The sequence below is a fragment of the Pan paniscus genome, chromosome 9, assembly GCF_029289425.2.
Source record: "Pan paniscus chromosome 9, NHGRI_mPanPan1-v2.0_pri, whole genome shotgun sequence".
Lineage (NCBI taxonomy): Eukaryota > Metazoa > Chordata > Mammalia > Primates > Hominidae > Pan > Pan paniscus.
The window spans coordinates 48,543,527-49,115,984 of NC_073258.2; the positions used below are offsets into that span (position 1 = coordinate 48,543,527).

Consider the following 572,458-nt stretch of genomic DNA (forward strand, 5'->3'; position numbering starts at 1 on the left):
TGATACCTGTGCTACACTAAGTATGATGTTGGCAAATCACTTAATCTCTCGAAGCCACAGTATCCTTATCTGTTAAATGGTGCTCACCCTCTTAAAGATGCTAGGAGGGGTAAATGAAAGCTTGCACATAAAGCTCTTAGCACACTGGTCAGTTATGCAGTAAATTCTCAAAAGACATTAGCAATTATTTTCTGAGCACAGAGATAATGAATGGGCTGGAGACGGAGATGTTCAGAGGAGCGAGCTGCAGCTGGGAGAGGCTGCAGAAGGTGGTCGGGCTGGTCTGGGGAGGGAGTCTCATTTTCTCCTTCCTCTGTGTGAAAAGCACAGACCACAGCTAAACGATAATGCAGTCAGCAGCTGGTCCTAAGGGGGAGGGGAGCTGTGAGGACAGAGGAAAGAAGCCTCACTTTAAAAAGGATTGAGTGGGGAGAACGCGGCAGGAAAGAGCTCAACAAAAAACCAACCTGGAAACCCAGCAGCTAGGCAGCTGGCGAGGGAGTGTCAAACCCAGCCAGAACTACCATAATTCACAGTGTAGGAGGTTCCCCTGGCCCAGGCCGCTTGGAAATAGGAGCCAAGACTCCTGGAAGAGCAAACCCAAGGGCAGCTGACCCCCTTGTAGGGGGTCGGGGACAAGTGCCCCACCCTACCCACTCCAGCAGCAAGACTTCTTTAGAACTTGGCTCTCGGGAGAAAGCTCCCCTGTGACCAAGAAGTTGAATGCAATTCCACTCATCCGACAGGGAAGTACTAGACAGAGACAGAGATGGGAGGTGGAACTGAAGCAAGCTATTCCCTGCCCTTTGGGAAGCTTCCAGATTAGAGTGAAGAGGGCAAACTGCAGGAGGCTGCTACTCTGTGGCTGGCAGCATGATGAAGTGGAAAAGGGCGTGAGTTCTGAGGCCAGAAGCCCTGAATTTAAATCCTGGCCCCACCACTCACTGCCTGAGCCATCTTGAGCAAATAAATCACTTGAATGGTATCTCCGTGTCCTCCTCCATAAGACGGAGGAAGTGATAATATCTGCCACCCAGGGTTGTGGCGAGGATCAAATGAGATGTTAGTTATTGTTCAAGGGTAAAGGGGAGGCCCAGGAAATCGTTATGGGGCTGAAGGAGGGAGACTGTATCTGTACTGGAGTATTGGGGAGGGGTTCATGGGGGAGGTGGCACTTGACATGGGCCTTGAAGGGCACTTAACACCTCTTCCATAGGCAGGACAGGGAAGGGGACATACTCCAGGCAATGGGAACAGTCTGAGCAAAGGCACAGGGCAGGGCAGCTATGACACAGCTGTCTCCCTTTGTAGCCCATTCTCTACCTCTGTGAGTCTGGTCCCTCCCACCTTCCCACACTCACAGTCACAACTTCAGTGAAAAGAAAGACACAGACTAGATTAGACATCTGAGGCAGAGGGCCATGGGGTCTGGGAGGAAAGAGAGTGTCATTCAGCTGGAGCCATCCAAGGAGACTTCCCGGAAGAGGAGGCTTTTAAGCAAAGCCTCAGAATTTGAAGTACATCAATAGGAGATATCAGATGGAGGGGACAATAGGAGATATCAGATGGAGGGGACTGTACAGTCCTGATGCAAGTTCCCAGAATAAGGAGCATAAATGAGTGGGAGAAAACGGAAGAGCCTGGGCTGCAGGATGGGGGAAGATCAAGGCAGGCCTTGAGTGCAGGCTAAAGTATAGGCATGAGGAAGCTAGGAAATACCACAGGAGAAGAGTAGATGCTATGGCCAGAAAGATGAGTCTGGGGCCGTGAAGAGGAGGTTTTCCATCAGAGAAGTTCACCAGGGCCCCACTGTAATCCAGATGGAGGGTTCACCTGAGGAACACTGCAAGGACAAGAGGAGGTGACCCAAGGAGGAACCATGGGATTTGGAGGGAAAGAAGAAGGGGGAGTCCAAGATGGACCTCAAGGAGAACTCCAGTCTTTCCTTTTGGAGTTGGCTTCTCCCCTATCTCATCAGCCTCTCCTGACCCAGCAGGCCGATTAAATCTAAGAGACCCTGGCCCTGAAGCCTCAGTAATTCAGGTCCTAGGAGGCCTCCCTGCCTTGAGGAGACACCACCCCCATCTGGGGCCCTCTCTAGGCACGATCCAGAAGAGCTCTAGGCCTGAAGGTAGTGTTACCCGCCATCGGGTCCATCCCCAAATTCAAGGTATCCCTGGGTATGTTCCCTCTCCTGTGCCCCTTCCCCAAACCCAGTGGGTCTCTAAATTCCAGCGGCGCCGACGGGGTTAATGTTGGCTCATGTCACCGCCTCTGCACGCCCCCGCTCCAAACCTGCCAGCTGCAGCGGCGAATGCCGAAGCCCGAAAGCGAGGGACCAGGCAGCCGTGGGGGTGGAGGGGACACATCGCAGCAGCTGAGTGACAGGCGGCGGGGTGATGATTGGCAGCTGCCGAGCTGCCTGGACTGGGACCCGGGCGGGGGCGCAGAGGTGGTCGCAGGAGGCGCCCCACACCCCGGGCCTTGCGCCCTGAGCTAGGTTCGTGCCCGTGGTGGGCTGGGCCGGGCTCGCTCCCTTCGTGCCCTGAGCGGGCGGGCTGGGCGGAGCGGCGCCCTCCCCTCCGGACCCCACCGGCTGGCGAGTGTCTCTAAGGTGACACTCGGGTGCGCGGCAGCAGCGGCGGTTGCAGGAGCTCGCTCTCCGCCCGGGCTCCGGCTCCGCTCCAGCCGTCCGGGGGGCGCCGCGGCGCACAGAGCGCAGCACCCCGACTCCAGCCAGGAGCCCCCGCCCCCCCGGAGCGCAGGAGGACCCCGGCCCGCCTCTCCCAGGCGCAGCGCCCAGCATCTCGCTGCTCCTGTCGTCTAAGCGTCGGCGTCGCTAGGGACCTGCGGAACCCGGCGCTCCCCTCCCTCCCCGCCTCGCGTCCCCGGCCCGGGCGGACTGGAGACTCGAACTTGAGCGGGTGCCCGAAAGGCCGCAGGAGCCGCGGGCGGAAGGCGGCCGCACGATGGCCGAGGGGCAGGGCGGCGGAGGGCAGCGCTGGAACTGGGCTGGCGGCGGCCGGGCAGCCGAGGAGGAGGTGGTGCGGCGGCGATGCCGGCGCGGGGAGGAGGCCCAGGTCGCGCAGCCCTGGCCCGAGAGTTCCCGGGGCACGGCCGCTGGGCCCCCGGTGGAGGAGCGTTTCCGCCAGCTGCACCTACGAAAGCAGGTGTCTTACAGGTAAGGAGGACGCGGGCAGAGGGGAGCGCGGCGCTTGGGACCACCCCTCTTGCAGGCGTCATTGCACAAGCGTTTATTGTGCGCCCGCCGCCTGCCTGGCGCTGGGAGTTTAGAGATGACTGCCGAGGGATCTCTGTCTTTTCGTGTACAGCGGGAAGGAGGCAGCTTCTGAGACTCCTTCTCTGCCTGAACCGTGAAAGCCCTATTCATCCAATATATAGTGGCTGAGGGAACAGTGTACCAGGCGCTAAGGAGAGGAAAGAGCCATGACATTGTTCTTACAAACCTCTATCTGCTGGGGAGAGCCAGGAGATGCCCCCTGGCCCTTCTGGGGGAAAGAGGAACCCCCTCTTCATTCAACAGGTCTACCCTGAGCTTTCCCGTGGGCTGAGTCTGTGCTAGGCACAGGCTTGTGGAAATGACTGAGAGGCTCCCTGCCACCACGGTGGAGACCCTGCTGCCCAGAGATGGGGAACAGAATTCCCTCCTGAACCCCCATGCCCCAGCAGGCCCTGGCTGGCAACCTCCAGGGGCAGAGGGAACCTCCCCACCCCCACCCAACATCTTCTTAATTCAACTGTCTTCTGTCAGTGTCAGAGTCTCTTGGCCTGCCACCTCTGCCCAGAGGGTCCTGGAGGAGCCAGCTGGAGTGGGCCCCAGAGGTCATTTTGGTGACCTGGGGTAGGACGTTAATGAGGGAGGACTGCCCCTCAGAACAAGGGTGGGAAAGTTACACAGAGGTTGGAGCTGGGACAGCCCAGTACACACCTTACCTTCCTCTTCCTCTCCCAAACCACAGCCTCAACTTGGACTTGCTGTCCCTCTCAAGCCCTTGGCCCAGAGTGACCTCCCCTGGAGAGTCTAGCAGGGCCACTAGGGCAGCTGTGGTCCTTAGAGCCATCGGCCTGGTTGGAGAGGACAAGTTCCCTGTCCACTTACAACCATGGGGCGTTTGGGATATGTCTGAGGCTGCCCTGGTTCTCCCAGTGGCTTCTGGGAAGACGTTTCATAAAACTCGCCCAGCCCTGGGAGCTTGAAAGGCCTCAGTATTCTTAATGGCTCTGGGGCCATCAGGGCTCCATCACTTGGGGGAGGAAGGGACAGAAGGGGAGGGGATTTTCCAAGAAGCGAGATGCTCAGAGCAAATGGGAAGCAGGCCAGGTTCCCATGGGCCCTACCTCCACCTTCTAGGGTGTACTAGAAATCGTGGGTTTACCAGGCTCCATTACCAAGTTCTTCCAGAACACCACACCCAGGGGAGTGCCTCATCCATCCCATGCCTCTGGCTGTAGGTATGAATGTCCCCCTGGGGCAGGAGGAAGTGCAGAGGGACTCACAGGGGATGCAGCAAAGAATGGAGACTCCTGGGATAAATGTCAGCCTGGGAGTCAGAAGACCTGGTTTCTACTCTCAATTCTGCCAGAGACTTGTGTGTCCTTGAGCTGGACAATATCTCTCCCTGGGCGTCAGTTCTTTACTTTTAACATAAGGGGATGACCCCGAGGTTTGCCTTAGCTGTGGGTCAGAGACAAATCACAAATGGAGGCTGGGCGCGGTGACTCACACCTGTAATTCCAGCACTTTGGGAGGCCGAGGCAGGAGGATCACTTGAGGTCACAAGTTCAAGACCAGCCTGGCCAACATGGTGAAACCCTGTCTCTACTAAATATACAAAAATTAACGAGGCGTGGTGGCAGGCACCTGTAATCCCAGCTACTCGGAAGCCTGAGACAGGAGAATCACTTGAACCTGGGAGGCAGAGGTTGCAGTGAGCAGAGATGGCGCCACTGTACTCTAGCCTGGCGACAGAGGGTGACTCCATCAAAAAAAAAAAAAAAATCACAAATGGAGGCCAGAGTGGAGTGGAGACTTAGAGGGCAGAGAGCAAAGAATAATTGAATAATTAAAGGGCTGAGATAGAAAATGTTGCACACGTGCACGCACACACACACACACACGCACACAGCGGCAAGGGCTGAGATTCTCCTGGGTGGCCCCAGAATGGAGGCCCCTCCACAGCCCAAACAACTTGGGGCCTGTAATCACCAAGGATGCCAGGTAATCCCACTGAGGTCCCCCCAACCCCTGCCTCCAGGTTACCTGTGTGAGGGCGGCAGAAAACAACACCAGGGTGGACTCCGCTGTCACCCTTGGACAGATGAGAAGGATAGGGCATCTCCTCACTCCCTGGGGTTAGTCTAGGAACCCAGTCTCAGTCTCAGAGCCGAACAAGGCATCAAGGCAAGGAGAGCCCCTGGTAGAGGACAGACAGACAAGCCCTGAGAAAGAGCCAGCAGCTCTTCCAGGCCCAGGGGGCCCCAGGGGAACAAACTGCTCTCCAGCTAAGCCCTCTCTTGTGGCTGCTGTCCTGGGTGGCCTGTGGCCTCCTGGCAGGGGGACTGGGGGACCCGGGGCTGGCAGGAGCTCAGGCCCATGGTGGCCCTTTTCACATCCTCCACGTGCCACAGTTCCGTGCAGCTCTGGCTGGCAGCTAAACCTCCTACCCTGCTGTGCGGAGTTGCTAAGAAAAGCAGTTGAAAGCCCTTCCCAGAGCGAAAAGGCTTTTAGACAAAAATGTGGGGGCAAAAAAATCTGAGGGCGAGGAGTGGAAGCGGAAGCGGGCTGAAGGCCTGGCTGCTTCTGACGTAAGTGAGGACGGGGGCTTTGGCAGGACACTAGAAGCTTAGAGGGGTGTGGGGCTTTCTCAGAAATAGGTTTCCTTCGCCTCCCAGTGCCAGCATGGGCTGGAAGCAACCCTGGCAGCTTCTTTAGGTGGATGGAGAGATGGCGGGTGTGTGCCAGCAGAAACTCAGACACCTGGAAAGGCAGGGGAGGGGGGAAGGGCAAGAAGGCAGGAAAGAAGGCAAGGGAAGAACTTCAATGGGGTATGTCCTTGTTTGGTTTAAATGGGTCCTGGTTTCCAATAAGTCATAAAAGGGCAGGGCAGGTCCAGGCATGGTGACTCATGCCTGTAATCCCAGCATTTCTGGAGGCCAAGGCAGGAGGATCACTTGAGCCCAGGGATTTGGGACCAGCCTGAGTGACACAGTGAGACCCTGTCTCTACAGCAAAAAAAAATTTTTGTTTGTTTTTGAGATAGGGTCTCACTGTGTCTGTCACCCAGGCTGGAGTGCACTGTCATGATCATGGCTCACTGCAGCCTTGACTCAGGTGATCCTCCCACCTCAGCCTCCTCAGCACACACTACCATGCCTGGATAATTTTTGGTATTTTTTGTAGGGATGGGGTTTCGCCGTGTTGCCAGGCTGGTCTCAAACTCCTGGGCTCAAGCGATCGCCCATCTTGGCCTCCCAAAGTGCTGGGGTCACAAGCATGACCCACTGCTCCTGGCCTCTACAGATTTTGTTAAAATTAGCTGGGCGTGGTTGCATGCGTCTGTAGTCCCAGCTACTGAGAATTTTGAGGTGGGAGGATTGCTTAAGCACAAGAATTCGAGGCTGCAGTGAGCCACGATTGCGCCACTGCACTCGAGGCTGGGAGATAGAGTGAGATCCTGTCTCTAAAAAGAGTGGGGGGCAAGGCAGTAGTGCCTGAGATCTTGCATCTCCATCTGGGGGAAAGGAAAAGTAACTCTCATCGTAAATGATCAGGGTTGGGCTCAAGAGACCATGGGAGAGCAGGCTCCAGCTAGGTAAAGCCAGAGTGGGGCAAGGGATGCAGGGCTTGGTCTAAAAAGATCAGTTCAAAGATGCAGGATTTGCAATTCCAGAGTTAAACTCAGTGGTTTCCAAACTGGATCACCTGGGGGTCTCTTTTTAAATGGGTTCTTTTTTTTTTTTTTTTTTTTTTTTTTGAGACAGAGTCTCACTCTGTCACCCAGGCTGAAGTGCAATGGCGTGATCTTGGTTCACTGCAACTGCCACCTCCCGGGTTCAAGCAATTCTCCTGCCTCAGCCTGCCAAGTAGCTGGGACTACAGGCGCCCACCACCACGCCGGGCTAATTTTTGTATTTTTAGTAGAGACGGGGTTTCGCCATGTTGGCCAGGCTGTTCTCAAACTCCTGATCTCAGGTGATCCGTCCACCTCGGCCTCCCAAAGTGCTGGAATTACAGGCATAAGCCACCGCGCCCAGCCTTAAAATGGATTCTAAAGCCCTCTCCCTAGAGGTCTTGCTACAGGTGTATAGGGTTGGGCCTGGACGCCTCCACGCTAAAAACCTCTCCCAGGTAATTTTGACAGTGGAGCAGGTTTGGAAACCACTGGTTTTGCCTGTGAAGAAGCCGAAGGAAAAAGAGAAAGGGGCAGGGCAGGAAACAAACAAACAAACAAACAAAAATGGAGGGAGGGGGTGTCCAATGTGAGATGACTCACTGGGATGTGGCTGGCGGAGGGCTTCCCTGTGCTGAGTTCTGTTTTGGCCCCAGAAGGGCCTCTAGGAAGAACCAGTGCCTGTACCTGGTGTCCTGGGTGTGGGCCAAGCGTTACCTGAGATGGAAATATGGGAAACAGTCCCTTCCCTTAACAAAAGTGTGAACCCCATACAGGGTGAGACAGTAAATACTTTGGGCTTTGCAGGGCACTCGACTCTGCCATTGTGGTGCAAAAGCAGTCATAGACGACGTGTAAGTGAAGAAGCGCCAGGGTTCTGCTAAAACTTTATTCATAGACACTGAACTTAACATTTCATAGAATTTCAGCAACGCAATACCATTCTTTTGCTTTTTCCCACTCATTTAAAAACTTAAAAAGTATTCTTGCCGGGCGTGGTGGCTCACGCCTGTAATCTCCGCACTTTGGGAGGCTGAGGCAGGTGGATCCCCTAGCTCAGGAGTTCGAGGCCAGCCTGGCCAACATGGTTAAATCCCACCTCTACTAAAAATACAAAAATTAGCCAGGCGTGATGGTGGGTGCCTGTTACCCAAGATACTCGGGAGGCTGAGGCAGGAGAATCGCTTGAACCCGGTAGGCAGAGGTTGCAGTAAGCCAAGATTGCGCCACTGCACTCCAGCCTGGGCAACAGAGCAAAACTCCATCTCAAAAAAAAAAAAAAAAAAAAAAAAGCACTCTTAGCTCCTGGGCCCTACAAAAACAAGCAGCAGGCTGGATGTGGCCCCGATCCAGTAGATGGGACAGGACAAGCTCATGGGAAACCAGAACTGAGGCATCGGAATGAACCTGAGCATGGCGGCGGGGGGCTCCGTGGCACATGCATCCCACCAAGAGAGGTCATGCAATGCCCGTGCATATAGCCTTCTGGGTCAGAGAGACCTGGGCTCCAATTCCAGCCCTGCCCCTTCCTAGTTGGGTAAGAGGCTTTCACTTCTGACCCTGTTTCCTCACACGGAAAATGCGAGCGATGATACCTTATCAAGAATGTGGCTGGGAAGATTCAAGAAGATGCCAGATGTCAACTTCCTGACTCAGAGCACAGGTAAAACAAGTTAGAGCTTTTGTCCTGTGTAGCTGGACCCTTCCGTGGGTTCCAGAGGCCCTGTAAGGTGTGGAGATGGAGGCTGGCCCCGAGCCACAGATGGTGGTGGGACCCGGGGGTGGTAAAGTTTAACAGAGACTAAAAGCAAGGCTGAGCATGCGCGCATGTCCCAGCCTACGGTCCTCCCCCTTCTCCACCCCCGCAGAGGGGCTGGGGGCAGGGACTGGGCACCAACTGGCAGATGAGGATGCCCCCTGCTGTGGGCACGCTGCTGCGGGTCCACGACTCCTCAAGGGAGGGGCACCTGATCCAACTCTCCCTGCGGCTATTTACCAGAAGCTAAAAATAACCCAAGAGTGACAGGGAGATGGGGCCGATTTGTAATTTAAATAGCAACAGGATAAAGCAAGGAGCTGCCAGAGATCACATTCTGTCCTGAATTAACAATGCAAAACCAGGGGCAGAGAGCTGAGCTGAGCAGGGGGAGGGGACCACGGCCAGAGGAAGCCTGGGGTCCATCAATTTTCTTTCCTTTGAAAAGGGCGGGGCCCAGGCCCAGCCCGGAACTCCTTCCCTCCCCTCAGGGACCTACAGTTCTTGCTGATCAGTGAGTCAAAGGCCAGAGAGGGCAGTGCCACACTGTCCCAGAGGCCAACGTGCAGGGATCGGGATCCCAGGAGAGGGTCTTATCTGACCTCATTTTGGCACAAGGAGCTTGGGACATGCCCCCAGCAGCCCATGTCCCCCAGTGCCCGCACCAAGGGGCACAGCCACTTGGGCATTTTGGAGGGAACCTGGGAAGCCCAGTTTGATCAATGGCATTTGAAGAACTTATTTGGTGGCCCGCTGAGATGGTGGCCTGTGGGCCAAGCATGGGGAAGCCTGGAGTGGAGTCTCATTTTTGCCTCAGTTGGTGCCTTTCAGAGTTTTCAGAAAGGCCCCTCCAAGGTCCAGGGTGCCAGGGACAAGGGTTAGTACCAACTGGAGAAAACCTCTCTTCAATGACATACAAAGAGGGTGGGGAAGGAACTGGGACTGGACTCTAGGCTTCTGCAGGGCTCCAGTGTGACTGACAAGGGCTCTCGGCCTATAGATGCCTGGAAAAGGCTAATCAGAGATTGCAGAGTAGGCAGTGCTTTGGAGGCCACTGGGCCGCAGCTTACAAATGAGGAGCTAAGGTTGGCAGAAGTTAAGCAATGTGTTGAGATCACAGAGCCCGTAACTGGTGGAGCCAGGATCCAGACTGAGATCTGTTTCTCTCCAAAGCCCTTTTTACTCTGTCAGGCTTGCAAAGGCCTAGACTTTCATCCTTAAGGATCTTGCTTTTGGCTCTGTACAAAGTGTACATATCCCTGGATGTGGTAATAGGATAGGTAGTAAGGGGGCTGAAAGGTAGCTATGCAGTCAGGGCTTATGACCCTACAGATGTGAGTGGGAGGCTTAGAAGGCAGGAGACACACTGACCGTGTCGTGGGGGCTTGGTGTAGTCCAGGGTGGGGACAGATGGAAACTTTTGAGCAGATGCAGCTGACCCAGAGTAAGGGGAGAGCTGTGCAGGCTCCTCTCTCACCTCCAATCCAGGAAATTGGGAGGTGACAAAGGACAGCTTTCAAGAGACATGGTGGTTTGAAGGACCACCTTTGGCTGCTGGGCCGCCAGTGCTGTGCCTGCAGCTCTCTTGCCTCAGCAGGAGAGGGTCTCCAGCCCCTCCTCCAGGTTTCCTCCTGCTCATGACTTTCGTGAAGCTACCCAAAAGGAACCTAGTCAAAAGTCCATCTGTCACTAGCCAGCAGCACCTGCAACCCAGCTCAGACACATCTGTCTCCTCTGTGGGGGCAGAGGCCCAGCACTTCAGCAGGGGCCAGTGATCAGCAGGTGATCCCAGGCTCTGGGTTGCTCCCAAAGGCTTCAGCAGGTGCCCAGATCACAGGCATAGCTAATGGGGAGGCATGCACTTAAACTTCAAAATCCTTGTAGGACAGGCATGGTGGCTCATGCCTGTAATCCCAGAATGTTGGAAGGCCAGGGCGGGCCGATCACTTGAGGCCAGGAGTACGAGACCAGCCTGGGCAGCATGGCGAAACCCTGTCTCTACTAAAAATACAAAAATTGCCAGGTGTGGTGGGACATACTTGTAATCTCAGCTACTTAGGAGGCTGAGGCAAGAGAATCACTTGAACCTGAGAGGCGGAGGTTGCAGTGAGCTGAGATCATGCCACTGCACTCCAGCCAGGGCAACAGAGCAAGGCTCTGTCTCCAAACTCTCCATGTCTCACCATGGCCACTTAGGCAAACAAGAAGCCAGTCTCCCTCCCTCCCTCTGCCCAGCCTTCTGAACACCTGTATTCAATCCATGGCAACTTCCATAGGAAGTCACTGAGCACAAACTCATGTACCCAGCACTGAGCTAGGAGCAACATAAGGTTCAAGAATTTTGTAAGGAAGCAAGACTAAGTGCACAAAAAGTCAGATGATACAGGAATATCATTGGGAACAAAAGTGAGCATCATAGGTAAGGGATCAGCAGGTGGGGTGGAATGCCAGTTCAGGAGAAGTGTTTGACACTTGGTAGATATTTATGAAATATTTGTCGTACAAATGAATGAAGGAATGAATGAGCAAAAACTTGGAAATCAGGAAAGAAGATTCAAATGGAACTGTCAGATCTAGAGCAGATCTTAGAAATCATCTGGTCCAACCCAGAGAGGGTAATGACTGGCCCACAGTCACACAGCAAGGGCTGGAGTGTGAACCAATGGACTCCATGTCTGCGGCTCTTTCTACCTTCCCACTTTTGCTGCTTGGGCTGGGTCTGAAGGATGGAGAATGTGATTGGCCAAATACCCAGGGAAGACAAGCTAGGAGTGCAACATAGGCAAAGGGAATGGCAGGGGTTAGGGCCACATGTGAAGGGAATGCGAAAAGGGGGAGGAGGGGAGGTTCATTTAGCACCTACTATGAGGCAGGCACCAGCATGGCATGAGCTGAGAGAAAATCTCTGCAGGGAAAGCCTGGACAAAGAGGCGGAAAAGCAAGAACAGCCAGAGAACGTAAGGAGCCGCGAAGGTCAGGCCAAGGAGGCTAGCTGGGCGGGTTTTGACAGCAGAGGATGTCCAGGTCGTGGGTTGAGTGTTTGGTGCCCTGGTACATTTCTTTTCCCCAGCTCCCACTTGCTCATCCAGGCCACAGAAAGTAGAACACCAACCCCTGGGGCCTCAACAAAGCCCAGAATAATTTTCTTACCCAGATTCTTCTTCCTGTGTGTACCTGGGTGGATTCTGAGGGGTCCCCAGCTTCCCAGGGCTGGCACATGTTGTCCTAGGAACTGCCAAGGGCATCCTCCATAGTCCCGTGCACCTGTCCCTTCCAGCCGTGTCCTCCCCACCCCACCTGGAAAGCAGAGATGACATTGACAGTGCCAAGGAGTGCAAGCTCAAGGTGGCCCTAGTCTCACAGTCAGGACTGCCCTGCTTCTTGAAACCTCCAGCCTGCCTGCTTCCCCTCCAGGAGCCCCATTTCCTGCTCTCTGCAGCTCCAGGGCTGCCAGACGCCTCAGATGGAAAACAAGCCCAGCCCCATTTCCTCTGTTTAACTGCTCGAGCTACTTGCAAAATGCCTGCAAGAGGAAGGCAGGGCCCTGCACAGCCTCCTTCCAGAATAGACCTTGGTCTGGTGGACACAGTCTCCGATGAGGCCACAGCATATAGAACCCATCTTGAGGCATTCAGAGATAATGGGTTGGAGGGGAAACTGTGGAAAAGTGGGGACTGAGCCTTGGGGGCATTACATGGCCATATCCCCTACCTTAGAGCAGCAATAGGATGTTTTATTTAAGAGCACAGATTCTGGGGCTAGATTCTCACTTCTACCACTTACCAGCTGGGTGACCTTAGACAGGTAAGCTTAGCAGCCCTGTGCCTTGATTTCCCCATCTGTAAAAGGAGGAAAATAAGGCCAGGTGCGGTGGCTCATGCCTGTAATCCCAGGACTTTGGGAGGCCAAGGCGGGCAGATCACTTGAGGTCAGGAATTCAAGACCAGCCTGGTCAACATGGTGAAACTCCGTCTCTACTAAAAATACAAAAATTAGCTGGGCATGGTAGCGCACGCCTGTGATCCAAGCTACTCTGGGGGTTGAGGCACAAGAATCGCTTGAACCTGGGAGGCAGAGGATGTAGTAAGCAGAGATCACGCCACTACACTCCAGCCTGGGTGACAGAGTGAGGCTCAGTCTCAAAAAAAAAACAAAAAAAAAGCAAAAAAAAGGAGGAAAATAACAAGATCTACCTCCTAGAGTCATTAAGAGGATTCAAAGAGCTACGTTACATATTCAGTAAGATTTTTGGCACAGAAATGTTCCGGAACTATTAGCCATTGTTTTATGATTACTGAGTATTAATTATTAATTGCATAGCATGCATTTATTAAACAAATATTTACTGAAAAATATTACGTTCCCGTCATGAGGGACACAAAGGTGATTACAGCACCAGATGGAGGTTTTTAAGGGTCGGGATAGCATCTTGAAGGGTTCTGTAGCATAAATGTTTACTGAACTGAACTGATGCTGTTTCTGTCCTCAAGAAATTCACAGTAACAAACACATATACAACTAAAGAACTAGTTATAGAGCAGGGCGATTAAAGAATGCTTGAGGAAGGTACAGTTTCCTTCCTAGAACCAGTCCTAAGAATAAAGAGTGAATATATGCCCTGGTATTTATTTACCAAATCCTCACAATGGCCTTGAACTCCAGCACAGTTTGGCCTCTGGAGATCTTTCCAGCTCCTAACGCATTCCCCCTGGCTCCCTGTTCTCTGGCCATGCTGGCCTTTTTGCAATTCTCCAGACACAAATACATTCCTTGTTCCATGCCTTTGCTCTGACTCTACTTCCACCTAGAATGCTATTCTCCCAGGTAAGTCACATAGCTCACGCTCCCCATTCATTCAGGTCTGCTCTCAAATATCACCTCCCCAGAGAGGCCCTCCCTGATCCCCTCCCCCTGCCTAAGTCACTCTCATCACTCTTCTCCCTTCCTTTGGCTTCATTTTTCTTTATAGCACATCTTTTTTTTTTTTTAGACAGAGTCTCATTCTGTTGCCCAGGCTAGAGTGCAGTGGTGTGATTTCAGCTTACTGCAAACTCCGCCTCCCGAATTCAAACGATTCTCCTGCCTCAGCCTCCAGAGTAGCTGGGATTACGGGTGTCCACCACCACACCCAGCTAGTTTTTGTACTTTTAGTAGACAGGGGGTTTCACCATGTTGGCCAGGCTAGTCTCAAACTCCTGACCTCAAGTAACCCACCAGCCTCAGCCTCCCAATCTTTATGGCACATCTTGTTTGCTGACATTATATTGTACATAGATTGTTTGTTTCCTGAATGTCTTCCCCACTAGAATCTAAGCTCTGTGAGGACAGAACCCTGCTTCCTTGTTTTTAGAGCTATGTTCTCCGATACGGTGCCTGATGCACAGAAGGCATTCAATAAGTATTTATTTGAATTAATTTGTCAACCTTCCTATCTCTTCTTTATTCCTCAGATAACACCATGAGCTCAAATTTTTTTTTTTTTTTTTTTTTTGGAGACAGTGTCTCACTCTTGTCACCCAGACTAGAGTGCAGTGGCGCGAACTCGGCTCATCGCAACCTCCACCTCCCAGGTTCAAGCGATTCTCCTGCCTCAGCCTCCCAAGTAGCTGTGATTACAGGCATCTGCTGCCACCACGCCGGGCTAATTTTTGTATTTTTAGTAGAAATGGGGTTTCACCATGTTGGCCAGACTGGTCTCAAACTCCTGAGCTCAGGTGATCTGCCCACCTCGGCCTCCCAAAGTGTTGGGATTACAGGTGTGAGCCACCATGCCTGGCCTATTACTCCACTTTACAGATGAGAAAACTGAGGCTCAGAAAATCTCCCTGGCACATGTATTCATTAGTTTATTTGTTTATAGGCTACCTTGTCCCAAAAGTTATTTAGAGGACTCCGAGAGGTTTATGACCTGATCCAGGTAAGAGGCAGAACAGGACACATGCTCATGTCTCCAGGCTCCATCCTCATTGCTCATTTATCTACACCACCTTCCTGTATGCCCAGCCCTGTGTAAGATGGTATGCTGCACACAGAAGTGCTAGGAAGAGAGTGCTCTTTGAGGGCTGGGCACACCCAGCCATTGTACCTGGTGGTTGTCATAAAGCGGGAGACCTCAGCAGGACCAAGAGTTGAAAATCAGACAGTTTAAATGGAGAGGAAAACCAGACAGGAGCCCAGGTGCAGATTCCAGCCCAAGCAAGCCCCATGGCTGCCTCCTGGCTGCTGGTCTGGGCTTGTCCCCACCTGCCCCTTGCTTTCTTGTGCAGCTCTTCACGGCAGCTGGCCCCAGCCAGCGGAAGGCGCCTATGAGCCCTGAGCCTGTGGTCCTCAGCTTGGGCGGCCAGCGGCCTCTAGCAGGCCCCCCCCCCCTCGACCCCACCCCCGTCAGGAAGTGCCGAAAGAGGAAGAGAGTCGCCGGGCAGGATGAGCGCACCGGGGGCTGGCCACAGTGCCGGGGGAAGCTGCAATGAGTCCTCAGCTCTGGGCCCAGTGGAGGCGCTGGGGACGGAAGAAGGGGAGCGGCCGGGGTCACTGAGGCAGATGTGGCGCTACCGCTCCTGGGACGTGCCACAGATCCCATCAGAGGCACCCCAGACACAGTAGGTACAAGGGGTGGCCTGGGAGTGGGCATGGGACTTCTGTCCCTCTATGAGCCTTTTATCTGAGATGGGGGTGACAGAAGTAGGGTCACCCATCTGTCATCCAGCACTCTGCAGAGGCACAGAGTAGGGCAAAGGAGTTATTGGCAGGGTGCAGGGAGCTCTGATGTTTGGACTGTGTGGAGGAACTGAGCTCGAGAGAGGCCAGGAGTTGAGCAAGCTAGCAGTGGGGGGATCTGGGAAGAGGAGCCCCCCCAGGAGTGCGGCACTGGATGCTGGAGATTTCTGACCCAGCTGCAAGGCCTTGTGGAGACTCCGTGGGGTCTTCAGTTGCCTCTGATCTCTTCTCTCAGAGCTTGGAGTAAGAGCCATTGGGAAACTTCCCCAAAGGGACCCATGCACCCCAGAGGCCAGTTGTCAGGCATACTTGGGGATTGATCTGCCCTCTTCCTGGCCACCCTGGCACCAGTTGCTGGCTGGAGGGCTGGAGCCCCACCTCCCTGATCAGACCTTCTCCCAACTTGCAGGAAACTGGGAGAGGGTTCTGGGCCTCGGGGTGCTGGTTCTTCCTCAAAATCACAGGCTTGTCCGCAGGTCACAGCCCTAAGCATTGGCTATTTGCGGCTGACTAAGGCTGGAAAACGGGCTGCCAGAACCCAAGAGGGGAGGATGAAAGCGAAGGTGACACAGGATGTGGCTTGGCAGAGACGCGTGCACACAGAAGTAGTGGGCAGCTGGTGTGGGCAGCAGGGTGGTAGGGTTTGGGGAGGTGGAAGACCATGCTTCCCAGCTCCTGGCCTCCCTTCGTCAGCCCTGCAGGGGCCATCAGAAACAGCCCCTGTGTGTGTGATGGCTGTGCCCCTACAGGTGACTGCTTGGGTTCCAATTGCTCTCATTTCTGGAGGGGGACGACCTCGGCTGCATTGTGGGGTGTCTTTGTGTGTGCATGTGAGGTATATTTCTGGATGGGAGTGTGTGCGTATGCACACACATACATATGTGTGAGGGATGTGGCAACCGGTAACCATTGTCCTGGGAGTATTTGTATGTAGGAGAAAGGTGTGTGTTCTGTGTGGGCATGTGTGCTTGTGAATGGGAGTGTGGTACCTGTTGTCCTTCTGTGTATTTGTGAGTGTGTAAGGGCTGTGCAGGTGATTCCCGTAGCATATGAGATCTATAGGTTCTGTTGAATACTATGTCAGGAAAATGCGATGTGTTGGGCATGGGTGAGAAGGTTGGAAACCATTGTGAATAGCTGTGGAAGGATGACTTTGTAGGAGAAACTTGTGAGTTCTTTGTTGGTGTGTGTGCGAGTCATTAAGTGACTTTGGTCACTGAGTGCGAGAGGCTGGGGTGGGAAGTGTTCGTTTAAGTAATGAGTGGGCATAATTGTGTAAGGGATGTGTTTGTTCTGCGTGCATGGGGAGCACTGTGACTTTTGTTCCCCTGGGTGCGATTTGGGGGAGCCGAGGAGGTATGGGTGGAGATTGTGAGTGGCTATGAGTAGGGTGTGCGAGAGCCGAGGGGAGGTGGTGACAGCAGCCCTCGCGAGTGTACACTTGTGAGCGTGCAGTTGTTTGGTAGCGGAGGGATCGGGGGAGGAAAGACTGCGCGTCTGGGTGCGCGCAGTGCGAGTGTGCCAGGCCGGGAGATTCAGACCCATCCAGGCGGGCCGGGCCGGGCTGGGGGCAGGGCTTTCTGCTGCCCCGCCCCTTCGTCGCCCCGCCCCTCGGACCGCCCCAGCGGGCTGCAGCGCAGCGGGCGTCCGGCAGAGGGCGCTGCGGGCCCGGTGCCACCGTGCGGCCGAGGGGGCGTGCTCGGCGGCGGGCAGGCAGCGGCCCGGCCAGCTATGCGGGGTCCTGCGGCCGCGGCTGGCGGCACTTCCTGGAGCGGCGGCGGCAGCGGCTTCCCGGGCACCTGGGCGTGGGGAGCGGGGGCGCGCGGTGCGGGGCGGGCGGAGCGAGCGCGCGCCATGGAGGTGGCGGGCGGCGCGGAGCGGGCGTGCTGAGCCCCGGCCGCCGGCCCGGCATGGGCGTCTCCCGCGGGCCCTCCGCCGGCCGGGGCTAGGGCCGGATGGAGCCGCGGGACGGTAGCCCCGAGGCCCGGAGCAGCGACTCCGAGTCGGCTTCCGCCTCGTCCAGCGGCTCCGAGCGCGACGCCGGTCCCGAGCCGGACAAGGCGCCGCGGCGACTCAACAAGCGGCGCTTCCCGGGGCTGCGGCTCTTCGGGCACAGGTGAGCGGGGCGGCGGCGGGGCAGGCACCGAGGCACCGGCAGGTTACCGCTCCCTCACCGGGGGACATTCCTCGGCCACTGGGGGTCCGGGCCACTTCGGTACTGACACTGAGTCGGGGAGACGCTGGCACCGGCGGCACGAGCCGTCTTGGCGTGGGCACCCACTGGGAGTCATCCCCCAGGGCCGGGACACAGGCGGGATCGGTCGGCTTGGCACTGTCACCGGGTGGGGGTCATTCCCTGGCACCGGCAGTCTAGTGCGCCTCATGTGTAGTACCGTGGGAGGGTCGGCTCCCAACCCTCCAGCAGGAAGATGGAATCACCCCAGCCCCCGGCACAAGCAGGTTGGGCCCCCAGGACTGGTCACCCACGCCTTCTTGGCACTGATAGAACAGGGCCTCTCTGAGCCTCCTGGCACCACTGAGGTGGGGATCACACCGCCCTTTGGACTTTCGTGGGACCAGGTTGCCTACCACCACTGCGTGGCATCTGCAGAACGTAGCCCCGTTGATACCGTCACCACACATGGCTTGTCCCCAAGCTCTGGTCACTGGTTTAATTGTTTAACATGTTAAGCTTCTCCTTGGGGTTGGGGGTGCCTGATCATCTGCCCTACCTTGCTCTTAATTAGCAGAGAGACCCCAGCCCATCCCTCTGCTAGGCAGGCAGCATGTCTCCCTCTACCCTCTTCCAGCCCATGCTGGGAAAGGGATGGAGTGGGCTGGAGTCTGGAATCTCTGCTGGCTGTTCAAGCTTCATCTTGCCCCCTCCCCCAGCGCTCCAAATGTCACCATCTTGTGCCTGTGACAGAGTTTTGACCAGGACTCTAGCGGGGAACCAGGGGGAGAGTGTGGAAAGACTGAGTGCAGGCAGTTCATGGCAAGTGTGCTGCTCTTGGTCGTGAGCCGCTGCCTGCCCTGGTAGCCGTGTTGTAAGGTAAGGGACGTGAGGCCCCAGGAGTACCTGACCTGGCTCCCTGCGCTTCTTCCTGACCGAGCCCTGCCCTTCCCTGGTGGCCAAGGAGCTTGTAGCCAATCAGCCAAGGACCCCAGAGCCACCTCAGACTGAACTCTGACCACTTGGAGTCTGCCCAAGGCCTCCCTCTCACTTTTCTGCAGCTGCCTAAACTTGGTGGCATTCACCCCCACCCTGCCCCTTAGCTTTGCTCTGCCCCTTCCCTGGGTAGACTTTACCCACCAATAACATGGGCGGTTTTCTCCTGTCGTGTGGGCTAGCATACCCGTGATGCTGACTTGTGCCCTCTACCTGTCTCACCCGGGCCAGGGCCCACTCTTTGCACCTGCACTCTGTCTCTGAGCACATGCACAGATCTGGATTCTTACACTGGCAGATGGAGCTCCGTGGGCTCCTGTGTTACCACGCAGGCTTCAATGTCATATAAAACAGGGCAGGGAGTGAAACTTCCAGTAGCTCTGTTTTGTCACCCACAGCCCTGCAAGATGGAGCAGTTTACACCCAGCTCTGCAGGATGTAGCCTCCAGTATTCACAGGCTCCGCAGGGGGAGGGAGGGGTGCCACCAGAGGCTTCCTGTTGCTGCCCACAGGGTATCAAGTGTTGGGTTCTTCTGACCTGTGGCTGTGCCCCTTCTGAAGGGCACAGGTTTGTGGGTATAGGGATGAGCACATTCGGGAGGAAGAACAAGAAACCAGAGAACCAACAGATACCTTTATGTAATTCTCTAAAATAAGCAGGGTAGGTGGTATTCTTCCTTTTGTAAAACAAAAAAAAAAACAATTTTTTGTAGAGATGAGATCTCACACAGCATTGCCCAGCCTGGTCTTGAATTCCTGACCTCAAGCAGTCCTCCCACCTCGGACTCCCAAAGTGCTGGGATTATAGGTGTGAGCCACCACACCTGGCCTGTTTCTCCATTTTTATAGATGAAAGAAACACAGTCAGAGGGGATTTGCTCAGAGTCACATAGCAAGGAAGAGGTAGAGATAGGGTTTGAAGTCAAGTTGGTGTGATTCCAAAATCCACATCCCTTTCTCTATACCAGGATCCCAAACGGAACATCACAATGGCCAAGGGAGCTTTAAGAAATACAGATTCCTAGATCTTACCCTTGGCGTGTCTGACCCATCAGGTCTGGAGGTGGGGCCTGGGCATTGTTTAAAGCTTCCCAGGTGATTCTCATGTCCCATCAAGTTTGAGAAGCACAGTAGTCCGTCACCCTGGGGAGTGTAAGTGCTCTTATAGGATGCCTGATGAGAGGAAAGAAAATTCAGCAGCACCTCTGGAAGCGTGTAAGGAGTGTCCCTTGTTTGGGAGCACTGTGCTGGGGATAGTGGGGCCTTCAGAAATGAATACATTCAGAGAACCCAGTAGTATCAGGCAGAGAGCAGCAAGGGAAAGCACTTTCTTCTGGCAGGCCTGGGAGCTCACTGGGGCTGGCCTCCTTCCCTTTGACTTGATGGGGCCAAGGGGTGGGGGCTGGGGGCAGACATGTGGAAGGGTGGAATAGTACACCTGCTCTGGGTTCTGCCCCCTCCAATGCTGCTTGGCTGGTCCTGCTACCTTTGTTTGTTTGTTGCAGCCTCAAGTAAAAGTCCTTGAAGCCCCAGCTGAAACCAGCCCTTCATCTTATCCCAGCTCCATGCTAGCTCTTAACCTAGCTCTTGCTTCTCCCCAGTCATCCACCCCATGTCCCCCATCCCGCCCCCTCCCCACCCCACCCACATACACACATCCAGCCTTGGGGTTGAGGGGCCCGACGGGAAGATCAAGGGTAACAACTAGGTTGGCAGTGGCTGCTGAAGCCAGGTGGAGAATTCTGCATGCGGACCCTGGCTCATGGGGAGAGTTCCATGAACAATTAGCAGTGTCTGCTGTGGGCTTGGCAGGGGGTCTTGATGGCACATGGGCCACATGTTTGCCATCCTGGCCCCTCTGGGTAGGACAGTCTCTGAATGGCAGCCCCTATGGGGCTGAAAGAGGCTTTTCCTTAAAGTCCATCTCTGCCCCACACAACTGGCGTCATCCTCTCAGAATCGGGGGGGCAGCTTGCCATCTCCCTTTTTTTTTTTTTTTTTTTTTTTTTTTTTTTTTTTTTTAGCTCAGTGAGCCATGATTCTCCCCAGCTTGTGGATTCCTCCCACCCCAACTGCATCCCACCTTACTTCTTGCCGGAACTATCAGTCTCCTCCCTGAGGAGGAGGAGGAGGAGGAGGAGAGGAGGTACAGGCCCCTACTCTGATCCCAGGGTATTTAGTTTTCCTCTACCCTGAGCAGAGGGCAGGCAGGACCTTTCCATTTAAGCTTCTGTTGACCCTAAGGATTGGGCAGCCAGGAGTGGGAGAGAAGTGGACTCTGTCTCCTCCTCCAGGACCCACCGGGAAGGAGGACCCGCTTATCCTCTGGCCTGGTCTCAGCAGCCTGATCCTGGCAGGTCACAGGGCTTGTGGATTAGCTGGTTTTACACCCCAGGGGCATCAGAAATTACCTGGCACCTCACACATGTAGACATAAGGAGCCTTGGCCTCAGAGCCCCTAGGAGCCTGAGCGTCTGTGCCGCCATCCCCTGCCCTTCACGGTGCTCAAAGTCACAAGCTCCCAGAGGGCAGGAGGCACACCTGCAGAACCAGTGTGAGACAATGGGTCCCATTTAGAGGCACTGCCACACGGCCCCAGCGAGCATGGCCCTGAAGTCAGGGCTGCAGAGGGTGCCCAGCGGGTGCCTGAGCAGAAGCAGCCCCTGTTTGAGTTGGTTCTGCAATGAATAGGGAGGGACGTGTTGAGGGACGCCTCTTTTGCAGAGGTGAGAACCCTGTCTATGGCGCCAGGGTGTCTGGGAGCGAAAGGAAACCTCTTTGAGTGGTTTGTCTCACCCGGGCTAATGCTGGGAGCAGCCCAGGTTGCTGTGAGAGGCAGGGACAACCTAGAATCCTTGGGTTCCAGCAAGTTTGGGAAAGAAAAATGGGCCTCAGTGGCCGAGCTGCGTTCATCTCACCATGTTTGCTCCCCACACAAGGTCAAGTGCCAGAGTATACAGCTGGCCCCGGCTGGGAACCCAGTGTAGAATTCTCACAGTCTCCCTCTGTGCCAAACGCTGTCAGGGGAGGGAATGACAATTCTTGTCATTTTGTCTCCATGCCATACTCCAAAAAGGTCAGATCCTGGGATGTGGAGCTGCCCAGGATTCTCGGTTGGCACAGGAGCTCGAGAGTTGGTGTCCCCTCAGGCAAGGACAGAGGAAGGACTAAGTGACCCCTGGTGAGAGAAAGCTGAGGCTCCAGGCAGCTGGGCTGGGGGAGAGTGAGAGAAACGGGCCTGCCCTCCTCGGCTCCCTGGAGGCCTCTCCAGAATTCGCCAGTGGCCCCCCCGGGGCAGAGGTGAAAGTGGAGTCATAGGTTAGCCCTGAGTCTTAGGCCGCGCGGGCCCCTCGGAGAAGCAGGGATCCGGAGCCCTTCCACCCACTTTAAGGCAGGAGAGAATTGGGAGGTGCGGAAGCAGCCCCTGGAGGCTGCCCTGCAGTGCCGCTGGAGCGACACAAGGGGGCGACAGCTGCCGTTGTGGGAGGCCGGTGGGCGAGGAGCTTCTCCTTCCGCCAGTCCACAGGCCCACGGGGACCCACAGGCACTCGCTGGAAGTTACCTGCAGCTCTAGCTGCCGGGCGGAGCCAATCAGTGCGGCCCAGGGCAGGCTGGGTGGCTGCCTCTAGCCTCCTGGCCCCACCCCTCCCGTCCCCTGAGGCCCAGGCCCAGCCAGGTGGCCTTGACTCAGCCAAGGTCTCGCAGCTAGCCGGGGTCATCTGGGACTCCCGCGCTGGGTTCCCAGGGCCATGTTCATTAAGGCCTCATCACAGGACCCAGGACAGGCTGACCACCTCTCCTCCCTGCCCCCTCTGCCTCCTCCTTGAACAGCCCTCTAAGTCAGCTGCGGGGGCAGTGTGTGCAGGAAGCGGGATCTGCCACACCTGCGGCCAGGTTCTTCCGCTCCCCGAGTTCCTGGGCCACCCCTGAGCGGTGCCAGGCACTCATTCCTTGCTCTTCTTGGCTCTCCTCTGTTCCGTGTCGGGGTCAGCCCCACATCCAGCCTGCAGTGTGGGTTTCAGCACAGGACTTGGCTGGCACTTGGGTCACAGGTGTGGAGGGTAGGCCAAAACAGTAACCAAATGCCCTGGAAGAGCTATCATTCTGCCATCTTTCCTCTTCACCCCCTTCCTCGCTGAAACACCAGAGACGTGGTTAGGTCGGGAAAGCAGGTTCGAGTGAGACCAAGGGCTCTGTGGCCGCGGAGGGGAGGGAGAGGCTGAAGAGACAGGAGTGGCGTTCCAGCTCCTCTGTCTTTGGTGATTAACAGCTGCCAGAAGCTTGTAAATTCATCAGTTTCATGTGATCTTCATAACATCTTTGTAGTTGGTTTGATTCCCATTTTGCAGATAAGAAAACCAAGGCTCAGAAAGGTCAGGGGCCTGGCCAGGATCCCCCAGCTCACACTGGAGCCCAGCCCAATGATCTTCTCATGACGTTGGGCCGCTCTACTTAGGAGTACTCTTTTCTTCTATTATTTGCCATCCCTAAACTGGGAAGACCTAAGAAGAGGTTTGAGTGCTCCATGGGGTTTAGTGAAAGATCTTTGCCTCCTGTGCCAACAGTGTGAGACCCATGAGATAATCTGACCTGGACCCCAAGGGAGAATGGCCACCAAGATCCCTCAAGTCAGGGGGAGCAGGCTGGACTGGGAGAGACCCTTGGTAAAGAGACTGGGGCTGTGAGCCCGTCATCATGTGGCGTCCAGGCTGGGTCTGGCGTGGAGGACAAGTCTGATCTTTTTCCTTGCTTTAAGGGCTCAGGGAGTCTAAAGCCCAATGGACATGCTCAGAGGAGCCCCCATACCACCCAGGGGTCGGTGGCTGGCCTGGGGCAGGGAAGATCGCTTCACTCGTACCCAGTGCCTCATGGTGAGAGGTCTGAGAGGAGAGGGAGGGCCCCAGCATCCTCCTCATCTACACTGAGACCTCCTCCCCTTGCTCCTGGCAGAGCACCAGTTCAGAGCTCCCACGTAGAGGCCTCTCCCCTGCCAGGGATGAGCCCATCTCAGCACATGCCAAAATAGCTGTCTGGGAGCCTGGGCCCGCACCGCCCACACCCCAGCATCTCGCGGGTTAACAGCTTGCCTGTCTCTCCGCCCCCTTCCCCAGCTTGCTGACATTTTACAGAGAGAGGCGGGGGCGGTTGTGAAAGGGGGCAAGCTGGTTCTTGCTCCCCAACCCACACGGACACCCCACTGACACAGCCTGCCACCACCCACCCACCTCTGGAAGGCATCCCCTTGGGGGAGACCTTCCTTCCATCCTGAGGGCCCTGAAAGGGTGAGGGACAGGCTGCCAAAACCATCCCTGGTAGACCCAGGGAGCTCTAGGGGGCTGGTCTCCCTCAAGGGGTCTTTTGTAGGACACAGGATCTCCCTCTGTCACCCAGGCTGGAGTGCAGTGGCACAATCATAGCTCACTGTAATTTCAAACCCCTAGGCTCAAGCAATCCTTCCACCTCAGCCTCCCGAGTAGCTAGGACTATAGGTGGGGGCCCCCATACCGGGCTCATTTTTTCTTTCTTTCTTTCTTTTGTAGAGACGAGGTCCTGCTATGTTGCCCAGGTTGGTCTCGAACTCCTGGCCTTAAGTGATCCTCCCACCTTGGCCTCCTGAGTTGCTGAGATTACAGGCCTGAGCCACTGTGCCCAGCCTCTGGAGTCTTTTTAAGAAATGATTTTGAAATCTTTCTAAACACATTAAATATCTTGCCATTAGAAAAGTGTGCAGAATAAGGTGACACCTACTGCCTAGCTTGGTTGGAGCTTAGCATTAGGCCATATTTGCTTTAGATAGAGATGGAGGCCCCTGTGTCGTACTCCCTGGAGGAAACCACAATTCTGATTTTGGTGTGTGTGATGTTCTTGTGCCTGTTTTTAAAATTGTCCTACATAGGTATTCATGCCTAGCAACATACAGTGCTGTTTCGTATGATTTTACTCTGGTTTAAATGGTATACCAGGCATATTCTGCATTTAGGTTTTTCCCTCAATATTGTTTTGGAGATTTAACCATCCTAAACATGAATTCTCACGGATCCATTTTAATCTCCACGTCCGATTCCATTGTGTAACAGCAGCTTATTTGCCCAGGCTCTGTTGACGGACACTTGGGTGGTGTGCAGTTTTTCGCTATTGCAAGCGATCCCTCTGTGTTCTCTCCACCAGTGCTTGCTCACAGGGTCTGTGTATTTTCAGCTTAGACAGATGTTGCCAAATTGTGCTCCGAAGTAGTTGTCCTAATTTTTAGGCCTCTGTGTTTATTTTTTTATTTTATTTTATTTTTTTGAGACAGAGTCTCACTCTCGCCCAGGCTAGAGTGCAGTGGTGCGATCTCGGCTCACTGCCAGCTCTGCCTCCCGGGTTCAGGCCATTCTCCTGCCTCAGCCTCCCAAGTAGCTGGGACTACAGGCGCCCACCACCACGCCCGGCTAATTTTTTGTATTTTTAGTAGAGACGGGGTTTTGCCATGTTAGCCAGGATGGTCTCGATCTCCCGACCTCGTGATCCGCCCGCCTCAGCCTCCCAAAGTGCTGGGATTACAGGCATGAGCCACCGCGCCCGGCTATTTTCTTTCTTAAAACTTTCAGTAAACTGGGGAATTGTTTCCCAGGAACAAACACTTTCTCCTTCAAGCCTGCAACACTCCCTTGAGAGGGTGGGCGTTAGCCCTATTTATCAGATCAGGAAACTGAGGCTGAGGCAGGTTAAAAGGCTTAGCTTGAGGTCATGTAGCTGGTCAGAGGCAGATCCTCTGGGCCTTTGAAGCTAAACCTACTGTGAAGGCCTTTGTCCCCTGTGTGAGTAGTGTGGAAGCCTGGAGAGTGGGGTGGGGCCCTGGGGGCTGATGGGGGAGGGAGCAACATGGTCAGAAAGTTGAGGGGGGAGGTGTTACATTTTTTTTTTTTCTTTTTTTGAGATGGAGTTTTGCTCTTGTTGCCCAGGTTGGAGCGCAATGGCGCGATCTCGGCTCACTGCAACCCCTGCCTCTGAGGTTCAAGCGATTCGCCTGCTTCAGCCTCCCAAGTAGCTGGGATTACAGGCATGCGCCACCACACCCGGCTAATTTTGTATTTTTAGTAGAGATGGAGTTTCTCCGTGTTGGTCAAGCTGGTCTCGAGCTCCTGACCTCAGGTGATCTGCCCGCCTCAGCCTCCCAAAGTGCTGGGATTACAGGCATGAGCCACCCGCCCGGCCGGGGTGTTAATATTGAATGAGGGGTGAGGGGGAAATGCTTCTCCCAGCAGATGGGGAATGGGAGCCCTCTGCAGACACAGGAGAAGACAAGGATGGGACAGTCACCAGAGAAGAGTGGGGGCCCACGAGGGGTTTATAACAAAGGGGCCCCTTTGGGAGGCTAAGGGAGATATATCGGCATTCCCATCAGGGATCGGTTTCAGTGTTGCCTCTGAGACACCAGAGCTCAGCCCAGACCAGACTTGTCCACCCAGTGCAGCAGGAAGTTCTCGGGAGCTGGCCCACTCCTGGGGCTCTGTGCCCACCTGAAGCCTGTGCTGTCAGCGGGATCCATGAGGCTGAGTCCAGACCATGCGCTGTTCCCTCCACTCACTCTTCAAACCACACCCAGCACTTCTACACTCTGGGGATGCCATTAGAAGCAATGTGAGGCCCTGGGGCTCACAGCCTTTCCGGGGATGCAGATTTGCACATTAGTGCTGATTGCCCAGGGTCTGAGAGGAAAACCATGAGGGAGAATTCACTGAGTAGAGAGGGGAGTGGTATTCCAGGTAGGGAGACCACCGGATGCCACGTGGTGCCACCTGGAAAAGGGACCCGCGGTGTTTTGTTTGCCAGAAGCATCCAGGATGGAGCCTGAGGGGTCGAGGGTATGTGCCATGGAACACACTACTGAGTTCAAACCCCAGCACTGCCACATGTTAGCTGGACGACTTCAGGCAAATGACTTAACCGCTTTGTCTCTCAGTTTCTTCATCTGCAATATGAGGATACGGGTCATGGGGATAAGAATACCAACTATTCTTAGGAGGATTCGTAGCTTAATATTTGTAAAAACACTTAGAGTAGTGTCTGGTGGAGTGAGTTATGTAAGTGTTAAATACAGCATTAAAAATATGAAAGAGCAGAGAGGAGGCTGGGAGGCCTGTTGCCTGCCAGCCCCAGGTCTTTGCATTTTGCTCAGCTGACAGTAGAGTCAGTAAAAGGTGATTGGGTGCTTTAGGATGAATTCTGGTGGCAGCGGGAGTCTGGCTTGGAGGGAGGCACTAAAGGAATGGGTTGGTCATTTGTTGCGCAAACATCTCTTTGAGGCCTAGCAGGGGCTGAGTCAGGGACTCGGATGTGAAAGAAGAGACTGGGGGTATTTCACCAAGGAGCTCAGGCCAGCTTAGGATCCCCGCCTAGCCCCCAAGCCTCTGAGACAGCCCCTCCTCCCCTTTCCTTGCCCACCACCCTCCCCTTGTGACTTCATGTCACCAAACCGACAATCTAGTTTTCATGAGAAAGCCATGGAGAACATGGAGCGGGCGATAGCATCCAGCCCAGAAAGGGGCCTCCAGGTGTCACTCTTGGGGTCCTCTAGAGAGGAGAGGAAGGTGGCCACCCAAACCAAGGCTGTTGCCATCCCCTTGTACCCAACAAAGAGAAGTGGCCTGAGCCAGCTGGAGCATGTGGTTACACAAGGTGGAAGAAGCCTTTCTCCTCCCTTAAGGTGCTGGCCCCTCCCCCGTGGAATTCCCTGTTCTTTCCTCCTGCACTGATCAGCAGTAAATGCTGGACTCACTGCCAGGCACCATGCCGGGCGTGCCCAGATGCTCTAGACCTGGCCCTGGCCCCCCAGGAGCTTGCGGTCTGGTGGAGGAGCAGGCATGTGGGCTGAAAGAAGCAGGCCTCCCAGGGCTCTAGTGGCAGGGGAGCCGAATGGGCAGTGCAGAGCTGTGAGTAGGAGGGGTGTTCCGTTGGCTGTGAGCAGGCAGCTGCTTATCAGGTAGAGAGGGAGGCCAGTATTCGGGGCAGAAGGTGTGCCAGGTGCGGCGGCACAGCAGTAAGCCAGGCACAGCCAGATTGGGGCACAGAGAATAGGCTGGCTTGGTTAGAACTAAGGCTTCGTGTCACAGTACAGGAGGCTTAGTGCCACACCGCAGGAGCCACGTCTGCCAGGGTGGAGAAGGCAGATTCACTCTGAATCAGTGGTCTTAAAAAGTATGGTCCTGGGGGTGCCCTGACCCATTTCAGGGATTTGATAAAGTCAAAACTATTTTCAGAGATACCCTGGTTCCTGCCTTTTTTTTGCTGTGCTGATGGCACAAAAGCAGTGGTGGGTAAAACTGCTGGCCCCTCAACGCGAATCTAGGCAGGGGCCCCAACATCAGAGTCCTTACTCCATACATACATTTCTTTAAAAGTAGTGAAGATCATTAATTTTATAAAGTCTAGACCCTTGCGTACCTATATCTTCTGATATTTTACATGAAGGAATATGAAATATATATAAGGCACCTTTGCTGCAAACCAAACTGTGATGAGGAAAAGCTCTTAACTCGGTGCAGTTGTAAGCTGTACTAGATGCTTTTTTTTTTTTTAAGAACACCATTTGTACTTGGACACCTGATAGACAAACTAGTCAGATGTAGGTATTTGGCAGACATTTTCTCAAAAGTGCATGACATGAGCTTGTCATTTCCAAAACAGTGTCATTATTTGTTGCCAGGCACAGGCCACCATGGCTCATATCTGTAATCCTATCACTTTGGGAGGCCAAGGCAGGAGGATCACTTGAGCCCACGGGTTAAAGACCAGCTTGGGCAACACAGTGAGACCTCATCTCTACATATATTTTTTAAAAATAAGTAATAAAATATTTGTTGCCAATGATAAAATTTGAGCTTTTGAGCAAAAATGAGAATTTTGGAAACCTTTTATTCACTTCCTAGAGCCTGACGGCTTCCTCAGGCTTAAAATTTTTCTGATGAGATCAGTAGTGAAGTTAGTGTGATTTTTGGTATTGTATAATAACATGTGGGCCAGGTGTGGAGGCTCACACCTGTAATCCCAGCACTTTGGGAGGCTGAGGCGGGCAGATCACCTGAGGTCAGGAGTTTGAGAGCAGCCTGGTCAACATGGTGAAACCCCATCTCTACTAAAAATACAAAAATTAGCTGGATATGGTGGTGCACACCTGTAATCCCAGCAACTCGGGAGGCTGAGGCAGGAGAATCACTTGAACCTGGGAGGAGGTTGCAGTGAACTGAGATCGCAACACTGCACTCCAGCCTGGGCGACAGAGCAAGACTGTATCTCAAAAAAAAAATAATAAAATAAGGCCAGGTGCTGTGAATCATGCCTGTAATCCCAGCACTTTGGGAGGCCAAGGCGGGCGGATCACGAGGTCAGGAGTTCGAGGTCAGCCTGGCCAACATGGTGAAACCCCGTCTCTACTAAAAATACAAAAAAAAATTAGCTGGGCATGGTGGCCCATGCCTGTAATCCCAGCTACTCAGGAGGCTGAGACAGGAGAGTCACTTGAGCCTGGGAGGCTGGGGTTGCAGTGAGCTGAGATTGCGCCATTGCACTCCAGCCTGGGCGACAAGAGCCAGACTCCATCTCAAAAATAAAATAAAATAAAATGTGTCACCATTTGGAAGATCTGCATAACTCAGTAAACCAGTATTTTCCAATGACTGGTGCTTGATGTTACAAAATTCAAAATGCAAGGTAGTCCAGGGGAAAGTTCATTGACATGGTTTTATATTTATATTTATTTATATTTATTTATTTATTTTGAGATGGAGTCTTGCTCTGTGGCCAAGGCTGGAGTGCAGTGGCGTGATCTCGGCTCACTGCAGCCTCCGCTTCCCAGGTTCAAGCGATTCTCCTGCCTCAGCCTCCCGAGTAGCTGGGATTACAGGCACCTGCCATCATGCCCGGCTAATTTTTTTTTTTTTTTTTTGTATTGTTAGTAGAGATGGGGTTTTGCCATGTTGGCCAGACTGGTCTCAAACTCCTGACCTCAGTTGATCCGCCCGCCTCGGCCTCCCAAAATGCTGGGATTACAGGCGTGAACCACTGTGCCCGGCCTGATATGGTTTTAGATTCCACATTGCAGCTAACCTTTGAGAAACTGTCATTTATCATATTTTGGTGTAGTAGCAAAGAAAATGTATAATTACCTGGAAAGGCTGTTAAAGATATTCCTTCTTTTTGTAACTACATGTCTGTGTGAGGCAGAATTTTCTTCATATACTTCAACCAAAACAACATGTCACAACAGATTGAATGCAGGGATAGACAGGAGAATCCAGCTGCCTTCTATTAGGCCAGATGTTAAAGAGATTTGCAAAAAATGTAAAATGATGCCACTCTTTTTGCTAACTTTTTTTTAGAAAATTATTTATAAAAGTGTTGTTTATATTAACATGTAATGGGCTTATTGTTTTAAGCTAGTAAGTATCTTAAACATTTCTCAGTTTTATCTGATATGATACATATTAATAGCTGTCACCCCCTAAAACAAAACTCTTTTGGGATCTTCACCAATTTTGAGAGTGTAAAGGGGTCTGGGAGCTTTCAAGTTGCTGAACACATGGAGGTTCCTGGAGGATGGTGTGCCCAGGGAGGGCGTGGAAGCTCCTCGCCCCTTTCCTCATCAAAAAAAAAAAAAAAAGGCCGGGTGCGGTGGCTCATGCCTGTAATCCTAGCACTTTGGGAGGCCGAGGTGGGTGGATCACGAGGTCAGGAGTTTGAGACCAGCCTGGCCAACATGGTGAAACCCCGTCTCTACTAAAAATACAAAAATTAGCTGGGCATGGTGGCAGGTGCCTGTAATCCCAGCTACTCGGGAAGCTGGGCCAGGAGAATCATCTGAACCCGGGAGGCGGAGGTTGCAGTGAGCTGAGATCACGCCATTGCACTCCAGCCTGGGTGACAGGGCAAGACTCCATCTCAAAGAAAAAAAAAAAGAGTTTAAAGAGGTCTTGGGATCAGGCAGTTGGACAGCTGCCACTCCAGACCCTAGGGTACCATGTCAGGACTGGGAGTTGGGGGGGTGGCATGCCGGTCAGGATACATATAACACAGACTGGTGTCTTCTGGGCGTTCCTTAGCTTGGCAGAGCCAGAAGACCCAGAAGCTGGAGTCCCAGCTCAACCAAATCGGAGTTGTGGGCAGTCACGGGCTTCCACAAGCCTCGTGTTGCCCCATCTATTCAGTGGGACAGTAGTGCCGTCTGCACAGGGGAAATACCAGCCTCCCGTTTGTAATGCTGGTGAAAAGTACTTTGTAAGTTGTGAAACACTGCACAGATACTTATTTTTGTGGTTGTTTTGTCTGGAGCCGGTGTGATTAGCTTCCCCAGACCTCAGAAAACCTGTCCAGTGGGCGTGAGAAGGCATTAGGTGGCTAAATAGGGGGCATTAGTGGGGGGCCCCCTCCCTAAAAGGGCCTGGCTCCCACTTCTCCCTCCTTAGACCTCGTTCCCAAGCTGAGGCATGGGCTGGGCTGTACTGGGTGCCAGGTGGAAGGGAGGCCACTGGGTTGTCACCCAGCCTGGCTCTGGGAACCTTGGGAAAAGGAGCTGGGAGGCACGCTCGTGCGCTGTGTGCCCGTCCGCCCACCCGTCGCCTGCTGCAGGGCCTGGAGCCGCCGCTGGGAGAGGAAGTGCGTTCAGTTACCAATCGGGTTATTTTCATAACGGCTGTCTCAGGCTGCAGGGAGGAGGGTGACAAGAGGGAGGGGGCAGAGGAGCAGCCACGGCTGCTAGCTCTCCAAACTAGGACTTGCTCAGCAGAGGCCGCCAGCCCGGAGCTGGATCCAGAGCCCGGCCTTGGGGACCCCAGCTCCCACCTGCGCCCTGCCTTCCAGATCAGGTCAAAAGGGGCCCCCAGCCCCTCCTTGCTTTCTGCTTCCTCCCTCTGTATCTGGCTGGGTGGGTGTGGGGAGGGTTGGATCCGGGCGGACCCGGGCCCCACCATCCCTAGGCAAGGGGCCTGCCCTGCCAGGTTCCTGAAGCTGATGGAAAAGAGTCCCCCCGAGCTCCTGCTGAGCCAGGGCAGACCCTGCCGACTAAACACTCACTGGCCTGGTCGCCTTCTTACCATCCAGCCTGGCCCACCTGCTCCCCGAGGTACATTTTGTTTGTTGTTTTTGACAGGATCCCTGTGGTGAGTCTCAGCCTGGGGAAGGGAGGACTCTGCCTCCCCAGCCCCTAGGCTGACTGGGGAGGGACTGGCCTCCCTTCCAGCTTCCCCACCTCCTTCCCTCCAACCCAGGTCTGTGGGAGCAGAGCCGAGGGGGTTCTGGGGAGGCAGCTGCAGGCCCTTGCTCTGGGGCTGCTGGAGGTGGGGTCGCCATGCACCATGCCCAGCCTTCACGGAGCAGAAGGCGGACGAGGCCCTGCCCAGGGTGTGGAGTGGGCGCTCTGGGTCAGTCCCATGGGGTATCCTGTGAGAGCAACTCAGGGGGCCAGGCCTGGTACCGGGTGCAGAGGGCATTCCTCATGGCACGAGCAGATACCCAGGTGACACCTGTGGCCGGCTCTGTTCCTCATGCGGTGGGTGGTGGCCACCCTGGGCACTCCTGCTTCCCTTTCTGGGTTCCCGGCCTCACTGTGGGCAGACAGACCCCAGGAGGTAGCACAATCACATGCTCTGGTGTCTATGGTGGGTGTAGGCCCTGCCAGGCCCTGCTGTCTGCCAGGTATCACCAGGCACTCTCCCTCTGTCATCGCATCCAGACCTCCTTTAGGCCAATCTTCTGAACCAGGTGGTGTGAGCTCCATTTTGCAGATGAGAAAATTGAGGCTCAGAAAGGTTAGTGGATCAATCTGGGGTGGCAGTGGCAGATTCAGGATGCCAACGCCCTTGAAACTAGCACAGGGCGTGAGATGGCCTGGGCTCTGGAGGGTGGGTGTCCTGTCCGCTCCAGCTGTAGCTGATGAAGCTCTCCGGCCTGCCCGCCCCGATAGCAGCCACTGCAGCTCAGTCACCCGCAGCCACAGCCACTGTCCAGCAAGGGTGCACGGCCAGACACCAATGGTCTTGTCTCCTGACTTCCTCTGTCCTTTCCCAGGCCCTGTCCTTGTCAGGCCCCAGAGCCGGCCGAGGGTTGATGGGGTCCCCTGAGTCCTTTCCCATCCTGTCCCCATTGGTGTAACAGGCTCCCCACCCGGAGACCGAGGGACAGCCATTTTGCTGTGGTCTTGGTGTTGAAGCCCTCAGGGTGACCTTTACACGTACTGTGTGGCGAGGTGGAGGTGACCAAGAGCACGAGGTGAGAAGACACTGTCACGCAGAGCTGCGCTATGGGAGAGGCTTAGGCCCAGGGCGGGCTCCAACAAGGCCCAGGAGAAGCCCCAGCAGAGATAGGAAGTGAGGAGTCAGGCTCTTGCTGACCAGGGACAGAGGTTTCTATGGAGACCAGAGGAACAGGAAACTCAGGCCTGCGGGGAGGGGCATGGGAGCACGGAGGCATGGGTGCCCAGCAGGAGAGCCTGTGACAAATTGTCAGCTCAGCCACTCTGACAGCCTCCCCAGACACACAGGGAAACTGAGGCCCGTGAGGGGCCAACTTGCACACAGTCACACAGCACTGCCGGCCTTGCCCACCCCACTCTGCTGGGAGGGGCGGCATCATCGGCCGCTGAGGAGACTCCTGGACAGATGTGGACCTGGGCTGCCTGGCAGTGTGTGGAGCCGGGCACCACAGGAGCACCTGTAAGCCGCCCTTGTCTCTCGAGGGGGTCCTGGCCCCTGTTGTCAGTGCAGGTCTGGGGCCGCAAGCTGGGCTCAGCCCTCACCGCCGCCCACGGGTGCAGCGGCACCTCCCCCCACTGACTGTGGCCTTTTGTTTTCTGGGTGACAGTAGCATCAGGCGGTGTGTCCGGGTGACTAATCTCCTCCAGGCTGGGCAGCTGTCACAGGGCGGCCTGACCAGGCAGGCAGGAAAGCTGACACCCTGGGGAGGGCTGGCAGGCCGGTGCCCTGACGGCAGGGGGCAGTTGGGCCTTCAGGCTCCTCTTCCCCTGACACAAAACAGGCCCCAGGTCGGGAAGACCCGGGTTCAGGTCCCGAATGCCGCTGACTGGCCGTGGGACTGTGGCATGTTATTGGCCCTCTTGAAGCCTCAGTTTCCCCATCTCTAGAATGGAGCTGCAGGTCCTGCCTACCTCACAGGGCTGTGGTGAGGATTACACGAGATGATAAAGTACTTAGCCCAGGGCCTGTCACGTAGCAGGTGTTCGTTATTATTCCCTACCTGGTTCCCTTTCCTACCCCATCCCAGCCTCATGTTCTAGGAGGAAGGACCCTGCAACCCACCCCATTTCTGGGACGCAGGCTTTGCCGTTAGGTAGACTTGGACTCCAGCACTGACTCCACACTGACTTGCCGTGGACTCTAGGCGGTCACCTCTGCGTCAACTTCCTCATCAGGAATGCAGTGTGATGCAGTACCTATTCCTTGGGGTTGCAGTTTATGAAATGATCTAAGTGTTTATCAGGGGCTTAGCACAGTGCCTGACACATAGGGGCTCAGTAAATGTCAGCCGTGACACTGGTGATTTTGGGGGAGACCCAGCGCTCTCCACCCATGCCTGCTGTCCTGCCCCTGCAGCTCCCTCCGGCCCAGGTGGTCTGCTTTGAGTGGGGCACTATTTGGGGTCATAAGAGCACTGCCCTGACCTCCCTGTCATCTGAGGCAGCTGGAAACTCCAATAGGCAGAGACCAAGAGCTGAGCTGTGCAGAACTCTGCTTCCCTAGGCACCTCCACCCTGTCCATCTCTCCCCCAACACCCCTGTACCTGGCCTGAAGCTGCTCAAGACCTGCAGGGCAGTAGCAAATCAGTGCAGTGTATGGAAGGAGAAGGTGCTAGACGTGCGGCCTGGGCCTGACTCCTCCAGCCCTTCATCTTTGCCTTCATCCTTCCTCCTGCCCACCATGCGTCCAGGGCATCACCCACCATGCCTAATTAATGCCAGCCTTCAGGGGACCACAGGGCTTCTTCTGTCAGCCCCAGGCAGCACTGTCCCAGGGCTGTGACCTTGACCTCTGTGGCTGCCAGGGGTTAGGATGCATCCCCCACCAGTCTCTACCCAGGACCAGGGCCCAGGAGATCACCTGCTGTGGGGCACAGGTGGCCTCAGGTACCTGGAGGCATCGCCACCCTGATCCATGCCAGGCAGGCTGCCCTTCCCCCACTGTTAGGAGAGGTAGGGCACAGGAGCTCGATGCTGGCTGTGAAGAAGGGTAGGCAGGGCTGAGGTGAGCTGGCAGAGGGAGCAGAGCATGAGTTCAGGATGGGTCCATGGAGGCCAGGTCCAGGTGGGAGCTAGGATGATGCCCACAGCTCCTGCCTGCCTGCAGGAGGGAACTCTGGGCTGTGCAACGTTTGGAATTGTGAGTATGGGGGCTTCCAGCAGCAGGGCCGCAGAAGAATGTGCAGTCACAGGCTCCATCAGCAGCAGAGTCAGAAGGGTTTCCCGGCATCACCCAGCTTCACCCTGGGGTATCCGTACTTTGTCCCTTCAGAAAGGTGAGACAGAGCAGTCGAGCACCAGAAAGTTCTTACCATCAGCACTTCAGACATACAGGCACGCACACACCCAGAATTCAGAAGGCTTTGCTTTTGGCCCAAGCCTATTGTCACGGCCCCCTGGGTGTGAAGGGAGACTGAGCAGCCTCTCTCCCGGGAGAGCCAGACAGTGACTCTCCAGTTCCCTGAGACCTGGTCTCCCCTGAGCTACACATTAGACCCTCTCCATCTCCAGGAGTCACCTTCAGCCTGACCCCAAGGCTATGGGCTGAGAGACTCTGGGGGTCCTGTCAGGATTAAGTTCCTTTGCAGAGAGTCTCATTTTGTTATAGCTTGGTTTGCTCCATGTCCCATGAGGGGACACCTAACCTGCCCCCACCATGTTGGTGGCAAAACAAAGGCCCAGCAAGTGGGAAGCCCTGCCCTGGGCCCCACCGTCCATCCAGGCAGACAGACTCCCCATTTTCTTTTTGTTTTCTTTTCCATCAGCTTCCGGCAGGGCAGGTGGAGGCCTTTAGGCCCAGAGCTCTGTAGACTCTGGTGCCTGGATGGGGGAAGAAGGGGTAGCCTGAAGCACCCACCTCCCTGGGACTCCAGGGCTCCCTAGGGTGCAATGGGGGAGAGCATCAGTGCCCCAACAGCTGTAAACGTGGGCTCCCCTGAGCACCCCTGGGATCCTCACATGGAGGTCAGAGGCTGCAGTGACCCCTCCCTCCCTCAGGGGTTGCTTCCCTTCTCATGGGGCAGAGGCTGTGAATGGGCTCCCGGACACAGGACAGACCGTGGCCTGATCCAGCTGATGCTCCCGGTCTCTGTGCCCAACAGCCAACCGCCTGCCATGGAGACTTTCTTTAGGAGACATTTCCGGGGGAAGGTGCCAGGCCCTGGAGAGGGGCAGCGGCGGCCCAGCAGCGTGGGGCTGCCCACAGGCAAGGCCCGGCGTCGCTCCCCCGCTGGGCAGGCCTCCTCCTCACTGGCACAGCGGCGCCGCTCCAGCGCCCAGCTCCAGGGCTGCCTCCTGAGTTGCGGGGTGATGGCCCAGGGTTCCAGCCGCCGGCGCTCCAGCACTGTGCCCCCTTCCTGCAACCCCCGCTTCGTCGTGGATAAGGTGCTCACTCCACAGCCTACCACCGTGGGGGCCCAGCTTCTGGGTGCACCCCTGCTGTTGACCGGGCTTGTGGGCATGAATGAGGAGGAGGGTGTCCAGGAGGATGTGGTAGCCGAGGCATCGAGCGCCATCCAGCCAGGCACCAAGACACCAGGGCCACCCCCACCTCGGGGCGCCCAGCCGCTGTTGCCCCTACCCCGCTACCTGCGCCGAGCCTCCTCCCACCTGCTCCCCGCGGATGCTGTATATGACCACGCTCTCTGGGGCCTGCACGGCTACTATCGGCGCCTCAGCCAGCGGCGGCCCTCAGGCCAGCACCCTGGCCCTGGGGGCCGAAGAGCCTCAGGCACCACCGCCGGCACCATGCTGCCCACCCGTGTGCGCCCACTGTCCCGCAGGCGCCAGGTAGCCCTACGGCGCAAGGCGGCCGGACCCCAGGCCTGGAGCGCCCTGCTCGCGTAGGTATAGCTGTGGCCAGCAGGGCGAGTGGTGTGACCTCCTGTGGGTCTGGCCTGGGCATGGGCCTTGAAGCTCTGCCTGGCTGAGGGTTCCCCACTTGGGAACACTCTGGGCAGTATCCTGAAGCCAGCGTACCCCAAAAGGCCATGTCTCCTGCAGGGAGCCTCTTAGTGTCTGGGGCTGCTGGGAGGCTCCTCCGCCCTCCCTGTTGCCGAGGTCATGGAAAGGGCAGAGGCCCCAGGAGGTGGGAGGAAGTAGGGTCAGCAAGTGCTCAGCCCCCTCCTCAGCTGTCTTCTCCTCTCTAGGAAAGCCATCACCAAGTCGGGCCTCCAGCACCTGGCCCCCCCTCCGCCCACCCCTGGGGCCCCGTGCAGCGAGTCAGAGCGGCAGATCCGGAGTACAGTGGACTGGAGCGTGAGTGCCTGAACACCCCTGGGTCCCAGCCCCTCTGGGCTCTTGGCCAAGGCGCAGCTGGCGGGTGGAGGCGCTACAGGCAGCTGGGAGAGCCAAGCCTGGAAGGGTTGGGACAGTGGGGCAGACGGAACAGAGCAGGGTCGATTGGGGCGCTGGAGCGGGTTTGTCTTGGGAGAGGGCGGGTGGGCGGGGGCTGATGGGAGGGAGGGCTGGGCGGCCAGCGTGTGCTGAGCAAGCCCATCCCGTGGCTAGGAGTCAGCGACATATGGGGAGCACATCTGGTTCGAGACCAACGTGTCCGGGGACTTCTGCTACGTTGGGGAGCAGTACTGTGTAGCCAGGATGCTGGTGAGTGCTCATAGGGGCACGCCGCCCCCTGCTGGTGGAGCCAGTAGCCGCAGCCCTTCCAGGAACGTTGGAATCGAGCCCGCTCCCTGGCACCCCTGCTGTGGGCCGCCCCAGGATGGTGAGGGGTGCAGGGGCTTTGTCCGGATGCCAGGACTGCGGCTTCCCAGTGCACACAAAGGGCAGCTGTGCTGGGGCAGGCAGCCTCCGAGATAGACTTACCTGGTGCCTCAGGGGCCCTCTCTTCCTGTCCTGCAGCAGAAGTCAGTGTCTCGAAGAAAGTGCGCAGCCTGCAAGATTGTGGTGCACACGCCCTGCATTGAGCAGCTGGAGAAGGTGGGTGGGTAGCTCAGCTTTGCCCGCCCCTGCCCTTTGGGTGCTGAGGCCCTTTCAGCGCGCACACACACCCACACGTTATACAAACATGGCCTGCCAGGAGTGACCCAGCACTCGGGGGTGAAGAGTCAAGGACCCTGGAGCCAAATGCCTGCGTTCGAATCCTGGCTCCTCACTGATTAGCTGCTGTATCCCCACTGCCTGGAACAAACCTGGCGCCTAGTGGGTTCGTTGAATATCACTCAATGGAATGAATTGACGAATGGTGGCCCTTGTACCATTTCACCATGTCCAAACTAGTGCTTAGAAGAGGCCATTGATTTGCTGAAGCTTCATAACTCAGCTGTGGCTACACCCTGCCTCTGTGGAGACCTTTCCCCAAGGGCCATTGTCCACTGTGCATTTGCAGCTGGGGGCATGTCTGGGCACTGTGCTTCTAGAGGTGGAGGCAGCACTGGGCAGACGGGTCAAGGCCAGGGGCAGAAGGGTTCGCATGGAGGGGCAGCGCTTCCCAGCCTGCAGAAACCCAGGCCATCATACGGGAGAGACTGTAAGACTAGGAGTGGTTCAGGCAGGCTCACACAGGCTACTTTCCCCAGCCTCTGAATTGTAAAGTGAGGCTTCCTTATACCTCTAATAAGGCTGAAGTAGGGACAGTTATGAGAAGGGAAATAGAAATGCAGCCCCACGCACTGTACACTCATCATTTAAGGTGGAAATCGACCTAGGGTTCCACAAATTAGCTAAAGGTCTCCAGGGGCCAGGCAGTGCAAGTCTGCGTGTGAGGACCAGGCTGGCTGCATGTGCCCGGGTCAGGAGTGCCAGAGGGCGAGGAAGAAAGGATGCGGCCGAGTGCAGTGGCTCACGCCTGTAATCCCAGCACTTTGGGAGGCCGAGGTAGGTGGATCACCCTGAGGTCAGGAGTTTGAGACCAGCCTGGCCAACATGGTGAAACCCCATCTCTACTAAAAATCACAAAAATTAGCCAGGCGTGGTGGTGCACACCTGTAATCCCAGCTACTCGGGAGGTGGAGGTTGCAGTGAGCTGAGATCGCACCACTGCACTCCAGCCTGGGCAACGGAGCGAGACTCTGTCTCAAAAAACAAAAACAAAACAAAAAAAAAAACAACGAGCAAACCGTGGTCCCATGTTAGTGGGGGAGACGGACCCAAAGCTCCCAACCTCCCCCTCATCCTGGGTACTGGGTGGAAGAAGGAAAGATCCCTCTGGCTAGTGAGGAGGAGGCAGAGAGGCAGGAGGGCTTCTCACAGGAGGTGTCTCGTGTTTCAAGGACTCTCGTGATGATTTGGGGGTATCCCCACCTTGTGAGGATGACTCTGGGTTGTCCTGGAGGGAGTGACCACATACCTGACCCCGAAGGGAGGTTCTGACATTTTGGTGGTCACTGCCATGTTTCACAGATAAATTTTCGCTGTAAGCCGTCCTTCCGTGAATCAGGCTCCAGGAATGTCCGCGAGGTAAGTGCCCAGGGTGGTCAGGGATGGGGCCACCCTAAGATTCCTGCATGGGCCTCTGCGCAGTGTCTCTGGAGTGCCACCAGGGGGCTCGGCTCCCTCTAGGCTGCTGCTCACTGAGGTCTGTCTGAGGTCTGCCATGCGGAGGCCTAACTAGCGCTGCCTGCGGAGTGGGTGGGACAGCTTGTGCCTCCTGGTGCTTCCCAGCCTTCTCTGTCCCTCTGAGTCTGAGCCTCCCCCAGGCCATGAAGAGTCTTTAGCCCCTCCTCCACTCATGCGCAGGACTGCAGAGCGCTTCCTGCAGCCCCGTGTGTTGAGCCGTGTGGGCAGTCCTCAGGACTGTGCCCCTGCCCACCCCTCACCCAGTGAAATTTTTCCCCTTCTCCCCCAGCCAACCTTTGTACGGCACCACTGGGTACACAGACGACGCCAGGACGGCAAGTGTCGGCACTGTGGGAAGGTGAGAGGCCCTGCCCGAGGACATCGCCACCTGCACCTGCGGGCCTGAGCCCAGGCCGTGTGGCCGGTGTGGCCTGCCGATCACTGACCACACCCTGGTGTGCAGAGTCCGGGGCTGACCCTCAGCCTGGCTGCAGTGCCTTCAGTTCTCAAGCACCCTGGCCTGCTCTTGGTCTCTGGGCTTAGTAGGAGAGCAGGGAGGAAAGTTTTCTTCCCATGTGGCACACCTGGCCTGCTTTGAAGCTGCAAGTGGCCCTTTGGAGAATCTTATAGACTTACTCATTCGGTGACTGCATGGATACTTGTGTGCCGAGCGCCAAGCTGGGCAGCGGTTTCCCACCCTCCTGAGGACAGTGTGGCTAGAAGCCGGGCTTTCCAGGCGACCGCCTAACCCAGTCCACAGTTGTTTGGTTCACTTTCTTGTTTGCTTCTTGCCCGCCTCCCTCAGTAAGTGCAGGCTCTCAAAGACGGAGAGGCTTGCTTCACTGATTCTCAGCGCCTGGCCCACTGCAGGCCTTTCATAACAGCCTGTGTGATGAACAGGGAATGAATGTGATAGGTACTCGGAAGCGGCAGTAAATTTCTTTAACAGCACATGGGGGTCTGGTCAGGCCTCGGGGGTAGGAAGGAGGGAAAATCCGAGTGAGGCAGGAGTTAGCCTGCAGTGTGGCAGAACGGGTATGCATGTGGTGCTGTGCAGGTAACTTCAGGGAGTCAGGGGGCCCGGGCTAAGCCACCCTGCTCTTCAGGCTTATCTTATACATATTTTTTTTTATTTTAAAAAATGTGTTCAGACTGGGTGTGGTGGCTCACGCCTGTAATCCCAGCACTTTGGGAGGCTGAGGTGGGTGGATCACCTGAGGTCAGGAATTCGAGACCAGCCTGGCTAACATGGTGAAACCCTGTCTCTACTGAAAATACAAAAAATTAGCTGGGCGTAGTGGTGGGCGCCTGTAATCCCGGCCACTCAGGAGGCTGAGACAAGAGAATCGCTTGAACCTGGAAGGTGGAGGTTGCAGTGAGCCGAGATCACGCCACTGCACTCCAGCCTGGGCAACAAGAGCGAGACTCCATCTCCAAACAAAAACAAAAAATGTGTTCAAAGCTGGGCATGGTGGCACATGCCTGTTGTTCCCAGTTACTTGGGGGGCTGAGGCAGATTGCTTAAGCCCAGGAGTTTGAGACCAGCCTGGGCAACATAGCAAGGCCCTGTCTCTGGGTGGAGAGAGGCTGGCACCAGGAGAGGGGCTGGGTCTGCTGCTCCAGGCCTGCCCTGGTGCCCATCCATCCTGTCTACCCTCAGGGATTCCAGCAGAAGTTCACCTTCCACAGCAAGGAGATTGTGGCCATCAGCTGCTCGTGGTGCAAGCAGGCAGTGAGTGGTGCCCCCGCCCCCAGGGCCAGGCCCTGCACTGCTGGGTTTGGGTCCCCGAGTCTGAACACGGTCCCGCTGAGCCCGGCCCCTCGCTCTCCTCAGTACCACAGCAAGGTGTCCTGCTTCATGCTGCAGCAGATCGAGGAGCCGTGCTCGCTGGGGGTCCACGCAGCCGTGGTCATCCCGCCCACCTGGATCCTCCGCGCCCGGAGGCCCCAGGTGAGTACTGCCTGCACCCTTGATGCCCCGTATGCACTTGGGGTCTGCCAGCTACCCCAGCCTGCCCACCTCGTCACCAACACCTGCTTCCCTTGCAGAATACTCTGAAAGCAAGCAAGAAGAAGAAGAGGGCATCCTTCAAGAGGAAGTCCAGCAAGAAAGGGCCTGAGGTCAGCCCCAGGCTGGGCAGAGGCTGCAGGGGAGCAGGAGAGAGGGGTCTGTTGCTCAGGGTACAGAACTTCCACCCCCAGCTAATGCTGCCAGCTGGTGGGGGTCTGTGTGGGCTCTGGGGCCTCTGAGGAAGGCAGGATTAGATGCCAGTTTCTGCTCTGTGGCCTGGTAAGATCTGGCCCAGAGATGGTACGTGAGGGTACAAAGGGGGAACAAAGTCACCCAGGGGGCCTGCTAAGGATGATGGTAGGGTGTCGTGGACGGGAAGGAGCTTACAGCCTCTCACCTTGTCTCCCAGGAGGGCCGCTGGAGACCCTTCATCATCAGGCCCACCCCCTCCCCCCTCATGAAGCCCCTGCTGGTGTTTGTGAACCCCAAGAGTGGGGGCAACCAGGTGAACGCGGCCTTGCCTCTCAGCTAAGGGCTCGGGCGGGAGTTGGGGTCCAGCCCGTCTGCCAGCAGCTGTTCCCAGAGCCCGTTTCTGGCTTCTACCCCAATCCCTCTTTCCCAGGGATCCTGAGAAAATCCTGTCCTTTCTCCACCCCTCACCCCTTATTGGCCCTGGTTCCCACAGTCACACCCCTCTCCCTCTGCTGCTCCCACTTCGTCCCACCACTGCCTGACTGTCTCTCGGCTCCCCATCCCATCCAGGGTGCAAAGATCATCCAGTCTTTCCTCTGGTATCTCAATCCCCGACAAGTCTTCGACCTGAGCCAGGGAGGGCCCAAGGAGGCGTAAGTACTTGCCAAGGTTTTGTGGGGGACATGGGGGGGAACTTGCCTCACTCCTGGGGTACAGCACACATCCCCTGACCCCACTGCCATCTTCCCATGAGCCCAGGCTGGAGATGTACCGCAAAGTGCACAACCTGCGGATCCTGGCGTGCGGGGGCGACGGCACGGTGAGCTCCCCGCATGGGCCAGCCAAGCACCAGGGCTGGGCCTGAAGCCGGGGTCCCTGTGGGCCTGACTTGCCTCTGTTCTCCCTCCCCCAGGTGGGCTGGATCCTCTCCACCCTGGACCAGCTACGCCTGAAGCCGCCACCCCCTGTTGCCATCCTGCCCCTGGGTACTGGCAACGACTTGGCCCGAACCCTCAACTGGGGTGGGGTAAGCACCCATAGGAGGGGGGTGCAGCTGGGGCCTCTCCAGCCACAGAGGGCTCAGTCCCTGCCTGCTCCCCCAGGGCTACACAGATGAGCCTGTGTCCAAGATCCTCTCCCACGTGGAGGAGGGGAACGTGGTACAGCTGGACCGCTGGGACCTCCACGCTGAGCCCAACCCCGAGGCAGGGCCTGAGGACCGAGATGAAGGCGCCACCGACCGGGTAAGTTGGCCAGGGTGTGCGGGGGCAGGGCGGGTGACTGGGGACTGGATCCCACTTTTCCACTTGCTGGTTCTGGGACCTTGGGCGTGTCTCTTCATTTCTCCAACTTCCACTTCTTCCTTGTACGATGGGAATAATAGTACTTGCCTCACAAGATGCTGTTTTTTCTGTTTTTGTTTTTTTTTTTGAGACTGAGTCTCGCTCTGTTACCCAGGCTGGAGTGCAGTGGCGCAATCCCAGCTCACTGCAACCTCCGCCTCCCAGGTTCAAGCGATTCTCCTGCCTCAGCCTCCTGAGTAGCTGGGATTATAGGCAGGTGCCACCACACCTGGCTAATTTTTGTTTTTCTGTTTTCTTTTTTTTTTCTTGTTTTTTTTTTTTTTGAGACAGAGTCTCACTGTCACCCAGGCTGGAGTACAGTGGCACAGTCTTGGCTCACTGCAACCTCTGCCTCCCGGGCTCCAGCTATTCTCCTCCGTCAGCCTCCTGAGTAGCTGGGACTACAGGCACCCGCCACCACACCCGGCTAATTTTTGTATTTTTAGTAGAGATGGGGTCTCACCATGTTGGTCAGCCTGGTTTTGAACTCCTGACCTCAGGTGATCCATCTGCCTCGGCCTCCCAAAGCACTGGGATTACAGGCGTGAGCCACCACTCCTGGTCAGAAGATGCTGCTTTATTCCATAGACATGCACTGAGCGCCTGCTACCTGCCAGGCACTTCTCTAAGCAGTGAGCAAAACCAAGCCCCACTGTTGTGCTCCACATGGCATGTCAGGAAGAAGTGTTAGGGGAGCTGACAGGGAAGAGATGCCGCAGGCACGCAGCGAAATCCCCCAGGAGCCACCAGGCAGAGCAGGGCTGTGCCTGACAGCGGGTGAGCTGGGCTGAGCCCTAGCGGACGCTGCTGACCAGGAAAAGCCTGTGAACAGATGGGCTGAGCTGGCTCGGCCACACAAGGCCCCTGGAGCGGGGACATTTGTGAGGCCCAGCCCTCATTTTGGTCCCTTGACCTTTTTCCAGTTGCCCCTGGATGTCTTCAACAACTACTTCAGCCTGGGCTTTGACGCCCACGTCACCCTGGAGTTCCACGAGTCTCGAGGTTGGCAGCCTCCACTGAGGCCAGGGCAGGGTGGGCACAGGAGCGTCCCCGGGAGGGTCAGACCCTGCTCCCGCCAGTGAAGGCATCCATCCCAGCCCTCCCCCAACCCCACCTGGGCAGGCTGGGGTGACTTACTGGCCCCCACTGCTTGTCTCCACCCAGAGGCCAACCCAGAGAAATTCAACAGCCGCTTTCGGAATAAGATGTTCTACGCCGGGGTGAGTGGGGTCTGCACCCCCGCCTGTGCCCACCTCTTCTACCACCCGTGCCCCTGCCCACCTGTGTCCACCAGGCCCCAGGAGCCCTGCCGGGTGCTGGTGAGGAAAGATCTCTGTCAGCAGATGGTGACGCCCTCTGTCTCCCACAGACAGCTTTCTCTGACTTCCTGATGGGCAGCTCCAAGGACCTGGCCAAGCACATCCGAGTGGTGGTGAGCGGGGCCAGGCTGCCGTGGGTGGGCGGGCCGGAAGGGAGGGAGGCGGAGGCCACCTGGCACATGCACCTCAACACCCTCCCCGCCCGCCTCCAGTGTGATGGAATGGACTTGACTCCCAAGATCCAGGACCTGAAACCCCAGTGTGTTGTTTTCCTGAACATCCCCAGGTGAGGAGGGGGCTACCGGAGCTGGGGGGAGCCCTGCTGTCCTTGTCCTGCAGAGACTGTGTTTTGAGGCCCATGTCATCGCCCCCCTTTGCAGGTACTGTGCGGGCACCATGCCCTGGGGCCACCCTGGGGAGCACCACGACTTTGAGCCCCAGCGGCATGACGACGGCTACCTCGAGGTCATTGGCTTCACCATGACGTCGTTGGTGAGTGGGCGCTGGGCCCATGGTGCCTGGGAGCACAGCCCAAAGGTGGAAGGGGTCACCCATACTCACCTTCATGGGCCACGGCGGCCTAGTTCACCCTCACCTCCCTTCTTTGTCTCATTCCTCTGGCTTGAGAGCGGCACCTACCCCCTCTCCTCACTATGCCTCGGGATACCTTCACTCCCCACTCTGACTGGAGAGTCATCCTCATTGCCTCTGTCCCTTCCCTTTCCTACCTGGCATCTCAGCCTCCCCTCTGCCCTCTGGCCAGGGGTCACTCTCACCTTTGTTCTCTGGCTAGAGTTTCTGCTTCGGAAGGAGCAGAGTCTGGGACCCCCCTGCCCCCGGCCCTGGTGCCATCTGACCCAAGCTTCCTGTGCCCACAGGCCGCGCTGCAGGTGGGCGGACACGGCGAGCGGCTGACGCAGTGTCGCGAGGTGGTGCTCACCACATCCAAGGCCATCCCGGTGCAGGTGGATGGTGAGCCCTGCAAGCTTGCAGCCTCACGCATCCGCATCGCCCTGCGCAACCAGGCCACCATGGTGCAGAAGGCCAAGCGGCGGAGCGCCGCCCCCCTGCACAGCGAGTACGTCCCACCCTGCCACGTGCCCTGGGTGCCAAGGCCAGACCCTGCCCTCTCTGGGCCTTGATTTCCCCATCTGTAAAAGGGGCTGACTGTCCCTCTGCCCCAGGGGTGTTGGGAGTGGAGCGGGACCTTCTCTCGGCACGTGGTTTGGTGCCAGGCCGAGGGTGGCACCAAGGCAGGGCCTTTGCTGAGCCCCCGCTTGCCGGCCCTGCCCGACAGCCAGCAGCCGGTGCCAGAGCAGTTGCGCATCCAGGTGAGTCGCGTCAGCATGCACGACTATGAGGCCCTGCACTACGACAAGGAGCAGCTCAAGGAGGCCTGTGAGTGCAGTGGGGCGGCCTGGCAGGGTGGCCAGGAGGGGCTGAAGCAGCCGGGGCCCCCTTGGGCAGGGCTGTGGGGTGCAGCCAGCTGCTGACAGGTGCTCTGTTCTCCAGCCGTGCCGCTGGGCACTGTGGTGGTCCCAGGAGACAGTGACCTAGAGCTCTGCCGTGCCCACATTGAGAGACTCCAGCAGGTAAGGGGTGGGGGCTTCCCCAGGTGCCCACCAAGAGGGTGGCGGGAAGTGAGGCCAGGCCTCTTCCTCCCGCAGCCAGCTTGCCCTGCGGAGCCTCCTCTGTGCTGGTTCCCCCTACTCCAAGTTCCCTTCCCTCCCTGGCCCCCACTCTATCCCAGCCTGGCCTTTGCTTCTCTCAACAGGAGCCCGATGGTGCTGGAGCCAAGTCCCCGACATGCCAGAAACTGTCCCCCAAGTGGTGCTTCCTGGACGGTGAGTCTACTCCCAGGGTGCCAAGCTGTTTCGTGTTCCCTCCCTAGGGGATCCCAGGTAGGGGCAGCAGAGGACCTGGGCCTGGACATGGCACTCCCTGATCCTCAGCTGCCCTCTCTCCCACAGCCACCACTGCCAGCCGCTTCTACAGGATCGACCGAGCCCAGGTGAGCGATTGCAGGCCTGCTCCAGCCACAGCTGCTTCCAGGCCCCAGGGTCGCCTCTCCTGGGACGCCTTCCCTGTTAGCTCCCCCGATGGGCTCACCTCTGTCCTCATGCCTCTGAGGGCTTTTACTATTGCCTGTGTGCATGGACAGCGCGCGGCCCTGCCCTCCACACTGGAGAGTATAGGGCGATGCCAGCCAGAAAGGCAGTGGGGTACCTACCAAAGGCTTGCTGGGTGGGTAGGAGGGCCTGGAAGCCCAGAGCCATCCAGGGAGACACAGAAGCAAAGGCACTCTGGTCAGGCGCCAGCTCACCTGGTAAAGTCTGGGCAGTCGGAGGAGGTGTCAGGAATGGGAAGGAGTGGGAGAGGGACAGGCAGGGCCCCTTGCCTGGCCACCTCCTTTCAGTGTTTGTGCTCATGGCAGAGGCTTCTCCAGGTCTACCAGCCTTGCTGCCCCTCGGCCCCCACCGTCAGGTGCCCTGACCTCCCGCCCTGACCTCCCCCCACAGGAGCACCTCAACTATGTGACTGAGATCGCACAGGATGAGATTTATATCCTGGACCCTGAGCTGCTGGGGGCATCGGCCCGGCCTGACCTCCCAACCCCCACTTCCCCTCTCCCCACCTCACCCTGCTCACCCACGCCCCGGTGAGTCCTGGTGTCCCGTCCCTCCAGCCCCTGGCTTTCAGCCCCACCTGTAAGCCGATGACTTCTGAATCCCTGCTTCCAGCCCCTCCACCAGTTAACTAAATGGTGTCAACCTGAACCTGGCCAAAGCCCACCTGACGGCCTTCAGCCCTGCGGTTCTCTGGGGAAGCGGCCTCACGTCCACCCTGGTTCCCTCCCTGACTTCTCCCTCCTCTGGACCTCATCCTTCAGCCAGTCCTGGCAGCCCCCGGACCCACCACCTGAGCACTCCTCCCCACCCCTACTGCCACCAGCCCTTCCCGGCTGCCACGCCCTGGCCCCCAGCTCTTGTATCCCTGTGGCCATTCGTGCCCTCGAACCCCCATCTCCATACCACGGTCAACTAAAAATGCAGAGCATACCAGGCCACTCCCCAACCTAGAAGCTTCTTTCTCAGCAGCCCTTTGGACGTGGATTCTCCCCAGGCCCCCCGTCATTGCACTGGGCTCCCAGCCCCCTCCCTGAGTTCACCTCCATGGTCCTGCCCCACTCTCTTCTCTTGGTTCTTTGAGGCGTCAGGTGTTTGCCACCACTGGACTTCTGTCATCGCTGCCTCCAACTCTTCCCCCATCTTTCCGGAGCTCCCCCACCCCCATCCCCTTTGAATCTCAGCTTGGCTGTTTCCTCCTTGGAGAGATCACTCCCAGGACCCCCTCTGCAGGGGTGCCACATCACCTGTTCTGAATTCTTCAGAGCACCCCTGCTCTCAGAACTCCTTATTTATTTGACTTGTTTGCATCCCTGAACTAGAATGTAAGCTCCATGAGGGCAAGGCCTTCCTCTGTCTCGTTTCCCTGCTGTATCCCCAGTGCCTGGAATAGTGCTTGGTGTGTAGCAGGCACTCAATAAACTGTGGAAAGGATGAAGATGCCCCCAGTTGGGGTTGGGGAGGGCGACCAGCTGGCCTGTGCCGTAGCCAGTCACAGCACATCATGCTCTGTTGCAGGTCACTGCAAGGGGATGCTGCACCCCCTCAAGGTGAGGCCTCTCCCTCTGGGGCCCCTCCTTTCTGCCTGGTTGGGGGCAGGAGGCTCAGTGGGGTGGGGATAGGGCCCAGACACAGCCTTACACAAACACAGCCTTTGAGCTTCACGCACCAACCGAGCCCTGGGCACACACGCCCGGCCGGCACAGTCCTGTCCACTGAGGCACCAACCCAAGCCCAGGCCTCCGACTGCAGAGTAACAGGCAGGTATTCCGTGCAGGTGAAGAGCTGATTGAGGCTGCCAAGAGGAACGACTTCTGTAAGGTACTAGCTCCAGGCTCCAGTTCCTTCCCCCAGCAGCTCCCTCGGGCCCTGGGGAGCGAGGCCTCTGGGTTGGGCCAAGAGCTGACCTGCTCAGGTGCTGTCATCTGTCATCGTCTGGCCCTCTGTGGGATCTCCAGTGATCGTCCCATTCCACTTCACTGTATCTCTGTCTAGGCCACAATAGATGGCTCCTAGTAGGGGCTTCCTAGCTCAGTCCACTTGTCCCTGGTGCTTAGAAAGGAGCAGGTCAGAGGAAGCACTGCTCCAGGGCTTGGTCACCAATGCTGCCAGAGAGCCCACAGGCTGTGGGGTGAGAGGCCCACAGAGGCAACTCGGGAGTAAGATGTGTGAGCGCACTCGTTTCAGGCCTGTGCTGGTGTACCCGGCTGTGGGCCAGCGTGTGAGCTCGGGGAAGGAGGGGTGGCCCCAGGAGGTCCAGCCCTGCCATGCCTCCTGCCCTCAGCTCCAGGAGCTGCACCGAGCTGGGGGCGACCTTATGCACCGAGACGAGCAGAGTCGCACGCTCCTGCACCACGCAGTCAGCACTGGCAGCAAGGATGTGGTCCGCTACCTGCTGGACCACGGTGAGCCGGGCAGTGGAGCCCAGGGCCTGGGGCCAAGGTGGGAGGAGGAGGGGTTGCCAGGCCTCTCTGACCACCTTCTCCCCTTCTCCAGCCCCCCCAGAGATCCTTGATGCGGTGGAGGAAAAGTAAGTATCTGGGCAGTGCAGAACCGTGGTCACCCCGGAAACCACCCTTTTCCCCACCCCTCCCATTTTGTCAGGTCAGAGCCCATAAACTTCCTGGTCACATCTGTCATCCCCTGGGCCACCCCTATTGCCCCAGAGCCCTGAACTTCCTGCCCTTTCTGATGGCCCTTGGGAGACAGATGGGTGGATCAGGGGACGGGATGGGGTACACAGCCAGCCCCTGCTCCCCCAGCGGGGAGACCTGTTTGCACCAAGCAGCGGCCCTGGGCCAGCGCACCATCTGCCACTACATCGTGGAGGCCGGGGCCTCGCTCATGAAGACAGACCAGCAGGTGAGCAGACGGCAGGCAGGGAGCCCACGAGGGCACCAACCAAACCTTTCCCAAGGTCCTAGGTGGGAGCTGGGGCTGGGGGCTGTCCCTGGGAAGACACAGTCCAGACCCTGGGAAACCTGAGCCAGCAGGGGAGGAGCTGGTGGGCAGAGAGGCCTCCCTCCCTGACCAGGCCACAGGGAGGTAGAGCCCCTGCCTCTCAGCCTGCTAGGGGTTAGGCCTGCCTCTGGCCCCTGCTGATCGCAGCTCCGCCCTCCTCCAGGGCGACACTCCCCGGCAGCGGGCTGAGAAGGCTCAGGACACCGAGCTGGCCGCCTACCTGGAGAACCGGCAGCACTACCAGATGATCCAGCGGGAGGACCAGGAGACGGCTGTGTAGCGGGCCGCCCGCGGGCAGCAGGAGGGACAATGCGGCCAGGGGACGAGCGCCTTCCTTGCCCACCTCACTGCCACATTCCAGTGGGACAGCCACGGGGGGACCTAGGCCCCAGGGAAAGAGCCCCATGCCGCCCCCTAAGGAGCCGCCCAGACCTAGGGCTGGACTCAGGAGCTGGGGGGCCTCACCTGTTCCCCTGAGGACCCCGCCGGACCCGGAGGCTCACAGGGAACAGGACACGGCTGGGTTGGATATGCCTTTGCGGGGGTTCTGGGGCAGGGCGCTCCCTGGCCGCAGCAGATGCCCTCCCAGGAGTGGAGGGGCTGGAGAGAGGGAGGCCTTCGGGAAGAGGCTTCCTGGGCCCCCTGGTCTTCGGCTGGGTCCCCAGCCCCCGATCCTGCCCCACCCCACCTCCCCCGGGCTTCCTCCCGGAAACTCAGCGCCTGCTGCACTTGCCTGCCCTGCCTTGCTTGGCACCCGCTCCGGCGACCCTCCCCGCTCCCCTGTCATTTCTTCGCGGACTGTGCGGCCTGGGGGTGGGGGGCGGGACTCTCACGGTGACATGTTTACAGCTGGGTGTGACTCAGTAAAGTGGATTTTTTTTTCTTTTCTGCTTTTCTTCTTTTGCGGGGGAGGTCTAACAAGCAGCGGGGGCTGCGGGGTTGTCCTCGGGGTGGGGGACTGGACGCTGTCGACAGCACCTTCCTGGGGCCCCGGCTCCCGTTTGGTGGTTGGTCCCAGGGCCTGCCCGGTTCCTGACCTCTGCCCGGCGGCCGCGCTCGTCGGGGCCGGGGGCGGGGCCGATCCCTCCGGCTTCCCGCTTCCCGCGGAGAACAACAATGAAAGTGAAAGAGGGGTGGGGCGGGGGCGAGCCCGGGTTCTGTGGCCCATTTGCCCTGTGGCCTTGAGCAAGCCCCTCCCCCAGGCCTCGGGGGCTCTCCCAGTTTGGGGGAACCGGGCGAGGCAATGCCGCAGGCCCAGGGTTAGAGGGGGTGGGCACTTGCAGCTGCCGATGTGGCTGGATCTGGAACTTCTCAGACGGCTCCTGTCAGCACCAAGTTTCACCAAATCCAGGCCTGCGGGCTCCTCCCCCAGGACCCCCACTCGCAGTCCCTCAAGTCTGTGCTCCCGGAAAGGCACTGGGCGACCGCACCCGTGGCTTTCTCTGGGCGACCGGGTCCCAGACTCCCCCCAGCACAGCGGAGCGCTTCCCTGCCCACCCGCGGAAACCGCCCCAGGTGGGCCGCGCCCCCTCCCCAGCAGCCAGCAGGGCGCCAGGGCTGAGCCGGCCGTGGAGGGGAGCGGGCCCGGCGGGTTATACAGGCGCCGGGGCTCCGCGGCAGGCAAGAGAAGCTGGGGCCTGAGAACGGCCCGGGCCTTGGCGTACGGCAGGGGACGACCTGGGATGGGGGCAGCGGGCGGCGGCGCAGGGAGTGGGCCGGGGGCCGGTGTGCGCGGGCGGGACGGGGCCCGGGGTCGGGAGACCACCACTCGGAAGATGGGGCCGGGAGAGGCCGCCGTCGCAGCGCAGAGGGCACCGGCGGGGAGACGCGAGGGCGCGGGGCCGGGAACACGGACGCCGGAGTAGAAGCGCGGGGGGCGCGGGCTGGAGCGGGGGCGGGGACGCCGGGGTCGGGGGCGGTGCGGGTTTGAGGGGAGGGGGCGGGGCGGGTCCTTCCCTGGGGGGGTGGGGAGAGGGGGCGGGGGCCCATGTGACCGGCTCAGACCGGTTCTGGAGACAAAAGGGGCCGCGGCGGCCGGAGCGGGACGGGCCCGGCGCGGGAGGGAGCGAAGCAGCGCGGGCAGCGAGCGAGTGAGCGCGCGGCGGCCCCTGGTCCGCCCGGCCGCGGCCGATCTAGGGTCTGGGGGCTGGAGGCGGGGGTGGGGGTCTGAGCTGCGTCCTGGGCTCGAGGCGTCCCCCGGGGAGTCGCCTCTTGGCGGTGCGTCCGGGCTAGCGGCGAGGGGCCGCCCCAAGTCTTCCCACCGCCGCCACCTTAGCAGCCCGACTTGGGGCCTGGAAAGTGGAGCACGCGGAGGTGGGAGGGCCCTGCACGCGGCCCCCGGTGGGGAAGGGGACGGGCCAGGGATTCAGACTCTGGCTCTCCCCTCAGGATGCAGCACCGAGGCTTCCTCCTCCTCACCCTCCTCGCCCTGCTGGCGCTCACCTCCGCGGTCGCCAAAAAGAAAGGTGATGGGGGATGATCGAAGGAGGGCTGGGGACGGGCAGGCGAGGCCCCGCCACTTCTGGACTGGGCCGCCTGGGTTCCTAGCCTGGAACCCCAGGAAGGCGGCTCCCGAGGGAGTCTCCCCGTGCCCCAGTCCTGAACTCTGTTCCTCGCGCGTTGTAGATAAGGTGAAGAAGGGCGGCCCGGGGAGCGAGTGCGCTGAGTGGGCCTGGGGGCCCTGCACCCCCAGCAGCAAGGATTGCGGCGTGGGTTTCCGCGAGGGCACCTGCGGGGCCCAGACCCAGCGCATCCGGTGCAGGGTGCCCTGCAACTGGAAGAAGGAGTTTGGAGGTGAGGCGGGGCGCAGTCAGAGGGCAGGAGAGGGGGGCACAGCCTCGCCGAACCCTGGGCGGACCCTTGGCGGAGGGGGGGGCCGCGAGCCGCGGGCCGCGCAGCGCTGACCTGGGCCGCTCTCTCGCCAGCCGACTGCAAGTACAAGTTTGAGAACTGGGGTGCGTGTGATGGGGGCACAAGCACCAAAGTCCGCCAAGGCACCCTGAAGAAGGCGCGCTACAATGCTCAGTGCCAGGAGACCATCCGCGTCACCAAGCCCTGCACCCCCAAGACCAAAGCAAAGGCCAAAGGTCAGCGAAAGGAGAAGGGGGTGGGGCTGTCGCGGGGGGCTGCCCCCCCCCCGCCTGTGAGGGGACAATTCCAAGTTAAACCTTAAGTTTTGAGTCCTGGCCAGTGGCTTCCTGACATCGCCTCACTTGGCTTCCCTGCCTGGAAAAGTCTGAAGATGGGCACTACAAGAGAGGCCGCAGGTGATGCTGGGGACATAAATCCTCCCTGGCCCAAATAGGGACCAGCTCAAACTACTCCATTGGAGCATCTGGCTTAGGACCCAGGGAGAGTGTCCTGGAACGGCTTGCCTTTGTCAGCTCTCCAGCCACGGGCAGCATTTGGTCAGCTCTGCCCTTTCTAGTGTTGGGAGGAGGTCAAGGCCCACCCTGGGCCTCTCAGCTCACTCGTGACTCAGCCCAGCGGGGCCAACAGGGCAGGGGTGAATCTGCCCGCTTCTCAGGTGAGGAGGCTGAGGATGCCCAGGGCTGCTGTGACCAGGACCAGGACTGGAAACTTGAAGGTTTTCTGATCCCAAGTGGAAATAGGAAGCTGGGGATGTCCCATGTCCACATCACAATGGCTGCCCCATCCCCTGCTTCCGAGTCAGCTGATTGGAAACCACTAGGGGGCAGAATCTTCTCCTTCCCTGATGCCCGCGTGTTTGTGGAGCCGGCGGTCTGCAATGGGTCAGCCTAACTGCTGATATGGTATTAATATTTCTTTCTTGTTTTACAGCCAAGAAAGGGAAGGGAAAGGACTAGACGCCAAGCCTGGATGCCAAGGAGCCCCTGGTGTCACATGGGGCCTGGCCCACGCCCTCCCTCTCCCAGGCCCGAGATATGACCCACCAGTGCCTTCTGTCTGTCTGCTCGTTAGCTTTAATCAATCATGCCCTGCCTTGTCCCTCTCACTCCCCAGCCCCACCCCTAAGTGCCCAAAGTGGGGAGGGACAAGGGATTCTGGGAAGCTTGAGCCTCCCGCAAAGCAATGTGAGTCCCAGAGCCCGCTTTTGTTCTTCCCCACAATTCCATTACTAAGAAACACATCAAATAAACTGACTTTTTTTCCCCCCAATAAAAGCTTTTCTTTTTTAATATATAAAAGCCCCTTCCCAAGGAGTTTGCTGTGGAAATGTGTTTGGGAGTGGGAAGGTGGGGAGAAAGACCAGGCTGTAGGGACTGGTGGGTTTCAGGGGGCTTGGGGGCTTGGTGGTGGGTGCTCTCCAGAGCTCATGGAAAAAGCAGAACAATTACAAACATTTCTTCCAGGGCCCCTGAAAGGGTGCTCCCCATCAAGTCGCCTAAGCCTTTCGGCCCTCATCTCCCCCAGGGACCAGGGCTGGGGAAGGGAACCTGGCTGACTCGCTGGAACCACCACACCCATCTCAGCCTCACCCAGTCAAAGGTCTTTTGATACAACCCACAGCCAATCAGGAAGGTTCTACCCATGGGGGAGAGCAGATGCGAGGGCTGCGTGCCTACCTCACTGCCCACCTCCCCCCTTCCCACTGTCATGGAAACCCGAGTGAGCCACCAGGTTGACTCCTTTCCTCTTGCCTGTGTGACCCAGGCCTCCACCCTGCAGAAGCCAGGGGGTGAGAGGTTTGAAGAGGGCAGATGGGAATGCCATCCACCACAGCCTCACCCTGACTCGATGTGTGACCTGGGACAGCCTTCTAAGGCCGGGGCTGCAGGGGGCTGTCTTCTGAATAAGTGGACCACTCACGGCTCAGCCTGGGATCGCAGAAGGCCAGACCTCCGTTCCTGAGACAGAACCCCTGACCTCCCAGCTGCCCCATCTTAATGTGACAAGGGCAGTGCTGCTGGGGCGGGGGGGACCTGGCCTCCATCATACCCACCCAGAACCTGGCTAAGTAGTTGCAGCCAGAGGAGATTTCTGCCCCTGGAGTGGGATTTGGGGAGAGGGGGCTGAGCCTACATGCGGGGTGCAAGGGGGCAGAAAGCACCGATTACAGCAGAATGGGGGACCCCACCCTTCTACTCCCTTCCCAAGCCTCCTTTTCCAAGCACTGGCCCCTTTGTTCTTCCTGAGGGGGCCCTGGGCTTCGGCCCCCATCCAGATGTCCATTCTTCCAGCACTGCTGATGGTTGGTCACAGTGGGGCAGGTGCCCACCCAGGCCAGTGCCCCGCAGCTCGCTGAAGCAGGGCCACAGAGGTGGGCCAGGCAGCCCCAGTTCAGACACTCCCTGGGGTAAGCCTCCTCAGCCTGAGCAGAGATCTGGTCTCTGAATGCAGCCACAGAGCCTCTTCTGAACTTCCTCCTCAGAAAACATGAACACAGAATGGTGCCTGCAACTCTTCCCCACAGCAAGTGAGCCGTGTGGTCCCCCAGCACACGCACGCAACACCAGCACCTCCTAGGGCACTCCTGCCTGCCTACCTGGCAGTGCCGATGTTCCGATACTGGCACAGCAGCAGGTGCCGGAAGGTCTTTTTAAAGGTGGCGTTGCACAGAGCATAGCAGGCAGGGTTGATGGTGCTGTTGACGTAGCAGAGCCAGTAGCCAATGGACCACACTGTGTCAGGGATGCAGCTCTGGCAGAAGGTGTTCACCAGGACCATGACGTTGTAGGGCGTCCAGGTGAGGATGAAGGCTAGCAGAATGGCAAAGATCGTTCGTGTCACTTTGCGCTCCCGGGCCGCCATCTGCCGCTTCTTGCGCACCTGGTTGCGAGCGATGCTGGCGAACTTGCGGGCCACGTTGGCCGCAGGGCGCATGCCAGCCGGCGTGGCAGGCACAATCTCAATGGCTGTCACACACTCATTGCCTGTCTGCTTCGTCACAATCTGGATCTTGGACCATCTGGAGGCTGGGTTGAGGGCCCGCGGCTGCAGGGGAGGGGCGGGCATGGCGGGCGTGGTGGCCTCTGTGGTGGACAGCTCTGTGGCTGGGCGTTCCTTGGTGTTCTGGGTGGCACTGCCTGAGCTGGACTCATTGGAAGTGTCCTTATCAGCCACGGGACGCGGTGGCGGTGGCAGCGCTGGCGGGGGGGCCTCCTCCAGCTTGCCATTGCGCAGCTCCTCCCGGGCGGCCTCCCCGGGCGGGGGCTTCTTGACGCTCTGCTTCATTAGTGGGCTCTTGAGGAAGGCCAGCGTCTTGGCTTTCTTCTCCTTCGGGCCCTCGGGCCGGTGCTTGTGGACTCGGCTGCGACTGGCCAGGGAGATGTGGATGTACAGCACCGTCATGATGACCACAGGCAGGTAGAAGGCAGCAATGGCTGTGCCAAAGGTCACTGCTGGGTTGGACAGGAACTGGATGAAGCACTGGTTGTCGGGCACCGTCCGCTTACCCACCACAAACTGCCAGAACAAGATGGCAGGCGCCCAGAGCACGAAGGACAGTACCCAGGCAGCGGCAATCATGAGGCCTGCCATCTTGGTGGTGCGCCGGGCAGGGTAGGTGAGGGGCTTGGTGACGCAGAAGTAGCGGTCAAAGCTGATGATGAGAAGGTTCATGACGGAGGCGTTGCTCACCACGTAGTCCAGGGCCAGCCACAGGTCGCAGACCACGGCGCCCAGGGGCCAGTAGCCCTTGATGATGTACACGGTGTAGAGGTTCATGGAGAAGGCGCCTATGATGAGATCAGCACACGCCAGGCTGAAGAGGAAGTAGTTGTTGACTGTCTGCAGCTGCCTGTTGACCTTGATGGACAGCATCACCAGGATGTTGCCCACGACAGTCACCAGGCTCAGGGAGCCTGTCACTGTGGCAATGAAGACCATTTCCACCGTCTCATAGCGATTGTGGGATGATGACGTGACCAGGCGCACGGACTGATTGCCCGAGCTGCCATTGACAGGTGTGAAGTTGGCCATGTTGGTTGCCAGGGGTGGGTAGGCCGTGTCTGGGGAGGAAGGGGAGAGAAAAGCATGAACTACAGGAGGGAATGGGGGAGTCATCTGGAGGTACACTGGCTTCAAGGTGACAGAGGGACATTCTCTGGCAGAATGCCTTGAGAGAACTCTGTCCCGCCATCCCGCATTCGCCCATTCATTCAACATTAATTGAGCACCTACTATGTGGCAAGCATTGCTCAGGGTGCTGTGGCTACAGAAGTGAATAAGACACACATGGCCCCCTGCCTCCTGGGGGGAGACATGCAAACACGTGAGCCACAAAAGAAAAAAAAGGCAGGGTGATGAGAGAGTGAGTCAGAAGGCAGGACAGGCATGACTCCTTGCTAGGTGGCCTCACCCACCAGGTCTTCTGGGTGATGAGGAGCCAGCCACAGGAGGAGCTGTGGAGAGTGGCCCTGCCAGGGGCAGTAGCCACAGCAAAGGCCTGGAGGCAGCGCAAGGCCTGGACAGAGGCCGGTGCTGGGGGAGCTCAGGGAAGCAAGAGGAGGAGGAGAGTGGTCCCAGAGGCCCACGAGCATGTGGGCTCTGGAGGGAGGTGTTCTGTTCATCCATTTACCCACTCGGTCATTTCTTAACACCTGCTCTCCAACCCCTGTAGAAGACACTGGGACAAAGGCAATAATAGGGGTATGTATGAGCACCTAACACTGATGGTCTACTAAGTACCAAGCACTTTTGACACTTAAAAAAAGTGTCTATTTATTTATCTATTTATTTGTAGAGACAGGGTCTTGGTATGTTGTCCAGGCTGGTCTAGAACTCTTGAGCTCAAGCCATCCTCTCACCTCCTGAGTAGCTGGGACTCCAGGCGCCATCATGCCTGGCAACACTTTTTGTAGTGTTAACTCATTTCATCCTCATAACAAACCTATGAGGTAGATACCATTTTTTCTCTACTACTTACAGATGGGGAAACTGAGGCACGGAGCTGTTAATAGCCTGACCAAGGTTTCACGGCTTCTTGCACTACGTTGCTGGTGGGAATAAGTGCGGGGTGAGGTGGTGAGAGGAAGGCAGTCCCGTAACTTAAGAGCTCTGGCTGAAAGAGGCCAAAGAGCTCCAGGAGCCAGAAGGCTTTGCAGGAGACCAGAGGCGGTGCATGGAGCTGGGCACCCCAGAGAGGAGGAGAGTCCCTGCAGAAGGGGCTTCAGGAGGTACCTGCAACTGTCACATCCCCTTCAAGGAGTCCTCAGCTCCAGCCACAGGGCATGCAGCTGGGAGGGAGGCAGTGCAGGGGTCACTAGGTTGTCAGAGAACCCTGAGGCCCAACTGGGGACCCATGAGGTGAAAGGATTGTCCCAGAGGGAAGAGAAGGCTGCCAGGGCCGCCTCTCCCCTCCACAGTCCACTCCGCACACCGGGCGGCGCCCTAGCTGGAGTCCCCACCACAGGCCCTTCCCTGAGCCTGCCCTCCCTCCCACCAGGCTCCTCTTAGCTCTCCTCCCCCTCTTCCTCTTCCCTCCATGTGAGGGAGGCCCACGCCAGCTCTGAGTGCCAGGGCAGCCGCTCAGCCCAGCCTCCTTCACACCCGCCAACACACACACCGCTCCACAGACGCACGCGGGCCCATCACAGCCACGCCAGCCCAGCAGGCATGGTCGGATACGCAGTTCTGTGCGTCTGTGTGTGAGAGGAAGAGAGGGCGCGGCAGCCGGCTGTGGAGGAAGGAGCACTAACCCGCAGCCTGGGCTCTGGCTCTGTGGCCTGAGACGATCCACTGCCCCTTCCTGCACCTCTTTCTCATTTGCAGAATAGAGAGGATCCTGTCCTGGGAGATCCTCCCCAGCAGCTATAGGGATTGGCACCTAAATTTGATCTCTATACATAAACACAAAAATGTACTGCAGACTGGGGCCAAGGGCCAGGGTAACCGCCCCAAGTCTGACCCCAGCCCTTCTATTTCACCGTCGCAGATACAGACCCAGCCTCCTAGCCTGATAGTTCAAGTTCTCCTGTTCTAAATCCTTGGTTCGTAGGAGGAGAGGCTGAGAGCAAGTGTTGTCACCCCCAAGGTCACACAACGAGTCAAGGGCAAAGACCACATTACTGCCCTCTCTTGGGGTCCCTGACAACCCCATTTGGCTCTGAGAGCCTCTGAAATAGAAGCTCAGGTGTCACTCTCTGAGCTGTCCCCTCCAGCACCAGGAGGCTGCCCTCCCCCAATCACTCACGTGGAGGAGGGGACAGGGCAGGCAGGAGTAATCAGTCAGCCAGCCCCAAGGAAACTCACTTCAGCCTCCCAAGGCAGGATACAGGGCAGCAGGATGATAACAAACGGGGCTAGAAGTGCAGAATGTGAAAACATAATAGCTCTTGTTTATTGAGTGTTAACTGCGCGTCAGGAACCCCTCTGAGCTTTTAATATAGATTATCTGGTTTAATCCTTACAACAGCCTGAAAAGGCAGGTATTATTAGTGTCCTCATCTTACAGATGTAAATATCGTCTTATAGATGAGGATAATGTTAATCAACTGGCCCAAAGTCACCAGGTTAGGAAGTACGGGTGGGGGCAGGAGAAGAACCCGGGAAGCTCCTTCTTAAAGTCCAAGGTGCTACTGCTCAGAGTTGACCTCCTGCCTCTGCTCCCCTCGACCCGAAAACCACACAACTGAGGGACTGTCCAGGTGAGGCTTGGGTAGGGTCCCCTCACATTCCTGCTGGCTTCTCGACTTAGCTTTCCCAGAAGACAAGCGATGTCTTGTCTTCACCCAGATCCTGGCGGCTGGGCTGAGCCGGGACCACTGGATGGCCGGTGATTAAGTCCTGCTCTTGGCCCGCGTGAGGGAGCTGCCAGGTGCTGACAGGGCGAGGCTCAGGGTCTCCCCGACTCCGCCCCGCCCCAGCTGTCGTCGTTTTGGACACCTCGGGGTCACCCGCAGACATTCCGACCCCCTCTGGCGCCTTTCCCTGGAATCCAGATACGCCTGGCATCTGGGGAGCGAGCTGCCGCCGCCGGGGTTGTGCGCACCGCTAGATGGCAATGTCGGTCCCTGGTGCCCGCTCCGGACCTAGACCGTGAGGCCGCCGTTGGCCACCGCCCCCAACTCCAACGCGACTGCGAACCCAGAGGAGCCCTCAGGCACAGCCTCCCGGGGAAGTGACGCGGGGTCCCCTCGCCAGGCCCCGTCGGACGCCGCCCCAGAGCTGCCCTCGGCTCCGCGCGGGGTTCTCGGGTGGGAAAGTTGAGGGAGCCCGGATTCCACCCGGCACCCTGCGAGGAACGTGTGGGCGGGAGCGCGAGTGCGAGTTCTGTTTGTGTGTGCCTACGGGGGAGCGCGAGTAGACGCTAGTAGCTGTATGCATGTGCGTGTGTGTGCGCACGGCCACGCCTGGATACCAGTCCGCCCGTGAGAGCGCGTGAGCATGCCGCGCCGTGTGGACACGTGCATGTGCATGCGTGTGCGTGCCTAGGGTGCTGTGGCCGGGAGGATGCACACGGTTCGGGTGCCTCTACACCTGTGGACTTGCATGCACAAGCAAATGCAGGGCCGAGAGTGGGTGACCGGTCACATTCCAAACGCCCCTGCCGGAGACTCAGCCAGACCTTAGCTGTCCGCCTGAGCGCGGAGAGGGTCGGGCCAGGAGCCTGCATCGGGATTGCACCTGGCCTGTGGGTGAAGGGTTGTGCGGGCGAGGAGGCCAGACTACTAGGGGCTGCCTGCGACGGGCCACCTAACTTTGGGACGCCGTCTTAGCCCAGTGCCCAGAGGTGTCCAAGTCCTTAAAGATGTGGCAGAGTCCTAGCCTCTGACTGACATCTGTCGAGGGGCCTCTGCGAGAGTCGCCCAACCTGGCCTTGAGGGACACCAGGCACGCTCAGCTCTAATAACTCCCCTAAGAGGCGTTATTGCCAAAAGCCGCCCATTCTCGCGGCGAGAGGGCACCCGCAGTGCACCCACAAGGCGGAGGCCCGGACGGAGCTCGGGTCAGGCGAGTGCAAGACTCTTGTCCTCCTTCTCTCCTCACCCTGCACCCTACCCCAGAGGCACTGTCTAGCCCCTGTGACCAAAGTGGGGACCCAGTTTCTCACGCTAGGGTCGGGCGGGCCTCGAGGGCCGTGTTTTCCTAGGCCATCTGGAGGCTCCTCCATGTCTCCGCCGTGGTCGAAGGAGCCCTGGCTCTCGGGTGCCCCGCCCTCCCTCCAAGCCCCTAGCACGCAGTTCCTGCAGCCTCTGGGCGTGGGCACTGTGTTTCCCGAGTCCTCGACACCCCTCTTCCCCGGGCGAGACCGGAGGGGGTGCTCCGCACGCCCGTGGGGTGGTTTGGGGTGTAGGTCTTCGGTTCTTGGGCATTCACTCCATGGCTCTGGGAAGGCTGTGGCCCCTGGATCTGTCCCTGGGGCGGGAGAGGAGACTCCAGAGTCCAAGGGAGGGAGAGGCGAAGATTTGGCACCGACATTGTGCCCAACACTTCCGTTGCGGGGCCGGAGGAGGGGGCCTGGAGCTGGAGGACCCCGGCTTGGAGGCTGGGCAGCAAAGGGGGGTAGTACCGGAGCGGGGGAGGGGTGTCGGGGAGGGCAGGGGTGTTTTCCGTCGGGGCTCAAGGTCGTAGATGGAGGACTCCAGGGGCCGGAGTGGGCTGGCAGCGCGGGGGCAAAGGGGTGGAGGGAGAGGGAGGGCGGGGAGACGGCGGGAAAAGGGCTCTTTGGGGCTTCAGCGCCCGGCGCCCTGCTGAGCCGCCAGTGGGAGGGCTGGAGTACCGGGTCCCACCCCCGACGGCTGCCCCTGGCTCCGTGGGGTCTGTGGGCGGGCAATCCCCCGCCCCCGACATCCTGGATGCCCACCCCTTCCCACGGGCGCACCCGGGCGCACCTGGAGAAGCCTCCGGGAGCCCCCGGCCTTGCTTCCAGCGGGGTCCCCCAGCCCCGGCCCACTGCCGCTCCCGGCCCGCGCTCGCCCCGGAGGGGGTCTGGCGCCCTGTCCCAGTCGAACCCACCTCTGGGGAGCGTCAGAGCGTCCCGGGGACCTGCTTCCTGCTCTTCCCGGCGAGCCCCCCGCCCCCGCGCCGCCGCGGAGCCACTTACCCGCCGCCTCTGCCCAGCTCCCCTCGCGCCAGACAGACGGCGGGACGGACGCGCGGCCCCGCGGGCCGGCGGGGCGGGCGGCCGGGCCGAGGGCCGGGGGCGGGGACGGGGTGTCGAGGGGCGGCCCCTGCTCCGCCCGCAGCTCCCGGCGCTGTGGCTCCGACTCGCGCTCACGCTCGCACTTTTCCCCGAGCCGCGTGATGTCACGAGGAAGCAGCCAATCGTGGCGGGGCCGCGCCGCCCGCCCCGGGCCGGTCACCCGGCGGCGACGCGCGGGGGTCAACACCCGAGGCGTCGGAGACCCCGGCGGTCCGCGCCCCTCTCGGGGGCTGGCCGGCAGCTCCCCGCTTGGGCACAGAGGGCGCCGCCCACGGCCAGCGACGCAGGGGAGCAGGGGGCGCTGCCCTCCGGGGGGTGGGGGTGTCCGCGTTGTCATGGGGACGCGGCGCCCCCTCGCGGGCTGGGGAAGGAGCTGGCAGCCGGGTCCGGCCGCGCTCCCGCCTCCGCCCTGACCATACTCCCGGGACCCTGAGCTATTTTCGCGCCTCTCCGGGACCTCAGCGCCCTGCGTGGCCCCGCTGGCGGTTTGGCCGCGAGGCGCGGGAGTCTGACCCCAGCGGGAGGCTGCGGGTGGGTGGGGCGGGCTGCGCCGCCAGGGATCCGTCGCGGTCGAGGGCCGGGAGCTCCAGCCGCGCCGCTGCGTGCCGGCCGGGCCGCCCGCGAGGAGGGGCGCCGTCGGGGCCTGGGGAAGCGCAGGAGCGGGTGGACTGGAGAGGTTCGGCCGGGGAGAGAAGAGCCCACCGCGGACCACTCGCCCGCACCCGCTCGGCTCCCTGCTCAGCGTTCCGGGCCGGGGAAGGGGCGCGCCCCTGCTCTCCCAGCCCTGGGATGGGACGCGCCGCCAGTCCAGGCGCAGCCTGGACCGCCAGTTCACCGCCGCCTGTGAGGGACAGTCGGTTGCCCAAGGTCGCCGGGGCCGGAGCCCGGGACAAGATCCCGGAGAGCGGGCAGCCAATCTCAGAGGTCGCTGGGAACCGCACGGGCCGTAGCCTCAGGACTCCGGGCCTCGCCCAGGCTGGGCGGACCTTGGGGCGGCTTCAGCACCTCGGAGAGCTCCCCGCGCCCTGGCCCAGCAGCCTCGCCTGCCTGATACCGCTCCAGCGCTTGTCTCCCTCCGAGAGCGCCCTTCCGGGGAACCGCCGGGGTCGGACGCTCCCCACTGCGCCCAGGACCGAGGCCTGTAACCCCAAATTCTGATCGCAAACATTTGATTAAGCTTAAGACGTCTGATTTCTTCTCTCGGGGAAACAACTCAAGACCCTCCTCCGAGGGCCGGAGGTGGTGAGGGCGATTGCGGGGGCGGCGGTGGAGGAGAGGCAGGAGCCTCTTGGCAGAGAATGGGAGGGAACTCGAGTAGAAGCCAGCGCTGCGGGGCTCTTGGTGTGGGGTTCTCCGCGCGGAACCCGGAAGTGGAGGTCGGGTCCCCAGAGCTCGCGAGCGCGACGGCAGGGGTTGGTCGGAATTGGGAACTTCAGGGCTGGGGTTGGTTGGCTAGAGTAGGAAGCCATCTTCTGTTGTTACATGAATGATCGGGTCTCCCAAGACCTCATAACTGGGGGTGAAAGAAGCACTACTGTTCTTGCCCCACTTCACAAATAAGGAAAGTTGGTTCATAAGACCCTAAGACGGCACTCCTGCACTTCTTCCACTTTGCCATATCCTTCCCAGGGCCCAGAAGAGTGTGATACTCCTAAGAGGAGGTAGGGGTTGTGGAGGAGGAAGGCAGATCCTTAAAACAGTCAGATGAGAAAACAAGCAAGGCCAAGGGCGGGAGGCTGCATACACAAGACACGCCTCCAGCTACTGACCCCAGCTCTTCCAGAAGCTGGCAGGCAAAGTCACTTTAATTTCTCCACAATCCCTGTTATGAAGGGCTTTTGACCTCTCTCAATCTCCCAACCCCAAGAACCCACGGTGGAACCCTGGAGAGCTGAATTGGGAACAAGGGGACTTGGTGGTTTCTCTGCTCTGCTTTTGATGCCACTAGGTCAGCAGACAAGTAACAGAATTTCTCTGAACCTATTTCCTCATCTCCAAAAGGGACTGCCCCTATCTTTGCCCTGGTGACGCCACAACCTTGTGATGTGTAAGGGGCCTGCAAAGGTTTTACTACCAGAGAGGCTCTGTCATTGGGCAAGGGCTTTCTAAGGAAAGGGGCTGGTGTGGGGACAGAGAGGTGTTGACAAGGGCCTCCAATGGGGGGTGGGGAGGTTGGGGAGGGTGGCTGGCACCATCCAGAGACAGCAGAGACAAGGCCTGGCAGGTCCAAATTTGGACCACCTTGGCCGGATGGTGGCTCACGCCCACAATCCCAGCATTTTGGGAGGCCGAGACAGGCAGATCACTTGAGGTCAGGAGTTTGAGACCAGCCTGGTTAACATGGTGACACCCCATCCCTACTAAAAATACAAACAAAATTAGCTGGGTGTGGTGGCACACCCAGTTACTGAGTAACTCCCAGTTACTCAGGAGGCTGAGGCAGGAGAATCGCTTAAACCTGGGAGGTGGAAGTTGCAGTGAGCTGAGATTGTGCCATTGCACTCCAGCCTGGGTGACAGAGACTCCATCTCAAAAACAAAACAAAACAAAACAACAAAAAACAAACAAAAAAACCCAAAAAACAAATTTGGACCACTTCATCCCTAGGGGCCTCCCCATACCCTTTTCCCCAAAGCAACAGAACAAGTCAGGGTTCCATTGTTTCTCCTACACCTTGTCTTCCTTCTGTAGAAATGACTGGCTGAAGTGTGCACTCTGGAATCATACACTACTTGGTTCAAACTCTGGCTCTGCCAGTTAATTGTGTGCTCTGGGGGTAACAGCAGTAATGACCTCAGAGAGTTTTTGTGAGGATTGACAGAACGCACATTGACTCCTGGCCCGTGGTTTACATTAAACAAATTAGCAGGACCCACTATCGGACCAAGGAATTCTTCCTCCAACAGGTGGTGGGGAGAGGATGTGGGGCAGTGGGCTCCCTTCTCCTTCCATCCTTCAATGCTTAGCTCAAATCCACTTTTTTTTTTTTTTTTAAAGAGATAGCATCAGCCGGGCATGGTGGCTCATGCCTGTAATCCCAGCACTTTGGGAGGCCAAGGCAGGCAGATCACCTGAGGTCGGGAGATAGAAACCAGCCTGACCAACATGGAGAAACCCCATCTCTACTAAAAATACAAAATTAGCCAGGCGTGGTGGCTCATGCCTGTAATCCCAGCTACTAGGGAGGCTGAGGCAGGAGAATCGCTTGAACCTGGGAGATGGAGGTTGCGGTGAACCGAGATGGCACCATTGCACTCCAGTCTGGGCAACAAGAGCGAAACTCCGTCTCAAAAAAAAAAAAAAAAAAAAAAAAGAGATACAGTCTCACTTTGTTGCCCAGGCTGGACTTGGACTCCTGGGCTCAAGTGATCCTCCTGCCTCAGCCTCCCAAGTACTTAGGGACTACAGGTGTCTAAATCCCACCTCTGAAAGGAAGCCTGCCCTAGCCACTTGTGTGCTCTCTGGGCTTCAATGATTCCAAAGTACAGAACTAGAAGTAACTTTGAGGTTGTGTAGTACAAGCCCTGCATCCTAACAAGGGAAAGTGAAGCCCAGAAAAGGCAAATGGCTTGCCCAAAGTCACACAGCTAAGTGATGTGTCTTTTAGTCCAGAGTCCACTAATACAGAATTTTCTAGAAAATAAAGAGTCTTCCTAACTCTGGCCATGGTTTTGTATTTCTTGCTTGCCAACTTATCTTTTGGTTTTGTCTCTGTTGGAGCAGAACCTGGAATTCTGAGTGCCCCATGGCATCAGAGACAGATTTGGGCACACACACACACACACACACACACACACACACACACTCTCAAAAGTACGTGCTGCTGGCAAAAAGCCCTGGAATTGCTTGGATTTTCCATTAGAGCTCTTGAAGAGTTGGGGCAAATATCCTTTTCCCACTTGAGACGGAGTCTCACTCTGTTGCCCAGGCTGGAGTGCAGTGGCGTGATCTTGACTCACCGCAACCTCTGCCTCCAGGGTTCAAGCCTCCCCAGTAGCTAGGATTACAGGTGCGAGCCACCACGCCTGGCTAATTTTTTTGTATTTTTAGCAGAGACGGGGTTTCACCATGTTGGCCAGGCTGGTCTCAAACTCCTGACCTCAAGTGATCCGCCTGTCTCGGTCTCCCAAAGTGCTGGGATTACAGGCGTGAGCCACCACGCCTGGCCAGCTGGAAGCTTTCAAGCAGCCAAAGCCCACGAATAAAGCAGGCCTTTCGGCCACTGTAGGGAAGACACAGTCAAGGGAGACCTGAGCAGCTAGCAACTGGCACCTTGCCTGCAGATAGGACCAAGTCCCTCCACCTGCCTAGCAAGCTGGACACCTGCTGTGCGTGCTTTCCCAGGACTGGAGGGGATCCAGGTTTCTGGCCAGTTACATCACTTCAGGCCTGTAGTCCTGGGTGGGAAGCTATTAGGATGAACAGCCTTCTGTCATTCCTTCCTACATACTCACCCCGGCACTGGAAGGTGGCCCCAGTCTGTAGCAGGCCCTGGGGAAGCAGGAAGTGGTGGCGTACAGAGAAGTGGTATGAAGCAGAGGTGGCAGCCCTCACCTGACCAGCTCTGGTGAAGGGGTCAGAGGGGTCCACTGCACCCCACTAGGAGAGCACCAGAAACAGTGCCGGGAGAACCTGGGCCTGGCCCAGTTCAATGCCCCTCACTTCCCAATCCCCACCCCTCCCCCATCCTCCTTGAAAATAAGAGAGAGGAGCCTGGCGAGGGGCATGTCATCATTTTAATGATGTGATCTTTGGTGTTTCCCTCATTAGCTGTAGACTATCCCCTCTCCTCCCACCACAATGTTTCTATGATCAGTTACAAACAGAAAGGAAATCACATTTTCATACTAAAAACAAAATGATCAGAGCCTTGATTTCTCCACTAGAAACTACACGTACAGTTAAGAGTCCACATGCAACACCTTAAATCACAGACTGAGACCTCACATTCTGACCTGGAGTCTCCTCCCCTTCCCCAGCCTTGGGCTAGCTTTGGCCTAGGCTCAGGTAATACTGACACCCACAGGCGCTGCTCTGAGGGCCTTGCGGGGAGGAGACTGGTGGACAAGCCCTGGGGGCTGGCCAGCCTACACCCCCCACTCCTGAGTGAGGACCTGCCCACTGTCCCTTGACCCCATCCTGTATCAGGCAAGCAGGCTGCCCCCTTATCCCACAGTAGTCCCCCATTAGTAAATGCCGAAGTCCCTGTCCTCAAGAATCTGGGAGCCTGGCCCGATCCCTGTTGGTTTCAGTGGGGTAAGACGACGAAGAGAGGCTGAAGCTCTGGAAGGCTCAGAGTTGGAGGTGGTGTCTGGGTTCCTGGTGGCTCTGCCCACCCAACAGGTGGACAGGGCAAAGCTGCCTCGCGGGCCTCTGTCCAGGATGATTGGCCCAGATCCGGAAGACTGTTCACTCTCTGGAGGCTCTCTGTCCAGGGCTGAGTCCCCTGAGCCCATGTTACTAGGAGAAAGTGGGGTGCCTGGCAGAGATACCCACTTGCTCCTCTATTCACATTAAACCCACAGTGTGGCTCTCCCGGGCTCCAGATCCTGGAAGGTTCTAGTTCCCCAAGGCAGGCCTTGCCCATTTGACTGTCTCGTGCCCACTGACTGATCTTCCTCTCCACCCCGACCCTCCTCCTCCTCCTGTTCCCTGATGCAGCCAGCAGCTCTTCCACATGTCCAGTTCCCAGTCAGCTGTGAGGTCCGGTTTCTGCTTGGCGGTTCGAGGGGAGGCACCAGTGCAACGTTTGTCTCTACCTGTTCCGTGGTTCTCCCCTAGGGCCTGCAGCGTCCCCCCTGCTGCTGCCACCATCCAGAAGGTGGTTGTTATTGGTCAAGTCGCAGTGGAGGGTTGGTCCCTCAGCGCTGGGAAGGGAAACAGGAATGGGGACAGGGGAGGAAGAGGGCAGGGTTGGCTGGGTTGGCTCCCGCCCAGGGGTACCAGGCTGGTCCCAGGAAGCTGTCCGGGGGCTTAGGCCTCGCTCTGCCAGTTGCCCGGCCTCTGGGAGCAGTCCCCGAGAGGTGGAGGGCTGGGGTGAGGAGGTGTGGGCAGCACCAGGTTCAGTGCCCGTCTGAGAGCTGCGGTGAATGCGGTGGCTGACGATGATGTTGTTGCCGAAGCCGCCCATGGAGGCCATGGTGGTGCTCTGCTCCCGCTGCACCACGGCTGTCATGCCGCCCTCCGCCATCAGCCTCTGGATCCTGCTGAGCGCATCTTCTCCACTGGCACCATACTCTGAACCCTCACCTGGCAGATACAAAGCAGAAGAGAGAGCGAATTGGCTGCTGGCCTGGGCCTCTGAGGCAGGTGGGCAGCCACCGGTAGCAGCTGGGGGATTCTTGACTAAACGCAGGATAGAGAAAGACTCGCTCCATCACTGTGAAAACCAATCCGAGTCTTGAAAGCTAGACAAAACCCCCAAAATGTTCACAATCCATACTTCTGTTTTACTGGTGGGGAAACTGAGGCCTAGGATGGCCAGTTAAGAGGCAGCACTGGCCCAGAAGGCAGCAGGTTGGCCTCAATGAGTTCTCTCAGCACCAGTGGCAGCTTAGCATGCGAGAAGGCAGGTTCAGACAGCTGCTTTTGTCTGCCTGCTCCCTGTTGTGGAAACTCAGCAGACCTAGGGCTGAGCTGGGGTATGCCACTCTTTCTCTGCAAAGAGAGTAGGTACCCTATGGGTGTGGCCCAAAGGGAAACAGTCTGCTCTGCTTCATTACAATGCTGTCTTCCTTCAGCGTAGTTTTGTGTTACCTCCTCAAAGCCCCTGAGGAAGCTGAGAGTTATTTTTATATTGATTGATTGATTGATGGAGTCTCACTCACCCAGGCTGGAGTGCAGTGGTGCGATCTCGGCTCACTGCAAGCTCTACCTCCTGGGTTCACACCATTCTCCTGCCTCGGCCTCCTGAGTAACTACAGGTGCCCGCCACCACACCCAGCTAATTTTTATATTTTTAGTAGAGACAGGGTTTCACCATGTTAACCAGGATGTTCTTGATCTCCTGATCTCGTGATCTGCCCACCTCAGCCTCCCAAAGTGTTGGGATTACAGGTGTGAGCCACTGCGCCTGACCTATTTTATTTATTTTTGAGACAGAGTCTTGCTCTGTCGCCCAAGCTGGAGTGCAGTGGCGTGATCTTGGCTCACTGCAACCTCCGCCTCCCGGGTTCAAGCAATTATCCTGCCTCAGCCTCTCAAGTAGCTGGGATTACAGGCATGCACCATCATACCTGGCTCATTTTTGTATTTTTAGTAGAGATGGTGTTTCCCCATGTTGGCCAGGCTGGTTTCGAACTCCTGACCTCAGGTGATTCCACCCTCCTCGGCCTCCCAAAGTGCTAGGATTACAGGCGTGAGCCACCACGCCTGGCCATATTTATTTATTTTTTTGAAATGGAGTTTTGTTCTTGTCGCCCAGGCTGGAGTGCAATGATGCGATCTCAGCTCACTGCAACCTCCACTTCCTGGGTTCAAGCCATTCTTCCGCCTCAGCCTCCGAGTAGCTGGGATTACAGGTGCCCGCCACCACACCCAGCTAATTTTTGTATTTTTAGTAGAGACGGGGTTTCGCCATGTTAGCCAGGCCAGTCTCGAACTCCTGACCTCAGGTAATCTGCCTGCCTCAGCCTCCCAAAGGGCTGGGATTATAGGCATGAGCCACCATGCCCAGCCTTTGTTTTTTGAGATGGAGTTTTGCTCTTGTCACTCAGGCTGAAGTGCAGTGGCACAATCTTGGCTCACTGCAACCTCCACCTCCCAGGTTCAAGCGATTCTCCTGCCTCAGCCTCCTGAGTAGCTGGGATTACAGGCTCCCACCACACCTGGCTAATTTTTTGTATTTTTAGTAGAGATGGGGTTCCACCATGTTGGCCAGGCTGCTCTCGACCTCCTGACTTCAGGCGATCCGCCCACCTAGGCCTCCCAAAGTGTTGGGATTACAGGCGTGAGCCACCGTGCCTGGTCAGAAGCTGAGAGTTTTAACTGTTCCTTGGAAGGGCTGTTTCCTTCTCTTCTTTCCCTTTACCCCCCCAGTCTTCACAAGCTATTCCCCAGTTATTGTTCTCCTGGGGCTCAATGCCTGATGCCATATTTCCCGGAAAAGAGTCAACTGACCAGCACAGGACCCAGGTCTAGGGAGGGAGAGAAGGATCTGTCCGCCACTCCCTCTCCAGAAATGCCTGAGCATTCCCTTGTGTGGGAACAGAAAAGACTTCGGCTCAAATCTCAGCTCTGTCACTTGCTTGCTGGGTGACCTTGAAAAAAATCCCTAACATCTACCTTGCACGGTGCTGGAGAGAGAAAAGGAGCTAACGCACAGCCCAGGCACTTGGTCAACAGTGCCTGTTGTGATTAACTTGGGGCCTGCAGCAGTGGAGCTCTATCGCTGTGGGACCTCCCTTCCAGCTTTCTGCTCAGCTCTTGGTAGGGTGAGAACCAGGCCAAGACCATGGGCAACTATGATCAAGGCTCTCAGGCTGCGAGGGATGGCTCCACTGAACTGCTGATTTGTCTCCATCAGCTACTGTTTGGAATTTTGCAGTTTTGGGGGTTTTGATGGTGAGTTTTCTTTCCTTTTGGGGTACTTGCCAGCAGCTATTTTTATGAGACTTTCTTTGCTCCCCTAACCCCATCCATCCCCTTCTCTCTGCCTGCCTCATTAGAGTTGGATTTCCAGGCCAGCCAGTTTCACAGCTTGGTGGCATCTAAGGCCCCAAGAGATCTCTCACCCTTCTTGTTAGTACTTGGCAGCCTCATGCTTCTAGTTCTTTCTACAGGTTTTTTTTTTTTTTTTTTTTTGAGACCAGGTCTCGCTATGTCACCTAAACTGGAGTGCAATGGTACAAACATGGCTCACTGTAGCTTAGCCTCTCGGGTGCAAGTGATCCACCCACCTCAGCCTCCTGAGTAGTAGGGAGTACAGGCAAGCACCACACCTGGCTAATTTTTTGTACTTTTTGCAGAGATGGTTTCGCCATGTTGCCCAGGCTGGTCTTGAACTCCTGGGCTCAAGCAATCCTCCTGCCTTGGCCTCCCAAAATGCTGGGATTACATGGGTGAGTCACTGCGCCCAGCCCCAGTCTTAGACGATCTTCCTCAGCATTATGTCCTCTCTTGCTTTTCTGGACATCCCCTGATAAAGCATTGCCCTCCATCCCTCAAGGTGGCTGCCCTTCCCCACTTCCTCCTGGGACACCCGGCTCCAGCTCCCAGGGCAGAAGGAGAGAAAACCTGAAGGGCTCTCAGAGTACTGGGTCAACCCCATCTTCAGGTTTTAAAGCCTTCTAACAGTGGGGCAGAGGGTAAGAAGAAAAAAGTCAACCTACGGCCTTGGTGCCCACAGAGATTCTACCCTGGGAGCCAAGGGCTGCCTGGGGAGGCCCCCTGGGGCCCTCCCTGTGCTCACTGTAGCCCCAATGCTTTCTAAGAACTCTGTGCACTGAAGCCCTCGCAGCATGGTCTGGGGCGTGCTGTGGCTGGCCTGAGGCCTGCTGGCATTGGAGTGCACTGTGCCAGGCGCTGTGCCTAGTGAACTCTCAGCTCTTTTCTTTTCTTTTTGAGACACAGTCTCGCTCTGTCGCCCAGACTGGAGTGCAGTGACATGATCTCAGCTCACTGCAACCTCCACTTCCCGGGTTCATGCAATTCTCCTGCCTCAGCCTCCCAAGTAGCTGGGACTACAGGCATGTGCCACCATACCCGGCTAATTTTTGTATTTTTAGTAGAGACAGTGTTTCATCATGCTGGCCAGGCTGGTATCAGACTCCTGACCTTGTGATCCACCCACTTGGACCCCCCAAAGTTCTGGGAGGCGTGAGCCACCGCACCCAGCTCAGCTCTTCTCAAGTAGATTACCAGGGGCAGAACAGGCTGCCTTGGGGCCCTATGGGTGCTGCTGCAGCCAAGCCCCCAGAGAGCCCCGGATGGGCTTTCCCAGGCTCTGGGGGAGGCCCTGCTGCTGGCACTCAAGTCTGAGCCCACTGCTTGCTTGCCTATGGCTCCAGGCCTGGCCACCCCTCTCTATGGCTATGACTGTGTCCTAACTGGGCTTCTTGCTTCCAGTCTCCTCCCCTTCCATCTAGTCTCCACACTGTTGCTATTACCATCCTAATTCAGCTCTGCTGACTTGAGCTCTGGTTAAGTCTGCACCCTGTTCAAAACCCAGCAGCTGCAAAAGCCCTCACAGTGGTCAAAACTCCTTAGCTTGACATTTGAGGGCTCTCTGGCCAGACCCTTATCACGCTGCAGACCTTCCTGCCCTGTCCCCCACATTCCTGCAGGTACCCGGCAGCCCTGCTCCCTGCCTGCACAGATGGGCATACACTGTGCACACTGTGCCATGCTCTTGTCCCGTCTCCTCTGCCACCCACTTCTCTCTGGTCCCCCAGCTAGAAGGGGATGCTCCTTCTCTGGGACCTCACAGTGCTTCACACCTCCCCGTAGCTGTGGCATCTCTTTTCTGGCCTATAAGTTCCTGAAGGTCTTGGACTCAGCTGTATTCTCTTTTCAGTCAAGTCTAACACGTGGGTTTACACTGGGCGTGTATTTGTCAAATACATGTATGGATTAATAAAAGGGCTCCCAGGCTCCTCACAGGGGCTCCAGACTTAAGGATGCTTGGAAAACTGGTCTTGTAACTGCCCATTGTGGGAGAAGCATTTATTTTATTTTATTTTTTTGAGACGGAGTCTTGCTCTGTTGCCCAGGCTGGAGTGCGGTGGCGAGATCTCAGCTCACTACAACCTCCGCCTCCCAGGTTCAAGCAATTCTCCTGCCTCAGCCTCCCGAGTAGCTGGGATTACATGTGTGCACCACCACACTTAGCTAATTTTTTTTTGTATTTTTAGTAGAGATGGGGTTTCACCACATTGGCCAGGCTGGTCTCGAACTCCTGACCTTGTGATCTGCCTGCCTCAGCCTCCCAAAGTGCTGGGATTACAGGCGTGAGCCACTGGAGAAGCACTTACATGTCTAGTTCTCTCTGGACTTGCTCTTTGAGGGAAGAGACACAATGGATTCATCTCAATGTAATTCCCTCCACAGTGCCCTTGAATTCACGGTGCCGAACACAATACCAGACACAAAGTAAGTGCTCAAAAAAGAATGAATGGAAGATTTTAAAATGTACAAACAAATGGCTCCCCCAGGGCTGGGTGTGGACAGCTTCAGCCTACAGAACTATGAGCTATGCTTCCCTCCTGGGAACTCTAAGCCAAGGCTAAGAGCAACTGAGGGCAGCTGGCACATTCTTCAAGAGAAAAAATACCAGGGCTAGAGGGAAATGGCAGTTACAGTCAGGGATCCAGGCACAGTGGCAGACAGGGGGTTAATTCTGCAGTCTCCTCCTCTGTAGCAAAAGCATCTGTTTTTGTCTTTGAAAATAGGAAATTGATTTAGAGTTCACATGAGGTCTCTTCCTTGGCAAGTCCTAAGGTACACTCTAGAAGCAGAGGCCAGGGTAGGATCAACAAGTTCCCACCATGCCCTACAACCATATTTAATTCTAGAGGTTTCATTGCCAGAAGAGCCAAAGAGGGAACTGAGGCTCAGAGAGTCACAGGAGGAGCTGCCCTTCCTGACCTCTGGGAGTACTGGTCTTCCAGCCCCTCCCTCTTCACATTGGCTTTTTCCTGGCCCAGGGCCCAGGCTACTGCTGCTGGTCTACCGACCATCTTCACCAGACAAAACAGAGGCTCAGATGACCTTTGCTATGGGTCAGGGGCACAGCCATGGTGCTCTCCAAATAGTGGGGCACAGCCATGCTCAGAGGCAGGGCCTTGCCTCAGCTCAGCTAAACTCATTAATTCCATGCTTGCCCTGAATGCCCACTGCAAGCTAGGGAGGCACTGTCATCAGTGCTGGAAGCCAACGGTGAGCCCAGGAAATGCTTCCCTCCCTTTTTGAGCTATGCTCTTGGCCAGCAGGGTAGGAAAGCTTGCTGTAGAGTCAAATTCTGGGAGAAGTCAAACTCTTGTTAAAGTTGAACATGCAAAAAAGCTGATGCGTGCAAATACCCCTGTGGAGGGCTCCTCCTGGAAGGCCTGGAAAGAGCTGAATGGATTTCAACCACATTTTTATAGAACAAGAAAATGAGAAGTAGCCTAGGAGCCCTTTGGTGCTGACAGAAAAGGGCCAAGGGGAGTGGGGAGGGGCAGGGCACAGAACAGCAATTACCACAAGCAGAGCAGGCTTCCCACATTAATAAATCTGTGTGGCTGCGTGTGGCGGCTCACGCCTATAATCCCAGTACTTTGGGAGGCCAAGGTGGGAGGATCACTGGAGCCCAGGAGTTCGTGACCAGCCTGGGCAACATGGTGAAACCCTGTCTCTACAACAAACAAAATAAACAAAATTAGCCAGGCGTGGTGGCGTGTGCCAGGAGGCTGAGGTGGGAGGATCCCTTGAGCCCAGGAGGTCGAGGCTGCAGTAAGCCGTGTTCGTGTCACTGTACTCCAGCCTGGATGGAAGAGCGAGATCTTGTCTCAAAAAATAAAAACAAAATAAATAAATCTTGGTGCCTGTAGCAGGTGTGAGTACAGGTGGGATCTCCCTTCTAGCCCAGCCCAGAAGAGCTGAACTCCCTGACCAGAGGGTTTCACTATCCATGCTCTTGCAGCTCTGGTTTTGTCAATACAAAACCTGCCAGCTGCCTCTGCATGGGGAAATCTGGGCTCAAAGAGAGCCCTGATCCCTGGGCTCCCCTGAAGAGTCTGACAGCACAATAGTGGTATGAGTGCCTCAGAGCAAGGCTCCTTGCCCTAGGAGGGACAAGGCTGGAGAATGACACCCATCCATCAAGTGCCCATACCCTCTGACCCACACCTCCCCTGCCCTGACTGATTTCTGAAAGGGGTATGGTGTGTGGAACAGCTGTGGGTACAGGGTATACGCAGAGCATGCAGGGATGCAGGCAGGCAGAAGCAGCCAGCTGCCCGGTCTCACTCTGCCTGCTGCTCCCGCTGACCAGAGCCTCAGCTTAGCTGGGGCCATCCTCTACCGCCTGCTCTACTTTACAGGAGGAGGGGATAGTGGGGCGAGGAACCAGGTCCTGCCTCCTAAAACCAGGGAAAAGAGCTCCTTCCCTCTGCCCCACCCTCTGTCCCCATCCCCCCAAAAGAATGAAAGGAACTTATAATTGACTAGAAGCCAGAAATGGGCTGCATGCTAACCAAGAAAACAGCAGAGAATTCTCTGGGAGGTGAAACACCAGCAGACATACTTCTGAAGGTGGCAGCTCCTGCTCCCAGAGCCCCAGCATGTCACCTTCAGGCTGAAGGCCTCACTCCCAGCCCAGTCCCAGTAACTTGCCCTCCCCACTCATCCAGTGTCAGTTCTCCACATGCACCAGACATGCCATGAACACAAATTAGTGGTCCTTTATGCAGTAACATGTCTTTGAACTTGGTGCCATTTCATGTGCTGAGACATGTCTCCAGGAATGCTTCCCCACCACCCTACTTCACCTGACTCCTATTCATCCTTGAAGACTAGGCTCAGGGCCACCTCCTCCAGGAGTCTCCCCTAAGCCCCACAGGCTGGGCACAGCCCCTCCTCCTCTATGCTCCAGAGGTCCTCATCACACTAAAACAATTATCAGTTTAGGTGCCCATCTCCCTCTCTAGACTGCGAGCTCCTCATGGAAGGACAGAGAGGCCTACTTGTCTTCACCACTTTTACCAAGTGGCTGACACATGGTAAAAGCTCAGTGAAATCAAATCAGAAAGGGCTGCCCAGCCGGGTGCAGTGCTTCATGCCTGTAATTCCAGCACTTTGGGAGGCCAAGAAGGGAGGCTTGCTTGAAGCTAGGAGTTCAAGACCAGCCCAGGCAACACGGTGAGACCCTATCTCTAAAAAAAAATAATGATTAAAAAAATAGCCAGGCATGGTGGCGCACACCTGTAGTCCCAGCTAGTCAGTAGGCTGAGGCAGGAAGATCGCTTGAGCCTAGGAGTTCAGGACTGCAGTGAGCCATGATGGTGCCACTGTACTCCAGCCTGAGTGACAGAGTGAGACTCTATCTTTATTTCATTTATTTATTTATATTTGAGACAGGGTCTCACTCTGTCTTCCAGGCTGGAGTGCAGTGGCATATCACAGCTCACTGCAGTCGCCACCTTCCAGGCTCAAGCAATCTTCCTGCCTCCAGCCTCCAGAGTAGCTGGGACTACAGATGCGTGCCACCATGCTCGGCTAATTTTTTGTATATTTAGTAGAGACAAGGTTTTGCTGTGTTGCCCAGGCTGGTCTTGAACTCCAGGACTCAACAGATCCTCCTGCCTTGGCCTCCTAAAGTGCTGGGACTACAGGTGTGAGCTACCATGCCCAGCTGAGATTCTGTCTTTATTTATTTTATTATTATTATTATTTTTGAGACAGAGTCTTGCTTTGTTGCCCAGGCTGGAGTGCAGTGGTGTGATTTTGGCTCATTGCAACCTCTGCCTCCCAGGTTCAAGTGATTCTCCTGCCTCAGCCACCTCAGTAGCTGGGATTACAGGTGCCCACCACCATGCCCGGCTAATTTTTGTATTTTTAGTAGAGACAGCGTTTCACCATGTTGGCCAGCTGGTCTTGAACTCCTGATCTCAAGTGATCTGCCCACCTCGGCCTCCCAAAGTTGCTAGAATTACAGGCGTGAGCCACCACACCCAGCTGAGACTCTTATCTTTAAATTAAAAAAAAAAAAAAAAAAAAAAAAAAAGGGCCGGGTGTGGTGGCTCACACCTGTAACTCCAGCACTTTGGGAGGCCAAGGTGGGAGGATCACTTGATCCCAGGAGTTCAAGGCCAGCAAGGGCAACATAGTGAGACCCCATCTCAAAAACAAAACAAAACAAACAACACTCTCTTCCAGTGACTGCTATTTGCACATACATATATACATACTACAAACACACATAAGGGGCTGGCTAGGTATGGTGGCTCACGCCTGTAATCCCAGCACTTTGGGAGGCTGAGGTGGGCATATCACTTGAGGTCAGGAGTTCAAGACCAGCCTGGCCAACATGGCGAAACCCCATCTCCACTAAAAAATACAAAAATTAGTTGGGAGTGGTGGCAGGAGCCTGTAATCCCAGCTACTCGGGAGGCTGAGGCAGACAGAATCACTTGAACCTGGGAGGCAGAGGTTGCAGTAAGCTGAGATTGCACCACTGCACTCCAGCCTCGGCGACAGAGTGAGACTCCATCTCAAAAAATAAAAAAACAGGCCAGGCACGGTGGCTCACGCCTTTAATCCCAGCACTTTGGGAGTCCGAGGTAGGCGGATCACGAGGTCAGGAGTTCGAGACCAGCCTGGACAACATGGTGAAACCCTGTCTCTACTAAAAATACAGAAATTAGCCGGGAGTGGTGGCACATGCCTGTAATCCCAGCTACTCGGGAGGCTGAGGCAGGAGAATCACTTGAACTCGGGAAGCGGTGGTTGCAGTGAGCTGAGATCGCAGAGGCTGAAGTGAGCCGAGATCACGCCACTGCATTCCAGCTTAGGTGACAGAGTGAGACTCTGTCTCAAAAATAAATAAATAAATAAATAAAAATAAAAAGAAGGGGCTGCCTAAGAGAATGGCCCACTTCTCCAAATCCCTCTCGCTGTCAGGGTTTACTGGGAGCTCTGAGAGGTCTGCCTCCTACTGAGAGGGCTGGCCCGCTGGCTCCATTGAGAAGCCCGTGGTGGTTCCCTTTTGCCTGGCCCTCAGGCTTCCTGGAAAAGGCCTAATGGACTCCAGAGCAGCTCAGAGTCCACAGAAACCTGCAAAAAAGGGCCTGAAGATGGCAGAAGGAGCCTTCCACCACCTCCTCCCAGAGGCTCACAGCGGAGGTTGGCTGCTCCAGCCAGCACCACCTTATGGTCATGGCCCCAGCGAGGGGCTTCCACCAAGCACAAATGCAGGAGGTGGGCTGTGCTACAGACCAAAGAGGGACTTCACTTTGAAAATTCTCAGTTCATGGCATCGCGAGCGACCACGCAATACCCTGTTGGGGACTGCGGTGTAGAAAGCCGTTCCCTGGGGTGATAGGCACGTTTGTTATTCTTTGCCTGACATGCACCATGGCTTTTCCTCCCATGGTCTCTTCTGGGCAAATGGCTCAACACAGACTTAGAAAATGTGTCTGTTTGGAGGCTGCTTTGTTTGGAGCTAGGATCAGCAAGGGGGCTGGAGGCAGGGGGTGAGGATAGCAACTGAGTGAGAACAGCCTGTTTAACACAGCTGCTGACGGACTCCTAAGTGGCTCGAACTCTGCTGCTGGGAAGTGCTAATTGGTTTTTAAAAGTGTGAGGCTGGCACAGAGAGTCAGGGCCGAGTGTGGCAGAGCCACACCTGAAATAGGTGAGAGGAAGGGGCTGATGATATGCCAGGCTGCAGCCAAAATGTCAACGAGCCCCAGGTGTGACAGGAGTGTGAGAGGTCCTCCCATGGGGCAGTCCCAAATCTGCCACACTGGTAGGGGGACGACAAGCTAGGCTGTGGTTTGGCCCAGAAGCTAAGGCCTGGGGTGTACTTCTCTGGAATGGCAGCTTGCAGGAGGGAGTCTCCGTTTAGCCCTTTCAATCCAGGCTTTCTGTGCTCTCTCTTTGGAAAAAGAGACAGGGTCCTCACATTTTAGAGGAGAGGGACATCAGTGTACTTGGTGGGAGTTGAGGCCAGCTGCAAGAGTGACCCAGCTCAGGGAAACCATGTCGCTGCTGAGGAGGCTCTTAATGCCACCAGGTGGGCATCACCCAGACATGGGAGGGGGTATGCATCCTGAGTGGGAAGTGGCACTCACTCGGTCTTAGGGTCCCTCTCCCACCCGCTCCAGCGCCACATGGCTCCTACCTTCACCAGGACCTGAGGCGGCTGTCCCTGGCTCCGGCACCTCCCTCTCAGTCTGTGTTTCGGCATTCTGCAGCTGAAGGGCCAGAGTCTGGGTGCCCTGAGATGTCACTGAGGTGGCAGGGTTCCGGGGCTGAAGCCCAATGGCATTCATCAGCCCCATGTCTCTGTCTGTCCTCCATGTGGCTCTGCTGGTTCTAGGGAGAGAAAGGCAGACTAAAGTCAGATGGGGCTTGGGACAGCGCCCCTCACAGCACTCTGCTGGCTCTGTGCCAATCCTCAGGGCAGTGTGGGCCAGGCCCTGCAGGCTAAGAGAAGCCCTGTGCTCCTGCAACTACATCTTGATGGTGGTTAACTTGTCTGTGTCCATTCTCCCCCAAGGTTAGTCTATACCCTAGAACAATGAAAGGCCACAGAAACATCCAATCTTGCAACCCTGGCTCACTCAGTCATGCCCTTCAACAACAGGCCCCTGTCGGAGAGTGGGGAGGAGCTGTAGAGATGGCTGATCTGAAAAGACTAATGAAATTCAGGAGGCCAGTAGCTGAGATCATGGGATAAAGAGTGAGCACTAGAAGGAGGTCCTTTCTCTCTTTAGCTTTACCTTCCTTCCAACTGTATGCTCATAAGATTCCACTTTGAATTCTTGAATTTGCAAGTGAACTGAGAACTCCACTTTGGAAGGAAAGAACTGGAACTCTTTTTTTTTTTTTTTTGGTGAGACAGTCTCGCCCTGTCACCCAGGCTGTAGTGGCGCAATCTCAGCTCACTGCAACCTCTGCCTCCAGGATTCAAGCGATTCTCCTGCCTCAGCCTCCCGAGTAGCTGGGATTACAGGCATACACCACCATGCTCGGCTAATTTTTGTATTTTTAGTAGAGAGGGGTTTCACCATGTTGGCCAGGATGGTCTCCATCTCCTGACCTCGTGATCCGCCCGCCTCAGCCTCCCAAAGTGCTGGGATTACAGGCGTGAGCCACCGCGCCCATCCAGGACTGGAACTCTTATGAGGCTGTTCTGGGATCCTCTTTCCAGGGCCTTCTGAAAACAGACCCTTGCAGGTAGGGAGCACAGGCTGTCCTACAAGGAAGGTTCTGGCCAATGCTAGCATCCCCCTTCCTTGGGCATCTCCCAGGCACTGCCTTGGAATAGCTGGAGCTGGCAGCAGAGGCAGCCCAGGGCTTTTGAGACTATCACCAGACACTCACATTTCTAGCTGCTTCTGGGACTATTCCTCCAGCTATGCTCAGCAATTCCTAGGGGAAGTAGCAATTGCTTTGGGTTTATCAACAACCCAGCGCTTTGTTCCAGTCTTCATTAGTGAATTAAGTGATGAAAGGATCAGTACCAGATTTCTACTAATGGGTGCCTCAAGAGGATTTGTCCCTGGGCTACAGCCCTGGGCAGCTTGGTCCCTGAGGTCCTGGTCATCTGGAAGAGCCTGGGCCATGGAGCAGACTTCATGGGGCGGCATCCTTCTCCAGGCCCTATCTTCTCTCCTCACCCCAAGTGTGCCCAGGCACCATGGCCAGGATGGGAGAGGGCCAGGGGGTGGTTCTACAGCAAGACTCTGAGAGCAGAGCTTTTGTTCTCTTTCTTAGCCACACAACACTTTTCTCAAATGAAACTGTACACAAAAGATCAAGGAGGTGCTGCTCTGGTTGAGGAGGGACGCAGAGCCCTAGAGGGCGCTGCTTAAGAGCCCATCAAAAGCAGGAGGAAGGGATGGGCCTCCAGCCAGCTGCTCCCTGCCTACTTCCCAAACATACCCAGGCCGCTCGCTGCTCCTGCTGTTGGAATGGACAGTGAAGACCGTCTCGTTCAGCTGGTCCCAGTAGTACTCAACACCAGAGTTTAAGGCCCTAAAAATCAGTTGGGAAGGGTAAAGAAGAAGGTGAAAGGCATTAGAGAGGGAAGGATAAGAGCTCCTGAAACTCCTGGCTTTGTGGACTGTGGCTGCCTATCCTTTCTCTCTCCTGGGGCTGAGCTGAAACCAAGACCAGAGCTGCTGCCTCATCAGGATGCTCAGTGCTGGATCAATTCAGACAAATCTCTAATAGCCTAAATGCCTGGAATGGTGGGTTTAGCTTCTCCCTTCCCCCTGACAAGCCTAACTGGCTCCTCCTCGGAGCTAAGAGACAGCTAAAAAAATAGCAACAACAGATACAGGCAGTGGGTCCTGAGTATTCTTCAGACACAGAGAAAGGAACTAAGATGGCAAATGTGAGGCTGGAGTGAGGCCCACTAGAGAGATACAGAGCCATGGACAGCCCTGCCCAATGGGCATGCCTAGTCTTGAAAAGCAGAGGCCTTGGCCAGGCGCCAGTGGCTCACGCCTGTAATCCCAGCACTTTGGGAGGCCGAGGCGGGCAGATCACGAGGTCACAAGATCAAGACCATCCTGGCCAACATTGTGAAACCCTGTCTCTACTAAAAATACAAAAATTAGCTGGCCGTGGTGGCACATGCCTGTAGTCCCAGCTACTCAGGAGACTGAGGCAGGAGAATCACTTGAACCAGGAGACAGAGGTTGCAGTGAGCTGAGATCGCGCCACTGTACTCCAGCCTGGGTGACAGTGCAAGACTCTGTCTCAAAAAAAAAAAAAGAAAAAAAAAAAAAAAAAAAAAGCAAAGCAGAGGCCTCAGAAAACAAAGACAGTGCAGGCTCTTGCCCCTGGGGCGGCCTGAGCGGAGGAAGACAAACTTCACCAAACGTCAGCTATTTAACCTAGAGGCCTAGGTCACCCTCCTTTAACAACAGAAGTTACCTCCATAAAGAGCAAACATCCCCAAGTGAGTGTATTATAGGATGCTGGGAGGTGCTTCCTTCCTAAACATGGGTGTTGGCTAGGACAGAGACCAGGCAGGGCCTGGATGACGAGGGACTGTGTCCCAGGAGGTCCCAGGAGGCTGTGCTGCCTCAGGTAAAAGGCAACAAAACCAGGAACTGAGCCTCCAAATCTGCCTTTTTTTCTGAGATGGAGTCTCACTCTGATGCCCAGGCTGGAGTGCAGTGGCATGATCTCAGCTCATTGCAACCTCTGCCTCCTGGGTTCAAGCAATTCTCCTGCCTCAGCCTCCTGAGCAGCTGAGACTGCAGATGTGTGCCACCACGCCCGGCTAATTTTTGTATTTTTAGTAGAGATGGGGTTTCACCATGTTGGCCAGGCTGGTCTCGAACTCCTGACCTCAAGTGATCTGCCCACCTTGGCCTCCCAAAGTGCTAGAATTACAGGCATGAACCACTGCGCCCAACCCAAATCTGTCTTTTTAAATTTTTTTTTATTTTTTATTGTTTGAGGTGGGGTCTCACTATGTTGCCCAGACTGGTCTTGAACTCCTGGGCTCAAATGATCTTCCCACCTCAGCCTCCCAAAGTGTTGGGATTACAGGCGTGAGCCACCATGCCCGGCCCAAATCTGTCTTTTAGAGGGTAACTATGATTAGGCTTCACCTGAGGGAATACTACTTGCTTCTTTGAAGGGGAAGAGCCACAGCCAAACAAAAGTGCTCTTCTTTTCACTGCCCTGTAGCAAACCTCTCCCAGCTCCTTTTAAGGGGCCTGTCAGGCTGTGGAGTTGGTGTAATTCCAAAGGCCACCTCTTTAAAAAGCACTACAGTTGTCCCTTGGTATCTTTGGGGAATTGGTTCCAAGACCCCCTGTGGATACCAAAATCTATGGTTGCTCAAGTCCCTAATACACAAACTATCCATATCCTTTTGTATACTTAAAATCATCTCTAGATTACTTGCACTAATACAATGTAAATTATGCAAATAGTTATTATACTGTATTGCATCTCACTCTGTTGCCCAGTCTGAAGTGCAGTGGTGTGATCATGGCTCACTACAGCCCTGACTTCCCTGGGCTCAGGTGATTCTCCTACCTCAGCCTCCTGAGTAGCTGGTACTACAGGCATGCCTCACCACGCCTGGCTAATTTTTTTTGTTTTTTGTTTTGTAGAGACAGGGTTTCACCATGTTGCCTAAGCTGGTCTCAAATTTCTGGGCTAAAAAATCTGCCTACCTCAGCCTCCCAAAGTACTGGGATTATAGGTGTGAACCACCGTTCCCAGACTAATTGTATTGTTAATTTTCACTGGTTTTTTTTCCCCAAAATGTTTTTGATTTATGGTTTGTTGACTCCATGAATGTGGAACCTGCAGATACCAAGGGCCAACTGTTTATCCTTCCTCTTCTAAACAGCCATTTTTGTGGGGTTTGGGGATTGTCTGAGAACCAGATGGGCATTGGAGGGCAAAGATGAGAAAAGGCTACCTTACATTATGCAAGAGGTAAATGGCCAGAAGTAACAGCAGAGGCCTCCAAAAACAAACTCATCTCTGTTTTTGGTGAGCAAATCCTGTCTGTGTTAGATACTATGTGAAGCTGGCTGCCAGGAAGACTGATTTACAAACTTGTCAAGATGTATTGACAGGTTGCAATACCACATGGGTCCCTGCCAAATCCCTCTTCTGGAATTCTTGCTAGCCAGGGCTGGTTAGTGACAACAAACTGTTCACATCAGACCTACAACAAACCATGTACTTCCTGACCCGGAACCTTCCTTCCTACCTCAGAAAAGAGGCCACAAGAAGGCCTTCTGTCTGAGCTGGGACTGTCAGCATAATGCTGGTGGCCAAAAGGTCCCCTCGAATGCTTTCCATCCAGGCAGCAGCACGGAGCATCATCGGCTCAGGGCTGTGACCTTGGCTACTGACTGAAGAGGTCCACTGCCAACAGAACGGGGGCCGTACTTCCTGTCTCAGATGTGTTGCTCCACTATGCCTCCCCATCCCAATCCTTTCTGCTCCCCACAAACAGGTCTAATTCTAAGCCTGGATTTGCTTTACTTTCTGTGGTCAGAGAGCTGGACTACAATGAGCTCATGGATTTGGTTTCAATTCCAGACACTGTACCAAGGAATAGAGTTGAAGACACCCTCTCTGGCTACTGAAACTCTTAGCTTTCTTTCTTTCTTTCTCTATTTTTTTCTGAGATGGAGTTTCATTCTTGTTGCCCAGGCTGGAGTGCAATGGTGTGATCTCGGCTCACTGCAACCTCAGCCTCCCGGATTCGAGTGATTCTCCTGCCTCAGCCTCCCGAGTAGCTGGGATTACAGGTGTGTGCCACCATGCCTGGCTAATTTTTGTATTTTCAGTAGAGACAGTGTTTCGCCATGTTGGCCAGGCTGGTCTCGAACTCCTGACCTCAGGTGATCTGCCTGCCTCAGCCTCCCAAAGTGCTGGGATTACAGGCATGAGCCACCGTGCCCGGCCTGAAACTCTTAGCTTTCAATACCCAGTGTCACTGACTGACTGTGAGCTAAAGAATGATCCCAACATCTCCTGGTGTCTTCTTGGGTCTCAGTGAGGGTGAATGAGTCACTGTTTGCTCTGGGTTCTTCCTGGGAGCTACACAAATACACCAAGGGAGGAGGAAGGCTAGGAGGTCCAATCAGGGCCAGCCTTTTCCAGTGGGCTTCCACCTCACACCTGGCTTCCTCCACAGCATCTGGAAGCTGTGCTTCTGGGCCTGGCTCAACAACTTCCCCATGCTGAGACCTTCCAAGGGCTCCCTGAACAGACCTGAGCTCCCTCAGTGTCACGATGCTCTCTTCACAGAACTTCTGGCTCTGAACTTCCCAACTTCTGGGGACCATTCCCTTGGATAACATTCTTCTTTCATTTATCAGTGACACGACGGGAGAGGATCAGACCAAAGATGCCTGGTGTCTCTGCAGCGCGGGAAAGAGCCAGCACCTGGCTCTTAGAGCCTCGCCTGAAAGATGTGGTTTCCGTGGCAATTTTGGCTCCCTTTTGATTCGGAGGCATGCTTTCCCCTCCCTGGGTGATGATACTTGACTATAATTACCATGATTACAGAAGGGACAGAGCTGGGGCCTTGTCAGGAGCCCCACAGTTGGCCAACGGGCCAGATACCCCATAGTCTCAGCCCACCTCTCTTCTGCCATGAGTCCCCTGATTCTGTCCTTTGAGCTGACTCTGAGAGGCAGTGGGCTTCCCGCCAGCACCTCCCCCTATCACATTTGTAGGGCTGGTTTATGAGGCCGGAAGTAAGCAAGCACCCCCTCATATCAACCCGGCACTTCACACCCCCCATGGTTATCAGTGGGGGTGCTGGCTGGCTGGCAGGCAGCCAGAGGCACAGCAGCAGCTTGGGCAGAGTGCAGGTGGGGGAGCAGAGGAGGAGGGAGCGCCTCAGTGCCAGGAAGGGCGGGATGACTGCGCTATCAGCCCCTGGGATGGCTTTGTAGAGGGGCTGACTGGCCAGTTGTTTGTCTTCTTGCCTGTCCTAAGAATTCCTTCCCCTGGAGAGATGGAGGATTTTTGAAGGCCTTAGTCTACTGCCAAGTGGGTTTTAGTACCACCAAGAGATGCCCAAGGAGCTTGTTCCTCTGTCTTTGTGCTTGGAGAGAGTGCTGAGGCAAAGACAATGGAGGAGAAATCAAGAGCAGTATTGAGAGCACAAAATGGGGTGCAGCTGCCTGTGCCTGGGACAAAGGCAGACAGCCACCTGTTTCGGAGGGAGGGCTGCAATCTTGGCCCAGCTGGCTGGCTGGATCCTGTGCCCTTGGGAATGGGTGTGCCAGGGAGCTGTATCACCCAGGGATAGGCAGCTGCCTATGAGACACACAAGAACCCTGAGCTCCTACTTCCCTATTTGTTCTCCTCATTTGAGACCAGAGACCACTCATCTGTAGACCGCTCAAAAGACATGAATGCGCTCACTGATCCTCTCTCATTTCCGCCTGCATCCATGCCTGACCTGCTGAAATGTCTCAACACGATCTAAAGCTGCATTCTTTACCTGAGGTCTTAAAGAGTTACAAAAGTATGTGTGTGTTATTGTGGCATATTTTTCTGTGGAAGACTGTACATTGCTTTCGTCAGAATTTTAAAGGGGTTTTTGAGTGAAAAGCGTTCTGGATAGTAAAGTGAGGAATTCTAGTTCTGTCATCTGTTAGGAGGCCTCAGAGGAGTCTTAACTTCCTTAGGTGTATATTGCTCACACACAGTCTTCCTTGCCTAAGCTTTGAAGAACTTAAGTCATGTCCATGTCCAATTTATATGGTACCCTTACATTTTGGGCCCTAAGGCTTGAGGCATTTGCCAACCTGACCCAAGAAGTCAGGAGAAACAGCAACCAAAAAAGATGGGCTAAACTAGTTTTCTCTTAGTCCAACACAACTTGGTCTGTGACAGGACACTGTTCAATGTGTCCAGTGCTAATGCCATCTTACTCAGGGAAGAGGCTTGAGCTCCTGGTGGGTAAGAGAGTTCCCCAGGCAGCCCAAGATGGCTTAGGCCAGCTGAGACTCTGGGATGCTGGAGCAACATATGGGGAGAAAAGAGAAAACAGAAGCCAAAGTCAGTTTCATGTTTGGCTGAGGTGACTGTGACTGACACAAAGTAGGCAGGCTGGGGTTTCAGACATAAAAACCTTTATGAGGCCACAACAAACTAGGTGTAGATTATTTTTGCAAGGGAGAGGACTAGAAATTTGGCTGGGACAAAAGTTAGTGGTGGAAGCCATAGACAAAACAACACTGCTGAGGAAAGAGGTCTTGGAGAAACAGGGAAAGAAAGGCCTGTAACTGAAGTGTAAGTAAGAGTAGAATCATAGTCCAGAATTCTGTGCCAGTTTTGGAAAAGATGCTTATTAGATTCCTCTTATGAACTGTTAAGAAAAGAGATAAGACAATCAGCATCATGTGCTTTGGGGAAAAGGAGTACTTCAGGACAGATCCTGGGACTAGGGACAGGCCAGAAGAAGGGCAGAAACTGAGAGACCCAAGGAGATAATGAAAATGCTCTCTGGATGCTCCAAAGATGGTGAAAGATGGTCTCTGGAGCAAGTGGCTTGCAACACAAAACATTCTTGCAGCTCCAAGCACAGCCTGAGCAGGCTAGGCTTAGACAGTAGTCTGTCTTTGGGAGGAGCTCAAAAAATTCAAAATGGAATGCAAGAGCTGCCTTAAGAACCAGGTTTCCTTTCTCCTAGGCCACTGACCTAACTCAGCCGATAAGGACTCAATCAGCACTTCCCTACCAGGCCACATGAGCTGACCCAAATACATCCTTTAGGAGAAACTATCAAGGATCCCATCAAAAGGCAACACGGACACTTCCGATACCCAGAGACCCTGTTGGAACTGTCACACCACACTCTGTGATCTGCAGAACACTCTGGGAAAAGACTCTGCACCAAGTGGAGGTCAACATGAGGACAGCCTAGAGGCAGAAGTGGCATTTAGTCGGCTGGAACCTTGCAGCGTCCCACGCAGCAATCAACCTGATCGGCAGTGAGGCAGAGCTTCACACTCTCCACCTGGCTGAGGCTGGAAACTGATGACAGACCTGGCTGACTCCCAGCGTCTCTAATGAATGGATGCCTGGAGAAACTCTGACCTCCATAAAGCCAGAGGAAGGGGAAGGGGTGTCATCAGGACTTCAGACACAAATCCCCTCCTACTCCCTACTTCAAGACCAGATAATAATTGCTTTGACTGTAAATTGAGCTTTCCTTTTTTTTTTTTTTGAGACAGAGTCTCACTCTGTCTCTAGGTTGGCGTGCAATGGCATGATGTCAGCTCACTGCAACCTCTGCCTCTCAGGTTCAAGTGATTCCCCTGCCTCAGCCTCCTGAGTAGCTGGGACTACAGGCACGTGCCACTATGCCCGGCTAATTTTTTGTATTTTAGTAGAGACGGGGTTTTACCACGTTGACCAGGATGGTCTCAATTTCCTGACCTCGTGATCCGCCTGCCTCAGCTTCTCAAAGTGCTGGGATTACAGGCATGAGCCACTGTGCCCAGCCCCAAATTGAGCTTTTCAATCTGCTTTCACTAGTATAAGCTAGAGCTCCAAGCAGAAAGGAAAACAAGCAAGACAGAATTGTTGTTAGAGATCAGTTAGAGATCGGCTATTAGAGATCAGTGGCTTAACAAATTAGGGTTTCAACAATACCTATTTCCAATTCTTTTTAAGTTAAAGTCTATGGCATTTACTCAAACCCAAGACCACCTGTTGAATTTTTCTAGCAGGGTTTAAAAAAGAATCTTTGATATCTATGCTTTTGACTGCAGGGAAACTTTAGTATCACTAGGAAACCAGAGAACAAGGGAAAACAAAGAAAAAAAAATACTGCCTTTAGATTCAAGAAAACATGATCACTAAATCAGTCTCTGGATGAAATGTGAAATGGGGAGCTAATCCTACCAGCCCCTGTGGGAAGAGGGCCCTTTAAGGAGTGGCGCTGAGAATGAGGCAGGCTCTAGATGGATTGACATTTCCCATCTAAAAGACCCCAGTTGGTGAATACTGATTACCCCAGTCCTCAGCCCCAGTGATCCCTCAACCCCCACACTTTAAGCCACTTACTCTGGTCGGCAGATCACCAGGTCTCCTTTGTTAGTACCATAGGCCAAGCCAAGCCCTGGCTCAGGCAGCCAACGGGCAGAGTTGATACTGACATGTCTCCGCTGGTCAGCAGGCATGGGATAAAGGACGTTGAAAACTCTCTAGGTAGAGGAAAAGAGGGAAAAAAAGAGAATGGGAGGAGAAACAATTTGTTACCAAGAATAACAAAATCCAGGGAGAAACAAATTAGAAGGAGGAAAGGAGGTGGTTAGGCTGGGAACAGGATGACTCTTTTTTTTTCTTTTTTTTCTATATCTATCTATCTATCTATTTTATTATTTATATAAAAATATATATAATATATATTTTATTATTTATATATAAAAATATATATTTTATTATATATTATATATATTTTATTATTATACTTTAAGTTCTAGGGTACATGTGCACAACGTGCATGTTTGTTACATATGTATACATGTGCCATGTTGGTGTGCTGCACCCATTAACTCGTCAGTCACATTAGGTATATCTTCTAATGCTATCCCTCCCTGCTCCCCCTACCCCACAACAGGCCCCGGTGTGTGATGTTCTCCTTCCTGTGTCCAAGTGTTCTCATTGTTCAGTTCCCACCTATGAGTGAGAACATGCGGTGTTTGGTTTTCGAACAGGATGACTCTTAACTCATGCCTGAGAACTTGGGGCAGCAGGAGAGATGGGATTCTCTTAGTTTTGGGGAGAGCTAGGTCTCTTTTAAGAAATACTAGGGGACTCTATGGCTCTAATAATGCGCTCTCCTTAGAGCCTTTTAGCTAACTAACTTCATTGCTTTTAAATTAACTCCCTGGAAAGCCCCATAAAGCCCACCATACCAGGACGGACTGCCCATAACTTTCCTCTGACCAGGCCAACCAGTGAGCATCAGCCTTGGCTGGTAGTCCTGTTACCATGGAAACCACAGTGCTCTCACAGCAATGGGGAATTGGAGGTGATAGGGGGGCGGGAGGGGGTGATAACATCAGAGAACATTCTTAATTCATCTAATTAAAAGCAATGTTAAAACTGCTATTGTTAAGGAAACCTAAAAGGTGCATTAAGATGGAGGGAGCGGAGCAGAGGGGAATCGTGAACATTCAGGCACACAACTTGTTTCTAGCTTACATAAATCACTGTTAAATTGATTGTTTCTCTTTTTCCAAGCTAATATTTTCTGAGCGGTATATTTTCTAAGTATGTAGGGTTTGGGCTGAAGGTAAACTATGGCCTCACAGTCTCTTTGGCCACTCTCTAATATGTTTTAGAAGCAACTTAATCAGAGATAGGGGCAGGTCAGTGGAAGAATAAAAGACATGGGCTTTAGAGTTAATAAGACTTGGGTTCGAGTCCTGATGCCACTACAAAACAATATCTCTAGATCTCAACTTAGAACAAACACATACATTCAAATAATTTGGGAGATTAAAAGAGATGATGTATAAAATGCCTGCCATGGTGCAAGCTCCTAAATAGTAACTGCTATTATTGCAACCAGGAACCTGTATCTGAGTCTCTTCACAAATGATCAGGGCCTATGAAAACGACAGGAAGCTGAAACTCTATAAACTGGCGTTTATTTCCCTTCTTGCTTCCCCAGTTTTTAATCTATCAAATATGAACTTCATTTCATCTGCCTTTACCTGCCCCCAGGGTTGATAGAAGGGGAAAAAAAGAGAAAACAAATGAGCATGTGGTTTAGACAGTAATATTCATAAAATGAACTTAGAGTGGTACAATTATAATTATTTTTCTGACTATCCTGATGAGGGATGAAGGTGGGGAGGGAGGAAGGCAGGGAGGGATGACTGAGTCTGAACTAAGGGTCCACTCCATTTATGCAAACCAAGTGATAAGCAGCCCTGGATCTGAGAACACATGTTCATGTGCCTTGGGTACGTATCTGAAAGGCCTCTGACAGGACAGCCTCCAGAATGGAAAAGACAGCAGCACGTGTCCTCAATACACACACACACACACACACACACACACACACACACACACAGAATCTTGTTATTAGTAATTTTCCAGGTGTTGTGGTGCTGAGAAATGTGCCCAGGTAGCTAAATGGTACTCTTCCAGAATGGCCTAGCTATGGTCCTGAGGTCAAATGGGCCTTTTACAGACATGGAACTGGTTCAGGTTTGAGGCACAGCACTGACTGCCCTGTGGCAGCTGCATTAGGAACCTCCTACACCCTTCCTGTAGGACTCAACTCCAAATGTAAGGAATTCGTTAAGGCTCCTTAAATCTTTGCTCTAACTGAGGAGACTATTAAAAAAGAAACCGATGAAGTTAATGAATTTCTCTCGTAGTTATCTGGAGTGTGGCTGCTTGGCCTTTGGATCATCTCCTCCTGGCTGGCAGGAGTCTCAAACAAATTCATGGCTGCTATTCTCACTCAGCCTCACTGTCTGAACGGGCACAGATATGGTAATACCACTCTTTCTCCTTTGCACCTAATCAATATTTTGCCTTTAAATCAAGCAATGAGGTGTGGCACCTTTATTCTTTCTCATGGAGGTTTTCACCTTCTCAGAAGATAACCAATGGTTTCTGTCCAACCTATAGACTTTATGGTTAAACACAACTTGCCATTTAACTTTTAACACTAAAAGGACAATGTGGGTGTGATTAGACAATTGTGGCTGGGATCACTTAATCTGTTTAGTTTTCCTTCTCCAAAGGTCAGATGGTGTGAGCAGAGCACACCCAGAGTTAAGGAGGGATGAGGGTTAACCTCAATGGGTGCATGAGGGGAGCACCTTGGTTTTGAGCCTGTGGTAGCTCTACATGGGCCTCACAACTGAAACTACAATGATTTATAATTGTAGGGAATGGGGCAAAAGGGCCAGAGAAAGTAGCCTTACGAGGAGAATAATAAGACTTTAGTAATCAGATGCTTAAGTTGCTGTGCTGCGTTTTTTAAATGGGGGTCTGAAACAAAAGAATAAAAGACCTCTTTCCTAGAAATGTTCCAGACCAGAAAGTAACAAAACAAGCCTCTGTCACAAATTTACCTTTTATCATTTGTTGCTGTACAGGGATTAACAGGCAAATATTATCTATTTGCTTTTAGTATAGGAACTTCCTTTGGGGACAAAACCCTCAAGACGCCAATATGATAGATGAACCCAGCTTAGGTGAGACAAGGTCACAGAGGGATTGGAGAGAAGTAATGAAATGTTGAGACCCCCGGGTTGTTGCTAGCCACTTCCCAACTTCTGCAGTGGCAAGAGTCATGGGGGCATCAATCTGTCCTCCAGCTATGGCACTCCCTCATGCTTGAGTCCTTAAATAGTGCCGAAAGGGCAGTTCTCAAGTGTACGTCTCTTCCCATGTTTGGGTATTAGGCTAAATCCTGCTTTGTGGCAGGAAGCCAGAAAATGCCGCACAAAGATCAGCAGCCTCCTGGATCCTGATAAGCACTTGCTTGCTTAGCACACTCTAGTGCGGCGTGGGAAGGAGGGAGATGAGGGCATGGAGGGTGCAGGATGGGAGGTTAATCACTGATCCATAGGCTGAGAGGTCATCTGGTCCAATCATCCTGATTTCACACATGCCTGAAACCAATGGACACTTGAACAATGAGAATCTGGCCCATTTTGAAAAGCACCCAGAGATGTAGTGTCTACCCCTTTCCCTGGCCAAAGCTGAACAGCTCTCAGTCCACCTCACTGAAGGGAAATACCTCTCACAATTAGCCCTACAGATGAGAGACTATCTGGACAAGTTTCTCAGTACTGACAGATGGTTACGTAGCTCTGCTAATCCCAAACCATTTACGGTTTTGGTCATCAGTCTTTCTAACCCAGAGACTGGGTGAGTTGTGAGTCCCCTTTTAGATTTCCACGGGGACTGGCTCTGTAAACCCAAAGGTCATCAGTACTGACAAAGACAGTATAAGAGATGGCTCTGGTCTTCATGTACAGACACCCTAAAAACATCTCAAGTAAAGGTTTCTTTAATACTAGTCATGTGCCCTGAAGCTCCCCATGGGATGTTCAGAACAAAGCTTGGGTGGCCTGCTGAACACCCACCCTGTCCCCCACTCTTCTCTCTGACACAAGAGACATGCCGTGCAGCTACACCACCAAATTCTATTACACTGGACGTATTATCAGGAACAGGGGACCCTCTGTGGGGCTGAATACAAAACCCAGCTGCTGATTCATGATTGACGAGTCCTGGTTTCACCTGTCTCCACTGCAGCTCTTCCCTGGTATATGACGAATGCTGACAGCAACCCCTCTTCCCAAAGTAGATTGTTCTCATTTCTGTCTAACATCTATGAAGGGAAATAGAATCAATATGCTAGAAAGAAGAAATTTCTTAGAGTTAGTGCAGTCTCAGCATGTTAATAGGGAATGAATCTGGTTGCCAAGATCTTTGTGGTTCTAAGAGAGTAGAAGACAATGATTGCTCCACTTCTGGTGTCCAAGACAATCTCTTGTACCGCCTGCCTCTCTACCCCTCAAACTCTAATAGGAAGTGAGAGCAAAAGAAAACAGTTCTCAGATCAAAACTAAAAGTGTCTTGTTTCTTGTTCAAAGATAGACAGGAAAAGAATGAGAGGGAGCCAGGAGGTCAGTGGGAAACCTTCTTCTCCATCCTTTTAAAATGAAGAGGAAAAAGGTATTGCAGCCCTCAACAAGATGGTCGTATTTTTTTTCCCCTACTGCATGCCAATAAAACTCAGACCAGTAGTTCAAGCAGCAAACGGCACTGTTCAGATCAGCCCGATAAGAAGCTAAAAGAAAAACTTTGTGGTTATTTTGTTTACATTTGGGAATCTCATCATCTGTAAAGCTAAAACCTCGCAGTGGTGGCCAGAGGTCAAGTGCAGTTGGCAGATCTTCTTTAACTAAGACAATGGAAGCTGGCTGGAGGAAGCGGACAACTGGAAACTGAGGCTAGAAGAGCTGTGGAAAAAGGTGCAAGGTGCAAAGCAAGGGGGCTTTGAGGAAGAAAGGAACTGTGAGGAGGAAAGATGCCTTCTGGGTAATGATGGGAATTAAGGAAGGCTTAAGGTTTTAGTGAGGGTTACTAGAAGAGAATCAACTGAGGAGAGGGAAAAATCAATAGAAAGCAGATGCTAAGAGACAGCTGACCTTTCCATTGGAAATGGATGGCTACATATCTTGTCACAGGCTGAGAAATGCACATATCCTAGAGTGGCAGTGGGAGAAATACCTTGGCCATCTTTTCTTCTTTTCCAGCTGTTGATCTGCTTAGATCAATGAATTATTGAGTTTCTTCGCCCCTAGGAAAGTCTGATTGCTTTTTAAAAACTTTAATTTCTTTTACTGTCTCCAAACCTTTATATTCTATGTTGGAATTCAGAATTCACAAAATGTTGATGTAATTTTTATAATTTTTATTATTTTATTTTTTTTATTTTTTGACATGGAGTCTCGCTCTGTCACCCAGGCTGGAGTGCAGTGGTGCGATCTTGGCTCACTGCAAGCTCCACCTCCTGGGTTCATGCCATTCTCCTGCCTCAGCCTCCTGAGTAGCTGGGACTACAGGCGCCTGCCACCACGCCCGGCTAATTTTTTGTATTTTTAGTAGAGACGGGGTTTCACCGTATTAGCCAGGATGGTCTTGATCTCCTGACCTTGTGATCTGCCCGCCTCGGCCTCCCAAAGTGCTGGGATTACAGGCGTGAGCCACCGTGCCCGGCCAATTTTTATTATTTTTAAATTTTTACTGTTCTGACAGAGCAGGACTAACTCACAGGCAGTGCACCCATTTTTTTTTTTTTTTTTTTTTTGAGATGGAGTTCCGCTCTTGCTGCCCAGGCTAGAGTGCAGTGGCACGATATCAGCTCACCACAACCTCTGCCTCCTGGGTTCAAGCGATTCTCCTGCCTCAGCCTCCCGAGTAGCTGGGATTACAGGCATGGGCCACCACGCCTGGTTAATTTTGTATTTTTAGTAGAGATGGGGTATCTCCATGTTGGCCAGGCTGGTCTCGAACTCCTAATCTCAGGTGATCCACCCGCCTCAGCCTCCCAAAGTGTTGGGATTACAGGCATGAGCCACCGTGCCCAGCCAGTGCACCCAATTTTTAAAGTGATTATTTAAAAACCCAAATCATAGCTTTGTTTGGAAATTTTTAAAAAATCAAAATACCAAGTCACCTAACTCTCCCCCTTTGAAGCAGGAACAAATCCCTAGATTGCACATATCCAAACCAAAGCTCTCTCCCAGCAGGAAAAAAGGGCTAACAGCAAACAGCCTTTTTTTTTTTTAATTTGTTCAAATTTGTTGCCCTTTGTTACTATTGACAATGTGCTGCCTTCAAGGCATTTCTAGGCAACCTCCTATGATTTGCTGAGTCCTACAAACTTTGTCTTATTCATTTGTTCCTGAAGGAGACCCCAAAGACAGTCAGAGGACAAGCTTTTTATTTTTCAATTGGCCCGCTGCTTTCCAAAGGCCACCCCTGGCCATTAGGATCAAAGCACAGAGATTACTTCAGCTGAGGAATCTACTTCTGTGCTAAAAGAAATACTGAGGCACTCACGGCTTCTGGAATTCCCAGAAATTATACTCGCTGGGCGTGATGGCTCCTGCCTGTAGTCCCAGCACTTTGGGTGGCCGAGATAGGAAGATCACCTGGCACCAGGAGTTCAAGACGAGCCTAGCTGACATAGCAGGATCTGTGTGTCTCCAAATAAACAGCCAGGCATGGTGGCACATACCTCTAATCCTAGCTACTTGGGAGGCTGAGGTGGGAGGATTGCTTGAGCCCAGTTATTAAAATTTACAGTGAGCTATGATAGTGCCACTGCACTCCACCGTGGGTGAGATCCTGTGTCTTAAAAAAAATTTTAAACAAATAGGCCAGGCGTAGTGGCTCATGCCTGTAATCCCAGCACTTTGGGAGGCCGAGGTGGGTGAATCACGAGGTCAGGAGTTCAAGACCAGCCTGACCAAGATGGTGAAACCCCATCTCTACTAAAAATACAAAAATTAGCCAGGCTGGTGGCAGGTGCCTGTAATCCCAGCTACCTGGGAGGCTGAGGCAGGAGAATTGCTTGAACCCGGGCGGCAGAGGTTGCAGTTAGCCGAGATCACGCCACTGCACTCCAGCCTGGGCAACAGAGTGAAACTCTATCTCAAAAAATAAATAAATAGAAAGAAAGCAATTACTCTGGTTTCCACATCTCTGGGCACAGAGCACAACACAAGTTCTTGAACTTCTGTGTCTTTCTACATCTCAAAGGAAATGGTCTAATGAGTTCTAGAGATTCACCTTGGATAAGACAATGCTTCTGTATCTTTTGCTTGATCCATTTGTGTGTGTGTGTGTGTGTGTGTGTGTGTAAGAAGTAGTATTTCTCTGTTCAGGACAGGGATTATATTAAATACTTTCAGTTTTTACAAATATATGAATTGATTTTCCTACCAATTCTTGAAAAAAAGGATGTTTTGCCTTTCACTTTTTAAACTATCTACTGGGAACCTCTCATCATGTCTCAGTGCTGGAACTAGAACCTGGAGAAACTCACTGATATCGGTTAGAACTGTGGAAATGAGGCTGGGCGCGGTAGCTCACGCCTGTAATCCCAGCACTTTGGGAGGCTGAGGCAGGTGGATCACGAGGTCAGGAGTTCGAGACCAGCCTGACCAACATGGTGAATCCCTGTCTCTACTAAAAATACAGAAATTAGCCGGGGTGGTGGCATGCACCTGTAATCCCAGCTACTCGGGAGGCTGAGGCAGGAAAATCACTTGAACCCAGAAGGCAGAGGTTGCAGTGAGCCGAGATCGTGCCACTGCACTCCAGCCTGTGCAACAAGAGCGAAACTCCGTCTCAAAAACAAAAAAAAAGAAAACAGCGGGCTGGGCGTGGTGTCTCACGCCTGTAATCCCAGCACTTTGGGAGGCTGAGGCGGGCAGATCACAAGGCCAGGAGATCAAGACCATTCTGGCTAACACGGTGAAACCCCGTCTCTACTAAAAATACAAAAAAATTAGCCGGGCGTGGTGGCGGGCTCCTGTAGTCCCAGCTACTCGGGAGGCTGAGGCGAGACTCCATCTCAAAATAAAAAAAAAAAAAAAGAAAGAAAACATCGTGGAAATGAGTAAGATGCTCCCTATTTTCAGGATTATCTCATTACTACCTTGATTCAATTAGGGCATACTGAGTAATGGGCTGTTACAGTGATAGTGGTGGTGAGCAGGGTGCACATGCGTGGACATGCAGAGAAACCCAGGGCACATGAGATTTCAAAGTAACACACACTTAGGAAGCAAACGTTGCATGCCTCCCGCAGCTAACCAAGCACAGTGAGTGCTGGGGAGATGGCAGTGAAAAGACCAGAAGAAGCCAGGCATTGCACATGGATGCACTACAGAGGAAGGGACTAGGTCCATTTTGTTCACTGCTGCATTCCTAGACCAATGATAGGGGCTCAATAAAGTTTTTTTGAGTGAAGAGAATAAAATGCAGCATAGACTGCACTCTACTAAGAGGCCACAGAGGAAAGACACTGTCAGAGTTGGTGAATCTGTCGTGGAAAAATTTCCTAAATGAATGGCTCTGACTGCAGTTCTAGTGTTATTTTTAATTTTTATCTTGCCCCCCTCCCTTCTCTGACAAATTGCACCAGAGACACCTCTTACTTCTCCTATACCCCTTCCCCCTTTTCCTACAATGTTCTGAAGAAAAGAACTTTTTGAGGATAGATGCTTTGTGCCACATCTCAGAAGTCAACTTTAAGATAATTGCAGCGGAAGCAGCTTTTAATCAACTGACAGGCAGCTTTAAGAAAATTAATGAGGACAAAATTTTAGGAAGGAGTAAATCATTTCTGACAACAAAGCCATCTGTCTTTTATCCCAATCTCTCCTTGAAGAAATAGTACCCTTCCAGGATACAAAAATAAAATATCATTATTTTTGGTATTTGCCACCCCCAAGTCCAGACAAGATTAAGAAAAGGCTCAGTTTCCTTAGATTTCTAGAGAATACTCTGGATTGAACTAGAATTCTAGGTCACTTTTGGAAATCAAACTTGCAGAATATAGGGAAGCACAGATGATTAGGACTATATTATAAGTTCAATTCAAGGGCAGGGAAGGAGAGAGTCATAATGAAGTTTGTAGATTGAAGAATAAAGCTGGGACAAGTCAAAAGAGCCTATATTTGTGAAGTTATATAAATTCTGGTCAGTGCTGACAGCACTGGGCACTCATCCTGACCCAGGATCTAAGCCACAACTATAGTTACCACTAATTTGAGAAGTCTGGAACCCAAGTTTTTTCTATGGTTCATTTTAATGAACTTGATCAGCAGCAGCAGCAGCAGCAGCAGCCATCATTAGTCTCTGTAAGGATGGATACCCACAACGGTATAAAAGAAAGCAAGCAACCTAATGTTTATTTTCAGAGATAGTAAGAGATAGAGCAAGAACAAAAGCAGAAAGGATCAAGATACATTGACAGGCAAGGTCTAGATGGAATCGCCCTACAGCCCATGGTTCGTTCTTAACTTAGCGCACAGAGTCATCAGGAAGGCTTGTTAAAACACACATGGCTGGGCCTCGCCCCCAGAGTTTCTGACTCAGCAGATCTTAAGTGGGGCTGAGAATCTGCATTTCTAATAAGTTCCCTAGAGATGCTGATGTGGTCCCCTGGGGGCACACATTGAGAACTGCTGTGCAATCAGATTTGGGTGGGATGTAGGTCTATAAAAAATGGTAACAGGCCGGGAGCGGTGGCTCATGCCTGTAATCCCAGCACTTTGGGAGGCAGAGGTGGGCGGATCACCTGAGGTCAGGAGTTCGAGACCAGCCTGGTCAACATAGTGAAACCCTGTCTCTACTAAAAATACAAAAATTAGCTGGGATTGGTGGCGAGTGCCTGTAGACCCAGCTAATCAGGAGGCTGAGGCAGGAGAATCACTTGAACCCAGGTGGCGGAGGTTGCAGTGAGCCAAGGTTGTGCCACTGCACTCCTGCCTGGGCGACAGAGGGAGACTCCATGTCAAAAAAAAAAAAAAAAAAAAAGTAACAAATATGCTTTCCTTCCCTGCTGCCTGGGACCTGTTTAGGGTGAGGGGGAGGCATATTGCTAGCGCTCTAGAGGGAGAAGGGGTATAAAGGGATAGTCCACTACTGACCAGCAAAACTCTTAGGTCAAGAAAGGAAGAAAGAAGAAGGGGAATGGGGAGGGGAAGAAGAGGAGAGGGAGAGAGATGGATACTTTCTTTTCAATGTGTCCTACGAACTATTGATTTGTCTGGGTAACACTCACTCAACTCTTGGCTACGGTTTTACCACATGGCCACAAAGAAAAAGCTTTCAATAAAATTGACCCTTAGGTATTGGAGGCTTTCCCTTAAAGACCACAATACTGTTCCATGGAGAAGGGGGAGCAAAACTGCATTCTATCCCAGAGCTTTCCTCCTCAACCCAAGTCAAATGAAGGTGTCCTTAGTCATCCCTTCTGCCAATAAAATGACCCGAGAGAAAAGCAAACTACGCCCGGTGAGATTCGGGTTCCTAGTGCCTCCAGGATCTGCAGCGATTAGGCAATGAGGATCTTTTCCACTTCTTCTTTTTTTTTTTTTTTTTTTTTAAGGTTTTTTGGCTACAAGTTTATTCAATGCAAAAGAATCCTCTCCAATTTTACTGAGGTGGCTGACCATGTCCACGACCAAATCCGCCTCTAAACTGGAATTCGGTTGCTGACCCAGCCCCAGCCTCGGCTTTCTTGTCGGCACCAGGTGGCACAGCACTCCGTCTGTAGGTATCTCTGTCAGCTTCCCCTCTTGTGAGTCTCGCAGGTCGCTCACCCTCCAGAACTTTAGGCCGAGGCCTGCCAGTCTCTGGACGGCTAGGGCGTAGGATGGCAGGCACAATCTCTGGGGGCAGATGAAGGTAATCATGGAGATACTGGATACCCTCATTGGTAAGGTACCAGTAGAAATGTCTCCAGGCAAACTGTTCCTTCACGTAGCCTCGGGACTTGAGAGACTGCATGGCCTTCATGACATGAAGGTTGGGCACATTCTTGTCTGCCAGCTCCGGGTGCTTAGGCATGTGGACATCCTTCTTGGCCACCATGACTCCCTCCTTAAAAAGGAGTTCATAAATGGCAATCCGGTTCTTCTTAGGCATCAACATCTGGCAGGTCTCCGCCACGCACTGGCTTCATCCTCCCCCTCTCCCTCGGACAATCTTCGCCACCAGCGGCCCCCTACCCCATAAAATAAGCCTCCAGCCCCTATCGCTACTCAGAAATCGGTGTGTGGGGAGTGGGAGAGAGGCCCCCTGCCCGCATCCTGGGGAGGAGCAGCCGCTAAGGCAGCAGGATAGCCCGGATGGGAGCCGATGGAACTTGAACTCCACAGAAAAACCTTTTCCACTTCTTACTAAACCACTTATGTGCCTACAATCCCCACTTATTGGGAGGTGGGGGTGGTCCATGTTAATTCCAGTGTTGAAAGCAATAATCCTTATTCTTGCTTTCTAGCTCAAAATGCCCTAGCTTCGTCCTCATGTCCCTGAACCTCCCTGCCCAGTTGCAGGCTTCTGCCCCTATTCCTAAGTAACACAGCACTTACTGAGATACAAACTAAAGGAAGAATGTGGTATATGACTCTTTCTGGTTTCATTAGTAATTTTGTATTTTTGTTATTATGCTTTCACTTGGTTACAACCAAAGTTATTATACTGTGCAAGTTGCCACTATTTTAGAAAATTAATTGCAGTTCTCTGTTACAATACTGTGCCTGGTTCCAATTAGAAAATGAAAGCCGAGAGGGAACACAGGCAGTTTAGTGTTTTGAGAATTCAGTAAAACTTCAGCTCAGCAGTCTCTAAAAGCTTAACCTAAAAACAAAACAAAAATTAACAAAAAGCCCTCTCTGGCTCAAGTAGAAGGGAATCAGACAGAAAATAAGATTCTGAGTCAGACAGAGTAGCATATCCAGTCTGGAGGAATCGCAAATGGACAGTGGGAAGGGAGAGAGAAAGTATGTGCCCAGTCTTACTTTCCTGACTTACCCATCATTAAAACTGGGAGGACTAACACGATAAACAGAGAAGGGAAAGATCAAAAGGACCCTAGATCCTAGAAATAAGGACAAAAATTAAAATGATTCAACATAAAGAAAAGACTCCAGCACATACAGCTATTCAAGGGAGAAACCTGGAAAGCAGCAACAGCCTAGAAAAGATGGGAGGTGAGGCGCAGACAGCCAAAAAAGCTGAGTTTGGTAGGAAACAGAAGACAAACACCACTGTGCCTGCAACATAATTAGCAAAGAATCAAAGCACCATGCACAAAACCACAATGGCAAGTAGACCTGAGACTGACTCTGCCTTGCTGAGGAGGCTGAGGGCAGACACCTAAAATGAAGAAATCTTGTTTTAAAAATACTAATCCTGGGTCCCTCTGACTCCCATTCTTATTCTAATTTTAGGTCTGAAATGGATCTGTATTTTAATAAGGACCCATGTAGTTCTACTGTAAGTTGTCCAAGAACCACAGTTTGAGAAGCACTGATCCAGAAGTCTGAAGAACTGCTTAGAGTAAGTGCATCAAGGCTAATAGCAATTAGCAATTCATTTTCAGAAGAGTTTTCATATGGGATTGTGTCAGAGATCATCTCTTGGGGAGAGATGTCACTTAGTGCCATCTTAAAATAAATCAATGCTCTGGAGGATGTTCTCCTGGGAATGTCTGTTGGCCCAACACATTTGCCTCTCTGAACATTACCACAGTGAATTCCAAGAGGTAACACCAGACAGAAGGGGAATTCTGGGTAGCAAAGCTCTAGGACAGGCCCATTACCCACTAAAGCATTCCTTTATGGTCGGAGCTTGACATTAGAGATGGAGACACCCACCTATACTTACCTGTGCAAAGAGGGAGACGCTGTACTGTCCCATTAAACCCTTGCTCCCTGTTCTCAGACAAAAATTCACTTCTTGCCTTAAACGGTGATACAGCACAGCTATCCAAAAAAGCTGGTGTCTTCCCTTCCACCAATCACTGAATTCAGGGACATTTGCTGAGTGATCTGGTGGCCTTTGGACGTAAGGGGCAACCAAGACCTGGAAAACCAGAAACCTTTCTGTAGCATGGGGGTTTAAAGTCAGACTGGGTGGACACTTGGTTGACCTAAACCTTGTTGAGATGCCTTGATCCTGTCTCTTGGGTGACAGGAACACTTCCCAAATGGGAACTTTCTAGGTACTTCAGCTCCCTTTCTTAGTGCTTGGTGGCAGATGGTACCTACTGAGAATCAAAAAAGGTTCACCAGGCAGCCTGGCAGTAGTAGTAGCTCCAGTCACCAAGCATGCAGCTGCTGGCTAGCTGCCTTGAGACCCTTGGCAGGACAGCCAGGGGCTGACTGGATTACCACATCTCCTCAGCAGAGAACCACATTCCTTGAGCTGCCAGCCCCATATGTGACAACAGATCCCATCACCTTGGCTTCTGCTTTGTAACTGTTTGTCTTCAGCCAGATGTTTCTGGCTACTATGGAAAAGTGGAACTGTGCTAAGATGGAGAACTGGCAGGCTGTGTGCAGGAGCTGGGCAAGAGCCCTGGCTTATGAAAGAAGCTAGAGAGGTCTGTCAGAGCTACCAACATCAGATTCTGTCTCTTAATGATTTAAACAATTATTCCACAATTAGGCCGGAAGGGTTAGAAGAGCAGCTGTTGGGACTGGGATTCCAGGTGGTGAAAAGCAGAGACCAGGTGCTTTTACCAGCCAAGTCTGCTTAAGAGAAGCAAAAGAAGAATATTTAAATGAAAACTCAACTTCCATCCTCAAATATCTAGATAAGAAAATAGACTTGATGAACATCCCACAATGACATCTCCTATTCACCCAATGTCAAATATTTCCAGCCATATGGAATTCAAGATCAGAACTTTCTTGTCATTGTGATATCAAGAGGAGAGAATGACTTGTTTTCCTTTCAGAAGCTTGGTGGGACATGATGTTATGTTACCCATCATTGGTTCTGCTAGTTACCACCTAGAAATGATAAAGAGGATGCTTTATTTTTATTTATTTTTTTTTTTTGAGATTCTCTTTCATTCATTCATTCACTTTCTACTAAGTGTCAGGTTCCGCATGAAGTTCTTGGACTTCATAAAGATAAAACAGACACAGTCTCTATTCTCAAGGAGCTCACAGCCCAGGAGAAGAAAGTGACATGGAAACAAATAACTGCAGTTTGGTGTGACAAGTACTGACATGAGAATGTGTAAGAGGTACAATGATAGCACAAGGAACGAGTGATCAATTCTATTAAGATGGATGCCACAGAAAGTAAAAAGCTTGCAGGTAGCTGGAGATAGGGGACAGGAGGGCATTCCAAGTAAAGGCACCCTGGCAAGAAGGCACTTTGACAAATTCAAGAAGCTTGAAAAGTGGCTCAGTGTAGTTGGACAGAGGATATCTGTAGGAGACAGGAGGGAGAAGAGGCTGGAGAGGAAAGGACCACACCAGGCCACCCACTTTCTATCACTTTGTATATAATGGGTGCTATCTCTAGTTTTTTTATTTAAAACAAATGCTTCCCATTCCAGATATTCAACAACCATCTACATGCACAGCACTAAATGAGGGACCTGAGGGATATCCCTCTAAGGAGCTTACACTGAACCGAATTGGGTGGATTAAACACATACGCTACACAGCTAAAGAAGACAAAAAATGGACCAACAAGTACATCCAACTATAAATGGTACAGATTGCACAAAGTACTAAGGAAATTCACAGGTTCTTGGCTTCTGACAAAGCTTGAATACTATCTAATTAGAGAACTGTTCAAATGCTTGAATCCCCTTGACAAAACCCTGGCTAAATGAGCACCTATGGGACGTGGGACGTTCACTCAGGCACGTTAGTCTGGCTGAGGCCAAAAGGCCACGAACCACAGGATGCCCAGAAGGCTTTTATGGCAATATAAGAGAGACGTGCCTTAGACAAGACAGGGTCCTAGACAGGACCTTTTCTCCACTGGTGAAATGAATGGGATGATTAAGAATACAGCAACTGCCTAAAGTCTTCATCTTCCATCATAATTATAACCCACAGGAAAAAAACATTTCATGGCATACTATTACTTTTTACAGCTTGTTTCCTCACACACACACACAAAAAGCTTTAAAAATAAGCATTTCATTGGGTCCTTTACGCATCTCCAGATTAAAAGTTTCACGTAGAAGTAAGGAAGTATTCAGTTTATCTGAAGATACTTGCAGGCCTCTGGGGAATGCAGCACATATTCTAGGGTGTGAGGAAAGGCCTTTGATAGTCCAGAGCTTCCACAAATGAAGCCTGCTGGTCATGGATGGGCTTGACTACAGCCCTTCCTTACTCCTTATGACTGTGTGATAGCTCTGGTCCTGGCTGGGAGGTCACACCACTGTCCCCTCATTACCCTTCCAAGCCTAGGGGAGCTGCCATACAGTGAAGGCACAAGCAATGGCACTCACCCTCATGGAGGTCTCTCCACCATGGGCCTGTTGCAGCCTGAAGACCTGGGCCACCATGTGCTCTGTGGAGGGGTGCAGCAGGATCCTTCGTGAGGCCAAGCCCACCATTACATATCTGCCCATTGGGGACAGGCTCACCGAAATGGCATTGGGACCTGAGGGCCAACAAAACAGAGAAATATTTCCTAGGCTTCTGGCCATTCCAAGGAAACAACTTTCACTCTTACTCTTGTCTTTTTCTCTAATCTTCATATTCACTTGCTCATCCTGGTGTTATCTCATAGGACTGTAGTGAGGAGTATGATGAGAAGGCATATACATACTGAGTATAGTGTTTGACATATAGAAAGCACATAATAAGGCTGAACGCGGTGGCTCATGCCTGTAATCCCAGCACTTTGGGAGGCCGAGGTGGGGGGATCACCTGAGGTAGGGAGTTTGAGACCAGCCTGACCAACATGGAGAAACCCCGTCTCTACTAAAAATACAAAGTTAGCCAGGCGTGGTTGCGCATGCCTGTAATCCTAGCTACTCGGGAGGCTGAGGCAGGAGAATCGCTTGAACCCGGGAGGTGGAGTTTGCGGTAAGCTGAGATCACGCCATTACATTCCAGCCTGGCCAACAAGAGCGAAACTCCGTCTCAAAAAAAGAAAGAAAGAAAGAAAGAAAGAAAGTACTTAATAAATGCTAACCGTTGTTATCAACATTTTAAAAAATTGTTAACATCCTGTAATTACTATTTTGAAACCCACCTTTTTCATTTAATACATTATGAACACTGTTCTGTAAGAGCATTTTAAGGGCCAATGGAGCAGTTCTATCACTGCACCATCATTTGTTTAGTCAACTCTTAAAAAAAAAACAAAAAACACTTAAATTCAACTCAAGGTGACACCAACAAAACACCCACCCCACCCTCCCGCAAAACAAACAAACAAACAAAAACAGTCTCAAGGCAACAATTTGACATTTTTCTGTATGGTAACACTGCTGTGAACACCATTGTATGTAAATCTTTGTATAGTTTTCTGATTATTTCCTTAAAAGCTGGATTGCCAAAGAGCTGACACACTTTGGGAGGTTTTAAATACACAATGCCAAACTGTCTTGCAGTGCATGTGTGTGCTACAACCATCTCCTCCCTTATTCCTGACCGTCGTAACAGGGGCATGCGGTAGGACTCTAATGCTGAGATGCTTCTGCAATGTTACTAGCCAGCACTCCTGCAAAGCAATCTTTCTCTGGCCTGTGCCCCAGTGGAGGTAGGGGCAGTATGTGACCATTACTCCCACCCAAGCTGTGCCTCACCTAGCAATGACCATGCCAAGGCACCAGCGTCCCTCTGTCATTAGGTTGGGCTTCCTATCCCTTACCAAATCGCTTGGTGTAGAGCATTTCGCCCAGGTTATGGGGGGCCAGGGAGTACACTGCCAGGATGCCTTCATCGGGAAAGCCCCTCTGGCTGCTGGGGATGAAAGCTGCCAGGAGCTGGCCATCTGCAGAAATGTCACAGCTGGCATCATTGTAGATCTTGCAGTTCTGCACCAGCACATTCACGGAAGCTGCATCAGACAAAGAAAGAAAAGAGGATAAGAAACTTTGGAGTTGATACTGTAAAAATTCTGGGGCCAAGAAACTTTAGGGACTTCCTAAGGGCCTGAACCTTGTCTAGAAATGCTAAAGAATACCTTCTCATTCAAACTAAAATGTCAAATGAACAAAACACAGGAGGCAAGAAAAGTATGTCTCTTCTCCCACCTTAGCAGGAAACTACAGGATAGTCAACACCACCACAACCACCTGCCGAGTCTTAGTTCACATTTAGGAAATACCGCTTGAGAGATTAGATAAGGAAAAAGTTATTAAAAATTATTCCTAGAGAGCCATTTAACAGCTGTTATTGTCCCAGAGATCAAAACCAAGATAAATGAAAATGCAAACCCACTGGTTCCAAGAAAAAGGTGATACAGGTAGAGCTTTCTTGGGGCAGGAATCCTATTCAACACCTGTTATGTGACCTTGGAGAAGAAAGTAATTTCATAAATTTGTATCTTACTTTCTCATTTAAGAGAAAGAGAACTGGAACATCTAGAGACCAGTTTTCTGGAACAGCTCCTTGCTAATACTAATCTTTAACTCTACCAAGAGAGGAAACAGAACAAAGCCCAGCTGCGGCTGGATGGCCAGGGCTCTTTTCATTTCCCACTATGCTCTATGCCAATGTCCATGACAGCCCTAGTCTGCACTTAGCAGCTCCTGAGAACAAACTGCAGGGTCAGGCAGGCAGCAGGCTCAGCCTGGTAAGGTGGCAAGATCTGAGGGTGGAGGAATGTCTGTTGGTGAGGAGCATCCACTCCACACAACAGCACCAATGAGATGTTAACTGGCACTGTGCCTATAGGCCTTGTTTCGGTTTTCATTTGAATCCCTCTGAGTCCCACCGTGTGATTCCCTGCCAGGAAGAAGTGGCTTACCCTTGATGTGAGCATAGAACTAGAGTGCCCACATCATGGGCCCAGGCAGAACAGCACAACACATTCAAACAGACCAAGCTCATCAGGGCTTTGTCTCATGTAGATATACCTCAAGCAAAAAAACTTTTCACTGTTTCTCTTATTTGAAGGAGATGTTCACTGTCAGAGGCATTGTGGTAATTTTTAAAAGCCAAGCTCAGCTGCCCTCGCCAGAGTCCAGGTGATCTACTGCAGTAATCCAAAAAAAGTCAAGGGCAAGTTTCCCTAGGAAATTACCTCAAGGAAAACAAAACAAGGAATTGCTCTTTCAGAGGCCCCCAGGCTTATGCGATCTGATACTTAAGAGTGATTTGTAAAACTCTATTTGTTCTCCTTTCCCTGTGTGTTGCTAATGAGATGACAGTGTATATCAAAAAAGGCATTAGAACACATTGATTAGGCTATTGTGCCAACTCGGGGGCTGACACCTACAGCACCATTACACATAAAACCAAAGAGGGACCACAAGGATGGTTCTGTTTGCTAACTAATAAAATAATGATATCCAAATACTCACTGCTATCACCATTAGGCCTTTCTACTGCTCAACTCCCAACCCACCATCTGGTCTAGCCTGTAAGGCTAGATTTATCTAATTAGCACTGGGACCGTCTGCTACTTACTACTCAGGGTCCCAAGCCCTTTGCCAAAACAAAAACAAAAACAAAAACAAAAAAAAAACATGGCAATATCCCTCTCCTTCTCTGGATCAACACATGAATCCAGCTGGGGATATAGAACCAAAGGAACTGGGAGAAGTTTCAGAAGTGAGACCATCTTGGTTTTCTAACTCTGAGGCTGACAATGCTCAGAAAAATAAAAAGAAACTAACAATTTACACTCTAACCACCAAAAGCAGGGAGAGAAAGAAAATAAAGAAATCATAAATGTTAAGTAGTACATGAACCTAAATAGGAAAGGAGATGAGACTCTATGGGCTTTAAGACAGCTTTGAACAGTTACCATTTTATCTACATTTAATGTCTCAAAAATGTCTGTTGGGTATGTTATTAAAGTAGACTTTCCTATCTTGCTGTTACATAGATCCAGCTCATGTGTGTTAACGTTTATTTTGGTCAAACACCTAGAAGGCTATAGTAACCCTCAAAACTCATCACCAACACACAAAAAAGCATTTAACTGCTTACGGAGACAAGGTGTGCAGAGGAGAGTACAAGTAAGGTTTTCCTTCTTCTGGAAAGCTTGGCTCTAAAACCCCTTAAAAACTGGGCATATGGACAAAAAGCATTTCGTCAGCCTCAAATCCAGGCCACTGTGCTTGCATTTGTATTATATGATGACGATTCCAAGTCAATAGCTATCTCCCAAATTCTGCCCTCTCCCCTGACTCCACCCAACTTCATAACTCTTCCTGGCTACTGCAATGAGCTCACAGAGATATGCAAAGGACAAACGAAAAGAGAATGCTGAAAATTGTAACAGCTTCTCTGGTACCATATTCAGTTTCAGAAATTTTGCAGCTCATGATCTGGGGTTTCACTTCTACCCTAATGGGATGTGGTGGCATAGAGTGATTTGGTAGCTCCATTGCACTGGGTTCTGTTTACAATTTCATTCTCACATTTGCTGTTTGTTGTCTATTAATTTCACATGTGGAAAAGGAAATGTTCAGTTACAATAAGTGTCACTGCTTCCATTCACTTGTGCAGCTTCCTCTCGTAAGGCTGAAATTTTGATGAGTTAATTCATACAGGAAGAGACTTCTTGGATCTCAATTACTTGTTTATTTAGGCCACAAGAAAGTAATGTACTAATGACAAAGAACAACTAACTCATCCTTTTTGGATTCAACAATAATATAAGGTAGAGAGAAAAGGGAGAAGTAAAATATAGCCGAAGACACCGGCTATAGCTTACACACCATTAGAAGTCTTTGTGGTGCTCCACACCTTGTGTGACCCCAGCAGTACACAAACTTTAACACGTATCAAACTCACCAGGAGGGCATATTAAAACACAGAATGCTGGGACGGGGCCTGAGAATTTGCATTTCTAACAAATTCCCAGGTGTCTCTGATGTTGCCGGACTGGGACTACACCTGAGAAATGCGACCTTGTCAAATAATCCTTAGTCTCGGAGATGCATCTCCAGCAACTGGCTTTCACTTAAAGGCAAAAAACATATTGGAAAAAAATGATGGGGTATTTAGCTGGGCAGTGAAGAATGGAAATAAAGATTAGGAAAGAAAGGATTTTCAAATCAAAACTGCTCTAGAACTTCAGGGGGCAGCTCCGGAGGGAGAAAAAACAATGCAGGAGACAGCAGGAAGCCATGTTCCAGACTCTGCAATGTAATCTCCTCCCAATTAGAAATGATTTCCAAGTGAAAATGCCCTAGCAGGGAATGGGAGGGGTTAGAAATACTGATGCCTGGAGGAGCAGATGGCTCTGCCTTCCTATCAGCTCCATAAATTATAAACAAACACCTTGTACAAAGATCGATTTGTAGCCTGTTGCTGGCTGGCCAGATGAGGCCATGGGAGCAATTAGCAGTTGCAGTGCTTTTGCAAATGCATTAGATACCGATTTGGAAAACCCAAGGGGGGTTAAATCAGCAGAAAAATTTCCTCCTGGCTATCTCTGAGCCCCCTGGATTTCAGAATAAGGCCTGTACAGAGCTCCAGATGACCCATAAACACTCCCTGAAGGCACTATATCCCCTGTGGTATCGCCTGCCCCACACCACTCATCCGCCGGGTTTCTTAAGGCCTATTCTGACAGGACAGCCTAGTGACCAATTCCATTCACCCAGTAAGAGTTCACTCTTAAAAATCATAGTGAACCTAATGTGCCACTTTTTTCAGGAAAGCAATTTCAAAATTATTTATGCATGAGGCCTTATTCATAAACTTCTAAACACTAATCTCAAATCTCAAGTGAGAGAAGCAGGTGGCAAGATCTTTAGCCTAACTCCAGGAAAAGGTTAAATGCAATTCACATAAATCAACTTGGTGGTTGCTGAACTCATCAGTAAAACACAGAATCAGGCTGGGCTCACACCTGTAATCCCAGTACTACAGGAGGCCAAGGCAGGATAATCACTTGAGGTCAGGAGCTCGAGACCAGCCTGGGCAACACAGCGAGATCTCATCTCTATAAAAAAAAATTTAAAAATCAGCCAGATATGGTGGCATGTGCCTGTAGGCCGAGTTACTTGGAAGGCTGAGGCAGGAGGATCATTTGAGCTCAGGAGTTTGAGGTTATAGTGAGATATGATCACGCCACTGTACTCCAGCCTGGGCAACAGAGCGAGACCCTGTGTCTAAAAATAATAATAAGTAAAATAAAACATAAAACCTCAAAGATTAAACTCACGTGGAACTTTCAAATGAATAATCAGACAGATCACTAGAACAGAACAGAGAGTCCAGAAATATATCTAAATACAGAAAAGAAATTAATAGTATGATGAAGACGACATCCCAAATAAATGGAGATAAATGGATTATTAATTAGTTGGGACAAGTGAGTAGCCATATGGGGGGGAAATTGGATCATACTTTGATTATTTGGGACTAAATTTCCTAGTGAATCAAAGACTTAACTATTAAAAAACTAAAATATAAAAGTTATAAATGATCTCCCTAATGATGACACAAAACCAAGGAACCATAAAAGGAAAGTTGTATAATTTTGACTCCTTAAAATAAGTTCTATGACAAAAATAACCTTCAGCAAAGTCAAAACTCGAATGACAAGTAGGAAACTCCTATTATAAGTTAATTTTCTGATTTATAAAGAATTCCTGTAAAATTGCTAAGGAAAAGACCAGTAACACAACAGAAAAATTGGTAAAGCACATGGACAGGTCAAGAGAAGGGAGCACAAATGGCTGTGTATATGAAGAGGCATGCAATCTTGTTTGTAACACAAAAAATACAAATTTAAAATGCCCACATACTACTTTTTTTTTTTAACATATCAGATTTGCAAATATCCAAAAATTTGATAGTACATTCTATCAGCAAGAGTTTATGAAATCAGGCACTCTCATGAACTCCAAGTGGAATAATAATTTGGCACAAGCTGTATAGAGTGTGGTATGGCAATAACTACACACTCTTTGCCCCTGCAATTCCATTTCTAGAAATGTATCCTAGAGATATACCTGCATATGTGCAAAATGATAAACTGCAGCACAGTTTGTAGAGTAAAAGATTGAAAATGACCTAAAGGTCCTTTAATAGTGGACTAGTTAGAAAATTATGGTACATTCATACAATGGAATACTAGGCAGTCATAAAAAAGAACAAATAAGCTCTTTATATACTGACATGAAAAGAACACTGAGCTATACTGTAAAGAAAAAGGGCAGAAAGTACAGATGAGTACATACAGCATGCTACCATTTGGGTTAAATAAAAGGCAGAAAAACATAAATTTGCATTTGCTTGTATATACATATAATATTTCTGAAAAGATATATAAGGAACTGCTAACAGTGGTTACATGTGAGGAGGAGTGGTAGGATTGGGGGGCTTCTTACTGTATTAATCTTTTATATTTTTTAAATTTTTGAACAGTAATATCAATTTCAGATGACAATTAAAGAAAGTAAGTGACAAAATAACAAAATAAAATAATTTTAAATAAATTATGGCCAACTTTAAATAAATTATGGAACAGAAAGCTAGAAATGAAGAAGCAAACTTCATTTTCAATAAGGGAAAAGGTGGATTGTGGTTAATTTCCAGCAGAGTTAAAGAATGAATTACTGGACATGTGGCCTATAAGCACTTAGAAATAGATGGTTGCTGCTGAAGTTTCATTGAGACAGGACATGAAAAATTAAACTGATTTTCCTTGTCCAATAAAGATACCAAGACTGGCATCAGGAAATGCCACAGACAGAGAATATCTTAATTATTTTAAGGCAACTGGCAAAGTCTTATAATATCATACAGACAAGATAGAAAAATGTCGTCCTCAGATATGAACAACCAAGCCCAGAGTGGTAATTCATAAACCAAAATCAACACAGAGGAAGTCCACAGTAATGTACTACAAGGCTTGGTGCAATGCCCTGCCTGATTCACTACTTTTTGCTAACAATCTGAAAGAAGACAGAAAAGCATGTTTATTGAATTAGTAGACAATGGAATACTGAGAAAGAAGGACTAAAACAAAGTTCAAATAGATGATGAGAGGCAGGAAAAAGAAACTACAGTTGACAGAAAAAATTGAATAGAAACAAATACAAATCTGTTTTCGTTATTAAAAGATAAACTGGGCCGGGCACGGTGGCTCACGCCTGTAATCCCAGCACTTTGGGAGGCCGAGGTGGATGGATCACCTGAGGTCAGGAGTTCGAGACCAGCCTGGCCAATATGGCGAAACCCCGTCTCTGCTAAAAATACAAAAATTAGCTGGGTGTGGTGGCATGCACCTGTAGTCCCAGCTACTCGGGAGGCTGAGGCGGGAGAATCGCATGAACCTGGGGGCGCGGAGATTGCAGTACGCCGAGATCATGCGACTGCACCCCAGCCTGGTGACAGAGCAAGACTCTGTTTCAGAAAAAAAAAGATCAAGCTGTACAAGTACAGGAAGGTTGAGTCTTGGTTTATTAACAATTATCAAGAAATTTTAAGTGACTAAAAATTCAAGAGTGGCTTCTGAAAAAACTGCTGAAACCATAGGGTAAGCTAATAGTGTCTGAAGCACCACTGTACTATGTATTCGACAGCTCACATCTAGAGTTTTCTATTCTTTTCTGCCCTCCTCCACTGAAAGTTAAAAGGAAAGAGGAGCAGAACTGTCAAGGATTTGGAAATCAGTGAAAGGAATCTAAGGAGGTTTGACCTTTCAACAAAGATTTAATGGAAAATGGCAGCTTAGTTTAAATAGTCAGAGGACTGTCACTTGAAAGAAGCATTACGAGATTTATACTATGGAGGTTCAGAGACAGAACTAGGACCAATGGGAGAAAGTGACAAGGGAAATGGTGGCTCAGTGCAAAAAAAAAAAAACTTTTTTTTTTTTTTTTTTGAGACAGGGTCTTGCTTTGTTGCCAAGGCTGGAGTGCAGTGGTGTGATCTTGGCTCACAGCAGCCTCGACCTCCTGGGCTCAGATGATCCTCCCACCTCAGCCTTCCAAGTAGCTGGGACTACAGATGTACGCCACCATGCTCAATTAATTGTGTGTTTTTGTTTTGTTTTTGTTTTTTTTGGAGATAGGGTGTCACTCTGTCACCCAGACTGGAGTGTAGGGATGTGATCTTGGCTCACTGCAACCTCTGCCACACAGGTTCGAGCAATTCTTGTGCCTCAGCCACCTGAGTAGCTGGGAAAACATGCATGCACCACCACGCTCAGCTAATTTTTGTATTTTTAGTAGAGACAAGGTTTTATCATGTTGGCCAGGCTGGTCTTGAACTCCTGGGATCACGTGATCCTCCCAACTCAGCCTCCTAAAGTGCTGAGATTACAGGTGTGAGCTGCTACACCTGGCCGAAAGAATATTTTAACACAAATCTAGCAGTGATGGTCAGGCCACCTTGTCAGTGTGGTCTATCATCAGAAGCAGTCAAGCAGAGGCTGGACCATCCCTCTCAGAAATGTGCAAGAGAGAGCCCTTCACGAGGTAGAAAGTGAAATGAGAGGTTTAAAATGTTGTGATTCCAATAGAACAACTGGGATGTGGACTGCAGACTTCACTAGAAGCAAGGAAACTGAAACAGTCATGTTTGTAAATCAGATATCAACCATACCATTGAGATGAATAAAGATACGAAAACTGGCATATCAGGAAATGCCACAGACATAGAATATCTTAATTATTTTAAGGCAACTGGCAAAGTCTTATAATATCACACAGACAAGATAGAAAAATGTCAGCTTCAGATATGAACAACTAAGCCCTATGGGATTATAGGTGCATGCCATCATGCCTAGCTAATTTTTGTATTTTTAGTAGAGACAGGGTTTTACCATGTTGGCCAGGCTGGTCTTGAACTCCTGACCTCAAGTGATCCGCCTGCCTTGGCCTCCCAAAGTGCTGGGATTACAGGCGTGAGCCACCGCACCCAGCCTGTAACTCTCAATTAAGCAATTCAGCAAACATGTCTTGCACCCACCCTCAGCAGCAAACAATGTAAGGTACTGAAGTAGACACAAAAACAAAGATTTCTCTGCTCTGAAGAGTTTGTGGACTAGTAGTTCACTGGCCAAAACCTAAAGTTTAGGTGGAACTGAAAAGAAGAGAAAGAGAAGGGAGTGTAGGATCCAAGAGCTAAACCTTGTGACCCTTTTAGGAAAGACTACAGTGATGTTAATTAAACTCGATTAATCCAGATCTTAATAGACTTAAGTGTATGGTATGGTTGATATCTGGTTAATGGACCTGAAAAGAAAGTTACAGAAGAGGTGCAGAAATGGCATGTAGATAACAACTGCTCAATAGGATGACGAAAAATCCAGTGCTCCATGAATTTTTGAGTTCTGGCTCACCAGCAAATATAACCCTTCCACTGATACCCCTATTTGACATTGACTTACCATTACTGATTTCAGGGAGGTCAAACTTAGTGAAGTCCCACCACTGGAGCCGGTAGGTAGTATTGGCAATGTTACTGGCCACAGCAGACTGTCCATCACCGATCACTGCCCCTTATGAGGAAGAAGTCAAAGACAGCACATTATATTATTTATCCACGTTTCCACTGCAAAACATAAAACAATACTGGGATTAGTAGTGGGGAGAGAAGAGGAAAAACTAGACTATGGCTGAAGAAAGCTAATGAGTCCCATCTGGCAAGTCTTTGTCTCAAAGAAAAACCAGGCATGTTTGCCAGGGAACAATTCAATGTGGAAATATAATCCCATCCATCAGTCCTTCCCATTGTTACTTAACATTTACTTAGTGCCAACAACGTGGCAGGTACTGTACATACATGGTCTGGTAGGCTCAACTTCTAAAAGAGACAGGTGAATTTTCACAAAAATGTGAGAAAAGAAAAATGAAAAATGGGAAGACACCATTAACACAGAAAAGCCAGCAGCATTTCAGTCCCTGGACATCCTGATAGTAAGCAGCACTCTTTCAGACAAAGTATCTCCTCCTTTATCACTTTCTTCCTAATAGGACATCTCAAAAACAGGCTTCCTCCAGGGAAGAGGCAGCTACTATACAGCTGATTGGATAGAAACAGACAGTAAAAAACAAATAAGGTAATATTCATTCATCTCTTCTGGACCCCTGGCACGTAACACAATAAAAATTTATGAGCCTCACTTTGTAGCATCAGAATATTTTTATTAAGGCCATCTTTTATAATACCTACCCCCTAAGAACCTCCTTGAATCCACATTTGCTTGTAACATCTCCGGGTTTAACTTTCTCTGAGATATATTCTTCTGTATGACATTTTTTTCCTTGGTAACCAATTAAATAAAAAATTGATTTTTTTAACAGGGTGACACTTTAATTTGCAGTTGTATTTCATTTACATGAACATGTCATTTCCTCCTCCTCTTTCTGAGGTGCATTTCATACACAACCACCCTCCTTCTGATCAGACAGAGTCAAACTCTGTTGGGAGAATAGAACATTCTTGTATGCTAGATAACCTAAATGGTATTCTCAGCTGTAAATCAAAGGCTACTTTGAAAAACTGAACTTGTTAGAGTTTACCAGCCTTGGAAAAATGGACAATTTCATACCCAGATTCTTCAGTATCACCTAGTCTTCCTCCTCTGCACATCACTGCAAAAGCATCTTGTGAACTGTAGTTTTTTTCTTTTAGAGAGCGGCATTTATTGCACTGCTACTCCTGGTGTCCCTTTCTTTCCCCAAATGATCAAGAGATGGTTCAAAGAGAAAACCTTCATAGAAGCCAAGAAATATGAGAAAAGTACTCTCTGCACTCTTCCAGTTGCTGCTGGCCACTGTGTCAGAAGACTGTTTTTCAGCATTAATTTATTGACAGTCTTGTCTTTGTCCCATTTTCAATTTGTAAGGAAAAGTACAAATAACAGTTCATTTCCAAAATGATGATACTTCTAGATCATGCATTCTCAACATGGGAAATATCATCCCCATGGGGGTAAAAATTGGTTCAAAGGGGCAAAAAAAAAAAAAAAAAAAAAACTTAGTGTAATCATTTGTTCCCCTCCAAAGCATCAGAGTATATAAATAGATACACATTGTATCTTAAAATTTCATGGGAGGAGAGACAAGTAGGGAAAAAATGTCTAAAAAGGTTCCTCAGGAAGACAATAATGGAATAAAGACTAAAACAAACCGTTCTAGATAAATGAATACCCCCAAAACAAGACATCCTTTAAAATCTTGCAAATTCAAAGACATAAGCCCAGTCATGCTCTCCCTGAGACCTGAGAATGACAGCATTTGGGGGTGTGCTGTCAGTGAGTCCACTGACCTCAAATCTCTATTTGAGGTCCCTGTGGCGTATCATAAGATGAGGTAAATATATACCCTTGCTTTAACCTTCACAGAAAATTCCCCTTTAATAATTATATCTGACTTTTGCTGAACCTCTGGGTCATGAGGAGGGTAAGATACCTGAAGGACTTTATTAAAAGGAACTTTCTTGATTTTTCTATGCCTCTTTGATAATGAAAATCATTCTTTAGTTACAAGGTCTACCACTTCCCTGGAAGGAATTATTCCATTTCATTCTGATCCAGGCTCAGTTCCACTGAGTTTCCGAATTGTTTCCTGGGCTTGCTTATCAAGATGGTTGACACCCTCCTTTGACCACTAGTCTCTCTCAAATTACTTTAGCTCCTTATCATTTTCTCCAGCTTTTAACAACCCCAAATGATAGAAGGTAAGTTGACTTTCTCAGTACATGATCAACAAAATGCTAGTTGCTAAGAGAGGGTAGAAAATAAATTGAAAAAACAAACTTCATATTTTAAGAGCTTATTCTGGGGGAAGGGATAAGAACTACAAACAGGAAAACAGTTAAGGAATAATACCAGATGCTTTTTGAGTACTGTGGATCTGCAAATGGGAACACAAATGATTAAGACTCCCAAATCCCGGCTCCAGAGGCATCCTGTACTGTCCATGTCTCAAGAAACGTCTTCTGGAGAACAGCTGTGCCATAAAATCAACATGTAGGGTTGCCACTATGTGGAAGAGACTGGGGAGGTGCTCTCTGCCAATGGTGCCAGGGTGCTGAGGAGGAATGAAGCCTGGCACCAAGGAGAGTCATTTTTTTTGTGTCATATAAACACAGATTAGGGAGCTAAAGATGCCAGCAACAGATTAGAGTACTGTTACCAGGTTCTTTTCTTCAAGAACTGTAGGCCAACTGAGCCTGTCTCTTGGAAACAACAGGAGGAAAAAGCCTGATGTTATTAAAACAACCCCAACCATTTAGTAGGCCTCTGGCCACTAAGATGAAGGCAGGAAATGTGCCAGAGGGGGTTAATGGACTGAGCTAGAAAGTATTTACATACGAGGCACTTAGCCTCAGAAACCAAATCCTGAGAGACTGCTAAGGGATTTCTAAGGTTTCAAGGTTCTCCCATGTAGTAATGACAGAATGGAACAAGCTAGACTCAGAGTTTCTCAACCTCTGCACTATTGAAATTTTAGGACAGATAATTATTTGTGTGAAGAGTCTTGTGCATCGCAGAACATTTAGCATCCCTGGCCTCTACCCACTAGATGCCAGTAGCACCCCACTCCACATAGTTGAGACAACCAAAAATGTCTCCAGACATTGCCGAATGTCCCCTGGGGATAAAAATCATTCCTAGTTGAGAAATGCTAAGCTAGATAAACATACCCTACATTTTAACTCCAGGGTAGGTGCTCTTAGCACCACTACTAGAATGTCTGCTGCTAACAAGTGATGCTGTTATAGTCATGGAAAGAAACTAATCCAAGGCACAGCATTACAACTTCAATTTTCCATATCTGCCAATGGGATCTTACAGCTTGTTTTTTGTTTGTTTTGAGAATACAGGTTTCAGAATCAACTGGACCAGATTTTGACACTTCCTGTCATTATCTACTATAGTGTGACTTTGTATAAATTAATCTCTCTGAACCTCAGTTTCCTTATCTGTAGAAAAGGGTATAATAGTACCTACAACTGACAGGATTGTTGGAAGAACTTACTAAGACAATAAATAAAAAGTGGTCGGGTGTGGTGGCTCACGCCCATAATCCCAGCACTTTGGGAGGCCAAGGTGGGCAGATCACTTGAGCCCAGGAATTTGTAACCAGCCTGGACAGAGTGAGACTCTTATCGCAAAAAAAAAAAAGGCCACGCACAGTAGCTCACACCTGTAATCCCAGCACTTTGTGAGGCCGAGGCAGGCGGATCACTTGAGGTCAGGAGTTCGAGACCAGCGTGACCAACATGGTGAAACCCTACCTCTACTAAAAATACAAAAATTAGCCAGGCATAGTGGTGTGTGCCTGTAGTCTCAGTTACTTGGGATGCTGAGGCATGAGAATTGCTTGAACCCAGGAGGAGGAGGTTGCAATGAGATGAGATCGCACCACCACACTGCAGCCTGGGCAACAGAGCAAGATTCTGTCTCAAAAAACCCAAAAACACAAAACACAAAAATTAGCCAGGTGTGGTGGCGTGTACCTGTAGTCCCAGCTACCCAGGAGACTGAGGTGGGATAGCTTGAGTCTGGAAGGTGGAGGTTGCGGTGAGCTGAGATTGCACCACTGCACTACAGCCTGGGTTACAGAGCCAGACCATCTTGCAGATAGATAGATAGATAGATAGATAGATAGATAGATAGATAGATAGTGATGGCAAATACTAAGTGCATAATAAATGGCCTTTAAAATTATGTCTGTCATCTACTCCACTCTCTGTGTGTATTTCATCTACAGTTACAGCCTGGGTGACACAGCCAGACCATCTTGTAAATAAATACATAAATAAATAGTGATGGCAAATACTAAGTGTCTAATAAATGGCCTTTAAAGTTATATCTGTCATCTACTCCAATCTCTGTGTGTATTTCATCTACAGTTACACTACTACTTACATCAGCATCAACAGACAGCTTATAGAGAGATGTCCTTGTGTAAGAGACTGGCCCAAATAGTGTGCCAGGGCCAAGAGAGAGAAGTGTTTAATCTGAAGATTAAAATAAACTGTCTAGGCCCTATACTATTTGGCAACTTTCTCCTTGAAAACAGCCCAGGCCAAGACAGACCACCTTCTGGGCCACAAAACACAATGTTAACAAATACAAAAGAAAAGGAATAATACATATTATGCTTGCAGACTACAAGAGAACTAAACTAGAAATCCGTAATAAAAAGATAACTGGAAAATCCTATAAAACTGACAGATTAAACAATACATTTCTAAACAACACATGGCTCAAAGAATATGTCTCAAGAGAGATTTAAAAATATTTTGGATTAAATGTAAATGAAAATGAAAACATGACTTCTCAAAATTCGTGAAATGTAGTGAAAGCAGTGCTTAGAGGGAAATTTATAGCATTGAATGCATGTATAAGAAAAGACGAAAGATCTAAAATCTGTAATTTAAGCACCTACCATAAGAAAGAAGAAAAAGAGCAAATTAAACCCAAAGTAAGCAGAAGAAAAACATGAGCAGAAACCAATGAAACTGAAAACAGGAAATCACCTATAGAGAAAAATCAATAAAACCAAAAACTTTGAAAGATCAATAAACAATAAACATCTAGGTAGGCCAACTACGAAAAAAGAGAGAAGATACAAATTACTAATACCAGAAAAGAAAGGGGGGCCATCACTACTGATCCCATGGACACCAAAAGGACAATAAGGGAATACTATGAACAACCGTATGCCTACAAATTTGAAAACCTACATGCAATGGACTAACTTTCCTTGAAAGACACAGTATATTACAATTTACACAAGAGACAAATAATCTAAATAGGCCTATATCTATTAAATTGAAGCAATCATTAATAATCTCCTAAAACAGAAAGAACTGGGCCCAGATGGTTTCACTAAATTCTACCAAACATTTAAGGAAGAAATTGTACCAGTTCTCTAACGTCTCTTCCAGAAAATAGAAATATGAAATACCTGCAACTAACATCATACTCAATGGTGAGGAACTAGATACTTTCCCCCTAAGACCAGGAACAAGGCAAGAAGCCCCTTCTTACCAATACTTTTCAACATCATATTGGAAGTCCTAGCTAATGCAATCAGAAACCACCCCCCACCGCAAAACAAAGTGAATAAAAGGTATACAGATTGGAAGAAATCTGTTTGTTGCCAGATGACATCATTGTCTAATCCCAAAGAATCAACAAAAAAACTCCAGTAACTATTAAATAATTATAGCAAGGTTTCAAGATACAAGGTTAACTGCTTTCCTGTATTGCAGCAATGAACAAATGAATGACTGGAACTTGAAATTAAAAATACACCACCACTTACATTAGCATCAAAAAAATAAACTTAGGTATAAATCTAACAAAATATGTACAAGGTCTATGGGAGGAAAGCTACAAAACTGATTAAAGACATCACAAAGGATAAAACTAAATTAGCGAGATATTCCATGTTCATGAATAGGAAGGCTTAGTACTGTTACAATGTCAATTCTTCTCAGCTGGATCTACAGATTCAGCACAATCCCAATCAAAATCCTGAATTATTTTGTGAATATTAACAATCTGATTCTAAAGTTTATATGAAAAGGCAAAAGACCCAGAATAGCCAACACAATATGGAAGGAAAACACAAAATTGGAGGATTGACACAACCCGACTTCAAGACTTAATATAGGCCGGGCGCGGTGGCTCACGCCTGTAATCCCAGCACTTTGGGAGGCCAAGGCAGGTGGATCATGAGGTCAGGAGTTTAAGACCAGCCTGACCAACATAGTGAAATCCCATCTCTACTAAAAATACAAAAATTAGCGGGGCGTGGTGGCGCATATCTGTAATCCCAGCTATTCAGGAGGCTGAAGCAGGAGAATTGCTTGAACACAGTAGGTGGAGCTTGCAGTGAGTCGAGATCATGCCACTGCACTCCAGCCTGGGCAACAGAGCGAGACTCTATCTCAAAAAAAAAAAAAAAAACTAATGTCCACACAAACACCTACACATGGATATTTATAGCAGCTTTATTTATTTATTCATAATTGTCAAAACTTGGAAGCAACCAAGATGTTCTTCATTCAAGAGATGAATGGATAAACTGTGGCACATCCATACAATGGAACATTATTCATGCTAAAAGAAATGAGCTATCAAGCCACAAAAAGACATGGAGGAACCTTAAGTGCATGTTACTAAATGAAAGAAGTCAAAGGCTACATACTATAGGATTCCAACTGTATGAGATTCTGGAAAAGGAAAAGTTATAGAGACAGAAAAATGATGGGTAGTTGGTAGGGGTTGGTTTGCAGGGAGGCAGAGACGTACAGGTGAGCACAAGATTTTTTTTCTTTTCTTTTCTTGAGAGAGGGTCTCACTCCATTGCCCAGGCTGGAGTGCAGTGGTGCAATCACGGCTCACGGAAGCCTCAATTTTCTGGGCTCAGATGATTCTCCCACCTCAGCCTCCCGAGTAGCTGGGGCTATAGGTGTGTGCCACCATGACCAGCTAAATTTTTTTGTATTTTTTGTAGAGATGGGGTTTCACCATGTTGCCCAGGCTTGTCTCCAACTCCTGAACTCAAGAGATCCACCTGCCTTGGCCTCCCAAAGTGTTGGGATTATAGGCATGAGCCACCATGTACAGCCACAAGGAGATTTTTTAAGCAGTAAAGTTATTTTCTATGTTACTACCAATGTTGGATACATGGCACATACATTTGCCAAAACCAGTGAAATTTACAACACCAAGCATGAACCCTAATGTAAACACGTACTTTGAGTGATAATGATGTGTCTACGTTGGTTCATCAGCTGCAGCAAATGTACCACACTGGTGTGGACAGTGGGGAAGCCTGTGGGTGTAAGGGGAGGGAGTATATGGGAACTGTCTGTATTTTCCACTCAACTTTTAATAAACCTAAAAAAGAGGGAGGGGCCACGACTTTCATTCACATTCTAGGAGACAGTGGGAACAGCAGCTGTTCATAAGGACAATACTAGTCATGGTAGTTCATATCTATCATATAACCGCAGAAATTCCTTTCATTGAGGCTTAGAGCAAAAGAAGAAATAAAGATTATTCTGATGACAGACAAAACAAGGAGGAAAAGAAGCTTAAATCCAGTGATCCTGGCTAACTATCAGCCAACAACAATGGCAAAAACTAAGCTGCCAAGTCTCATTCCAGAGTCAGGTCTTCAACTTGTAGGCCAGAGCTCCCACAATGTGTCTAGGGATAAAATCATAATAATCATCACAGTCACAAGATAGGTGAGCTCTGCCAAGCCTAATAGCCTCTGTGCATCTCTCTACCTTTGCTTCTCTCAGAAACTCTTCTCTTCTGTTGCTTGGAAAGAATTAGGAATCTTTTTTCAAAACAGCTTCACAGCTTCTCTCTAAGATTTGTTCTAGGAGAAGGGAAATGAAAAGTATGATTCAACAGTTCAGTGAAGATACTGAACAATGGGAATCATTAGCAAATCTATCAGAAAAGCTAATTCGGGGAAGGTAAAAAAGGGCAAGTTGCAAAGAAGGAAATGATTAAATTACATTTCAGTCCTGAAAAATCTGTTTAACTTGAGACTTTCTAATTCAGAATGGCCATCTCTGACTGTGTTGCTGCTGGGAAGATGAAATAAGAATGGGGTTGGGGATGTTAACACTCATCATCCTGGAGACACAATTACTATCTTTCTGCTTGGCTGTTATATGAACCTGCCCTGGGCTTTCTAGTCTCAGCTCTCCTGACCAGCTGAGCTGGAGGAGAGCTGAGACTAGAAAGCCCAGGGCAGGTCCAACTGAACAACTTATCAACTTTTCAAACAGATTGACAGTTGCTTTGGGCTGGAGGGATGTGAGAGAGGGAAAGGGGAAGTGACTGCTGATGTGTACGGGGTTTTTTAGGAGGTGATAAAGATGATATGAAATATCTAGATAGAGGTGATGACTGCACAACTCTATACACTAAAAGCCATTGAAATGTATACTTTAAATAGGTGGCCTGTATGGTAGGTGAATCATATCTCAATAATGCTATTATTAAGAAAACACTATTCAAATAAATGTCTATCAATTTGTGAAGTGAAAAATGGTAATCCTATTTTTTGGATCCATTTCATTTCCTTAATAATTAAGAGTATTGGTGAACATCTTTTCATTTGTTTACCAGCTCACTGTGTATCTTTTAGATGGTCTACTAGTGTCTTATGTACATTTTAAAAACCTTTGTTATTTTAAGGTTTGTTGTTGTTGTTGTTGTTGTTGTTGTTTGTTTTTTAGATGGGGCCTCACTATGTTGCCCAGCTTGCCTTGAACTCCTGGCCCTTAAGTGATCCTCCTGCCTCAGACTTCCCAGTAACTAGGACAACAGGCACATGCTACCCTACCTAGCTTTGGTTACTTTAACTTTTCTCTTATGGATTATCTGAGCTCTCTGTAAATAAATACACTGGCTTCTGTTTACAAAAAATAATTCTCAGAGCAAGGGAACCATCTTCCCTTTCTGAGTATATCTGCATGGCATCCTAGGAAGAACATTTAATCTTCTTTCCAGAAAGCTTCATTCAAATGCAGTCTTAAAATCTGTCCTAAGAAAGGGGTATAACTAAGTACTCAGTCACACTCACTCTAATCACCATTTAATCTAATCTAAAATCACAGTCAATGTATCCTATAGCCTGGTACCTGGAAAAAGTCCCTGATGACAAATAAGAAGACTTCTTCCATGCTTAGAAGTGTCCCAAGTTTCTCTGAGTTCTCATTTATGATTCTGACATTGAGAAAAATGCCCAAATATATATGTGTGTCTGTCTGTTTAAAATTATAGCTTTACTGAGATATAACTTACAATTCACCTATTTTAAAGTATACAATTCAAGGTTATTAGCATATCCGCACAGTTATGTAACCATCAGCAAATAAATTTTACAACCACCATCATTACTGTCTAATTTCAGGCATTTTCATCTCCCCTAAATACCGTACCCATTAACAGTCACTCCCTTTTACTCTGTCCCACTCCTGCCCTAGCCCTAGGCAATCACTAATTGCTTCTCCTGGACATTTCATGTAATGAAATCATATGGTAGGTGGCCTTCTGTGTCTGGCTTCTTTCACTCAGCATAACATTTTCAAAGTTTATCCACGCTTATTGCATGTTTCAGTACTTCACTTTTTTTTTTTTCTTCCCCAAAGAGACAAGGTCTCATTCTATCACCCAGGCTGGAATGCAGTGGTGCAATCACAGCTCACTGCAGCCTTGAACTCCTGGGCTCAAGCAATCCACCCACCTCAGCATCCCTAGTAGCTGGGATTACAGGCATGAGCCACTCTGCCTGGCTTCATTCCTTTTTATGACTGAATAATATTCTATCGTATGTTTATAACTGAACCATAGGTTCATATGAGAATTAAATAGTAGTTTTTATTTTATAGAAAATATACTGTGTGGAAAACCAGCAATCATAAAAGGACTTAAGATAAATAGAATTATTTCCATTGTAAAGAAAAAGTAGGGCTTCAAAGACTAATTCTGAGTGTATTATCTATAGCTGAAATAGAGTCTTCACTTTTTCCTGAGGCTAAAAGATATGAAGAGTATTAGGGAACATCATTTTCTGCAAACCACAAAAATAAAATCCCAAAAAAGCACCACGTGGCTGTCTATTATTCTGGCATAGGAAATGTTCTGAGTAAGGCACTTGGTCTATCATGTTTAGGCAGTTTAATAACTACTCTACCAGTCATTTAATCTGATGCTGAGATTAATCATTAAACAAGTTCGCAATATATTTAACATGAATTAAAGGGTAAATATTTTGTAAATACAGACTTCAATGGTTACGTGTCTTATTTGTAGGAATTAGGCCCCCAAATAAACATAATTTTATTGTCCAATAAACTCCTAAAGGCTCCAAAGAAGGATAATATTAGTCCACATGCAAATCATGAACTTTAGGGGCAGACCTGAGAAAGACTCTACTGAGGCCAAAGGCACTGGATCAGGCCAATATAGCAATGATAGTCTGAGAGTTCAACAAGAAAAATAGCAAGGCCTGGAATACAGTGTATGAGGAAAGGAAAAGAAATAGCTATGAAATTTTTTTTTAATTTTTAATTTTTAGAGACGGGGTCTTGCTGTGTTGCCCTAGCTGATCTCAAACTCCTGGGCTCAAGTGATCCTCCTACCTTGGCCTCTCAAAGTGCTGAGATTACAGGCGTGAGCCATCATGCCTGGCAAACTGTGAAATATTCCTATGTATCACAGCTTCATAAAAAAATTTTCTCAAAACAACAATTCAAACCAGGATTACATGGCCACAGCACAGTAAGGTTTATAACAGGTCAAAAAAGAAAGAGAAATTGGCCGGGTGCGGCGGCTCACGCCTGTAATCCCAGCACTTTGGGAGGCCAAGGCAGGTGGATCACGAGGTCAGGAGATCGAGACCATCCTGGCTAACACGGTGAAACCCCGTCTCCACTAAAAATACAAAAAAAAAAAAAAAAAATTCTCCGGGCGAGGTGGCGGGCGCCTGCAGTCCCAGCTACTTGGGAGGCTGAGGCAGGAGAATGGTGTGAGCCCGGGAGGCGGAGCTTGCAGCGAGCCGAGATCACGCCACTGCACTCCAGCCTGGGTGACAGAGCGAGACTCCATCTCAAAAAAATAAAAATAAAAAAAGAAAGAGAGAAATTAACCTGATATTCATTAAAGACACAGCAGTAGATAGAGCCTTCTTATCTGGAGTAAGTAGTAAGTGAACAAGGAATCTGGTATTAGCTTTTTTTTTTTTTTTTTTTCAGATGGAGATGGGTTCTTGCTGTGATGCCCAGGTTGGAGTGCAGTGGCATGACCACAGCTTACTGCAGCCTCAACCTTCTGGGCTCAAGTGATTCTCCTAACTGAGCCTCCCAAGTAGCTGGGACCACAGGTGTACGCCACCCCACACCCAGCTAATTAAAAAAAAATTTGTTTTTGTAGATATGGGATCTCAGTATTTACCCAGGCTGGTCTTAAACTTCTGGCCTCAAATGATTCTCCTGCCTTGGCCTCCCAAATTGCTGGGATTATGGGCATAAGCCACTGCACCCAGCATAGGTTTTCTTTTTCTTTTTTTTTAATTGTGCTAAAAAGAATACATCATAAAAGTTTACCATCTTAACCATATTTAAGTGTACAGTTCAGTAGAACTGTATGTATGTAACAAATCTCAAGCTCTACTCATTAAACAATTCCTCTTTCCCTCTCTCCCCAGTCCCTGGTCACCACCATTCTACTTTCTATGAATTTGACTACTTTAGTTAGCCTCATATAAGCAGAATCATATACTACTGGTATCTTTTAACATGCTTTGAAAGAGGAGATGTATAACTAGGTAGCGTGCACACAAAGACATTCACAGACATGGCATAAAATCAGAATAATATTCAACTCTACAGGAAAGTAGTAAGGTCTGATGGGAGAATATAACCTCTTGATCTGTCATGGCCAGAATGAAAATGGAGACTCCCTTAAAAAGCCAGTCAAATAACTCAAACAGAGAATAGGGCTCATGCCATCAGGCCTGGTGAGCCTCAGAAAGCATACAGCTTCCATAAGAATACTTTGCTCCCTAATTCAGTAATAATCCCCAATGATTCAATCACATTGCCTTGAACGCACCAGTGCCATCCAGAGTTCAGCAATGAGTTACCACCCCAAAGAAAGTGAGTAAGTTGCTCTTTACTAGGTCATCCTTCCTTCCTCCCATCACACTGAAACCCAGGATTAATCTGGGCTGTTTACAGGGTGGCTGGTGGCTCCTGGATCCCTGAAGTCAAGCTGAGATGCTCCTGTGTGGGTAGAGAAAGAGGGTGAGGCCTGCTTTTATCACCCTGCTATAGACTTGCCCTCCCTCCTTCAATACATATGTCCTAATGAAGCAATTACCTGCACTTACACTAACGATGTAATTGGGACAAGTAATTATGAAAGCAGAACATCCATTTTCAAAGAAATGAGTATCATTACCTTTATTCCACCCACAAACATTATTTAAGACAAAAACAAATAAGCTCACAAGAACACATGCTACTGAAAGATTACTAGGAACGGTATTCCAAAAAACGTAGTGTTAAGGAAAAATGGGGGAAAAAAAACCCCCAAACACAAACATCTAGCATTCGCTCCCACCAGGCAGGGATTTCCTCAAAGCCTCTACCTCTGACAAAAGACATGCAGGTGGATAAGAGTATTAAGAATTACTCTACCTCCACTAATACATTCCCCACAACCTGACACTGCCAATACTTAATCCCAGCAACAGAGGACACTGGCTTAGGTGGGTCCCTAGGTGAAGCCAGGAAAACTGTCAGCCTCTCATCATTATGCAATGCAGCTGCTTAAGGGGGCGCCTCAGCAGCATAAGAATGGGCAAAGAGAGGGGTGAAGGTAGGGAAAAGGACTGAGGGAGAAAAAGGTGAGAGAGAAAGATAAAGAGAGCGACTGACTCAAACACTAAATGGCTCTCACCAATCACTTGTCTTAAATTGCTGAGACTCCCGCAGCTTTTATTGTTTGGTGGAAGCACAAGCAAGTGGAATTGGACCAGAGGGTCTTTGGCTTGTCAGCAGCAGGAGGGAAACGACCTTTATTGCTGCAAAGAGGATGCAGATTTCAAAAGCCTAAAATCTGCAATGAAGGGAAATGGAAATGTGCTGAACGTGGGTTTGACTGGCAGCTTTCCTCATCTGTCGATCACAGGGTAATAAACACTGGGAGATGGCAGAAATGAAGATAAATGCTTTCAGCAGCACCAGTCCCCACCCTCCCCTCCTCTTCCGCCCCCACTCAGCACATGACAAGAGAGTTAAAGCAAGAAAATAAATCAGCTTCTTAACCAACTCTTTTGTTAAAACTTTCCTTACAGGCCACCTACACGTGAATTATTGCTCTATGAGCCTACATTCACATTAGGGGGCCCAGCTTCTAAAGGGTGAAAAGCTCCTGTCAAATCAGCACCTGTACATTTCAGGGTACAGCATTACAGCTGAGTCAGTTGGGGCCAACATGCAAGAAAGAGGACAGGCCTGCTCCCAGCGAAGAAAGGTGAAGAGCTCCCAAGCCTGTTGAACCCTCTAATTCAAAGCCTGCTTCATTCAGGCTAAGGACAGCATGGTGTCAGTCCACTGCAATCACTGCCACATTACCATTACCCAGCGACAGACAGGCTAAGCTCCAAGGGCTAACAAATCCCACAGAACTTGGTGGTCAAAGGTGAGGTTAGATCGGAAAATGGACTCCTAAATACAACACTCAGTCCAACTTCACATTCACCTTGGAAGGGGGGAAAAATTTAACGGTTGACAATCTTGAGGGTGTTCCACAACTAGGTTCAAGGAAAATGTTAATTTTGAGATTTGTGGCATCAAGATAAAGCATCTGGCTGACTTGGTTACTGTAATGGAACTGAGGCTTTTTTGAGTAAGGTCAAAATATTAGTGATTCTTAATGGATTTGGTGGTGACGGTTGCTTATAAGAAGATGGGCTGGGCCAGGCGCAGTGGCTCACGCCTATAATCCCAGCACTTTGGAAGGCCAAGGCAGGCAGATCACCTGAGGTCAGGAGTTCAAGACCAGCCTAATCAACATAGTAAAACCCCGTCTCTACTAAAAATACAAAAAATGAACCAGGTGTGGTGGCGCATGTCTATAATCCCAGCTACTTAGAAGGCTGAGGCATGAAAATCACTTGAGCCGGGGAGGGAGGTGGAGGTTGCAGTGAGTCGAGATTGCGCCACTGCACTCCAGCCTGCGTGACAGGGCAAGACTCCGTTGCAAAAAAAAAAAAAAAAGACATTCCACCCTACTGGCCCAGCCATGCTGTTTTCCTTTAGATCCTAAAATGGAAAAAAGATTTCAGACCCTTGTTCTGAAGTGCAGGAACCCACTAATGGAAAATCAGGAGCAAAAATAAGTGAGAGAAAGCATGGTGAATGGGTCTGTTTCACAGCATAAACTGCTCTGAAACTTGAGAAGTCCCCAGAACCAGGCATATGCTGTGGAATCTGAGGAGAACAGCACTTGTCATAAAAAGATAGCTAATTTGAAATAGCTTCTAATTAAAATCCAGTGTTCAAACATTAACACCAGGAACACAGTGGAAAAGCAATATTAGCAAGCCATATATTGAGACGCTGCTAAAAGGACGCACCTGGAACACAGCCATCCAGATGAGCCTTTTCAGTCTTGAAGCCTGTTTAAAACCCCACCTCCTCCCAGAAGCTTTCCTGAATTAGAGAGAAATCCCTGCCTACACACTATTAGCTGTTTTTCATAACACAAAACTTTGTCATCTGTTAGGTTACCTGACTACAAGTACATAAAGTTTCCTCCCAATTCAAGTGTTTTTGCCTCTGTGTACACTGAGCCATCGATTTTCCATTGGTACTGTGTGATTTTTCCTTCTTCTTGAGATGGTGAACTCCTTGAGAGAAGGGATCAACTTTTCCTTCATATAATATTTTTTAAGTTTTTAATTTTTTAAGAGACAAGATCTTGCTCTGTCGCCCAGGCTGGAGTGCTGTGGCATGATCATTGCTCACTACAGCCTTGAATTCATGGCCTCAAGTGATCCTCCCACTTCAGCCACCTGAGTAGCTGGGACTAAAAGCTTGAGTCACCATGCCCAGAACCTCACATTTTAGATACTGTCCAGCCATGGGATTAGAATATTCCCATCCATAAACATGAAATACACAAGGAATGTCACCATTGGCCTTAGAAACTGCTCCTTCTGCAAGTGAGATAACAGGTCCTAGATGGCTTTTACTACCTATGCGTATTAGAGGGACTGGCTGAATTATACAGAACCAAATCATAATCTAAAGGAGTTTTTAGTATGGCATATACATCCAGGAACAGGACAAAGCAACTATATTTTGCAAAAAGAGTTTGTCTTTCATTATAAATAAATTTAAACATCCATCGGGAAGAAAATAGGTGACCAAATTATGTCCAACTACACCATGGAACACCACGCAGCCACTACTAAGAATAAAGCAGATCTAGATACACGGACAGACAGAAATCCTGGATATTCTGTACGATTCCATCCCCACTACAAAATAAAATGATGAAAACTATACAGATGTATAAATATACATATGTTTTTTATTACACATAGAAAAAAACTTGGAAAGACATGTTACAAACCAATCAAACTTTGGAGAATGGGGTTGGAAGAGTGGGAAGAGAAATTTGAACATTTTACTTTATATATTTTGGTATTACTTGAATTATTTACAGTGAAACTATATTACTTTATAAATTTTAAAAGGGGGTCAGAGACACTGATACTTATATTTATAACAACTTAATAAAAAATTTATATCCTAGATTGGGAAACCGACGCAAGTGGATCACCTGAGGTCAGGAGTTCGAGACCAGCCTGGCCAACATGGTGAAACCCCGTCTCTACTAAAAATACAAAAAGTAGCCGGGCATGGTGGCAGGTGCCTGTAATCCCAGCTACTTGGGAGGCTGAGGCAGGAGAATTGCTCGGACCTGGGAGGTGGAGGTTGCAATGAGCTGAGATCACACCACTGCACTCCAGCCTAGGCAACAGAGCAAGACTCCATCCCCCTCCCAAAAAGAACACACACACACACACACACACACACACACACACACACACACACACACATCCTAGAATACCACAGAGAAGTAAAAAATATATACATTTTACTATTTAATCTCCATTGTATTTGACATATACATTTACTTATTCCATGAAGCTAAAGAGTTGAAGGACTTCAGAAAAACTCCTTGGTCTTGGATTTACCAATGAAGTTCAGGAGCCTCAGGTTCCCTCTTTTCACTGAGTGCCAGTCAGAATAATACCCTGAGATGCCTTTCACATGTTTAAGAAGTAAGAGTGTTATAGCTTTAGTAGCCAAAAAATCTGTGCTATATAACTGAAGATGAGCCAGAACAATTTCATCTCTGTGTAAACATCTTAGAGAAGACACCACATGTGTACAGAATTTCAAGGCACATTATAAGAGTGAAAAATCTAGAAAGTTAAATGTTCATCAATCGGGAACAGACAACAAGACATACGAATGACTATTAGAATACTATGTAACAACAGAAATAAATCAATCAAACTATATCAACATGGACTTATAATACTGAATTTTAAAAGTTACATGATGATCCATATGCACACGACCCCATTTATATAAACACAACTCTTTTTTTTTTTTTTGAGACGGAGTCTCGCTCTGTTGCCCAGGCTGGAGCACAGTGGCGCAATCTCGGCTCACTGCAAGCTCCGCCTCCCGGGTTCCCACCATTCTCCTGCCTCAGTCTCCCAAGTAGCTGGGACTACAGGTGCCCGCCACCATGCCCGGCTAATTTCTTTTGTATTTTTAGTAGAGACAGGGTTTCACCGTGTCAGCCAAGATGGTCTTGATCTCCTGACCTCGTGATCCGCCCACCTCAGCCTCCCAAAGTGCTGGGATTACAGGCGTGAGCCACCGCGTCCGGCATAAACACAACTCTTAAAATACAAAACAATATTTTACTAATATATTAAGCTATAAAAGATAAAGTACAACCATATAAACCAAAGTCATAAGAGCAGATGCCTGTGAAGTGGTAAAGATAATCAAAGGGGTCAAAGGAACTTCATTTGAAATGTTTCATTTTCAAAAATCTGTTGGGAGGCCAGGCACGGTGGCTCACATCTGTAATCCCAGCACTTTGAGAGGCCGGGGTGGGAAGATCACTGGAGGCCAGGAATGCAAGGCCCGTCTGGGCAACATAGTGAGACCACATCTCAAAAATAAATAAATGAATTAATTAAATAAAAAACAATTAGGGCCAGGAGTGGTGGTGCACACTTATAATCCCAGCACTTCGGGAGGCTGAGGCGGGAGGATCCCTTGAGCTCAGGAGCTCGAGACCAGCCTCAGCAATCTAATGAGACTTTATTGCTACAAAAAATTAAAAAATTAGCCAAGCACGATGGTACACACCTATAGTCCCAGCTATTTAGGAGGCTGAGGTGGAAGGATCTCTTGAACCTGGAAAGTCAAGGCTGCAGTGAGCTGTGATCCTGCTATTGCACTCCAGCCTGGGTGACAGAGGAAGACCCTGACTCGAAAAATAAAATACAATAAACTTGTTGAGACAAATGGGGCAAAACAACTCAATTTGTTGAGGCAAATAGGGCAAAATGTCAATAACTATTAAATTTTGGTTGTGGAAGCACAAATGCATGTCATATATATGCCTGTATAGATACTACTTTAAAATTTCTGGGCATATGTTTGCAAGTATTTTTAAAATTTCTCACAATAGGAAGGAAGGAAGCAAACGAAAGCAAACAACTGGGAATACAAAGGAAAGAACATCTACGTGCTTTCCCACAATCTTAAGCCTTGACCAACATAGTATGGGGGAGGTCATAATTGGCTAAAGTTAAATACTTGGGGATGTGGAGTCTCACTAAATTCCAGAGGCAGGCAGAAAGTCTACATTCTGTTTATTTGGAATTGCTGACATAAAAGATTATGCCCACAGAAACATGTCCTGAGTCTTGATGAATCAAGTTCATACCATGTAAAGCCTGAGCTACTGCACTGGTGAAACCATTCTGCAGGCAGCTATTGAGTGACATATGGTCACATAAACTTTGTACCCCACAAAGGCAGAGACTCTAAAGCCATGGAATTCCTGAGTTCAAACTAGGAACAATCTGTCTGCACAGATGAAACATGCAAACACATGCCCAGGCCCAAGCATTTCTCTTCAATGCCATCTTGATGCCATATAACGTCTTACCCTGAAAAGAAGAAAGACTTAATTTTAAGTCTCATACTGCCCCCCACTATCTAGACTCCTTCCTCCCTGCCCTAGTCAATGTTTACTAAAATCCCCTTCATCCTTCATAATTTTAATGTCAGGTTAGATAAATGTCTGAGAAAGGCCTGTGGCAAATTTCTAGCTTTTACAAGAGATATCTGACAAAGGAGATTAAAATGTATTTTGGTGTTTCCTTTTCTGTCAGAGCTGCATGCACCTCCCAGAAAACCCTGGACCTGCTATCACAAGTTAGGGATGCGCGTAAACAAGTGAGCACGGCGGTGTAAGCACACACCTTTTTAAGACCAACTCCGTTGCTGGTCATCATAAAGAATACACAAAAACCGGCAAGCTTCTCTATATGCCCCTTGGGGTATGGGAAACCAGGAAATAATCTTGCAGTCAACACTAAGCGTCGGGCCCTTGTCCCATACAAAACCATCTATCTTCCTCTTTACTCTCCTCACGTCTGTCTTCAATGCCAGATTGTTTTTAAAAGCAGATTTTTGATTGTCACTTACCTGCTCTAAAGCTTTAGTGGTTCCTCACTGACTACACTGAGGTAGACTCGTTGGTCTTCAAGGCCCTCCTCGATCTGGACCTGTCTGTCATCTACCCCTCTGGGCTTGTCTCCCACTGCTCTCCAGACCCATCACTTTGTACATGTGTTTTAAACACATCCCTACATTTAAACCTTCTGCTCATACTGCCCCCACTATCTAGACTCCCTCCTCCCTGCCCTAGTCAATGTTTACTAAAATCCCCTTCATCCCTCATCTCCCCATTCAAGTACTTTCTCAAATAATTCACCCCCCTCCTTTTTTTTTTGAGACAGGGTATCACTCTGTCACCCAGGCTAAAGTGCAGTGGTGCGATCCCAGCTCACTGCAACCTCCGCCTCCCAGGTTCAAGCGATTCTCCTTGCTTCAAAACTCCCAAGTAGCGGGGATTACAGGCGTGCACCACCATGTCTGGCTAATTTTTGTATTTTTAGTAGAGACGGGGTTTCACCATATTGGCCAGGCTGGTCTCAAACTCCTGGCCTCAAGTGATCCACCTACCTTGGCCTTTCAAAGTGCTGGGATTACAGGCGTGAGCCACCACGTCTGGCCAATAATCCGCTTTTCTAAGAAGTCTTTTCTAATCTCACTAACCTGATTATGATCTCCTCTTCAGAAGCCCCATGGCACTTTGTTTCTCTCTTATTCTGTTACAGTTCTTCTGCTCAATTTCCTGCCCTCTGCAGGATGCTCTACCATTATTCACTCCACTTGAGGATGGGTTTAAAATTCAGCCCACCAGGGGCCAACTCAAAATCTACAAGCCAAGTATACCTGTTCTATTCCCACTCAACACTTTCCCTGAATCTGAATCCCCATAGTACATTATTAGTAGGTGCCTCTGACAGCAAGAACACACACAGTTTCTTCATCTTTATATAAAATATATAGATGCTCTGCTGTAGAAGGTATGCAGTAACTCCATATTAATTAAAGAAACAAAGGGACACTTGAATATATCTGACTTGGACTATTCGACTGTCAGCTCCTTAAGAGTAGGGACTACCTTAAATCCCTCTGAGAGACTTAAGTACCTCTGAATCCTTGCACTTAACTAAAGAGTACCTTGCACAAAAGCACAGAATTACAACTCAATTTGTTAACTAGGACTCAAAGTATCTTTGGCTTTGAGAAGATACCCACTCAATCGTCAGAATGGCACTTCCAAAATTCCTAAAAATCTTTTGTCTGATTTCTGCAACTCCAGGAAAGCACCCAACTTCTGGAAGTCTACATAGCACAGTACTCGGGGCCCTAAGAAATTGATGGTTTCATGCAGGGGAAATATAACTGCAGCCAAAACAAAGCTGGGGTGGGCGGGCTTCCCTCTGCAAGTTGGTAAAACCTAACAAAAAAATTCCTGCTCTGGCCTGTGGAAGATCCAAGTGGGTGCAGGCCTTCTCCTTTGTTAGCCTCTGCAAGGCTCTTGCCTTGGGGCCAACAGGATTAGCACAGCCATTTCATGCTCTGAAAAGTCAGAAAAGGAGAGATAGGGAGCTTTTCACTGTAGGAAATGCCTAGTAGTCAGAGACAGTTTTGTTTCTGTTCAAAAGATAAGTGGGGATGCTGAGGTTAAAAAGCAAAAATTCCAACAATGGTTAATGAAAGGTTTGGAAACAATGTACAGAATTAGGCAATGGGATAAACTCCAAGAAGAGAAGAGCAGGTGCCAGAGAATCAGCACTAGATGTTTTCATGCATTCAAAAATTTCCATGTATTTAAAATGTCATCAGGACGCCCTGTGAGCAGACTTGATGCAGCAATTAGAGAATGCAGGCTTATCCCTCTTGGCACAAAATACCCACAAATAAGCTCCTAGTATAAAAGTCAAAACAAAGTAGAAAGAAAAGCTTTACCAAAAAAGTTGAGCAGTTGCTGCATTTCCCTGGATTTAATAATTAACTATGCACCTTCCTGAGATGGTCTAAACTAAACTCAAATACTGTATTCAAAGGCACAGAGCTCCCAGGACCCAATTTGGGTTTTGTACCTTGGGTCTACAGATAGGCTTCAGGTGGTTCAAGAAACCCCTGAAATAGCAAATAAAATTGTGCATGTGTTCATGAGTGTGTTATTACATTAATATTTTTAATTTTCTATGTTTTATGATGCTTTGACATCTTGGGGGCTTTGCAGATAAGCAACTGTACCTCCCAGGGTTAGTTACTTCCTAGAGATTGCAAACAACTTGCCTTTGATATGCAAACCAACCAATCCAGAGTCCATACCCTAACTACCTCCTTTATTAAACACCGAGACAAGGCCAGGTGCAGTGGCTCACACCTGTAATCCAAGCACTTTGCGAGGCCAAGGCGGGCGGATCACGAGGTCAAGAGTTTGAGACCATCCTGGCCAACAGGGTGAAACCCCGTCTCTACTAAAAATATAAAAATTAGCCAGGCATGGTGGTGGGTGCCTGTAATCCCAGCTACTCAGGAGTCTGAGGCAGGAGAATCACTTGAACCGGGAGGTGGAGGTTGCAGTGAGCTGAGATCGCGCCACCGCACTCCAGCCTGGCGACACAGTGAGATTCCCTCTCAAAAAATAAAAATAAAAAATAAAAAAAATAAACACCAAGACAATATTCCCCAGCCCTAAATCACCCCAGGGCCAAGTATGGACAACTAGTGCCCACACCTACAGCCCAGACCCTGCCAAAATTATTCAAACTGATCCAATCCTAAACTTACTTAGCCTCACCCATCCCTTCCCCTAGAAACCCCAATAAAGGCTCATGCTCCTCCCTGCCCTCCTTCTGCCTCCTGACTCCCTGGTACTTCCCCATGTGGCCTTGTGTTGTGTGGCATGGCACACGCTCATCTCTTGGGAACTGTAAGGAACAAACTATCCTTTCAATGGCAATCATCTCTTCATCTTTTGTCCTTACCATATTGGAATAAAAACAAAATCCTGGGCACACGTTACTACAGTTATGAGTAGGTATTTTTTTCTTAGTGTAGGGTCTAAGTTTTTACCATACTTTCTCAGAGAGTTCACTGTTCTCTAAAGATTAAAAACTAGTGACCTAAATGTTTCAGGTAACTTTGGGGCTCAACAGGCTAAGATATATCACAGAGGAAGCCTCTCTAGGGAACACGCAAAGCCAGGTGGTTATTCTTAGAGAGTGCAAAGAGAAAAAGTGGAGACTGCATAGGGCTTTATTTACTTTTGGTTTTTCCTGGCTCTTTGCAGTGTAAGGGATCATCAGTGTAAGGAGGTAGAAAGGAAAAAGGTTCATCCATCCCCAAAATAGTGATGCTCATGATAAATTAGCACTTCTCATAAGTAACACAGAACTTCTGAAATGTATACATACAATCTTGCTTAAACATTCACAGAAATTGTGCGACTGTCCATGCTATATTCTATAAAAAACAACTAGCATGCTGTGCCAACCAGCGACAGTATCAGCAGCAAACAGATAAAGCCTTGGCCTTCAACCTCACTAAGGCTGACAAAGATACACAGATTTGGGATCTAGACTAAAGTACAGAGTCTTGAGACATGCCTAGAATAAAGAATAGTGATCTCAAAACAGAAAGCTTTTTGATGGCTGAGTGAGAACTGAATATTAAACAGGTATTTATCAAATAGCACTGTGGAAGATGTACATAAAATGGTAGTAAGATGTACTTCTTGCTTGGTTGGAGCCTACAATCCAGTTGGGGAGATAGGACTTCCATCAAAAGCATTATAAATGAGGCCAGGCGTGCTGGCACACGCCTGTAGTCCCAGCTACTTGGGAGGCTAAGGCAGGAGAATCACTTGAACCCAGGAGGCGGAGGTTGCAGTGAGCCGAGATCGTGCCACTGCACTCTAGCCTGGGCAACAGAGCAAGACTCTGTCTAAAAAAAAAAAAAAAAAAAAAAAAAAAGGGCAATGTGAGTATCTAATGAGGAGACCAACCACAGCCACAGCCATTTAGGAAGGGGCCACTGGGCACCAATGGCCACCTGAGAAGGAGCAGGAAATTTACAGAGTACAGAGGAACTAGGGCTTGAAGCATGTGGAAAGGAGAATGGTTCAGGATAGAAAGAGGTTACTGCTCAAAGTGGATTCAGGGGTCAAGAGCTAATACCAGTTCAGTGGGAAGCAAAGGCTTATATAAATAATAATAGAGATCAGGTTGAAAAAAGATAAGGAACTTGTCATCTGTGTGGCAGGAAAGAGAAATCTTTTGACATTTTTGAGTAAGTAAATTACACAGTGGATAGCTTTCAAATTTTTATTTTTATCAAAGTACTACCTACCCATAATTTTTAAAGTTAGAAAGTATTCAAGGCTAATAAAGTTAAATGGCAGCCTCCAGCCCCATGACCCACCCTCCTTGATTTCTGTTCTCCAGAGGCAATCACTTTTCAAACCTTTTTTGTTTTTCTTCTGATAATTAACCATCATATTTCTAAAATTACTAATGTTTCTTTTTTTCTTTTCTTTTTTTTTTTTTTTTTTTTTGAGATGGAGTCTCGCTCTGTTGCCAGGCTGGAGTGCAGTGGCGCGATCTTGGCTCACTGCAACCTTCACCTCCCGGATCCAGGCGATTCTCCTGTCTCAGCCTCCTGAATAGCTGGGACTAAGGCGCACGCCACCATACCTGGCTAATTTTTGTATTTTTAGTAGAGAAGGGGTTTCACCGTGTTGGCAAGGCTGGTCTCAAACTCCTGATCTCAAGGGATCTGCCGCCCACCTCAGCCTCCCAAAGTACTGGGATTACAGGTGTGAGCCACTGCACTAGGCCTATTACTGATTTTTCAATTTCCGCTATTATCTACTGATTTCCTATGATGGGAGATGATTTGTTCCTACCTTCTTTTCTCCCCCATCCTTCCAAAATAGTTACATCCCATGTTTGGGTTAATGTAAATTATTTACAGTATTATAACTATATAAATATTCACAAATACAGGAATAGTATAATAAATTCGTATTTCCTTTCATATATAATTTTGTTTCTTCTAGAAATGTTCTTGTCATCACTTACTAATCATCACTTGCTTTTTCCCATTCTCTTTTTACAATGAATATATACTTTTGTCTAATTCCTTTACTGTTACTCTATGTTACTCTTTTTTGGGATGGAGTCTCACTCTGTTGCCCAGGCCAGAGTGCACTGGCACGATCTCAGCTCACTGCAACCTCTGCTTCCCGGGTTCAAGCGATTCTCCTGCCTCAGCATCCCGAGTAGCACACCACCATACCCGGCTAATTTTTGTAGTTTTAGTAGAGATGGGATTTCACCATGTCAGCTAGGCTGGTCTCAAACTCCTGACCTCACGTGATCCTCCCAAAGTGCTGGGATTATAGGTGTGAGCCACTGCACCTGGCCCTTTTACTGTTAATTTAGAAGAGATCTGGGAGAGAGTGGAGATAAACACACATGTTCATTCTTTCATGTTTACCAGAAGTCTAGGGCCACATACTGGCAAGTATTTCTGGCGTGGGAAGATTATAAGCAGGGAACAACCAGGCAGGAAACTGCTACGAAAGCATAATGGCCTCAATCAGGGCTAGAATAGTGAGAAGAGATCCTGGAATCTTCAGTTTACTTAGGAAAACATGGTTGCTATTCTTCCAGGGCATAGGATGGTGACAGGTATATTGGAAACCCTCACACATTTGTTGAATGAAGAAATGGCCAAACAACAGCTGCCTTCTTTGAGTGGTTCTGTGAATTATAAGAACAATAGATGATAAAGAATATGCAGCAAGCAGTGCGTGGTGGGACCAATCACTAATACAAAAAAAAGTGGGGAGGGGTGGCGGGCAGCATGGTGGCTCACACTGGTAGTCCCAAGCACCTTAGGAGGTGCCAAGGCAGGAGGATGGCTTGAGCCCAGGAGTTTGAGAACAGCCTGGGCAATATAGTGAGACCTCATCTCTTGAAAAAAAAGAAAAAAGAAGAAGAGGAAGGAGGCCCAAGCATTACCCTTGGCTCAAAGTAACTCTGAACTCCTGGGCTTATGGAATCCTCCCACCTCAGCCTCCTAGTAGCACAAGCATCACTCTTAAAGAAAAGGAAGGCCAGGGCCAGGCACAGTGGCTCACGCCTGTAATCCCAGCACTTTGGGAGGCTGAGGTGGGTGCATCACAAGGTCAGGAGATCGAGACCATCCTAGCTAACACCGTGAAACCCCGTCTCTACTAAAAATACAAAAAAATACAAAAAAAAAAAATTAGCCGGGTGTGGTGGCGGGCGCCTGTAGTCCCCGTTACTCAGGAGGCTGAGGCAGGAGAATGGCGTGAACCTGGGAGGTGGAGCTTGCAGTGAGCCGAGATCACACCACTGCACTCCAGCCTGGGCAGCAACAGAGTGAGGCTCCGTCTCAAAAAAAAAAAAAAAAAAGAAAAAGAGAGAAAGAAAAGGAGGAAGGCCAGACACAGTGGCTCAAGCCTGTAATCCCAGCACTTCAGGAGGCCAAGGCAGGTGGATCACCTGAAGTCAGGAATTCGAGACCAGCCTGACCAACATGGCAAAACCACGTCTTTACTAAACATACAAAATTAGCTGGGTGTGGTGGTCTATGCCTGTAATCCCAGCTCCTCAAGAGGCTGAGGCAGGAGAATCACTTGAACCTGGGAGGCGGAGGTTGCAGTGAGCCGAAATCACGCCACTGAACTCCAGCCTGCGTGACAACAGGGAAACTCCACCTCAAAAAAAGAAAAAGAAGATGTAATAAAATATTAGATTTAGTTAGTTTAGGCTTTACAGTTATATCTATATCTAACGTATTTTCACTGAATATGGTAAAGTGTGTTTTATGCTGAACTCTCCAGCTCCTAATCTTCCCTTCCTCCAAAATGAAATCATTGTTTTTATAACAGAATTTTTTATTTCTCTGAATGTTTTAGAAATAGAGTACCTTGGGAATGATAGTAAGGAGTTAAAAAAAAGAAATAGAATCCTTAGATTACACCATAACAGACTGTAAAAGAAACATTGGGGACAGCAACTATGAAAAAAAGGTATGGTTCCTAACTTGAGAGAACTGACAATCTTGAAGGAGACAGAAAATATGTACACCTATTATATGTGTAATATATATGAAAACTGTATGAAAATATGTACATTATATGAAAATATGTACAATGAAAATACTATAAACTAGGCACAATTTAAATATGTTATCTTCAGAGTAAAATGAATCTAAGAATAAGACATAGCAACATATATTTCTTTCTTTTTCTCTTTTTTTAGAGATAGGATCTCACTCTGTTGCCCCAGGGTGGAGTGCAGTGGTACGATCATTGCTCACTGCAGCCTCGAACTCCTGGGCTCAAGCAATCCTCCTGTCTCAACCTTCTGAGTAGCTAGGATTACAGGCCCAAACTACCATGCCCAGCTAACTTAAACTTTTTTTTTTTTTTTGGTAGAGATATGGTCTCACTATGTTGCCCAGACTGGTCTCGAACTCCTGGCCTCGGGCAATCCTCCTGACTTGGCTTCCCCAAGTGCTGGCATTACAGGAATGAGCCACTGTGCCCAGCCTATTTCATCTTAAAAATTTACAATAATCTAATATCCATACTTGCATTCTGATATAACTAAGCATTGTGTAGCAAGATACTTTATACATTAATCAGTTATATAAATAAGACTTGTATTATCTTCCTTAGAGCTAAAGAAAACATGCCAAGTGCCAAAATAAGTGCTCTAAAAGCTTTCATTCAAGACTGGACACCATGGCTCATGCCTATAACCCGAGCACTTTGGAGGCCAAGCTGGGAGGATCACTTGAGCCAGGAGTTCAAGACCAGCCTGAGCAACATAGGGAGACCCCATATCTACAAAAAATTTTTTAAAAAATTAGCCAGGTTGGCCGGGCGCGGTGGCTCACGCCTATAATCCCAGCACTTTGGGAGTCCGAGACGGGCGGATCACGAGGTCAGGAGATCAAGACCAATCCTGGCTAACACGGTGAAACCCTGTCTCTACTAAAAATACAAAAAATTAGCCAGGCGTGGTGGTGGGCGCCTGTAGTCCCAGCTACTGAGGAGGCTGAGGCAGGAGAATGGCGTGAACCCGGGAGGCAGAGCTTGCAGTGAGCAGAGATGGCGCCACTGCACTCCAGCCTGGGCGACAGAGTGAGACTCCGTCTCAAAAAAAAAAAAAAAAAAATTAGCCAGGTGTGGCACCATGGGCCTGCGGTCCTAGCTACTCAGAATGCTAAAGTGAGAGGATTGCTTGAGCCCAGGAGTTGGGTGCTTGCAGTGAGCCATGTCTGCACCACCATACTCCAGCCTGGGTGACAAGGTGAGACTCTGTCTCAAAAAAATAAAATAAAAAGCTCCCATTCTATCTTCACAACCACCCTAAAGGAAGTTTGTTTACTCATCAGACAAATATTTGAGTATCTACTACATGCCAGACAATGAATAAAACAGACAAAAATTCCCACCTTCATGGAAATTACATTCTAGAGGGAGGAGGAGAAAGAACTAATAAGTTCACCATATAGTATGTTAAATTATGGTAAGATCCATGGAGAAATATAAAACAGGGAAGAGGCATGGAAAATGTTGCATGGCGATTTCTGATAGGGTAGTTGCTGAAAGAATTTACTGAATCCCTATCTAATAGATGAGGAGGAAATTGAGGCTCAGATCAAGTTAAACCATTTGCCCATGGTCTCCAGGTTACCAAGAGTTTAGACGAAATTTGAATTCACGCCAGATGCAGTGGCTCATGCCTGTAATCCCAGCACTTTGGGAGGCTCGGGCGGGCGGATCACTTGAAGTCAGGAGTTTAAGACCAGCCTGGCCAACATGGCAAAACCCCACCTCTGCTAAAAAATATAAAAATTCGGCTGGGCACGGTGGCTCATATCTGTAATCCCAGCACTTTGGGAGGCTGAGGCAGGAGGATCACAAGGTCAGGAGATCGAGACCACCCTGGCTAACACGGTGAAACCCCATCTCTACTAAAAATACAAAAAATTAGCTGGGCATGGTGGCGGGCGCCTGCAGTCCCAGCTACTCGAGAGGCTGAAGCAGGAGAATGGGGTAAACCTGGGAGACGGAGGTTGCAGTGAGCCGAGATCGCCCCACTGCACTCCAGCCTGGGCAACAGAGTAATATTCCTTTAAGAGTATTTTGGCATTTCCCCCAAAAGGGTTAAGAAATAACTTTCTGTTTTTTTTGTTTTTTTTGTTTTTTTTGTTTTTTTTAAGATGGAGTCTTGCTCTGTTGCCAGGCTGGAGTGCAGTAGCGTGATCTCGGCACACTGCAACCTCCACCTCCGAGGTTCAAGCAATTCCCCTGCCTCAGCCTCCTGAGTAACTGGGACTACAGGCATGCGTCACCATGCCCAGCTAATTTTTTGTATTTTAGTAGAGATGGGGTTTCATCATGTTGGCCAGGATGGTCTTGATCTCCTGTCCTCATGATCCACCCACCTCGGCCTCCCAAAGTGCCAGGATTACAGGCGTGAGCCACCATGCCTGGCCAGGAATAACTTTCTACTTCAGGATTTGTTGCCTCATTTCACACCCACATTAATTTTTACAAAAGAGTTGTGAATGGCCTAAGATCTTTGGTTGACGTTATATTCTTGGAAAAGCTGAGAAGAGATTAAAATAATAATTAGCCAGAGATAGTCAAAGGACACACTGTGGAGCAACATTCAGCCTATGAAAAGATTCTGTGCAAATCCTGGACAAGTCTTACCTCCTCCTTACTGCTGCTGTGACCGCTTCTATTTAGTTCAACAAGAAGTATTTATTTTATGTCCCAAGGGTGCCTAGCACAACTCAGATGTTCTTTAGCAACTCCTTTTATTAAACTGAGATGGATCCTTTTCAGCCACCTGAGCCTGTCTCTTAGCATTGAGGTGTTCTTGTCACTGGAACATCTAAAGTTGGCAGTCCCAGCTTGTCTCAAGTAGTTCAGCTACCGCAAATAACCTGGGTGCTAGGACATATATTTAATTTTATTCCTTTGGACCACAGATAATATCTTTTTCAAATGAAGTTAGAGCACTTTACCAATTTTTCCTACTTAAATTCTGGAAGGAACATAGCGGTAAGTACCACACCTTCACCTGTCAAGTGGACAGAGGTTAAATGACTCACTCAAATTGTATAGAGAATTACTGAAGGAGTCAGGAGAACAACCTGTCAACTTCTAGTTTATTTTCTAAAACACAAGATCAGTAGTTCTCAATCTTTTTGTGTTCACAACATACATTTGAATACTAGATTTCTTAGCAATTTGAAGGAATCAAAAGACTCAGAGAACAGTAAAGTCAGCAATAATAAAAACACAAATCACTTACAGTAAGACAATGTCTCCTAGTCCTTATCTGGTGGCCTTCGGAACTATGTCACTGAGTCACTGAGCAGAGCTGTTCTCCCTGCCCTGTCACCTGCTCACCAGGCAAACTCCACACATGCTCCAGGAAACACAGGCTTGCTCTTACCAGTCCCTTACCACTTGCTCATACCAACTTATATCCCACCCTAGAACACAGTGTGACTTCCTCAACCTCAAATCAACCTGATATTACAGTAACAGTTTTAGTAAAGGTATATTTTACACACTGATCAAAACTTATTGGCATACAAGAGTGCTAGATCATGTTAGGAAAGTCAGTCTGCCTGCCTTCAGGAAAGCAAAGCCTCCTCAATTAAGAGGTCAACTTGAATTTAGTGGTTAATTAATACTTTAATGCAACGTCACTGGAAAATAAGCAATTGACAAGTAGTGCCAAAGGCACTCATTAAAGACTACATCCTCCTGTATCATGTCAGCATGACAGCCTCTGTGATAGCCAGGAAGAGACAACTGACCTCATCAAAGGAAGCTAAAGCTGGAAAGACACTGCAATACCCCAAAAAAGCTTTCTGAGGAAAAGAAGCCTGTGTACATCTGGTTTGAGTGGCAGGAACTTTAGGTGTGTTTAAGTGACACAGAGAAAAGTAGAGAGGGTGATAACTTGCATTTTTGTAACACATTTCTCTGATAGGATGAGTATTGTATTGACATCTTTGGATAAAGCCCTAACATAAAACAAAGTTAATTCTTCCTGTTACTTGTGGGGGAAACTGTCACAGAGTGATATAATGATCAGTGATAAAGAATCAGAAAAAATCCAGGATTTCTGGAGGTAGAATAGCAATAATAAGTATTGAAAAGGCAGAAAAATAATGGATCCTTTAAGGATTCTTTTTTTGTTTGTTTGTTTTTGAGACGGAGTCTCGCACTGTCGCCCAGGCTGAGTGCAGTGGTGTGATCTCAGCTCACTGCAAGCTCCGCCTCCCGGGTTCACGCCATTCTCCTGCCTCAGCCTCCCAAGTAGCTGGCACTACGGACACCCACCACCACGCCCGGCTAATTTTTTGTATTTTTAGTGGAGACGGTGTTTCACCGTGTTAGCCAGGATGGTCTCGATCTCCTGACCTTGTGATCGGCCCGCCTCAGCTTCCCAAAGTGCTGGGATTACAGGCGTGAGCCACCACGCCCGGACAGGATCCTTTAAGGATTCTTAAAGAAGGTAACTTAATTTTTCCTGTTAAAAATTCCCAACACTTAGTGTAGGACCTACCTAGCACACAGTAGCACTCAAGAAGTATATTCCAATGAATACACACAAACTTGAAAATAGGACTATATTACTCCTTAGAATAGCAATGAGGAGATCCCTGAACTTTTACTGGTTCAGGGTGCTGCCCTGATTTAGGAAGAAGAAAAAAAGAGTAGCAATAAATGTGGTGGTAAAATCAGTCAGTTTGATATTTTTCCTGGTTGATTAATTTCATTATTAAGTTAGTAAATATTAGAACCACTGGAGGAAAATACTTTCAAATGAATAAGGGAATAAATAAATAAATTATTATCAGGTATATGATCAATACGAACAGGTCTATTCATATACTTCTCAACATAAACAGAGGCCCAATTTCTAACCTTGTTCTATTTTTTGAGACAGAGTCTTGCTCTGTCGCCCAGGCTGGAGTGCAGTGGTACGATCTCGGCTCACCGCAACCTCCACCTCCCAGGTTCAAGCGATTCTCCTGCCTCAGCCTCCCGAGTAGCTGGGACTACAGGCACATGACACCACGCCTGGCTGACTTTTCGTATTTTTAGTAGAGTCGGGGTTTCACAATGTTGGCCAAGCTGGTCTTGAACTCCAGACCTCAGGTGATCCACCCACCTCGGCCTCCCAAAGTGCTGGGATTACAAGCGTAAGCCACGGCACCTGGCCTCTACCCTTGTTCTTAAGCATCTATACTATACTGTCTGTTGGACAGAGGGGGAAATCCAGAAAGGATTAGTACTCATTCTGGATTTTCCCTATGGCTAGCAGGTAAAGTTAAGTTCAAGGAAAGAAATACAGTACTGGTTCACTGAGGGCAGCTAACCCATATCAGGGCCAGAACAGTGAAAAAAACCAAAAATCAAGATAGTCGAAAGAGAAAGAACACAGTGTGCGCTTGAGAAATGGACATTTTAAGGCTCAGCCTGACAAAGTCCGCATATATGTATAGCATGAGGAGGATGACATTATGTTCCCATAGGATCAACCTGAGTACTTGGAGAGGAGATGAGAGGAGAAAATGAGTGAGGTGAATTGAATATATCTTAAACTGAAAAACAGTCTTATCAATAGAAAAAAAATTAAAGTATTTTAGGTTCTTCTGCAAAGTAGAATAGCAACCCAACTAACTTCAAACCCTAGTCAGCCTATCTGGCAGGCAGCCTCCAGCGCCCAGTGCTACCTATAACTTGGAATGCAAAGTATTAATTATGAATAAGAGAAGAATTCAAGTCCTTGGTTTCCTTACAAGAAAGTAGTTATGGGTGTGTCTCCATGACATTTGCTAACGTTCAACGTTTAAGAACATCAAAGCCAAAAGGGAAGATAGACAAAATATTCAACAGTTTAATGTCCAGGTTCCGGGTTGGAAAAGGAACAGACAAGCATACATTTCTTTGAGGGGGTAGACTGGACCTTAATTCCACATGTATTAGTTTGCTGTATTCTTTGATTGAGTCTATTTCTCTGTATACAAAAATCCCCTCCCATCACAGACTATCCAATGAAAAATGAAAATGAGAGACAGAGGAATCCTAGGATAATTCAATTTGTCAAATTCAGAAGGCCCAAGGACTCAAAATTCCAACCCTTTCCTTCAGAGACAGAGCCCCTGAGGCCATTCCCAGTTTGATAATTTGTTTCAGTTATGCTCCCCACACAAAAGTTATGAGTCATATAAAACTGTAAAATGTCAAATAGTCAACTTGCAACCATCATCACTTTGCTCTGGATACGAGAATCCCGTAATTTCTTGTCGCATACTTCTTTTTTACTGTAAGGTCTCAGATTCGGAGAAAGGTGGAACAGGAAACTGTGGCATTCACAAGAAAGAAGGCAAAGAAAGCAGGCAGCTTCAAATAAAGGATATCCTAAAATATCAAGACTAAAATGATTTTTTTCAGGAATTCTAAACCCTAACAGCTATTCTCCAGGTGTCGGAAAAGAACACTGTTCCCCTCCATAGCTGCATTAGCCTTTCAGAAAATGGTCACTCTTCCATATAGGGGAGACACTAATATCACAAAGGAAAAGGTGGAGAGCTGCACTCAGTGCCTGAAAACAATGACTGATGAGTCCACACAAACCAAACCTCCAACACACAGTACCCAGAAATAATAACAGAGAAGAGGAAAAAGTATCCATGAAGTTGAGAGGGGAAATCAGCCAGTCAGTGTTTCCTTCAGCACTATTGCCTCCAAATCCCATGGCCAATTTCTCTGTTAGTTCCATCCAGTGGCAGCTCAAGAAATTCTATAAATGAGTCTCAGGGTTGGCAGGTGAACGAGTAGGGTGTGCACAAGTTAGGTGACTTGTCTTGAAGCTGCCGGCAGAGCAAGCACACTGTTTTTCACTTAGATGGTGTATTTTTAGGGGTGGCTTGTGGTTAGATAATAGTGGTGGGGAGATACGTAAAGAGTCCCAAGCCAACCCGTGGTGCTGGTACTGCTTCTATCCCATAGGACCTTCACATTCTTCCCAGGTAAGACATAGATTAGAATAGCCAGAAACTTATTTACAGCATGCGAATAAGCACATTCACAGCATGTGCTCCTAAACTGTCCCTGTGGCCTCTCCACCTAGAACATGGGAGTGAAGAAACTGGGCATTTTAAACAATTTACTCCAGCTTTGCACTGATATTTTCAGTTTTAATTAGTTTGCAAAATAAGCTATACAACATTTTACCACTTTTCCCCAGTTGCTTCACATCAGCAGAATCCAGAAAAATATTTAGACCAAGAAACACTTTGTGGCTTTTATAAGCTCTCAGTTAGCTCCTGTGTTAGCTCTATTAGTTCTGCCTTAAAGAAAATCAAGTTCAAATTCTGCTTAGGGCTGGGTGTGGTGCCTCACGCCTGTAATTCCAGCACTTTGGGAGGCCAAGGTGGGTGGATCAGCCAGGGGTTCGAAACCAGCCTGGTCAAGATGGTAAAACCTTGTCTCTACTAAAAATACAAAAAAAATTAGTTGGGCATGGTGGCGCACGCCTGTAACCCCCCAGCTACTAGGTAGGCTGAGGCATGAGAATCACTTGAACCTGGGAGACAGAGGTTGCAGTGAGCCGAGATTGCACCACCGCACTCCAGCCTGGGCAAGACTGTCTCAAAAAAAAAAAAAAAAAAAACTGCTTAAATACTGAGACCCACAACACATAAAGGGAGAAAGGTGGAAGGGTGGGAGGGGAAAGGGACCCAGGAGTAAAAGTAAAGGCAGAATAGGACACTAGCTCAATCTCATCACCACAACCTCTAACTCTTACCAGACAAAAAAGGATAAGGTCGAGTTTTCATTATGGAGAGTCTTTGTCTCTTTAAAGATACTTCTTCTTCTTTTTTTTTCTTTTTTTGAGACAGGATCTTGCTCTGTCACTCAGACTGGAGTGCAGTGATGTGATCTCTGCTCAATGCAGCCTCTGCCTCCCAGGCTCTAATGATCCTCCCACCTCAGCCTCCTGAGTAGCTGGAACTGTGGAACTACATGCACACGCTACCATGCTCAGCTAATTTCTGGGGAAAAAAAAAAAAAAAAAAACAACTTTTTGTAGAGATGAGCTCTCACTATGTTGCCCAGGCTGGGCTTTCCTGGGTGCAAGCAATCCTCCCACCTTGGCCTACTGTGCTGGGATTACAGGCTTGAGCCACTGTGCCCAGCCTCTTTGAGGACACGTCTTTATTGTACATAGGCTATACCATTTTGAATGCACATGCCTAGGATAATATCCAGGGTTTATCAACAGCAGAGCCCCCAGCCCACCAGCGACTGAGGTGGTTCTAAAAGTACATCAAGGAAGTCCTAAAAGATTGATTGGTGAGGCCGGGCATAGTGGCTCACGCCTGTAATCCCAGCACTTTGGGAGGCAGATCGCTTGAGGTCAGGAGTTCGAGACCAGCCTGGTCAACATGGCGAAACCCCATCTCTACTAAAAATACAAAAATTAGCCAGAGCTAATTTTTCTATTTTAAAAGAACCCTCTACTTTGAAAAGAACCCTGAGACACTATGTGAAGAAGCACAGGTTAGTTTACTGGTGAATGAAAAAAAAAAAAGAATGACTGGTGAATATACTGAATTTGTCTCTATGTGACCTGAGGCCCAATCTATGCAATTCACATTTGGCGCCCATAAAATAGTTTTTAACCAATCTCAATAATGCCAAGTAAAAGCTAAGTCCTATGCTTGAGAATAACTGAATTCTTGCTTCTCCCAACCACTGCTATGAGAAAGCATAATATGCCACAGTAATTGGGCACACAAAAATTCCTTGCCTTAGTTTTTAGGAACTTTTCTTCTGAGTTGCTTCTGTTCAAGGAGCTCTGGATTATAAATGATGCCATGGGTACAGGTTCACTTACAGCAAATTAGTAAGTGCTTGCACAGTTAATTCTGTCAGTCTTACTCCTACACAGAAATACATTTGGCCCCAAGGGGCCCAACCACCCACAGAGCTCTTTTGCACATCTTTTTACCCTCCAGCACAGAAATAGAGGGCTATATCCTAGAAAATACCCAGAGAAAGAGAAAAGGTAGTTTCCCTGATATCCTGTGTCTAGGAAACCAGGGTCCAGCTTTTTATTTGAATGTTGTTCCTAAATTCATTTCTCTGAATAACCCAAATAATTACCTAAGGCAAGATATTTCTTGTTTTTTTCTTTTTTCTCTCTCTTTTTTTTTTTTTTGGAGATGGAGTTTCGCTCTTGTTGCCCAGGCTGGAGTGCAATGGTGCAATCTCGGCTCACTGCAACCTCCGCCTCCCGGGTTCAAGCGATTCTCCTGCCTCAGCCTCCCGAGTAGCTGGGATTACAGGCATGCACCACCATGCCCGAAGATATTTCTTGAAAGTTCTAAATCTATACCTTTATATCCTTTGGTATGCTGAAGCTTTCCTCAGTATATGTAAGGACACTTTTAAAAAAAGCAATTTGTGCTGGACGCAGTGGCTCACGCCAGTAATCCTAACACTTTGGGAGGCCAAGGTGGTAGGATTGCTTGAGCCCAGGAGTTTAAGACCAGTCTGGGCAACACAGTGAAACCCTGTCTCTACAAAAAATACCAAAATTAGCCAGGCATGGTGGCATGTGCAGTAGTCTCGGTTACCTGGGAGGCTGAGGCGGGGGAATCACTTGAGCCCAGGAGGCAGAGGTTGCAGTGAGCTGTAATCAAACCACTGCATTCCAGCCTGGGCAACAGAGTGAGACCCTAACTCAAAAGAAAGAAAAGAAAAAAAAAGCAATGTGTTCAGAGTGTGCTAGCAGGCTACCTCAGATTTCAAAGCCTACTTAGTTGTGGCAGCATGTTACAGTAATGGCCCCAAATGATTTAAGCCCTTCTGTATCCATGGCCTTAGAGAGTCTTCTTCCTGGTTTGGGGCTTACCCAAACAGCTTGCTTTAGCTGATGGAATGGACAAAAGCAAACATGACATAAGGAGAGATTCAAAAAGTGCTTATGCAGTAGGACTTTACCTCTCCTGCTTCTTTTCAGAACCCTGAGGTCAGGAGTTCGAGACCAGCCTGGCCAACATGGTGAAACCCTGTCTCTACTAAAAATACAAAAATTAGCCAGGCGTAGTGGCAGGCGCCTGTAATCCCAGCTACTAGGGAGGCTGAGGCAGGAGAATCACTTGAACCCAGGAGGCGGAGGTTGCAGTGAGCTGAGACTACACCACGGCACTCCAGCCTGGGCGACAGAGCGAGATTCCGTCACACACACACACACACACACACACACACACACACACACACCCCTGAGACACTATGTGAAGAAGCACAGGTTAGTTTACTGGTGAATAGAAAGGAGACAAGTCATCCCAGCTGAAGCCAAATAGCCTGCCAAATGCCAGATACATGTGTGAAACTATCTGTTATCAGTTTTCTATAACTGCCATAACAACAACCAGAAACTTAGTGGCTTAAACAAGACAAATTTATTATCTCTCAGTTCTACAGGCCTGAAGTCAAACAAAGGACTCATTGGGCTAGAAGAAAGGTGTTGGCTAGCCTGTGTTCGGGTCTGTCTCCTTGTCCATTTCGGTTGCTGGCAGAATTCAGTTCCTTGCAGATGCAGAACTGAGGTTCCCACTCGCTGCTGGCTGTTAGCAGAGGCCATTCCCATCTTTGATCATTGCAGCACCTTGACTGACCCTTCTGCCTTCCTCTTCCACTTTTAATAGCTCATGTAATCAGATGAGGCCCACCCAGATAAATCAGGATAATCTTCCCACCTCAAGATCTATAATCTTAATCATAACTGCAAAGTCCTTTCTGCCATGTAAAGTAACATATTCACAGGTTCTGGGGATTAAGATGTGGAAGGACCTCTTAGGCAGATCATTATTTTACCTACTAAACCATCTACTAAGATCATCCACATCCAGCCAAGCTATTAATTGACCACAGAGAAGAGCCAATGATGCAGACCAGGCAAACTGCAATTGGACTCGCAGAATTGTGAGAAACAAGAAATGTCTTATGCCACTAAATTTGGGGGTGGTTTGTTCAGCAGCAAAAGCTAAATGACATAATGGCCAAAGCTATACCACTTCCCAGGGTTGTGCAACCCTCATCCCAATACATGCGTCTTTTCCTTCTTTGCTCTAGATCAACATGTGTGCCTTAAAAGCAACTGGCAGTTTTTTGTTCTCTGACTCATAAAACAAAATAATTCATTTTATTTTTTCTTCTAGTCCAGATCTAGAGATTATTGCTGAAGTTTAACCAAAGTCAGCCTTATTATCTCAAAACAACCAGAGAGAGGCTCTTTGCTCTACAACTTTGGAAGCTACATACATGAAAAAATATATACATGCTGCAAGTCCCAGGGAATGATTTCAAGGAAGGACTATCTTTTGACAGAGCTAAAGCTGCTGATAGAAGAGGAAAATTTCACTGCTATCCAACTATCTCTCCTTTACGTATAGAGACCAATGAGGGGTTTGGGGCACAGCCTCTTAAAGAGGAATCTCTAACCCTTCACTAGCCAAATAAATTTTCTCAACTAGGCTCCCCCTCAAATTTGCTGATACTTAAAGGTCTGGAAAACTTCAGTAGAAGGAAAATGCCAATAGCAAGTTAATGTCCTCTTGGCTCTTTTGGCTGACTTCCCTGTGCCTGGGTCTTGACTATTAATTGAATGCTGTTCAGATTCCATCTCAAAAACAAATGAGGATGGAGACCAGAGGCCTGCCGTCCCCAGACTGATAAGAGCAGCACGGTGCAATTACACCCAAACAGCTTTGTTTTGGAATGTAATCACCGCCCCAGCCTTCTTCCCAAAGGGATGGCAACAGTGTAATTACCACTACACAATTCATTGTTTGGGAATATAATTCTTCTACAGGGCCCTCTTTCTAGGGGAAAGGATCTGCGACAAGGATATAAGAGCATAGTAGCCCCCTCCCCAGTAGCAGTCTTCTGAGCTGAACACACTATTTTTGTTTTTGTTTTTGTGATGGAGTTTTGCTCTTGTTGAGCTCAGCACACTGCAAACTCTGCCTCCCGGGTTCAAGTGATTCTCCTGCCTCAGCCTCCTGAGTAGCTGGGATTACAGGCATGCGTCACCATGCCCGGCTAATTTTATATTTTTAGCAGAGATAGGGTTTCTCCATGTTGGTCAGGCTGGTCTCGAACTCCCGACTTCAGGTGATCCGCCTGCCTCGGCCTCCCAAAGTGCTGGGATTACAGGCATGATCTACTGCGCCCGGCCTATTTTTGTTCTCTGAAGGTAAAGCCTGAGATTAGATTTTAGCCTGTTTTTCTACCAACAAAGAATCAGATCACACCCCATGGTGGTTCTGTTGGAAAAGAGCAGGACTGCCTGAGGTCCAACTCCCACTCTGTCAAGTACTAGCTGTGGTTTTGGGTAAAATACTTCATCTCTTTTAGCCTCAGTTTCCTCATCTGTAAAAATGACAGTGTATCATAGCAATGCTGCTGGTGATTAATATGTGAGAAGTGCTTGGAACAGTACTTGGTATAGAACAAATGTTCTTAGGGGTTTTGTTTACCAAATTTGAAATATCATATTCCAAAGTCCTCACGTTTTGCAAGTTTTGGTTACTACATCCTTGTAGTATAATTCAAAGTCAGGTAATGTGATGTGATGTTTCCAGCTTCGTGTTTTGTTTTGTTGTTGTTGTTTTTGCTTAGGATTGCTTTGGCTATTCGGGCTCTTTTCTGGCTCCCTATGAATTTCAGGATTGTTTTTCTCTATGATACTACTTCATGGCCAAATCTAAGCTTGAGTTACTAAATTCTGTCTTTTCACTACCCCTCTGCCAGTTCAGCATGATGGGCAATGTTTTGGATAATTGTAAATGCTGTTATAGAACTGTCACAATCTCAGAGCTATTTGTCTGGGTGAAACTTCACTCTAATGAGCAGGAGTGACTGCGGATATTTCCATGTCATTCCTTTATGTTACCAGTCCAACGGAAACCATAAAAGACTGTTGTGAACACTTGCTGTTGGGAGTCAGCAAATATTACAAAAAGCAGCCACTGGCACTAACTATATCAATATGGTAGATTCTGGAGACAATTCACCTTTCTAGCCAGCTTCATTTGTGAAAATAAATGTCCCTCACATGTTTACTGTGCACCCCACTTCACAGGAACAAGGAGAAACCCTTGTTCCCAATGGGGACTTCTACCCTTTACCTCCTGTCTAGCTTTCCCTTGTTCCTTTGTACCCTGGACCAGTTAACTTCCCTGCATTAGGAAGGAATCTTTTTGGCTTCTACTTTACCAGCTATGAGCCACAAGAGTAAAAACCAGCCAGGCGTGGTGGCTCACGCCTGTAATCCCAGCACTTTGGGGTGCTGAGGCAGGCAGATCATAAGGTCAGGAGTTTGAAACCAGCCTGGCCAACACAGTGAAACCCCATCTCTACTAAAAATACAAAAATTAGCCAGGCGTGGTGGCATGCGCCTGTAGTTCCAGCTACTCAGGACGCTGAGGCAGGAGAATCATTTGAACCTGGGAGGCAGAGGTTGCAGTGAGCCGAGACCATGCCATTGCACTCCAGCCTGGGTGAAAGAGTGAGACTCTGTCTCAAAAAAAAAAAAAAAGAGTAAAAACCATGAATCTGCTTACCAGGCATCCCTAAAGAATGCAGCCCCACAGCTCAAGACAGTAGAAGTGATGCTGGGCCCCTTCTTCATGGCACAAAGCTGCAGTGAACTGGGCCTATGATAAACCCAGGGACTCCCCTCAATAGCCCTATAACATGAGAGACTATCTTCACAGGGTGAGTATGTGGTTACAAGATGACTCTCTGGCTCTGGGGTGACACTCAACAGCTACCCAAAAGAAATACCCAAGGGAGTCTTAACACTCCCAAAGGGCCCCAGTCACCTATTTGCAGGAGTTTCTTTCCCCATCATGGCTCATACAAAGATATCCATGCTTGCTCTTCAACCTGAGTGGCATGAGGACCCAGGGGAAGAGCTGGCCTTTGTTGATCAGCAAGTTTTAAAGAAAGGAAATTAACAACCACAGGTTGGCTCCACTTTGGTAGAAAAGGTAAGAGGTGATGTCTGCCAGCTCCCATGGCATTTCCAGCCAGGTTGGAATAAACGAGGCTGCTTGGAGATATGAAAAGGAAACGAGAAAGAAAAGCTGATGTGAGCCCAGGGTTTTAAAAAGAAGGAGGCTGGCAGGCATGGTGGCTCATGCCTGTAATCGCAGCACTTTGGGAGACCAAGGTGGGTGGATCACCTGAAGTCAGGAGTTGAAGACCAGCCTGACCAATACGGTGAAACCCCATCTCTAATAAAAATACAAAAATTAGCTGGGCGTGGTGGTGTACACCTATAGTCCCAGCTTCGGGAGGCTGAGACAGGAGAATTGCTTGAATCTGGGAGGTGGAGGTTCCAGGAGTGTGCCACTGCACTCCAGCCTGGGCAACAAAGTGAGACTCTGTCTCGAAAAGAAAAAAAAAGGTAAAAAGAAGGAGGTAGGGGGTTAGTTAGCACGGGTTATTAACTTCCAGCATTCATACTGCTCACTTTGGTAAAAACTACTGAAGTAGATGGGACAGTAAAGAGGATTGTTCCAAGTCTCTTTACTCACCCTGTAAAGACAGTCTCTCATGTTATAGGGCTACTGAGGTGAGTCCCTGGGTTTATCATAGGCCCAGCTCACTGCAGCTTTGTGCCATGCACAAGGGGCCCAAGGTAGGGGATATCTAATCCTAAAGAAAGTTTGAAATGTAAAGAAATATAACAAAGAAAGCTGCTGCTTCCACTGGAAAATATGGGCTTTGACCTCACATTTGGCCTTCTCTTTCCTCACATGTCCTCTGCAGATTTCTAGATCATTGCATTTGTTCTGAGGGGTTGCAAAACATGTCAAAGCACATACTAATCATAACCTAAGAAGAGAGAAGTAAAAGAATTCTGGCATTATACTGAGTCATTATAGATTAGAGAGAATCTTCAGCTGGCACCTTCAAAATGAGCAGTAATTCCAAGGAGCACACAACCATGGGATTTAATAAGCTTTGAGATCATTTTAGGTCTAGGGAAGCCCCAGAGTACAGAGAACTTAAAGTACAAATAAATAGTGGTGCCTCAATCCAGACATATGGACATTAAGATTTCTACTTTGTACTAATTTACATTCCCACTGACAGTGTATACGCATTCCCTTTCCACTGCATCCCTGCCACCACCTATACTTCTTTGGCTTTTTTTTTTTCTGAGATGGAGTCTCACTCTGTCGCCCAGGCTGGAGTGCAGTGGTGCGATCTCTGGCTCACTGCAAGCTCCGCCTCCCGGATTCACATCATTCTCCCTCAGCCTCCCGAGTAGCTGGGACTACAGGCACCTGCCACCACACCAGGCTAATTTTTTGCATTTTTAGTAGAGATGGGGTTTCACCGTGTTAGCCAGGATGATCTCGATCTCCTGACCTCATGATCCACCCGCCTCGGCCTCTGAAAGTGCTGGGATTACGGGTGTGAGCCACTGTGCCCAGGCTTTTTTTTTTTAAGACAAAATCTCACTCTTGTCCCCCAGGCTGGAGTGCAATAGCGCGATCTCAGCTCACTGCAACCTTTGCCTCCCGGGTTCAAGCGATTCTCCTGCCTTGGCCTCCCGAATAGCTGGGATTACAGGCACCTGCCACCACGCCCGGCTAATTTTTATATTTTTAGTAGAGACAGGGTTTCACCATGTTGGCCAGGCTGGTCTCGAACTCCTGACCTCAGGTGATCCGCCTGCCTTGGCCTCCCAACATGCTGGCATTACAGGCGTGAGCCCCCATGCCCGGCCTCAAGAAGCCCAAACTCTTAAACATTTCACTATACTGTCTCTCAGACAGAGTATACCATATAAATGACAGCTGTCCTTCCAGTGCCCCACTTACTCATGCTTATAGTCCCACTCAAAAGATGAACGGGGACACATTTGCAGAGCTTCTTCAAACTGTACGAAAGACAAACTGGACTGAAAGTCCTTGATCCAAGCCCAGGCTTACATCCCACCTCCCTTAGCTAATCTATCAAGACTGGTAGTTAAAGTCTCAGGGGAATTAGTAAATTTTTAGTGGCAGGGCCAAAACAAAACATAGATATTGGGCTACTCCCTGGCTAGACAGTAAACTCCCTGAGGGCAGAATCATTTAATTATTTTGTAATACCCAAAGTGTTCTGGAAAATACTAAGCATTTAGAAAGTGCTGTGTACATTTTAAGGTGACAATACAGAAAGGGCACACGGGTAAAGCATAAGTGGGGAAAGATCAAGAGGAAATTTTCTGGGGAAAACAGAGACAAAAGCACAGAAAAACTTACACATATAAAAGGAACAGAAAAGTTCATTGACAAGGCCCAGTATTTTTCCCTAGAAAAGCCTGAAGAAGCACAGGCAATTCAGCTTAGAAACTGGGCCCCATGTTCTCAATAAGCACACTTCTCACTAGAGGTATAAGATAAGGTAAAGGGCTGGGGTAGAAAGGACTCGAATGCTCCAGTGACTGGTGGACACCAAATAGGTAAAAGGCCCCGGGTGCTATAAGGCAACTGGGAAGGCTGAGTTCTCTGGGAGGAGTACTGCATTTACTTCTCTGTTTCCCAGGCAACAAAGCCAGCCTCTTATTCCCTTCACTTTCATCACCGGAGCAGAATGAAATGTAATTGGGTTAATTATTAAAGCAGCACTAGCCAGTACCACCACCACTAATTGTCCATTTATCTGGGGTTTATAAACAGCCATCTTAATTGATGTTGAGTTGGAATGTGCCACTCATGTTATCTGCCTGGCTACTGAGTACCAGATGGGTACACGGCAGAAAGATAAAGGGAGATCAAAGAGATAAAGGACCCAACACCAGAAATATTATTCATTTCTGTTCACTTTCATCTAAGTAATATCACGATGGCCCTTAACTGCAGTCTCTATTATTAATCTATACCAGATTTGCCAGTTCAAGTGAAGATCTGCTATATAGTGATTAAGCAATTTGTTGTATTAGACAGCTATGCTATCAGATGGTGAAATAAGGCTAATTCCTAAAAGTTAGCAAGCCTGAGGCTCTAGATGCCCACCCCAGTTGACTAAGTGAGACTAAAAAGTCCTCCTGAAAGTAATTCCCTAAGGAACCAGGGAAGTGGGGAACATCTAAGACCAGAGTACTGGTGTTTTTAAAAGAGACAAGAGGAGGCTAGGTGCGGTGGCTCACACCTGTAATCCTAGCACTTTGGGAGGCCAAGGTGGGCGGATGACCTGAGGTCAGGAGTTCGAGATCAGCCTGGCCAACATAGTGAAACACCGTCTCTACTAAAAATATAAAAATTAGCTGGGCATGGTCGTGGGCACCTATAATCCCAGCCACTTGGGAGGCTGAGGCAGGAGAATGGCTTGAACCGAGGAGATGGAGGTTGCAGTGAGCCAAGATCGTGCCACTGCACTCCAGCCTGGGTGACAGAACAAGACTCCATCTCAACATAAATAAATAAATAAATAAATACATACATACAAATAAAAGAGATGAGAGGGGCCAGGCACCATGGCTAACACCTGTAATCCCAGCACTTTGTGGGGCTGAGTGGGGCAGATCACTTGAGCCTAGGAGTTAGAGACTAGCCTGGGCAACATGGCAAAACCCCATCTCTACGAAAAGTACAAAAATTAGATGGACATGGTGTTCTGTGCCTACAGTTCCAGCTACTCAGGAGGCTGAGGTAGGAGAATAGCTTGAGACCAGCAGGTTGAGGGTGCAGTGAGTCGTGACTGGGTCACTGCACTCCAGCCTGGGCAACAGAGCGAGACCCCATCTCTAAAAATAAAATAAAAATAAAAGAGATGAGAGGAGCAGAGGACAACCAAAAATAAAGTTAACAATAATAACAAGTAAATTGTTATTAACCAAAAATAAAGTTAATAACAATTTTATTAACAAGTTAATAAAATTAGATGAAAATAAAAGTAAATTTTATGAAAAGTATAGCTCTGTCTTTCCCACACCAGGCAACAAACAGAAGGATGCCTGAGAAAAGATTGTATTAATCAATAAGTTAACACCACATTGTTGGGTTTGTAATACATATAGATGTAATATTAATGTATATATAACAGCACAAAAGAGGTAGAAGGGAATGGAGCCACAGGGGAACAACAGATAGTGAAAAATGTTTCTATATCTTACCAGAATTAAGTCTGAATAAATTGGAAACTGATCCTGATAAAATACATTCAAAAATCAAAAAAGGAATTTAAAAGACACATTAGATGATACCCATTTAATACAAATGAAGTCAGTAAAGAAGGAACAGAGGAATAAAAACATCAGAAATACAAAAAACAAACAGTAAAACGGCAGACAAAAACCCAACTATATCAATGATAATATTAAATGTGAATGGACTAAACAATCAAAAAGCAGAGACTGTCAGACTAGATAAAAAACAAGCTCCAATCATATGCTTTCTACCAGATACACATTTCAGATTCAAAGAGCTAAACAGGCTGAAAGTAAAAGGATGGAAAATGATATGTCATGTAATCAACAACCATAAAAGAACTGCAGTAGCTATATTAATATAAGAAAAAATTGACTTTAAGACAAAAATATTACTAGAGAGAGAGGGACAATGGTAAAATAGTTAATTCATCAGGAACACATATCAGTCGTAGACATATGTGCACCTAATGACAAAGTCACAAAATACATTAATCCAAAATTGACAAAATTGGGCCAGATGCAGTGGCTCACGCCTGTAATTCCAGCACTTTGGGAAGCTGGGGCAGGTAGATCCCTTGACGTCAGGAGCTTAAGATCAGCCTGGCCAATATGGTGAAACCCCATCTCTACTACAAATACAAAAATTAGCCAGGCCTGGGGGCACACGCCTGTAATCTCAGCTACTCAGGAGGCTGAGGCAGGAGAATCGCTTGAACCCAAGAGGCGGAAGTTGCAGTGAGCTGAGATTGCATCACTGGGCAACAGAGCGAGGCTCTGTCTCAAAAAAACAAAACAAAACAAAAAAAACTGACAAAATTGAAGGGAAAAATACACAATTCAATAATAATAGAGATTTCAATACCCACTCTCAATAACTGACAAACTAGATAGAAAATCAGCAAGGATATACAAAGCTGGAACAATAATATTGACCAAGTAGATTTAACTGACATCTACAGGACACTCCACTAAATAACTGCAGAATACACATTGTTCTCAAGCACATGGGTAACACTCTCTAGAAGAGCCTATATACTAAGCCATAAAACAAGTTCCAATAAAATTAAAATGAATAAAATCACACAAAGTATGTTCTCAGACCATGATTAAATTAAATAAGAGAACAACAGAAGGAAATTTGGGAAATTCAAAATATGGGAAAATTCAACAACACACTCCCAAAAAAGTAATAGGTCAAAGAAGTCGTACTGAGAAGTGACACTGTTCAGTAAAAAGGTTTTTTTGTTTTTTTGTGTTTTTTGAGATGGAGTCTTGCTCTGTCGCCCAAGTGCGGGGGCGAGATCTTGGCTCACTGCAAGCTCCGCCTCCCAGGTTAACGCCATTCTCCTGCCTCAGCCTCCAGAGTAGCTGGGACTACAGGCGCCCGCAACCTGCCCGGTTAATTTTTTTTTTTTATTACACTTTAAGTTTTAGGGTACATGTGCACAACGTGCAGGTTTGTTACATATGTATACATGTGCCATGCTGGTGTGCTGCACCCATTAACTCATCATTTAACATTAGGTATACCTCCTAATGCTATCCCTCCCCCGCTCTCCCCACCCCACAACAGGCCCCGGTGTGTGATGTTCCCCTTCCTGTGTCCACGTGTTCTCATTGTTCAATTCTCACCTACATGCCTGGCTAATTTTTTGTATTTTTAGTAGAGATGAGGTTTCACCACGTTAGCCAGGATGGTCTCAATCTCCTGACCTCATGATCCACCTGCCTCGGCCTCCCAAAGTGCTGGGATTACAGGCGTGAGCCACCGTGCCTGGCCAGTTTTTCTTTTTTATATTTAAAAAGAAGAAGAAGGAGTCATAAGAGAAATTAGGATAACTGGGCACAAAGCCATCTCTTGCTCAAGACACTGGACCAGGCCGTAATGACCTGTGGCTAGGAGCAAGAAAACCCTGACACTTCCCATTGATTTTAATCAAAACAGTAAATTAAGTATATCAGGTCCACATCTGCTAGGAGCAGATGCTCATTAGGATGAAAGTCAAAAAGATTATGCAGGACAGACAGCTAATACCCTACATTACCCAGGCCCCTATTCCTCAGAAGTTTTTTGTTCTTCCAGTAATTACCAGGAAGCTGTCAAATGCCAAGCTTCTTATTTCACTTTTATGAGGCCTCAAACATGCAGAAAAATATTATAAGCTTAAGAACCTTTTGGCAGATATTCCCTACTTGAACTCAAACAAAACATGGCACAGACGACAGAACAGAACTCTTCTAAGAGTCAGGAAGACCCGGTTTAAAATTCCAGGTCAGCCTCTCACAGTGATATTGGGCAAGTGACATAACTTTCTGAGCCTCAGTTTTCTTCCCTACAGAATGGAAATGCTACCACCTACCTCACAGGGTTGTTGCAAAGACGAAAAGAGATAACGTGGGAAAGACAGTACCTGGTCCACGGTAGGCACTCATTAGCTTCATTTCCATCATTTCAGTTGCTGTGACTACACAGAGCTAGTGGTCTGCTACAATGTCAGCAGGGGGAGCTCCTCAGACTTTTGTATGTTCTCCCACAATTTTACCTGGTAGAGCTGCAATAGCTTTAAATGTACTTACAGCTCTTTAAGTACGGGTCTAGAATTTGTGTTGCTGATGATGATGGGGAAAGGCCTGGGTTGATGACCAATTGGAGGCTACCAGAAACCTACAGAATTGCAGGTGAAGGCACCAAGATAAGGGAGAAGAGATGAATAATAGACTATCAAAACACTTTTCTCTTTATTTTTTAATATTTTAAAAATTCTTTTTGCAATAACTTACTCTTCACCTTATAACACTTTTCTATAGTAGCTTCTGTTTTCTATTATTGCTTTCAGTCTCTTGTGGGAGGAAGTAGAACGGATCTTGATTTTCCGCAAACCCATTTTTGTTGATGATTCTGAATGGCTTTGCTTAGGGTCCACTGAAGACTCATTTGGCACTACAGTACTGGTCACACCCCCTAAAACTGCAGGTGTGTGTCTGCTTTGTCCCTCCAGGTCTGCCAAATTTCCAAGCTTCATCCCTGCAAAAAGCCATTCACCATGCAAAAGTTCCACTTATGTCTGGAGTAAGACTGAGTCATGGCTAACCACCTAGACTTGGAGCTACAGGAAGGCAGGGATCATAGTCTGTCTTATTCACTCTGGTAACCTAGAACACTGCCTGGCATATGACAGCTGTAGAACAAATGTCTGCTAAATGTAATTGTTCTGGGACCATTACAATCTCATTCCAATCATACAAGACAAAGTGCCTTTCCAGGAAAATTGGGAGTGCTTACTGCTAAAAGGTCAATTGCTCTCTCACTCTGAAAGCTATTATTATAGCAGCTCAATTACATGATCACAAGTAAGTTTAATAAAAAGCAAAACATCTGTATCCAGGAGGGCAAGAAGGCTCAGGAAAAGGGCGGTTACATAATAAGATTTTCCTCAGCAACACCACTGGATCATAAAAACCTATGTCTAGGAACCATTTAAATAGAATAATTAAAACAAACAAGAAAAACACTGAAGTTCCCTGGGAGCTCTCTCCCTCTTATAAAGTCCTAAGAAAAAGAATGACATTTTAATGTTTTGTCCTTTAAAACAACTACAAGGAAGCGGATCGGGAAGGTGGTTTAGAGACTACTGGCTCCATTCTTCTACTTCTTAGCTGCATTACTCTGGGCAAGTTAGCCCTCTGGGATTCAGTTTCCTCCACTGTTAATTAGGTAATCGCACCTATCTCATGATTACTGCAAGACAGAAACGAAATATGTGTAAAGCACGTAAAACACTCCCTAGTATATAGCAAGTGCTCAATAAATGTTAGGCTTTTGTTGCTATATTATTATTATTGGAATTTTCTCAAGAGAAGAAAACAAATGATACAACTGCCAATAGAATCTGGAGGGACATCAAAATATCAACGAATGATAAATAAACACTCTGTAATACGTATTTTGAAAAATTGGTAGAAACTAGTTTAATGGTGAATGGAAACCATCTGCTAATCTAACTCAAGAGTGAGGTTCTAGGGAGTCTAGAGTTCCTTCTCCTAATGGCATTCTGCATCCTTTGATAGATTTTCTCAGATTTCACATCTGTAAACAGCTGCCCACTGCAACACAGCCCCTATATTCAAAGGCATCCATAAGTGTAATTAGGCCATTTGGGGTCAGACCACAAGGCATAAAGTAGGAAACAGGAAATTGAAGTAAGGAGGTCTTGGAGGCAAGGCAGAAAAAAACAACATACAGCTGTTCCCCCAAAGCTAAATGCCAAGGAAACAGAGATCTGCCGGCAGTAGAGAAGCAGGAGGTGCTGTATGGGGCGGTGGAGGCAGATGTCTGGAACAAAGAAGGGTGGAGAAGAGCTCTAGAGTATTGTCTGGCTGCAAGTTATTATCTGCCAGTGAAAAAAGCTTTAACGTGCCTTCGGTTAAGCCACACAGAAGTGCCAGGCAAGGAGAGGCACGGACCACAGCATGTGTTTTACAACTAGGGCCAGAGCCTCCTCAGATGAGGCTGTCAGGAGATTGTGGTGTAGTCTGCTCTCCTGCCAGGCCAGAGCCTATGAAGTCCTGGTGTCTGGCAGAGAAACCACTGAGGTTTCTGGAATTTCTAAGCATTGATGTTGGATCAAACATACTATTTAGGAAAGGCCAGATCCCATGGCCTTGATGCTGTCACAGCAGCTTGGTTAGAAATCATAAGATAAAGCTTGTAACATTCTCACAGTCAGACAGTGCCACTGCCTCAGTAGATCCCTCCCCACCTTTAACCATCACATGGCCCAGATTCTCCAAAACAGAATGTCATTTTAAAACTTTTAATAAAGATGCTTATTAAAGATACCTTTAAATGTGGCTTGATTTTTATACCTTTTATGCATTTGCATTCATAAATTTATAAGTCGGCAGTGGAGGTGGGAGGGAGGTAGGGAAAGACTGTGACGGGGAAACAACCTTTGCCACATATAAAAATGGAATTCTGCTTTATTTCCTTCTCTAGAGACTGACCAGAAGCAATAGCACACACAACGTCTCAGAACACAGTCACGTCATGCCTCACAGCCGAAAAACATCTGTCACTAAGCTATTCAACCATCATAAAACTGCTGGCCAGGCACAGTGGCTCACGCCTGTAATCCCGGCACTTCGGGAGGCTGAGGCAGGCAGATCACGAAGTCAGGAGATTGAGATCATCCTGGCTAACACGTTGAAACCCCCTCTCTACTAAAAATACAAAAAATTAGCCGGGCGTGGTGGCGGGCACCTGTAGTCCTAGCTACTCGGGAGGCTGAGGCAGGAGAATTGCTTGAACCCGGGAGGTGGAGATTGCAGTGAGCCAAGATCGTGCCACTGCACTCCAGCCTGGGTGACAGGGCGAGACTCTGTCTCAAAAATAAATAAGTAAATAAACAATAAAACTGCTTCAGTGGGGCTTGCCTAGCCCATTTTCTGTTCTGTGGAGATTTCTGAGCCAGCTCCAAGGGCGTCTCCCTCTTTTCCTTCCTCAGAAGATTCCACACTGCCTGGAAATTCCACATGCTGGCAGTACCAAAGGAGTGGAGAGGTGTGCACTAAGCTCCTAATTAAATCACAGGATCTGGCTCATGAGTATCTCACTAACCAAAACATAAACACGGCACCTTTATCATTCAATTAAAAGCATAGCTAGAATTTAATTGCTGGATTAAGAAACAAATGGTTTAAACAAATAATTTAAAAGAAAAAAAAGGTCTAGGGAAAGTGGGAATAGGGTAAGAGAAACATTTTTCTTCAACCCTGCCATTTCCTGCCTTGAAGTAAGGAACTGAATATGAAACCAGGACCCCAAAATAGAATTTTCAGACAGATGCCAAGACACCATCACATCAACATAGGTAAAGGAGGGAGAAGCTTTATCTGGCTCCTTGGCCCTTCACATTTTCAAAAGCCAAAGAAACATTTCCTTACCTGCCAGGACCCTGTTAACAGAAGAGTGAGTAGCCAAGCCAGGCTGTCCACGTTCATGAAAAATCCCAGCATAAGGCAAGTACTCAGGCAGCAAGAAACGCCTACAAGAAGTAATCACATGTGAAAAGCTGACTAAAGACTACCACGAAACAGATACTAACTACCTACACTGAAAAATCTGGGCTAAGGGACCCACTGAATCCACAGATGCCCAGAAAGAAATAAAATCTCCCAAGATTGGTCCTTCCGCAGATTTGTATCTATCTTTTTCTGCCCTTCCTTCTAAAGTTCCCCCAACACTTCTGTTCTTAAACAGGATTCTCCCAGCACCACTTTTTCATCTCTTTTGAATGTGGCTAACCATCATCCGTCAAGAGTTTAGACAGCAGGGCTGGGCTATGGGCCCACTAGGAAACAATGCCAGATGTGGACAATTCAAAGACCAGAAAGTAGGTTTAAAACTAAATCCTAGGCTCTAACGAAGGCTCACTCTGTTGCTAGCAACTCGGTTCTTACCTTGGGACAAAGCGTCCAAGCGAAGGTGCAGACATCCGGGCATTGCGTGGAGCTCGGTGCCTGGATCTGTCACCATTGTCCCTGAAAAAAATAAAAACACTACACATAAGAGAGTCACTAAGGAAGAATCATCCACCAGCCCAAAAAGGAAACATCCCCAAAATGACATTCTTACACTTAGGAGAGGACCCCACAGAAATTAGTCATCTGGCTGCTCACTAATTAGGCGGCACATTAATAAAACATATTTCTGGAGAACCTCAACTAAGAGATTTATGAGCATTTACCAACAGCTCAGGAAAGAGGAGGATTTTTCTTGAGTTAATGTGGTCCCTTAGCGTCTCAAACTGAAGCCACATTTAGATCTTAGGATTTGGAATGGATATATATAAACTTTTTCTATATTGAAAGATGCAAGAAAAATGTGTCTTGGGGGGTTGTCTTACATTATTTATCATTTTACTTGTTATCCAGACGCCTGCTGTGGGAGGAGGTCTTAAAGGAAGAAAAATTCCCCCACCAATTTCATTTGGCAAATGGTTATCTTCAAATGAAATCTGTTTAGGTCTTCCATGTGGAAAAATCAGTGATAGGTAAAAGAAAAAAAAATGCACAAGAAAAAGACAGTACCTTCTTTTACAGACTGTCAATGGTGAAGAATATTAGAAAACGTAATCCTATGTTAGGTCATTTGAATACAAAGTCTGGGTGTTTTCTTTATGGACTGTTAACAGTCCATGCAATAGTAGTAACTGCCATTTATTAAGTATCTGCTAGGTTCCAATACAAAGGTTATTGATATGTTATCCCATTTAATTCTTCTGGCTAGGCCAGAAGTAATAGTATCATTACTATTTTACAGAGAAGCGGACGAAAGACCAGAGAGGTAAATACCATGGTCACATAACTAGTAAGTGGTTAAGGCAGGATTCAAGGAAGATTGGACTTTGAAGTCCTAGATCTTTCCACTACATTTCACTGCTTCCTACAAGAGAAGAGGAAAGGAGCTTCACATGTTTTAGTTTCCAGTACATCAAAAGAATAATAAGCCAAAGGGCACTGGCTGGACAGAGCAGTTAATTAGCGGCTTAACCAACTCCACAAAATAAATGAACCTTTCAGAGCTTGATTTGGGATATTTTCTGAATTCTCCCTTTGGATTATCTTCAAATCAATGAGATAATCTTCAAACTGGCCCTGAAACCGAAGTTAAGGCAACACTTGGCTTTTAAGTGGACCACTGGGAACTTCACAAGCCAGAAACAAAAGTCTATGATGGTTTTTATATCTTGGTAGAATTGGCTGCCGAGCATTAAATGACAAATCAATACCAGGGATATTGGAAGCTGATCCATTGAAAGTATTTGGTTTTTATTTTCCCAAAAGAGAAAGTGTACACTGTGTTCCTTAACATATCTTATTCCTTTGACCTGAAATTGTGCAGATGAAAGGAGGGGCAAGGAGAAAGAGATAAGACTATATGGAATGTAAAAGGGGGGTTAAAGAGAACAATGGAATCAGGAGTTCCTGACCAGCAGACTGCAGTTACTGGGGAGCCCACAAATTATACATGTACACAGAGGAGTAGCTGAATATCAAACAAATAAGACAGTTTCGAAATTAAGCATACTATTATTTTTCAAATATACTACTGTTGTGATAAATTACTAATTCATTTAAAAGTACAATTGAATTCATGATAGCTTTTCATTATCGTATATTTCACTTATCAATTAGTACTGAACAAAGTACAACTAATTATCATAAGAGGAGTTAGAAAATATTTTGAAGTTAAAAAGGATCCTAAGCGGGGGAAAGGGTGGAGGCCTCTAAGCCTCAAAAAGATAAAAAACTAGCTGGGCACAGTGGTGTGCATCTGTAGTCTCAGTTACCTGGGAGGATTGCTTGAGTCCAGGAGTTCAAGCTCAGCCTGGGCAACAAGAGACTCTCATCTCTTTAAAGAAAGATAGAAAACAGGCCGGGCACAGTGGCTCACACCTGTAATCCCAACACTCTGGGAGGCTGAGGCAGGAGGATCACCTAGGGTCAGGAGTTCGAGACCAGCCTGGCCAACGTGGTGAAAACCTGTCTCTACTAAGAAAAAATATATATATACAAAAAATTAGCCAGGCATGGTGTTGCATCCTGTAATCTCAGCTGTTCAGAGGCTGAGGCAGGAGAATCGCTTGAACCCAGGAGATGGAGGTTGCAGTGAGCTGAAATTGCGCCTTTCCACTCCAGCCTGGGCGACAAGAGTAAAACTCCGTCTCAAATAAAATAAAATAAAAAATAGAAAATAAAGCTAGAAAAGAAGCATCATGGGTCAAATCTAATTATTCCACACCCATGAGAGAGAGCTGGCCTTCCCAGAATCACATTACAGAGCTGACAATTTGCTCCTGCAAGATCCAAAGATTCACCTCCTTCTGGACAACAAACACGAATCTACCACTCGTTAGAAGGGCTGAAGAGCAGGGAAGGAGAAGCCAGTGCACTGGACAGTACTGAGCAGTTGCCAGTGCCCAAAGGTAACACAGAGCTTGGTGAAAGAACACAAGAAGACAACAGAGAAAAAGGGGCAAACCCCAGGGCTGGGGAAAATGTGGGCCCGTACAACGTAGGTCACAAGCATCTTTTTGTTGCTATTAAAACCTAAATATAATTTCTTTCTGATTCAGTTTATCCCTTCATTTAAAAAAAAAAAAAAAGGGAAGGGGGCTGGGTGTGGTGCCTCATGACTGTAATCCCGGCACTTTGGGAGGCTGAGGTGGGCAGATCACTTGAAGTTAGAAGTTCGAGACCAGCCTGGTCAACATGGTGAAACCTCATCTCTACTAAAAATACAAAAATTAGCCAGACGTGATGGCGAGCGCCTGTAATCTCAGCTACTTGGGAGGTTAAGACACAAGAATCGCTTGAACCAGGAGGCGGAGGTTGCAGTGAGCCAAGAGTGCACCACTGCATTCCAGCCTGGGTGACAGGGCAAGACTCTGTCTCAAAAATAAATAAATAAATAAAATAAAATAAAATAAAAAAATAAAGGGAAGGGGTTAAGATGATAAATTTTATGTTATGTGTATTTTACCAACATTTTTAAAAACTGATGGAAAAGAGAGGGTGCAAAATATGGTCAGAGATAATGGCTTTATAGTGTTTAGAGATTACTGGGGGATATATAAAGGAAAACAAGAATGAGATCAGCTGACTCAAATACACGCAGTCTCAGACTGAAGGTTACACGAGGCACTATAAAAGAGGCAACATGTTAAGTAAGGGGAGGTGCTCATGCTGGTCCTCAGTTTATTTAACATCTTGGCTAAGAATGGAGAAATAGGAGCTAAATGTCATCTCAATACAAGGCAGAGCAGATTTCAAATTCCAAGTGTTGAGAACTCTGAAGGAGAAATGACAGGAGAGGACCCAGCACGACCAGGAAAATGTGAAACATAATAAACACAATATGAGAGGCTGCCTATGGGAGAAAAGAACCCACAGACCTCTAGGATAAAATAGCCTATAACCAAACCAGCTCAAACATTTACTGAGCAGGTAAAACCTTGAATACCAGAATGGGTAAGGTGGCAAAGGTCAAAATATACTACAAAAGGACAAGTTCGACAGGAAGAGGGGAAAAGGCCATCAGTTTTAGTACTGGTACACAGAAATCCTGGACCAAAGAAACAGTTCCAAATAACTAAAGGCAGAAACAGTAACTGATGACTCTCTAGATTCTATAGTTCAGAAAGAGGGGAAGATTCAGAGATAATGGGTTGAGGTGGGAAAAGAAATTTCAATGCATGGGATATTTAGTGGAAGAACAGAAGGGAGAGGGATAAGTTCCAACAGAAGAGCACAGGAATTAAAAGTACTTAAAATAATGATATACTTAGAAAACTACACAGAAATCTGCCACTCACTTCCGTGCTGATACAAGGTCGACATCAAGCCAAGGCTCTATGAGATAGAAGGAGACAAATTTGGTCAGGCAGGCAGAGGCTGAATATGAGTGAATTGGAAGATATTTGCCAGATGAAAAGTGAGAGAAAGGCAGACCCAGACAGTTTAGGAACAGTGAAGGGTGCTAAATACTGGGCTGTAACAACATAGCCAACACCCTTTCCAAGGGTAGTGACTTAAAAGTGTGAAGAACAGAGTACACAAATATGTTGGTATTGCTCCTCCAACATAGGAGGAATACTTTTCAGGGAAACACCAGAGAAACCCTCATCAATTCCAACAGCCTGAAGCTGACTTTGAGCCAGCAGGATAGAAGCTGGCTGGGTTATTAATGGCTTTCCCAGTTGTTGAGCTCTGTGCATCTCTGATTAACTCTCAGAGGGGTATTTGGGAAGGAGTAGGGGGAAAAATACTTTCTTATCAAAGATTTTACCAGAAAAAAAACACCCTTCAAACAATCAAGTATCCAAAATAAGTGCTGAATACAAGAAGATGTATTTCCAGAACAAGGGAGAAACACAGCAGCAGCTCTTTTGCTAAATGTCTAGGATTAATTGCCTCGGAGAGAGGCTGTAATTTGAAGGAATGAAAAATGCACCTACAGACTGCTGTCTGAGTCCTGACCAGACAGTCAGGTTGTCATTGCTCCTCAGTGACAAATGGCTCTGACTCGGGCCTTTATAAATGAAGCTCTTGCAGCAAAAAGCTCAAAAGGCCACTGTCCTCTTGACAGTATACAGTTGACTTTGCTGACAATTAGACTATTAAAAAATTTTTGTTTCCCTATGCTGCTCTGTTTCTACTCAATCTCCAGACAACAGAAGGCCTAGCTGGTATTCCTGTCCCTGGAGAGCACAGTGATCTCGGTCAACTCATTTCCTTACTGGAGTGCTGCTGGTTAGAAACTGAGGGCCCAGTCTCTACTTTCAATGACTGTGCACATATGCAAGGGCTTTGATTTCTGGAAGGAAGGCACAGCCCCAGCTGATATCATTCATAGGGAATAGCTAATAGCATAGGTCTCCTGGAACTACAGAGCCTTCATTTTTCTCCAAGAGATAATTACCATTTACAAATTCCTCTCCTCCCTTATGTTACCTTTTAATTTCATCTGCCTACATTATGCAAATCCACATTCCTATTGTGCATTTTATGTTAAAAAATAAGCATATAAATCTAAGGGTTATGTCTTCCTCCCCCAAACCCCCACTGCGTAATTCTTTCCTGCTGTATTTTCCCATTCTAAGCCCAAGCACAATCCAGACGTTTTCCATTTTCTTTCTCTTCTTCTGCATTCCTCTTAACAAATATTCATATGTATTTTACTTGCCCAGTAATTCTAATTCTAGAACCCTAAAGTATTAATTCTAAAGTTGCTAAGCAATATTACACGTTTTTAAGCAATAAATCAAAGTCCTCAGTACCAGCTAGAATTCAGGTAAAGTATGTATTTTACAAATACATTGAGGCTCGACAGGTACCATATAGCCTATTCTTAACCCTCAGGAAGGCCCCTTACTTTTCTGAGACTTTTCATTATTGTACCTCTGCCTACTACAGGGGAAATTTTTCTTTTTTTTCTTTTTTTTGAGATGGAGTCTCACTTTGTCACCCAGGCTGGAGTGTAGTGGTGCAATCTCAGTTCACTGCAACCTCCGCCTCCTGTGTTCAAGCAATTCTCTGCCTCAGCCTCCTGAGTAGCTGGGTTTACAGGCGCCCGCCACCACGCCCAGCTAATTTTTATATTTTTAGACAGACGGGGTTTCACCATCTTGGCCAGGCTAGTCTTGAACTCCTGACCTTGTGATCCATCTGCCTCGGCCTCCAAAGTACTGGGATTCCAGGCATGAGCCACCGCCCCCGGCTGACGGGAAATTTTTCTAAGATAGTTAACTCCAATAAAGATCCAAGAAGCTTAAAGCTACAAGAATCTGAGGTTATCTAATCTCATTTTACACATCAGACACTGAGGCCTAGGATGGGAAAGGGGCCGGCTCAAGATCAGATAATAAATCACAGCCTCAGCCAAGACTAGAACCCAGGACTATTCCGTAGACAATAGCTGTCAGGCTGTGGGGCCAGCAGGCATTAACAAGTGATCTCAATGCCAGTCACTGCTGTTCTAAGAAGCAGTGATTGCTAATTTATAAATTTAGTTCAAAACTGGATCCAGTAAGAGTAAAAAAGGACTTAGATAGCATTTTTTTTTAGACAAGAAAAGTAAGATGGCTGTGCTTTCAGGAAGCTCATTCCCCTAAAACATTCACAAACAGGCTCCACACTTAGAAAACATCAAGCCCTCAGACAATCAATACTTACAATGCAACCCTCAGATATCCTCACCTGTACTATGCCCACTGCTTTCTAACTGGTACTTCTGCATCAGTACACTTGTCACTTTAGGTCACCTTAACCAATGCTATCAGAGTTAGCTGCCTAAAATATATATTGGATGATGGCTGGCCTGAGACAAAGTCCAAACTTCTCAGCCAGGCATTCCAGGCCATCCAGAGTTCGGGGCTTTCTGATATCTCTCTCATATCACAAACACTCCATAGCTCTAGCCACAGATCTATTCAGGGTCCCTGAATAAGCCCTGTAAATCTCCTGTCTCTACGCTTTTGCTTAAGCTACTCCCTTTATCTAGAATCTCCTCGCTATACCCATCATCCATATCAATTCCTCTCTCACAGTTCTATGCAGTCTTCAATACCCAGCTCAAATCCATGAAGCTTTCTCACCTCTCCCCAAATACTCTCTCCCTTTATACAATGCTCTCCTAGTATTTTAGTGGTAACTTATTACAGTCTATCTTTTTAGATACTTATGTAAAACTTGATGCTATTCCATAACTTAAAATGCTTCAATGACTCCCTCTTGCCTATGGGATAAAGTTCATCTCCTTTGCAAGGCACGCAAGACAAAGATCTAGCTCCATTCTAGGGGCTCATCTGCCACACATCTTTAACTTTACAGTCTAGCCACACCTATCAACAAAGCAATTCCCCAAATATTCCATGCTGTTTCATGTTTCTATGACCATGCATTTACAGTTGGTACTCAAATAATGTTGTTTCATTCAATGTTGTTTTGTATAATGTTGATGAGGGAAAAAAATCAATTCCTGGCCATGGCCACTGTCTGAGTTTGCACACTTTCCCATGTCTGTGTGGGTTTTCTCTGGGCATTCCAGTTTCCTCTCACATCCCAAAGATGTGCACATTAGATGAACTGGCATGCCTAGACTACCTTAGTCTGAGTGAGTGTGGGTGTGTGCATGAGTGCACCCTGTGACAGAATGGCATCGTGTCCAGGGCAGGTTCTCCCTGTGCACCCTGAGCTGCCAGGATAGGCTCCAGCCACCTGTGAGCCAGAATGGGAATAAGCAGGTTGGAAAATAAATAAATGAATACAAAATAATGTAAAAATATGTAAAGCATACAATAATCATACAGATGCACAACAATAATGATGCAGTACTAAGTCTCAGGGCACTGACCATATTTGTTCCTGTTTATGTTTTAACTACATAGTAGTTCCTCACAATTTTCACTTTGCAAACATCTATTCCTTGATTTACCTCATCCCACATTGACCACTGTCACTCACTGATTCACCAAAAATCAAATAATTATATTTTTATTAATCTTTCTTAGATGTACATACAGCTCACATTTATTTCAATGTTTAATATAAGAAGTGTTTTGGGTGTTTTAGATGCTTGGTGACGTTTTTGTAGCCAGAAATATGTCACAGGAACTTAACTCTTGTTCATATCAATTAGTCTATGGTAAAATTGGTTTCATTATAGTAGTTTCGCTTAAGTTACAGTTTCCAAAGAGGAATTACTGTACTTGCCTTTCTCCTAAGTATACCTAAATAAAGACCCTATTTTAAGACTTACAGCTCTTTTCTAAGCCATTTGGTAAAGACATTCGACCACTACAAAAATTATCTGGAAAATAAGAGAGGTTTTTGTCTCTCTCCAGGTCATTTTCTTTCTTTTTTTTTGTTTTAATTTTTTATGAAAATAAAAAACTGCACAGGCTGGAGAGCAGTGGCATAATCTCGGCTCACTGCAATCTCCGCCTCCTAGGTTCAAGCAATTCTCCTACCTCAGCCTCTTGAGTAGCTGGGACTATAGGTGGAGAAGTTTTTGTCTCGTTCCACATTAAGAACTAATTTTGTATAATACCACCACTCAATAAATGTAGATGGCTGGCTTTCTCAATAAATGTAGATTCCTAACTGCTTTAAGCAGGTTCCAACCTATAAAGAGAGTAACTTTACAGTGTGTTTCCTCAGCGTTTCTCTTGCACTCCTAATATTAGAGTCTGTGGCTCATAAGACAAAGGAAAAGACAAAGGGAACTCTATTTCAAAATGAAGTAGATAATACCCTATCCCTCTCTGACGATTTTACTTGCCAAAAGTTACCCCCTCTTCCTTGGGTACAAGTTATATATTTGTTATTAGAGAGTAGTCACTGATTCCTACAGAAGTCCTAGAAATTCCCGGCTCAGAAGAGAGCAGGAACAAGTACTATCAAGGACAGGTGGCTAGAATTCTAGTCAGGAGAACTTGAAATACATGAGTCATCAGGTCTATCACCTGATAAGAATGGTATTCTCTAGTTTCTAACATATCTTCTTTGCCATGACTCAACTAGGCTTTTTAAGTTATATCAAAGGGGCAGATGAAGAATATTAATTGTGGGCCAGATGTGGTGGCTCATGCCTGTAATCCCAGCACTTTGGGAAGCGAAGGCAGGAGGATCGCTTGAGCTCAGGAGTTCGAGATCAGCATACACAGTAAGACCCTGTCTCTACCCCCACAAAAAAAAAATTAGCTGGGCATGGTGGTCCATGCCCATAGTCTCAGCTACTCAGGAGGCTGAGGCAGGAGGATCCCTCGAGCCCAAGAGTTCAAGGCTGCAGTGAGCCGTGATCACACCACTGCTCTCCAGCCTGGGCAACACAGCAAAACCCTGTCTAAAAAAAAAAAAAAAAAAAGAGTTGTGAACGAAAGGCAAGCAACTTCCCCTAAGCCACACCCAATCAGATGGCAGAGCTGAGTAACAGCCTTCAGAACTTTCCTCAGCCACATCATACACCAAGAAGACCTTTTAATGACTTATTTGCCAGAAGATTATTTAGCAAGGGGACCAAAAAAGGAGAATCTCTTGTTGCATGAAACTCTTGTGTACATATGCATATGGTATTTCCAGAATATATCATTCCAAACTAAGGAACCAGAACCCATCTCTCGCTCCTGGAAATTACTGTCATACAAGTAGACATTTTTGCACACAGGCATACCTTGAAGATATTGCAGGTGTGGTTCCAGACCACCACAATTTAAAGCAAATACTGCCATAAAGCAAGCCACATGAATTTTTGGTTTCCTAGTGCATATAAAAGCTATGTTTACACTATACTATAGACTACTGGGTATGTAACAGCATTATGTCTTAAAAAACAATGCGCATACCTTAATTAAAAATACTTTATTGCTAAAAAAATGCTAATGATCATCTGAGCCTTCAGTGAGTTGTAACATTTTTGATGGTGGAAGGTTCTGCCTCAATGTTGATGGCTGCTGACTGATCAGAGTGGTAGTTGCTGAAGGCTGGAGTGGCTGTGGCAATTTCTGAAAATAAGACAACAATGAAGTTTTGCTGCATCGACTGACTCTTTCTTTCATAAAAGATTTCTTTGCAGCATGTGATGCTGTTTGATAGTGTTGTAACCACAGCACAACTGCTTTCAAAATTGGAGCTAATTTTCTCAAGCCCTTTATCAACTAAGTTTATGGAATATTCTAAATCCTTTGTTGACATTTTAACAATGTTTATAGCAGTTTCACCACAAATAGATTCCATCTTTAAAAAACTACTTCCTCAAGGTGTCTATGCTGAGAATAAAAATTTTTAAATAATTTTAAAAAGAAACCACCTTCTTTGCTCATCTATGAGAAATAACTCCTCATCCATTCAAGATTTTGTCTTTTGGTGGTCTTTTTTTTTTTTTTTTCAGATGGAGTTTCGCTCATTGCCTAGCCCAGGCTGGAGTGCAATGGCGCGATCTCAGCTCACTGCAACCTCCACCTCCCAATTTCAAGCGACTCTCCTGCCTCAGCCTCCTGAGTAGCTGGGACTACAGGCATGCGCCACTACTCCTGGCTAATTTTGTATGTTTAGTAGAGACGGCGTTTCACCATGTTGGCCAGGCTGGTCTCAAACTCCTGACCTCAAATGATCCACCCGCCTCGGCCTCCCAAAGTGCTGGGGTTACAGGTGTGAGCCACCATGCCAAGTTTTATCATGAGATTGCAATAATTCAGTCACATCTCCAGGCTCCACTTCTAATTCTCATTATCTTGCTATTTCTACCACATCTGCAGTTACTTCCTTCACTACAGTCTTGAATCTCTGAAAGTCATCCATGAAAGTTGGAATCAACTTTTTCCAAACTTCTGTATCATGTTGATATTTCTACTTCCTCCCATGATTTGCCAAAACTCTTAATGGCAACTAGAATCACAAATCCTTTCCAGAAGGTTTCAATTTACTTTGCCCAGATTCATAAGTGGAATCACTATCAATAGCACTATGGCCTTATTTCTTTTCTTTTCTTTTCTTTTTTGAGACAGAATCTCGCTCTGTCACGCAGGCTTGAGTGCAGTGACATGACCCTGGCTCACTGCAATCTCCGCCTCCCAGGTTCAAGCGATTCTTCTGCCTCAGCCTCCTGAGTAGCTGGGACTACAGGTGAGTGCCACCACGCCTGGCTAATTTTTGTATTTTTAGTAGAGATGGGGTTTCGCCATGTTGGCCAGGCTGCTCTTGAACTCCTGACCTCAGGTGATCTACCCGCCTTGGCCTCCCAAAGTACTGGGATTACAGGTGTGAGCCACCACACCTGGCCGGCCTTCTTATTAAGACTTGAAAATCGAAATTACTTCTGGACCCATGGGCTGCAGAATGGACGTCGTGTTACTAGGCATGAGAATAACATTAATCTCCTTGTACATCTCCATCAGAGGTCTTGGTGACCAAGTGCATTGTCAGTGACCGGTTACATTATATTTGTTTATTTTTATTTATTTTGAGAGGGGGTCTTGCTCTGTTGCCCAGGCTGGAGTGCAGAGGCATGATCACAGTTCATTGCAGGCTTGATCTCCAGGGCTTGAGCAATCTTCCCACCTCAGCCTTCTGAGTAGCTGGGACCACAGGTGTGCATCAACACAACAGTTACATTTTTTAAAGAATCTTTATTTCTGAGCAGTAGGTCTCAACCATGGGCTTCAAATATTCAGTAAACCATGCTGTAAACAGATGTGCTGTCATCTAGGCTTTGTTCCATTTACAGAGCACAGGCAGAACAGACTTGCATCATTCTTCAGGGCCTTAGGATTTTCGAACTGGTAAATGATTATTGGCTTCAACTTAAAGTCACCAGCAGCATTAGCCCCTAACAAGAGCATCAGCCTGTCCTTTGAAGCTTTGAAGCCAAGCACTGACTTCTCTCTACCTATGAAAATCCTAGATGGCACCTTCTCCCAATAAAAGGCTGTTTCATCTACATGGAAAATCTGTTGTTTAATGTAGACACCTTCATCAATGATCTCAGCTAGATCTTCTGGATAACTTGCTGCAGCTTCTCCATCAGCACTTGCTGTTTCTCCTTGTGCTTTTATGTTAATGGAAACAGCTTCTTCCCTTAAACTTCATGAACCAACCTCCACTAGCTTCCAGCTTTTCTTCTGCAGCTTCTTACCTCTCTCAGTTGTCAGAGAAGTGAAAAGATTTAGGGACTTGCTCTCGATTAGGGTTTGGCTAGGGGAATGTTGTGTCTAGTTTGATTTTCTATCCAGACCACTAAAACTCTCTCCATATCAGCAGTAAGATAGTTTTGCTGGAGTAGACCTTTTAATTTCCTTAAGAATTTGGCCGGGTGCGGTGGCTCACGACTGTAATCCCAGCACTTTGGGAGGCCGAGGTGGGTGGATCACGAGGTCAGGAGTTCGAGACCATCCTGGCTAACACGGTGAAACCCCATCTCTACCTAAAATACAAAAAAAATTAGCTGGGCGTGGTGGCAGGCACCTGTAGTCTCAGCTACTCAGGAGGCTGAGGCAGGAGAATGGCATGAACCTGGGAAGCAGAGCATGCAGTGAGCCGAGATTGCGCCACTGCACTCCAGCCTGGGTGACAGAGCGAGACTCTGTCTCAAAAAAAAAAAAAAAAAAAAAAAGAATTTTTGCTTTGTGTTCACAATTTGGCTGTTTATAGCAGAAGAGGACTAGCTTCTGGCCTATCTCAAGTTTCAACATGTCTTGCTCACTAATCATTTGTAGCTTTTGACATAAAGTGAGAGATGTGCAACTCTTCCTTTTCCTTGAACATACAGAGGTCACTATAGGGATATTAAATGGCCTAATTTCAATATTGCTGTGTATCAGGGAATAGGAAGGCCCAAGAAGAGGAAGAGAGATGGGGGAATTGCCAGTGAGTGGAGCAGTCAAAATATATACAACATTTACAATTAAGCTTATTGTCTTATATGATTGTGGTTCACAGTGCCCCAAAACAATTACAATTGATCACAAGTCACCGTAACAGATCTAATAATAATGAAAACATCTGAAATACTGCAAGAATTACCAGTGTGACAGACAGACACAAAATGAGCACATGCTGTTGGAAAAATGGTGCCAACTGCTCAATGTCGGGTTGCCACAAACCTTCAATTTGTGAAAAACACAATACCTGCAAAGCGCAAAAAAAGCCAAGCACAATAAAACAAAGTGTGCCTGTATTTGGTCACAATGTGGACTTCTGGGAAAAGAGGACCCAAATATAAGCAAATTAATTAGAATAGTTAAGAAAATAAATTAACAGACCTAAAGAGAATTCATCTTAAGGCTAAAAGACTAGAATTCTCATTGAGATGTTTTTTCCAGGCAGAAATCCAAAGTACAGCCCGTGTGTCAAAATTGTGAATAAGAGACTTCTGTGCCAGCAACAGTCTTTTATTTGTTTAATACATATGGGGATCTCACTATGTTGCCCAGGCTGGTCTCGAACTCCTGGGCTCAAGCAATCCTCTTGCTTCAACCTCCCAAAGTGCTGAGATTACAGGTGTGAGCTGCCACACCCGGCTCTAGCAACAGTTTTCAAGAAGCTGAATGTAATTATCCAGTGGCTAGTATATACGATGCAGATATTTGCGACTGATCTAATCTGAAGCTTCTCTAGTCTGACTGTCATTAGCAAAGCCTTTGCTACAGTATCCCTTTGTGTCAGAAAGCAAAGCAGCTATAAAAAGAGGCAGGAAGGGCAGGAATATGGGCTAGGGAGGATTCTGGAATTATAATTACATTTAGATTAACAGATAAAATGAGTAAGGGGGCAAGCATAGCTGGAATAATTGTCATAAAGCATACACACCACCTCTTTTGTAGGCCTTAACAACTACGGGCCATAGCACTTAACCTGGGCTTTATAAAAGCCCCCTCCCTCTTTCCAAAGGGATGGCAAACATGAAAATGGAAGTCTGCCTTATGCTTATTTGCCATCTCCATTCTAGTAGGTGGTCTGGGCTTGAAAATAGACAGCAATGTCATGGGCAGCCACACCTTTACCCTGCTTATGAACATCTTTATGCAAAGGCAGCTGCTGAGAGCTTCAGGAGAGACCTGCTGACAGCAGGTTTCTGGATGTCCTGTTTGTGCAGTTTGATAAACACAAGGACCCTGCAGTCTCAATCCTTGCTGTAGACAGAGATGAATGGCAGGAGAGGAAGCCTGCCCAGGAAGATGGTCATTCATCCAGATCACGAAAGAACAGAAAATTTAACCTGATGCTGACCAACCTCCAAAGCCACCCTCCCAAGAGATAAATCTCAATGGTCTTGCTCCACAGCAAGCTCTTGGAAAGGCTCAAAAATGGTCGTACATCATTTTCAAAGGTTTTTAAATCAGCAGGACAATAAAACCCAGACACTAAATATGCTTGCTCCTGTCCTCTAACCTTAGACATATCTGATTTGGTCAAATGGAAGAGAACCACAAAAGATGGGCTCTGAGTAATGACTCCCTTGGTTTTCTGAGAACACTATACAACTGGATGTGACAAGCCCAAAAATGGCAAAATGATCTATGACTTAGCAAACAGAGGGAGAGGTCATCAAAGTGAGGCAGCAAAGGCAAGAGCATGAAGTGCTGAGAAGGTGAGGATACCAAACAAAGGAACAACTGTCTTAATGGTAACCTAATTGTTAGGAGGATTACTCGCCATATCTACCTTACATGTCTCTCTGTACCTGAAAAAAATATAAATCGTGACTGCACATGCCTCTGACTTTCCTTCTAGTTACCAAAGCTAAGGCAAAAGATTGGGGCAGAAAAATTAAAATGTGCTGGTACATTCCTTCTTTGTTATTCTCCCTCCTCACAGAGCACGTGGACACTCAGAGGACAGGAGCAACCACAAGCAGCATTCAGTTTACTGTAGAGGGAGGTGGGCAGGGAAGGAGACAGAGAAAGAATAAACAGTCAGTTTCAACCAGCCAGTAACATCCTTTACTAGAAGACCTGGACTACTAATGTTGAGGTGACTAATCCACAGCTGCTATTAAAAACAAGATTCTAGTCTACATCAGCCCAAAAAGAAAGGCAAACACCCCAGAAGGGACTTTCCAAGGAGTATCAGAGAAATCAGTCCATTGTTACTAACCAGGGAGCAATATAAGACCCCCTGAGAAAAAACAGTAAGTCAGTGCATGAAAGGTGAAGAAGGAAGTGTAAATTCAGGTCATGCTAAAGCCAGGGGAGGGGGTGGGGGAGAGCGCACAGGTGGGCTGGGGGGAGCATAAGGAGGAGGCAGTCTGACACAGGAAAATCGAGGGGGAAGGAAGGGGAGAGAGAGAGGAGGTGGTAGCAGAAGAAAGGGAAGGTAAGACAAGAACAGAACATTTTAAACTAACCCAGAACTCCCTTGTGAAGGACAAGTCACGAGGCAAGATACAGCTTGAAGGCATGAGCCCCACATTTCACCACTGCAAAAAGATAACACAGTCTCCCAGGCGTGCATGGAAAGAGGGCTAGGCAATCCACAACACTGACTCCCAGGACTCCACAGCATTAGTGAGAGAAAGTCACCCAGGCTTTTCAGCAGCACTAAGTGCCAGCAGCCTTGGCATGTATGTTTCAACTGCTTCCCTGAATAGACCCTGGTGCTGGAAAAACCGTATCTGCAGGAGAACATATTTCACTGTAAGTATCTGCCTGGCTAAGGGAACAGACACTCCATTTCCTTCACTGCTGATATACGCATCCACCTAACCCTAGAGTGGACAGAAGGGAGAAGGAACAAGCTGACAGTCAGAAGGTAGCTCTGCTCTTCTGCAGTTGACAAGAGAGAACCATGACCTCTGCTCCATTTGCCACACCACTGCTACTTCAGGCCATCCCTGCATTTCTTTCACATTTACATCTTTCTCAGACAAATAAACCTCCCACTTAGTTTTCCTTTTGCTTCTAAGAGCACAAATGCTAGTGTGTTTAATGACAGCATCAGGAAGGCAAATTGGTACAAAGGTTGTTCTCACTTTCCTAGTCCTTTCTGGCAAAGAGATTTCTTAAACACACTAAAAAGCTTTGTTGCAAGATGACCTGTGAGGAACTAGCCATTCAGTTAAGGAAGAAAGCTGAGGGGGAGATGAGAACTCTTAAGGCCCCAGACCTGACCCCGCTATGTCAAGATGGAAGGTGGGGAGGAAATGACTGACAGGCTGTCCTCTTTCACAAATGCCAGTGAAAAAGGAGGAAGAAATAATGCTTAACCGCCCTTCTCTCTCTCTTGCTTTTATGTTTGACAATACCAAAATATAAGGAATCAAAATGAGCCAAATGTTCAATTTGATACAGGCCATAAAAGCTCAGTTTCAGGATGGAAAGAAACACAATGAATGGCTAGAAAGGTCAGAAGCAGCAGATGAGAGAATGCAAAACCCAGCAATAAGATTGGCTAGCTTAGGCTGGGCGTGGTTGCTCACACCTATTATCCCAGCGCTTTGGGAGGCCAAGGCAGGCGGATCACAAGGTCAGGAGATGGAGACCATCCTGGCTAACACAGTGAAACCCCATCTCTACTAAAAATACAAAAAAAAAAAAAAATTAGCCGGGCGTGGTGGCAGGCGCCTGTAGTCCCAGCTACTCCGGAGGCTGAGGCAAGAGAATGGCATGAACCTGGGAGGCGGAGCTTGCAGTGAGCCGAGATTGTGCCACTGCACTGCAGCCTAGGCAACAGAGCAAGACTCCGTCTCAAAAAAAAAAAAAGGCTGGGCACGGTGGGTCATGCCTGTAATCCCAGCACTTTGGGAGGCCAAGGCGGGCGGATCACGAGGTCAGGAGATCAAGACCACCCTGGCTAACATGGTGAAACCCCATCTCTACTAAAAATACAAAAAATTAGCCAGGCGCGGTGGCGGGCGCCTGTAGTCCCAGCTACTCAGGAGGCTGAGGCAGGAGAATGGCGTGAACTCGGGAGGCGGAGCTTGCAGTGAGCCGAGATAGCGCCACTGCACTCCTGCCTGAGCGAAAAGAGCGAGACTCCGTCTCAAAAAAAAAAAAAAAAAAAAAAGATTGGCTAGCTTAAATTCTAGAGCCTGGGGCTGACCCTGCTCCTTTAGCGCATCCTCCCATGGCTCTCCCCGCTGACCACTCAAAAAAGCCCAAAGAAGCAAGAAATCATTTCTCAACCCACCACATTAATTTGACAGACAACTTTTTAAGGTTCCTGAATGGGGGGTAAGAGTAGGGAGACCAAAAAAGTTTAGGCAATGGAGTAGGATCTTAAAGAGTCAGTCTGATCAGGGCACTAAGATAGAAAATCCGCCTCTTAGGGAAATCCAAGTATTTCAGAACGAAGACAACATCTCCACAGCTACTCTGCTTAGGAGAAAAAACACCAACCCTCCAGCCTCCCTGATGTGGTAAAGACAGTCCATGAGAAGCTTTCCACGGTCACTGGACATGCAAAAGGGAAATAAAAATGTTGCCCGAGGAGCAACAGCCACCATCCTCTTGCAATCTGGCCTGGGGCCCAATGGGAGGTCTCTGTCCTCGTGCGCCAGTGAATCAGCAAAGCAACTGCCAGAGGTGGGAGTGCTCTGGGCATCACCCCAGAGCTACTACTCCATCACCCCATCCTGCTACTCATAAATAATAATTGAGGAGTTGGGGGCAAGAACATCCACCATTGTAGCTCCAACAGTGGCCAACTTGGAAGCACTCCAAGCTTGAGAGGAGAGGGAAGAAAGCAAGCTGAGTATGTACTTACTCAAAGTCCTCAAATTCCAAGTCGGTTCCCTCTACTGATGGACCCTGGTTGTCTGAGGAAGAGGAGGAGGTGGAAGAACGGAGACGGTTCTGTTGGTAGCGCATGGAGCGCTGGCGAATACTGTCTCTCCGTGAGAGATACTGGATCATCCTCTGGGCGTAGTATGCAGCAGGAGATAATCTGAGAGAGACAGAGATGGACAAACACAAACTAGCACTAATGTGGGGAATACTATGAAAGGCAGTTAATCCAGCTCTCCCATGGCGTCTCCCTGCTGAGGTGAACTCTGGAGACATGAAAATTAAAGGGCATTTAACTCAACTCACCAGGAGGTTTGCACTGCAGAATATACTTATCAGACTATCACCAGTGTTTCTGTTCTGAGATAAGGCAAACAGGCAGCTTAACCAGACATCTTCTGAGGAAAAGCTGCCCCTCCCCAAGAGAAACACTGGGCCTTTCCTTCTAGCTTCTGAAGGTACACTTTTAGCTCCTCAGGGTGCTCTTTACACAGAGCTGTGCTCATTCATAGCTTTTCCTTGATCACCATCCATACGCAAAATGGAAGACATGAAAGGGACCTGAGCAATTATCTACCATCATGTTTTACAGATGAGAAAAGACGCCAGGAGATGGTAAGCCTCAGATGATTAAAGAAGGTATCCACAGGTATCTTCACCAGGACTTCTGTCTTCTCCAACAAGTATACACAGCTCCAGATTTGTCCTACCTCCTTAGAATGATCTCTTGGAACCTCTTTTTCTCTCCCTTAAGAATTAATCATAGATATTTGTAACATGGGGGAAAAATTCAGAACTGAGACTGACAGTAAAACATACTTGGGAGAACAGAAAATCTAACAGAAAAAAATAAAAGAGATTTTTTTTACAATCAGAGCATCAGAGGCTGCGTGGGCACTGGGCAATATGGAAGGTGAGAGTTGTTCCTCTTTCTTCTCCCTTATGATGGCTATTCCTGTAAATAATTAGTCCAGATCTATATTCTTCAAACTATGGGTTTAATATCTTGCTACTCCATGAAAACTCCTAGTGTTATATACAATTCTCCACATTGCCTTCTCAAGTTTGCCTCCATCTCTCACAACACTATTATATAATGTGACGCTATGGACTGAAAACATGAGAGGAACAATAACAGAAAAATGTTTTCTATGATAATATTAAATGGATTACTAAAAAATTTCAAGACTAAAAACCTGCCCCAGGCACACTTGACTCAATAATTCTACTAGAAACTTTATCCTACAGAAATACATAAGGTTACAAAGATATATATAAGAAAGTTCATTTGCAACATTGTCAGCATTAGTGAAAAACTGGGAAGCAACCCAAATGCCCAGCAACAAATTAAATAAATTATTAATATATCCATACAAAGAAACACCATGTAGCAATTAAAGAGAATAAACTATTCCTATATACTCACAAGGAAAGTCCTCTAAAATAAAATCTTAAGTGGGAGAAAAATTGAAGAATGGTCTGTATACACTAATACATATACTAAAATACGTTGCTGTTACTAGGCAAAAAAAACTATAAGGGAACACAGCAATCCTAATGAGGATTCCTGGGACTTTTGTATTTTATATACTTCCATAATGTTTGAATATAAAAGGAAAAGGGCATAGATCTTCGGTTTTTTAATGGAAATCAGAAAAAAATTGATTAAGAACAGAAATAGGAATAGTTATATCCAAATGGTACAAAAAGTATTGGCAACTATCTTGCAAAGAGGTCCTCAGTAAGTCTACCAACCCAGGTCACAGTCAACTGCAGTCAACTGCTACAGGAACATAGGCTGCCTCTGAAATGCCTGTCATCAAAGGTGATATCCTTCTGGCCAACCAGCAAATGGAATTCCCAAGCAGACCAGCTAACAATCTTTTAAACTCAAAAGTCTGTTTTACAGAATAATACGCTGCAGTGAACACCAACGAGTCAATATTATAATATCTGTGTATAGCAAGTAGGCATAGGAGGCACAGATGCCTTGGCCAAGAGAATCAGAGTACAAGAGCTAGTTCCTAAAAGCCTCAACTGGAGGAACTTTCATTATCTGTTTGGGCCCCTGTTCCCATGCATTTTGCAAGGATGAACCACAGAATCCTAAATTTTCAACCAACAGAAGTCGATGTTCGTGCACTGTTCTTATATCTGCCCAATATATAGAACTCTTCTAGCAGAAATCAAGCATCATTGGTTAAATTCTCAAGTCAATCAGACTAGAAAAGAATATACAAGGAGAAAAATCTCAAGAGGAGAAAGAAGACCCTTTTATTTGGAACCGATTCTGAAAGTGATAAGTACACTTACTTTATAGGCTACCCTAAGTAATGGAAAAAACGTAGTATTATTGGTGATAGAGGTAGACATAATGTTGATGCTAATGATAATAAGAAGACTGCCTTTTTATGTAGGGACATAGGAATTCCCCAAGCTATGAAACTGTAGATTAATGGTTTAAAAAGCATTCCTGCCACAATTATTAAATACAAGTATATCCTAGCCTTGTCCTTTTAGACATGCAGAGGGAAGCTAAGGATCTGAATGCTGAGGTGTCTCACTAAGGCTCTGACCTATACATAGTGTATAGGGTGAAGCCTAAGAGGAAAAAGAAACTAAACAACCAGCAATGAGGTAGTAACAATCATCCTCCTAACAAAGAGCTGGAAAATCAAACAACCCTAGTCTTCCAAGTGAACATTTTAAATGTTTAAATAAATCCTTAAGTTTTCTTCTAGGAAAAATACTTCCTTTTCCAAAAAAACCTATTTTGTATTCAAAGTGTAAAAATACCAACACCACAAAGTATGACACTTTCCGTGATAAAGATCACAGTAGGATAAATAACAGATTTATTATATAAAAGGAGGATAAATCATGGTCTTTAAGTATCCTTGTAGAACACTGCCAGGTTAAAAGTTCTGGGGATGAGATGCCTATTGCTGTCTTTATTGCAAGAACTTCTCTATCTCAGTGCTTTAAAGTAATTGATTCATATGAAAAATTCCTTTCCCTTATATTTAGGGTGTATAATCCTCAAACATCATTAGAGACTCACATAAACTTCCTTGTTTCACTCATCATCTATGGTGCCTGCCTGTTTTAAAGTCATCAATCCTTATGTTCCCTGATCCTTAGGTTTGTCATTTCTAGGGTGTGGAAAAGGAACTAAGAGGATAATGAAGAATCTTTGCACCAGTATCTCAGAAAGAATGCTCAGTGTCATGACATAACTGTGGCAACAATAAAAGCACTTAATATTCCTGGAATCAACTTGGTCTAAAGGTTTTTCCAGGCAGACCTGAAAGTCCTAATCTAGAGCAAAGTTCATTTTGCTTTACCTAACCTACACTGCTAACCTGCCAACCCCACAACTGTAAATTACCCTTTTCTTTTGGCAAAGCCTCCTAATGTGCTCTAGTATTGCTTAAATAATGTGCCTTTTTAGATCACGAACAGAATCCGTAAATCTGGCTGTGACAACCCCAAGGGGCTGCTCTCTGCAGATGAATGTTATCCATTAATATCCCACCCTTGGTCCTTAGTTATCACCATCAGTGAAGGGCAGGCGTTGAACTCATTGAAATAACTTCTGTTTTGTTTTTTATCTCTTCAGAACTTTTCAAATGTCTTCTTTTTTTTTTGAGACAGAGTCTTGCTCTGTCACCCAGGCTGGAGTGCAGTGGTGCGATCTCTGCTCACTGCAACCTCTGCCTTCCTAGTTCAAGTGATTCTCCTGCCTCAGCCTCCCAAGTAGCTGGGATTACAGGCATCTGCCAACATGCCCAGCTAATTTTTTGTATTTTTAGTAGAGACGGGGTTTTGCCACGTTGGCCAGGCTGGTCTTGAACTCCTGACCTCAAGTGATTTGCCCGCCTCAGCCTCCCAAAGTGATGGGATTACAGGCGTGAGCCACCATGCCCAGCCTCAAATGTCTTCTAATAAGTGTAAGGCAAGCACTTTAATAAAATGCCAACTTGTTTTATCCATTTACTCCTTCTTCGGTCGTCTCTTCCTTTGGGCAGTCTCCAAAAATGTCAATACCTGAAGGAGCTTGACTTCTGCCTTTTGATATTCTAAATTCCCTCTCAAATGACAGCAAATTGGGTTTTTTGTTTAATCTATACATAATTTCCCTATAAATTGAAAACATTTTGTTCCCCTGTTGGCTGTCCATCTGAATGACAACAGCCTCTCTGGCCAACAGAAAAAGAATATCCTATGACTACCTGTGGCCTCTCCAGGTTCCTCCTCTAGCACCACCCTTGCGGAAATGAGTCCCAAAGGACAAGAGCTTGGTCATAACCCTCTGTCACCAGAGGTACTGTTCACTTACCTGCAATACTTCCCCATCACCTGAACCACCTGTCTCAAAACTGTAACTGAAGAATAAAAGAGCACCAGGACCAGAGAGGCACAGAACGGAGCTTCCAACAGCGTGGCAACCCCAAGGGCCGCCCCTCCCCCCCACCTAGTGCCATTTCTCACTTTGGCCTTACCTCGCTGGGTCTGGGTAAATTGGGTGCTCTCTGGATCCTGCTCCATCATAACGGGATAATGAAATGAGGGAAGATTCCAGCAGCCTCCTAGCAGAGATTAAAAAAATGGCAATAATCCCTGTCAATTACCAACTCAGAGGTCATTCATAAGGAAAAATGAGGGAGAGATATATAACTTTCCCCTTTTGCAGCCAGCTAACGCCTGTTATCTGGGATCACACCCTTCTACAAGCTAAGTAGGTAGAGACACAAATAAATGAAGAGCTGCAGAACTCCCACACTGGACATGACCACTGCATTCTGCTGAACACTGCTCTTCAATGAGAAATGAACAAGTGCTTCAGAGACATGATCTTCTTTCTATTTGCAGTACCTCCAGTAGACAAATAGAAGGTTCGGATCAACACAGGAGTGAAAAATTAGGCACACACAGAGATTATCACATAGTGCTAACATTTATCTTGGTGTTTGGTTCCTCCATGCCATCATCATCCACATCTACTTCCTGTCTATCCATTCTGCTCTGCCTATGCTCTTTTTTCTTTTTTTTTTTTTTGTGAGAATTGAGTACTCCTCAGATATATAACTATAATATATCTATTAAAAATATAAATATATATAAGAGTACTCCACAGGCTTTCAACTGACAACTTTTACTTATATAATCTAGCCCAATAACAAACTCAACTGATCATATGTGATACGTACATTTTATTGAACACTTTTTTTGATGCCAGGTAATAGGTAATATACCGAGCACTTCATATGTATTTGTTTAAACCTCACCACAACCTAGAAAGGTAGGTATGACTACATACATGAGAACACTGGGCCCAGAAGTTAAAGTGTATCACTCTGTGGCACATAACTATAAAGAGATAGTAACAGGACTCCAGGGAAGGCCTGTCTTAACTCCAAAATGCCTCAAATCTCTATTTTGTACTGCAAGACCTTCCACGGTCCAGGCAGGAAGCAAGAGCATATGTATTCAATGGAGACTGACAAACAGGAAGGTCTGTGGCCCATCATTTAGCTCCAGCCAATTGTTACTAAGCTAGAATATAGGCTCAGTATTGCTGGCTTTTCCTATTTTTTAAGGAAAGCCAGAAATCTGGACTTTTGTATAAAATCTCCTGATGGTTAAATTTTAGCTACAACTTTTTTTTTTTTTTTTAACAACAAGGGCCAGTCAGAACACATATAATAAACACGGCCCAGGGGCTCCCTGGTTTGCCATGTCTGACATGGTGCTTCCCAACTCATATGTGCCTTGGCAGCCAATCAAGCCCCTGCCCCAGAACACGTTTCAAAGGAAATGGTCTCAGAGAGGAACGCATATTGTTCCTCTCCAGCAGCATCTTGCCTGCCTTTCCTAGGAACAGGTCCCTGGCTCCCGGCCAGACTCTTCTTTAAAGCAGACCTGCAGGATAAGGACAGCAGCTACCAATCTTTTCCAATTGATTTAATTCAATTCACTGTTACTAAAACCATCTGGCTTTAGGTATAGTCCTGTGCGGTCACTTTATTCCAGCAACTGGCCCACTGCAGTACTTCCCCTAACAGCCTGGGGAAGAGACATAGCAAAGGCCCTAACAACCTGGCTTGCAACCTTTCCTGCCCAGGACAACCAACTATCAAGTAATGTTTTCTCTCTAGACAAGGCCTATATCCCCATACTTAGACACTTGTAACAATCCTACCACTGAACAGAGAACACAATGTAACCAATGAGGAAGAGAGGAAAGCAATAAAATACATCTCTCTGGTTGAAAGACTAAATCTTCAGTAACATCACTATGGTTCAAATGTGGCAGAAATGCTGTTTCATCAATTCTAAGACACACTTTTCACCTTTTAATGTGTCTGAGGTTGGGGTGTATTTTACAATTGTGTGACACAGTTTAATTGGCAGGATTTTTTTTTTTTTTGATAGAGACAGAGTCTGGCTATGTTGCCCAGGCTGGTCTCAAACTCCTAGCCTCAAGTGATCCTCCTGCCTCGGCCTCCCAAAGTCCCAGGATTACAGCCATAAGTCACTGTGCCTGCCCACTGGCAGGATTTTTTCATGATTTCATAGGAACACATAAAATAACGGCATGTCTTTGAGTCTTTTAAAATACAGAATGTGTGGGACAGGTAAGGGTAGTGAGAGATACAGAGTCTGGAAAAAAAGGAAAATCAAAATTTTGAGAAGAGTATTCAGGTCATTTATGCCATCTTATATAGTACTTATTTATCATTTAACAAACCAGTTCTTCAGGAACTGGGTGTGAGTTGAAGAATGGAAGCAAGGTCTGGGAGCAGCTGACTATCCTAGAATACCTAGAAGCTTGTTCCACCCTAAAGTGCCCTGGAGTTAGTCCTGAATGTCACCACCTGTTGTGTTATCCTCCAAGTGGTCGTTTAGTAAGCTGAGGCCCTTTGGCAAGCAGCATCCTCCACAGTGACCAAAAAACATCCTTCTTGGCTGGGCGTGGTGCCTCACGCCTGTAATCCCAACACTTTGGGAGGCCAGATGGGTGAACTGCCTGAGCTCAGGAGTTCAAGATCAGCCTGGGCAACATGGTGAGACTCCATCTCTACTAAAATACAAAAAAGTAGCCAGGCGTAGTGGTGCGTGCCTATAATCCCAGCTATTTGGAAGGCTGAGGCACGAGAATCACTTGAACCTGGGAGGCAGAGGTTGCAGCGAGCTGAGATCGCACTACTGCACTCCAGACTGGGTGACAGAGTGAGACTGCATCTCAAAACAAACAAACAAACAAACAAAAATACATCCTTCTTAAAGAAACTAATTACAGTAACAAAAGCAAATATTACCCCCACTCTGCTAAGGCAATGACAGTACTGAGTGAGATGATATGATTTATTAGGAATGCTGTAAAGGAGATTCCTGATCTGAAGGGTTTGCATTAGGTAACTTCAGTTTTAATGACTCCATTTTTATTTTTTATTTTTTGAGACGCAGTCTCACTCTGTCACCCAGGCTGAAGTGCAGTGGCGCAATCTTGGCTCACTGCAACCTCCGCCTCCTGGGTTCAAGCGATTCTCCTGCCTCAGCCTCCTGAGTAGCTGGGATTAAAGGCATGCGCCACCACACCCGGCTAATTTTTGTACTTTTAGTAGAGATGGGGTTTCACCATGTTGGTCAGGCTGGTCTCAAACTCCTGACCTTCTGATCCGCCCGCTTTGGCCTCCCAAAGTGCTGGGATTACAGGTGTGAGCCACTGTGCTGGCCTTAATGACTCCATTTTACAATCCTAAAAGTCTATTTCCCACCTTAACTTCCTACCTTAATTAGGAAGACTTCTTTAAGTTGGAATAGACCCAAAATATGAAGCTTTGTCGCTGGAGAGTCTCTGATGAGGTTCTTTTGGAACATGCATCCCCTGTGCCTACTTACTATAGAATGTGTTGGCAACATTTGCTGCCCAGACAATATAGTGGAACTGGCAAGCCACATATATATGTCACTTTACTGCTAATGCACAAAAGCAGGAAAGCCAATCACCATGAATACACATATACACTGATGAAACATCAGTTCTTCATAGTTACAATACGAGTACTATCTGGAGTAAAAATAGGCTTCTCCAATTGGTGTGGAATAAAGAACTAGAGTTACTAGATGAGTAAACATCCTAGGAATGTTTACCACCATTGCTAGGACCCTCAAAGAAAGATCTTTCTTTTTTTTTTTTTTTTTTTTGAGACGGTGTCTTGCTCTGTTGCCCAGGCTGGAGTGCAGTGGCGTGATCTCGGCTCACTGCAAGCTCCGCCTCCTGGGTTCGAGCCATTCTCCTGCCTCAGCCTCCCAAGTAGCTGGGACTACAGGCACCCGCCACCATGCCTGGCTAATTTCTTTTTGTATTTTTAGTAGAGACAGGGTTTCACCATGTTAGCCAGGATGGTCTCGATCTCCTGACCTCATGATCCGCCCACCTCGGCCTCCCAAAGTGCTGGGATTACAGGCGTGACCCACTGCGCCCGGCCAAAAGATCTTTCTTTCCCAGTGTTAGCCTGTTACAGACAGCTGTCAACGGGAAATGGTAGGAGAAAATTGAATGCGATGGCAGTTCTGCACATTCTGCTGTGACCACCACAAACTTGACTTGACTTAATCTATCACAAGAAATCAGGGAGGGCCTAGGAAGGGCTCAGACAAGCTTGTTCAGGTTCGAAGCTGCCATCACTGAAGCTGAAGAAAAAAAAAAATACAAAAACACAATACAACCAAACAAAATACTTCCTTGTTTTCTCTACTTGCCTGGTTCATTTTATACACCACTGGTGTCCAAGTGAGGTATACCAGGGGTTGTGCTATTTGATCCATTGGACAGCAAGGGGGAAATATTACAACTTCTGCTATATAATATATAATCATAACACACATGGATTACTCAAAAGCTTTTTTTTTTTTTTTTGAGATGGAGTTTCCCTCTTTTGCCCAGGCTGGAGTGCAATGGTGTGATCTTGGCTCACTGCAACCTCCGCCTCCCGGGTTCAAGTGATTCTCTTGCCTCAGCCTCCCGAGTAGCTGGGATTACAGGCGTCCACCACCACACCCAGCTGATTTTTGTATTTTTAGTAAAAACAGGGTTGCACCATGTTGGCTGGAGCTGGTCTCAATCTTCTGACCTCAGGTGATCCGCCCGCCTCGGCCTCCCAAAGTGCTAGGATTACAGGCGTAAGCCACCGCGCCCAGCTAGAAAGCATTTTATTAATAAGGTTTTTTTTTTTTTTTTTAAGTCTGAAGGCCACTGCTCTATCAAACTATATATTACTTTAACAATACTAAACAGGCCGGGCGCAGTGGCTCACGCCTATAATCCCAGCACTTTGGGAGGCTGAGGCAGGTGGATCACGAGGTCAGGAGATCGAGACCATCCTGGCTAACATGGTGAAACCGCGTCTCTACTAAAAATACAAAAAATTAGCCGGGCCTGGTGGCACACGCCTGTCCCAGCTACTTGGGAGGCTGAGGCAGGAGAATCGCTTGAACCCGGGAGGCAGAGGTTGCAGTGAGCCAAGATCGCGCCACTGCACTCCAGGCTGGGCAACAAGACAGACTCTGTCTCAAAAAAAAAAAAAAAAAAAGCCAAATACTTAAAGAATAGGATAAGCTTAAATATAAAAAACTATAAGCATATAAAAGTATACCCATATTCGTATATATATAGAGAGAGAGAGAACAAAAGAAGATAATAAAGCCAATGTGGCAAAATGTTAACATTTAGGGAATGTGGGTGAAGGGTATATGGGAATCCTCTGTACGTTTTCTGCAAGTTTGAAATTATTTCAAAATGAAAAACAAAGACATACAACACACAAAAATCTTAAAGTAAAATACTGAAAAGAAAGAGATAGCCATTTGTTTTCAGAAGAATTACTCACGGCCAGGCGCGGTGGCTCACGCCTGTAATCCCAGCACTTTGGGAGGCGGAGGTGGGCAGATCACCTGAGGTCAGGAGTTCGAGACCAGCCTGGCTAACATGGTGAAACTCCATCTCTACTAAAAATGCAAAAATTAGCCGGGCGTGGTGGTGGGCTCCCGTAGTCCCAGCTACTTGGGAAGCTGAGGCAGGAGAATGGCATGAACCTGGGAGGCGGAGCTTGCAGTGAGCCAAGATAGCGCCGCTGTACTCCAGCCTAGGTGACAGAGCAAGACTCCGTCTCAAAAAAAAAAAAAAAAAAAAAAAAGAATTACTCACTTTGTAAAAAGGATTTCTTAGAATAGCAACTTGCCCTAATGCTCTACAGCAGGTTTGGTAAACTACAGGCCCCAGGTCAGCTGTCTTCTTTTGTAAATAAGTGGCTACTTTGGAGCTGGCAAGGCAGAACTGAGGAATCCTGATAGAGACAAAGCCTAAAATACCTACTGCCTAGCCCTTTACAGAAGATGTTCGCCCATTCCTGCTCTAAAACATTTGCTTACATAGAATTCTTTAAATTACTAAGGGACAGAACAAAAAAGAACTTGAAATTAAAGTATTGTGCACTGGAAAAAAAAATCAAAAATGAATATTAAGCTCTGCTAAAATCATAATAGGCACATAATTCAAACTGTGAAATCCCGAACATTTTTAAAAGAATACAACTATTTTTTCTTTCCCTGATTAATATTCTGAGTTATGTGCAAAGAAGTTCCCTATATCAGCTGTATTCTTGATCACTAGGAATACAATTTTTAAAATAGTCAAAGAAAGCTCTGGAAAAGAAAAAAGTGGTCGGAGCAGATCAACTGAAAGAAAAGAACCTTCACTTCATTATTTTATTTTATTTCATTTTTTGAGACAGAGTTTCTGTCACCCAGGCTGGAGTGCAGTGGCACGATCTTGGCTAACTGCAACTTCTGCTTCCTATGCTTAAGCAATTCTCTTGCCTCAGCCTCCCGAGTAGCTGGGGCTACAGGCATGCGCCACCAAGCCTGGCTAATTTTTGTATTTTTAGTAGAGACGGGATTTCACCATGTTGTCCAGGCTGGTCTTGATCTCCTGGCCTCATGTAATCCACCCACCTTGGCCTCCCAACATGCTGGGATTACAGGCATGCGCCACCACACCCGGCCCCTTCACTTCAAATTCAACAGATATCAGAGTTGAGGTGCAGAAAGTCTGGGTACTAGTCCATATGGAATAAACAAACCGTGGACAACTCCTCCTTACTAAAAAATTATACCCTGAAGATACTCTTTTAACTGGTTGTCAGATCACAGAGAAAAATCAATATCCTAAAGCAAACAAACATGTTTGGACTTTCTCCAACCACTGGAAACAATCAATTGCTAGAACTCTGTGGCCTCTACTGTTAGGGAATGCTGGCTCCCAGAAGGTAAGGTGCCACTGGTGCCCCATGCCTAATGAATAACTTTACAGCCTAGCTTTGATGTCTGGATGGCAACCGCTATTTCCATCCGGGAGCACCAAACCCAAATTAACAGCTTCCTTCTGCCTAGGAAATAAAATCCAGATTCCTCAGCAGGGCATTTGGTATTCAAGCTTTGCAGCCAAATTTCTCATTCCTTTTGGATATACTATATGCTCTAGTCCAGTGGTTTACAAACTTTTTGGTCCCAGGACTCCTTTAACACTCTTAAAAATTATGAGGATCCCGGTGGCTCATGCCTGTAATCCCAGCACTTTGGGAGGCCAAGGTGGGCGGATCACCTGAGGTTGGGAGTTCAAGACCTGCCTGACCAACATGGAGAAACCCCGTCTCTACTAAAAATACAAAATTAGCCAGGCATGGTGGCGCATGCCTGTAATCCCAGCTACTCAGGTGGCTGAGGCAGGAGAATCGCTTGAACCCAGGAGGCAGAGGTTGCAGTGACCCAAGATGGCGCCATTGCACTCCAGCCTGGGCAACAAGAGTGAAACTCCGCCTCGAAAAAAAAAATAAAAAAATTACGAGGCTCCTAAAGAGATTTCATTTGTATGGGTTTCCACTATCAATATTTAATTTCAATTTATTGAAATTAAAACTGAAAAAATTTTAATACACAAGCACACATTCAATTAGCCATCAGGATGATAGCCTCATTACATGTCACGGAGTCTCTAGCAAACACTGTATACTTGTGAAAGAATGAGAGTGAAAAATACAAAGGATGTCTCAGCATTATTATAAAAATAGTTTTGACTTTGGGGATCCATTGTTCTCGCTAAACTAAACACACCCTCACTATCCCACCTACGTTATTTATCTTGGCAATTTCTTCTTTCTGGAAAGTTCCTCTTCCTTATTACTGTCTGTAAAAAGCCTTCAAAGCTCAAATACCTGACTCCTCCAGCCAGAAGTTCACCCTCTCTTCCCCAGTGCCCCATAGCATTTTGTTTTTCTTTTTTTTTTTTTTTTTTTTTTTTGAGACGGAGTCTCGCTCTGTCACCGAGGCTGGAGTGCAGTGGCGTGGTATCGGCTCACTGCAAGCTCCGCCTCCCGGGTTCACGCCATTCTCCTGCCTCAGCCTCCCAAGTAGCTGGGACTACAGGCGCCCACCACCAAGCCCGGCTAATTTTTTGTATTTTTTTTTTTTTTTTTTTAGTAGAGACGGGGTTTCACTGTGTTAGCCAGGATGGTCTCGATTTCCTGACCTCGTGATCCACCCGCCTCGGCCTCCCAAAGTGCTGGGATTACAGGCGTGAGCCACCACGCCCGGCCCCTATAGCATTTTGTACCTCTCTTAAGAGGCCTTCTCAAGTCACCCAGTAACTTATGTCTTGTCTTTGCTACATGAAAACAGGTACTGGATCCAAGTCATCTTTTTATCCCCATCAAAACTCACATCCTAATTAACATGTAATAGGAAACCAACAAATATTTAAGTGATGAATCAGCAGGCCTAACCAGACTTGGAAGAATAAGCAAGAAGACCTATCTGGTTGCCCCTCACTGGCGACAAGACTCTCAGACAAGGTTGCTAGATGCCCAAAACCTCACACTAAAACTCCTGAAGGAACAAGGTTTTCAGAAACTGCTTACATCACCTTCATCCCCTCTGGTCACTTATGCTGCTCAGGTTAAAGTGCTGACATAGTTGTCCTGATAAATGCAGTGCAGTCTGGTCCCTGGGAGGCTCATTAAATCAAAAAGCCAGAGGCTGGCTACCTGCCTGGGAAACTACCACTGATGCTCCTGGACTGTAAATTGCCAAAAGAGACCCCCACAGGGGAAAGAGGGCAATGTTTGCCAGGGGATGAAGGGGCAGGAGGCCAAATAAACTTGAATGCACTGTGGCTTTCTTCATTTCTGAATCCTACTCTGCAACTCCCCGATCTCTGCCTTGGCGCATGCCTGGGCTGGGAGATGACAAGCCCTTATTCTTTGTAAAAAATAATTGTGTGTTCTGAAACGACACCTCTATTATGATTTCCAAATTGACATCTCTGCTCTAATGCAGAGGCATCCAAGCCTCCCCATTTCACACACTAGCAATTATCGTTTAAGTTATCCAACGATAGGCATTCATCTGATCGCTGCAGGGCCCCCTAGTTTGAGGGGTGCACTTAAAGCATGTGATGCAGTTGCCAGCAGAGACTGGCAGGCAATTCCTGCCCCTGATGTGAGGTGGGCCAAGGCAAGGTACCACTGCTAAAATGCTAGTAACCTCAGGAAAAAAATAGACATACTACAAAAAGACACCACAGTGCCTATAGTGTAGATCAGCCTTGTTTTACTATTATCAAATATAAACAATTCACAGAGTGCAAAATAATGCTTTTCACCAGAAATGCTTAAAAACATCTTTACAAAACATTAATGTATTCCTCAGTGCCTCTGGGCAGTGAGCGATAGATGGCAAAACATGACAGCACAACATAATCGCAGACAGCAAAAGGGAAGAGGCTGGAAACAGAATGTATACATAGTGTGCAATCATGTATCTAGCATTACAAAAGTCTCGTCTGAGAAGTCAGCCAGTTCCCCCTGGGAACATATGACCCTCTGCTAACTGTCTGGTGGGTAGTTATTTTTAATACATGGGTAGTTATTTTTAATACATTTGTAAGATGACTGGTTGGCACTATGCTTAGCTCCTATATACCCTCAACACATTACACTATAGTTGTAAGACTTGAATGTATAATAAAAACTCACTTTAGTTAGCAAGTAAACTCAAAGGCCCAAGCCAATCTACATGGACCTCTTTACTTAGTATCCAAATCCATTTCTCTGGGAGACTTGGGAGGTCTGCTCACAGACCACAGACTTTTTTTTTAACCCAGAATTTACCATCAGAGGCTTTTCACCAGAGGATGAGTAAGACCAAATCTATGGGGGGGAAAAAAAAAAAAGGTCCACAGCTAGTTTTGATGCCACATGCACACATGCCCCCTACATGCAACAGGTGGGATATATAGGGTTTAGAATTTAAGAGGCAGTGTATCCTAATTCACTGATTTCCCCCTGGAATTTATTGAATTCCATAATGTTGAATTCTTAGCTAATTTTATTCAGAAGCACAGATAAATCCTTAAAAGTCTACCTCCAGGCCAACTAAGTCTACGAAGAATATCCTGGTAGAATCATTTATTGCTGTGATACTAGTAAGCCTGTGAAGGTCTTAAAAAACATTTTTTCACAGCCACATTTCTGACCTGAAACTTTAAAAACCCTTGACCAAGGCCATTCATTAAGAAGTGACAGGTCCTTCACCCTGGTATACTGCAAACACTATATAATAGGAAGTAAAATCTTAGGACCAATATCAGAAAGGCAAAGCGAGTTAGTACGTGAAGCCTCAAGAGAATGAGGGAAAAGCAAAGCACAGTGTGCTGGGGTGTTTATTAACCAGAGGCAAGGAGGCCAATTTCCCAGCTCTTATCTGTCCATGGAATGAGGTTTCTAGAATCTGCAGAAATATGAGGGCAGAGACTACAGCTGGGACCCCAAACAATCCACTGTTAGCCCTTGAGCTAACACAAAGCTCAGAGTACAATCACTTTTCTTATATCCAAGGTTCATTCTGAACTGCTTCTCTTAGTGACATTTGATTTCACTGATTCGCCTCTGGGGATGTACTACTTGCCCTTCCACCCTGATCTTGACTTCAGCAACCACCCTGATTCCTTTTGGACTCAACATTTGACTCTACTGAAATAATTTCTCCACCATTTCCCTCTGTCTAGACAACATGAAATTGTCATAAACGACACCTAAAGTACAATTAGTAGAGAAACTGCAATTTCCACTCTCCTCCCCCGTTCCCAAAAAGATTCGCACATTAACGTCCTCCAGCATGTCAATCAATACTACCCTGAGGAGGATTAACTCTGTAGAGTCTGGAAGCCATTCAATTCCCTGCTTGCTAAAAATTATGCATTTTCCCCCTGTACTATAATCAGAAGATGTAAATTACCTTCCTTTTATTAGCACTAATGGCTATAATCTCAGAGTTCTGAATGCCTGCTAAATCGATACCTGTGTAAAAAGTCCCACAAACACCGCTTTACCCAGCTGCGCTTTATTTAGAAAAATCAGAGACAAAAGACAAAAGATAAGACAGAAGAGGAGAGAAGCAATGAGAGAAAGGCATGACACAAGACCACCAGAACCAGGCAGTACTATTAACTATCATAAGAAGATGGTTTGAACCCACTGACAGTTCCTTGTGAGATGTCATAGTTTTATTCATTTATTTATTTATTTTGAGATAGAGTTTCGCTCTTGTTGCCCACGCTGGAGTGCAATGGCATGATCTAGGCTCACCGCAACCTTCACCTCCTGGGTTCAAGCAATTCTCCTGCCTCAGCGTCCCAAGTAGCTGGGATTACAGGGATGCGCCACCATGCCCGGCTAATTTTGTATTTTTAGTAGAGACAGGGTTTCACTATGCTGGCCAGGCTGGTCTCGAACTCCTGACCTCGGGTGATCCGCCCACCTCGGCCTCCCAAAGTGCTGGGATTACAGGTGTGAGCCACCGCACCCGGCCTAATGTCATATTTTTAAAAACCAGCAAGATCAAAGGACAACAAATCATGAAATAATTTACCAGTGCTTTTCAAGGGGAGTGGAATGCCCCCTGGAAATGTGGCAATGTCTGCTGACGTTTTTGGTTTTTGCTTCTGGGTGCCAGAGCACCACCAGTATATGACAGGTGAAGGCCAGGAATGGTGCCAAACATCCTACAATGCACAGGACAGCCTCCCACGGTGAGGAATTATCCAGCCCCAAATGTCAATAGTGCTGCTGTTATAAAACCTTTTGATATATCTTAATGGTCTGAGACTAACCAAGAAAACTCTGAGTAACTAAAATATGAGGCAATTTAGTGTTTGAGCCTTAGAATCAGACAGACTGCAGTTTAAATTCCATCTTGTGTCACCCACTGGCTGTGAGACCTTGGGCAAGTTCATTATCCTCTGCTTCCACATTTGAGGGGAAATCTCTTATTTCACATGGTTATTATGATTAAGAACCTGTGTCAAGCACAGTAGCCAGTACAGTCTAATAAACAGCCATTACTGTTTTTTTCTTCCTTAGATTACAGCTCCCAAAATATCTGCAGGGAATATGATGTCCTCTGTCCACTCAAGTCACTATGCCTAAAAAGGTACTTTGTCAGAAAGAAAGACATGTCGAAGAAGAGTGAATACTATAAAGGTATAAACAGGGGTACTTGAGCCCTGAGAATCACATGCACCCCATCCACGTAAACCAACAAGAACAGTCAGGTATCCATCTACCAATCTATGTGTTGGTCCATCCAACCGGTGATTCAAACAAATACTCAGTGCCTTCTGTTAGTTATATATATTAGTACTATATAAAATACAGATGTGGGCTGGGCATGATGTCTCCTGCCTGTAATCCCAGCACTTTGGGAGGCTGAGGCAAGAGGATACCTTGAGCCCAGGAGTTCGAGACCAGCTTGGGCAACCATAGGGAGACCTCATCTCTACAAGAAATTTAAAAATTATCTGGGCATGGTGGCACACGCCTATAGTCTCAGCTACTTGGGAGGCTGAGGCAGGAGGATTCCTTGGGCCATGGAGGTTGAGGCTGCAGTGAGCTGAGATCATACCACTGCATTCCAGCCTGGGCAACTGATTGAAACCCTGTTTCAAAAATAAATAAATAAATAGGCCAGGCGCGGTGGCTCACGCCACACTTTGGGAGGTCAAGGCGGGTGGATCACCTGAGGTCAGGAGTTCAAGACCAGCTTAGCCATGGCCAAAGTGGCGAAACCCTGTCTCTACTAAAAATACAAAAACTTAGATGTGTCAAGTCTGGGCGCGGTGGCTCATGCCTGTAATCCCAGTACTTCGGAAGGCCAAGGCAGGTAGATCAAGATCACTTGAGGTCAGGAGTTCGAGACCAGCCTGACCAACACGGTGAAACCCTGTCCCTATTAAAAATACAAAAATTAGCCAGGAGTGGTAGCACGTGCCTGTAGTCCCAGCAACTCTGGTGGCTGAGGCAGAAGACTCATTTGAATCCGGGAGGCGGAAGTTGCAGTGACCCGAGATCGTGCCACTGCACTCCAGCCTGGGCAACAGAGCAAGACTCCGTCTCAAAAAAAAAAAAAATTAGCCAGCATGGTGGCAGGTGCCTATAATCCCAGCTACTTGTGAGGCTGAGGCAGGAGAACTGCTTGAACCCAGAAGATGGAGGTTGCAGTGAGCAGAGATCACGCCATTGCACTCCAGCCTGGGTGACAGAGCGAGACTCTGTCTCAAAAAAGAAATAGGCTAGGTGCGGTGGCTCACACCTGTAATTTCAGCACTTTGGGAGGTCAAGGCGGACAGATCACCTGAGGTCGGGAGTTCAAGACCAGCCTGACCAAGATGGAGAAACCCCATCTCTACTAAAAATACAAAATTAGCCAGGCATGGTGGAATATGCCTGTAATCCCAGCTACTCCAGAGGCTGAGGCAGGAGAATCACTTGAACCTGGGAGGCAGAGGTTGTGGTGACCTGAGATCGCATTGTTTGCACTCCAGTCTGGGCAACAAGAGCGAAACATCGGCTCAAAGATAAATAAAAAACAATAATAATAAATAAAATAAAATAAAATAGATATGGCCCTTAGAGTAGTCAATCTCCAAAGATGGCTCCAAAGAAATATCCTCTTGGTATTCTCACCCTTGTGTGGTCCCCTCCCACACTGAATCTAGACTGCTCTATCACTAACTTTAATCAAGAGAATGCAGCAAGCTGTGCCAATTCTGGGCCTACCGTTTTAAGAGAACTGGCAGGCTTCCGTTTCCTTCCTTTTAGAACTGTCACTTTTGGAAACCTTAAGCTGCTATGTAAGAAGTCTGCTATCCCTGTCATCTATATAACAAGAAATATAAAAAAAAAATTTTAATTAAAAAAAAAAAAAAAAAGCCTGGCTACTCTCTCAAGAGGCCATGTGGAGAGAAGAGCCCGAGTCTACATGACAAGGGAGAGAGACCCAGTTTATTCTAACTGGGCCTCCAGATGACTCTAGAGAAAACCCAAGGAAGATCAGCAGAAGAACTTTCCAACTGAGCCCAGTCTACACCCCCCACACACACAAAAAAAACATGAAAAATAACTGAATCAGTTTTAAGTCACTAAGTTTTGGAGTATGGTTTGTTATACACCAATATGTGAACAAAGTAGTTCCTTATCTTTGTAAAACTTTCAAGCTAGGCACAACAGCAACATTAGAACTAAGTCCATGAGGTTAGTTTACAGCCAAAATCACATCTCTCCTCAAAGGAACCTTGGCTACTAAAAACAAAAAAGGCATTTGAAAACAGATCATAATAAAGCAAGTGTAAACTTGCTCACTGTTTGTAAAGCATAAGGCCCCTGTATTAGTCAGAAGGGTCAATGTTCATTTAGAAAGACTTGCACTCTCTCCTATCTCAAGGCTCTCCATCTTTCTGAAACACATTTCAGCCCTGGGTGGCTCCCTTTCAATGTAGAAAATGGTCCTAGAATTTGAGAAATTAAGGCTATTTGTGCTACCTCCCTTATCAAAGAAGTAGGAGGCCAGGAGCAGTTGCTCACTCCTGTAATCCCCGCACTTTGGGAAGTCAAGGCGGGAGGATCACTGGAAGCCAGGAGTTCGAGACCAGCCTAGGTAACACAGCGAGACCCCATCTCTACTAAAAATACAAAAATTAGCCAGGCATGGTGGCATGCACCTGTAATCCCAACTACTTGGGAAGCTGAAGCAGGAGAATTGCTTGAACCCAGGAGGTGGAGGTTACAGGATCTCGTACAGGAATACGAGATCATGCCACTGTATTCCAGCCTAGGTGACAAAGTGAGACTGTCTCAAAAAAAAAAAAAAAAAAAAGGCAACCTATGGAATGGGAGAAAATATTTGCTAACCATATATCAGATAAATGTTTAATGTCCATAATATATGGGGAACTCCTACAACTCAATAACCAAAAAACCCCACAAATAACCATACTAAACAATGGGCCAAAGACTTGCATGCACATTTCTCTAATGATATACAAATGGTCAACAAGCATATAAGAAGATGCTGAACATGACTAATCATTAGGGAAATGCAAAGCAAAACCACAATTATTTATCGCCTCACACCTGTTAGGATGACCACTATAAAAAGAAAAAAAAAACAGGAAATAACAAGTGCTGACAAGGATATGAAGTTGGAACCCTCATGCACTGTTGGTAGGATTGTAAAATGGTTCAGCTGCTATGGAAAACAGTATGGAGGTTCCTCAAACAATTAAAAATAGAACTACCATATGTCCAGCAATTCCACTTCTGGTTATGTATCTAAAAGAACTGAAAACAGGATCTTGAAGAGATATTTGCACACCCATGTTCATTGCAGCATTTTTCAAAATAGCCAAAATGTGGAACCAGCCTAAATGTCCATCAGTAGATGAATGGATAAAGAAAATGTGGTATATACATAGAATGGAATATTATTCAGCCTTTGAAAAGAAGGAAATTATGATACATACATACAAATTTTTCTTTTATTTATGTATTTATTTTTTTTTTTGGAGATGGAGTGTCGCTTTGCGGTGGCACGATCCCGGCTCGCTGCAACCTCCACCTCCAGGTTCAAGCGATTCTCCTGCCTCAGCCTCCTGAGTAGCTGGGATTATGCCCACCACCACACTCAGCTAAGTTTTGTATTTTTAGTACAAATGGAGTTTCACCATGTTGGCCAGGCTGGTCTCGAACACCTGACCTCAAGTGCTCTCCCTGCCTTGGACTCCCAAAGTGCTGGGATTACAGGCGTGAGCCACCGCGCCCAGCCACTGTGACATATTAATAGATGATCCTTAAGGACATTATGCTAAGTGAAATAACCCAACCACAAAAAGACAAATACTGCAAGATTCCATTAATAAGAGGTACCTAAAGTTATCAAACTCACAGAAACAGAAAGTAGAGTGGTGGCTGCCAGGGGCTTGTGGGAGGGTGAAAAGGAGTCATTCAAAGGATACAGAGTTTCAGTCACGCAAGATGAAGAGGTTCTAGAGATCTATTGAACAATAATGTGTACTGTACACTTTTAAAATTATTAAGAGGGTAAATCTATGTTATGTTTTCTATCACAGACACACGTACACGAAGATAAAAAGGGTTACATGTGCCAACAGAACAAAGAAAAGATAAACGCCACCTTGCTGAGGTGAAATGACCCAAGGGGACAGCAAGGAGACAAAGGCAGTAGAAGCTGGGCTACCTCTGTGTAGGGGAGGAAAAAAGCAGAAGAGGCAAAAAGAGTCACACGTACCCTCTGATGCAGCAAAGGAAAAGGGCACAATGTTAACAAGCTGCAATTCTCTTTCTATGACAAGGTCATACTTTCAGCCTCTGATTCCTTTATTATTACAATTTTCTACTCCTGCTCTAACTTGATTTTAATTTCCTGGCAAGTGACACCCAAGTCATGCAGCCTTTTCATTGGAACCCACCACTCTGTCCAAGGTGCTCTGCAAAAGGTGCAGGCATTCTTCTCCAAGATTTTACATAGTCCATTTACATAGTCCAAAAGAAGGTTGCTCTCATACTGCATAATCTGGCGTAATGGAGATCTGCTCACTAAAGTGAGCCTCATCCAGCAAATAAGCTTGGAACCTCCATTTTCCCCCTTTGGAAACAGAGGAGGAGTTTGTTAATTGTTGCTATTTAAAAATCAGGCAGCTTCTCAGGTGAGGGGGCTGTCAGCATGTCAGCCTACAGCAAGCAGGGGGAGCCCCTGTGGGTGAATTAGGCAGGATGGGTGGGGTGGTGGAGCGGGTACTGCAATGACCAGTGACTCCCCCTGGTGGAGCCAAGTGGTAGGGCACTTAGGAAATATTTACCCACACCTAACCATCAACACTTTTTGCTTGAGCTAATGCAACGGCCAAGTACACAAAATTGGATTTAAGTAGGAAACATGACATCAGCCTAGCATAGACTAAGGCATCAAGAAAGTCCATGCCTTGACGAAAGGGGCTGCTGTCCTACTCAATTCCTGCTGACTGTTAGGTGGGAATGTGAGCCTGTTTTTTCAACAGAATCCAGATACCTGAATTGATATGGAAAAAAAAAATCCAAATTTTTAGAAACACTGTGAGGCAAACAAACATACTTGAGGACTATTTTGCAATATCTGGGTTAATGTAACAACAGGCCCACCCATGAAAGCAAAATTTGCTCACACAAACATGTTGTCAGGAATGCTTCCAAGAAAGAGCAGAAATAAGATGTACTGAATCCTGGGCCCACCCCCCAACCACTCAATAAATGTGTAAGAAATCCAGGAGGAGAGGATGCTACCTGCACAGTTCTAATGGGCTGGGACCAATTACAATAAGCAAAATATGTTATGCAAACAGAACCCCATACACCTGGTGTTACTGTCTTGGAAAAGCCTCCAAAGCACCCTTTAGAGCACTACTCTGAATAGATACAGTAGAGAAGGGGATCTGAAGGGGGAAGAATGAGTACACGGGAAATTACTCCCAACATATTTGCAGCACACATACAGACGTCACTGTAGTCCCCAAGTGCTCCAAGACCCAGAGCTGACAGAAGCGATTACATCTTTTCATGTTTCAGGATGTATACAAAGCACACAGCACGCTCTACACCATTCAGCCCCAGAGAGAGGAATGATGAGGGATAATTTAGATCAGCCTAGTAGGTGCTAGCATGACCTGCATTGGGAGAAGGGCTGCCTGCCAAGCATACTGCCTGGAGGATCTGGAGGCTCATGCCCTCCCAACCAGGGCAAGCCTCCTCATTTGCACACGATTCCCAAGAAAGAAAGTGAGGCTGGAGAACCTTGCTTCAGGCCAGATAGCACAAGAAACAAATTCTTTATGCATTTATGCCTGCTCTTAACCATCAAAGAATCCCACAAGAGCCAATACTTAGAGCATCTAGTCCAAACTAGAGAGAGAGCAAGTGCAGGAGTCCCCTAACAACCTCTTTGGGGCCCTCATTGTCATAATGCCTTCTATTACTCTAGCACCTGACTCTTCCAAATCACATTCCTATAAAGCAGGAGTTGGCAAACTATAACCTGTGGGCCAAAACCAGCTATGAATGGTTTTCATATTTTTAAATGATTGAAAAACATCAAAAGCATTTTTATGACTCGTGAAAATTATATGAAAATCAAATTTATCTCCATAAATAGTTTTTTTGGAACACAGCCACACTCTCATTCATTGATTCATTCATTTATTTGAGACGAATTCTCGCTCTGTAGCCCAGGCTGGAGTGCAGTGGCACGATCTCAGCTCACTGCAACTTCCACCTCCCAGATTCAAGGAACTCTCCTGCCTCAGCCTCCCAAGTAGTTGGGAAAACAGGTGCCTGCCACCATGCCAGCTAATTTTTGTATTTTTAGTGGAGATGTGGTTTTGACATGTTGGCCAGGCTGGTCTCCAACTCCTGACCTCAAGTGATCCACCTGCCTCGGCCTCCCAAAGTGCTGGGATTACAGGCATGAGCCACCACAGCAGGCCCACACTCACTCATTTAGATATTGTTTGTGATTGCTTTCATACTACAACAGCAAAGTTGAGTAATTGCAACAGAGACTGTACGGCCTCCAAATCCTAAAATAATTTACTATCTTGACCTTTACAAAAAGCTTGCCAATGCCTGATATAGAGGGTAGGGCAGGGAACACACACAGAATTCAGAGGCTCAAACAGAGTGACCTTCTTGGGCAGGTGAGCAGCAAAGGTAAGAAAGATTAACAGAATGAGGCTGGGCGCAGTGGCTCACGCCTGTAATCCCACCACTTTGGGAGGCCAAGGTGGGCGGATCATCTGAGGTCAGGAGTTCAAGACCAGCCCAGCCAATATGGCGAAACCCTGTCTCTACTAAAAATACAAAAATTAGCCAGGCCTGGTGGTGGGCACCTGTAATCCCAGCTACTTGAGAGGCTGAGGCAAGAGAATCACTTGAATTCTGGAGTTGGAGGTTGGAGTGAGCAGAGATCTGCCACTGCACTCCAGCCCGGGTGACAGAGTGAGACTCCATCTTTAAAAAAAAAGATTAACAGAATGATATCCCTCCTTCACTCTATCCTCATTCCCATATTGCCAAAGAGAAAAAAAAGATTAACAGAATGATATCCCTCCTTCACTCTATCCTCATTCCCATATTGCCAAAGAGAAAATGGGTTGCCTAACCACCCCCAATGACGAATACATTCGATATCTAAATGTTACTGCCAGCTGGGAGAGGTGGCTCACGCCTGTAATCCCAATACTTTGGGAGGCCAAGGGCAGCGGATCACTTGAGGTTAGGAGTTCAAGACCGGCCTGGCCAACATGGTGAAACCCTGTCTCTACTGAAAATACAAAAAATTAGCCAGGCATGGTGGTGGGCGCCTGTAATCCCAGCTACTCAGGAGGCTGAGGCAGGAGAATCACTTGAACCTGGGAGGCGGAAGTTGCAATGAGCTGAGATCAGGCCACTGCACTCTAGCCTGGGTGACAGAGCAAGACTATGTCTCAGAAATAAATAAATTAATTAATTAATATAAAATTACTTTCTTATGAAGAGGCAAGAGATGCCTGGATTTTTCCAATCACTTAATAAGACACAGAAGACTAAGTGGATGAAGGCCAGTATGTATGTGATTGTCAGAGATAGAACAGGGCTATGTTTTTCTCATACAAGGGTGTCAGAGAACAAATGTACACTAACACCTCAAGGTGGCAATTATTAGAATAAAACAAAAGTTTTTCTCAAAAACTTGAGGAGGAAGCTCCTGAAAACCCGTAGTAGGAGAATTTACTACTGATAAGCTTAAGAGCTTATGGGGGAAGAAAGGTTGAAGAGTTCTTTTGAGATGTTGTTTCTCTCTTTTGCCCAGGCTGGAGTGCAGTGGTGCGATCTCGGCTCACTGCAACCTCTGCCTCCCGGCTTCAAGCGATTCTCTTGCCTCAGCCTCCCAAATAGCTGGGACTACAGGCACCCACCACCATGCCCAGCTAATTTTTGTATTTTTAGCAGAGATGGGGTTTCACCATGTTGGCCAGGCTGGTCTCAAACTCCTGACCTTGTGATCCGCCCACCTCGGCCTTCCAAAGTGCTGGGATTACAGGCGTGAGCCACAGTGCCCGGCCTTAAGAGTTCTAATCTATGAAATCTATGAAATAATGTTCCGTTTAATAAAACAGGAAATAAGAAATACTTTATATATCTTACATTAGTAATAATGAGTAGCATACAATTAATTTTCATTTACCACTAACAACGCTCATACTCTTGGGCACTAGCAATTCCACTTTTAGAACTTCATCTTCTAAAAACACTTAAGTACACAAAGATCCTGCAACACTGTGAAAAAGAAAACAAAACATGGCCAACATGGTGAAACCCCATCTCTACTAAAAATACAAAAATTAGCCAGGCCTGGTGGCACACACTTGTAATCCCAGCTACTCGGGAGGCTGAGGCAAGAGAATCGCTTGAGCCCTAGAGGTGGAGGATGCAGTGAGCCAAGATTGCACCACTGCACTCCAGCCTGGGCTACAAATCGAGACTCTGTCTCAAAAGAAAAAAAAAAAAAAGGAAAAGAATTAAAATAAATGGAAAAATGTGTTTTGATTAGCATAGAAAAAATTCTGGAGTTAACACACACACAAATTGTTAATAGCAGATCTCTGAGCAGTGGCTTTAAGAGGATATCCACTTTCTACAATTGTACATTTCTGTAATGTTTGATTTTTTACAAATGAATTGACAATAGTTTTGTAATTAGCAAAAAACAGGCATTTCATTTCCATTTATGATCTCTTGTTTACTATAAATTTTTCAAGCTCTCCCTTCCTCACAGTTCGATAACACGCCTTCTTGTTTGGAGGTTGGGGAAGAGTGGAGGGGCTTTGTTGCAGGTAATATGCCTGCTGAGATGATTGATTCATTCATTTGTTCACCCGTTCATCAGCTCTTCACCCAAACATTTAAGGCCTCTCTTATCTTGACAGAACAAGTCACTCCTCCTTTTTGGTTCTCAACACAGTCTCAAGACACAAATCAATCTAAAAGTGTGCAGAGTTGGCCTAGCTTTAATTTACGCTACTTAGCTCCTAGGTCTATTCTCAACCAGCAGCCACAGTTATCTTTTTAAAATATAAGATCATGCTACTCCACTTCTGATGGCTTCCCAAGTCACTCAAAGGAAGAGGCAAAAATCTTTTAAATGGCTTAGAAGACCCTGCATAATCTCATCCTTGTCACCTCTCCAACTTCATCTTCTATCACTCCATCCCTTGCTGTGCTCCAGCTGCACTGGCTTACGGTGCCAAGCATCTCAGAGATTTTGCATTCGCCCTTTCCTCTGTCTAAAATGTCCTTCCCCTAGTGTCGACGGGGTTTGTTTTCGCACTTCTTTAAGGTCTCCTCTGCTCCAGTGTAACCTTATCAAACCTTTTTTGATGATCCTATTTCAAATTGCAGCATCCCCTACATTTTTTATACATTTCTCTTTTTTGCCATAGAACTTATCACTGTCTGGCATACTAGATATCTTATTTTTTTATTGTCTTTCTCCCATTAGAATGAGAGAATTATTGCTGGCATTTAAATAGCACCTGGTGCCAGCCGGGTGTGGTGGCTCAGGCCTATAATCCCAGAACTTTGGGAGGCCGAGGCGGGCGGAGCACCAGAGGTCAGGAGTTCAAGACCAGTCCGGCCAACATGGTGAAACCCCGTCTTTACTAAAAATACAGAAAAGTTAGCCAGGCGTGGTGGCAGGCGCCTGTAATCCCAGCTACTTGAGAGGCTGAGGCAAAAGAATCACTTGAACCCAGGAGGCGGAGGTTACAGAGAGCCCAGATCGCACCATTGCACTCCAGCCTGGGCAAGAAGAGCGAAACTCCATCTCAAAATAAAGTAAAATAAATAGCACCTGAAATCCAGCAGGTGCTTGGTAAATATCTGTTAATGGAATGAGTGAATGGATGGATGCATGGATCAATCACAGTTTACAAGCCCAACTCTCAGCATCATTAGGAAGAACCAAACTCATCCAGGAAGCAACCCTTGTGCATACTCCTCAGTTCCCTCTTCCTTTTTCTGAGAGACAGGGTCTCCACTCTGTTGCCCAGGCTGCAGTGCAGAGGCGCAATCATGGCTCACTGCAGCCTCAACATTCTGAGCTCAAGCAATCCTCCCACCTCAGCCCCACGAGTAGCTGGGACTACAGGCACATGCCACGATGCCCAGCTAATTTTTGAGCTTTTTGTAGAGATAGGGTTTCACCATGTTGCCCAGGCTGGTCGCAAATTCCTGAGCTCAAACCATCTGCCCAACTTGGCTTCTCAAAGTGCTGGGATTACAGGCATGAGCCACCACACCCAGCCCTCAGTACCCTATTCTAAAGCCTGAGTTTACCTTCCCCAGCTTCCCTTCCCTTACATCTCTTAAAATAAGTTTGTTAATTCCACCACAGGCTTTGTCTCCTTTTTATTTCCCAATACTTGGTCCTCTCTCTTCCTAGAAAGAACACGTCATAATTTGCCTGTATCACAAATGAAATTCTCACAGTTGAGGATTCTTTCCTATTTGTCCTTAAATGCCGAACTTCTAACTAAGAAGAACTCAGAAATTAGAAAGCGTTTATTGTATAGTATCTTGAATACCAAAGACAACAATTCCACCAGTTTTTTTCAGGGGGAACTATTCACACTCTGCATAATTAGAGGTAAAGCAAAACTTTCTGCTAACTAACGTAAGGATTCTGACCTCCACAAGAAAAAAAGGACCTACAAGCATCTCAAAACTTAACAAGGTTCACTCTCATGATGCTCAGACTCCAAAACAAAAGACGAGAGCACACATTTTCTCAAACCCTAAAAATCCTACTTCTAAGCAAATTTAATGAATGCCTTCCACAGAAACTTAAAGAAAAAGCATCAGTAGGAAAGAAGCTTCGTATTTAAATTGGATTATCCACATGTAATTTTTGAACTAAATCAAGACCAAGTATACCTTCATAGAGATTGCAGAAGAATCTTTAAGGAGAAAAAAAATACCAACAGCACTGACTGGCAGAGATAATAATATTACTGAGGTGCCAAGCCAAAGACCTAATAATATTACTGAGATGCCAAGCCAAAGACCAACAAAATGGTCTCAAGAGCAAGCTGTATTCAATAGGAATGGGGTACCAAAAAGATAAAAAAAGGGAAGGCTGCATATGATGCCAGTGCTCTCAAGGAAGGTGCAGGCCCTGAGTCATCAGTGTAAAGCCAATATGAAGGACACATATTGGCCAGGTGCAACAGACTTATTACAGGCTTCAGGACAACCCATTCACAAGTTAGGAACATAGCACACAGTGAAACATCAGAGGTCACCGGAGCTCAAGTTTTGGAAGGTGTGACTTCCTTGTACAACTCTAAGTAATACCGTTTCATTTATTTAACAAGTGATTATTGAGCCAATGACTCTCTGTAAGACCAAATGATGGGATATAGTAATAGGTTTTTTTATCTTTTTTACTAAAAAGGCCAAACAGGACTTATATTGCATATGAAACCATAAGGAACATAATTTCAATTCTACTTATTCAATTCAACTAACATTTACTGAGCATCTACTGTGTGGCCAGGTAGTATTCTAGGTAGACAAGGGATATATACAGACATGATCACTGCCTTCAGGGAGCTCACTGACGGAAAGGTAAACAAATAATTTTCTGTCATGGGTGCAATATCACAAAGAAGTATCTAGTACACATGCAACAAAGAAAAGGAAATGATTACTTGGGACAGTCAGGGAAGGTTTCCCAAGGGACACGGTGACAGCTGTGCTGGGTTTTGAATAATAAATTGTGTATATTCCCCATCCAAAGAAACTGGGAGAGATTAGATATCGAAACTCTTTAGACTCAGCTAGATCAATGGCACAGAAAAACGACTAAATTTGGACCCCTTTCTATAGTAGTCAGGCTAAGAAGACTGCTACTTTCCTCATTTTTAGGTTGCCGGCCCCCTTTTGTGGACCTACAATCAGCCCCGCAGACACACCCATTTATTTTCCTCCATCAATGTTTGGGCCGAGGCCTCCCTGGAGAATCCCCAGGTGACTGGAGCTGAGGGATCAAATAAGTGTGGTGGCCCACGAAGCCTCAAAGGGCTTCAGACTGTTCTAAGCTCCAAAGCAATTCCCCCATAAAAGTCTAAGAAACTTAGCAATCCAATGAGGGCTTCTAACTCTAACCTTGATGGCCACATTTCACACTAAGGCCATCAATGTACTTCCCCAGTCTTCATCTATCATGAGAGAAAAAGACCTAAATTCTGAGAAGACGCTCAGTCTTACTAAATACTCCAGACCCAAGTCTTTCTTAACTACCTAGAGACAGAATACAGAAACAATTAGTGCTTCTAGGAGGAGATTGAGACCAATTTTTATCTCTCTCAGTTGCTGGAATTTTAATAGTGAACATCCCTAACAGGGATCGCTTTATTGGGATTAATCGATGTAGTTCTATGGGCAAATAACTAAAACAGCATTTCTCCTAGAAGCATTGTGTTAGTTACCATTCTACCCAAAAATAATAATTACAAATTATCTAACAGACCTCCAATTTCTTACAATAAGAGTTAACTGAAAAGTTCCCTCAGGCAATGACCTACATGAGCAACAGAGGTTTTGACAAAGAAAACTGCTGTTTGAAGGCACTTATTTCAAATGAAACGGAGGAAAGGGTGCCCTCTTCAGGGCCCAGGAGTTCGAACCCCACTTTTGCTTACAAACACCTCTTTAAGAAATCATTTACTCTCTCTGTTTTCTCATCAGAGAGAGACTAGACTACAAAAGTTCTAGGTTCCCTCCAGTTTTAACTTGCCAATGAAATCATTTTCTTTTTCCTAGTACCAGCTTTTAAAGGCCAAGGGCACCCTACCGCAAGGAGCCACAATACCCTGATCTTCTGCTGGATCCTGCACTCCCACACAAGAGAAATCATTTCTTTGTAGTGAAGCAAAGGCCCACCACTCAAGTTGCAATGTAGCGTCAGACTATTATAAAAAGACAGTTTGCCCTCCACTGCCCACAGGCAAAAGGAGACAAACCGTGTACTAGTTATTACCACTTGGCAGCACACAGCTACACTGAAATACACACTGTATGCTTATTAATACCCTCACTATTTGCAAACACTATTAAATATGCCAGCAGCACCAAGGATCCAGACATCTCTCCTTTGCCTATCTTCTACTATAAGGCCAATGAACAAAACTTTCTCCTTTCAAGTACAATCACCTTTTGTGAACTCCACTCACTCAGGAACAACAGTCATCTACAAAAACAGGCTTTGTTAAAAGAACCAACCTCGTACACAAACAGCAGGGACACCTTTTCTTCCCAGTCATCCTAACCTAGCAGCAGCAGCCCAACAGTGACACCTGCTGGAGAACTAGAAGCAAGGGTTGGCTCATCACCTAGAGACTTTCAGCCCCTTTAGAAGGCAGAGGAAGAGGCAGACCAGCACCTGTTTGTCTTAGTGATTTACATCAGAATGCAGCCATTCAAATGGTGGTCCTTCTTTAATGTGTACGCACTTAGAATATTTTACAACATACCTCATTTTTGAGACAGCTGTCAGCCCTTATGGTACACGACATCCTAGCTCATTTAAAAGTGATTCCATATAAATAATGTAACTACTGTATTAATATACTATCTTACAATGAGAACCCTGAGTTATTTGTATATTTTAAAAGAAAATGAGCATAAATATAAAATTGTTTACAGTGAGATGACCAGGGACTTCATTTTTATAATACACATTTTTAAATGGTTGAACTTTAAACCACAATGCATATATTTTTTGGCACCAGAAAAGAAAAAAATACTTAAACAAAAAATTATGGTACATCCTTAATAGTTTCTGGGTTTTTTTTTTTAGACGGAGTCTTGCTCTGTCGCCCAGGCTTGAGTGCAGTGGTGCAATCTCGGCTCACTGCAACCTCCGCCTCCCCGGGTCCAAGTGATTCTCCTGCCTCAGCCTCCCACGTAGCTAGGACTACAGGCATGCACCACCATGCCTGGCTAATTTTTTTTGTGTTTTTAATAGAGACGTGGTTTTACCATGTTAGCCAGGCTGGTCTCGAACTCCTGACCTCAGGCAATCTGCCTGCTTCAGCCTCTCAAAGTGCTGGCATTACAGGCGTGAGCCACTGCACCTACCCAGTAGTTTCTGGGTTTTAAATAACCTACTTTATTAAGTGATTAATAATATTTTAGATGTATAATATCATAGCCATTAGTCACATGTGATTATTTAAATTAATTAAAAATTTAAAGATTACATTTATTTTCTCAGATCACAGTAGCAGCATTTCAAATGCTCAATAGCCATGTGTGGCCAGTGGCTACCATCTTACATAGCACAGATAGAGAACATTTCCATCAGTGTAAGAAGTTTCATTGGACAGCATTGCTCTAGAAAATCTAGTGGTTACAGACAAAATTATCTGATATCTAGGTGCCGGGAGCAGATGGAATATAGATTAAAGAAAGCTAGCCAAGCATTGATAACCTTTGCAGTCAGGTTATAGGTGTATGGAAGCTCAGTTATACTTTTCTCTTCGTTTTTATATATGTTTGAAGATTTCCATAATAAAATATTAAAAGAAAAAAGGTGGTTCACTTAAAAATGAAGTTATCGGCCAGGCGCAGTGGCTCACACCTGGAATCCCAGCACTTTGGGAGGCCAAGGTGGGCAGATCACCTGAGGTCGGGAGTTTGAGACCAGCCTGATCAATATGGAGAAAATCTGTCTCTACTAAAAATACAAAATTAGCCAGGCGTGGTGGCGCACGCCTGTAATACCAGCTACCCGGGAGGCTGAGGTAGGAGAATCACTTGAACCCAGGAGATGGAGGTTGTGGTGAGCCGAGATCACACTATTGCACTCTAGCCTGGGCAACAAGAGCGAAACTCCATCTCAAAAAAATAAAAATGTTATATTAAGGAAAATGCCATGAAGGGCAGCTTGCACAAATCTTTAGTCATGAAGACCAGAGTTCAAATTCTCACTCAGAGACCTATTATATGATCTTTCACAAGAAACTGACTTCCCTGAGCCTCACTTTCCTCAACTATAAAATGGAAAATTGAATACCTGACTTGCATAGAGTTGTTGTTGAAGGCAGAAGGAATTATTTCAAAGCAAGAACACAATACCTAACACACAGTAGGCCCTCAGTAACTGGTATCTCTTTTTTTCTTTTTTTCTTGAGATGGAGTCTTGCTCCATCACCCAGGCTGGAGTGCAGTGGCGTGATCTTGGCTCACCGCAACCTCCATCTCCTGGGTTCAAGCGATTCTCCTGCCTCAGCTTCCCAAGCAGATGGGACTACAGGCCTGCGCCACCAAGCCCGGCTAATTTTTGTATTTTTAGTAGAGATGGGGTTTTACCATGTTGGCCAGGCTGGTCTCGAACTCCTGACCTTAAGTGGTCTGCCCGACTCAGCCTCCCAAAGTTCTTGGATGACAGGAGTGAGCCACCGTGCCCGGCAGTAACTGGTATCTCTAATTATCATCAAACAATAGAGTTTATTTAAACCACTCAGGTATTTCTCAGAATAGCACATGAAGAGGTACTACTAAAGCAGAATGGACAAAAGCTAACCAGAGCACACTGGTTGGTTTCTTAGAGCAGTAACTGAAGACAGTCCTTTTACAGAGATCTTTAATAAACTTTTAAAGTGCCTACTACATGTCATGCCCTGTGTTGACTGCCTTCTCACCACTCTTGGCAAAGAGGAAGAACAGAGGCTCGGGCTCCTGATGAAGACCAGTATGCCAGGCACAATATTCCAAAACCAGGAATTGAGGAGCTGTTAATCCAGAACTGGTTTCAAGCATACGGGCAGAGTTAGCAACCTCTCTATTTTATTCATCTTTCACATCCAGTCAAGTCTCCCTCTGTTTCCCACCCAGGGCCCTTAGTAACTGCCTAAGAACCTACACATACCATACCCTTTCCTCCCTTAACATGTGCTGTTTCCCTAAAATAAAAAGGTCTTGCTCTCTCCAAATCCTATCCATCTTTCAAGACTTGATTTTGCAAAGCCTTCTTGGATGATACTTCCCTCTCTCTGAGACTACATCCAATCTCGGTACCATACAATGAAGCATTTGCTCATCTATACTTTTGAAAAATTTCGTTGTCTTGCCTCCACAATAACACTGTAGACTCAGGTGGGTAAAGACCATGTATTATACTTCTTTTGTATTTCCCACAGTGCCTAGCACAGTGCTAGAAAATTTGTAACCATTCAACTAATACTTATTGACTGAGTGACTGTCTAAAGCATCCTCCCAAAATAACAAGTACATTATGTGCATAATTCATATTCCCACCCTTATTAGAAGCTTATGTCAGAGAAATTTCAGTTGCTTTGACAGAGGATGTAATGCAGCGCAATATGCTGTTTGGATCCAACAGGCATATTCTTGGAGTTGGTGATTATGCTAGCTTTGACCTTTACAAAATTACAGAAAGAAGTCCCTAATAAATCAAGATAGATGCGCACATAGCCATACATGGAACATATGGTGGGCGATCAACTACACCTACTCTGTTTCTCCCATGAAAGAGTTGGCTAGGATGCCAATCTGAGTATGGAGAGTCTTTCCTTCCATGAATTATTCTTCTTCTCCACCCCAAGGTGAATGTCCACCTGGAAGGTCCATTCAGAGAATCTCAACTGAGCAATAGGCTGCCCAAAAACAAGTATCTCTGAAAAAATTGGAATTTTTCTTGACATACATATATATACATATATGTATTTTTTTTTTCTTTTCCCTTTGTCAAACTGCAGTGTTCCAAAAGATAAGGATTAGGAAGTGAACTCAGTTGTCCAAAGCAATACAATCAGCGAAGAGCCAATATACTAATCTCTACCATGCAGGGTTCTCTTTTACTTATTCCTAGGCACTCTGGGACTACTACAATAAGTAGTCCTGCACATACAATGTCTCGACAAGGTCAAAAAGCAGGCAGAGAAAGTCAATGGTTCCATCTCCTCATGCCTCTCTAACCTAATCTACACTCTCCTTTCAAGGCTAAAGCCAGAACCTTGAGCTTAGCCAGAAATAGAGCTAGCACAGCCAACTGACTCATACTGCTAGGCCCTATCCTATCTCTGCCACCAGAGCAAGATTTTCCAAGAAAATGCAATGGCGAGATCAGAAGCAGATGCGTGGGTCCCAGACACTCCAGATACAGCCACAACATCTATAGGACTGAAGGAAATGATACAAGGAGAAAAGCAAGGGATGCAGAAGATAGGAAAGCGACTGCTTACCTCCTGAGTGAATCCTCCTCAGAGCTCTCCTCAGGCATATCCTGATGTAAGGCCTCCTGTGACACAGTTCCAGATCTGCTGGACTGGGTGTAAATTCTTTCCCAGTGGCCTGTCTCCTGGTTAAAGGCCACCCCCACAGTCCTCTCCTCCTGCGGACTAGCAGAGCTGCTCAACTCCAGCCTGCTGGAGCTGGGCGTTTGGCCCTCAGTCCGCTCGAGAGGTGGCAACTGGCTGCCACTTGATGGCACACTCTCAAAGGAGCTGGGGACCTGCCAAGAGGAGCTAGCCTCGCCAGAGGAATAGTTAGGTGTGGTTCTTTCCCAGCGCAGGGTATCGTTGTTGAAGGTCAGGAGATTGTGGCAAGCACGACAGCGATTCAGGTGGCCACGGGACAGGTTGGAGTTGTTCTCACTGCTGTGTGGGGTGGGCTGGTGGGAAGGGCCTGGCCTCTCAGATTCAATGTTATTGTTGAGCATTTCCTGGGCCTGTTGGGTCTGGGGAGCTTCCCCACTCAGGCTCTGATCCAGCTCCTGAAGCCGGTCATACTCCAGAAAGAAGCGTCTCAGGTCACACTGAAGCTCATGGCGAATGCTGCCTGAGTTGTTTTGGCTGGAGCCATTCCCTCCATCTGACTCAGTTGCCAACCCTGATGCTGGAAAACCCCTCCCTTCTGTGGCTGAAGTGTACACAGATGCCTGAGAGCCACCTTCCTGCTGTCTCAGCACAGACAGCAAACTCACCGAAGAGGCACTGGTTCTGGGCGGGGGCATGGATTCCGCCTCAGAGCGGGAGTTCAGACTGAGTACTGTCCGGGTCCACTCAGATCCTGTCAACCCAGGAGCTATTTCTCGGTGATATCTAGAAGGGTGGCTAGACAGAGGCCCTCCCAAAGAGCGGCGGGTAGGACCCAGACTGAGGTTGCGGAGCGTGTTGCCGGCAGTGCTGCTCTGGACTGTACTGAAGGCAGACGGCCGGTTCAGGAGGCCCTGGTCCTGCTGCGTTGACGAGGCCTGCTCCGGGGGATGGAAGGGCTCGGTCTGTACAAAAGAAAAGGAAGGGGTAGTAGCTCTGGCAGAAGCAGGGGGGACACTGTCCTGGTGTGGCAAGAGGGAAGGAACTCGAGTGCCAGAGCAGCGGCTGCAAAGGCACAGGATCCCAAGGTGCTGGCAGCACTCAGCTGTGGGGTAACTGACCCGCTGTCGGAGCCTGATGTAAGCGGAAGTCCTGGGGCGCTCCGTGGAGGGCTGAGGGGGAGGCGGTGGGGGTGAGGGGGTAGCAGAATCTTGCACTGTGCTTTGCTCTCCCACCTGGATGCCAGAAGAGCGGGAGGACAGCATGTGCAGGAAATTGTGGAGGAGAGGTGTCCGGCGAACTGGCTGTGATTGCAGGAGGGCACGCTGACGGTAGTGGGATAATTCTGTTCCATCTATGGGGATCTCTGGTTCGTCATCACCCTGCAATGTGGACCAGCATGGGGCAGGGGGTAGAGCAAGGCAGTTAGGTAGAACCTCCAAGTAAATCAAGAAAAACTAACCACTGACAATCATCCAAGGAAAACAATGTTCATAGGTAGGAAACAACTCTCTACCCCTGAAGCACTGACAACTGGCCTCAGATTCAAAATAATCACATGGTATTAAATTTTCCACTCCCAATTAGCAGCATATCTGAATGAGTGCAGCTGACAAACCAATTGTCTTACAAAAGACATCTCCCCATGACATGGAAGCAGTGAGGGGAAGCAAAATGTCAACCAGCCACAGGCACATGAGTGACAAGCTATCCAACACTGTCTAGTGATGATAAGGGTTACTTCTAATGAGGCAATCACTGGAGGGTTTCAGAATCGACTCTCCTGTCAAGATTATGGCTATAACCCTGAATATACAGTCTGAAGCTAGCTTTAAATCTTGACTGGAAAGATAAGACTTGGGTATTGAGAATTAAAATCCAATATAATCAGAATTGGAATACTAGTTAAGAAAAGAACTCACAGTTTAGCTGGCATTGGAACTGCTGGACTAACTTACCTGTTGATTAGAGGGGTTAACAATTGCTGTGAGTAAGTAGTGTCCAAGTGGATCAAATCTCACCAGACTAAAATCACAGAAGAAAGAGACAAAGACACGCATAGAGAGATTATGTTAACTGAGAAGAGGAAACTTGTGTTTGAATTTATAGCAATCATTACTGATAACTGGTATCACTCAGGTATCCACTTCATTCAAGACTTTCAAAACTTTCAAAGAGATTAAAATAGTAACACTCAATACTTCTTGCCAGAGTAAAGGAATATGTATCACAAAAATAACGATTTCACATGAAAAACACCTAGAGTTGCCATCCCAGGAAACAGCTACCTTAAGCACACCTTTGCTCAAATACAAGAGTTCATCCTAACCGTAAAGCATAAAATGCTCTCATACTCTGCCACAGAATCAGTTCTTCCCTCATATGGCAGCTACACCGGCAAGAAGCATGAATCTTGGTGGCAATGAACAGTCCCAGCATTAAGTGACATAGCTGAAACCAGAAAATTGGCCTGTATTCGACTGGAAATCCAAGAGGACCAAAGAAACACAATGCATCAACTTTAATACAGACAATATGTTTTGATCTTGAGGACTAAATAAATGTCAATTACGTGCTTACATCTCCATCTTCCAGTTTGATAAACACAGACAACCCACCAAGGTATCTAAAATACCACCCAAACTTCTTTCAGGTTTTCCCAAAGAAGGACTATCCAAAACAGTTAGCTTTGAAACTAAAAGAGAGTCTAATGACCCTGATCTCCAAAAACCAGAAGATGAGGCCAATAAGGGAAAGCTGAAATGAACAAAATGAATGTCTCCCAGCTGATTAGTCAGCTGCTTAGAAAGCAGGAGGTGGCCAGGTGCAGTGGCTCATACCTATAATCCCAATACTTTGGGAGGCTAAAGCAGGAGGATCACTGAAGGCCAGGAGTTCGAGACTAGCCTGGGTAACACAGTGAGGCCCCGCCCCCCAAATCTCTACAAAAAAATTTAAAAATTAGCTGAGAGAGGCTGCACACACCTGTAGTCCCAGATACTCATAAGACTGAGGTGGGAGGATTGCTTGGGCCCATGAGGTCAAGGCTGCAGTAACTTGGGCCCATGAGGTCATGACTGCACAACTGTACTCCAGCCTGGGTAACAGAGCAAGACCCTGTCTCCTTAAAAAAAAAAAGGTGGGGGGGTGGTGGTGGTGGGCATGGTGGCTCATGCCTGTAATCACAGCACTTTGGGAGGCTGAGGTGGGCGGATCACTTAAGGCCAGGAGTTCAAGACCATCCTGGACAACATGGTGAAACCCTATCTCTATTAAAAATACAAAAAAATGAGCCGGGCATGGTGGTGGGTGCCTGCAATCCCAGCTACTCTGGAGGCTGAGGCACGAGAATCGCTTGAACCTAGGAGGCAGAGGTCGCAGTGAGACAAGATTGCGCCACTGCACTCCACCCTGGGTGACAGAGTGACACCCTGTCTCAAAAAAAAAATAGGAGGAGCTATGAGGATGACAACTTGCCCTGAGCAGGGATAACAACCTGACTTCCAAGGTGACAGCCAGTGGAATGTTCTCTATCACGTCAGTCCTGTGCCAGACAATGCAGATGGGGCAGCGCACTCACCGGACCCGTTCCATCTCACTAGCTGTCTTCACCACAGCAAAGGGTTCCCGTCGACTCCAGTCCCAGAAGTGGATCTCATTGGCAGTGGCAATCAGCAGGAGCTGAGCCGTAGGGTGGAAAGCCAGGGAGGCAATGGCATTGTTGCTATCTGTGAACCAGCTTTCACTGCCACCCTGTGAATGAACCAATTCCAGATATTCTCAGGTTACAAGCTACCAGCACACTGGGAAGTCAATTTCAAGAAAGGTCCATTTAAGGTAAAATGACAATGTCTAGGGACTACTTTAAATACATCCTCTGTAAAAAGGTGTAGAAGATCAGTGATCTGGTAGTGCCACTAATTTATCAGATAAATACTATACAATCAGTTCAGTTCTTCAAATTAGTCACAATCTACAAGCAATAAGCATATATACACAGTTCCTATTTCTTTTTTTTTTTTTTTTTGACAGGCGGTTTCATTCTGTCACCCAGGCTGGAGTGCAGTGGCACAATCTCAGCACACTGCAACCTCTGCCTCCTAGGCTCAAGCAATCCTCGCACCTCAGCCTCCCAAGTAGCTGGGACCACAGGCACATGGCACCATGCTCAGCTAATTTTATATAATTTTGTGTATAATATTTTTGGTATAATATCCTGCCCAGGCTGGTCTCAAACTCCTGAACTCAAGCAATCCTCCTGTCTTGGTCTCCTGAAGTGCTAGGAATACAGGCGTGAGCCACCGCGCCCAGCCCACAGTTCCATGCAAAGCCTGAGAAAAACTCAAGCTCGGTGCACAACATGGTGGAAGACAACCCGCTAGCCAGTTACTAGGACAAAGAGGATCTTGCTTTGATGATCATGATCGGAGTACAGGAATATCTTTGCCCTAAGACAACAGAAATCCAACCTGAACATATCTTAGAGCCTCCTGTACTATGTCACAACGGGCTGAAGGAAGCAAAAGTAGATGTTCATCTTAGCAAGAATGGAAGACAATCTCAGGGCATGCTTAAGCTATTGCAAAAAAAAAAAAAAAGGAATGGAAGACAGGGAATTAGACTTCCTATTAATTAAGTGGGCAATGTCTACCACAATACATTCAGATGTAGTCCTAAGAATCTGGCTAGGCTCTTCCAGAATTAAAAAACCAATGGTAAACAAGTCTCTGCATTTAGAATACCAAAAGAAGCCGGGCATGGTGGCTCATGCCTGTAATCCCAACACTTTGGGAGGCCGAGGCAGGCAGACCACTTGAGGTCAGGAGTTCAAGATCAGCCTGGCCAACATAGTGAATCCCCGTCTCTACTAAAAACACAAAAATGAGCCAGGCATGATGGCACATGCCTGTAATCCCAGCTACTTGGGAGGCTGAGGCAGAAGTATCACTTGAACCTGGGAGACGGAGGTTGCAGCGAGCCAAGATCACGCCACTGGGCAACAGAGCGAGACTCTGTCTCAAAAAAAAAAAATTAGAACACCAAAAGAAAAGGGTATCTTAAGGAAATACTCACGTGTAAATCCCAAATCCTAACCTCCCCATCTAAGCAGCCAGAAGCAATAAGGCCTGAGATGGTGGGATGAAAAGTGACACACCATGGAGTACGGCGGTGTCCAATCAGGGAATGAACACACTTGCCAGTCTTCACCTCCGTAATATAGATATTATGGTTCACATGGGTGGAGGCTAAGAGAGTCCTACAAAATCAAAGAGTAGAACTGAATTCAGAAGCATGTGGAAGGGTAACCAATCTTATCAACTTTGGATGACACAGAATATTGATGCTACCTGCCAATCCCAACATGAAAGAAACTAAGCTTTGTATGTTAGGCAGTATATCTACAAACAGAAATATTCTGATCTTTAAAAGCTTTTGGCTTGTCCACACTGTCCCCAAATGACACATGCCACATTCGGAAAATATTTTTTCCCACTGGAAAAACCATCATACCACTGGTGAGCTGTATCACACAGGCAAATGATTGTTATTGAGAAACTTTCCAAGTTTTGATCCTCTCAGTTTCCTTTGCTTGTTCTCATGATTTTTCAGGTTAGCACTGCTCATCTACTTTCTTTCCCTTTCTGACACGTGGCCAAAGTGCTGTTCATACAGTACTTCAGAGAGACTTTAGGGACTGACTTGGAAGATCAAGCCAGGCCAAATATACAGAAAGCACTGTTATCACAAATCTTAAGTTACAGATAAATACTAAGTACCTGTCTGGGCTGAAGGCCAATAAGAAGGTAGAGCGTGGACTATCCGGCAGTTCTACTCTCTGGGAGACAAAAAAAAAAAAAAAGTTAAAATACATGATTTGTAGACCATGGTTCACCGTATCTCAAAAGCACATTAACCATTCTAGATCAGTATTCACAGTGTAGGCTTAAAAACTGGAGACAATGATCAAGCTAAAAATTGAGAGAGATAAACCTAAATTACCTTCAGGAAAACTGTCTAGCTCTAAAGGAAAAAGATATCTCTAGCACATTAGTTCTTTCAAATTTACAAACAACTCCCTAAGTCAGATATGTCAACTCTCCCACACAAGATAAATATATCCCAACTCTCTGCTGTTAACCCATTCTAAGGTCTCATTCTACCATCACCAGCACAAATCCTATGTGAAATATAGCCATTTTCCTTACCTTGCCCTCCCATTTCATCCACCGGGTTTTATCTTCTACCAGCTCCTGCAGAAGCCGCTGAGCTCCCATGGCCCGAGCACCCCGTTCTCGCCCCCAGAGTATCCGGACAGCATTCTTTTCTGGGACAACCTTCATGGCGCTCAGTAGCCACTGTCACACCAGGCCCAGGAAATGAAGGAGCAAGTAACAGCTCCAACACACTGAAGCAGCTAAAATGAGGCCATACAGGTCCTTGTAAGTTGTCCTCATGGAAATCTAAGGAACAAAGAATAATGTCAAAGAACGACTTCTGCAACAAGAAGCTTCCAATTGCAAATACAATTCTAGCTCAAAAGGGAAATTATACTTTTCCTATTTAATGACACTTTCTCAGAAAAGACCCTTCCTCCCAGAATTTTTCTTCCAAAAATATTTCATACTCTCATATTCTCCATAGCTTAACCTTGTAGCTAAAGAAAGGATCAGGCCAAGCACAGTGGCTCACGCCTGTAATCCCCAAACTTTGGGAAGCCAAGGAGATTGGACTGCTTGAGGTCAGGAGTTTGAGACAGCCTGGCCAACATGGTGAAACCCCGTCTCTACTAAAATACAAAAATTAGCCGGGTGTGGTGGCAGGCACCTGTAATCCCAGCTACTCATCAGACTGAAGCAGGAGAATTGCTTGAACCCAGGAGGCAGAAGTTGCAGAGAGCTGAGATAGTGCCATTGCACTCCAGTGCCTGGGCGACAGAGCAAGACTCCATCTCAAAAAAAAAAAAAGATTATTTAGGAGTACCTTTCTCACTCATTTTCTCTTCTCCACTAAAGATCCAGGGTAGAGGACAGAGAAGGAAAGGGAAGGAAAAAAAAAAAAATCAGGCTCCTTTTCTCATCTACCACAAGACTTACAAGGAGAAAACTTATCAGAAATTAAAATTCTACTAAAATGGCAACTAGCAGCACAATACACACAAGTGTAATGATTAAAGAACAAATTGTGGTCTATACAATGGACTATGTAGCCTGATAAAATGGTATTTCAAAAGAATATCTACATATATACAGTGTTATCCACTGTGGCATTGTTTCTTTAGCTCCACTATGAATGTTTTAAAAAATATAGGAAAGTTGAAAGAATGGTACAATAAACATACACTATTCTCCACCTAGACTCGAGAATTGTCAATATTTTGCCAAATTTGCCTCATCTATCTCCATGGATAGAGATATGGCTACATTGAGGTTGGTGTTTTTTTTTGTATAATTTTGGAATTATTTCAGTAGGTATCAAGACACTTTAACCCTGCATATTTAATTCATTATGCAACTCCTAGGAAGAAGGACATTCTACCTCATAACCACAATAACAATACTATACCAATTATCATCTAATACTTCAATTATCATTCTAATTTTCCCCATTGTGCAAAAAATTTCATTTATGGTTGACTTAAAAAAAATCCAGAATCTAATCAAAACTCAAGCAACGACTTTGGACGTTTATGTCTCTTTAGTCTCCTTTATCCTAGAATGGCCTCCATGTTTTGTTTTGTTTATGTTTTCATTTATTTGTGACACTAGCTTTTCTTTCTTTTTTGGGGGGGTGGGGGACAGAGTCTCACTCTGTGGCCCCAGTTGGAGTGCAACAGCGCAATCTCGGCTCACTGCAACCTCTGCCTCCTGGGTTCATGCAATTCTCCTGCCTCAGCCTCCCGAGTAGCTGGGATTACAGGCATCTGCCACCACACCCAGCTAATTTTTGTATTTTTAGTAAAGACCAGGTTTTGCCATGTTGGCCAGGCTGTTCTTGAACTCCTGACCTCAGGTGATCCACCCGCCTCAGCCTCCCAAAATGCTGGGATTACAGGTGTGAGCTACTGCACCCAGCCGACACTAGCTTTTCTAAAAGATCAGGAGAGTTGACTTGTTAGAATGCCTTACATCCTAGACTCAACTGATTGTTTCCTCATAGTAGCATTTAGCTTGCCTCTCTATACCTTTATTTCCTATAAACAGTAGGTTAGGTCTAAAACCTTCATTAGTTTAAATGTTTTTGGTGACAGTGCGTCACAGTTGATGTGCCTATATACCTCAAGGTGGAGTACATCAGGTGGCACATATTTTCAGACTGTACCATCATTAGTGATCATTTGTAGAAAGATGATTACTTGGTTGAGGTTGTTAAGAGCCAGACCTCTTTATAAAGGAATATCTCCCCCTTTACAATTAGCAATCTGTGGCAATTATTTGGCATCATGTAAATATCCTATTACTTCTCAACTTTTTACTTAATGGGTTAGCATTCATTGATGATTCTTCTCTTGTACTTTTTTAATGGGGGGAGATGCTGAAAATATTGATTTTCTAATTCTATCATTATTTCTACATGTATTAGCTGGCTTTCTTGTACAAATAATAAATTTCCCTTAAAAATTGGTGCAGAGTAGTTACTACTTCTGTCTTATTGCTTACAATAGCAAAAACTGAGGATAACCAAGTGTCCATCTAAAGGGTACTGGATGACTAATCTATGGCAAGGAAGATTCTCTGGCTACTGATAAGAACAGATGTCCAGGCCAGGCGCAGTGGCTCACGCCTGTAATCCCAGCACTTTGGGAGGCCGAGACGGGCGGATCGCGAGGTCAGGAGATCGAGACCATCCTGGCTAACACAGTGAAACCGCGTCTCTACTAAAAATACAAAAAAAAAAAAAATAGCCAGACGTGGTGGCAGGAGACTGTAGTCCCAGCTACTCAGGAGGCTGAGGCAGGAGAATGGCATGAACTCGAGAGGCAGAGCTTGCAGTGAGCCAAGATCGCGCCACTGCACTCCAGCCTGGGCGACGGAGTGAGACTCCGCCTCAAAAAAAAAAAAAAAAAAAAGAATAGATGTCCAAAATATATTGTCGAGAGAGAAAAAAAGCAAGGTACAAAACAATATATCGAGTAAAGCTACCTTTGAATAAGAAGAAAAACTAATGGTAACACACTGGGGACTGGAGGGACTAGATAAATGGAAACAAAAATGGATGCAATACCTGTCAGTGTTTTTGAAATGGAATTTTAGTTAGTTTGTGGGGACTTTTTTTATTTTTATTTTTTAAAAAAACAGGGTATCACTCTATCACCCAGGCTGGAGTGCGATGGTGCAATCATGGCTCACTGCAGCCTCAAAGTGCTGGGCTCAAGCAATCCTCCTGCCTCAGCCTCCAGAGTAGCTAACTTTTAAAATTATTTTAAAGATGGGGTCTCACTATGTTGCCCAGGCTGGTGCAAACCACTGCACTAGGTGCTGAAATTTTAGTTTTTGAAAAAGGTAAATCTGTTATCTTTATCAAAAATTTTGTTTAAAATATTAAACGACACCAGGCGCGATGGCTCACGCCTGTAATCCCAGAACTTTGGGAGGCCAAGGTGGGCGGATCACCTGAGGTCAGGAGTTCAAGACTAGCCTGGCCAACATGGCAAAACCTACTCTACTAAAAATACAAAATTTACTCTACTAAAAAGACAAAAATTAGGCCAGGTGCAGTGGCTCATGCCTGTAATCTCAGCACTTTGGGAGGCCAAGGCAGGCGGATCACCTGAGGTCAGGAGTTTGAGACCAGCCTGGTCAACATGGTGAAACCCCATCTCTACTAAAAATACAAAAATTAGCCAGGCGTGGTGGCAGGCACCAGTAATCCCAGCTACTTGGGAGGCTGAGGCTGGAGAATTGCTTGAACCCAGGAGGCGGAGGTTGTAGTGAGCCGAGATCGCACCACTGCACTCCGGCCTGGGTGACAGAGTGAAACTCCATCTCCAAAAAAAAAAATTAACCAATTAATTAATCAAAAAAATTAATTAAATTAAATATTAAATGAGGCCAGGCATGGTGGCTCACGCCTATAATCCCAGCACTTTGGAAGGCCGAGGCAGGCAGATCACTTGAGGTCAGGAGTTCGGTATCAGCCTGGCCAACATGGCGAAACCCCATCTCTACTGAAAATACAAAAATTAGTCGGGCGTGGTGGTGCACACCTGTAATCCCAGCTACTTGGGAGGCTGAGGCATGAGAATCGCTTGAACCCAGGAGGCTGAGGTTGTAGTGAGCCGAGATGGCACCACTGCACTCCAGCTTGAGTGACAGAGTGAGACTCCATCTCAAAAAAAAAAAAAAAAAAAAAAAAGGCCAGGCACGGTAGCTCACACCTGTAATCCCAGCACTTTGGGAGGCTGAGGTGGGTGGATAACAAGTTCAAGAGATCGAGACCATCCTGGCCAACATGGTGAAACCCCGTCTCTACTAAAAATACAAAAGTTAGCTAGGCGTGATGGTACGCGCCTGTAATCCCAGCTACTCAGGGGGCTGAGGCGGGAGAATCACTTGAACCCAGGAGGCGGAGGTTGCAGTGAGCCGTGCCATTGCACTCCAGCCTGGGCAACAGAGCGAGATTCTGTCTCAAAAAAAAAAAAAAAAAAATTAAATTATGCAGTAAGTACATGTTAAGTGAAAAAAGAACACAAAATTCTATATGCAGTATTAATCCCAACTTTGTTTAAAAAATATTAGGAGAAAAAGGATACAAAAGAAATACAATAAATACTAACCATGGTTGTCTCTCAGTAGTGGCATTATTGGTGATTTAATAATTTTAATAGGCAAGTTTCTATTTTTTTTTCACTTTTTAATTTTAAAAATTATTATTACCAGAAGCCCAAACCTCACCACTCACTTTTTTTCTTTTTTGAGACAGAGTCTCGCTCCGTCACCCAGGCTGGAGTGCAATGGTGCGATCTCGGCTCACTGCAACCTCTGCCTCCTGGGTTCAGGTAATTCTGTTTCAGCCTCCCGAGTAGCTGGGACTACAGGCGACTGCCACCACGCCCGGCTAATTTTTGTATTTTTAGTAGAGATAGGGTTTCACCATGTTGGTCAGGCTGGTCTCGAACTCCTGACCTCAGGTGATCCACCCGCCTCAGCCTCCCAAAGTGCTGGGATTACAAGCGTGAGCCACCACGCCCGGCCACCATTCACTTTTTCAAAAAGTAATAACTATTTATTGTAAAAAGCCAAACAATAATTGGCTCTTTACATTTCACAAAAGGCTGCAATCTAAAGAGTACACAACCAGATGTATCCAAATACAGACAGAAAAAAAACATTAACAGCCTGTGTTGAAGGAGTTCTCTCACTGGAGTACTAAGATGTAAAAGTCAGAAAGATTTCACAGCAAGAAAACACCAAGTTTGGCCAGGTGCAGTGGTTCACACCTGTAATCCCAGCACTTTGGGAGGCCAAGGCGGGCAGATCACAAGGTCAGAAGTTCGAGACCAGCCTGGCCAACATAGTGAAACCCTGTCTCTACTAAAAATACAAAAATTAGCCAGGCGTGGTAGCTCATGCCTGTAGTCCCAGCTACTCGGGAAACTAAGTTGGGAGAATCGCTTGGACCTGGAAGGTGGAGCTTTCAGTGAGCTGAGACTGTGCCATTGTACTTCAGCCTGGGTGACAGAGTGGGACTCCATCTCAAAAAAAAAACACAAAAACAAAAACAAAAAAACTCACCAAGTTCCTAGTCCTACACAGCACAGAGTTACCTAAGGAGTGACAAAGAAACAAATTCTAGCCTGTATCCTCATGATACAGCTCTCATCACTTATTAGTGCATAAATATGTACTGAAAATATCAACATTTTCAGGCCAACTTCCTGAATAGGCTAAGGATGAACTAACTGGAAGGAAATCATCTCCTTAGTAACCCTGACAACTCATAGATTAGGATCAGAAATCTAGACCTGAACCCAGGGTAGCCCTTTGGTCAAACTGCCACATAAGTGATTAATTACTAACCAGGAAAGTGCCAAAAATACAGTTCCTATTAGTTTACCTTAACCCTCTACTGCAATTCTTTTACCCAATATAAAAAAGTTCAGAAGAAACATCTTGAGAGTCCTTTGTCTTAACAGTGCAATATAAAAGCACTTTCAAAGAAATACACTTAAACCATTTATAATCTTACAAGGTGTGGTGGAAACAGCAGCAGTCCAATTCCTAAAAATAAAAAATAAAAAAAACCGACCTTCTGACCTCCTGTTACTCAAGAGGAACAATAAAATACAGGTCACAAGTACTGTATGACTCAGAAAACTGTGATGCAACCTCAGATTCCTACAGGATTCAGAAAGGGGAAAGAGTAGCTACAAATATCAATACCAAGAAAAAAATCGAAGGATCAGGATTACCAAACAACATTTCTATCAATTTCCAGGGACCTAAACACACTAACAGCTCAAACAAGAGAAAGCTTTACTGATGGGAAGAAGTTAGAGGGAGTAAAACAATTACACAATCTCTCTTTCATCTGAAGAAAAATATTTGCTGTTGCTTTAAAAGGATGAGGGACTTCTCTCCTGATATGCTCTTACCAGCCACCTGAGAAGAGATTTTACTGTGTTCCCTGTAAAGAACAAAGGGAGCTAAGTCAAACTGAAGTCACACAGGGCTGCTGATGAGGAGGAAATGCCAGTCAATTGTGTTTTTCATTCCTCTTTTAAAAAGGAAGAAGAAACAAGTTTCCCAATCTGTCCCTTAAAGTAAAGCAGACTGAGACAAAGGTTACCAAGAATAGTCTTTGTGATACCGTCACACAGTCCCCAAAATCAATTCTCAATCACCAAAAGCTTATCCAAGTAGAAGCAAAAGACATGGCTAGGATATGTACATAAGACAAATGCCGGTCAGGCACGGTGGGAGGCCAAGGTGGGAAGGTTGCTTGAGTCCAGGAGGTCAAGACTACAGTGAGCCATGATTGCACCACTGCACTCTTCAGCCCAGGTAATAGAGTGAGACCCTGTCTTAAAAAAACAAACAAAAAAAAAGACAAATGCCAAGATTCCATCCCATTTCCACACACACATACTCCCACTCCCAATAACATGACTGAGTACTCTCCAAAGGTGAGAAGGCAATCACCTTTCCAGATTTTCTCTATTTAATTCTAAGAGACAATTATATTTAACAACTACTCATAAAAACCATCTAGAGAGTATGTCACAACCCAGTGGGAATTAGAAGTTAGATTTAGAGGTTCCTTGTGCAATCTGATTATCTTATGCCAGGAATTTTACTCCACCTTCTAGCTATACGACTTTGGGGATACTTAACCTCTTTGAGGCTTCGTTTCGTCCTCTGTAAAACATGATCACAATGTCTGCTTCATAGGGTTGTTATGAGACTCCAAATAAGAAAACAGCTGTGGAAATATGAATCTTGTTTCTGTTGTTTTTATTACTATTGAATCCTCTCTGAGGTTCACTATGGTTTCCCTCACCAAACAATAGGGCCAACTGAAACCCCAGAGACACCACAATTCCCAAGAGTAGCAGATTTCTAAGAATTATGTCAAAGGCTGTTACCAGAAAACAAAGTAAAAAGTGCTCAGGGAGAAAATAAAGTATGTTTATGTGGCAAAAGTAATTCATTGTGATTTGGGCTCCCTCTACATAGTTTAGTAAAGTGAATTAAAAACCAGAACCAACAATTTAGAGCTGTATCTAAAACCTGACTAATAATTCATACCCCAAATCTTCCCCTTCCTATTGCATTTAGGAGTGTGATTCAGAAACCTACAGACCTGCAAGAAGCTGTTAAAATGGAGTCCAATCTCCTTATTTATTTGAGTAACTGCATCTCTCTTCCACTTCACTATGCCCATGTGGGCAAAGTCTAAGAGTCAAACCAACCATGTAATACTGACATATATTCCATAACTTGATTTAACCCAAGGATATAATTATTTTTTAAAAAATCCTTTAAATACTAATTCTAAGACCACTTGCATAAGTAAAGTTCACCCAAATGGAAAATTAACTACAAAATTTCAGGCTTTTAATTAGAAGCCTAAAACTGCCCCAGTACTCTTTGGAAACTCCATATGGATGGAAATACACAGGGTTTTCTACGACTGGCAGCTTTGTTTTTATTAATAGGACTTTCCTATGGCCATTTCAGGATACTTCAAGTAACATCATATAGAACCAAAGTTCAAACTGTAAGCACCACAAGCCAGCACCCACACCTGACTCCATACAGCTCTTGTGTGACTCTTACACTAGACTGAATTTACAGGGGTACAGAGAATGTGGGGAAAAGCATCATAAATTTAGAACAGTAAACAACACATTCCGAAGGCAAACACACCTAGAAGCAGAAAAACTCCAACTATTCCCTGAATTGTGTATCTATTGTGTGCAAAAGATATCCAAGGATATGGCAAAGTGCTAACTGGTTAACTCTAGATGGAGAAGTCATGAGTGATATTTATTTTATTGTTATTATCCATAACATCCAAATTAGAGTCAATATGTATAGTCATATATATGGGCCCCGCAGTCAGAATGGTTGATTGAATTCCAGCTCCATCCTTTTCCTGGTATATAATGGTATCTTGATTTCTAGGAATAGTTACTTAACCTGACTGTACCTTAGCTTCCTCATCCATAAAATGTGACTATTGATAGTATGTATATCACAGGGCTACCACAAGGATCAAAATATTTACCATATGAAAAATGCTTATAGTAGAATAATAGCTTCATTCTGTAATGAAGAATTAGTATGAAAATGGTAATAAGGGCTGGTTGCGGTGGCTCATGCCTGTAATCCCAGCACCTTGGGAGGCTGAGGCGGGTGGATCACCTGAGGTCAGGAGTTCAAGACCAGCCTGACCAACATGGAGAAACCCTGTCTCTACTAAAAATACAAAATTAGCCAGGCATGGTGGTGCATGCCTGTAATCCCAGCTACTTAGGAGGCTGAGGCAGGAGAATCGCTTGAACCCGGGAGGTGGAAGTTGTGGTGAGCAGAGATCGTGCCATTAGTACTCCAGCCTGGGCAACAAGAGCGAAACTCCATCTCAAAAAAAAAAAAAAAAAATTAGCCGGGCATGGTGACATGTGCCTGTAGTCCCAGCTACTCAGGAGGCTGAGGCAGGAGAATCACTTAAACCTGGGACACAGAGGTTGCAGTGAGCCGAGATCACACCACTGTACTCCAGCCTGGGGGAGAGAGTGAGACTCCATCTCAAAAAAAAAAAAAAAAAAGAAAGAAAGAAAATGGTAATAAGAACACACAATATTTAATTTCTAAAAATAAAAAGTTTAGGCCACAAAGCCCTGTAAACAGTCAGACAAATTAAATTTAAAACAAATTCTTCTAGGCAAAATGAGACCGTCCACTGTAGAGGTCTCCAAACCATTTCATATAAAAGATCTTACCACTGTCACCTTTTTAAAAACAAAAAATAAAACCAGCCAGGCACAGTGGCTCACACCTGTAATCCCTGCCCTGGGAGGTTGAGGTGGGAGGATTGTTTGAGTCCAGGAATTCAAGATCAGCCTGGTCAACATAGTGAGACCCCTGCCTCTACAAAAATTGTTTAAAATTAGCTAGGCATGGTGGCATGTGCCTGTGGTTCCAGCTACTCGGAAGGCTGAGGTGGGAGGATAGCCTGAGCCCAGGAGGTCAAGGCTGCAGTGAGCCCTGATCATGCCACCACACTCCAGCCTGGGTGACAGAGCAAGGCCCTGACTCAAAACACAAACAAACATAGCCCAGCATGGTGATGCATGCCTGTACTAACAGCTACTGGAGAGGCCGAGGCAAGAGAATCACTTGAACCCAGGAGGTGGGGTTGCAGTAAGCCCAGCTTGTGCCACTGCACTCCAGCCTCGGCGACTGAGCAAGACTCGGAGAGGACCTGCATGATAAGATACCATGTGGAGAGAGAGAAGCCACGTGGAAGACTATCAAGATACCAAGCAAATGAGTGAAACCTTCTTAGACCTTCTAACCGAGCCCAACCACCAGCTGAACGCAGACGAACAAAGCACAACTGATGTTACACAGGGGAGAAGGACCATCCAGACAAGTCCTGCCCAAATTCCTAACCCGAGTAATTATGAGACAAAATAAATCTTTATTGTTTTAAGCCACCAATTTTGTGGTGGTTTTTGTACATCAATAGATAACTAAAACACTACTAACCTAATATCGCCGGGCGCAGTCGCTCACACCTATAATCCCAGCACTTTGGGAGGCCGAGGCAGGCAGATCACGAGGTTAGGAGTGCGAGACCAGCCTGATCAAAACGGTGAAACCCCAGCTCTACTAAAAACACCAAAATTAGCTGGGCATGGTGGCACACGCCTGTAATCCCAGCTACTCAGGAGGCTGAGGTAGGAGAATCGCTTGAACCCGGGAGGTGGAGGTTGCAATGAGCTGAGATCCCACCACTGCAATCCAGCCTGGGCGACACAGCCAGACTCCCTCTCAAAAAAAAAAAAAAACCACTACCTACCTAGTATCTACTAATATCTAGCTGACAAATATCAAGAATTTTCTACAGAAAACCCACTATCTGCTCAATACTCTAACAAGAAATTTTTCTGAAAATATGGAAATTAATAAATTTAGGTAACCAAAGATATCTCAAAATAAATTTATTTTATCACACTGGTAATCCTTTCTTAGGACTCGTTCTTCCTAAGTAGATTATAAACTCTGTGAGGGCAAAAAACATGTCTGTCATAGTCCCAGTACCTAGCACAATGTCTAGCGTAGAAGAGCATGAGTATGTGTATTTACTTATATTCAGAGTTGTGAAAAGATCCCAAATGAACCCAAAACTATCATAAACAGCAATATCTAGAGTTTTAAAAAGTGTGGTGGTTATGAGTTCAAAGTCATAAATTCAATTTCTACAAGTCAAATACCTTAAAAAGAAAAACCTAAGCCGGGTGCAGTGGCTCACTCCCAGCACTTTGGGAGGCTGAGGCGGGTGGATCACCTGAGGTCAGGAGTTCGAGACCAGCCTGGCCAACATGGTGAAACCCCGTCTCTACTAAAAATGCAAAAATTAGATGGGCGTGGTGGCACGCCCCTGTAATCCCAGCTACTCGGGAGACTGAGGTGGGAGAATTGCTTGAACTCGGGAGGCAGAGGTTGCAGTGAGCCGAGATCACGCCACTGTACTCTGCCTGGATGACAGAGTGAGACCCTGTCTCAAAAAAAAAAAAGAAAGAAAAGAAAAGAAAAGACAAGGCTTTGCACCATTACCAACCTAATTTCAGCCAGTCATTTCATTACGCACATGTCATTGATCACGAGAGGGCCAGGCAAGAGAGTAAGCAAAGGACTAATCCATCACTACCTCAACTATAAGTAGGGAAGAAGAAAGAAAAATAACCTCAAAAATGGCAGTAAAATTTTTTTAATCCTCCTATTTGAAACACAGAGTATTAAGAACAAAGTACAGAGGCAGTGGATATTCTGATAGCAGAGATGAGAATATGGGATATTACACCTTTCGAGCTTGAGAATACTAAATACAAAACCTTCATCCTAATTTACTCCCTAAGAAAGCTGATCCTGCAATCTGGGGATATAGGAGTATCAGTCAAGTCTATAACAAGAATCAGTGATTTAATAAATAAAGATAAGACTAAGAGGTAAGAAGCTTTAATAACTGATTTTTATCGCTGGCTTGTTATATAATCTTGGACAAATCATATCCTCGCTGAATTTCAAGTTTTCCTCCAATATGTAAACTGAAAGTAATAATACCTTCCTTCTATCTTAAAGGAATAAAATCCTTGGAGAATCTTAGGGGAAATGGGTTATAAAATTTCAAGACAAGATTATTACTTTTCAAAGTAAAACTCAAGATAGAACAATAACCAGAGTATATGATAAACAGAAGTTCACACAAAGAAGTCTGGCACCTACAGTTCTAAGAGAAAGATTGCAAAGGAAACTACAGTGATTATTTAAAAACCACAGATTACATTATCTGTAATTAACCACCTGACAAATTGAAAACAAATAATTCAACAGAACTAAGATCAATCAATTAAAATTATACACAGTCCCTTTCTTTATAAGAAGCCAAAATCCCAGAAATAAACTGTCAACAGACAGAACCTGCACCTCTACTGCACACAGGCAGCAGCATTAGTTTTTTATATATAAACTCAAAATAAGACCGACCTCTGTATAGGATATATCACAAATGGGCTAACAATTTTACAAAATGTTTTGAAGATACAAAACTGAGTAAATTCTAATTACTGTAACTATAATAAGGGGGGAGAAGTGAAGCACCAGCTTTCCTGCTACAGATTTTGCTTACTAGAGCTTTCTAAAGTAACTCACAATGATGCTGCCTAATGTCTGAAACACGGGAAAGCTTGTGCTCAAAACAAAGTGTGATCAAAACCGGAAATAGAAAGCCATAAGACCCAAATTTGAGACTGACAATTTTCCTTACTCCCACTTACCTCAGAAGGATGAAGAAAAAAGAAACGGAAGTTTTATCTGCAAATTATTCTGGAGAAAACAGTGTGCTGAGAACACAAGAACTCCTAAAAACGGAAGGAAGAACAAGGAGGAAAGCACTAAACCAAGAAGAAACTGAAGCTCAATTTTTTGGTTTCAAGCTATCAAAAGAATCAAGAAGACCAAGAAGGCTACTCTTAAATGTACAGAAATGGCAAAAGATTTCCTATTAGCAAGCAACAAAAAAAGAGCAGCTTCTGATGGAAGAAATTTCAGAGGCAAAACGGCTTAACCCCAGAAACGGAAACTGAAACCAGCTGCCTCAAACAGACCTAATGACTTTGGCAACAATATACCTTTCAACCACCAACAATATCAGGAGGCTGGAGTAGGGCTGATTTCAAATCATAAAGGATCACATCTTTCTATTCTCTGCATAGTCTTTAAGAATCCAACTCCTTCCTGGGAGCACCACATTGCCCTCAATTCTTCCTGGAAACCCCTGGAGCTACAGCAAGAATATTGTTGGGCCAGGCGCAGTGGCTCACACCTGTAATCCCAGCACTTTAAGAGGCCAAGGCAGGTGGATCACCTGAGGTCAGGAGTTCGAGACTAGCCTGGCCAACACGGTGAAACCCTGTCTCTACTAAAAATACAAAAATTAGCTGGGCGTGGTGTCACGCGCCTGTAATCCCAGCTACTCCGAAGGCTGAGGCAGGAGAATCGCTTGAACCTAGGAGGTGGAGGTTGCAGTGAGCCGAGATCATGCCATTGCACTCCAGCCTAGGTAACAAAGTGAGACTCCATCTCAAAAAAAAAAGGAAAGAATATTGTCAGAAAAAAAAAAAAGCTTTGAGAACATTAACCCAGGAATCTTCACAAGTCCTAGGACAGATGTGATTACTCATCAGACAAATAAGAAAAACAAAACCTGGAAGAGGTTAAGAAATTCATCTAGATTCACAGATGAGTTGGGAGCCAAAGCAGGATTTGAATTCAGGCTTTTCCTTCAGATAGTATCAGAGCTACACTCCCAGTCCTTGCTTGGCTTAGTAGATACTGTGTTCAGTGTTTTCCAGTCTTAGAGTCAGCCCAGGTCAGGTTCTTGGCTGACTAAAATAGGGAAAGAAAAAATTTCCCTCGAGGCTTCAAGAAAAGAAGTCAAATTATTAAACACAGAGTTCTTATGCTAAAAGGCCGACATGCCACCCTACCATGCCAATCACATTTCTTAGCCAATCAAAAGAAGGCATTAGATTTAAGAACCTAGTTATTTAAATCTGAGTAGAAGCTGGATTCCATTTCCCCAACTTTCCAAATAAAGAACACTTAAAGATGGGGAAGGATGTAAAAGCACTGATAAATAACCAACAAGCATTGATTAAGCAGATATTATGTTGGCACTGTTCTAGGCACTGAGGATACTATAGTAAAGAAGAACATTCTTGCCCCCCAAAAGCTTATGTGATTTTTATATAATTAAATATTAACAATACTTTCAAGTACTGAAAAAGGCTAGAAAGAAAATACGGCAGGTGAAAGAAAACAACACACACACCCTTTTACCTGGGGTGGCCAGAGAAAGCCTCTGTGAGATGACATTTGAGTTAAGACTGGCATCTTGAAATAGAAACCTTGAGAAAAGAGGCAGGTGAAAAAAATATTTCAAGGAGAATGAGGAGTACCAAGTACTAAGGTCCCTAACACGTAAGCTTAGCGCATGTGAAGGCCGGAAATAAGGCCAACATGGCTGGAGCACCACCAACAAGGAAGAGAATAAAGATAGGTTGGTACCAGCAGACCATGATAAAATTTGGATTTTATTAAGTGTAATGGGTTACTATTAGAGGATTTTAGCTAAGGAAATGACAAGATGATGGGAATTTGGGCCAGGGTTATAGCAATATAAGAGATGAATAGTCATACTCAGAATATATTTTGGAGAAACAGCTAAGGGAATTACAGATGCATTGTATTTGAGGTGTGAGAGAGAAATGAAGAGTGATTACTAAGTTTTGGGCCTAAGTCCCAAGTGGATATGGAGACACTTATTGAGAAGGGTTCTACTATATGTGTTATGTTTGCGGGTGGGGGAGCAGATTAAAGGGAGAAATCAATAGTTTAGGATCACTTTCTATTTTTCTATGAATATGAGCCTGAGAAAATATGAATTAATTCAGGAGAAACTTAAATTTTTCCTATAAATTAATAGTATAATAAATATAATGCAACATTGGTTCTTTTTTTTTTTTGAGAAGGAGTTTCACTCTTGTTGCCCACGCTGGAGTGCAATGGCATGATCTCGACTCACTGCAATCTCCGCCTCCCAGGTTCAAGCTATTCTTCTACCTCAGCCTCCTGAGTAGCTGGGATTACAGGCACATGCCACCACACCTAATTTTTTATATTTTTAGTGGAAACAGGGTTTCACCATGTTAGCCAAGCTGGTCTCAAACTCCTGACCTCAGGTGATCTGCTGCCTTGCCATCCCAATGTGCTGAAACTACCGTGCCTGGCCTGCTTCCTATTCTTAAATAATTATACATAACATTTGAGAGCCAAGCAAGGTAGATCACACCTGTAACCCAGCTAACTCAGGAGGCTAATGGAGGAGAACTGCTTGAGGCCAGGAGTTCAAGACCAGCCTGCAACATAGAGAACATAGACCTCATCTCTTTTTTTTGTTTGTTTTTGTCAACCAGGCTGAAGTGTAGTGGCAGGATCTCAACTGAACTGCAGACTTGACTTCCCAGGAGTAAGTGATCTTCCCATCTCGGCCTCCCCAGAAGCTGGGACTACAGGTGTATATAACTACACCCCAGTAATTTTCTTTATTTTTTGTAGAGACAAGGTTTCACTATGTGCCCAGGCTGGTCTCAAACTCCTGGGCTCAAGGAATCCTCCCACCTCAGCCTCCCAAAGTGCTGGGATTACAGGCATGAGCCACACGGCACCCTGATGAGAAACCTCATTTCTTTAAAAGAAACCATCAGCCAGGTGCAGTGGCTCATGCCTGTAATTCCAGAACTTTAGGAAACAGAGGCGGCCAGATCACTTGAAGTCAGGAGTTTGAGACCAGCCTGGCCAATGTAGTGAAACCCCATCTCTACTAAAAATATGAAAATTAGCTGGGTATAGTGGCACACACCTGTAATCCCAGCAACTCGGGAGGCCGAGACAGGAGAATTCACTTGAACCTAGGAGACGGTAGTTGCAGTGAGCCAAGATCACACCACTGCACTCCAGGCTAGTCTGGCAACAAAGCGAGACTGTCTCAAAAAAAAAAAAAAAAAGGCCAGGCGTGGTGGCTCACATCTGTAATCTCAGCACTTTGGGAGGCTGGGGTGTGTGGATCACCTGAAGTCAGGAGTTTGAGACCAGCCTGACCAACATGGAGAAACCCCGTCTCTACTAAAAATACAAAATTAGCCAGGCATGGTGGCGCATGCCTGTAATCCCAACTACTTGGGAGGCTGAGGCAGGAGAATCGCTTCAACCCGGGAGGCAGAGGTTGCAGTGAGCCGAGATGGCGCCATTGCACTCCACTCTGGGCAACAAGAGCAAAACTCCGTCTCAAAAAAAAAAAAGTAAGAGCAATCTTAAAGCCTTCTTAAGTACATGGCAGAAAAATCCCAGTATTAAAAAAAAAAAAAAGAGAAATCCCAGTATGTATCCAATTACATATGAACTGATAAAGACAACTGATAGAATATAACACACATATATACTTAAAGCAACATATTATCTAATATTCATTGAACATTTGCTACACACTTGGTAGTGCTAAACACTTTATCTCACTTTTTCCTCACAATGATACTATGAAGATGGGTACTGTTATTTCCATTTCACAGATCAGAAAACCAGGCATAAAGAGGCTAAATGATTTACCTAAGTGAAGGAGAGATTCAAAGTCAAATCTGTTGCCAAATGAGCAGTATTGTATAGTGCTCTAACCATTATACAATACTGCTTCTATAAAATACAGAAAAAGAAAAAAAAAGCTCTTTTCATGTCCTCACACCTAGAAAGTCATAATTAGAAAGAGCTGATTCAAGAGATGAGGAGAGGGAGAAAGAATTAGTAAATCTGAATGAATCTGAGTCAGAACACAGTGACTCATGCTATAACCTTGGACAAATTCTATAATATCCACGCCTCAACCTATCTATCTAAAGAAGGGGCTAACCTCACTGGAGGTTAACTATTATTTGCCTCCTAGTGGGCTATGAATATTAATATTTGTAATATATACACAGATCATCAGATGAGACAAGGAAAACTATACATTATTATTTCTTCGATATCTACAGCAAAGCACCAGAAATCACGGTAAATAAGTTATGTGCACCAAGAATGTAGAGTGTGAGTACTCTACAAATAAATCATGGCCAGGTGCAGAGGCTCATGCCTGTAATCCCACCACTTTAGGAGGCCAAGGCTGGAAGATCAATTGAGTCCAAGGTTCGAGACCAGCCTGGGCATCATGGCAAAACTTCATCTCTACAAAAAAATATAAAAATTAGCTGGGCATGGTGGCATTCGCCTGTAGTTCCAGTTACTCAGGAGGCTGAGGTGGGAGAATCATTTGAGCCCAGGAGGCGAAGGTTGCAATGAGCCGAGATTATGCCATTGCACTCCAGCCTGGGAGACAGAGAAAAATTCCCTCTAAAAAAAAAACGAAAAGGAAAAAGAACCACATAATTTGTCATTTTACTTCTGTTTTCCTTTTTTTTTTAATTAAAAAAATCAATATACATCACATGAATCAGCAACTGCATGCTTGGGCATTTATCCAGAAAAATGATAACTTATGTTCAGACAAAAACTTGTTATCAGCTGGGTGCAGTGGCTCACACCTAGAATCCCAGCACTTTGGGAAGGTGAGGTGGGCAGATCACTTGAGCCCAAGAGTTCAAGACCAGCCTGGGCAACATGGCAAAACCCTGTCTCTACATAAACAAAAAAAATTAGCCGGGTGTGGTGGCATGTACCTGTGGTCCCAGTTACTCAGGAGGCAGAGGTGGCAGGATCACTTCAGCCTGAGAGGCGGAGGTTGCAATGAACTGAGATCACGCCACCATACTCCAACCTGGGCTCAGAGCCAGATCATGTCTCAAAAAAACACGTGTATAAAAATGTTAACAGCAGTTTTATTCATAGTAGCCAAAAAATTTATAAAAATTCAGATTTTTTTTTTCAGAAGGGGTCTCCCTCTGTCGCCCAGGCTGGAGTGGGTAGCATGACCAATCTTTGCTCACTGCACCCTCCACCTCCCAGGCTCAAGTGATCCTCCCACCTCAGCCACCCAAGTAGCTGCGCCCACAGGTGTGTGCCATCACATCGGCTAATTTTTTTTGTATTTTTAGTAAAGACAGATTGCCCAGGCTGGTCTCAAAGCAATCTGCCAGCCTCAGCCTCCCAAAGTGCTGGGAACACAGGTGTGAGCCACCGTGCCCAGCCAGATGTCTTTCAATGGGTAAAGGATTAAACAAACTACAGTACATCCAAACCATGAAATACTGTGTAGCAATTAAAAAGAGTGGAACTGGTCAGGGCGCTGGCTCACACCTTTAATCCCAGCACTCTGGGAGGCCGAGGAGGGTGGATCACCTGAGGTCAGGAGTTCGAGACTGGTCTGCCCAACACGGTGAAACCCGTCTCTACTAAAAATACAAAAACTAGCTGGCCATGGTGGCGGGCACCTGTAGTCCCAGCTACCGGGGTGGCTGAGGCAGGAGAATCGCTTGAACCCAGGAGGCAGAGGTTGCAGTGAGCCGAGATTGAGCCACGGCACTCCAGCCTGGGTGACAGACACAGCGAGACTACATCTCAAGAAAAAAAAAAAAAGAGTGGAGCTATTGATAATATAACTTGGATGAATCTCAAGAGAATTATGCTGAGTGAAAAAGGCCAATCCAAATGGTTACATTCTATATAATTCCATTTATACAACATTCTTAAAATGACAAAGAGAGACATTAATGGTTGAAAGATTACAGACGGGACCGGGGGGTGAGGATTGAGCTACCTACCCCCTGAAGGCATTCTCCCTGGATCTTCTGGGCAAAGCTTCATTGCAACTTTATCCACTGTGAAACTCCCTTTGCAAAAATTGTAACAGTAAGAAAAGTATGACAGTGAAAAAGATCTGACCTAACCAATCCATCTTGCCTTTAACTGCCCTTGGTCATTCCTGTGCGTAGGACAAGCTAACTTTGGGAGAAATTTAGTTTACAGTTTAAATGATAATAGCCCTTCTTAAAACTAAACCGCCATTGTAAAACTAATAAAAGGCCCCAAGTTTAGGATTATGAGAGGGGCCTGAACTCTGCTAAAATGTAAGCATATGAACCCAGGAGGCGGAGGGTGCAGTGATCAGAGATCGCACCACTGCACTCTGGCATGGGCAACAGAGTGAGCCCTGTCTCAAGAAAATAAATAAAATTAAAATAAATAAAAATGTAAGCATATTAAATAGTGTTTGTTTGTTTGTTTGTTTGAGACAGAGTCTTGCTCTGTAGCCCAGACTGGAGTGCAGTGGTCCCATCTCGACTTACTGCAGCCTCCGCTTTCCGGATTCAAGCTATTCTCATGCCTCAGCCTCCCGAGCAGCTGGAATTACAGGTCCACACCACAACACCCAGTTAATTTTTGTATTTTTAGTAGAAACGTGGTTTCACCATTTTGGCCAGACTGGTCTCGAACTCCTGACCTCTGGAGATCCACCCACCTCAGCCTCCCAAAGTGCTGGGATTACAGGCATGAGCCACCAAGCACGGCCTTATTTATTTTTTGAGACAGAGTCTTACTCTGTCTCCCAGGCGGGAGTGCAGTGGCGCCATCTTGGCTCAATGCATTCTCCACCACCCGAGTTCAAGCAGTCCTCTGGCTCAACCTTTCAAATAGCTGGGAGTACATGCAGGCACCACCACACTAATTTTCATATTTTTAGTAGAGATGGGGTTTCGCCATGTTGGCCAAGCTGGTCTCGAACTCCTGGCCTCAAGTGATTCGCCAGCCTCAGCCTCCCAAAGTGCTGGGATTACAGGCGTGAGCCACCGTGCCCAGCCTTTTAAGATGTCTTTTCAGACTTTTGCACTTCTGATGACAAGATGACCCCACCCCAACCAGCGATTCCTCTGTAGCCCCTAGCCAGAAGCAGACTCAGTACATAAGGACCATTTCGCATGTGCCTATGATTGCAACCCCAACCAATCAGCAGCACCCATTCCCTAGCCTGCCGTGTGCCAAACCATACTTGAAAAACCTAGCTGGGGCTGGGTGTGGTGGCTCACATCTGTAATCCCAGCATTTGAGAGGCGGAGGCAGGCGGATCACTTGACATCAGGGGTCCGAAACCAGCCTGGCCAACCTGGTGAAACTAAAAATACAAAAATTACCCAGGTGTGGTGGCACATGCCTGTAATTCCAGATACTTGGCAGGCTGAGGCACAAGAATCACTTGAGCCCTGGAGGTGGAGGTTGCAGTAAGCTGAGATCCTGCCACTGCACTCCAGCCTGGGAGACAGAGTGAGACTCTGTCTTAAAAAAATAAAATAAAATAAAATCCAGCTGGATGCCGCAGTGGCACACACCTGTAATCCCAGCACTTTGGGTGGCCGAGGCAGGAAGATCACCTGAGGTCAAGAGTGCAAGACCAGCCTGGCCAACGTGGTGAAACCCCGTCTCTACTAAAAATACAAAAATTAGCCGGGAGTGGTGGCAGGCGCCTGTAATTCCAGCTACTCAGAAGGCTGAGGGAGAAGAATTGCTTGAACCCAGGAGGCGGAGGTTGCAGTGAGCTGAGATCATGCCATTGCACTCCAGCTTGGGTGACAAGAGGGAAACTCAAAAACAAAAAACAAAAAACAAAAAAAAAGTGGCCAGGTGCAACAGCTCATGCCTGTAATCCCAGCACTTTGGGAGGCCAAGGTGGGTGGATCACCTGAGGTCAGGAGTTTGAGACCAGCCTGACCAACAGAGACACCCCATCTCTACTAAAAAGATATAAAATAAGCCGGGCGTGGTGGCACATGCCTGTAATCCCAGCTACTCAGGAGGCTGAGGCAAGAGAATCGCTTCAACCTGGGAGGCAGAGATTGCGGTGAGCCGAGACCTCGCCATTGCACTCCAGCTTGGGCAACAAGAGCAAAACTCCATCTCAAAAAAAAAAAAAAAAGGAACCCTCCAACCCTACCTTTTTTTTTTTTTTTTTGAGACAGTCTTGTTCTGTTGCCCAGGCTGGAGAGCAGTGGCGCCATCTCAGCTCACTGCAACCTCCGCCTCCCAGGTTCAATCGATTCTCCTGCCTCAGTCTCCCAAGTTGCTGAGACTACAGGCATGTGCGACCAAGACCGGCTAATTTTTGTATTTTTAGTGGAGACAGGGTTTTGCCACGTTGGCCAGGCTGGTCTTGAACTCTTAACCTCAGGCGATCCACCTGCCTTGGCCTCCCAAAGTGCTAGGATTATAGTTGTGAGCCACCATGCCCAGCCGACCCTACCTTCTTGAGATAACCTTATAAACTCATACTTCATACAAACATGTATGCATATAGTAGGTTTTGCTTCCTGAATCAAAATGGGATTATATATACCACACTCTAGCCTGGGTGACAAGAGGGAATCTCAAAAAAAAAAAAAAAAAAGTAACCCTCCAACCCTACCCTCTTGAGATAACCTTATAAACTCATAGTTCATACAAACATGTATGCATATAATAGTTTTTGTTTCCTGTACCAAAATGGGATCATATATAACACACATTACCCTGCAGCCTACCTTTTTCACCTATTATCACTATATCACTGAGAGATTAAAAAAAATATATATATATATATATATACACATATATATAAAGTGCCAAGCAAGATGGCAGGTACAGAATACTTTCTGACTGGGGCAAACCTAGCAGATGCTTACCATGCTAATGTAGGATAGCTGAGTTAGCCATATTCAGTGAGAGTAGAAAGAGTCTGTGTAATATAGAAATAGCATTCCAAAGAGATCTGCAAAAATGCAAGGCCTGCCTGAGCGTAGTGGCTCATGGATATTTGTAATCCCAGCACTTTGGGAGGCTAAGGTGGGTGTATCACTTGAGGTCAGCAGTTTGAGACCAGCCTGGCCAACATGGCTGGTCATGTTGAGAAATGACCAGCCAACATGGCTGGTCATGAGAGAAATCCCATCTCTACTAAAAATACAAAATTAGCCAGGTGTGTTGGTATGCACAGGTAATCCCAGCTACTCAGGAGGCTGAGGCAGGAGAATCACTTGAACCCAGAAGGCGGAGGTTGCAGTGAGCCAAGATCGCACCACTGCACTCCAGCCTGGGTGACAGAGTGAGACTTCGTCTCAAAATAAATAAATAATAAAGGCCAGGCACAGTGGCTCACGCCTGTAATCCCAGCACTTTGGGAGGCCAAAGCAGGGGATCACCTGAGGTCAGGAGTTCAAGACCAGCCTGGCCAACATGGTGAAATCCTGTCGCTACTAAAAATATAAAAAAATAGCTGGGCATGGTGGTGCATGCCTGTAATCCCAGCTACTTGGGAGGCTGAGGCAGAAGAATCGCTTGAACCTGGGAGCCAGAGGTTGCAGTGAGCAGAGATCGCACCATTGAACTCCAGCCTGGGCAACACAGTGAGACCATGTCTCAAAAAAAAAAAAAAAAAAAAAGCAAGGTCTTCTGCAGCTACTCTAGGAGCCCATCCCCACTCTAAGTCTCCTCCATGGAACTATCCTGTGGGCCCAGAGGGAGAAGTACAAAATTATATCTTTTCAGCAGAAAATGACGAGTGGAGATAATTCTCCCATGTATAAGCTTCTCCAAAATTACATTCCTTCTTCAGGTAGAAATGTGAAGTATATTGCTGATCATTTTAAAAACATTCATTTGTAATACGAGGTATGACCACTATTAAGTGCCAAAGCCTTATATACCCCATCTCTAAAGTCTCCTCCCACTCCACTCCCATTTTACAGACAAAACCCTAGCTCAGCGTGATGTTACTTGCCCCCCCATTGAACAGTAATTTGATTGCTGTTAATTTTTTTTTTAAGCCAGTAAGAGATAAACTGTAGGTTAATGATACAACACTGGGTTTTTTCCCTTTATCAGGTTTTTCTATATTAACACATGACAACAGAAAAAATTCAAGACAGTTAACAAGCATGTAGGCACAAGTCATTTTCTAAATACATCTGCTGATCTTGGTTCAACTATTTTTGTCCATTTAGCCTACTTTTGGAAGACTACACGATGCGGCAAGCCCTACTCCAAGAAAGGGATAGAGAACTGGAAAAAAAATAAATGAACAAAAAAGGCCTCTAACCTCTGAGAGCTTGTGGGGAGACTACAACTGCAATATACTGTAACCATAACCACTGTACTGAAATGTGGCAAGTGTTACCCTCAAGGAAGTACAAAGTGGCATGGTTTGAAAACTCCAGCTATCTTCCCAAAAGCAACAGATAATCTCTCACATTTGCCTCCTTACGATGGTTCTGGCTTCAATTCCGCTGATATTCTATAAATGACAAATACCAATTCTTATGCCTGGGCAAAAGGTCCCCAGTGTTCTTCTATACAAATCACTCGGTAAGTATGACAGAAGTTTGCCAGCTCGAGTCAGCACAAAGCTCCTTCTCCAAAAATAACCCTGTAATTTTTAGAAATTCTAGCAATGAAAATAAAGTATCTTTAACTTTTTTGTCAAATCATGGATATACAGAGTTAAAAGTGACTTAGGGATCATTTTGAACATAAAATCTTGAAAAGTAGCCATATTACAGTGGTTCACTTCTGTAATCCCAGTGGTTTGGGAGGCAAAGCAGAAGGAGTGTTTGAGCCCTAAAGTCCGAGACCAGCCTGGGCAATCTGGCAAAACCCCATCTCTACAAAAAATACAAAAATTAGCCAGCCATGGTGGCACATACCTGTAGTCCCAGCTACTCAGGAGGCTGAGGCAGGAAGACCACTTTAGCCTGGAAGGTCAAGGCTGCAGTAAGCCATGGTTTGTGTCACTGCACTCTAGCCTAGGTGACAGAATGAGTCCGTGTCTCAATCAATCAATCTTTTTTTTTTTTTTTTTTTTTTTTGAGACAAAGTGTTCCTCTGTCGCCCAGGCTGGAGTGCAGTGGCGTGATCTCAGCTCAATGCAACCTCCACCTCCCAGGTTCAAGAGATTCTCCTGCCTCAGCCTCCTGAGTAGCTAGGACTACAGGAGCGCACCACCACGCCCAGTTAATTTTTGTGTTTTTAGTAGAGACAGGGTTTCACCATGTTGGTCAGGCTGGTCTTGAACTCTTGACCTCGTGATCCGCCTGCCTCAGCCTCCCAAAGTGCTGAGATTACAGGCTTAAGCCACTGTGCCCTGCCCAATCAATCAATATCTTAAAAAGTTAGATTCACAGCCAGGCGTGGTAGCTCACGCCTATAATCCCAGGACTTTGCGAGGCCGAGGTGGGCAGATCACAAGGTCAAGAGATCGAGACCATCCTGGCCAACATGATGAAATGCCGTCTCTACCGAAAATACAAAAATTTGCTGGGCGTGGTGGCGCCAGCCTGTAATCCCAGCTACTTGGGAGGCTAAGGCAGGAGAATCGCTTAAACCCAGGAGGCAGAGGTTGCAGGGAGCAGAGATCGTGCAACTGCACTCCAGCCTGGTGATAGAGCGAGATTCCATCTCAAAAAAAAAAAGTTAGATTCACTTGTCCATTGTTATAAGACTCACTAAGGGCATCTCTAGACATAAACCCAGGGCTCTTAACTCACTGTATAGGGTTTCTTTGCACTGCTGCTGCTTTAAATCCAGTAACAATAAATTTAATGAAGTCCAAGTTTTCTCATTTAATCAATCATAGATACATCCATGAGTAAATAATCATAGCAGTTTAAAGACAAACTTCATCAAAAACAAGCACACTAAGACCCACCATGAGGTGCATACAGTAGGTAAAGAACTGCCTATCTTTGATATGGCAGAAGCTCTTAGGCATTGGAGGGAACTGTCAATATCCACTGAAAAATTGTCAGCATTATCATCATCATCTTGACAATTAGCTAGTATTTTGGGGTGTTTACTCTGAACCAGGCACTTTACATGTTATTTCTGATCCTTACAACAACTCTTGAAAGGTAGGTGTTATCATCCCCCCACTGTACGTTTGTGGCCACCAGATTTAAAAATAAGTATTCTGAGCTGGGTATGGTGGCTCACGCCTGTAATCACAGCACTTTGGGAGGCTGAAGTGGATCACCTGAGATCAGGAGTTCAAGACCAGCCTGCCCAACCTGGTGAAACTCCGTCTCTACTAAAAATAAAAAAAATTAGCCGGGTGTGGTGGTGGACGCCTGTAATCCCAGCTACTCGGGAGGCTGCAGGAGGCTGAGGCAGGCGAATCGCTTGAACCTGGGAGGTGGAGGTTGGACTGAGCCAAGATCGCGCCATTGCACTCTAGCCTGGGCAACAAGAGCAAAACTCTGTCTCAAAAAAAAAAAAAAAAAAAAAAGTATTCTGGCCAGGCATGGTGGCTCATGCCTGTAATCCTAGCACTTTGGGAGACTGAGGTGGGCTGATCACCTGAGGTCAGGAGTTCAAGACCAGCCTCGCCAACATGGTGAAACTCTGTCTCTACTCAAAATACAAAAATTAGCCAGGTGTGGTGGCACGCACCTGTAATCCCAGCTACTCAGGAGGCTGAGGCAGAGAATCGCTGGAACCCGGGAGGCAGAGGTTGCAGTGAGCCGAGATCAAGCCACTACACTCCAGCCTGGGCGACAGAGTGAGACTCTGTCTCAGAAAAACAAACAAACAAAAAAAAACTCAGTCCATGCACTTTTCCTGCTGTACCACACTTCCTAAGGGCAGAATAACTACACTGCACATGTGGCTGTGTTATCAAGTCACTTCAAACTTTGACATAATTTCCAGACTGGCAGTTATGTAATTTAGCCATCTTTTCAATCTTTAGATTGGTTTAGCTAATTTTCTTTTATGATTCCTCAAATGAGTGGTCTTCCAGGGTTTCTCTTTTTAAAGAAGCAGAATCCTTTTTCTTTTTCTTTTTTTATTACACTTTAAGTTTTAGGGTACATGTGCATATTGTGCAGGTTAGTTACATATGTATACATGTGCCATGCTGGTGCGCTGCACCCACTAAATCATCATCTAGCATTAGGTATATCTCCCAATGCTATCCCTCCCCCTCCCCCCACCCCACCACAGTCCCCAGAGTGTGATATTCCCCTTCCTGTGTCCATGTGATCTCATTGTTCAATTCCCACCTATGAGTGAGAATATGCGGTGTTTGGTTTTTTGTTCTTGCGATAGTTTACTGAGAATGATGATTTCCAATTTCATCCATGTCCCTACAAAGGACATGAACTCATCATTTTTTATGGCTGCATAGTATTCCGTGGTGTATATGTGCCACATTTTCTTAATCCAGTCTATCATTGTTGGACATTTGGGTTGGTTCCAAGTCTTTGCTATTGTGAATAGTGCCGCAATAAACATACATGTGCATGTGTCTTTATAGCAGCATGATTTATAGTCCTTTGGGTATATACCCAGTAATAGGATGGCTGGGTGAAATGGTATTTCTAGTTCTAGATCCCTGAGGAATCGCCACACTGACTTCCACAATGGTTGAACTAGTTTACAGTCCCACCAACAGTGTAAAAGTGTTCCTATTTCTCCACATCCTCTCCAGCACCTGTTGTTTCCTGACTTTTTAATGATTGCCATTCTAACTGGTGTGAGATGGTATCTCATTGTGGTTTTGATTTGCATTCCTCTGATGGCCAGTGATGGTGAGCATTTTTTCATGTGTTTTTTGGCTGCATAAATGTCTTCTTTTCAGAAGTGTCTGTTCATGTCCTTCGCCCACTTTTTGATGGGGTTGTTTGTTTTTTTCTTGTAAATTTGTTTGAGTTCATTGTAGATTCTGGATATTAGCCCTTTGTCAGATGAGTAGGTTGCGAAAATTTGCAGAATCCTTTTTCTAAAGGAAATCTTATGTGAAAACACCAAAATGTAAAGCAGGTCAAAGTTGAGCTGCTCTGGCTTAAGCAAGGTTGAGAGAACTAAAGCTCATCCTTACTCTCATGGCCAACTCTTGGGCACCTCCAAAGAATACTTTGAAAAATACTGGTTTAAAACTGAAGACTCTGCTTTCTCCATCTCAGCTCTACCATTTGCCAGCTGTATAACCTTTGACAAAAAACAATGTTTCACTTTTTCAAACAATGTTTCACTTTCTCTCATCCTTTACAGGTTTGTTACAAATATTACATGGAAGAATAAATGTAAAACTCCCTATACATGGTTCACATTCAAAAGTTAGTTTCCTTCCTCTTTATCTACAGTGTTAATAGTTGTTGCCAATTCAAGAAAGCTCAATAAATATATCTGAAGATATTCTTGGCAGCAGAGAAGTGAACAAGTAAATGCTCCCATAGTTCAACTAACATAAACAAACCTAATAAATCCTTCATTAAAAGTACCAGTGGTATTAGTAACTCCCTCTTAGTCCTTTTGGGCTGCTTTAACAAAATACCAAAAACCACTCAGGCATGGTGGCTCGCACCTGTAATCCCGGCACTTTGGGAGGCTGAGGCGGGTGGATCACCTGAGGTCAGGAGTTTGAGACCGGCCTGACCAACATGGTGTATTCCCATCTCTACTAAAAACACAAAATTATCCCAGCGTGGTGGCACGTGCCTGTAATCCCAACTACTCAGGAGTCTGAGGCAGGAGCATAGCTTGAACCCGGGAGGTGGAGGTTGTGGTGAGCTGAGAGAGCACCATTGCACTCTAGCCTGGGCAACAAGAGCAAAACTCTGTCTTAAAAAAAAAAAAAAACTAGGTAGCTTATAAACAACAGAAATTTGTTTTTTTCTTTCCTTTTTTTTTGAGACAGAGTCTCACTCCGTCACCCAGGCTGGAGTACAATGGTATGATCTCTGCAACCTCCGCCTCCTGGGTTCAAGCAATTCTTCTGCCTCAGCCTCGCAAGCAGCTGGGAATACAAGTGCACGCCACCACGCCCAACTAATTTTTGTATTTTTAGTAGAGATGGGGTTTCACCATATTGGCCAGGCTGGTCTTGAACTCCTGACCTCGTGATCTGCCTGCCACGGCATCCCAAAGTGCTGGGATTATAGGCATGAGCCTCCGTGCCCAGCCAGGCTTCTATTTTTCCAGGCACCACAAACCAAAAATACATCTATGTCATGTGCACCCTCACCTGAGCAATTTTAAACTGGCTCTTGCCTAAAGAATTAAGAATCCATTGCCGTGGTCTATTATTAATAACATGTTCCCATTTCTTCATGTATAACCAGGGACCAAAGCTATTTTTATAGGAAAGAGATTGCCGGTCCCAATCTAAGCCCAGTCAACTCTCAAATCACACACTCTATGGAAGCTGCAGATGTTGGCTTTGATCACTATGATTCAGGAAGAATCATAACGGTAGATTACATAGCTAAGAAAAGAGTCATTTAAGATAAGGAAGACATCCCTGAGTATGGATGTGGAATCCAAAAAGATTTAGAATACTAATCTAGTATTTTACCAGGAACCCTGAGCAATTCACCTGCTCTCTATTGATTACTGCTTTGTGAGAAAAGTGAAAATATACTCATGAAAATGCCAGAGACATTGGTGTTGCTGTTGTTTTGTAGACGGGGTCTCCATATGTTGCCAAGGCAGGTCTCGAACTCCTGGGCTCAAGAGATCCTCCCGCCTCAGACTCCCAAAGTCCTGGGATTATGGGCATGAGTCACTGTGCCCAGCCAGACATATTGCTTTGATTAACCATCAAACAATTATGTCCCAGGGTTATCAGGGACCTCAGCAAGTCATCTCTGTCACCTCCCTCATTTCTAAACAAGCTCACACCTGAATGATCCCAGAAAGATAGTCTTTGGAGAAGATACTTCATAATATCCCTCGGTAACAACATTTCAGTATCTTGTAGTCAGGAAGTTCTTTCTAACATGTAATCTACATCCTTTATGTTGCAATTAAAACACATTCCCTCTTGTCCTGTCCTCTATGGAAAGAGAACATCTGCTTAACACCACCTGAACAATATCCCTCCAAGAGATTATAAAATATAGGAAGCCCATTTCAAATAGCTTCATGTAAATGCAACATGGCTTTATATGGGTCACCTTAGACAAAGAACATGATTAAGAGTCTTAAATTTCTAATTCCATCACTGACTTGCTCTGAAGATGATAGGAAGTTAAAACCATGCAGATGCTGTGCTTCAATTATCCCATCAGTAAAATGCAAATAATAAAACCAGTATGTTAGAACAGGAAAGAGATTCTGAGTCCCAATCTAAGCCCAGCCAACAACTCTGAAATCACATACTCTGGAGAAGCTGCAGATGTTGGCTTTGATCTCTAACATGTCAGAAGATCATTAATATATTACCATAGGACCTGCAATTCCATTCCTACCTAGGTATATTCCTAAAATAACTGAAAATAAGCCAATGCACATGCATGTTCAAAGCAACACTATTCACAAGAGCAGAAGGCAGAAACAGCCCAAATGTTCTTCAATGGATGAATGGATAAACAAATGTGATGTATACACACAATGGAATATTATTCAGTCATGAAAAGGTATGAAGTACTGATAAATATTCCAATGGAGATAAATAAACCTCCAAAACATTACGCTAAGTCAAAGAAGCCAGACACAAAAGATCACATACTGTATGATGCCATTTACATGAAATATCCAGAATAAATCAATCCACAGAGACAGAATGCAGATTGATGGTTATCAGGGGCTGGAGGAAGGGCAGAATAAGGACAAACTGCTTAACTGGTAAGGGGTTTTACTTTGCAGAGATGGTAATGTTTTGAAACTAAAGAGGTTGCAGAACATTGTGAATGTACTTAAATGCCACTGAATTGTTCATTTTAAGATGGCTAAATTTACGTGAAGTGAATTTCAGTTCAGTAAATCCTTATTCTAAAAAAAAAAAGAAAAAAGAAAAAAAATTCAGCCAGGCGCGGTGGTTCATGCCTATAATCCCAGCACTTTGGGAGGCCGAGGCGGGCAGATCACCTGAGGTCGGGAGTTTGAGACCAGCCTGACCAATATGGAGAAACCCTGTCTCTACTAAAAGTACAAAATGTGCCGGGCATCGTGGTGCATGCCTATAATCCCAGCTACTCAGGAGGCTGAGGCAGGAGAATCACTTGAACCCAGGAGGAGGACGTTGCAGTGAGCTGAGATCGCACCACTGCACTCCAGCCTGGGCAACAAGAGTAAAACTCCATCTCAAAAACAAAACGAAACAAAACAAAAACGCTAGAAGCTGAGTGTGGTGGTTTGTACCTGTAATCCAGCTACTTGGGAGGCTAAGGCAGGAGGAAAGCTTGAGTTCAAGGCTACAGTGAACTACAATCACCACTGTAGTCTAGCCTGGAAGAAAGAGTGTCTCAAATAAACAAATAAAAGAATGCTAGGAGAACTAAAAAGGACAATGTCCATAAAAGCATTTCCCAGGAAAGTTACCATATAAAATTCCAGGTAGGGCCGGACGTGGTGGCTCACACCTGTAATCCCAGCACCTTAGGAAGCCGAGGCGGGTGGATCACCTGAGCTCAGGAGTTCGAGACCAGCTGGGTCAACATGGAGAAACCCTGTCTCCACTAAAAATACAAAAATTAGCCAGGCGTGGTCATGTGCGCTTGTAATCCCAGCTACTTGGGAGGCTGAGGCAACAGAGTTGCTTGAACCTGGGAGGCAGAAGTTGCAGTGAGCCAAGATCGCACCACTGCACTCTAACCTGGGCGACAGAGCAAGACTCCATCTAAAAAAAAAAAAAAATCTAGGTAGGACTGTAGCCAAAATGTTTATTATTATCATATAAATATGGCTAATTAGACTCTGGGCAAAGTATATAAATCACAAACTATTAATAGAAAACAATGGCGGGGCACAGTGGTTCACGCCTGTAATCCCAGCACTTTGGGAGGCCGAGGTGGGCGGATCACGAGGTCACGAGATCGAGACCATCCTGGCTAACACGGTGAAATCCCGTCTCTACTAAAAATAGAAAAAATTAGCCAGGCATGGTGGCGGGCGTCTGTAGTCCCAGCTACTCAGGAGGCTGAGGCAGGAGAATGGTGTGAACCCGGGAGGTGGAGCTTGCAGTGAGCCGAGATTGCACCACTGCATGCACTCCAGCCTGGGCAACAGAGAGAGACTCAGTCTCAAAAAAAAAAAAAAAAAAAAAAAAGTATAGAGCTTTGAGCTTTGTCACAATTATACATTCAGTACATAGAAATAAGAGCCAATAAACAAGTGAATGAATAAAGAGGTTAACCAAGTGCCTCAGCTAATTAGCTATAGCAACAATGACCACAAGAAAGCAATAAAAAAAAAAAAAAAAAGATAAGGAATGAACTTTAAAAGCCAGTAATACCAAAATACAAAGACCCATTCAGTAGGGAGGTGAAAAAAGAAAGGCTAAACATAGCAAATTTTAAAAGTACATAAAAAGGGCCGGGCATGGTGGCTCACGCCTGTAATCCCAGCACTTTGGGAGGCTGAGGCAGGAGTATCACCTGAGGTCAGGAGTTCGAGACCAGCCTGACCAACATGGAGAAACCCCATCTCTAATAAAAATACAAAATTAGCCGTGCGTGGTGGTGCATGCCTATAATCCCAGCTACTCGGGAGGCTGAGGCAGAAGAATCACTTGAACCCGGGAGGCAGAGGTTGTGGTGAGCCGAGATCACGCCATTGCACTCCAGCCTGGGCAACAAGAGCAAAACTCCATCTCAATAAATAAATAAATTAAGTAAGTAAGTACATAAAAAGTAGATAAACCCTTAAGGCCAACATAAAAAGGCCAGAGAATCATTACTCTCACCATTTTGCAAATATCTTCATGCCCTCACCCTTTTCTCTCTTAATACAACATCCTGGCAAGATACCAAGCTAAGCAGCCAAGAATACAAAACATGGAAAGGTACAGCTCCTATCTTCATGGATCTTACTGTCTTAGAGTATACTTCTTATGAGAAAACAGACATGTTTTGTTTTGTTTTGTTTTGAGATGGATTCTTGTTCTGTCACCCAGGCTGGAGTGCAGTGACATGATATCAGCTCACTGTATCCCCCGCCTCCCCAGTTCAAGTGATTCTCCTGCCTCAGCCTCCTGAGGAGCTGGGATTACAGGTGTGCACCACCACGCCTGGCTAACTTTAGTATTTTTAGTAGAGACAGGGTTTCGCCATGTTGGCCAGGCTGGTCTTGAACTCCTGACCTCATGTGATCTGCCTGCCTCAGCCTCCCAAAGTGCTGGGATTACAGGCGTGAGTCACCACGCCCAGCCTACACATGTCAATAATCAAAATACACAGACCATCTCCACTTCGTCCCTTCCCATGCCTTAAACCCAATTCAATTTAGCTTCTGGCCCTACTTTCCTCCAATATTGTTCTTGCTATAATCATCAATGATCTCTGTGCTGACAAATCCAACAATGTACAGTGATTACTCCCTTCCTGAAATATGTTCCTATGTTGGTTTCTCTAATAACAAGCTCTTACATTTTCTCTTGAATTCTTTGGAGTGTGGTCTTCTCCTCCTACTCTATACTTGTTCTCTAGGAGATCTCATCCATTTCCCTTGGTTGTAAATACCATCTATATACTAATACCATCCAGATTTCTCTCCAGCGCCACTTTTGTGAATCAGCCTAAAGACTACTTACTTGATATCTGCATTTGTATGTTTTCACAGGCATCTCACACTTAGCATGACTAAAACTGAGGTCTTCATTCCACTCCCCAACTCTAATCCAAATCTGCTCCTCCTCCAATGTTTCCATCTCAGAAACACCACCTTCATCTACCCAGATGCTCAGGCCAAAAATCTGGAATCATACTTGACACCTTCTTCTTCCCACACATCCAATCCATTAAGTCTTGCCTGTCCTAATTCTAAAATATCTACTGAATCTTTCTACTTCTATCTCCACTGCCTACAGTCTAATCCAAAGCATCATCGCCTTTTGCCTGGACCACTACAATACTTCCTAACCATACTTCCCCGATTTCTTCTCTTTCCAAACCCCTCCCCACAATGTACCCACAGTAATGGGGTGTTGCTGTTGTTATTGTTGTTTTGGAGACAGAGCCTTGCTCTGTCACCCGGCCTGGAGTGCAGTATCATGGTTTAAGCTAACTGCAGCCTCAACCTCCCCAGACCAGATGATCCTCCCACCTTAGCCTCTTGAGTAGCTGGAAGCACAGGTGTGAGCCACCGCACCCAGCTAATTTTTTTGTACTTTTTGTAGAGATGGGATCTTACCATGTCACCCATGCTGGTCTCAAACTCCTGAGCTCAAGCAATCCACCCGCCTCAGCCTCCCAAAGTGCTAGGATTACAAGCATGAGCCACCGCGCCCGGCCCCAGAGTAACGTTTTAAAATCATATATAAGGTCATGATACTCATGCTTAAAACCTTCAAAATCTTCTAATTATACTCAGGATAAAAATCCAAAAGCCGGCCAGGTACGGTGGCTCACGCCTGTAATCCAGGGACTTTGGGAGGCCAAAGCAGGTATATCACCTGAGGTCAGAAGTTCAAGACCAGCCTGGCCAACATGGTGAAACCCCGTCGCTACTAAAAATGAAAAAATTAGGCCAGGCGCAGTGGCTCACGCCTGTAATCCCAGCACTTTGGGAGGCCAAGGCAGGCAGATCACGAAGTCAGGAGATCGAGACCATCCTGGCTAACACATGAAAACCCGTCTCTACTAAAAATACAAAAAATTAGCCTGGTGTGGTGGTAGGCGCCTGTTGTCCCAGCTACTTGGGAGGCTAAGGCAGGAGAATGACGTGAGCCCAGAGGCAGAGCTTCCAGCAAGCCGAGATTGCACCACTGCACTCCTGCCTGGGTGACAGTGCGAGAGTTCCTCTCAAAAAATAAATAAATAAATAAATAAATAATTACCCACATGTGGTGGCACGTGCCTGTAGTGCCAGCTACTCAGGAGGCTGAGGCAGGAGAATCGCTTGAACCCAGGAGGCAGAAATCGCACCGAGCCAAGACCACACCACTGCACTCCAGCCTGGGCTAGAGAGCAAAACTCCGTCAAAAAAAAAAAAAAAAAAAAAAAATCCAAAAGCCTTGCTGGGTGTGGTAGTTCATGCCTGTAATTTCACCACTATGAGAGGCCAAGGTGGGGAAGGAGCTCTTGAGTCCAGGAGTTTGAGATCAGCCTAGGCAACATAGTGAGGCTTTGTCTCTACAAATAATCAAAAATTACCTAGGCATGGTGGTGGGTGCCTGTAGTCCCAGCTACTTGGGAAGCCGAGGTGGGAGGATCCTTGAGCCTAGAAGGTCAAGACTACAGTGAGCTGTGATCACACCACTGCATGCTAGCCTGGGGAACAGAGACCCCGTCTCAAAAAAAAAAAAAAAATCCGAAAGCCTTGACATAGTCCTGCCTAAGTCTCTATCCTCATTCTGTGCCTCTTTCCTCCATCCCCTACTGTTCACTGTATTCCAACCATATCAACCTTCTTCCAGTTTCTCAAATGTGTCAAGTTCTCTCCCATCCTGAGAATTTCATACATGCTATTCCCTTCCCTTTCTATCCTTCTAGTCTCTGCTTAAGTATCACTTCTTCAGAAAAATATTTCTTAAACCTCCAGTTTAATTCAGGTTCCCCTACTATAATCTCTTTTTATTCTTCTGTCATAGGTTTGGCACACACTGCAATTATATGTTTATTGGTATAATTATTTGTTTACTGTCTCTCTTTCCTCTGGACTATAATCTCCATACAGGCATGGACATCTATTTTTCCACTCTAGTCTCACTATATTGACCTAGTGTTTTAAAGTGTTTAGTAGTTAAGAATCAGTATAACTTAGAGGTTAAGAGCAGGGGAATGTGGAGCCAGGTTGTTTGGACGCGAATCCTGGTTCTGCCATTTGCTAGCTATATACCTTGGGCAAATTGCTTAACTTCTCTGTGCCACAACTGCTACATCAATAAAATGAGAAGAATAAGAGTACTTATGTCATAAGGTTGTTAGTTGGAATGAAAAGAATCAATGCAAAGCACTTACTACAGTACCTGGCACAAAGCATTCAATAAGGACTGGTTCTGATCAGAACCAATATTTGCTAGATAAACAAAAGTCTGAAAAGGTAAGAATTGAGATGCAGAATCACAATCAAGAAATAGTTGTAAAAGGCCTCACAGGGATATTTCATAACTCAAAAAAAAAAAAGCCATAGTACATAATACACAGCATTATGGTATCCTCACTGCCTACTGAAGGAATACACATGCAACAAACATTTATCAAATGAATGACTGTCGCCAAGTCAATCCTAAGCCAAAAGAACAAAGCTGGAGGCATCACGCTACCTGACTTCAAACTATACTACAAGGCTACAGTAACCAAAACAGCATGGTACTGGTACCAAAACAGAGATATAGATAAATGGAACAGAACAGAGCCCTCAGAAATAATGCCGCATATCTACAACTATCTGATCTTCGACAAACCTGAGAAAAACAAGCAATGGGGAAAGGATTCCCTATTTAATAAATGGTGCTGGGAAAACTGGCTAGCCATATGTAGAAAGCTGAAACTGGATCCCTTCCTTACACCTTATACAAAAATTAATTCAAGATAGATTAAAGACTTAAACATTAGACCTAAAACCATAAAAACCCTAGAAGAAAACCTAGGCATTACCATTCAGGACATAGGCATGGGAAAGGACTTCATGTCTAAAACACCAAAAGCAATGGCAACAAAAGCCAAAATTGACAAATGGGATCTAATTAAACTAAAGAGCTTCTGCACAGCAAAAGAAACTACCATCAGAGTGAACAGGCAACCTACAAAATGGGAGAAAATTTTCACAACCTACTCATCTGACAAAGGGCTAATATCCAGAATCTACAATGAACTCAAACAAATTTACAAAAAAAAAAAAAAAAAAAAACCCCATCAAAAAGTGGGCGAAGGACATGAACAGACACTTCTGAAAAGAAGACATTTATGCAGCCAAAAAACACATGAAAAAATGCTCACCATCACTGGCCATCAGAGAAATGCAAATCAAAACCATAATGAGATACCATCTCACACCAGTTAGAATGGCAATCATTAAAAAGTCAGGAAACAACAGGTGCTGGAGAGGATGTGGAGAAATAGGAACACTTTTACACTGTTGGTGGGACTGTAAACTAGTTCAACCATTGTGGAAGTCAGTGTGGCGATTCCTCAGGGATCTAGAACTAGAAATACCATTTCACCCAGCCATCCTATTACTGGGTATATACCCAAAGGACTATAAATCATGCTGCTATAAAGACACATGCACATGTATGTTTATTGCGGCACTATTCACAATAGCAAAGACTTGGAACCAACCCAAATGTCCAACAATGATAGACTGGATTAAGAAAATGTGGCACATATACACCACGGAATACTATGCAGCCATAAAAAATGATGAGTTCATGTCCTTTGTAGGGACATGGATGAAATTGGAAATCATCATTCTCAGTAAACTATCGCAAGGACAAAAAACCAAACACCTAATGTTCTCACTCATAGGTGGGAATTGAGCTATGAGAACACATGGACACAGGAAGGGGAACATCACACTCTGGGGACTGTGGTGGGGTGGGGGGAGGGGGAGGGATAGCATTAGGAGATATACCTAATGCTAAATGACCAGTTAGTGGGTGTAGCACACCAGCATGGCACATGCATACATATGTAACTAACCTGCACATTGTGCACATGTACCCTAAAACTTGAAGTATAATAATAATAAAAAAAGAAGAAAAAACAAACAAAAAACAAATGAATGACTGAAAAATACACACTCTGCTATAATCACTAGAAAGAATTTTTTTTTAATTTTTCTGAGACAGGGTCTTGCCATGATGATGCCCAGGATGGAGTGCAGTGGTGTGATCTTGGCTCACTGCAGCCTTGATCTCCTAGGCTCAGGCAGTCCTCCTGCCTCAGCCTCCCAAGCAGCTGGAAATACAGGCATGCACCACCATTTCCAGCTAATTTTAAAAAATTGTTGCCAGGCTCAGTGGCTAACACCTGTAATCCCAACACTTTGGGAGGCTGAGACGGGTGGATCACCTGAGGTCAGGAGTTCAAGACCAGACTGGCCAACATGGTGAAACCCTGTCTCTACTAAAAATACAAAAATTAGCTGGATGAGGTGGTGGGTGCTTATAAACCCAGCTACTCAGGAGGCTGAGGCAGCAGAATCGCTTGAACCTGGGAGGTAGAGGTTGCTGAGATCACACCACTCACTGCACTCCATCCTGGGCAACAGAGTGAGACTCTGTCTTCAAAAAAAAAAAGGGTCAGCCCCCCGCCCGGCCAGCCGCCCCGTCCGGGAGGTGAGGGGCGCCTCTGCCCGGCCGCCCCTACTGGGAAGTGAGGAGCCCCTCTGCCCGGCCAGCCACCCCGTCCGGGAGGGAGGTGGGGGGGTCAGCCCCCCACCCGGCCAGCCGCCCCGTCCGGGAGGTGAGGGGCGCCTCTGCCCGGCCGCCCCTACTGGGAAGTGAGGAGCCCCTCTGCCAGGCCACCACCCCATCTGGGAGGTGTACCCAACAGCTCATTGAGAACGGGCCATGATGACAATGGCGGTTTTGTGGAATAGAAAGCGGGGAAAGGTGGGGAAAAGATTGACAAATCGGATGGTTGCCGTGTCTGTGTAGAAAGAAGTATACATGGGAAACTTTTCATTTTGTTCTGTACTAAGAAAAATTCTTCTGCCTTGGGATCCTGTTGATCTGTGACCTTACCCCCAACCCTGTGCTCTCTGAAACATGTGCTGTGTCCACTCAGGGTTAAATGGATTAAGGGCGGTGCAAGATGTGCTTTGTTAAACAGATGCTTGAAGGCAGCATGCTCATTAAGAGTCATCACCACTCCCTAATCTCAAGTACCCAGGGACACAAACACTGCGGAAGGCCGCAGGGTCCTCTGCCTAGGAAAACCAGAGACCTTTGTTCACTTGTTTATCTGCTGAGCTTCCCTCCACTATTGTCCTATGACCCTGCCAAATCCCCCTCTGCGAGAAACACCCAAGAATGATCAATAAAAAATAAATAAATAAATAAATAAATAATAATAATTACAAAAAAAAAAAAAACGCTGGGCATGGTGCCTCACACCTGTAATCCCAGCACTTTGGGAGGCCGAGGCAGGTGGACCACGAGGTCAGGAGATCGAGACCATCCTGGCTAACATGGTGAAAGCCCGACTCTACTAATAATATAAAAATTAGCCAGGCGTGATGGCACACGCCTGTAGTCCCAGCTACTCAGGAGGCTGAGGCAGGAGAATCGCTTGAACCAAGGAGGTGGAAGTTGCAGTGAGCTGAGATCATGCCACTGCACTCCAGCCTGGGTGACAGAGCAAGACTCCGTCTCAAAAAAAAAAAAAAATATATATATATATATATATATATATTCCTAGCTTCCCAAATTGCTGGGTTTAAAGGTGTGGGCCACCACACCAGGCATAAAGACTTTTATAATTGGAAAATAACAATAATTTTTTTTTTTTTGAGACGGAGTTTCGCTCTTGTTGCCCAGGCTGGAGTGTGATGGCATGATCTCAGCTCACCACAACCTCTGCCTCCGGGGTTCAAGCTATTCTCCTGCCTCAGCCTCCCGAGTAGCTGAGATTACAGGCATGCACCACCACACCCAGCTAATTTGTATTTTTAGCAGAGACAGGGTTTCTCCACGTTGGTCAGGCTGGTCATGAACTCCCAACCTCAGGTGATCCACCCGCCTCAGCCTCCCAAAGTGCTGGGATTACAGGCATTAGCCACTGCACCCAGCCGAAAATAATAATGATTTTTAAAACTGGACACACTGGCTCACACCTGTAATTCCAGCACTTAGGGAGATCGAGGTGGGCAGATCACTTGAGGCCAGAGTTCAAGACAAGCCTGGCCAACATGGCAAAACTCTGACTCTACTAAAAGAAATACAAAAATTAGCCAGGTGTGGTGGCACACACCTGTAATCCCAGCTACTCGGGAGGCTGAGGCACAAGAATCGCTTGAACCCAGGAGGCAGAGGCTGCAATGAGCCAAGATTGTGCCACCGCACCAGAGCAAGACTGTCTCCAAAAAATAATAAAAAAATAATTTTTTAATTAAAAATAAAGATCCATCTTTTTAGTTTTTTTTTCCTAGCTAGGATTTGAACCTATATCCTTTTACTTTATTTTGAAGGGTACTGCGGGGAAAGAGGGACAAATATGCTGTTTTAACTTCCTATTCCCTATTAAAGTTTTCCCAAAGCATCTAAACTTCAATCTAAGAATCATTATCATGTGTTCTTTTGGAAAACTTTATTTTGTTATAATAACATTGTTACTAACAACTGGCATATACAGCACCTAGTGCTGTTCTAAATGCTTTATACATATTAACTAATTTAGTTCTTACAACAACTGTATGGTATTTTACAGATGAGGAGAGGCACAGAGAGACTAAGTAAGTAACTTGCCCAAGTTGTATAGCTAGTAAGCAGGGGTGCTGGAATTTGAACCAGGCTGCTTGGCTCCAGGACTCAGTGCCACTATGCTGCTATTCAAAAGTCTGGGGAGAGATATTTTTCTGTCCTGTTTTCAGTGGTCACCTAGAATAAAATACTCCAATTTTCTCTGCAAATCAAATGTGCTTATTAATCCTCTCCAACTCAGCAAAATTTCAGATGCTTCATTATACTATAGGTATATATACCTATGATCTATTCTAGAGAGTAGAAATAAGTGATGAAATCATGAAATGTAAAATTTGCTTCAGCTCATTTTAAAGAAACACAACTTCAGGTCAGGCACAGTGGCTCCCGCCTATAATCCCAACATGTTGGGAGGCCAAGGTGGGCAGATCACCTAAAGTCAGGAGTTCGAGATCTGCCTGGCCAACATGGTGAAACCCCATCTCTACTCAAAATACAAAAATTAGCCGGACGTGGTGGCACACACCTGTAGTCCCAGCTACTCGGGAGGCTGAGGCACGAGAATCGCTTGAACCCAGGAGGTGGAGGCTGCAGTGAGCCAAGATTGCACCACTGCACTCCAGCCTGGGCCACAGAGTGAGACCCTGCCACAAAAAAAAAGTAAAAAATTAAACTCATTAGTCAAGCATGCTAGATACTTATAAGTCCTAGTTATCCTTGACTATGTAAAACCCAGTATTATCATACATTAAATATCAGACAAATATTACATGTAGCAATCAATCTTAAATGAAGACTTAGATGGCAGCAAGGAAACTTAAATTAACGCAATTATGATTTGTGATTCCAACTTTTCAAGGGGATTAAGGATGCTATGACTGAAGACTCCAATCCCTGTAAATACCCAGGGCTCGCCTCACTCCTTCTTCCCTCTGTCAGCCCTTGTTTATTTCCTTCAGAATACTTGTTTCAGTCTAAATTTCAATATTTATCAAATACCTATACTCCCCACTGGAATAAACTCCATAAGGAGACCATAAGAACACCTATGTCTACCTTTGTATCCCAACATCTAATGAGTCTTCAATAAATATTTGCTAGATGAACAAACATCTTCATAGGTAAGGGTTGAAACACACAGTCACAATCAAGAAATAGCTCCACAACGTCTGATGGGAATATTTCTGACCTCAGAAAAAAACACGGTACCAAAACAACACACAATGAAGAAAAAAATTTAGGTAGAGAAGATTATTAACCCTAAGAGCAGAGGGAGAGACAAAAAATAAGTTAGAAAAGAAATAGAAGGAGGATGGGTGCTGTGGCTCATGCATGTAATCACAGAACTTTGACAGGCCAAGTTGGGCAGATGACTTGAGGTCAGGGGTTCAAGACCAGCCTGGCCAACATGGTGAAACCTGGCCTCTACTAAAAATACAAAATTAGCTGGGCCTGGTGGCGTGTGTCTGTAATCCCAGCTACTCAGGAAGCTGAGGAGGGGGAATCACTTGAACCTGGGAGGCGCAGGTTGCAATGAGCCAAGATAGCGCAGCTGCACTCCAGCCTGGATGACAGAGCAAGACTCCATCTCAAAAAAAAAAAACAGAAAGTAGCAAGTTGCCCAAGAACTTAAATAACATCTGTTCATTGTTGTTGTAAAATAGCATGGAAGTTAACAATTGAAGAGTACTTTATCCTTTTAAAGCATTTTCACATACTTTTTCTCAATGTAATCAACTTAAGTATTATGATGGGCCGGGCACGGTGGCTCATACCTGTATTCCCAGCACTTTGGGAGGCCAAGGCAGGTGGATCACCTGAAGTCAGGAGTTCGAGACCAGCCTGACCAACATGGTGAAAACCCGTCTCTACTAAAAAAAAAAAGTACAAAAATTAGCCAGCCACATGCCTGTAGTCCCAGCTACTAGGGAGGCTGAGGCAGGAGAATCGCTTGAACCCAGGAGGCGGAGGATGCAGTGAGCCAAGATCGCGCCATTGCACACCAGATTGGGCAACAAGAGCGAAACTCCATCTCAAAAAAAAAAAAAAAGTATTATGATGGATGTTTTACTTTTCCATTCTTTAAATACAGACTCAGAAAAGCATTCAAAGCCTTTGATTTCAATCACAGCTCTACTATACCTACTGTGTGATCTTGGTTAAATTATTTACTGTCACTGGGCTTCAACAAAAAAATGGAAAAATAGTATCTCTATGGGGAAATTAACATCTACTCTAAAAGACTCTTATAAGTAATAAATGAAATAACACATGTAAAGAACATGACACAGTAAATGCTCAATAAAGGACATTAACCTTCCCTACAGCCTCCTTAAATAATTTGTACAAGACTTCTCAGGTAGTAAACCTAGGGCTTAAACCCAGATCTCCTGATTACTTAATCTATTTTCTCCTTACATTACATTGGCAGGCTGCCACATACTACTGGACACATAAATACATGCTGACAATAACTAATCATAAAATTTTTATCCATCAGTAACTAATTTTAGCTGTGCAAAAAAAAATTGATCATATTAACTTGGGGGAGCCTGAAAAGATAAAATATAAATGACCCCAAACCACAGGACAGGCTGTACCACAGCATTTCTGTACAAACAGAAATTAAGACACTGAAAGCTCTCTCTGAGTTTATGAGGAACAATTGGAGAATGAAACAAGAATGACTGTGATTAAAGGAACCTAAGTTTTTTTGGGGTAAACCAAACCACTGGGCAAAAAAATGCGGATTCCACTCCAAAATAACTCTATCAAGGCTGAGGCATATCTTAGGAAAAAACACCTCTCTGTGCTAACAACAAAACATTTTCTTATTCCTTTAAGAGTGAGATAAATTGGAAGTGTGAGAGAAATTGCCAACTTTTTTTTTTTTTTTTTTTTTTTTTTTGAGACAGAGTCTCCCTCTGTCGCCCAGGCTGGAGTGCAGTGGTGCTAACTCGGCTAACTGCAAGCTCTGCCTCCCAGGTTCACGCCATTCTCCTGCCTCAGTCTCCCAAGTAACTGGGACTACAGGCGCCCACCACCATTCCCCGCTAATTTTTTTTGTATTTTTTAGTAGAGAAGGGGTTTCACCGTGTTAGCCAGGATGGTCTCAATCTCCTGACCTCATGATCCACTCACCTTCGCCTCCCAAAGTGCTGGGATTACAGGCGTGAGCCACCGCGCCCGGTCTAAAAATTGTCAACTTAAACAGACAACATTCACCAATATGCTTAAGGACCATAATGTTTGGATTTGATATTAATAAGCACCATAAAGGTACATGATCAAAACAAAAGTTTTATAAGTTTCCTAACACATATTGAAAATATTGTGAAAATTATACAGTATAAAAATGTATGGCCGAGCGCGGTGGCTCATGCCTGTAATCCCAGCACTTTGGGAGGCCGAGGTGGGCAGATCACAAGGTCAGGAGATAGAGACCATCCTGGCCAACACGGTGAAACCCCATTTCTACTAAAATACAAAAAATTAGCTGGGTGTGGTGGTGCGCACCTGTAGTCCCAGCTACTCAGGAGGCTGAGGCATGGGAATCGCTTGAACCCAGGAGGCAGAGGCTGCAGTGAGCCAAGATTGCGCCACTGCCTGCAGCCTGGTGACAGAGCAAGACTCCATCTCAAAAAAAAATTAATTTAAAAAAATGTAAGCCAGGTGCATGCACCTGTAGTTCCAGCTATTGGAGAGGGCTACTTGAGCCCAGGAGTTTTGAGTCCAGCCTGAGCAACATAGGGAGACCTCATCTCTTCAGAAAAAAAAAAAAAAAATTAAATTACTACTTTATTAATAAAAATAATCAATTGTTTTCTAACGATATACAAAACTAATCTTTTTCAAGTGATATACATAACTCTGTTCCAGCTTAAGTTCTAGAAGTTCAAATCTTTAATCATCTCCAAGAACTTTCTTACTAAAAGACAGAATTCAGTCACATTCTGAACCCGTCCAGTTTTTAAAGGAAATGTCAACAGAGAACCCAATCTAACATTGACAGAACACCACAAGATTTAACCAAGTAAGTTAAAAGCTGAGTGAAAATACAAAAAATTAGCCGGGCATGGTGGCACGCGCCTGTAATCCCAGCTACGCAGGAGGGCTGAGGCAGGAGAATTGCTTCAATCCGGCAAGTGGAGGTTGCAGTGAACTGAGATCGTGCCACTGCACTCCAGCCTGGGAGGCAGAGTGAGACTCCATCTCAAAAAAAAAAAAAAAAAAAAGAAAAGAAAAACAAAAAGAAAAAAAGCTGAATGACCTTCTATCACAAAGCATGAGATAAGTTGATTAAGTTGAGAAGCTCTATCCCTGTAACCTCCCATCAACACCAAATTTCTTGGCCTCAATTCAACTTAAGCCTCTGCCAATTATTTCCTGCAGAAACATAATAAAATATTCCTAAGACTGCTTCATGACACTCACAGCAATTTCCATTTGTTATTTAGCATTCATTAGGAGCCAATGAGATAGTCCTTATAACTCTAAATTCTACGCAGAACTTATCAATTCCCAGTGGACAATGTTGCTTTCTTCTCTACATTCTTTCCTCTGATATACATTCTCTTCTACCATAAAAACTTTTTCAAAAATGCACATTCTTAGCTTAACTTCCCAATCTAGATTCTCCATAAAGATAGTCTGGTGGCTCTTCATTAATCCCTTTCTGGGAGCACTGAGGTCGTGTAACTAGGAAATTGCTTATGATTAAGGGCCCTTCATTTAAATCTTGCTGACCTCACACAAAAAATTAAAGGAACAGTAATCTTTCCAAAACTCACATGAGAATACTAAAATAGTGGGAGAATGTGGCCTTGTACAGTTTCCACTCAAGGACTAGGAACTGAATGTCTGCACCCTTAAAACCACTCTCTTGGCCGGGCGCGGTGGCTCACACCTGTAATCCCAGCACTTTGGGAGGCCAAGGCAGGTGGATCACGAGGTCAGGGGTTTAAGACCAGCCTGGCCGAGATGGTAAAACACCATCTCTACTAAAAATACAATAAATTAGCTGGGCGTGGTGGCGGCGCCTGTAATCCCAGCTACTCGGGAGGCTGAGGCAGAGAATTGCTTGAACCTGGGAGGCGGAGAAGGTTGCAGTGAGCCGAGATCGCACCACTGCACTCCAGCCTGGGGGACAAAGCAAGACTCCGTCTCAAAACACACACACACACAAAAACGCTCTCTTACTGATTCTACATACTTTGGAAACTTATCCAACCCAGAATGACCTCAAGACTGATTTTTTTTTTTTTTTTTTTTTTTTTTTTGAGACGGAGTTTCGCTCTTGTTGCCCAGGCTGGAGTGCAACGGCGCGATCTCGGCTCACCGCAACCTCTGCCTCCCGAGTTCAAGTGATTCTCCTGCCTCAGCCTCCCAAGTAGCTGGGATTACAGGCATGCGCCACCACGCCCGGCTAATTTTGAATTTTTAGGTTTCTCCACGTTAGTCAGGCTGGTCTCGAATTTCCGACCTCAGGTGATCCACCTGCCTTGGCCTCCCAAAGTGCTGGGATTACAGGAGTGAGCCACTGCGCCCGACAGGCTGAATTTTTTTTTTCCCCCCAAGAATGAAGTGACACAAATTAGGATCATGACACTGAATCCGATGAAAATAACAGACTTAGTCCCCAGACTTTCCAAGCTGGGAAGGAAAAGGGAACCACAAAGGAGTTCCCAAAGCGTTAACCTTTCATTTAAATATCTCAATATTTGAATGATTTCTACACACAGCCTTTTTTAGCTTTTGTATGTGCAGTGACCAAACTACTAATCAAATACAACAAAACTGGGCGGGCGCGGTGGATGCCTGTAATTCCAGCACTTTGAGAGGCCGACGTGGACGAATCACTTGAGGCCAGGAGTTCAAGACCAGCCTGGCCAACATGATGAAACCCCGTCTTTACTACAAATACAAAAATTAGCCGAGTGTGGTGGCGCGCGCCGGTACTTCCAGCTACTCGGGAGTCTGAGGCAGGGGAATCGCTTGAACCCGGGAGGCAGAGGTTGCAGTGAGCCAAGATCGCGCCACTGCACTCCAGTTTGGGCGACAGAGCTAGCCTGTCTTTAAAAAAAAAAAAAAAAAGAGACAGACTCCTTGGGTTTCCATTGGATACTCCCCAGAAAGCAGACCCTCACAGGACAAGCGTTTGCCTTCAAAGTCTTGACCATCCTCTACTAGACTCTAACTTCTAACCACAAACACCATAGTTGTAAGATTTCCAAAGAGGCTGGGGAGAAGGAGGATAAATCAACCAGGAAACAATGTAGACAACAAGGTTATCAGGAAACAAAGTAGACAACAAGGTTATCAGGAAACAAAGTAGACAACAAGGTTATCAAGAAACAAAAAGAAACTGTCATTGCTACACTAGTTAAAATGATACAGACTTTGAAATGCAAAACAGCCAAGAAACCACATGGTTCCTTTACTTCTGAAGCCTCTTGTGACAGGATCTATATTCCTAACAGTCTATATTCCTAGGAAAAGAGGGATCACAGACGATCAAACAATAACTCACTGTTTTCATAACTTGACTGGTAACTGGGGGAAAGGGAATTGGTAAACGACAAAAAGTGACTTACAGTGAATTTAATGATCTGTTGGGGATATGTGGGGAAGTCACGTCCCAGACATCAGCCTCAGTTTACCCACCCAGAAAAAGGCGAGAACATAACACTTCGCTCAGAAGAGCCAGAGGGCCTTGTTCCATAAGCCTCCACCTACTCAAAGGTCCCTTCAAAGGCTGGACTCAGTAGGGGTCCCCAGTGCAATTGAGGCATGACACCCGGAGACTTCGGGGTGGGGGGAAAAGGAGAAAGGAAGGAGGGTCAAAGTGCGCAAAGCTCTATCGGTTCCTGGAAAGCCATTTTCCCCACACACTGGGGGTGCCCTAGACCCAACATCTCCTCCCTAAAGAACCACACCGGGAAGCCCCAGCAACTCTCCCTCCTTTCGGCTTCTCCCTCGGTTCCGGGCTGCCCCTCCGGCCGCGCCCCTCAACGCAGACCGGTAGCCCCTCCTCTGGCAGTGTCACGGCGTCCGGCCAGCCTGCCCACCCGCCGGCGCCAAGGTCTTCTCAACCCCGCGGCGGAAGGATGCCGGGCTGGGCCTCCCAGGCTCCTCCTGGGCCTACCTGCAAGGCAGACGGGAGCTCGGTTTGCAGTCCAGCGAACGGGCTGAGCCACAGGGAAAAAGAAAGAGGAGGCAGGAATAAAGCAAGGGGTCCGTTCTACCGACCGGCAGGAGAAGGCGGCTTGAGCGCGGGGCCTCGCGGACAACTCAGCCCTCGACCCGGCGCCGCCGCCGCTCAGGAGACATCAAGCAAGAAGACGGCGCAAAAGATCGCCGAATACAAGAACGCCCCAGACATCAAAGGAGGAACGCCCAAGCAATCGTTCAAGGAACCACAGCCGAGCGCCGAAAAACAGCTCAACTCCTACTCAAGGTCCGGCTCCTGTCTGAGGCATAAATAAACAAACCCAGATCATAAGCCACGGGTTAAAAAAGAGCCTGCACTTCTGCCATTTTCTGTGGGTCGCCGGCTGTTAAAGTTCTTTAGAGAACTGGAGTTTCTCGTGAATGTGTTGAAGATCAAATCATAGCGCAATAACACTTGTTGTCTAACTATAGTCCCCCAACTGTTCTATGGACTCCCAACACTCTTTATCCCAATTGAGCAAATTAGTTAACCTCATTTGACCCTTAGTTTCCTAACAGAGCAGTGAGGGGAATTAAAAATCATAGAGACAGAAAACGAGAGAGAATTCAAGCTGAGGAACAAAATGAACAGTCTACGTAAAAGCTCCAGTTTAGTCCCCACAAAGCATGACCAAGAGAAGCTGGGAAAACCCAGAATTATGTAGCCTGACCTTAAGGCAGGGGGAAAAAAAGCACACGGATTGCTTTTCTCTTTTATTTTCTTCCAAAGGCCTAGAGCCACAGGTGTGCTTCTTACATAATAAGCAAAAGTCTCTTTGGGTTCAGAACCTGATAAAGTGTTGACATTTTCATCATCACAACAATGGCTTTTTTCTGTAGTCTCTTAGTTGATAAATGAATATGCTCAGCCCAAATATGGATTAATATGTACATCCTAGATATGATTCAATAAATCACAAAGATCACTGCAAGTATGGTTACCAATTGTGAGCAATCATAGTCTACCTTACCTGCTCCTAGGAAGGTTTACACCCTTCCCCACTACTCAGAGAGGAAGGGTGTAAAAAGGAAACAAGATAGTCCCAGTTTGGTTGGGCGCAGCGGCTCACGTCCATAATTCCAGCACTTTAGGAGACGAGGCTGGTGGATTGCTTTGAGCCCAGGAGTTCAAGACCAGCCTGGGCAACACGGTGAGACTCCAGTCTCTATAAAAATAAATAAATAAATACAAAAAGTTAGCCGGGCCTGGTGGCTCCCGCCTGTAGGCCCAGCTACTCGGAAAGCTAAGATGAAAGGATATCCTGAGCCCGGGAGGTGGAGGCTGCAATGAGCCATGATCACACCATTGCACTCCAGCCTGATCTATGGAGCAAGACCCTATCTTAAATTTTTTTTTTTAAATGCCGGGCGCAGTGGCTCACGCCTGTAAGCCCAGGACTTTGGGAGGCCGAGGCAGGTGGATCACGAGGTCAGGAGTTTGAGACCAGCCTGATCAAGATGGTGAAACCCCGTCTCTACTAAAAATACAAAAATTAGCCGGTCGTGGTGGCGGGTGCCTGTTATCCCAGCTTTTCGGGAGGCTGAGGCAGGAGAATCGCTTGAACCCAGGAGGCGGAGGTTGCAGTGAGCAGAGATCGTGCCACTGCACTCCAGCCTGGGCGACACAGCAAGACTCCGTCTAAAAAAAAAAAAAAAAAGTCCCAGCCTTTGAAGACTTCAATTAAACTCAAAGAGCACATCCTTACAGTATTAGCCTTTTTTAAATAATGTATTGGCACTTTACAAAAATCTCCTCTAAGTCTTTGAAAATACTGCCCAGGCCGGGCGCGGTGGCTCACGCCTGTAATCCCAGCACTTTGGGAGGCCGAGGCGGGCGTTTCATGAGGTCAGGAGATTGAGACCATCCTGGCTAACGCAGTGAAACCCCGTCTCTACTAAAAATACAAAAAATTAGCCAAGCGTGGTGGCAGGAGCCTGTAGTCCCAGCTACTCGGGACTACAAAAAAAAAAAAAGAAAGAAAACTCTCCTTCTTGGAGAGGCTTGTGGAGCATAGCTATAGCCCTCATTCAAATTTTACTCAGATAACTACATTGTTTTTGTTTGTTTGTTTTTTGAGACGGACCCTCGCTCTGTCGCCCAGGCTGGAGTGCGGTGGAGCGATCTTGGCTCACTGCAACCTCTGGCTCCCGTGTTCACGCCATTCTCCCGCCTCAGCCTCCCGAGTAGCTGGGACTACATGCGCCCGCCACCACGCCCGGCTTTTTTTTTTTTTTTTTTTTTTTTTTTTTGAGGATTCTCGCTCTGTCACCCAGGCTGGAGTGCAGTGGCGTGATCTCGACTCACTGCAAGCTCCGCCTCCCGGGTTCACGCCATTCTCCCGCCTCAGCCTCCCGAGTAGCTGGGACTACAGGCGTCCGCCACCACGCCCAGTTAATTTTTTGTATTTTTAGTAGGGATGGGGTTTCACCGTGGTCTCGATCTCCTGACCTTGTGATCCGCCCGCCTTGGCCTCCCAAAGTGCTGGGATTACAGGGGTGAGCCACTGCGCCCGGCCACGCCCAGCTAATTTTTTTGTATTTTTAGTAGAGACGGGGTTTCACCGTGTTAGCCAGGATGGTCTCGATCTCCTGACCTCGTGATCCACCCACCTCGGCTTCCCGAAGTGCTGGGATTACAGGCTTGAGCCACTGCGCCCGGCCAACTACATTGTTTTGAAACCTTGATTGCAGTAAAAAAAACTAATTTCACTGCTCTAGACATTTTCCTTTTTTCAAAAGCTGGAGACTTTTGAGTAAAACACCTGAAAGTTCGGCAAAGATTTATCTAAAATCATCATCTGAAAATGAAAATATTTGCAACGCTGAGTCTAGACTGCTTTGTGAGACCATGGAAAGGGTGGCTTATTCTATGGGCAGAGTTGCACCTTTACAGATAAATTTCCTTTAGAGAACTGTTCTTTTTAAATATGTATGTATATATATGGATTTAAGCTTCAGTTTGACAGCAAACTACTGCATGTTCTTATGGAAATGTTTATTTAGACTGAAGAGTGGATCACAAGAGATCAGGAGTTGAAACCATCAACCTTGCGGCAATCTCCTCACACTAGAGGAAAAACTGTAAAAAAGAAAGAAGGCCAGCAGAAGTGAAGATCATCCTGGGCTGTACCCCTGATGTTCCTCATATTGATGTTAAGACTCAAGAACTCATTATGGTGTTTACTGTTGATCACTGAATTCTGGTAGGACTCTCCTCATGGAGCCACTCCCCTGAGGTAGGATGGTGCTTCCCTGAAGTAGGATAACCAGTCTTAGTTTTGCCCAGGACTGAGGAGTTTCCCTGAACATGGGACTTTGAGTGTTAAAACTGTGACAGCCATGGGAAATCTGGGACAGTTCACTCCTAAGCATGGACCTTGCCCCTGTCAATCACATGGAAAAAACTTTGGAAAGACTAAACCAACAAGAGGTCAGGTGTGGCAGCTCACACCTGTACTCTCAGCACTTTGGAAGTCCAGGGCGGGAGGATAGGTTAAGTCCAGGAGTTTGAGACCAGCCTGGGCAACATAGTGAGAACCTGTCTCTAAAAAACAAAAAAATTTTTTTAATTAGCAGGGAGTGGTGGCATACACTGGCAATCCCAGATGCTCAGGAGGCTGGGGCAGGAGGCTCACCTGAGCCCAGGAGGTCGAGTCTGCAGTGTGTCATGATCACACCACTGTACTCCAGTCTGAGCAACAGAGACAGTGAAACCCTGCCTCAAAAAAAAAAAAAAAAAAAAGAGGATGAGGATGGGACACACTTGCCTAGGAGACTCACCTGGAATGAAGGGTGAAGGAGGGAGGGGAGAGAACAGGGAATTGGAGACTGTTCCTTATCTTGGCTCTGGGTTCTGAGAAACATGCCTCTACCACACACTCGGTGGTAGAAATCAGGTTTGAACTTAGCGTGAGATAATTCTGTAATGGTACCGTGAGTCATCTTACTAGGAAGTGCAGGAAGACCAGTCAGGCCTTGAACAGCTGAAATGGTAAGCCAGTTGTCAATTCTGCCATTGCAATTCTGTTCTGTTCTTTTCTAGCCAGTTCTTTTTGTGCTGTGGGGTAATGTATACGCTTGATGATGGAATGGTAAAGGTAGTAGTATAGTGACGTAGGAGCAGCCCAGGGAAGGAGAGAGAGCCCAGAACAGCAGGGAACTGCTAGCCATAGAATGATAGAAGGCTCTCCCTTCTTTGGAATTATTTCTATAAGATAAATCTCCAGTGATGAAATTTATCAATAGATCAAAATGTATGAATATTTTAAGGCTCTAGAATGACAAAGAAATCAGCCCATCTGTAAAAGACAGCATAAAGATTAGATAAAGTTAACATGTCAACAGAATAATAGATCCTTAATGTTTTGCTGGGCAAACAGGGAGGCCCCTTTTTGAAATTTGCTAATTTATGATTTCAAAGTCTAATCTCCTTTCTCCTGTTCAGTATCCAGAGATCTAATTTCTTCTACTTTACAATCACAAGAGGCCTTCAGTTGTAGTCATTTTTTTTTTCTCTTTTTTTTTTTTTGGAGTTTTGCTCTTGTTGCTGGAGTTGCAATGACAGGATCTCAGCTCACTGCAATCTCTGCCTCCCAGGTTTAAGTGATTCTCCTGCCTCAGCCTCCCTAGTAACTGGGATGACAGGCGCCCGCCACCACGCCCAGCTAATTTTTGTACTTTTAGTAGAGACGGGGTTTCACCATGTTGGCCAGGATGGTCTCGATCTCTTGACCTTGTGATCTGCCTACCTCGGCCTCCCAAAGTGCTGGGATTACAGGTGTGAGCCACTGTGCCCAGCCTGTAGTCATGTTAAAAAAAAAGTTTAGGCTGGGCACGGTACTTTATGCCTGTAATCCCTATAATCTCAGAGCGCTTCGAGAGGCCAAGGCGGGAGGATTGCTTGAGGCCAGGAATTCAAGACCAGCCTGAGCAACATAGTCAGACCCTGTCTGTACCAAAAAAAAATTAGCCAGGCATGGTAGTGCACACTTCTAGTCCTAGCTACTTGGGAGGCTGAGGTGGGAGGATCACTTGAGCCCAAGAGTTCGAGGCTGTAATAAGCTACAATCACACCACTGCACTCCAGCCTGGGTGACAGAGTGAGACCCTGTCTCTACAAAAGTTAATTTTAAAAAATTCAGGGCCGGGTGCGGTGGCTCACGCCTGTAATCCCAGCACTTTAAGAGGCCAAGGCGGACGGATCACAAGGTCAGGAGATCGAGACCATCCTGGCCAACATGGTGAAACCCTGTCTCTACTAAAAATACAAAAATAAGCCGGGCATGGCGGCACGTGCCTGTAATCCTAGCTACCCGGGAAGCTGAGGCAGGAGAATAGCTTGAACCAGGGAGGCGGAGGTTGCAGTGAGCCAAGATTGTGCCACTGCACTCCAGCCTGGGCGACAGAGTGAGACTCCATCTCAAAAAAAAAAAAAAAAAAAAAATTCAGGGCTGGGCACAGGGGCATGCAATCCCAGCACTTTTAGGAGGCCAAGGCAGGCAGATCAATTGAATCCAGGATTTCGAGACCAGGTTGGGCAACTTAGCAAAACCCCATTGCTACAAAAAAACAAACAAACAAGAATTAACTGGGTATGGTGGTGTGTGCCTGTAGTCCCAGCTACTCGGAAGACTGACGTCAGAGGATCACTTGAGCCTGGAAGGTGGAGGCTGCAGTAAGCTGAGATCACTCCACTGTACTGCTCTAGCCTTGGCAACAGAGCAAGACCCTGTCTCAAACAAAAAAAAAAAAAAAAAGTTTTTTTTTAGAACAAGGATTTCTGTGTGATTAAAAAAAAAAGTCTATTAATTTTATGTGTTGGGAAACTAGCATGTCCCCAGCCTTCAGCTAGTATTTTTCCTTCCTTTCCACATAATCAACAAAGTCTTAATCCTGAATCTGTGATTTCTCATACCCACAACAATTTTGGAAAATCTTGGCAGGATCTAGAGAGCAAAATGGGCCCTGAGGACATGTGTATGCACAAAAACCCTTTCATTTCTTATTTTCTTGTCCTCCTTCTAACTTCCCCTCCATTGCCAGGGAAGGTAACTACGAAGCTCAGTCTTTGGGCTATTTTCCGTTTGTTTCAGATACAGATAAAATCTTAATATCTATGATCTGTCTAGCCTCTTTCACCGTTACCCACTTCTTCTATGTCTTCACTACATGACTCCACTAAAATTGTGTCTTGTTTTTTATCCCTAAGTTAGATTAACTTGGTCTAGATCCTTCACAGTCCTAGGATCAGGAAAACAGCTTCATCCCTATTCAGTTAACTTAAACCAAGAATATGTTTATGGTCCCTCTTTTGTATAATCTGGAATTGGTAAATTGGTGATCACCCAATATTGTTTTCCCTTGATATATCCTGAGACCTTACTGCCTTGAAACATCTAAGGGTAAATCTGGAAAACTACTATGCTGGCCAGATGGAGTTATCTATGGGAAAATGAGGCTTACGTAAGACAGACAAAATCCTTGACTCTTTCCCAAAACCATGCCAGAAAAAAGCTATAAATCCACACTAAGAACCACAAAGGGAGCAGCTTTCTCAGACGCTTATAAAAAGCCCCTGTGAGGACACCCTTGGCAATTTGGAAGTACAGACCCTGATCCTTCCCCTACATCATTTTGGGGAAATAACTAACCAATGACAAAAGAAAAAAAAAATCCTGGCCTGCAAAACCACAGGTTGAAAGGAGGTTAAAGGTGTAGATCTGAAGAGTTTCCCTGTGGGATTATTAGAAAATAAAATGCTCCCAGGGAAAAACACTGTCAGCCAATGTTCAGCCAGCTCAGCACTTAGATTATCTTTGGTGTGCAAGTAAACAGACTTAAAATTGCTTTTGAAATCTCTCCAAGACTGTCCATCCCACTCAGTCTTTTATGTCACCATCTAGTGAGTTAAGTTGTGAAAAACTCCAATTTTCCTTAAATATAGTTATATAAGGCTAAAATGCAAGGCATTTTCCATGATCACACTTCACCTTGCCACTTATGATACATGTTGGGCAGTAACCCTTTCCTGATGCGATCTACCAAACAGAACCAAAACTTTATGGGGAAAATACCCATCTTAGAAGACTTAAAAAGGAAAGACCTTAAGAATTAAAACATTGCCTTATGAGGGAAACAAGTTGAACTTTACAAAGAAAAAAATAATGTAACCGGGTACCTCTGTTGCACAATGAATAGAGTTAATGTTTCTAGCCAACTCTTCGTTGTCCATTCCCACCTCAATGACATCCCTGTGCATATTAAGCACAATCTTCTGCCAAATGGACCCACTCTTTATAGAGCAGGATAATGATGGTGAATAGCATTTGGAGTAGAAATAAAACAGCAGATAATAATCCGTAATTGTTTTTAATCTTGAGGATGAGTCACCCTCAATTTATTTCCAAATTTCTTCTGTCATCAGCTGTTCATTTCTTTACTTTGAAAATCACCAGATTAACACTGCCAAAGGCAGGAGGTAGGAAATGATCCAAGAGGACAAGTCAGAGGTATCACATGGTGAGTGGCTGAGAAACTGGAACAAGACAACCCTCAGGAAAGTCTCTTTTTTGTCCCAGCAAAGGCACCAATGTGTGAACCTAATTCACACTTTCATTATTCTAATCAGGTTATTTTTATATCAGTGTAATTTTAGAACAAGACTTGCTAGGGGATTATTTATTTCTTAGGAAATTCTGTCCATCACTCTGCATATCCAAGGTCTAGCACCAGAATTCATTTCAAGCCAAGAAATTATATTCCTATTACCTCTCCTTTTTAATACTTTCACATATCTTCTTTATTCCCTGAATCCTCCTTTTGTACAAGGAATTTCAAAACAGAATGACCAGACTTTCTAACATCACAATTATAAGAAATGTGATCTAGTTGAATGTGAGGTGTCTGAACCTGGGTGAATCTGCATTGCTCATCAATCTCTCTCAGTCCTTAGAACGCCTGTAAAGCATAAGCTTGCTATTTTATCTATATTCGAATTGCCTTTTTTAAGCTGATTGGGTTCTCAAACCCATTTAGCCTCTAACTCCGAGTCAGGGTTGGAAATAGGAAACTGGAGTCCAGATGTTCTCCCTAGGATCTAGGTCCAAGTCACAGTCCAATTATTGCAGACAGGCTAAAGATGGAGGTTTCTGACTGTCTTTAACATCCTCTTAAAAGCACAAAGCTGCAAACTGAGATTAGTAGCCATTTACTAATGTCAGAAGATCATTCCCCAACTGAAATTCTCTCTTCACATTTGCCTCAGATTATGCCTATATAGGCAGCAAAGTAGAAAAACTAAAATACCATCCAAATAATCCAGAACAAGTAAATATTGTTTTTTTTTTTTTTTTTTTTGAGACGGAGTCTCGCTCGGTTGCCCAGGCTGGAGTGCGATGGCACAATCTCGGCTCGCTGCAACCTCTGCTTCCTGTGTTCAAGTGATTCTCCTGCCTCAGCCTCCTGAGTAGCTGGGATTACAGGCGCGTGCCACCACGCCCGGATAATTTTTGTATTTTTTAGTAGAGACGGGGTTTCACCATGTTGCTCAGGCTTGGTCAGGCTGGTGTCGAACTCCCGACCTCAGGTGATCTGCCCACCTCGGCCTCCCAACGTGCTGGGATTATGGGATTATAGGCGTTAAGCCACCACACCCGGCCTATGTAAATATTGTTTTCATCTGAAATCTGCAGATAACTGAAACCAAAAAAGTGTTTTGACTATATGCTGTTTTCCCCTTTACTATGAGTTTATTTTTTTTATTTTTATTTTTTTTGGAGAAAGCCTTGCTCTGTCACTCAGGCTGGAGTGCAGTGGCATGATCTTGGCTCAGTGCAACCTCCGACTCCCAGGTTCAAGCGATTCTCCTGACTCAGCATCCCGAGTAGCTGGGATTTCAGGCATGTACCACCACGCCCGGCTAATTTTTTTTTTTTTTTTTTTTTTTTTTTTTGAGACGGAGTTTCGCTCTTCTTGCCTAGGCTGGAGTGCAATGGCACGATCTCGGCTCACCACAACCTCCGCCTCCCTGGTTCAAGTGATTCTCCTGCCTCAGCCTACCGAGTAGCTGGGATTACAGGCACCTGTCACCAAGCCCAGCTAATTTTTTTGTATTTTTAGTAGAGACAGGGTCTTGCCATGTTGCCCAGGCTGGTCTTAACTCCTGAACTCAGGTGATCCACCCGCCTCTGCCTCCCAAAGTGCTGGGATTACAGGCGTGAGCCACCGCACCCGGCCGCTAATTTTTGTATTTTTAGTAGATACGGGGTTTCACCATGTTGGCCAGGCTGGTCTTGTCTTGAACTCCTGACCTTTACTATGACTTTGTATGCACAGTCATAAATGTTTGCAACCACTGAGCTTTCAAATTAGTGGTACTCAACCTGGAGTTCACTGGATAGTAGGGAGCCGCTGTCTTGGTTTCAGTTTAATTAATGCATTTGCAAATGAATCAAGATATTCTGGCATAGCCCCAACCTTACCAAAACACACATATTAAATGTCAGTTTATGACAAGTATCTGTATACTCAGTCATGCTAGATGATGGAACTGTGTAGAAGGTGATGAGGAGGAAAGTCTGTCACAACTCCTGGGAAGTATCCCTCCTCTCCACCTTCTACATTAGCTAAAATGAGTGAGCATTAGCTCCTGACGAATACGGTCAGCCTCTAAGTCCAGGGACTCCATGTGCTCATACTCTTCTTCCGGGGGCTGTTCCATGGGTCCTGTCATTGGAGAGGACCAAACATCCATCCCATGCTCCAGGGAGATGTTGTGGAGGACACAACAGGCCAAGATGATATGGCTGGATTTCTCTGGTGAGTACTGCAGTGCCCCCTTGGATCCATCCAGGCAGCGGAATCGGGAGCAGAGGGTTCGGAAAGTCTTCTCAATCACACTGTGAGTTGCAGAATGGGCCATGTTATAGCGATATTCTGCTGGAGTTTCAGGAATGTGAAGTGGGGTCATGAGCCAGGTTTGAAGAAAGAAGGAACTGTCACCTGTGGGGAAGGCCCAAATAAATCATAAATGACTATAAGTGGAATAGAAACAGGAAGTGAAATTCAGAAAACATATACTGACAATGGACAAGAAAATACAACAGCCTCTGGCGCCAAAGCACACTAGAAAAACCAAGCGGAAAATGCTATGGTAAAAAGAAATCATGCCAATGCCAGGAGCAGAAAGACACGAGTTCTGGCTGAGAATATCGTTGGTAAAAATCGACACATAAAAACGCTGGCACCTAAAGGAAGCCAAATATGAAAGAATGTAGGAAGGAGGTGAAGGCACTGGAGGAAATAAAATTCCTGCATTTGGCCAGGCATGGTGACTCACGCCTGTAATCCCAGCACTTTGGGAGGCCGAGGCGGGTAGATCACCAACTGAGGCCCGGAGTTCAAGACCAGCCTGACCAACGTGGGAGGCGGAGATTGCAGTGAGCCAAGATCACGCCATTGCACTCCAACCTGGGCGACAAGCGCGAAACTCCATCTCAAATAAAATAAAATTCCTGCAATTTCCTAATTCAGAGATATTGTTATTAATAAAAGGCTTAATAAAACCAAATAAAATCAAATAGCATGCCAATCTTCAAAATCTCTACAGAGCAAGAATGAAACAGGAAAAAAGAGAATTCTGCCAAGAGATCCCAAAACACTTGTGAGGGGAAGTCTTAACTTTACCCTCAAAATTTCAAGTCTAAAAGCACTACCAAGGGATTTCAGGGGATTTCATGGACTACAGTAATTTATTCTCCCAGTGCTAAGAAGAATAAGATAAAAGTCCGAGCACTTATGGCAGAGATCAGAACTCAGGTGTTCTGCCTTCCTATATATCACAATTACTAGAACCATGCCTTTGTAAGAGGAAGAATTTCACATGAACAAAGAGAGCATACATATAATCATGCAAATAGTAATAGTTGGTGATAAGGAAATGAATTCAGAAGTCAATTAAAAAAATACACACAAGGCATTCTCCTTAAGTGACTTCTTTATCAAATGATCCCAGGAAGTGCTAACAAAACAACAACAACAAAAAACTGGGGTGCAATGCCCTGATACAACAGCACAATGTTAGTATAATGCTTTCTTGTCCTGACTCACTGTCACTACATCTGGCAGATGAGATGTCCCGCACAGAGGCAAAACCTCTTAGAAATTTGAGAGACAAATAGGCCCTGGAGTACCAGTTTGCATACCACTGTGTTCCTGCCCCACCATCAATTTCAGTGAATAGTTCTGGACTGTTCAGACAGTGGTAGGCACTGTTCCCAACATACAGGGCTCATTTCTTTTAGGCGCTTACATTTATTTTTTTGGAGACAGAGTTTTGCTCTGTCACCCAGGCTGGAATGCAGTGGAGTGATAACAGTTCGCTGCAGCCTCAACCTTCCAGCCTCCTACCTCAGCCTCCCGAATATCTGGGACCACAGGCATGCGCCACCATGCCTGGCAAAATTTTTAATGTTTTCTAGAGAGGAGGTTTCACTATGTTACCCAGGCTGGTCTCTAAGTCCTGTGCCCAAACAATCCACCCACCTCAACCTCCCAAAGCCCTGGAATTACAGCGCCTAGCAGGAGCTTACATTTCTAAGAAATGGATTAACTGTAAATATCTAAGAAGTCTCACAAAATTTTCAAATTTACTATTTAGCTGACTTTTCCCCTCCCAGGTATAACCTTTTTTTTTTTTTTTGACAGAGTCTGCTCTGTTGCCCAGGCTGGAGTGCAGTGGTGCAATCTCAGCTCACTGCAACCTCCACCTCCCAGGTTTAAGCAATTCTCCTGTCTCAGCCTCCTGAGTAGCTGGGACTACAGGCACACGCCACCACGCCCGGCTAATTTTTTGTGTTTTTAGTAGAGACGGGGTTTCACCATGTTGGCCAGGCTGGTCACGATCTCCTGACTTCATGATCCACCCACCTCGGCCTCCCAAAGGGCTGGGATTCCAGGCATGAGCCACCGCACCCAGTTTTTTGTTTGTTTGTTTTTTTGAGAGTCTCACTCTGCCCAGGCTGGAGTGCAGTAGCATGATCTCGGCTCACTGCAACCTCCGCCTCACAGTTTCAAGCAATTCTCCTGCCTCAGCTTACCGAGTAGCTGGGATTACAGGCACCTGCCACCACGCCCAGCTAATTTTTGTATTTTTAGTAGAGATGGGGTTTCACCATGCTGGCCAGGCTGGTCTCAAACTCCTGACCTCATGCGATCCACACCCTTCAGCTTCCCAAAGTGCTGGGATTACAGGCGTGAGACACTACGCCCGGCCATAACCTTTTCTTTTTATTGAACATAACCCTACTAAATAATGAATTTAAGAAACTGATGCTATAAATAATAATGAAAAATAATATCCATGACTCATTGAACACCTACTATGTAGCATGTACTGTGCTGGTACTTTTTTTTAACTATTTTTTTTTTTTTGAGACGGAGCCTCACTCTGTCGCCCAGGCTGGAGTGCAGTGGTGCAATCTCGGCTCACTGCAACCTCTGCCTCCCGGGTTGAAGCTATTCTCCTACCTCAGTCTCCTGAGTAGCTGGGACTACAGGCATGTACCACCATGACTGGCTAATTTTGGTATTTTTAGTAGAGATGGGGATTTCACCATGTTGGCCAGGCTGGTCTCAAACTCCCAACCTCAGATGATCCGCTCCCTTTGGCCTCCCAAAGTGCTGGGATTACAATCGTGAGCCACCATGCCTGGCCTAACTTTATTTTCAATATTTATTTACTTTACTTTAGTTTTGTTTTTTGAGACAGAGTCTCACTCTGTTGCCCACGCTGAAGTGCAGTGGTATGATCATAGCTCACTGCAACCTCAAACTCCTGAGCTCAAGCAATCCTCCCAACATACCCTCCTGAGTAGCTGGGATTACAGGCACATGCCACAACACCCAGCTAATTTTTAAACTTTTTGTAGAGACAGGGTCTTGTTATGTTGCTAGGCTGACCCTGAACTCCTGGCCTCAAGCATTCCTCCCGCTTCAGGAGGAACTCCCACCTGCTTCACCTCCCAAGGTGCTGACATTACAGGTGTGACCACCACACCCAGCTGGTACTTTTTAAAGATTATCAGGCTGGGCACGGTGGCTCACACCTGTAATCCCAGCACTTTGAGAGGCTAAGGCAGGCGGATCACCTGAGGTCAGGAGTTTGAGACCAGTCTGGTCAACACAGCAAAACCCCATCTCTACTAAAAATACAAAAATTAGCCAGGCATGGTGGTGCGTGCCTGTAGCCCCAGCTACAGGAGGCTGAGGTAGAAAACTGTTTGAACCTGGGAGGTAGAGGATGCAGTGAGCCGAGATCATGCCACTGCACTCCAGCCAAGGCGACAGGGTGAGACTGTCTCAAAAAAAAAAAAAAAAAAAAAAAAAGATTATCTCTTACTATGCAATCCCAACTCTGCTAGGTTAGATATTGAACTTATTATTCAAATGAGAAGATCAAAGTATATGTTCGTCATCCTTTGATATGTTAGGCAAAGGAAAGACCTAGTCACTAAATGCTAATTTCAGACTCAGAATACTAAAACAAGAGCATAATAAAACAAGAATATAATGCTGTAAAAGAGAATAAAATAAGTAAGATGAATACTGAAAACTGGAGATGCTAAATGATCCTTGTTAAAGTTTCTCTAAGAAATGGTATGAGTCTTAAATGGAGGAGATATACAGGAAAAGCTAAAGGAGACCTTTTGTAAAATTGCTCTACCCTCACTAAATGGTTATAAACCAAGCACTACTGGAAAACAGACACTCAAGAGGGGATTAGGATCAGAATTGCTAAACAGATTACAATTGCTTATATGATCAGTCATCCACAAGACATTTTGGCAGATCTTACCCAAAGCTGCTTAATAGGACTAGGCCAAGAGCTAAAGAAATAAGAACTGAGGCTGAATTGTTTGCAGGAATAGTATATTTAGAGGGGAATTTAGATAATGCATTCTGAAGGGACAGATGAGAATGAGGACAGGAATGGATAATATCGTAGGAAAAATAATGCTAAAAAAAAAAAAAAAAAAGGCCAGAGGCTCACAGCTAGTTCTAGGTTTGACAAATCTAGAACTGTTCCTCAAACCTAAGGGTTGTTTCTTAAAATACAATTAGGCGGCCAGGTGCAGGGCTTCATGCCTGTAATCCCAGCACTTTGGGAGGCCACAGTGGGTGGATCACCTGAGGTTGGGAGTTTGAGATCAGCCTGACCAACGTGGTGAAGCCCCGTCTCTACTAAAATACAAAAATTAGCTGGGCGTGGTGGCAGGCACCTGTAATCTCAGCTACTCAGGAGGCTGAGGCAGGAGAATTGCTTGAACACAGGAGGCACAGGTTGCAGTGAGCTGAGATCGCCCCATTGCACCACAGCCTGGGCAACGAGAGCAAAACTCCATCTCAAACAACAACAACAAAAATACAATTAGCCATCTATTCTCTCTTTTAACATCTTGTCATTCCTTATAATCCTGCCAATCTTCCCATAATTACTCCCACTGTCCACACAACCTTTAGAGACTAGTGTTTTCCAAATCTGTCTATTCATATGAATGATTTAGGGTATCTCTCTGTTGCCCAGACTGGAGTGCAATAGCACGATCGTAGCTCACTGCAGCCTTGAACTCCTGGGCTCAAGTGATCCTCCCAGGTCAGCCTCCTAAGTAAGCTGGGACTACAGGCACACGCCACCATGCCTGGCAATTAAAAAAAAAAATTTTTTTTTTTTTTTTGGAGATACAGTCTCCAGCCCAGTCTGGAGTACAGTCACAGAATCTTGGTTCACTACAACCTCCGCCTCCTGGGTTCAAGCAATTCTCCTGCCTCAGCCACTCGAGTAGCTGGGATTACAGGCATGTGCCACCAGGCCCGGCTAATTTTGTATTTTTAGTAGAGACAGGGTTTCACCATGTTGGCCAGGCTAATCTTGAACTCCTGACCTCAGGTGATCTACCTGCCTCGGCCTCCCAAAGTGCTGGGATTACAGGCTTGAGCCACCGCGCCTGACAAATTTTTTTTTTCTTTTGTTTTTTTTGAGACAAAGTCTTGCTCTTGTCCCCCAGGCTAGAGTGCAATGGCGTGATCTCAGCTCACTGCAACCTCCGCCTCCCAGGTTCAAGCGATTCTCCTGCCTCAGCCTCCCGAGTAGCTGGGATTACAGGCGCCTGCCACCACACCTGGCTAATTTTTATATTTTTAGAAGAGATGGGATTTCACCATCTTGGCCAGGCTGGTCTCAAACTTCTGACCTCAGGTGATGTGCCCGCCTTGGCCTCCAAAAGTGCTGGGATTTAGCACCTGGCTAAAATTAGCACCAGGCTAATTTTTGTATTTTTAGTAGAGATGGGGTTTCACCATCTTGGCCAGGCTTGTCTTGAACCTCTGACCTCGTTGTCCACCTGCCTTGGCCTCCCAAAGTGCTGGGATCACAGGCGTGAGCCACTTTTCTTTTTTTTTTTTTAAGATGGAGTCTCACTCTGTCATCCAGGTTGGAATGCAGTGGCAGGATCTCCGCTCACTGCAACCTCCACCTACCAGGATCAAGCAATTCTCCTGCATCAGCCCCCTGAGTAGCTGGAATCACAGGCTCACACCACCGTGCCTGGGTAATTTTTGTATATTTAGTAGAGACAGGGTTTCAGCATGTTGACCAGCTGGTCTGGAAGTCCTGACCTCAAGTGATCCACCCACCTCGGCCTCCCAAAATGCTGGGATTACAGACGTGAGCCACCACGCCCGGCCTGAGGAAATCAGTTTCTACATCTTCAACTTCCACAGGATATTCCAAGCTTTCTTCATGCCTCACACCAAAACTAGCTTTAATAAACACTTGCTGACCAGGCACAATGGCTCATACCTGTAATCCCAGCACTTTGGCAGGCTGAGGTGGACTGGCTGAGCTCAGGAGTTTGAGACCTGCCTGGGCAACACAGTGAGACCCAGACTCTATAAAAAAAATAAATAAATAAAAGAATTTTTTTTTTTTTTTTTTTTTTTTGAGAGTAAGTCTCACTCTGTTGCCCAGGCTAGAGTGCAATGGTGCAATCTCGGCTCACTGCAACCTCCACCTCCCGGGTTCAAGCGATTCTCCTGCCTCAGCCTCCTGAGTAGCTAGGACTACAAGTGCCCACCACCATGCCTGGGTAATTTTTGTATTTTTAGTAGAGATGAGGTTTCACCATGTTGGCCAGGCTGGTCTCAAACTCCTGACCTCAGGTGATCCGCCCGCTTTGGCCTCCCAAAGTGCTGGGATTACAGGCATGAGTCACAGCGCCCAGCCAAAAAATTTAAAACAAAATTAGCCAGGCATGATGGCAGGCACCTATGGTCCCAACTACTCGGTAGACTGATGTGGGAGGATCAATTGAGCCCAGGAGGTCAAGGCTTCAATAAGTTGTGATCATGCCAGTGCACTCCAGCGTGGGTGACAGAGTGAGACCCTGTTTCAAAAATACATGTGTGTGTATGTATATAATATATATATATATATATATAAAAAATAAAAAGGCCAGGCGCGGTGGGCTCACGCCTGTAATCCCAGCACTTTGGGAGGCCAAGGCGGGCGGATCAAGAGGTCAGGAGATGGAGGCCATCCTGGCTAACACAGTGAAACCCCATCTCTACTAAAAATACAAAAAATTAGCTGGGCGTGGTGGCGGGCGCCTATAGTCCCAGCTACTCCGGAGGCTGAGGCAGGAGAGTGGTGTGAACCCGGGAGGCGGAGCTTGCAGTGAGCCGAGATCGCACCACTGCACTCCAGCTGGGCGACAGAGCGAGACTCTGTCTCAAAAAATAAATAAATAAATAAACATTCATTAAATGTTGCTACAGTATCCATTTTTCCCACTCCTACTCTTTCTGTAGAGAGGGGAATCAGGAAAGTTATTTATCAGAATTTTTACTAATTTTCAACTATGTACTATAAACAATGTAAAAAACTACTTTAAAGCCATAATTCCAACTGAATCTTGGATCCCAAGGTGGGAAGAAAAAGAAGTCCTTACCAGGAATATTTGCCAAATAGAGTAATTCGTCCTATGATCTGATTTAAACACTGAAACACAAGCGATTTAAATTAAATGTTATGTGCCTCAGTCTCCTCTTTTGTAAAAATGTTAATAATATTATTATTTAACTCTTTTTTTGTTTTGTTTTGTTTTTTGAGACAGAGTCTTGCTCTGTCGCCCAGGCTGGAGTGCAGTGGCGTGATCTCGGCTCACTGCAAACTCCACCTCCCGGGTTCACGCCATTCTCCTGCCTCAGCCTCCGGAGTAGCTGGGACTACAGGCGCCTGCCACCACGCCTGGCTTATGTTTTGTATTTTTAGTAGAGATGAGGTTTCACTGTGTTAGCCAGGATGGTCTCGATCTCCTGACCTCGTGATCCGCCCACCTCGGCCTCCCAAAGTGCTGGGATTACAGGCGTGAGCCACCGTGCCCGGCTATTATTTAACTCTTAAAAAAGAGTTTTTATAAGCATTAAGTGATATAATTGATGCAAAATGCTTACAATATTGCCTGTCAAATTTTAAGGGCTAAGTTTTAGCTGGCTTAATAGTTAGGGAACCGGGCAGGGTGCAGTAGCTCATGCCTGTAATTCCAGCAATTTGGGAGTAAAAGGTGGGCTAACTGCTTGAGCCTAGGGATTCGAGACCAGCCTGGGCAGCATGACAAAATGCCAGCTTTACCAAAAATACAAAAATTAGCCCAGCATGGTGGTGTGCATCTGTAGTCCCAGCTACTCGGTAGGCTGAGGAGGATCAATTGAGCCCAGGAGGTCAAGGCTGCAGTGAGTCATAATCACACCACCGCACTCCAGCCTGGGTGACAGAGTGAGACCCCGTCACAAAAAAAAAAAAAAAAAAAAAAAAGGTGGGGGGAACCAAAGTGAAGAGATTCATAAGAAATCAGCTTGGAACCCAAGTACTCCCACAGCTACAGAAGAAATGGCCAGATGAAACAATTGCAAAATCGACTTTCCCACACTTCTTGGTGTGAGTTGTATGAAAATAAAATTTGAAAGCTCAAAATAGGCAAAAGGTGTGTTTAAGATAAAGGTCCAGTAGAGTAGCAAGAAGGTGGTGCACTAAAAATAGTACGGAGCAGCAACAATCAAGAAACTCAGTAAGCTCCAGGATATTACACGTGGTACCCTGGCAGCTCTACACCCATCAGTGTAGTCTTTGCCCACTTAGAACACAGGAGGTTTCTCTTTAAAGTGCTAGTAAACATGTTAAAGAGAAGTATTTCCTGAGCATCAACTCACAACAAGCACTGTGCAATGAGCATGTGCAGTGCAGATATGATTAATGGTAGTGATTAGCTGGGTGTGGTGGTGTATGTCTGTGATACCAGCTACTGGTATTATGAGCCTGGGCTGAGGCCAGAGGATTGCTTGAGACCAGCCTGGGCAACATAACAAGACCCAATCTCAAAAAAACAAAAGTTAGAGAAGTCTTCTAATCCTTAATGTAGCTTTCATCTCTTATATGTTGTATACAAGATAACCCTTGTCCTGATGCTCATATAAAAGTAGCGCATTAAAAAAAAAACAAACCCAAAAAACAAAAAACTAAGCTGCTGGATTCAAGGGTTTTATCACTGCTAACTGCACTCCTCAGAGCTGTACAGTCACCTTGGTTCACACTGCTGAATGTTGAATAGATTCTTGTTCTACTCATAACAGTAAGCCAGTCTTTCCAATGGAAAGATCTGTGAAGTGAGTTGCTACAATAAGAATTGTGTACATGCATTGTCTACTATCATTTTTATGCAGATATCACAGTGACAATCAACAATGCAAAAATAATTTCTTTTTTTTTTTGAGACAGAGTTTCGTTCTTGTTGCCCAGGCTGGAGTGCAATGGTGCAATCTCGACTCACTGCAACCTCTGCCTCCCGGGTTCAAGCGATTCGCCTGCCTCAGCCTCCCAAGTAGCTGAGATTATAGGTGCCTGCCACCACGCCCAGCTGATTTTTTGTATTTTTAGTAGATAAGGGGTTTCACCACGTTGGCCAGGCTGGTCTTGAACTCCTGACATCAGGTGATCCGCTTGCCTTGGCCTCCAAAAGTGCTGGGATTATAGGCATGAGCCACTACACCCGGATTTTTTTTTTTTTTTTTTTTTTGAGATGGAGTCTTGCTCCATCGCCCAGGCTGGAGTGCAGTGGTGTGATCTCAGCTCACTGCAACCTCTGCCTTCCAGGCTCAAGCAATTCTCCTGCCTCAGCTTCCCAAGTAGATGGGACTACAGGCATGCGCCACCATGTCCAGCTAAATTTTGTGTTTTTAGTAGAGAAGGGGTTTGACCATGTCGGCCAGGCTGGTTTTGAACTCCAACTCTTGACCTCTGGTGATCCACCGCCTTGGTCTCCTGAAGTGCTGAGATTATAGGCGTGAGCCACCACAACTGGCCACATTTGAATATCTATACAATACTTCATAGGTAACTTTCATATATATTACCTAATCCTCACAATAGATATTACTGTGGTTGGTGTCAGATTAATCATTTTACAGATGATTAGCAGAGCCAGATAAAAATTAAGGCTCAATTGTATGGATGTACAATACTTAAACAATTCTGGACAGTCCTGATAAGTATGTTGGCTTTTTTTTTTTTTTTTTTTTTTGAGACAGAGTCTCCCTCTGTTGCCCAGGCTGGAGTGCAGTGGCACGATCTTGGCTCACTGCAACCTCCACCTCCCAGGTTCAATCGATTCTCCTACCTCAGCCTCCCAAGTAGCTGGGATTATAGGCGCGCACCACCACGCCCTGATAATTTTTGTATTTTCAGTAGAGGAGGGGTTTCACTATGTTGGACAGGCTGGTCTTGAACGCCCGACCTCAGGTGATACACCCTCCATGGCCTCCCACAGTGCTGGGATTATAGTCGTGAGCTACCGCACCCAGCAGTATTTTGGCTTTATTTCAGGGGATTGTTTCATTTATTTGTTTGCTTATTTATATTATTATTACTTTTCTGAGAGACATTGTCTCGCTTTGTTGCCCAGGCTAATCTCGAGCTCCTGGATTCAAGTGACCCTCTCACCTTGACTTCCCAAAGTGCTGGGATTACGGGCAGGAGCCACCGCACCCAGAGAGGATTGTTTGTATAAGGTTGTTTTTGTTGCTGCAGCTATTGTTTGCAATAAAAATTCTTGTATGCAATTTTGTTTTGCATATGTATAAATATATACCTGTAAGATAAATTCTTAGGAGTAGAAGAGCTGGGTGAAATAACATAAAATACATTTATTAATATATATATATATTTTGGCTGGGCATGGTGGCTCACGCCTGTAATCCCAGCACTTTGGGAGGCTGAGATGGGCAGATCACCTGAGGTTGGGAGTTCGAGAGCAGCCTGACCAACATGGTGAAACCCCGTCTCTACTAAAAATACAAAATTAGCTGGGCATAGTGGCGCATGCCTATAATCCCAGCTACTCAGGAGGCTGAGGCAGAATTGCTTGAACCTGGGAGGCGGAGGTTGCAGTGAGCCAAGATCGCGCCATTGCACTCCAGCCTGGGCAACAAGAGCAAAACTCTGTCTCAATAATAATAATAATAATAATAATTTTTTTTTACATTGGTGTGGTGGCTTACAGCCATATTCCCAGAGCTTTGGGAGGCTCAGATGGGAGGATAGCTTGAGGCCAGGAGCTCAAGACTAGTCTGGTCAACATAGTGAGACTCTGCCTCTACACAAAATAAAAAAAATAAAAATAAAATAAGAAAAAAAAAGTTTAATTGTTTTGGAGACAGGGTCTTGCTATCTTGCTCAGGCTGGTCTCAAGGTCCAGGCTCAAGTGATCCTCTTGCCTTAGCCTCCCAGATAGTTGGAATTACAATTACCAGTTGTACTACTATGTGCCACTGTGCTGGCTCTAACAGTATGCTTTAAAGTTTTAATAATGTCTATTAAATGTTGATTTTTAAAAAATTAAGGCTAAGAAAATTCTCACCTGAGGTCTCATAAAAAACTGGCAGGACTGAGACTCAGCTCTACAGACTGCCATATCTCATTCTACTCCACTACATAATTTTTCTTTTTCTTTTTTTTGAGATGGAGTTTTGCTCTTGTTGCCCAGGCTAGAGTGCACTGGCGCGATCTTGGCTAACCACAACCTCCGCCTCCCGGGTTCAAGCGATTCTCCTGCCTCAGCCTCCCGAGTAGCTGGGATTGCAGGCATGCGCTACTACGCCCAGCTAATTTTGTATTTTTAGTATAGACGGGGTTTCTCCATGTTGGTCAGGCTGGTCTTGAACCCCCAACCTCAGGTGATCTGCCTGCCTCGGCCTCCCAAAGTGCTAGGATAACAGGCATGAGCTACACGTGCGGTCCCTTTTCTTTTTTTTTTTTTTTTGTTTTTGAGATGGAGTTTTTGCTCTGTTGCCCAGGTGGGGGTGCAATGGCGCCATCTCGGCTCACTGCAACCTCTGCCTTCTGGGTTCAAGCGATTGTCCTGCCTCAGCCTCCCGAGTAGCTGGAACTACAGGTGCCTGCCACCATGCCCAATTTTTGTATTTTTAGTAGAGACAAGATTTCACCATGTTGGCCAGGCTGGTCTCCAGCTCTTGACCTCAGGTGATCCACCGCCTCAGCCTCCCAAAGTGCTGGGGTTGTGTGAGCCACCGCCCCCGGCCTACATAACTTTTCTATGCCTCCAAACAAAATGAAAATTCACACTTGCAAACTTACCCAGAAGCCAGCTATCTTTGTGCATACCCGCTTCAAACTGACTACTGAGGGAAGACTGCTGCAGCACAGCACAGTCCTGTAGGCTGCCGGGCCAGTTTGTCTCCACGGTCATTAGTGTCCCTCTAATGTCACACACCATCAGGCAGTTTAAAGAATGCAGGCCTTTTCGGTTCACATAGGAGAGGTCTTCAGCATTTGGTGCCTTGATGGCCACATGGATACAGTCAACCACCCCCATCACCCCTGGCATCCCTGCCAACCCATAGAATTCATCCTTCAGAGCCTGAATGGAGGCTTCATCAGCTGGAAAGCGAATGAACTGTGAGGCCCTTTCCACAAGTGCTTCAGTGACATTGGCAACACAACGACTCATAGACGCCTGACTGATTCCAATGGCATCTCCCATCCGAGTCTGGAAGGAACCTGAGGTATAAAAACCCAATGCTGCAAGGACCTGTGTCTCTGGGCTAATAGCCCTGGATCGCTGAGTAGGCCTAGAAAGATTCGCCCCCAAGAGCTCCACCAAGTAATAAATGAACTGCCGTGGAAACCCATACATGGACATCAAGTATTCATCAGTCACATCATCCAGCTTAAAACGGTCCAATGTCCGGTGACCACGGCCATATAGCAGGAGGTCACAGTCAAGCACTGTTATTGGTATAGCCATGGTAAATGTGAATGTTGGCTCTCCTCTTTGCTTTTTCTGAACTGTTCCCAATGAAGATGTTGGTGCAAGAACGTATTTTTAAGAAAGTATCAGAATCCAACAGCTAACCACAGTTAAATGGCTCTGCCATTTATAATCTTCTCTCTGTAAATGTTAAAAGAAAAAACATTAGGAACCTACCAAAGACTTTAAAGTGACTCAAAGGCTGGAGCAGCTCCTTTTCTACAAATTTCCATTTTGTTGAGGCAAAACGTACTGTACTTACAACTCCGGATTTTTCTCCACTAACTCATGGCTGCACGACAGGCTTGCTCTGATTCAAGGATAATGGGAATTCAATCTTTGTGGCTCATTTAATGCTTGGCATTTCAATTGAGAACACCAAAAGAATAATGGAGGTGATGACATAATTATTCACAAGGTAAGGTCGGCTTCTAACTATATAGGCCAAGAAGCAGCTGACATATGTCATAACCACCTTGGGTAAGAATTGGTCACGGGTTTCATTATCCAAAGACTTCTGGTTTCACCTGACAAATACAGGACAGATGCTGGGGTGTTCAAACCAGTCTAACAAGAAAAGAAGGGGCAAAAAAACAAACAAACAAAAAAAACAACCAAAGTCCACAACCCAGCCTTATGGACGTACACTGTGTGCTGTAACAAAAGGCTTTTCCCTCACTCCAAGAACTCCAAATCGTGAACCTGAGGGCCAGGAAGTAGGGAAGACCAGACACATTGGAAGTCGGGAGCGAAAAAGAGGCTGGCCGAACCAGGTTTGGGAAGCGACTCTGCCACTTTTAAAGGGCACCCTAAAAACGGATGTCAAAGTCTGATTGCGCCGGCCACTCAGTTAGCCCAGGCCCGTCACCCACCTCTCCGCGGCTGCCAGGTTACCAGCCACACTTCCCACCCACCCAGCCGGGTTGGGCCCTCCTCCGGAACCGGCGACTGCACAGAGGCCGCCACGGCGCGCAACAGCGGCACCGCCCCTTCCGCGTCAGCGCCCGCCCCGCGCCGCGTCCTCACTGCCGCTGCCACGGCTACCTGCGGTTCATCTCCGCACATTCCACACGCGGCCCAAACGGCTCTCTCTCTCTCTCTCTCTCAAACACCGCCTTTCCGTCTTTGTTTTATCTTGAGTAGCTTAGAAAGATTGGAGAAGAAAGCTTACGTGGAATGAAAATCAACTTTTATGGAGATTTTGAGGACTAAAAGAATAAATAGGGCGTCCGTACTGTAGCGAAAGTGCGACTAAGGTTAGGCATCTGGATTTCCCCCGTAGCCCTCTTCCACCCCCCCCCCCGGCCGTTACCGAAGCGGATGAAAACAAACACTAACGATGGCGGCGCCGGGAAGCGACAGGCTGCTGGGCTTAAGGCGGGAGTGACCGCTTAACCAGTGAGGGAAGCACTGAAGAGCGCCAGTCGACGTGGGTGCGACAACTCGCGGAGTCTTAGGAGCAAAACGTCTGGGGCCTGCGAGCCAGGACCCTTCTGAAGCCTTAGGTGTCTATCGGCGACGTGTACGGTCACTGCAGCTCCGGAGCGCGGAACCCTCAGCCAGGAGGCGCGGCTGGTCGGTCCCAGGTCCCGGCCTCCGTAATGAGAGCCCGGAACCACTCTTTGTGCCGCAGCTTCGCAGGTACTAACTTTTGCGGGGGATACCCCAAGATCTCTCAGCGCCCCCGGGTGGGAGGCTGTGGATCTGCGGCCCCTTGGCTGCTTCTTCGTGGAAGTCGAAGGGATTAGCCACGGTTCAATCTCCTGGGCCCCTGAGTTTTCTATGGGAAGTTGAGTTGGTCTAGGCCCCGTTGGCCCCTGCTTGTTTGGCAGAGAATCCCCTCCACCCCAGAGCTTTCCTCTCCACTTTTTCAGCTCTTTGGGTTAGGTCGTCAGGCGTTTTGGAGGTAATTTGGAGGGCCATAACTCCGGGGTTGGGTGCCAATATGAGTGAGGTAGGTTTTCATTCAATCAAGATTTGCTGAGTGCCAAATATGTACTCCGCGTGTAGGTGAGGGTGACTGTTGACTAGTGAAAAAAGGGACCCATGGTTCACGACTGTCTTCTTACTGGCAGTGGAACGACCTGTGGAAACCTGTGATCCATTCTCATTAAATAAATCTCTGGGTAAGTGGCTAAGCACCTTCTTGAGCTCATCACTAATTCTTCCCAGTTTTCACTTTTCCAGTGAGTTCCCAGTTAGCCTGGTCAGTTCAGCGTAGCATTTCACTTTTGGTATTTCTTCGTTCTCTGGCCACCCCGCAGCAAAAAAGAAAAAAGAGATTTTTTAAAATTACCTATTTTCTCATTACACTTAGTTTAAAACTCATCTCCTAAGGTGATAGCATTTATTGGACACCTTTAGTGGGAGATGTATTATAATAAGAAACAACAAGCTCTTCCTTTACACTAAATTAACTTCCAGATTTTGTGTGTTGTTTTATGACTGTTAGTCCTTTTCATGTGTGCATGTAGTGGCTTCAGCTCAATTATGAGGTTTTTTTGTTGTTGTTTTCAACTCTCCATTTTTCAGCTCAGGAGAAGTCTTTTAGTTTTTTAGATTTAAAAATTTTTATTATTATTATTAGAGATAAGGTATTGCTGTGTCACCCAAGCTGGAGTACAGTGGCGCCTTCATAGCTAACTTTAATCTCAAACTCCTGGGCTCAGGGAATCCTCCCACCTCAGCCTTCCAAAGTGTTGGGATTACATGCATAAGCCACGGAGTCCAGCCCAGGAGCTTAATCTCGAAGGAAGTTTACTTGAACTTTAGGTGTGGAATATTCGAAAGTAACTTCCAACATGGGGTGTGGAGCTAAGTAAGATGAATTTACATAAACCGTCATTTTTCCTGCATGTGCTTAGTGGAGGAGAGTGCATAGAGTTGCTGGTCATTGCTTCCTATCAAATTGTGGAAACCAATAAAAACTGAAAATATTCTGTGAGAGAATAGAGGTACTGTAGCCAGGAGGAATGCAAAGGAGGCTGCCCAGAGGGAATCAAACCTTTCTAAAGTTTGGGTTTTAAATATTTAAAAGGATTTTAAGTCCCTAAAGGGATTTAAAGGTTATTTTAAATAATTAGCTGATTTTTTTTTAATGTCCTTGGAAGGTAGATTTCTTGCTTTTTTTTTTTTTTTTTTTTTTTTTCTGAGACGGAGTTTCACTCTGGTTGCCCAGGCTAGAGTGCGGTGGCGGGAACTCGGCTCACTGCAACCTCTGCCTCCCGGGTTCAAGCGATTCTCCTGCGTCAGCCTCCTGAGTAGCTGGGATTACAGACATGTGCCGCACGCCCAGCTAATTTTGTATTTTTAGTAAAGATGGGGTTTCTCCATGTTAGTTAGGCTGTTTGTTCTTGAACTCCCGACCTCAGGTTATCCACCCGCCTTGGCCTCCCAAAGTGCTGGGATTACAGACATGAGCACCACTCCTGGCCGATTTCTTGCTTTTAACTGAAGAGTAAATGTGGGCCAGTTTATTAAAAATCCTCTGAAGGGGCCGGGCAGGGTGGCTTACACCTGTAATCCCAGCACTTTGGGGGGCCGAGGCAGGCGAATCATGAGGTCAGGAGTTCAAGACCAGCCTGGCCAACAAGGTGAAACCCCGTCTCTACTAAAAATACAAAAATTAGCTGGACGTGGTGTTGGGCGCCTGTAATCCCACCTACTCGGGTGGCTGAGGCAGGAGAATCGCTTGAACCCAGGAGGCGGAGGTTGCAGTGAGCCTAGATCACGCCATTGCACTCCAGCCCGGGAGACAGCGCCCCTCTGTCTCAAAAAAAAAAAAAAAAAAATTCCTCTGAGGACCAATATAGGTTACATAGGCAATTTGTCTGTGTTTTTTGTTGTTGTTTTTTGCAATGGAGTTTCACTCTTGTTGCCCAGGCTGGAGGACAGTGGCATGATCTCGGCACACTGCAACAACCTCCCCCTCCTGAGTTCAAGCAATTCTCCTGCCTCAGCCTCCCAAGTAGCTGGGATTACAGGCGCCCGCCACCACGCCTGGCTAATTTTTTGTATTTTTAGTAGAGATGAGGTTTCACCGAGTTGGCCAGGCTGGTCTCCAACTCCTGACCTCAGGTGATCCACCCGCCCTGGCCTCCCAAAGTGCTGGGATTACAGGCGTTAGCCACCGCGCCAGGCCTGGCAATCTCTCTTATCCTGGTATTTTTTTGTATGCCCTTGGTCATAGAGAAGGGATGAGAATGTGAATTACCACTGCTTGGAAAAACAACTCAATTGGGCTGGGCGCGGTTGCTCACACCTGAAATCCCAGCACTTTGGGAGGCTGAGGCAGACGGATCACCTGAGGTCGGGAGTTTGAGACTAGCTTGGGCAACATGGAGAAACTCTGTCTCTACCAAAAATACAAAAATACCTGGGCGTGGTGGCGCATGTCTGTAATCCCAGCTACTCGGGAGGCTGAGACAAGAGAATCGCTTGAACTGGGGAGGCAGAGGTTGCTGTGAGCCGAGATCATGCCATTGCATTCCAGCCTGGGCAACAAGAGTGAAACTCCATCTCAAGAAAAAGAAAAACAACTCAATTAACGTGCATGGTTGACTTAACAGGGTCTCCTCAGTAAAAGTAAAGGTAAATCAAGAATTCATAGAAGTCATAACTTATAGAAACCTGTGAAGCAGAAAAATAAAATGAAAGAAGTAATAACTTAGTATTGCTGTTTTGGAAAATGCTGCTTTCACTTTTGATTCATACATGTGAAAGAAATAGTAAAGAAATAGTTAAGAATCATTTTACATTTTTTTCTTTTTTTTTTTTTTGATACGGAGTCTTGCTCTGTTGCCCAGGCTGGAGTGTAGTGGTGCGATCTTGGCTCGCTGCAACCTCTGCCTCCCAGATTCAAGCGATTCTCCTGCCTCAGCCTCCTGAGTAACTGGGATTACAGGTGCGTGCCACCACGCCCGGCTAATTTTTGTATTTTTAGCAGAGACTGGATTTCTCCATGTTGGTCAGGCTGGTCTCTAACTCCTGACCTCGTGATCCACCCACCTTGGCCTCTCAAAGTGCTGGAATTACAGATGTGAGCCACCGCGCCCAGCCATATTTGTTTATTATTTTGAGTTGTTGATACTTTCTTTTTACATGAACTCTGTAGTTTATAAAATGATGAATTTGTCTACTTCAGAGTTAGGGGGAAGAGTTATCGGTGTGTACTGGCAGCAGGCTGTGGATTCAGAACTGTGAAAGCTTCTCCCAATACTATTCAGTCTTGTTTCTACCTGTTTCTTGGGGTTTCAGTGTTTCTACACTAATTTTTAGGTTAATTTCTTGGGTTTTCATTTCCTTATGCACGTAGGTAGTTTGATTATGGATCTTACATTTATGTGCTCTTCTGACTTGTGCTTTAATATTTTGGGAGCACTTGCCCACCTCTCAACATTGCCATGATAGATGGCAAACCTCTTTGTGGCTTCTCCAGGCTTCTTTGAGCATCTGTGATCAAGGAAAGGAGCACTTGGCTGTTGGGCTTTATGCAGGGTACAGGGCTTTTACCTACCTATAAGGTTAAGGTCATATCTCCCAACCCTATTCTTACTGTCATGCTCGGTTCCCTGGCATCAGATTTTCCTTACATCTATAGCTTTGATTGTACTCTTTATGGAATCTGGAATATCTACCATTTTTCTAGTTCAGCTGTGTGTCCGAACATTTTTATTGTCATTTTATCTACATCTTTATGTGTTTGTAGTGGGAGGAGGAACTGACAGCATCAGTTCAGTCCACCCTGTTGATGAAAGGCCACTTCAGAGATTTATTTATTTATTTATTTATTTAATTTATTTATTTATTTATATTTTAGAGATGGGATTTGCCCTGTTGCCCAGACTGGAGTGCGGTGAAGCAATCTTGGCTCACTGCAACCTCCACCTCCCAGGTTCAAGCGATTCTCCCGCCTCAGCCTCCCTTCTAGCTGGGACTACAGGCGCCCACTACCATGCCTGGCTAATTTTTTATATTTTTAGTAGAGACGGGGTTTTGCTATGTTGGCCAGGCTGGTCTCGAACTCCTGACGTCATGTGATCCCCTGCCCTCAGCTTCCCAAAGTGCTGGGATTACAGGCGTGAGCCACCGAGCTTGGCCTTTTAAAAGTTTTATTTTAATTAAGACATAATAATTGTTGTACATATTTATAGGATACAGTGATGTTTTGATAAATATATACATTGTGTAATGATCAAATCAGGGTAATTAGGATTGCCTGAGTCCAGGAGTTCAATACCAACCTGGCCAACATAGAGAGACCCCCATCTCTTTTTTAAAAAATCGCATAGCAAGAGTTGCAGGATTTAGTAACTGGATAGTTAATAGCAAAGGGCAGAAAAAAGGAAGTTGTTCAATTGCAGGTTTCTTTAATGTTTGTATCAAATTTACCTTTGAATTCATAGGAGCACTCAAAGAGAATTTTGCAAAGAGCAAAGCGTAAAGTAAACCTTACATACATTTATCTTGTAGAGGATGAATTGACTGCTTGGTTAACTGGACCTAAGGGAACACATAGGTCTGGGAGATAACTTTTTCCCTAGTGGAGACTGCACCCTTTTTGGCTCAATAACTGTAGTTACATAATCCTTTCAATGCTACCAGTTGTACAAAAAGTCATTGGAGCCATTGTGCCGTTATAATGATTGCATTGGTAGATAATCTGATGGTGAGAATCCAATTCTTACCTTTAGTGTAAGATAAGGGCAGTATAATCCTGCAGCGCATTTCTTTCTTTCTTTGTTTTTCTTCTTCTTGAGACAGGGCCTTGCTCTGTCACCCAAGCTGGAGTACAATGGCACAGTTGTTAGTGTTCTTTTTAACCAAAATTAGGAATGTCTGAAGTGGGTATATGTTTCAAATGCAGCCAGATCTACAAATGATAGATTCCAGTAGGTAAGTCATTTATAGTTTGGATCGCTTTAGGCCATTAACCTGTTCTTGATCACGGTGGACTATCCTGTGGCATCGTATTCCAATAATTATTTCCTCTCTCACATCTTTTTTTTCTCCTTCATTGACTTCTTGTCTCTCCCTATAAATTTGTTTAGATATCCCTATCCTGGGAGGGCCGGGTGCAGTAGCTCACACCTGTAATCCCAGCACTTTGGGAGGCAGAGGTGGGTGGATCATGAGGTCAGGAGATCGAGACCATCCTGGCTAACACAGTGAAACCCCGTCTCTACTAAAAATACAAAAAAATTACCCGGGCATGGTGGCAAGCACCTGTAGTCCCAGCTACTCAGGAGACTGAGGCAGGAGAACGGCGTGAACCCAGGAAGCGGAGCTTGCAGTGAGCCGAGATCATGCCACTGCACTCCAGCCTGGGGGACAGGGTGAGACTCCGTCTCAAAAAAAAAAAAAAAAAAAAGCCAGGCAAAGAGTATATACTATATGATTTAATCTTTTTTCCTTTTTTTGTTGGGGGTAGAGATGGAGTTTCACTATGTTCCTCAGATTGTTCTTGAACTTTGGGCCACAAGCGATCCTCCTGCCTCAACCTCCCAAAGAGCTGGGATTACAGGTGTCAGCTGCCACGCTGGGCCTATGTGATTTAGTTGATATAGTTTTTTTTTTTTTCTTTTGAGGTGGAGTCTCATTCTGTCACCAGGCTAGAGTGTTAATTCTCCTGCCTCAGCCTCCCGAGTAGCGGGGACTACAGGCGCACACCAACACGCCTCAGCTAATTTTTGTATTTTTAGTAGAGACGGGGTTTCACCATGTTGGCCAGGATGGTCTCGATCTCTTGACCTTGTAATTAGCCTGCCTTGGCCTCCCAAAGTGCTGGGATTACAGGTGTGAGCCACTGCGCCCAGCCATTGAGAAAGAATTCTACAAACTGCAGATTAAGGATCAGAGGTTTCCTAAGGATAAGGGGTATTAAGGAGTGGCTAAAGGGAGGCATGAGGAAACTTTTGGGAACTATTGGGGTTCACTATTTTGTTTTTGGTGATGGTTTTACCATACATAAGTATGTTGAATCCTATTAAATTGTATACTTTCAACATACTGTTTATTGAGAGCTACAACTCAGCTATTTTTATTGATCTATTTTGAGATGGAGTCTCACTCTGTTTCCCAGGATGGGATGCAGTGGTGCAATAAAACAAAATGTTTCTACAAGAAAATACAGGAGAATATCTTCATGATTTGCAGATCAGCAAAAATGTATTTTCTTTTCTCTGAATTTTAATAATTTATTAATCTTTCGTTTGATGGTAAGCACTTTTTTATGTTCAAAAAATAATGTTTTTCCAGGGTTCAAGTGATTCTCTTGCCCAAGCCTCCCGAGCAGCTGGGATTACAGGTGTACACCACCACTCCTGGCTAATTTTTGTATTTTTTTGGTAGAGACAGGGTTTTGCCATGTTGGCCAGGATGGTCGCAAATTCCTGACCTCAAGTGATCTGCCTGCCTCAGCTTCCCAAAGTACATCAAAACTATTTTTCATATGGAAATAGCACCCAGATGAGAACAAGCGCAGGCTATTCAGAGCAAAAGAGTCAGCTGTTATCATTTGCATTTGGCAGAGACTCAGAAGCGGGCAGAGGAGTGGGAAAGCTTTATAGTGGGGGAAAAAGGGAAGGTTTCAAGTTTTCCCTAATTGGAGGCTCCTGGCATAGGGCAGCTGGCGGCAGGCTGACTAGAAGCAGGGCATCCTGTGTGATTGGTTAGGAGGTGCATATTTGGCTTTCTTCAGTTGGTCCTAAGTTGGAGGACGTGGGGACCAAAATGTAGGGTATTAAGTCCTAGCTCTTTTGGGCCAATGGTTTTTTGTTTTCATTTTTAATTTATGATTGATACATAATAATTATACATATTTATGGGGTTCGTGTTTTGATGCATGTCTAAATTGTGTAGTGACCTATTCAGGATAATTAGCATATTCATCACCTTAAACATTTATTGTTTCTTTGTGATGAGAACATTTAAAAACCTCTCTTTTTGACTGGGCGCGGTGGCTCATGTCTGTAATCCCAGCACTTTGGAAGGCTGAGGCAGGTGAATTGCTTGAGTCCAGGAGTTCAAAACCAGCCTGGCCAACATGGCATAACCCTGTCTCTACTAAAAATACAAAAATCAGCTGGGCAAGGTGGCACATGCCTATAATCCCAGCTACTCAGGGAGGCTGAGGTACCAGAATCACTTGAACCCGGGAGTCGGAAGTTGCAGTAAGCCAAGATCGCACCATTGCACTCCAGCCTGGGTGACAGAGTGAGACTCTGTCTCAAAAAACAAAACAAAAAAACCTCTCTTGCTATTTTGAAATATATATTATTGTTAACTCCAGTCATTCTGCTATGATATAGAACACTGGAACTTATTCCTCCTATCTAACTGTGGCCTTGTACCTGCTGACCAATTTCTCACCATCAACCTACACCCTACTTCCCCATCCTCTGGTAACTCCTATTCTACTCTCTACTACTTTAATAACAACATCTTAGATTCCACGAGTGAGATCATGCAGTATTTGTCTTTCCATGCCTGGCTTATTTCACCTAACATAATGCTCTCCAGGTTCATTCATGTTGCTGCAAATGACAGGATTTTACTCTTTTTCTGTGGCTAATTTCCATGATATATATATTCCACTTTTTTTGTTTGTTTGTTTTTTGAGACAGAGTCTCACTCTGTCACCCAGGCTGGAGTGCAATGTTGTGGTATTGGCTCACTGCAACCTCCGCCTCCCAGGTTCAAGCCATTCTCCCACCTCAGCCTTCCAAGTAGCTGGGACTACAGGCGTGTGCCACCACACTCGGCTAATTTTTATTTATTTATTTATTTATTTATTTATTTATTTATTTGAGAAGGAGTCTCGCTCTGTTGCCCTGGCTGGAGTGTAGTGGTGCAATCTCGGCTCACTGCAACCTCCGCCTTCCGGGTTCAAGTGATTCTCCTGCCTCAGCCTCCCAAGTAGCTGGGACTGCAGGCACCACCACCATGTCTGGCTACTTTTTTGTATTTTTAGTAGAGACAGGGTTTTACTATGTTGGCCGGGCTGGTCTCGAACTCCTGACCTCATGATCCGCCTACCTTGGCCTCCCACAGTGCTGGGATTATAGGCGTGAGCCACCATGCCCAGCTTCCACATTTTCTTTATCTTCGTTGATAGACATTTAGGGTGATTCTATATCTTGGCTATTGTGAATTGGGCCAATTGTCATAGTGGTTATTGTTGGCTTCCTGGACTAGTTGCTAGAGATAGTCTGACTTCATTGACTCATTAGTGTAGATAGTAGGTTGGCTTCTTGGGCTGGTTGCTTCAGGTTGTGGGTCAGAATTCTGTCTTTATATATATATATATTGCCCAGCTGTAACTGTAACAGGTCCATTGTTCATTTCGTGCAGCAAGTGAGTATGCGGAGACACTGGGTTGCAGCAGAGAAAAGAGGTTTAATTGTAGGGTTGCCAAAACAGGAAACAGGAGGAGCCCTCAAATCCGCCTCCCAGGGAGTTTGTGGGTAGAGTTTCAATTTAAGAGTTTGAGAGTGGGCTGAAGTGTGGAGATCATTGGTCAAAGTATGCAGGGTAAAGTCATGGCACAGAGAGATGAAGAAGCTATGTTCTTACACTGGTTTGGTTTCTCTGTGGGGGGGCCTTTAAACTGTTTGGTGTCAGCTATTCTGCTGTACTTCAGGATCTGCTTATGCAATTTTTTTTTTTTTTTTTTTGACTGGGTCTTGTTCTGTCGCCCATGTTGGAGTGTAGTGGCACGATCTCAGCTCACTGCAGTCTCTGCCTCCCAGGCTCAAGCAATCCTCCTGTCTCAGCCTCCTGAGTAGCTGGGACTACCATGCCCAGCTAATTTTTGTATTTTTTTTTTCTAGAGATGGGGTTTCACCATGTTGCCCAGGCTGGTCTCAAACTCTTGGACTAAAGTGATTCTCCCACCTTGGCCCCCCAAAGTACTGGGATTACAGGCATGAGCCACTGTGCCCATGTACTTAAGCAATTCTTAAACAAAAGTCTTATGATTCTAACATCAGGGAGCCTGTCTGTAGAACAGTAGGGATGCAAATGATTACAAGGAAGTGGGTCAAAGTACAGCGTGATTAATGGTTAATTATATTTCTGTCCAGAATTCTTGTTAATCTTCTAAGAATGGCTTCATAGCCACTGTCTGTTAGTATATTCAGTCTCTTGTTAAAAAATAAAAAATAGGTTCCATCAGAATGGCAAGCCACCTCTGGGAGAAGATATTTGCAGTATGTATATCCAACGAAGTACTTGTATCCAGAATATATGTTTAAAACTTCAGTAAGGAAAAGAAAACCCATGGTAAAAATGGGCAAAAGGCTTAAACTAGCACTTCACAAAAGAAGATATCTTAGCTAGAGCCTCTGTTTCCAGCTACTCGGAGGCCGAGGCAGGAGGATTGCCTGAGCCTGGATGATTGAGGCTGCAGTGAGCTATGATCGTGCCACTGCACTCCAGTCTAGGCAACAGAGCAAGATTTTGTCTCACAAAATTAAAAAATACAACAATAAGATAGGATATCCAAATTGCTAATAAGCATATGAAAAGGTGCTAATAGGGGAAATTTCAGTCATCAGGGAAATGCAGATTAGATGAGATACTACCAGATACTACTATCTTTACCAGAATGGCTAAAATTAAAGAATAAGTATTACCAAGTGGTGTATAGATTTATAGCAACTGGAGCACTCGAACGCTGCTGGGACTGTGAACTGGTACAGATACTTTAAACCTTTCTGGCAGTGTCTGTTTAAGCTAAACATACGTACCATGTACTCAGTGACCCACCATTAACATTCCTGACTTTGTCTCTGATAGCAGTGAATGTTTACATCCACCAAAAGACACATATAAGAATATGATAGCTAAAAACAGGAAACAACTCAAATGTTTATCATCAGTAGAATTTTATTTATTTATTTAAGATGGAGTCTTGCTCCATTGCCCAGGCTGGAGTGCAGTGGTGCGATCTCGGCTCACTGCAACCTCTGCCTCCTGGGTTCAAGCAGTTCTCTGCCTCAGCCTCCTGAATAGCAGGGATTACAGGTGCCCACCATCACACCCAGCTAATTTTTGTATTTTTAGTAGAGACGGGGTTTCACCATCTTGGCCAGGCTGGTCTTGAACTCCTGACCTGGTGATCCACCCGCCTCGGCCTCCCAAAGTGGTGGGATTACAGGCGTGAGCCACTGTGCCCGGCCTAGAATTTATTTTTAATATTATGTTATATTCATGAGATAGGGTACTATGAAGCAATGAAAAAGAATAAACTGCTGCTATATCCAACAATATAGATGAATCGTATTATAGACATAATGTTGAATAAAAGCCACACACAAAAAAGTTAATATTATTGATTACATTTGTAAGAAATTCAAAACAACCCAATAATCTGTGGTGATATAAATCAGTAATTATTTCCTTTTGGTGGATTTATAGACTGAGAGGGGTGTAATGGAACCTTCTAGAATATTGGATATGTTCTATAACTTTATCTGGATTGTGGTTATATGGGTGTATACATATAAAAATATTTATTGACCTGTACACCCAAGATTTGTGCATTTCAGTGCATCTAAGTTATACCTGATTTTTTTTTTTTTTTTTCGAGACAGAGTTTTTTACTCCTGTTGCCCAGGCTGGAGTGCAGTGGAGCACCCATGGCTCACTGCCCATGGCTCACTGCAGCCTTGACCTCCAGGGCTCAGGCCATTCTCCCACCTCATCCTCCCGAGTAGCTAGGACTACAGGCATGTGCCACCATGCCTGGCTAAATTTTTTTGTATTTTGATTAGAGACGGGTTGTGCCATGTTGTCCAGGCATCTCCAACTCCTGGTCTGTGATCCTGCAAGTGATCCAACTGCCTCAGCCTCCTAAACTGTTGGGATTACAGGTGTGCACCACCGTGCCCGACCAAAAAAAAATTTAACGTGTACCCATTATTTCCTCTTTCAGCTCTCCTTTTGTTTATTCTTTTCCTTAAAATCTTTTCCCAGTCTGGCTTCCCTGTTTTTGTTAAATGAAACTCTAGCCTCTCAGTTATCCATGTTTAAAACTCTGCTACTCCTTTGTCCTGTTTCTTAAGTCAGTCATTAAATCTTATCAGCTCTTCCTTGTTTTTTTGTTTTTGTGGGGTTTTTTTTTTTTTTTTTTTTTGGATGGAATCTCACTCTGCCACCCAGGCTGGAGTGCAGTGGCGCAATCTCAGCCCACTGCAACCTCTGCCTTCTGGGTTCAAGCAATTCTCTTGCCTCAGCCTCCCAAGTAGCTGGTATTACAGGCGTGTGCCACCACACCCAGCTAATTTTTGCATTTTTAGTAGAGACGGGTTTCACCATGTTGGCCAGGCTGGTCTCAAACTCCTAACCTCAGGTGATCCACCCTCCTCGGCCTCCCAAAGTGGTAGGATTACAGGCGTGAGCCACCGTGCCTGGCCTTCAGCTTTTCCTTTAAAATATCACCCAGTCATGCCTATGCTAGATCATGCCTTGATCACAATCCTTAATTATTGCCAAGGACCTAACTGATTTCCCCATTTTTCATACTCAAAAGTGTTCTGCATTATGCCCGTAAAGCTATCTTTCTAAAGCACCATTCAGGATGTTGTTACCACTCTGATTGTGTCACTTCCTCTCGTCAAAAGCCTTGGGTGAGCTCCCCTGTCTCACACACTAGGTGCAGATCTGGCTTCTAGACGCTGATTGTATTCAAGATGCTAATGGTCTGGCCCCAACCAGCTGTATTACTTCCTGTGAACAAAAGTTCTCTGCAAAGGAATTTGGAGGAAAGAGACTTTATCCCAGTGAACAGTTTGTAAACTGGCAGAACAAAGGGAGGGTGCAGGTTTTATAGTGCCTAGGTTCAGAGTCAGGTCTGTTTATGCAAAGGAAGGATTGAAACTTGCCTAGTTCTGGTTGGTCAGCATAGCCGAGTTCTGATTGGTTGATACAGCTGACCCCTGATTGGTTAGTTTCCAGGCCCAAAACCAGAGGTCTCTCAGACATTTGTTTCAAACGGCTGAGGGAGTTCAGGGGTTGGGGGTTGGGGGTTGGCGGTTCTTGCCCCGTTTAGCTCGGGATCAACAGCTCCAACAACGTGTCCAATCAACAACGGCTTGATTGTAAAAAGGGAGGTCTTCTACTACTTTTATACATGTTTTTGAGAACAAAGAGTACATGACTACTTGGTCCCCCAGCTATGGCCATCTTGTTCTGTTTTAAACATGACACCCCTCAGCTGCGGGAGTCTATTTTATCTGCTGGCTCAGGACGTCCATTAACATTTTCCAACTATACTCAATCCTTTGGAAAACTGGAGAAAACTGGAGTACTTAATATTTCTAAACCTAATTTGCTCTGTATTGTTTATACCTCTTTGTTCATGCTCGTCTCTCTCTAAATGCATTCTTTCTCTCAAATCATCTCAAATCATTTCAACCTGGGAGGGCTTTTGTTTTGTTTTGTTTTGTTTTTAATGAGACCGGGTCTCACCATGTTGATCTTGCCCAAGCTGGTCCAAATTCCTTGGCTCAAGCAGTCCTCCTGCCTTGGCCTCCCAATGTGTTGGGATTACAGGCATGACCCATAGCGGCCAGCCAGGGAGGGCATTCATGGTGTGTTTCATGAAATCCATGAATCCCCATGAAATTTTATGCAAACATTCCTATATGTATGTTTTTTTCTGGAGAAAGGGCTTTTGTCAATAGATTCTCAAAAGCCCATAACTCCCCAAAGTTAAATTGATTTAGTGGCCTTTGAAGGAATATAAATTAACTAATGTGTGTTCAGCAAAGTTTATGTCTCATTAAAATTTAGTCCTGAATCTGCTGGATGATGAAATAATTTTGAATGGATAATTATATTTAAAGCTCAAAGTTTCAGAATCAGGTAAAATGTTCTCATTCATTTTTTAGGTTCCTAGATGTAGCTCAGTGTGGAATCTGTTTTCCTCAAGAGATAGTATCTCAGTATTTTTCACTTTGGTATCTTTAGTTAAAGGAAATTTTTTTCCTCCCACTCCCACATGATTATTCCTAGGCTAGTAGACAATACCATCTCTGTATGCTTTGATGTATCAATGCCTTTTTAAAGATATTAGTCATATTTTTTTCACTTTTTTTTTTTTAGATTCCTATAGGCAATGGAAACTGATCTCAATTCCCAGGACAGAAAGGACCTGGACAAGTTTATTAAATTTTTTGCCCTCAAGGTAATGTGTCCATTCTCTTGAGCCTAGAACTGTTAGAAATAACTTCCGTGCTTCTCCCTTTTGCGAACAACTCTCTTTGGAAAGTAGCATAACAGCTTGCAGCTTGCCCATTTTAAGGGATACTTCTGTCTGTTGTCAACCAAACTGTGAGGTATGGGGGCGGTATTGGGGGTGTAGCTAAAATGTAGCTTCCAATTTTCCACAGCTACTTGTTCAAAAAAAAAAAATTTTTTTTTTTTTTTTTGCCAGTCTGTTTGCAGAAATGTCAAACTGTTATGCCAGGTTATTGGCACAGTATGTTCCCTTTGGGTGGGAACAAAGACCATCAGCTGGAATGGGCAGCATTTTGGACATCTTTCTTTAAGTTTCAAGTAATCCTGAAATGTTCAACTTTTATATATTCTTCCCTTCCTGGTAAATGAGGAATTAAAATTGAATTTTGAATGCCATATTTTCCTAAATCTAAAAATCATTTCTACCTATGTCACTCCTCTCAACCATTGCCATGCTAGAACAATCCATGTAGTTGATTTTAGTTGTAAAATTATGTGGAAGACTTTTGCCATATGGGCCAAATGATATGAATAATTGTGGAATTTTTGTTTTAAATCTACCATGGTGTTATAAGTTTGTGGCAGGGAATATTTAAAACCACAGTTGGACACGTTTCTTTATGAACATCATAGCCACCATGCTCAGCTTTCCTTCTGCCATATGAATATTACAGTTTCCAAGCCTCAACCTGTAATTCCTTTCATTGGTTGACACTGTACCCTCAGGAATGTTTATAAAGTTATTTTTTGTATGTGGTGTTTTTTCTATCTGTTCTCAAAAATTAAAATTATACTGTTTCCCAAAGTATACTTATGATTAATTGGCATCTTTTAAACTCTGTATTGGGAGGATTTTAACCCTGATCGGGAGCCAGATTAGTCTAAGACTTTTCATCATTTTAGGATTTCTTTTGTGTTTTTTTTTTTCTTTAGACTGTCCAAGTGATTGTCCAGGCTCGACTTGGTGAAAAGATTTGCACTCGTTCATCATCTTCTCCAACGGGTTCAGATTGGGTAAAATTCTATTATTTACTAAGATGTATACTGTAGTGTTTGTCACAAGGAATGTGTAAAGTTCTCAAGTGCAATAATAAGTAATACCATTTATAATATTATAAAAGTAAAATATCTAATTCCATTTGATCCATTTACTTGAAAAGGTTGTTCTTATTGTATGTTAATCCTGAATTTATTTGGTTCTTAACTTTCTGCTGTGATAGATGAAAAGCTTAGTCCTTGTAGGATAAAAATTGTGTCTTAGCTAATTTTTGTAATGATAATTACCTTTTTCAACTTGAGATTTGGGGCTTTGATGCAGGATTATCCCTTAGGGGAAGGGAGAAGTGAATGAATTGTCTTCCTTAATCAGCCACAGCAATACTTGCATTACCCAGCATACACTAATTTCTTTTTCCATAATGTTCCTGTGAGTGTTTCATGCAGAAGTCCCTTTTGTTTTCCAGTTCAACTTAGCAATCAAAGACATCCCAGAGGTTACACATGAAGCAAAGAAGGCACTGGCAGGGCAGCTGCCTGCGGTCGGGAGGTCCATGTGTGTGGAGATTTCACTTAAGACTTCTGAGGTAAGGCTATGGCCAGGTTGGTGTCTTCATTTAGCACTGAAGGCTCCTCACACTCTGAGTCCAGTTCATTTCTCAGTCTTATTCCTGCCCCTTTCCTCTCTGATATTCTTATCATTCTCTGAGGGGGTCATGGTTTTTTTTTGTTCTTTTTTGTTTGTTTGTTTTGTTTTGTTTTTTTGAGACTGAGTCTCGATCTGTCGCCCAGGCTGGAGTGCAGTGGAGCGATCTCGGCTCACTGCAACCTCTGCCTCCCAGGTTCAAGTGATTCTCCTGCCTCAGCCTCCTGAGTAGCTGGGATTACAGGTACATGCCACCATGCCTGGCTAATTTTTGTATTTTTAGTAGAGACAAGGTTTCGCCATGTTAAGTCAGGCTGATCTCGAATTCCTGACCTTGTGATCCGCCCGCATTGGCCTCCCAAAGTGCTGGGATTACAAGGGTGAGCCACTGCGCCCACCCTGTTTTTTGTTTTTTGTTTTTGTTTTTTTTTTTGAGACAGAGTTTCACTCTTGTTGCCCAGGCTGGAGTACAGTGGCACGATCTTGACTCACTCCAGCCTCCGCTTCCTGGATTCAAGCGATTCTGCTGCTTTAGCCTCCCAAGTGGCTTGGATTACAGGAGCCTACCACCATGCCCAGCTAGTTTCTTTATTTTTAGTAGAGACAGGGTTTTGCCATTTTGGCCAGACTGGTGTTGAACTCCTGACCTCAGGTAATCCGCCCACTTTCGGCCTCCTAAAGTGCTGGGATTACAGGCGTGAGCTACTGCGCCTGGCCTGTTTTGTTTTTTGAGACAGGGTCTTGCTCAGTTACCCAGGCTGGAGTGCAGTGGCACAATCATGGCTCATTGCAGCCTCGACCTCCTAGGCTCAAACAGTCCTCCCACCTCAGCCTCCTGAGTAGCTGAGACTATAGGCATGCACCACCATGCCCAGCTAGTTTTTGTATTTTTTGTAGAGATGGGGTTTCACCATGTTGCCCAGGCTGGTCTCAAACTCCTGAGCTCAAGCGATCCGCCTGCCTCAGTCTCTCAGAGTGCTGGGATTACAGGGGTCGTGGTTTTTGAACTTATTATTCCAACCACTTGGTATAGGCTCTTTTCCCTCTTGTTCACATGACATACTTCTGCTCATCCTTCAAGACTTGCGTGCTCTAGAAACTTTCCCCCTTTTAATGGGAGATATAACTGGAGTCTTTACTTAGACTTCGTATGCTGCTTTGTTTATATTTGTTTCTAGTGTGTGACTTGCTGGGTGGTGGTGGTTGTTGCTTTTTGGGTTTTTTTTTTTTTTTTTTGAGACAGAGTCGCCTAGGTTGGAGCGCAGTGGCATGATCTCAGCTCACTGCAACCTCCGCCTCCCGGGTTCAAGCGATTCTCGTGCCTCAGCCTCCCGAGTAGCTGGGATTACAGGTGCGTGCCACCATGCCTGGCTATTTTTTGTGTTTTTTGTAGAGATGAGGTTTCACCATGTTGGCCAGGCTGGTCTCGAACTCCTGACTTCAGGTGATCCACCTGCGTGGGCCTCCCAAAGTGCTAAGATTACAGACCTGAGCCACCATGCCCAGCCTGCTATTGTTTTGAGACTGGGTCTCACTCTGTCACCCAGGCTGGAGTGCAGTGGCGCAATCATGGCTCACTGCAGCCTCAAATTCCTAGGTTCAGGGGATCCTCCCACCTCAGCCTTTCCAAGTAGCTGGGAGTATAGGCTGCACCACCACACATGGCTAATGTTTAAAAAAAAAAATTTTTTTTGTAGAGACAGGGTCTCCCTGTACTGCCCAGGCTGGAGTGCAGTTCTGCTTATAGCTCACTGCAGCTTCAAACTCCTGGCCTCAACTGATCCTCCTGCCTCACACTCCAAAAGTGCCGGGATTATAGGAGTGAGCCACTTTGCCCAGCCTGTGTTGTGAGTTTTAAAAAATGTTTTTGCTTGCCTTATTTCACATTAGGATTGATGCAGATACTGTTTCAATGTATTTTCACTGATAGATTATAAGGCTGTATGGTATAATGAAAGGTAAATAGAATTTGGAGCTACACAGAGCCAAATTCAATCCCAGCTGAGTGACTTTAGCCAAATTACTTAACCCCACCCTCACTAGCACTTTTTTTTTCTGCTCTGTTGCCCAGGCTGGAGTGCAGTGGCACGATCTTGGCTCACTGCAACCTTCCCCTCCTGGGTTCAAGCGATTCTCTTGTCTCAGCTTCCTGAGTAGCTGGGACTACAGGCACCCGCTACCACGCCCAGCTAATTTTTGTATTTTTAGTACAACTCCCAAAGTGCTGGGATTACAGGCGTGAGCCACCATGCCTGGCCCAGCAATTGTAATTCTGAAAATTTTCCCAAAGAAATTAATTGAGTTTGTGGGAGAAGTTTTAGTCTCAAGGTTGTTTATCACAATTTTTGCAGTAATGAAAATTAGAAACAACCTTTATGTTCACACGAAGATGAAGATACCCCAAAAAAAGAATAAAGAAACAACCTTGGCCGGGCACAGTGGCTCACGCCTGTAAACCCAGCACTTTGGGAGGCCAAGGCAGGCAGATCACGAGGTCAGGAGATCCAGATCATCCTGGCTAACATGTGAAACCCTGTCTCTACTAAAAATACAAAAAATTAGCTGGCTGTGATGGCAGGCGCCTGTAGTCCCAGCTATTTAGGAGGCTGAGACAGGAGAATGGCGTGAACCCGGGAGGCGGAGCTTGCAGTGAGCCCAGATTGCACCACTGCACTCCAGCCTGGGCGACAGAGTGAGACTCTGTCTTTAAAAAAAAAAAAAAAAAAAAAAGAGAGAGAGAGAGAGAGAAACAACCTTTATGTCCAAGAATTGGAGGACTGGTTGGATAAAATGATAGTCATATGGTGGGATACTGTGGAACCATTTTAAATGATTTAGAATTTTTAATTATAAGGAAAATTCCATGACGTATTTATTAAGAAAAAGCAAGTCATCAAAATAGCATATAGACTGTGATTGCCCTTTTATTTAGAGAAGAGGCTTGTTCGATTATAAGTTGATATCTATTCTTTTTGCTTATCTATACCTTTTAATATTTTTATAGTGACTGTAATGCTTTGAAATTAAAAATTTTTTAAACAAATATTTTAAATTTGTCCTTTCTACAGGGAGATTCCATGGAGCTGGAAATATGGTGTCTTGAAATGAATGAAAAGTAAGTGCTGCGTCTTAGGGTCCTTGGTTGTGGTTGCTGAGGATAAAGTAGATGACATCATGTGAAAAGCAGGGCTTTGTTTTCAGAGTCAGGGAGGGCATTCTGACCACTTAACAAAGCCAATAGATCTTTGCTACAATTTGCTTCATCCTTGGCTTCCAGCCTGGACACAGAGATGACCTTCAGAGGGAACATCAGTCCAGAGAGACTCAGATACTACAGGGAAAGGAGCAGCAGAAAAAGCTGAAAAGGCTTTGTTGTTTTCCCAGAGTACAGCTAGTTCTCTGATTAAATCCCTTGCGAGCTCTTGTAATACGACTACTCTGTTTTGTCTGTTTTCTGTGTGGCAGCCATCCAATAAGATTTCCCCTCCCTGCTCCTTTTTACAGACTGTATGGGTCATGGATTGGAAATGCATGTTATTTCCTTTCCCCATTTTCTTCTTTCAAGGCAGATTAGCTTACCTCTTGCCTGAAGCTTCAGTTTTCAACAAGAGTATATAGGAAAATTGAGGAAACATCAACACATCAAAAGAAAAATCTTAGTGATAAGTATATGTAGTGGACATTAATTTTCTTTATTGAATAAATGCAATTGCCAGGTTATGGCCCAAAATTTTAGAGCCAAGCTGACTTTTCTGCAGACTTCTGTTAGATTATCGAGATAGACAGCTCATAGGATAGTACATGTTTGCACCTTCAGTGTATATAATTGCAGTATTTATTTATTTATATGTTTTCAGATGTGCTGCTTTATTTCTAAAAAAAAAATAACCACTTTGAAGCTAGAAAAAATATATTGGGTGCCTTTTGGTGCTCATTTGCCTGTGTCTAGTACATGAGAAAGTAAAACATTGGCTTACCTCAGTAATCTGTTGATAAAGGTGTAATTAGAGTTCTCTGGTTAGTCAGAACATGTCTTAATAATAAATTTGGTCTTGTGTAGCTCCAGCGCTAAATAGAAGAATGCTGACCATATCTTTGTGCCTGGCAGGTGTGATAAAGAAATCAAAGTTTCCTACACGGTGTACAACAGACTGTCATTGCTGCTGAAGTCCCTTCTTGCTATAACTAGGGTGACACCAGCCTATAGGCTCTCCAGGAAACAAGGGCATGAATATGTCATATTATACAGGTAAACAGCATAGATGGTCATCTTGATTCACTCATCAACCCCCTCACTTTGTACATTGTCTGACATTTAGATGTTCTGTGATGATGTTTTGGACAGTTGGTTGGTTTGTTGGATTATTGATGCTGTCGCTTTCATGTGATCACTATCCAGCCTGCCTTATGAACCTCACCCTTCCAAAGCCACCAGGTTTATTATCCTTTTCTATATGCACAATCGTGATTCCTGTGGAATGGATGTTGAGGTCCTAGTGATAAACATCTTAGAGCTAGGGAAGGAAGTCAAGAGTTTTATTTATTTATTTATTTAGAGACAGAGTCTCGCTCCATCGCCCAGGTTAGAGTGCAATGGCGCGATCTTGGCCCATTGCAGCCTCTGCCTCCCGGGTTCAAGTGATTCTCCTGCCTTAGCCTCCCGAGTAGATGGGACTACAGGCACCCGCCACCATGTGCAGCTAATTTTTGTATTTTTAGTAGAGACAGGGTTTCACCATATTGGCCAGGCTGGTCTCGAGCTCCTGACCTTGTGATCTGCCTGCCTCAGCCTCCCAAAGTGCTGGGATTATAGGTGTGAGCCACGGCACCCGGCCTGGAAGTCAAGACTTTAAAAAACAGTCTATACTGGGAAGATTCCACAGTTTTCTGTATTCCAGGGTTAAATTAAAACTTTGTCTAACAAACTGTCAGCTCAGTTTAAGTTTTTAATTAGTTGTCTGTGGATATAAAGAATGGGTCAACAGAGTATTTTCCTTGGAGCATTTCACCTCAGCACATTTATTGAGCACCTTTTTAGTGCAAGCATTGTGCCAGGAGAACTTAAGAACTATACAGAGGCCCAGCATTAGAGGTGGTTTAATGTAGTGAGGGAAACAATTTGATACATGTATAATTACTTTTAAAAAGCAGGATTTGAAAACTGCAAACCAGAATCAGGAAAAAAAGGTACTGAGAGAATATAGAAAGATAAAATTTGTTCTGGTTGGTAAACAGTGCAGGTCTTATGAAGGAAGTAGCATTCAAGCTAGCCTATTAGGGAAAGAGAATTTGAGCTGGTAGAAGTGAGGGAGAATAATTATTCCAGATGGAGAGCTCAGCAGCTAGCAAGGCACAGAAGTGGAGGGCAGGGTCAGAGCTCTGCTCAGATTGTCAGATGAACCAGAGTGGTGGAGTAGAGGGTATGTAGCAAAGTGTGAGAGAAGAGCTTGGAATGCTGGGGTCCCAAATCTACCAAAGATGCCTTTCTTTTGTATTTAGTGATAAGCCATTGGTTTAAGCCTTTGCCTTACATGTATAGAGCTGATTTTTAGATGAATAGTATAGCAAGATAGAGGGACCAAAGGAGGAGAGACTTATCTAGTTCTGTTGAAGTAATCCGGTACCTGAGAATAGTTGTCATTTCCTTTAACTTTCTTAGCAATATCCTAGCAAGCCTAACCATGTCTATTTTTCTAGGTCTTTAATAAATTTTTGCCATCTTCTCTGTAGTCTTCTGGTTTCAAGTTGTTTTATTTGAAAATTGCTAGACTTCTATTGAGATATATTAGAAAGATACCCTACTAAAATCATCGGCTTAGTTACCTAGGACTGCTAGTCCTTTTCATACAAGTGTTTAAAGTGTTCCTTTATCATGTATCTCTGGAGTAATTACTGCTCACAGGGGCTGGACGCACGGCTGTAATCCCAGCACTTTGAGAGGCTGAGGTGGGGGGTCACTTGAGGTTAGGAGTTCGAGACAAGCCTGACAACATAGCGAAACACTGTCTCTACTAAAAATACAAAAAATTAGCTGGGCAGGGTGGCACGCTCCTGTAATCCCAGCTACTCGGGAGGCTGAGGCACGAGAATCACTTGAACCCAGGAGGCGGAGGTTGCAGGGAACCAAGATCACACCACTGCACTCCAGCCTGGGTGACAGGGCTATACTGTATCTCAAAAAACCCCAAACAAACTAGTACTGCTCACAGGATGTTGATCATTTAGGAGTGCTTTTGGATACAAATAACTGTAGCTTAGATCTAGAGATGTGGGTGATCTCAGAGGTAGACTTGGCTTTTCCACCTGCTTTTTATACTATTGTTAGAAGGTTAACAGCGTGATACCATTAAAGAATAGTCTTGACCAGGTGTAGTGACTCACGCCTATAATCCCAGCACTTCGGGAGGCCGAGGCAGGAGGATCACCTGAGGTCAGGAGTTCGAGACCAGCCTGGGCAACATAGTGATACCTTGTCTCTACTAAAAATGTAAAAAATTAGCCAGGTGTGGTGGTTCACATCTGTAGTCCCAGCTACTCAGGAGGCTGAGGGAGGATTGCTTGGGTCCAGAAGGTCAAGGCTTCAGTGAGCCATAATCACACCACTGCACTCCAGCCTGGGTGACAGAGCAAGACTCTGTCTCAAAAAAATACACATAGCCAAGAAAAAGTTTAGCAAATTTTAAGCACTGTATCAGTATTTACATGAATAGTGAACTGCCTGAGTCTCAGCTTTTTGTTAAAGGCCTTAAAGGGTATTTACTTAGCAAGATCTCTTTTACCAACACTTTATTAACATTGTTCCTGTATTACTTTATGGCAGGAGTCACTAAACTATGGTCAGCCGACCATCTGCTTGTTTTTATAAAAAAAGTTTTTTTAGGACACAGCCATCCCCTTTGTTTACATATTGTCTATGGCTACTTTTGCAATACAACAGAAAGCTGAGTATTTGTTAGAGCCTATACGGCCCACAATCTTAAAATAGTTACCATTTGGTCCTTTACAGAAAGGTTTGCTGATCCCTGCTTTTTTAGTATCTTTTGTCTGTCGTATCTGTAGTACTTTTGTGCTTTGTGTTTCAGATATTTACATACATTTCATTTTTTTTTTTTTTTTTTTTTTTGAGGTGGAGTCTTGCTCTGTCACCTAGGCTGTGCAGTGGCACGATTTTGGCTCACTGCAACCTCCACCTCCTTGGTTCAAGTGATTGTCGTGCCTCAGCCTTCCAAGTAGCTGGGATTAATAGGCATGCACCACCACGCCTGGCTAATTTTTGTATTTTAATTAGAGATGGGGTTTCACCATGCTGGCCAGGCTGGTCTTGAACTCCTGACCTCAACTGATCTGCCCACCTCGGCCTCCCAGAGGGCTGGGATTACAGGCGTGAGCCACCATGTCCAGCTACATTTCTTTTCTTTCATACAAAACTGTAGTCTGTAAGACCTAGGATTCGGATTTATCCTTATTTCATTCCTAACATCTAACCATGAAGCTTCTTTTTTTTTTTTTTTTTGAGACGGAGTCTCACTGTGTTGCCCAGGCTGGAGTACAATGGCACAATCTCGGCTCACTGCAAGCTCCGCCTCCCAGGTTCACGCCATTCTCCTGCCTCAGCCTCCCGAGTAGCTGGGACTACAGGCACCCGCCACCACGCTCGGCTAATTTTTTGTATTTTTAGTAGAGACGGGGTTTCACCATGTTAGCCAGGATGGTCTCGATCTCCTGACCTCGTGATCCACCCGCCTCAGCCTACCAAAGTGCTGGGATTACAGGCGTGAGCCACCGCGCCTGGCGAAGCTTCTTCATACATTGTTGGAGCTTAGTATTTATTGAATAAACCCATGTATATATTTAATTTTAACAATATTACTTGAAAAATATGAAAATAGATTTTAGGTATTTTGAATTCAAACTTTTTGCTAATATAGACTGGCCTGTCCAGGGAGAATCATAGGAAGGTTCCACTATGTTTATGTTTTTATTATTTTTTTTCAGAATAGTCTTACCTAGTTCATTATTCCACGGTGGAAAAGATTTACTGCTTTGTTAAGCCATCTACTTAGAGATTTCTTCATGGCCAGGCACAGTTGGCTCACAACTGTAATCCCAGCACTTTGGGAGGCTGAGGTGGGAGGATTGCTTGAGCCCCGGAGTTTCAGACCAGCCTGGGTCACATGGCAAGACCTCATCACTACTATTTTTAAAATTTTATATATATACATATATATATATGTGTATGTGTGTGTGTATAAAAGAGAGCTTCCCACAACTAAAGACCACTTATCAAACTCTAGTACATTCTGGTCAGGTATGGTGGCTCATGCCTGTGATCCCAGCACTTTGGGAGACTGAAGTGGGAGAATAATTTGAGGCCAGGACCAGGGGCAGTGGCTCACGCCTGTAATCCCAGCACTTTGGGAGAATGAGGTGGGAGGATCGCTTGAGTTCAGGAGTTCGATACCAGCCTGGGCAACACACCGAGACCCTGTCTATACTAGAAATAAAAAAACTTAGCTGGGTGTGGTGGCACGTGCCTGTAGTCCCAGCTGCTTAGGAGGCTGAGGTGAGAGGATCTCTTGAGCCCAGGAGGTTGAGGCTGCAGTGGGCAGTGGTCATACCACTGCACTCCAGCATGGGCAACACACTGAGACCCTGTCTCAAAAAAAACAGTTGAGGCCAGGAGTTTGCGACCAGCCTGGGCAATAGTTAGACCCTGTCTCTACCAAAAATTATTTTTAAAAAACCCGAAAAACAGGCCAGGCATGGTGGCTTGCACCTGTAATCCCAGCACTTTGGGAGGCTACGGCGGGCGTATCACTTGAGCTCAGGAGTTCAAGACCAGCCTGGGCAACGTGGCGAAACCCTGTCTCTACCAAAAATACAAAAATTAGCCAGGCATGGTAGCGCATACCTGTAGTGCCAGCCATTTGGGAGGCTGAGGCACAAGAATCGCTTGAGCCCAGGAGGTGGAGGTTGCAGTGAGCCAAGATGGTGCCATTGCACTCCAGCCTGAGCGACAGAGCGAGACACTGTCTCAAAAAAAACCAAAAAACAGGTCCGGGCGCAGTGGCTCACGCCTGTAATCCCAGCACTTTGGGAGGCTGAGACGGGCGGATCACGAGATCAGGAGATCGAAACCATCCTGGCTAACACGGTGAAACCCCGTCTCTACTAAAAATACAAAAAATTAGCCGGGCGTGGTGGCGGGTGCCTGTAGTCCAGCTGCTCGGGAGGCTGAGGCAGGAGAATGGCATGAACCTGGGAGGCGGAGCTTGCAGTGAGCCGAGATTGCACCACTGCACTCCAGCCAGGGCGACAGAGTGAGACTCAGTCTCAAAAAGCAAAACAAACAAACAAAAAAAAAAACAGCCGGGCGTGGTGGCATGCGTCTGTAATCCCAGCTACTTGGGAGGCTGAGGTAGGAGAATCGCTTGAACCCAGGAGGCTGGAGGTTGCAGTGAGCCGAGATCATGCCACTGCACTGCGGCCTGGGTGACAGAGCAAGACTCCGTCTCAAACAAAACAAAACAAAAAAAACCAGTGCCTTCTAGTAGCAATCCTAGACCTGTTGGCCACTTTTATTTATATATTCTTTATTTCTCAGTAGGTATAATTTTAAAATACATTTTAGTAGCAGAGAGAAGAAACTTAAATAGCAGTTTCCACTTAATTATTATTTTCCTCATTTCTTTTTTTGAGACAACGTCTCATCTTTTTGCCCAGGCTGGAATGCAGTGGTGCAATCTTGGCTCACTGCAGCGTCAACTTCCTGGGCTTAAGTGATCCTCCCACCTCAGCCTCCCAGTTATCTGGTACTCCAGGCATGCACCATCACACCCGGCAAGATTATTTTTTGTCAATGCAGGGTCTTGCTATGTTGCCCAGACTGGTCTTGAACTCCTGGCCTCAAGTGATCCTCCCAAAGTGCTGGGATCACAGGCATGAGCCACTGTGCCTGGCCTTATTTTCCTTATTTTTTAACCAACCCACTCTGTACGTCTCCATGCCTGTAGCTTAATTGAAGTAGTAGGAATTACTAATGCTCCATCAGCAGAGGTATTTGAGCAGATGAGTAAGGAAGGCTTTGTTTTATTTTGTTTCTACGTGTTTTGGCTATAGAGGCCCTTAGGAGTAAAGAATCAGGTAACATTTCTTATTTTTTCTTCCATACAGGATATATTTTGGAGAAGTTCAGCTGAGTGGCTTAGGAGAAGGTATGTATCAACGGTTGAAAAACATCGTAGTGTTCAGAGCTCTCCTAACTTCAGAGATGAGCTTTGTTTCTACTTGTTATAATATGTAGATTGTCATCTTAATATGCATAATACAAGTAAAGAAAAGATGAGAATGCAGGTAGGTGGTCCAGGTTACCCCTGATCTGCCAGGGTAACCAAATAATTTTTCCCAAAGTTCCAGGAACTCAGTCTTCTTTCTTACTCTTTATAAAACTGTATATTTTCCTAATTTTCTACAGTGAGGATGTTAAATGTTTCTGATGAACAACAAAAATTTTGAAAAATTGGAAATGAAACCAAGAAAATCAGGAAAGCTTTGTTGAAAGTGTCACTTGCAAGGCCTTGGCTCTTTACTTAGCCGTGGAGTGGCAGCTTGGGTGGAAGGCAATTACTTCTTAAACTGAAGTGTTTGTGTGACATTCTAGTGCTCCTTCACTGTCTTTTTTAGCATGTGATGTATCCTTTGCAGGGCTGGTTAGTAGAACTTTCTCAGGCCTTAAAACTAACAGTTATTTTATCTCTTTGAAGGTAGCTTTATCTATAAATAGAGTGCTGTTTCCCTTGCCAATATTGGCTCAATATAGAATACATTGAGAGGGAAGAAACCTATATATGCACACACATACACGCACATACACACACACACACACACACACATATGAAATTAAGGCTGCTGCACTTAACGTGCTAAGTGGATAATGCCAGAGATTACACAATAGGCCAAATAATTCAGGGAAAGACGGTCTGGGGGCAGTGTCAGTATTCTCTGCAAAAGAAGCTAATAATGTATCTCTTCTCCTAGGCTTCCAGACAGTTCGTGTTGGGACAGTGGGCACCCCTGTGGGCACCATCACTCTTTCTTGTGCTTACAGAATTAACTTGGCATTCATGTCTACCAGGTGAGGAAGAGCCCTGGAATCAAAAAGAACTCTTCCGAAAATGTTAAAGTTTTTTTTCTCCTAAACTTTAAGACTAAACCTACAATTCAGCTTTGCTGAAAGCAGTACCTTCAGAAGAATAAAGAGAGAGCGCAGTTGCCAGATTGGAGAATTTGAGTGTCCCAGAGCCAGTTTGTCCAGAACGTAGGATTGGTGGTTTATATTTAGGGATTGTGATAGTTAAAGCTCTGGTAGTGCCTGCCAACAGATGTAAGGTGAGGGGCCCTCTGAGGACTTTGTGGGGGCTGGAAAGGCATTCTAACAAATACTGGAATCTGCTTATTGTATTACAGGCAATTTGAGAGGACCCCACCTATCATGGGGATTATTATTGATCACTTTGTGGACCGTCCCTATCCCAGCTCCTCTCCCATGCACCCCTGCAATTACAGGTGAGGAATGTGAAAAGGTGCTCTCCCAAACTGCAGCTGGGCAGAAGCATCCATCCTGCACAAGCGCATAGAACACTTTTCTCAGCACTCACTCTCCAGTGGGCAGGGGGCCACTGATGGAGACCCCACATGGAGAGAAATCAAATGGGCCAGTTTCCCTTCTTTCTGCTCCCTCTTAGGTACACCAAGACTTAGTATATACAGACTGTCTCAGAAAATTCTTGGGATATTTTGGATCTTGATGTTAGTGATAAGACTTTTCTTGGTGAAACCCCATCTCTACTAAAAATACAAAAATTAGCTGGGCATGCCAGCACGTGCCTATAATCCCAGCTACTCAGGAGGCTGAGGCAGGAGAATTGCTTGAACCTGGGAAGCAGAGGTTGCAGTGAGCTGAGATTGCACCACTGCACTCCAGCCTGGGCTACAGAGTGAGACTCCGTCTCAAAAAAAAAAAAAAAGACTTTTCTCAGTTACAAGTTACTTAGAGCCTTAGAAGAGTGGCAGTGATTTGTGGAATATCCTTGACAAATTAATTGGTTTTCAGGTTACCATCTGGCACATTAGTTTCATATCAGAATAAAATGTCTCCAGGTCTAGAACTCAGAAAACAGGGGTTAGACTAGATGTATATCAGGAAGGATAGTACCTTTATGTGATAGACTTGTGAAATTGAATAGGCTTGGCTTTAGGGTTTAGATACTTGTTTCGTGGAGTCTCTACTACTGATAATTCTTTGAAAACCCAGATGTGGCTCCAATCCTGGCCTGGCTTAAGAAAATGCTCTCTCAGACCAGGCATGGTGGCTAACACCTATAATCCCGGCACTTTGGGAAGCTGAGATCTGTGGATTGCTCAAGCCCAGGAGTTGGAGATCAGCCCAGGCAATGTGGTGAAACACTGTTTCTACCAATTTTTTTTTTTTTTTTTTGAGACGGATTTTCACTCTTGTTGTCCAGGCTGGAGTGCAGTGGCGTGATCTTGGCTCACCGCAACCTTCACCTCTTGGGTTCAAACAGTTCTCCTGCCTGAGCCTCCCGAGTAGCTGGGGTTACAGGCATGCGCCACCACGCCCGGCTAATTTTTGTATTTTTAGTAGAGATGGGGTTTCTCCATGTTGGTCAGGCTGGTCTCAAGCTCCTGACCTCAGATGATCCGCCTGCTTCGGCCTCCCAAAATGCTGGAATTACAGGTGTGAGTGAGTCTACCAATTTAGAAAAAAAGAAAAGAAAAGAAAATGCTCTCTCAAATAATAGGTCAGGTAAGATGTTTGGGTTTAAAAAACAGGCTGGACGCAGTGGCTCACACCTGTAATCCTAGCACTTTGGGAGGCTGAGGCTGGAGGATTGCTTGAGCTTAGGAATTCAAGACCAGCCTGGGCAACAGAGGGAGACCCCTGTCTCTACAAAAAATTAAGTTAGCTGAGCATGGTGGTACGTTCCTGTAGTCCCAGCTACTCGAGGCTGAAGCAGGAGGATTGCTTGAGCCTGGGAAGACTGCAGTGAGACGTGCCACAGCACTCTAGCCTGGGTGACAGAGTGAGACCTTGTCTTAAAAATGAAAAACAAGAACAAAACATTGTCAAACCTCTGAATGCCACTCTCTGGAATGTTTGAAATTATTGAGGACTCCACATGCCTTTCTTGCCAGTACGAACTGTGTGAAACCGTTCTTAGCACGGGTCCCATCTCTATCTAATCACCTTTTATAGACTTTCTGAAATTGACTGCCACCACCATAAAATTCATTCTTTCTTTCTTTTCACTTTAGAACTGCTGGTGAGGACACTGGAGTAATATACCCATCTGTAGAAGACTCTCAAGAAGTGTGTACCACCTCTTTTTCCACCTCCCCACCATCCCAGGTAGGGGGAAGCAGGTTCTGGGGTGGTGGTAGTTTTTTGGTATATATATGGGCTTTATGAAATGGTGTCCAAATTTAGCTACAATCCCTTTTGATAGTGGTGGTGATTGTTTCAAAGGGGTTACTTTGAGGGGTAAGAGAGAGCCTTCTTGTCCAGAAGATAGTATTTCTAGTCTGTAATTATTCATAACCTTCAAGATTACATTTAGCCCTTACCTTCCTGGTGACATCTTAAAATTCCCTAGAACATCAGTCACAGAATTCCAAATGCATTCTGACACCAGAGATTTTGTCTAACTTACACTTGTTAACTTCATAGCTACTTCTCTATTGAGTGGTAAATTTCATTTCTAGTAATGGAAGAGGCCCCAAAGAGCCAAAAATTATTTAGCATAAAATGACAGGGAGAAACCAGTAGTACAGCTTTTCTTTATAGTTGACACAGATTTCTGCTTGTGTGTATTCCTTATCCAGACATTTTTAACCATTAACTTTTCCACTTCAGTCTTCAGTGGCAAACCCAGTTTCATAAAACACAGGCTCCAAACACTGTTGTCAGCTTCCCCAGAGAAAGCACCCCTGTGGTCTTGTTGTGTAATGTGTGTGGCGCCAAGGCTGCTTTGGCTAAACAGTCATTTTTGCAGCTGGCTGAATTGCTGGGGCACATTTCTTGCCTTCCACCACAAGTCACTCATCCTCAGCTTCCTTGCCTCCAGATTCCTCTTCTGCCTGCATTAAGTATTGCTCTCCTCATTGACTTTCACATTAGATGGTTTCTTCTAGATCTACCTCAGTTCTACTTGCCTTTAAATCAGCCCAGATTCTCCTGTTTCAACTTCTTATTTGGAGGACCAGACAAATTCATTAGCTGTCCATGTGTTTTTATTTACTGTTGTTGTTGGTTTTTTTTTTTTTTCAATTTTTCTTTTTCCCTTTTTTTTTTGAGACGGAGTCTTGCTCTGTCACCCAGGCTGGAATGCAGTGGCACGATTTCAGCTCACTGCAACCTCTGCCTCCCGGGTTCACGCCATTCTCCTGCCTAGCCTCCCGAGTAGCTGGGACTATAGGTGCCCGCCACCACGCCTGGCTAATTTTTTGTATTTTTAGTAGAGATGGGGTTTCACCATGTTAGCCAGGATGGTCTCGATCTCCTGACCTCATGATCCGCCCGCCTCGGCCTCCCAAAGTGCTGGGATTACAGGTGTGAGCCACTGCTCCCGGCCTTTTTTTTTTTTTTAATTTGAAACAGGGTCTCACTCTGTTACTCAGGCTGGAGTGCAGTGGTGCAGTCATGGGTCACTGCAGCCTAGACCTCCCAGGGTCAGGTGATCCTCCCACCTAAACCTCCGGAGTATCTGGGACTATAGGCATATGCCACCATGCCCAGCTAATTTTTTTAATTTTCTGTAGAGATGGGGTTTTGCCATGTTGCCCAGGCTGGTCTTGAACTTCTGGACTCAAGTGATCTGTCTGCCTTGGCCTCCCAAAGTGTTGGGATTACAGGCTTGAGCCCCCACACCCAGCCCTTCTGTGTTTTTTGTTTTGTTTTGTTTTGAGACAGGGTCTGGCTCTGTCGCCAAGGCTGGAGTGCAGTAGCGCAATCTTGGCTCACTGCAGCCTCCGCCTCCCAGGCTCAAACCATCCTCCCACCTCAGTCTCCCAAGTACTGTTTTTGTAATTCCAAAAATTAAAAAATTTTTTCCATCTTTGGTTGTTGGAGAAGATATTGGATTAAAGTCATAGTTCTGCCGGGCGCAGTGGCTCACGCCTGTAATCCCAGCACTGTGGGAGGCCAGGGCAGGTAAATCATGAGGTCAGGAGTTTGAGACCAGCCTGGCCAACATGGTGAAACCCCCCTCTTTACTAAAAATACAAAAAATTAGCTGGGCCTAGCAGTGGGTGCCTATAATCCCAGCTACTCAGGAGGCCGAGGCAGGAGAATTGCTTGAACCCCGGAGGCAGAGGTTGCAGTGAGCCAAGATTTCCCCACTGCACTCTAGCCCGGGCAACAGAGTGAGACTCCGTCTCAAAAAAAAAAAAAAAAAAAAAAAGTCATAGTTCTGCAGGGCTCAGTGGCTCATGCCTGTAGTCCCAGCCCTTTGGGAGGCCAAGGAAGGAGGGAGGATCGCCTGAGCCCAAGAGTTCAAGACCAGCCTGGGCAACATGGTGAAACCCTGTCTCTACCAAAAATAAAAAAATTAGCAGGTGTGTTGGTACAAACCTGTAGTTGCAGCTGCTTGGAAGGCTGATCTGGGAGGATCGCCTGAGCCTGGGAGGTTGAAGCTGTAGTGAGCTGAGATCGCACCACTGCCCTCCAGCCTGGGTGACAGAGCGAGATCCTGTCTCAAAAAAAATAAAATAATAAACTCACAGTTGTAATCTGTTTCAAAAGCAGGAGTTAATGTCTGTGATTGATGTTGTAAAATCCATGGATCACTATTGTTTCTATTGTCCTAGTTTGTTTTGGGTGAAAGAGATTCTTGTTCTGAAGTTGCCAAAACAGTTTAGTTTGGGGGTTTGAGAATTGTCATTCCCCTGCTCTCATGAACATATGTAGGCATGAATGTCAGCAGTGATCTGGTCAGGGGAGCTTCTTGTATGCTTACTGACACAGAGTAGCATTGACAAAAAAAGCAGACAAAGACCTACTTTCTTCCTAGTGCACATTAATGGAAGCAGGGTTTTTTGTTGTTGTTGTTGTTTTTAGGTAATTAACTTGTAGATATGTCTAATATTTTTCTTTTTATTTTTATAAGCTCATCCCAGCTGTTCTAAAAGATATGTCAAATTTAAATTTCAGTAAGCAGTTCTGTTTTACAAGTAATAGATTCATAAATAATAAAGTTGTAACTTGGGAGATATGAGGGATGGTGAGACTAGGCCTTAACCAAATCAGTTTGTCTGTTTCCCTGATACAATGGAAAGTTGAACCTAAAAGTAAATGGAAGTTTAGTAGTTTCTGCACCTGGTGTTTGCATCAAAGTTTGTATGCCTGTGTGACTAGAGGCTATCTTTTTAATGGTAACTGTCTCTTATTGTGTCTTATCGCAATTTAAAACTAGATCACACCAAATTCTTATCAACAGCCTGCACTCCATAAGTGAGCCCTGTCATTACTCCCTGGGGACCTCTGATCAAGGCTGGTACAATTTGGTACAAAAATACTCAATTTTGAACCTAATTTCTCTTGGCAGTAGAGAGACAATCATTTGCTATCATTTCTCCTCATTCCTGTTAATATTATTCCTGTTAATAATGTAGTATTTTTCTTAGTGACTTGCATAATTACTCAATTCAGCAACTTCTATTGGAGCTTTTGCTGGAGTCCAGTAAATACATGTTAATGTGATGTTGTTGGTTTTGCCAACAGTATAAGGATCGTTGTGCCATTTGGGCACAGAGTTGAGTCTAGAAATGAACCTACTGTGTGGCCTAAGGTCCTGCCTCTAGTTCTAAGCATTAATTAGCTAATCGGTCAGGTTTAAAACTGGAACAGTCCAGGCGCGGTGGCTCACACCTGTAATCCCAGCACTTTGGGAGGCCGAGGTGGGCGGATCACGAGGTCAGGAGATCGAGACCATCCTGGCTAACACGGTGAAACCCCGTCTCTACTAAAAATACAAAAAAATTAGCCAGGCGTGGTGGCGGGCACCTGTAGTCTCAGCCACTTAGGAGGCTGAGGCAGGAGAATGGCGTGAACCTGGGAGGTGGACATTGCAGTGAGCCAAGATCGCACCACTGCACTCCAGCCTGGGCGACAGAGTGAGACTCCATCTCAAAAAAAAAAAAAAAAATGGAACAGTAAGACCCAAAATAATCATCATGACCATAATCATTATGCCCTTAAGTAGCTTTGAAATCATAAGAGTTTTCAACATGCCCCCAGCTTTTTACTTCATCAGGTTCACCTACGCCATCAGGGACTGTAAGAACGCATACACACACCCCTGCACACCCACTTGTCTTCCCTGGAATGACGTAGGAAGCATGCATCTGAGCTTCTTCAAGTTCCAGCCACCCCTTCAGCTGTTTGAAACTGTCCTGCAGATTCTGGGTTTCCTGAAAAAGGCTTTCAGTTGAACATTACAAGCCCCGCATCCTTACTCATCTTCAGCACACCTTGCATCTGCAGTCAGACCTTTCTTTTGGAAGCTGCTGTCTGACTTCCTGTCTTTTTTGAGTAGAGACAGACTAATGGTTGACTCAAGTTTCTCTCTTTTGCCAAGTTGTAGCCAGCTCACCTCAGCTTTGTTTTCTAACTGCTCATCAGGGAGACAGGCATACATGGAATGCCCTGAAATAAACATCACTCTAGGAATCTTCCAAGTTGTCCCTTTGGAAAGACAGCCCCACGCCCTTGCCCTGCTTCACTCCTGACTCCAGTGTCAGTTCTGGCCTCTCTTGCTACTGCCCCTTCCAGAGTTTCTTCACTTCTTTCTCAAGTCCCTTTTCTTTTTTTTTTTTTTTTTTTTTTGTTTCTCCTGTCTCTGTGTGTGTCTGTGCACAGTGTGTGTTTACTGTCACAAAGGCACATTTTCAGACCCCTACTCCTGTGGTGACGGACACCCTGAGGGTCCCCATGGCAGGACTGGCCTTTTCCCATCAAGTGAGTCCATAATGGGAAGAAGGGGGTATAATCAGATGGCATCCTTTTATTTAAAAATTGTAAATAAATTATAAGGTACAGTTATTTAAATGTCCCAAGTGTTCTGTGGGATTATTTTGAGGCTTGGTAATAGATTTTAATAGGACACAGCCACGGCCCAACAGCCTAAAATAGGGAATTTTCATCTGCCCCTCCTCCTACCATTGATGTGAAAAATACATGGAGTTATTTATATCAGATTTTTAAATAAACAACTCACAACTGGTATTCTGTCTTTTTTCAATATAAATAGCAACATTCCCATACCCAGGGGTGATGGAGGGTGTGATTAGAGAAGAGGACTCTCTATGTCAAAGGGGCCTCAGGACAAAGGAGAGAATAGAATGACTTTGGAGAACCTGATGACTTCGGCTACCAGTTCTGCGCAGGCTTGTGCTCCACACATCTGCTGGGCTTAGCACTGAAACAGTTAGCTCAGCCCCTGGGAAAACGGGGAGCAAGGAACTTATTTGAGGCCTTTGGGAAGCTCCACAGCTTGGAATCCCAATCCCAGTACAAACAAGTCTGTGTTTTCTTCTCTAATAACGGCCTCATCTGTCCCTAACCCCTATCACGTCAGGCCCCCTGCACTGTGGGCATGTGGGCGGGAGCCATTCCTTATCTCTCTACTGAGCCATCTTGTTTGTCACACTCTGGGATTGCCTATTTTTTCCTTGCCTTTCCTTTTCTCCTCTTTGTTTTTCTCTTGCTTAGCTCTCAAGCTCTCGCCTTTCCTATCAGCCTGCTGCCCTGGGCGTTGGATCAGCTGACCTGGCTTATCCAGTAGTGTTTGCTGCTGGCTTAAATGCTACACACCCTCACCAGGTATCTTTAAAGATGGGGAGGACTATGGGTTTCCAGTGCTGCCTCCCCTGCCCGGAGGCAATTGAGGGGTCTCTCAAGGCAGAGGGATATGTTCTAAGTGCTATATTCTGAAGCAAAACTCTTTCGTAACTTCAGAGACCAAAAGTGACTCGAGAGGAAGGAGCCTCTTAGACTTCAGAAAGGAAAGAAGACTTTTCCAGGATTTTTCTCCGTTTCCTTTTTCCTCTGTAGTCATTAGTCATTACCGTGCATTTCTTCCATTAACTGAGTTTCAGAGAGGATAAAGATCTAGGGATTGCTACCTACTTGGTGGCAGCGTTGGTGATGAAAAAGTCAAAAGCAGATACCATCATGCTAGAATGTGAGGTTCCCCTCCTGCCTGGCATGCCATGATTCACTGTCTCTTTCCATTTTTCCCCAAAGCTGATGGTTCCTGGGAAGGAAGGTGGGGTACCCCTTGCTCCCAACCAGCCTGTCCATGGTACCCAGGCTGACCAGGAGAGACTGGCAACCTGCACCCCTTCTGACGGAACCCACTGTGCTGCCACACCCTCCAGTAGGTGAGTTCACATTTTGGCTCTGTCTCTGGGAAGGCTGGCCGGGGCCTGGGCTCCCTGACACACGTGCTTATTTAGAATCAGTAAAGAGTAACTTTCAGCATTGGCTGGGACATGGCATTTGAGCCCAAAGCATGGACTCCTAGCTGGGAGTGGTGGCTCACACCTATAATCCCAGCACTTTGGGAGGCCAAGGTGGGAGGATTGCTTGAGGCCAGGATTTTGAGATTAACCTGGCCAATATAGTGAGACTCTGTCTCTCAAAAAAATTTATTTTTCCTTTTTTTTTTTTTTTTTTTTTTTTGGAGACAGAGTCTCACTCTCTTGCCTAGGCTGAAGTGCGGTGGTGCAATCATGGCTCATTGCAACCTCCACCTCCTGAGTTCAAGTGATTTTCGTGCCTCAGCTTCCTGAGTAGTTGGGATTACGGGCGCGTGCCACCACACCTGGCTAATTTTTGTATTTTTAGTAGAGATGGGAGTCTCGTCATATTACCTAGGCTGGTCTCGAACTCCTGGCTTCCAGTGATCTTCCCGCCTTGACTTCCCAAAGTGCGGGGATTACAGGCGTGAGCCACCATGCACAGCCTCAAAAATATTTTTTTTAAATGAAAGAGAAAAAGTGTAGACTCCTTGAAGTTCCCTGGTAAGAATCTGATATATCTGCTGGGATGTCAGGAAGCTGGCGTGGAACTTCAGTACCAACGGGAAACAGGAGCTCGGTTCTTGTCACCCTTATCCAGTAAAGGGGTTGTCAGATGTTTTTCTCTTACCCCAAGATTTATATCCTTGGAGTCAGTCCTTAGTGTTTCCCAAGGACCAGAACAGGGTGTTGACCATAGCCCTGAAGTCTGGGCCACAGTATGTCTGTGTTGTAGTTGGGATTGATCTCCTTTTTCTGCTGTGTCAGAGCCTCATGGAGAGCCTTTGGAACAACTGTTTTCCTCATTTAAAAAAATGTAAATCTTTGTCTTTTCTGATTACCGAAGTGATACATTCTGTAAAACTCAAATCCTAAAGACATTAGATAGGAAGTGAACGTTCTCATATTTCCACCCTGCAGAAGTCACCACTGTTACCTGCTTATTTAAAGACAAGAAACTTTCAAAGGGTTAAGTGATTGGCCTGAGCTCAATTAGCTCACAGGGCACAAGGGCGAGCAGATTCTCTGACTCCAGAGCCCCACCCCTTCTTTCCATGATGCTTTCACTCTCCCTGGGGAGCCATGGGCTGTTTTGACCTGCCCTACCCTCCCTTGATTTTGAAGGCCCCAGAGATACTGAGATTACTTTGCCCCCTCACATTCTAAATGAACTTTCTCCTGATAGAAATTCCTGATTTTTTTTTTTCATTCCCACGGTAAAGTGGGAAGGAGTCATTTAGGAAGGTTTTTGTGTGTGTGTGTGCCATCCATCAGGAAAAATAATTTATGTCATTCCTGGCTTCTCAAACTTCCATCCTCTCCCTTTTCTCCCTCTGTTAGATGATTAAAGGCATTTTACACTCTAGTTTTCTGAGCCTTGACTCTTGGGACATGTCCAGGAGTAGCTAAAGACAGAGGCCCCTGTGTGGAAATTCTTAAATGGAGGTCATAAGAGCTCAAAAGCCTTTGCATAGTACAGGTCCTCCCTGCTGGCTGGAGTCCAGGGGCCACTTGACTGCACAATCCTCCTGCCCACCTTGAATCCCCGTTTTTGGCCAGAGGACTTTTCCTAACCCTTGCTGCTTGCAGGGCTGTGACTGCTGGTTTGGCAGCCACAGCCATGGGCCCCCACTGCTGCTGCTTAGGGCCCCCTGTGCAGGACTCAGCTTCAGTCTGAAAGGCTGGGGAAGGAGGGAGTGGGAACAGCCAAATTAAATATGTCATTCAAAGACCTTTAGTTGAGGGAGGGATGATTGGGGGCGAGGAGAGGGGAGGAAACATGGCAGGGAGCCTAGAGAACCTTAGCCCAGGCAATTTGTCAAGGGTAAAGAGATCTCTGGCAGGCTAAGGAATCAAATTTGGAACTAAAGAAGAAGAAAAGCTAGAAATTTTAGTAGTTCCAGGAAGTGCAGCCCTCTACAATCAACTCAAAAGGCAGGGCAATAGTGGCATCAGCCAGACCACATAATGCCATCTCCCATTGATGGGCCAGTGGGGACCAACTCCTGCCCTAGGCCACAGCCCCACCAGATGGTGTATTTATAGTGAACTAAGTCGTCCTGCTGTGGTTTGAGAACGAGTACTAACTTAACCTTTCTCCTCCAGTGAGGATACTGAAACCGTATCAAACAGCAGCGAGGGACGGGCCTCCCCTCACGATGTCTTGGAGACCATCTTTGTCCGAAAAGTGGGGGCTTTTGTCAACAAACCCATTAACCAGGTGATTTTTCTGCCACTGCCACCTGTGAGAATGTCTGAGTTCTTAGAGTAAGGCCCCACAGGCAGTTTTCTTAACCTGAGATATTAATATATATGAAACTACTGAACTGGCATGCAAAACTGTATGTGTGTGTAAATTTTTCTGTGAAGAGGATTAATAACCTGTGCTACCCCTCCCGAATAAGTTAAGAACTATTGTTCTGTGACCTTTTAAAGCCTCCTACAAGAAAGGGAGACTAGACCTAGATACCATTTAGTACAAAAACACTACACTGTGTCATTGCCTCGGCCTTATTTGAATTGAACTAGGAGGTTCCTCCTTAGCGGGGCCAGTGAAGCACATTATTACTGCATTACTGTGGATCAGGCTTCCAAAGCTGAATTCCCAGGGTCCTCAGGACCCCAACCCTTGTTTATGCTGTGGGTGTATGTGATGGGGGACAGGGAGGTGAGCGAGCTTGGAGAGCCTCTAACAAGGCAGGAGCCTAAGGGGCAGCATGGTCAGCATAGCTGTGTGAACTTGCTGGACCTCTAGGCTTCTGGCAACCAGGAAGGAAGCATGAACACTGCGGGAGGGGCAGGCATGAACGCTTTTCTCCTGTGTCTCTTCAGGTGACCCTGACGAGTTTGGATATACCCTTTGCCATGTTTGCTCCCAAGAATTTGGAGCTGGAGGATACCGATCCAATGGTGAGCCCACCGTTGACTACGAGTTCCCAGTAGATGGTGCGCTAGTCATTGTTCTTCCTGAGCCAGAGTCACTAATCCCCCACAGACTATAAACCATGGCCCCTCGGCTTATGGGTTTGTAGCCAGCATTAAGTTCTTCCCAGAATTTTCAGATTGTTTACAGTAACTCGAATCTGGGTCACAGCATCAGCCCTAATCCTGCCTTGCTATGAAACAGGTGAATCCTCCAGATTCCCCAGAGACTGAATCTCCTCTCCAGGGCAGCCTGAACTCAGATGGCTCCAGCGGGGGCAGCAGTGGCAATACCCATGATGACTTTGTTATGATAGACTTTGTAAGTCGCCGTCACCTTCCTTGACCTTTGCTGTCCCGGGGAACTAGACCTAGAAGCATCTACTGCACTTGATCCAGATTTCCTTCATAGGGATCAGATGTGCTGGTGTAGACAGAAGGGATGGACAGGTGGAGTCTGGTCTGGGGAGACATTTTGGAGGCCGATAAACAACAAGGCATTTTTTGTCATGCCTTTGGTTAAAATTCATAATGAAATTCAACTCTAAATGGAGATTTTCCACTGATACCCACTTAGGTCCTATTCGTGGCTAGGCAAGGAGTTTGAAGGAATGGGACATAAACTTAACTAGTGGAGAGGAATATTATCACCAGCATTAGAAGTGAACAGTCTGGGAGAGAAAAGTGTAAAGATTTCTCTCCCTAAGATAAGCCCGAAAGAACCTTTTGATAATTGCTAGAAGGAAAGACTTGTTCATAGCTTATCTCCTCTGTGGTTCAAGGCAAGCTAAACTGACTCTGTCTTGTTTTTGAAGAAACCAGCTTTTTCTAAAGATGACATTCTTCCGATGGACCTGGGTACCTTCTATCGGGAGTTTCAGAACCCACCTCAGCTGAGCAGCCTCTCCATAGATATTGGAGCACAGTCCATGGCTGAAGACTTGGTATGGAAACGTCTTCCTCTACCACAGTGCATCCTTATTTGATGGTCATTCCTTTGCCAAAGGCCTAGGAGGCCTACCACCTTCTATCTTCCCTGTAATAGGAAAGAGACATAATTAGAAAATTATCTTTTGATCACTCTTGAAATTGGCATTGTGCCCGGCAGTCATTGTCTGGAATTTGCTTGAGCTTGGTTCCTTCTTTCTCTGCACATTCTCAGCATTACTTACATGATCCTGTTGTTCTGTGCCTGACATCTTCTCCTTGCAGATGCCACTAGGCCAAGTTGCTCTAACAGCCATTGCATTAGCTATTTAGCTTTCCAGGCAGATGCCAGTGGTACTGAGCAGAGGAGATTGTGAGATCCTGAGTGTCTGTGTTCTTGCTCTTTCCTCAGAGAGCTCACTCCATCATCTATCAGTTCTCACACTTGACCAGATGTCCTGATACTGATCATAATGACCCCATCTCTGCTTAGGGCATTTCCTCTTCCTGCCTCTGAGGGGCAGAAGAGTGCCCCGCACAAGCCACAAACTGGGTGCCCCATGCCAGGAGATGTCCCTCTTTGAGGTGGAATGATCACCTCCTAAATAGATATTAAGATCCTGTGGTAGCTGCCCTGGATTTGCTTTAAGGAGAAAAGCATGCCCAGTAATAACAATACAGTAATAGCCAGGTGCAGTGGCTCACGCCTGTAATCCCAGCACTTTGGGAGGCCAAGGCAGGCAGATCACAAGGTCAGGAGTTCGAGACCAGCCTGGCCAACATGGTGAAACCCCGTCTCTACTAAAAATACAAAAATTAGCCAGGCATGGTGGCGGGCACCTGTAATCCCAGCCACTCGGGAGGCAGAGGCAGGAGAATCACTTGAACTTGGGAGGTGGGGGTTGCAGTGAGCCAAGATTGGATCACTGCACTCCAACCCGGGTGACAGAGTGAGACTCCATCTCAAAAAAAAAAAAAAAAAAGTGATAATTACTATTACCAAGACCTTTTGGGCCGGGCACAGTGGCTCACACCTGTAATCTCAGCACTTTGGGAGGCTGAGGAGGCCTTCACTTGAACTCAGGAGTTTAAGACCAGCCTGAGCAACACGGTGAAACCCTGTCTCTACAAAAAGTACAAAAAATTAGCTGGGCGTGGTGGCATGCGTCTGTAGTTCCAGCTGCCTTGGGAGGTGGAGGCAGGAGGATTGCTTGCTTGAGCTGGGGAAGTCAATGCTGGAGTGAGCCATGTTTGCGCCACTGCCTCTAGCCTAGGTGACAGAGTGAGACCCTGTCTCAAAAACAAATAAATAAATAAAAATCAAGGCTTTTTGAGTGCCAGGCATTTTTCTAAGTGTTTTACATGAATCTTCAACAGCCCTAAGAGGTAAGTTTTCTCATCCCAGTTTACAGATGAGAAAACCAACAATGATTAGCTTGCTCATGGTCACACAGACCCAGGCAAAACAAAGCTTTGCTTGATCTTAGAGGATCTGCTTCCTCAATTTAGCCTTTTAACCACTAAACTCCCTTGCTTATCATGACATGCACTTGGAAGAAAGTGTGGCTCCAATTCTCTCAACTGATGCCACAGCCGTAGCCAGTTCTGAGGCCTCCCTCTCCTTTCAGGAAGCTGCACCCAAACCACCCTCAGCTGTTGGTGTCTCCAGGCCACATTAAAAACTCTGAGGCAAGAGACTCTCCACACTCCCTTGTGGTCATGTTTAAACCCCTACTGGCAGGAAATTGTGATGGTGAAACTCTGCAGATGCAGCTTCTGTTCATTTAGTCATCAGTAGAGACGCATTTTTATTAATAGTTGATACTCTAGGACAGTTAAACTTCTCACAGTTCTGTTTTCCTCTGCTTCTGTCTTTACCATTCTCTCTCAACCTCTAACTCACCCCTTCCTCAGCTGGTATAAAGATAACAGATTCTGGCCGGGTGCAGTGGCTCATGCCTGTAATCCCAGCACTTTGGGAGGCCTAGGCAGGTGGATCACAACATCAGGAGTTCAAGACCAGCCTGGGCAACATGGTGAAACCCTGTCTCTACTAAAAATACAAAAAATTAGCTGGGCTTGGTGACGGGTGCCTGTAGTCCCTGCTACTCAGGAGGCTGAGGCAGAGAATTGCTTGAACTCGGGAGGCGGAGGTTGCAGTGAGCTGAGATCGCACCACAGCACTCCAGCCTGGGTGACAGAGCGAGACTCTGTCTCAAGAAAAAAATTTAAAAATACAGATTCCTAGGCCTTACCACAGACCTGCTACTGTGTCAGAATGTCAGCAGTATAGCGGGGCCACCTGGTTCACATTCCCCCCAGGGGGTCCCGATGCCCAGCAAAGGGTGTGAAGAAATCTTCTGTAAACTGTTTAATTTGTAGAGCTGTACACTTGGTATTTTATTCTAGTGTCAGTCAGATCTGTGCCAGGGATATTTCATGTTTAATTTCTGAATCATCTTGCTCTTGTGGTCCTTTTCTCTTTTGTTAAGTGTGTGGCCCACTTGGACTCCCAAGGCCGTTCCATTAACCCTCCAGCCCCCGCAAAGCCCTGATGCATATACCCCTCCCTACCCTGTGCCTACGCAGCTGCCCTGCGTTCTCCCACTTGCTCGGCCCAGCTAGGGCTGAGCTTTGTCTTGCTTGCTCCCTCCCCTCTTGGGGACTGGGCTGGCTGCCTCCTCAAGTCCCTGCCTGAATAAACGGCTCTTCCCTCTCTTTCTGGTACAGGACTCATTACCAGAGAAGCTGGCTGTGCATGAGAAGAATGTCCGCGAGTTTGATGCCTTTGTGGAAACCCTGCAGTAAAAGTATCCTCGAGTCCCAGCAGCACCCCCTTTTTGTGGCCCCAGGGCACAAGCAGCCTCCCATGCATCAGCTGCTCCCACCCCTCATCCTGCTCTGAGCCAGGTGGAAGGGAGGCTGGCTTCTTCCATGGGGACCCAGAAGTCCCTACTCTTGGACCTCCTGGAGACTCCGTGGCGGCAGTCAAGCCCAGTGCCCAGTTGGAGAAGACTCACGTACTGGCCTTGGAGATGGGAAGAACCTTTGTACGAAAAAGCCCTCAGCAGGGCCATCTGTGTGCCCTGCCCATCACCAACTGCTTCCCAAGGGTGTCATCCTGTTCCTCCTGCTGCCGGCCTCCTGCCTGGGCCTGCCTTGCAGCTGGCCCCTTCCCTGCCTGCTGTCACCATCCACTATTTGACATTCCAGCTGGTGGCCAAGAGATTGGTGTGGAGGCAGAAAGAGGAAGGAGACAGTGCCAGGAGGAAGAAGGAAGGAGTCCCTTAGCTCTCTTCATTGTCCCCTTTACTTCCTGCTATCTTCTTCTCCTCTTCCTCTCTTTCTCGCCTCTATGCCTGTATTTCTGGCAATATGACAGGCCTGCCTGCCCAAGATCAGAACTCCAAAACCACTCCCACCCCTGAAGGTCGGGAGGGTCTGAGCAGCCCTGGTGGCTGCCTGTGCTCAGGTCCTCAGCTCCATGGGAAATAAAAATGGCACCCTGAATCTCTAGGATTTTGTCACTTGGAGTCACAGCAAAGTTCTCTTCCTCTTCTCCCCCCGTTGCTGCTCCTTGGTTATAGAACATGGTAAATATTTATTACTTTCAGAGAAACCAGATATTTTATAGAGGAAATATGTTTGAGGTGAGTTGTTTTTCACTTGGAGAAGGCGGAGGGCTCTTCCTGGGACGGAGACCTCCTCCTCCGGAGGTTATTGAGAATCCGGGCTGCTGCTTTGAGGATCTTCCCACCATACAGACAGCGAGATCCAAGAAGAGGGCTGGCCGGGGACAAAGTCACCTCCCAGTGTGGCTGCACTGGAACTGACTAAAGGCTTTACCTTGGATAGTTGCGTATTCCTGGTGAGAGCCTTACATCTCCCACAGCTTCTGCAGAGTGACTGACTCCATTCTGGCAGCCCAGGAAGTCCTGGGTGCTAAATGTGATGGCCACATGTAGTGGTTAGGGGATGTTGTGTGTGTCCCCCAACTGCCTGGGTACTTGTTCCTCATCCCTGGGGCTGTCCTGTGGAGCTTTTCCTCCTGCTTGGGCCTAGCTACCATCTCCCTCTAATCCCAGGTTCTCTACACTGCCCTGGGGTTTACCAGCTGGATTGGCTTCTGGTTGAGAAATCAAAGCTGGGCGTATGATTGACTTAACCCTTCAGGTATTGTTACTTGAGTAAGTCAAGTGCCTAGCCTCACCCATCTATCATCTGTCCTTTCCCAGCCTCGCTGGTAGTCCTGGTCAAGGAGATCTAGGTCTACTCCATTCCTCCTGGCCCACCTGGGGCATTCACTGGCAGCAGCTGTGCTTCAGTGGAGCAGGTGGCTCTCAGCTGCTTGTTAGTATACTGCATGTGACACTGTTCCCACATACAAGGCTGACTTCTGAGGATTGGAGCAGGCTCTGGCGGGGACCAGAGCTCTGCGTGCTGCTGCTGCCACAAAGAACTGTTAGCAGAAGCAGCAGCAGCCAACTGGCCCTCCTGACTTTGGCCCAGAGCACATGCGTGGCTTGCTGAACCCAGGCCCAGGTTTATCCCCAAGGCCCCAGCTTTGAGAAGGGGGAAGGCCCCTGGTAAGTTATTGATGCCCCCATATTTCAGCTACTGCTCTCTTTCCAAGGCCTTGCATGGAAAGGCCTAGCCATTGTCTGAGGCAGCAATCTTTGGCATCTACAGGTGGCAGCAGCCTCTCACCAGGGCTCCATCTGTGAAGAGTCTCAGCCATGACTTTGAGCTGAGCCTGGGAGAAGTAAAGCAACTGTTAAGGCCGGCCCTTGCCCCTCAGACCTACCATGAAAGGAATGAGCCCTAGACTGACTCCTGCAGCACCCCCGGGACAGGCTGGGACCAGCTGTTTGTCTCCAGGTGTCAGAGTCCCTCCTCCTCCTCCAACCTACTTTGTTTGGAAATACTGAGCTACACTTCAAAATGTATTCAAGGGATTTCCAATAAATTTTTTTCTGTACTTTACAGCCTCCTGTCCTGTAGGTTGTCTGAAGACCTCGTAACCCCTTCCCCACCCCTGCCCCAGTGCAGGTCTGGGAAAGGGGAGAGTGCTGCGTTGTGAAGCGCAGAAAGACCTCAAGTGTCTCGGCAAGCCTGTTTTGAGTCGGGTGTGGCCACTTAGGGGCTGTATACCCTGGGGTTTCCTGGGTCAGGAAACTTCTTAGTATTTCTCTTTCCCTGGTCCCCTATCAGGGGCTTGAATTTGAATATTCAGTTGGAGAATGCATTTAAAATACACCCATAGTAAAATCTGCATAAAATGCAGGCCACCGTTATCAGCTCTTTATTGCTCTTACATAACAACTCACCCTGGAGGGAAAAACAACAGTGCGAGGCAGGGAGTGCAGGGCTCCCCAAGCCATCTGGAGGATTTGTGGCTGAGCAAGCAGAAGAGAAGTAGCAGGAAGTTAAAGGTCCATGCAAGTTTGTTAGCTGCCTTGATCTGACTGGCGGTGCTTGAGCAGCCAGGAAGAGTAGAAGAGCCCCGGGGGATGCGTCCTGTCTGGCTCCTGGGGCCTGGGGCTGCAGGCCTCCCAACCCGGCCAGGGCCAGCCCCGCCTCCTAATTCTCCTAGTTTGTGACCATAGTTAGGGGAGGGAGCTGATTGGTGGAGACAACATCCCGGAGGTAGGGATGGTTCTAGAGGCAAAAGAGAACTGACAGAACTGGACAGCTGCTGTCTGGGTTGCTTCCCCACCCGCCTTCAGGCTGAAGCTAAGGCCCAGGATTAAAAGGGCTGGTTAGAAAAGTCCAAATCCAGCCTATTCCTGGAGCCAGGAGCTCCTGATTATTAGTAAACCAGGTGACACTGACCATGTGGCCAGCCAGGACAGTTGCCCAATACCTGAGTCAGAAGTGACGAAAAGGCTGTTCTGGTGTTCCCCCTTCAATCAGGAACCCCCAATAACAAAGTTTTCAGTTGCCCCATGCCCAGCAATGGTGTCCTACCTCTTTAAAGCATCTCCCTACACTCTACCCCTGGAGGCCATCGTTGTTAAGGCCTTGGTAAATTGGCATTTGAGTCAGTCAGCAGAGGCCCTGCCAGGAGCCCAACCCAAGTAAACAGTTTCCTCGCTCCTGTTTCCCTGGGTCACTGCCTCTCTATTTCAGCCACTCAGCTCTAGCTGAGCAGATCCAGAGAGGGGAGGCCCCCAGTGCCTGGAGGAAGGCCACCATTGTGGAATGGGACTTGCTTCTTGGGGCTGAGGCCCAATGTTTGTTTGTAATCACCATCTGTAACCACAGCCTGATCCTGCAGCTCTGGCCCTGCTCCCCCAGCCCGGACAAGCAAGGAGGAGAAAAACCAGGCCCAACTGGGGCCGCTATAGCCTCCTGATTGCCATTAGCAAGCAAGCAGCAGACACCTGGAACCTGACCACTATGGGAGGTGAAATTCTGGCCTACCTTCTCACCAACAAACCTGTCAAAAAAAAATGCGGTAAATAACCATCTTAACTTTTAAAGCAAAGCAAAACTTGCTTAAGAGAGGATAGGAGAACTGGATCTGTCACAGCCTCCGTGTGGGCCTGGCAGGTGGAAATGGCCTGGCCTCAGGCTGAGGGGTGGGCAGGAAGGGAGGACTCGGGCTGAGGGACCCTCTCCCAGCTGCTGTTGCATGAGGCTGGGGCTATCACACCATTCACCCATGACCACTGCACACTCGCGGTGTTAGATATGGTCTACTTTTTTTTTTTTTTTTTTTTTTTTTTTGAGGTGGGGTCTTGTTCTGTCACCCAGGCTGGAGTGCAGTGGTGCAATCACGGCTCACTGCAACCTTGACCTCCAGGGCTCAAGCAATCCTCCCACCTCAGCCGCCTCAGTAGCTGGAACCACAGGCATGTGCCATCATGCTCGGCTAATATTTTTTTTTATTTTATTTTTGGTAGACAGGATCTTACTATGTGAGATCTAACTATGTCCAGGCTGGTCTCGAACTCCTGGGCTCAAGCAATCCTCCTGTCTCTGCCTCCCAAAGTGGTGGGATTACAGGTGTGAGCCACGTGCCTGGGGTGTCTGCATTATTTCTGATCCTCAAAGGAACCGTCTTCTGATGAAGCAGCAGCCACAGGGGTGGTGAGCCAGTGATGATGACTGTTAGCGGTGAGAGCTGGCACGTGAGGGAATGAGGACTCAAAACTCTCGTGTGACTCCAGATCCCACACCATTGTCCATCACAGTCCACACCACTTTTCTTCCCCCTGCTTGCCTTAGATAAATCTAAAGATCCCTTCAAACTTCCGGTACCTTCCAGTTGGGAAACAGGAGAGACCCTGGTCATAGGATGCAGCACATGGTGGCCCGCTGGAATGCTGGGGGTACAAACAACGGGAAGGTGGCCGTGGACACCTCCATGCCTAGAAGCTGGTCAGGAAGCTGCCCTCATCACCACTTGAGTGCACAAGATGAGGAAGCGGCAGATGGACTGGGGAGGGGACTTCCTGAGGCCCCATCTGTTCCTCTTCCTCCACCGCACCACACTTCCCATCCAGTTTCCAACTTCCACACCCAACTCATTTCCCCAACATCCAGATGAGCAGTTTTGCATCTCCATTTTTATTGAAATACAAAAAGTGCAAACGGTGAAATACATGATTGGTGCCAAGAAGTCATTAAGTGTGAATGTGAACACTGGATTCACAGTACAAGCACCCGCTCCCTGGGGTACAGACCAGTGGGGGACATGAGAAAGACCAAATAGATCCGAAAGGCTCCCCAGTGAATGGGGCTGTGAGCGACACTTGATACACAAAGGAGGGCGGAGAGCAGAGCAGCCCTGGCTGAGGCTAGAGACCAAGGGACTGATGAAGAACCAGCAGCAGCCCAGGCCCCAGGGGGCTGGATGCACTGCTGATGGTCTTGGGAGAGCCCAGCGAAGTTATGCCCAGGCCCAGCCTGGCTTGCGGATGGGGCTGGGCTGGTCAGTGAGGATCCCCACAGTACGGGCTCTGGAATCATCCTGCCTGGCCAAGGTCATGGGGGCAGGGTCACTGCAGGTACTTCCCTGTACTCCCCAAGGACAAGGCTGCAGGAAGAGGGATCCCCAGGAAGGAGTGTAATTCTACGAGACAGTGGGAGTGAGATCAGCCATCACTGGGGCCGAGGTTCTTTGAAAGACAACAGAGCTGGCCGGGCGCGGTGGCTCACGCCTGGAATCCCAGCACTTTGGGAGGCCGAGGTGGATGGATCATGAGGTCAGGAGATCGAGACCATCCTGGCCAACATGGTGAAACCCCGTCTCTACTAAAAATACAAAAATTAGCTGGGCATGGTGGCATGCACCTATAGTCCCAGCTCCTCAGGAGGCTGAGGCAGGAGAATTGCTTGAACTCAGAAGGCGGAGGTGTGCCGAGATCGCGCCACTGCACTCCAGCCTGGTGACAGAGCGAGACTCCATCTCAGAAAAAAAAAAAAAAAAAGTGGCCCTAGAGCCCCTTAATCCCCTGGGGAAATTGCTAGAACCCACCTATCTGGACTGACCTATCAGCACAATCTCTGCCCCTCCTACAGGCACTCTTAGTCTCTACCCCAGCCCCTTTAAGAGTCCCCCAGCTGGAGGAAGGAGCCACACAGATCCTGAGGCACTGAGTCACCTCTGGCCGGGGCAGGGGCCAGTGTGACTCCATAACAGACAGGTCCACAAGAACATGAAGGCTGATGATCTGCCCGTGTGGGAAAGGAGGCCAAGAGGGGAGAGGCTAACCTGGCCGGTCACTGATTCCATCGCACACTGTAGCTCTCGGGGGCGGGGAGGTGGAGAGGGAGGTTTCAAGTGGATGCTGGGACTCTGAGCCGTGTCATCCAAGCTACCAGTCCCTGCACAACCAAGGGGTTAGGACACCCCAGGGGCAGTATCACTTGGGAAAGGCTGACCCAGGATGTGTGGAAGAGGAGGCAGAAAGCAGACACAGGCTCCAGCCCTGTCACTCCTCAGCAGGGGAAATACCCCAGACTGCGCTGCTGGGGGCAGTACAGGAGCAAGGGTGCTTGCACTCAAGCCTTCATGCAGTGGGGCTTCTGCAAAGCAGGGCAGCCTACCAGATAGGGAGGCACCTCAGCTTGGGGCGGTGTCCACACCAAAGAGCTCAGCTGCTCATTCCCAGCAATCAAGAGGGGAGGACTGGCCCCTGCTACCAGCCCAGCCGGCAGTCATTTGATTCATCCACACTTGCTAGGGAAACAGAGGCAGGAAAATGCAGGAAAGGGGTTACTGGGGCTCAGTCCTTCTCCAGCTGGAAGAGCCAAGCCCAGCTCTGGAGAGCCCAGCAAAAGCCAGGTGTCCAGAGAGGCAGTGAGAAGTGTAAGGCAGAGAAAAACGTCTTCTGGTAACAGCGAGGCCGCCAGGGCCGTGAGGCGGGCTGGACAGAGGTGGGGGAGAGCATGCCTGATGGGTGGCTCCAACATCTCTCTCCAGGGGGCTTCATGGCCCCTGATGCCAGGAGGAAGAGTCCAAACCCGGGCTACCAGAGAAGGGGCTGGTGGGGCAGGGGCCAGGTTCAGAGCCCGCTGGGGTCCGGGCTTCGGAACACCTCCCCTTGGTGATCCAGAAGGAACTTGGTGAAGGTGTTGATGGGATTAATGGCCTTGAGGGTGATGGCCGCATCCTTGGCCCACAGCAGGTTAGGGCCGAAAACAACAGCCAGGTTAGTGTTGGTCATCTTGTTCTGGTCACTGTGTGCAGAAATCTGTGGAGGGAATCAGGGACTGCAGCAGGAAGCCACAGATGCTGCCTCCCACTCCCAGCAACAATGACCAGGGCGCAGAGGAGGCGGCAGCTCCTCCTTCCCCCTCCCTTCACCCCAGAGGCCAAGTCCAAGGTCTCACCTGCACCAGGAAAGCAGTCAGGAAACGAAGCACCTGGTAGTTCTCCTCGGGCAGCGTCTGGAGGACCTGCAGTGTCACTGGCACCCTCTGGCTTTCATCAATGTCTATGAGGAAAGGAGGCCCGGGTTATAGGGGCCCTAGGCTGGGCTGGTTCAGGACGCTCTGACGCAGGCTAGAGGGGAGACCCCCAGCAGTCTTCCCTGGGAGGCGCCTAGGCCCGAAAGCCTGCAGCGCACCTGCCCCAAGTCCAGCCCCAGGCCCAACAGAAGAGATGGGGACTCACTGAGGAAGCCCACCACATGGGGGTAGAGGTCAAAGGTGAGCAGGGGCTCAGGAAGCTCCCGGAGGAAGGTCTTGAGGATGACTGCTGGCAGGTGCAGCTCATTGTACTGGTCGAAATCCACAGGCAGCCCTGGGGTGGGGGCAGCATGAGAGAAGCTCGGCACAGCCTGAAGGGCAGCACCCATCTGCAGACAACGCGGGCCGCACTGCCTGACTGCCCCTGGACCCTGCATAAGCCCCTCCTCCCAGGGGCGCCCTCTGACACCTGCCTCCCTCTTCCTCTGTGACCAGAGAATGCAGGTTCCGGCCATCTGGGGAAGTGGGGCCCGGCACACCCCACCGTTATTCCTTGCCTCTGAATGTGCCTATACCCAGGACCCGGGAGCCCGACCGATGAGGCAGCAGGCCTGGCAGAGGTAGGACTTATGTGACACCAAGTGCCACGGAAACCTCCAGCAGGAAGAGACTCTGAGACTCTCATTTACAGGGCAGCAGAGGGCAGAGAAGCCCCCTACCAGTAACACACATATGGCCCTGCAACAGCCCAGGGCTGCTCACCCATGTTGTACTTCTGCTGTACTTCCCGGACCACTTGGGTGTTGGCCGACCTCCGGAAGATGCCCTCGGTGGTGAGAGCTGGGAAACAGTAGGGCCTGGTGAGCCTCCGAGCGCTGGGCACCGGCTGGATTCCCTGCCCCTTCTCTGTCTTGGGGTTCTAGGCAGGGCTGGGTGGGGACGTTGAGGCTTGCAGGACCTCCCTCTGCCCTGCCCAGCAGCTTCCCCAGCTTCCCGAAGGGAGCCGGGAGACCTGGCTGGTGAGGAGGCAGGCCCAGCACTCACCGTGGGCCTGTAAGTAGGCAACAGTCTCCCTGAGTACAATGGGAATGGGCTCCTGCTCTGGATTCTTCTCCTGGAGGCTGCGGGAACAAGGCTGGTGAGCCGGGCCTGCAGCCCTTCCCGCCCCGCCGTGGCCCAGCCACCTTTCATACTTACTGCTGCAGCGAGACTCCAAACTGCTGGTTGGGCAGGGGGGGCCGTGGGGGCATGGGCTTGGGGGCTGTCGCGGGGCTCTTCTGTGTGGATTTCAGGAAGTCGTCATATCTGCAGGAGTAGAGGGAGGTGGGTCAGGCCCTGCCTGGCTCTGGAGTCACTCTGCCAATTCAATCAAGCATTGACCACGCGGGGTCAGGAGGATCATCTCATGCGATCTCTGTAACAACTCCCCTTTCCACAGCAGAAAGCAAAGACCTGGGAGAGGTCGGGACACGGGCTTGCTCTGCCTTAGCCCCACGCGGTCTCTGAATCAGGACACACGTCCTCATTACCCTGGCTTCACAAGCCCCCAGCCGCCGCACCCGCCTCACTTGAGCACTTGGCGAGGGATCCCCAGCTGCTCCAGCTTCACGTGCTCGCTCAGCTCGCTCAGGTAATTCACATAGAAGATCTTCTGCCCGAACTTGAAGCTGTTGGTGGAAGAAAGGGCCTGGGTTGTGGGGGCCCGCTTCCAGTGGCCTCCACTCTCCCCTCAACACCCACCCAGTTCAGACCGAAGCCCAGCCGCACCTGATGGTCCCCAGGCTGCCCAGCCTCCCAGCTTCAGAGTTCCAGGCAAGCCGGGACCACCAGCCCTGCCCGTGGCCACTCACCTGATGAGGGGCTTGAAGAGGATGAGCAGAGTTTTGATGAACATGGTCGGATGCACGATGTACAAGGCCTTGATGTTCTTCTTGTACCTGCAGAGACAGAATGGACAACTCAGGAGCAGGCGTGGTGGGACAGGTGCCACGCTAGGGTCCCAGTGCATACTTTTTTTTTTTTTTTTTTTTTTGAGACAGAGTCTCCTTCACCCAGGCTGGAGTGTGATCTCAGCTCATTGCAGCCTCCACCTCCCGGATTCAAGCTATTCTCCTGCCTCAGCCTCCTGAGTAACTAGGATTACAGGCACCCACCACCACACCTAGCTAATTTTTGTATTTTTAGTGGAGACAGGGTTTCACCATGTTGGCCAGGCTGGTCTGGAACTCCTGACCTCAAGTGATCCATCCGCCTCAGCTTCCCAAAGTGCTGGGATTACAGGTGTGAGCCACCGCACCCAGCCTCAGTGCGTATTTTCTGATTTGAACACGCATGGCCAGCATGCGAGGTAAGGGCCATCACTGTCTCATTTTACAAATTAGAAAACAGGAGGCTCAAAGAGGTTAAGTAAAACAAGAGGTCAGAGTGCGAATAAGCTGAGAAACTGGGCCTTACTTAAGCCCAGGGTGATCTGACTGCAGATTCTTTACGTTGACGTAGACGGCAGCCCCCGCCACCCCCTGCCTTGGAATAAGCTCCTGCCCAAGTGGAGGGCAGCCCGGAAGCTGGCAGAGCCGCTGCCTCTGGATCTGACTGTGCAGGCCCCATGCCCCAACCCACTTGCGGTCAAACTCCCGGTAGGCATCACGGAGCCAGCTGAGGGAGGGCTTGTTGTCGCTGGTCAGGCCGTGGTGCAGATACAGAAGTGTGTAGTCACTCTCCACGTACTGGTCCAGGGTGTGCTTCAGGTACCTTCCAGGGAAAAGCCCTGCTCAGGCCTGCCCTGTGCACAGGGGCGGCCCCATGAAGACAGAAAGCAGCCCCAAGAGTCTCCCACCACGTCACAGCCCCTTCCCCACAGGCCCTCCCCTAGCACAGTCTGTTCTGGCTCATAATCAGTCACCAGGTTGCTGTGGAGGAGGCCTAGGGTAGAGGCTGGGCAGAGGAATGAGAATAGTAATAACAGCTCTCAGCCGGGCGCAGTGGCTCATGCCTGTAATCCCAACACTTTGGGAGGCCAAGGCGGGTGGATCACCTGAGGTCAGGAGTTCAAGACCAGCCTGGCCAACATGGTGAAACCCCATCTCTACTAAAAATGCAAAAATTAGCCGAGCATGGTGGTGCATGCCTGTAATCCCAGCTACTCAGGAGGCTGAGGCAGGAGAATCGCTTGAACCCAGGAGGCGGAGGTTTCAGTGAGCAGAGATTGTGGCACTGTACTCTAGCCTGGGCAACAAGAGTGAAACTCTGTCTCAATAATAGTAATAATAATAACAGTTCTCACTCTTGAGCAGGAACTAGATGTCAGGAGACCAGGACCCTAACCCGGGCCTGCCTAGGCCTGCAGTGAAACGGGGAATGACGTTTCCCCTGAATCAGGGATTTCTCTGAATCAATAATAATGATGGCAGTCACCATTTCTCAATATTAAGTTTTTAGTGTCTGCCAAGCACTTCACATACATTAGCTCATACGTTGCTTATAACTGAGGCTGATGTAATCCCCATCCTACAAATGAAGGCAATGACCAGAGAGGTCAAGTGCTGATCCAAGGTCACACAGCTTGTGGTAGATCCTGGAAGTGAAGTGTCTAACACCAAAGCCTGCTTTTTTTTTTTTTTTTTTTTTTGAGACAGGGTCTTACTGTCACCCAGGCTGGGGCACCGTAGTGCAATCACAGCTCACCGCAGCCTTGACCTCCCAGGCTTAAGCTATCTTCCTGCCTCAGCCTCCTGAGTAGTAGGAACCACAGGTGTGAGCCACCACACCCGGCTTTTTATTTTGTAGAGACAGGTCTCACTATGTTGCCCAGGCTGGTCTTGAGTTCCTGGCCTCAAGCAATCCTCCCACCTCAGCCTCCCAAAGTGCTGGGAGATTACAGGCATGAGTCACTGCACCTGGCCGAAAGCCTGCATTCTTGACCATGGGACAGCTTTGCCTTCTACACATGAACTCCAGTGCTGGCAGTAAAACACTGTGCCCATGAGAGGGGATGGGGTGGCCAGAGAGTCACCTGCTCCAGTCACTGGGCCTTTAGTGGACCAAAGAGCCCCAATTCCTCTGGTTCCCTATTATGCTCATGACACGCTATCTACCAGCTCAGCACAAACATATACACACCTGGTGTTGAGCACACTGAGAGTTATGGATGGCATGAACAAGAACTGGGGAAAGGGAAGGGAGTGTGTGTAAAGCCCTCTCCTTTTTTTTTTTTTGAGATGGAGTTTTGCTCTTGTTGCCCAGGCTGGAGTGCAGTGGCATGATCTCGGCTCACCAAAACCTCTGCCTCCCGGATTCCAGTGATTCTCCTGACTCAGCCTCCGAAGTAGCTGGGATTATAGCCATGTGCCACCACGCCCAGCTAATTTTGTATTTTCAGTAGAGATGGGGTTTCTCCATGTTCGTCAGGCTGGTCTCCAACTCCCGACCTCAGGTGATCCGCCTGCCTCGGCCTCCCAAAGTGCTGGGATTACAGGCATGAGCCACTGCGCCCGGCCATAAAGCCCTCTTTCTAGTCGGCCAAACAGCTCCTAGGCTCCCACAGGGACACTACTGCAGGCTGGGAGGCTGGGCAGGCAGAATGCTAAGCACTTCCAAGGGGAGGCAGGGAAGGAGAGAAGCCTGGTGAAGTGGCCAGAGCTTGACCTAACCCAAAGAGTATGCTCAAGACTGGCCCGTGGGTGCCAGGCTGGGCCAGCACAGGCAGGCATGGGGTGGCTGATGCTGGGATCCCCAGTACATGGTCATTTACCCCTTCTCCACACTGAGCACTGCAGTTTACAAAGAGCTGTCGCATAAAGAGATTGCATTTTGCAACTACAAAAATAGCAAAGATTGTAGTGAAAACAGACACTCTCATCCACTGATGGAGGTTATGGCCTTTTGTAGGGAAATAAAGTGATGTTTATCAGAATCTATAAAATGCTCATACTCTCTGACCCTGTAAAAATATGTCTAGGAGTTTGTCCTAAGGAAATAATCTGAGATGAACGAAAACATTTTTGTAGAAGGCTGTTCATGGCCCATTTTATGATAGGGAAAAAAAAATCTAGTGGCAAGCTAACTGCAACAGCAGGGAATTGGTTAAATCAACCACGTGACAACCATAAATAGAATAGCTCACAGGACATTTCTGCAGACAGAATGAATCTGTGAAGTCAGATGTCAGAACAGTGTTTATGCCCTTTGTAGGGTGTGAGTGACATAGATGTGTTCAGTTTTTGAAAATTCACACAGTACGCTTATATTTTATCCACTTTTCTGTCAGCATATTTGATGTCAATAAAATGTTTTTTAGAAGATATCTTTGAAGAATATTTAATGCTCAGAAAAAAATGTTATGTAAGATACAAAACCAGGCTGGGTGTGGTGCCTCACGCCTGTAATCCCAGCAATTTGGGAGGCAGAGACGGGCAGATCACCAGAGGTCAGGAGTTCAAGACTAGCCTGGCCAACATGATGAAACCCTCTCTCTACTAAAAATACAAAAATTAGCTGAGTGTGGTGGTGCACGCCTGTAATCCCAGCTACTCGGGAGGCTGAGGCAGGGGAATCGCTTGAACTCAGGAGGTGGAGGTTGCAGTGAGCCAACATTGTGCCACTGCACTCCAGCCTGGGTGACAGAGCGAGGCTCGGTCTCAAAAAAAAAAAAAAAAAAAAAGATACCAAACTGACTATAGAGTTCCATATACATTACAGAAAAAATAGGAAATGACTACACAAAAATATTAACAGTAACTTTCTCTCTAGGTGGTGGGTGTGTGGGAGACCTTTTTTTTTTTTCACAGTTGTCTATATATTTTTTTATTTATGGCTACGTATATTTTTCTAAACTCTCTAAATTGTAATACTTTAAAAATGTACACAATGGATTTCATGTATATTCTTTTTTTTTTTTTTTGAGACAGAGTTTCACTCTTGTTGCCCAGGGTGGAGTGCAATGGCATGATCTTGGCACACTGCAACCTCCGCCTCCTGGGTTCAGGTGATTCTCCTGCCTCAGCCTCCTAAGTAGCTGGGATTACAGGCGCACGCCACTACACATGGCTAATTTTGTATTTTTAGTAGAGACAGGGTTTTGCCATGTTGGTCAGGCTGGTGTTGAACTCCTGACCTCGTGATCCACCCACCTTCGCCTCCCAAAGTACTGAGATTACAGGCGTGAGCCACTGCGCCAGGTCATATGTTCTTACCTAATGCCCACAACAGCCCTGGGAGGTGGGCACAAGTCTCTTTTTTTTTTTTTTTTTTTTTTTGAGACAGAGTCTTGCTCTGTTGCCCAGGCTGGAGTGCAGTGGCGCAATCTCAGCTGACTGCAACCTCTACCTCCCAGGTTCAAGCAATTCTCTTGCCTCAGCCTCCTGAGTAGCTGGGACTACAGGCACACGCCATCATGCCCAGCTAATTTTTATGTTTTTAGTAGAGATGAGGTTTCACCATGTTGGCCAGGATGGTCTCAATCTCCTGACCTCATGATCCACCTGCCTCAGCCTCCCAAAGTGCTGGGATTACAGGCATGAGCCACCGTACCCGGACTTTTTTTTTTTTTTTGAGATGGAGTTTCGCTCTGTCACCCAGGCTGCAGTGAAATGGCACGATCTGGGCTCACTGAAATCTCTGCCTCCCGGGTTCAAGTAATTCTTCTGCCTCAGCCTCTTGAGTAGCTGGGATTATCTTGAGTAGCTAGGATTATAGGCATGCACCACCAAGCCTGGCTAATTTTTTTATTTTTAGTAGAGACAGGGTCATGTTGGTCAGGCTGGTCTCGAACTGCTGATCTCGTGATCCACCCACCTTGGCCTCCCAAAGTGCTGGGATTACAGGCATGAGCCGCTGGACGAGGAGCCACAAGAGACTTGTGGCGCCCAGCCACAAGTCTCATTTTTACAGGGCTTGGAAAAGACCTGCCCCAAGGCACGCAGCTAGCAAGAGGTGCAGAGCTGAAGTTGAATGTGTCTTCTGAATTTGATTCCAAGCTTCAGGCACATTCTTTTTTTTGAGACGGAGTCTCGCTCTGTCACCCAGGCTGGAGTGCAGTGGTTCAATCTTGGCTCACTGCAAGCTCTGCCTCCCGGGTTCACGCCATTCTGCCTCAGCCTCCTGAGTAGCTGGGACTACAGGCGCCCGCCACCACGCCTGGCTAACCTTTTTTTTGTATTTTTAGTAGAGACGGGGTTTCACCATGTTAGCCAGGATGGTCTCGATCTCCTGACCTCATGATCCTCCTGCCTCGACCTCCCAAAGTGCTAGGATTACAGGCGTGAGCCACCGCGTCCAGCCACTTCAGGCACTTTCTTTTTTTTTTTTTGAGACGGAGTCTCGCTCTGTCGCCCAGGCTAGAGTGCAGTGGCGCTCAGGCACTTTCTATTTCAACCTCCCGGATCTGGGTGGACAGCTGGGAAGAGCCACATCTGAGATAATCTGACTGAAAATGGGACAAAGTGCTCCATGATGGAAGCACCCCACTGCCCTCAGCAGGGACTGTGACCAGGACGGAAGTGATGGAGGACAAGCAGCAGCTGATGTCGAGGACTTCCTGAAGCCAAGGACGCCCCGGGGTGGGTGTGGCCTTCCCCGGCAAGCTGTCTCCTGAAAACCAGGTGCTTTCCACCCCCATCCACTGACTTCCTCCCACTTCACTTATTATCTGGGCAGGAGGCTGTCACCTGGTACATCAGACATAGAAAGAACTAGAGAAAAGGCCATGTGCTTCCACCAGCCCCAGGCCAAGCTCTTGCCCATTCTGGCTGGGCCGTGCGGCGGGCTTGGACAAGGCTCTGCCTGCCTTGTCTGAAGAGCAGTGGGAAGAGGGTTCAGAAGGCCAGAGAGATAGAATTCCTAGATGACGCTGGAAGACTCAGCCTGTGGCCCTGGCTTGCCAGGACTGGCTGAGACTCCAAATTCAGGCCCTTCTCCTTCTGCGGCTGCCCTCTGGGTCTGTCCCTAAGCCCACACCTCCTCCTGCTCGCACGCAACCATTCAGGATCTCAAAGAGCTGCTTGGGACAGTGCCAGGATTTTACATTTCAGAGAGTGCTTCAAACTGGTCAGGAAAGAACTGCATCTTTCTAAAATTTGCCGAGAAAACAGAAAGAAGGGCAAGATGGTCTCACTCTACTACACACCCCGAGGACAGCAGCAGGAGGTGAGTTTGCTCGCCTGTGGGCCCAGAGCTGGCTCAACCATAAATGAGTCTTTCAAGCCTTGGCATTCAACCAGCCTTCAGACATGAATCAGGACGTGTCTGGACCGGCCAGAGCTATTACATATGTTTGGCTCCCAGAACCCACATCGGTATAGAAACCACTGACACCAAAGGCACAAAATAAGACAACACTAATGAGTCCTATAAACAATAAACAACTGCAACCATCTCAGAAACACCACAGGATTGTAACAGTCAATCCTCACATCTGGACAAAAGTCCTTCCTTTTCATGCGCTGTTTGTCACTCCTACAAGGAAAGAGACCTATATTATTATCCCTTTTGAAAGGTGAGGAAAGCGAGGCTTAAAGATGCTTACCAAGGTCACCCAGCTTCAATAACTAGAAACTAGGTCTGACTCCTCGTCCAGTGCTCTCCCCTAAATATAAACCAGCTCCTTCATGAGAAGAGGGAAGGCATTAAGGCAGGTGGCCTAGCACCCACAGGCAGGGAGGGACAGTAAAGAACGTGGCATTAGGCTACAATGGGGATCTGGGCAAAGCCCCAACGCACTTCCCGGCAGGTACTCACCCCAGGAGCTTGCTGTGGTCGAGCTGGTGGCTGGGGGGCATTCGACAGGCACTAAACACAATGATCTTCCGCCCATACTTGTCATCTCCTAGGTGTGGAGAAAGATGGAGCACAGTGGGTTGAAGGGGAACCAAAAGAAGTGGGGTGAGGAACTTAAAGGGGCCAGGCCTGCTGATCTGAGCCAGTTACCACAGGGGCCAGAGTGCCCATGCAGACAGACCTCCGGGCAGCCTCCTGCATGCAAGGGTGTGCCACTGAAGACAGGGACAGCTTGCTTTCAGGGCTACTGAGCTGGGGTATTAAAAAAAAAGTGATTTTTTTTTCTTTGAGATGGGGTCTTGTTCTTTCACCCAGTCTGGAATGTAGTGGCGCAATCACGGCTCACCGTAGCCCCAATCTCCTGGGCTCAAGAGATCCTCCTGCTTCAGCCTCCCAAGTAGCCAGGACTATAGGTGAGCACCACCATACCCGGTGAAATTTTAAAATTTTTTGTAGAGACAGATCTCACTATCTTGCCATGGCTGGGTCTTGAGCTCCTGGCCTCCTCCTGCCTCAGCCTCCCAAAGTGCTGGGATTACAGATGTGAGCCACCACACCCAGCCAACATCACTTTTTAAAAAGTCATGCCGGCCGGGCGCGGTGGCTCACGCCTGTAATCCCAATACTTTGGGAGGCTGAACCAGGGGGATCACCTGAGGTCAGGAGTTATGAGACCAGCCTGGCCAACATGGTGAAACCCCATCTCTACTAAAAATACAAAAATTAGCTGGGTGTGGTGGTGCACACCTATAGTCCCAGCTACTGGGGAGGCTGAGGCAGGAAAATTGCTTGAACCTGGGAGGCGGAGGTTGCAGTGAGCTGAGCTGGTGCCACTGTACTCCAGCCTGGGTGACAGAGCAAGAGTGTCTCAAAAAAAAAAAAAAAAAAGTTATGCCTGGTGCAGACAACCCAAATGTCCATCAGCGGATAAAAGATGTAGTTAATCCATGCAATGGAATACTGTTTGGCCATAAAAAGGAATGAAGTACTGATACATGCTACAATGTGGATGAACCTCCGAAACATTATGCCAAGTGAAAGCCAGTCACAAAAGGCCACCAAGTCTATGATTCCAGTTACATGAGATGTCTAGATAGGTACATGCATAGAGACAGGAAGCAAATTAGTGGTTTCCAGGTACTGGGAGGAGTGGGGAATGGGGACAGACTGCTTAGTGGGTACAGCGTTTGGTATGGGTATGGGTGGTGAAAATGTTCTGGGATTAGATGGAGGTGATAATTTTATGACATTATGCACTAAATATTATACCACTGAATTGTACACTGCAAACTGATGAATTTTGTTATGTGATTCTTATCTCAAATTATTATTACTATTATTTTTTTTAAGATGGAGTCTCACTCTGTCACCCAGGCTAGAGTGCAATGGCACAGTCTTGTCTCACTGCAACCTCCACCTCCCAGGTTCAAGCGATTCTCCTGCCTCAGCTTCCCGAGTAGCTGGGATTACAGGCGCCTGCCACTATGCCTGGCTAATATTTGTATTTTTAGTAGAGACAGAGTTTCACCATGTTGGCCAAGCTGGTCTCGAACTCCTGACGTCACGATCCACCTGCCTTGGCCTCCCAAAGCGCTGGGATTACAGGCATGAGCCACCACGCCCGGCTCTTACCTCAATTTTTAAAAAATGCTCACTAAAGCATTTGTGATCTTGCCAAATAGTCATCTTATAAGTCTACACTTTTCCAAAAGCACCCCCGCTGAGCAGTGTGTATTTGGAAAGCCTCTTGAAGTTACCTTCTCAGCATGTTTCAGCCACTGAGGAAATCAGTCTGATTACTTAACAGTCATGTCTCATTTCTGACCACTGACAATCACTTTCTGATTTTATTACTAGAATTTTTTTTAAGAGATGGGGGTCTCGGCCAGGCACGGTGGCTCATGCCTGTAGTCCCAACACTTTGGGAGGCCGAGGCGGGCGGATCATGAGGTCAGGAGATCGAGACCATCCTGGCTAACACGGTGAAACCCCGTCTTTACTAAAAACACACACACACACACACACACAAAAATTAGCCAGGCATGGTGGCGGGCGCCTGTAGTCCCAGCTACTCCGGAGGCTGAGGCAGGAGAATGGCGTGAACCCAGGAGGCGGAGCTTGCAGTGAGCCGAGATCGCCCCACTGCACTCCAGCCTGGGTGATAAAGCGAGACTCCATCTCAAAAAAAAAAAAGACAAAATTAAAGAAAAGAGATGGGGGTCTCAATGTGTTGCCCAGGCTGTTCTTGAACTCTTGGCTTTAGGTGATCCTCTCACCTCAGCTTCCCAAGCAGCTGAGACTACAGGTGTGCACCACTGCACCCAGCTTATTACTAGAATTATGGACGACACTGGTTCTGATTGACTTCTGTAGGTTTCTAAGCATTCTATCCTTTCTCATTAAGATATTCTAGGGCCCCCACCAACCCTTAAGACTCAATGCAGGCATAATCGCCGCCTGGAATCCTGTGTCCTCGCCCTCTCTCCCCAGACAGGTTAGCTGCCCCTTTTCATGGCTCCCAGCATAAACCATCACCCATCACTGTCCTGACCATTCACTCTCCTGTAGAATTGTTTATGTACCTGTCTCCCTGACAGGCTTGTGAGCAGCTCAAAGACAGAGGCTGTGTCTCATTGTCTTTGTTTGTTCTTTTTCTTTGTTTACTCCTGGCAAGCTGTGATTTTTTTTTTTTTAAGAGACAGGGTCTTGCTCTGTCACCCAGGCTGAAGTGCAGTGGCATAACTGTAGCTCACTGCAGCCTTGAACTCCTGGGCTCAAACAATCCTCCTGCTTTAGCCTCCCATGTCCTGAGTAGCTAGGACTACAGACACATGCCATCCCACCTGCTTAATTAAAATCAATTTTTTGAGACAGAATCTTGTTATGTTGCCCAGGCTAGTCTTGAACTCCTGCCTCAGCTTTCCAGTAGCTGGGATTACAGTTGCGTACCATGGCACCTGCAGTCTCCAGTACTGGTCCAGTGTCCGGCATGTGGCAGGTATTCAGTACGTTTTGGTAGCCTGCACAAAATCGCAGGTCACCATTAAACTATGGGATGCCTGGTTCTAGTTATATTTCTGTGTTTGTTCTTTTTTTTCTGAGATGGAGTCTCTATCATCCAGGCTGGAGTGCTGTGGAGTGATCTGGGCTCACTGCAACCACCACCTCCTAAGTTCAAGAGATTCTCCTGCCTCAGCCTCCCAAGTAGCAGGGACTACAGGCAGGTGCCAGCACACCAGGCTAATTTTTTTTTTTTTTTTTGAGATGGAGTTTCGCTCTTGTTACCCAGGCTGGAGTGCAATGGCGCGATCTCGGCTCACTGCAACCTTTGCGTCCCGGGTTCAAGTGATTCTCCTGCCCCAGCATCCTGAGTAGCTAGGACTACGGGCATGTCCCACCACACCCAGCTAATTTTTGTATTTTTAGTAGAGACGGGGTTTCACCATGTTTGTCAGGCTGGTCTCAAACTCCCGACCTCAGGTGATCTGCTCGCCTCAGCCTCCCAAAATGCTATGATTACAGGCGTGAGCCACCATGCCCAGCCTTAATTTTTGTATTTTAGTAGAGACAGGGTTTCACCATGTTAGCCAGGCTGGTCTCCAACTCCTGACCTCAGATGATCCGCACACCTCAGCCTCCCAAAGTATTGGGATTATAGGCATGAGCCACAGCACCTGGCCTCTGTGTTTGTTCTTGATTATGCTTTGGTTATGGGTCAGACTGCTTCAGACAGCGAGTTTCCCAAAGCTCAGGACAGAACGTCTCCAGATTTGCAACTAGAGAATCCTCTACCAGCTTGTCTGCAGAGGAGGTACAGCTCCATCCCGGCAGGTCTGTTTTGAAGGACCAGGTGGTACCTGCTCTCTTTCATATCCTAGCCTAGATCCTGAGGTGCTGAGATCCCGGAGGCCAGCTGGGGGTGGCTCTAGGGCTATGTGCCTGCTCTGATTCACTTCCCACTGGCTCTGACAGTGGAAGGAAAAGCAGACTGGCAGGGGCCAGGGACAAAGGGTTAGACTGGCAAGCCCAGTCTCACTAGTCTGGAGCTTCAGAAACCCCAGAGATGCCTACCACCAGCCTGGGGAGAGGGGGCCTCATCTGCCTACCTCCTTCTAAGCAGAGGAAATAACCAGGATATGGGGGAAATGCTCGCGGACAATGGGGGCTACCAAAAGAATCTTTCCTTCCAGCCCATGAGTCCCCGCACCTCACATCTGCACCAGCAGCAAGGCAGGCCTCATTGGCTGGCAGATTTGAGGATTCAGCCAGGGCAGAAAGTCTGTGAGGCCCCTGGGTCTAAAATTTAAGAGGTAGCAACTGGTTAGGGAAGCTGTTGTGGGGAGGGCTGGAGGCCTGTGGTGTCTCCTCTCAGCTGGCCACAGCACTTTGTAAGTGGGAAGCTTTGGGTTCTGAACCAGGGCTCCACCAATGTGCTCAGCAGACACAGCACCTCCATGATGTTATATGACAAATATTACAAGCATGTGCACTTTTTTTTTTTGAGACAGTCTCGCTCTGTCGCCCAGGCTGAAGTGAAGTGGCGTGATCTCAGCTCACTGCAACCTCTACCTCCTGGGTTCAAACGAGTCTCCTGCCTCAGCCTCCTGAGTAGCTGGGATTACAGGCATGCACCACCACACCCAGCTAATTTTTTTTTTTTTTTTTTGAGACGGCGTCTCGCTCTGTTGCCCAGGCTGGAGTGCAGTGGCACGATCTCCGCTCACTGCAAGCTCCGCCTCCCGGGTTCACGCTATTCTCCTGCCTCAGGCTCCCGAGTAGCTGGGACTACAGGCGCCCGCCACCACGCCCGGAAAATTTTTTGTATTTTTAGTAGAGACGGGGTTTCACTGTGTTAGCCAGGATGGTCTCAATCTCCTGACCTCATGATCCGCCCGCCTCGGCCTCCCAAAATGCTGGGATTATAGGCATGAGCCACCGCGCCTGGCCTTAACCCCATCTAATTTTGTATTTTTAGTAGAGACGGGGTTTCTCCGTGTTCATCAGGCTGGTCTCGAACTCCTGACCTCGTGATCCACCAGCCTTGGCTTCCCAAAGTGCTGGGATTACTAGGTGTGAGCCACCGCACCTGGCTGCACTTTTTTTTTTCAGTCAAAGAGATCCCCCCTATCCTGGGGATACCTTTCATAGTTGCAAAGTAGACTGTGACCAGTTTTAAGAACCACTTCACTAGACTGTAATCTTTTTTTTTTTTTCTTTGAGCCAGGATCTTGCTCTATCACCCAGGCTGGAGTGCAGTGGTGCAATCATAGCTCACTGCAGCCTCCAACTCCTGGACTGAAAGGATCCTCCCACCTCAGCCTCCCAAGTAGCTAGGACTACAGGCACAGGCTACCACACCTGGCTAATTTATTGTTATTATTTTTGTAGAGACAGGGTTTCACTATGTTGCCCAGGCTGGTCCTAAACTCCTGGCCTCAAGCAATCCTCCCACCTCGCCTTCCAAAGCACTGGGATTACAGATTACTGAGCCACCACGCTCAGCTGGCTGTTAGCTTCCTTTTTTTTTTTTTTTTTTTTTTTTTGAGACGGAGTCTTGCTGTGTCGCCCAGGCTGGAGTGCAGTGGCGTGATCTCGGCTCACCACAACCTCCACCCCCCCAGGTTCACGCCATTCTCCTGCCTCAGCCTCCCAAGTAGCTGGGACTACAGGCGCCCACCACCATGCCTTGCTTATATTTTTTGTATTTTCAATAGAGACAGGGTTTCACCGTGTTAGCCAGGATGGTCTCCATCTCCTGACCCCGTGATCCGCCCACCTTGGCCTCCCAAAGTGCTGGGATTACAGGCGTGAGCCACTGCACCCGGCCTGGCTGTTAGCTTCTTGAAGAAGGGGAGCTGTGTTTTTCCTTATTGAATCCCTAATGCGGACTACAAGTCTCATTTCAGGGTTCTTTTTTTGTCACCCAGGCTGGAGTGCAGTGGCGCGATCTCCACTGACTGCAACCTCCGCCTTCCGGGTTCAAGTGATTCTCCTGCCTCAGCCTCCTGAGCAGGTGGGATTACAGGCACCTGCCACCATGCCTGACTAGTTTTTTTTTTTTGTATTTTTAGTAGAGACGGGGTTTCACCGTGTTGGCCAGGCTGCTCTCAAACTCCTGGCTTCAAGTGATCCACCTACCTCGGCCTCCCAAAGTGTTGTTTCAGGATTCTGTGAATGTACACTAAATGAAGCCAGGATGAAGATGTGGGTAAAAAGGGGGTGGGTCAGATGGTGAGACTCCCAGATAGGCGAGGAATGAGAGGATGGGCAACACCAGGTCTAGCCCCTGTCCTCCAGCTTCCTGGAGTGGGGGTCCCAATGCCCAAGTCCTTGGGTAGCTTAGTATTTGCCAGCAGGCAGGGCAGCTGCTGCTACAAGGAGCACATGGAAAGAAGCTCAAAACTCCCCCTCCTAATCTCAGATCAGAGTCAACTTCTGCCCAGGAGCTTTGTAATTGTTTTTGAAATGGAGTCTTGCACTGTCGCCTGGGCTGGAGGGCAGTGGCGCGATCTTGGCTCACTGCAACCTCCGCCTCCCAGGTTCAAGTGATTCTCCTGCCTCGGCCTCCCAAGTAGCTGGGATTACAGGCACCCGCCACCATGCCCGGCTAATTTTTTTTTTTTTTTTTTTTAATTTTTAGTAGAGACGGGGTTTCACTATGTTGGCCAGGCTGGTCTCAAACGCCTGACCTTGTGATCCACCCGCCTTGGCCTCCCAAAGTGCTGGGACTACAGGCTTGAGCCAAGGGCCTGACCCTGCCCAGGAGCTTTAAAGACAAAGGAGCTGGCAGCTCTAATGTCTCCAGAGCACTGGGGAGAAGACTCAATGAGGAGGGAGGGGCAGCATTTGTGCAAAGCACCAGGGAGAGACAAGCCGCCTGAGAAGGAGGCCTCTGCGTTCCCCAGATAGCAATCAGGAACTCTCCCAGGGTGGCCCTGGAGTTAATCACCAACAGGTCTCCCCAGGCATTCTGGGCCCCCTCAAACCAGACCCACCCACAACCGGACCAGCAGGCCTGGGACCTGGGAGGTAGGGCTGGGCTGACGGAGCCAGTCATGTGCTACAGCCAGCTCACACATTTGTTAAGCTGTTCAATTGTTAGGAATTTTGCAAGCCAGTTGACATCATGTTGGTAGCTAGAGAGCTGGGAGGCAGAAACTGCAAATGCTACAAATCATGGCCTTTTTTCCCCTCTCCAGAGAGCCATTTACCAGCACACCACTGGAAAGAACCCACTGGGACTGAGCCAAATCTGACCCTGGGGCATGACAACTATTCCCGGCAGGGAGAGCTGAGGCTATAACCCACCCTCCCTTCCTACAAGGGCTTCTCCCGGACATCTCCACGGTCTCACCAAATGAGTGCCTGGTGATGCCAATCCAGCCTCCTCTCAGCAATCAGGGAGGCACATCCATGGGGACACCATCACCCAGAAGGTCCCTGAGCCACCACTCAGAGGCCATTGCCCAAGGCCAGACCCTCCCGCAAGCTCCTTTCCCTTTGGGGCCTGGGTGTGTCCCCACACAGCCTCCCCCACCCCCATCCTACCTCCATAAATCTTCTGCTATTTCCGACTCCCAGGCACCACCAACACCCAGCTCCCCAGGGTGAGACTGCAATTAAGCTAGCCCCATCTGGCCTCCACCGACAGCCCTTCCTGATCCACAGCCCCAGAGGTTGCAGTCCAAAGAGGACAAGCACAGCGAGCCAGGACTGACACCTACCTGGCTGGGCCCCCTCAGGCTCATCACAGTCTAGGGAAATAGAAACAAATTGCAGCTCTGTGCGGGGGTTGTGGGGAAGGAGGTGTCACCCACGGAGGTGGGGAGGGGCAGGCTCCCCCAGCTCTGCCTTGACCAAACAGGCCAGGATGATGTCAGGACAGAGACTCCTTCACATCAGGTACCCCCCAGACTCCAGTCAAGTTCAGAACCTTCAAGGTGACTTTCCTGTGCCCAATTCAGGACCAGACTGGGGAAAAAACTCTCAGCCTTGCTTCTGCAGGGGGTGAATGAGGCCAGAGCCAAGGCCCTCAACCCAGATCAGGGCAGGCGCCAAGAATACAAACGCCATGGAAATACCTTTGACGTTCGGGGCAATCCTCTCAACTGCCCCCTCCCTTTCCAAGCCCAGCACCCCCATAGCCAGACAGCCTTCTTCCAGGGCTGGTGTCCGCCAGGTTCTCCTTGCCCACGCCAATGCCTCAGAGCAGGGCCATGCTGCCACCCTGCTTATGAATGCCTGGCCTCACCAGCAAGGATGGACAAATGTTAGGGAAAAGATAAAGGATCCTAGATTCCAGCTGCTCCTTCTAAAGTGGGGCCCTAAGGGCAGCAACCACCTCATCAGCCTGACTCCCTGGCTCCTGGTTTCTTCCGGGTCCCCCCTTATGAACAGGAGGGAGGGAGCTCCCTGAGACAGAGACCTAAGCGGGGCTCTGTACCCACTCTCAGCAGGGCAGCATATCTGCCAGGAATCTGATGCTCCAGGGAGCCATGTGCCCCCTCCCCATTTCTGGAAAGAGGCTCTGCCCATTCCACACTTCCCTAGGGCTACGATTTCCCAGGAAGGACTGGCACTCCTCATCCTCCCCAGTAACTGATAGGGTGGAAAAGCCAACATTAGGGTGGAGGGGTAGGAGGGCAATAGAACGAGGGGAAGGGAAGGCTACTTATTCAAGGCCAACTGTGTTCTGGCTCTGGGCTAGGCCCTGACATGCATTCATTATTGTAACCCACAAGGAAGAAATTAGAGTTCAAAGAGCAGAGCTGGAGATCAAACCCAGGGCTTTCTGACTTCAAAGCCACTAGGCCACATGGCTCCCCACATGCCAGGAGCGCCAGGGCCAGCAGTCAGACTGCAGAGAGGCCCTTCCCCTGTGGTGTGAAGGGCTGACTTCCTGAGGCCAGGAGCTCTGAGGGTTAGGAAAATAGTGTTGGGTGTGCTTACCTGCCACCTCCACGATCTGGTGCCGGGCGATGTCATAGTATGGGTCATCCCACTTCAGGTGTGTGACAAGTTCCGGGGAGCTGCTTTTGGAGTCATCTGAGGAACACAGCAGGGTCAGGGGACAAGCCAGGGGGCTGGCACCATGCTCTGCCCCACAGGCATGCTGTCTGGCCCTTCCCCCAGTAAGGCCTGTGCTCCCAGCCCAAACCTGGGACTGGTCTGCCCCATCCTGCCCTCCTGGCGTCTCCCTTCAGCAGAAGGAGTGCGTCCCCCTCTAAAGCGCCTGTAGCTGCCTAAGACCAGACACAGCCCACCTGACTTGGGGAACTCAGGCATTTCATCCGAGGGCCAGTTCTTCTCATCGATGGAGGCCAGCTTCAGCTGGTTCAGAGCCTCGCTGGTGTCATCCAAGGTCAGATCATCCTGCAGCTCTGAGAGCGGATCCATGGCCAAGCCTGTCCCAGACAGCCTTGCCCTGCAGAACCTTAAGAGAAACCTGGGAGAGAGGAAGACAGGTGGCAGGTCAGTGACCTGCTCTTTTCACCTTCTGCGACCTCCACCGCGTGCCCTCCTGCCCCCACCATTCCCTCTCCCAGGCTCCCTGTCCCTATTCCTCAACACTCCTCATCCCCGCCAAGAGCTCCACATAGCTCTGGGTTCTCCTGGCTCTGTGGCTCAGGCGTGTTGCCAGAAAAGGCAGCTGGGGCAGAGGATGGCACAGCTCAGTGCCTCCCTCCAGGCCCTGCAGCTGGGGAGGGAAGAGCTGTGCCAGGTCCTGTGCCGCCCGCCACCCAGCTGGCTCAGTGATGCAGTCCCAGCTGTAGAGGGCAGAGGTCCACGCCCCTCGCCTCAGGAGACCTGGACACAGAAGCCTCCCAGGCTCTAGCAGTTACAGGGGTAGAAATGTTGTAAGAATCTAAGGAACATGCTGGGCACCGTGGCTCACGCCTGTAATCCCAGCACTTTGGGAGGCCGAGGCAGGCGGATCACCTGAGGTCAGGAGTTCAAGACTAGCCTGGCCAGCATGGTGAAACCCCGTCTCTACTAAAAATACAAAAACTAGCTGGGCGTGGTGGCAGGCATCTGTAATCCCAGCTACTCAGGAAGCTGAGGCAGGAGAATCACTTGAACCCAGGAGGCGGAGGTTGCAGTGAGCCGAGATTGTGCCATTGCACTTCCAGCCTAGGCGACAGAGCAAGACTCCATCCCCCCAAAAAAAAAATTTAAAAAAAAAAGCTATGGCTGAGGGGCCCAGCTGGGCTTGCTCCAGGACAGGAACTAGCAGCAGGGGATGTGGAATCGCCTGCCAGTCATTGCAGACAGTCTGCAGGCTCCTAGGGGCGTCCAAGCCCACTCTTACACTGCAGGGTGCTCCTGACACCAGTTTCAAGGTGGAAAGGTTGACGGCCCTAAGGATTGGAGGGCGCAGATGGGAAACGGGGATGCTCGTGATGTCTGGGGTGCTGAGATGAGGAGGTCACCAGCAGAACAGCAGCTCCGGCAGGCACAAGGCAGACTCGACCACCAAGCTGGGTTTCTGTAGGTCTGGAATCTGGCCAGAAGGCTGCAGCCGCATGCAGCCTGGGGGTAGGCACCTCTGCCCTCAGCCCTAACGGGCAGCAACTCCCCCTCCTGCCACAAGCTCCCCACATGAGGGAGGGCAGTTTTTAGTTCAACCTATTCAGTCTAACCCCAGGGAAGAGGCTGCTCCATGTCCAGCTGCATTCCTGGAGCCCCAAAACTGACATATATGGTCAGAGAATCAGCAGGGCAGATAAGGAGAGCAGACAAGCCCTGGGGGTGGGCAGGAAGAAGAGGGGGAGAGCTGCCATCCCAGAGCCACAGACTCTGGGCTCTGAGGCCACTTGACAACCTCCTGCACACATCACATCACAGCCAAGGGCCCTGGATGGTGAGCCCTCTCCCTGTGCCTAGCAACAGCCACCCTATCACCAGGGCAACCACACGGATTGAGTGGTAACGCTGTTTCATGCTCCCAAGCCAAAGCCAACCAGCGAAAACGGCCCCAAAAAACCCTCTCCTTCCTCTCCCTGTCCCCTGCCCTCATCCACTACCCCTGGTTACCACCAAAATATAATCCCTTCCCAAGAACACAGAGAAGAATGATCCCTCACGGTCAGGAATGCATTTCTCTGAGTGATGCCAAAGCCCAGCTCCCTCACTCCCCTTCAGCCTTCAACCCTTCAACCCTTCAATATCTACATGTGCTTCCTGCCATCCAGCCAGGAGGCTGTGGGAGCTGCTCCCCATAGCGACCTCCAGCTGGGTAATAAAGACAGAATCCAGCTCAAAGCAACCCCCTCCAGGCCAGAGCCTTCTCTCTACCCTTTCTATTCAGCCTGTCACTGCCCAGGGACCAGGGGCTCCTTCAGCCCCACCTACAGCTATCCCAGAGACATCTTTCTGCACACAGTAGGTGCTGATGCCATGAAATGATGAGGTAGTATGGAGAGCTGGATTATCATCCTGCCTAAGCCAGTGAGCTGCAAAGATGCTGAGCAAGTCCTTTTCCTACTTGGGCCTAAATTTCCTCCTCTGTAGAGGCAATGGCGCCTCCCAGAAATATAATTCTCCAGTGTTCAGAAATACTTTGTGCTGCAGTGAACAACAGGATTAGAAGGAGCAGCCGGGGCCGGGCACGGTGGCTCATGCCTGTAATCCTAGCACTTTGGGAGCCCAAGGTGGGTGGGTCACCGGAGGTCAGGAGTTCGAGACCAGCCTTGCCAACATGGTGAAACCCCATCTCTACTAAAAGTACAAAAAAAAAAAAATAGCCAGGCATGGTGGTGGGTGCCTGTAATCCCAGCTACTCAGGTGGCTGAGGCAGGAGAATCACTTGAACCCAGGGGGTGGAGGTTGCAGTGAGCTGAGATCAAGCTACTTCACTCCAGCCTGGGCAAAAGAGCAAAACTCCGTTTCAAAAAAAAAAAAGGAGCAGCTGGGAGCTGGGGTAGATGTGAAGGAGGGAGAAGGACACCATCTAAAAGGGAGCTGAACTTGAACTTCACCTCTTTTCCAGTGACTGCTCTTCTATGCTGTCAGTTCTTCCAGACATGACCTCCCTCAACGCCCCCACATAACCTCCTTTCCCAGCATAACTAAGCCCAGTGGTTCCCATCTCCCAGTCAGACTGGCCCCTCCCACCACCCCCAACCCACAGCTGTTACCTTCTCTGAGCCTGGAAGTTAAACTCCCATTCAGTGGGAGGGTGAGGAAGCTAGCACAGGGAAATTCTAACATCAAGTAGTAGAAATGAAGTATCCTGCCTGTTTAAGACACCAGCCACCCACAAGCCTGCTCTACTCTGTGCAAAATACACCCAACTCTGAGATTAATTTTTCCATTCTCAGCAGGTAAACCTTTACAAAAATCTTAAGGATCACCTTAGGCAATCACTTTTAGGAAGTTGTAGACTTTTCTGAAATTGGTAACATGTGTGGACTTTTTCCCTAAGAAAAGTTAGGAGATGTATGCAATTTTAAGAGGTTCATACACCTTCTGAGAATCACTGTTTAAGAACTTCTGGTCTATTCAGAATGACACCTGATATATAGTAGATGCTATCATTTGTTGAATGAATGAACCAATTAATTCATCTCCTAAGTAAAGAAGGGAACCCACACTTGTTGAGGGCCTATATAGGACCATGAACTGGGGACACAAACTCAACCTCACGATAGCACTGATGAGGCATGTTCTACTAAGCTCATTTTACAGTGAGGAAAAAGAGGACCAGCCGGGCACGGTGGTTCACGGCTTTAATCCCAGCACTTTGGGAGGCCGAGGCGGGCGGATCACAAGGTCAGGATTTGGAGACCAACCTGGCCAAGATGGTGAAACCCCATCTCTACTAAAAATACAAAAATTAGCCGGGTGTGGTGGCGCGCGCCTGTACTCCCAGCTACCTGGGAGGCTGAGGCAGCAGAATCGCTTGAACCCGGGAGGCGGAGGTTGCAGTGAGCCGAGATCACGCCACTGCACTCCAGCCTGGGCGACAGAGTGAGACTCCGTCTAAAAAAAAAAAAAGAAAAGAAATCATATTCTCAATGTTGGAATCGGCCTCCCAGTTGCAAATCCCACCACAATACAACAGCAATTACAACTCTCAACTACAATTATGTTTGCATAGAGCTTCACGGTTTACAAAGCCCAGGTTACGTTTTGCAATTATCCTGTTTCACAGATTAAGAAGTTGAACTGAGGCCGGGCGCAGTGGCTCACGTCTATAATCCCAGCACTTTGGGAGGCGGGGGCGGGAGGATCACGAGGTCGGGAGTTCGAGACCAGCCTGGCCAACATGGTGAAACCCTGTCTCTACTAAAAATACAAAAATTAGCCGGGCGTGGTGGCGGACGCCTGTAATCCCAGCTACTCAGGAGGCTGAGGCAGGAGAATCGCTTGAATCCGGGAGGCGGAGGTTGCAGTGAACCGAGACTCCAGCCTGGGCAATAAGAGTGAAACTCCGTCTTAAAAAAATAAATAAGTTGAATTGAAAGCGTGGCCTAATAAGTGGCAAGGAGGAACACTTCCCCCAAATTTCTTCTTCTTAGTGCTTTGCCAGATCAGATCTGGGAGATTTCCCCCTCCCGCCGGCTTGCTGGATGACAGCGATCCGGCCTGGACTCTGCCCTGGGGAAGGCAGGAAGAAGGTAGTGAAAATGATTAAGTCCTCTTATTGCAGGCGCCAAAATGGGGCAGAAACCCTGCAGGAAGGCCAGGCCTCTGAGCCCAGTTCCACCCCCGTTCCCCTCCTCGGATCTGCTCCGGTCCTCCCCATCCGGACCCCATCCCTTCGGACGACCTGGCCAGCTCCTTTCTTTTCCCCATCCCCACCCGGGGAGACCCCGCGCCCAGCAGCTCACCGCGCTCGGGCACTGCTCCCTCTGCCACGCCTGTCAAGGCTCGGCAAACATCCGGCTCCGAGGTGGAACGGGAACCGCCCCCTCCCGCTCTCTTCTATCCCCAACCATTTCCGCCACACCTCCAACCCACTTCCGGCCCCAAACATGGCCTTTCCAGGAGCCCCGCCCACTTCCTGCACATGCCCGCCTAAGTTCCTGCCTCGGGGAGGTAACAGCATAACTGTCCGACTCGTCGCTCCCAAAGAGATGGCTGGAACAATTAGTTCCGCTTTCCCAGCTAGTCGAATCACCGGTGCACCTCCGGAATCCGAGGTTCGCATTGCTCTCGGACAGAGTTCTGCCTCCCCAGTACTCCCAAACTCCCAGTCCTGTGCACCAATGAGGTCCAACTCTGAGGCTTCTTTCCTGAGAAAAAAATTTGGAAGTCCGTGACTGTTTCCTGGAGGAGCTGAGAAGAGGACGCTCACTTCCGGCGTAGGGAGGCTTTCTGACCCGGAATGGAGGAGGCGGAGGAGCTGCTCTTGGAGGGGAAGAAGGCGCTGCAACTCGGTGAGTGACCTGCGATGTCCGCGACCCTCAACCTTGGCCCAGGTGGATCTGACGCTCTGTGGTCAGCTTTCTCCTCAGTCTCCTCTCCTCCGGATCCCAGGATCCTCCAGTGCCCTCAGAGTCGCTGGGGGCTTCTGAAGAGCCCTTGAGCCTCCTCAAACCTTTCAGGGCCCTCCTTAGAGCCCTCACCTGTCCCTCGGGCTCCGCAGGCCCACCTGCACCTGCAGTTTCCTCCCACACTTTTCCCCACCTCCCACCTTCTTGGGTGGCTCCCTCACTGTCTTCCCTTCTCTCTGCAGCCCGCGAGCCGCGCCTGGGCCTGGACTTAGGATGGAATCCTTCCGGAGAAGGCTGTACGCAGGGCCTCAAAGACGTCCCACCCAAGCCGACCCGAGACATCCTCGCTTTAAAGAGCCTTCCCCGGGGCTTGGCCCTTGGCCCCTCACTCGCCAAGGAACAGCGCTTGGGGGTCTGGTGTGTCGGGGACCCCCTGCAGCCCGGCCTGCTGTGGGGGCCGCTGGAAGAGGAGTCTGCCTCCAAGGAGAAGGGCGAGGGAGTAAAGCCACGGCAGGAGGAGGTATTGAAGGACAGAGCGACTTCTCTCCGCCCTTGAAAATGTAGGGGGAGGTTTGGACATTGCTAGACAGCTTTTCAATTTGAAGAAAGAGAGTATTTCAAGAGATAGGAGATAGTCTTGTCCCTTCTCTTCAGGACTGTCTCCTCTCAGCAGCAGTAAAGAATCGAGGTTTGAAAAGTTGTTGAAAGCTGGAATCATACAGTGTCAGCAGTGAGTGAGGAAGGTCAAGAGCTAAGGTTTTTGGAATTAAGAAAGCATGGGATCAAATTCCAGCTTTGTCACCTAGCTGGTTAAATTACGTGCCGCATTTAATTCATCTGTGAAACAAAGCAGTGGCTCTCTTGGGATTATATGGAGGAGCTGATGAAATAGTGAAGATAAAAGGTTTCACTGCACAATAAGTACCATTTTATTTTATTTATTTTTCTTTTTTCTTAGACAGTCTTGCTTTGTCGCCCAGGCTGGAGTGCAGTGGCACGATCTCGCCTTACTGCAACCTCCACTTCCCAGGTTCAAGTGATTCTCATGCCTCAGCCTCCCGAGTAGCTGGGATTACAGGTGTGCACCACCACACCCAGCTAATTTTTGTATTTTTAGTAGAGACAGGGTTTCACCATGTTGGTGAGGCTGGTCTCAAACTCCTGGCCTCAAGTAATCCGCCTGCCTGGGCCTCCCAAAGTGTTGAGATTACAGGTGTGAGCCCCCGCGCCTGGCCCGATAAATACCATTTTAAAAAGCTGGTGTTCTTTATTACTTTTTCTGTTTAGTACTCACTGGAAGACAGTAATGTGTTCAATTTAGTAATTCTCCATACCCTTGGGAGGGAGGTGAGGAGACAGACTTTTTGGTCCTTACTGAATGAAGAATCAGACAGCACTGTCCTGTTAGAGGAGAACCAGAGGCTTCTAACCTTCCAGGAGTTTCATCTTAAATTTGTCCCAGGAAAGTTTCATCTAGTTTCTTTTTTTATTCCTACCCGACCCCTCGAACACATTTGAGAAGGACTTTTGTTGGCTTATTTCAGAACCTGTCATTAGGCCCATGGGGAGACGTGTGTGCCTGTGAGCAGAGTTCTGGCTGGACTAGGTAAGTCAGAGGAGAGTGTGTCATGAATATTCGTTCCTTTGAGGTTTTCTGTTGTGGTTTGGGATGGATCCCGGTGCTGACTGTCATTCCCTATTCAGTGCTCTTTTGCAGTGAATGTTCCAAAGGCACGGCGTCCTTTAGGACCCAGACTGCTTGGGGACTGGGGCTTTCGGGGAAGACCACTTGAATAGTGAGCATCTCCTAGCTGGCTGTTACTTTGCTTTGCAGCTTGGTACAACGGGGCAGGCTGGAGAGTGAGGGAAATGTGGCCCCAGTGCGGATCAGCGAGAGGCTCCATCTGCAAGTGTACCAGCTGGTGCTGCCAGGCTCTGAACTGCTGCTGTGGCCCCAACCTTCCTCTGAGGGCCCAAGTCTCACCCAGCCTGGGCTGGACAAAGAGGCAGCTGTAGCAGTGGTGACAGAAGTGGAGTCTGCTGTACAGCAGGAAGTGGCCTCCCCTGGGGAGGATGCAGCAGAACCTTGCATAGGTATGTGTCAAATAAATGCTGGTTTCCCAGCAATTTCCCCACCAAAACAACCTGTTGATAAGACAAAGCAGAGTTTATGGCTCATTGCGGTAAGGAAGGACACTATAGAGTCTTAGTAGCTTTTCAAAATCTGTTTTAAGGTGGATCTTTCAACATGGGATAGGAGGGTGGGGCTTGATTAGTATTGAGTAAGGATTATGACTGAATAGCTTAGGGTTGGTACATACAGCAAGGCTAGAATTTTCAGGCAAGGGACAGTCTCAGACTATGAATTGTCATTCATTGCTTTCTGTTGAAGAGCGACGGGTCTGTTCTTTGGACTAACAATATAGATATTTGCAACTTTTACCTTCCTAAGAGCTTCCTGGAATAGTAAGGAAGAGAGTAAGCTTTGTATGTACAGGGTTTCCAGCCTCCCATGTTTCTTCTCTCTGGTGTGGGGGTTCTTTTATATTACAGATGAGCTAAGGTGGGAAGGGGTTTTTTTGTTTTGTTTTGTTTTGTTGTTGTTGTTGTTGTTGTTGTTGTTGTTGTTGTTTTGAGATGGAGTCTCACTCTGTCGCCCAGGCTGGAGTGCAATGGCGTGGTCTCAGCTCGCTGCAACCTCTGCCTCCCAGGTTCAGGTGATTCTCCTGCCTCAGCCTCAGCTAATTTTTTTGCATTTTTAGTAGAGATGGGGTTTCACCATGTCAGCCAGGCTGGTCTCGAACTCCTGGCCTCAAGTGATCTGCCTGTCTCGGCCTCCCAAGATGCTAGGCTTACAGGTGTGAGCCACCGTGCCCGGCTGGAAGGGGTCTTGAATCACATCCTAAATATGTGTCTCCAGGGGCGAACAAGGGGATTCTTCATCTGGGATGGCCTTATTCTAGTGATTATCCAGATGGCTGGGACCCCATGGCTCTCAGGAGTGCTTCTCCAAAAGGCGCTTAAGGCTGGACAGGAAGATAAATGGAGTGTGCACCCCATGCTCCAGGGAAGAGATTGGTATCATTGCTCCCTCTAAGGCTCAGGGGCTGGGTGGGAGAAAACATCTGATCCTGTAATTCCCTGGTAACACCATCTGCATTGAAGCTCCCTAACCCCAGTACCCCATCCTTGCCTTGCAGATCCTGGTTCCCAGTCACCCTCTGGCATCCAGGCAGAGAATATGGTGAGCCCTGGACTTAAGTTCCCAACCCAGGACCGACTTTCCAAGGATAGCCAGCCACTTGGCCCATTGCTTCAGGATGGCGACGTGGATGAGGAATACCCGGCCCAGGCACAGATGCCACCTGAACTTCAGAGCAATTCAGCTACCCAGCAGGACCCAGATGGCAGTGGAGCCAGTTTCTCATCTTCTGCCAGGGGCACCCAGCCGCATGGCTACCTGGCCAAGAAGTTACACAGCCCCAGTGATCAGTGCCCACCCAGAGCAAAGACCCCAGAGCCTGGAGCCCAGCAGCCTGGCTTCCCTACACTCTCTCGGAGCCCTCCTGGCCCAGCAGGAAGCTCCCCAAAGCAGGGGCGACGGTACCGGTGTGGAGAGTGTGGCAAGGCATTCCTACAGCTGTGCCACCTAAAGAAGCACGCATTTGTGCACACGGGCCACAAGCCCTTTCTTTGCACTGAGTGTGGCAAGAGCTATAGCTCAGAGGAGAGCTTCAAAGCCCATATGCTGGGCCACCGTGGGGTGCGGCCCTTCCCCTGTCCACAATGCGACAAGGCCTATGGCACCCAGCGAGACCTCAAAGAGCACCAGGTGGTACATTCAGGTGCCCGGCCCTTTGCTTGTGACCAGTGTGGCAAGGCCTTTGCCCGCCGGCCCTCCCTGCGGCTGCATCGCAAGACCCACCAGGTGCCAGCTGCCCCTGCCCCTTGCCCATGCCCTGTGTGTGGGCGGCCCCTGGCCAACCAGGGCTCCCTGCGGAACCATATGAGGCTCCATACAGGAGAAAAGCCTTTCCTGTGCCCGCACTGTGGCCGGGCGTTTCGTCAGCGGGGCAACCTGCGTGGGCATTTGCGGCTCCACACCGGGGAGCGTCCTTACCGCTGCCCACACTGTGCCGATGCCTTCCCCCAGCTGCCTGAACTGCGGCGCCATCTCATCTCACACACCGGGGAGGCCCACTTGTGCCCGGTGTGTGGCAAGGCCCTCCGAGACCCACACACGCTCCGAGCTCACGAGCGCCTGCACTCCGGAGAGAGGCCCTTTCCCTGTCCCCAATGTGGCCGTGCTTACACGCTGGCCACCAAGCTGCGGCGCCACCTCAAATCTCACTTGGAGGACAAGCCCTACCGCTGCCCCACCTGTGGCATGGGCTACACCCTCCCGCAGAGCCTCAGGCGGCACCAGCTCAGTCACCGGCCTGAGGCACCCTGCAGCCCACCCTCTGTGCCTTCTGCTGCTTCTGAGCCCACCGTGGTGCTCCTGCAGGCTGAGCCACAACTGCTGGACACACACAGAGAGGAGGAAGTCTCCCCCGCCAGGGATATTGTTGAGGTCACCATTTCAGAAAGCCAGGAGAAGTGCTTTGTGGTGCCAGAGGAGCCGGATGCCTCCCCCAGCCTGGTGCTAATCCATAAGGACATGGGCCTCGGCGCCTGGGCAGAGGTGGTGGAGGTGGAGATGGGCACCTGACAGCTTTGCCTTTTGCTGACACAGCTCCATAAAGACTCGTGCTTTCTCACTGCTGCGTGTCTGCATCTTCTTTCTTGGGGTTGCCTAGTAGGGATTAGAGTCTACTATGACAGACACATCAAGGACTTCCCTTCCTGCTTAAGAACTACCAAATCGTGTTCCAAGCATACTAGGTCAAACCTCTTCTGAAGTAGAGATGTTTGAATTGACATCCGGTAGAGCTTGTTGTTCTGCCTCCTTCCCTAGGAACGCCACAGGGTGCTTATTGTTTAAGCGCTGCTGAAGGGACCCAGTGAGGCAGTGGTCGTTGGCAGCGCTACTGCTGACTGGGTGCTTAGCACCAGGATGGTCACACCCATGGAGCTCCTTGAGGGACAGGCGCTTCAATTTGGAAGCAAATCGAATGGCTTTTAAGACTGGACACCAGGCCGGGCGCAGTGGCTCACGCCTGTAATCCCAGCACTTTGGGAGGCCGAGACGGGCGGATCATGAGGTCAGGGGATCGAGACCATCCTGGCTAACACGGTGAAAGCCCGTCTCTACTAAAAATACAAAAAAAGTAGCCACGCGTGATGGCGAGCGCCTGTGGTCCCAACTACTCAGGAGGCTGAGGCAGGAGAATGGCATGACCCTGGGAGGCGGAGCTTGCAGTGAGCCGAGATCGCGCCACTGCACTCCAGCCTGTGCGACGGAGCAAGACTCTGTCTCAAAAAAAAAAAAAACAGACTGAACACCTTGGGAGGTGGCTAGGGCCAGATCTGTGCCCCTCTGTGTGCCTGGTCTAAAGGCAGCCCTGTTCAGGGAAGGACATGTGTTTTGCATTTACTGTGACCTGCACTGTGCTAGGCACTGGGACACAGCTATGAACGTAACAGAGGCAGTACCCTTTACTGATCCATGCATGCTGGGGGCAGGGAGGCAGAAATCATTGGATGAAAGTTTAAAGGGGCATAGCTGGGTACTGTGAACTTGTTTAATGGGGCAATTTAATGTGGTCTGGGGTGCCAGGGAAGATGTCCCCAAGAATAATAACATTCAGCCCTTACTGTGGGCTAGTGCTTTATATAATCCTCATAACAACCCTGTGAGGTAGGAGTAGTGTTTTTTTCCTACAGATCAGGAAATTGAAGAGCAAAGAGCTTTAAGTATCCTGCCCAAGGTCACAGTGCTACAAGTGGGTTGAGATCCCAGCCCACAAAACCTCACGCTGGAGTCAGGCTCTTCACTGCTGCACTCTCCTGCCCCGTGTTTCAGCTGTGGCTCGATGGATGTGGAGGTGGGAGGGGAGGTGGTGAAAGACTGGTAGGTCTGAGCTACTGGGACCAACATGGATGGGCGGGGGAAAGGTGGAGAGGGAGGAGGGCCAGATCACATAGGACCATGGCTCAGGAGTTTGGACTTTATTTTCAGGATGTCGAGGAGCACTTTGAAGGGTTTTGAACAGGGGAATAACAGGATCAAAACTGTGTTTGAAAAGACAACTAGGAAATGGATTGGAAAGCAAAATGAAGTTGTGGCAAAGTCAATTAGGAGTCTGCGGGGTGCCTGGGAATGGGGTGGTAGCTGTGGAAATGCAGAGAAATGGAATCATCCACCCAGCTTATATTTACTGAGTGCTTCCTGAATGCAAGTTGTTAGGGATGTAGCAGTAACTGTGTTCACATTAGCTCACCTAGCATGGAAAATGACAAATGCATGTCAGATGGTGGTAAAAGTGTTAAGCGTATTAAGAGTAATGCAGGGTGGCCGGGCACGGTGGCTCATGCCTGTAATCCCAGCACTCTGGAAGGCCAAAGTGGGAGGATCACTTGAGCCCAGGAGTTCGAGACCATCCTGGGCAACATAGCTGGGAGTGGTGACATGCACTTGTGGTCCCAGCTACTCAGGAAGCTCATGGAGGAGGATTGCCTGAGCCCAGGAGGTCGAGGCTACAGTGAGCTGTGATCAAGCCACCGCACTGGAGCTGGGGTGACAAAGATTGGGAATGGGATTTACAGAAGGTGGTCATCAAAGGCCTCTAAGAGAAAGGCTTAAGCAGAGGCCTGAATAATGGAGAAGAGGATGTCGGGGAGGAGCTGGATTCTGAGCAGGGCACAGTGAGGACAAGCCAAGTGTAGACAGCAGGAGCAGGGAGACCAAGACAGAGCGTGGAAGGAGATGAGGTCAGAGAGGTGCCATGCATGCAGGCTGGGGTTAGGGCTGTGGGTGGGTGGCTATGTGCTCCAGGAGGCACAGGTGACACAATTCAAAGACAGTGGAAAAGAGGGAGGTCTAACTCAAGGTTTCTTTTTTTTTGTTTTATTAATTTTATTTTGAGATGGAGTTTTCCTCTGTCTCCCAGGCTGGAGTGAAGTGGTGTGATCTCAGCTCACTGCAATCTCCGTCCCCCAGGCTCAAGCGATTCTCCTGCCTCAGCTTCCTGAGTAGCTGGGATTATAGGTGCCTGCCACCAGGCCCCCCAGCTAATTTTTGTATTTTTCATTGAGACAGAGTTTCACCATGCTGGCCAGGCTGGTCTCAAACTCCTAACCTCAGGTGATCCACCCACCTCGGCCTCCCACAGTACTAGGATTACAGGTGTGAACCACAGCACCTAGCCTCAAGGTTTCTAAAGTAAGTAAGTAGGTAACGGTGGGACCCAGGACAATTATGATTTGGGTTTGGGATGAGTTCAAACTCAGAACTCATCCCAAAGGGGGTCAACAAAGGGGGTCTTGGGATGTAAATGAAACCTCACATGTAGCAGCCCTCAGAGAGAATGGATGATAAATGTTTCTGTCAGACTTTTAAAGGTGTCAGTCTTGGCCGGGCGCGGTGGCTCACACCTGTAATTCCAGCACTTTGGGAGGCCAAGGCAGGAGGATTGCTTGAACTCAGGAGTTGCAGACCAGCCTGGCCAACATAGTGAAACCCTGGCTCTATTAAAAATACAAAAATTAGCTGGCTGTGTTGGTACATGCCTGTAATCCCAGCTACTCGGGAGGCTGAGGCACAAGAATCACTTGAACCCGGGGAAGTGGAGGCTGTAGTGAGCCAAGATCGTACCATTGCACTCCAGCCTGGGCAACAGAGTGAGACTTTTTCTCAAAAAAAAAAAAAAAAGGCTGGGCATGGTGGCTCACGCCTGTAATCCCAGCACTTTGGGAGGCCAAGGTGGGCAGATCACGAATTCAGGAGATCAAGACCATCCTGGCTAACTCGGTGAAACCCTGTCTTTACTAAAAATACAAAAAATTAGCCGGGCGTGGTGGTGGGTGCCTGTAGTCCCAGCTACTTGGGAGGCTGAGGCAGGAGAATGGCGTGAACCCCAGAGGTGGAGCTTGCAGTGAGCCAAAATTGCACCACTGCACTCCAGCCTCGGTGACAGTGAGGAGAAAAAAAAAATTTCCATCTTAAAGGTGTCAGACTCAGACTCTCAGTTAATCTTTTCTAGATCTGGACAAGGGAGGGCTCAGAGAAAGCCTGGCTGCATCCATGCAGTGTTTTTTTGTTTGTTTGTTTTTGGTTTTTTTTTTGAGATGGAGTCTCTCTCTGTCACCCAGGCTGGAATGCAGTGGTGCGATCTCAGCTCACTGCAAGCTCTGCCTCCCAGGTTCGCGCCATTCTCCTGCCTCAGCCTCTCGAGCAGCCGGGACTACAGGCACCCGCCGCCACGCCCAGCTAATTTTTTGCATTTTTAGTAGAGACAGGGTATCACCATGTTGGCCAGGATGTTCTTCAACTCCTGATCTCAGGTGATCCGCCCTCCTCAGCCTCCTAAAGTGCTGGGATTACCATGCCTGGCTCTCTTCAGTTTTCTCTGCAGATGACAATCTCCCCCACACAAGACAGTTTTTCAGCTATTCTTGTATTTCCAGCCCTTCTGAATAGCCATCTTGAAATATATCAAAGAAGTATATTTTGGGGTGAAATATTTTAGTTTCCTTCAATACAGAGAGCAGGGAGGAAGACCAAGGCCAGGATGGTCAAGCGCTTCAGGTTCAGTGACAGGAGGTAGGCTTATCAAGGGACACAAAAAATCACCCAACGAAAGAGAAAAACCTACAAAGTGCATGCCATTGAAGCTGATGGAAAAGTTTCAACAAGGGGGATGTGGTTAGCAATGTCCATTGCTATTGGGAGAGTTGAAGTTTGTGGAAGTTACTGGCAAGCTGAGGGAGAGCCGGAGGAAGCCAGATGGGATTGCCTTGAGGGGCGGGAGGCAAGAGAGATGGAAAAAATAGACTTGCTTGTTTTATGCCTCTACTGTCCTGCAAAATAGGAATTGTGGTCCCTGTCTTACAGATAAAGAAACTAAGGCAGAAGGTCCTGGTGGCTCATGCCTATAATCCCAGCACTTTGGGAGGCTGAGGCAGGCAGATCACCTGAGGTCGGGAGTTCAAGACCAGCCTGACCAACATAGAGAAACCCTGTCTCTACTCAAAATACAAAAATTAGCCGGGCGTGGTGGCGCATGCCTGAAATCCCAGCTACTTGGAAGGCTGAGGCAGGAGAATCGCTTGAACCCGGGGGGCAGAGGTTGTGGCGAGGCAAGATCACGCCACTGCACTCCAGCCTGCGCCAAAAGAGCAAAATTCCGTCTCAAAAAAAAAAAAAAAAGAAACTGAGGCTCAGAGAGGATGACAAGATCACACCATCAGTAAGAGGCAAAGCCAGGATTCTTCTTCTTTTTTTTTTTTTTTTTTGAGACAGAATCTCACTCTGTCACCCAGCCTGAACTGCAGTGTTGCGGTCTCTGCTAACTCTACTCCGCTAACTTTACCTCCTCTTCCCGGGTTCAAGCGATTCTCCTGCCTCAGCCTCCCAAGTAGCTGGGATTAAAGGTGTGTGCCAACATGCCCGGCTAATTTTTGTAGTTTTAGTAAAGATGGAGTTTTGCCATATTGGCCAGGCTGGTCTCAAACCCCTGACCTCAAGTGATCCACCTGCCTCAGCCTCCCAAAGTGCTGGGATTACAGGCGTGAGCCACCGTGCCCGGCCAAAAGCCAGGATTCTAATGTGGGTGGTTTTCTGGCTTCCCAGCACTTGACCACGATGTCACCGGCAGCCCCGTGCCTCCTGGTTTGCCACTGACATTAACCCAGTTGCCTGCCCAATCTGAAAAACTTGGCAAAGCATAAACCTAAAATTGTCCAAGGGGCGGGAGGACAGCAGGAAATCGTGGTGATCTGTGAAGAGAAAGGCCACACTGTCCAAAGCCTGAGAAACAGCTGCTAAGATTAGTTTTGAGTCAGCCTACCCTGTGACTTGGAACCTGCTCAACTTCTTTTCCAGCTCCTGACTCAGGCAGGCCCACTTCAACTCAGGGGACTGCTCAGCAGTGTCTGCCTAGCGTTTTAGGCATCCTGGGGACACGCTCCTTGCTTGACATTGAACTGTGCAGGACGTGGGGATGCTTTGGGCTGTCCGGGAGGCCTGTTGACACCCCACAGCATCCCCAGGCCAACAGCTGAGATGCCCACACTCCCTTTCCACATTCCCCACACAGATTGGAGAATTTTTCCTCCATTAAAGCCGTCCCTGGTACATGGTACATGGAGCAGGGTCGGAGCAGGGTCAGGACAGAGCCAACGGATTGGAAGGCAGGTGATTTGGGAGTCTCTGCTCTGGCAACACGCATGGCTCAAGTGAGAATGGGTGTTACACAGCATCTCCCAAGATCCTCATGTTACAGTTACCCATGAGAAAACAGAGGCCGCAACACAAGTCACTTGCCAGGGTCAGAAGACCAGTCAGTAGCAGAACCAGGACAGAATTCCAGCCTTCTGATTCCTAATTTAGTGCTCTTCCAGCTCAAATAAAAGGCAGACCATTCTTGGAAAGACTAATCACTGGAATATTTTTTTTCACTGAGAAAATATTTTCAGAATTTCAAGGCTACAGTGAGCTGTGATTATACCACTGCATTCTAGCCTGGGCAGCACAGCAAGACCCTGTCTGAAAAAAAAAAATATATATATATATATATGTATATATATTTTTTTTATTTTATTTTTTTCCCTCTGATTTCAATATAATTTTCATTTTATTTATTTTTTGAGATGGATTTTTTGTTTGAGATGGAGTCTTGCTCTATCACCCAGGCTAAAGTGCGGTGGCACTGCCTCAGTTCACTGCAACCTCTGCCTCCTGGGTTCAAGCAATTCTCCTGCCTCAGCCTCCTGAGTAGCTGAGATTACAGGTACCTGCCACCACGCCCGGCTAATTTTTGTATTTTTAGTAGAGACGAGGTTTTACCATGTTGACCAGCCTGGTCTCGAACTCCTGACCTCAGGTGATCCACCCACCTTGGCCTCCCAAAGTGCTGGGATTACAGGGGTGAGCCACCATGCCCAGAGTGTTTTTTGTGTGCTTAGTAGACACAGGGTTTCACCATGGTTGGCCAGGCTGGTTTTGAACTTCTGTCCTCAAGTGATCCACTCACCTCAGCCTCCCAAAGTGTTAGGATTACAGGCATGAGCCACCATGCCTAGTCTATTTATTTATTTATTATTATTTTTGAGACCGCCTCACTCTGTCACCCAGGATGGAGTGCAGTGGCGTGATCTTGGCTCACTGCAACCTCTGCCTCCCGGGTTCAAGGGATTCTCGTGCCCCAGCCTCCCAAGTAGCTGTGACTACAGGCATGCGCCACCATGCCCAGCTAATTTTTTGTATTTTAGTAGAGACGGGGTTTCACCATGTTGCCCAGGATGGTCTTGAACTCCTGAGCTCAGGTGATCTGCCCACCTTGGCCTCCCAAAGTGCTGGGATTATAGGCGTGAGCCACTGCGCCTGACCACATATAATTTTTATTAATTATAATGTTGAAAGTCCCTTTATTCCACACCTCTCCTCTCATTCACTCCTGATAGGTCATTTTTAATGATTTGGTGTATATACTGAATTTGGATGTTTCTTGCTACAGGGCAAAGACGCTAATAAGATTTTGCTGGAGCCTTTTCACAGATGCAAGTCAATCCAGGCAGTGTCTATAGCTGCTGAACCCAAAATCAGAAAGCGAGGGCTATCAAAGCTCTTCTGTCCTGATTTGCAACTTTAGTAGTGCAAGAAAAAAAATCTTAGAATAAAAAATGGGTACCGTTCAGAGACCCTTAGAGATTGCAAGGCATCACAGATGACAAAGAGCTCCATCTCTAGACGTGTTCAGGAGTGGGTTGGGGCTTTGACCTTGACTAGCTGCATCAACTTGGACAAGTCACTTCGCTTCCCTGTGCCTCAGTTTCCTCATCCATAAAATGGGGATAAGTATAGTACCTACCTCGTAAGTCCTGCCTACCTGGCACATGGTGAGCAATTACTAAATTGTAGGCCTAGTCCCTGTAATCCCAGCACTTTTGGAGAACAAGGTAGGGGAATCGCTTGAAGCCAGGAGTTCCAGACCAGCCTGGCCAACATAGTGAGACTGTGTTTCTATAAAATAAAAAAAAAAAAAATAGCCAAGCTTGGTGGTGCAGGCCTGTAGTCCCGGCTACTTGGGAGTCTGAGTCAGGAGGATTGCTTGAGCCCAAGAGTTCAAGGTTGTAGTAAGCTATGATTGCACCACTGCACTCCAGCCTGGCGACAGAGCATGACCCTGTCTCTAAAAATATAAAATTAGGCCAGGCACAGTGGTTCATGCCTGTAATTCCAACATTTTGGGAGGCCAAGGCAGGTGGATCACTGTGAGCTCAGCAGTTCGAGACCAGCCTGGGCAACAAGGCAAAATCCTGTCTCTACTAAAATTACAAAAATTAGCCAGGAGAGGTGGTACACGCCTGTAATCCCAGTTACTGGGGAAGCTGAAGCAGGAGAATTGCTTGAACCCGGGAGGTGAAGGTTGCAGTGAGCCAAGATCGTGCCATTGCACTGCAGCCTAGGAGACAGAGCGAGACGCGATCTCAATAAATAAATAAATTAATTAATTAATAAAAAAATAAGTTGGGCATGGTGGCACCTGCCTGTAGTCCAAGCTACTCAGGAGGCTGAGGTGGGAGGATCACTTGAGCCAGGAGTTCTAGGCTGCAGTGAGCTATTATCGCGCCACCATACTCCAGCCTGCTGTATGTACTCCAGCCTGGGCAACAGAGTGACACCCTGTCTCAAAGTAAAGTAAAATAAAAATTAAAAAACAAATTACTAAATTGTACTTAACAGTATTGTCATCAGTCTTCCTAAATAGGAAGACAGGCAAAATTAAGGGACTTAACATGTGTCCTTAGGTATAGTTGTTTGGGGCAGGCCAGCATCACCCACACAATAGTTCTGTACTGTAGGTGCGTGTTCTCTGGGTCAACTTTATGGCCCAGTGAGGCCGTACTCTACCAGAATGTCAGGGGACAAGGGTTGTGAGAGGCAAAAGTGCTGGTCTGGGCCGGGCGCGGTGGCTCACGCCTGTAATCCCAGCACTTTGGGAGGCCGAGGCGGGCGGATCACGAGGTCAGGAGATCGAGACCATCCTGGCTAACACAGTGAAACCCCGTCTCTACTAAAAATACAAAAAATTAGCCGGGCATGGTAGCGGGCGCCTGTAGTCCCAGCTACTCGGGAGGCTGAGGCAGGAGAATGGCGTGAACCCGGGAGGCGGAGCTTGCAGTGAGCCGAGATCGCGCCACTGCACTCCAGCCTGGGCGACAGAGCGAGACTCCGTCTCAAAAAAAAAAAAAAAAAAAAAAAGTGCTGGTCTGAAGCGGGAGTCTGGGTTTCCATCCTAGCTCTACCACCAATTCTGTATGACCGTGCCCCCTCCATTTCCTCCATGACCACATAAGAGACATGGGGCAGTTGGATGAAATCAATGATTCCCAGTCTTGGCTCCGTCATGGAACCATGATTTTTAAAGATTTTTACTAAATAGAAATTGACTTATACTTTTCCAAGCTGGAGTGTGGTGGCATGATTTCAGCTCACTGCAACCTCCGCCTCCCGGGTTCAAGTGATTCTCCTGCCTCAGCCTCCTGAGTAGCTGGGATTATAGGTGCTCACCAGGCCCGGCTAATTTTTTTGTATTTTTAGTAGAGACAGAATTTCACCATGTTGGCCAGGCTGATTTCAAACTCCTGACCTCAAGTGATCTGCTCACCTCAGCCTCCCAAAGTGCTGGGATTACAGGCGTGAGTCACTATGCCCAGCCGCTTACTCACATTTTCTAGTCAAAATAGAAAACTGCTTAAGTCACTGTCTGCAGAAGAGCAAAAAAAAAAAAAAAAGAAATAAAAAATTGAAAACTGCTGATCAGATTGAGAAAAACATAAGATTATTCACCACCTAAAGAGAAAAAATTTCAGTCGAAAGGGAAAAAAATTCATTTTTGTCTTAATAAGGCAAATTCACAATTTTTGAGGTTTTAACAAAATATATGCAGAAAGACAAGGCCACCCCGTAGAACGTGCACACAGCCCTAGGCTTGGAAATGGCTGGATTTAATAATATCTGGTCTTTCTTTGAGCCCTGAAATTCTCTAACACTATGTCTTGGAACATAATTTTACTGTTTTCAGTGGTTATAGAGATTTGCTTTACAATTTAGCATTGGTCTTTACCCATGATTTTGTTTGATGCCAACTTGTTGGGCAGGAATGCACCCCCTGCCCCCCGCTTTGTTATGGCCTTGCTCCTATAGGGCAAGAATATCTGCTTTAAGGCCGGGCGTGGTGGCTCAGGCCTGTAATCCCAGCACTTTGAGGGGCCAAGGTGGGCAGATCACCTGAGGTCAGGAGTTTGAGACCAGCCTGGCCAGTATGGTGAAATCCTGTCTCTACTAAAAATAACAAAAATTAGCTGGGTGTGGTGGCACACACCTGTAATCCCAGCTATTTGGGAGGCCGAAACAGGAGAACCACTTGAACCCAGGAGGCGGAGGTTGCGGTGAGCCGAGATTATGCCACTGCACTCCAGCCTGGGAAACAGAGCAAGATTCCGTCTCACACACAAAAAATATATGTATGTCTGCTTTAAGTATGCAGGTGCGTGTTTGTGCTGAAAGGCAGGAATGCCAAACTTGGCTGCATGGTACCAACTAGGGACCTCAGAGTTCCAAGGAGAACAAACAGTTGGTTCCTGGAGGCTGGGGGCTCGTATCAGACCCTGAAGACTAAGCATGTGCTGGGTCCATTGTGGTCCTGCACCCATGGTAGTGCACTAAACACCTAACCTATATTTAAGTGTTTTTGTTTGTCCAAAAAATGTCTTTTTTTTTTGGGAGTCAAGAGTCTTGCTCTGTTGCCCAGGCTGGAGTGCAGTGACACGATCTCAGCTCACTGCAGCCTCCGCCTCCCGGGTTCAAGCTATTCTTCTGTCTCAGCCTCCCAAATAGCTGAGACTATAGGCACGCACATCCATGCCCAGCTAATTTTTTTATTTTTAGTAGAGACGAGGTGTCTCCATGGTGGCCAGGTTGGTCTTGAACTCCTGTCCTCAAGTGATCCACCTGCCTCGGCCTCCCAAAGTGGTGGGATTGCAGGCATGAGCCACCGCGCCCGGCCTGCCTTGTCCCTTCTTAAAATGAGTTGTCCATTTGTAAGCTGCTGATTTCTTTGGGACATTGTCTCCGTAAACTTTTCATAAAGCATCAGTGATTTCACCATTCTTCCACCCAAGCTTCACCGTAAATTTGTTGTTTGTTCTTGCTTCAATTTCAGCAGAATTCATTTAGCTCTGATAAGGGCTCGCTTCAAACTGATGTCTTATCCTTCTTAGTGCCTCAAACTACATCCTGTTCATTCATGTTATAGCAAGTTAGTGTGAGTTTATTTTGGTGCACAAAAATTTTTTTAAATCCATGCAGTCTTTTTTCATAATACGCATTTTCCATGAACTTTTCGAAGACCCCTTGTAGATGTCTGTTGTTTAAACCACCCAGTTTACAGTAATTTTTTTTTTTTTTTGAGATGAAGTCTTGCTCTGTCGCCCAGGCTGGAGTGCATTGGCACACTCTCGGCTCACTGCAACCTCTGCCTCCTGGGTTCAAGCAATTTTTCTGTCTCAGTCTCCCGAGTAGCTGGGATTACAGGTGTGTGCCACCATGCCTAGCTAATTTATGTGTTTTTAGTAGAGATGGGGTTTCACTATGTTGGCCAGGCTGGTCTCGAACTCCTGACCTTGTGATCGGCCCGCCTCGGCCTCCCAAAGTATTGGGATTACAGGCGTGAGCCACTGCACCTGGCCTACAGTAATTTTATAGCAGCCCAGGCTAAGATAGCCATTTCTGGGTATAAGAATGTCATATACTGAACAGGCCTGCAACTGTGAGTAAAAGTCTGCAAAGAGGCCAGGCAGTGGCTCATACCTGTAATCCCAGCACTTTGGGGGGCCGAGGCAGGTGGATCACCTGAGGTCAGCAGTTCGAGACCAGCCTAACATGGTGAAACCCCATCTCTACTAAAAATACAAAATTAGCTGGGCGTGGTGGTGCATGCTTGTAATCCCTAGCATGCACTTGGGAGCTACTTGGGAGGCTGAGGCAGGAGAATCACTTGTACTCAGGAGGCCGAGGTTGCAGTGAGCTGAGATCACGCCACTGCACTCCTTTCTGGGTGACAGAGTGAGACTCCATCTCAAAAAAACAAAACAAAACAAAACAAAAACAAAAAAACCCAACAGGTAGGTAGCAGTGGCTCACGCCTGTAATCCCCACTTTGGGAGGCTAAAGTGGGCAGATCACCTGAGGTCAGGAGTTCACGTCCAGCCTGGGCAACATGGTGAAACTCTGTCTCTACAAAAATACAAAAATTAGCCAGGCATGATGGCGGGTGCCTGTAGTTCCAGCTATTCGGGAGGCTGAGGCAGGAGAATCGCTTGAACCTAGGAGGTAGAGGTTGCAGTGAGCCGAGATCACGCTATTGCACTCCAGCCTCCATCTCAAAAACAAAACAACAAAAACCCAAAATATATATTATAATTTTATTTTATTTATTCAATTTTATTTTATTTTATTTTTCTAGGAACAGGTCTCATTCAGGCCAGGCATGGTGGCTCACGCCTGTAATCCCAGCACTTGGGAGGCCGAGGTGGAGGTGGGCAGATCACCTGAGGTCAGGAGTTCGAGACCATCCTGGTCAATGTGGCGAAACCCCATCTCTACTAAAAATACAAAAATTAGCCAGGTGTGGTGGCACACGCCTGTAATTCCAGCTACTTGGGATACTGAGTCAGGAGAATCACTTGAACAGGGAGATGGAAATTGCAGTGAGCCGAGATTGTTCCACTGCACTCCAGCCTGGGTGACAGGGCGAGACTCCATCTCAAAAAAAAAAAAAAAAAAAAAGAAAGAAAGAAACAGGATCTTACTCTGTTACCCAGGCTGGAGTACAGTGGTGCAATCATAGCTCACTGCAGCCTGGAACTCCTGGGCTCAAGTGATCCTCCTGCCTCAGCCTCCTCAGTAGCTCAGACTGCAGGCATGCACCACCATTCCCAGCTAATTTTTAATTTTTTTTTGGTAGAGATGAGGGTCTTGCTATGTTGCCCAGGCTGGTCTCAAACTCCTGGCCTCAAGCGATCCTGCCATGTCGGCCTCCCAAAGTGTTGGGATTACAAGTGTGAGCCACTATGCCTGGCCTAAAAAAATATATATGAAAATATATAAGAAATGGGCCTCCCAGGAATTAAAGTGTTTGCGGGAGTCCTGGTCCCCAGTTTTTCTGCCAACACTCCCTGTTCCCACACATGACCTGGTCCAGACCCCAAACAGCCAGGCCCAAAGGACAGGTGAGGCGAGGCGAGAACTTGTGCCTCCCCGTGTTCCTGCTCTTTGTCCCTCTGTTCTACTTAGACTAATATTTGCCTTGGGTACTGCAAACAGGAAATGGGGGAGGGACAGGAGTAGGGCGGAGGGTAGGGTAGGACCAGAAGCCTCTCTAGGCCTGGCATGGGGCAGGCAGCCAGGGAGAAGGAGGGCCCCTCAGTGGAGACCCAGGGATTTCAGTAGCCCCTGTTCCGGGACAGGCGCAGGTCCTGGGAGGTGACAGAAGATAGACTAAAGGCCCAAGAGTCCCTGGACCTGACTCCTCCCAGGCAGCTGCCACACACAAACACACCTCCAGGCACCCTGGACAGGAAGGAGGAGAAATGGGCCCCTCCTCCAGTGGCTGAGAAGCTGGGGCAAATGTTGGCTGTTCCTATCCCTGGTGCATCCCATGGCGAGGGGCAACTTCCAACAGGCCACACCTTTTATCTTTGTCTCTATTTTTGATATCTGTGTATTATGATTATACAAACCCCCACATTGGCCTATATGTGCAGATCTGATTAAGAACTTACGATATTCCATGGACATTCCATTCCTAATCTCCTTTAGTCCTCACAACAAAGTATTATTCCCATTGTATAGATGAGGAAACTGAGGCACACAGAGATGACAAGCAACCACCGCTGTATGTTAGGATTCGAAGGAGCTCCAGGAAAGTCTCATAGCCCCACTGGCCAGAATGGGCTAAATCTCAGAGGGGGAGGGTGGGAGATGGGGGTGACAGTGACCTTTTTTGTGACTCCTCCTAGACCGTCCATCCCTGCTCCCAGGAGGACCTGTCCTCCCAGATGGTGGAGGTGGACAGGAGGACTATCTACCCACCCGTCCCCACAGCCCTGACCCTCTGACCTCACCCTCTCCGCTGATTTCTTCATGTTAGTTCAACATTAACCCAGAGGGGTCAGGACAGACAATTCCTCAGTGACCCAGGAGCTGACACACTATGGCGCACGTCCGAGGCTTGCAGCTGCCTGGCTGCCTGGCCCTGGCTGCCCTGTGTAGCCTTGTGCACAGCCAGCATGGTAAGGGAGTGCTTGCAGGCTGGAACAGGCTGGAGGACTGGGGTGTGGGCCCATGGGCCGGGGTCTCCTGGCTGGACAGAGCACACAGAGCTGGCCCCTAAGTAGGTCTCAGCCCCAGGCGGCCAGCTTAGGGAAGAAGTCAGGAGCTCAGGGCTGGAAAGAGAATGGCTGCTTCTCTCTTCCAATATAGGGAACAGGCTGGGGGCAAGGGGCAGTGTAGGAGGGGCACAGGGGGCCACATTTAGCAGCCTTCCAGGCACTTCCACCAGCCCAGACAGCCTCTCTCAGAAGCCAGCAGGGGAGGGTGGGCTTGCTTCATGCCCCCAGAATGGCCAAGACTGCCTGTTCCTGAGGCCGCTGTCCCATGACCCCCCCCACCGCCTTACAGTGTTCCTGGCTCCTCAGCAAGCGCGGTCGCTGCTCCAGCGGGTCCGGCGAGCCAACACCTTCCTGGAGGAGGTGCGCAAGGGCAACCTGGAGCGAGAGTGTGTGGAGGAGACGTGCAGCTACGAGGAGGCCTTCGAGGCTCTGGAGTCCTCCACGGCTACGGTGAGCCTGGGCTGCTCGGACGGTGCCGGGGCCTCAGACCGGGCCCAACTCTAGACACTTCCACAGAGAAGCAAGCGAGGAACGCCACAGCCCCTTCGCTGCTCACAGCCTCATTTCAACTCTGAGCCCCTCCTCACAGGGCTGGCAAGAGGAGCGGCCTCAGCCTTTCCTGGGGGTCTCTGTGCCTGGACTGTGTCCCTGTGCAGCTCCATGACATGGGGAGGCCTCCACAGTCTTCAGACATCCACCTGCCCTGGAGCTCTGTGTCCACATGGCCTCCTCAGCGGCAGACTCCCACACCACCCTTGAGGGGTGGGACTCTGGGGAGGCCACCACAAGCCCCCGGGCTCAAGACTCAGTGTTCCTGGAGCTCTGTGTCGCCTTTCCTGTCTGTAGGGCTCTGCCAGGGTCCCACTGCCCCCTCTCCTCCCATCTCCCCCAGCCTCTTTCAGTCTCGGTGTGTGTGTTGGAGGAACTCCCCTATCCTCAAATATTCTTCTCCTTTTGGAAACAAAAGTAGGAAACTCTGCCACAAACCTCCCCAGAGCCTGCCCCCTGCGTGACCAGGGTAAAGGAAAGTGTGAGGAGGAGACATAACATTTACTAAAACAACACAAAACAGGAGCTGCCGTAGCCTCACTCCCAGCCCTTGTTTTTCAGGATGTGTTCTGGGCCAAGTACACAGGTGAGCACCGGGAAGGATTTGCCCCAGGAAGGGAGGCCTGGGGACCCCAGTGAGAGAATTCTACCCAGAGAATCTTCTGCTGCACCTAGCCATCCACCCATCCACCCCTTCCCCACTCCTTCCTCGGTCCCTCCCATCTGTTCGTCCCTCTCTGTTTCTCACCAACATCCCATCCACCCTGACTCCAGCTCATCCTGGCCATACCCCAATCCCAAAGGTAAACACCTGGGTCTTTTCCAGCTTGTGAGACAGCGAGGACGCCTCGAGATAAGCTTGCTGCATGTCTGGAAGGTGAGCAACTGACACGGGTTTGGGGGGCAGGACATGGAGGGGAGCCTGGGAGAAGAGCTCAGGGGTGGGTTTGTAGTGTGGCTGGTGGAGGCCGAGGTGGTCCCCAGCATCTGACATTGCTCCCATTCCTGGGGTCAAGATGTCTCTTTGTACCTGGCTCTGTGTCTGGCATGCGAACGAATGAATGAATGAATGGACTAATGAATTAATGTTTTTTTTTTTGATACAGAGTCTCGCTCTGTTGCCCAGGCTGGAGTGCAGTGGCACGATCTTGGCTCACTGTAAACTCCGCCTCCCGGGTTCAAGCAATTCTCTGCCTCAACCTCCCAAGTAGCTGGGATTACAGGTGCTCGCCACCACGCCTGGCTAATTTTTGTATTTTTAGTAGAGACGGGGTTTCACCATGTTGGCCAGGCTGGTCTTGAACTCCTGACCTCATGATCCACCCACCTCGGCCTCAAAGTGCTGGGATTATAGAAGTGAGCCACCGCGCCTGGCCATGAATTCATGTTTAAGGCTTCATTCTCCTTTGCCTGACCCGAGTCTCTGCCCCCACCTAGTCAGAGCTTTGATGATGTCACATTCCCCTTCTAGCTTTAGGTGTCACTGAACCAAACAGGAACCCAAACCCCCAGCTGCTCTGACACCAAGGACTTCCCTAAGCATGCCAAGGTGTTTCTAGCACCTGGCCTTGCATATGTTGTCAATTTCCTCTGGAGCGACCATCACTTCCCTATCCTTCAAGGACTGCTTCAAATGTCACCACTTTTGCTGAGACTTCAGGGAGCACCCTCTCTCCTGCACTGTGTTCTGAAGGCACCTTTAGCACGACAAAAATGGAACTCTTTGTTTGTTTATTTATAAGAGACAGGGTCTCCCTTTTTTGCCCAGGCTGATCTTGAACTCCTGGGCTCAGGCAATTCTCCCATCTCAGCCTCCCAAAGGAGTAGGATTATAAGTGTGAGCCACCATGCCTGGCTGCCATACTTTCATTTTTTGTTTTTTTTTTTTTGAGATGGAGTCTCACTCTGTCGCCTAGGCTGGAGTGCAGCAGCGCGATCTCGGCTTGCTGCAACCTCCGCCTAGCGGATTCAAGTGATTCTCCTGCCTTAGCCTCCTGAGTAGCTGGGATTACAGGCACACACTACCATGCCCAGCTAATTTTTTGTATTTTTTAGTAGAGACGGGGTTTCACCATGTTGGCCAGGCTGGTCACAAACTCCTGACCTCAGGTGATCCACCAGCCTCAGCCTCCCAGAGTGCTGGGATTACAGGTGTAATCCACTGCACCCAGCCTCATTTGTTAAATTACGTACTCAACAGACATTTTACAAAGTTCCTGCTATGTGCCAGGCACTATATCAGGTGCTGGGGATTTTAAGAGAATCAAATACAGTCTCTGCCTTCAAGGAATTCAAAATCTCAAAAGAGAACAAAAATACAAAATATTAAAATGATTGCGGCCGGGTGTGGTGGCTCAAGCCTGTAATCCTAGCACTTTGGGAGCTGAGGTGGGCGCCCAGGCCAGGGGTTTGAGACCATCCTGGCCAACATAGTGAAACCCCCACCTCTACTAAAAATACAAAAATTAGCTGGGGTGTGGTGGCACACGCCTGTAATCCTAGCTACTAGGGAGGCTGATTGGGGAGAATTTCTTGAATCTGGGAGGCAGAGGTTGCAGTGAGCTGAGATCATGCACTTCAGTCTGGGCAACAGAACAAGACTCATCTCAAAATACATAAATAAAAATAAATAATTAAATAAAGTGATTGCAAGAAAAGTTCTGTTCAAGGCACCAAGAGAACACAGGAAAATGAGTGTCTGGTTTGCCAGAAAAATGAGAGATGGCTTCCCAGGAGAGGCAGAGTTCTGCCTGGCCTGGTGGGATGCATGGATGAACAAACAAGTGGGCATTCCAGTCAGAAGAAACAATCCGTGGAAAGACCCAGAGGCATGAGAAGCCGAGCTAGCAGGGACAGGTAGACCAGGGCCAGTTGAAAAGGACCTTCATCACTTTTTCATCCTGCTGGCCAAGAGAAGCCACAGAATGGAAGCTCCATGAGGGCAGGGCTGTGACTGTCCTATTGGTTGATGTGTGCTGAGCACCTGACAGTGCCTGTCACATGGTGGGCACTTAGCGAATATTTGGAGGCCACTGTTGAGTGAATGGGAGAACTGCTGGTTGCAGAGGAAGAGGGGCTGGGTGAATGCAGGTTCAGGATTGTGGACCTGCATGAGCTGGGAGGCGGGGGATAGACAGAACTTTGCAGGGAGAGAGGAAATAAGTCCCCAGGCTCCAAGACTGACCGGGGTGGGGTCTCCGCAGGTAACTGTGCTGAGGGTCTGGGTACGAACTACCGAGGGCATGTGAACATCACCCGGTCAGGCATTGAGTGCCAGCTATGGAGGAGTCGCTACCCACATAAGCCTGAGTGAGTGAGGGGCCGGCCTTCCCACCATGGGCTGAGAACAGGGAGCAAGCGTACCTCAAGCCCAACAGCCTCCTGTTGGGCAATTTCCTGTTCCAGAATCAACTCCACTACCCATCCCGGGGCCGACCTACAGGAGAATTTCTGCCGCAACCCCGACAGCAGCACCACGGGACCCTGGTGCTACACTACAGACCCCACCGTGAGGAGGCAGGAATGCAGCATCCCTGTCTGTGGTAAGCTGGGGGCAGTGGGGCGGCCCATGGCCAAGGCCCGGGGGCTTCATGGGGCCTGGCAGCCTGGGATGGGAACCAAGAATACTGGCTACCCAGGCACAGTGGCTCATGCCCGTAATCCCAGCACTTTGGGAGGCTGAGGCAGGCAGATCACCTGAGGTCAGGGGTTTGAGACCAGCTGGGCCAACATGGCAAAACCCCGTCTCTACTAAAAATACAAAAATTGCCAGGAGTGGTGGTGGGCGCCTGTAATCCCAACTACTCTGGAGGCTGAGGCACGAGAATCGCTTGAACCCGGGAGGCGGAGTTTGCAGTGAGCTGAGATCCTGCCACTGTACTTCAGCCTGGGCGACAAGAGCAAAACTCTGTCTCAAAGAAAAAAAAAAAAAGATGCTGGCCACCTTCAGAGCTGGTGTCAGTCATTCAGATCATATCTGTGCCTATTGCTCAGTAAAGTCAGGGAATCAGGGGATCTGAGTGGGGGGATCTGCCAGCCTCCTCCTCCCCCTCCCCACTCTTGACTTCCTTATGGTCCAGGCTGTGGCTCATTCCAAACATGCCTCCTTTCTGATCAAGGCACTCCTCCCTCCGGGAAGCCCTCCCTAGCCATTTCAGTCCACACACCCTGTTCTGAGTATCACAGAGCAAGCCTTGTGCAGTTCGGCCCTGCGGGATTCTGTCATTATTATTTCCTTGGTGTGTTAAGTAGCTATAGCCACCCCTTCCCCGAGGCAGACCACAATAAGCATTTCTTTTTCCCATGAGGGTTGGCAGGTGTGGCTGCACTCGCTAATGCGTCTGTAGGGTCAACTGACGGAGGTTGGCCCTGGCTGGGTGGCTCTGATTCAAATAATGGGTCCAGCTGAGCCTGGCTCCTCGTTGAGGGTTGGGCCTAGATCTGCTCCACATGCGTTCATGCTGGGGCTGAGGCTGAAAGAAGGTACCTGGGAAAACTCTTCTTATGCTGATGACAGACACAGAAAACAATGAACAGAAAAGCGTCTTCTGTCCTGAAGGCCTAGGCTCAGAACAGGCACAGTCAGCCCTGCCCACGTTCCATTGGCCAGAGCAAGTATATGTTCAAGGCCAGGGTCAAGAGGTAAACTACATCTCAGCCTGTAAAATCACAGAGCAAGGGATGTGGATGCAGGCAGGGGTAAAGAATTTGTGCTGATTACCAGTCCACAAACATGGGTTAGTGTTTGTTCTCTAGGCATCCCTGTTGGGCCCATTGCTCATTCCTGGGGTTGGTCTTTTTTTTTTTTCTTTCTAAGACGGAGTCTCACTCCCTTGCCCAGGCTGTTGGAGTGCAGTGGCCCTATCTCAGCTCACTGCAACCTCCGCCTCCTGGGTTCAAGCGATTCCCCTGCTTCAGCCTCCTGAGTAGCTAGGATTACAGGCGTGTGCCACCACTCCCGGCTAATTTTTTTTTATGTTAGTAGAGACGGGGTTTCACCATGTTGGCCAGGCTGGTCTCAAACTCCTGACCTTGTGATCCTCCCGCCTCGACCTCCCAAACTGCTGAGATTACAGGGGTGAGGCACTGCACCCGGCCTTTTTTTTTTTTTTTTTTTTGAGATGGAGTCTCACTCTGTCACCCAGGCTGGAGTGCAGTGGCATAATCTTGGCTCACTGCAACCTCCACCTCCTGGGTTCAGGCAATTCTCTGCCTCAGCCTCTCATATAGCTGGGATTACAGGCACACGCCACCACGCCTGGCTAATTTTTGTATTTTTAGTAGAGACGGGGTTTCTTCACGTTGGCCTGGCTGATCTCGAACTCCTGACCTCCGGTGATCTGCCCAGCTCGGCCTCCCAAAGTTCTGGGATTACAGGTGTAAGCCACTGCGCCTGGCCCCTGGAATTGGTCTTATAGCAAGTTTATCCCAACAAAAACAGCTACTATTTACTCCCCAACCCCCATACACACGCACACACATTGATGATAAATAAGTTGCAGGCTTGCAGAAATTGACCCATCCAGGTGAACAGCCTAGTGATCCCAGCGTCCTGCTGTGCCACTATAAAAACATGACTCCTCCAGCAGCTCCAGGCAGCCACTAACCAGTTAATTACAGATGGCCCAGGAGGCCAAACCTGGTTACTATCTCTGGTTTATTATGTGCCAGACACTTATGCTGTATATTTTGTTTAATCCTCTCAACAAACCTGCAAGAGTGGCATTAGTAACCCCTTTAAAGGCAAATGGACAGAAGCCCAGAGAGGTTAAGTAACCTGAGGTCACACAGGCAGAAAGCAGCAAGACCGGGGTTCACACCCCTGTCTGTTCCGGTCCATGTGTGGTCTCACTCACTCTGCTGCCTCCTTGCCCCTCACCCACCAGGCCAGGATCAAGTCACTGTAGCGATGACTCCACGCTCCGAAGGCTCCAGTGTGAATCTGTCACCTCCATCGGAGCAGTGTGTCCCTGATCGAGGGCAGCAGTACCAGGGGCGCCTGGCAGTGACCACACATGGGCTCCCCTGCCTGGCCTGGGCCAGCGCACAGGCCAAGGCCCTGAGCAAGCACCAGGACTTCAACTCAGCCGTGCAGCTGGTGGAGAACTTCTGCCGCAACCCAGACGGGGATGAGGAGGGTGTGTGGTGCTATGTGGCCGGGAAGCCTGGCGACTTTGGGTACTGCGACCTCAACTATTGTGGTGAGCTGCCTGGGTAGGGGGCCTGAGTTGCAGGGACAAATCCTGGTGGGAATAACAACAGTCGCTTCTGCTTATCGAACGCTTTCCTCATTGAGTGCGCTCATTACAGCCTTACAGTAACCAGGTGGGGGGGTAAGGTCCTGTGCCCATTTCACAGATAAGTATACTGAGGCCCCAGGAGGTTATTGCCTAGTAGCCCAACTGTGCATGCACGCTTAACCTCTGCACCAAATGGCCTCCAAGGCCCGTAGGGGAATTGGGGGGATCTAGGGGATGGGTGAGGCATGGCCCAGCCCAGTCCCAGCCGGTGCCTGGGTCCCAACAGAGGAGGCCGTGGAGGAGGAGACAGGAGATGGGCTGGATGAGGACCCAGACAGGGCCATCGAAGGGCGTACCGCCACCAGTGAGTACCAGCCTTTCTTCAATCCGAGGACCTTTGGCTCGGGAGAGGCAGGTGAGGTAGTGGGCATCCGAGGGGACGCGGGGCTGCGGGGCTGGTGGCCAGGACTTGCCCCTCACTGCTTGGCTTGCTCTGCAGACTGTGGGCTGCGACCTCTGTTCGAGAAGAAGTCGCTGGAGGACAAAACCGAAAGAGAGCTCCTGGAATCCTACATCGACGGGCGTATTGTGGAGGGCTCGGACGCAGAGATCGGCATGTCACCTTGGTGTGTCCTGGAGCCCTGCGCTACCATTCACTCCTGGGGGCAGGTGTGCTGCTGGACCCCCACCCTCAGGCCCTGCCTGCAGGCCTGGGCTTTACAGATGACAACAGCTGAGCATCCAGGATCCCACCAACTCCACACAGCAGCCACATGAGATGGGTTGTTTACTTCTTTTTTTTTGTTTTTTAGATGGAGTCTTGCTCTGTCACCTAGGCTGGAGTGCAGTGCTGCAATCTCGGCTCACTACCTTGATCTCAGCTCACTGCAACTTCTGCCTTCCGGGTTCAAACGATTCTCTTGCCTCAGCCTCCTGAGTAGCTGAATTTACAGACATGCGCCACCACACCCGGCTAATTTTTGTATTTTAAGTAGAGACAGGGTTTCACCATGTTGGCCAGGCTGGTCTTGAACTCCTGACCTCAAGTGATCCACCTGCCTCAGCCTCCCAAAGTGCCAGGATTACAGGCATGAGCCACCACACCCGGCCCATGGGTCCTTTACTTCTAAGCAGATGGTAAAGCTGAGACTGACGGAGCTGGTGGCTCACCTCCGTGCACAGCTAATGGGTTTGAATCCAGTTCTTCTGATTCCAGAGCTGTGCTACGCTATGTGAACTCTGGACTGGAAGGACCTAGTTAGGGGGTGCAAAAAGCAGGAGGCAGGTCAGGCGCAGTGGCTCACCCCTGTAATCCCAGCACTTTGGGAGGCCAAGATGGGAAGATCACTTGAGGGCAGGAGTTCGAGGCCAGCCTGCGCAAAATGGTAAAACCCCGTCTCTACTAAAAATGCAAAAATTAGCCAGGTGTAGCAGCATGTCCCTGTAGTCCCAGCTACTAAGGAGGCTGAGGCAGGAGGATCGCCTGAGCCCAGGAGGCTGAGGCTTCAGTAAGCTGTGACTGTACCATTGCACTCCAGCCTGGGTGACAAGAGTGAGACCCTGTCTCAAAAAAAAAAAAAAAAAAAAAGTGAGGCAGCCTCTCAGCATCACACGGAGGCTCCAGGCCCCAAAGGCAGCCAGCCCAAGCTTGGATCTGGGCCCCGGAGGCAGCTCTGCCCAGCTGGGTTCTTAGAGCTGGGATTGTTACTTCTAGGGCTGGTGTAGAGGCAGCCCCCTCATCCTCAGCTCCTAATGCTTCCTGCTGCCCCTCCCAGGCAGGTGATGCTTTTCCGGAAGAGTCCCCAGGAGCTGCTGTGTGGGGCCAGCCTCATCAGTGACCGCTGGGTCCTCACCGCCGCCCACTGCCTCCTGTACCCGCCCTGGGACAAGAACTTCACCGAGAATGACCTTCTGGTGCGCATTGGCAAGCACTCCCGCACCAGGTACAGAACTGGTGGCCCGTGGGTGTCTGGCAGGGGTCTGAGTCCTCCAAAGCGATCATGAGGGGCCCTGGTGGCTCCGGGACACATAGGATGTTCTGTATACCCCCCAGAATATAACATCCCAGCAGTCTCTGCTGGAAAGCCCATTTGGTCACGTCCTGACTGAGGCTTGGAGCTGCGGGGAGAAATCCGTCTGTCTCCTGGTCCCTCCAACACTAGGATATAGCCCATGTGGGAGTCTCTGAAAATAGAGTCTGTCTGGACTAGGGCGTGCAGCCTGTGCCCCTGTCCCCGTCCTCCAGGCTGTCTGACTCCAAAGCCCTGCACGGCTTTAGGCCCAGGAAGAAACAGCCAGGGGGCTGCCATGGCAGGAACCAGCCCTATCCCCTCCCTGGTGGCCTGCAGGACACACTGTCTCCCAGACCCCAAGGGCAGGCAGTTTCCTGCTCCTTGCTGGGTGATCCTGCAGCTTCTCCATTTCTCTCTTGGGGTCTCTGCAGGTACGAGCGAAACATTGAAAAGATATCCATGTTGGAAAAGATCTACATCCACCCCAGGTACAACTGGCGGGAGAACCTGGACCGGGACATTGCCCTGATGAAGCTGAAGAAGCCTGTTGCCTTCAGTGACTACATTCACCCTGTGTGTCTGCCCGACAGGGAGACGGCAGCCAGGTGGGCCACCAGATGCTTGTTAGCTGAGGGGCAGAAGCCAAGTTCTGGGCCTGGCTCTGATACCAAGTAGCCTTGCAAGAGCCCCTTTCCCTCTTCCAGGCCTCGGTTTCTTGGAGTGAACCCAAAAGTTCTTTTCAGTACTGGCGTTTTATTTTTTATTTATATTTATTTATTTACTGACGGAGTTCCACTCTTGTCTCCCAGGCTGGAGTGCAGTTGTGCGATCTCGGCTCACTGCAACCCCACCTCCCGGGTTCAAGCGACTCTCCTGCCTCAGTCTCCTGAGTAGCTGGGATTACAGGCTAATTTTTGTATTTTTAGTAGAGACTGGTGGGTTTCACCGTGTTGGCCAGGTTGGTCTCGAACCCCTGACCTCAAGTGATTCACCCGCCTCGGCCTCCCAAAGTGCCGAGACCACAGGCGTGAACGTCTGTGCCCAGCCAGCTCTGGCGTTTTAGATTCTGGTCTCTAAGAAATGGCGTTGGGGCCAGGCGGCTCCTGTGGGGGTTGGCTCTCACTAGGCCCTTCTTCCTTCCCCAAAGCTTGCTCCAGGCTGGATACAAGGGGCGGGTGACAGGCTGGGGCAACCTGAAGGAGACGTGGACAGCCAACGTTGGTAAGGGGCAGCCCAGTGTCCTGCAGGTGGTGAACCTGCCCATTGTGGAGCGGCCGGTCTGCAAGGACTCCACCCGGATCCGCATCACTGACAACATGTTCTGTGCTGGCAAGTCTGTGCAGGGCGGGCTGAGGGAACAGTGGGGCCCAAGCTGGGAGAACTGAGTTGTGCCTGGGTTCAAGCCATGTGACTTTGAGCAAGTTGCCTAACCTCTTGGTGGCTCAGTTTCTTCCTCTGTAAAATGGAGGTAAAAGTCTCTATCCCATAAGGTTATGGGAGGGTTAAATGAAGTAGTATATATTAATGTACTTGGCATAGTATCAGTCACCAGTGAGCTCAGATAGCAGCAAGAGGCTGTGGGTAGGGAAATGCCATTCATTCAGTCACTCAGCAAATATTTATCGAGCGCCTATCACGTTCCAGGCAGCGTTCTAGGGTATACAGCAGGGACCCAGACGGACAATGTCTGTGCCCTCAGAGAGCTTCCTTCCTAGGAGGAGGGCACATCCATAAACAGATCTAAAACAGCAATCCCTGACCAGTGCTGTGAAGAAAAATGAAGCACAGGGAGAGAGAACGGCTGATGAAGTGGGCTTCTAAATAGGGTGGCCAGACAAGGTGGGCAGATCACTTGAGGTCAGGAGTTCAAGACCAGCCTGGCCAACATGGTGAAACCCTGTCTCTACTAAAAATACAAAAATTAGCTGGTCATGGTGACGCATGCCTGTAGTCGCAGCTACTCAGGAGGCTGAGGCAGGAGAATTGCTTGAGCCAGGGAGGCGGAGGTTGCAGTGAGCTGAGATCGGGCATCATTGCACTCCAGCTGGGCAACACAGCGAGACTCCATTGATCGATCGATCAATCAATCAATCAGGTGGCCAGAGAAGGTTGGAGAAGGCCTCCCTGAGAAGGTGATGTCTGGGCAGGGACTGGAAGAGGGGAAGGAAGGAGTGAGCAGGCATATCTAGGGGAGGAGCACCGCAGGCTGGGGGCATGGCAGGCACTAAGGCCCTGAGGTGGGAGCACTCTTGGCTTGTCTGGGGAGCAGTAGGGAGGCCTGGGGGGCTGAGGAGGGGCAGCAGTGGGTGAGGGGAGAGAGGGGGGCAGGCAGAGGACAGCCACTTCCTTTAGGGCCTGGAAGGACTTTATTGAGTGAGATGGGAAGTTATTGAGGGGCTTGAGGCAGGTTAAGAAATGATGTGACTGACTTTAAAAGTAAAAAATTAAAAAATTTAGTGTAATTTCAGACTCACAGAAAAGTTGTAAAAATAATACAAAGATTTCCTGTATACTGTCATCCAGATTGTCCTCCATTCTGTGGATGTGTGGGAGTTTATATATATATATATATATATATATATATATATATATATATGCATAGTTTGAGAGCAAATCGTGAATGTGGTTTCTTTTTACCCATAAATACTTGAGTATTTCCAAAAAAAAAATACCCAAGGATGTTCTCTTATGCAACCACAATACAAATATTAAAACCCGGAAATTTTTTTTTGACATAGCTTCGCTGTCACCCAGGCTTGAGTGCAGTGGCACAATCTCGGCTCACTGCAACCTCCTCCTCCCAGGTTCAAGTGATTCTCCTGCCTCAGCCTCCTGAGTAGCTGGAATCACAGGCATGTACTACCATGCCTAGCTAATTTTTGTATTTGTAGTAGAGACAGGGTTTCACCATGTTGGCCAGGCTGGTCTTGAACTCCTGACCTCAGGTGATCCACCTGCCTCGGCCTCCCAAAGTGCTGGGATTACAGGCGTGAACCACTGTACTTGGCCAAAACCAGGAAATTTTTTTTTTTTGAGATGGAATCTTGCTCTGTTGCCCAGGCTAGAGTGCAGTGGCACGGTCTCGGCTTACTTGGAATTACAGGTGCGTGCCACCACGCCCGGCTGACTTTTTGTATTTTTAGTATTTTTAGTAGTGATGGGGTTTCACCATGTTGGCCAGGCTGGTCTTGAACTCCCGACCTCGGGTAATCCACCCATCTCGGCTTCCCAAAGTGCTGGGATTACAGGCGTGAGCCACAGCACCTGGCCCAAAACCAGGAAATTAATGATGATACAGTATTATTGTCTAATCTATAGACCTTATTCAAATTTTTGTTAGTCTTGCTAATGTCTTTTATAGGAAAAAAAAAAAAAAAAGCGTGTTTCTCACCCAGGATTCAATGAAGGATCTTTCTTTGTCTTCTATGACCTTGACATGTCTGATGAGTGCAGTCTGGTTATTTTGTACACTGGCCCTGAATCCGGGTTTGTCTAAGGTTTCCTCATGGTCAGGTTCGGGCTCAGTGGTGCCATGTCCTTCTTGGTGCATCCTGTTAACTGGCACATGAGAACAATTTGTCTCATATGTGGTGAGTCTAACTCTGACCTCTTGAGGAAGGCAATGTCTGCCAAGTTTCTTGCTGTGACTTCTGTTTTTCCCTTTGTAATTAATAAGAATCTGGTAAAGAGATACTTTGATGTTTTTTTTTGTGTGTGTGTGATGGAGTCTCCCTCTATCACCCGGGCTGGAGTGAGTGGTGAGATCTCGGCTCACTGCAACCTCCATCCCCCGGGTTCAAGTGATTCTCCTGCCTCAGCCTCCCAAGTAACAGGGATTACAGGCATGTGCCACCACACCCAGCTAATTTTTGTATTTTTAGTAGAGATGGGGTTTCACCATGTTGGCCAGGATGGTCTCGAACTCCTGACCTTGTGATCCGTCTGCCTTAGCCTCCCAAAGTGCTGGGATTACAGGTGTGAGCCAATACGCCGGGCCTACTTTGATATTTTGTATTCTGTTTGCATCAAAACCTTCTCCCAACTAGGGTGACTACCAAATGGCACTTATCTAATTCTGTCATTCCTTCTACATTTGTTAGTTACTTTATTGCTTTCCTTCCTTTCATTCTATCAGTGTGGACTTAAGGATCCTTACTTTATTCTAAGGGTTCACCTTTTTTTTTCTTTTTTTTTGAGATGGAGTTTCGCCCATGTTGCCCAGGCTGGATGGAGTACAATGGCGTGATCTCGGCTCACTGCAACGTCCGCCTCCCAGGTTCAAGCAATTCTCCTGCCTCAGCCTCCTGAGTAGCTGGGATTACAGGCATGTGCCACCACGCCTGGCTAATTTTTTTGTATTTTTAGTAGAGACAGGGTTGCACCATGTTGGCCAGGCTGGTCTCGAACTCTTGACCTCAGGTGATCCGCCCACCTCAGCCTTCCAAGGTTCTGGGATTATAGGCGTGAGCTCTACCGTGCCAGGCCATACTTTGTTACTACTGTTATTTTTTCTGATGCTCAGATGATCCCAAGTTTGGCCTGTGGAAGTCCCTTCAAGCTGGCTTCTGTGACTTGGGGAGATGTTCTGTCATTCTTTGAGTACTTTCTTTCTTTCTGGCACAGCAAAATGATTCAGGTTAATCCTACTTTCCTTACTGTAGTGTTGGAACCAGCCATTTCTCCAGGGAACTCTTGTAGTCAAGAGTGGAATTTAGAACTGAGATCTGGGTGCTGGCGTGTGCACATTGCTAGTGGGATGTCATTACTTCTAGGCTCTCTTAGTGGACAGAACCAGAAAAAAATTATATGATGCATATACCAATATCTCTATCATCTATATAAAAAACCATGGGTTCCTACTGAAACTTCCAATTCCATTCTAACACCACAGGATTAATTTTAGCTTTTCCTTTTCCATATTTGTAACTCTCTCTGTTGACAGTGAGAAACCTGACCCTCATTATCTGTAATGCATTTGCCTATTTGAACAATACTAGAATATAGTTTCAAAATCCTCCATCCATAACACTATTAAAACCAATCCTATGGCTGGGCTCAGCCCACTGCAACCTCTGCCTCCTGGACTCAAGCCAGCCTCCCACTTTAGCCTCCCGAGTAGCCAGGGCTACAGGCACACACCACCATGCCCAGCTAATTTTTGTATTTTTTGTAGAGACTGGGTCTCACTGTGTTGCCCAGACAGGTCTTGAACTCTGAGCTCAACTGATCCATCCAACTCAGCCTCCCAAAGTGCTAGGATTACAGGTGTGAGCCACCATGCCTGGCCTCTCCTAGTAAATTTTTAGAAGTGGTGTTGTTAGGTCAAAAGGCAAACATGTATGTCATTTTTTAGAGATTTTTAAATTTCTTTCCATAAGGGTTGTACCAGTTTGCATTTCCATCACAGTGTATGAGAATGCCTGTTTCCCCACAACCTTGCCAAAAGAATGTCACAGTTTTAAATTTTTACCCATCTGAGAGGTGAGAAATAGTATCTCGAAATTGTTTTAACGGACATCTTTCAAATTGAAAATGACGTTGAACATCGTATCATATGATTAAGGACTTTTTTTTTTTTTTTTTGAGATGGAGTCTCCCTCTGTCACCTAGGTTGGAGTGCAATGGCACGATTTTGGCTCACTGCAACTTCCGCCTTCTGGGTTCAAGCGATTCTCCTGCTTCAGCCTCCCGAGCAGCTGGGACTCCAGGCGCGAGCCACCATGCCCAGCTAATTTTTGTATTTTTAGTAGAGACAGGGTTTTACCAGATTGGCCAGGCTGGTCTCGAACTCCTTACCTTGTGATCCTCCCGCCTCGGCCTCCCAAAGTGCTGAGATTACAGGCATGAGCCACCACGCCTGGCCTAAGGACCATTTTTATATAATTTTTTTTTTGAGACAGAGTCTTGCTTTGTCACCCAGGCTGGAGTGCAATGGTGCAATCTTGGCTCACTGCAGCCTCCACTTCCCTGGTTCAAGTGATTCTCCTGCCTCAGCCTCCCGAGTAGCTGGGACCACAGGTGCGTGCCTGGCTAGTATTTGTATTATATACTTTTTTTGTGAATTGTCTCTTCATGGTTTTTTGCCCATTTTTTGGTCCCTTTCTTATCAATTTTTGTGAGTTCTTCGTATTTATATTAGGCCTTTATTTGTGATATACATTGCAAATGTTTTCTCCTAGTTTGTCAGTTTTTTTAACCTCATGTATAATTTTTCTGGCCATGCAGTTTAAAAAATTACTAGGTAGTCAAATTTATCAATCATTTATTTTATTAAATCTGGATTTTGAATCAGAGATAAACTTTTCCTGGCCAGGTGTGGTGTCTTACACCTGTAATCCCAGCACTCTGAGAGGCTGAGGTGGGGGATCACCTGAGGTCAGAAGTTCAAGCAGCCTGGCCAACATGGTGAAACCCTGTCTCTACTAAAAATACAAAAATTAGCTGGGTGTGGTGGCTGATGCCTGTAGTCCCAGCTACTCAGGAGACTGAGGCTGGAGAATTGCTTGAACCTGGGAGGCGGAGGTTGCAGTGAGCAGAGATCGTGCCGCTGCACTCCAGCCTGGGTGACAGAGCAAGACTCTGTCTCAAAAACAAAACAACAAAAAACAACAACAGAAAAGCCTTTCCTGATAGCTAGGTCATTGAGGAATTCACTCATGTTTTCTTCTAGTACCTGATTTCATTTTTCTGCACTTAGATTCCTGACTCATATGGAGTTTATTTTTGTATCTGATGTGAGGCATAGATCGAATTTATCATTTTCCAAATGGCTAACCAGCTGTCTCTAAACCGTTTATTAAAAATTATTGGCCAAGCGCGGTAGCTCACACCTGTAATCCCAGCAGTTTGGAAGGCTGAGGCAGGATTGCTTGAGGCCAGGAATTCAAAACCAGCCCGGACAACATAGCAAGACCCTGTCTCTACAAGAAAATATTGGTCAGGTGTGGTGGCTCACGCCTGTAATCCCAGCACTTTGGGAGGCTGAGGCAGGTGGATCATGAGGTCAGGAGATAGAGACCATCCTGGCTAACATGGTGAAACCCTCGTCTCTACTAAAACACAAAAAATTAGCTGGGTGTGGTGGCGCACGCCTGTAGTACCAGCTACTCAGGAGGCTGAGGCAGGGGAATCACTTGAACCCAGGAGGTGGAGGTTGCAGTGAGCTGAGATCACGCCATTGAACTCCAGCCTGGCGACAGAGCAAGACTCCATGTCAAAAAAAAAGGAAAAAGAAAATATTTTAAAAATTAGCTGGGCATGGTGGCATGTGCCTTGTAGTCTCAGCTACTTGAGAGGCTGAGTTAGGAGGATTGCTTGAGCCTAGGAGTTCAATACTGCAGTGAGCTATGACCGCACCATTGCACTCCAGCCTGGGCAACAGAGTAGTGAGACCCTGTTTCTATTAAAAAAAAAAAAAATCGGCTGGGCGCGGTGGCTCACGCCTGTAATCCTAGCACTTTGGGAGGCTGAGGCGAGTGGATCACCTGAGGTCAGGAGTTCAAGACCAGCCTGACCAACATGGAAAAACCCCGTCTCTGCTAAAAATACAAAATTAGCCAGACATGGAGGCACATGTCTGTAATCCCAGCTACTCGGGAGGCTGAGGCAGGAGAATCGCTTGAACCCGGGAGACGGAGGTTGCAGTGAGCTGAGATCCCTCCATTGCACTCCAGCCTGGGCAACAAGAATAAAAACTCCGTTTCGCCGGGTGCGGTGGCTCACACCTGTAATCCCAGCACTTTGGGAGGCCGAGGTGGGTGGATCACAAGATCAGGAGTTTGAGACAAGCCTGGCCGACATGGTGAAACCTCATCTCTACTAAAATACAAAAAATTAGCCTGGCATGGTGGCGTGCGCCTGTAATCCCAGCTACTTGGGAGGCTGAGGCAGGGGAATCACTTGAACCTGGGAGGAGGAGGTTGCAGTGAGCCGAGATGGCGCCACTGCACTCCAGCCTGGCAACAGAGCAAGACTCTATCTCAAAATCAATCAATCAATCAATCTTTGAACTAGTGATTTGAGATTTCACCTTTATCACATTCTAGATTGTATCTTATTTTCATTTATTTATTTGAAATATAGACAAGTCTCCCTGTGCTGCCCAGGCTGATTTCAAACTCCTGGCTGGGCTCGAGCAAGTCTCCCGCCTTGGCCTCCCAAACTGCTGGGATTACAGACGTGAGCCACCATACCTGACCTAGGTTTTATTTTTTAGTTTTATTTTTTCCTGCATCCAGCTAATTTGATTTGATTTGTAGAGACAGGGTCTTGCTATGTTACCTAGGCTGGTCTCGAACTCCTGGGCTCAAGTGATCCTCCTGCCTTGGCCTCCCAAAGTGTTGGGATTACCAGCATGAGCCACGGTGCCCAGCCCCACATTCTAGATTTCTATGGATAGAGTCTGCTTAAGGATGAGTATGTTTCTGGACGTTCGACTCGGCTTTCCTGGTCTGTTGTCTGTCTGTGCACAGCGTCACATTGTGTTAATGATAGAGGCTTTAGCGTACATAGCTGGGAAGGCTAATGTTCTCTTTTAGTTTTTCTTTCCAGTGGTTTCCTGGCAATTCTTGCATGTTTGTTTTTCCATATGAACTTTAGTGTCAACATGTCTAGGTCTATAAAAAAGCTTGGTGGTATTTTTATTGGGATTATGACACTTCAATAAATTAACTGGGAGAATGGACATATTTTTGATGTTGAGTCATTTTATCCAAGGATAAGAAACGTCTTCCTATTTGCTCAAGTCTATTATTGTATCTTTCTTGACTGCTGCAATGTATTCTCTTATAATTTTTTCTCTTGGTATCTTATTTTATGTATTTGTAATATCTTATTTTTCTTGAGTAAATTAGTTAATGGCTTGCCGGTTTTCTCAAAACAAATATCTAGGGATTTGATTTATGAAATTATTAGGCCTATTATTTTTCTTTTTTTTGAGATGGAGTCTCACTCTGTCGCCCAGGCTGGAGTGCAGTGGCGTGATCTCAGCTCACTGCAACCTCCACCTCCTGGGTTCAAGTGATTCTCCTGCCTCAGCCTCCCCATGGGGTTACAGGTGCACGCCACCATGCCCGGCTAATTTTTTTATATTTTTAGTAGAGACAGGGTTTCACCATGTTAGCCAGGCTGGTCTCGAACTCCTGACCTCGTGATCCGACTGCCTCAGCCTCCCAAAGTGCTGGGATTACAGGTGTGAGCCACCGTGCCTGGCCTTTTTTTTTTTTTTTTTTTTTTTTTTGAGACAGAGTCTTGCTCTGTCACCCAGGCTGGAGTGCAGTGGTGCGATCTCGGCTCACTGAAAGCTCCACCTCCCGGGTTCACACCATCCTCCTGCCTCAGCCTCCCGAGTAGCTGGGACTACAGGTGTACACTGCCACGCCCAGCTAATTTTTTGTATTTTTAGTAGAGACAGGGTTTCACCGCGTTCGCCAGGATGGTCTCAATCTCCTGACCTTGTGATCCGCCTGCCTCAGCCTCCCAAAGTGCTGGTATTACGGGTGTGAGCCACCGTGCCCGGCCAGGCCTATTATTTTTCTATTGTGGTTCATTAATTTCTGCTTTTTTCTCTTAAAAAGTTTGCTTACGTTTTTGTCTGGTTTACTTTGCTGTTCTCTTGCTAGCTTTTTTTTTTTTTTCAGATAGGGTCTTGCTCTGTTGCCCAGGCTGGAGTGCAGTGGCACAGTCATAGCTCACTGCAGCCTTGAACTCCTGGGCTCAAGCAATCCTCTTCTTGCTTCAGCCTCCCACGTAGCTAGGATCAGAGGTACATGCCACCATGTCCGGCTAATTTTTTTTTTTCGAGACGGAGTCTTGTTCTGTCGCTCAGGCTGTAGTGCAGTGGTGCAATCTCGGCTCACTGCAACCTCCACCTCCACCTCCCAGGTTCAAGCAATTCTACCTCAGTCTCCTGAGTAGCTGGGATTATAGGCGCACACCGACATGTCTGGCTAATTTTTGTATTTTTAGTAGAGACAGAGTTTCACCACGTTGGCCAGGCTGGTCTTAAACTCCTGACTTCATGATCCGCCTGCCTTGGCCTCCCAAAGTGCTGAGATTACAGGTGTGAGCCACAGCACCTAGTGAAGGTGTGGTTTTTTTGTGTAGGTTTTACTGTTGTTAGTGTTGTTCTGTATTGTTTGTAGAGGATACATGGGGAGATTTGGATAAAAGCAACTATCATTATTATCCTCATCAGACTTGTAGGTCTAACTTTTTAATTTTTTAATTTTTAATTTAAATTTTTTTCTTGGTCTTTTATCATTAATTAATTTTTTCGAGACAGGGTCTCACTCTGTCGCCCAGGCTGGAGTGTGGTGACATGATCACGGCTCACTGCAGCCTTAAGCTCCCAGGCGCAAGTGATCCTCCTCTCTTAGCCTCCCGAGTAGCTGGGACTCCAGGCATGTGCCACCATGCCCAGCTAATTTTTTGTAGAGAGAGGGTTTTGCCATATTGCCCAGGCTGGTCTTGAACTGCTGAGCTCAAGTGATCCACCCGGCTTGGGCATGAGCCACCTCCCCTGGCCTGGTCCAACTTTTTAAAAGCATTATTCTGCCTGTTGGGTGGAGAATAGACTGTAGGTGGGCAAAGAATGAAGGAAACTAGTGGTTCAGGAGCTCGAGCTAGAAGTGGTGAGAAGGGGTTGGGTTTGGGGTCTATGCTGAAGGTAGAGCCGACAAGATTTGCTAGGATTGGATGTGTAGGGTGAGGAAGTGGGGACAGCAAGAATGACTGGAGGGGTAAGTGGACTCTCACCAGCTGTGTCTCGTGAAGGGGCGTGGCTGGGCTATGAGCTATGCTCCTGAGCACAGACGGCTGTTCTCTCTCAAGGTTACAAGCCTGATGAAGGGAAACGAGGGGATGCCTGTGAAGGTGACAGTGGGGGACCCTTTGTCATGAAGGTAAGCTTCTCTAAAGCCCAGGGCCTGGTGAACACATCTTCTGGGGGTGGGGAGAAACTCTCTAGAAACAGTTGCCTGGCAGGGGAATACTGATGTGACCTTGAACTTGATTCTATTGGAAACCTCATCTTTCTTCTTCAGAGCCCCTTTAACAACCGCTGGTATCAAATGGGCATCGTCTCATGGGGTGAAGGCTGTGACCGGGATGGGAAATATGGCTTCTACACACACGTGTTCCGCCTGAAGAAGTGGATACAGAAGGTCATTGATCAGTTTGGAGAGTAGGGGGCCACTCATATTCTGGGCTCCTGGAACCAATCCCGTGAAAGAATTATTTTTGTGTTTCTAAAACTATGGTTCCCAATAAAAGTGACTCTCAACGAGCCTCAATGCTCCCAGTGCTATTCATGGGCAGCTCTCTGGGCTCAGGAAGAGCCAATAATACTACTGGATAAAGAAGACTTAAGAATCCACCACCTGGTGCACGCTGGTAGTCCGAGCAATCGGGAGGCTGAGGTGGGAGGATCACTTGAGCCCAGGAGGTGGAGGCTGCAGTAAGCCACTGCACCCCAGCCTGGGTGACAGAGTGAGACCTTGTCCCAAAAGAATCCACTATCTATCTTCAGAGCAGGGCCAGGTGAAAGATGGCAGGTTGAATTTACAGGCATTAAAGATGTTCCACCCTCTGGGTTTTAATGGATTATCTCATTTAATCCTCACAAGAGGTAGGTGAGTAAACTGAGATTTGGAGAAGTACCTTGTCCAAAGTCACATGGCTAAGAAAGGTCAAAGTAGGACTTCAAATATAGAAAATATTGAATGAGGACGGTGCTTTTTTAGTTAACTCCCTACATCTTCCCTTGTATCATTAAAATGATATCAGATCAGGTAGGGCATGGTGGCTCACACCTGTAATCTCAGCAATTTAGGAGACTAAGGTTGAGGCTAGGAATGCGAGATCAGTCTGGGCAATGTGGTGAGACCCCAAAAAATAAAATTAGCTAGGCGTGGTGGCATGTGCCTGTAGTCAAGGTTACTTGGGAGGATCACTTGAGCCCAGGAGGTTGAGGCTGCAGTGAGCCATGATCATGTCACTACACCTGCACTGCAGCCTGGGTGACAGTGAAACCCTGTTTATAAAAATCAGGGCTGGGCACGGTGGCTCAAGCCTGTAATCCCAGCACTTTGGGAGGCTGAGGTGGATGGATCACAAGGTCAGGAGATCGAGACCATCCTGGTGAACACGGTGAAACCCTGTCTCTACCAAAAATACAAAAAATTAGCCGGGCGTGGTGGTGGACGCCCGTAGTCCCAGCTACTTGGGAGGCTGAGGCAGGAGAATGGCATAAACCTGGGAGGTGGAGCTTGCAGTGAGACAAGATTGCACCACTGCACTCCAGCCTGGGCGACAGAGCGACTCTGTCTCAGAAGAAGGAAAAAAAAATCAGTTCTGGCTGGACACGGTGGCTCACACCTGTAATCCCAGCACTTTGGGAGCTTGAGGCAGACAGATCATGAGGTCAAGAAATCAAGACCATCCTGGCCAACATGGTGAAACCCCAGCTCTACTAAAAATAAAACAAATTAGCTGGGTGTGGTGGCGCATGCCTGTAATCCCAGCTACTCAGGAGGCTGAGGCAGGAGAATCGCTTGAACCTGGGAGGCGGAGGTTGCAGTGAGCCAAGATCGCGCTGCTGTACTCCAGCCTGGTGACAGAGTGAGACTCCATCTCAATAAATAGATAAATAAAAATAAAAATCAGATCTATGCTGGGTGAGAGCAAAACTCCATCTCAAAAACAAAACAAAAAAAACCAAACTTCCTTTGACAGTATTGTGGGATACAGTAGTTAGGAGCATAGTCCCCACCATTAGAGTTCCTGGGCTCATATTCTGGTTCCAACATTAAGAGGGAAAATCATGGTCAAGCCACCTGACCTCCCTGACCCTGTTTCTTTATGCAGTCATCCTGTGGTATCCATGGGGGATTGATTCCAGAACCAACCATGCATACCAAAATCCACAGATGCTCAAATCTCTTATATAAAATGGCACAGTTTACATATAACCTATGCACATCCTCCCATATACTTCATTTTTAAAATTTATTTTTATCTTTTTGAGTTGGAATTTTGCTCGTTGCCCAGGCTAGAGTGCAATGGTGCGATCTCGGCTCACTGCAATCTCCGCCTCTTAGGTTCAAGTGATTCTCCTGCCTCAGCCTCCCGAGTAGCTGGGATTACAGGTGCCCGCCACCACGCCTGGCTAGTTTTTGTATTTTTAGTAGAGATGGGGTTTCACCGTGTTGGTCAGGCTGGTCTCAAACTCCTGACCTCAGGTTATCCACCCATCGGGGCCTCCCAAATTGTTGGGATTACAGACATGAGCCACCCTGCCCGGCCTTCCCATATACTTCAAATCATCTCTAGATGACTTACACCCAATAGAACGTAAATACTATGTAAGTAGTTATACTGTATTATTTTAAAATTTGTATTATTTTTATTGTTTTCTTTCCCCAAAAATATTTTCAATCTGCAGTTGGTTGAATCTGCAGATGCAAAACCCACAGATCTGGAAGGCCACCTGTATATTAAAAGGTGTATATAACGACATTACTTACCTCATACGGTTATGAGGATTAAATGAAAGAACTTACATGGTGCCTTAGCACAATGCCTAGTGCCTAGTAAGCTGTGAATCACTACCACTCGTATTCTCACTATTGCCTGGGAACTGGACCGGGCATTGGGCCTGTTCAAAGTTCCTCTGCCGCTTACCTCGTTCCTCTCTTGGGCCCTGGAAATAGCCCATCAGTGGGGTAGTTGCTTCCTGGAATGTTTCCTCACACAGCAGTTCCCAGCTGGAACAATTTATTTTTCCAAGAAATGGGACCTCTAAGTTATAAGAGTCATGGGCTGGGCATGGTGGCTCACGCCTGTAATCCCATCACTTTGGGAGGCTGAGGCTGGTGGATCACCTGAGGTCAGGAGTTGGAGACCAGCCTGGCCAACATGGTAAAATCCCGTCTCTACTAAAAATACAAAAACTAGCCGGGTGTGGTGGTGGGCACCTGTAATCCCAGCTTCTCAGCTGCTTGGGAGGCTGAGGCAGGAGAATTGGTTGAACTCAGGAGGCAGAGGTTGTAGTGAGGAGAGAGGCATGCCACTGCATGCCATCCAGCCTGAGCGACACAGCAAGAGTCCCTTGCAAAAAAAAGAATCATAGAACTTCAAAGATACCCTTTCAGAGCACATTCTTCACGGTTACTGTTGGCAGAGGTCACAGGTGTGGGATGGAGCATGGCTCCGTCTTGAGAAGTCTCATCCATGAGCTCAGGGAAAGAATGAAGATCGTCTGCCTCAGGCACAGGATAGTGGAGTGGAGCAGGGAAACCCTGTGGCTACAGTACCTGGCCTAGGATCTTCTAACGTGGTTTTCCGCAGGAAGGGACCTGAGATAGGGATCTTTAGCACCCTCCTCATAACGTTTTTTTTTTTTTTTTTCTCATTTTTCAACACATCAGAAAACAAACAGGACAGAGTTCCTTGGCCTCATTCTTTGGTTCTGGTTGACTGAAAGGCAGTGAGCTTGCAGGATTTGGCAGCCCAGGGCATCAACTCGATCAAGGGGGAAGGGATTCAGAATTACCTGTGACATGCAGGACCTGCTTTTTAAACAAGAACACACATTCTCATAAGTCTGTTTTCTTCCAACATAGCGGTCAGTGTTGTAAGCTCTAGGGACTTGGGTTTTTCCAGTCAGCTGTGCTAATTCCAGACAGGAGTACAGCCACTCTTTTTTTTCCTCTTCTTTTGTTTCCCTCCTCTTTTTTGAGACAAGGTCTTGCTCTGTTGCCCAGGCTGGAGTGCAGTGGAGTGATCATGGCTCACTGCAGCCTTGACCTCCTGGGCTCAGGTGATCCTCCCACCTCAGCCTCCCAAGTAGCTGGGACTACAGGCTTGAGCCACTATACCCAGCTAATTTTTGTATTTTTTTGGTAGAGCCATGTTGCCCATGTTGGTCTTGAACTCCTGGGCTCAAGTGATTCACCCACCTTAGCCTCCCAAAATGCTACGGTTGTATGAGTGAGCCACCAGGCCCAGCCTTTGTAGCCATTCTTTCTAAATATGTCTTTCCACTGTAGCAGCAAACGCCTCCATCATCCCTTCAGTGAACAAATACCCACTCCCATGTTCCCACTATAAAGGAGAGACAAGTTTAATTTCAGGAGGCTCCGGGGCCACCTGAAAACGATGACTGGAACCTTTACAGGATTAATCTTCCATCAATCTTTCATTTCTTGGACATCAATTGAATTGAAGGTGGGCTACAACAGGAAAGTTCCTTTGAACTTTATAACTGCCCAAAATCTCCTCCTGAATCCAGAACCTTTTCATCCTGAAGAGTTTTTCTGACTGTGGAGGGAGGTCCTGTGGAATTTATTCCAGAGGTGAATACTCAGCTCACTTTCTCATCCTTACTCTGACTGAATGTGAAGCAACTGTTAGCCTGGACCAAAAGAGACTCATACAACCAAGCAGCAAACCACTAAGATTTCCCAAACTCCATTAGTCAAATGAACACAAATCTAGTTGTAGTGTGAGAACCACTGAAGCCCAGCCAATCTCTGGGCGCAATCTTGTGTGCCTTTGGTCAGCAAAGTGGTAGGATGCCCAAGAGCTTCTTGAAACGACTGGTGATAATTGGAGGGAAATCATGACCAAAATCTCAAAACAAGGAAGGATGAGATTTTTCTGCTCCCTAGGAGCTGTTTGTGGAGAGCAGGAAAGGAGAGTTCCTTCCATTCCAAAGGAATAAAAGACAGCTCCAAGTCTGCGAGCCAAGAAAAAGGGAAGCTCTGTAAGCAGTAATTAACCTTTCTCTAACTGGCTGAATACCCAGCTGGTACCAAAAGTTAAAAAATTGCTGCCCAACACTCCATGATATGGAGCATCTTGGGAGTCAGGTATAGTTAATGCAAACTTTATTTATAAAAGACTCTTAAATTAGTTGTATCATGCCATGCATTCATACAGAATACAGTGACCCTTCAGGGCGACAGAGAAGAGCTCACAAACTGAAAGGAAAACTATTAAAGAGTTTCTAATATTAACTATTAAAAAGCTAGGAAAGATTAGGACAATTTTACAAATGAGCAATTAAAAAGAAAAGGATCTGGGAACTAGACTGAGCAGAGAGGGGGCAGCTGTTTACAAGTCTGTACACTAAACTCATCCACGGACAGTCTTCTAGAGCAGCAGGACGCTGACAGAGAGAAGCAGAGTATGTACAAATACTTGTGCCACAACGACTCCTCCCCCCAGCTCCACGGCATGATACATACAACCAGTTTGTATACACTAGGCCTGCTGAGGCCATTTTAAACTATGAGGACTTCTAGTTTAGTAAACTAAAGCTGCAGGGTGCCAGGGGAGTGGGGCAGCTTCATTTGCGACTGCTCTTTATTCTCTCCAGTCTTTTTTTCAAGTCGTCTATGTTAGCTGTGGAGGAGGAGGAGGTCACAGTTCCTGAAGAGTGAGTCTGGTTAGAATCCAGGTCTGAATGCTGGTGCTGCTCCCGTGACTCCCGGAGCTGAGAGAGTTTGCTGTGGAGCATGTCTGTGGAAGAGGCGACAGTAGGAACTGCCGGTTTGGAGAGCAAAGAGGTCAAAGGAGGTCGGTCATCTTGCTATTGAGAGAAGGAGAGAGATTGTCTAAGGTCAGGTCAAGCAGGTCAAGATGCAGCTCCAGAACTACAGCAAGACTAAGCCACTTCTCTGTGGGCCAGCCTGCCTTGGACCTGCTTGTGACTACCCTCCCTGAGCTGCACAGAAGAAAAGGAGCAGTACCTTTGTGTTGTCCAGACCACATCGCTGTCGGAGGATCTTTAGCCTTTCCAAGTAGACAGACGGCCCCACTTCTTCCCCATTTGTGTTACCTATGGAGGACACTGTGCTTGTGGGCGTGGGCACACATGTGACTTCCATCTGAGGGGAGATGCCTAGAGGGGAAAAAGTAGAAAGAATATTCAGATATCCACATATCCCCCTTCTAAAGTGCCTTGGTTAATCTCCCACTAAAAAGAACAATTAAGAATTTCCTATACTTGAAAACTACAAATTCCACAAGAATCTACCTGGAGTTGGTGATAAGGGTGCTCTGAAATATACAATATAAGCTTCTTGAGAATGCAAAAAACTGATATAGAATGGCAGAATGTAAATTGGGTCATCCATCTGCATCCTGGGTTATGCAGGGGATTGTACTCCAGTAATCCCAGGGCTGACTTGGGCAATCCAAAAAGCTGAAGCTACTCCTAAGCATACTGTAATTGCCCAACTGAAAAACCCGAGGACCTTAAATGTTTGGAAGAATTAGATTAAGTTTGGACCAATGTCACATAGGAGAAACTCATTTGAACCTGTGAAGGAAGCAAGGTGTCCAAGGCTATGGTGTATTCATGGGGAAGAGAAGGTGTCCAACAATTATCTAAAGAGGGCATAGAACTGGAGTGTCTGTAACCCTACCACTAAGATCAATATTCTGGCAGGAGAGAGGAAAACCAAAACAACAAAAAATCCATCACACTTCCTAAATTTCTGAGAATGAACAATGATACAATGCGGGCCTTTACAATATTTCACTTGGTATCAATGCAAATGCATTCCACAGGCCCCAAAGGTAAGGTACTGGGAGGAAACACTGCCTTATGGTAAATAGAAAAGTAGAAAGGTTACTCCAGGGAAAAAGGACTCCTTTAATGTAAAGATGAGGAGAATCCTCTGAGGGGGTGAAAAATGAATGAAGAATTATGTAAAAGCCAGCAATATGAGATGTCTGAATACTCTAAGGCACAAAATCAATTTAATAATCAGTGGGAATATATGCTTGGGTTGGAAATGTGCTGTTTAGGCCAAAATTATCACACGTTGAACATCCCCAAAAAGGGCTTTGGAAACGAGGATAGGATGCCTGCCCTGATCAAACCATGGTATGTACATGTGGCATACTGTTGGACATTCTGCACACCACACTTTAACTCCTAAGAGGTCTTTTTCATTAAAGACCAGCCTGGGCAACAAAAAAAGACCCCGGCTGGGCACAGTGGCTCATGCCTGTAATCCAAGCACTTTGGGAGACCAAGGCAGGTGGATCACTTAGAGGTCAGGGGTTCAAGACCAGCCTGGCCAACATGGTGAAACCCTGTCTCTTAAAAAAAATTCAAAAATTAGCTGGGGGTGGTGGCACACACCTATAATCCCAGCTACTCGGGAGGCCAAGACATGAGAATCACTTGAACCCAGGAGGCAGAAGCTGCAGTGAGCCGAGATCGCAGCACTGTACTCCAGCCTGGGTGACAGAGTGAGAACCTATCTCAAAAAAACCTCAAAAAATAAAAACACTTGTAAAGTCTTGGAAAGGTGTAATTTAAGGTGTCAAAAACAAAAAAGAACTCCTATTTAAGAGAACAAAATTTAACTGAAGCTTCAGCCCAGCAAGATACAGGCTGAAAGTGGATATGATCAGGGTCTGAAAAACACAAAGGGACATGCTTTGACAGGCAAACACATTCTCAAATGTAACAGTAGGTGAATGTCACTAAACTCGGAAAGAACTAAGCATAGGACTGATGAGAGGGCACTTTTGCAGTTGGGTCTGTCTTGTCTTGGTTTAAGGCTCATGATAGCTATTTTCTATAACTGAAACCTCCTAAGTCTTCTGTCTGTCTCTAGATCCTGTGAGCAGTAATTCTCGAATAGGGGCTTTTTCACTGTGGGGGCAGTAACATTTCAGCTTAAACTTAGTTACTGCATTCATTTATATCATTTAACAAATATCATCATGTGTGGCTTAAGGGCAGGGATACATTCTGAGAAATGCATTTGTTAGATAATTTCATTGTTATGTGAACACCTAGTTGGTATAACCTGCCACACACCTAGGCTACAAGCCTGTACAGCATGTTACTGTACTGAATACTGTAGGCAATGTTAACACAATGTTAAGTATTTATGTATCTAAACATAGAGAAGGTACAGTAAGAATGTCGTATAAAAGATAAATGGTACACCTGCTGTATAGGACATTTACCAGGAATGGAGCTTGCAGGACTGGAAGTTGCTCTGGGTGAGTGGTGTGTGAAGGTGAAAGCCTAGGACACTACTGTCAACTTTATAAACACTGTACACTTAGGCTACACTAAACTTATACAAAAATAATTGTGCTATGACATTATGACAGCTATGGTATCATCAGGTGATAGGAATTTTTCAGCTCCATTATCATCTTATGGGACTGGCTGGGTATGGTGGCTCACACCTGTAATCCTAGGTCTTTGGGAGGCTGAGGTGGGGGGATCACTTGAGACCAGGAAGACCAGGAGTTCAAGACCAGCTGGGGCAACATGGTGAAACCCTGTCTCTACTAAAAATACACACAAAAAATTAGCTGGGTGTGGTGGCACGCAACTGTCCAGCTACTCGGGAGGCCAAGGCAAAAGAATCACTTGAACCTAGGAGGTGGAGGTTGCAGTGAGCCGAGATCGTCACTGCATTCCAGCCTGGATGACAGAGTGAGACCCTGTCTCAAAATAAATAATCTTATGGGACCACCATCATATATGCAGTCCATCACTGGGCAAAATGTTGATATGCATGACTAGACACAGATGCTGAACAATTAACCTAATAAATACTACATTATATAGTATGTTAGAGGTGTAAGTGCTATGGTGGGGTGAGGGATAGGTTGCAAGTTTTAAACAATAAGGTTTTACTGGCCAGGCACAGTGGCTCATGCCTGGGAGTACTTTGGGAGGCCAAGGCAGGCGGATCAACTGAGGTCAGGAGTTGGAGACCAGCCTGGCCAATATGGTGAAACCCCGCCTCTACTAAAACTACAAAACTTAGCTGGGCGTGGAGGTGCACGTCTATAATCCCAGCTACTCGGGAAGCTGAGGCAAGAGAATCTCTTAAACCTGGGAGGCGGAGGGTGCAGTGAGCCAAGATTGTGCCACAGCACTCCAGCCTGGGCGAGAGGGCAAGACTTCATCTCAAAAAAAAAAAAAAAAAAAAAAAAGGTTTCACTAAGATGGTGGTATTTGAACAAAGATGTGAAAGAGGAAAGGGAGCTAGGCAACAAAGCCATCTAAGGAAGAGCATTTATGTGTAAGAAATAGCCAGTGCAAAGGCCCTAAGAAGACATATGCCTGGTGTGTTCCAGAAACAACCAGGGGGAGGCCAGGCATGGTGGCTCACACCTGAAATCCCAGAACTTTGGGAGGCTGATGTGGGTGGATCACTTGAGCCCAGGAGTTAGAGACCAGCCTGGGCAACAAGGAGAAACCCTGTCTCTACAAAAAATACAAAAATTAGCCAGGCATGGTGGCATGCACCTGTAGTCTCAGCTACTCGGGAGGCTGAGGCAGGAGGACTGCTTGAACCCAGTGAGCCATGATCGCGCCACTGCACTCCAGCCTGAGTGAGAGAGCGAGACCCTGACTCAAAAAGAAACAAGGGGGCTGGTGGGGCTGGAGTGAAACAACAGGAAGAGGACTAGGTGATGAGGTACTAGGGGCACTGGCGGGTCCTATAAACACAGGACCTCAGAGACCTTTAAAGGGCCTTTTGCTTTTGCTGAGTGAAAGGGAGAGCCTCTGGAAAATGTTTCATTAGAGTCATTCTGATGCTATGTGTAGAAAAGAACAGAGGAAGGCAGGGTGGAAGCAGGGAGATCAAGCAGGAAGATAGTACAGTAATACAGATGAGAGAGAACACACACACCAAGGTGGTAGCAGTGAAGATGAGAAGTGTGGATGAATTCTGCATATGGTTTGCAGGTAGAGCCAAAATAATTTCCTGACGGAAAGGAAGAGAAGACTCAAAAGCTTTGGATCTGAACAAACTCGAAGGATAAAGTTGCCATCAACCAAGATGGAGAAGAATGTAAATGGATCGGCTGGGCATGGTGGCTCACGCCTGTAATCCCGGCACTTTGGGAGGCCGAGGTGGGCGGATCACGAGGTCAGGAGATCAAGACCAGCCTGGCCAACATGGTGAAACCCCGTCTCTACTAAAAATACAAAAATTAGCCATGGTAGCAGGCATCTGTAATCCCAGCTACTCGGGAGGCTGAGGCAGGAGAATTGCTTAAACCCAGGAGGTGGAGGTTGCAGTGAGCCAAGATCGCACCACTGCACTCCAGCCCGGGCAACAGAGCGAGACTGTCTCAAAACAAAACAAAACAAAAGTCAATGGATCAGGCTTACAGGACGATCAGGACTTTAGTTTTTTTGTTTGTTTGTTTTTGAGATGGAGTCTCGCTCTGTCGCCCAGGCTGGAGTGCAGTGATGCGATCTCGGCCCAGTGCAACCTCCGCCTCCTGGGTTCAAGTGATTCTTCTATCTCAGCCTCTTGAGTAGCTGGGACTACAGGCGCACGCCACCCCACCCAACTAATTTTTGTATTTTTAGTAGAGACAGGGTTTCACCATATTGGCCAGGCTAGTCTTGAACTCCTGACCTCGTGATCTGCCCGCCTCAGCCTCCCAAAGTCCTGGATTACAGGCGTGAGTCACCATGCCTGGCCAGGACTTTAGTATTTGACATGTAGAGTTTACAATGTCTATGTGAGGCTGGGCATGGTGACTCAAGCCTATAATCCCAGCACTTTGGGAGGCCAAGGTGGGTGGATCACCTGAGGTCAGGAGTTCAAGACCAGCCTGGTCAACATGGCGAAACCCCATCTCCATTAAAAATACAAACATTAGCTGGGTGTGGTGGCACCCGCCTGTGGTTCCAGCTACTCAAGAGGCTGAGGCAGGAGAATCTTGAACCTGGGAGGCGGAGGTTGCAGTGAGCCAAGATTACACCACTGCACCCCAGCCTGGGTGACAGGGTGAGACTCCGTTCACAAGGAAAAAAAAAAAAAAAATCTATTTGAAACCCAGGTGGAGATATCATGTAGGATATAGCAGTTTGGAAATCAGGAAGGTCTAAGCTGGAGATTTAAATGTTATTTAAAGTGGTGAAAGTAGATGAACTCATTAAGGAAATAAGAGAAAGAGAGAAGACAACCATAGACTGAACCCTGGGGGATGTCCACATTAAAAGGTCAGAGTGAGGCCGGGCGCAGTGGCTCATGAGTATCATCTCAGCACTTTGGGAGGCTGAGGCGGGCGGATCACCTGAGGTCAGGAGTTCCAGACCAGCCTAACATGGAGAAACCCCGTCTTTACTAAAAATACAAAAAATTAGCCCGGCGTGGTGGCGCATGCCTGTAATCCCAGCTACTCGGGAGGCTGAGGCAGGAGAATAGCTTGAACCCGAGATTGCACCACTGCACTCCAGCCCGAGCAACAAGAGCGAAACTCCATCTCAAAAAAAAATAAATAAATAAAAAAAGAGGTCAGAGCAAGTGAGCAAGAATCAGTCAAAGGCCAAGAAGGAATAGCCAGTGACACTGGAGGAAAACAAGACAGCATGGAGAACTGGAAGCGAAGTGAAGAAGCTGTCTCAAGGGCAGGGAACAATTTATTTACCACTGTCAAATACTAATGATGGGTCAATTCAGGTGGCTAAGAATTGACCACTGGATATAGCAATGGGAAGGCCATTTGGTGACCATTAAGTATTGAGGTTCATGGATATGAATTTAAACCAACCAAAACTTCAGGTTCCTGTGCTAGGAGCTATTTTGAGCTTATTCCTGGAGCTATAACAGGAAACCATACCTGTTGAAGTGGAAATACGACCTTTGCCCTCCCTCTCCATCTCAATCACCCGAAGGCCTCTTTCGACATAGCTCTGGAAGAACTGTGAGGAATTTTTCAGAAATGGTTCAATGTCAGCATCTGAGTATTTCTTCTTATATTCATATAACTCTGCTAGTCCCTGGTGAACACGAAAAGGGAAGAGGTGGGGATGAATGTTAGTGTCCCTTTACCATAAAGCAGACCCCTATTCTGCTTAACCCTTTCACTCTCACCTCTTTAGTGTTTTCTTTAGAGCCAATCTTCTTAAAAATCTCAGCTAAGAAATCATTCACTTTGGCCTTTGATGATTTTTCATCCTGAAAAGTTGAAAGACATAGGAAGAATTGGTTAGACTTGAGTTATTAATTAGGAACTGATGGTTGGATATGAACAGAAAATATCTCAAAATCTGGGCCTTATTGGTATGTTCCTACAGATAACAGATGCACCAATGATGCAGGTCTTGCAGCAGAAGCACTAACATTCTGTGTTACTGAATGCCTCCAGTCTCAGATTTCCACCTCAACTTGATGGAGAAGGAACTGACACATTCTTTCCATGTTAAGCAGAACTAGCTATTTATCTGGTGACCAATGCCTTAGGCATCTTTCTTGGGGACCAAAAAACACATGGTTATACTTAGTTTAGATGTTAAAATTTCAAGGTGGAAATGGTTACTGCACCACAGCAGGAGACTGATTCAACCAGTCCATGAGCCTTCACCTTGGACCTTCGGAAAGCATATCCTGGTGACCTACACCTTAGATAAGATCACTTCCGGTGTAGCCTCATGTCCCTCAATCTTTCAAGTCAGGCCACTCACTATTCGAGATGCTCCCTTTTCTGTTTCCTTATCAGACTTGCTCCCAGTCTGGTCCATACTGTGCTTCATCATCCGGCAGAGATGGGCTTCCAGCTCAGACTCGTTTTTGTTGTCGATCATCGTTAGGTGGTCCAGGATCTGAGGGAGACACATGCATGACTGATAGCACTGCCATTTCCATGATTTTCTCTCAAGCTCCCTCAGAGACCAGTTGCGATTCTTACTTACCTTGGGCCCTTTTAATTTGCATAAGGTGTGTAGCAGGGTCTTTAGGGTCCTTATGGGAAATTCACTTTTGCATTGCTTCAGTTTCTCTTTGGGGAAGACCTTCATGAAAATGTGGATATCCAGAAGAATTCTGTCTAGGTTAATGCTATTGATGGTATCAGGCAACAGTCGAACCATTCTCCAGAGACACTATTGAAAAAAGAATAAAAGAGTTAGAAGGAGTGACTGAAGAATGAGGATAATTTGTCACCATTCATCTTCCCTAAGCTTTGAGCTCACTTCTAAAAGATGGCCAGGGCTATAAATGTGGCACATCATATCTTTCAAGTTCAGCTGCTAAAACGTGAAAATTTTTAATCACTTCTACCATGACACCAGCTGAAGTGTGTCCAGTCATTCATCTAATCATCCATCTCTACTCCTTCCCACTCCCCAGAGCTAGGGGCCATCATTTAACCTGGTAGAAATTCTCTCTTGGGTTTCCTTCGTTCCTGAGAGTAAAGTAGTTCATGTTGCTTAACCAAATCTAATGCAAGGGGACAAAATATCTGATACTAATTCAGTGTAATAACAGTATTACAGTGTTATAAATATGTTCATTTGATCTCTTTCACAAAAGAGACCAAATATCATAGGGCTGTAGATATCTTTTTCCCAAAAATAAATGAAATCTGTTTCAAACTTCTTTCCTTTTGATCCTCGGAGAATTAGTAAAATATTTACAAAATATTTCCTCCCTTTCACTGTTTGAGGCCACGAACTGTTTAGGCCTGAACTTAGAATATAAATTGTAGGAAGGGAAAAACTGAAGACCAATTCATACACACACACACACACACACATACACGTGTGTATTATATACATATATATAATATACATATATAACATATTAAGATATACATAATACATATATACATATATATAATACACATATATATAAAAAACCATATATATATGTTTTTTAGAGATGGGGTCTCACTGTTGCCAAGGCTGGAGTGTAGTGGTATGATCAAGCTCACTTCTGGGTTCAAGTAATCTCCTCAACTCAGCCTCCTGAGTAGCTGCTACTATAGGTGCATGCCACTGCACCTGGCTAAATTTTTACAAATTTATTAATATTTTTATTATGAAAAATATATTTTCAGGTGTGACTTGGTTGATTTGAGCCTATGTCTTTCTTAGCTCCAATTCCTCTTTCCCCATACTTTTAACAAAGTGATTGCATCTTTGAAAGAAAAGAGATCAAATCATTTCAACTTCACCTTCATAACAAGCTCTGAGAATTTGGGAGAACTGGCTGTTGCTAGCAGGCTGTCTTGGAGCAAAACAAGTAGGGCACTGGAAGAAAAACCCAACACAACAGCATTAAGTTTCAAACCTGCATTCCAATTAGAATCAGCAGTTGAAAGGGCAAGTGAGATTACTCTATTCATCTAATAAATTGAGAGGTCATGGATCAGGAATTGTCCTGGACTACCTGACATTCAGTTAAGAAAATAAACATTGTTTAAGCCTTTTAAGTCACCACTTGGTAAGTGTAAGGTTTGTGACTCTATTTTTCATTGTCATTGGTAGCTGAGAAAGAATAAAATGTACCTGAAATGTACAAGAAAAATGTAACTGACAAACTTTACAGTCCTATTATAGAAAATGCATGATATTGGCTGGCTAACTAAGTATTTACTAGTTTTAGCTATGGTCTCAGGCTAAAATACCTTTGGTCCATGATGAAGAAGAGTAATAAATCAACTTCCTAGGCACACTTAAAGTTTTAACTGATGTAGTTATAACTGATGTAGCTATAACTTTAAGTGTGCCTAGGAAGTTGATTATGATTGTTTGGTTGCCTAGGAAGTTGACTTACGGACATTATGGTTTCTAAGTGTAGACAAAAGAGAGGATGCCCCAGGCTCTATTGGCTGAGAGTACAGATATACCTCAGGATGTTGGTCTGGTCTGACTTCTCCAGAACCTTCACCACCAAGAGGTTCACAGAGCGGATGACCTGTTGTCCTTCCTCAAGATCTTCAATCCGAGAATCCAGCATTAAGGTGATGAGGCCATGCATTAGGTCTTTTAGTACTCCAGTGGAGGCCTCCCGGGCAAGGCTCTCTATCTGAAACAGCTATCCAGACATACTTGTGTCAGGGAGGGGTAAAACTCAATATAGAGAGTAAAGAAATGTGGGTGGCATATTCTGATAAATATTCAATTATGTTGTATTTTTTTTTTTGAGACAGAGTCTCCTCTGTCGCCCAGGCTGGAGTGCCAGTGGCGTGATCTTGGCTCACTGCAAGCTCTGTCTCCCCGGTTCACGCCATTCTCCTGCCTCAGTCTCCCGAGTAGCTGGGACTACAGGCACCCGCCACCATGCTGGGCTAATTTTTGTATTTTTTTTTTTTTTTTAGTAGAGATGGGGTTTCACCGTGTTAGCCAGGATGGTCTCGATCTCCTGACCTCGTGATCCACCTGCCTTGGCCTCCTGAAGTGCTGGGATTACAGGTGTGAGCCACCGCGCCCGGCTATGTTATATTTGTAAAAATTCAGAGTATTAAAGAAAAAACAAAATCACCATACTCCCCCAAGCCTCTAGTAATAGGCAAAATTAATCGGTGTGCTTCTAATTGTGAAATTTTTTGTTTTTTTTTTGAGACAGAGTCTCGCTCTGTTGCCCAGACTGGAGTGCAGTGGCACGATCTCGGCTCACTGTAAGCTCCGCCTCCTGGGTTCAAGCAATTCTCTGCCTCAGCCTCCCGAGTAGCTGGGATTACAGGCGCCCGCCACCAGGCCTGGCTAATTTTTTGTATTTTTAGTAGAGATGGGGTTTCACCATCTTGGCCAGGCTGATCTTGAACTCCTGACATTGTGATCCACCCACCTCGGCCTCCCAACGTGCTGAGATTATAAGTGTGAGCCACTGTGCCTGGCCAAAGTATTTGTTTTTACATGTGAAATTATTTATTGTTATGCCAAATTTGTAATTTCTGGCTAGTTGGTGTCATTAAGTCCACCCTTTTAGCCCCAGTTTAAGAAAGAATATTGAAATCTGAGTGAGAATGTCTTCATTATCCTTATAATCTGCTCTACAGGTAAAACATTGACAAATTTTTTCCCTTTTTAGTTGACATGTAATAATTGTACAAATTTATGGAATACAGAGTGGTATTTCAACACACGTATACAATGTATACTGATCAAACCAGGCTAATTAGCATTTTTAATATAACCATACTTATCTGTGGAAAGGCAGCTATGGCCTACCATGCCTGATGAAGAAACTGGCCGGAAGAAGCTAGGTAGTCTGTAAGCATGTTACTTTATATCCTAACAGTAAGGTGGGATGGAGTGTAGCCAAACATCCAATGGAAGCCATCAGTAGCTTGCTATATACAATGCATGTAAAATTCTACCAAGTGACACAGGACTCACTGCAACATCTGCATGGACTCTGGCTTTTGAACCTCTGTAGGCTGAGAGATTGATGGGAAGCTGAAATTCTGCAGAGGTGCCCTTACCGAAATCATGTTGCCAATGATACAGCTATACAACTTGATGATCTCGTCCTTCTCCAATTTCTCATCTGCCATGTGTGTGTTGTAGATGAGTCTTAGCTGCATAAAAGTGGCTATCAGAAACTGATCAATATGGCCGGACATGGCTTCAGCTTTGTCTTCCTGTCTCAGGACCTCATCGATCTGATAACAAAAATTTCAAGATATATTTTCCAAGCTTCATACTTCTAAAATAGCGGAAGACACTATATGAAACTTCTCTGTAAGAATATTTATTAGCAAAGTACTTCTAAAGTCTTACCTTAAAAAAAAGCCCATTTACTTATTTATTTTATTCATTTATTATTTTGAGACAGAATTTTGCTTTCACCCAGGCTGGAGTGCAGTGGCACGATCTTGGCTCACTGCAACCTCCACCTTCCGGTTTCAAGTGATTCTCCTGCCTCAGCCTCCTGAGTAGCTAGGATTACAGGCGCCTGCCACCACGCCAATTTTTGTATTTTAAGTAGAGACGGGGTTTCACCATGTTGGCGAGGCTGGTCTCGAACTCTTGACCTCGTGATCCACCCACCTTGGCTTCCCAAAGTGCTGGGATTACAGGCGTGAGCCACCGCGCCTGGCCCCATTTAAATATAAATAACTAGTCCTTAGGGATTCAGTCATTCAGCAAATATTTACTGAGCAAGATACTAGATACATTAGTCACAGGTTCGATTCTAAGAGGCTCATTGTCTAGTTCAGGGAATAATAATCCTTATGTTTGGCTGGGCACAGTGGCTCACATCTGTAATCACACTTTGGGAGGCCAAGGTAGGTGAGCCACTTGAGGTCAGGAGTAGGAGACCAGCCTGGCCAACATGGTGAAACCCCATCTCTACCAAAAATAGAAAAATTAGCCTGGCATGGTGGTAGGCACCTGTAATCTCAGCTACTCGGGAGGCTGAGGCAGGAGAATTGCTTGAACCCAGGAGGCGGAGGATGCAGTGAACCGAGATCACGACACTGAACTCCAGCCTGGGTGACAGAGCGAGATTCCGTCTCAGAAACAAAACAAAAATACTTATGTTTAAATGTTCAATTTATTAAAAAGAGTGCTTTTTAGACTCTTCAGACAGGGCTGATATTAAGATCTCCATTTAACAGATGAAAAGTGAGGCTCAGAAAGATCAGACTACTGGTCCAAACTCAAAAACTCAGCTTTCTCACATACTGGTCCAGTGTTCTGTTGCAGTACACTGGTTGTCACTAATGATAATAAGGCATTGTTTATATCTAATCTATTAGCAAGTTCTGTGGATTCTACTTCCAAAAGAAACCCTGAAACCATGACTTCCTTCCTCTTCACCATTATCATCCTAGTGGCACATAATATCTTTCATATAAATTTTGGCCACAACTTCCTAAAAGAATTGCTGGAATTCACTCTTGCCATGCATATAATCTTATCTCTAGAGCAGCCAGAGTAATTTCTTCCACAATTAATACAAACAAAAAACCTGCAAAGGTGAAGAAAAAAGTACATTACAGAAACGTTGAAAGGGTAGTAAAGGAACTCTTTTATCCTGAATCATTTAAGAGTAAGTTGTCAATCTGACGTTCCATACCCTGATACTTTAGGATATACTTATTAACAACAAGGACATTCTCCTTCATAAGTACAATAAAACCACCAACATCAAGAAATTAACACTGATGTTACTACCATCTAATCCTCAGACCCCATTCCATTTTCTCTAATAACCTCAATTATGTCCTTTAAAGCAAAAGACCAGTCTAGAATCATGCACTGCATTTACCTGTCATGTCTCTCAGTCTCTTTATAGTGTAGGACAGTTCTTCAGTGTTTCCTTGACTTGATGGACCTTGAATCTTTTTTTTTTTTTTGAGACGAAGTTTCATTCTTGTTGCCCAGGCTGGAGTGCAATGGCACAATCTTGGCTCATAGCAACCTCCACCTCCCGGGTTCAAGCTATCCTCCTGCCTCAGCCTCTGGAGTAGCTGGGATTACAGGCATGTGCCACTATGCCCGGCTATATTTTTTTTGTATTTTTAGTAGAGACAGGGTTTCTCCATGTTGGTCAGGCTGGTCTCGAACCCCTGACCTCAGGTGATCTGCCCACCTCGGCCTCCCAAAGTGCTGGGATTATAGGTGTGAGCCACAGCACCCAGCTTTGACCTTGAATCTTTATAAAATGTCCTTAATTTGTATTTCTCTGATGTTTCCCATGATTCAGGTTATGCAACATTAGAATTATCAGCAAAGTGATGTGGAACTGTCACTGGATCCTATCAGTGTAGCACATAATTTCCTTTTATCACCCTGATGCAGTGGCTTACGCCTGTAATCCCAGCACTTTGGGAGGCCGAGGCAGGTGGATCACCTGAGGTTGGGAGTTCAAGACCAGCCTGGTCAACGTGGTGAAACCCTGTCTCTACTAAAAACACAAAAATTAGCTGGGCGTGGTGGTGGGTGCCTGTAATCCCAGCTGCTAGGGAGGCCGAGGCAGGAGAATTGCTTGAACCCAGGAGGCAGAGGCTGCAGTGAGCTGAAATCGCCCCACTGCACTCCAGACTTGGCAACGGCGAGACTCCAACTCAAAAAAAAAAAAAAAAAATTACAAAAAAATTTTCATTTTGTCACGTTGTTGATTCACTTTGGGTTGTTTTATTTTTTATTTTTTAAATTTTATTTATTTATTTGTTTATTTTTTGGAGATGGAGTCTCGCTCTGTCACCCAGGCTGGGGTACACTGGCACGATTTCGGCTCACTGCAACCTCCGCCTCCTGGGTTAAAGTGATTCTCCTGCCTCAGCCTCCTGAGCAGCTGGGACTATAGGCGTGCGCCACCATGCCCAGCTAATTTTTGTATTTTTAGTAGAGACGGGGTTTCACCATATTGGCCAGGCTGGTCTCGAACTCCTGACCTCGTGATCCACCCACCTTGGCCTCCCAAAGTGCTGGGATTACAGGTGTGAGCCACCACACCTGGCCTATTTTTTTTTTTTTTTTTTTGAGACATGGTCTCACTCTGTCACCCAGGCTGGAGTATAGTGGTGCAATCACAGCTCACTGCAGCCTCAACCTCCCAGGCTCAAGCAATCTTCCTGCCTCAGCCTCCTGAGCAGCTGGGACTCCAGGCAGGAGCCACCATACCCACCCATGACTTCTCTTTTAAAAAATTTCTAATGGTTTCCCATCATAATTGAAATAAAATCCAAACAACTCACCCTGGTGCTTTTAAAGCCCAACATGACATGATCACTGTCTGCCTCTCAAATCTCGTTCTGTATCATTGTCCCCCTTTAACACTATGCTCCAGGCACATGAACGTTCTCTTATTTCCTTGAACTTCAAGCTCATTTCTGCCCTAAGGCCTTTGACTACTAGCTCTTTCCTCTCCTTGGCATACTCTAAGCCCCAAGGATATCAGAGTTTTCCTGATCACCCAGTCTAAGTATCTACTCAGTTCCTTTCCGTCATTACCCCATTTAAGTTATATTTACACAGTTGTTACAACTGTGTGATATTTTCTTGTTTACTTGTCTCTGTCCACTAAAATCTAAATAAGTTCCATGAGAGTTGGTCCTTACTTGTTAGCTGCTGTTTTATCTCTAGCCTCTGGTGAATCAATGCAATTATAAAAAATGCAAGGCTTAGCTAGGTGCAGTGATGCAAGCCTGTTGTCCCAGCTACTCAGGAAGCTGAGAGAGGAGGATTACTTGAGCCCAGGAGTTTGGGGCTGCAGTGTGCTATGATAGTGCCTGTGAATAGCCACTGTACTCCAGCCTGGACAACATAGTGAGACCTGGTCTCAAAAGAGGAAAAAAAAAAAATAATAAGGCTCTATTAGAGTCACATCCTCTGAGGCAAGTGATGACTGAGTGGCACCTGTGCATTTCTTTCCTCGGGAAAGTATGAAACACTGCCTGCATCCCCTAATGCTATGACTCTGCGAGTGTGCAATTCATCACATTTATAGCCTCTATGTCCACCAATGGAATCCCTGTCACGGGAGCACACCCATTACCTGCGTCAGAGCTTGGATACTTGTGCTGATATCACCACTGGCTACTTGGGAGATAATGAAATTGATTGTGGATGCTGTATTACTGTGCATGTCATCGAAGTGTGGAGAAACAGCCCGGATCCTAGATAGCAGAACAAAGAGAAAACTTCAACCTCTATTACAAGACATCCCAGTCAGTTGGAGTTATACAATTCTCCACTAGGTCCAGGTCTTAGTTAACAACTGCTATCATTCAAAAAATAATCAGTTCTAAAAAGTTTTAACTGCACATTACAAAGGGCACATTTCACGTAGGCCGTCTGATCATCATGAACTGCTCATATTTAAATGAAAGAGTTTAACTCACTTGGGTTCAGGAATAAGGACTGGCTCAAAAATGTCATCCAGTTTGTGCTGAACAAGTTCTGGCATTTCACATCGGACTGTACCATTGTCATTCTCAATCTCATCTAGATCCAGCTGGAATTCTCGGCGGACCATCTGGGCTGCCTCAGGATGCCCACTCATGCTTCGGGCTTGGCTAAGGGAAGCAAAAGGAGGCTCCTGAACTAAAAGAGACTTCTTAACCAAAGGGCAAGAGTAGCACTATCAGTTGCCCCAAAGCTTCAGGACAGATGTTCAACTTCTGGTTTCAGCCCCCCTGAATGATTTAAGTCCCTGAGTCTAAGCAAGTGCCTTTAATAGGTAACAACATTGGTTCATGAATATCCTAAGAGGGCAGATAACTTTAATTTGTACTTACATTACCTGCCAAGTTGTAAGTATTTGTTCTAGTTCACTAAAACCAACAAACCTTGTACTTCTATTCCTGAAGGGGCAGAAAACAATAAAATATATTTGTATTGACTCAAAGTTCACTACTTATGGGCAAATATATAAGAAAAATCTAGACTGGCTGGTTCTTTTCCACCAAATTAACCAGTGCTTTAATTTTGCTAATCGTAAGTACCATTCCATGCCGTGTTCAGCACATTTTATACTTTGTGAGACCACCAGTCACCCCTTTTTAGAATATTCACTCTTGACAGGTCAGGGCCAGCTTTACATCCAAGAAATAGGGATTCAAAGTTTCCAAATTCAAGTTCGTTAAAATTATACTCATGACACAACCCAAAATAGAGCTGTCTTGCTTAGGAGGCAGTATTTTGAGTCCCTAAGCCAATTTTGGGTTGCATGTATTTTATTTAGCCTTATCTCAAGAATAGGAAACTAAGCACAACCAAGTATAACACAAAGAAGAAAGTGAATCAGTATTTTAGCCACATGACATTGAACTTTTGTGGAAGACTTGATTCATGGGGTACTTATGGACACCCTCTACCCTGATTATAAACTCTAAGCTAGTCACCCTCCAGAGGGGATGAATCCAAGTCAGAAGTTAGAAAGATATAAGAGCCCTGCTAATGAGAAATTAGCAGGCAGTACTTACATCCTATAAGTGCGATACATAATTCTGTCCACGGAAAAGCAGTGAAAGAAGGCACAAGACCATTTAGAAGTGGTTTTGAGACAAAGACAAAGACAATGAAGACTGAAGAATCAAACATTTGGTTACAATACATTTACCCAGACACTCTGTCATGCATGATAATGGCTACAAGAACTCAAGATTATGTTACAGGACAGGCTGTGAGCACACAAGGCAAAGGCCATGGAGATGCTCTCAGACAAGTATCTCTATCTACATACTTGAGTTTGGAAGACATGTCCTCAGCTGGTCCCTTGCGTAACATGTTGGCATTGGAGCTTATGTTCTGTGCACGCTGAGGTTTCTCTTCCACCTGTTTTATTGGTGCAGCAGAGGGTCTCTTTGCTGACCGCTTAATCCTCTCCTCGAGCATGCTCATATCCTTTTCAGAAAGCTGTAAAGAGGCCAAATTTAGAAACCTAACTGGATAACACAATAATATCTATTTTCATATTAAAACAAATAGAACCTTCTATGTTAGGACATGTTTACTTTCAAAGCACCACATTTCAAAATCAACTACTGTTAATACCTGCCTAGCTGCTATAGGAAGAGGAGATATGAAAGAAGGAGAGGGGCTGGGCACAGTGGCTCATGCTTGTAATCCCAGCACTTTGGGAGGCCAAAGCAGGAGGATCACTTGAGCCCAGGAGTTTGACACCAGCTTGGGCAACATGGTGAAACCCCATCTATACATAAAGTATAAAAATAAGCTGGGTGTGGTGGCACGCGCCTGTAGTCCTTGCTACTCAGGAGGCTGAAGTCAGAGGATCACTTGAGCCTGGGAGGTCGAGGCTGCGGTGAACCATGATCACACCACTGCACTCCAACCTAGGTGACAGAGCAAGACCCTGTCTCAAAAAAAAAAAAAAAAAAAAAAAAGATAAAAAAAAGAAAGCCAATTAGTAACTACAAGTAAAAAGGTCAAAAATTAAATGAAGCTTCCTCATTTTTTGTTTTGTCACCACTATCTAGCTGTGTGACTATGGGCAAGAAACTTCATTTTTGGTCATCTGTAAAATTCCCAACTGCTTTATATTCTTCACTGGGTAGTAGTGAGAATTTAATTAGAAAATGTAAGTAAACATATTTAAACCCAGTGTAAATACATGGTGACACTATGAGGTAACTGAAGATGGAGGTCCAGACTCACTCAAACGAAATAAGAGGTCAGAGGCAGGACCTAATGTGAGTGGAAAACTGGCTCACGGCTGTAGTGCAAGATGTGATCTGACAGATACTAGCATCCACACTATACACAAATAAGCACTTTTTAACCAAAAACTCGATGCAGTAAAAATTACAGAGCAGACTGCCAGGCAGAATTTAAACCCGGGACTAGCTCAGATTTCTTGATTCAAAAATAGCACTCATTTCTAAAGCAAATTTGCTATGAATAGAATGCTCAGAAAAGAAAACTTGATTTCCATTAAAACAGCCTAATCAGAGACACCTCAAGGGTCTATCTGGATTCTAGGACACATTGATAGGTTGAGTTGACTAAAAAGTAGTAAAAACTTAGCTACAGTTGAGAGGACAGGAAACCTAACACCTAGGAGATCTTGCAATTCTTTTCACGACATGCTGACAGTGTTCAGAGAAGTCACTCACATTTCCAATCAGTTTGAACACCTGATCCCCATGTACATTGTACACCGTTACAATGGTGTTGAGTGCAGCATTGCGTACAGCATTGTCACGGTCTCCTATGTGAACAGCTATTTCCTTTAAGGCTTTTCCTGGGGTTGGTTGGCAAACATTCATGCCATAGGACTCAACCAGACATCCCAGCTCTTCCAGGCACTCTGATGGGGGAGAAAGGCTAGATTAATGAGACAACACATATTTGGGACAGAGACTTATCCTTACTAGAGAAATTTCCCTTGGCATATATGAAGGACTAAAACCTTACTCTGGCTCTGCCTAGGATTTTTTGTTTACTGCCTTTTATCAGCGAAAAAATGGTATTTCAGCAAGTGCTCCTGAAAGGAAGAGATGCCTGTGAGTCAGATGGCCCCTGTGCACTTGATTTTGTCACCAGGGTGATACTGAGTGGTGCCTGTATCACCTGATACCATGGCTCCACCAGTGTGCAACTCATCACTCTCACAGTCTAAATCAGGAGGTTGGAATCAACTACACAGGCACTGGAGAAATTTATTTGTTCATCTATAAACTATTTCTTCTATAGGCTACTGCTGCAGAGATTCACATCTCAGTTTAAACTGTTTGCTTCACCTGCTCTCTGCTTAGAGTTTTTGGATTTGGTTCCTTCCATGATAAAGGGAAACATCTTGCTAGCTGGGTAGACAAGGCACATCCGGTTCAGGATGGCACGAACATCTTTACGAATGACATCCTTTGGTTCTCCAACCTAGTCAATAAGGAAAATAATGATTAAGTGAGGCATTTCCTAAGTAGCAATGATTCTCCCATGCATTACTATGTTTTGAAAGAATAGGGAAATAGGGATAAGTAGGGAAGGTACCGTGATATAATCAGTAAAAAAGGGAGAGGAAATAAAAGTACAGAAACTGAGGTCAGCTGGGAACTTAAGCAGTCTCCCAGAGAGAGAACACCACATTACCTTGACGACAAGATAGGGGATGAAGGAAGATGCTTCATTCTCAGTAAGATGATATTCTTCTTCACTTAGCAAGGTGAAGAGCAATTTTAAATATTCTAGTGCTTTCATCAGGACGCTTGTATTGGTGTCAAAAAACCTCAGGGTAAGCCACTTTAAGATAAGATCCAGGCAACCAATAACTCCTTCTTTTTCACTCTCCAAGTGCTTAAAATAAAACAAAACAAAACTCCCACAAATAAGAATAATCAAAATCTTAATTCTACTAGGCAAGTGTCTTTTAAATTTTATTGGAGCCCAAAAAGAAAATGACAGATTTTTAAGCCTTCAATTAAGACCTAAAAAATATACACGCACATTCATTTATTCTACCAAATAACAAGACAGCTCTAAAAATAGAGAACATAGTATATTCTACTTCCAAGTCATGCAAACTTCAGATTATTTCATAGGGCTCGGTATTTTTACATGTCTGAAATACATGTATATTTATCTATTGCAGACTTACATCAACCATAACAGCAAGGGCTTTGTTATGATGCTGAAAGTCTGAGTGAAACATCTCATCTTGTAACCATTTAGCCACACAGCTAGACATTTGAGTCTTTAGTTGCTCAATGTATTCATCCCGTGGGGTAGTAAAATTCCACTTTAGCACCTGGAAAAAACAAACAGTGAAAAGGGGCTACAGGGTGTTCAACTGAAATGAGGTAGAGAGCCTTATATAATGCAGCTGCAGGAACAATTTAATAAAATATTTAAAAATTCAATAATATTCATTTGTAATTAAATATGAATGCAAATTTCAAGGTGTCATACTTCTTGAAGCTTAACAACTCTGAAAATCTTCTAGGAATAAAAATTTTTAGAATTCTTTGTTTTTGAGACAGAGTCTCACCTGTTGCCTGGGCATGGCAGAGTGCAGTGGCATGATCATAGATCACTGTAGCATTAACCTCCCAGGCTCAAGTGATTCTTCTGCCTTAGCCCCCCAAGTAGCTGGGACTACAGACATGCACCACTATGCCCAGCTAATTAAAAAATTTTTTTGTAGAGATGAAGTCTCAATATGTTGTCCAGGCTGGTTTTGAATTCCTGGGCTCAGGCAATTTGCCTGCCTCTGCCTCCCAAATTGTTGGGATGACAGGCATGAGCCACTGTGCCTGGCCTTGCAATTCTTACTAAAGAAAAAAAAAAAAAATCAATCCTACATATAACTATATAACATGGTGGACACTGCTGCCACATCTTTGATAGAGAGAAAATTTGAAATATCTATCAAAATTATGCATATCATCATTCTAGGAGTTTAATACAGATACACTCACATATGTGTACAAAGACCTATATTCAAAGATATTCACAGCGGCAGTGTTTGTAATAGTGAAAGACCAGAAACAACCTAAATGTCCAACATAGTGGGCGAAGGATAAAGAAAGGTACATACATACAATGCACCAATACAAACAGTGATACACACATATATACACAGATACGAATGATCTTTCAGATATTTCAAACATCATTAAAAGAAAATAGTGAGATACAGAACAAACAGTATGGCATGTCTGTATATGCCATCTGTATAAAAGGAGGGCTATATAAAAATATACATATGATAGTACAGGTATAAAATATTTCTGGAGTAATACATTGAAAAAATGAGGAGGATACTAATATCCTCCCTGTGGAGGGATACTGGAACAGAGACATGCTTTTCTTAACTATACTTTGCACTTTCTGTACTGCATATAATTTTTAAAAAAGATTATGTATTATGAAAACAAATTTAAGTATCTAATGAAATCAAAGTAACATAAGAGAAATGACTGAACTAGCCATTTATACAGTCACAAAATCTGCCTTGTAAGGTCTTAAAAAGAAGGATTAATGAAGAAGCTTATACATCCAATTAATTAAAAAAAAAAAATCAATGAATACATTCCATTCTTTGATTTTAAAAATGAAGATACCAAAAAAGCTACTAAATCATTTATTTCTATTTACAGGGAAAAATAGGCAATAACTCTATTCTATAGTTTCTTTTGTAGGAATTAATGCTCCCATAAACTAAATAATATAATTTATAAGCAAAAGAAACACTTAATTCCTAGATATTAAACAATAACATGAATTCAGACAGCAAAACTATTCTTGAATAACAATACAAGCAAAAATCTCCTGACGATTCTTAATCCTTCCTTACCTTCAATCCTTTTTCATCTTTCATCCTTTGCTCTTTTCCATTTGGAACAACAATAAAAATAGGCCCGGATTTGTCTTCATCCTCCTTTAAGCTGGTTTTGCTTGGCATCTTCTTCCCTTGTGCACTCTACAACCAAGGTTCAGGGAATACTGATTAGCTTGGCCACTTCTCCTTAAGAATATGATGCTGCTGCCCAGTAAAAGGGCACTGTAGAAAACAGAGATATCTTTCTACATGATATTTCACATGAAAAAAACATGCGTCACAGAATCTTGTATATGTTTTTGAACAGGTTCTCTAGAAATTTTTCTGAGAATATTCTTAAGTAACTGTTGGTTAGTTCTTGGACTGGCATGTTATGTAGTTGGAAAAACTGCTATTACTGATCATTAGTCTAGGTTACAAACTTTTTGTTTTTGTTTTCTTGAAATCTTCAACACTATTTATAGCTTTCCATATTAATGACATCTTTTTGTTTTGTTTTGTTTTTGAGATGGAGTCTCACTCTGTCGCCCAGGCTGGAGTGCAGTGGCGTGATCTCAGCTCACTGCAATCTCCACCTCCTAGGTTCAAGTGATTCTCCTGACTCAGCCTCCTCAGTAGGTGGGACCACAGGCGCCCACCACCATCCCTGGCTAATTTTTGTATTTTTAGTAGAGACAGGGTTTCACCATGTTGTCCAGGCTGGTCTCGAGCTCCTGACCTCAAGTGATCCACCCACCTCAGCCATTAATGACATCTTGAATGGCATTTACACATTTCCAAACACTTAGTTTGAAAGCTTTTCTGTTTCTTTCCATTGATATTTAAATGTATCTCTTATCATAACAGTGTAACTGAAGACCTTTTGAACTTGCTTCTAGAGAAAGTTACAAGAAATGCTTTAAATACTTAAGTCACTAAAGTGGTTTTAAAAAATAATCCAAGATTTAAAATCTTCATATCAGATAGAAAGAAAATAGTAAGCAATAGTACATATATTTAAGTTAAAATTCAAATTTCATTACTGGAATCATTATTATTATAAATGTAGCATGGCCACTATTTCTAGTTGGCCAGAATTTCTTTCTAGTATAAACACTAAAGTCATTCAGACCAAACAAATATGAGATCATTTATATGAAACTGCTTCGTAAGTTTAAAAAGATTGGGAAAAAAATATGGCATTAAGAACGGAGTCAAAAATACTGCAAAACACTCGTGATCAAAACTAAAATAAGCACTTGTTAAATTTGGGATGAGGACAGGCAGACAGGAAAAGAACAACGTCATTGGATAGTTGAAGATAATTACCCATTTAAATTAATTCACTGAGGAGTTAAAGGGCCTGAGCATAGGGAAGAAAAATGGTTAATTGTAATATTTAGAAGAAAGGCCCTAGAGTGTGTACTCCAAAATGGGGGTGTAATAATACATGTACTGGTTAAAAAACGTTCTCTATATTTTTTCATCAATTACAGGAAGTAAATTAAATAATTCTCTATTTAGACTTACTATTAGATTCACTACCCATTGCAGTTTTGCAATTTTCCTTTTGTAAGTATTACATAATTAACACTCTGAATATGTTTATTAATCTCAATCTTGATAGAGATAATGACAATTTACTGTGATTTAAAAACTTAATTAAATGAAAAAATCACCCAGAGGATAAAGTTGAACATTTGAACACACTGCTTTAAACTGTCCAACTCTCCGTGAATATTGAAAGAATTGCTGATGCATCAAAATAAATCCCACTGGGACAAAAGATATTTCCCTGCAGACTAACCGAAACATCTTCTAATATGATGACAACAGTGCCAAATTTGAAGGAGGTTGATTTAACTTCCTTTTCTTAAATCCAAATCAGCCTAAAGTGTTTATTATGCCAGAGCTACAAATGCTTTCTTTCTCCTTTTTTTTTTTTTTCCTGAGTCTCGCTCTGTCATCCAGGCTGGAGTGCAATGGCGAGATATTGGCTCACTGCAACCTCTGCCTCCTGGGTTCAAGCGATTCTCCTGCCTCAACTTCCCAAGTAGCTGGGATTACAGGTGTGCCACCATGCCCAACTAATTTTTGTATTTTTAAGAGAGACAGGGTTTCGCTATGTTGGCCAGGCTGGTCTCGAACTCCTGAAGTCAGGTGATCCGCCTGCCTCGGCCTCCCAAAGTGCTGGGATTACAGGCGTGAGCCACTGCGCCCGGCCCTTTCTTCTTTCAATAAAGTAAATCTTTCCCCGAAAATCTACATGAAAGGAAGATGACAGCACCTCTTGAGAGCAGGATGTCTCCGTTTTAGGACCTTATTAAAAATGAACCACAGAAATTTGTATAAATAATTTGATAATATCAACAGCAGTGATGTTCTTTTATATATAATATGATCCTTCCTAATAGAATGACTCAGTATATAAAATATATTTAAAAGCAAGTCTACATCAAAGTATACAGAGTTAACATACCTTTGCTTTAGAGGATAATCCTGGAGCTTTGGCCTTTTTTGGATCAGGTTTGGGTTCTGTACTGCTGGAAATACAATCTTCAGCAGGTGCTTTGAGGAAAAAAATATATATACTATAAACTTTAACTAATATCATTTTATTTTGGACAGGTTAAATATATAATGATGACGAGGAAGCTTGCAGTCTTAAATGTATCAATTTATAAGATGTTTTCAGTTAGTTTTTTTTTTTTATGAGACAGGATTTTGCTCTGTCTCCCAGGCTGGAGTACAGTGGTGCCTTCACGGTGCTCACTGCAGTCCTGACCTCCTGGGCTCAATGAATTCTCCCACCTCAGCCTCCCTAGTAGCTGGGACTACAGGCCCAAGCCACCACACCCAGCTAATTTTCTTTGTAATATTTGTGGAGACAGGGTTTCGCCATGTTGCCCAGGCTGGTCTCAAACTCCTGGGCTCAAGCAATCCACCCACCTTGGCTTCCCAAAGTGCTGGGATTACAGGCGTGAGTCACTGTGCCTGGCTTAGATTTTTTTTTCCTAATAATTTTTCTCCCAAAATCTCTCTTTAAGCATAAGAGAGAAATTAATTAAGAAAATCTGTATCTCATTTACCAACATTTAAACTGTAGTTTCATTTGTTTGTTTAGAGACAGGGTTTCTGTCACACAGACTAGAGTGCAATAGCACATTCAGGGCTCACTGCAGCCTTGACCTCCCTGGCTAAAACAGTCCTCCTACCTCAGCCTCCTGAATAGCTGGGACTACAGGCGTGCACCACCAAGCCCAACTAATTAAAACAACTTTTTTTTTTTTTTTAGAGACAGGGTCCCACTATGTTGCCCAGGCTGGTCTTGACCTCCTTGTCCTCTCAAAGTGGTGGAATTACAGGCGTGAGCCACCATGCCCAGCCCAGACTGATACTTTCTTAAAGGTAAAGACATCTTTGATATTCAGTATCTGCTACATAGCAAGATTTCAATAAAAACTGAATATGTACTTTAATAAAGAGTTTTACACAGGTAAAATTTTTTTTGAGACTAGTTCTGGCTCACCCAGGCTGGAGTGCAGTGGTGCGATCGTGGCTCATTGAAGCCTCAACCTCCTGGGCTGAAGCGATCCTCCCACCTCAGCCTCCTGGGTAGCTGGGACCACAGATGTGCGCCACCAAGACTAGCTAATTTTTGTAATTTTTGTAGAGATGGAGTTTTGCCATGTTGCTCAGGCTGTAAAATTTCTAACTTTATAGCATCAACAATTTCTATTCCACTAAATTCAAGAATATTGTTTTGTTTAAGCAGTAAGTCTAAAAATGAATTGGTCACAGGTTATATATTATCAAATTTTATTTATTTTTATTTATTTATTTTGAGACAGAGCCTTGCTCTGTCCCCCACGCTGGAGTGCACTGGCGTGATCTTGGCTTACTGCAACCTCTGCCTCCCGGATTCAAGCGATTCTCCTGCCTCAGCCTCCTGAGTAGCTGGGATTACAGGTATGCACCACCACACCCAGCTAATTTTTGTATTTTTAGTAGAGGTGGGGTTTCTCCATGTTGGCCAGGCTGATCTCAAACTCCTGACTTCAATGATCCACTGGCCTTGGCCTCCCAAAGTGCTGGGATTACAAGCATGAGCCACTGTGCCCAGCCTATTATGGAATTTTAATATCAGGATAAAGAAATCAAGAATTATCCCTTAAAGAAGGTTAATAAAGTGGATTAAGCTAGATTCTCCCAATTCCTCTTCTAATTATAGTATCCAGGAGCAGAAAATAGTTGAGGAAATGTAGGATGCAACACTTCAGAAAGGACTATTTTAATGTGCTATTCCAAAACTCCTTTTGGGATCGGGTGTGGTGGTTCAAGCCTGTAAGTCCAGCACTTTAGGAGACTGAGATGGGAGGATCGCCTGAGGCCAGGAGTTTGAGACCAACCTGCGCATCACAACAAAACCTTATCTCTATAAAAAGTAAAAAATTTAGCCAGGTGTGATGGCGCATGCCTGTAGTCCCAGCAACTTGGGAGGATGAGGCAGAAGGAACACTTGAGCCCAGGAGTTCGAGGTTGCAGTGAGCTATGATCACGCCACTACACTCACTCCTGGGTGACAGAGCAAGACACCATCTCTAAAAAAAAAACAAAACAAAAACAAAAAAAACTTTTTAGAATTAGAAACCAAATTAGTCACGTTTGTACCCTTAGTATAGTTCCTGGCATAAAATAGGTACTTGACTACTTGACAAGTGTTTGTGAAAGGAAAGTAAGCAGAGAAGGAAGGAGAGCTTGGATCTACGCTGTAAGGAAATGTGATTTTAAAAAGACAAGGCTGAATGTCTTTTTAGAGTTCCTCAGGGCTATTTCCTTCCCCTTTAACCTTCTTAAGATAGAGTTACCTGATGCAGGCTGGAATTTGGCTGGAGCGGACCCTCCCATTGGTTTAGAAGTTGCTTTAGTGGGTGGAGCAGGCTTGGCTGGCATGTTAACTTTGGCTTTCTCTAGCATGGCCAATACCTGATCTTTAGAAGTTGGCTAGAGAGACGAAATGACATAAAAAGTGAGAGGTCACATAAATGATAAAGTCATACAAAGCTTATGAACAAATCCTCTGTCAAACAAATGACTGAGCTCCTAGTTTTGAAATACCACTGAAGTAAGGGAGGCAGTACATGGTGTCAGAGAAGTCACGCACATTATGAAGTCACACTAAGGTAGGTATCATTCTAGAAGGTCACAGTTTTCACCCCTGTGAGGTCAGCAGATTTTTACTTCTACACTGCTTAATATTTTATTTTTGCTTGTTACTATTTCAAATTGAGACTCACAGGAGGTAATATGGTTTTTTCCTCATATAAATTCATGTTTAATATATATATATTTTTAAGACAGTTTCTCTCTTGTTGCCCAGGCTGGAGTGCAGTGGCACGATCTCAGCTGATTGCAACCTCTGCCTCCTGGGTTCATGCGATTCTCCTGCCTCACCCTCCCAAGTAGCTGGGATTACAGGCATGTGCCACCAAACCCGGCTAAATTTTGTTTTTGTAGAGATGGGGTTTCGCCATGTTGGCCAGGCTGGTCTTGAACTCCTGACCTCAGGTGATCCACCTGTCTCGGCCTCCCAAAGTGTTGGGATTACAGGCGTGAGCCACCGTGCCCGGCCCATGTTAAATATATTTTTTAATAGCTTTTAACAGCAGTAGCAGCAACAAGAAGTAGTACCTTTAGTTTCCCAGTAGCCTTGGCCATTTTTTCATATCCTAAATGCATCATGAAGAATGGCAAGGCATCTTGGGCCTTCTTTCGCACATCTCCATTTCGATCTTCCAGGCAGGAGTAGAGATGAGGAACACAAAGGATAAGGTCTGTAGGGGTGGAACGAAGAGTAGGTAGTTTCTCAGCCAGCCAGCCCAGAAGCTGCCAAAAGAAATAAAGACTAGTTACACACTTCAAATGAAGACTGTTATCATTTATGATCTCAGGCTTACTGATTTCATTAGTCTCAAGCACTGAATTAGCTTTCACACTATAACTTTCCAATATGAAATCAGTACTTTTCATAATTCAAGAACTGTGCTATATTTAAATAACATATGCAATGATGACAATCATCTTTAAGATAAGGACACATTTCTTTGGACTATATTTGGGTATTAAATTATAAAGCTTTAATACATCTGAAAGATGAAAAACTTTTACTTATCTCCCTTTAGTTCTGAAAAATATTTAGCTAGAAGACCCAAAGCACTTATTGTGATCAGAAGGCTACAAATTTTACCAAGACTTCTTATTTTTTGCCTTATGTTGACATTTTTCTTCTCTATATCCCTAAAATAGTTCATATTTGTATTTTTCATTTTTGAGACAAGGTTTCACTCCCGTCACCCAGGCTGGAGGGCAATGGCATAATCTTGGCTCGCAGGCCAGTGGGATTGGCTTTAGTCATGCAGCACAATTCCTTGGAGATTTATCTGAATTATTGTATTTACCAGCAGTTTGTTCTTAATTGCTAAATAGTATTCCATGTATGGATGTACAAGAGATTTGTTTAACCATTCACCTACTGAAAGGTATCTGAACTGTTTCTAGTTTTTGGCTATTATGCAGTAAAATGCTCTACCCTTGAGCTATAGTCCCAGTTTTTGGCTACTATGATTGAAGTTGTTATGAATATTTGTACATAGATTTTTGTATGGACATAAATTTTCATTTTCCTGAAATAAATGTCCAAGAGTGCAATTGCTGGCTCATATAGTAACTGTACATTTAGTTTTATAAGAAAATACCAAACTATTTCCTGAAGTAGTTGTACCATTTTACATTTCCAGCAGCAATGCATGACTGTTGAGGTTTCTCCAGCATTTCACGTTACCATTATTTTTAATTTTAGCAATTCTGATGATTGTATAGTGATATTTCAACACAGTTTTAATTTGCATTTCCCTGGTTGCTAATAACACTGAGCATCTTTTTTTTTTTTTTTTTAAATCAAGTCTTGCTCTTGTCACCCAGGCGGGAGTGCAATGGCATGATCTCAGCTCACTACTCACAGGCTTGGCCATGGATACCCATTTTCTGATTTTTCTGTTGTTGTTGTTGTTACTGTTGAGTTTTCAGAGTTCTTTATATATTCTAGATATTAGTCCTTTATTGGATACTGGCTTACAAATCTTTTCTGTTGTTCTGTAGCTTGTTTTATTATTTTCATGTGGTTTTTTTTGCAGAGTAAAAGTTTTTAATTTTCATGTGGTCCAATTTATCAACTTTCCTTTTATGGATTATGGTTTTGGTTTTAAGTCTAAGAATTCTTTGCCAGCCTCCCATCCTGGAGATTTTCTAGTTTGCACTTAAAAGTTCTATAGTTTTATGTTTTAAATTTAAGTCCATAATCTGTTTTGAGACAGTGAGGTTTAGGGTGAGGTTCATTTTTTTGTTTATGGATGTCCAATTGCTCCAGAATCATTTGTTGAAAAGACTATACTTCCTTCACGGAATTATTTTTGTAGCTTTGTAAAAAATTAGTTGATATTAGTGTGGGTCTATTTCTGGGTTCTCTCTGTTGTTCCAATGATCTACGTGTCTATCTCCACCCCATCCTCCTGCTACCACTATCACAGTGTCTTGATTACATTAGCAATATAGTAAGCTAATTGTAAAGTGATTCCTCTTTTTTTGTTTTTGTTTTTGAGACGGAGTCTTGCTCTGTCACTCAGGCTGGAGTGCAGTGGCACGATCTTGGCTCACTGCAACCTCTGCCTCCCGGGTTCAAGTGATTCTCCTGCCACAGCCTCTCGAGTAGCTGGGACTACAGGCGCATGCCACCACACCCAGCTAATTTTTGTATTTTTGGTAGAGACGGGGTTTCACCATGTTTGCCAGGATGGTCTCGATCTCTTGACCTCGTGATCTGCCCGCCTTGGCCTTCCAAAGTGCTGGGATTACAGGTGTGAGCCACCGCGCCTGGCCCTCACCATTAAGTTTCATGTTATCTGTAGAGGTTGTTACGCAGATGCTTATATCAAGTTGAGGTAATTCTCTTTCATTACTGACTTGCTAAGAGTTTTTAATCATGAATGCATGTTGGATATGTCAAATGCCTTTTTTGCATCAATTGATATAATCACAAATTTTGTTATTCTGTTGTTATGATTACTCTGATGGATTTTTGAATGCTCTATTTTTTTTTTTTTTGAGACGAAGTTTCGCTTTTGTCGCCCAGGCTAGAGTGCAATGATGCGATGTTGGCTCACTGCAACCTCCGCCTCCCGGTTCAAGTGATTCTCCTGTCTCAGCCTCCTGAGTAGCTGGGATTAGAGGCGCCCACCACCATGCCCAGCTAATTTTTCTATTTTTGGTAGAGACGTGGTTTCACCATGTTGGCTAGGCTGGTCTTGAACTCCTGACCTCAGGTGATCCACCCACTGTGGCCTCCCAAAGTGCTGGGATTACAGGCGTGAGCCACTGCAACTGGACTTTTTTTTTTTTTTTTTTTTTTTTGAGATGGAATCTTGCTCTGTTACCCAGGCTGGAGTACAGTGGCGTGATCTCAGCTCACTGCAACCTCTGCCTCCTGGATTCAAGCGATTCTCCTGCCTCAGCCTCCCGAGTAGCTAGGATTATAGGCCCGCACCACCACACCCAGCTAATTTTTTGTATTTTTAGTAGAGACAGGGTTTCACCATGTTGGGCAGGCTGGTCTCCAACCCCTGATCTCAAGTGATCTGCTTGCTCGGCCTCCCAAAGTGCTGGGATTACAGGCATGAGTCACTGCACCCAGCCTCTATTTTTATGTTCTGATTAAAACCTCTGATTTTAATAAGAGCTATTTATGACAAACCCACAGCCAATATCATACTGAATGGGCAAAAGCTGGAAGGATTCCCTTTGAAAACCGGCATAAGGCAAGGATGCCCTCTCTTACCACTCCTTTTCAATATATTATTGGAAGTTCTAGCCAGGGCAATCAGGCAAGAGAAAGAAATAAGGGTATTGAAATAGGAAGAGAGGAAGTCAAATTATCTCTGTTTGCAGATGAACATGATTGCATATTTACAAAACCCCATCCTCTCAGCCCAAGAACTCCTTAAACTGATAAGCAACTTCAGCAAAGTCTCAGGATACAAAATCAATGTGCGAAAATCACAAGCATTCCTATACACCAATAATGGACAAACAGAGAGCCAAATCATGAGCAAACTCCCATTCACAATTGCTACAAAGAAAATAAAATACCTAGGAATACCTCTTCAAGGAGAACTACAAACCACTGCTCAACAAACACAAACAAATGGAAGAACATTCCATGCTCACGGATAGGAAGAATCAATATCATGAAAATGGCCGTACTGCCCGAAGTAATTTATAGATTCAGTGCTATTCCCATCAAACTACCAATGACTCTCTTCACAGAATTAGAAAAAACTACTTTAAATTTCATATGGAACCAAAAAAGAGCCTGTATAGCCAAGACAATCCTAAGTAAAAAGAACAAAGCTGGAGGCATCACGCTACCTGATTTCAAATTATACTACAAGGCTACAGTAACCAAAACAGCATGGTACTGGTACCAAAACAGATATATAGACCAATGGAACAGAACAGAGGCCTCAGAAATAACACCACACATCTACAACCATCTGATCTTTGACAAACCTGACAAAAAACAAGAAATGGGGAAAGGATTCACTATTTAATAAATGGTATTGGGAAAACTGGTTAGCCATATGCAGAAAACTGAACCAGACCCCTTCCTTACACCTTATACAAAAATTAACTCAAGATGGATTAAAGATTTAAACCTAAGACCTTAAACCATAAAAACCCTAGAAGAAAACCTAGAATACCATTCAGGACATAGGCATGGACAAAGACTTCGTGACTAAAACACCAAAAGCAATCGCAATAAAAGCCAAAATTGACAAATGGGATCTAATTAAATTAAAGAGCTTCTGCACGGCAAAAGAAACTATCATCAGAGTAAACAGGCAACCTACAGAATGGGAGAAAATTTTTGCAATCTATCTATCTGACAAAGGGCTAATATCCAGAAGCTACAAGGAACTTAAACAAATTTATAAGAAAAAAACAAACAACCCCATCAAAAAGTGGGCGAAGGATATGAACAGAAACTTTTCAAAAGAAGACATTTATGTGGCCAACAAACATATGAAAAAGATCATCACTGGTCATTAGAGAAATGCAAATCAAAACACAATGAGATACCATCTCACGCCAGTTAGAATGGCGATCATTAAAACAACAGATGCTGGAGAGGATGTGGAGAAACAGGAACCACTTTTACACTGTTGGTTGGAGTGTAAATTAGTTCAATCATTGTGGAAGACAGTGTGGCAATTCCTCAAGGACCCAGAACTGGAAATACCATTTGACCCAGCAATCCCATTACTGGGTAATACCCAAAGGATTATAAATCATTCTACTATAAAGACACATGCATACGTATGTTTATTGCAGCACTATTCACAATAGCAAAGACTCGGAACCAACCCAAATGCCCATCATGTTAGACTGGATAAAGAAAATGTGGCACATATACACCATGGAATACTATGCAACCATAGAAGAAGAATGAGTTCGTGTCCTTTGCAGGGACATGGATGAAGCTGGAAACCGTCATTCTCAGCAAACTAACATAGGAACAGAACACCAAACACCGCAATTTCTCACTTGTAAGTGGGAGTTGAACAATGAGAACATACCGGCAGAGGGAGGGGAACATCACACACTGGGGCCTGTCGGGGGTTAGTGGGGCAAGGGGAGGGATAGCATTAGGAGAAATACCTAATGAAGATGATGGGTTGATGGATGCAGCAAACCACCATGGCACATGTATACCCATGTAACGAACCTGCATGTTCTGCGCATGTATCCCAGAGCTTAAATAATAAAAAAAACACAAAACCTCTGATTTTACCATTTAAATGTTTAAGAAAAGGGAAAAGTTCCACAAAAAGCCTAGTCCTCTAAAAAGCGTTATTGATAAAGAAGCATGTGAAAGGAAAAAATGGAAGCACATGAATACAAAGGCCCCAGGAATGTGATTTCATTTTATTAACTGTTTTATAATGAAACTCATTCTAACCATAAATGCGTATTTATCAGACAGGCCCAAGCCCCTATGGAAGTAAATGACATGAGTAATGCACATGATTAATTTATGATACTAACCTCTTGCCTCAAGAAAGGATTTTCCTTTTTGAGCTCTTCAGAAAGATCTTCTCCTTCCAGCCATTCCTTCATGCCAGTCTGTTCTGCCCAAGCATTCACAGTCGCTAGGGCAGCAGCTCGAACGTTGTTCTAAATGGAGAAGATAATCAACAAAAATAATATCTACTACAGTTTGGAGGTACGGGGTGATCACTGTTGCTTTATGAACATGAACAATGGAGGGTTATCTAAGGCCCACATGAACATACATGAAACCATCTTCTCTGAAACAGAAACTAGTTCTATGATTGTACTAAAACTCCAAAGTAAAGTAGAAATATAAAACTCCAAATTGTAAAACTTGTGTACTCAGTTAATCAGGCAAAACAGTGAGTGATCTGGGCATAAAATATCATGTAAGAAGAATAACTCTTATATTTTGTTTCCTGAGTAGTTGGGGGCATTTACGTCCATGTCTGTCTGCTAAAGAATGAAATTCTAAATGTTAAAGACATCATAATGGTTAAGACTGAAACTGCTAATAAATTGACTGAAAATCAGTTATATTTTTATATTAATTTACATTAATATTAAAAGCACAAATTATATTAAATTAAGTTCCTCAAGTTAAATAAATTATACAACAGTATAGAGATATTCAAATATTTAGTCTAGGGCTAAACATTGTAACCTTCAATGATATTTCAGTGACTTCTAGAACTATGAAACTACAAATATCTTGCTGAACTACTAGAAGATCCCACTCTAATAGTTCAGAAAAATAAAAGTAGAAAATAACTTAATGAACTCCAAACTCACATATTTATTCTCTATAGCAAAATGTTACACAATTATGTTATAATCATAATAGCAACCATTTATTGTGTGCATACTATATGAGACAGGCACAATAAAATGTACCTTACATACAGACTCATTTAATTCTGTAAGAAAGAAATTTCACAGATAAAGAAACTGACCCTCAACGAAGACAGCTTATCTAAAAGTCACAAAACTAATAAGTGATACCTGGTCACCTTAATACTGCCTGGAAGATAAAAATGTTTACTGTTTTTCTTCTAATATTTTCATCTTTATAAAGTTTATCAGGTCTTTACATGACTCTAAAAAGAGAATTATCTTTAACCCAAGAATATGGCTGGCCTATTCCAGAATGGAGCCATGGTGAAAAGAGTTAGGTTTACCTTGCTGTCTCCAAGGACTGTGATGATAGGGATGCCTAAATTTTTTACATGTTGCTTAATATTTGGGCCCATGGCTACTGCCAGTTGTTGCAGGATATTCAGCGTTTGCTGTACCTGAGTGGAAAGAGCCAATACTTTATGTTGAAACTATAAGCAAGTTGTGTGCAAACTTCCGTAAATTTGCTGCTATACTGTCAATACAGCAGGAGATTTCTGGCCTACTCAAGAGACAGAGACACTGGCTTGTCGTGCTATTCTACTTAGATTACTCTAATTAATTTTTAGGCAGTGGCCTTTTTATCATCAGTTCGTAAAACTAGATTATCAGAATTTTAGACCAGAGATCATAGTACTTTACAACTTTAAGGTAAAACCTAGTTTAAGGAAATCCTGACATAAAAATCCACATTTAAAAATCAGAAATCATTATGTTTACATGTATTACAAGCAGTTTTATACAAATATATTCAATATTGGATTCCTGCAAAAAGCAAATTCTGAGACTCATAAAAATTTGATGAATAAATCTGCCAACTACCATCATATCTTGAGATACACTTAATAAATTAAAGGCAGCTATTTCTAGTTCAAAGCAAATAAAGTAACCACTTATTTTTTGCAAGTGAAGGCTACACTGAAAAAGTAACTCCTGCAGCAGTGGGGAGGGGAGATAAAAAGAACAGCCGTATGCTCTACATACCAAGATTTTATTTGAATCATTGAGTCGACCCTTCAAGGCAGGTGGAAGTTCACCTATATTCGGTTGGATAAATTTTGCTTCATTAATAATACCTGCCACTTCATCTAGGCCTTCTTTCCTAATCTTCCAATTCTTATCACCAATCTTAGATACCAACTCTGAAGTGATTTTATCACTGAAAAACAGAAAATAACCTTTAATTCCAGACTCCAAAAAAATGATGATATCACGTTAAGTTCCCCTCACTGAATTCAAAAAGAAGACAACATTCTGAATTCAATATAATGAATGAAATAAACCATTTCACAGACTGGAACCTACCTGATCTCTGTCCTTGGCAAAAGATCAACGACATCATTGCTCCCGTCATCTGGTTCATCTCCATCTTCTCCTTCATCTGTACCACTTGTGCTATGCTTGGAAATTCCTCTGGTTGGAGCAGGTGGACTTTGTCCCTGCATCTATACACAAATGAATGAGTAAGGCTAATGAAATTTATATAGGATATGGGAACAAACAAATTAGAGAGGGTGCCTGTGTCAAACTCTCATTCCTTTATAATACCTATTTACACAGTAGGTAATTTGACTACTACCTAGATTACAATTTTGAGACCATATGTCAAAAGGTATTTTTATACAAAACCTACTAGAAGGCAGGGTGTGGTGGCTCACACTTATAATCCCACTACTTTGGGAGGCCAAGGCGGGTGGATCATCTGAGGTCAGGAGTTCAAGACCAGCCTGGCTGATACGGTGAAACCTCGTCTATACTAAAAATACAAAAATTAGCCTGGCATGGTGGCACATGCATGTAATCCCAGTTTCCCAGCTGAGGAGGCTGAGGCAGGAGAATTGCTTGAACCTGGAAGGTGGAGGTTGGAATAAGCCCGGGAAGCACCATTGTACTCCAGCCTGGGCAACAAGAGTGAAACTCCATCTCAAAACAAACAAACAAACAAACAAACAAAACAACCCAAAAACAAAACAAACAAAACATAAAAAAAATTTTTTTTTCTTTTTGAGACAGAATCTTGCTCTGTCACCCAGGCTGGAGTGCAGTGGCATGATCTTGGTTCACTGCAACCTATGCCTCCCGGGTTGAAGTGATTCTTATGCCTCAGCCTCCTAAGTAGCTGGGATTCCAGGGCGTGCTACCACACTCGGCTGACTTTTGTATTTTTAGTAGAGACGGAGTTTCGCCATGTTGGCCAGGCTGGTCTCAAACTCCTGACCTCAAGTGATCTGCCTGCCTTGGCCTCCCAAAGTGATGGGATTACAGGCGTGAGCCACCAAGCCCTGCTAAAATCATCAATTTCTTATGAACTCTTCCATGGATACTTTATTGTGCATAAAAGCAAACACATACATATTCTTCATTCCAGAAAGACAGAGTCTCAGTATGTTGCCCAGGCTGGAGTGCAGTGGCTATTCATAGTTGTGATCCCACTACTGATCTGCACTGGAGTTTTGACCTGCTCTGTTTCTTTCTTTCTTTTTTTTTCTTTTGAGAAAAGGTCTCTCTGTGTGGCCTAGGCTCGAGTACAGTGGTACAAACATGGCTCACTGGAGCCTCAACCTCCTAGGCTCAGGTGATCCTCCCACCTTGGCCTCCTGTGTAGCTGGGACCACAGGCATGTGCCACTATGCCTGGCTAATTTTTTGATTATTTTTTTGTAGAGAAGGTCTCATTTTGTTGCCCAGGCTGGTCTTAAACTCCTGGGCTCAGGGGGTCCTCCTGCCTTGGCCTCCCAAAGTGCTGGAATTACAGGCATGAACCACTGCACCTGGCCGACCTGCTCTGTTTCTGATCTGGGCCAGTTCACCTCTCCTTGGGCAACTGGTGGTCTCAGCTCCTGGGAGGTCACAATACTAATGCTGAACTTAGTGTGGACACCCAACTGGCATAGCACACTACAGCCCAAAACATCTGCACTTAAGCAATCCTCCTTCCTCAGGCTCCTGAGTAGCTGGGACTACAGGCGTGCACCACCACACCCAACAGTTTAGTCTTAATGAGATTCTCAAGTCCACTAACAGATTGTATCATTTGTGGAAATTCTACCTTCTCAAATTCTGCATCTATCTGGGATAGGAGGGCAGGCTTCTCATCCTCAAAGAACATTCGCAAAGAGGGACCAACATACAGATACATCACGCCAAGCAGGGTTATGGCAGCAGTCCTCACAGCCTGCCAGACAGAAGAAAAATAACTTTTTAAATCACAAAGATGGCAATAATAACTTTTTAAATCCACAAAGATGGCAATACTGCCCTATATATGTTGTTATGTACTCACTGGGTTTGTTGCAGCAAGAGCTGTCTTCACATTGCTAATGAAAGCTTTGACATTCAACCTAGAAGAAACATTTAGAATTAAAAGCAAACAAATGAAACCCTCAAAATACTCAATAGAGTTTTATAAAGCCAGACTCTAGGACTGGCTCCCTTTGGCAAAGTTCTCACTTTTTCTCTTCCTACACTAACTTTATTTTATTTTATTTATTTGAGACAGAGTCTTGTTCTGTCACCTAGGCTACAGTACAGTACATGATAGCTCACTGCAACCTCTGCCTCTCTGGTTCAAGCGATTCTCATGCCTCAGCCTCCTGAGTAGCTGAGATTACAGGTGTGTAACACCATGCCAAGCTAATTTTTTTTGTTTGTTTGTTTTTAGTAGAGACAGGGTTTCACCATGTTGGCCAGGCTGGTCTCGCACTCCTTACCTCAAGTGATCTGCCTGCCTCAGCCTCCCAAAGTGCTGGGATTACAGGCATGAGCTACCACACCCAGCCTCCTACACTAACTTTAAAGTGAGCTTTAAATACTATCTATAGGCTGACAATCCTATTATGCTTAATTACAACTCCTAAATCCAATCTTGAACTCTCTCCTGAACTCCAGATTCACATCATCCAGCTGCCTTTGTGATATTTCCATTTGTATGCCTGGAAGACAGCCTATATCTAATATATTGAAACCAAACTCCTGATTGTCCTCACTCCAGTCCCAAAACCTGTTCCTCCCAGAGTCTTCTACACCTCAGTAAAGAGCCACATTTTTCTTCCAGTTATTCAGGCTATCCTTGACTTTTTGAAGTTATCCCTGACTTGTCTCTCTCTTGTTCTATTCTACTTTTTAAATATCTTATCAGTTATAACACTTCCACTTCTACAATCTATGTCCAAGCCACCAGAATTTCTCGACAGGATTATTCCAATAGCCTACTAATTCGTCTTCCCGTCTTTGATCTCCTCTCTGTCTTCTCTGACAACAGTCAGAATATGAACCTGTTACTCTTCTCCTCAAAAGCCCCTAATGCCTTCCCAACTTATTCAAAATGTTGAGGCCCCACATGACCTGGCCCCTATTCTTTCTCTAGCTTTAACTCCTACCACTTCCTACCCCCTCACTCATTGTCCTACAGCTACATTCTGAAGAAAATACACTCCTTGCTATTTTAAATACATCACATGTACTCCTACCACAGAGCTTTTGGCATTTGCTCTTCCCTTGGTCTAGAATGCTCCTCTCTGATTATCACAGCTTGCTCTCTCATGTCCTGGTCTCTACTCAAATGTCATTTTTTCAGGAAGAACTCTTCAACTACTATATAGAAAACACCACCATCTAAACTATACCACATTATTCCATTTAACCCCTCATCCTGCTTTACATAAACATATATATGTAAAAAAAAATAGATATATATTTTTTGAGATGGAGTTTTGTTCTTGTTGCCGAGGCTGGAGAGCAATGGCATGATCTTGGCTCACTGCAACCTCTGCCTCCTGGGTGCAAGCGATTCTCCTGCCTCAGCCTCCTGAGTAGCTGGGATTACAGGCGTGCACCATCACACCCAGCTAATTTTGTATTTTTAGTAGAAGCAGGGTTTCTCCATGTTGGTCAGGCTGGTCTCGAACTCCTGACCTCAGGTAATCTGCACACCTCAGCCTCCCAAAGTTCTGGGATTACAAGCATGAGCCACCGCGCCCGGCCTGCCTGCCTCTCTGTCTCTGTCTCTCTCTCTCTCTCTCTATATATATATTTTTAACTGTTTATTACCTATCTTTCTTTACTCAAATGTAACTCCCATGAAACAGAAATTTAATTTCGTTCATGATGTATTCTGAAGGACTGGAACAAACAATTGGAACATTGTAGTGGCCAATATGTAATTGTTTAATAAATGAATAAATGAAAGATCATAACAAAAAAGAGGAAAATATATGGCTTTTATAAGTGACATGCCAAGAGATTTGTGTTATATCAAAGACTATACAATTAAGAGGAATTATAACAATACCCTCAACTATGGGCGAACACCACAGATAATAACATAACAAACCGTTCTTTGTTATTTGAGTAACTTCTAGAGTAGTGTTTTTTCAATCAGTAGAACTCAAAATACCTTTTTACAAAATATTAACAGGCATGTTGCAAAATGTAGCATGGCACAGAGAAAGGTAACATAGTATAGCAGCTACATCATTCTTTCTCCAAACCAGAATGCCTGGATTAAAATCTTGGTTTTGCCACTTTCCTAACTATGATGGGCCCAAATTACTTAAACTTTCTGTGCCTTAGTCCTCATCTATAAGATAGGGATAATATAATACCTCACTTAGTTGTTATGATGATTAAATCAAATGAATTATGATTTAGAAAGTGCTTTTTAAAAGTACCTGGGATAAAGTAAACTGTATAAAGTTTTGTTTTAAATAAACAACCGTGCTCTATAAGCAAATAAGTTTGGGAACAGTGGGTTAAACAAAGTTAAACAAGCTCTTCTATTGCAGGATTTCTGACAGCATTTAATTCGCCAAGGCATACTATAGGTCTTTAAACAAATGTAATTATATACAGAAATTTCCTAATGTATTTGACTAGAAATTCTTGGAACTAGATTTTCTGTGGGACAGCTATTAATGCTTAAGGAAAAATAACGTAGAGAACTCTTTCAGTGAATATCAAAAAGCAGGAACACAAGCCAATATAGACCTTTGAGAACAAAGGTAATTTTATTTTATATAAATGAGACAATCTAGCTCTCACTCTTCAGAAATAAACAGCAATAGCTATGACAAATCACGACTTAGAGACTGACAGAACATTTAACTATTTTCCACTTGATTTCGTTCTGACTTACCCAGAAAAACCAAATTCTTTTATGGCATTTGATAGCCAATTCAGAGTTTCTGACTGATTTTTGGGATTCTTTTGTGAGAAAGCCATTGACACAACCTGAAACGGGAAAAACAACAGATCTGTGTTTTATCTCGTATTTCTTATAGAAATACAGCACGACATTAAGGCAGATGTGCATTAAACATAGTTTTCTGACGCTAAAACAACTGCAAGAATGCCTTAGGAACAAGAGTGAACCTACACAAGAAAATGAGGTGAAATGATAGTAGGACTAAAGGCATTCTGGACTATTTATAGCTTTGCAGCAATTACTCTGCATTATAATGTATTTTTTTTTTTTTTAGAGACAGGGTCTTGCTCTGTCACCCAGGAGTACAGTGGCACAATCATCAATCATTGCAGCCTCAAGCTCGTGGGCTTTCACCTTCTATAGAATTTTTTGTTTATTTGTTTTGAGACAGTCTCACTCTGTTGCCCAGGCTGGAGTACAGTGGCGTGATCTCGGCTCACTGCCATGTCTGTCTCCCAGGTTCAAGTGATTCTCCTGCCTCAGCCTCCCTAGTAGCTGGCATTACAGGTGTGCACCACCACGCCTGGCTAACTTTTGTATTTTTGGTAGAGACGGGGTTTCACCATGTTGGCCAGGCTGCTCTCAAACTCCTGGCCTCAAGTCATCCTCCCGCCTCGGCCTCCCAAAGTGCTGGGATTGCAGGTGTGAGCCTCTGTGTCTGACCGAATATTTTTGACTAAGATAAATTTTCATCACTAGGCAATAGAGTATTTTTTAAGGTAAAAATAAAAATGCAGTATCAAAGGGCCAGGCATGGTGGCTCACACCTGTAATCCCAGCACTTTGGAGGCCGAGGCAGGCAGATCACCTGAGGTCAGGAGTTCGAGACCAGCCTGGCCAACATGGCGAAATCCCGTCTCTATTAAAATTCAAAAATTAGGCAGGCGTGGTGGCAGGTGCCTGTAATCCCAGCTATGCGGGAGGCTGAAGCAGGAGAATCACTTGAACCCAGGAGGGTTGCAGTGAGCCAAGATTGCACCACTGCATTCCAGCCTGGGCGACAGAGTGAAACTCCATCTCAAAAAAAATGCAGTATCAAAAAAGATTTTACTTGAGAAGATAAAAACTAATGTTTAATTAGTAAGCTTAAAGTTTGGGGGAAAAATTGGGAAAACTGGAGGAATAACAGTTCTGTGTCACTAACCTGTTCAGCAGTCCATGGTAACATACAGGCTTCGGCTATTGCTGTCATAGCTTCTTTTGCATTGCTCCCACATTTCACATCTCCAATCTTGTCCACAAGGCCATCTAATACAACCTGAGCCGACGTTTTGGAAAAATTTCCCTTCTGGGCAATCAAAGCAACTATATGAAGCTTCATTTGCATCACCTGAACAAGGATAAGTATCATAAAGTTAAGAGCAAGCCAAGGACATTTATTTATTTACTTGTATTAACAGCATGTAACAGATATGACATGGTTAGGGACAGCTGGAAACACAACTAAAGTAAAATCAGGATTTTAAACAAATATGCAAAATAATTTGTATCCTTTAATTGTTACCAATTACTTAACTGACAGTGAAGAGAGGGAAAAAAAGCTACTCAGTGTTCCAAAATACTAACAAGTAATATTGCACAGAAAGTTTATTAATTGAAAAATCTGATTTTTAAATTTTCCTCCTCTTAAGATTATTTGCATTTAGTACTGAATACACATCCTAAAATACACAACAAATTACTATACTGACTGCATAACTGAGAATTACTACTAGGGCTGCCTACAAAAACACTACAACCCTCTTATACACACATACAACATAGAACGTCAGAGATTTTAGAGAACTTGTTGGCTTTTAAGTAAAAGAATAAAAAGATCTGTGGAAAATAATTTAAAGATATTATTGTGATGGCAGACCTATGGGATTAAGGACCCCTTTGCTCATAAATATTTTTCTTTGTACTGTGTGAATATTTTAACTTTTTTTGTTAAGCCACTAGAAATCCTATTACACAGATTAATTTAGGTGACAAATGCCCCCATTTATTTATGTATTTATTTGACAGAATCTTGTTCTGTCACCCAGGCTGGAGTGCAGTGGTGAGATATCAGCTTACTGCAACCTCTGCCTCCTGGGTTCAAGCGATTCTCATGCCTCAGCCTCCCAAGTAGCTGGGATTACTTACAGGCACCCGCCACCACGCTTGGCTCATTTTTGTATTTTTAGTAGAGATGAGGTTTCACCATGTTGGCCGGGCTGGTCTCGATCTCCTGACCTCAAGTGGATCTCAAGTGGATCTCACCTCAGCCTCCCCAAGTGCTGGGATTACAGGCGTGAGCCACTGTGCCCAGCCACACAAACACCCTCTTTTAAAATGCAATTATCGCCTGGCTCATGCCTGTAATCCCAGCACTTTGGTAGGTTGAGGCAAGAGGAATGCTTGAGTCCAGGAGTTCAAGACCAGCCTGGTCAATATGGAGGGACCCCAGCTCTACAACAAGTACAAAAATTAGTTGGGTATGGTGGCCCTCGCCTGTAGTCCCAGCTACTTGGGAGGCTGAGGTGGGAGGATCACTTGAACCCAGGAGGCTGAAGCTGCAGAGAGACATGTTGACACCACTGCACTATCTAGCCTGGGCAAGAGAGTGAGACTTTGTCTCACACCCCCAAAATCTGACATAGCAGGCATGTGAAAAAAAAAAAAAAAAAAAAAAAATCCCAAACCAAAAAACAAACCAAAGAAATGTAATTATCTTGGGTGGGACTTCTGCAATTGTGGAGTCAATACCTCTGAAAAACTGATCTTCCTCAAAAGCAACAAAGAACACTGGCAAAAACTATCCAAATCAACTTATCTCACAACTCTGAAAATTAAATAAGGCTTGTAACAATACAAGAACCATTTAAAGAAAGGATGCTGAATTTCAGTAAGGACAGTGAGGTTTCTGGTGATTTAACTTGCCTTGCTCCCCTTTTCTTCCAGCTCCACAGTAGCCTTCAAAACCTGAAGTCTTGTAACCATGGCAACTATGAAAACCTAGAGCTGTGCAGCCACTGGCAGGTAGGGGGACAGCTCAGGTTTGGACCTCCTCAAAAAGTTTTGACCCAAAGTACTGTCTTGTCTGGCAGCTTCCTAGAAAAGCTCCATTTGAAGGTCCTGTTATTTGACTGGACTCTGGCTAGCTCAGTGGGAAAAGCCCTATCCCCAGGGATTTTGTTGAAAACAACGAAAACAATGAGTGGCAACTGTTTAACATCTAACATCAGAACTGTGTAAGTCCATAATACCAGCTGGGGGAACCCAGCTTGGTCAAAAACATAAAAGGACCTAGGGAATAAGATATCCACAGAGGACTTTGAGAATCTAGAAGGTCACGCGAATATTCAAGGTTATGTGTATGCGCAGGAAAGACTGAAAAGGGCCCTAATCTCTGACTGACCTTCAAGACCTTGCTTAAAAAGTGAATTCCAGGGTAAAGCTGTAAAGTGCCTGAGTATCTCTGGCATGACCCAGCGTGCACACACACACAAACATACACACCTTCCCCCTTGGCAGAGGGTGGGAGACAGATCATATTGGTTCAAGGCATTTAAGAAAATCTCTCCAGTCATTAGTTGGTCATTAAGTTAACCAAGGAGAGAGTCTTTGGTGGCTGAAAATCAAAATCACAATGAGATTACACTTCATACTGTCTATGAATTTGAGAAAAAAATTAGCAAGGTGTAGTGATGCACGCCTGTGGTCCCGACTACTTGGGAGGCTGAAGTGGGAGGATCTCTGGAGCCTAAGGTGTCAACACTGCAGTGAGCCACGTTTGCACCACCACACTCCAGCCCGGACAACTGAGTGAAGCCCTTTCTCAAAAAAAAAAAGAAGGTGGTGTGAGAGGAAGAGGGCACCTCAAGAATCTTTTAGAATATTTAGCCTTTGTGGAGCTGGCCTATACGAATAAGGTGCTATGTAACACAATGTAAGGGACACACAGTGTATGAGGGAGCTAAACATCCTAGACGGAAAACAAGAGGTGGCAGCAGAAGAGAAACCAAAAAGAGACTAGCAGGATGCCAATAATAAACCTGATACATTTCAAGTTTGTTTAGCATGAGGTCTATTGTATGTACATCTAGAAAAAGAGAAGGAAACTTTTTCTCATTTTCCTTCCTGCAGCACTTTCCTATACTTCCCTCTATACCCACCCTTTAGACTAATAACTTGGTACTGCTAAATTTCAGCTCTATTATCAGTTAATGGGGCTATACAATTGATTATGTGGTAAATTTTCACTGGCAATTTAAGGACTGCACTTATTTTTTATCCTATCAAATAAAAAAGCTATCTCACTGTTTATTTCTCCCTTGAATATGTAAAGATTGGATAAGGAGGCTTCTAGGCCTAAAAATGAGAAGAAAAAAATGCATATATCTAAATTATACAAATTATATATCGATGTATACATATTTACATATTTATACACATATAAATTCCTAATTATATAAAGTTATACAGCTGACCCTTGAACAACATGGGTTTGAACTGCAAAGATCCACTTATGCATGAATTTTCTTCTGCCTCTGCCACTCCTGAAACAGCAAGACAAACCCCTTTTCTTACTCTTTCTCCTCCTTCAGCCTATTCAACATGAAGATGATGGGAATTGAAGACCTTTATGATGATCCACTGCCACTTAATAAATAGTAAATATGTTTTCTCTTCCTTAGGATTTTCTTAATCACATTTTTTCTCTAGCTTACTTTATTGTAAGAATACAATATACAATACATGTAACATACAAAATATGTTAACTGACTATGTTATCAGTAGGGCTTCTGGCAACAGTAGGCTATTAGTAGTTAAGTTCTTGGGGAGTCCAGAGTTATATGTGAAGTTTCAACTGCACAAGGGGTAGTACCCCTAATCACCACATTGTTCAAGAGTCAACTGTAGTTATGTGTTCAATCAAAATGCACACATTGTTCATTAAAAATCATTACCAAGCTGGGCGCGGTGGCTCACGCCTGTAATCCCAGCATTTTGGGAGGCCAAGGCGGGCGGATGACCTGAGGTCAGGAGTTCGAGACCAGCCTGACCAACATAGAGAAACCGCGTCTCTATTAAAAACACAAAATTAGCCGGGCATGGTAGCGGGTGCCTGTAATCCCAGCTACTCGGGAGGCTGAGGCAGGAGAATTGCTTGAACCCAGGAGGTGGAGGTTGTGGTGAGCCAAGGTCGTGCCATTGCTCCGTCTCAAAAAAAAAAAAAAAAAAAAAAAAAGAAAAATTCATTACCAAAACTATTCTGCTGTATTACTCCATAGGATGATGTAATGTAAATTACTTCAATAAAAGACATCAAATCTCACATTTTAAAATACCTGAAAATTAGTTTCTTTCCATCCAGGTTTCTTGGCTAGCATCCTCACTAATGCCTGGCATGGCATTTCAGTTCGGTCCATTAGCTCAACAGCCTTGAAGTAAAATAAGAGAATAAGAGTTTAAGGGTTAAAGATTACTTCCAAAGGAAGAGTAAATACCAAAGTCAAGTAAGTGGTTACCTCTGAAGAAAGGAGTGGAATAGAACTGAGGAGGGTTATTGAGGGAGCTTATATAGCTTCCGCTGTTATGCTTTATTTCTTTGTGTTTTTATGTCTATAATGCTTTATTTCTTAAGCTAGATGCTTGGTATATGGCTGTTAAATTAGTGTCACTGAACGTTTATCTCACATTTCAGGAATTCACAAATAGTTTGCTCCATGCAAAATAATAGTTTTCATTTGCCTAGTGTGTGGCAGAAACTGCTTATACGTATTTTCTCTTCCTTGATTTTCCTAAAAACAGCAAAGCAGAATAGATTCGAAGTTCTAAAGTACTGAATATCAAAGATGCACAAACTCAGATCTAAACCCAATGGGCAGCAGACGCAGGACTGGAAGGCTTCTGCCATAAGTGACAGTGCTCTTGCAGTGTTTCTCCTTACCCTTCCTCATTAGAATCACCCGGTATATGCCAAAATGAACTGCCATGCTCCTTTACAACACACAGGTTTTTGAGAGGTTTTCATACCAATGGATAATGTCCATTCTACCAAGGAATCATGATGATAAAGGGGAGAAAAAGTACTGGATGAGGGGTGGTTTAAGTAGAGCGACCTATTTGCCTAGGAAGTTTATAAGCAAGTACCATAGTTAAAAAATTAATCTAAGCTGGGCTGGGCCGGGCACAGTGACTCATGCCTGTAATCCCAGCACTTTGGGAGGCTGAGGCGGGCAGATCACGAGGTCAGGAGATCAAGACCATCCTGGCTAACATGGTGAAACCCCGTCTGTACTAAAAATCCAAAAAATTAGCCAGGAGTGGTGGTGGGCGCCTGTAGTCCCAGCTACTTGGGAGGCTGAGGCAGGAGAATGGCGTGAACCCAGCAGGTGGAGCTTGCAGTGAGCCAAGATCGCACCACTGTACTCCAGCCTGGGCAACAGAGCAAGACTCCGTCTCAAAAAATAAAAAAAAATCTAAGCCTTATAATTCAGAATAAGAATCTAATTTTCTTAAGTATTAAGTCATGAGCTTATAAAGGCCATAGAATACTGATGTTTAAAAATAGCAAACACTACACAGCTACAAGAAATAAAAAGTCCCACCTCATCTTTAATGCCATAAAACGTGTTCACCGGTTATAAAACACAGCAATTAGGACAAATCCTTCATTCATCAATTTCACTGCTTCCATATAATCTAATTTTCTTTCACACTCAATTCTTCCCTATGCACTACCTTCTGGAACTCTTCCATACAAGCCAGCCTTTCTTTCCAGTTACTGCTGTCAAGAAGCTGTATACAGGTAGGGGGAAGAACAGCTGAAGCTTTTTCTTCACATACTTCTATCTGTAAGATACAAAAACATATTAGAATTAGGAATTGCTTAAGGGAACAGATGACAAGAACGTAAACATACTCCAGCCAAAACTAAAAGAATACTCCCATAGGTATGCTATAGTTTCTGAGGCTTCTATTATACTTTGATAAAGGAGATTGTCCAAGGCAGTTTCAATAAGCTAAAAAATATCAATTAACTGTATGTTGTAGAACCCAGCAAAGAACTCCAGTCTTCTCATTGGTCTCACTTTGCAGGGTTCATGATTTTCAGGCTCAGTGTGTTAATACTGACCGAGAGCTCAGGCTCCACTATTTCTTTAGTCTCCAGTCCTTTCTTGTTCTTGGTTCCAGTATTCCCTGCGCCTCCTGGTGCAGCTGGTTTCCCCTTTTTTGGTGGCCCGCCAGCCTAAAAACAATTTAAAAAATAAAAATTAAACCACCTAAGGATTTAAAATAGTGGAGTTTTTTATTTTTATTTTTTTTGAGACAGTGTCTCATTTTGTTGTCGAGCCTGGAACGCAGCTGCACAAGCTCGGCTTGCTACAGGTTCAACCTCCTGGGCTCAAGGGATCTTCCTTCCCACCTCAGCCTACTGTGTAGCTGGGATCACAGGCGTGTGCTACCATGCCTGGCTAATTAAAAAAAATTTTTTTTGTAGAGACAGGATTTTGCCATGTTGCCCAGGCTGGTCTCGAATTCCTGGCTGCAAGAGATCCTCCTGTCTTGGCCTCCCAAAGTGCTGGGATTACAAGCATGTATCACTGAACCCGGCCTAAAACAGTGGTTTTTAAACTTTGAGTCACACACTCCCTTAAAAATTTGATTAAAATGAGGGATTACCCTAAAATAAACATTTTTTGTACCTACAAAATTTAGCAGTTTCCAGGTCAGACAGAAGCCCTGAAGACCACCCATGGGGTAATCTGTAGACCCCATATTAAAAACTTGAATTTAGAATTAATGAGATAAATGAAACAGAAGTGATGGCCTGAAATTATACTACATTTACAAATTAATTTGAGAATGACATCCTGATACCTTTATTTTTTTTACATTTATTTGGTGTTTTTTTTTTTTGTTTTCTGAGACAGGGTCTTGCTCTGTCATCCAGGCTGGAGTGCAGTGGCCTGATCATGGCTCACTATAGCCTTGACCTCCTGGGCTTAAGCGAGCCTCCCATCTCCAGCAGCCCTCCCACCTCAGCTTCCCAAGTAGCTGAGCACAGTAGTTCACACCTGTAATCCCAGCACTCTGGGAGGCTAAGGATCCCTTGAGCCCAGCAGTTTGAGACCAGCCTGGGCAGTATGGCAAAACCCCATCTCTACAAAAAATACAAAAAAATTAGCCAGGTGTGTTGGTGTATGCCTATAGTCTCAGCTACTTGGGAGGCTGAGGTGGGAGGGCTGCTTGAGCCCAGGAAGTTGAGGCTGCAGTGAGCCATGATCATGTCACTATACTCTGGCTTGGGTGGCAGAGTGAGACCCTGTCTCAAAATAAATAAATTCATTCCACTCCAGTTTTCAAAAGTCCCAAGATACAAAAGCAGAATATGTACGGGGGAAAAAGTCACAAGAAAGTAGTATATTACAATGTACACAGCAAATGATAACTGTATTATGGCAACACACATCACCATTCACATTGTTCCTTCTACCTATTTTGGATATTTGTTATGAAATGCCCCAAACCTAAAAAGAAAAGATAAAATGAAAGAGGACCAAATCAGTCTTCAACATCCAGACCTGTTCTGAAACTAATGTTATCTTGAATATATTCCAATATTGTAAGTTGTATTTAGCAAAACTAAGGATACTAGTTTTTAACTAAATGGAAACCTGTAATACTTACCATGTCATATCGACATGGTTCACAGTAATAACCCCATAAAAGGATTTGCATTCTAACCCTAAAAATGGAAAATTCTGTACTCTTTGATTAACTAGGATACCTCTTCTGGATCTTTCTCTGTAATAGCATTCTCTATATGGAGAGATACTTCAAATAACAAATCTCCTACTATTCTTTTTGTTGTTGTTAACAGACATCAATTTTTATTTATTAATTGACAGATTTATCGAGGCTGGGCATGGTGGCTCACACCTGTAATTCCAGCACTTTGGGAGTCTGAGGCAGGCAGATAATTTGAGGTCAGGAATTTGAGACCAGGCTGGACAACATGGTGAAATCTCATCTCTACTAAAAATACAAAAATTAGCCAGGCATGGTGGCAGGTGACTTTAATCCTAGCTACTCGGGAGGCTGAGGCAGGAGAATCACTTGAACCAGGGAGGCAGAGGTTGCAGTGAGATGAAATCGTGCCACCGCACTCCAGCTTGAGGGATAAAAGGAGACTCTGTCTCAAAAAAACAAAAACAAAAACAACAACAACAACAAAACCAACCAAACAAAAAAGACAGAATTATCATTCTACATGATAGCTGGCTCAGTGGCTCACGTGCTGCTGATATTGTCCTACTTATCTTTTTCAGAATGGGAATAGAAGGAGGTTGCTCCCAGCATTTTAATTTTTAAGATAATTCCTCATAATAAGAGAAGGTCAGCCAGCATGAACATGGAAGGGTTTAAAGAGGTAAGAGGCAAGTGGGTTACAGCAAGAAAATCTGGACACATCTTTTAAGGTTTTGGGTCCAGGTAATTGTCCAGAGAAACAGGAACTAGTGAGAAAGGAGAAAATAGCTGCCGATTTCCTGTTCTAGAATGCCAAGGAGACAGCATAATGTGAAAGAAAGTAGAGTCTGTAACTAGAGGTACTCAGGGTAAATCCCAGCTCTGCCACTCTACGCATTCCACAAACAGATACCGGTTTCTACTATATGCCAGAAACTATTCTATGCATGGAGGATCAAGCAGTGACAAGATCTCTATCCTTTAAAAGCTTACAATATGGTGTGGGGATACAGTAAACAAACAATCAAATCAACAATAAAAATATCAGAGCATGTGTAGGACACAAACTCACCGAGTCTTAGTTTCGTTTTTTGGAAAAACAAGGATAATGAATACCTACCTCAAGAGTTGTTCCAGTGATTAAATGACATTATAAAGGCAAAGTGTTTCATAAAATGATGCTCACTAAATATCAGTTCTCTTCCCCTAACTCCAGGCTGAGTGGTTCAAGATGGGGCTGGCGTGGGGAAGGAGAGTTAAACTTTTTGCATCTGCAGCAGATAACTCTCACTCTTAAGAGAGTCCACAGGACACATGCTCATTAAAAGAATGCCATAATTGCCACTAGGCATTTGCCCCACTTCTACACTGTACAAAGGTGTAAACACCTGGACTGGCATGAAGACTCAGTGATGTGATCCATCGGCATTATCAGTAAAATGACCAACTGGTATTATTAGTTATTAATGTTAAGTGTGTTGCCACATTTTATTTCATTATTTAATGATACTTTCTGATCCTTTAAAATATACTCCTCCTGGCTGGGCGCGGTGGCTCATGCCTGTAATTCCAGCACTTTGAGGGGCTGAGGCAGGTGGATCAACTGAGGTCAGGAGTTCGAGACCAGCTTGGCCAACACGGCAAAACCCCATCTCTACTAAAAATAGAAAAAATTAGCTGGGCATGGTGGCAGGTGCCTGTAAACCCAGCTACTCAGGAGGCTGAGAATCGCTTGAACCTAGGGGGTGGAGGTTGCAGTGAGCCGAGATTATGCCACTGCACTCCAGCCTGGGTGACAGTGCAAGACTCCACCTCAGAAAAAACAAACAAAAAAATACTCCTCCCTTGCATATGCAGTAAAATGATTTTTGACAAGGGTACCAAGGCGGTTTAATGGGGAAAGGACAGTCTATTCAACAAATGGTGCTGGGAAAACTGAATATCCACATGCAAAAAGAATGAAGTTGGACACCGTATATAAAAATAAAGTCAAAATAAAGACATAAATGTAAGACCTAAAACTATAAAATCTTTAGAACAAAATAGAGGGCAAAAGCATCATAAGCCTGGGGGCAGTGGCTCAGGTTTGTGATCCCAGGAATTTGGGAGGCCGAGGCAGGAGGATTCATTGAGCCTAGGAGTTTGAGACCTGCCTGGGCAACACAGTGAAACCCGTCTCTACAAAAATATTAAAAAATAAAAAATCAGCTGTGTGTGGTGGCACGTGCTTCTGGTCCCAGCTACTCAAAAGGCTGAGGTGGGAGGATTGCTTGAGCCTGGGAGGTATGCTGTGATTGTGCCATTGCACTCCAGCCTGGGGAACAGAGTGAGACCTTGCCTCAAAACAACCTAATTCAAAAATGGGCAAAGAACTTGAGTAGATATTTTTTCAAAGAAGAACTATAGAACTACAGATTGCCACCTGCACATGAAAAGATGCTCAAGGCCAGGCTTGGTGGCTCATGCCTGTAACCTCAGCACTTTGGGAGGCCAAGGCAGGAGGATCACTTGAGGCCAGGAGTTCAAGACTAGCTTGGGCAACACAGCGAGGCCCTCTATAAAAAATTTTTAAAAATAAGCTGGGTATGGTGGCAAGTCCCTGTCATCCTAGCTACTTGGGAGGCTGAGTGAGGAGGATCACTTGAGCCTGGGAGTTCCAGGTTGCAGTGAGCTATAATCGCACCACTGCCCTCCAGCTTGGACAACAGAGCAAGACCTTGTCTCTAAAAAATATAGAAAATAAAAACAAAGTAGTCAAATTCATAGAAACAGAAAGAAGGGGCTGGAAGAAGCTGAGAATGGGAGGATAGTTAATTGATTCATAGAGTTTCAGTGTTAAAACATGAAAAGCATTACGGCAATGGATTGTGGTGATGCTGCACAACATTATAAACATACTTAATATTAATGAACTGCACATTAAAAAGAGTTAAGACAGACCAGGCACGGTGGCTCACGCCTGTAATCTCAGCACTTTGGGAGGCCAAGGCGGGTGGATCACCTGAGGTCAGGAGTTCAAGACCAACCTGGCCAACATGGCAAAACTCCATCTCTACTAAAAATACAAAAATTAGCCTGGCATGGTGGCGCGTGCCTGTAATCCCAGCTACTGGGGGGCTAAGGCAGGAGGATCACTTGAACCTGGGAGGCGGAGGTTGCAGTGAGCCAAGATTGCATCACTGCACTCCAGCCTGGGCAACAGAGCGAGACTCCATCTCAAAAAAAAAAAGTTAAGATAGTAAATTTTATGTTAAATTGACAAAACACACTTCTGTGCCTTCATCACCATTTTTATCTCTATTAAAGCTCCAAACAGCTGAATTTATTGCTGGAATATCCTATCTTCATTAACAGATTTTCTGCTGTATTTTTAATGTGGCCAATGAATTCATTTCTCAAACAAAATAATTTTAGAGGAACAACCATGAACCCGAGACTCAGACCCTTCCTTACTAACTTCTATTTTTAAATAATCTATTAACCTTAGCAGCAGGTGCCTTTTTTAGAGGTCCTGGTTTGGGTGCGGAAATGTCCTTTGTGTCCTTATCTCCTGCAGCCCCTGAAGCAGCAGTCCTTCCAGGCAGAGGTTTGAATTCCTTCTTATCAGCAGCTAGTCCAGCTTTCTTACCATGTATCAGTTCTACCTTTTCTGAACATTCTTTGATCTGGAGAATGAAAGTGAGATGAACATCATTAAGCCCAACTTTGAAACACAACCACTACGTTATTACATTTCTAAACCACAACTACACATAAGAATTCAGAGAAATGGCCAGGCAAGGTGGCTCACGCCTATAATCCCAGCACTTTGGAAGGCCGAGATGGGTGGATCACTTGAGGTCAGAGGTTTGAGACCAGCCTGGCCAACATGGTGAAACCCCATCTCTACTAAAAATAAAAAAGTTTAGCTGGGCGTGGTGGCAGGCGCCTGTAATCCCAGCTACTTGGGAGGCTGAGGCACGAAAATCATTTGAACTCAGAAGGCAGAGGTTGCAGTAAGCTGAGATTGTGCCACTGCACTCCAGCCTGGGTGACAGAGTGAGACTCATTGCCAAAAAAAAAAAAAAATTTTTCAGAGAAAAAATTTCCCTTTCAACAAAGATAAATTATCTACACTTTTTTGGCAGTAGATAGGCATACGTAAGATATTAATCTTACATTTTATTTCTTTACAAATTAGAATTGTAATAAACTTAAAATGACCACATTGTTTATGGAAGACATTCACATATAAGAAGGTAATTTTCTGGACCTTAGAAATAAATTTATCTCACAGAACTGTTTTCACCTTCTCTACAGATTGGTCACTCAGCTTTTTTTTGGTTATAATTTGAAAGCTATTTCTACAATTATCACCAGCATAGCCTGGAATGAAACTTAAATTCTCAAAAGCTAAGTTTTCAAACTCTAGGTCTGAACTATCAGTGGAGGATGAAATAAATTTCCTGAGGTGATATCAGCATTTTTTTCTTAATAAAACAACAGACAAAATTGAAGACAAAAAGTACCAGAGAGCATCCTCCAAAACTTGTTTCAATTATGCATTTCTTTCCTACTATAAATGGCAATTTAAAAAAAATCAAGAACTCCTCATCAAAACTACCAGTACTCTATAACTGTCAAGAGACAAAGCCATGATGCAAAGAGACAGGACTGTTGTCCAATTTCAGTCCAATCCATTACTAACCTACCTTATCAAGCTTGAGCTTGTCCACATCAGCTAAGAATGGGTTTACTGCTTTCTCGCCAACCACCTTCAAAGCAGTACCCAATGCTTCAAATGCGGCATCTCTGACTTCAGGAGCAGAATCATTGATGTGCTATAGTCCAGAAGTAAGCAAAATGATATTAATGCAAGGTATTTTAGGCATTACTCATTTTAATTCAGACTGATGGTTGCCAGATAAAGAATTTGCTTTTTACAATTTACTGGAACTAAGTATAGCTTTCCTTGTGCCAATTGACAGTTACTCTTTCAAAAATTCTTTTTGGGCCAGGCACGGTGGTTCATGCCTGTAATCCCAGCACTTTGGGAGGCCAAGTTCGAGACCAGTCTGGCAAACATGGTGAAACCCCATCTCTACTAAAATACAAAAACTAGCCGGGCGTGGTGGCACATGCCTATAATCCCAGCTACTCAAGAGGCTGAGGCAGGAGAATTGCTTGAGCCTAGGAGGCAGAGGCTGCAGTGAGCCAAGATTGTGTCACTGCACTCCAGCCTGGGCAACAGAGCTAAACTCCATCTCAAACAAAACAAACAAACAACAACAACAAAAAAAAACCAAAAATTTTTCTGGGTTAAGGAAACCCTTGGTAATCCATTTAGCAAATAAGTACTTCCTTTTCCTCTTACCCTCTATCTAAAATAACTCACTCCCAAATGATCTTCAAATACTCCACATTTGATGCCTATGCTTGGCCAGATTCAGCTGAACACCAGTATATGGGACAAGGAAGAAACACAATGTTTAACAGTTAATGGAATCATAACACTAACTTGTGCTTTCTTTCAAGAAGAGGAACACAGGCGAATTTGGATTCAGTTTCCAAGCTGCAAAGGCTCTGCTCCTCAAAAGATCATAACCTCTATAGTCTGAAAGTCAAGTAGTCACTGTACATAATTTGCAGGAAAAGAATCTTGCCTAGGTATAAAATATTCCCCCAATTTCAAAGAGAGTCTGTACCTTAAGTAGTGCAGCACAAAAGGGCTTTAGCAAGCTCTTTGGCAGGGTAGAAGCAGTGCAGTGGCGGAAACTTCTTGCAATAAAAAGAGATGTCTGCTGCTTGATGGTTGGATTTTTATTATCCATTACTGCTAAAACATCCTCACTGATGTTCTGTAGTGTGGTCTTTAGAAAGAAAATGTGGTTAATGAGCTTTTTTCAATTGCAAAGAACAATCAAAATATTATATTGACAAACTTTACTTCAGATAAAACTACAAACTCATGCTGTCAACTTACAGTAAGGAAGATTGCATCAATTGCCTCCTGCAGGGCTTGTACCACTTGAGGTTTCTTCTCTTTGAATTTCTCCAAGATGGTTGGCACAACCTGTAAAAGTGAATGGCTAGCACATTATTCAGCAACAAAGAGGAATGATATATTGATATATCCTAGAACATGGCTGAACCTTAAAAATAGTATGCTAAGTTAAAAAAAAAAGCCAGTCACAGGCTGGGTACAGTGACTCATGCCTGTAATCCCAGCACTTTGGGAGGCTGAGGCAGGTGGGTTGCTTGAGGCAAGGAGTTCAAGACCAGCCTGGGCAACAGAGTGAGATCTTGTCTCTACTAAAACAAACAAAAAAAATTAGCCAGGTGTGGTGGTATGTGCCTATGATCCCAGCTACTTGGGAGGCTGAGGTGGGAGGATCACTTGAACCCAGGAGGTCAAAGCTGCAGTGAGCTGTGACTGCATCACTGTATTGTAGCCTGGGCAACACAGCAAGACCCTGCCTTCCCCCTCCCCCCCGCCAAAAAAAAAAAAGCAGTCACAAAGACCATGTATTGTATGACTCCATTTACATGAAATGTTAAATCCACAGAGAAAAAAAGTAGATTAGTGGTTGCTAGAGTCAAGGGCAGGGAGCAGCATGGGGAGAGAGTGTTAATGGGCAAGGGGTTTCTTTTTGGGGTGATGAAGATGTTCTGGAATTAGATAGTGCTGATGGTTATGTAACATTGTGAATATTCTAAAATCACTTTAAGAGGGTAAATTTTATAGTATGCAAGTTTTATCTCAATAAAACTTACTTTCTAAAAAACCACCTTGTCTCCACCAAAACAAACCAATAAAGCAAACATTTAAGTGGAATAAAAAGTCATTTCCTTTCTTGAAGGACATCGTATCTTATGCCGGAACAATGAAGAATTCTCATTCTCTCCCACTATGGCAGTGCTTCTCAACCTATTTGCCGCCTCTGCTCTGTCACCCACGTGGGAGTGCAGTGGGATGAACATGGCTCACTGAAGCCTCGGCCTCCTGGGCTCAAGTAATCCTCTCATCTCAGCCTCCCGAGTAGGTAGGGCTCAGGTATATGTCACCACACCTGCTATTTTTTTTTTAATTCTTAATTTCTTGACCATTTCCCTGTAAATATAATTTTTTATTTTATTTTTTGTCGAGACAGGGGTTTCTCCATGTTGCCCAGGCTGGGGAAGAAAATTTCTAAGGTCCAAAGGACACAGCAAAGCTCAATGGCATCCAAAAACAAGAAATAATTGTTTTCAAGATTTCCCGGAAGTGGTTATAGACTACTTGGTATAGTCCAAGGACTATGGTTCCCATGGAAAAATACAAGACTTTTTAATACTAGTTATAAACTTGAAAATCAAGATATTTTAATGTCTATAAAGCTAACATTCACTTTTATAAATATTGCCAAAAAGTTTGTAAACATTTAAAGAAAATAAAGCCAAGTCACTAACATGCTTGATACTAAACACCGCATATATTATAGTATTAAGGTGGGGGAGACCCCAAACTACAGAGCAATAGAGACATTCTTTAACCAGGACAACAAACTGAAACAAAGCCAGAATCAGTACTCAAACTGGAAAGCCAGTTAATTATCCAACCATAATTTGGTAAATTAAAATGAATTTTAGGCCAGGTGTGGTGGCTCAAGCCTGTAATCCCAGCACTTTGGGAGCCTGAGGCAGGCAGATTGCTTGAGCTCAGGATTTCGAGACCAGCCTGGGCAAGGTGGCAAAACCCCATCTCTACCAAAAATACAAAAAGTAGTCAAGCATGGTGTGGGGTGTGCCTGAAGTCCCAGCTACTCAGGAGACTGAGGTGGGAGGATCACCTGAGCCTAGGAGGTTAAGGCTGCAGTGAACTGAGATGGTGCCACTGCACTCCAGCCTGGGTAACAAAGTGAGACCCTGTCTCAAAAAAAAAAAATTAAAATTATTCTCTGAACTGATATTTAAGTGGTGTAGGAAAAAATTGTTTTTTATCTTGAAAAATTATTCCCAATATAAAAGTGTAAAATATCCCACTAAGTAACATAAAATTGATCAAAATGGCATATACACATCGATATTATATAATATTGATTGCTATAAAAATAGATTTTAATTTTATTTCAATTTATGATGTATATGTCTAAGGGTTTTACAGACCCTTATTTTTATTTCCCTAGTAATAAGCCAGTCATGATTTATTTTTATTTGGTAGTGTCTTCTTTTTTTTCAGTTAAGTTCTCTGAGATTATTTTTAATGCTATGAGTAAGCAAGCTCCAAATACCATAGCTCATGTGAGGCTAGGTATTAGCTTCACAATATAAAATGGACACATGACTAGGGACTATTAGGAAACTCCTAAGTCAGTCTAGGGAATCAAATGATGAAGTGGCTAGCAAGCTAAACTCTAAAGATCAATAAGGTCAATTTTTAGGATGCTGAGCCATTCTTAGTAATGCAGACCAGATTTAGAGGCCAAAGGACAGATGCCACAGTTAAAGAAAACATCTTAATTAAAATTATTACCAAATTTGATTGGAAACAAACTTATACAAATAGTAAGTCAACAAATGTCTCCAGTCAGATTTTCTTTGAATAAGTAAAACGGAGATAACCTATATAAAATATATAACATTGTAACCTATATAAAATGTCTCAAATATGTAAGTAAATTATATATTAAAATAGGAAAACACTGTAAAACACATTTTATATATTAACCTCACAGTTTTACATTGCCTTTCCGACTCTCATTTTCATTCTGGTCCTGGTCGTTACAAGTTTTGTTTCATCTTGTTATGATGTGTATAATATTGTAAGAACAAAGCAAGATACCAGTAAGTAAATAAGTAATAAGCAAATAAATCAACTCAACTAAGTACTTTAGGCCTAGTGCCTGACTTTCTACATAAGGCCTATAAATTTTGTTACAACTGACATCTACTGAAATTTCTAAGATATATCTATGCTGAATATTAACAAAACAGAGAGAAATTTACTTTGTACAATATATACACATCTATGCCAAGGAGTTGTTTTAAAGCAAACAGCAAACTAGGACTACCATTTTTGATAAATTTTGTTGATCTGTATCTAAAAAGGAGTGTTACTTACATGTCCTGCATATTGTCCAAATTTCTTCCTTAGCCCAACAGCCAGGCCAGTAAGACATTTTGCTGCCAAAGCCACCAACATGACATTGGTGTCCTTTCCAACAACCTACAAAGGGGGGTAAAAAGGAAAACAAAATAGTCACAGCCATGTAGAAGGGTATTGAAATTTTATTCTCAAAAGAACTCTGAGGCCGGGTGCAGCGGCTCACACCTGTAATCCCAGCACTTTGGGAGGCTGAGGTGGGTGGATCACCTGAGGTCAGGAGTTTGAGATCAGCCTGACCAACATGGTGAGACCCTGTCTCTACTAAAAATACAAAAATTAAGCAGGCATGGTGGCAGGCACCTGTAATCCCAGCTACTTGGAAGGCTGAGGCAGGAGAATCACTTGAACCTGGGAGGCGGAGGCTGCAGTGAGCCGAGATTGCACCATTGCACTCCAGCCTGGGCAACGCAGCAAGACTCCATCTCAAAAAAAAAAAAAAAAAAAAAAAAAAGAACTCTGAAAGCTCTTATGCTAATATATGACCAATTTTATTTACTACAACAGAGGAGAAATTCTTCTTTCATTGTATCGAATTTGGGAGCTTCCCTTCATTATGTTTAGTCTTCTATCTTAAAGTTCTGCTAATAAAACATAGATAAAACCACAACATCAAATTGCTCACTATCCAGTAGTGGCAGTCTGGGCTGTCAGCACTGTTCAACTATGCAGGAAATGACCCTGATAATGGCAGAGAGACGAGAGGTCTGCTGACTTTGCTTTGGGACAAGGAAAATGAAAAGGCAATGTATCTCTGAAAGACATCACAGGGCAACAGCTCTAATATTCATAACCAAGAAGCACCAGTACAAAAGGCTGCAGGTACCTTCAGGAAGTCCATGGGGACTCTAAATTGTGAATGCTACTGCATTCTTCTGAGAACCATTCTTCTGAGGGAGCTTCTGGCCTTGAGGCTGCCACTTCAGTCATCTAATGATGGTTAAGCTTCAATTCAGAGTCTCAGTCGATTCTCCTCTAGCACTGCTTATATTACTGCCCTCCTATGCCACAACCCACAAAGCCCAGCACTTATCTAAACTCACGGGTAGTAACTGCATCTGTGTCAATTTAACAAGATACTGACTACGACTGGGTTCCTTCCTGGTAAGATTTTACTGTGGTACACTGCCCAATCAGTTGGTGTTAAAAAGCTGCTTTATTATATAATAATACAGGCAGTGTGACGTGTGCCTGTAGTTCCAGCTACTTGGGAGGCTGAGGCAAAAGGATCACTTGAATCTGGGAGGCAGAGGTTGCAGTGAGCGCAGATCGCACCACTGCACTCCAGCCTGGGTACCAGAGCAAGACAGACAGACAGACAGACAGACAGACAGACAGACAGACAGACACAGACACAGACACAGACACAGACACACACACACACACACACACACGGCTGCTTTACTTATAAATGCGCACACACACACACGGCTGCTTTATTTTTAAATGCCCCCAACTCTTCTTTTTTCACTCTTTTCCCAGTAAGAGTAATGCCTCCAATCTACTTTGAATTTTATCTAGTCCCTACAATCTGGTGTTCCATAAGCAGAATGCTTTATTCTAGATTCTCTGCATTAAACAACTCCTAACATGCAACATGAAAGAAGTTCTACTTCGCACTTATATGCACTCCTTAAGTGCTGAGGAATAAGGATAAAGAAACTAACATTTATTGAAAAAACAAATTAGGCACCAAAATTTTGTACGCACTTTATAATCCTTTTTAAGTTTAATTTTCACCCAAACCCTATGAGGTAAGGACTATTATTATTTCAACTTTGCAGATTCACAGCCAGGCGTGGTGGTTCACGCTTGTAATCTCAGGACCTTAAGAGGTTGAGGTGGGAGGATCGCTTGAGCCCAGGAGTTCAAGACCAACCTGGGCAACATAGCGAAACCCTGTCTCTACCAAAAATAGAAAAATTAGCCAGGCATGGTGGCATGCGCCTGTAGTCCCAGGTACTCAGGAGGCTGAGGTAGGAGAATCTCTTGAACCTGGGAGGCGGAGGTTGCAGTGAGCCAAGATCATACCACTGCACTCCAGCTTGGGTGACAGAGCGAGACACTATCTCAAAAACAAAAAAACAACAAAAAAGTGCAGACTTCAAAAAGATTTTTTTTTTGAGACAGAGTCTGGCTTGATCTCAGCTCACTGCAACCTCCCACTCCAGGTTCAAGCGATCTTCCCACCTCAGCCTCCCGAGTAGCTGGGACTAAAGGCACATGCTACCACACCTGCTAATGTTTCTATTTTTTGTAGAAACAGAGTTTCTTCATGTTGCCCCGTCTGGTCTTAAACTACTGGGCTCAAGCAATCAGCCCGCCTCGGCCTCCCAAAGTGTTGGGATTACAGATGTGACCTACTGTACCCAGCCAGATTCTAAAAATTAAATAAAGATTAATGTGCTTACAGTCAGGTAGTTAGCAAATGGTAATGCTGTGTGATTCAAATCCAGGTCAATTCTGACTCCAAAGTTTTTGCTCCTTTTATTAAGTAAAGCATGTTCTCCCTCTCAACTTGTGTTAAGTCCACCTTCCTTATGAGAGGATGAGATCAGGGTCCTAATGAACATTTTGTTAAATCTCTAATTACTGTAAGTCTATGGAGAAAAAAATTTTCCATTCATTTCTGTATTGAAATCACTATTGGTATTTATAAATGTTCTGATTATTTTTCCTTACCAAAATATCTCTCAGATATGATTTAGATGCTAGGCTTTATATTTAGCATCTAAATATATATTCTAGGAATGGACATCAAAAACATGTAAGATCCCATTCCAACAAATTCTAGTTCAATGAATCTGGGATGAAATTTGGACATCAGTATTTTTATATGGCTCAAAGGGTGATTTTGTCATATGGGCTCAGTTAAAAAACTATCATTCTATTCCTTTCTTAGGAGAATACCTCTCCCTATCCATTGTTGGAACAGTAACTAGTGGGAGCTAGACTCTAGACACTCATGATCTTAATGTATAGTATTGAAGAAGATACTGCGAATCTGTTAAATTTCAAGATTGCAAAGGCTCAAATAAACTTATAAGTGAGCAATGGACCAGATACCCTAATACAATACCTGCCTGTCACACTCATTGACACTCATTGTTTATTCCCATAAACAAGTTATTCTCAATTGGGAAATGAGAGTAGGGAAGATGGAGAAGCGTTTATTTTTAAGAAAAGTAACATATGAGGGGGGACTCCATTTCAGAGGTAAGAAAAACAATGACTTCTGTCTTTTCAGTAATTTCTGTTCTAGACCAGGGAATGGAAGCGTTAGCTCATAATTTCAATATAATTTAAACAATAGGAAATCTTGTACAGTTTTAAGTGCTGTCACTTTTCTCATAAATTGAGGCCTACAGTATTAAAACAAAGTGCTTTAAAGTAATTATCAATTGGTATTTATCTTTAACTAGAAATTAAAGCCACTAGTTAATAATAACTAAAGCACACCGTTGACAGAGGAAAGGAAACAAATTAATGAAACCCATTATGAATTACTGTGTTTAGAAAACTATGATGAAAACAAGCAATAATTAAGGGGGGAAAAGTAGAAAGAACAAGTGAAAAAAGATTAATACCACATAGAAGTCTAAAGATTATATAAGAAAGCACTTCGAAAATCCAAATCTTAATGTAAAGATAAATAAATTATATATATATAAAAAATCAAATGTCCATAGGCATAGGCACATGACAAAATCAAAGAAGCGATGAGCTGGGAGGGAGGCATCTTATAAATAAAAGAACGATAGGCCAGGCGCAGTGGCTCACGCCTGTAATCCCAGCACTTTCGGAGGCTGAGGCAGGCAGATCACTTGAGGACAGGAGTTCAAGACCAACATGATGAAACCCTGTCTCTACTAAAAATTAAAAAAAAAAAAAATTAGCCGGGCATGGTGGCACGTGCCTGTAATCCCAGCTACTCGGGCGGCTGAGGCAGGAGAATCGCTTGAACTCGGGAGATGGAGGTTGCAGTGAGCTGAGATCGTGCCACTGCACTCCAGCCTGGGTGACAAAGCGCAACTCTGTCTCAAAAATAAATACATCAATTAAAAATAATAGAAAAAAAAGAACTATAATCTGTGAGAACAGGAAAGCCCACAGAATATGCTAAATCAGGTGACAACTCAAAACAGTTTAAAAATAATTTCAGGAATATCATAAGAAATTTTAAAGTTAATGCCTTTTTACTACTTTCATTAAAGGAAAAAAATTGAGAAATTAATGGGATTACTTGATTTATACAATACAAAGAAGAGATAATTATGGAGGGAAAAAGGATTGGTCTGTAGTCTATTCTTCAATCTCATCCTCTTTTTTCCATTTCACCATTTCCCCACTTTTTTCCATTTCACCATTTCCCCACTTTTGTTATGTTTCTAGGAAGTCAATATAATACAAAGTTTGTGTGTACATATAACTAAAATCAAATACAAAAAATAAAATGTCAGCTGGGCACCGTGGCTCATGCCTGTAATCCCAGCACTTTGGGAGGCCAAGGAGGGTAGATCACCTGAGGTCAGGAGTTCGAGACTAGCCTGGCCAACATGGTGAAACCCCGTCTCTACTAAAAACACAAAAATTAGCTGGGTGTGGTGGCAAGTGCCTATAAATCCCAGCTATTTGGGAGGCTGAGGCAGAAGAATCACTTGAACATGGGAGGCAGAGGTTGCAGTGAGCCGAGATCGTGCCACTGCACTCCAGCCTGGGCAACAATAACGAAACTCCATCTCAAAAAAGAAAATAAAAAAAATAAAATGTCTGTGTCACTACTTAAGGCAAAAAGAAAAGAAAATGTCGTTTCAGGTTAATTTTTACAACTGAAGTTAACTTTTCATTGTTTTAAATATTTTAGCCACAAAATTCAGTTTCTTTTTACTTGTTTGCGGTCTTTGATTCCCTCCACCCCACCATGTGAAAAGGGAAAGAAGTTTCTACTGCTACCCTAGATCTCTCAGAAATCTATTGTCTGTCTACTCAAATATAAAATCCATGATGCTCTCTCTTTATATAGTACAGCAAGAGATTATATTTACATTCACAATGCCAATGGAAACCACAGAACTGTCTTTGTGTGAGAAGCTAATATCCTTAGAAAATACATGTAGAAAACACATAATATTAATGATAAGGAAAAAGAAAAGGTTTTCTTTGACACATCGAGAATTCAGCGCCAGAGCAATAAGATTTCTAATTAATAATCAAATGCTGGAAGAATTGACAGAGAATCTGTAGCTCTCTTCATATGCCACTGGAACCTGACTTTCCCTGTCTCAGTGCCCTCTACTATTCCCCTTCCCATTCTTTCCTCCCAGGCTCCAGGTTGGTAAAACTCTTTTTCCCCTAGGGCAACTCTCTTTTATTTTACACGAGTGTAACTCTTCAAGATGGAAAATTGATGACTGAACAAAGATTTCACAAATCATATCTCTGCCTCCAAGTCCCACTGAAGGAAAGCCTAGGAAGGTTAACTACTAGAATATAGTTGATCCTCATCATTCACAAATCCATATTTGCAAATTCACCTACTTGCTAAAACTTGCTTATAATCCCCAAATCAATACTCATGGTACTTTCCTGGTCATTTACAGACAAGTTCAGAGCTGTGAACATTTTGTATTGTCTATTGTGCACATTCCCAGCTGAGGTAGACAAGATAACACTCTGCCTTCTTGCTTTAGCTTTTACACTACAAACAAGTGTCTTTTTCATGGTTTATTCAGTGCCATGTTTTTGCATTTTTGTGTTTTTTGTTGGTGCTCTTGTTGTTTAAAATGGCCCCTAAGTGTAGTGCTGAAATGCTGTCTAGTATTCCTAAGTGCAAACAGGCTGTGATGTACCTTAGGGAGAAAATACACGCGTTAGGAAAAGCTTCAATCAGGCAAGAGTTACGGTGTTGTCGGCCAAGAGTTCAATGTTAATGAATCAACAACATATATTAAATACGCTATCTCCAAACAGAATAAAACAAAGTTATGTACTGATTGATGGAAATGTTGTGACCAAAGGGTTGCAGGATCCTAACCCTGTATTTCTCTTAGAAGCAATGATTCAATATTCACTAATTTAGTGTTCGCAGTGGCTTTACAGTATATAACTACTACAACTAATGACTTAGATGTGCATATAATTAAAGATCAACTTCCTCCCCTCACCATTGTAATCCTCTGTAATTTCAGACTGAGGAAGCAAACAAAACAAAATTTTCATTCTTGCTGTATTCAAGAAGATGTTTTCAGAGTTTGTTCTTAAGCACTATAATCATATCCACAGTGTTTGATCTATACTTACAGTTTTCATAAAAAGTTACTACATACAAAATGTCCACCAGCAGCATTCAACTTGCAATACCAAAAGATTATTTCCTAAAAATGTTTATCTCTTACTTAGTACTTGTCTGTTTCAGAACTGACCACATATTCCTATACTCTTTACTTTACATACTGATACAAAGTAGTGTGTTATCATTTGCTATCTTCATGTTTAATATTTGTCCAATTAAATACAGCTAACTTAAATAGCTCATCCTATAGAATTATAAAACTGGAAAATGTAGTTCTAGATCAGCAACTCTCTTTTCCTAGAGAGTTACAGAAGCTATCAAATAGCATACCTAAAGTCAAAGTGACAAAAAACAAAGATTGAAAATGAAACTAAACCACAACAGGAATTTAAAACAACCCTTTAAAAATGTATGTCTGTAATTCAAATACCATCAGTAATGTTCCTTAAGTGGCAATGTATGTGTAATTAAAAAGATGACTGATGAGAAATTCAAAGCCCTGATCGCTGTTACAATACCAGTACTGCAAGTCCTCATATTTACCTTCTTTAATGCTTTTACTAAATCTGCATAATCGCCAGCTTCCAGTTTGGGGTTTTTTATTAGTACTTCTACAGACTCCAGGGCCTCTTTTCTCTCTTGCCATTTTTTTGCCTCCTGCAAGATACAATATGAGTCATTTGTAACAGAAAATAAGAGAGCGGAATAAAAGTCTATTTATTGCACTCTGCTAATTCAAAGATACATAATTTTTTTAAAAAATTATAAAACTGGCCGGGCGCAGTGGCTCACGCCTGTAATCCCAGCACTTTGGGAGGCCGAGGAGAGCAGATCATGAGGTCAGGAGATCGAGACCATCCTGACTAACAAGGTGAAACCCCGTCTCTATTAAAAATACAAAAAATTAGCCGGGCGTGGTGGCAGGCACCTGTAGTCCCAGCTACTCGGGAGGCTGAGGCAGGAGAATGGCATGAAGCCAGGAGGCGGAGCTTGCAGTGAGCCAAGATCGTGCCATTGCACTCTAGCCTGGGCGACAGAGCGAGACTCCGTCTCAAAAAAATAGTAATAATAATAATAAATAAAACTGTGGAGGCAATCAGAACATTTTGTTCATATATATAAATTTTTGTTCATATATAAAAAGTATTTTCATAAGATGTTATAACTAAAGTAATATAATAAACAAACAATGCCACAGATGTTTCATTCTCATTTTCTAGGCAAACGTTAGTAAGCAGATGTCAAACAGAAAACATTAATAGAAAGCATTTCTAGCCCACCCATCTCACAGCAGCACAATTACAGGAGAGGAATTTCTACACTGACAACATTAAAAAGACCAGAAAAGAACAATCACATAACCAGCAACCCACTACTACAGTGGTGGTTGGGATAAGACTGTGTTTCTCAACTGGGGATGATTTTGTCTCCTAGGGAACTTCTGGCAATGTTTGAAGACATTTTTGATTGTCATGACTTAGGGAGATGGTATTACTGACATCTAGTGGATAAAAGCCAGAGATGCTGCTAAACATCATACAATGCACAGGACAGCTGACAAAAAATGTCAACAGTGCTAAGGTCAAGAAACCTTGGGGTAAAGTAGTGGCAGTAGAAACGGAGAAAGGGGAGGAATCCGGAGCTCTTTAGTGTTAAAAACCAGAGAGAAAATTAGAAAAAGGAAGTCAAGAATGTTCTGGTTTTATGGCAAGACATGTTTTAAAAAAGTGCTATAATATATATATGTACAAAGTAGTGTGGGAGCAAAGAGGAAGAAGCAACTAACTCACTCTACTAGGGAAGATATGGGATGGAAGGGGGTGCATCAGGCAAGGGCTCAGCAGAGTATTCTAATTCTATTCAAGTAATTATTTTACAAGAAATAAATGAAAGAAGTTTATTACTTACAATTTTGTCATAAAAGTCTTTGGGAAGTTTGGAAAGGATTTCTACAGCTTCTAAAAGCTCATAAGCATCTATTTGTGGCAACTCATCACCATCATCACCACCTTTAAGGAGAAAAACAACACAAACCTTAAAAATGCTTAGAATTGTTTTACTTATCAGTTATCAGTCCTTTCACAACCCTGATGAAATTTTAATAGAGAAGGGACCAGAGTTATTAAAGCTACATGCAACTTATATTTTATTAAAGGCAATCCTACAAAATATGCCTAATGAACACAGATTCTCGTGGCAGTGCCAGTTCTTGCTAATTTTTGCAGAAACCAGTGTTTAAAATTGGCTTACCTCCTTCAGCATCTCCACCAGCGGACTGTTGTTGTTCCAATTTAGCTTCTAGTTCTTGTTGGGAACGAAGAAATCGAGTAGGTCTAGGAGCACTTGTTGGCAGTTTGACCCATTCTTCTTCTAGTTCTTTCAACTGCAAATGTCATATAATATTTAAATAATATCTGCATCTCCACCATTAGTTAACATACTTAATACTTACATTTATTGACATATCAGGACCCAATTTCTTTCTTTTTTTTTTTATTGGAGACAGAGTCTTACTCTGTCACCCAGGCTGAAGTGCAGTGGCATGATCTTGGCTCACTGCAACCTCCACCTCTTGGGTTCAAGCAATTCCCATGCCTCAGCCTCTCGAGTGGCTAGCATTACAGGTGTGCACTACCACAGCCGGCTAATTTTTGTATTTTTAATAGAGATGAGGTTTCACTATGTTGGCCAGGCTGGTCTTAAACTTCTGACCTCAGGTGATCCTCCTGCTTCAGCCTCCCAAAATGCTGGGATGACAGGTATAAGCCACCGTGCCTGGCCTCTAATTTCTTATTTATGTGGCTCTACCAGGGCAAACAAGAAAGATTCATTCATTCATTCATTGAGAGACAGGGTCTCAACTCTTTTGCCCAGGCTGGACAATTTTGGCTCACTGCAGCCTCCACCTCCCCAGGTTCAGGTGATCCTCCCACCTAAGCTTCACGAGTAGCTAGGACTACACCCCAGGTTCAGGTGATCCTCCCACCTAAGCTTCACGAGTAGCTAGGACTACAGGCTGTGCTACCATGCTTGGCTAATTTTTTTGTATTATTTGTAGAGATAGGGTTTGCCATGTTGCCCAGACTGGTCTCGAACTCCTAGGCTCAAGTGATCTGTCTCCCTGGGCCTGCCAAAGTGCTGGGATTATAAGTGTGAACCACTGCACCAGCGGAAGAAAATATATAATTAAATTTTATTTCTTTTACAGCATAAGTCAAACTAACTTGAATTTATTATAAGGAAGACGTATGTCTAAGCACTAAGAAAGAACAGTAAGTCCCACTTTTTAAGACACTCTCATTAGTTCATTAATTCAGATACATTTACATCATCAGAAGAGTCTCCAAAACCAATTGTAATAAAAAGCCAGAAAGAATGTACTTCACACAGATAATAAGTTCTGCCACCCAAGAGAATTGCAGAGAAAGTTAGCTATGCTCAGAAAAGCTGATTTCAAAATTAAGAATGTAAAATAATTATTTTTAAGGACAGAATATCAACAACGATAGGAAGAAAATATTTTCATATTAACCTTGTGCGAAAGCAACCAGAAAACTTTTTGTCTCACCTGAACAGAGTTTATATTTTGTAATGGGGGTCTCAGAGCATCCCGAATCCATCTGTAAATCTCCACAGCAATTAGTTTGGCTTCATCTCGAACAGCCTTCTCTCGAGACTCAAAGAGTTTTGGCAACACTTTGATAATTGGCTTAAGCAAGATGATTTTGGAACCAAATTCACTACAAGTAAAAAATTGGGGAAAAACTGTCAACATGCAATGCGATTAAATAAAGCATTAGCTTTTCTTCATTCAAACATAGTTCCATATCTACATATTAGAAGAATTATATAAGTTCAGTTTTTTTTAAGGCAACAAAAGAAAAGGAACTCATAACTGCTTACCTACTAAGGTGTTGTTCTTCTAAGAATATTATTTAATGTGTAGGGCCCAAAATAATATTACCATTTTTAAACAAACTTTCTAGGTAAGCAGACTAGGAATAATTAAAACCTATAAAGGATCAACATGTTTAATACCCTTTTTTTTTTCTTTTTCAGATGGCATTTTGCTCTTGTTGCCCAGGCTAGAGTGGTATGGCATGATTGCAGCTCACTGCAACCTCTGCCTCCTGAGTTCAGGTGATTGTCCTGTCTCAGTCTCCCAAGTAGCTGGGGTTACAGGCATGCGCCACCACGCCCAGCAAATTTTTGTATTTTTAGTAGAGATGGGGTTTCACTATGTTGGCCAGGCTGGTCTCGAACTCCTGACTTCAGGTGATCCACCTGCCTCAGCCTCCTAAAGTGCTGGATTACAGGTGTGAGCCACCACGCCCAGCCTAATACCTCAAATATGTATGTATATACATATAAAAGCTTACAAATATAAACTAGTTTATAAATATTTACATGAATGAAATCTACTTTTAATAAACCTTTAATAGCTCCTATAATTAAAGTGATTCATTTACCTAGATAGATCACAAATCCTGGCAGTATTTTGTTCCTGACTTTGTGGCTATCACACTATAACTCTGGGCATCTTAAATCTTTCTTTACTTCAGTTTTCTATGGGGAAAATGCTGCATTTTGACTTCTTTCAAAAAGCATATTTGGCCAGGCACAGTGGCTCACACCTGTAATCCCGGCACTTCGGGAGGCTGAGGCAGGTAGATCACCTGGGGTCAGAAGTTCAAGGCCAGCCTGGCCAACATGGTGAAACCCTGTCTCTACAAAAATACAAAAATTAGCCAGGCATGATAGTGGGCGTCTGTAATCCCAGCTACTTGGGAGACTGAGGTGGAAGAATCGCTTGAACCCGGAAGGCAGAGGTTGCAGTGAGCCGAGATCGCGCCACTGCACTCCATCCAGCCTGGGCAACAGAGCAAGGCTCCGTCTCAAAAAAAAAAAAAAAAAAAAAAAAAAGTGTGTTTAACCTTACATATCTGTCATAGATTACATTTTCAAGTTCCCAACTGGCCAATTTTAGCTATCTAATATCACTATTAACATTTGTGAGTATCAGATTCTGGAGCAGGAGAGATTTATTTATGAAAGAACACTGAAATTCTGTATGAGTAGTAGGACCCAAATTATTATTTCTCTATTATCTAATGTGCACAAATTTATCTCATGTGAGCAAATGCAACAAAATTACTCAGTAATAGCTACTAGTGTACTCCAACGATTTTTTTTTCTTGGTTTTTGTTTTTAGTTTTTTGGAGACAGGGTCTCACTATGTCATCCAGGCTGGAATGCAGTGGTATGATCACAGCTCACTGCAGCCTCGACCTTCCCTGCTCAAGCTATTCTCCAGACTCAGTCCCCCAAGCAGCTGAGACTACAGAGGTGCACCACCACGCCCGGCTAATTTTTTTTTTGTATTTTTTGTAGAGACGGGGTTTCTCCTTGTTGCCCAGGCTGGTCTTGAACTCCTGGGCTCAGGCAATCTGCCTGCCTCAGCCTCCCAACCCAAAGTGCTGGGACAATACAGGCATGAGCCACTGCTCCTGGCCTTAATTATTATTATTATTTTTGAGATAGTGTCTCACTCTGTTAACCAGGCTGGAGTACAGTGGCACAATCATAGCTCACAGCAGCCTCACCCCCTGGGCTCAAGTAATCTTCCCGCCTCCTGAGTAGGTGGGACTACAGGCACAATAAAAAAAGAATTTTTAATAAGATACCTGGCTATGTGATATAGTTTAAGTACAAATATCATGAGAATAACCTACATAATCTCTAAGATTTCTTTTAAAATGCTTTTATATTATTAAAAAAATAACATTTTAACTTGGCTCAGCTGACCTTTAAGATTAAACAAAAAATAAGAAATTATAGTGGCAATAAACCATTTTGTTTTAGGGATATTTAACATGGTGCCTGAAGAACCTAACATTTGAGGTTTCTTAAATCTTCCTATATATTATTACTGTTTCATCTGAATCTTTTTTCTCTATCCTGGCCTCCTTCTGTAAGAAAAAAAAGATGGAGCAAGTCCACATGGAAAATAGACATCTTAATAAAATAAAACCTAATTTTCATACTAAACGTATTACTATAGAAAACACAAAGGGTACTAGAAACCTGTTTTAGGTACCACAAATGTTTCTGGTCACCTGAAGCTCTCACTAACAAAGCTTTAGCAAGCTCTGGAACCCAGGATCAAGCAGTTTGGCCTCAAGGTTCTTGAGGGTCCCAGAGAGCTACCTAGTTAAACTATAGATTCTGAAATGCTTTAGGACAAATAAAGAACCACACAGGGATGGGACTACATAACAACATCTATGAAGAAAACATGAGATATACGTAACTTGTTATTTTCCTACTCTTATTCTCCCAGTTTAGCTAAAAAATGAAATAACCAGAGTACACAGCACTCCAGACTAGAAACTTGTAATTTAAAGGTAGAAGATTATAGGCCAGGTGCGGTTGCTCATGTCTGTAATCCCAGCACTTTGGGAGGCCGAGGTGGGATCACCTGATGCCAGGAGTTCCAGACCAGCCTGACCAACATGGTGAAACCCATCTCTATTAAAGAAAAAAAAAATTAGCTGGGTGTGGTGGTGCTCACCTGTAGTCCCAGCTACTCAGGAGGCTGGAGGCACGAGAATCGCTTGAACCCAGGGGCGGAGGTTGCAGTGAGCTGAGATCGTACCACTGCACTCCAGTCTGGGTGACAGAGCGAGACCTTGTCTCAAAAAAAAAAAAAAAAGATTACAGTATTTTTTAAAATTTAGACATCACTAAGGACACAAAAGATTTATTGATATAAGCGTAGTTCTGATAACTAAGATGAGTCACTAAATTTCTAAGATAATAGAATGAGCATACTGTTTACTACTCAGAAAAACATCTGCTTGCTATATTGTAATAGGCTAGAAACAAGGAAACTTCATTCACATAAGAATCTAAGCAAGTCAAATTTTATAAAAGTACATTATGAGCAAAGCAAAAAACAATATTAAAGACCTATAAATCAAAGATCATTCAACAAAATACAAGAGTTTTTATACTTTCACAGAAGATAAACACCAAAGGAAACATTTTTCTCCAAGATGTAAGTCATATACAAAATCATGAGAGGTGAGGTGGATGATCTTCATTCCGTGAGGATTTTACTACAGCTGCTTTCTAAAATATCTGATATAGACAGTACTTGGGGACAGGATATCAGATTAGAAGAACTGCCAAGTCTGAACAAACTAGTGATCTGTCTAATTCAGATTTCCATAGCAAATTACAGCCACTTGTTCCTGAAAGAGATCCTATTCATGAAAAATTTCATGGCCAAACAAGAAAGTCTAGGGTTGAAAAGAACTTACTACATAAGAGCAAAAGTTACTTTTCTATTTGCTTTCACTGTGCGTCTCTTTAAAGGCATATAGCATTTGCTTCTACTTTACTAAAAAGGCACCTAAATAAAGGTTAGCTTTAGTCCACAAACTTTATCTTTAGCCAACATCTCAAAGTATAGACTTCGAAAGTCTATACTTAAGATAGCAAGAGAAAAAGAGCTGCTTAAATACCCTGAGGAGTAGTTTTCCAACAAAAGGCCAGTACTTTTCTTTTCAGTGCTTTTCCACCAAAAGGCCAATGTTTAAAATTTATTTATTTATTTATTTTTGAGATGGAGTCTTGCTCTGTCACCCAGGCTGTAGTGCAGTGGCATGATCTTGGGTCACTGCAACCTCTGCCTTCCAGGTTCAAGCGATTCTCCTGCCTCAGCCTTCCGAGTAGCTGGAATTACAGGCATGCGCCACCATGCCCAGCTAATTTTTTTGTATTTTTGGTAGAGACATGTTTCACCACATTGGCCAGGCTGGTCTCAAACTCCTGACCGTGTGATCTGCCTGCCTCGGCCTCCCAAAGTGCTAGCATTACAGGAGTGAGCCACTGAGCCTGGCCATATTTATTTATTTTTTAAAGAGACAGGGTCTTGCTCTCTCACCCAGGCTGAATTGCAGTGGCACAATCACAGCTCAGTGCAGCCTAGAACTTCTAGACTCATGAAATCCTCCCCACCTCAGCTTCTTCTTTATAGTGGCAGGGGTCTTGCCATCTTGCCCAGGCTGGTCTTAAACTCCTGGCCCCAAGTGATCCTCCTAACTCAGCCTTCCAAAGTGCTGGGATTACAGGCATGAGCCACTGCCCCCAACTGAAAAGGCTAATTCTTAATCTGATAACAGGTCAGAAATCTCTATTCATCTTCATTAGAAAGGGATTCAGATAAAATAACTACACAACACACTTGAAGGCTAAAATTAGTCAACATGAAGTGCCACACTTGGGGAATGACTTTCCTTATTCAGGTCACTTTCTTGCTTGTTTTGGCATGCCAACTCAAATTCTGCAGTTTCCATTTCTGTTTAAACCTGGAATCCAAACTCAATTGAGATACTCTAGTTCAGGGATCCCTAACCCCTGGGCTGTGGCCAGTACAGTGGCCTGTTAGGAACCAGGCACACAACAGGAGGTGAACAGCTACCAAGCGAGAATTACCCCCTGAGCTCTGCCTCCTGCCAGATCAGCAGGGCATTAAGGTTCTCATACGAGTGCAAACCCTACTGTGAACTGCACATGTGAGGGATCTAGAGTGCATGCTCCTTATGAGGTGGAACTGTTTCATCCCAAAACGACCCCCCATCCCCCCAACACACAATTCTTCCATGGAAAAATTGTCTTCCATGAAACTGGTCCCTGGTGCCAAAAAGGTTGGGGACTGCTGCTCTAGTTAACAAAGCTAAAACAAAGTCTTACCTTAAGGCTTTCCTCAGTGTCTCTATACAGGCCACTATGATCTTGGGATTCTTATTGTCCAAGCCTTTTAGGAGCTCTTCTTGCACAGCCTCTCCTTTCTCAATCTCTATGTACATAAGACAGATCTCTATGCCCAGCTCCTTGGCTTTGGCTTTAGGTTGATTGAACACCTTACTTACAACACCTGACACAACTTCTCCTGTGGTTCTGTAACATATTATAAAGAACAAAAACCCCACTTAAGTAGTAAGAATTGGAAAAAGGTCACGGAAAGGGGGTGTACGAGTACTTTTACAAATGCTAGAAATACAGTAAATGAGTCTTTAATTTTTAAATTTATGTTCAAGAATATTTTAAAAACTTACGTTAACCATAAAATTTTAAGACATGTCATAGCAGGCATAGTAACAGTTTATAAATGTAGAAAATTCAAACAAAAAATTAAAGATCCCTTGAAATCCCACCACCCAGAGAAAACTACTTTCAACTTTTTGATATCCCTCCTTCCAGACCTTTCTCTAAGTGTGTGTATATGGACATACAAATATACTTTACAAAAGTAGGGTTACAGAATGCTTGCTTTCAATTTTTTTTTTTTTTTTTTTTTTAAAGAGACAGGGTTGGTCGGGTGTGGTGGCTCATGCCTGTAATCCCAGCACTTTGGGAGGCTGAGGCGGGTGGATCACCTGAGGTCAGGAGTTCAAGACCAGCCTGACCAAAATGGAGAAACCTCATCTCTACTAAAAATACAAAATTACTCAGGTGTGGTGGCGCATGCCTGTAATTCCAGCTACTCAGGAGGCTGAGGCAGGAGAATCACTTGAACCTGGGAGGTGGAGGTTGTGGTGAGCCAAGATCGCGCCATTGCACTCCAGCCAGGGCAACAAGTACGAAACTCTGTATCAAAAAGAAAAGAAAAAAAAAAAATAGAGACAGGGTCTTGTGCTGTCACCCAGTTGGAGTGCAGTGGTGGGATTATAGCTCACTGTGACCTCAAACTCCTGGGCTCAAGCGATCTTCCTGCCTCAGCCTCCTGAGTAGCTAGGACTACCGGCACATGCCACTGCATCTGGGCAAAAAAATTTTTTAAGTCGTTTTAAACACTTTTTAGGAAAAGAGAATTTCTTCACAGAGGGAACGGATATGTACCTTTAATAATAAAAGACTACTCTTGACTCCTTGATAAGACTTTACAATAACTTTACTGCTTTGAATCTCTTCTAAATGAAATGAAACCTACACTACCGGGAATCAGAAGAACTGAGTGGGTTGAGATTACATGCAGCATTTATCAAAAAACAGCTTCTAGTATCAGAAGAGAAATTAAAAAGTGATAGTTTTACTAATGGTAAAGGAAACCCAGTGATGCCAGTTAACCAAATTGTCAAATTAATGATGATCTTTATTGGTATAATCTTTGAAGTAAGTCAAGTATATATTTCTTGTGCAATTAAGTCAAGTGTTTCAACTTTTTTTTTGTATGGAGGGTTCCTTTCAATGACACAGAGACTAGAGTTAGGAAAATCAGGTCTATGAGGTATGGGATAGTAGGATGACTAGAAATCTGTCATTCACAGATCAAGTTAAACTGGCCAGGAGTCACTGAGGTTGTTTAGTAAGCATTACCTCCCCCAAGAAATAAAAATGCCTAATGAACAAAGGGAGAAAGACATGATTCTAACATCACCTATCTAACAACCCTTGTAAAAAATTTAGTTTTCTATAATGCCCAAATGTCTTCAGTGAAATTCTGATAATTCCTTTGCTGACAATCTCTCAGTTTCTTTTTGAAGTTACTAAAGACTCTTCCTTTTAGTTTAGAATAATTCCCATACAAAAAGCTTAAAAGGAAAACCACTTGGTCATCAAACCTTAAGGTAAACCCTCAAAATATTATTTCTAATTTACTCCTCTACAGATCTCATGTGCCATTTAGATTTCTGAGAATAAAGACTGAATGAAAAACAAGTATCAAGAAACTACGAAAGTAAGAAAATTCATCTATTCTAAAACTGCTAATAACTAAGGACAGTGATCTACAAACATACATTATGTAACACCAAACAGGGGTTTTTATCAGTAAAGTTGGAAAGAAAGTACTTACTTTCCTGCTACATGGGCATTTTCAACATAAACAAGTGCAGCTTCTAATCCTTTCAATTGAACCACTGCATTGGAATCAGTGACAAATTTTTTGATCAATCCTAAAAATTTGGACCACTCTGGGCTCTTTTCATCCTTTATTTTCTGGAAGATCTTCAGGGCCTCTTCATACCCACTTAACCTTGCTTTCCACAGCTAAAAGAAAAGTAGTATTTTGAAACAAAACATAATTTAATGATACTATCATCTACTGTTAATCTGTGGGGGGAGGGTGTGAGAGTAGAAATGAATACCCTATGTCAGGTAATGTAAACAAAGGACCCCATGACTAGAAACGAAAAAAGAGTTTAAGAAATTGGCAGTTTTCAAAAAAGATTAGCTAATAAACTTCTTACAAGTGTTTATGATACTCTGCCATTCATAATAGGCCATTATAAATGAATCTCACATTGTATCTAAGAATTACTTATTACTTCTTTATAATATTGTATTAAAGATGTGATAACTCAAACATGAGAAATCACCCTGATGAAACTGCCCCATCTCCAAAGTATATGCTGTTTTTTGGTTCTATTTTTGTATAATCATTAGGTAGCTTTATATTACACTGTATATTAATTTCAGCTAGTAGATTCCGGACATTTTTACTGAGGTATTCTTTTTTCATTAATTTATTCAACAGGTGTTTAATAAATAAAAATCAATTAAGCTCTGGCCCTTGTGGAGCTTACACTCCAGCAGGAGGGGACATTAAGCTATAATACAAATACATTTAAAATTAACAAAGCATTAAGTACTACAAAGGAGAAGCAACTTGGTGCTATGAAAGTATATATTATAAAAGGCTTTGTCTTAGTGTTAAGAAAAAATTTCCTGAGAAATGGTAATTGAGCTGAGCCCTGAAAGATAAATTAGGAACTAATCAGGAAAGAGTGGCAAAAGGGGAGACAGAACATTCCAGAAGGAACAGTATACTCCAAGGCCCTATGACAGCAGGGAATATGGTATTTTCCACTCCTATAAAGAAAGAGAGGGGAGCATGGTACAAAGTAAGCTGGAGAGGATTGGAAAAGGCCAGATCATGCAGGACTATGAAGGCCAAATAAAAGATTCCACTCATTATTCTAAGAGCAATGGGAAAGCAATGAAATGATTTGGGGGCAGTTAAATGAGAAGTTAGTTTGTGGGATGATCGAATTTGCATTTACTGTGTTAAGCATTAGTAAAGAATTAGATGTTTGTCCTCAACACTATTAGATCAAAGAGACAGAAGGATCAACATATGATTGAAAAACAGAAATAATTTACATGTTATTTGTTTAATGTAATTAAAAATGTAATTGAAAATGTAATTGAATTGATTCAATTATTGGATCAATTGAATTGATCCAATTATTGAATCAATTGAATTGATCCAATTAATGTAATTGAAAATGTAATTTGGGGCAGGTGCTATGCTCACAGAAAAAAAACTGTTCCTTCTAAGGAAGGAATGCTGCCTAACCCACTATAAGATGCATTCATTAGGAAGAAGGCATTACCTATTCTGCAAAATTAGAGTGAAGTATAACATAAATTAACATCATAGTTGAACATTTACTAACCAATTTAAACCAGATTTATTTTTTTATTTTTTAAAATTGGGCAACATCTCATTCTATAAAGTAGAATGAGTGCTCCCTAAACAGATTTAACATCTCTATGCTTTAAGTTTCAAAAACACACAATAAATGCTCAAAAAATGGGAAAAATAAAGTACCAAATCACACGAGATTGAAAAACTCTCAGCACATATTAACCAATCAAAAATCGGTAAGTCTAAGATTTATCTATACTGTCTGCCCCTTTCAGTGAGAATATACAATATCTACCAAAAAAAGCATTATAGTTAACAATTCTAAATAAGTTCCAAAATTCTCCAATTTTTGTTGCAATTTAATGTACTACATAACCAACAATTTCTATGCGAATTAGAATAAAAACCAACTAGCTCACTTTTAATCTGGCCTTATCTGAAGAGCTACATGTTGATTTTTGATACAGTATTCGGCCTTGGCTAATTTATTACATAGGATGAAGGAGTGGTTCTGTGGAGGATATAGGGACCATGGCTCCAAATTTCTACTCTACATAGGTAGAACTGTATGTATACAACTGTGTAAGTTAGTATATTTTATTCAGTATTTTTAGTAATCAACAACCATAAATCCTGAATACTCAGATTCAAAACAAACTTTAAAAGAACTGTCAAGAACATAAAGTGGTAAACCTGAGGACTTGGAGTAGAATAAATTTACAAGAAGAAATGAAATTCTAAAATCTACCAGATGGTAGATGTTTGTTTAAAATGATTAAAAATGAAGATGTTTGTTTAAAATGATTAAAAATGAAAGAAACTAGAGGTATAGTTGGGGAAAAAATAAGATAATCTGAAAGGATGCCCACCAAATAATGACATGATGTAATAAACTGTATCTTACTAGCATAAACTAGAAAATAAAGATTGGTAGATTCTGAGGGTAAATATTGGAATGCTGATCACATAAATCAGAGAACCTAAAAAATGCTGGATTTCTAAGGCCAAATTCAGAACACATCTCAAAAGAAGAGTCTCTATATAATAAAATATTAGTAAGTACTTAGGTACCAGAAGTATATTGTACTGTATATAGAAGGAGATGAAAAAACTAGCCAGTTACTTTTTATAGATACCACTTACTTTTCACTTCACTAATATCTTTTCTTTGAATTCTTTCCAGAGACAAAAAAATTTTTAGTTGAGCTACAGAAACCTATTTTCAATGAGAAAAAATAACATATCTAACAAGGCATCAGTATTTTTGAAACTGCCAATGTTTTCACACACTTCTAAGTAAGATGATAGTATAACTGCTGACAAAACAAGCCAACGACACTGAAAATCGAATTCCAGAAGAATCTTACCTTGTGTTCACATTTCTGATCAACTGGCAGTTTCAACCACTCACTGTCATCTCCCATTGTGCTTCCAGGTTTTCCTTAGAATTAAGAGTATTTCCTGGTCAGATAAAGGTAGAAACCTGCTTAGCAACCAGGCAGTCTCTTAAGACAAAAATAACTTTTCTGAGATTATTATTTTATCATTCATGCAACAACAAGAGTAAAAATCCCATTCTTTCGTCAGATCCCCACTTAATTCAATTAACAGGACTTTTTTTTTTTTTTTTTTTTGAGACGGAGTCTCACTCTGTCACCCAGGCTGGAGTGCAGTGGCGCGATCTCCGCTCACTGCAAGCTACACCTCCTGGGCTGACGCCATTCTCCTGCCTCAGCCTCCCGAGTAGCCGGGACTACAGGCACCCGCCACCACGCCCGGCTAATTTTTTTGTATTTTTAGTAGAGACAGGGCTTCACCATGTTAGCCAGGACAGTCTCGATCCTGACCTCGTGATCCACCCGCCTCGGCCTCCCAAAGTGCTGGGATTACAGGCGTGAGCCACCGCGCCCAGCAAATAGAATTTTTTTTTTAAAGTCACTCAAAAGACAGGACACAGTGGTGGCTCATGCCTGTAATCTCAGCACTTTGGGAGGCTGAGGTGGGCAGATCACCTGAGATCAGGAGTTCAAGACCAGTCTGGTCAACATGGTGAAATCCCGTCTCAACTGAAAATACAAAAATTAGGTGGGTGTGGTGGTGCAGGCCTGTAGTCCCATCTACTCGGGAGTCTGAGACAGGAGAATCGCTTGAACCTGGGAGGAGGAGGTTGCAGTGAGCCAAGATTGTCCCACTGCATTCCAGCCTGGGCGACAGAGTGAGACTCCATCTCAAAAAAATAAAGTCACTCAAAAAATATAAATATAAATATATTCCAGTCTGGGCAACATTGTGGAACCCCATCTATACTAAAAACACAAAAATTAGCCAGGCATAGTGGTGTGTGCCTGTAGTCCCAGCTACTCGGGAAGCTGAGGTGGGAGGACTGCTTGAGCCCAAGAGACAGAAGTTGCAGTGAGCTGTGATCATGCCACTACACTCCAGCATGGGCAACAGAGCAAGACCCTGTCTCAAAAAAACCAAAAATTTGTTTTCTAAAAAATGATGCTTTTATATTTTCCCAAATGAGAACTTCTTAGATATAAAACGAAGCTAGAATAAAACTGAATTGCTGAGCTAAATGGCCTTTTAAAAGGCCAAGAAAAAAGTTTTGGAAAAAGTCATACTTTCACCTAGAATTACTTATAGAAAATAACCAATATGGGGGTCGGGTGTGGTGGCTGACGCCCGTAATCCCAGCAGTCTGGGAGGCCGAGCCGGGCGGATCACGAGGTCAGGATCGAGACCATCCTGGCTAACACGGTGAAATCCCATCTCTACTAAAAACACAAAAAATTAGCCGGGCTTGGTGGCTGGGGCCTGCAGTCCCAGCCACTCTAGAGGCTGAGATAGGAGAATGGCGTGAACCCGAGAGGCGGAGCTTGCAGTGAGCCGAGATCGCACTGCACTCCAGCCTGGGCGACAGACTCCGTCTCAAAAAAAAAAAAAAAAAAAGAAAAGAAAAGAAAAGAATCAATATGTAAAAATGTTGATGATGCCAAGCTCCCTAATTCTAGCAAACATGACTAGTCAATGTTTATATAAACAAGTACAAAATTAAATCCCTGAATGAACCTTTATACATATTCTTTATGTAAACCATGTTTTTAAGTGAGGTTTAAAGTCAACATCCATTTAATAACTTTATGCTACCTATCTTCTTTTTTTTTGAGACAGCGTCTTGCTCTGTCGTCCAGGCTGGAGTGCAATGAACACGATCTTGGCTTGCTGCAACCTCTGCCTCCTGGGCTCAAGCGATCCTTCCACCTCTGCCTCCTGAGTAGCTAGGAGTTGCTGGGACTGCAGGTGTGCACCACCATGCTCGGCTAATTTGGAAATTTTTTGTAGAGACAAGGTCTCGTTATATTGCCCAGACTGGTCTCGAACTCCTGGGCTCAAGTGATCCCACTGATCGTGAGCCACCGCACCCACCCCTATGCTATCTATCTAGACAACACCTTTTTCTTATTATAAAAGTAATGTGTGTAAACTGCAGAAAATTTAGTAACTACAGAAAAAAATCTAAGTATTAAAATACAATTTTACCACCACCTAATAGCCATGATGAACACTAAAGTACGTATCCACCTGACTCCTTCCAGTTTTTTTTCAATACACATGTAGTAATATAAATCATATGAAAAAGACAGGCATAATCCCCTTATAACATTTTTGTTATATGATCACAAACATTTTCCCAGATTTGAGAATATGATGTTTAAAGTCTACATAGCACTCCATTTTACAAATGTACCATAATTACCAACCCTACCATTGGACATTTAAATTGTTTCCAATTTTTCTTTTTCATTTTTGAGACAGGGTCTCACTCTGTCACCCAGGCTGGAGTGCAGTGGTGTGATCACAGCTCATTGCAATCTTGACGTCCTGGGCTCAAGTGATCCTCCCAACCTCCGCCTCCCGGGTTCAAGTGATTCTTTTAACTTAGCCTCCCAAGGAGCTGGGACTACAGGCGCATGTCACCATGCCCAACTAATTTTTTAGTTTTTTGTAGAGATGGGGTCTTACTATGTTGCCCAGGCTGGCCGATTTTTCAATATTATTAATAACATAGAAGAGGTCCTCCGCAATTCTCCATCCCTAGTTCTGGCCTGACATAAAATATGTTTTCAATAAATATTTGTTTATTGAATATATACTCTGGTAATATCTATTCTGAATCAGGCATGGTGCAAAGTACTTTTTAAACATGCTAATTCACTTTGTACTGACATCAACTACGTGAAGGAAAGATATTCTCATTTTACACACTAGCTTCACAAATATTAAGTAACCCGCCAAAACAACAAAACTGGTAAGCAATGAAATTAAACTAAGATTCATAGTCTATGCTTCTTCCTTTACATTTTGTTCCCTCCCATGGCAAAGAAGAAAATGTCCCAGAGAAAGATGGAATTGTAAAAGTTTATTAGGATATGTGGAACTTTCATTAAGATTTTTCTTCAAAATCCCTAGGATTGCCATGAAACAGCAGCAGTGTAATTTAAAGGAGTCAGGAGAATCTGCAGGAACTCAAATACACCAATGATGGGAGACGGAATAGTTTAACAGTCTGGAAAACAGTATGGCATTATCAGATACACATGCCCTACCACCCAGCAACTCCATTCCTAGGTGTATAGCCTAGAAACTGATGCAAATTACACCAGAAGACCTATATAGGGATAGTCATAGCAATGTTGTTCATAGTAGTCAAAAGCTGGAAACAGTTCACATGTTCATCAAACTGTGCTTTTCAAACTCAGGACCAGTCTTCCCCCTACCACCCCCACCAACTGAATACTAGTATGTCTGTAAAATACAATAAAAATTATTATACCTCTGTATTTTTTAAGTTGAATGCCAAATGGTCCAGCTGCTGTGAATGCAAAATGGTCTAGCTGCTGTGTAAAACCATTTGGAAGTTTCTCAAAAAGTTAAAAGTATCATATAGGGATGAGCAGACTGATCTGGATTTTATAAACAGATATAAGAACCAAGTTTTTGCTACACAGTAGAGTTTGATGCCTAAAGAGCAAATAAAATTGCCAACAAAGAGAAGCATTAAGAAGATTAATTTGAACTATACATAATGCTTGCTGTGGTTTATTTGATCTAGTCCCTAGTAAAGACACATATTCAGAAATTTCAATTATTCAGAGCTCTCAGATTTTATCCCAGTCTAAAACTGAGGCAAAGACAAGGAGGTCAGCTAAAGTAAGTATGTTTTACAGACATATTATAATCATATACCGCTGATCTAAAAATGTCTTCCTAAGAGCTCAAATACCATATAGTCCATGCTATTGCTGAAAAGGTTTAGGCGTAATTGCTTATTTTTAGACGAGAGGTTAAGAAATGTTTTCAAGGTTATACATGAAGGCAGAACTTAGAATAAATTCCAAATTGTCTGATTTTTCAGTTTAGTGTTCAAATAAATAACAAATTTCCTATTAAATATGCACTATATCCCATCATAAAAGAGACCCCAAAATCTGTGCATTTTCTCATTAACCAACCAGTTAAAAGGGACAGAGAGATTAAGTCATAAGCAATACTAGAGCTGGGCCTAGAACCTATGTCTCCTACTTCTCAGTCTGTCTCTCTTCCCTACAACCCATGGGCCCAAGTGTGGTGTCTTTTTAGTTTAAATTCCTGTATTTTGATAGTCTATAAGAGTAATTACAGAGCTACTGTACAGATTATTTTCTCTTCTACTTAGAGAAAAACCACTGGCAGTACGACTATTTTATGGCAAATTCCCAAGCTCTTGACCTACAAAAGCTCTTCACTATCACAATACAAGAGATCTGAATTTGATTACCATTCCTGGACTCTCACCTCTGGCTAAGGAGATGCTATTGCAGAAGCACAGAATGATTTTAACAGAAGTTTGAGAAAAACTTCTGCTCCATCAAAAAGCAACCCATTTGAATGACCACTGAGTGCGATGATAGGCTCATAAAAAAAAAAAGAAATTATTTTTTAAAAAAAGCAATGCATACACATGCCCAGAAATCTACTCAAACCATGTCTAGGAAGGACAACTGGATTAAAGAAACACAACAACTATGTAACTGTCATAGAAAACTTAAGATTTTTATTACTTAACCAAAATCTGACAAAATCCCATCTCTGAGTAGCAGGTGGCAAAAATGACAACACTTTCCCTCAAATTAAAAAAAAACCTCACTGTCTCCAGGTATTTCCCATTAACAAGGACAAGTGTTATCCTCTTGCCGGAGTATTCTGCATTACCAGGCGGCCAGAAATCTGAACAGTTTTCTAGCAGATTATCTCAAACTTCGGTGTGTTTGCTTTCCTAATCTTGGGACAGTGGCGTCCCACAAATTCCTTCAGAGATGGAGAGGGGTAAAGAGCTGTCTCTTTCACATTGTGCTCTTTCTATCAGGAGGAAAGGTTAACTGGACTCTTCCTAAGAGATGATCACTGTCAACATATCCAAAAGGGGTACGGGATACCACCAACACAGGCCTCTGGAGAGACAGCTAAACCTGGCTGTGAATTAGGACAACTTGGAGTTACTGCTCGACTGTACCAAGGTAGCTGAAAACCTAATGCTTACTCATCCCAAAGCTACCAAGGTCTTCAAATACCAGGGTAAGGATCCAAGGCCCAGAGAGAGAGATTCAGCTCCACCCATTCAGCTCAAATGGGTTATACTCTGGTAAAAGCAACCCTCTCCTCACCCCAAGTAAGAACCAGGTGGGGGCAAAGCCAGGTCGTGGGCACTGCTCACCCACTGCATGCCCAAACAAGCACCCTACGGCTGCTGTCACCACCCAGAAGTAGAGCAGATACCCTGGCTTTAGCTCACTGCAGCCGGCATTGTTTACGCTCTTTCGCCGCCTTAGCCTCTGATAGGCCAGGAAAGTCCCCAGTACTGTCCACTAGGACTTGCAGCACGGTCGCGGGATGCTTGCCCTTTGCCCGTGGTTTGACACTTACGCTCCCCGGGCAGGGAGAGGTCAGGGAAGCTAAGGTCCGAACAGGATCAGCAGGAATACCCGGCAGGCGGCGGCGGCAGCATTGGTGCTGCGGACCGCTGGGAAACGCCTCCTCCGAGGGCGGGGCCCGGAGCGCCACTGTCAGAGTGCCCGCCCCACCCTCAGCTCCCCTCTCCGCACACTCTGAAAGCTTAAAGGGGCCGCAGTGTATCTTCGCCCAGAGGTTTGCAGGCCTCAGGCGCTGCTTCCAGGTCATAGGCTTTCCCAGGCAAGAGGCAAATGATGGACCAACTAGGAAGACTACTGCAGATGGGTGGACCTCTTTTTTTGGTAGTATTACACGTAATATTCCAGAAACAAAGGAGATGACCAGTTCCCACTATCACAATCCTAATCCCTCCTCCAAGGGTGAAAAAAATTACTGCAGGTAACAGCCAAAGCATCAAGGTAGATACATAGCCCCTCATCATATGTAAGCTGCTTACTTCATTAACCTCCTTTGGACTCGAGCAGTTCTTCAAATGGCAACTCAAAGGCCTGGAAAAGATCCTACAATGCTCCACCTCACCTTTTCACGGAATTTGTTCTTTACAAAACTGGAGGAATCCTGGACAATGATACAAGATGGGCAGGAAGGTAATAGAAGGTGAAATAGAAAAATACCAGCCTGGGCAACAAAGTGAGACCCCATCTCTACAAAAAATAAAAAATTAGCTGGGCATGGTGGTACAAGACTAGTCCCAGCTACTCCGGAGGCTGAGGTGGGAGGATCCTGAGCCCAGGACTAGGCTGCAGTGAGCCAGATTGCACCACAGCACTCCACCCTGAACAACTAACCAAAACCCTACCTCTATAAAAGAAAAAAAGAAAAATAACCTTCCCCATCTTGTGTGTAAAATGTGATCTTTCAAAAATTGACCTAAAAGTCAGCGTAAATAAATGTACAAGTCTATGTAAGTAATCTTGCATGCCAATACAATTGTAATGTGCAATCATGTAATTTAATATGAAGAGTTCTTAAGAAAATTGTAGTAGAAACGGCATTAATATTTCAAGGAGTTAAGTCCTAGTCTCTGAGATCTCCAAAGGTTAGCAACTAGTTTTAATTTTCTTTTTGTAGGAGGAGTTTGTCCTGAATCCTAGTTTACAAGGTTTGACTGCATTTTGTGTCTCCCATCATACCAACAGGAAAGATATGTGCTTTTTTTAAGTCCATATTACTCCACCTAATTTAGATGAATCAACACACCTCCTTAAAGCCTTGGGCCATCATCAGATCAGTACAGGAATCAATGTAGTAAGCTTAAAGACCATTTGTAAGTAACCCAATTTCTCCTATCCACAACAGGAATAAAGCAGAAATTTAAGAATCCAAAGAACAGTTATGAAGATTGCTCCACCAGGGAGCAGACTCAGGTTACTCTTATTCTGAAGGTTTTAGAGAACCCTAAGCTAAAGTTGCCAAGTATCTTTTCCTTACTTGGGTGGGGGCGGGGTAGATAAATAAAGTTGCCAAGTAAAAAATGGATTCAGATTAAAATAGTCTGATTTTTGAACTGCCAAGACAGTCTCATTCTACAATGCATTTAACTGTAAAGAATACCTCTGAATTAGGTAATTAAGACCTTCGTTCATTATATTCCCATCAAGTTTAACTGTTCTGAGAGTAATGGTTTGCAGATCAGCCTTTCTCATCAGATTGTGAGTTCCTCAAGGGCAAGGGCTGGAATGTATCTTAATTATCTTTTTCTCCCAATGTGTGATACAAAATAAGTACCCAACAAATATTTATTACAAGAGGTATGACCAACATTTTCTGTTACATAGCATTCTAGTGACATAGGACTTCAGTTAACTGCAATAAACATAGTACAATGAGTGTATGTGTGTATGCACACACAAATGGATAATACCCTGTGCTGTGCTTATGAGCGAATTAAACATTTTAAAAATTAGAGAAAAAAATCTACTAACAGTCACAAAAAAAGCCAAATACTGTATGATCCCACTTTTATGAGGTATGCAGTCAAATTCATGAATTCATAGAACCAGAAAGCAGAATGGTAGTAAACAAAGATGGGGTGGGGGTGTGGCTTGGGAGGGGGATAAGAGAAATATTTAGATACAGAGTTTCAGATTAGCAAGATGAGAAAGTTCTGGAGATCGGTTTCATAACGATGTGAATATACTTAACACTATTGAACTGTACACTTAAAAATGGTTAAGATGGTAAATTTTATACTATTGTTTTTTACCATACACAAAAAATGAGACATTCGTCTATACAAAAATTGCTTTGCAAATATTTAAAGAAAACAAAAGATGATATGGAAGACAGAAGTAAATATATAAATACAGTTGACCCTTGAACAACATGGATTTGAACTGCACAGGTTGACTTGCATGTGAATTTTCTTCTGCCCCTGTCACCCTAAAGACAGCAAGACCAACCCCTCCTCTTCCTCAGCCTATTCGACATGAGGATGATGACAAGGATGAAGACCTTTATGATGATCCACTTCCATTTAATGAATAGTAAATATATTTTCTACTTACTGGGCAATAAAGTGAGACCCTGTCTCTAAAAATAAATACAAAAAATTATCTGGGCCTGGTGGCACATGCCTGTTAGTCCCAGCTACTCGGGAGGCTAAGGTAGAAGGATTGCCTGAGCCCAGAAAGAGTGAGCCAAGAGGGGACCACAACACTCCACCCTGAACGATGGAGCGAGAAAAAATATTTTTCCTCCTTCTGATTTTCTTAACATTTTCTTTTCTCTAGCTTACTTTACTGTAAGAATACAATATATAATACATATACAAAATATGTGTTAAACAATTATGTTATCAATAAGGCTTCTGGTCAACAGTAGGCTATTAGTAAAGTTTTGGGGGAGTCTAAAGTTATATGTGAAGTTCCCACTGCACAGGGGGATCCCTAACGTTGGCATTGCTCAAGGGTCAAATGTGCCAATGTGGAAGAAATCCATTAAGTTTTAAGAAGAAATTTGCAAGACAGTATATGAAGTCTAATTCCTTTTTTGTATGTGTGTGTGTGTGTGTGTGTGTGTGTGTGTGTGTGTGTGTCTATCTCACATACACATTTACATATGCATTTGTGTAGGCTGATAATGACCCCTAAAGAAATCACGTTGTAATCCCTGGGACTTGTAAATGTTACTTTATTTGGAAAAAGGGTCTTTGCAGATGTGATTAAATTAAGGATCTTGAGATGGGGGGATTACCTTGGATTATCTGGGTGGGTAAAGGCAATCACATATATCATTATGGGCAAGACAGAGGGAGATTTGACCCAATGGAGAAAGTGATATGAAGAGGGATCAGAGAAAGATTAGAATAGAGTAGGCCGGGCACGGTGGCTCACGCCTGCAATCCCAGAACTTTGGGAGTCCAAGGCGGGCAGATCACAAGGTCAGGAGGTCGAAACCATCCTGGCTAACACGGTGAAACCCCGTCTCTATTAAAATACAAAAAATTAGCCAGGCGTGGTGGCAGGCACCTGTAGTCCCAGCTACTCGGGAGGCTGAGGCAAGAGAATGGCATGAACCTGGGAGGCGGAGCTTGCAGTGAGCCGAGATGGCACCACCGCACTCCAGCCTGGGCAACAGAGCAAGACTCCGTCTCAAAAATAAAAAATAAAAAAAAGATTAGAATAAAGTATTGAAAGATGGCCACAGGCCTAGGAGTGCCAGCAGCCACCAGAAGCTGGAAAAGGCAAGGAACTGATTCTTTCCTAGGGGCTCTGGAGGGAGTGTGGCCCTGCTGACTGACACCCTGATGTAGGTCCATAAGACTCATTTTGGATTTCTGGCCTCCATACTGTGAGAGAATAAATCCTGTTTTTTTAAGCCACCAAGTTTGTGGTCATTTGTTACAGCAGCCATAGAAAACTAGGACATCATTGTACATGTTTGAATGCACATAAACATTTTCTGGAAGGATCTATAGAAAATTATTAACCACAGGCCGGGGTGGTGGCTCTTGCCTGTAATCCCAGCACTTTGGGAGGCCAAGGTGGGGGCGGATCACGAGGTCAGGAGATCGAGACCATCCTGGCTAACACGATGAAACCATGTATCTACTAAAAATACAAAAAAATTAGCCAGGCATGGTGGCGAGTGCCTGTAGTCCCAGCTACTCGGGAGGCTGAGGCAGGAGAATGGCGTGAATCCGGGAGGCGGAGCTTGCAGTGAGCCGAGATCGCGTCACTGCACTCCAGGCTGGGCAACAAAGCGAGAATCAGTCTCAAAAAAGAAAAAAATTGTTAACCATGGCTACTTCTGAGAGTGTGTCTAAGGGTTAAGCAAAGAAATTTTTTTGAAAAAACTTTTACTTTGAACTTTAATACCCATCCATGCCTTCTGATTTTTAATAATGAGCTTCAGCATCTTTTATAATAACGTTTTTGTATTTTTTATATTATTAAATTTTTTTCATTTACTTTTTCTTTATTTAACTCCCGCTTAGATGATAAATAATGCTTTTAAAAGCTTTAAAACTTTAAAATTCCCACTCAGAGGCTTGAAGTTGGATCATCTGCCTATACTCATCCCATAGGCTACACTTCACTCTCTCTCTTAACATTTTTTGTATACATGATATCTCCTTTGAAAGAAGGAACTGAGTCTTATTCATTATCCCAGCATTGCATAGTGCTTTGTGCTCTAGTGTAAAATTTCTAAAATGGCACCATTTCATCAAGTCACAGAAGTCTTTTTGTTTTTTGTTTTTTGAGACAGGGTATTGCTCCATTGCCCAGGCTAGGGTATGGTGGTGCAATAACTGCTCACTCTAGCCTCAACCTCCCAGCCTCATGTGAGCCTCCTGCCTCAGCCTCCTGAGTAGCTAGGACTACTGGGGCATGCACCACCACATCTGTCTAATTTTTAAATTTTTTTGTAGAGACAGGGTCTCACTATGTGGCCCAGGCTGGTCTCGAACTCCCAGGCTCAAGCAGTCCTCCTGCCTCAGCCTCCCAAAGAGTTGATATTACACTTGCGAGCCACCCCACCCAGTCAGAAGTCTTAAATATACAATAAACTTATCCTTTTTTTTTTTTTTTTTTTTTGAGACAGGATCTTGCTTTGTTACTGAGGCTGGCGTGCAGTAGCAGGAACATGGCTCACTGCAGCCTCGACTTCCTGGGCTCTGGCAAAACTTCTGCCTCAGCATCTCATGTGGCTGGGACCACAGGTGTTTGCCACCATGCCCAACTAACTTTTTTACTTTTTGTAGAGATGGGGTCTCACCACTTGCCCAGGCTGGTTTTGAACTCCTGGACTCAAGTGAATTGCCTGCCTCAGCCTCCCAAAGTGCTGGGATTACAGGCATGAACCACTGCGCCTGGTCTTATAAAGAAAATTTTGTAGAATGTGTATTTCAAATGTGTTGAGAAAACAATATATATTTAATAAAATTCTGAAGTAAACCCTTTTCAAAGTGAAAAAAATCACTCAGTAATATTATTTTGAAATTTTCTAAGATTTTTGCCACTGTTTTCCTAGTTACTTTTTTATTATAAGATCCACTAAAAGAGGGTAATTTCATTTTTAGAATCTTTCACTTTGGCAAAGCCATGGCAGTAAAACAGTTGCTTGAAAGAAATCTTACTGTAGAAAGCTCTACTCTAGATTAAATTTAGTGCAAACCTGGAGTCACGTTGAGCTCTGGAGGTAGACAGATTAAGTTGTAAACCTTGCTCTGCCACAAACCAGCTGATCCTCAGTTTTATCAATCATCATAACAATACCATCTTCACGTTGCTCCCTATTTAACACACACTTCTTGAACACGTATTATGTGCCAGGCACTATCCTAAGCACTTCACATGTATTTACTCATTTAATCCTTAAAACCTTGAAGTTGATATTATTATCCCTATTTAATAATGAGGCAATTGAGGCAAACAGAGTAACTTGCCTAACATGACTCATCTAATCATTGTTGTAAAGATTAAATGAGATTTTGCCTTTTACATGTTAAGAATTCCCTCCATAGCCAGGTGTAGTGGCATGCGCCTGTAGTCTCAGTTACTCAAGAGGCTGAGGTGGGAGGACTGCTTGAACCCAGGAGGTTGAAACTATAGTAAGCCATGATTGAGCCACTGCACTGTGGCCTGGGTGACACAGCAAGAGTTTATCTCAAAAAAAAAAATTTTTTTTTCCCACAAATATTCACATTATTCTCCTGTCCTGACAATTGTGCTTGTCAGATAGTGTGAGGCTATTCGGTGTTAGATGCTCATCTAGATGCTGAGTATAGGCTGTGCACCACAATAGCCCTGAGGCAAAGTACAATAAGAGAGTATGACGGAGGAATCTAATCTAGACTGGTGCAGCAGGGTTCAGGGAAGGTCTCCCTGTGAAAGTGATACTCAGGCTGAAAACTAAATGAAATTAATAGGGATTGTCCAAGCAAAGGCAAAAAGTAGGGACAACAGAGAATGTTTCAGGCATGTGTGTGGATCTCTAAAAGATGTAGGCAAGAGTAAAGAACAAAAATATGACCCATGTGGCCAAATAAGAGAAAGGCTGATTGGAAAGGGTCAAATTAAACAAATCCAATGGATTTTATGCAAGTAAGTTGTAGTATTAACAGATTTCATGGCAAATACCAAGCACTCAGTAAACCACAGCTATCATTACTATATTATTGTTATTATTATTAAATCTTTTTTTTTTTGAGACGGAGTCTGGCTCTGTCACCCAGGCTGGAGTGCACTGGCGGATCTCGGCTCACTGCAAGCTCTGCCTCCCGGGTTCACGCCATTCTCCTGCCTCAGCCTCCCAAGTAGCTGGGACTACAGGCGTCTGCCACCATGCCCGGCTAATTTTTGTATTTTTAGTAAAGACGGGGTTTCACCGTGTTAGCCAGGATGGTCTCGATCTCCTGACCTTGTGATCCGCCCGCCTCGTCCTCCCAAACTGCTGGGATTACAGGTGTGAGCCACTGGGCCCAGCTAAGTAGTAGTATTAACAGATTTCATGGCAAATACCAAGCACTCAGTAAACCACAGCTATCATTACTATATTATTATTATATTATTATTATTATCATCATCATTATTGAGATGGAGTTTTGCTCTTGTTGCCCAGGCTGGAGTGCAATGGCACAATCTTGGCTCACTGCAACCTCTGCCTCCTGGGTTCAAGTGATTTTCCTGCCTCAGCCTCCTGAGTAGCTGGGATTACAGGCGTGTGCCACCACGTCCAGCTAATTTTGATATTATTAGTAGAGATGGTGTTTCACCATGTTGGCCAGGCTGGTCTTGAAAGCCTAACCTCAGGTGATCCACCCAGCTTGGCCTTTTACTATATCATTATAAGCATCATCCCAGTGTCATTGAGAGACTTTAGGTTGATTTCAGACTTAAACAAACCTATATTTCAGTCCTTTGATGTAAGAGTGGGCTAACTTGGCCTGGTGCGGTGGCTCACATTTGTAATCCCAGCACTTTGGGAGGCCAAGACGGGCAGATCACTTGAGATCAGGAGTTCAAAACCAGCCTGGCCAACATAGCGAAACCCTATCTCTACTAAAAATACAAAAATTAGCCAGGCATGGTGGTACATGCCTGCAGTCCCAGCTACTGAGAAGACTGAGGCAGGAGAAACGCTTGAACCTGGGAGGCGGTGGTTGCAGTGAGCTGAGATTGCACCACCGCACTCCAGCCTGGGCAACAAGAGCAAAACTCCATCTCAAAAAAAAAAAAAAAAAAAGAGAAGCCTAAGTCGGGTTACAGCCCTTAGGACCAAGTAAGGCAAGTCCTCTCTGGTCTAAAACAAACTGCTTCTCTGGGTGTACAAGCAATCTATTCCTTTTTATCCTATAGAAAGCAGATTCACTATTAAAAAATTATATGCTATTTGGTGATATTCAAGGGGACTATCCATAGGTTTGGAGGAATCTCCCATATTAAACATTGCTCAAAATTTGTAGGCAGCCCTCTAAAGCATAAAAATATTTTTATGTACTGGATAGAGATTTTTCTTTTCTTTTTTAGACAGGGTCTCACTCTGTCGTCTGGGCTGGAATACAGTGGCACAAACATGGCTCACTGCTGCCTCCACCTCCCAGGCCCAAGTAATCCTCCCACCTCTGCCTCCCAAGTAGCTGGGCCACAGGCATGCACCACCACTCCCAGCTAATTTTTTTTTTTTTTTCCCTAGAGATGAGGTCTGTCTATGTTGCTCAGGCTGGCTTTATATTTTACAGCTTTCGTTTCGCGACCTTTATGATCAAGCTAACACTTCTAGTTATCTTGTAGCAGTGCCTTCTTTCTAATTTAGCAATTGACTTAAAGAACCAAGCAGGCTGAAATTGTGCATAGAAGAGTGAATAGAATCTGTTTGAGAGAAGTCAATAAAATAAAATATCAACTAAAAAAATAAAAATAAAGTATAAATGAATAATCATCCACCATTATCCTTTAAAATACATATATATATTACCTGGCTGTTTTGGCTGAGAAGGCCTAGAAACACTGACACCCCACTAGCAAGGAGCAGACGGCAGAGTATCCAGATCTCGGTTTCTAAATACCAAGCAAAAGGAACCAGAAATCTTTGGAGAAATGTCTAATTCTAGGGTTAGGGCAGAGAAAATAAAAGATGAGCCTGGAGCATATTAAAGTACCAGAAAATAAGAAAGTGTTCAAAAAGAAAAAAAAATTAAAAAGATGGGGGCATGTCAAAGGGACACAGGAGCCAACCAAAAAGAGCTCCCAACAGTCAAAGCTGGAATTATTCGAGGGAAAAAAATAGATTATAAAATCTCAAAGTACAGAATAAATATACATAAGCCAATACACACTCACACATACACACTAGTCCATAAGATACAAACAGTGGAATAAAGAAATAAATGGGTGAAAAGAGACAAATCTTCCTTACAAAATTCCAAATATATGTAGATACCCTTAACTCCGGGAAGTGGAATTTAATCCCTTCACCCACTTTGGGGGTGGGCTAGACCTGGCTACTCATTTTCAGAAGAATAGCTATAGAAAGGGAAAAATACTAACTTTAATACTTAACCTAGCAAACACTAACTTAACCAAGTGATCAAGGTTAATATCACTAATGATGTCACATGGATATCACAAAACCCCTGATATGATATGGTATTCTAAGGTATTCTTTCCAAAAACACGTAATTCTTGACTAATCATGAGAAAAATATCAGACAAAGACAAAGAGAAGGGCAGTCTACAAAACAACTGACTAGTACTCCTCAAAATGGTCAAGGTCATGAAAACAAGGAAGGACTGAGAAATTGCCAAAGACCAGAGAAGGCTAATAGAGATGACCATGAAGTGCAATATGTTACCCTGAATTGGATCCTGAAACAGAATGGGGACATGAATAGAAAAACTGTTGAAACACAAACAGAATCTGGAGTTTGTTTAAACGATGTTAATAACAGGGCACACTGGGTGACAGGTATGCAGGAATCCTACACATCATCTTTGCAACTTTTCTGTTGGAACAATCTATAATTATTCCAAAATAAAGTTAATTTTTAAAAAGTTTCCTCTTAAAAAACTAACATTTATTTTCAAAAAAGGTAATGTCATGAAAACCAATAATTTTAAAAAGTGAGAACACTAGGTCAGGCACAGTGGCTCACACCTATAATCCTAGCATTTCAGGAGGCTGAGATGGGAGGATTGCTTGAGGCCAGGAGTTTGAGACCAGCCTGGTCAACACAGTGAGACCCCATCTCTTTAAAATAATAATAATAATAAAGTGGGGACACTACATACCTACCAGAAGGGCTAAAATCCAAAAACCCGATAGAACTAAGTGCTGTTAAGAACGTGGAGCAAGAGGAACTCTCATTCATTGCTAATAGGAATGCAAAATGGTACAGCCACTCTGGAATAGAGTTTGGCAGTTTCTTACAAAACTATAACTAGTCTTACCATATGATCCAGCAATCTGCTTCTAGGTATTTATCCAGCTGAATTAAAAATTTATGTCAGCTGGGCACAGTGGGTTGTACTGTTAATCCCAGCACTTTTGGGAGGCCAAGGCAGGAGTTCGAGACTTTTATGACATAAAGAGTGAACTTTAATGTATGCAAATTTTAAAAAGTCATTTAGGAGACTGGGAGATTGCAGAAAAGAATGAAGACTATGACAAGGGAATCTATATTACAGATGTGTGAAACAACTTCACCAAAGGGGGTGGGAAAAAGGTTCTGACCTAAGTAGCTTTGGTAATGAGTGGAGTCTGAAAGATTAAGGGCAAAAGGAACTGCACAGAAGTATGTACTCTAGTTGATAAAGTTTTTTTCATGGAGTATGGGTTAGCAATTCTGATACTGCTATCCATGTATGTATATCCATATATAATGGAACTGGACAATTAAATAAATGGATGGTGGAAATTAGGTTTTTCACTATTGTGAATGGAAATTCAAAGATCAGCAAGGGGAGGAGGCTAGAATGATCTATGTGATAATGGATCAGAATTGGAGACACCAGTAGGAACTCATGTTTTCCCCCCCGCCCATACTACTGAAAGTGATCTATGGAACTCGTTTAACTTAATATAGACACAGATGGCTACATAGAGAAATATTTATAGATATGTCTATATACATGGGGTTAGCATACATTCATATATTTCTTTGCTCTAACAGTTGAAAGGACCTAAAAGAAATGACACCCCAGTAGCAAAGAGAACACTCAGTACCCAGGTCTTGTTTCTAACAGCATTCTCCAATAAAGGAACCAGGGCACCTTGGGGAAATGGCTGATTCTAGCACTGGGACAAGAAATACACAAGATGAGCCTGGAACATTTCCAGATAGTAAGGAAGTACTCAAAGATCAATACAAATACACGCACACACACACACACACACACACGTATGTTAAAGGAATACAGGAAGCTCCCAAAGGACAAAGCTGGAACAACCTGAACAACAAAATAAAGTAATATTGGAGTGTAACCTCAAATATAAAATAAATATACTTGAGTCCACACTATTATCAGTAAATACTTGACTAAACTAATAAATGGGAAAGGAGAGACAAGAATTTCAAATAAATTAGGTAGGTACTCCACCCTAAGATCAAGGAACTCCCCATTCCTTAAGTGTGGGCTGCAAACAGTGACTTCCCTTCAAAGAATACAGTATAGAAAAGGAGGGGAAAAAAAAGTAAATTCACTGTAGAAACCTCACAAACACTATTTCAGGTCAATATGAACAGTCAAGGTCAATATTAACAGTCATAAATCATGTTGATAGCATGTACCCTTGATATGATGTGATGAAAATGGCACTTTACCTCTGTGGTCTTCCTGCCCAAAACCTGTAACTCCAATCTAATGAGAAAAACATCAGACAAATTCCAATAGAAGGACATCTTACAATGTATTTGACTAGTACCTCTCAAAACAGATTAAAATTTTTTTTAAAAATTCAGATGTATAATTTTTCTAGCTTTCTTAAAGACTTTCTGAACTAGTCTAAAATAATTTTAAGACTAATTGAGACTGTTAAGAAACTGCTTACACCCAAAGACACAGGAACAAGCCTGGTGCAGTGGCTCACACCAGTAATCCCAGCACTTTGGATGCTGGAGCGAGAGGATTGTTTGAGGCCAGGAGTTCAAGACCAGCTTAGGCAACATACTGAGACTGTGTCTCCACAAAAAGAAAAAAATGACGGCCAGACACGGCGGCTCACGCCTGTAATCCTAGCACTTTAGCACTTTGGGAGGCCGAGGCAGGCAGATCACTTGAGTCCAGGAGTTCAAGACCATTCTGGGCAACATAGTGATACCTTGCCTCTTCAAAAAAAAAAAAAAAATTAGCTGGGTGTGGTGGCACTCGCCTGTAGTCCCAGCCACTAGAGGCTGAGGTGAGAGGATCCCTTGAGCCCGGGAGGTGAAGGTTGCAGTAAGCAGAGATCAGGCCACCACACTCCAGCCTAGGAGACAGGGTGGGACCCCATCTCAAAAAAAAAAAAAAAAAAAAAAAAAAAAAAAATTGCTGAGCCACCATTGTCGCAACATTTTTAGAATATAAAAATAAATAAAGACACAGAAACACAGCCAACTGAATAGTCAGATACTGTTTTTATCACTTTTTTGTTCAGAGAAGATGATGCCAGTTTTGGCCAATTTTGTTCAACAAATATTTTTGACCACCTAGTTTGTTGCAGGCATTGTTGAGTCACTGAGGTAACCTCAAAGGAAAAAAAAAATCTATGTTCTGCTTTCATTTTTATGAGAAAATCTAACAATATATAGACAAACAATAAACAATTACATAACAATATATGCTATGAAGTAAATAAGGAAAAGTGAAGTAAAAGTGACCAAGAGGGCTCCTCTAATTGAGAGCTCAGAAAAGTGTCTCTTTAAGGAGATGACATTTAAGTTGAAGCCTGAGAGTGCCAGTAATACAGGCTGGGGGTAGGGGTAGAGTGAAGTGAGAAGTTCCAGAACAGAATGCAAAGACGGAAAAGAATAAGCATAATGTGTTGGAGTTATACACATCAAGTAGGTAGAGTAACTGCCCTGATAGAAATGAGCTAAGTAATGTATTCTAAACTCCAGAGGCAAGAACAAGAAAATCATTTAAAAACCTTAAAACTCTCCAACACTGACTACCAAGAATCCTAATTAGATTAAGAACTCAATTTTTATGCGTCCCTTTAGCTACCCACCGCCACCACTGTCACAGTTGTCCATTTCCCATATGGTAAATGCCATCTTTCCTCTAAAAACTATCATGCCTGTCATTCATATTTCATCACATCTCCGATAGAAGTACTTTTTTAAAAGGGGCTGGGGGAATTCTACCCAGAAATTGCTCCTGAATTCTCCTACAGATCCCTACTTCACCTAGTACAACCATAGGTTAAGAGCAAAGGCCCTGGAGACAGACTGACTTGGGTTTGAATTCAGATTCTATCACTTAGTTCTATGATTTTGAGCATGTTGCACAGCCTTTTAAAGACTCAGTTTCCTCATCTGTAAAACATTGTGAGGATAAAAAAAGATAAAATGTAGCGGGGCATGTTGGCTCATGCTTGTAATCCCAGCACTTTGGGAGGGTAAGGAGGGCAGATTGCTTAAGCCCAGGAGTTTGAGACCAGCCTGGGTAACATGGCAAAACACCATCTCTACAAAAAATACAAAAATTAGCATGTGCCTGTAGGCCCACCTACTTGGGAGGCTGAGGTGGGAGGACAGATTGAGCCCAGGAGGTTGAGTCTACAGTGAGCCATGATCACACCACTACACTCCAGCCTGGGCGACAGAGCGAGATCCTGTCTCAAAAAAATTAATTAATTAATTAATTAATTAAACAAAATGTGGGACCCAGTAGGCATTCAATACATGTTACCTACTGCTAGTAAAAGTATCTGGGCATGTATTTTATTCAAGGACCAGAGCTGAGCCCAGAGGGATTACAGAAACTATAATTTGCTACAGTAAATTGTTTGAGAGATAAAACTGTCAAACTCCCTTAGGTCAGGGCCTTTGTCTTTTTCTGGTTCACCAGTGTATTCCCTGAATCTAGAACAATGTGTGACAGACATTAAGCATCAATCTCAATATCTGTTCAATGAATTAATAAGACCCCATTAAAGGAGCATAAGAGAGCCTGGCTTTACCTTAACATACTCATTCCCTGTCAAAATTTTTAACACTTATCCTAAGGCACTGTTAAAGATGTTTATTATTTTTAATTGCTTACCAAAAACCTAGAACAGTGTTCATAATATTAAGGTACTCAAATTTATTGCAATTAAAACTTTGCTGCTGGAGAAGCTGAGAGCTGAACACATGGTGGCCCCTGGAGCGTGGTGTGCCCAGAGAGGGCATAGAAGCTCCATGCCTCTTCCCCTATACCTCACCCTATATAGCTCTTTGTATCCTTTGCAATATCCTTTATAATAAACTGGCTGGAAAATGTGTTTTCCTGAGTTCTATGAACAGGTCTAGCAAATTAATCAAACCCAAGGCGGGGAATGGGGGGCGGTGTTAGGAATGCCCATTTTTATAGTCAGCCTACAGAAGCACAGGTAAAAAAAAACCTGGGGCTTCAGACTGGCATCTGAGTTGGGGGCAGTCTTCTGGGACTAAACCCTCAACCTGTGGGATCTGACACTACCTCCAGATAGAGAGTGTCAGAATTGGCCAGGTGAGGTGGCTCATGCCTGTAATCCCAGCACTTTGGGAGGCTGAGGCGGGCGGATCACTTGAGGCCAGGAGTTCAAGACCAGCCTGGCCAAAATGGAGAAACCCCGTCTCTACTAAAAATACAAAAAATTAGATGGGTGTTGTGGTGTGTTCTTGTAATCCCAGCTACTCGGGAGGCTGAGGAAGGAGAATCTCTTGAACCCGGGAGACAGAGGTTGCAGTCAGCCAAGACTGCGCCACCGCACTCCAGCCTGGGCGACAGAGCAATTCTGTCTCAAAAAAAAAAAAAAAAAAAAAAAAGGTATCAGAATTGAACTGAATTAGAGGACACACAGCTAGTGTCCACTGCTGAAGAACTACTTGCTTGGTGTGTGGGGAAAAAAATCTCACACATCTGAGGTCACAGAAGTTTTCTGTATTGTGAGAGTATAAGATAAACTTATTAAAGTTTCTTATTCTATATTCTCAGAATTGGCATCAGAATTGGGATTTGCTAGAATGACTTGGCTCACAGACACATATGGTTTGGGAAAAAAAAGGATAAAAGGATAGGGATGAAGAACTTTGATTCTTAGGTGGCCAAGTGGTCACCCATGGTAAAGAGCTGAAGCTGTGCTGTCATCAATTACTAAAGGTAAAAGTTATCCATGGAATCCAGAGATGGATCCAACTGCCTGGGAGTTGGTTCACAGGATGCACAAGGAAATGCAAACTAGTATTAAAAAGTGATATGCTGGCTCGGCACGGTGGCTCACGCCTGTAATCCCAGCACTTTGGGAGGCCAAGGCAGGAGGATCACGAGGTTAGGAGATTAAGACCATCTGGCTAACAGTGAAACTCCATCTCTACTAAAAATACAAAAAATTTAGCCGGGTGCTGTGATCCCAGCTACTCAGGAGGCTGAGGCAGGAGAATCGCTTGAGCCTGGGAGGCAGAGGTTGCAGTGAGCCGAGATCGTGCCATTGCACTCCAGCCCTGGAGAAAGAGTAAGACTTTGGCTCAAAAAAAAAAAAAAAAAAAAGCGAAATGTTAAATCCCTTGGTTATTGTTATCTGTAACAGCTAAAATGAAATTAAAAGAGAGTGGTGGGTTGGACCTTCCTGCTAGACCAAGCTCAGCTTTCAGTGAGTGTGAGAGCTTAGGCCACTAGCCTCAAAGCTGTCCCTCAAGGGAAAAATGTATGCCAGGACAACAGAAAGTGCTTCTAAGACCTCTGGTAACGAAGAAGGTGGTCTGCAAAAATCAAAGAACTATTGAAACCAGGGGGTACAATGTGAAGGAATTGTTTCACTTTGTACATTAGTATCATAAGCTTCCTGAAGGGGACAGTCTGATTCCACCCATAAATGCCAAGTGGAACACCCCAGATCCAGATAGAGCCACTGATATGCTTCATATGCAAGCCATGTGAAACTGGCTTTATGATGACTAGGATATTTACCCTCTGAATATGCCCACTACCCAGTCATGGTAAATGCTGTGGTTAAGGGTGACCCCTTAATGTGGATAACCTTACTGTTGCAAAATCAAAAGACAGTTCGAGAAGCCTTATCAAATGTGCTGTCTCAGTTTCCTCTCGTGGGTCTTACAGATGCTAATAAAACCATTAGGTTAAGAGAATGGTGAGACAGAGGGCAAATGGATTCATCCCGGAAGGTGGAAATTTTTAAATGGTTATTAAGAAGTAAGGTAGCAGGGTGTTGGCTCATGCCTATAATCCCAGCACTTTGGGAGGCCAAGACAGGATGATCACTTGAGCCCAGGAGTTCAAGACTAGCCTGGGAGCCAAAGGGAGACCCTGCTGGTCTCCCACCATTAAGGGGTTCCAAACAAGTTTGCTATATTTACCCCAGTTTGGAGAAATTGTAAGTCAGGAGGCAGATTACAATGAGAAATCTGATCTGAAATTGTGGAAACAATAGGTAGATGAGTCAAGATAAAGACTGGCAAATGGGCAAGGGTCTCTTGGCTCAACCATCTGCTGGGGACCCCAAGCCTTCTGTATATAAGTAGGTAAAATGGTCAGGGAGTGGCAAAAAGAAATTCCTGGGACTCCTTCATATGGAAGCCCCAGGTACGGTAGTACCAAGAGCCATTGGTGAAGCCCCGAACAGGGCTACAGTTAGATTGAGAAGGCCAGGCGTAGTGGTTCACGCCTGTAATCCCAGCATTTTGGGGGGCCGAGACAAAAGGATCCCTTGAGCCCAGGAGTTCAAGACCAGCCTGGGCAACAAGGCGAAACCCCATCGCTACAAAAACTAAAAAAATTTGCCAGGCATGGTGATGCACGTCTGCAGTCCCAGCTACTGGAAGGCTGAGATGGGAGGATCACCTGAGCCCTGAAGGTGGAGGCTGCAGTGAGCCATAATAGCAGCACTGCACTCCAGGGCGAAAGAGTGAGATCTGATTGAAAAAAAAAAAAAAAAATTGAGAGAACACAAAGATATAAGTGTTGACAGAATTATGAAAGTTGGAAGCTGTGTCTCCTATATGTAAATGTTTTATTAGGAATGGATATTATGTCTAGCTGGGGAACACTTCCCCTACCTAGTATTGCAAAAACAAAACCTGTTGATAAAGTCCTAATAGAAGCTACAGTTAGAAAAGTGAGGGTTAGCCAGATGTGGTGGCTCACACCTGTAATCCCAACACTTTGGGAAGCTGAGGCGGGTGGATCATTTGAGGTCAGGAGTTCGAGACCAGCCTGGCCAACATAGTGAAACCCTGTCTCTACTAAAAATACAAAAAATTAGCTGGGCATTGTGGTGCACACAAGAAGTCCCAGCTACTTGGGAGGCTGAGGTGGCAGAATCGCTTGAACCCAGGAGGCAGAGGTTGCAGTCAGCCAAGATCGCACCACTGCACTCTAGCCTGGGCGAAAGAGCAAGACTCTGTCTTAAAAAAAAAAAAAAAAAAAAGAAAGTGAGGGTTGATGGAATTAAGATAAAAGTTTACAGGAGAGTTGGTATATTCAAACACACTTCATATGAGAGCATAAGAGCTCCACACCCTTCTCCCATACCTACAAGCCCTACGCCTCTCTTCATCTGTATGCTTTGTAGCATCCTTTACAATAAACCGTAAAGGTAAAAAACAAACAAACAAAGAAAAAAAAGCCACCAAAAAAATAGGTGTTGCTAAAACTGAGCTGTCAGTTGTAGAAGACTGCGATGGAATTACCACACCCACTGTTCATAATTCAAACATAATTCAAAACTGATCAAGACTTTAAAGTAATGGAGAATAAAGTAAAAGGCATGTTAATTGTTATGGAATACCTTTGCTTGCCATTGCCTCAGTGAACAGCCTTTAAAAAAATTTTTTTTCTTTTTTTTGAGACAGAGGGTCGCTCTGTCACCCAGGCTGGAGTGCAATGGCGGGATCTTGGCTCACTGCAACCTCTGTCTCCCGGGTTCAAATGATTCTCTTGCCTCGGCCTCCCGAGTAGCTAGGATTACAGGTGCCCGCCATCACGCCCAGCCATTTTTTGTATTTTTAGTAGAGAGAGAGACGGGGTTTCACCATGTTGGCCCGACTGGTCTCAAACCCCTGACCTCGTGATCCGCCCGCCTCGGCCTCCCAAAGTGTTGGGATTACAGACGTCAGCCACCGCGCCCAGCCTAAAATCTTATTTAAAAAATTTTTTACGTGAGTTTACCAACTAGATTTAACTTATGGTTGCAAAATAAATTGATTTCACCTTTATCTATATCATTAAATTTGGTAAAAGCATTACAGTTTGTCCAGTCACTTCAGAGAAGTCAAAGTCTTCTACAATTTCTTAAAGTTTCAAAAGATTCTTAGCTTAATTTATTGGCTCTTTAGGTCAAAAGAAGGACTCTTCAGGGTGATGAAAATGGAGGAAGGAGCTCACCATTCTAAAAATGAGTTTTCAATTACTATAATTATGCATAAGACAGGCAGCATTTCTGGGCCAAGATTTGATGCCTTGGTCCCATGAGAATTAAATTAGAGCCACGCATAAATTTGGGGCAAGTTCTGCAAAAACCACTTCAACCTCTATTGATGCTGAATGAAAAACTCATTGTTAAGATTCATCAACACGAATATATTTTCCAACACACACTAGCCACTCTGGCAACAACCCTTTCATCATTTTCTATCCAAGAAACAGAACGGAATGCATTTCAATCCTGCTCAACAATTACCACGATTACAAGTAGAGGGAAGAGCTCAAAGTAAGAATCTAGTTCACCGAGCCCGACCTTAAAGTAGCAAGGCCCAACCCACACTGCTGGCTATTGTATTGGTTCCCCCACGCCTCCATGGCTGGAAGGACACCTGAACGCTCCCGACACGTTGAGAGAGAGAAAGCCAGTCGTTAAGGGCGGGGTGGTGGATGATCGGAATCGTTCACATCGCAGCAAGCCAGCAGGGACACAGGTGTGCGGCCAGGCCCCGGTGCCGCTGTCCTTGCTCCAGGGCGACAAGGCCCTTCGCAACCACCACAGCCCTCGTAGGCGCTTACTTATTCATTCACTTGACAATTACGCGAGAGGCACTCTAGCAGGGCCGGCTCTCGGGGCCCCCGCCCTAGTCTTGGTAAATCGCTGCCGCCAGGCGCGGCCCTGCACCGCCCGCGCCCCGCGGACGCTGCCACCCGCGCCACGCTGCGGCGCGCTCTGGCCACCTGGAGCCCAACCCCGGCCTCCGCCGCACACGAGCGCCCACGCCCCCGGCCCTGCCCGCCGCAGGTCCCCCGGCCTCCGCCTCGCTTCGCCGCCTCAGACCTGCCGGGTTCGTGGGGCAAGGGGGGCGCGCGTCTGGAGACCTCCAGCCGCCCAGGATTCAGGGGCTCCTCTGCGCGCGCGATGCCTGCACTCGAGGGCCTCGCGGGTGGGGCAGGCCCACCGACCACTCACCTCAGCTGGGTCAGAACCAAGCGGCCTGCTCTAAGCCGTTTGAAACCGCTTGGGCCGCCGCACACCCCGCAGTGTCCTCGTTCTTTATTGGTCCTCGACGGACCGCCCATCGGACTTTTATTGGTCCATTTGAAAGGCCTGTGGGCACGCGCCGCCCGCAGCCTTAAAGGGGCCGCGCGCAGCCGTGTTTCCCTCTGGACCAGACGCCGCCTGCACGGGTGGGGAGGCTGGTCGCTGCCGGGGGCAAGTCTGCCGACTCCAGAAAGAAAGGCGAAAGATGTGTGTAGACCTGGGCATCCCTGGTCGTCAGCATGTTTGCTTTATTTAATTACAGATGTTCAGGCTGCTGTCAACACCTGACAATTTTTTTTGGTCATTTCATTCCCTAGAGATTGTGAAGCTAAGTGCTGTGAGGGAAACCAGAGGCAGCTGAGATGTCGTGGAAGTAACAGCGAATGAAGCCAGGATGCTGGATTCTGACCTTGGAACTGTTCTGAGTAAATCACTTTTCTCAGTAAATCTTCTGGAGTTGTTTCCTTATCTGTAAAATGGGATAACGATGTTTCCCTTACAATTTAATGGAGGAGTTAATATAACTAATAGAATGTCTGAGAAAAGCCTTTGTGAACTGTAACGCATCCTGCAAATGCTTAATATTCCCTTATAAAAACGAGAGGCTTGGTTAACATGATCTCCAGAATTTTAGCTTAGCTCTACATTCAGTGTTTCTGTGAATGAGTTCAGGTCCTTACTTCCAAGGAATTTGTAATCTACAGTGGTTGGAGGAATATAACATACAGACTAGTCACTAAAATTCAAAGCAGTGTAATAACTGTATAAATGAAAAGCTATAAATGCTTAGAGACAGGAGAAATTTGATGGGGGAGGATCTGTGAGGAAGATGAATTTTTAACCTAGGATTTAAAGAATGTGTAGATTCCCAACAGGCTAAAAGATGGAGAGAGGATGGATAAAAGTAAATGAAACAATTACATGTTTTTTCATTGTCAAGTTGGCAGAGATGAAAAAGTTCAACAGCCTTTGGTTGGTCAAGATTTGGAAAAACAGGCTGGGTGCAATGGCTTATGCCTGTAATCCTAGCGCTTTGGGAGGCCGAGGCAGGAGGATTGCTTGAGGCCAGGAGTTCAAGACCAACCTGGGTCTTGCTATCAAGACCCCATCTCTGTTTTTAAAAATATAAAGAGATTTGGAAAAACGGACACTCAAAGTCAATATTGGTAAGAGTATAATTGGTACAAACCTTTAGGAGGACAATTTGACAGTTACTAAAATGTACATAATCTAGTTCTGGCCCAGTAATCCACTATGAGGAATTTATCGTACAGATCTGTGCAAGTATGCAAAGAAAAATGTACAAGGATGTTTACTGCAATACTGCTTTTTTTTTTTTTTTTTTTTTGAGACAGTCTCGCTCTGTCGCCCAGGCTGGAGTGCAGTGGCGCAATCTCAGCTCACTGCAACCTCCGCCTCCCGTGTTCAAGCGATTCTCCTGCCTCAGCCTCCCGAGTAGCTGGGACTACAGGCACGTGCCATCACACCTGGCTAATTTTTTGTAGTTTTAGTAGAGACGGAGTTGCACTGTGTTAGCCAGGCTGGTCTTGATCTGCTGACCTCGTGATCCTCCCGCCTGGGCCTCCCAAAGTGCTGGGATTACAGGCGTGAGCCACTGCACCCGGCTTTTTTTTTTTTTTCTGACAGAGTCTCTCTCATGTCACCCGGGCTGTAGTGCAATGGCGTGATCTCGGCTCACTGCAACCTCCACCTCCCGGGTTCAAGCAATTCTCCTGCCTCAGGCTCCCAAGTAGCTGGGATTACAGGCACCTGCCACCACGCCCGGCTAATTATTTTTTATTGTATTTTTAATAGAGATGGGGTTTCACCATGTTGGTCAGGCTGGTTTCAAACTCCTGACTTCAGGTGATCCGCCTGCCTCAGCCTCCCAAAGTGCTGAGATTACAGGCGTAAGCCACCGTGCCTGGCCCTTTTTTTTTTTCTTTTTTTTTTTTTTGAGATGAAGTCTCGCTCTCTCGCCCAGGCTGGAGTGCGATGGCACCATCTCAGCTCACTGCAACCTCCACCTCCCAGGATCAAGCGATTCTCCTATCTCAGCCTCCCAAGTGGCTGGGATTACAGGCATGTGCCACCAAGCCCAGCTAATTTTTTGTATTTTTGGTAGAGACAGGGTTTCACCTGTTGGCCAGGCTGGTCTTGAACTCCTGACCTCAAGTGATCCACCCGCCTCAGCCTCCCAAACTGTTGGGATTATAGCTGTGAGCCACTGTGCCCAGCCAGCACTGCTTAAGATAAAAATAAAATAAAATAAAAAAATAAATCTGGAGGCCAGGCATGGTGGCTCATGCCTGTAATCCCAGTGCTTTGGGAGGCTGAGGTGGAGGATTGCTGGAGTGTGGGAGGTCAAGGCTACAGTGAGCTATGATCACGCCACTGTACTCCAGCCTGCGTGACAGAGTGAGACGCTGTCTCTAAAAAAAATAAAAAATCTGGAAATTACATGTTCATCAACAGGGAACCTTTTACATAAATTATGACATATCCATTCAATAGAACACTATGAAACTGTTAAAAAGAATGTGGTTAATCTATGTGCTGGAACAGAAACATGCACAAATTTTATTAACTGAAAAAAAGGCAAGTTGCAGAACTTGTGGAATTATTTTATTATATATGGTTATAAACATATGTGTGTTTGAGGGCATGCCTGAAAATGGTTAGAACATTCCTGGAATTATAAGAAACTTAATAGGAGTGGGACTTGGGAGGGAAATGAATTTTTACTGTTGACGTGGTGTGTTTCTTTTTTCTTTCATAGAAGGAGCAGAGAGTAGTGGGGAAAGTGTGAGTCAGGGCGCAGAAACAGCAAAGTGCATCGTATGTATGGGACTGAACATGTGGGGTTGATTTTAGGACTGAAATTTTGTTGGGAAGTAGTGGAACACAAGATTGACACAGAAGGTTAGGAACAATTCTTTTTCTTTTTTTTTTTGAGACGGAGTCTCACCTGTCGCCCAGGCTGGAGTGCAGTGGCGTGATCTCAGCTCACTGCCACCTCCACCTCCTGGGTTCAAGCAATTCTCCTGCCTCAGCCTCCCAAGTAGTTGGGACTACAGGCACAAGCCGCCATACCTGGCTGATTTTTTTGTATTTTAGCAGAGATGGGGTTTCACCTTGTTGCCCAGGCTGGTCGCAAACTCCTGAGCTCAGGCCATCCGCCCGCCTCAGCCTCCCAAAGTGCTGGGATTACACATGTGAGCCACTGTGCCCAGCCAGGAATGATTCCTAAAGGATCTTGAATCCCAGGGTATGGAATTGGTACTTTATTTAAAGTAGATAATGGGGGGGCTATTAAAGGTACCTGAGCAAGAGAGTGGCAAAATCAGAGTTGTACTTTAGGAAAATTAATTAGCTTGATTGTCTAAAATGGTTTAGAGTTGGGAACCCAGCTAGGAGTCTGATATGAGGTGTTAGCAGTGGAGAGGATGAGAGCAGATTCAAGAAAGAATGAAAGATTTGGCAACTGACTAGATTAGGTGCAAAGGCAAGGGTGGGTCCCATTTAGGGAGGTGAGTCAAAGAGAATTCCAGGATTTGATTGCCCAGTGGAAGTAGGAAGTCAGGAGAAGCCAGTCTCAAGGGGAAGGTGAGGCATTTAGATTGCAACCTGTTTACTTTTAGGTACCAATGAGGCATTCTAATGGAATCATCTGAGTAGGCCTAGAAACTACACGATGGAAGCTGGAAGAATAGATGCAGAATCAATGATATAGATTTGGGAATCACATTGATAGAGTGAATGAGACCACAGATTGGGGGATTGGAGAGAGTGAAAGGATGGCCAATGAAGACAGATCCACATGTAGGAGAAGAAGCAAGGAATGAAAGCAATATGGTCATGGTAACCTTGGATAAATTGGTGAGGATATACAGAAATAGTTTTCTTCAGTCATTGGTCATTGGCATATTTACTTTATTTAAATATTACCAGAAATAAACTGAAGATTACATTTAAGGAGAGGGTGTGATGGTAATCAGGAATTGGCTTAATAAAGGATGTTTGTGCAGTCTGGGTCCTGGAGAGTTTTAGAACAAGATGACAAAATCCCTTTTTGTCTTGGATGACTTAGGTGCAGCCCTCCTTTAAGGTGAGTATTAGATGTCTGATGCTACTCATTTATTCATTCAACAAATATTTATCAGCACCTATTATGTGGAGGGACTCTTCTAGGCACTGCAATGATCAGTAGATAAAATAGACTCCCCAAAATTTCCTCTCTTTGTGGTGCTCACACTATAGTGAGGAAACGTAGACAATCAACACATAAATAAATTATATAGTATGTTATTAGACAATATGTCCAGTGGGAAAAGAAAAAGAATAAAACTAGGTAAAGGGATAGGGAAGTGGGGTTGGAAAGACTGTAATTTTATTTTATTTTTCAACTTCTATTTTAGAATCGAGGATACATGTGCAGATTTGTGATAAAGGTATATTGTGTGATGCTGAGGTTTGGGGTATGATTGAACCTAGGTAGTGAGCATAGTACCTAACAGTAGTTTATCAGTCCTTGCTTGCGGGGGTCTGTCCCACAGACCTTGACCCAACAACGGTTGAATAACGTACACTAACACAGATATTCTGCCTGTCACTCCGGCTAAGGGTCTGGGCCCCTCACAGACACCAAGGAAGGTGCTGTAAAGAGTAGCAGCCGCCCCATCAGCCAGCGAAGCTTGCATTTATTCAGTATAGATTAAATGACAAAGGTTTTGAGTAAACACTGCTAGAGGGTAATTGACCTGGTTGCCAACAACCCTGCCCCCACCCCCAGTGGTTGTGCACCCGGTTGATCAAAGATTGGTCTTAAGACCACATGAGTAAACAAGCTATTCAGATAAACTACTCTACATTCCTTTGTATCTACTTTAAGCTATTTACTCAAAGTAAGGATTAGGCGGCTTTCAGCCATAACCCTATCCTGAGACTTTTGCAAAACCTTCCGGCCTTCCAAGAAGATTTGTGTCTATATTTTATAACTTCATCTTAAAATTTTCCCACCAGCCTGACTGAACTCCCACACTTGCTCATCTCCCACTCTCCCATCTCTAGTAGTCCCAAGTGTCTATCGTTCCTTTCTTTATGTCCTTGTGTACCCAATGTTTAGCCCCTGTTTCTAAGTGAGAACGTGCAATGTTTGGTTATCTGTTTCAGCATTAGTTTGTTTCGGATAATGGCCTCCAGCTGCATCCAGGCTGCTGCTAAGGACATTATTTCATTCTTTTTTATGGCTGCATAGTTTTACATGATATATGTACCACATTTCTTTAATCTACCATTGATGGGCACAAGGGTTGATTCCATGTTTTTGCTATTGTGAATAGTGCTGCAATGAATATATGGGTACATGTGTCCTTTTGGTAGAATGATTTATTATCCTTTGAGTATATACCCAGTAATAGGATTACTGGGTCGAATGGTAGTTCAACTTTTAGTTCTTTGAAAAATCTCCAAACTGCTTTCCACAGTGGCTGAATTAATTTACATTCCCACCACAGTGTACAAGTGTCCCCTTTCCTCTGCAGCCTTGCTAGCATCTATTAAATTTTTACTTTTTAACAAAAGCCACTCTGACTCGTATAAGGTGGTATCTCATGGTTTTGATTTGCATTTCTCTGATGATTAGTGATGATGAGCATTTCTTCATATGTTTATTGGTCACTTGTATCTCTTTTGAAAGTGTTTGTTCATGTCCTTTGCCCACTATTTATTTATTTATTTATTTATTTATTTATTTAGAGACAGAGTCTTACTCTGTTGCCCAGGCCGGAGTACAATGGCACAATCTCAGCTCACTGCAACCTGTGCCTCCCAGGTTCTCCTGCCTCAGCCTCCCGAGTAGTTGGGATTACAGACACCCACCACCATGCTTGGCTAATTTCTGTATTTTTAGTAGAGATGGGGTTTCGCCATGTTGGTCAGGCTGGTCTCGAACTCCTGACCTCAGGTGATCCACCCACCTCAGCCTCCCAAAGTGCTGGGATTACAGGCATGAGCCACTGCACCCGGCTTGCCCACTTTTTAAATGGGGTTGTTTTTCACTTGTTGATTTAAGTTCTTTATAGATTCTGGATATTAGACCTTTGTTGGTTGCATAGCTTGCAAATATTTTCTCCCATTCTGTAGCTTGTCTATTACTCCCTTGATAGTTTCTCTTGCTGTGCAGAAGCTCTCTACTTTTGGTAGGTCCCATTTATCCATTTATCATTTTTTGTTTTTGTTGCAATTGCTTTTGACAACTTAGCCATAAATTCTTTGCCAAAGCTGATAATGAGAAGGGTATTTCCTAGGTTTTCTTTTAGGATTCTTATATTTCAAGGGAAAGGCTGTGTTTTCTTTCTGTTTTTTTTTTTTTTTTTTTTTTTTTTTGAGACAGGGTCTTGCTCTGTCACCCAGGCTGGAGTGCAATGGCGTGATCACAGCTCAACTGCAGCCTTGACCTCCTGGGCTCAAGTGATTGTCCCACTTCAGCCTCTCGAGTAGCTGAGACTATAGGCATGCATGAAAACACCTTTTTTTTTTTTTTTTTTTTTTTTTGTAGAGGCACAGGATCTCATTATGTTACCCAGGATGATCTCAAACCCATGGACTCAAGCAATTCTCCTGCATCAGCCTCCCAAAGTGCTGGGATTACAGGTATGAGCCACCACACCCAGCTGACTATAATATATATATGTATATAAAAGGAGGCCAGGGGCAGTGGCTCATGCCTATAATCCCAGCACTTTGAGAGGCCGAGGCAGGTGGATCACCTGAGGTCAGGAGTTCGAGACTAGCCTGGCCAACACGGTGAAACCCTGTCTCTACTAAAAATACAAAAATTAGCCAGGCATGGTGGCAGATGCCTGTAATCCCAGCTGCTCGGGAGGCTGAGGCAGGATAATCTCTTGAACCCAGGAGGCGGAGGGTGCAGTGAGCCAAGATCACACCATTGCACGATCCAGCCTGGGCAACAGAGCAAGACTCCATCTCAAAACAAACAAACAACAACAACAACAAAATATTTATATATGAAAGGGTGGTCAGGGTAGGTTTCACTGAGATTACATTTGAGCAAAGACTTAAAGGCAAAGGAGTTAGCCATGAGTATATCTAGGGGAAGAAAGTGCCAGCAAGGGCCAACAACTGTGCAAAGGCCTTATGTTTTTGAGGAAGACAGAGGCTAGTGTCACTGGCCCAGAGTAGCATGCAGTAGAGGGGTAGTAGCAGAAGAAATCTTATAACAGTGGGGGGTGAGGACTGGCAGATCCCACAAGGCCTTGTAGAAATCTTATACAGTACCTTGCCCGTAGTAGGTATTCAATAAATGTTTGCCCAGTCATCTTTTGCCTTCTAGGATTATCATCAAATAGCATTTATCTGTGTATTTATTGGAGTTAGTGTGCTTTTATTCCAGGGTCTTCTCAGTAGTCCTTTTACATAAGGAGTATATTTATGAACATACTGCCCTCTGAGGGCAGTGAAACCCTTGTGGGCATTACAGATCAAAGTGAATGCTGTATTTTTGCAACTGAAAACAGGAAACAAATGTCAAATACTGTGGCTGCTGAATAACTGTGCTGGGCATTTCTGAAAAGCCTGTTGGGGTTGAGACAGTGCTCATTCTTTTGTAATCACAAGCTGAATTCTGGTTGAAGCATCCCTATCATGGGATATGTATCCATATTTCCAGCCTAAAAGGAGCAGCTTCAGTGATGAGCTTCCTTCAACTTTCAATGCAGGTGCCCTCTGCATTATTTCCCTGGAGATAGCAGTGGTGACATTAATACAGATTTCAAGTGGCTGTGGGTTTTAGTGCCTTAACTGTCTTCCAGGATTGCAAAGCCTACCCTGGCTTGCACTTGATTGCATTTAGTAGGTGCTGGTTGAATGAAGGAATGAATAGCCTTTATTTTTTCTTTTCTCATATTCATTTTCCATAGCCTCCAAAATGTAGGCTGTCCAAGAACTTTGACCACAGAAGCATCAGCACCACCAAAGAGGAAGGAGGGAGAAGGGAGAGATAGGGACCTCATTAGAAGACTATCAACAGGCTTTTAGGGCCTGGAGGGAAAACCATCAGGAAGGGCAAGATACGTGAAAGTTCTTGGCTCTTTGTGTCTTATAAAATGAAATAAGCAGATTGTGTAGCTTGTGGCTAACTTAGCCTTGGGTTTAAACTATGACCCTTAATTAGGCTGTCTGGGTCTGTTTTAACACCATGTCAAGGAGACCAAAGTTATGAGTTGAAGCTTTGACTAGACATCAAACTCTATTCCCTATGCTGAGGTCTGCTAGCCTCTCCAGCTGGTTAACGGGAGAATGGTGTGGAGAGAAAATAAGTAGGCAGATGAGGGAATGTTTCAAAACAAAGAGTGCCTAAAAACATCCCAAAACACACATCCTATTAAGTGAATCAGTCGACTCAACTTCACATTTGAAGAAAAGATATATTACAGACTGTTTTGTAGCCATAAAAAGGACTCAGCCACATTTCTTTTATCATTATGTCCATAAATAGAAACCAGAGAACTTAGGGCCAGGTGCGGTGGCTCACGCCTGTAATCCCAGCACTTTGGGAGGCTGAGGCGGGCGGATCACAAGGTCAGGAGATTGAGACCATCCTGGCTAACATGGTGAAACCCCGTCTCTCCCAAAAATACAAAAAATTAGCCAGGCGTGGCAGTGGGCGCCTGTAGTCCCAGCTACTTGGGAGGCTGAGGCAGAAGATTGTGCCACTGCACTCCAGCCTGGGCGACAGAGCGAGACTCTGGATAACCTTGGATATCAGTGCATTACTGGGTCCTCTTAGAACCCTCTTAGAACCCACTTAGAAACCTGCGCACCCTCAGCTTTTGTAGATGCTGGCTCTGAGTTCCTATGCATTGAATTTGTTCCTATGCATTGAATTTAGGCCTACGTTTGGTGACAGCTTCAGTTTATCCAGAGTCCTTTCTATGGGCCAGAGATCCTTTCATTTTAGATTCCACAGTTTGTTCATACACCATAGACAGACCGTGACTATATTTTGAGTGAGTTTGCAAAAATATGGCCAGTTTGTTAGAACTTGACCCACCATCTGCTCACTTACCAGTTTCAGGGTTTTTTTGTTTTGTTTTTTTAGTGACAAGGTTTTGCTCTGTTACCCAGGATGGAATGCAGTGGCGTGATCATAGCTCACTGTAACCTTGAACTCCTGGGCTCAAGCGATCCTCCTGCCTCAGCCTCCCAAGCAGCTGGGACTACAGGCATGAGCTACCACACCTGACTAATATTTTTAAATTTTTCTGTAGAGATATGGTCCTGTCATGTTGCCCAGGCTGATCGTGAACTCCAGGCCTCAAGCAATACTCCTTACTTCTGTCTTGGCCTCCCAAAGTGGTGAGATTACTTTGGTGTAGCCACTGTGCCTGACCCTAGTTTCAGATTTTATATCCAGAGAACTAGACAAGGAATTCCCAACCTTTGTTTTATCCCAAGATGTCCTCCTTTTCTGCTTTTTTTTTTCCCTCCCAAAGAGAACAGTGGGGGTTGGAGGGATGGTTATCCTTGGGCTGTTCTACTTGTTTTTGTTCTGGCACACCTACTCCTTACTACAGTTAGAAAAATTATACACTGTAGCTTATACTCAGATCTCTGGTCACTTAAATACAAGAAGCTTCAGTCTTTCTTACTTTCATTTTTTGTCTTTTTTTGGGATGGTGGTGGTAATGGTGTTGCTAGACTCTAAGCTCTGTAAGATTATGTCTTTGTTTAGGCATGGGCAGTGCCTAGCCCATAGCAGATGAATGAATGAATGAATGGGGATATTATCCTATAGATGGTGTGTGGTTTAGAAAATCAACTATTGAGACTTGACATGAAATTCTACATCGGGCGTTGAGATTAACATGATTCCCAGTTTTCACTGAGGGATATCACATCCAGAGAACCTGAGAAGGGATCCCTAGCTCCTTGTTCTAGCCTTGAGAAGTAGTGGATGAGCTATGAAAAGACAGCTTTTAAAAATAAATGAAATCCTAGTGATAATTTGATCCACTCTCAGACTAACTATGAAAGTTGACTAAGATCAAACAGAGCTAGTGGCAGATCTGGGACTGGAATTAGCCCTCCATGTCCCCAGCTCCAGTACTTTTCTTACTACATGAGATAGTCTTGCCAGTGACCATCACTGCAAGGCAAAGTAAAGTTCTGTAACAAAGACCTAGAACAGAAATAGAAGATACATGGTATACATGCCATGACATTTCCTTCCAGTGCACAGAAGAGATGTCACTAGCCATATGACATTCTTCCCATTGGGTGCGAATAGGCCCTCAGGCAGCCACTACCAACCAGTCAGAGTCAGCACTCAAGAGGAAACCCATCTACCATTCCTCTTCCAGAGGAAATAAAGGTTTCATCAGTCAAGGAACTCTGGCCTCGACCTGTCTTCTCCAGATGAGCTGAAAACTCCAGCAGGAACCTCACACTCTTTATTGCTCTTCACTGTCCCCACATCCACAAAGGACTTAAAAGTGATGTCTGTAAGCAGGTTTTCCACAGCATGGGTCTGCTAGACAGAGCAGGTGCAGGATTAGTCATGACTCCAAGCCAGGCAAGGTGATTAAGAAAATCTAAATTTATATTAAATTATCGTAAAGTCCTAAAATACTGAACATAGTGGTTAAATAACTCCAGAAAGTCCAATCTCTCCAGTGAGTAACGTTAAAACCATTACACATGAGCATGGGAGAATCGCTTCCATTAGTTTAGGACAGAGAGATTTTGCTTTTTACAGAGTAAATCAGTGCTCAAATAGATACTTCCTCAAATATGTCCTTTCTACATTCTGAACAGCCCAAGTGCAATAAGATCCTTCCCCCTTTCCAATCAAGAAAATGCCACTTTTCTACTTGCTCTTCCTCCCCCGACATGAGTCTAAGGACCCAAAGTGCTCACTCCTTTACTGCTTGTTAAGTGTAATGTGGGGAGGCTCAGAACTGGGGCTGACGCTACTGAGAGCAAGGCTAAGGGCCTGGTATCTCTCTCTAGCAGTCTTAGAACTGACTAGAAAAGAATTGATCTTGTCCTTTTTCACCCATGTTTGGTAGCTGATTTCTCAATACCAGTAACCACAGGAGAAGTTTCAACTCAGGAAACTTCCCCTAGAAATTCTCCCCTCCATTCCCAGCCCCTGTTGTTCTCTCCTGCCACTTCTAATTCCTGGGGGAGAAGAGGTCTGGGTCTGCCATGGGCTAGGAGGGCCTCATCAGTGGTGCTCTCTACCTTCCTACTCCTTACCCACCTCTTTGTAGTTTTATTTATTCAGCCCTCCCACCACAGGACTTTGGAGATTGCTGGTGCCACAAGGCTTGGTCAGAAAAAGCAAATTAGGCAAAAAAACAAACAAAAAAACCCCACGAAGAACAGCTAGGGAGACGTTTTAGGGCAAAAATAAGTCTCAATTTCCCTGATACCAGGCTGAGACACGTGCCCTTTGTGTGAATGAGCATGAACCAAGTGATGGCACCCCACACGGAAACTAAGCCCCTTAGCTGAGGGGACAGCTGGAAGAGGAACATCACCACCCCATAGCCACAGGCTTGCTGTCCACTAACTTAGATCCCTGAGCACTTGAGAAAGAACATAGGAAGTTCAACAGGAAGTTTGACCCTCATGGATACTTCTCTTTAGGCCCTGGGTTTCCCAAGTCTCCAACCTGATTGTTCTTTCTGACCATTTATGACAACTTCTGGTTTTTCTCTGAAAGCTTGTTTCTAGGTCTCTTCCCCAGAATCCCAGGACATGAGGGAGAGAGGGGTCAGGAGGTATACCATGTTTGGTCTAGGCAGAGCTTCTTAGACTTTTCACAGACTCAGCCCCCAAGGCCTAACATTCACTCAAGCCACTGGCTCACAACCTGGTTAATTTGAGCAAAGACTTAGGAAAGGTACTGGCCAGTGGTGGCACCAGGAGGGAATTCCTATTAGCCAGTAGCCTCGTGATAGGGGACCCAGTTATCTGAATGTAGAAACAGCTCCAGACATTCTAGCAGGAGGAAGAACAGCCTGAGCCACCCCCATCTCACCAGTATCTGCTGCTGAAAAGGCAGTGTCTCTTAGGGCAAGAATAATGTCCACTGCCAGCAATGGACCAGACACCCAGATCCAACTACCCCCCAAAGCTTTTTCATGTTACCAACACACTTGAGGCTGGAGGTTTCCCAGATGCCCATACCTGCTGGGCTGATTCTTCCTTCTTCTCTCAGCCTCTATCCTTCATCCCTGTCTTTACCCACACCCCCTTGTCCCAGCCCCTGATGGGCAAGTTCTCTCAGAGAAGCAGTCATGCTGGCTGTGATGGGGCAGAGCGCAGTCCTGGGTCATCAGCTGCATCAGCACTGAGAAGCAGGCACTGAGGGTACTGGGGGAAGGGGAGGTGGAGCTCTACGCTGGTGAGGAATCACGAATAAGCAGTTTCAGGGGGCCCAGGACGGAGTACAAGATGTGAGGTTCATGGTAAAATCCAGGTCTAAATTCTCGTGATGTGCCATCATTTCTTGTGCACAGGTAGTTATGGACTCACGTGGTAAACAGCTCCGGTGAGGGCTTAGGAACAGTTATGGGGTGGGAGGAGGAGGAGGACAAGCACACAGAAGCGGGGCCTGCAGTGTAAGCGAGCACAAGGACTAGACGTCCATAAAGGAGAAGGAACAGGCAGGCAGGGAAGAGAATGTGGGCATTTAGACCTGGCTCTCTGAGGAGAGCTTGCGTTCATGTTTCCAGCCCGTGTCTGGCAGAGAGCCTCGTCTTTCTGGAGTGGCTGCAGTATGGACGCTGCTACACTCAGACTGCTCTTCCTGTAACAGCTGCTCCGTCTCTGTGTCATCCAGGGAGCCAGAGCTGGCCTGGATGGACACCGTGTCTGTCTTCATGCATACATGATCCCGGAGGAGGCCCCCCCGTGAGCTTCGCAGTTGCTTGAGGTCATCCCACTCAGCATCATCCCCAGACAGGAGGCAGATTCCCTCTACGATCTTGATCTTCTCCTTGGTGTAGTTATGGTCAGGCCCTCCCTAGGGTGGAGAGTGGGCAGATATGGTCAGTCAGTTGGCCTTCTACAAAGGATCCCATGGTAAACTGAAAAAGGAAGTGGATGGGGTAAGAGTAGGAGTGAAGCGCACAAAAATCCCACAAACAAATGGGGAAATGTGATTAAGGCAAGTGTATGAGGCCTAGCCTAAAAGGGGAGAGGCAGCTGTGATGATTATTACCATTACCATACAGGAGGAGGGAAAACCATGGCTTCCGGTCCTGCAGCAGCCACTCACTGGCTTTGTTACCTTAGGCAAATTATTTCACATTTCTAAAACTCAGTCTCTTAAGACTCTGCAGTGTGAAGAGAGTAACAGTATCCACACCTCACAACCAACTGCTGTCACCTTAAATGAGATGATACATGGAATGCAGTTATCAGGGAGCTTGACACAAGATGCACTATAACATGTTAGCTATGTTACATTGTTACTGTGGTTTATTAATGGGACATCATGCTGATATAAATCATCAAAAGCAATTGGCAAGAGCAATTAAATGTACATTTATTCAGGATTTTAAGCTACTTCAGGTGCTAGTTTGTATCTCTTTTTTCTAATTTTGTTAAGGAGAAAACTTGGGAGGTAAGACAGGGGACTCTAGAAAATCCTCTTATCTGGCCGGGCGTGGTGGCTTACACCTGTAATCCCAGCACTTTGGGAGGCCCAGGCGGGCAGATCACTTGAGTTCAGGAGTTCGAGACTAGCCTGGCCAACATGGTGAAACCCCATCTCTACTAAAAATACAAAAATCAGCTGGGTTTGGTGGCGGGTGCCTGTAATCCCAGCTATTTGGGAGGCTGAGGCAGGAGAATCCCTTGAACTCTGGAGGCTGAGGTTACAGTGAGCCAAGATCATGCCACTGCACTCTAGCCTGGGTGACAGAGCAAGATTCCATTAAAAAAAAGAAAAAAGAAAGAAAGAAAGAAAAAAAACTAAAAAAAAGGAAATCCTCTTATCTGGGTCCTAAACGTCAATATAGTGGGGTCCTGCAACTTATAACCTTTTTTGGGAGGTTACTCTCGCTCTGCTGCCAGGAGTCCTGGGACCATTCCCAAGCAAAACCTGGGACTCTTCCAGGCACAGCCTGGAGTTCTGCTTGGGCCTCTCCCTTTATGGCTTCTTCAAAGAGCAGCCTCACTCCTGGCTGTTGGGGTATACCAACCGACATACCACCACTGCTAGAAGAAAATGGATCATCTTTGGTTCTGTCCCTGGGATAGTATTCCTGCCAAGAGTTCTGCAACTGTGGCTGTGGCTCTATTTTTGTAACAATTCAATTCCACAGATATTTACTGAGCCCCTATGTTAAGCAGAAGACTGTGCTAGGTGCTTTGATGATTATACAATATAAAACATGGTCCCTGCCCTCTGAGAGTGACAGTCCCCTCAGCCATGCAGAGTGGGACATAGCACACAAGCAAACACACAGATGTCTGTTCACCCAGCACACCCTCCAAGATGAAATTAGTATAAGATGCAGACCACTCAATGTCTTAATTAAGAGACACGCTGGGTAAGTTAGGGAGAGGTGGGGGATATGGCACTTGCAATTTGGGAAACACCACTCCCTCTACAAACACACAGCAACAGGTACCTGAAATCAAGAGGAAATCAGAAGAGAAAAGGTGAAAGACTATCAGAGGGGTGAAAGAGCTGCTGAGGAAGAAACACACAACAGAAGAAAGAGGTCACACTATTTTCATTGCTATCCTGTGGCCTTCATTGTGGTTCTTTTCTGGAGCATCAGATACTCCAGGAACCCAAGAATCTTCAAGAGTCTTTCTCTCAAAGATATTGGGGAGGGGTCTACCATTCCTAGAACTACAAGCCATCCCTGCACATTCTGTTTTGACTGCAGTAGAAGCTTTTAAAAAATTTTTAATTAAAAAATTTTTTTTCAAACACCAACTTGAACCAGAAGTAGTGGAAGCTATTTAAATACGGGAATTCATGGATCCAGAAAGCACATGATTATTACGTGAAATGTGTTTATTACACATGAGAGCCCTGCAGGTGTGAGAGCAGGTTCTGACTGTGCTAGATAGGCCAAAGAAGTAGACCGATGAGGATCTTCATAAGGAATAACTTCTGATGAAGAGTTACAGGATTTTAGGAAAAAAACAAGGCTTATATTGGATTAGGAAAATCTGAAATACCAGGTATAGTTAGTTCCCTTGTGGAAATGGGACCTTTTTTTTTTTTTTTTTTGAGACAGGGTCTCATTGTCACCCAGGCTGGAGGGTAGTGGCATGATCACAGCTCACTGCAGCCTCCAACTCCTGAGCTCAAGTGATCCTCCTACCTCAGCCTCCTGTGTAGCTGGGACTACAGGCACAAGCCACCACACCCAGCTCATTGAAATGGGACTATTTTTCATGCCTTCACATTGAGCAAATAATTTTCCATTGAAGTGACACAGAAGTTAAAAAAACAAACAAACAAACAAAAGCAGGCTGGGCGCAGTGGCTCACGCCTGTAATCCCAGCACTTTGGGAGGCCGAGGCAGGTGGATCACCTGAGGTCAGGAGTTCAAGACCAGCCTGGTCAACATGGAGAAACCCTGTCTCTACTAAAAATACAAAATTAGCCGGGCATGGTGGCGCATGCCTGTAATCCCAGTTACCCGGGAGGCTGAGGCAGGAGAATCACTTGAACCCGGGAGGTGGAGGTTGCAGTGAGCTGAGATCGTGCCATTGCACTCCAGCCTGGGCAACAAGAGCGAAACTCTGTCTCAAAAAAAAAAAAAAAAAAACAAAAACAAAAGCAGGTAAACCTTCAGAATTCTAGAGAAATTTTTGTGATAAGAGGAAGAATAGTGAAAAACAAGCCATTCCCAACCATAGGTGCTACTAGCTTGGACTGGAGGTTAGTAATGGGCGAGTCCAGGAGCTCTTGGGTTTTTTGGGTGTTGTCTGGGAGAGCTCCCTTGTTTCAGAAGCACATAGCCTTTTGCAGGGGAATGACAGTTCCTGGAGGGAAAGAACCTATAAGCTTGGAAAAATATCTCATGGCAGGGCAACTGCTTTCAGACCTAAATCTTCTGAGATCTGCCTTCTAACCTGGCTCTCACTAAGGTCCCTCAAACTAATCCCTCAGAGATTCTAGAACTTCCCAGAAACCCAAATTACATTCAGTTCTTCTGTTCACTATAACTTCCAAAATGGTAGATGGGATTACTCAGCAGCCCTTACTGACTTATTTGGGCATTTGGAGTAAAATCCCCCCCACACCTCGCCAAAAAGACCCTTGAATATAAATTTCAATTTTTACCTCTTTCTTATAGCACAGCTGGTTGTACATGGCTGGTTTGGGGATTGCTTCAATCTTCACTTCCTGTGTGGATGTTCGGTAGGAGGGGTTGCTGTAGGTGAGGTTCCCCATTCCAGGATCAGTGAACTTGGATTTTTTGTGTCTTTAGGAGGGAAGGTGATGAGAAATTAGTCGAGATCTTTAAGGGGATGATACCTGGGAAAGCTGTAAACTGAGTCTGGTAGGCAGCCTCTAAGATGATCCCAGTGATTCTCACTTCCTGGTACTCATGCCCTTAAGAATCCCCTCCCCTTGAGTGTGGACTGATCTGGTGACTTACTTCTAATGAAAAGATTATGCAAATGTGATGGCTACTAGATTAGGTTACCAAGAAACTGGTTCTGGTCTTGAGTTGCCCTCCCTCATTCTCTTTTGCTCTTGCTCTGGGAGAAGCAACCTGCCATGTTGTAAGTTGTCCTATGGAGAGGCCCACAAGGCAAGAAACTAATGAGGAAGGCCTCCAGCCAACAGCCTATGAGGAGCTGAATCCTACCAACAACTATGTGAGTGAGTGTGGAAGGGGATCCTTCCCCGGTCAAACCTTGAGATGAGACTGTAACCCCAGCTGATATCTGGATTGCAGTCTGTGAGACACCTTGAGGCAGAGGCACCTAGCTAAGCTGCATCCAGATTTCTGACCCATAGAAACTGTGAGATAATGGTTGTCATTTTAAGTCACTAAGTTTTTGGGTAATTTGTTATGCAGCAATGGAGAACTGATGCACTGAGCTTTAGAGTCAGACAGATCTGTTTCAATTCCACCTCTGTGATTTATTAGCTGGGACCTTGATAGATATAATCTAAACTCTCTGGCTGGGTGCGGTGGCTCACACCTGTAATCTTGGCACTTAGAGAGGCTGAGGTGGGCAGATCACACAAGGCCAGGAGTTCGAGACCAGCCTGACCAACATGGAAGAAACCCTCTCTCTACTAAAAATACAAAAAAAAAAAAAAATTAGCTGGGCATGGTGGTGCATGCTTGTAGTTCTAGCTACTTGGGAGGCTGAGGCATAAGAATTGCTTGAATCCAGGAGGCAGAGGTTGCAGAGAGCCAAGATTGCACCACTGCACTCCAGCCTGGGCTACAGAGTGAGACTCTATCTCAAAAAAATAAGACAAAAATTAAAAAAAATAAACTTTCTGAGCCTCAGATCCTCATCTGTAAAGTGAGGAATAATAATACCTGTGTTACGAGGTTGTCATGACATTGATATATATCCATTAATGGTAACTGTTACGATGATGATGATGAAGAACAACAGCAGCAAACTGTAAGCTACGTTTAAAGCATTTGGGGGAAAATATAAAGAAAGAGGGACATAAAAAGATTATAAATGACACATTCTACCTTTCCAGAATGATTGCTACTGAGCAAAGATGTACAAACCAATATTGTAGTAAAAGGCTGTGTTTGTATAAGGGGAAAATCATTTCCAATTTCAGTGGTTTGAAGCAGGGAGTACTGGAAAAAGCAAAGATGTTAAGAGTCAGTCTTAGATTTGCCTCTTACTTTGTGACCTTGGGTAATATCCTCTGTGCACTCAGCATCCTAGTCTATAAAGAAAATCCGAAGGGTTGTTACAGTCATTCAATAAGGAAAATGCTTAGGCTATGACTGGAGAAGAGTAAGTATTTAGGTTTCCACCCTTTCCTTCTGCTGCCCTGACCAGGCACCCAACCTTGCAATAAGGCTGGTCAGAGCTTGATTCAGTGAACTGCAGAGCTTCGGGAGATCCCAGACATGCTCATGAAGACCAATGAGCATGTGGCCCCTGCAGCAAGACTGAAGTTACCTGTACAGCATCAAAGCTGCAATCACCACCAAAATCAGCAGAATACTGAGGAGTCCACCAATGGCGTAGCTGATATGAAGTCCTTCCCCTAGGAAGAATAGAGAAACAATAGGCAGGAGCCACCGACAACTTTCTAGCTGGTGCTGGTGTGAGGAATGGAAAGCTGAAAGGCTCCTTTTGTAGGTGTTGGACCCCATACCATCTGAGGATGGCTAAGGGCCTCCTTTTCAGATAGGTAAATGGGAGGTGCAGGGAGGAGGCTGAGAAGAAATCTGTCACTCTGCCAGCATCTCTGATCCCATTTCGACCACTTCCTAGCTATCTGACATAAGGCAAGATGCTTAACTTGTAAGCCTACATTTTCTCTTTAGTTAAATGTAAATAATAAATTGCTCATAGGACTGGAGGAAATTACATGACAGTATGTATATATGCATGTGCACACACATATATGTGGCATATATATGGCTTATCACATGCCTGGCATACGGAAAGCATACCATAAGCTGTCACTGTAAGTGGTGAGAGCTATTATGATTATTATTTCTGTGGACTTAGTTTAAAAAGAGTTCATCAACCCCAGAGTCCCAATGAAGGTTATGAAAGATATCAGTGGAGACTTAGATTCATTACATCTTCTTTTCCGGAACAGTGGGGTACTCAGGGCTTACCTGGAGCAGCAGGAACAGCCTCATTGGAACGTGCACAGAGGCCCAGCCTGGCATCCCTTTCAGAGCATCTGTGGGGCACAGAAAACTGGATGTGAAGCCTACTCATACTCAGTGAAGGTCATGCCTTCCTCCAGGAAAGGGGGAAAGGCCTGTAAGTGGGGGCTTTCAGGTATGAGAATGTACGAGATGGAAGACATCAGAAGCATGGAGAGGGCAACAACAGGAAATGGAGAGAAATCCCTGCAAGGCACTGTTTTCAAGCCGTTATACCATGTTTAAGTGTGTTATAAAATATGTACCTTTAAAAATGAGAAGCAGGTTTGGGAGTGAGTTGGAAGTCTGCAGAAAGAATACTAAGGACATCAATATTAGGCTTTCTTAAACTACCAGGATGAGTCAGAAGCAGCTGCTAGCCAAGCCAATCTGATTGGATAAAAATTATCACAAGAGCTAAATATCCCAAGGTCAAAAAATGTTTTTCTTCTCTTCATTCTTTCACAAGGGAATATGCAAGACATCCAGAGGGAGTGCTCAGATAACTAACTTGAAATGCTCAGAAGGTGACTTCTTTGTGGTACATTATGAGCAGGCAATCAAAGGCATCTCCTAAACAGCCAGAGGAAAGCTACTTGCAAGAGCATTTGGAACCAAGATGCACTGAATTTTCAAATAGAACTCTGACAATAAGAAAAGGTCCGAGCGGGGTCAAAAGTTTTCTAAATAAACCTAAAGAAAATCAGAGAGTAATAATGACTGATAGTACTTAAAAGTTAGTGAGAAAGGCACATGTTTATACCTGGGTGTTTCCTTTTCTTTACAAACTGTAGTAAAAACAGAGAATGGGGGCACACAGCATATGAATTTGATCACGTGCAAATCTTGTAACTTTAGGGACATTGAGTCTAAAGTTTTTATTTGGGATCATTATTATGTTTCTGCTTTCAGAATTGAAATCAAGTGTTAACTACCTTGTAAGCTACTGATGATATTAAAAATAAAGAGACCAGTATGTTGCAGTGGAAAAAAAAAAAACTGTTCTAATTAGAAAAATGTCTAGAAAAGATAGACATCAAAACATTAAGAGTAAATTATATATAGGTATAGGATATTCCCTTCTTCTTTATTCACATCTGTATTTCCAGATTATTTATTTATTTATTTTTTGTTTTTTGTTTTTTTTGAGACAGGGTCTCAGTCTGTCACCCAGGTTGGTGTGCAGTGGCACAATCACAGCTCACTGCAGCCTAAACCTGGGCTCAAGCAATCCTCCCAACCTCAGCCTCCCAAGTAGCTGGGACTACAGGCATGGGCCACCATGCCTGGCTAATTTAAAAAAAAAACTTTTTTGTAGAGATAGGATCTCACTATGTTACCCAGGCTTGTCTTGAATTCCTGGACTCATGTGATCTGCCCACCTTGGCCTCCCAAAGTGCTGGGATTACAGGTATGAGCCACTGCGCCTGGCCCAGATTATTTTTTATAAAATATAAATGGAAAACACAGTCATTAGAATTTTTTGCCAGGTGCAGTGTCTCACATCTGTAATGCCAGCACTTTGGGATGCCTAGGCGGGTGGATCACTTGAGCCCAGAAGTTTAAAACCAGCCTGGGCAACATGGTGAAGCCCCATCTCTACAAAAAGTACAAAAAATTAGCCAGGCATAGTGGCACACATTTATAGTCCCGGCTACCTGGGAGGCTGAAGTAGGAGGATCACATGAAACCAGGAGGTCGAGGCTGCAGTGAGCTTGAGCTGTGTTCATGCTACTGCACTCCAGCCTGGGTGACAGAGTGAGATCCTGTCTCAAGAAAAAAAAAAAAAAAAAAGAAAAAAAAGAATGTCTCTGAATTGAATGTAACATCATATTTAATCAATTTTAAGATGTTTGTTTTTTCTATGGCCTACCATCTCTTAAACAGGCATGTGACTTACAATCAATAGCATTTCACATTTGCTGTTGGTTATCTTTTCAGTTTAATTTCTCAAATCAGGATGCATTTTATAATGAATAGCACCTTTAATTTAATGAAATAAGATACTTTATACTTGATTTGAGAACTGTTCGTGTTTATGCTTGCTTATTTAATAATGGTGTTTGTGTGTGTGTGTGTGTGTGTGTTGCGGGGGGGTGCACATGACATTATAAGCTAAGGCCATCATATCTCTGGGGAAACCTTTTTGTTCCAAGTCATAAAGCCACAGCCCAGAGACTACTGTTGGACAAGCCAATATGCCAAACCTATGATGTGAGAGCAAATGTCACAGAGAGAAGAAGAAGGAGGAATACCATGTGGGAGGGTCCTCCTAAGTGATTTCTGTTTAAAGTTGTTCTTTTTTTTTGTTGTTTTATTTTGTTTTGTTTTGTTTTTGAGATGGAGTTTCGCTCTTTGTTGCCCAGGCTGGAGTGTAATGGCGCGATCTCGGCTCACCGCAACCTCCGCCTCCTGGGTTCAAGTGATTCTCCTGTCTCAGCCTCCAGAGTAGCTGGGATTACAGGCATGTGCCACCACGCTCAGCTAATTTTGTATTTTTAGTGGAAACGGGGTTTCTTCATGTTGGGCAGGCTGGTCTCCAACTCCCGACCTCAAGTGATCCACCTGCCTCAGCCTCCCAAAGTGCTGGGATTACAGGCGTGAGCCACCACACCCAGCCTTAAAGTTGTTCTTAAAGCTTCTTGCCCTCAGAGCTAAAAAGGGAATCACTTGTAACAATCTACAAGTCTGAATATCACTTTCTGTCCCAAATAACAGGGACTGGTAGCTCCTGACATAATCTATCTCCCAACTGCCTTATCAAGCTGGGACTATGAGTTGGTCATGGGATGGTGATTTGAATCAAAGGGCCCATGATCCTGCATTGAACTTATTTACCTTCCTTCCACCTCCTCCAGAGACGTGCGGGTCCGGGTGGTTGAAGAATGCAAGGTGGTAGGTGGTGTGTTGGGTAGCACTGGGCTCTTTTCACTCATGCCAGTAGCCCTAGGAGCTGGTGGTACCAGGCCAGGCACTAGACAAAAAAGAGGATTGGAGTGGGCCACTGGAACCATAAACATCTACATATGGCCCAAGAGTAGCAGCTGGAGAACTTGACAAAACAATCTTTTAGCTGCCCTAGTCCCAGGCACCTTCATTAGTAGCCCTTCTTAATACTATCAATAAAAAGGAGTTGGATTCAATAATAATAGCTCTGGATGGGACAGCTGGCTCACCAGTCAGGAAGAGAGAGTGATGCACAGGCCACTGATTATCCCACAGCAGGGACCTGGGAATCAAGAGACCTGAATTCTGTTCTTGCAAATGCCAGAGGGCAGACAAACCCAGGTTTGAGCAATTCCCAAAACCCAAGCAGACTGCTACCAATCACTCCACTAATAAGACCTTCTTTATGGGGATCCCACCCAGAAGGACAGATCAGACCGGTATCAGAGGCTGCTGACTCTCAGCCCTTCCAGGGGCTCTGCCAAGTGGCTCCAGCCATACAGTCCAACTCACCAAGGGAGCAGGGCCGGCTATCAGGTTCGTCAGGACAGGCACATACGAAGTCCGAGGCTCTGGCAAAGCAGAGGTGGGTGCAGCCACCATTGTTCACACCACAGGCATTGGTCCCTGGAGGCAAAGTAGATGAATGTCTTATCTGGGACAGAATCAGGTCTCCCAATTTAAGGCTTCTCAAAAACAGAGGAAATCCAGGATTACCCTACTCCCAGGGACAGGGGAGGAGGAGAGATACAACCGCGAGGGAGTAAAAAGGTCTAAGCGTTTAAAATGTGAACCAAAAAGCTCTCTTGTGGCCCTAACTGTCTTGGTCCCTAACAGTCCTTGGGTTGACCGACCAATCCCACAGATGTTAAGGAAGCAGGCTCAGTACCCAGGAGCCCACCTGTCTGCCGCTGAGGGGAAACCACGATGATATCCATGAGTCCTTCCACATTTGCCAGCACTGTCTCCTTGTTCCGGCCTGAGTATTTGTCAACACGCTGGATTGACTTGGTCTGCCAGTCTGTCCAGTAGATCCACCTGTCTTGCTACTCAACAGGGGAAGCCCAAAAACAGTAAATATTATTCAGCAAGCAGACTCCTTCCTGTACAGCTTCTGTGCCTCACCATGTGCCACTGCCTCTGCTGAAATGCCCTCTTCATCTCTTCCTCATTTCTGTGCATCAACAGACATGACATTGTCAAGGAAATCTCCCCAAATCCTTATAGACTTCACCATTCTCTCCTCTATACAGTTCTGCACCTTATAGTCACTTGCCCAAGTGCATTTTTACACTCAAGCAATTTGTTTACTGGTCTGTCCATCCTACCAGTTTAGTTCTTCAAGGACAAGAATGTGTTCTATTCATCTCTGAATTTCTAGCACCTAACACTCAGTCCCCATTTAGTTGATTGAATGACTCCCTCTCTAGCAAATAGGAGGAAATTTGAAGGTTCTTATAGGTTCCTGTTCCTCTGGGCCCTTTGCTCAGAGCACTGCCCCAAATCCTCTCTTTACTTCTGTAGGCAGCTTTCTTCTAATGCAATGATGGTGAAATTCTCAACCAAGGGGAGGGAGGGGCAATGAAGGTGTTCTCATCCCCATCCAAGGGTATATATCAGAAACTGTGGGGAAACCTGTAGACTGAAAAACCTATATGCAGTAGTACCCTGTAGTTTTACATTTAGAATATGAAAAAAAAAGACTATCTTTAAGTAAAACCAGATAAAATCTTTTTGGCTAGGCCAGGTGCGGTGGCTCATGCCTGTAATCCCAGCACTTTGGGAGGCCGAGGTGGGCGATCATGAGGTCAGGAGTTCGAAACCAGCCTGACCAACATGGTGAAACCCTGTCTCTACTAAAAATGCAAAAATTAGCTGGGTATGGTGGCACGTACCTGTAATCCCAGCTACTCAGGAGGCTGAGGCAGGAGAGTCACTTGAACCCAGGAGGTGGGGGTTGTAGTGAGCCAAGATCGCACCACTGCACTCCAGCCTGGGTGACAGAGTGAGACTCCATCTCAAAAAAAAAAAATTCACCAGGTGTGGTGGCGCATGCCTGTAATCCCACCTACTCGGGAGGCTGAGGCAGGAGAATTGCTTGAATCTAGGAAGCGGAGGTTGCAGTGAGCTGAGATCACACCACCGCACTCCAGCCTGGGCGACACAGCAAGACTCCATCTTAAAAACAACAACAACAACAAAACAAACAAAAAAATGCTTTTTGGCTAGTGGGACATAATATAGAATACAGACAGAGTTGATAATATTTGGCAAAAAAGGGTCAAATTTATTTCTCTTTCTTTTCTTTCCTTTCTTCTTTCCTTTCTGTCTCTTTCTCTGACTCTCCTCTCTGAGATAGCATCTTGCTCTGTTGCCCAAGTTGGAGCACAGTGGTACAAATGTAGCTCACTGCAGCTCGACCTCCTGGGCTCAAGCGATCCTCCTGCCTCAGCCTCCTGAGTAGCTGAGACTACAGGTGTGTACCAGCACACCTGGCTAATTTAACAAAAAATTTTATAGAGATAGGGTCTCGCCATGTTGCCCAGTCTGGTCTCAAACTCTTGGGCTCAAGTGATACTCTGGCCTCAGCCAGAGTGCTGTGATTACAGGCATAAGCCACTACACCTGGCCAAGATTTTTAAATGATTGAGAATTCCTGTTTTGGCCTCAGGCTTGGTAGATCTTCTTTTCCTGGCCCAAATTATTTTTTGTGTTAGAACTCAAAAGTGACAGCTAATAATTAAAATGGGTAGCGATAACATGTATGTGGTGCTTACTGTGTGCCAGGTACTATGCTAATGCTTTGTGTCTATTTCAGGAGGATACTATTATTAGGCTGATTTATTTTATAGATAACTGAAGCTGAGAGAGGTTCATTCACTCTAGTTCAAAGTTACACAGTTATTTAATAATACAGATAGAACTTGAATCCAGGTACCTGGCAAATTGACGGTACTCATTAAATACTTACAAACTGGCTAGATGCCTCAAAACTCTGGCTTTTAGCCACTCCACCCTGTTGCCACTAAGTGAGCTCCCTATGCCCAGATGCTGGGACCGCAGCATTAGGATTAACTGGGGAACTTGTCAAAATGTATTTTACTGTGCCCAGCCCTCATGAAGCAGCTTCTCTATAATCTCTATAGTCAGGGCCTAGGAACCTGCATTTTAACAAGCACCATATTGGATTCTGTATACCACTCTTTGAGAGCCACTCCTTTGAATGCTAGAACATGGGAATGGCAGGATAAGAGTAGCAAGGCACTCGGTGGCCCTACCAACCTACCAAGGCTTCAGGGCATAGGAAAAATCCCTAAAATGAGCTTCAATAGCACGTCTGTTCAGTAGCAGCTACAGCTGAGACTGCTGACTTAGAACCCCAAAGAAACATCCCAGTCAAGGAGGTTTAGTTACCTCTCTCCTGAGCCAGTACCTGTGTGAGGGCAAAGGGGTGGGACACATGGCTGACCAAGACCTGCCGCAGTTTCCCATTGAGGTCAGCACTCTCGATCCGGTCCAGATGCGCATCCACCCAGTAGATCCTGCGAAGAAAATGAAAAGAGTGGCTGCTCCAAACGCTTGCCAGGGAGCCCAGCTCTTCCCCCTATGAACCTATTTGTCCCCTCCTGAGCTGACTGGCAGATGCTATGAGAACTCAAGAAGCACCCTCGATGAGGGGTCATTGTGAGTCCCAAAGCTGAAGAGGGGAGCTAGTGGTTCATGAGTGGGGAGGTCAGGGCTGCTCTGGGGAGGCATAGAAAGTCTAGTGACCTCAGAGGAACCACCACCCAGCCTCATCTTCAGGAATTTGATTGCCCTTTGACTCCTACCCAATAATCAAAGCCCAATTTCTTACAAATGGTCTTTAAGAAGAGAGCTCACTCGGCCAGGCATGGTGGCTCACGCTTGTAATCCTAGCACTTTGGGAGGCCGAGGCGGGGGATCACTTGAGGTCAGGAGTTCGAGATCAGCCTGGCCAACATGGTGAAACCCCGTCTCTGCTAAAATACAAAAATTAGCCAGGCGTGGTGACACGTGCCTGTAATCCTAGCTACTTGGGAGGCTGAAGCACGAGAATGGCTTAAACCCAGGAGGCGGAGGTTGCAGTGAGCCGAGATCGTGCGACTGCACTCCAGCCTGGGCAAAAGAGTTAGACTCTGTCTCAACAACAACAACAAAAAAGGAAGTGAGCCCAGTCTACATGGACCTTGCTGAGGTTAAAAGAAGAAGGCATTCTACCACCTTTCCAGAAGTCTTGGATTCCCTTCCCCTTCTTTTGGATCAGAAGGGGGCACAGACTGCTTTAGAGCCCCTTCCCCCTGCCCTTAGCATTTCTTATCTAGAAAAGGAGTTGTACATTCCGGAGCCTGGGTCGGGCGTGGTGGCTCATGCCTGAAATCCCAGCACTTTGGGAAGCCAAGGCAGTAGGATTGCTTGAGTCCAGGAGTTCGAGACCAGCCTGGGCAACATAGCGAGATGCTGTCTCTACAAAAAATTTAGAAATTAGCTGGGCATGGTGGCATGTGCCTATAGTCCCTGCTACTTGAGAGGCTGAGGTAAGAAGATGGCTTGAGCCAGGGAGGTTCAGGCTGCAGAGAGCTGTGACTGCGCCACTGCACTCCAGCCTGGGCAACAGAGCAAGATGCTGTCTCAACAACAACAAAGTTCCAGAGCCTGAAGGGATCAGGATTTGTTATATTATAACAAATATAAGAATCAGCCCTTAAATGAGTAGGGGTGTGAGACCTGTGGTCCAGCCAGAAGACATGCTCTGCCAAAGGCACTCAAATTAGGAACATGTAAACCAGCCAAACAAAACCCACATAAGGGTTGAGGGCTGGATTTAGCAATCGCTGCTCTAAGAATATATTCCCTTATCCTTCTCAATGATTCCTCTTCCCCACATACCAAGAAGCTTTCTATCTTTTCATTTTTCCAAGGTTAATCTCAACCATTCTCTCTTCTGCCCACCCGATTTCCAGGAGGCTGTTTGATGCAAGACTCCCACCTGCGGGTATCATAGTCCAGGGTAAGGCCATTGGGCCAACCCAGGTCTGTGTTGATGAGGACCTTCCGCTCAGAACCATCCAAGTTTGCCCGTTCGATCTTGGCAATGTGGCCCCAGTCTGTCCAGAAGAGGTACCTGAGACACAACAGTGCCATCATCATCAAGGCATGGGAAGACAGCACCCAGAGGTTGAGAGAACACAGAGGACCCACTAACACCATCTTTCCACCCAGCCCTTCTTCCCTGGATCTCTCTTCTGCTGGCCATAAACTTACCCCTTCCTGGGGAAAACAGCAATGGCCCGGGGCTCATCCAGGCTATTGTTGATCAGTACTTTGCGGCAGGAACCATCCAGCCTGGACGCCTCAATGGTATTTCGACCTGTGTCTGTCCAGTACAGGTTCCTGGCCACCCAGTCCACTGCCAGCCCGTCAGTGGTCTTCAGCCCTCGCCCGATCACTGTCTCCATGTTGCTGCCGTTCAGGTCTGCTCGCCTTGGGGAGAGCCCAGTGTTGGATGAGCAACCAGACTGACCCAGAATAGAGTAGAACTCCTTTAACCCATGTTCCCATAACTGGACCCCACTGAACTGTAAGCTCCACAGGGATAGAGACCAGGTATCTATGAGTACATTCCTCAGCACCCAGCATGATAGATGCTCAATAAAATAATTGCAGAATGAAGGAACCAGTTCTTAGGAGGACACAGTATTTCCTGCTAACTGGATATAGTGGCGGTTGCCAGGGGATGTCTTGCTAGAAGACAAGTTTATCATTCCCCACATACCTTTGGGAAGAGACAAGGATTGCTAGGTGGTGATAATAAGAAACGCAGATTTGTCAAAACCAACCTGTGCATTTTTTAAAAGTTAAAAACAATTTTAAATACAAGTAGATATGAGGTTTCATTATGTTGCCTAGGCTGGTCTTGAACTCCTGGGCTCAAGCAATCTTCCCGCCTTGGCCTCCCAAAGTGCTGGGATTATAGGCGCGAGCTACCACGCCAGACCCTAACTGTGCACTTTTGCAAAGGCCCTATGGGCAGGAGGGAACTCTACCTCAGAATGCGGAGCATGTCACTGTCACCTAGGGGACTTCCCTAAACTGTATATGCCTACCTGTCCCCAGTTTGAGATTCTAATACATCCCTTGGGGAGAGCAAAGGGGAATGTTCCCTGTTCCTCCATGTGAGAATATCTGCCATGGTAAACCACTCTTACTGGTGGCAGGACATCATATTCCTAAGCTGTGTTAGAGCCACAAATTTAAAGAATAAAAATAAAACAACGAAAAAATAAAAAACAACAGCTTTGTAAACCACCATAAGACTTGGCATTTGATTGGGGCTCCTTTACTGCAATACAGATACTGGTTATATGGCCTACTCATCAGTAAGTCCTAGGGGATTCTTGGAGCTCCCTCAGGGCACAATGGTAGATGTGAAAGGCTCCAGGTCCCCTGACTTTACCTGTTTTTTTTTTTGTTGTTGTTTGTTTTACATACTAGGCTTCCATATAATCTCTAAACAAACGAAAGTTTGAAACTCTGCTGTAAGTGACAACACTACAAAGTGAACAAGTCAGGATTAAAACTCACTATCCAAAGTGCCGAATCACTCGTCCATTTAGTGGTCAGAACACAACCTCACCCATGGGCGACCAGAAGCAAATCTGTGTCTTCTGGAGGTTTCAGTGTTGCTCATACCTGATAACATCCAGGAACACATCTGTGTAATAGACCTTTCCATCCACGCTGTCATAGTCCAGGGAGATGACATTGTTGAGCTCAGGAACAGGGACATGCACATCGGTGTGGTCACTGGTGTCCAGTGAGATACGCCGGATGGAGCCACGGCTGGAGAAGAGCAGGTAGGTCTCAGGAGAGGGATCACAGGTCTTCCCATCTCCCTTCAGCTGGATGCCAGTGGGGCAGGCACAGGAGAAGCCCGAAGGCCGAGGCAAGCAGAGGTGGGAGCAGCCGCCATTTCTCGAGCCGCACTTGTTAAAACCTGGTGATGAGAAGCACAAGTATTCACACCTAGCCTGGAACATCATCTGAATCTTACAAAGGTCCCAGTTGCTTGTGGCTGGCTCTTTGCTGTTCTAAGTGACAGGATTCAGTGCCTGGCAGGGTGAGATAGAAGGAGGGTCTGCAGGAGGATCTCCAGGAGTCCTTTGAAGGTGACAGCTGTAGTACCAGCCATACCCAGAGAGAACACAGCCCAATCTGGAAGGGAGCTTAAACAGATCACTGTCTTTCTGGCTGTAAAGGAGCTCTGTGCTCTGGATATATCTCTGATGTTGAGATGGCCCCAGAAAGCCAGAGGCTCTGACTCACAGCCCCAGCCCTCTGACTCTCACCTAGTGGCTGTGCCCGGTCCACAGCCTGCATGTCCATGAGGCCTGGCAGGTTGGACCTCACGAGGATGACATTGCTGCCAGTACCCTTGTCAGCACGGTGGATGCTCCGAGTCTGCCAGTCAGTCCAGTAGATATAGGAGTCGAGCAGGGTGAGGCCATATGGGTGCTGCACCGGTGACACCAATGTATGCCGATTGGCACCATTCAGGTCAGCAGCCTCAATTCGCTGCAGAGGAAGGAGAGGGTGGGGGGTGGTGATCAGCAGATTGGGAACTCTCCATGGAGATCCTAGGCAGGCCTTTCCCATCTTCCCAGGCTCCGGGGAAGCAGCAGGGATACGGCTCTCACCTCGGTGTGAGCATCGGCCCATAGCAGTTGGGAGCTGGCCTTGTCCACAGTCAGTCCATTGGGCCATCCTAGGTTGTTGTTGATGAGCACTGCGCGGTCTGAGCCATCCATTCCGGACCGCTCTAACTTGGCATTCTCCCCCCAGTCTGTCCAGTACATAAACCTGAGTGAGGAAGAATATTAGCTATATTAGCTAGTTATTCCAGCAGCTACCACATACCATGAATACTTAACAGTATGTCAGATACACTTGAGTACTTACAGTATGTCAGGCAAAATTTTTGCTTGACAAAATACTTTGCAAAATACTTCATGTGCATTATCTCAACCTTCATAAGGGCCACAAGGTATGTATTTTCACTACCACCTCCATTTAATAGGTAAGGAAGCTGAGAATTAGAGAGGTTAAATACCGGACCCAAGTGATATAGCTAATACATGATGAAAACATTTCAATCCTGGTATTCTGATTCAAGGCTCATGCTTTTAACTTCTACACTGTACTGTCACCCTGCGAGAAGTCACAAGAGAGTGGAAGAGCCCCAGGGAGGTCACCTTGTTTCTGTGATGCAAGCTTCCTCTCCACTACCCACCTTTACCCCATCATAACCCCAGCTGAGCTGGCCCCCCACACTACCCAGTGTGATACAGCCAGCTCTCACCCCATCTCATGGTACAGTACGATGGCCCGGGGACTGTCAAGGTTCTGCCACACCAACACTTTCCGCATGGACCCGTCCAGGTTGCCCACTTCAATCCGGTTTGTTCCCGTGTCTGTCCAGTATACTTTCCGGCCAATGGCATCAACCGCGAGCCCATCTGTGGTCTGTAGCCCTGTGGGAAGTCAAAAGAGCACACTGGCCCCTATTTTAAAACAGATGGGCTATTTCCCCAGCCCTGTTGCCAGACAGGTGGTCCCTGGGCTAGGAGGAAGGCCCACCTGTGGTGATGATGTCCTCATGCTGTGAGCCATCCAGATTGGCACGACTGATCCTGTGCAGTGTGCTGTCAGACCAGTACACCTTTCCTGGAGAGGGAAAGCTTGGCTCAACCTAGACCCTCACCCCCTACAATGGGACACACACAGCTGATTCATGTCTTGAAACACCAGAGCATGTCAGAGAGCTCTGGAGCCTCTAGCAGAGGAAATCAAGGAAAACGCAGAAATATCATAGCAGGATAGCTCTTGGCAGAGACGGAGAGAAGAGGGCCCCAAACCATGCTCTCACAACCAAAGAGAAAGTGCTAGAGAGACAGGGACAGGGGCTATGCCAGAGGGAATGGGGAACAAACACCCTGGCTCTTGGCAGGAGACAAAGGTGGTGGGAGAGGAAAGACAGTAATTGTTGAAGGGCAGGGACAGAAGGCCAGGTGGGAAGAGAGGGCCACACAGACCTTCCTGGGGGTCTACTCCAATGGCAATGGTGTTCTTCATGGTAATGTTGATTGGTACCACCACATCAGCAAAATAAGGGATGTCCAGGGAGACCATGCGAATGTCTATCCTCCTGGCGAAGATGAGGAAACTGTTCATGCCTGCCAGGTGGAGAGGAGGGAAGAGGATCACTCGAGCACAGCCATTAAATGGATTTGGAATCAGGCAAACTGAAACTCATGCCCTGTCCCTGCTAGTTTCTAGCTATGTTATTCTAGGCAAGTTATTTAAATTATTATTATTTTTTGAGACAGGGTCTTGCTGTGTCGCCCAGGCTGGAGTGCACTGGCATGATCATGGCTTACTGCAGCCTTGACCTCCTGAGCTCAAGCGATCCTCCTACCTCAGCCCCCTGAGTAGCTGGGACTACAGGCAGACACCACCATGCCCAGCTAATTTTTGTATTTTTTTGTAGATATGGGGTTTCGTCATATTGCCCAGGCTGGTCTGAAACTCCTGGGCTCAAGCCTCTGCCCACCTCAGCCTCCTAAAGTGCTGGGATTACAGGCATGAGCCACTACTCTCAGCTTAAATTATTAGGCCTCAGTTTTCTTATCCATAAAATGGGGACAATAATGGGGTGGCTGTAAGGGTTAAAAGATCATGTACATAAAGCACTTACCATTAGGTCTCACACATATTCATAAATAATGCCTCTTTATTAATATTATGAAAGTGGCTCTCTTTGAAGGACCCTTTACCATGAAGATTAAGAAAGAGAAAAAAAGAAAGGGAATAAAGGGACCCCAGGGGGCTTTACTCACAACCTGAGAGGCACAGTTCACAGCTCCTTTCTCACTCAAATTCCCAGGGAGGTTAGAGTTCAAATGCAGCCTACCCTGCAGCATCTCCTAGGGAGAAACCTTGACTTCCGACATCTGGGTAGCCAGGTACTGCTTCTGGGACCCTCCAATAAGGTTGTCACATAGGTTGTGCACTCACAAAAGTGGCACATCTAAGGGGGAGGGTACTGTGACATTGTAGATATCATACATTTCTGTTTTTATTATACCAATTTTGGGCAGTTAGAAGTGTCTTTTTTTTTTTTTTTTTTTTTTTTTTTGAGACAGAGTCTCACTCTGTCACCCAGGCTGGAGTGCAGTGGCGTGATCTCTGCTCACTGCAACCTTCACCTCCCAGGTTCAAGCAATTCTTCTGCCTTAGCCTCCCAAGTAGCTGGGATTACGCGCCACCATGCCTGGCTAATTTTTGTATTTTCAGTAGAGACGAGGTTTCACCATGTTGGCCAGGTTGGTCTTGAACTCCTGACCTCTAGTGATTTGCCTGCCTTGGCCTCCCAAAGTGCTAGGATTACAGGCATGAGCCACCGTGCCCGGCCAGAAGTGTCTTATTCCAACCAAATCGTATATTATGACAATGTACTAAGAGATGAGAGGAAAGTGTCTTGAGAAAGGAGCATCTTTATCTAATATGCATGAAGACATCATAAGAACTAGTTGGACCCTGCCTCCAGTCCTTTCTACTTGCTCCCCAGGGCCTCTCCCCAGGCCCGTCCCCTTTTCTAAAAGCCGTGAGTCTCTCCCCTGGGCCTCTAGAAGCAGCAGGACTCATGGTTTCTCAGACCACGTTGGAGCCCATCTGCAAGGAAGGAAGAGAGCCATTGCCCCCTCCCAGAGAGGCTGCATCTAGATCTGTGATGCTTTCACTCACCTGGTGAGCAGGTCTTGCCATCAGACAGCAGGTTGATGCCTGTGGGGCAGGTACAGCTGAATCCGCTTGGATTTGGGGACCTAAGACACAGGTGGCTACAGCCGCCATTCTCCATAGCACATGGTGTAGACACTGGGTAGAGAGGAGGGGATGTTCAATGGGGAGAGCTAGGGCATAGGAGGGCCACGGAGAAGCCAATGCGAGCCAAGGGCTGCTCACCTGGGGGCCGGCGGCGGTGGAAGACATGGATGTCCATTAGGTTTTCCAGGTTCTCCTGCAGAGTCTCCCGGTCCAGCCCTGTCAGCCGGTCAGCGCTCTGTATGCTCTTGGTCTGCCAGTCAGTCCAATAGATGCGCTCTCCATAGAGGGTCAGCCCAAATGGGTGGGGGAGCTGGCTTCCAATCAGCACCTGCCAGGGCCCCAACACTGTGTCATCTTCAACAAAGTCTGACAGTACAGAGCAGTGGCAAAGAGCTCACTGTGGACTCAGAAAGCAGCTCTCCCACTAACACCTACTGGGTGACCTCCAGTAAGAGCTACTTATAAAATCTCTCTGAGCCTTGCTCTATCAATCTGTGACTTGATCATGCCTGGCTCTAAGGGTCGTGTGATGGTTTTATTGGAAGATGTTGGAAGTCATCTATTACATCATCTCAAAGTATCTCTGGACAAATTACTTATTAAGTACAAAATTAAAAAATAGCAACTTTACAGTGGACACTACCTTAACCATACAATGGCAGTAAGTATCACAATAATGGAACAGGCCAACACCTGTGTCTACTGATGAGACACACTGAGAACTCAAGGACATGACTTCACTTAGTGTAGTATTCCTGCTGCAAATGCACACTCTGAATCCAATCACAAGGAAACATTAGATAAATCCAAGTTGAGAGACATTATAAAAAATAACTGGCCTTTACTCTTTAAAAATGCAAATGTCCACTTTGGGAGGTCCAGGCGGGCAGATCACCTGAGGTCAGGAGTTCAAGACTAGCCTGGCCAACATGGCGAAACCCTGTCTCTACTAAAAATACAAAAATTAGCTGGGCGTGGTAGCGGGTGCCTATAATCCCAGCTACTTGGGAGGCTGAGGCAGGAGAATTGCTTGAACCCGGGAGACAGAGATTGCAGTGAGCTGAGATCGCACCATTGCACTCCAGTCTGGGCGACAGAGCAAGACTCTTGTCTCAAAACAAAACAAACAAACAAAAAATGCAAATGTCAATAAAGTCACAGAAAAGCTGAGGAAATGTTCCAGATTAGAGTAAAGAGACTAGATTAGTTGGGCCCGGTGGTGCACAGCTCCAGCTACTCAGGAGCCTCAGATGGGAGGATCACCTGAGCCCAGGTCAGCATGGGCGACACACCAAGACTGCAGTCTCAAAAAAAAAAAAAAAAAAAAAAAAGCTATGTGTGGTGGCTCATGCCTATAAACCCAACACTTTGGGAGGTCAAGGCAGGAGGATTGCTTGAGCCTAGGAGTTCAAGACTAGCCTAGACAACAAAGTGAGACCCCCATCTCTACAAAAAATAAAAAAATCAGCCGAGTGGCCTCAAACCCGTAGGCTCCTGAGTAGCTAGGGTGCAGTAGTAGGTGCCTGTGGTCCCAGCTACGTGGGAGGATCCCTTGGGCCAGGAGGTCGCAGTTACAGTGGGCCATGTTTGTGGCACTACACTCCTGCCTGGGCCACAGAGTGAGTGTCTAAAAATAAATAAATAAATAAAAATTAAAAGAGACGTAATTACTAAACACAATGGGTGATCCTGATTGGATCCTAGATTAACAAAGAAAAAAAGTGGGGTGGGAGGAGCTATAAAGGACATCACTGAGGCAATTGGTAGTGAAATTGGGCAAGGACTATGATTAGACAGTAATATTGGGCCGGGCATGGTGGCTCGCGCCTATAATCCCAACACTTTGGGAGGCTGAGGCAGAAGGATCGTTTGAGGCCAGAAGTTTGAGACTAGCCTGGGTAATACAGGAAGTCTCTACCAAAAAGAAAGAAAAAAACTAGCCAGGCGTTATGGCTCATGCCTATAGTCTCAGCTACTCAGGATCCTAGGAGTTCGAGGGTGCAGTGACCCAGTATTGTGCCACTGCACTCCAGCCTGGGTGACACAGCATGACCCTGCCTCTAAAAAACCAAAAAAAAAAAAAAAAAAGACAGTAATATTGGATCAATGTTAAATTTCCTGATTTTGATCATTGTACTGTGGTGATGTAAGACAACATCTTTGCTTTTAGGAAATGTGCACAGGAATAGTTTGGAGTCAAGGGCAGGCTGTCTCCACTCTAATTTCAGACAGTTCCAAAAAATAATAGTGAGTGTGTACAGAAACAGAATGATAAAGCAAATGTGGCAAAATTTTATTTATTCTTTTTACCTGTTCTTGCAACTTTTCTGTAAGTTTGAAATTATACCAAAACAAAAACAAAAAGAGATGAATCACAGGCCCACAGTGCAACTGGTAATTTAACAAGCATTAGTTGTGCTGGTTAACAGGAAATTCTGTGCATTTACACCCCCAGCTCACAATCCACACAAGTCCCTAGTTTCTTTTCATCATCAACCAGCAGCCCTTTCCCACCCCTGCCCCCAAGCTCTGGACAGCACCCACAGCCTCAGAGAAACAGCACATGCCCCATGCTGGTCCCATAACCTCCAGATCCCCTTATCTCCAATCAGCTGCCAGCCAAAAAGTACTGTCCTGGAGGCTGTCAAGGCTGTGGGAAGATGTTTCAGTGCCACCCTTACCTTCCTCTTACTGCCACACTTACCTTCCTCTTACTGCCATCCAGTCCAGCAAATTCAATTGTCTTCATGCCGGCGTCAGCCCAGTATAGACGCTGGGACCCGTAATCAATAGCTAACCCATTAGGCCAGGTCAGATTAGAAGAGATAATGACTTGGCGGCCTGAGGCATCCATGCCAGCTCGTTCAATCTTGGGGCTCGCACCCCAGTCAGTCCAATACATGTACCTGGGCAAAGGCAAGGCAAGGCAGGTCTTACAAGCTAGTTAATATCCAGCAGGGACTCAGAGTACCTAGGATTTCAGGGTTTCTGCCTGAAGCAGCTCCTCATCAGCCTCAGCCTCCTGCATCAGTGTCCAGCCCAGCTCTGGGCTCAGCACTATCTCTGAATGCCTTGTCTTCTATCACTATCAAAAGGTACAGAGTCTTAATAAAAGCAGAGCCCACAGCTTAAGCAAAACTCCACAAATAAAGTGTACATGGGAATAAAGAAAGAGGAGGGGTGAAAATGAATAAGAAACATTTCCTTGGCCAGGCGCCATGGTTCATGCCTATAATCTCAGCACTTTGGGAGGCTGAGAGTATCACTTGAGCCCAGAAGTTTGAGACCAGCCTGGGCAACATAGTAGGATCCCATCTCTACCAAAAAAAAAAGGGCCAGATATGGTGGTGCACATCTGTGGTCCCAGCTACTTGAGAGGCTGAGATAGGAGGATCATTTGAATCCAGGAGGTCAAGGCTGCAGTGAGCCATGACTGGGCCACTGCACTCCAGCCTGGGCAATGAGTGAGACTCTGTTTCAAAAAAAAAAAAAAAAAAAAGAAAGAAAAAAACAAAAAGAGAAATGTTTCTTGACTGGATGGGTTAAATAAGTTAACAGAACTCTATAAAACCAGTAAGAACAACATAGGCCAGGTGCAGTGGCTCACACCTGTAATCCCAACACTTTGGGAGGCTGAAGCAGGACGATTGCTTTAGCTCAGAAGTTTGACACCAGCCTAGACAACATAGCAAGACCCCATCTCTACAAAAAAAAAACTGTAAAAATTAGCTAGGCATTGTGGTCTGTGCCTGCAGTCCCAGCTACTTGGGAGGCTGAGGCAGGAGGATTGCTTGAGCCCAGGAGGTTGAGGCTGCAGTGAGCCGTGATTTGCACCACTGCACTCCATCCTGGGCCACAGAGCAAGACCCTGTCTCAAAACAAACAAACAACAACAACAAAAACAAGGTAGATCTATACACTCAACTGGAAAGATACACAAGATATAAGGGCAAGCAGAAAAAAAGTCACAAAAAGTATGCTATTTTTGTAAAACCAAAACCATCACCACCAACAACAAATGTTTACATACATTTAGAAGAAAACCTGGAAAAAAATATCCTGAACTGTTAACTTATTGCTGGAGAGTGAGATCACAGAGAATTTTTACTTTCTACAGATTTAAATTTTTTTAACAATGAGTTACTTTTGCAAGTAAACCAACAATAAAAAAAAGATAAGGAAAGAAAGAATTGAAAAGTTTCCTTGTCCACAGAGAATACAAAGTTGTCACCAGCTGTTGGGAACAAGCCCCCCAAAATTTGGCCATAAACTGGCCCCCAAAACTGGCCATAAGCAAAATCTCTGCAGCACTGTGACATGTTCATGATGGCCATAACGCCCACACTGGAAGGTTGTGGGTTTACCCGAATGAGGGCAAGGAACACCTGGCCTGCCCAGGGCAGGAAAACTGCTTAAAGGCATTTTTAAGCCATAAACAATAGCATGAGCTATCTGTGCCTTAGGACATGCTCCTGCTGCATTTAACTAGCCCAACCTATTTCTTTAATTCGGCCCACCCCTTTATTTCCCATAAGGGATACTTTTAGTTAATATCTATAGAAACAATGCTAATGACTGGCTTGCTGTTAATAAATATGTGGGTAAATCTCTGTTGGGGGCTCTCAGTTCTGAAGGCTGTGAGACCCCTGATTTCCCACTTCACACCTCTATAGTTCTGTGTGTGTATCTTTAATTCCTCTAGCGCCACTGGGTTAGGGTCTCCCGGACAGAGCTGGTCTTGGCAACCAGCCTCTGGTTTCTACAGCTGCTCTTGCTTCCTTGGGCATATCCATAAGATCTGGTCACTCTTCCTAATCTTTAGACTCCTCTCTGGAGCTCAGATCTTGGGAGGGGTGGATGGAGCTCATTCCCAAGGGGCAGCCACTCACCCGCCCATGGGTTCCACCACGATGTCCCGAGGACGATCAAGGTTCTCCCAGATGAGTACTGTTCTCATGCTGCCATCTGTGTTGGCTACTTCAATCCGGTCTGTACCTATCAAGAAGGGATACAGAGATTAATTCTAGTCTTGTTCATTCACCCTCTTACCTTCCATGGCCAACACAAGAGCCTGGTATGCGCCAGCAGAGCACAGAGTAGGGGCTCAAAAGATATTTTGTGACAGATGCACAACGGAAATTTAGTGACTTGAACTGCAAGAAGAAATTCAAGGATGTGATCAGTTGGATTTCTTGAAAGAGCAAGACTTCCCAAACATAGGCAACCATAATTTAAGGCGATGATTCTCAAACTTTAGTGTGCGTAAGAATCAGGACAGCTTGTTAAAACACAGATTTCTGAACCTAACACCCAAAGATTTTTTTTAAAATAAAAATATTCGGCCGGGCGTGGTGGCTCACGCCCATAATCCCAACACTTTGAGAGGCCGAGGCAAGTGGATCATGAGGTCAGGAGTTCAAGACCAGCCTGACCAACATGGTAAAACCCCGTCTCTACTAAAAATACAAAAATTGGCCGGGCGCAGTGGCTCACACCTGTAATCCCAGCATTTTGGGAGGCCGAGGCGGGTGGATCACGAGATTAGGAGATCGAGACCATCCTGGCTAACATGGTGAAACCCCGTCTCTACTGAAAAATACAAAAAATTAGCCAGGCGTCGTGGCGGGCACCTGTAGTCCCAGCTACTTGGGAGGCTGAGGCAGGAGAATGGCGTGAACCTGGGAGGCGGAGCTTGCAGTGAGCTGAGATCGTGCCACAGCACTCCAGCCTGGGGGACAGAGTGAGACTCCGTCTCAAAAAAAAAAAAAAATTAGCTGGGTGTGGTGGTGCACGCCTGTAATCCCAGCTACTCGGGAGGCTGAGGCAGAAGAATCCTTTGAACCCAGGGAGGTGGAGGTTGCAGTGAGCTGAGATTGCACCGCTGCACTCCAGCCTGGGCAGCAGAGCGAGACTCCATCTCAAAATTTAAAAAAGAAAAAAAAATTCTAGTCCATTTCATGCTCACTAACCCCCAAAGATTCTGATTCAGTAAGTCTTGACTTTTGTTTTTTGGAGACAGGCTCTTGCTCTGTTGCCTAGATTGGCATGCAGTGGTGTGATCATGGCTCACTGCAGCCTTGAACTCCCGGATTCAAGCAATCCTCCCACTTCAGCCTCCCAAGTAGCTGGGACTACAGGCATGTGCCATTACACCAGGCTAATTAAAAAAAAAAATTGGGGATGTGTGTATGCGTGTGGGGGTCTTGCTATATTTCCCAGGCTGATCTTGAACTCCTAAGCTCAAGAGATCTTGCCCTGGTCCCCCAAAGCGCTAGGATTATAGGTGTGAGCCACCATGCCCAGCCCTGATTCAGTAAGTCTAGGGTGGGGCCCAAGAATCTGCATGTCCAACAACTTCCCAGATGATGCTGATGCTGCCACGCAGAGGAGGCAAGGTTGTCATCAGCCTCTGTGGTCCAGCAACCACACTCTGAGTAGCACTTGTTCAGGGTATCCCCTTGCCTCCCAAACCCACCAGGCTAATTAAAAATGCCTGATTTGGCTAGGCGCGGTGGCTCACACCTGTAATCCCAGCACTTTGGGAGGCTAAGGCGGGTGGATCACCAGGTCAGGAGATCAAGACCATCCTGGCCAACATGGTGAAACCCCGTCTCTACTAAAATACAAAAACTTAGCCGGGCATGGTGGTGCGCGCCTGTAGTCCCAGCTACTTGGGAGGCTGAGGCAGGAGAAAATGGCATGAACCCGGGAGGCGGAGCTTGCAGTGAGCCGAGATCGCACCACTGCACTCCAGCCTGGCGACAGAGCAAGACTCCGCCTCAAAAAAAAAAAAAAAAAGCCTGATTTACCCAGAAAGCGATGGAAAGAAAACAAGGCATAGGTTGATGATCTGAAATGCCTTAAAACACTCCCCAGCATCAGCTACACAGCAGAAGCAGCTGCCACAATGTGAGCTTCTCACGTGGGAGCTTCTCACTTCGGCTCTGCAGCAGCCCTCCGGCTTCTGACCTACCAAGGACTTGAAGTGAAGACAGAAGTGGTCCAGGAGAGACACTGGGCTCCTTCTATCTGAGGCCAGGGTTTTAAACAAGAGGAATCCCAGGGAGCCAGGCAGGCCACGGCTCCCCTGTGCATACCTGCATCTGTCCAGTACAGTTTGTTGGTGACCCAATCAATGGCCAGGCCAGCTGGGCTCTCCAAACTGGTATCCACTACCACCTGGGCAGGAAGCAAAGCTGTATCACCAACTGTACTTCCACTCTAGTTCCGGAGCCCAAACTCCACCAGTTCTCAAGGTTGGCAAAGGTATGGGAAGCCCTTCCCTGGAGAGGGTGGATTCCACCCTTCAACCTCCCCACGCTGGGCCCTACCTCCTGTCCTGTTCCATCCCACTTGGCCCTGCTGATGGTATCAGTGCTGACATCTGTCCAGTACACGTGGTCATCCCGGGAGTCCCAGTCAAGGGCCACAGCACTGCGCACGTCAGCCAGTGGGATGACATCATCAGACAGGTCCTCTGTGTCAAAGCTGATTCGACGGATGTCCATCCTTCGGGCAAAAAGCAGGAACTTGTCAAGACCTGATCAAAGGCCGAAAGGGGTCTTCTTTTAATGCTCTAAATCCAAGAACAGTGACAGACACAGATGCTCACCTGCGTGACATCTGGTTCAATCACACTTCCTGGGATCTGGTGCCCTTTGCCCCCTATACTTTATACCTCAGGCTTCTTTTAAGCACTGCCATGCTAGCAGAATCAGACTTCTAAATCAAATGGAAACAGACTCTACTAAGGTCCCAGAAGTGCATGCTGTTTAAGCATCTGTCGGCTTCATCTCAACTTTTCTCTCTTCTTACTTTTCTCCACCTCTTCTGGTGTCCTGGCTTGCCCACTGCCAACCCCTGACCCCTACTTCTCTGATGTTCATGACTGTGTCAGGGCTCCTGCCCCTCCACTCCATCACCTGGATCCCTTCCTCTTGCTCTCCTCTTTACAACTTTAAGCCAGTAGCTTAAGCTGAGCACTTTCCTTGCCAGGCACTGTGCTTGGTGCTTTTTTGATCTCACACCAAGCCTCTGTCGTGTGTTATTCTTATTCCCATTTTCTAGACGAGCAACCCTGAGGCTAATAGAGATCAAGAAACTTGCCCAGGATCCCATGCCTACAAAGCACCAGAGCTGGGACTCAGGTCTGACTCCAGAGAAAGAGCTCTGGCCACTCCTCTACGTAGTTTACTTCCAGCCAGTTCTTCCCCATCCTCTGCCTTTCCTCTGGTCAGTGTGAATACTTTCTCAGTAGACTTTTCTATCCAGAAAGGCACTTCCTGACTAATGTTGCCAAATGTCTTCTTCCTAGGGCTGAGAAATCCTTAAGGGGAAGCTGTCAGGGGACAGGGGGCTTTACTTCTTGCATCTCACTAAGACAACAGGGGAAGCGCTGGACACAAAAGAATGCAAGAAGAAAGGGCCAGGCATGGTGGCTCATGCCTGTAATCCCAGCACTTTGAGGGGCTGAGGTGGGGTCATTGCTTGGGCTCAGGAGTTTGAGACCAGCCTGAGCAACATAGTGGAACCCCGTCTCTACTAAAAATACAAAATTCACTGGGCACGGTGGCTCACGCCTGTAATCCCAGCACTTTGGGAGGCTGAGGTGGATAGATCACGAGGTCAGGAGTTTGAGACCAGCCTGGCCAACATAGTGAAACCTCATCTCTACTAAAAATACAAAAATTAGCCAGGCATGGTGGCAGGTGCCTGTAATCCCAGCTACTTGGGAGCCCGAAGCAGAAGAATCGCTTGAACCAGGGAGGTGGAGGTTACAATGAGCCGAGATCATGCCGCCACACTCCAGCCTGGGTGACAGAGTGAGACTCTGTCTCAAAAACAAAACAAACAAACAAAAAACTCCACAAAATTCGCCAGGTGTGATAGTGTATGCCTGTAGTCCCAGCTACTTAGGGGGCTGGGGCGGGAGGCTTGCTTAAGCCCAGGAAGTCGAAGCTGCAGTGAGCACTGTTTACACCACTGCACTCCAGCCTAGGTGACAGAGCAAGACCCTGTCTCAAAAAAAAAAAAAAAAAAAAAAAAAAAAGGCCGGGGGCGGTGGCTTATGCCTGTAATCCCAACACTTTGGAAGGCAGAGGCGGGCAGGTCACGAGGTCAGGAGTTCAAGACCAGCCTGACCAACATGGTGAAACCCCATCTCTACTAAAAATACAAAAATTAGCTGGGTGTGGTAGTGCATGCTTATAATCCCCGCTACTCAGGAGGCTGAGGCAGGAGAAGCACTTGAACCCGGGAGGCGGACAAAAAAAAAAATGCCAGGCACAGTGGCTCATGCCTGTAATGCCAGCACTTTGGGAGGCTGAGGTGGGTGGATCACCTGAGGTCAGGAGTTCGAGACCAGCCAGACCAACATGGAGAAACCCCGTCCCTACTAAAAATACAAAATTAGCCAGGTGTGGTGGCGCATGCTTGTAATCCCAGCTATTCAGGAAGCTAAGGCAGGAGAATAGCTTGAACCTGGGAAGTGGAGGTTGTGGTGAGCCGAGACTGTGCCACTGTACTCCAGCCTGGACAAGAGCGAAACTGTCTCAAAAAAAAAAAAAAAAACAATGCAAGGGGAAAACTCAGAGTATGAAATTAGGTTCTTAGTTAATATGTGTATGAATGAAACTTTTGAATGTTTTCCCTAACCACACTCTCTAGAAAGGACCCAGGTCCCAGGAGAATTTTATTTTACCCAGATTTCAGAGGGTCAGTGGGGTACGCAGCAGTAAACAAGAACAGCTGCTGATGTGTGAGGAATCACCCCAGGTGCCCTGCTGGTCGTGCCATATGCCCGGACCGCTCCTCTCTGGACTAAGAAAAAGTCATCGTGTGCTGGGCTCTCCAGGGTTACCCTCTCAAAACAATAACTCCTCAGGAGCCCAAAGGAAGCCAAAGTAGCAGTTCAGGGACAGACCAGGGGATCCCATGATCTTCCACTTGTTTGACACATATTTATCCAGGACCCGCTTACACAGAACATCATCAGAGATTCTAATTTTGGCTTCCTGGTTTAAGGGCCGAAAGAAAGTCTTCAACAGGGTGACGCTAAAGGTAAAAAGGTAGGAAATCATTCCCCTGTTTTCTAGAAGAGCATAAAACCCTCTTGCTGCCTATAGAGAAGGCAATCCTGCCTGGTAAAATGATACATGAGCCTCACTGCAGGTGTTCACACTCGACCGGGCGGTATTGCTGAGCCTTTAGCAACTAGTGCTGGGTCCTCAGTCCTCAGCTTTGATAGAAGATCCCTCAGCCTCTTAAGTTCTTCCTCTCCAGGGCTCCCTGAGGAATGTGGTTTTTCCCACAACAGGCAATCCCTCCACGTCCTATCCCTTGTTCCTTCTCCCCATCCTCACAACAGCCTCCATGGAGGCTGGTGTTGCAGACCCACTTACTCTGGGCACAGGCGTGGCTGCTGATCTTGCGGAAGCCAGTGGGGCAGGCACAGGTGTAGTTCTGGCCACTGGGCAGACACAGGTGCGTGCAGCCTCCGTTGTTGTCCCCACAGCGGTTTTTCCCTGCTCAAAGAGCCCAGGGCAAGAGGATCAGCGAAGGTCTGCAAAAGTGACCCCAAGACTAGGGAATAGGGGTTTAGGTAGGGTGATAGTTCCCTGAAGGGAGAAACTATGTCTTATATTTTTGACATCTGCCCCTGCTGCTAGCACAGTGAGTACCCGGCACAGAGGAGATGCCCTGTAAATGTCTGCCTGAATTAGATGGGAACGGTGAAGTCTAATGAATCTTTTCGTGAATCTTGTTGTACTGCCCCGAATGTCCAGCAGAGGGAGGAATTAGCCCATGTCAGTGCCCCGCTGGATTTCCCCATCAGAAGAAATGGCAACTCTAAGGGGAAGGAAGGTTCTCAGAGGCACCAGAGGCCACCTCAACCATGAGGCTACTTTGGCTCACCCGGTGGGCAGTTTTTTACCTGCAGGTTGGCGCTGGGGGTGCAAGGTGTGGATGTCCATAGGGAAGTGGAGTTTGTTGCGAATGATTTCCTGGTTCTTCCCTGTAAATTTGTTAGCGCTATTGATGCTCTTGGTGTGCCAGTCTGTCCAGTACAGGCTGTCTTCAAACACTGTGATGGCAAAGGGATGCGGGAGGCCTGGGGAAAGTCCAGGAAGACCTCAGTCTGGACATGGTCTGCCATGTCCTCTGGGCCCAGGCCTGGCAACTACACAAAACCTCTACCAAGGCTCCTGGGGGGCAGGGACGGGGGCAGGAGGACAAGAGATGAAGGAGAGTGAAGGAAGGGGCTCACCCTGGCTAATGACAGCCTTACGGTGACTCCCATCCAGATTGGCCCTCTCGATGACATGGTGCTTAGCATCCACCCAGTACATACGGCGCCCGGCATAGTCGATGGTGAGGCCATTGGGCCAGAAGAGATGGGTATCGGCAATGATGCGGCGTCCAGAGCCATCCATGCTGGAGGCCTCAATACGGGGGGTGTTGCCCCAGTCTGTCCAGTAAATGGTACTAGGAAGAGAAAAGTAAATTGGGAAGTGGGCAGCAGAAAACAGGTAGGTAACCAGGAGAATAATCAGGTAGGGCGCTTTTATCCATTTAACTCAGGGGACTCCAATGTTTGGTCCACAGAATGAATTTTTTTTTAGACGGGGTCTCATTTTGTCACCCAGGCTGGAGGGCAGGTGAGATTACAGCTCACTGCGGCCTCAATCTCCTGGGCTCAGAAGGCCTCCCACTTCAGCCTTCTGAGCAGCTAGTATCGCTACACCTAACTAATTTTTTTTTGTAGTAGAGATGAGGTCTTGCTATGTTACCCAAGCTGGTCTCAAACTCCTGAGCTCAAGCAATCCTCCTGCTTTGTCCTTTCAAAGTACTGGGATTACAGGCATGAGTCACCATGCCCAGCCTCAGAATGCTTTTTAAGTGTCTGAGTTTAAATGTCTTTAGACAGGGCATTTATTCATTTAATAATTTTTTTTTCATACTGGCAACAGGCAGGACATACTATCTTAGGCACTGGAAATCTAGCAGTGAACAAAACAGACAAAAGTCTCATAGAATTGACAATATAATGTAATATTAGGACAGGCACTTTCTTCTTTGTCACAATCTCTTCCACTGCCTTTTGTATTTTATTTTCTTTTATTTTTGAGACTCGCTCTGTTGCCCAGGCTGGAATGCAGTGGCACGATTTCAGCTCACTGCAACCTCCACCTCCTGGACCCAAGTGATTCTTCTGCCTCAGCCTCCCAAGTAGCTGGGATTACAGGCACCCGCCACCATGCCCAGCTAATTTTTGTATTTTTAGTAGAGATGGGGTTTCACCATGTTGGCCAGGCTGGTCTCAAACTCTGACCCCAAGTGATCCACCTGCCTCGGCCTCCCAAAGTGCTGGGGTTACAAGCTTGAGTCACCATGCCCGGCTCCTTTTGTATTTTACACACACACAGACACACACACAGACACACACACAGACACACACACAGTTTCTAAAACAGTTGATACATACTGTAGGACCTTATAAGATACTCCCTCCATTGATTGCATAGAATTTTTAAAAGCCAGAGGTGAGAACTTCATTTTAGGAGTTTTTCTTTAATTCAGATTTCTGAATTTTAAATTTAATTTTTTTTGAGACAGAGTCTCACTCTGTCATCCAGGAGTGCAGTGCCATAATCATGGCTCACTGCAGCCTCGAACTCCAGGGCTCAGGTGATCCTCCTACCTCAGCCTCCTGTGTAGTTGGGACTACAGGCATGCATCAATAAGTCCAGCTAATTTTTGTACTTTTTATAGAGATGGGGTTTTGCCATGTTGCCCAAGCTGGTCTTGAACTCCTGGGCTCAAGCAATCTGCCCACCTCAGCATCCCAAAGTGCTGAGATTATAGGCATGAGCCACTGAACCTGACCAGATTTCTCAATTTTATTTATTTAACTTTTTTTGAGACAGGGTCTTACTCTGTCACCCAGGCTGGAGGGCACTGTTGCAATCACGGTTCCCTGCAACCTTGACCTCCCAGTCTCAAGCCATCCTTGCACCTCAGCCTCCCAAGTAGCTGGGACTACAGGCATGTGCCACTATGCCAGGCTAATTTAGAAAAAATTTTTGTAGAGATGAGGCCACACTATGTTGCCCAGGCTGATCTTGAACTCCTGGACTCAAGTGATCCTCCTTCCTTGGTCTCCAAAAGTGCTGGAATTATAGGTGTGAGCCACTGTGCCCGGCCCCTCTATTAATTTTTAGGCTATAATAATTAATTACAATTCTTATGAATTACTAATAACTATTAATTTGTATTAATTAGGTCAACCTTATGAGCTAATAATAAAAATACGAAACACCTACAACTTATCTAATGTGTGTTATATGCAATTTAAAATGCATCACCTCATTTAATCTTCATACAACTATGATGGAGGTATTTTTTTTTAATCACCAATTTAGAAATGAGTAAACAAGGCAGACAGAGATTAACTGGCCCAAGGCCACACAGCCAGTTATTACAGAGCCAGGACCTAGACTCAAGTGTGTGGGGGACAGAGCCCATGTTATTAACATCATACTTTTTTTTTTTTTTTTTTTTTCGAGACAGAGTCTTGCTCTTTCTCCCAGGCTGGAGTGCAGTGGCGCAATCTCAGCTCACTGTAACCTGTGCCTCCTGGGTTCAAACAACTCTCCTGCCTCAACCTCCCGAGTAGCTGGGATTACAAGCACCCGCCACCATGCCTGGCTAATTTTTGTATTTTGCAGAGATGGGGTTTCCCCATGTTGGCCAGGCTGGTCTCGAATTACTGACCTCAGGTGATCTGCCCGCCTTGGCCTCCCAAAGTGCTGGGATTACAGGCGTGAGCCACCGCGCCCAGCTACACCACACTTTGAGGATGTACCCCCAGAATGTCTAGTCCAGGTAGCCTGGGAGCTGTCCCGAGAGGTTGCAAGAAAGTTCGGGAGCCTGAGATACAACTTACCCCTCCATGGGATGCAAGGCAATGGCCCGGGGCTTCTCCAGGTTCTGCCACAGCAACACCTTCCGGTGGGCCCCGTCCAGATTGGCCACCTCAATCCTCGAGGTGCCTGAGTCGGTCCAGTAGAGTTTGTCATGGACCCAATCCACAGCCAGGCCCCCTGGTGAGAAGCAGCAGCAAAAAATGTCCAGGAGTCAACCCAGGCCCCCATGTCCCATAGTAATAGGAGCAAACTCTTACAGGAAGCAATTTTTTGGGCCAGGCACTATTGTCATCACTTCAGATACATGAATTCATTTAAGCATCACAACTCTGTGAGCTAGATACTGTAATTTCCATGAGGATAAGGAAATTGAGGCACAAAAGAGTTAAGTAACTGTCCAAGGGCATGCACTTCCTCCTCACAGTCAACCATACATCACTTTCTGAATTCTGTCTCCCTGACGCATTCCCAGGGTCCCCCACTGCACTGACCCAGGGGGTTGTAAATTGTCATCTGGGGTTTTGCAGAGGCATTTCAGAAATTCCCTAGGCATTTGAGTCCAATGTGCTTGATACCAAATTAGAATTTGACCACTTCACCTATTTGTAAAATAGCCTGAGATTGACAAGTGAGCTGTTTCTGTGGTTTTTTGTTTGTTTGTTTCGAGATGGAGTCTCACTCCCATTGCGCAGGCTGGAGTGCAGTGGTGCAGTCTCGGCTCACTGCAACCTCCACCTCCTGGGTTCAAGAGTTTCTCCTTCCTCAGCCTCCCAAGTAGCTGGGATTACAGGCATTTGCCACCATGCCTGGCTAATTTTTGTATTTTTAATAGGATGGGGTTTTGCCATGTTGGCCAGGCTGGTCTCAAACTCCTGACCTCACGTGATCCACCTGCTTCAGCCTCCCAAAGTGCTGGGATTACAGGCGTGAGCCACCACGCCTGAACTTTTTTTTTTTTTTTTTTTTTTGAGACGGAGTTTTGCCTAGGCTGAAGTACAATGGCGTGATCTCGGCTCACCGCAACCTCCACTTCCTGAGTTCAAGCAATTCTCCTGCCTCAGCCTCCCAAGTAGCTGGGATTACAGGCATGCGCCACCACGCCCGGCTAACTTTTGTATTTTTAGTAGAGATGGGGTTTCTCCATGTTGGTCAGGCTGGTCTCAAACTCCCAACCTCAGGTGATCTGCCCACCTCAGCCTCCCAAAGTGCTGGGATTACAGGCGTGAGCCACCGTGCCTGGCCTGTTTTTTTAACAATCTATAAAACATTTTGATATACTTATCCAGGTCAATCAGAATATTCTTAATACTAAGCAATCGAAACAAAACTCAGAAATAAACTAGATGCAAAGGCTGATGGAGAACTCTGTCATCCATAAATCTGATTCCCATGATCACAACCACCAACGTGGTCTCATTATGCTCACTGATTGAGCTCAATCATGAGCAAATGTTATATTTGAACCTATAAAATTGATATACATTAACAAATGTTTTCTATATTAGGGCTCCAACTAAGATTTCCCTGGAAGAAAAAGATGTCCTGCTGCCTAAGGTTTGCAAACCACTGGCCTATTCCTCCCACCGTTGCTGCGCATGTGGCATGGCTCTGCCCCTCTCCATGGGGCCTCGTTCCCTACCTGGGCTCTCCAGCCCAGTAGACACAACCTCCTCCACGTTGCTGCCGTTGAGGTTGGCACGGAGGATCCGGTCCAGGGTGACATCTGACCAGAAGACGAGCTCGCGGCGGTGGTGGAAATCAAGGGCAATGGCATTCTCCAGGTTGTTAAGCAGCAGTGTGTACTCAGAGCGGTGTGGCAGCACCTGCCGGATGTCGATGCGATTGGCGAACAGCAGCACAGGCTCTGGCCCTGGGAAACAGTATAAACATGGGATACCCACTGGGTTTCAGAGCCGCCCCTGGTACCCATCAGCAGGTCTTCAGCTGACCGATGGAGCCACTTGCTCACAAGGACATGCCCCAAGCTGTCAGCATCAGTACCAGAAGAGTGGCAACCTTTAAACTATATTCCTCCACCCCTCCCCACCCCACTCCACCCCGGCAGCGTTTTTCTTGGGGCTCAGAATGCAACTGTTGCTCCATTTTACTGTGACAGAAATCTCTCTACCTCTCTGCAAATCCCTGAGCACCAGAGCACCTGGCCTTCCTCCATGCTCAGCCCTCTGCCCACCCAGCCAAGTGCCAACAGCCCTTACCCAGAGCCTTGCAGCTGCGCCGGTCGGGCCGTAGTTCATAGCCTGTTTCACACCAGCACTGGAAAGCCCCTTCGCTGTTGGTGCAGCCCTGGCTGCAATACCCCTCCTCGGCACATTCATTCACATCTGGGAACACCAGGCAGGTCAAGAGATCTCCCTTCTGTCGTCCTCCCACTCCCGCTCCCAGGCGGCCGAGCTGCTTTTCTGCCCACATCCCCATCTACTTTCCAGGCCTAGTGGGAAGGCTGTCTAAGAAATGGTTAAGGGCGGCCGGGCGTGGTGGCGTACACCTGTAGTCCCAGCTACTCAAGAGGCTGAGGCAGGAGAATGGCTTGAACCCAGGAGGCGGAGGCTGCAGTGAGCCGAGATGGCACCACTGCACTCCAGCCTGGGCGACAGAGCGAGGCTCCATCTCAAAAAAATAAAAATAAAAAATAAAAAAGAAGAAATGGTTAAGGGCTTTAAGGTCATGCAGACCTGGGCTGGAATCCCAACTCTGCTACTCGCCAGCTGTGTGGCCTTTGGTAAGCTACTTATCCTCTCTGTGCTTCAGTCTCCCCATCTGTGAAATGGGAAGGATGATCCCCACCTCCTAGGGTTATTGTGAGGACGAAATGAGGTCACACCGTTCAAATGCCTGACCCATAGGAAACACAGCTGCCTGTCTGCTGCCCCTGCTCAGAACCCCGACTCTGCTGCAAACCAGGCCCCAGCTCACCTTGGCACGTGTGCCCATCCTCTGTGAGCCGGTAGCCTGTGTGGCAGGTACACTGCACTGCCCCCCGCACCATCTGGCACTTCTGGGCACAGCCACCGTTGTTAACATTGCAGTTCTCCTCACCCGTCCGGGGCCCTGTGCCAGCCAAGCCAGAGTTGGGAGTTGAGCCCAGAATCCTCCCCCAGAGAGCCAACTTGGCATTCCACCTGGACCACGAAGAACAGCTCCCAAAGCTGCAAGAGTCCTGAGGGAGGATTCCCTTTGAACCCTATGGGTGGGGTTCGGCCACAAACCATGGGCCAGGTCCGCCCACTGGGGACACTCACGGCAATTCTGCTGTGGGCTTTCGTCGCTGTTGTCACCACAGTCATTGACCCCGTTGCACAGCTTCCTCTGCCCAATGCAGCGCCCATTCCAACACAGGAACTGGTCCGAGGCACATTGGGGGCTTCCTAGAGAGATGGAGGGTCAGGTCATAGCAAGGCAGGGCTTGGGCCAACAAAGAGATGGGAGCCTGTCATTTTCTAGGGTAAGCTGGAGACAGATGAGACTCAAGGTGGGAGGGTGAGGGTCCTGGGCAGGAAGCAGCTCAGACAGGGCTGGCTGAATGTCTGCATTTGCTTTCTCCCCAGGACTCCACAGTGGGATGGTGAGGAATATGGAACAGAATGAAAAAGTGCAACCACATGCTCAATACTGGGTGTGGCCAGGGGAGCACACATGGGGGCTGCCAGATGGAGGGTAGTCCTTCCTCACTAGACCAGAGCTAAAGGCACTGGCTGTGTGTGAGTTAGAATAGGAGTGGCAATTGAAACTCACAGCTCTGATACTGTGCTCCAGGCCATAAGGCCGCAGGTCAATGATGCACCTGGATTTTACACTGGTAAAACCTCAACCCAACTGGAAAGATACCAAAGCACCCTCTTTTCCACCCTTCCACCCCAACTATAGGCTAAGGGTTCTGGGGCACCCCGGGAGACACCACCTGTATTCTCACAGTTCTCTTCATCGCTGTTGTCTGCACAGTCGTCCTCCCCATCACAGCGCCAGGACAGGCGGACACAGCGGCCTGAGTGACAGCGGAACTGTTCTGCTGTACACATGGAGGTGGCTGGGCAAAGCAAAGGCTTAATGAAAGGTGGGCCCCATTTCAGCCTGAAATTCTCCCTGCCACCCAAATCTGCAGCTTATATCAGTACCCATGCCACTCTTGACACCGGGATCACAGCTGGTCTATATAGTGTCTTTGTGTGAATCAGAAAAAAGTATCCTTTCCTCAAGACACTTTACTGCCATCTGCTGGAAAACTGCCATGATGAGTATATAAATCTATTATGTGACTGGCTTCCCTTTGGACATATTGCCTCTGCACAGTGCACAACCTACACAACTGTACATGGTGGTGGTCTTACCCAGTGTCTTCAAGATTTATGGGTAGTGGCCTGTTTGTCTTTTTTTTTGAGATGTCATCTCACTCTGCTACAGGGACGCCGTCTCGGCTCACTGCAACCTCTGCCTCCTAGGTTCAAGTGATTCTCCTGCCTCAGCCTCCCGAGTAGCTGGGATTACAGGCATGCGCCACCACACCCAGCTAAGTTTTGTATTTTTAGTAGAGATGGGGTTTAACCATGTTACCCAGGCTGGTCTCGAACTCCTGACCTCAAGCGATCCACCCACCTTGGTCTCCCAAAGTGCTGGCATTATAAGCATGAGCCACCACGCCCAGCCGGTAGTGGCCTCTTTGGCTCCACAAGCCTTCTCCTTAGTTCAAGCCCAACCTAATTCCATTTCCCCACTCACTGCAGTTGCGCTCATCAGACTGGTCATCACAGTCCGCGTCACCATCGCAGCGCCAGCCTGCATTGATGCACAGGCCACTGTCACACATGAACTCCCCAGAGCGGCAGGGCTGGTGGGAGGCTAGGGAAACACAAGACTTCTGTCTCTAGCCAGTCTGTGCACAGTGTCCCATGGCAGACTAGAAGGCCACAGCCCCAGAATCCCAGTTCCTCCATCTCTTCCCAAGAGGGACCAGAAAATCCAGAAACTCCTCTCTGAACTCCTGCCCCAGCTGGCGACTGTGCCTTGCCACCCGAGCAGTTCTTCCCAGCCTGGCCTCCCCGCCTCCCAGCTGGCCGGAGTACTCACAGCAGTCAGACTCGTCTGACCAGTCTCCACAGTCATCGTCGCCATCGCAGTGGTAGATGTCGAGGATGCAGCGTCCGTAGGCACACTGGAACTCCTCCAGGTTGCAGGGGGGCGCTGGCACTGCTGAGGCTGGAGGGAAGGCAGGGGTGGGGAGGGGCACACACTCAGGCCTGGATGAAGGAGAGGGGCCCTGATTCCTCAAGCAGGCAGGATGCTCAGGCAGGAGAGCTTCTTCAAGTGAGATGTAACCAGGTTTCATCTGGGACAGCCCTTATAGACGCCCATATTCAGGTGGACCAAAGGAAGCCTTCCCTTCCCACCTGGGGAACTTGCTCCCTCCCTAGCTCAGCCTAGGAGGAGCTGCTGCTGAGGCACCCATGCTCCTTGCCCTTGGTACACGCACTCCTCAGCCTCGCCCTTAGCCCATGGGCAGAACTGTCTGCCCTCATCCAACCCAACAGCCTGAGGTCTGGGGCCACTCACGACAGTTCTCCTCATCGGAGCCATCTTTGCAGTCGGTGTCACCGTCGCAGTACCAATGCTCAGCAATGCAGCTTCCGTCACTACAGCGGAACTCCTTGTCGGAGCACTTGCGCATGTCTGGGGGGATGCGATGGGACAGCAGTTCTGAGGGGGCCCCACAGGCAACCCTCTCACCCTCCTCTCTGACTCCCAACCTCACTGGCTTTGGCGGGTCTGACCTAGCCCCCGAAAGGCACCCCAGAGTCAGTGCAGACTCTCCAGGGAGAACGGAGGCCCTGGAGAGACTGGGCCTCAGCCTCCTGGTCCACAGTTTCTGGGGGGTCTGAGCGGCTCTGCCCCCTCTGCGTTCCTCTAGCTGCTCCAGATATCTGGGCAGTTGGAGGTTTGGCAGTGCTAGGGCCATTGCTATCTCCTCCCATGGCCAGGCCATCCACTGGCCACCTTGCCTGCCTTCCCCCGTTGGGGTCACCCACCACACTGCTCATCGCTGTTGTCGCCACAGTCATTGTCACCATCGCAGTGCCACAGACTCCGGATGCAGTAGCCATTCTGGCAGGGAAACTCATCCTCCTCACACTCCCGGGGGGCTGTGGGCACAGAGCAGTCAGGCTGCTGCAGGCAGTGGGGGTCTGGTGCCTGGAAGCCTGACTTAAAGCCCTCCGGAGCAGTCAAGTAGCTCCAGTGCCGCCCTGAGGGCTCCGAAGGAGGTGGCTGCCTCTCAGCAGCTTATCTGACTTCGAGAGGAAGTGAAAGGACAGGACAAAGTGCTGAAAACACAAGGGCTCATGTGGACCTGGGGCATTGCTTTCTGATTGAAAATCCTTTCCCAGTGGAACTCAATGGAGTTCCGCCCAGCCTCTGCCAACACTCACGACAGTCCTGCTCATCCGAGTCATCCTCACAGTCGTTGTCCCCGTCACACACCCAGGAGCGGCGGATGCACTTGCCATTGTCACAGTGAAAGTCAAGAGGGGAACAGGTAGGTAGTACTGAATCCCAGGAAAAGAAAAGAAAAGTCAATCAACCTGGTATTCTTACTCAGGCTCAACTAGGCCAGACAGCCTTTTGCTCCAAATCCCCTTGTCTTTTTTTTCTTTTTTTGAGACCGAGTCTTACTCTGTCACCCAGGTTGGAGTACAGTGGCGCAATCTTGGCTCACTGCAACCTCTGCCTCCTGGTTCAGGCGATTCTGACTCAGCCTCCCAAGTAGCTGGGATTACAGGCATGCTTCACCACACCTGGCTAGGTTTTTTTTGTTTTTGTTTTTGTTTTTTGCATTTTTAGTAGAGACAGGGTTTTGTCATGTTGGCCAGGCTGGTCTCAAACCCCCAACCTCAGGTGATCTGCCTGCCTCAGCCTCCCAAAGTGCTGGGATTACAGGCATGAGCCATGGCGCCTGGCCTTTTTTTTTTTTTTGTAACAGAGTCTGACTCTGTCACCCAGGCTGGAGTGCAGTGGTATGATCTCGGCTCACTGCAACCACCGCCTCCTGGGTTCAAGGAATTCTCATGCCTCAGCCTCCCGAGTAGCTGGTATTACAGGTGCCCGCCACCACACCCGGCTATCTTTTTTTGTGTGTGTATTTTTAGTAGAGGTGGGTTTTCGCCATGTTGGCCAGGCCAGTCTCGAACTCCTGGCCTCAAGAGATCCACCTGCCTTGGCCTCCCAAACTGTTGGGATTACAGGCATGAGCCACCACACCCAGCCCCCTTGTCTGTTTTATAGTCCTTCCTTACTGACTCCTAGGCCCATCCCCAGCTGATGGAGAAGCTAAGCAGAAACTGCAGCTAAGACAGAGATTCAAAAGGTAATCGTGGTGAGGGGTTCACAGGGTAGGGGAAGAACAACCCAAAGAACTCACAGGAGCTAAGAAAACATAAGAAAAACATGAGCAAGAGAAAGAAGCGCCTTTTTCCCCTCCTTTCCTCTTGTTAAATGATGATTGACACACCCGGGCTCAATTTCCGGTTCATTACGTAACACTCTGAGCAAGTCATTTACCCTCTCTGAGCTGAAGTCTTTTTGGCTGTACAATGGGGATAATTATACTCAGTTCATAGAGGCCTTTTGATATAATGCCTATGAAAATGCTACATGAAAGTGAAGCATTTATCATCAACACAATTAGCTGAACTGATTAGGGTTAATGAGGTCCAGGTTGTACCTCCGTTCCCATTAGACTAATTAGCCACCCTCAGACATAGATGCTACAGGTAGGTCAGAGATTGCGCCTCTAATCCAGACAATTGGCTTAGCAGGGATATTTCTATATATCCAAGACAGGTCACCCTGGCCAACTGTGCAGATGTTACCATGCTAGGGGAAAAGGGAGACTTAAGGAAAATATAAGATTTCTTTTTTTTTTTAGACGGAGTCTCGCTCTGTCGCCCAATCTGGACTGCAGTGGCGCGATCTCGGCTCACTGCAAGCTCTGTCTCCCGGGTTTACACCATTCTCCTGCCTCAGCCTCCCAAGTAGCTGGGACCTCAGGTGCCTGCCACCACGCCCGGCTAATTTTTTTGTATTTTTAATAGAGACAGGGTTTCAGCGTATTAGCCAGGATGGTCTCGATTTCCTGACCTCGTGATCTGCCCACCTTGGCCTCCCAAAGTGCTGGGATTACAGGCATGAGCCACTGCGCCCGGCCTAAGAAAATATAAGATTTCTTACAAAGTTACTAAGAAAGGTGTGGCTGGGCGTGGTGGTTCATGCCTGTAATCCCAGCACTTTGGGAGGCTGAGGTGGTTGGATCACTTGAAATCATGAGTTCGAGACCAGCCTGGCCAAAATGTTGAAACCTCATCTCTACTAAAAATACAAAAAATTAGCTGGGCATGGTGGCACATGCCTGTAGTCCCAGCTACTCAGGAGGCTGAGGCAGGAGAATCACTTGAACCTGGGAGGTGGAGGTTGCAGTGAGCCTAGACTGTGCCCCTGCACTCCAGCCTGGGAAACAGAATGAGACTCTGTATCGAAAAAAAAAAAAAAAAAAAAAAAAAGGTTTTATTGTACAAAATACCAAAATAAGAAACATAGAAATAATCCACATTTGTGTATAGTATATAAATTTTAAAATGCACAAATATGCGGTACATATACACAAACATATTCACATAAATACAGAGAGACCTATTTAAAGAAACTCCCTGTTGTGTTCTCTTACACTTGTTGTCAAGTTTGTTTTCTTGGACATATATGCATGAACCAACCAAAAGAAACACAGGAGAGTTGGAGCCATATATAGTGAAGAAACTACCCAAATGTCAATATCTATCAAGCTTGCAAAAGACCAACTCTCTGAGTCTGACACAGTTGATGCAGAAAATACTCCATCAGCCTTGTCCTTGCCCCCCACCCCCAGGTCCCTCTCCACCACCTCCCACTGCCTCTGGGGAGGTACTTACTACATCCATCCTCATCGCTGTGGTCCCCGCAGTCGTTGTCTCCATCACACTGCCACTGGGCAGGGATGCAGGTACACTCTCCAAGAGCACTCACTGCACATGTGAAGTGGCTCCGACCACAAGCACACTCGGGGCTGCTGGCCAGGCCTGGGCGGAGGGAAAAGGAATCAGTGAGGGCTCAGCTCCCACTCAACCCAAGCCCATTCCGAGGGGAAAGTAGAGGAGCCTAGTCCGGGGGCACTGTCACCTGGGGAGTCACAGTGACACTTCAAGGGAGATGCAGGCAGTAAAACCATGCCTCCTCCAGGGCATAAATGACCCAGCAGATACCCTCTGACTTCGGGCTTACAAAGAGTCCAGGTGACCCGCTCTATGACAGGGCTTTTTTGCATGGCACCTCTAAGGGCCCAGAAACAGATGATGCCACCTAGGCTAGGCACAGTGGCTCATACCTATATCACAGCACTTTGAGGGGCTGAGATGGGAGGATTCATTGAGCTCAGAAGTTCAAGACCATCGTGGGCAACATAGCGAGACCTTGTTTCTACAAAAAACTAAAAAATTAGCTGAGGGTAGTGGCATGTAGCTGTAGTCCCAGCTACTTGGGAGGCTGAGGTGGGAGGATTGCTTGAACCTGGGAGGTCAAGGCTGCAGTGAGCTATGATCACACCACTGCACTCCAGCAGGTGCAACAGAGCAAGACCTTGTCTCAAAAAAGAAAAAAAGAAACAACCCCCACCAAAAAAAAAAATGATGTCACTCAGAGGTTTGGTGCTTTTGAAGAAGAGGAACAAGGGACAGAAAGGGTGATGTTGAGAGGCATCCATAGCCTTCTCACTAAAACTAGGTTGAGATATGGACGCTCTGCCTCTGTCTTGGACCAGACCCTGGGATGTTGGCCAGGGAGGGCAAGAACTAATGGTGGAATTAAAATGCTGGAGCCTCTTTAGGATAAGGAATCCACACAGGGGAGCAGGAAGCAGGGTGGGCTGCTCTGAGTCCCCCAGGCCACCTCAGGGCAGAGTAACTGGGACCTGCCAGGGCCTTCCTGTCTGTGGCACAGGCCACAGCCTTGAGGAAGGCTGGCAGATGCAGCCTCTCCCCCGGCTTCAGCAGCACGCAGCTGGGCTTCCCTATTGAGCATCGAGCTATCTGCCTGGCCAAGTCCCATGACCGGCTGCTGTGCCCCCTCCCCAGCGTGCCCAGCAGGATGCCCTGGGATGGCGTGTGAATGGCTCAGTGCCCTGCTCCAGCCTCAGCTGGAACAAAGGGTTCTGCCAGGGTCACTCTCCCCCCTCCCAGCATTCATCCAACCCGCTGGGCTGCTCTGCTCGCAGCTGGGGAAGGAGGGGGCCGCAGTGCATGGCTCATCTCTCCCCCTTCCTTTCTTCTCCTCTTCCTCCCCTCAGCTGGACCCTGCCCTCAGGCTGGGCTGAAACAGAGAAGGAGTCAGCTCGAAATTGTCACCCCTCTTCCTATACTCTGTACCTGATCCAGCTTTTCTCTCTCAGCTCATCTCCTTGATGTACATCCTTCTCTCACATTATAATTCCTTGGCCTAGCCTAGGGCTTAGGGCTGGGATAAAAAGGTGTGCTGCCATGCCCTCCAAAAGCAGGGAGAGAGCTCTAGAACTTTCCCTCTCCATCTCAACCCCAAGAGTAAGTGCAAGCATAAGGTAAAACTTCCTAGCCTGCAATGCATGGATGGATGGATGGATGGATGGATGGATGGATGGATGGACGGATGGACAGACGGACAGACGGATGGATGGATGGATGGCTTTTGGGTTCTGTGAATCCCTGATGCTACAGGTATAATGTACGTTTCTGGGGTAAGGGATCACAGCTTTCACCAGATTCTCAACTGAGGCCTGGCCCTCTCCCTCCACATGCTATGGTAATCAGCTGCTCTAGAAAAGATGCAGGATTGGGCTGGGCGCGGTGGCTCATGCCTGTAATATCAGCACTTTGAGAGACTGAGGCAGGTGGATCCTTTGAGCACAGCAGTTTTGAGACCAGCCTGGGGAACATGGCAAAACCCTGTCTCTACAGAAAAGAAATTTACAAAAGTTAGCCAGGCATGGTGGTGGACACCTGTACTCTCAGCTACTTGGGAGCATGATGTGGGAGGATCACTTGAGCCCGGGAGGTTGAGGCTGCAGTGAGCCATGATCTCACCACTGCACTCCAGCCATGGTTGACAGGATGAGACCTTGTCTCAAAAAAAAAAAAAAAAAAAAAGATGCAGGATTTCCTGCGGAAGCCAAGTGAGGTCCAGTTGGGAGGTGCAGTGTCTCTAGACCTCACAGGAAGGCCTTGCTCCAAGCCCAGTGCTCCTGTCTCTTCGGGTCTCTCTACAAATGCAGGGTAGAGGATTCTTCCCCAGGAAGCACTAAAAGACCCAGCTGCCCCTGCCCCCACTCCATCCTTTCTGGCCTGAGAACTCTGAGAAGGGAGGAGGGTTTTTCTCACTCAGATCCTGGACAACACAGCCTGAGGAACTTCAGTAGTATGACAGGCTCAGCACAGCTGTAGGCACCCTTTTGGTGAACTCTAGCTGGATTGAACAGCAAAGATGTTTAATTCCACTCCATGTGATGGGACTCCCCGGTACACAGATCCCCTTCATGGGGTATCATGGTAAAGAAAAAGGATAAGGCTAATAAGGATCTCAACTGGGGATATTTTGTCCCCCGGAGGACATTTAGCAATGTTTGGAGACATTTTTGGTTGTCATGCTTGGCGGTGCTTACCGACATCTGGTGGGTAGAAGCTAGGGATGCTGCTAAAGATTCTATAACGTGTATAATTCTATACAGGATTACATGCCTGTAATCCCAACACTTTGGGAGGCCCAGGTGGGCGGATCACCTGAGGTCAGGAGTTCAAGACCAGCATGGCCAATGTGGTGAAACCCCCGTCTCTACTAAAAATACAAAAATTAGCCGGGTATGGTGGTGGGCACCTGTAATCCCAGCTACTTGGGAGGCTGAGGCAGGAGAATTGCTTGAACCCAGGAGGCAGAGGTTGCGGTGAGGGGAGATCATGCCATTGCACTCCAACCTGGGCAACAGGAGCGAAACTCCGTCTCAAAAAAAAAAAAAAAATTCTATAACGTGCAGACAGGCCCCTATGACAAAGAATTATCTGGCCCAAAACATCAACAGAGGTTGAGAAATGCTGCTAACCACACACAGTAGGGAGTGGGGATGTACCAGAGGGGAGTTCAGGATGAAAGCTGTGGAAAGGACAGAGAGGAAGTAGGGGGGAATAGGAGGAGGAGGTTAGGCAGAGGACAAAGCACTGGACCTGGAGCAGACAGACTTGGGTTCCATCGACCAGCCAGTTGACCGTGTGCAAGTCACGTAGCTCCTTAAGCTTCAGTTTTCTTGTTTGTAAAAAAGCCACAAGGGGCTGAACATGGTGGCTCATGCCTGTAATCCTAGCACTTTGGGAGGCTGAGGCGGGCAGATCACTTGAGGTCAGGAGTTTGAGACCAGCCTGGCCAACATGGTGAAAACCTGTCTCTACTAAAAATACAAAAATTAGCTGGGCGTGGTGGCGCACGCCTGTAGTCCCAGCTACTCGGGAGGCTGAAGCAAAAGAATTGCTTGAACCATGGAGGCAGAGGTTGCAATGAGCAGAGATCACGCCACTGCACTGCAGCCTGGGCAACACAGCAAGACTCTGTCTCGAAGAAAAAAAAAAAAAGCAACAAAGATTAGACAAGAAAATAAAGGTGGAAAAAACTAATCTTATGCCTTGGCACACCAAAGATGTTCAATAATGGAGGGTGGGGTGTGCAGATGCAGGGGTGTGCAGATGCAGGGCTGTGGAGGCTAAATTTTTCCAAAAGGCCTTGATATTAAGAATCAGAGTACCAGAATAGAGCAAGTAGAGCAGTGTCCTGGGGCTGCGTGCAAATGAAAAGTCATACTGGTAGGGAAGAACCTTAAGCTCCGTTTGTTTTTTTAGGGCCCCACCCCCGCCTTTGGCTGAGTGATAACAGAAGTCCCGATTTCCCCCGCGCAGACTGTAGGAACAAAGCATTCCATCGGTGGGCATCAAGTTAGTTGCAGGCAGTTGAAGGGCCTCGACTTCCTGCATGTCAAATCAACATCTCAGCGTCCGCTGCAGTGAAGGGCGGGCAGCCACCGGTCAGGCAAACGCTTGACTTGGGCATTCATACAGTAAACAGACACATTATACTCCAAAAAGCCAGCTCTTCTGGGCAACTGCTGTCCCTCTGGGGTCCTCAGAGGTGGAATTCTGCCTTTTCACTCAAGTCCTGGCTGTGATCATAAAGGCAGCTTTTAACCCTTTTTAAGGAAAAGAATGGTGAGTGAAGAAAGAAAACAAATGACTGTGGGTGGCAAAATGCAGCCTTCATTTTAAGAAGTGTTGAATTAGAACACTTCACTATGCTCTGGCCTTGAAAGCTGCCAGCCACACTGCAAGCTCCCTTAGCCTCCAGGGGCCTGGGCTCTAGCCCCTCCACCTAATGCAATTCACTATGGAAAAGGTCTGTCCGCAAGGTATCTTTGATCATGAAGCCATCCAGCTTTTGGGATATATGTTAATGTGCTCATAGGATGTTTCTCTAGAGGTTAACTAAAATCTTACCTTTTACATCTCATCTCTCCCACTCCCGCCATCTTACCAATTTCTCACTGCTTTCATATAAAGCAAGCTTGTCCAACCTGTGACTTGCATGGCCCAGGATGGCTTTGAATGTGGCCCAACACAAATTCGTAAACTTCCTTAAAACATGAGATTATTTGCGATTTCTTTTTTCTTAGCTCATCAGCTGTTGTTAATGTTCATGTATTTTATGTGTGGCCCAAGACAATCCTTCTTCCAGTGTAGCCCAGGGAAGCCAAAAGTCTGGACAGCCCTGATATAAAGGAAAGAAGGGAAACATCCATCTGGTATACAAGACACACTAAGTTAGTAGTAGACAACATAGATTCTAAAGTCAGAGAGATGAAGGTTCAAATCTTGGTTCTACCACAAATTCCGCAATTTTGAGCAAGTCAGTTAATCCCTCCAGGCCTCAGTTTCCTCATCCATAAAATGGGAATATTAACAGTTCTAACTCAAAGGGCTTTGTAAAGATTAACCCATATAAACTGCTTAGCACAGGGCTAACACACAGCAAAAGCTTCATAATAATATAACCATCTTTTTTTTTCCGAGATGGAATCTTGCTGTGTTGTCCAGGCTGGAGTGCAGTGGCGCGATCTCAGCTTACGGCAACCTCCGCCTCCCGAGAAGCAATTCTCCTGCCTCAGCCTCCTGAGTAGCTGGGATTACAGGCACCCATCACTGCACCTGGCCAATTTTTGTATTTTTAGTAGAGAAGGGGATTCACCATGTTGGCCAGGGTGGTCTTAAATTCCTGACCTCATGATCCGCCCACCTCGGCCTCCCAAAGTGCTGGGATTACAGGCGTGAGCCACTGCGCCTGGCCCCATCATTTATTAAATACTTACCAGGTGCCCTCCGAGTACTTTTCTAAGTGCTTTTCATATGCTACATCACTGAAGGCTCTCAACAACCCTTGGAGGTGGTACTGTTATTATTAGTTTGATGCAAAAGCAATTGCGGTTTTTGCCATTACTTTTAATGACAAAAATTGCAATTACTTTTGCGCCAACCTAATATTATCACCACTTTACAGCTGGGGACAATGAACCACAGAAAGGTTAAGTCTGTAGATAGATTGCACAAGTACTAAGGGTTGAGGCCAGCATTCACACCCAGGCAGGTGATTATACTGCTTCCCAATAAATGGTATTACTGTTGTGAGAATCTCCAAAACCCCAAGGTCAAAAGGGGGAATTTACAACTTCTGGGTCCCTCTCTTTTATGTGTTCTCCAATAGCAAATATGCAGTGAGTTTATGGGTCTCAAACAGTGACCTCTTTCTGGTTACTGCTAAGGTAAAGAAAGATTCATTTCCCTCGCCCGAAGGTAAAGTAATGAAGTGGGGAAAGTCTGGCGTCCCAGCACTTTTGAATCAGCGCTCGAGTGTTGTTGGTCCAGGGAACAGGGCTTCCCATAACAAATAATTATACTTTGCAATTTCTCTTTAGTTTGCGAGCTACTTTTGCATATGCACTTGCATTCTCATTGAATCATTACAATAATCCTGAGCAATGACTGCAGGGCCCATCCAACAGGTAAGGGCACCCGCTTTGGCCAAGGTCACAAGGTAAGTAGGAGAGCCAGGATGGCAGCCCCATTCTGACACTTAAACTAGTATTCTTCTCTTAGTGTGATCTCAGAGTCTGGACTTTCAGTAAGCTTTCCGGGTGACACCGATGCACACTCAAGTGTCTAGCGGCACTGCTCTCCACCATTCCATAGAATGCACAGCTGAAGGTGGACCACATCTGTCACATGGAGGCACATGGGTAGACCGTGACTACTCACAGCTACAGACCAGCTTTTTCAAGCTGAACCAGAGATGAGAAGGCTTAAGGAGTACCCTGTGAGTGTTCTGGAGTCTGGTGGCTACCCCAGTGTGGAAGGTATTAGGATTACAACGAGAAAAGGAGGAATCACCATTCGTTTATAATATGCTAAAGCATATTAGCATATGCCTCTCTCCTTTTATCCACTGGCAGCAATAAATACAAGTTCATTGAATGAATGAATGAATGAATGAATGAATGAAACACTCCTCTAGAATCTTGTGAAAGCTGGAGTCAAAGGAAAAGAGACTCAGAATATCATAAATAAAAGTAGTTATTTCCTACCTAACCAGTGCTCGAGAGAACAGGAATCTTCTCGTTTGCAAGGCAGCCTCTTTGTCCTACCCAGGTTTTGTTTACTCCTTTCTGCTACAAGAGTTCCTTTCACCAGCTGTATTATCCGGCTGTGAAACTGACACACCATGTTTCTACTTATTTCTGTCCCACGGTCCCTTTTATTCCCCTGATTCCTAGAGGCCAGCTTAACTTGGTTGGTTTGGAAAATCTACCAGGTGAAGTCTTCTCCTCAGTGGGCCCTTTCGAAAGGGACATATCGGGCACATGATTGCGGGTCCATGCAAGTTCAGCCCTCTCTTGCTAATGTTACATACAGAAAAGAAGTCCTTAATGGTTAGCCTCCAAAGTTATGAGGCAGAAGAACATAATGTTAAGCACGTAGGAACAAAACTCCCCAGGATAAAAATCCTGACTCTGCTAGTTCCTAGCTGTCTGACCCTGGGCAGCTATTTAACCTCTTTATATCTAATTTTCTCATCAGGAAAATTGGGATAATAAAATCCCCTAACTTACAGGAATGTTATGAGAAATAAATTAGTTAATTCATAAGAAGGACTTAGCATTACTGCCTGGCACATACTAAGTGCTCAATAAATAATAGCTCTTGTTGTTACTATTAAAGATTTGGCTTACCCCAGAACTGTCACATCCAACCACTCCATGATTAAGACCTGCTATTTTAGGACTTGAGATGTTTGAAAACCCTACTGTGTACCAGGCAGCAGTACCACCCCCATGGGTTAAGTTGGTGGCATGAATAACTGCAGAGTCTTGCTTTATTGCCTTTCTCTGAAAGAGCTTGAGGCACATGGTATCCTTTATCCTTGCCCTTTTTTTTTTTTTTTTTTTTTTTGAGGTGGAGTCTTGTTCTGTCACCCACACTGCAGTGCACTGGCACAATCTCAGCTTACTGCAACTTCCATCTCCCGGGTTCAAGCGATTCTCCTGCGTCAGCCTCCCAGGTAGCTGAGACTACAGGTGTGTACCGCCACACCCGGCTAATTTTTGTATTTTTAGAGTAGAGACAGGGTTTCTCCACATTGACCAGGCTGGTCTCAAACTCCTGGCCTCAAGTGATCCACCTGTCTCGGCCTCCCAAAGCACTGGGATTACAGGCATGAGCCACCACACCCAGCAAATCTTTGCCTAATTTATCACCAACTAATTCTGAGGAGCCAAGGACAGGAGAGAGAATCCAGAAACTAAAGTACAGAGCAATTAAGAAATGGATTAGTTTCCACTTTTGTAGATCAGGAGTAATAACCGTATCTATTTCATAGGGTTGCTGGGAGGTCTAAATGAAATAATACGTATGAGGTTCATACTAGACAGCTGTTATTGTTTTTCTTGTTATTTGTACTAATCCCATTATCTTCATCTGGATATGTCCTCTCTCTCAACCTA

General features: G+C 46.2%; 12 protein-coding genes and 2 non-coding genes across 80 annotated transcripts in view; 5 read left to right on the top strand and 9 right to left on the bottom strand.

Moving 5' to 3' along the window:
• The first annotated feature begins 2,959 nt into the window (after positions 1–2,959).
• DGKZ (diacylglycerol kinase zeta) lies at positions 2,960–50,132 on the top strand. 9 transcript variants are annotated; one of them, XM_014346807.4, is made up of 32 exons: positions 31,266–31,395; positions 35,883–36,623; positions 36,930–37,038; positions 37,291–37,386; positions 37,642–37,719; positions 39,142–39,198; positions 39,587–39,655; positions 40,958–41,029; positions 41,132–41,248; positions 41,347–41,418; positions 41,718–41,813; positions 42,071–42,153; positions 42,260–42,320; positions 42,414–42,527; positions 42,604–42,744; positions 43,767–43,845; positions 44,008–44,063; positions 44,213–44,275; positions 44,375–44,448; positions 44,543–44,654; positions 45,041–45,240; positions 45,460–45,560; positions 45,675–45,754; positions 45,937–46,006; positions 46,133–46,173; positions 46,682–46,821; positions 47,807–47,838; positions 48,066–48,109; positions 48,573–48,693; positions 48,785–48,818; positions 49,051–49,150; positions 49,413–50,132. In XM_014346807.4, the coding sequence occupies exons 2-32, from the start codon at positions 35,896–35,898 to the stop codon at positions 49,527–49,529; spliced, it is 3,357 nt and encodes a 1,118-aa protein (XP_014202293.3). In that variant the 5' UTR covers positions 31,266–31,395; positions 35,883–35,895; the 3' UTR covers positions 49,530–50,132. The 9 variants fall into 9 exon arrangements, with proteins under 9 accessions (XP_034788365.1, XP_003815265.1, XP_008966411.1 ...); XM_003815218.6 differs by having other exon boundaries at positions 31,277–31,395; positions 37,645–37,719; XM_034932474.3 differs by lacking the exons at positions 31,266–31,395; positions 35,883–36,623 and adding an exon at positions 2,960–3,181.
• Positions 50,133–50,160: 28 nt separating this feature from the next.
• MDK (midkine) lies at positions 50,161–53,394 on the top strand. 12 transcript variants are annotated; one of them, XM_034932478.4, is made up of 5 exons: positions 50,161–50,764; positions 51,638–51,714; positions 51,875–52,042; positions 52,174–52,335; positions 53,051–53,394. In XM_034932478.4, the coding sequence occupies exons 2-5, from the start codon at positions 51,639–51,641 to the stop codon at positions 53,074–53,076; spliced, it is 432 nt and encodes a 143-aa protein (XP_034788369.1). In that variant the 5' UTR covers positions 50,161–50,764; position 51,638; the 3' UTR covers positions 53,077–53,394. The 12 variants fall into 12 exon arrangements, with proteins under 12 accessions (XP_034788369.1, XP_063464491.1, XP_063464497.1 ...); XM_063608427.1 differs by having other exon boundaries at positions 50,425–50,869; XM_057299310.2 differs by lacking the exon at positions 50,161–50,764 and adding an exon at positions 50,773–50,909.
• CHRM4 (cholinergic receptor muscarinic 4) lies at positions 53,390–63,211 on the bottom strand. 2 transcript variants are annotated; one of them, XM_034932476.4, is made up of 2 exons: positions 61,218–63,211; positions 53,390–56,181 (listed from the first exon to the last, which is right to left on the bottom strand). In XM_034932476.4, exons 1-2 carry the CDS (start codon positions 61,651–61,653, stop codon positions 54,713–54,715), a joined length of 1,905 nt encoding a protein of 634 aa, XP_034788367.2. In that variant the 5' UTR covers positions 61,654–63,211; the 3' UTR covers positions 53,390–54,712. The 2 variants fall into 2 exon arrangements, with proteins under 2 accessions (XP_034788367.2, XP_003815261.1); XM_003815213.6 differs by having other exon boundaries at positions 61,130–61,375.
• Positions 63,212–66,034: 2,823 nt separating this feature from the next.
• AMBRA1 (autophagy and beclin 1 regulator 1) lies at positions 66,035–267,244 on the bottom strand. Of its 16 annotated transcripts, XM_008968150.4 has the most exons (20): positions 267,008–267,244; positions 221,034–221,288; positions 220,605–220,663; positions 219,901–220,084; positions 218,408–218,580; positions 216,786–216,852; positions 216,063–216,209; positions 214,756–215,792; positions 185,507–185,593; positions 180,985–181,164; positions 163,684–163,764; positions 163,168–163,268; positions 113,052–113,162; positions 104,397–104,585; positions 103,024–103,178; positions 100,425–100,622; positions 87,537–87,676; positions 79,902–79,994; positions 78,136–78,329; positions 66,035–67,565 (listed from the first exon to the last, which is right to left on the bottom strand). In XM_008968150.4, exons 2-20 carry the CDS (start codon positions 221,166–221,168, stop codon positions 67,072–67,074), a joined length of 3,825 nt encoding a protein of 1,274 aa, XP_008966398.2. In that variant the 5' UTR covers positions 221,169–221,288; positions 267,008–267,244; the 3' UTR covers positions 66,035–67,071. The 16 variants fall into 16 exon arrangements, with proteins under 16 accessions (XP_008966398.2, XP_054949591.1, XP_054949592.1 ...); XM_055093616.2 differs by lacking the exon at positions 185,507–185,593; XM_055093617.2 differs by lacking the exon at positions 180,985–181,164.
• Positions 97,831–100,396, bottom strand: LOC103785495 (small ribosomal subunit protein eS10-like). The gene has a single exon (XM_063608429.1). The coding sequence runs from the start codon at positions 98,685–98,687 to the stop codon at positions 98,190–98,192; it is 498 nt and encodes a 165-aa protein (XP_063464499.1). The 5' UTR covers positions 98,688–100,396; the 3' UTR covers positions 97,831–98,189.
• Positions 267,245–274,434: 7,190 nt separating the features above from the next.
• On the bottom strand, positions 274,435–290,461 carry HARBI1 (harbinger transposase derived 1). 3 transcript variants are annotated; one of them, XM_003815215.5, is made up of 3 exons: positions 290,321–290,461; positions 288,776–289,589; positions 274,435–277,071 (listed from the first exon to the last, which is right to left on the bottom strand). In XM_003815215.5, exons 2-3 carry the CDS (start codon positions 289,443–289,445, stop codon positions 276,692–276,694), a joined length of 1,050 nt encoding a protein of 349 aa, XP_003815263.2. In that variant the 5' UTR covers positions 289,446–289,589; positions 290,321–290,461; the 3' UTR covers positions 274,435–276,691. The 3 variants fall into 3 exon arrangements, with proteins under 3 accessions (XP_003815263.2, XP_063464515.1, XP_008966379.2); XM_063608445.1 differs by having other exon boundaries at positions 290,095–290,433; XM_008968131.5 differs by having other exon boundaries at positions 289,711–290,424.
• A 3-nt stretch (positions 290,462–290,464) lies between these two features.
• On the top strand, positions 290,465–334,758 carry ATG13 (autophagy related 13). 23 transcript variants are annotated; one of them, XM_063608431.1, is made up of 20 exons: positions 290,505–291,089; positions 291,459–291,574; positions 294,254–294,351; positions 304,554–304,635; positions 305,622–305,702; positions 306,152–306,271; positions 309,399–309,445; positions 310,439–310,579; positions 316,504–316,544; positions 317,368–317,464; positions 317,797–317,895; positions 319,666–319,759; positions 324,266–324,364; positions 325,118–325,228; positions 325,652–325,788; positions 328,033–328,147; positions 328,759–328,836; positions 329,054–329,170; positions 329,664–329,792; positions 332,506–334,758. In XM_063608431.1, the coding sequence occupies exons 4-20, from the start codon at positions 304,567–304,569 to the stop codon at positions 332,581–332,583; spliced, it is 1,653 nt and encodes a 550-aa protein (XP_063464501.1). In that variant the 5' UTR covers positions 290,505–291,089; positions 291,459–291,574; positions 294,254–294,351; positions 304,554–304,566; the 3' UTR covers positions 332,584–334,758. The 23 variants fall into 23 exon arrangements, with proteins under 23 accessions (XP_024786708.1, XP_003815258.1, XP_063464501.1 ...); XM_063608432.1 differs by lacking the exon at positions 294,254–294,351 and adding an exon at positions 301,302–303,753 and having other exon boundaries at positions 290,745–291,089; positions 291,459–291,578; XM_063608436.1 differs by lacking the exon at positions 324,266–324,364 and having other exon boundaries at positions 290,745–291,089; positions 291,459–291,578; positions 294,177–294,351.
• Positions 334,759–337,331: 2,573 nt separating this feature from the next.
• Positions 337,332–362,452, bottom strand: ARHGAP1 (Rho GTPase activating protein 1). 3 transcript variants are annotated; one of them, XM_003815207.5, is made up of 13 exons: positions 362,298–362,452; positions 357,729–357,910; positions 357,415–357,510; positions 348,427–348,514; positions 342,313–342,444; positions 341,544–341,630; positions 341,262–341,360; positions 340,891–340,998; positions 340,738–340,814; positions 340,456–340,533; positions 339,899–340,027; positions 339,616–339,719; positions 337,332–339,476 (listed from the first exon to the last, which is right to left on the bottom strand). In XM_003815207.5, the coding sequence occupies exons 1-13, from the start codon at positions 362,441–362,443 to the stop codon at positions 339,288–339,290; spliced, it is 1,515 nt and encodes a 504-aa protein (XP_003815255.2). In that variant the 5' UTR covers positions 362,444–362,452; the 3' UTR covers positions 337,332–339,287. The 3 variants fall into 3 exon arrangements, with proteins under 3 accessions (XP_003815255.2, XP_063464500.1, XP_008966378.2); XM_063608430.1 differs by lacking the exon at positions 362,298–362,452 and adding an exon at positions 358,775–360,984; XM_008968130.4 differs by lacking the exon at positions 342,313–342,444.
• A 22-nt stretch (positions 362,453–362,474) lies between these two features.
• On the top strand, positions 362,475–367,663 carry ZNF408 (zinc finger protein 408). The gene is made up of 5 exons (XM_003815202.4): positions 362,475–362,846; positions 363,146–363,423; positions 364,448–364,509; positions 364,738–364,997; positions 366,104–367,663. Exons 1-5 carry the CDS (start codon positions 362,795–362,797, stop codon positions 367,612–367,614), a joined length of 2,163 nt encoding a protein of 720 aa, XP_003815250.4. The 5' UTR covers positions 362,475–362,794; the 3' UTR covers positions 367,615–367,663.
• A 1,296-nt stretch (positions 367,664–368,959) lies between these two features.
• F2 (coagulation factor II, thrombin) lies at positions 368,960–401,787 on the top strand. The gene is made up of 14 exons (XM_003815200.5): positions 368,960–381,362; positions 381,751–381,911; positions 382,572–382,596; positions 382,837–382,887; positions 385,214–385,319; positions 385,416–385,552; positions 387,896–388,210; positions 388,536–388,664; positions 388,749–388,875; positions 390,025–390,192; positions 390,693–390,866; positions 391,409–391,590; positions 401,092–401,162; positions 401,304–401,787. The coding sequence occupies exons 1-14, from the start codon at positions 381,284–381,286 to the stop codon at positions 401,445–401,447; spliced, it is 1,869 nt and encodes a 622-aa protein (XP_003815248.1). The 5' UTR covers positions 368,960–381,283; the 3' UTR covers positions 401,448–401,787.
• A 4,339-nt stretch (positions 401,788–406,126) lies between these two features.
• On the bottom strand, positions 406,127–508,677 carry CKAP5 (cytoskeleton associated protein 5). Of its 6 annotated transcripts, none has more exons than XM_034932489.3 (45): positions 508,587–508,677; positions 483,923–484,016; positions 480,981–481,174; positions 478,877–479,083; positions 473,688–473,859; positions 472,370–472,502; positions 472,028–472,128; positions 470,663–470,776; positions 463,786–463,890; positions 460,669–460,758; positions 460,391–460,555; positions 459,398–459,526; positions 458,189–458,371; positions 453,091–453,204; positions 452,697–452,807; positions 451,301–451,393; positions 447,130–447,315; positions 445,917–446,011; positions 443,067–443,124; positions 442,833–442,958; positions 441,090–441,229; positions 440,769–440,943; positions 440,069–440,182; positions 438,885–439,013; positions 433,419–433,613; positions 432,596–432,731; positions 430,207–430,295; positions 427,764–427,889; positions 426,066–426,215; positions 425,561–425,764; positions 425,212–425,347; positions 424,585–424,778; positions 423,195–423,367; positions 422,935–422,958; positions 421,852–422,025; positions 421,506–421,626; positions 417,481–417,660; positions 415,903–416,090; positions 415,228–415,303; positions 413,966–414,154; positions 413,738–413,875; positions 413,148–413,231; positions 412,894–413,053; positions 407,013–407,164; positions 406,127–406,852 (listed from the first exon to the last, which is right to left on the bottom strand). In XM_034932489.3, the coding sequence occupies exons 2-45, from the start codon at positions 483,977–483,979 to the stop codon at positions 406,610–406,612; spliced, it is 6,123 nt and encodes a 2,040-aa protein (XP_034788380.1). In that variant the 5' UTR covers positions 483,980–484,016; positions 508,587–508,677; the 3' UTR covers positions 406,127–406,609. The 6 variants fall into 6 exon arrangements, with proteins under 6 accessions (XP_034788380.1, XP_034788383.1, XP_034788382.1 ...); XM_034932492.3 differs by lacking the exon at positions 508,587–508,677 and adding an exon at positions 508,455–508,579; XM_034932491.3 differs by lacking the exon at positions 508,587–508,677 and adding an exon at positions 489,522–489,688.
• LOC112441297 (small nucleolar RNA SNORD67) lies at positions 421,349–421,456 on the bottom strand. The gene has a single exon (XR_003029234.1). It is a non-coding gene; the product is annotated as a small nucleolar RNA SNORD67 (small nucleolar RNA).
• On the bottom strand, positions 424,974–425,084 carry LOC112441296 (small nucleolar RNA SNORD67). Its single transcript, XR_003029233.1, has one exon. It is a non-coding gene; the product is annotated as a small nucleolar RNA SNORD67 (small nucleolar RNA).
• A 10,581-nt stretch (positions 508,678–519,258) lies between the features above and the next one.
• LRP4 (LDL receptor related protein 4) overlaps positions 519,259–572,458 on the bottom strand; it is a 60,562-nt gene continuing 7,362 nt past the window's right edge. The window contains exons 2-38 of the mRNA XM_034932493.4: positions 564,282–564,428; positions 561,750–561,866; positions 561,351–561,464; positions 560,878–560,994; positions 560,395–560,523; positions 560,047–560,166; positions 559,232–559,357; positions 558,573–558,698; positions 558,247–558,381; positions 557,529–557,654; positions 556,952–557,182; positions 555,333–555,489; positions 552,654–552,871; positions 552,321–552,497; positions 551,788–551,910; positions 548,719–548,927; positions 548,485–548,566; positions 546,277–546,382; positions 544,092–544,293; positions 541,526–541,715; positions 541,307–541,438; positions 539,596–539,736; positions 539,141–539,227; positions 538,863–539,034; positions 538,201–538,363; positions 537,853–538,078; positions 537,197–537,500; positions 535,769–535,987; positions 535,494–535,628; positions 533,919–534,027; positions 531,387–531,531; positions 530,999–531,112; positions 530,378–530,513; positions 527,507–527,574; positions 526,836–526,923; positions 525,004–525,145; positions 519,259–521,712 (exon numbers count right to left, since the gene is read on the bottom strand). Coding sequence (XP_034788384.1) covers positions 521,380–521,712; positions 525,004–525,145; positions 526,836–526,923; positions 527,507–527,574; positions 530,378–530,513; positions 530,999–531,112; positions 531,387–531,531; positions 533,919–534,027; positions 535,494–535,628; positions 535,769–535,987; positions 537,197–537,500; positions 537,853–538,078; positions 538,201–538,363; positions 538,863–539,034; positions 539,141–539,227; positions 539,596–539,736; positions 541,307–541,438; positions 541,526–541,715; positions 544,092–544,293; positions 546,277–546,382; positions 548,485–548,566; positions 548,719–548,927; positions 551,788–551,910; positions 552,321–552,497; positions 552,654–552,871; positions 555,333–555,489; positions 556,952–557,182; positions 557,529–557,654; positions 558,247–558,381; positions 558,573–558,698; positions 559,232–559,357; positions 560,047–560,166; positions 560,395–560,523; positions 560,878–560,994; positions 561,351–561,464; positions 561,750–561,866; positions 564,282–564,428 — 5,666 coding nt within the window. The 3' untranslated portion in view covers positions 519,259–521,379. The remainder of the gene's footprint in view (positions 521,713–525,003; positions 525,146–526,835; positions 526,924–527,506; positions 527,575–530,377; positions 530,514–530,998; positions 531,113–531,386; positions 531,532–533,918; positions 534,028–535,493; positions 535,629–535,768; positions 535,988–537,196; positions 537,501–537,852; positions 538,079–538,200; positions 538,364–538,862; positions 539,035–539,140; positions 539,228–539,595; positions 539,737–541,306; positions 541,439–541,525; positions 541,716–544,091; positions 544,294–546,276; positions 546,383–548,484; positions 548,567–548,718; positions 548,928–551,787; positions 551,911–552,320; positions 552,498–552,653; positions 552,872–555,332; positions 555,490–556,951; positions 557,183–557,528; positions 557,655–558,246; positions 558,382–558,572; positions 558,699–559,231; positions 559,358–560,046; positions 560,167–560,394; positions 560,524–560,877; positions 560,995–561,350; positions 561,465–561,749; positions 561,867–564,281; positions 564,429–572,458) is intronic.

Excerpts from the sequence above, each read along its gene's own strand:
- AMBRA1 (XM_008968144.4), bottom strand. The coding sequence starts at position 221,168 with ATGAAGGTTGTCCCAGAAAAGAATGCTGTCCGGATACTCTGGGGGCGA. Across the intron at positions 220,085-220,604 it reads TTGGCCTTCAGCCCAGACAG|GACTCTCTTAGCCTCCACCC; the intron begins GTACTTAGTATT and ends TTGATTTTGTAG. Across the intron at positions 100,623-103,023 it reads GTGGAGAGACCTCCATGAGG|GTCTTGGTTGCCCCTTACGT; the intron begins GTGAGTGCCATT and ends CTGGTTTTCCAG.
- MDK (XM_063608421.1), top strand. The coding sequence starts at position 51,639 with ATGCAGCACCGAGGCTTCCTCCTCCTCACCCTCCTCGCCCTGCTGGCG. Across the intron at positions 51,715-51,874 it reads CGCGGTCGCCAAAAAGAAAG|ATAAGGTGAAGAAGGGCGGC; the intron begins GTGATGGGGGAT and ends CGCGCGTTGTAG. Across the intron at positions 52,043-52,173 it reads CTGGAAGAAGGAGTTTGGAG|CCGACTGCAAGTACAAGTTT; the intron begins GTGAGGCGGGGC and ends CTCTCTCGCCAG.
- ATG13 (XM_063608431.1), top strand. The coding sequence starts at position 304,567 with ATGGAAACTGATCTCAATTCCCAGGACAGAAAGGACCTGGACAAGTTT. Across the intron at positions 319,760-324,265 it reads CCACCTCCCCACCATCCCAG|TGTGTGTTTACTGTCACAAA; the intron begins GTAGGGGGAAGC and ends GTCTGTGCACAG. Across the intron at positions 324,365-325,117 it reads GACTGGCCTTTTCCCATCAA|CTCTCAAGCTCTCGCCTTTC; the intron begins GTGAGTCCATAA and ends TCTCTTGCTTAG.
- ZNF408 (XM_003815202.4), top strand. The coding sequence starts at position 362,795 with ATGGAGGAGGCGGAGGAGCTGCTCTTGGAGGGGAAGAAGGCGCTGCAA. Across the intron at positions 362,847-363,145 it reads GAAGAAGGCGCTGCAACTCG|CCCGCGAGCCGCGCCTGGGC; the intron begins GTGAGTGACCTG and ends TTCTCTCTGCAG. Across the intron at positions 364,998-366,103 it reads TGCAGCAGAACCTTGCATAG|ATCCTGGTTCCCAGTCACCC; the intron begins GTATGTGTCAAA and ends CTTGCCTTGCAG.
- HARBI1 (XM_003815215.5), bottom strand. The coding sequence starts at position 289,445 with ATGGCTATACCAATAACAGTGCTTGACTGTGACCTCCTGCTATATGGC. Across the intron at positions 277,072-288,775 it reads CAAAGATAGCTGGCTTCTGG|GTGACAGTTCCTTCTTTCTT; the intron begins GTAAGTTTGCAA and ends CCTTCCCCACAG.
- LOC103785495 (XM_063608429.1), bottom strand. The coding sequence starts at position 98,687 with ATGTTGATGCCTAAGAAGAACCGGATTGCCATTTATGAACTCCTTTTT.
- DGKZ (XM_014346807.4), top strand. The coding sequence starts at position 35,896 with ATGGAGACTTTCTTTAGGAGACATTTCCGGGGGAAGGTGCCAGGCCCT. Across the intron at positions 42,321-42,413 it reads CGTGCGGGGGCGACGGCACG|GTGGGCTGGATCCTCTCCAC; the intron begins GTGAGCTCCCCG and ends TCCCTCCCCCAG. Across the intron at positions 44,655-45,040 it reads GCTTCACCATGACGTCGTTG|GCCGCGCTGCAGGTGGGCGG; the intron begins GTGAGTGGGCGC and ends CTGTGCCCACAG.
- ARHGAP1 (XM_003815207.5), bottom strand. The coding sequence starts at position 362,443 with ATGTTTGGGGCCGGAAGTGGGTTGGAGGTGTGGCGGAAATGGTTGGGG. Across the intron at positions 340,999-341,261 it reads ATCCCTCGCCAAGTGCTCAA|ATATGACGACTTCCTGAAAT; the intron begins GTGAGGCGGGTG and ends CTACTCCTGCAG. Across the intron at positions 340,028-340,455 it reads ACAGCAGAAGTACAACATGG|GGCTGCCTGTGGATTTCGAC; the intron begins GTGAGCAGCCCT and ends CCCCCACCCCAG.
- F2 (XM_003815200.5), top strand. The coding sequence starts at position 381,284 with ATGGCGCACGTCCGAGGCTTGCAGCTGCCTGGCTGCCTGGCCCTGGCT. Across the intron at positions 388,211-388,535 it reads CTGCGACCTCAACTATTGTG|AGGAGGCCGTGGAGGAGGAG; the intron begins GTGAGCTGCCTG and ends GGGTCCCAACAG. Across the intron at positions 388,876-390,024 it reads GAGATCGGCATGTCACCTTG|GCAGGTGATGCTTTTCCGGA; the intron begins GTGTGTCCTGGA and ends TGCCCCTCCCAG.
- CHRM4 (XM_034932476.4), bottom strand. The coding sequence starts at position 61,653 with ATGACAACGCGGACACCCCCACCCCCCGGAGGGCAGCGCCCCCTGCTC. Across the intron at positions 56,182-61,217 it reads GAGCTGGGCAGAGGCGGCGG|ACACGGCCTACCCACCCCTG; the intron begins GTAAGTGGCTCC and ends CTTCCTCCCCAG.
- CKAP5 (XM_034932489.3), bottom strand. The coding sequence starts at position 483,979 with ATGGGAGATGACAGTGAGTGGTTGAAACTGCCAGTTGATCAGAAATGT. Across the intron at positions 439,014-440,068 it reads CAGTCCTTGGAGACAGCAAG|AACAACGTTCGAGCTGCTGC; the intron begins GTAAACCTAACT and ends TTCTCCATTTAG. Across the intron at positions 432,732-433,418 it reads AGGCTACTGGGAAACTAAAG|CCAACTTCTAAAGATCAGGT; the intron begins GTACTACTTCTT and ends TCGTCTCTCTAG.